The 483,413-nt window shown below is 38.1% G+C and overlaps 3 protein-coding genes across 7 annotated transcripts; all 3 read left to right on the top strand.

Annotated features, from left to right (window-relative positions):
• The first annotated feature begins 40,331 nt into the window (after nt 1-40,331).
• POU6F2 (POU class 6 homeobox 2) lies at nt 40,332-349,307 on the top strand. Of its 2 annotated transcripts, none has more exons than XM_030971869.1 (10): nt 40,332-40,436; nt 100,967-101,138; nt 174,911-175,002; nt 175,928-176,156; nt 255,063-255,364; nt 296,678-296,824; nt 324,908-325,114; nt 336,690-336,858; nt 345,200-345,368; nt 348,572-349,307. In XM_030971869.1, the coding sequence occupies exons 1-10, from the start codon at nt 40,332-40,334 to the stop codon at nt 349,074-349,076; spliced, it is 2,097 nt and encodes a 698-aa protein (XP_030827729.1). In that variant the 3' UTR covers nt 349,077-349,307. The 2 variants fall into 2 exon arrangements, with proteins under 2 accessions (XP_030827729.1, XP_030827730.1); XM_030971870.1 differs by lacking the exon at nt 40,332-40,436 and adding an exon at nt 97,817-97,828.
• A 65,005-nt stretch (nt 349,308-414,312) lies between these two features.
• Nucleotides 414,313-425,278, top strand: YAE1 (YAE1 maturation factor of ABCE1). Of its 2 annotated transcripts, XR_004060519.1 has the most exons (5): nt 414,313-414,385; nt 415,227-415,531; nt 417,055-417,176; nt 417,661-421,798; nt 421,897-425,278. XR_004060519.1 is itself a non-coding variant. In XM_030943402.1 (4 exons), exons 2-4 carry the CDS (start codon nt 415,415-415,417, stop codon nt 418,085-418,087), a joined length of 666 nt encoding a protein of 221 aa, XP_030799262.1. In that variant the 5' UTR covers nt 414,313-414,385; nt 415,227-415,414; the 3' UTR covers nt 418,088-425,278. The 2 variants fall into 2 exon arrangements, 1 of the variants encoding a protein (XP_030799262.1); XM_030943402.1 differs by having other exon boundaries at nt 417,661-425,278.
• A 21,438-nt stretch (nt 425,279-446,716) lies between these two features.
• On the top strand, nt 446,717-477,124 carry RALA (RAS like proto-oncogene A). Of its 3 annotated transcripts, none has more exons than XM_030969466.1 (5): nt 446,717-446,813; nt 466,153-466,307; nt 467,119-467,327; nt 470,732-470,906; nt 475,175-477,124. In XM_030969466.1, exons 2-5 carry the CDS (start codon nt 466,194-466,196, stop codon nt 475,295-475,297), a joined length of 621 nt encoding a protein of 206 aa, XP_030825326.1. In that variant the 5' UTR covers nt 446,717-446,813; nt 466,153-466,193; the 3' UTR covers nt 475,298-477,124. The 3 variants fall into 3 exon arrangements, with proteins under 3 accessions (XP_030825326.1, XP_030825333.1, XP_030825337.1); XM_030969473.1 differs by lacking the exon at nt 446,717-446,813 and adding an exon at nt 447,456-447,565; XM_030969477.1 differs by lacking the exon at nt 446,717-446,813 and adding an exon at nt 459,163-463,357.
• The last annotated feature ends 6,289 nt before the right edge of the window (nt 477,125-483,413 follow it).

Genomic DNA, 483,413 nt, shown 5'->3' on the forward strand with positions numbered 1-483,413 from the left:
CCTTCCTGATAATTAAAATACTCCTTGTCTTTAATTCTTCTAACACTGAGCTCTTTTTTTCCCTTTTATTTTTTTTTCTGGTTTTGGTGCTCCCTCTGTTTTTTTCTTATGATTTATTTAAGTTACTGCCACTGATTTTTTTCTCTTTGAAACAAAATATAAAGATGAAAGTCTATAGGTATATATAAACCTAAAATGGATGGTTGCATGTTTTCCTCAAGGATATTTTATGTTGTGTTGTCTTGTCTTGTTGTAGAGTCCTTATTATTCTTTTAGGAGTTCCCACTTCCCATTTATATGCTCCTCCCTGCTGGTATTCCTTAGTTTCACCCTTTTAAAGCAGCATTAGCATTTTTTTCAGTTAGAGTCACATTCCATTGTCAAACATAAATGTAATTTGAGTAATTAGCATTCTCATCAAAGAAAGCACTCATATTGGATCTAATTTAAAACTGACACAAAATAATTAGAGCAGTCCTAGGATATTGTTTGGTCAAGAGTTTGAAGAGCAATCTTAAATTTAATCTCCATGTTCATATTAAGATGTGTTGGTTTTCAGCAATTTTATTTCCTTCCTGTGTATTGAGAACTGCTGTCTATAAAAGTGAGACTGGTTCTTAAAAGAAAAGAGATATTAGGTAGGACCCCAAATCTTGACTCTAGGATTTATAGTTTTATCAACATTTCTGCAATTTGAAATTGAAAATCCAGTATCCTTACTTCTAGAACTTCAATCTAGGTTTAGGTAATTCTTATACATTATCTGTCTTATGATGGGACATTAATAGAACTGTTTGTCATGGTCATTAAGATCAACTGGCATAATGGAGTCCTTGCGAATTATCAAAACATTTCCATCAATATTCTTGTTACAGGTTGCACCAGCAAGAGGATCTCCATTCCCAAGGTAGTTGCTTCAGACTGTCTTGAGGCATTACCTTCTTCTGAATTTGCAGTTTTAAGTACCTGAAATGATGTGAAGATACTTGTTCTGTCTGTCAGGTGTGTGTTTTGCATTATGCAGAGATTTTTCACATCCAGGGAGGAGACACGAAGAAGCACGTAAAGGCACAAAGCCTTCTGGGGTAGCACCAGAGACCTGTGTCTGATAATGCATTAGCATATTTGAGCAAATTCAGATGTCAGGCTATTGAATTACGTTATCCAAAGGCTGTGGATTTAAAAAATGCTGTACAATCCACCAACCTCTGACACAGAAACAAAACGAATGAATTTTAACAGTCCTGCTAAAGTCCCTTCTGGTCTTCTGTGGAAGACCAGAAGTTTTAAAAGATTATTTCATAAAAAATGGGCCACATAGCTTTTAAGTGTTCCTCTACAGCATTCTTACACCATGTGGTTATAGTATAAAAATGTTAGTAAGATAATCACTCTCAACAATGGATGTGAATAAGTACAGCTGCCACATGGCAATAATAGGATATCCTTCCAGAAAGCCATTGTTTTTGAATTTGAAATAAGGTTTTTTTCTATTCTTATAATAATTCAGCTCCCAAGGAAGTATTTTGTGGGTAATAACACTTTTATGTGGTGTTGGGTTGGGTATCGAAGGGCTCTCTACCCATCACACGCTAAGTGTGCATTGCAGCAGCAGAATGCCATTCCTCACCTTTCCACTCTATTTAAGTGGATTTTTATAGTATAGTGATAAGAAGTAGCCTCAGTTTCATCTTTGTCTGGATTGCTGTCAGTAGTGATAGTGACAGGTCACCAGCAACAGCGTTCTCCTCAGTGTTCACTGACAAGCTAGGAAATGCCCATAGTGCTTGAAAACGGTTATCTGTTTTGTTAATGGAGCATCCATGAGGACCAATTCCCATTTTTCAAGTGAAAAAACTGAAACAATTTAAGCAATTTTAAAAGAAAATATCTGTTGTGGGAGTTGGCTAACCTGAGAAAACCATTGACTTAAAGCCAAGGGAGAAACATTTTTAGTTCAGGTGAGAAGAACGGGATTATAGGAATTGTTGTGTTAATAGGGTTACTCACTATATGGTTGTGTTTCTAGTTCCCGTTCTTGGTTGGTTGTTACTATATTGCATGTAAGGTAATGTTCTTGGCTCTTGCTCACGCTTGGTTCCCTGCCCTCAAATAGTTTCCCATATATTGTGTGAGATTCCGTGGCACTATGCATGCTCCCCACCTTCTGCATGATTTTAAAAATGTTGAAAACAGAAAAAAAGTGCCATGACCCCAGCTCTAACACCACCTCCGAACCTGAGGCTGTTTCCAAACCGTCTAACCCTGGGAGTGGGACACAAAATCAGAGCCTGTCACAGACACGGGAGCCCATGCAGACTACAACTCCTGCCATTTCGTGTCCTCCTTCTCACCCCTCAGACTGCCCTGGAGTGGGATATGGAGTAGAAACCACTGCCACGCGTGGATGAAGCTTCAGTAATTCCAGTTACTCTGCTAGCCTGGTTCCCCTTCCACCTCCTTCACTCAGGGCTCAAGACAGTGGTGGCCATGCCATCTTGGACCCCTCCCACTCCATCCTACCTGTTCTTGCACTTTTTCCTTGTCCCTCCTTCTCTGCTGTACCAACTAACTGCCATTTTAACATCGGCCACCCTTGTGTAACAACATCCACTAACTGCCATCTTGCCACACCACCTAATCAAGTTGTCAGTCCTCTCCTCGACTCCACCCCTTCCTATCCAGACCACACCCCTTCTGCCTCGGGCCACACCCCTTCTGGGGCAACCGCAACCACATCCACCATGTAGTGGCGCCCATGTAGTCCGCGACAAGGCCTGTACCAGAGGCCAAGCACCACTACCACCGCTCCTGCAATAATAAAAATGTTGTGTTCGTGTTTGGTTATTCTTCCTCCTCCGAGGAAAATCTCAGCTCTTCTGGATCTGATGACACTGTGGATCCATGGGAAAGGATCGAGAAGACTGCAGTAAAGGAGGGGGATTAGGATATAGTCTCCAAATTTACTATTGCTCTGGTACGCTATTACAGGGCAAACGTGAACCCAATGTAGGAGCCATTGCCCTATGGGGAGGTGAAAGAACTGTGTAAGGTCACTAGAGAGTATGGGAAGGGATCACCTTACTTCAACACCTTAATTCGGGCTACTTTCACCACACATGACATAATGCCCCATGATATGCAGTACATAATGACCGTGCTGTTATCCCCTACAGAACACACCCTTTGGGAAGGAAAGTAGACTATGCTAGGGACCAAGCATGGGCAAATTTAACTTTAGATCACCTCACAGGAGAAGGGGCACACATCCAACCCAATGACCAAGCTGTGTGCCTCCCTAGACCTGTCCTGAATGACATCAAGGGTGTGGCTAGAAAGGCCCTTATGCAGATGCTCAATAACAGTACCCCTATCCTGGACTTTGTGGACATCAGACAAAGGCCTAATGAACCCTACATGAAATGTATTGATAGACTCAAAATTGCAGTTGAAAGACAAATTTTGCTAGAAAGGTACTCAGAAAGCTACTCAGAAAGCTAGCTGTCTCCAATGCCAACTCAGTGCAAAAGGGTTCCACATTCTTTACCACCTGAGCCAGAACCTACTTTGACACAAATGATACAGGCTTCCAATTGCCTCAGAACATCAAAACACTCAGTCACTTTTCAGGCACAGGTGATTGGACAAGGAATTGCAGAAGCTTTAGCCACAATGCAAGTCATCCCTCGAAGCCAACAGCAACAGAACCCAAAGCTTTGCTTTTGATGCAGCAAAAAGGGATATTTCATAAAGGACTACCCCCAGCGAGGAGCGAAACTCGCTCCTAGGACCTGTAGATGCAAAAGAAATTATCAAAGCGCTAACCAATTCTGCACAAAACAGGGAAGTTGTAGCAGGCCAGGAAACTTCCAGCATACCAGGAAACTTCCAGCAGAGTGCAGGATGGCCCTGCGCGAGGACACAAATAATCCAGGCATCAATGCCTGCCATTAGAGAAGGGCAAGTAGCCCAAAGCTTCAGTGCACCATTTTAGGACTTCCAGTAGCCTTTCCTACAGGTGCTATGCTGGGTTTGGGAAGCGCCAAGCCAGTAATGTTGACAGATTACTCAGCAGACTGCATCTCCACTGGGCAGCTTGAGCCTAAAGATCAGCCACAGGAACTGTTAATGTTGGGAGCTACAGGTCAAAGACTGAGATATTTTTTTTTGTTTTACCATCAGTACTATCAGTAATATCACAACAGGAGATTGCAGTATTAGCTGTGTATCCTAATCCACCTTGTTTTATTCCCCAAGGACTACTAATTGCACAAGCAATCTTACTCCCTAAACAAAACATTGGCAGCACACCAAAATCCCTAGTAATGGGGACTCAAGTAATAGGCTGCGGCAGACCTCAATTAACTTGCACTTTAGAATTTAACAACAAGAAAATTATATTAACAAGGCTAGTAAACACCAGTGCGGTCATGACAGTTATCTCACAATCCAAGCAGTCCCTGGAGTGGACTCTCATGAAGCTGCACTCCAGCAATACCACTAGACCATGCTACCACAAAGTATGAAGAATTATCCAACCATCTCCCAGTGTTTTGTCACCAAGGTGTTAGATGCGTTCCACAGGAAACACCCAAAGACCATCATCGACCATTATATAGATGACATCCTCATTACTACAAAAACCAGTTCAGCCCTAGAGATTGCACCAAGAGCTACCACCACAGCTGTCCAATGGGCCGGGCTCACCATCGCTGAGGAAAAAATACAGCAAATGTCACCTTAGAAGTACTTGAGATTTCAAATTCTTTCCCAGATTATGCAATCACAACCACTACAACCGCATGAAAATCCACAGACACTCCATGACTTACAAAAACTACTTGGAACCATCAATTGGGTTAGATCCCTGCTTAGGATTACTAATGAAGATTTGGCTCCATTGTTTGTCCTACTGAAAGGAGATCCAGCACTGAATTCACCCAGACATCTAACTGATGAGGCAAAAAATGCCTTAGGCAAAGTGTCTCAAGCCATTCAAACTCAGCAAGCACATCAAATGAATCCTGATTTACCATTTTTGTTAGCTATTCTGGAGAAAGAACCTCAACTTCATGCTCAATTTTTCAGTGAGATTCTAAATCACCTGATCCTTTGTTAATTTTAGAATGGGTTTTCCTACCCCATCAGCCAGGGAAAACTATAATGACAAAACCAGAAATGATGTCTCAGCTTGTCGTAAGAGCTAGGTCATGCTTAAATTCCCTTTCAGGAAAACGTTTTTCCATGATATTTTTACCAGTAACTACTCTATATTTGGAATAGTTATGACAGCAATCAGAACATTTACAAATTGCACTCGAAAATTTCATCAGAGAAATTTCAACTCATTACCCTAAACACAAATTTTTGCATTCCTCGTTTAACTTAATTCCCAAACCGCTAAAAAGTGATATACCTCTTAATGCAATTACCCTCTTCACAGATGGACCTAGATAGTCTCATAAATCAGTTATAGTATGACAATATCTGGTAACACATAATTAGAAATCAGATATTGAGACTGTGGAGGGGTCACCACAAATAGTTGGACTGGCAGTTGTTGTCAGAGCCTTGTCTAAATTCATAGGTTCTTTTAATTTAATTACTGATTCTTCTTATATTTCAGAAATTGTCAAAAGAGCTAAAAATTCATTTCTGAGCTCAGTTAGCAATGATATTCTTTACTTAAAAAATTAATTCTCATTCTTTCTGAGAGACAGCATCCTTATTTTGTCATGCACATACGTTCACACACCTCATTACCAAGATTCCCAGCAGAAAGAAACAGACAAGCTGACACCTTTACAATGACTATACTAACCACACTTCTAAACATCTTTAAACAGGAGCAACTCAGTCACTCATTCTTCCATCAAAATGCTCCTACAAATGCTCCTACACTAACACCGATGTTTAACATCACCAAAGATCAAGCCAAAGCAATTATCACCATATGCCCCAATTGTCAAAAGTATTCCCTACCATCTGTCAGGGCAGGAGTAAATCCTCAAGAGCTACACAGTCTCCAAATTTAGCAGAGTGAAGTTAAACACTACACATCTTTTGGCCATTTTAAATATTTACATGTTTCAACTGACACCTTCCCAGGAGCAATTTTTACCTCTGTTCATGTTGGAGAAATAGCCAAAGATACCATCAAACACTTTTTACGGGCCTTTTCAACTTTAGGAATCGCACAAGAAATTAAAACACATGACAGACCCGCCTATGTTTCTCAGAAAACACAACAATTTTTTAAGCTGTAGAGAATCAAACACACTACAGGCATTCCACACTCCCCCACAGGCCAATTAATTACCAAGAAAGCCCATAGGTCTCTCAAGTGCCTACTGAACAACAGAAAGAGGAAAGAGAGACATTATGCCCTATAGAGAAGCTTACTAAAGGTATATATATATTTAACTTTCTAAACAACTCTTTTATAAAACCAAATGCACCAATTATCAGACATTTTTCCAACACAATACAAGTGCAATTAAAAGAAAAAACCTGCTATTTTAATCAAAGACCCAGACGATTTCCTAGACGATTTTTTGAGATGATTTCCAGTGATTACTTGGGAGAAGAGATATACTTGTGTTTCCACAGATAAAAATCCTCAGTAGATTCTGACTAAAAACATCAAGCTGTACCTACAGCCGCTGCAAGAACACCAAGTCAACAAGCAAAAAGATCCCCAGAGATTACACAAAGAAAAACAAAACCCCAACAACCTACAAATAGTAACCCTTAATCCCTAATGGTCTTCTATTACTAAAATTCTTAGTATTACCAAATTTCAGACATGACCTGCAAAAGACTCCTACTTGTTATATCCATCCTAGTCAATGCCATGTTCCTCACTAAAACCTCGGAAGTCCCACAGCCAAAGCAAAACGTTTCAATAACGCTAACCAATGTCACGCAGCAAAAAGCCTTATGCCTATCAATAACTATTCCAGACAACCCCTTTTCCACCTGGTTAGTAAAGTTGCCAGCGGATGAGTAGCTGTTAACTAAGGATGCCATCTGCAAATGGCATCTCCGCAATGCATCGTTAATAATTGGGATTACTAAGCCTAGGACCTACTGCATGCACCACTAGAACCCCAAAAATGAGAAATTTTGCATTCTGTTAAAATAGATTTTTGTGTTAAATTTCATTATGTGTATAAGACAGAAGCAATACAGAAAATACAGTGGCACTGACACCCAACAAATAAGAAATGAGCAAAAAAATATGGTGGGATATTTCCCCCCATTATCCTATCTACAAAAATGAAAACCTGTGGTTTAATTACACTTCATCCATCCTCTCTTGATCCAGTGATTCCCCATTACAACTACCATCTGAAACATTTCTCATCTGTGGAGGCAGAGCATAGCCCACCATTTCATCACACATCAAGAGCAGACCATGTAGCTTAGGAAAGCTTACTCTACTGACACCCAACCTCACAATGATTCGTAACAAAAAGATTAGGCAAAAAAAATTTGTTCAGCAATTTAAAGCAGATTACAAAGACAAAATTAACTTTTAGGTCTTAAGACAGAGAATAGCAGTGTTGGCATTAGTCCTTGGAGTGCTGTAGCAAAAGCTTTAAAAATGTTAGACACTCTTAGTTGCTAGCTGAATAAGCATACCCACACTATATCCAAAGCATTAAATGAGCTGCTCACTAATATTGATAGCGCCAAGCATGCCACCCTGCAAAATAAGGCCACCACAGGCTTCCTGCTGCTAGCTCAAGGACACAGCTGCGAGGACTTCGATGGCATGTGCTGCATAAATCTGAAAGACCACAGCAAGTTAATTCACAAAAGCATCCAAATATTAAAAGAAAGAGTCAAGAAACTACAAGTCAAAGACAATAATGACTAGTTAAATTGACTACTTAATAGTTGAGGTTTATCAGGCTAGTTGTTGCCTGTAGTCAAAGTTGTATTGTTAGTTATTGTAGTTGTTATTGTGTTAATGTTGTTACCATGTTTAATAAGATATTTGTTGAACGTTTTCAGGAAGTCTTTACGTTCATTATTTTTAATAGACTAGAAAGGGGGAAATGTGGGAGTCGGCCAACCTGAGACAGCCATTAACTTAAAGCCATGGGAGAAATCTTTTGCGCTTGGGTGAGAAGAATGGGATTCTGGGAATTGTTATGTTAATAAGGTTACGCCTTATATGGTTATGTTTTTAGTTCCCATTCCTGGTTGGTTGTTAGTATGTTGCATATAAGGTAGTGTTCTTAGGTCTCATTTATGGTTGGTCCCCTGCCCTCAAATCATTCCCCATATGTTGTTGTGTTTCCCCCATTTTCAGGTCCTTTAGAGCTAACTCCATACTGTGTGCACCTTCTGTTAGTTATTATTTTATCCATTAAAGTTCTGTTAGTTATTATTTTATCCATTAAGGTTCTTTTGTTTTCAGACAACCCAGTTGACCCATCTATATTTCTTTCATCACACTACTCCTGGCCGGTCCAGTTCTGCAGTCTCAGCTGCCAGACCATGACAATCTGTCCTCTGATTCCCGGAACTATGTTTTCGCTACACGACAGCTTTTCCACCTTTGATGTCCTGCTTCAAGTATATCCTTTTTTCATTAAGCAAATACTGATTTTCTTCTCCTGCTTGCAAGCAGACTAGAAATTAACCTGGCTCTTTTTGGTTGCTTCATTGTTTGTGAATCACTTGAGAATAGAATTTATTAATTACCTGCTATTGCTTATCTAATGGGCAATCACAAGTGTCTTTTCTCATGACATGTGTTAAGCAGCACCTATTAAGAATGCTTTTCCATGACAAAGTGTCAGGCTTTCCCCTTAACTATTTAATATCATGCAGGCAGTCCTGCTCCTAACATTTAATGCAGATTATATGATTTAGAAGAAACAGGACAGGAGCACTCATAACTCTTGTTATTTATTTTATAGGCATCCAACTCCTTATTATAATTAGTCATTTATATTATAGTGATGACAACAGCATGCTACTTATTTTTGAACATAGTTGAGAAGATACAATTTCTAGCTGAGAAAACACACTTCTAAATCAAGATCTTATTTGAATTCTGTGTAACCCTTGAAGTAGCTGGTATTCATAAGAGATGGGGAGGATCAAAGGCTTATAGGAAAAGATGGAAGTGATCTGTGACAATGAGAGTTGGTGGTGGCAGGTACAGCACACTGAGATTTTGGAGGTTTGCTAATACATCTAGCTCTACTTCTGAAGAATCAGTATACAGATCTCCTCTGTCAAGTGATACATAACATGTTAATTCAGACTTTATGGTCATTTGGGGAGCAGAATTACTGGAGTATTAAGCCTAAATATTATTTTCTAAGGCCATCTCTGTGAGAAAATTTGATTGAAATGGCAGAATGGGAAAGTAATAGGAGCTGGCTGTTATCCTGGGATATGCCACAGAGTCACTAAATAGGAAGAGAATTGTTTCACTGTTTATACATCACTGCCCCATCAATGAAATAGAAGTCATGAAATGTGCTGATTTTTGTGAGGCATTTTGATATCTATGATGAAATGTCCTAAAAATCTGAGGCTTGTTCCAAAGCCTTTTGAAGTCCTCAGAAGGCCCTTGATTCAGCTATCTTAATTTGCATTTGGCTTAGTCTACAAGTCCCCCACCACACTCCTGAAATTTGGAAATGTACCACCAAATGCATTTCTCAGAGATGGAAAAAATATATTCTCAAGTAATCATTATTATCTTTGACTATTTGACTATCCAGTTTGAATTTAGAAAACAGCAGAATGATATATGCATTTGGATTATTTGTAATATTTTACAAGATCAAGGTGAAAACTTAGAAGACGGAGGAGGAAAAGCCCCAGCATATTTCCCTGACACCAAAGAAAGAACTCTGACAGAAACAAGCTCTGGGGTTTTTTATCTTTCTTTTCTGAAGGTAGATGAAAAAGATCAGGAGAAACTATGTCTCATTAGAAGTGAATAAGTCTGTGGTAATCCATACTAAATTTACCGGGACTTATCTTCTAAGAAGGTATTAGATACCAAAGGGCAGGTAGTTACATTGAAAAAAAAAGTTTTAATTTTTTTCCATGCAATAAAGGAAATGACACAGACATTCCAGAAGAATTTTAAATCTTTTAGTGTGATAGGTAAGGTGAGAGAAGGTTGTAAGATGAATGCTCAGTATTCAACAAAGTTCACAACAAATGAAATGTGTACTGTAAGAACATCCTTTGTTTTCTTTTTTTTTTTCCTGGTGACTAAATAGCTTCTTTTTGTTAAAATAGAAGCATTGCCTTTATGAAGAAAACATTTTCCCCATAATCAATATTTTTTTAACCTCTGGGTTATTACTTCCTCAAATATATTTTTCTTCTTCAAGATCAGTCTGTGTACTTTAATGAAAAATCTGAAGAATAGATACATGCTATTGTTCACATTAAAACTTTCAGAGGTTATTACCTGTGATAGGGCATTACTTGTCTTCAGTACAATTTTTTTGTGATGTATCAGGTTCTTAGGATGTATGTCTGTGTGCATGTACTCATAAATGGGACTAAAAAGAACTAGCTGTTGGCAAAGCATGAATATCCACAACCTGGATAAAGACCCAGGAAACACACATTCTGTTCTTGCTATGCCATATATTTTATATCTTCTATATGCCACTTGACTTCTTTAAACTTCAGTTCAGATAGCTGATAAATGAAGTTAATACCATAGGGGCATTTATCTATCTTTCTTGACCACTTCAGAAGACTGGTGATTGCTAGAAACATCAACATTTATTTTCATTAAACTCCAGGTAATGTAAAATATTTTAACTTTTCAATTTTTTGTTTTTCTTCATTTTTAGAATAGAAAATATGCAAATACTATAAAAAGTGATTTATTTCTAAAAACACTTATGCCAGCTAGTAATTCTCCAGAAGGATTTCTCTGCCCAGATCACAGAACAGCTTAAATTCTCAGGAGTCCAAAACTGGTTTGTCTCCATCAGGACTTTGACTGTTGGATATCTGTTGGAATTAGCTCAATACTATTTATTTTGGAGGCCTGATCTAATACGAGTCAACAGGTTTGAATGTATGCCTTCAAACCAGATGCAGACCATACATCAAAATAGAGCCTTAGATTTTTTTTTTTTTGAGCTTTGGCCAGAGCAGGATGATGAACACTGTGTTTGAAACTGCTGATGCTCTTGAAAAACCCTACAATAAAATATCTGTTGCTATCTTTTTTCCTTGATTACCGAGCTGAAAGCAAGATTTTGTAATAAATGGAAAATCATGGTTGCTTCTTTTTCTGTGTCTGTCACCCATCTTATTTGGAGAAACTTGGACAACTGTTGCCTAATTATGGGACTCAATTCCAGTATGCCTGTAAAGTGTCAGTGTTCTCTCTCATCCTGCTTCCACATTATCAGAAGTTCTTTGTGAACTCTGCCTTTCAGTCCTCTTACACAGTGCACTCTATCCCACATGAGTTTGGGTACACAATTTTAACTGAGCCTATATCACAAACTTACCACTCATGTAAAAGTGGAAGCCCAGCCCCCATCTCATTCATAAATTTAAATAGGAGTCATATTCTTAACTACACTGGACCCATTTATAATTAGTGATCAAGATAAATCCAGAAAACTGATTATAGTACAATAAAGATAAATAAATAAGTAGGAATACATGATGTAGTAATATGAAGTATTATGAGACTGGATTTGATCCTAGGTGTCCTTTCCTAGCATACCTACTGTTTTTCTCCTGTTTAGTTTTCTTAAAAAAAAAAATGAATTTGGGAACTTATCCAAACTGAACAATCTTGCTTTAAAATATATGCCTAAATGACACATTATTTTTGTGAGATCTGAGTTGATGAGGGAAGTCACTGGCACTGCAGGGAAGAATGTGTCATTCCAACTTTATGTCTAAATTCCTGAACAAGTTGAGGCTGTTCAGATTAAAGACTAACCCTGTCTACTTCAAATTCTTGCTTCAAAATGGTTCTTCTGTAAGATTTTGGCACTTTTTCCTATGTTTATGAACACTATCCAATGCTGTTAAAGTACTAGAAACATTCCTATAAATTTCAACTAATGTTGCATCAGAACAAAACAGAATAAAATATTCAGTGGATTAATTTTTCTACAGGTCCTTAAAGTTACTTAATTTTTTAGAGCTTGAATAAATAATCTGGGAGGAAGAAAATATCTCTAGTGTTAATGTCAGGGGCAGAACAACTTTGTTAGCTAAATGTGCAGTATCATTCTTGTTCATGGTGTGTTGAACACTTCATTGGATTGAAAAGAAGAAAACTGGTAATGACAGATCTTCTTTCCTAAATATAGAATTAAATCTCTAGGCCGGTAAATGGATGACAAAACATTTCATCTGATATCAACAGATATCTTAGTGAACCTTATCCTCTTATAATTTACAAAGCAGTGATAGTTTCAGAATCCTTCTTACCATGCTTTGCATGTTGTGCCAGATTCACTTTTCTGCAATAATGACAACACATACTATGCACATCATGAGTAATGGCTCAAAAATTAGGTTTCTGATCTTCTAATAAATATAAGTTGGGTAATGCAATGGAAAACCCTTAGCATTAGGAAGATTTAAGGATCCCAGGGCACTGTGCAGCACTACCCCAGCAAGTCCTGGCTTTTAATTAGTTGTGACACACTCTTCCACTTGTACTGCATCTGCTGAATACACACGGTTATGTTAGTCAGGTGGGCACTGGTTCCATTGTAGCTACAGTCATGATGATTAACAGATAACATAAAGATTGCTTTTTTCCCCCTGTTTTTCTGCTGCATCCTTCTTGCTGCTATTTCTAGTATCTAACTGATCACAGCAATGCATAATAAACACCAGTATGATCTTTTGAAAGTTTTATTAAAAGCACAAAGTAATGTCTGCTAGTGAATAAATACCTCAGATACAAGCTTACTGAGATTAGCATCTGTTTTCTTCTAAGACCTTTCTTCCAAGCAAAACAATGTACAAAGTACCTTCCAAGGTCAAGTTTAATAGCAGGAAAGTCTCCAGATAACAGAGGTATGTAGGATAACCGATACAGGCACATGCTGAAGAACGAGAATCTGCAATGAGTGAACATCCACCTGCAGCTTTTTCCTCTGAAGCGTTAATACAGGACCACAGGAAGCTTCTGTTCTTTCAGCTTCTCGGGAATTATAGGCTGTTACTGTGTCTTGGTGGTACATTAACCGGAGACTGAGTAATGCAGACGCATATGAAGAGCCTCCTTTTGACATGCTGAGCAGTTAAGGAACATTGCCACCTCAAAAAGTCAGGCCGCATAGGGAGATGTCCTTATGGTTTTTCTAAATTTAGGTACTTCCTGAAATAGCTGTTACAGAGTAGCTATTCTGAAAAGCTCTATTCCAATATTCTTTTGCCCCCAGAACAAAATTGTATATGCAGAGGAGGTTGAGGAAAGATCATGAGGAGGCTTTCTAGCCCAAGAAAATCTTTGTGCTATAAACAAATATTCTTCAGTATGTATGTTCTGGTTTAAAAATCCTAAGACTATCAGGATATAAGACTATTAGAATATAGACAATTCCACAGGTGAGTAGAGCTTCCAGATGTGTTTCTCTTTGCCTTGCTCAGAGCTGAAGGCAGAAAGCTCCTCCACCTGCTGGTTGTCTGGAGCACTCAGTCTGCCTTTTTCTCACCTGAACTTCTGACACTTCAGATCCCTTTCCTCCACCCACTTCTAACTAAGTGCAGGAAGGACTAGGCTCCAGAGTGAGACGCACCACATGTGTATCCTGGAGAACAGAGAAAGTCAGATGCAAAAGACTGGGAGGGTTTGTGCTTTTGCTGATCAAGGACCAGATTTCTACCCTGTTTCTTGTATCATGCTGTAATATTCTTTTTTCTACTTCTTAGTCATGTAGGACCGGCAAGATGGGTCTTTTCTTTGTGTCTCATTTAAAGTCCATTGAAGTCAACAGAAAGAATTTCTATCTAGTTTCACTCTGACTAATGTTTTACTTCATTAGGTTTTTGACCTAAGTAAAACAAACTCTGAAAACAATTAAAATATAATTAATTTTCTGTATTTGCGTATATCCTTTCTGCTCTTCTACTCAAAAATTCCAGATGCAGTGGGATGAGGTAAATTGTGAGAATTAAATTTTAGAATTGCATTCTTTTCTTGTTGGAATGTTGGGGGACACAAGACAGATGATGGATATTGGACCTGGTTAACATAAGAGATTTGATAACAGGATGCCTTGGCAAAAGTAAATGGAACTTTAAAAATTAGACCTAGATTGCAAGAAGATTCAATCAGACAGGTTTACTGGAAAAAGAAAATCCCATTAAGCTCTGCAAGCAAGAGATGTTGTTAAATGCATAAGTTTCTGTATGTGATTTTAACCTAATCTTTGTAGTACACATTACTAGTCTCCTTAAAATAGTATATAAGTGTTTGTATCCCACAATAAAATCAGATTCTAATCACAGAGTCAGTCTTCCCATCTCTCTCCATCGCCATTTTCTCCACCATTACAAAATGCAATTTAAACTTTCATGCATAGAAGTAGTACTACAGTTTACAGAAAGACATTTTTTAGCTGTATGCCTCATTAGTTAATTTATAATAAATTTTTTCCTGGTGCTTTGTCACTTTGGTCTTTTGACATTTTAGATTGGACAGAAGGAGCAGCTCTGCAGCAATACTGACTAGCAGAGTGTCTCACTAGGGCAGCATTGCGGTGTAGATGAATTATGTAAAGAGATGGTAGCTAGTGGCAATTGAATTAAAATAACACTATTATAAATATAGAGGCATTTCTACAGAACTCTTTACTCATAGATCTCAGCAATTTATAGATAGATTCTTAAACTGAGAACTCTATTTTGCTGTTCAGTCACAACAAAACCAGAGCACAGTCCTGGCAACTGTAGGCAACAGTCTGTGCTCCATCTGTTGTGCTCTACATCAAGCCAGCTCTGTTGGCTTTTGTCAGCCGGTGAGGTGATGGCATCATATGTTGAATAAAGTATGCTTTGCTGAAACATAAGCCCTTACCACATTGCTCAGGAGGCAGAAGGATTCTGTGAAATATTGTTCCCATAAGCCAGAGAAATGCTTTCTCTTCAGAAGAGTGGGAAATCCATATTTGTTCCCTGCAAGAATTTCTCAGCAAGCTTCATGAAACATAGGAACAAGGAGATCACATATGAGTGGAAAAAAAGAGTAAAGCCAAATTTTTGATTTTGAAAATGAGAAGTAATTAAATCAAGTTCACTATTATGTTATGGAAGAAACCTTGGTAGCCACTAAAATGAAGACATTTTTAGAATTAAAACATGGTTATTGTTCACACAACGGAAAAGATTCATTTTCTGAAGTGGCAATAGTAAATATTGAGCCATTGGCAGTTTTACTTCAGGCATCCATTTTATAATCCTTTTTCCACCTTGGAATACTCAATACTAATTGCAGAACTGGAGCAGTGTTGATAATGGTGATTTCTGATTCTAGAATGTGCAAAAAACTAAAAAAAGTTTGGAAGTTGCTGTTAAACTGTTACAGAGATAAAAAGCAATTATAGGAGATAGTTGTTGTGCCTGGAAAAAGTGAGTATTTAAATTTTTCTTTCGCCATTTACCTTTTCCTTGATAAAAAAATTATCTTGGAAACACAGAAGGTTTTACTAGAGTGTAAAAAAATTCAATTAAAAGAAAAAAAAGTACAACAAATACATGCATTAAATAGATTTTACACTCAAGTTAAAATCTTGCAATTGAAGATGAATATATTTCACTAATGATATTAAGAATTAGAAAACAAAAGTTCTAATGTTTTTACTTCAAGACTTTCATGATTTTAATTTCATTACTGCTTTTGGCTTTTTTATTGTTACTTTAGCTGACTTTTTGCTAATGCTTAAGTACTGTAGACAAGAAAGTGATACAAATTCAAAAGACATTATTTTACTCTCCTTGTTCTGTTGTGTTTTTGCATTAGCAAAATCTTCTCCAAACAACTAACATGAATAGGTTCAAAGCTTTTAATTGGTTCAACATTGATTGTGATCACAAATACCACCTTTAAGTCCAGGTGTCTTGGACTGCATAGCTGCCATTTCTTTCAACCCTTTGGTGATGACAGTACTGGAACAGAAAATTTAGACAAGGTCATCTGTGTATCATCCAATGACAAGATCATCTCCTTTATTTACTACATTATCAAAGGTTGGGATTTTTTTTTATGTCACTATAATTGTTTGAAGGTGGGCCACAGCTTCTTGTTGCTTAAGTGATGCCAATGCTTTCTTCTTTGTCTTCCAAAGCATTTAATATTGCAAACAAAAAACCATGCAGCTTACCCCAGCCAACAATTTTTGTAAGCCAGAGCCATTCATTTCCACTCCAGGAGAAGCTGAAGTGTTTGAAAACCTGTCATTAACAGCCTGTCTTTCAGAGGATTAATATTAGCAGTGCTGCCAACACAGGTTACAGAACTTGTAAATGAAAGAGATCCCTCTCCTTGCCCCTTGGCCTACCTGTGAGTTTACCAGACCCTTACAAGTTCTAAATGAACAGTTCTGTGCTTTTGTGCAAACCCTGAATATCTGTGTGTTTCTTGGCCTGCTATAAGATTGTTGGTATTCAAGGTACACAGTAACATGAGAATGGTTATACACAAGGCTCTTCATGAAGAGATCCTAGACCAGACTTTTATAGAATTTGCAAGCATTCAGTGAATTCAACTTCACTTACTTGAAGATCTGAAAGGAAAGGTGCAATATTTTATATAACCAGTTTCTAGAAATACGTTTTTTTGTTTTTTATGATGATGTTCTTCTTAACAATATATTTGTTGTACTGGTAAGTCTGAAGCACAAACAAAACTGCAATGCCTAACAGCGTTCAAAATCATGAGTCAAGACTATAAGACTGGCTTAAATTAAAAAATGGTATGTCCATATGATTATTTTCTCTCATTTTTTCAGACCATGCAGAAGAATAAAGTCATAGTTTCTAGCTTTCTCTTCACATACCCGAATTTTAAGAGGACATTTCAGTTTTTTGATGCAATAAAGTATCATGGAACTGAAATTATGAAAGGAAAGCAATGACTGCAAGGCTTCCCAATTACCTTCCTCTGGAGGCTATTCTGCCTTCCTGAAGAATATAATAAATGCTGTATTACTTCACACCACAGGTGTTTTCAGAAGTGGTTGCTCCTGGGTGTTTACCAGAGTAAAATGAAATAAGGTAAATGTAAAGTGATGCTCTTGACTTCTGTCATGGTTTGACGCTGGCTAAAACCCAGGCACCCATGATTCACTAATTCTCCTCAGCTATAGTTGAGCAGAGGAGGGGGAAAGAAAAACTGAAGGGCTCATGAGTTGATATAAGGATCAGGAAAAAACACTAAAGGCAAAACAGGCTTAAACTTAAAGGGTATAAAGAAAAAAAATTATTAACAGAATTAAAGAGGATAATGAGAACTGAAATAAACTTTTAGAACACCATTTCCCCGCCCCCTCCAGCCCCTCCTTCCTTCCCACCAACAGGACAGGGAGACACGTTGTGGGAGTTTTGGTCAGTTTTTCACTTGAAGTCTTTCTTCAGTTTGCTTAGGGAGAGTAGTCTCTTCTGCTTTGCCATGGGGTCTTTCCCACAGGAGACAGTTCGCTGTGAACTTCCCTAGTGGAGTTTTAATTTTTCATGAGTAGCAGTCCTGCCTGACCTGCTGTAGCAGGAGTCCCTCCCACAGGCAAAAGAGTCTTCCCAAAACTGCATGGTGTGGATCATTTTAGTTCATGGGTGTCGTTTTTTTTAAGGATAAGCTGCTCTAGTTTGGAAGCAAGGGTCCTCTGTCTCTGGAAGCAAGGGTCTTCTCTCTCTGTTTCCCACTAGATTGCACCTTTTCAGTATCCACCTGCTGCAGCGTAAGCACCTTTTCTCACGGGCTGTGAGTGGATCTCTGCATCCCCCCATGCACTCTGTGTTCAAGTTGTCCCCATTATGCATGGTTTTGGTCTTCCCTTCTTAGTTTTGACAGGCCTAACTCATACCTTCTGCTCTAACTCATACCTCTGGAATCTGATCCTTAAGACTCCCTTACTCTGTTAAAGCATTAATGTTTATTGGTAGTCAGTTGTATCCAGCATAATTCCTCAAAAATTACCCACCCCAAAAGCACAGGTGTTGCAACTTCAATCCCTTGTAAAGAATGTGATTACTTGTGAATGTGTGATAGCCAGAAAACTGTATTTTTTCACTAGAAAGTGGCTGCAGTTGCTGCACATAGATTCTGAAGTGACCCTATTCTGTTATTTTTATACTCCCTCTTTTCCTTGTCCTCCAAAAATAGTTGGAAATAGTGTCAGCTACCAAGGCAGTAGAAAACATCAATAACTACTTTACCTATCTCCTTGTCTCAGTGACTTGTGACAGAGGACTTGGGAGCCACTTAGTTGATACCCTAATGGAGATGCCTGTTAAAAATACAGTGTTATCTGGTTGGTAGATGAGGAAGATAAAAAAGGGAGGTACAATGGAAAATATTACAGAAATCAAAATGCCTCCAAGAATACACATGAACTGAGGTAATAAGGGATGAAACTGAAAATTTTCAGCAAGTCCTTGGCAGTTAAAGACTTGAATGCTTGACTGCAGTGCTGGTGTTAACAGTTCTTCCAATTTTTTTTTCTGTTTTCATTCAGCTTACAAGTGAACTTCTGATGGTGTTCTCCCTCTCATTCATCTCTTTTTTTATTAGACTGGAAAATATATGTAAAAATAGGGGAAAAAATAAGTTAATTTTGCTAGTTTTTAACCTTACATTTTACATGATGGAGACAGAGGTAGCAGGGAGGTGATGCTACTGTTACATTAGTCAGGGTCTCCAGAGTGTGAATGACTCTGTTTTCTCCTCATCAAGTCCCCAAAGCTGGGAGTATTATTTTGAGGAAATAATGTAAGGGAAATAACATCCATTCCTGTCCCACATATCTACCATTCAATTTTCAAGAGTAAGGCCTTTGTGTTGCTTGCTGGTCCTCTTGTCCGAGCTGGACCTACACAGACATAAGATCCAGCAGGCTCATTACTCTCTACACAGAAGTTCTGAAAGAAACCAAGGAATTTTCTTGAGATGATCATCTGTTAGCTCTGAAAATTGGACATTTTCTCTTGGTCTCTAAGCTTTTGTCTTTTTTGCCAATGATGGCTGTTGTCCCTTTTCTTCCTGTTCAACTCTCATTCCTTCAATTTTTCATTTGTCCATCTCCTATTTCTTTGCTTTCCTGCTTTTTCATGCCATTCTGCCAAAGTTTATATTTTTTTCTTCTCTCTCCCCTCAGTTTCCTATTCCCCACTTGCCTTTCTTCTGAAACTCTTTCATTTAAAGAGCCTTTAAAGAAAGTTTAAATTAAATGTTATAAACTAAATAAATTGTATGTAGATACAACAAATAGGATATTCTCACAGCTTTCTCCATTTAATTTGGACTAATGTATTTTCTTTTTCCCAATGTTTAGTTAAATCATGATCAATCTGGATCTGAAATTCTATCTCAGAATTTGAGTCTGAAATCAGTGATATAAGGAGGTCAAAATTCAAAATTGTGTGCAGTGCTGATCTAAATGATAAAATTCAAGATTCCTGTTTTCAATGACTGACATAGATTCTGTATGGGATTATTGTGTCAAACAGGCTATGCTTTTGCATTTCTGCATGAGGCTTCCAGCACAACTAGGGGTCTGGCTGAATCCAGGGTAATGTCAACCATGAAGCAGTGCAGTTACACTACTGCCTTTACATTTGGGTACCTTATTTTTATTAGATGTCGTTGGAAAATGGAACATTTTCTCTTTTTATTTTACTTCTCTTATTATTTCTTTTTTTTAGATGTTAAAGTTCTAGAAATAAGAATTTGAGAGAAAATAAAAGAAAGTTGAGCAGTTATTTGAGAAATTGAATGAAGAATAAATGCAGTTTTTCAGATCTTGCCACATGAGAAAGGGTCAAGGTCTTGCCTATTTTTAGAGTGGCTGCAATAGTGGCCAGCAACAAGTGCACGTGAAATCTTTGTAGGAAAAATCTGTTCAAGTATACAAACTGGTTCAGACATGGTACAGTATTATTAGCATAACATTTAGAAGTTATTTTTTATTTGTATTTTGCTATTTTTTCTAATTATGGGCACTTATTTAGTTAATGAACAAATGAAGCTGCATACAAAAAATCAGCTTGTTCTAATTTTGCTGATATGATGCACATTTTACAGCTATATTTCTTGACTACAGCAAACTGATATATGTATGGTAGGAGTCTCTATTTGATTACCAAATCCCAGTCAGGCAGAGTCAGGTCGCAAACCTCCAATGGACAGATATGTGTGAGTTTTTCAATCAAATCTGATGGAAAATAATTTGAGGCTAACATTTCCCTTTGAGATGCTTTCTCTGTGTGCTTGGGCACATGATACAAGATTTTTCATGCTGGAAGCTCTTAAAGAGTACCTTGATTTTAAGGGAATAGCTTTTCCCTTGCTGAATAGTAATAGGATTTGATATTATATAGGACAAGATCTTTGAAACTTTGGTTATCAGACCAGAGAAAATACTTTCATGTAAACAGGTTAAAGACATAACATTCTTTTTTTTTCCGACTTTGAAGACATTTATCTTGTGGCTTTATCCTGCTTCAGATATTTAATTTTAGTTCTGTAGCATCAAATGTGAGGGTTATTGCTATTGTTTTCTTTGATGTCTTGATAATAGGTGCTTATTGGATTGGGCCAAAACAGAAATAAAGGCACAAGCTGATCTGAATCCTTCGCATGTGATACTGCTAAGGGAACAGCTCTGCAAATGAGTGAGAAGGCAGCCCCTCTGTCAAAAAGTGTGGCACAGAAGATGGCTCTATGAAACCTGGGAGCAGAACACTTTATCCCATCTACAAGGTTCCTAGAGGGTGGAGCTTGTGGCATCTCTTTTCAGCTCAACAAATGGTTCTCCACCGGAACCTAGTGAAACTGTTATGCTAGATATTTTCTATGTGAGGAGTGGAAGGGGAATGGGGAAAAGACATCCAAGAAACAACCTACAAGGAATTTAAGTAAATAATCTTGTAAGTTTTTAACTGCAAGTGTGTAAAATCTGGTCTTAGACTCAAGTTGTTGCATATGAAATAAATACTAGTTTAAGTATTCAGTCAGTGTCTGAAATTGTCCCAAATGTCCCTTTGAAGGCTTATAATGCTTTTACCATGGTTCAGAGAAGCATCTCTAACAATTGTAAAATCTTCCTGAAATAAACACAGAGGGCTGTTAATGCTAGCTCAGGGAATCTATGCTCTTTAAGTGATCTGCTGCCCTTGATATGTGAGGGAAGCTGTATTGATATTAAGGGCCATTGGAAAAATTGCAATTCCTGTAAGACTGCTGAGAGGTAGTTTATGTTCTGAATATTTGGAAAGGGAATTAATGCATTTTTTTTATATCACACATATTTTATATTCTTATAAACCCTAATGATTTTATGTAATGGTAATTCTATGGTATAAATTCTTATCATTCTTCTTTTAGTATTTTCATGTCAAGTACTGAAGAATTGTACATTAAAATTGACACAAAAAACTTATTGAACATTGTTGTGGTGCATGTGCTGTTTGGTCGAGGGTTTACGGATTTCCTTAGTTCAATATTAAATGTTAAATGTTTTATACGTTTTTAGTTTATTTTATATTAAGTTCTATATGCCTAAGATGGCACCTGTCCCAGGCCCCCCTCCCCCATTTCTTCCCTCAGCCACCCCTGTCAGTCTTTTAGTTGCTTAGTTACTCCCGCCTTTTTGTTGTGATTTTTATATCAATCTTTTAACCCCTCCTTAGTTTCCTTGGCTACCCTCTGACCCCCCCATGTTGCTATGCCAACCCCCCTGCCCGTCACCCCCTGCCCACTCCCCTAGCCCCAGAATCTTCCATTTGGGGCCGAGGGTGATTGGGCAACCCCCCAAGTCCCCCCCATGCTCTACCATGATTTGTTATTATGTTTTTTCTATTAGGTTGTAATGTTCTGTTATTGGTCTGGGGGCAAGCTTATTCCTCCCCCTGGCCGCCCTTTATAAGTTGCTTCAGTCGCCACCCTTCTGGGCAGATCCCCGCAGCTTTCTTATGGGTCTGTACTCCTCACCTTCCCCTTCAATAAACCCCCCGCTGCCGAGACCTGCCTGCCTCCTCTTCATCATTCCACGACCCTTGTCTGCTGGCGCCCGAGAACCTCACTTCAGACCGGACCGAGGCCACCTACCCCCATACGCCGGGGAGGGCTCGCACCGCATCTGACAACTGCTGGTGTGCGCGTGGCGCTAGCGGGGCTTTCTCAACGCGCAGGCGCAGAAGATAAGAGTAGTGTATCTTAAAAATCATAGTCCATAAATTGGAAGCAAAAAACAGAACTACTCTGAATTTTTGGATCCTTCCAATTTTGCTACGCTATGGCTAGCAGCATCAACTGCTTATACTAGTTTGTTTCCACCCAAATACACCTATTGAATTCTTAGAACCCCATTTTTCAGAAATAATTCTATTTTGTGTATAAAGCAGCTTGAGGGAATTAAGTTACAGAGCAAGGACATAAAGGTCTTTCAGGAGTAGGAGCATGTGAAGATAGAACTCATTAAAATCACAGCATGATATGATTTATATGAGTCACACAAATAAATAATCTAGAAGTGTATAGACTTTATACATGTTTTAGTTTATCTTGAAAACCAGTGTAGTTTAAGCACCCAGGGACACTACAAGCATTTTCTCCACTAAAGGTGCTGAAAGCACTAAACAAGTACTGACCTGCACAAAACCATTTACATTTGATACGTTGATATAGCCTGTGGCATACGATATTAATAACAGTTCTTATTTTTACGCTCTGTCCAACTTAATGCAGATAATTTGAAACATTTTGAATCTAAAATGCTTTGCGCATGCACATGTCCCACGAACATGGGACTTAGTCTGTTTCTTTGTAGTCTCAGGGGATGGAAGTCAATATAGCTTTATATGCTTTGAGAATGCTTTCTTGATTCATGCTAGTTCAGAATTTTGTTGAAAATCACGTCCATTTACTCAATATTCAGTTTTAAATGCTTTCTATAGCTTCATATGTTGATACAATGTAGCTTCATCCTAGTCCATTTTTTTCAGAAGCAGCTGGTTTTTGTCATCCTTTCCCTCTTCTTAAAGGCTTTTTCCCATTCACTGGTTAAATCCATTCATCCTTGAAAATTAGCAGTGTTCTCCCTATCCAGAGGACTACACTCTCCACCTCTTCATTACTGGACTGCATTGTACCATTATCTTAACTTGTTCTCTTCATGGCTGCTGGCACCTATTTTATTTGATGCACTGAATCTCTCATTATAGGCTTATTAGCATCCATGTCAAGACAATGTGAAAAGTTCTCCTCTTTCAATACTGATGAATACAAACAAGTAGAGAATAGAAGACATGAGCAATCTTTATCATTTCATTGCCACATTAATACCTCTAACTCTAATTGACAGGGTAATTAAACCCCAAAGATATCCCAAGAAAGCAGCCTGGGTAGCTGTGATCATGCCATGTAAGCAATGTAGAACACATTCTGTAAAATAGGATCAAAATGGTTTCTGTGCATTTTGTGTCACCAAAGCAGCTGTCCTGATGATTCACATCCTATTACATCCTATTTAATATGGTTTGAGCATGTCATAATCTATTAAAAATAGTTTTCATTTCAGATAACAGTTTTGGAATTTTGAAACTGGGAATAGCTTCCTTTGGACAAAGACTCCTAAGGACTCTCCTCTGTAGGACCCCTGTCATTCATTCACCTATCTCTTCTCAGGTGTGTAACAGTTCAGGGTCAGGCCTCTGTGGAGACCCTGGGGGACATCCCCTGAGCTGGGGAGACACAAGAAACTTCCCTCAAAAAGCCAATAAGACCCCACTGGCTCCTTCCCCTGTTCCTATGTCTATTGCTGTGTCCCTGAGCCACTCACTCCCTATTCCCTGATTGGCCCTTATCTTTGTACGCCCCAAGACCAGGGTCACCCCCTGGCCCCTTGGGAGAGAGAAACTGAGACCCTCCATGTGTGTGTGCCTTGGACCTGAAGATCTTACTGAGAGACTGAATTAAACATCGGTGGATACCATGCAAAGGCCCTTTTCGCTTCTTTACCCTGGACTTTACTAGCAGCAGTTCAGGCTGCAACCAGTGGTGCCCCTAACACAGACCTCTTCTCCTGGAAGACATCTGCACTAGATGACCCCGAGAATTTGAGGTTTTTTACCCCAGTGTGGTGAGGTTTGTTATAAATGATCAGCCAGAAATACAAATTAATAAATGCAAAAGATTTTATTTTCACGACCAAAATATGGTCCTCAAAAACCCACAGTCAAAGAGATAGCATCGAGCCCAGGATCGGCACTGGATGAACATAGATCCAACCTCTATTGCACTGGATCTCCCTCTGTTCATGAATGCTGTTTCCTGTGGGGCTGTTTTATACAGTTTTTTATGCCTGAGGCAGAGGTGCCCCGATTTCTTTTGTAATCCTGCGTATGTATGAAGTTTTCTTTCACTGTGCAGGGCTGGACAATTGCTGTTTCCTGGGTAGTGACGGGTGCTGATCAAGTCAGGGGAAGTCATGTATTCAGATGTATGTTTCTCAACGACTTTGGTTATCTTGATTGATTGTATCTACCAAGTGATGATCGTCCTTGGGTGTTCCCTGATGGCTCCAGAGGAAGCCCATCTCTGCACTGGCCACGTTCTTTCATTGGTAAACGAAGCATTGTTCTCCTGCTGTCTTCAGGAGTTTCAAAATTCCAGTGTAGTTATCTGTCTGCAGGCGGCTCGTGGTCAGAGGCTCATTGGATTTTACAATTTATATTGTATACATTCTCCCCTTAAGCATGAATTATTTTATAACATATATTATAGGTTGAAATTTTGATTCCATCCTCCTTTTACTCTTGAGATTTTGGAAGACCGGGTTAAGATGGAAGCAACATTCACCCATGCAGAACAAGAAGTTTACCTCCACCAAAAAAGGTCTTTTATTCAAGAAAATTTTTGTTTTTCAGGGGGAAAATTGAAGTGTTTTGTACTGGTTATTTAAGCATTTTCCTTATATTTTGCAGAAATCAGTCCTAACCGATGAACTGTTGAAAGTAGCTTGGGAAAAATTAACAACTAGTAAAGAATTTAATGAAGAATTCTATCCTTTATTTAATATGATGATGAAATGTGTTCTGAATCTTGGGGATGGTGAACCCCAGCTGAAAACCCCTCCTCCATTTTCCCCTCTTTGTGCCCCTGCACCCTCTCCCCTGTCGCAAGGAAAGACTACTTCAAGTTCTCCCATCTTTACTCCTGCTGCCCAAGTTGGCTCTCACCACGGTCACATTCACGTGCTCAAGATGGTGAAGACCACCTGGCTGGGGCCACAGGATCTCCCCTTCTGTCCTCTGGTCCTCACGCCTCCTCCCACGGATGCATTTACCTCGGTTGCTATAGCACCACAAGATGTGGCGTGGGTGGCGAGACCTGTCTCCCCTCACACCGAACTGCTGCCCCCATGGAAAGCCCACAGCTGCCCTGCCACTGCTCTGCATGGCTGGGGTGAGGCGGCCGATACACGCTGCCCAGTGCTCCCCATGGCAGCCTGCTGCATGGGGTCCGAGGGTGGACAACGAGGCCGGCAGCCCCGGGGCACCGCTGTCGCCAGGCAGGCAGAAAGCCCTGCTAGGGACAGCTCAAAGCCGCAGTCCTGGCAGTGAAACTGCTGTCCCATGCCCACCGGTGCTGCAATAGAAGCCCCATGCTGGCAGCGCCCGCAGGTGCCAGCCAAGAGAGACCCCCAGGAGAGGGCTGAGCTCCAGCACGGCTGCCAACACTGGGAGTGGGACGAACTATGCACAGCAGTGCCTCAACACTGGCACCAGTGCCAGCAACATGTCCAGCACCACAAACACAAATCCAGTGGCAAAGGTAAAAAGTCCTTGCCATGAATGTTTTGGGGACAGTGAAATGGTTCAATGTAAAACACAGATACAGTTTGATCACCCAGAATGATAACAAAGATGATGTGTTTGTTCATCAGACTGTTATAAAAAAGAATAACCCCAGAAAATACCTTCACAGCTTAGGAGATGGAGAAATTGCAGAATTTAATGTGATACAAGGAATAAAAGGCCCCCTTCCAGTGCAAGGTAGTAAACATGCACCAAACTGCAAACCTGCGAAATATTATCCATGTCACAGAAGTCCACACACCTACCAAGGGAATATAACACAAACCCAACAACTATCAAGCCCCAGTAACAGCCTATAAACCAAAACGGCACAGAACACCAATGAGCTGTCCTGCGCCCAAAAGTCTACCTCCATAATGACTGAACCTTTCAGTCGGATAAGTCCCACTTCTTCTAATACCCTTCCCCAATTCCTGTGGCCTCCCTGCCCCCCTCTCACTTTCCCCTTTTCCTTTCCATTGTCCTATTACCCCTTTTTTATGTTCCTGAAAATTCCTGTCTCCTTTCCCCCCTTTCCATGGCCTCTCTCCACCAATCGCTTCCTTCAGAGTTCCTTCTTAATACCAGAGGGAGTGTGACTGGGAGGGAAAGAAATTTTCCCTAAAGCAACCATCTATTTCTTAAAGGTTAATGATTTCTATTTGGAGTTTCCAACAGGCACACCATAACCTACACTACCTTGCACAGAGCTAATCACAGCCAACAACACTGCCCAACAACGCTGGGGAGGACCCCAGTGACTGGTAGCTAACAAACACTACTCCAATTAACAAGTCCTGGCAGAGACCCGGTGTGCTCACAGGCCTCAGTGGATGGGACTTGCCCCTCCGTACTTCCTCCCTCTCCTGCCAAGGGCCCAGGGACGTGTTCCAGCTCTGCCTGGGACCTTCAGTCCCTGCCTGAGCCTTGCTGTGCGTGTGCCCATCTCTGCCCCTGTCTCCTGGGTGGGCCTGGGACCTGCACTGCAGAGCTGCTCTTGGGGTGGAGCCCTCAGACCTGGGTTGTAGCTTGTTACGCAAAACTCTAGGTTTAACATGGCATAACTGCTCTGTTCTGTTTCCTCTGCCCATCATCAGTCAAGTAACAATGATCATTATTTTCCAGAAATGTCAGGACCTTTTCATCTCCAAAGACACATTCAAGGACACATAACACACAGGTTATAACTGAAAATGGGATATAATTTTAATTTTTATTTTTCTCCATCTGTTTTGGAACTGATGCTCACAACCATTACCACAATGTGCACGTGTAGCCAGGATCAGGCTGATATGTTCTTCAGTTTAGCTTTAAAACCCATCCTTTGTAGGCTGGAAAAAGAAAGTGACAGAGCTACAGAATACAGCAGCAGGAATACAGGCCCAGCTGCTCTTGTTTCCTGAAGGGTGAGAACACAAAGACTGAGGATCTGTACCAACCTCACATAAAAAAGAAAGCATATGTGGTACTGTGGAGTATTTCAAAAATTATAACACATATTGATGACAAGCACAATTTTTGCCTTCCAAGACTTCCTTTGTTGCTGTGCTTCCTGGCCAGGGATGCACGGCCTGTGCTTGTGTTGCAGGCAGGAGAACTGAAAAATGGCAGCTCTGGATGGATGCAAGAGCCCCATGGGAAATGGAGCCAAGGGAAGAGCAGAGCTCAGCCCCACTCCAAGTTTGCAAGGGGCAAGAGAGCCAGAGGAAGCCAGGGCACAAGTGGTGCCTTGGAGGTGTGAGGGCAGCAGGCAGGAATGGAGTCACAGAGGCCCAGAGGAGCCCTGACAGGGGGCTGTGCCCAGGGCTACAGACAGGAGGACAAGAAGTAACCCCCAGGCCAGCCTTGGGGCCCACCCTGGGAGTCTGGAAAGCTTCCTTTCCTCAGATAAGGATCATGGCACCTGGCCAAAATGGCCCAAACCATTCTGGGCAAGAGGTTTTGCTCAGTGTGGCAGAGGAAAGCAAAGAAACCCCAGGGACACTTGCAGCCCACTGTAGGGTAAAAAAAAGGCTTCCTTCCTCCAGATACAGGGCATGACAGGCCATCTTCATGTAGCATAAGCAGCAGAGACTGCCAAAGGGACCAAAAATGTACAAGAAGGGGATCACATGAGTCCTCAGCAGTGGTCATGCTCAGTGCTTCAGAGGCATACAGAACTGCTTCGGAGGAAAATACCTCCCTGACCCCAGCACCGGCCATCAACTCTTCTCAGAGAATGTGAGAAAGACTTGTCTACTCCTCCCACAGTCTGGCCTTGCCTTCCAGAAGATGCCCAAGCACTATTCTGCCCTGCCTGGAGTAATCTTTGGGGCTTCTGAGTCTGGCCACATGCCACCAGTCTGATCAACTTCAGGAGCACAAATCTTTGTGTGCTTGGCAGGGCACCAGTGGGTATTCCAAAGCGCTGGGATCCTGTCAACATCTCAGCATCTCATTTCTTATGGCTGCTGCCCCTGGATTCAGAGGGGATGAAGACAGAGTGCTCTGCAGTGCTCCTCAAGTGTTCTTCCAGAAGGCATTTCCTTGGTCTTACAACTTGTCTTGGTGCTCCTTCTCATCTTCTGAGAAGCTGAGATCTGTTCCCTGAGGTCTGAAGCAGGATTTCTATCTATCCAATGGGCTTTGAGCATGGCCCTGCTAGGACCTGGCCCTGCAGCAGATAATCTTCAGCAACCTTATCAGCCTCCCTCAGCCCCCACCAAGTAATTACAGTAGCTCCTTAAGGACATTCTCTTGGATGTCTTCAGGCTGACCCTGTGCCAGCTCTGTGAGTGGGAGACCACATGGGTAGCCCTGCCCACCACACCTCTGTCCAGTGTTCTTCATAGAAACATTGAACCATAGAATAGTTAAGGTTGGGAAAGACCTTGGGAAAGTCTGGCCATCAACCTAGCGCCACCACCATGTTCCCCATTAAACCATATCCTCATGTGTCATATCCCCATGGTTGTTGAGCACTTCCAGGGATGATTCATCTCCACTCTATTGGACAACCTGTTCCAATGTTTGAATGTTTTAAAACCCTTTCAGTGCAAAAGGTTTCCTAATATCTAATCTAAACCTCCCTGGTGCAACTTGAGGTGATTTTCTCTCATCCTGTTACTTGTTAATTGGGACAAGAGATTGACCCTCACCTGTCTATAACCTCCTTTCAGGTAGTTGTAGGGAGGGATAAAGTCCCCCTAAACTTCCTTACTCCATGCTAAGCAACCCCAGCTCCCTCAGCTGCTCCTCATAAGACTTGTGTTCCAAACCCTTCACCAGCTTTGTTGACCTTCTCTGGACTTGCTCCAGCACCTCAATATCTTGTAGTGAGAGGCCCAAAACTGAACACAGTATTAGGCCTTCAGGGGAACGCCTTTGGAGTGCTGGCCCTGAGGCTGTCCCTGTGTCCATGAGTGGCTATATACTAGACACAGCTTCCAGGTACTCAAGACATGTCCTCCTCTGCTTGGTTTCTAAGGACCAATCTTGTGCTGTTACTCCTCTCTCAGGCCATGGGAGAATTCAACCCTGCAGCCCAGAGACCACCCCTATCAGCCATTCCCTTCTGTGCCAGAGCTAATGTCTTTGAAGTCCCACAGTAAGGAAGACCAGGGACTTGATCTGTCTGGTTACAAACTCTTTTCCTGGGGCATGAGTGGGCTGATTTCAGCAGCTGCAGGCCAGGGAAAAGCCAAAGTGTAGCCAGAGCCATAGGCTGAGATGGATCAGTGCCATAAGACCACCAGGGAAACAAACACTTTGAAAAACAAGTGAACAGAGGTGACTGGTGTGATGAAAAAGTTGGTCATTTTTAGACCTCGAACATTTTGATCTCTGCCCAAAGCACAGTCAGGCAAACGTGACCTACAAACTGAAAATGACTCATTGTTGCTATTGTAGTCAAATCTGCTTGTCTCGCTGAAACTAAAATGTGCAACTCCTCTGTTAAACACTGTAGCAGGGCATCTGAACCTGCCCTCCCCCCGCCTTCCCCTCCATCCCCCCAAGAGCTTATCTGTCGCTTGTTAGCTGGTGAAATAACTCAGGGCATCTCGCCCCTCACATGAGCTTCACATGAGCTTGCTAATTAGAGAAATAACTCAATCAGGAGAGCTTGTCTTACAATGAGTTTTTTTGGCACCATGGGAGCAATGCTTTCATCTCGCTGTGGAAGTGAGATGTGGAGAGATAAGCTGGAATTTTTGACTGACAGACACTTCATTTTAAAATTTATAAAAACTACATCAAACTTTCACAAAGCAGGTCTTCTGTTCACTGGAAATGTGTGGGGCTTTCTTCCCAAAGTTGGGGTGTCCACTTTGTGGTTACTCCCTTGAGGGTTCAGGGAAAGGATTCTGTGTACACTCTTGGTAAGTTACATTGAGTCCTAATCAATACTATTTCTTTCTAGCTTTAATATTGGTGTCTTAATGTCATGCACTGTTTTATGTAATCTGCTAGTAGTTATTTTGTTTTATAATGTGTAGTAAGTAACTCTGTTCAAAGCCTTTTGTCTGCTATCTCCCGTTTATTCAATAAATAACTCATTTGATAATAGACCGGGTCTGCCATCCTTAGAATGTGTGGGCTGAGGCAATTTTAGGTGTGGGCCACCTAAATTTAAGCTGCTTCCAAAAATCTGAGGCTAAGGCAGGGCTTGTCTGAAGCTCCCATTTGATCAATACCAACACATCCATTGGCTGGGTTTATATGGGATATAAATCACACTTCAGTAATGGCGTAAAACTTTTAGAGCACTTTTCTCATGATGCCTAAAGATTTTTAACTTTTTTCATATATTTGTTGCTTTATAGATTTTTTTTGTATGTAGTTGTATACTTTCTGTTATTTTTCCTGCCCTCTCTCACATCTCAAAACAATAAGCTAATAATTTTTAACATGTTGAAATTCTGTTTATTCTTAGGAAGAGAATTTCTGGCACAGACATCTTGTTTTTCACCAGATTTTGAGAGACAGAACAAGATATAGGGCAAAGAACCCTCTGGACCAACTCCAAGGGGCAGAGCCAAGAGTGAGTTACTGAGGCAACTGATCTCCTATTGAATGTACCTCCTAGATATACTAATTATTTAATCTTATAAAAATTGTAAAAATCCTGTATCACATGTGTGTGTAGCCATATTTGTGCACCGGAAAGCTTTCATTAAAGAATTGCTTTTTATCTTACTGCTCTTAATATTGATTGGAAAGTTTTTATTTTCTGATTCTAGGCAACATTCACTTTAACCTTTCTGAGAGATATTTGCCTACGTCTATATGTGGGAGGATATTCTTACCTAAAGCCTTGTCAAGTCTCCTTTCTCTTTAAGATTTAGTAGATGGAGTACTAAAAGATTAAGAGAGGTACGATTATTGTAATTTTGTATTGTCATTTTTTTGGTGCCAAAATTGGTGTGTACCTTAAGACTGTGTGAATAAGGGCATTTATATCTTTTGGTTGTGGTGATGCCAGAGATGAAGAAGAGAGTTTTTGTTCCCTCTGCATGAACTTTGCAGGGATGTAAAAAGCATGTGTGATTTCACCACCATTCCTCACCAATGCATCAAGGGACACTTGCTAGGACACTGTTTATGATGAGATTGTCTTTTTAGAAAAAGGTCACAAATGTTTTTGTGTTCTTTACCATATTTTTCCTTGCACTTCAATAATTCTTTTCGTCCTTTGGTCTTCATTCTTGATCCCTTTCTTGGAGATGGTCATAACCCTATCTATCTTTGTATTGGTCCTCCCAGTCATCATTTTTCTTCTTTAGGCACTCCATGCCCAGAAGTAACCATCTTAATCTTTGTCTGCATTCATTACAGATGGAATTAGTCTCTTTAGAACATGAGGAATGTGAAATATCCATAGTGGTACAGGTGAGCTCTCACCAGGGCTTTACACAATAGTTGCTTTTCTTGTCTGACACACAGGAACGCTTTTTCCTGTATCCCATTCATGACTTATAGTCACCCCGTGATCTACTCATGCCTCCCAGAGCATTTGCCTCCTCCAGTGTCTTCAGACTGGACCAGAAACTTGTGTCACTCCACCTGACATGGTGGTACCTATTGCTACCCTGCAGTTCCTCATGCAAGGACTGTTTATTGATGTAGGGAATGTCTCTTCTGTCAGAGCTTCAGCTGGTGGGGAGGATGGAGGCTGTAGAACTACATCATGAGATAGAACTTTTCTTCCTCATGGGGGCCATGAAATCCAGAATATGAGGTGGACAAGGAAACCTAAATTCTTGAACAATGGTTTTTTGCAATCTGAATTCGAAAGGCCTGACCATGAACTTCGCTGCTTCCTATATTTGATGACAGCAAAGCATGAAGGGTGGAGCCCCGTTAATACATCTCTCAGGCTCCACCAATGAGTAACCTGCTGGAGTCCAGCTCCATGCAGTCACAACCAGATCCAGCCTCTACCGGCCAGCTGAGCCATGGACGAGGTGTGTGCGTGGGCTCTGAACACGGGGCTGGTGGTATCAGTCTAGCTCCTTTCAGAACTGGCATCTGCCTCTTAAAAGAGGAAATATTCATGGCTGGCATTAACTGAGCTTCTTTTGGAAAGTTTCATGGGAGAAAGTGCTCAGTCCAGGCACTACAAGAGACCAAACCTTGGTGGGTCAGTGAGATGCAGTTCATGTCCCTGCTGTCTTTTGGGATACACTTTACTCTCCTGGAGCATGAATAAAGCTTGCTGATGAACTTTAAAATGAATTCTGCAGCTATGTAATGAAAAGGAAGGTTGTTGCTGACATGGATAGGTGGGCATCCAACACTAAAAGGCAACTGCCTCTCTTTAGAGGTCGTACATGCCTGGAGGAGAGATGTCAAGAAGGACTGAAGAGTTTGCTTTTTATATGCCTACTTGAAACCATATGTGATTGTCAGTGTGGTGAAATGACTAATGATATCATCCAGACACAAAGAAACTTATTTTCTTTTTTAATTATTGGATGAAAATATTGGATGAAAAACAGTCTTCTAGTATACACATGGTTATGAGTTTGCAAAGCTGGTGCAATGAGTGCATAAAGTTGCCAGAACATATCTGTTCACTTGAAGGGTCTTTAAATATAGCTGCAGAGAGCTGCCATCCTGGATGGACCACTCAACCTAAGTCACAGCTTGTCTCCAGCCCTGACTCCTGGATGGACCTGGGACCCATCATACAGCCCTGTCTCCAGGCCTATTTCCAGCTGTATCTCTTGCTAGTCTCCCTGGCGAGCCCCTGGATCTGGCTCATTCCCTATATGTATCAGAGGATCTTTTTGGAACAGGTTACTAGCTGCTGGCTCTGCCTGTCTGGACCAGGACCTACGGGATGGTGCCCTATTGATGAGGGCATGGGCCAGGGTCAGCACAGCTCCTTGCCTGTGCCAAGGTCAGCAGCAGCTCCTGACTTGCCTGCCTTCAGTGAGCAGCAGGCACTTGCTGCTCCCTGGCAGTCTCTTTGCATAACTTCATCCTCAAACATTTTGCTATTAAGGTATTTCCTAAGCCAAAGGGTGTCAAAGTATTCATCAACCCATCAGCTGATTGCCCTCCCTGAACCTCACCATGTAAGCTTCTGGTTGACATATGGTCAAATGGTAGACCACAAACTGATCCTCAGCAGGTGTTTGAGCTAAAAAGTCTGGCAAAGAGTCATAAATATCTTAAAGGAAAAATTACGAGCAAAACTTAAATATAGGTTTTTCTATTAACTGCATTTATAATAAATGTCATCACTTATTGACTCTCCCTACGAATAAGCAAATAGCACATTTACTGATAAATGAAACAAACTCAGGAACAATTAGTACATAGCGCCTCTTTCAGTAGCTCAAACCTATCACATTTTCTCTCCTGATCCTGTGTAATATACAGCAGAATATAAAGTCTGTAACCAAATTTCATGAACTGACAATCAGAAGATCAAACATTTCTCACTGAGACATGTCCTAATGTAATGCCAGGAAGTACATCTCTGTATATAGTGTACCTTTATTTGACACAGGAAATATTCAAACATCTACAGTGCTTGGAGCAAGAGAAGCAGAGGTATATCAGTACATAATTTTATTTGGGCTTTTTTAATTTTTTCCATGGAAGAGAGGCATCTACTTAGGAGCTGGGAATCTGAGGCATATGTAGTGTGTAGGAAATGTGTGCTTTCACTGTCACTACACACCCCTTCTGTCACATCCACCTCTGCTCATTTTCTTGTCTCTTATGATGCTGTCACTTTATTGTGTTGGGTTGAAGTAGCACCTATGCAAGATGAGCAATTTACAGCTCAAGTAAATAAAAGCAAATACACCAGTGAACAAGAAGTTCATCATCACACACACTGTGAAACCATCTGGTTTTCCGTGTTGGTGTGTGTGCTGGTTTAAAACCCAGCAGGAAAATTAAACCCACTCAAGCTGCCCCCTTTTCCCCATCCTATTTCAATAGCGGAGGAAACACTAGGAGACATTTTAAGATGAAATCACAATTTACTGAAAAATTGCAATAACCGCAACAATATTGATAAAAGAGGGTACTCAGCTGGACTCTGCTCTGTGCTGCCACTGCTCTCTCCCTTTTCTTTTTCTTGGAGCGGCATCTCAGGCTTGCTGGTGGCTGTCTTTCAGCACCAAACCAGAAAACCCATCACTCAGAGGAACAGGAAAGAGACTCCTGGTGGCAGAAAGGGGCCAGTTCTGCCAGGCTGACCCTGAAACCTGCACATCCTCTCCCCTGAGCTAGGTGAAAGATGACAATCCTTCCATTTCTGGGCTTGGCTTCCTCCTGCTGAAACCATGCTTCTGCCATGATGTGGGTGGTATGGAATTAAACACTGCTAGAAACTCCACCCCTTTGCTCTATAACCATGACAGCGTGGTAAGAGCATTAACTCTGAAGAGTTACATAGTTATTTATATGACTCATTAATGCACTCCTATTGCTCAATTAACAGAAAAATATGCCTTATTTTTTATGTTACTAATGTCCTTGACATGTTCTATATCCTGCCAAAGATTTTGGAAAAGTTTTGGAAAAAGATTATTCCATTCACAGTAAGGATCCTATTTTTGCCCATTCAGATTTCTTATTTGCCTCACTTGAATGATGTTAGTTCACCCAAATATAGTCTGTTCTTCACATGGTGTAAATCTCCATTTTTGGATATGCTATACCCACATGGTGATAATCTCCATTATTATCCATTAAGGAGAGGTCTTAAAAAGCCCATTGCACCAGATGCTGCAGAAAACACCATGAGACATGAAGAATGTGGTTTTATTAGAATGCTGGAGTTGGGAATGTACCTGGGAAGTATATTCTTAAACCTTACCCAGTCAATATCACCCTTTCTTGCTAATCCCTCCTCCCTCTCAACATGTTTTTCCTCCACAATTCAATTTCACCTGAGAGGTGTGAGTCCTCTGATTAGCTAGATTCTATCATCCTTGGTGTAATCACCTCTTATCACTTAGCATAGGAGTAGAGGAGGAAGGTGCTGTCTCTTCACTATGTAGTTTACTATGGAGAAAGAATCCCATTCCCATTTTCTAGATTTTTAATTTTATATAAATTCCAGTTGAATCAGAAAACTGAAAGATCTGTTGAACATTTTTCCTTCCTAAAACACAAAAATAAGTTTTCAATCAAACCAGCTTCTTAGCTCTAGAAGGAAAGGGGGAGAATTTATTTCTACCTTTCCCAAGATACAAAGTGTTATAGCAAGTCCCTTTTCTTTAAAAAACAAGAAAAAGAAAGTGTTTTGCAGATGTTTTCTTCAGAGAGTGAAGGATACGCACTGAGGGAAAGCCATTCCACTGGCTGTACAGAAAGGAGTATAATGTAGATTATGCCTTGTTCTACCAATTTAGGCACAGAAACAGCTTTTCCTGAATTTCCTTTACATGATACAGGAAGAGAAGGAAGTGTCATTCTTGAAGTGAGTATGTGCCAGTAGCTTCGTTTTTGAAAAATGGAGCTCTGGGGCAGTGGGAGGAAACCCAGAAATTATACATTAATGAAATCTGGAGGAGGAGTAATTAGAAGTGTCAGAGGTTTTCTTAATAGCAGAATTCCCTCTGATATATAAAAGTGATTGGCCAAAATGGGCTTGCAGAGGCAGGAACTGTAATCCATTGCTGTCTCTTAATACAAAACAATTATTTTGGAATTAGCAAAATTCATCAGAAGTTTACTCATACAGAAACCCCACTCATATATCCATGAAAATCAAGATGCAAAATGCGATATAGTGTCTGTTTGGCAGAGATGGATAGAGAGAGTGAGAGAGGGAGGAAGAGTCATTGAGAGTTCAGAATTTGATTTGTTAATTTTCAAAGAGGGCAAGACTGGGTCTTGTGTGTTTAAGGGGTGAGTAAAGGGCCTGCAGTGTGAGGTACAACAGCTTGCTCTGACAGTGCCCTGCATCTGTCACTCGAGAAAAGAAGAAAAAGAGTCCCCCTAGTGTACCAATGCTGTAAGCAGGAGTGTCTTGCTCAACTCACTAAATCTGCTGCAAGTTTTGCTATGGCATGAAATCAAGTGCCTAAAGGTATTTTAGTAAACCCTGGGGCTCTGTTGATCACAAGGCTTCTAGTTCAGGAAGGAAAGAACAATAGATAATCATAAATAATGAGCATTTTAAAATGACCATGTGTTATAACACATTTTAGCTATGAAGTAATTGGGTTTTGCATTGCTGTATAATTCTAAATACTAGGTTTTGCCACCCAGGAAACATATATTCTCCTGGAAAACAGGAAAGAAATTATTTTATACAGTAATACTTTTTTCACGAGTTCTTAGCTGCGTATCTGTGAGGTAAAATCAAGCACATTATTCTATTCAAAAGTACCTTTTTAAAATTATTGTTTCAATTAAACAGGGAAAGTCTTCTGCAGTTACTGGTATTCAGTTTTACACTTTCCCTGGCTGCGAGAAATCCAGGGTGCAACTCAAAACACAGGCATTTTACCACTTTGAATTTGCACTGTCAAATATTAAGCGATAAATCAACCTCCTCCCTGTGTAAGCCCTCTCTCAATGATTTTAGGTACAGTAATGCAAACCTTTGTGGCAGGTGCTGAAGGGGAATGCATGTAGGAAGGCATAGCTGCCATAGGTAGCTGTGACTCCGTAATTATTTTCCTCTCAGGTATGCTGAAGTAGAGCCATGGATAAAAAGTTTCAAAGGAGAACAGAAGGTCTCTGTTTGAGATGCAGCACAGCTGGTTGGTAAGCAGTATTTGTCATTCTGTCTTTCAATAAATTTCCTCAAGATGCTCGTGCTAGAGCAAACCTGGCAAGTCAAGTTCCCCTTTGCACCTTGCTCTCCATCTGAGTCTGCCCTGTGGCAAATTAGGCACTATCTTGCTCTCTCACCTTTTTGACTGCTGACAGGAGAGCTAAATCACCTTTCCAGCAGCACAGGAAGTGTGTTTTTTCAGGGGAGGGAGTGAGTAGGGAGAGTGGGAGGTGTTAGGGAGATAATTCCTCAGAGTAAGTAAAAAGACAAAGTGGGACCAGCACCTTTCAGGAGATGGCCAGTGGAAGGCCTGAAGGATGAGAAGCAAAGATGAAACAATGCTCAGGGATCAGCTGTGCAGCCCCTACAGACATGATCAGGTAGATTTGGCTGAGGGAAAAGGTCTCCAGCTCCTCAGAGGTAAGGGCAGCTCCAGCAGTAGCACAGGAGGCTCTTGCAGCTGTTCAGATTAACAATGTTGCTGTAAATTATGCAGAGGTATTAGCTGCAGGGATTTTGTTTTACATTTTAGATAGTAGATTGTCATTTCCTGGAAGTGTAGGTTAATTATGGGAAAAAGAGAGGTAGCATATATCTCACTCTGGGAGGAGGGAGCTCTTGCAGCTCTGCTGGTGTTGTGTGCAAGCCACTGGTTGCTTTATTGGTATGTAAGGGTGCAGCAGACTTGTGTGCATACAACACTACTTATTTCTGTTCTGCAACAAATATCTCTGTCAGTGTCTCTGCTAATAAAAACCCCGCAGTGCTAATTACCAGGTTTAGTTAAATGAGTTAAAAAGAATTTGAAAGGTGTTTGTGCATACCCACTGCAGAAAGGCTCCTCCTGAAGAAAAACGGTAAAATGGACATCCTTAACTTTCCTTCTAAATTCATGTGCAGTATTTGATTTTAGTGTGTCTGTTTTCCTGGAGACAGCTGAGGCAATCTCCTCTACTCACTCACCCACTCACCAGTTGTACTTTGAATTGCTTGTGATGATATGTACTTTGAATTGCTTGTGATTATGGCCTTCACAATACTGCCTGGTTTCTCTGTAGAATTGTCCTGGACGAAGAGACGCAGCAAATTCTCAGCTGACCAGAAGGCAGCCCAAGGTATTAGTTCAGTGTATTTTGTTTCATGAGCAAGAAGCAGATAAGATTTCAGCTCAAATGGTGCATTTTATTTATATTTATAAATGAAATGCATAGCAAATGTTGGAAACAACATTTAAGGTACTCCTTCCTCCTCCTTCCAGAGGCAATGTTTCATTGTTAATATTGTATATCTTTCTAAAAATGCTTGATTTGAAAACTTTGTTATGCTAAAATATTTTGTTGTCCTAGGAACACTTCTGGATCCCCACGCATCTACATGTGAATTGTTCTTATTTCTAATTTTTAAAATATGTATCAAAATTTCCTTTCTTAAGTTTTTTCTTAACATTTAAAGAAATAATTTTATTATAAAAACTCAAAAACTGGATATTCCCTGCCTATCTCACTCCCTCAGCATACATTTCATTTGTTCTATACTTCCATGCGTATGCACATACATACACATATACATGCTTACACATATATATGCACATATACATGCGCTCCATCACATTCCAAACTATTCTGGATGTTGAATCTTGAAATTCTGTGGTAGGAGACTGGCAAGTGCCTACAATTAGAATATTGTTGATATTCTCACATTTCATTGACCATAAAAGCTAAGATCAATATTTTCAATGCCTTTAAAAATGAAATAATAATGTCAAAATATTGCCAGGAACTTATTGAAATGAAAAGGGTGTATTAGGTTAAGCATAGAGACTAGACTGGGTTTTTTTCTGCAGTTTTGCTTCTGACATCCTTTAGAAAGCGTGTTGTTTGCACTAGTAACTGAAATGCAATTTGAGGAGGATAGAAAGATGCACTAATATTTATATGAAGCTGTAATACAGCAAAAAGTATATGGGCTGTTATTCTACTATATTGCCAGAGGACTGTATTGATCTTCAAAGGGTTAAAGTGCTACGAGGTTACATTAATGTCACCCTTCAGCAATCACTGGCCAATAACCTATCAGCAATCAATGCTGCAGCATGTCGTTCAGGACACTCAGTTTTTGGAGACAAGTGGGTGATATATTTTGACAAGAATAAAAAATAGTCTTTGAAATTCTTGCAAATCTTAACTCAGAGGGGGAGATACATGAAACAAACTGCTTCCATTTGAAAAAAATGGTAATGTTTGCCTTCCTAAGTAACAACATTTTATGTCAGTTCAGTGGAGCAGTGAATGAACCAAAATTCTGCTAACCTTCAAAATGGAAAGGATTCTGTAAGTAGGATTTACATAGTCTGAATATTTAATATTTGGAGTGCTCATCACAGCTCACACAAACTAATACTTAAATATATATTTCCAGTAAAGAAAACATTTGACTTCTGGTGGAGTAAAACAGTGAGATGTTTTGACTTGTGAGTACAGGCACAGGTTTCTCAGCTCCTGCTTCTTTTTTTCCTATTAGAATTTTTTTCTATCGAGTTCTCATAATCTCTGCAAATCCAAAGATGGCAACACAAGCCGCTTCACTTTGACACAAAAGAAACTTAAAGAAAAAAAAATCAAGCACTCAAAAAGCTATAAAGTAGAAGGATAAAGGGGGGAAACAAAATTAGAGCTGGAAGAGGACGCGAGGGGTTAAAGTTCTGACCACTGTCTGCATATATAAAATCATATCACCTTATCTGAAAAGTTTAGGCTCTAAAGAAAACACTCAGTTTAAAATACCTTTTAGGTATATTAAATCTTTAGACTGAAGATTACAGCAAGTGTTTTCTCTTTGGTGAGTAGCTGTTTGTCTCACTTTATTTACTTGGTATTGGGTATTTGTCAATGTCATTTCATATCTGCAGAAAATTCATACGTTCTATGGAAGTATGTATGTGTGTGAGAGTGCTGAAGGTCACATGACTATTTCATCCTATTTGGTGGAGCAGCTTGACTTTTTTCCCTTGCTTTTGGTGATGGTTGTGAGTGCAGAAGTTGATTGACAGATGCATGCCAGAAACCCCCATTCTCCTTTTCAAAGACTACATATGATGGATTGCGATCTTTCAGCTCAGCAGGACACAGGGACCATGCAAGCTGTAATTGGTCAGGTATGGAGTCAGCCATTTCTCAACTCCCCTTTTATTTTTTTTTTCCACAAGGGTCTAACCATATGATTCACATAATTCATATTTACAGTACCATCTTTCTATCTGTATCTTCAGCTACCAGCAAGTGTAGTACTGAAAGTGAGAAAGGCAAAAGAAACACAATAATCTGGCCAGGGAATCACTAGAAAAAACTAAATTACCATCCTTTTCTTCTAATAAACCCCATTTCAGTCTGAGCTTTATCAAATCAATGTATTTATTAATTTGCTGTTTTATTTTGTTTAAATATGCTGAAGTAGAAGAACCGAGGAGTGAAAGTGTTATGTTTGCTGGCGAGTTGCTTTCTATTTGTAATGCTGTTCATTATTTTTATATTGACTGTATTCCTGTGCTAGATGCTGTGGCTTTTATTTTTTATTTTTATTTTTTCCTCTTATACTCCTAATTCACATAATGTGTGATTGAGCCTGGTAAATGTAGTAGTCTTTGCTGCTGCAGAGGGGCAGCCTGCAAATTAAACACTGCCACAATCTGAAAGGTCCAGGTGGTCTGCTCGTGCTTCCTAATGCAATCCAGCACAACAGCTTTAATAAACAGCTCTATTTAGTTCTCCCTCCCTGTATCCAGGGAAGTGAACTGGGGCTGCTGTGATGAAATGCCAGAAGAATATCTCTCAAAGGCCTCACAAGCTGATTTTTAGAGCTTTTCCGTTTTGTCGTCTTTGTCTTCCAAATGGGTCAGTGAGTCCTTCTCTTTCTGTTTTGTGATTTCTGATAAGTCTGTAGTTTTTATATGTGTGATTTAACCATGCTGTTTTGAGCTTTAGCCAGAAGAGAGAAAAATCATTGTCTTTTCATTTGCTTCAAATAATAACCTGAAGTGGGGAAAGAAATTATTTTGTTCTGATGAGCAGGGAGGGCTGTTTTCCTGTGAAAGCAGTCAGAGTCAGATGAGGGTGCCTGTTTTTCTTCTTCTAACAAAATTTTAAGTGCTCAACACTTTCTCATTAACCACTGACTTGTAAATCATTCTCTGGTAAAGTGTATTTTTTGAACTCTCAAAAGTTTGTGGTTTTTTGCATATGTTTCCAGTACAGTGAACGCATGCTGCTGAAATGATGACATAGTGTTTGTTTTCTATATGTTGATACAATGGTAGAAAAATACTCATTCTATACATTGTTTTCATCTAAATTACGACAAAGCACTGAAGTCCCTCAAAGCACATGGTTTATTAATACCATCGTACATAGTAATGCATTTTTGGGCGGAAAATGTCAAATATGTAATGCCATGTTTACCACAGATTTTTATTGCTTTAAATATTTTAAAAATAGAAGATACATTTTTTATTAAAAATCCTCCAAACATTCACAGCTTTCTATTAGGCTCGTTTATACCTAAAAAGTGGGGCATGCTTGCCTGTACTACATTGTGCAAAAATATGTATTTTAGACTGTGTTAATTACCTTTTTGCTTAACTTGTTCAGTCTTACAGAAATATATTTAATGATTCTAAGGGAGATACAATGGCAAGGTTTTGAGCAAGTGCTCTTGACAGAAAATGTACCCTGAAATCTTTATAAATCGGAAAGCTTAGAATATCTCTTTAATGTAAATTTTGTTTTCACATGTAAGAAAGTATAAGTTAGCTATTTTATGTTTAAGGCTTGCCAACTCTCAGAAAGTGGTTTTGAGGCTGGAAATGGTAGAAGGATTTTTTTTTCTGTGTGTAACATTCCATATTTCACGAATGAAAAAAAAGTTCAGTGAATGTCTGGAAAAATGTTTATATCATGTGTTTGTGTATTTTATTTCCTAAAATTAATAGCAAGAGCATGTACTTAAAAATTAATTTAGGTATTTTAGGTGATTAACTGCTGTGGGTTTTCTGTGCTAGACTTTATGGATGTTATTTTTCTGAAACTTACTGTCTTAGGTGCTGCAAACATTTTTTTCAGATCAGCATGTGTGCATATTTACATTTTATATATGTAAGTGTGCACATCAAAATGGGTTCATAAATCCACAAAATTTTCAGGTATGTTTTTGTTTTGATTAATTGACCACTGTTTGGTTGTTATTAGCTATGTGCTAAGATAGAAAAAAAAGGTTTAATTTTTTTTCTGGTAAAAAATTATTCATTTTCTGGTTGTATAATAAAGGAGTTAGTTAAAATGTGGGAATCTCAGGGCAATCAGTATAATTAACATACTTTGCTGAAAATAGACATAGACTTTCTGTAGGTACTTTAAGAAAAAATCACTATCAAAAGGCAAGCCCTATGGCAGAAAATCTTTCCATATTGTAAGTTTCTATTTTGTGTTGATAAATAGTTAAGCTTTGCATATTTGGTAGTTGCATAGTTTTAGAAGAGGCATTTATTTCCTGACAGTATTAGAAAAAGTTATTGAAAGCCTTTGTTAACTTTCAAACCTCCAAACCCAAAAAATTGAATAAATGTATATAATTTGGCCTTTTTATATCAGCATTGTATTTTTTTTCTGCCATGACAATTTTTTTTTTTACTAATCCTGCAGATGTAGCTCTAAATTCAATCTTGTTTGCTGCTAATGGAATGTGAACTCACCTAATTAAAAATCCAAACTATACATGTATAGCTGATGCAGTGGAGATCAGACACACTAGCAGATTTTTGTAGTTCAAGCAGTAATCTGTATATGACACAAATGGAGTAGGAGGAGCATACCGATTTATAGGCATTTTCAACACCAAGTACTTGTTCATAATTAAATGCATTTTTTACTTAAAAAAAATAAATCTAGATTTCAACTGTCTTTAACCACCAGTCCACAGTGATTCCCACTGGCGATGGCAATGGTGTGCAGAGTGCTACAACTCTGATCGCTACCCTGCACCTGGGTGTACTGGGTCCAGGGTGCAGAACTGCTTGTGAGCCTTCCCTCCAGATTTTTCCTCCCCCAAGCAAGCAATAAAACACCCAAGTACTCTGAAGAACAACCTCCTTGCCTTGTGTGTCAAGATCTAGAAGCTCATTGCTCATTGTGATTTTGATTCATAACTGGAGTATTTGGCATGAAACCCTGATCCCTGCCAGCAATAGTCTGTAGCATCCTTCCTTGCATGCCAAACCACAAGATCCATTATTTCTTCAATTGTGTTTTGCTCTTATAGAAACTATTAGCTGGATTTTTATGCCATATTTGCTGTATATCCTGAGCCCATCTGAATGAACAGATAATTAAATGTCATCTAATTATTCCAATAACGTTGTAATTTTTCTGCCTTGCATGCTTTCTAAAACCTTTACTATACATTTTTCTTATTCTTTTTTCTCTCCAGCTTTTTTTGCCCCTCAGACCTGAGCTTGTGAGTGACAGGTTAGTTCATGAGCATTACAGCCCTCCTGTTTTTGTCTCATCTCATGCAGACAGGTCACTGTGTCCAATCACTCTTCTGGCTCTGCTGTCCCCAGGGGAGCCCAGGCCAGCCTGCCATCTTGATCCACTGGCCTCAGGGCCCAGGCTGGCTGCACATTTCTGTGTTCACTGGTTCTTGCAAATATACTAAAGTGGGAAAGGGGAGGGGAGCAGCTTAAATTAGATCTCTGTATATTGAGAGGAAGTAAATTAGGTAACATTCTTCTTCAAATAAGCCTGTGTTTGCAGTTATTACTGCTGTGTTTGAGTTCTCTTTCTACAGTTTTAGCATGTTTATTTCTGTATTTAAGTGGTATCCTCCACATGATCTCACCATGTAGTAAATGCTATTTATGCAAGGGTAAACATGCTCTTTTCCCACAGAGAGCTCTCTAAAACCCAGTTTATGAATCTGAAACATTGCTGCAGCCAGTGTGGGTCTTTCTGTTCTGTTTCATTTTGTTGCCATTTTAAATTATTTTTTGTATTCTTCCTCATGATTAACCACAATACAACATGGTTCAGAGAAGCCATTCCTTTTGCAACTTTTGGTCACTTTTCAGAAGTTTAATCTGTTGTCAGTGTTGTTTTTATAATGCAGACTAATATGTATCCAGGAGTTTAATTTTTACCAAATGAAGATCAGATCTGTAATGTTATTTTGTCTTGAGCAATCTCTACATGATTTTTCTTACAGCAATAAAGAAGTTCTTTTTCTCTTGGAATATCTATTTCCAGCTCTAATCTAATATAAAGAATTGCCTATAACATAAACAAACAGAAAATAATCATATGTAAAATTAGGACCCACTTTTGTAAGACAGCAAGGAATTGTGCCATTTTGTCTGCAGTTTGGGACAAATCCTGTTCTTTCAAGTAAGAATTAGACCCATCACTGTAAGAATGACTACTTGGATAAGTAAGGCCAAACTACATATCCCCTTGGCTGCTCACTGTATATCTAGAACAAAAATTGTGGTCCGTTACTGTCACCAACAGTGGTTTTCTGCAGTTCAGGACTGTGAGAGAGACCTATGGACAGGTACCCATTGACTGGTTTTTTTTCAGTAGTAGAGAGACAATGTAAACAGTAAGAAATATGTTTGGAAAAGTCATACTTTTTAATATTTATGAACAAGCTGGTACTCTGATAATGAAGCATTCCATCTTTGCAGAAACCCACTATTGTATACACTCTCTAGAATATTGTGTCCCTAAGAATTATTATTGTAAGGAGATGCAGGAATGTGGCTGTAATATTTTACAGTATTTGTTGTAGAGGACTTTGGATCTTGTTAATTTAATATATGTAAATTCTTTGGTCCTAAGCCTGGATTCCAGCAAAAGAATGCATTTTTCTGTTGACTTCTGTTTTTACAGCAGAAAATATGAATTTTTATTATTTTGATTCATACTTAAAAAGATTTTTCTTCTTTTCACACCAAAATTGGATTTTAATTGAAATCAGCTTTCTAAAACATATTTAGTAATTTTCTCTGATTTTCTTTTTTCTGTTCTGTACTACTCTGTGGTTACATCTGTGGGTCAGGGCAGCCAATTAAGAGGTCAAATCTTAAAAAAGCTGTGATTTGTACTCTGTGTATATTCACTATATTCTAATTGTAGGAGAAAAATGAAGTATGTCAGATGACCTTTAAATTGCTGGACAAGTGACACTCCTTCAGTGATGTAGATTATTATCTTTTGACAATGCATTTACATTCAAGTACCTCTGTTATGTTTCCTAGATTCCAGACTGATAAACTAAATATCAGTCTGGCCCACTTTTGTGTGTACAGTGCATAGAAGTGACCGCTGAGCCTCTTATCTTACAGTGACCTGTAGCTGTAACAAGACTTTTATTTTTCTTCTCTGATCTTAACTGCAACTCAAATGGAAGAAAATAAAAGGACAATCAAAGAGAAACTGTATACAGTACTTTCAACATTAGATGAAGATATGGCAAAATATTATTTTTTCCTGTGATTTACGTCATTCAGCAACATTAATAATGTAGCTTTTAATTCTGAAATTCTAAAGATGGAAGAACCTCAGATCAGGCAATTTTGAATATGTGCATGTTTATCTCTCACTAAACTTAACTAGACTTAAGCATGTACTTAAAAGTTGGTCAGCAAATCACTTAAGCCCAAAGAAGTCTGCAATTGCTGAATTCAGTGGGGCTCCTCATATATATAACAACTGTCAGGATCTTGTCCAACAAGCCTATTGTGCTACTGCTAATAAATATAACAAAGTCTGGCTTAAATGCTAACTAAATAATTGTTATGCAAACTGTTTTACAATTAACTGGCTATTAGGAATACAGACAGTAACCCAAGGGTCTTGAACACTTACTTTTTGAGGATATCAGGGCTACAAGTAAACAGACTATCACTTTAGGGGTTTTGTTTCAATGTTGGCTTCAAAACCTCTGTGATGTGTAGTACTTTCTCTTCAAAAGAGAAATATTAGTTGATGTTTGCCGCTGATTCTCTGTTGACTGGTAGTGCTGTTCTATAGTAGCGCTTTATCTAACTGTTAGATCAAAAGAAAATTTTGAAGATCAAGGGACTGCTCAAAATTTCTAGCCATTATTAAAAGAGGTAGTGGGAGAAAACTTCATAAAGAAAAGGTTGGGGAAGAAAGAAGGGATGCAAAAATCATTATTTCAAGCAATCTTTACATGGTGAACTATATAAATTAAATTTTCTTAAGTTGTTTAGAATAGTTTTTGTAGTTACTGATAAGCCTGTTTTTTCTATCTATAGTTGTATATGCTATACATATAGCAAAACTATCTCCAACAAACTTTTGCTCACATGAGTAACAGCAATTGATACTATTTAGTGACTCAAAGTTGAATAAATTATTTTCAGAGATGAGGGCCTCATAAATTCATCTTGCTCTCTGCTGAAGATGTACAGCTGTCCCATGTCCTTTGCACATGCAAATGAGGATTTACAGGGCAGAACTCTGATAGTTGTTCTTGTCAAAACACATCGGTCTTGTCTTGGTGGGCTTTTCTGTGCCACCTTCCTCTACAAGAAATCAAATAATTTGACAAGCAGTGCTACAAAATCACAATTGAGAGAGTAATTTTTGACCCTAGTGGTATACCTAGTGAGTGGTATCTTAAGTGCTTGCTAAATATGATCTATTCCCAAAGGTGGCTCATTCCAGGATGGGGTTCTGAATCCACAAATGGGGAAGGGCATTGTGAAGGGAAATAGAACCTTAAGCAAAATAAAAAAAAAAAGTTAAAATGGAATTTAGTGCTATTTCAGTAGTTGATTCCATGGAGTAGCTTTTATTTTGTAAGTTGATAGCATTTTCAGGGAACTTGGACTCATGTGTGTTTGGAAGACACAATCCAGCTATGGAATGGCACTTCAAAAAAGGAAATATTACAGGGACAAGTAAAGGACAAAAGTGTTTTTTAACTACCCCCTGCTATGGAAACAAGTTTCAAGAAACAGAAAATAACAGAACATGAGTTTTTTGCAAGCAAATTAGTGAAAGTCATGTTAATAGTATTATACAGCTGCTGTTAGACTTATTGTAAGTGATACTTCTGTATCAGAATGTTGTCCTTTTCACTAAACTGTTTACATGTCTAACTGCTTTTTCACTTACAAATCCAATTTATGAAGCTCTAATGCAGTTTTTACTTGAGCTTTTCTTATGTTTCAAGTGCAATGAAGTTTTACTGGAATAAAAAACTGATGGCTTTAGCCCACTCCTAGAAGACATCCTTTTTTGGGGGAGGGAAATAAATAGCTACATATAGATTTGCAGCACAGACTAAGACTTAAACAACAATATCAATGACCAGAATGTTTCATATCCTTGCTTCAAACTTAAGAATTAAAATCACATTGTCTCCCATCAGTGGCAAACTAGCATCCACTTTCATTTTTCATAGTATATCACATTAAAGGCTGTCATTGTTTTGGGGTTTTTTAATTATAACAACGGAGAAATGTGCCTGATCATTACTGAATATGCCTTAAAAAAATAAAAAGAGCTAAAGGTGCAAATAATTCTGATAATAGTTATGTCTGGTATTTCCAAGACACTGTCATTGGGTCAATAACTTTTGCTACTAGAACCAGGTGCTGCCAAGTGCTGAATTTGTCTGGAGTCCTGGACCTCCCGTGGCTTTGTTAGCAGGACACTGTTCCAATGAAATAAAATAATCTGGAATAAAGAAGAATTATGCTGCTATAGGAACCCAACAGTTATTGCAAGATTGCTGCCCATTAAATCTTACCGTCTCTTCACTGTGCCCATTCCTTTCTGTGTACAAAATGTGCTTCACATTTTTCAAATGGATTATACAAAGCAGAAATAATACCTGATTTATATAATTCTAATGTTTTGGAAGAAAGGTTAAAAGTTGTGGCAAATGTAAAAGTGGCTTCTAATGTGGAAGGATAAAGCAGAAAATATCAAACTCATTTTGCTTAGTGTCAGTCATGATGATTTATCATTATAGTCAGGGCAAACTATGGTCTTGGAGCAGAAACAATTTTGTCCATTAAAAGGGGAAAAAAACAACTCCAAAACCCAGAATGTTCCAGTTTGATTCTTATGTCCTTAGGGTTGCAATATTGAATTCAGAATTGGGGAAGCTTAATCTTGCAGCCAGATTTGACAAGATGCTGGTCAAGCAGCAGGCAGAAGTGATGGTTTGTGTGTTGTAATGCCCATGGTGGGAAATAAAGAAAGATAACAAGATTTTTCCAGAAGTCTGTGTGCAGTATTCACCACCTGCTCCAGCTTGTCACCAAAGTAGGCAAGAAAACTTTTTGTGTGCAAGTTGGTGAGCAACGCATGCAATTTCAAAGCCTGACAGATGACAAATTTGGAGTGCTCTAAAACAGCATGTGAAGGGTTTACAATAGCTCTGAACACAGCTGTTTGTTTGTTTGTTTGTTTTGGTGCTATTGCTTATTTAAAGGGTGATCATGGAACCATTTGAACACATCCATAAGTATCTCCACAACTTATTGGGAAAGCTCACATGAGCAGCACATTGTGCATTAGACAATGTAATGCTAAAGGCTTGGCTCTCTTCTGGTTGCAAGAGGATATAGACATGCACTGCTGGGAAAAAAAAAAAAAAAGCCAGTTCTCCATCTCCACTCAGTAAATCCTGGGGAGAAAAAATCTCTGTGTGTGTGTGTGTTAGGGTGTGTGTGTGTTAGTGTGTGTAGCCAAAAACCTGGAGGCTGAAACTGAAATTGGCAGGTGTTTGGAAAATAAGAGTTGAATTTTGAATAGTTAAGCAACAACACAAAAGAAGCTGAAGATTGGAGTTTCTTCCCATAAATATATTGCTTTCAGTTTAGTTTTGGAGTTCATGCTGGATTTTAGCAAGAAGAGAAATTTAGGGTTGCCCCCCGACTAGGGATTTAGAGTGACTCTGTAATGAATTTTAACCCAAGAGGCACTGTGGATATTCAGCAAACCTTTGTTCCACTCTGCTCATGTCCTTATGCTAGACCCATCACTGTAGTTATTAGATCTCAAAGATTACATTCTTTGATCTAGTGCTTTTTAAATCTTTAAACCACGGTTTATTTATTTAAAAGGTTACATCTAGCATTGGATTGGATTGTAAAGTACCCTTTGACTCTCATGAAGGACACAGAAGAAACAGATGCTTCTGAGGGCATATATCTTTCTGATCATGAAGTACCACAGCATTTTATTGAATTAAGAACTGCACAAAGATCTGTGCTTTTAATCTGGTCAGTGTGTTGAGAATTTTTTTATCTCCAAGACATCATGATGTCAATAATTTCTGATACAACAAGCATTAAGGTATATAGGTGAAGTTCAGTTACTCTTTTAATTAAAAAAAAAGCTGCAAAGTAGCCTCATATTTCCCTAAGAATATAAATAAAAGCACACTAAATTTCAAACAGACGTTTAACATGAGCATGTTCAGGATGGGTTCTTGGGGGTTTCTTTTCTATCTGATATTTACCAGGATTCATCAGAAGTAAATCTGTGTAGCTAAACAGTTACATTTGGACAAACAGGATCACCAGCAGCCTCTAAGTTTCTTCTGTCAAATTCAGAAGCCTTTACATGAGCAAATTTACGAGTGTAGTCTACAATGTTTGAATAATTAGTGATTCCTAAGATAACTAGAAAGAAGGCACAGAAAGAAAAAGAGAAGAACACTAAAATTAAACCCAGTGTGCTCCATCCTGACTGATATTAATTATACTCTCTCCAAAGTGATCTTTTTTTTTCCCAATCAGTGCTGCAATGTAAATGGTAAAAAATTTTTATGTGTTTTCCCTTAATTTTGGAAAAGCAAGACTGAAATTGGCATCTGAAAATAAAAATTTCACTAAAAAATGGTGATTATTTTTTTGTTTTTATAATGCTTGTGTTTGGTTATTTATCTTTTTTTGAGAAGTTCAACCACTGGAGATAGTAGCCTAATTCTACTTTATGCTGGGATCTCTTTATACCATCTGGAAGTACAAAACAGCTGTAAAGTGGGTTGTAAGCGTAATTTATTTATGCATAAAGTTCTTTTATATTTCCATGAATGGTAGAAACCCATCTTGAGGTAAGTAGGGATAGAGTCTGAACAAATGGATTAGAATTTCCATTTTTTTCAGATGGAAATGAAAAAGGGATAGGTAGAAATCAGACTGGGGAAAAGAGGAAGGAGAAAGCCTTATTTAGTTAGAAGCAGATATCCATTAACAGACAAGGTGAAAGGTCCAAATCCTGTTTTATTGGTCTCCATCTATATCTTTGCTGGCAGTGATGAAAACATGAAAGGGAGGGAAGAGAGCACTACTCAAACCATAGTAGTCAGAGCTGCTTTCTCAATCAATTTGGTTCTAAAATGAGCATGCTTAAAACAAAAAGCTTAATCTAGTTCTCCCTTTTTTCTTTTTTTTTTATCCTATGGGCTGCAGTGTTGCTTGCTGTGACTTTTGACAAAGATCTGTCTTTCCAGAGCATTATTCAGTTAGTATATCTGGATTAGTGAAAAAGAAAACAAGTTAAATTCATAGGAATTAATGTCAATTAAATTCCCTCTTTCTATACTTTCTATTGTAAGTTGCATACTTCAATTCCAAGTCAAGGGGTGAATAAAAACAGCAAAGAGAAAAAAGCAAAGCCCAGAATGACAGTTATGCTAATGAGGAATACCTTAAAATTAGTCAGATAGGGAAAAAATATTAAAATAGCAATTTTGGCATCAACACAAGAGTTTCCTTTGAAATTTTGAGGAGCTTCCTACTCCATTTTATTTCATAATCCCTTTTAAATGGGAACATAGGAGGCTTAAGAGATTCTGTGAAGTTGTGAGATATTTCTCTCTTTGCTTCCCCATTTTGTGAGAGCCTAAGGGAAAAATATTGGCAGAACTTGTAGAACCTTCTATAATTGAAGTAGCCCAGTATTTCCTATTTTAGGACCTTTGCTGCTGTTCTTAGTATTTCCACCTGGTTGGCTAACTCTTCCTAAATACTTTTCAAGGAAATTTCTGCTAAAATACTTCAATGGTTCCCAAGGAAGATAAAGAAATATGGTGTATTTTTCCCCATTTAAAAAATACGTCATAATTAAGAGCAAAATTAAGATAATGTGGTGAGGAGTAGGAAAATTGGGCTTGACATATCTCTTCAGTTATCCTGTGACAAGCCATGCTTGATTATATTCCAAGCCTTTGAGAAATGTAGTTGGCAGATGTTTACTTTGGAACTCTAAATAGCTACATCCCCTAAAAATTCACAGAAAAAGGAAACTCAGGAAGGAACCTCCGAAAATCACCTGCATGTGGACAGGATCACCTTATCTGAGTCACATCTGACAGGTATTAGAACAAGTGCTTTCTGAAAAGCTCCATCCAATTCCTAACTCCATGAGCAACAATTTATTAATATCTTTGTCCTATTGATTGCACCAAGTAAAGCCCATATCTTCTTGCCTCTTTTAGGAGTATCAGATTATTTCTGTCCCCCTTGAAATACTAGCTTCCCACTATACCTGTTGTGGGAAATGGCAGAGGTGACACCAGGGACCCTTTACTTTTCTATGTACTCAGTGACCATATTCATGAGGAATGGAAAAAAGAGAATGTGTGATTCAAATGAAGACAGGACAAGAGCCAGGGAAGATGAAAGATATGGAGTGAGACAATAAATGCAGAAGTAGTCAGCCTCTAGTAGGACTAGAGAGTGACAAGGCATGGAGAAGTAGGAGCCTGAAGAGTGGATCCAAGAGTGGTTTGGAACTATGAGGGACAGTAGAGAAGAGGACTTGCCTGTGTGTGGACAAACTTAGATGAAAGGAACAACAGAAAGGGGACTGGACCTGGTTAGGGATAAAGACAGAAATAGAAAACCCATGGGGCGTGCTCCCTTGCTTCTCAGAAATTTCTGCTGGCAAATCTCACTGGCAAAATTTCTCAGTATTTTAAAACATATAAATCTACACATACAAAATGTGGAAAACAGTATTTCTACTGTAAAGTAACATAATTCAAATAATTTTTTTGCTTGTAAATATATAAAATAATGACCCTTTAATTACATAAACAGCTATATTGTTTATGTAACACCGTCACAGATTAGGTTCTTTTAGTGTGACTTCTTTCTTAATATTATAGTTGATATATACTGTTATTTTGCTCCCTAGAAATAGTGGGAAGTTTATGTATGTATGTATGTATGTATGTATGTATATATGTATGTATGTGACTACACATACACATATATACACATGTATGTATTTATTCTGGGCCAAATATGACTAAAAAAGTCTTATTCTATTTTAAAGGGAGAGTTGTTGTCTTTGCATGATTTTAAAAGATTAAAGAAGATAATTTTTAAATGAAAAGTAACTTTGACTAAAGCACTAAAACTGTCCTGCTTATAAAATGTCAGACTGGAACATATGGGTTTCTATTCCTCTTTCATATGAATGATAGGATTAAAGGTTCTAACACAGCTGAATTTTCATTTTGAATGAAAAATTTCCCACAGATCTTGCCATTACTATTTCCAACAGACAAAATCTATCAATTTACCCAGTAGTTTTTTCTAGAATAGTGACTGACATCTAGATTTTTGAATATGTACAGACACTGGTGTTTGCACAAAGTAGACACATTAAGCCCCCATAATAGGTGATACTTGGCTCTTGATTCTCCACTGACTCAACTACTTATTTACAATGTTAAAAATGGAAGCATTGCAAAATGAAGGGCTTGTTTCCACTCTAGGTGTTAAATACAGTCCCTTTACTACAAAGTAAAAGCTCCAGGTTCCTATGCAGAAATAACATTGGATTATCATTTGAACAGATATAATTGCTACTATCAGCAACTTGAAGTCACTTTAATTCCTATACTACACCAATTTTATCTCTGACAGGAGGGATAATTTTCTGAAACTTATTTAGCTTCTCTTGAGCATTATTTACAATTGTGACTATAATCTCATGATTTAGTAAGAGAATGTCACCATGCTGAAGGAGAACTGGGCATAGGTATCTAATACACACCAGGGTGATGTGCAAAGGGGAAATAGTAACCGCCAGCATGGGGGTGTGAAAAAGGTGGGGCTAGAAGAAAGACGGAGATAGTGTGGAAGGAGGGCATGGCAGTTAGAGAACAGGTGTTTTGGTAAGGTTTAAAAATTGAGTTATTTTTCTAATAAGTTTTTTTATGGTTTTATATATTGAACTAATTGTAATAATGACTCAGAAAGGTCAAAAGATTAGGACTAGCAGCCAGGATTACATGGTGGCCGAGAGCTGTGTGAAACAGTTGTGTGCAAGAAAACTGAGGATAATAAAACTACATCCGTTATATTCTTTCTCTTCACCTTTATCCATTTAGTATCTGCTCAGATACAAGTTCAGGGGCCCATCTTACAAGGCATCAGCAAACCAGGCTTGTGGTTGTGGTGCAGCAAGAACTGAGAAAAGTGTAAAACCAGGGCTCAATTCCGTCACCTTCCTGTTCTGTATCAGTACATTACAAAGCTTTTAGCTGTTGCAAAATTAATGTTAATCCCCCTAATTCCATTTTTATTCCTTAACTGAAGGTAGACTGGCGCAGAAATTGTCTGGTGGCAAATCTGGGCCCAGAGTGTTTCAGATAAAGTTTACAAAACCAAGAACAAGTCTATGAGGCTGTCTCTAGATGTGACTTACATCCAAACCTGCTCTGTTACCAGAGATGTTGCTGGCCTTGGTATCAATCCCTCCCTCAATGTGATTCAATTATTTTTTTGAAGTTGCTTTTCTAAAAGACAGTTTGTTTCTTGATCAGTATCTTTCTGCTTTGAATCAGCTTCAGTTTGGTTTATGCCACCTTGAACATTCACTATATCTGCAGCTGTCTCCAGCATGAGCATAGAAGGATAAAGCATAGGAGGATAAAGTATATATTTTATCCCCTCCTTTCATTATTTCTTCTCTTCCCTTCAGGCTAGAGAAAGAAAAGAATAATTATTATTTTATTAATTTTTACTAAAATAATGCTCCCCCCACAATGATCTGATAAGAATAGGATTTGTTGGGAAGCTCACATGAGTATCTGAGGTGTGTAGGTGTATAACTGAGTCACTTTATGTTGCAGTCCCATGCCAGAAAATATTTGGGTAACCATTGTTAAAAGACTGTGATTTCTTTCTGAATTTATTCCTAAATCAGAGTAATGAAATACAGATCAAAGATCCGTGAAAAAGAGATGGCCTTTTTTCCAGCATGTAAGAGTGTGGGAAGACTGTGGCCAGCAGGTCGAGGGAGGTGATCTTTCCACTCTACTCCCCCTAGTGAAGCCACATCTGGAGTGCTGTATCTGGTTCTGGGCTCCCCAGTACAAGAAAGACAAGAAGAGGGTCCAGCAGAGAGCCACAAAGATAATTAGAGGTCTGGAGCATCTCTTTTATGAGGAGACACTGTGGAAGATGGGCCTGATGCATAGAAATATCTCAAAGGAAGTTGCCAAGAGGATGGTGCCGGACTCTTCCGTGGTGTTCAGTGGCAGGACAAGGAGTGATGGCAATAAACTAAACCACAAAAAGTTCCACCTCAACATGAAGAAGAATTTTTTTGTATTGAGGGTGGCAGAGCACTGGAACAAGCTGCCCAGGGAGATTGTGGAGTCTCTCTCCCACCTCAATGCATTCCTGTGTAAATTGTCCTGGCAGAGTGCTGCACTGGATGATCTACAGAGGTTCCTTCCAAATGTAAACATTCTGTAATTCTGTGGATCTCTGTGTAGTTCAAACTTGGAAAAAAGTGTGTGATTCATTTGTCTTAGTTTTGGTAGTGTCTTTCTCATAGATTATGGTTTAAAGGCTGAACCACAACCACAGCAATCCCCCTGCAACAAACAAACTGGTTTTTGATAGGTGGAAAACTTCTCCTCAAAGAGGAAAGACAGATAACAGGTGAAAAAGTAGGGCATTATTGAGAGCTTTGAAAGCTGTTTCTAAAAGAAGGAACAAAGAAATAATTATTCTCCCAGTGCATATAGGTATGAGTGTAATCTTTTTTGTACTGGGTTATTTTTCTCAACAGCCTGATGAAGGTTTTGACATTTAAGCTGCAAAGATGAGAAAGCTATATGCATTCTCAAACCTCAGCTTTCATTCTACAGCTTCATACGATGAGATTCCTTTTATGCTAAATAAATCACAGGCACAAACTGGTTTAATTTGAGAGTCTATCCTTTGCTGTGGTTAATCAAGTATTGCATTACAGTATTGCTAACAAGCTTTCTTCTCAACAGAATGTGTATTGGTCTTACTACAATGCTCTCCACTTGTAGAAGACTTCTGTATAGGAGAGGCTTATGCTTGAATAGTATTGTGTCAGTGTGTATTTCTTAAAGAATCTGCACCAGTGCTGCCTCACCTTGAGTTGTGTGTGCAGTTTAGATTACCACAATGTAAAAAAGACATGAAGCTATTAGAGAGCATCCAGAGGAGGGTATATTGGGTTTACATGGCCAGGCTTTGGTTGTGGGGAGGCTACAGGGGTGGCTTCTATGAGGAGCTGCTAGAAGATTCTTCCATGTCTGGCCAGTCCCTGGGATCTCCAAAGATGGATGTGCCACTAGTTAAGGCTGGGCTAATTAGAGATGATGGAAACACAGGGTACCTCTGTGATTACAGATTTAAAATGAAAGAAAAAAAAAAAAGAGTTACTGTGCAGAAGTAATTGCAGCCACAGAAGACTGGAGTGAGAGTATGTGAGGAGGACAAATTTGCAGACACCAAGGTCAGTGGAGAAGGAAGAGGAGGAGGTGCTCCAGGCACTGGAGCTAGGATTCCCCTGCTGCCTGTGGTGCAGACCATGGTGAAACAGCCATGGCCCTGCAGCCCATGGAGGACCAAGGGGATGCAAAGATCCACATGCAAGCCATGGAGGAGCCCATGCCAGAGCAGGTGGATGCCTGAGAGGAGACTGTGAACCTGTGGGAGACCCATGGAGAGAGAAGCCCACTCTGGAGTAGCCTGTCCTTCAAGAACTACACCCTGTGGAAGAGTGACCCATGCTGCAGCAGTTTGAGGAGGACTGTGGGATGGACTCGCATTGCAGCAGTTCACAAGGACCTGCTGCCCATGAGATTGATGTATGTCGGAGAAGTTAATGGAGAACTATTTCGCATGAGAGGAAGCCCATGCTGGAGCAGAGGGAAGACTCTTCTCCTTAAGCAGCAGAAAAAACAATGGAACTGACCACAACCCCCATTCCCTGTCTCTCTATGCCGCTGGGGAAGGAGGTAGAAGAGCTGGGAAGGAGGGAGGGGTGGGGGAAAGGTGTTTCTAAGGTTTTATTTTATTTCCAATTCTTCTGCTCTGATCTTCTTAAAAATAAGTTCAGCTTTTATCTTTAATTCTAGCCTGTTTTGCCCATTGTGGTTTTTAGTGACGGATCTCTCCCACAGTCCCTGTCTCAACTCATGAAACTTTCATTATAGTTTCTTTACTCTGTCCAGCTGCAGAGGGGAGTGAGAGAGTGGCTTTGGTGGGTGCCTGGCATCCAGCCATCATCAACCCCCCGCAGAGGGCCATGAAAATGGTGAAGGGCCTTGAGGGGAAGCCATATGAGGAGTGGCTGGTCACTTGGTCTGTTCAGCCTGGAGGAGAATGAGGGGAGACCTCATTGCACTCTTCAACATCCTCACAGGGGGAAGCAGAGGGGTGGGAACTGATCTCTTCACTCTCATGAACAGTGAGAGGACTTGAGGAAATTGCCTGAAGCTGAGCAAGAGGGGATTTAGGTTAGGTATCAGGAAAGGATTCTTCACCCAGAGGGTGGTTGGATACTCGAACAGGTTCCCCAGGGAAGTGGTCACAGCACCAAGCCTGACACATCTCAAGAGGCATTTGTACAACGCTTTCAGGCACATGGTGTGACTCTTAGGGCTGTTCTGTATAGGGCCAGGAGATGGACTTGATGATCCTGAGGGGTCCCTTACAAATCACCTGTTTTTATTAATTTCTCTTCAGTGTACTTATATGTTCTGAAGTGTTTTACAAATGCAACATTCCTCTGCTTCTGAGCCCTTCAGTTACCTATAAGATGGAATGGAAAAATATGGAGTTGAGCCTAGCAATTTCACGCGGCAGTGTGTATATGTAAGTAAAGAACCTATTGCCAGTGGAGTTTAAAGGATTGCATCAATTCCAGTGTGGAGCTTGGGCAGGATATCAGAAGTGCTTGGAGACTTCCATTGTCCTCTGATAGCCCAAAAGGTGAAAAAACGTAGTTCTATAGATGCAAGTGTGCAGGCTGCTTTTTCACTGTGTTTCTCATTTAGAAAATAGATCACAGATTAGCATCTGTGTGCTTGCAAACATAGCTTCTGATACCTGTAATGTCTTCCGCATTTTTGTGTTTCTGCCAGGTGCTATTTCCAGTCTAGAAGATTGTCCTCTTTCAGGCGTTTTTCCAGTATTACCCTTTGCAGGGGTAACTGTATCAGGAGATGGCATTCAGGGCATTCATTCATTATGTATTTACTGTTTTCCAGCAAAGCCCAGTAAAATCGCTCACTTTACAGAATCATGAAATCACAGAATCAACTAGGTTAGAAAAGACCTTTGAGATCATCAAGTCCAACTTATGACCTAACACCACCTTGTACACTAGACCATGGCACTAAGTGCCACATTCAGTCTTTTCTTAAACACCTCCAGAGATGGTAACACCATCACCTCACACATTCCAATGCCCAATCACTCCTTCTGTGCAAAAATTTTTCCTAATATCCAGCCTAAACTTCTTCTGCCACAGTTTAAGACTGTGTCTTCTCCTGCCACTGGTTGCCTGGGAATAAGACACTAACCCCAAACTGACTACAACCTCCTTTCAGGTAGTTGTAGACACTGATGTTCTCCCCTAAGCCTCCTTTTCTCCAGGCTAATCAACCCCAGGTCCATCAGTCATTTCTACAGGCCTTCTGTTCCAGACCTTTCTCCAGCCTTGTCGCCCTTCTCTGGACATGCTCCAGCATCTCAACATCCTTCCTAAACCGAGGGGCCCAGAACTGGACACAGTACTCAAGGTACGACCTCACCAGTCCTGAGTACAGAGAATCACTTCCCTCGTCCTGCTGGCCACAATATTCCTGATACAGGGCAGGATGCCATTGGCCTTCTTGGCCATGGTGGGCACACTGCTGACTCATGTTCAGTCAGCTGTAAACCAGTATCCCCAGGTCCTTTTCCACCTGGGCACTGTCCAGTCTCTCTGTCCTCAGCCTGTAGTGCTGCAGGGAGTTGTTGTGGACAAAGTGCAGGACTTGACACTTGCCTTGTTAAACTTCATATAGTTGGATTTGTCCCATCAATTCAGCCTGTTCAGGTTGCTCTGCAGAGCTCTCCTACCCTCCAGCACATTGAGATTCACACCCAACTTGGTGTCATCTGCAGATCTGCTAATGGTAGACTTGATCCCTTCATCCAGATCATCAGTAAAGATATTAAACAGGACTGGGCCCAGCACAGATCCCTGGGGGACACCGCTAGTGACAGGCCACCAACTGGATGCAACACCATTCATCACCACTCTCTGGGCCCGACCATTCAGCCAGTTCTTAACCCAGCAAAGAGTGCACCTGTCCAAGCTCTGAGCTGCCCACTTTTCTAGAATTATGCTAAAGGATACTTCAGTCTGTACCAAGGGAGAAAAGACATAGAATGTAGAACACCATAGTCCCATCGACTAATACAGAACCTTGCTCAAAACGTGGATTGTATGCATGGACATAGTTCGGAGTTTGTTGCTAAACATGCCATAATCAATATTGCTAAACAAACCTTTATCATGAGACAGTCAAACCAACTGTAAATACTAATTAAAGACTAATCCAAAAATCTATTGAAGTTTGTGGCAAGATTCAGTGTGCTTTGAACATGTCCCAGGGTAAAGAAATAATCACTATTTTAGCAGGGTTCTGCCTCTACAGTTGAGAAAATTTCTTTGCTAATGAGAGACTGTTTTTGTTTACCTGAATCCTCCCATGTTCCAAAGCTCTCCTGTTTTTAGCTTGGTATAAATAATATTTACATAACAAGTATGAATGCACTGCAGAGAAGTAGAAGCAGAAAACCCTATCTTGCTGCGTAAGGAATGCCAAAACAGAAACGTACTTGTTCAAATAAAACACAGGGTAATTATCCAGCTATACTATATTGTCAAGCTACAAATCTGTTACACTTGTTTACAAATGTCTGTGGAAAAAGGATGAAGATCCTGGCTTTACTGAAGTCAGCAGGGATATTTTCATTAACTGATATTGCTTAGAGAGTTTGTGGTAGTTATGGGTACAGAAAGTCTGTGCTGGAGACAGAACAATTCCAAATCTGCTCTGAATGATTGTGACAAACAAAGATTAAGGAAAAATTTCTAACTTCCAAAAGCTATGTATTGACTAATACCCAGTGTACCATGAAGGAAGTTAAAAAAATGCTAACAGCTCCAAAACCTACATGCTCATTCTCAGTGGCTTAAAGAACCCCATTTTCCAAGGATGAACATCTTTTTATTGCTCCCTTTTGCTTTGTGGTAATACCTACATTTTGGTGTAACCATTCACTGCTTCAGGAGCAACAAGAACTTTCAAAACAAGATACTTGCTAATTAAATATTCATGACAATATTCTGTACAACATTTTTATGCTTTATGTAATACTTTAGTATCACTACATACAGTTTCTTGAAGTGCATACATTAGGACCCTCTGATACTTTAAAATCACTATGGCAGCAATCTTCAAATTATATACTGTCAGGATCAAATGAATCTGCTTCAATAATGTTCTAGTCACAATAGTTTTAAGCCTTGCTTTTATGGGAAAAGCCCTGCTGAAGTCAATTATGCCCTTAAAGTTCAGAGCAATCCTTTGCTGGAGCATGGCCTAACCTCTGAATGGGTAAATGAAGTCAGTGTGGGATTCTTCCACAGAAGTCTTCTCTTCCTGCTCCTTAGGCTGTGGGTATGCAATTGTCCTTATCAACTTGAACATACCTTTGTGGTTAGTGTTGAGTCATCCAAATGTCATCTGATTAGCTTTAACAGCTAATATAATAATAAATAAATAAACCTAATATATTAGCTTTATAAGTCTCCAGTCATACACATAGATTTCAGGATGCTCACAATCCTTGCTTAAGTATAATATAATTGGACATTAATATGTTGATTCAGTTCCTCTGAAGAGAAAGATTTTTGGCTTTTTTTTTTCTCCTCAGAAATTAGCCATTTTCATCTGATAAAATATTGTTGCTGTACAAATGGGAATTATTGCTTATCCCATTTTTTAAGGTATTAGAATTAACGTTACCTGAAAGGATTTTAAATTCTTACAAGTATTTCCTAAATTTAGATTGTTACAAGTATCTCATAAATAAGTGTTGGGAGTTAGGATTTTTCGTTTTGTTTCTTTCCCTCAAGGAATTTTGTCCCATATGTTGCTAGGAAACAATAACTACCGATACTTAAGAAAACAAAAGAGGCAGCTGGGTGTCACAACATTCCATTGAAATGGCCCTGAATGGGAGCAGGTTGCAAGGGATAATGGGAGAGAAAAGGTGAGATGGTTACTCCAGAGGTTTGGGGCTGGGTTTTTGGTAGGTCGGGTTTCTAGGTTTGGGAGAGGAAGGATCTGTTTGCTGTTTTCCCTGCCACCTGACTGCTCGGAGCTCAGAACCAGTGCATGTGGTGCCAGAACATCGGGGTCGGCTCCTCCCAAACCTTCTACCCGTAGCAATGTTGCCATGGCCACTCCTGTGTGTTGGACTCCAAGATCCTGGTCTGCTGTGATTTTCATGCACTGCAAGTCTGCTTAATCACTTTTTTTTGTTTCCCAGACTTTGGGGGGGCAGCGGGGGGTGTGTGTCCCCATGTGGGCCACTTCTGTGCGGTAGCTCGACGATCACGACCAGCTGCCACCTGCAACTTCCCGTCTTGGCTAAGCCACCATTAGCCACACGGTCTCCAAGCTCGCACCAGAGCGCCCCCTGCAGCCACGGGGGAGTCATTGCAGCCTCCCTGCCCGGCCAGGAGCCTCCAGTGCCCCTGCCGGCCGTGACTGTAACTGCACCAAAGGGGAAACAGCTCAAGGAGCTGGAAGAGATTTCATTGGGTTTTCTGTTCTTGTTTGGTTTTGCTACCATTGTTGTTTGCCTGCCTTGTTATACATACACTAGTAAAGAACTGTTTTTCCTTTTCCCATATCTTTGCCTGAAAGCCCCATAATTTCAAAGTTATAATAATTTGGAGGAAGGGGGTCATATTTTCCATTCCAAGGGAGGTTCCCTCCTTCCTTGGCAGATACCTGTCTTTCAAACCAAGATAATGAGAAACTTAATTAACTTCTAGATCCTTGGATTTGGAGAGCAATGCAAAACTGCATTTGGTAACTGGAGGGATCTTGTACCTTTTACAATTATATATTTTAATGGAAGAATTGCCTGGTACACCTACATCCACATAATTTAGGCAACTTTTAAAGAATTTTCAGATGTACTTGAATGTTTTATGAATGCTGTAATTGTTGGTCTGTGGGTTTCTTCCTCCTGGTTAAACTTTTAAAATTTGTCTGTGTCTCTTCTGATGCTTGATTTCTCATTTGGCATATACTTCCTCTTAGGCACTTAAAAATTATATGTCAAAGTCTGAGGCAGCCAATCTAAAGCCTGTATTCTCTCTAAGTGCAATAGAAGAAGGCAAGTACTGTAAGCTACAGTGGAAAGCCTTACTAAACTCATGTAAATAATTCTTAAGTAAGGAAATAGGAACCGTGCATTTAATTATACAGCAAATAAAAGCAAATATTTTCTTTTAAAAGCTTTTAAAAAAATTCTTGCTGGAGGTTAACTCTGGAAAATTAACTCTAAATTGCAAATGAAAAAGCCTGCAAATTTGGCTTGCTGAAAAGTATTCTAAGCAATGTCCCAAGGCTGAGGGTTGGAAATGCTCCAGCTGTCCTCCAACAGAGGAAGAGGAGATGTGTCTAATAGCACATCTCATTTCTATAAAATAGTCAAAGAGGTTTCTTCTCCATAGGAAATATTATCTTGATTTTTTCCCCCAAATCATCTGGTATGTGAGGATATATACTTTCCTCAAAAAAGGTTTTAAAAATACTATTAAATTAGAACAAATACTGACACTCATGTAATTCTTATGTGAGTTGAATGACAGCTGGGAAGAAACAAGCATCTTGCGATGCAAAAAACCTTCCATTTTTATAGAGCTTTTGCCCTCAAATATTACTTCATAATAAAATATAATCACAGCTGTCTTGGTTTAATATAATTTAGAGGCAGACATTTTAAAATGGGTTACCTCCCACTAGTTTTAACCAACCCCTTTCCACCAATAAGAATACACAGATATTAGTAGATTGAAGTGAAAAAATAGCAGTTTGCTAAAAAATGAAACAGCAACAGGTAAAAAAATAACAGTTAATTATTAGTAACTACAAAACTGCTAAATCTCTTAGTCCCCATGAACAAACAGAAAACTAAAATTGCAGAGAACCCCCACCCCCGAGATAGCGCCCTCCTCAGACAACTGTGTTTGGGCAGACAAGGGGAAAGACGGCAGCAGATTTTCCACCTCTCTTGACTATATGTGGAGGGAGAGAAGAAAGAGAAAAACAACACAGAAACTGAAACTTCTTGATTACAAAAACTCCCTCTTTCCCATACAGCAACAGCAGGAAACAAGGACAAAACAAAAAGAAAGCTTGGAGTCCAAACTCAAATGCCCCCTCAATCTTCCTGGCAGTGGCAGCTCTGTCAACAAAGGCAGCTGACACATTCTGGCAGCTGGAACTTGGGAACTGAAGAATCTGCTAAACCTCATCTGGCTGGTTCCAGATAGTGTCAGCTCTGCACCCACCAAACCATTGGTGTCAGTGCTGCTGTCTCAGGTCCCTTTTACAATGAGGGTGAGGAAAAAAGACAGAGCACTGGAGAATGGCGGCCCAACCATGGTTGGCTCTGACACTGTGGACAGGTGTTGCAAAATCCACTCTGGAACTTTTGAACTGTGAAATGCAGCTTCTCAGGCTGCTACTGTAGCCATGTTGGAAACCCATCTGAAGCAACCCCCTCCAGAAGCCAGGGAGGAACAAAAGAAAAAAATTCTTCAAATTAAAAATTATGAACCCTAAGCAATTTTTTTTTATAGATAGTACTTGGTTTGATAAAGTTCACAGTAAAATGTTTAAATTCTTTATTTGTTATTCTTTACCTTTCCAGATATTGTCCATGGAAAATTTACCAGCATGGAGAGGGCCTGGATGTGCTGATATGTTTGTACGTAGCTATTGTAGGTGCACAGTTTGTGGTAATTGGGAGTGGGGCTGTGGCCGAGCCTCATTCCTAATGGGCTACAGCTGTGCAGGACAGGTGAACAGCATCGAAGGCAATGAAGGCATGGTGCCCAGGTGCACTGACCAGTCACCAAAGGGACACACAGGTGCAATCAATGCATGTAAGATGAGACATATAAAAGGTTGTATTGAAGAACAAGAAGAGCAGCTGCTTGCAGCCTTCTTGAAGTGACACTGCTCTGTATGGGCTGAAGCCTTCTGAAATTGTGGTGCTTGAAGCCTTCTGAAATTGTATGGTGATACTCTGTATATCATGGCTGTCTCAACTGTGGCATGTGCTGTGGCATATGCTGTGACAGCTCTGATCTTAAGGCTACCGTCTTTGTTCTCCACTGGCTGTCCAGTGCCATGCGTTAAATAATAGCTGGAGAAGCTGTGAGCTTCAAAGGGAACCAATGTAGCATCAGTGCTATGCCAGAAGAGTTGGAGATGGAAGCTCATAGGAAAACAAATGTGTACCCAGCTGGGACTCTGAGCAGTAGTTCCAATATCAATTGCCATGAGATACATATGAAAGTTGTGCCTGTGTGAGTGACTTTGTGTTGGAAGCATGTCTCCAACCCAGGTTCCACAGGAGGAGGTGATGTTTCTGCTGTGTGGAGAAAGATGTTTGGCTGTCTTCTCCCCTTCATTCACTCACCCCAGTGCTACTCACACTGGTGTGACTTTCTGGGGTACATCTCTAGCGTCAATCTTCTTGCTATATAATGGGGGTTTTCACAAATGACAAAAATGCAGCTGTTAGAGAGCTGCTATTTTGCTATGTTATTTCTAATGGTCTAGCTATAAGCAAAAGTTAGGGTCCTATTTGCATCTACTGTGAAGTAGCCATATTTAACTAAAAATCAGTGGGTTTAGTTTATGAAGCTGAAATGAATTAGTGTGCAGAAAAGTCTTCTCCCTGATTAAGTACCTCCTTATGTCACTTTGCAGGGTTACATGGAAGATACAGTCTGTGCAGACTCTGTAATCATTCTTCATATGAGTTAAATTCCTTGGCTTTTTGTAAGACATGTTCGAGTCTGGCACTTAGCAGGATAAAACTGAAGTAAATGCACACCTCTTTAGTTGTCAGCTGATAGTACTTACAAGTTCTCAGTGATTTTTACAGTATTGACACTATATATTGATTCCCAAAGTTCTTCAAAGTCAAACAAAAATCCATCTAACCAAGAGGTGCAGTTAAAGTCTGTTGCCTACATGTTACATTGTATGTTTAAAAGATGGTTGCTGCGGAGATGAACACAAAAGAACAGACAGACCCTTCTGTCCAAAGCCCAAGCAACTCAGATCAAGTAAGGAACTTCTGTCTTGACCTGAGGTGGGATTAATTAAAACCTTGCTTGTCAGTATGACACAAATAGCAAACATACTGTCTGATTAGGAAGGATACTGTCAAGTGACAAACTCATCTGAAGAGAGTTCCCTCGCCAAAAGAAAAGCCCTAAATATGGGTCTGAATGCTTTCATTTTTTTTTGTCTCCTGTTGGGATCTTGATGGCCTCTTACAGCCCAATGTTGCTTAAAGTCTCATATTTAGAAAAAACCAAAGCAAACTTTCTGAGTGTTTTCCTGTAACTGATTTTGTGAACTGGCTACCTGCATAGCACATAGGCTGGGCCAGTTGGGGCTGCACAGTGTGGGAGCAGAAAGTGGTCAGATCTGGGAAGGGGGACACTGAGTGCATTTTATTAAGCAAAGCTATTGGGAAGTGGAGCATGTTGGGAAACATGAAATGCTGTTTGCTGGGTTACAAAAGAAAAGAAGGGATAAAAGTCAGTGCTACAAGATGGGGAGATCTTCCAGCCCATGCTGTAGTTGTGTGTCTGCTACAAGACACCCTGTGTTTGCCTGTGTAGTGCCACATGTCATGCCCTTGGTGCTGGGGCCAGCCATCTTTGGGACCCGCAGGTTGCTTGCTGTGATCATCCTGGGGCTCTGCCTTCCCATACTGGTGGGTTCCTTGATGCAGCCCCTTAGTGTTCCCTGTGCCATCTCTCCTATCATCACTTTATTAAAAGGTTTTAAACAAAAAATAAAAGCTCTTTTCTATTCATTCTTCTGTTTGCTTCCACTAGGCTGCTCTCTAGGAGGGCAAAGGGTCCAAATGTTTTAGCTCCTGCTAATATCATGTTTGAGATGATGGAACCAGGCTAAAACATGATGATGGTTATTGGAGGAATCATCTTTTATTGGCTGGTAACTTGTGTTTTCTTCTGCATCTGAACTGGGAAAGTTTTCTCTTTAGGCATGAAGAATTATAGAAAGCCATACTTGTAGGCACAGCACAAACAATGGTGCTTATAAGCATTTGTAAACAAAATATCTGCAGTGGGGTTAATTCCATTATTGCTATATAGTGCTGTTTACATCAGCCCATGCCATGGGTCTAGGGATATCTATCCAAGTTGGAGTGTTGCACTGACCTTGAGCCTATGTAACCTACAGTTAATAGTTTACTTTCGCTGTAGAGCACTTAAAGAACTGTATGAAATTCATGTCCATTTCCTATCTTTTTATCATGTTAAAATATAAATGTGGATTGACTGGATCCCAACAATATTCTGTCTGCTGCATGTTATTAATATCAAAATATGTTTTTCTCCTGGGATTCTTCTGCACATAAGTGGAAAGAACAGACAGTGGCATTAACTAGCCCTTCTCTCATTCCCCTTGAGCTGTTTTTTTCCATCTTTTCTCACATGACTGCAGTAAGCTCAAGCTAAGTATCTTCATAAACTGGTGGTGGAATAGAGTAGGAGAACAGCATGGTAACTATATTAGAGGAATTTAAATCACATTTTCTATCATGAAGTCTCTAACAAGAGCTGCACTGTATTAAGATTGTTAAGGTTACTATAAAAATTATTTAATAATATGATACCCAAACAACTGAAAGCCATTAAGGTCTTTATAACATGGCAGCAAAAGTGTCCTGTGCAGTGGCATGGTAATCAGGACTGGTGTCTGAAATGCTCTCCCATTATGCACTAGTTCAAAGGGAGCAAGGCTTGTTCTAAAGATGATGGTTGCTATCAGGAGAGCTTGAGCAGGGATGCCTGCAGATAGCACAGGCAGGGCTGAGGTGAAATGATTAAAGGAGAATGTGTGAATTTTATTTCACCACAAACTTTTTCTCACCATGCATGCTAATTATACTCAAGAGAAAAGTTTTCTTTAGTGGTATCTCTATTGCACTCAGACAACGAAAAAGATATCTGCTGGCAAGATCTTCTTTCTTGTTTTCTACATTGAGCAGAATGGTCCAAAGTGCAGAATGCTGTCTGTGCTCATGCCACACAGTCTCTCCATCGTTTCTGTCCCCTTTCAGAGAAAGAATTGGAATGTTTGCCCATTTTGTTTGCAGAAAAGACTCAAGGTGAGTGAAAGAACAAATCCTGTAAGGCAATTCTGTCACTCACCTCATCTTCATAATCTTTCCTTAGCTCGCTCTGCCTTCTAACCCTGCTATTGATCGTGTCATAGGCTACAGTAGTCCAAGGCAGGGGGCTGAAAACCTTTCCAAACAGCAGTTGCCAGTCTGCCTGTTGCAGCTTGAAGAAGAAAAGCATGCTGTGAAAACAATCAGTGCATTTGCTTTAGATCTAAGTGATTCCAACTAGGTCGATGCTTCATGCTGATGTGTTGCAAACATTTAAAAAATTTCTCAGAGTTTGATTTCAGCTGGAACATTTCAGCATGTGTCTGACTCTCTGAAGTTGTTATTTCTCACTAATGTAGCAGACAACAGGTTTTCTTCCACTCTAGCGTAAAGCAGTAGGGAAACTGGGCCTTTATTTGAATGATTTTATGGGAGGTGGAGGTTGGTTGGGTTTTTTTATAAGCTAAGGCTCTTGCAAATTGACTTCTGAGGAGTACCAGTTTATTTCAGGAAAGGAAAAAGAGGTAATCAGGTAATCATTTTGCAAATGAGAGTATAGCTTTATCTAAACCTCTTCCCCCCCCGTACTTGAATTTTCCTTCAAAGGCAGGATAGTTAATTCATAAATACATGCAGAATATTTTCTTTTCTTTAAAGCACATGATGGTTTTTTGTAATATGTTTGCCTTCTATATAATTGGCCCGATTCTCCCTTGGTTTGAGATCACAGGAAATGAAACATTGCGAAAGGAAACTATTCTCATCCAAATTAGCTTTCATTCAATTGCCAGGAGTGGCGTAAATCCAGGACAATATTTTTCTATGGCAGATGGTGGCACAATTGGTTTCCTAACTTATTGGAAAAGAACACAGAAAACCAGAATTCGCTGTAGACTGTCTAACTGTTTGGTTTGGTTTGCACTTGCTCTGCAGCAACTAGGGTCTGTAGGAAGCTAAACGGAGCAAAAACCACAGGACTACAGTCCTAGATTGGAGCAGACTGCTCAGTGGTTTTCCATGGGAGCCCCTCAGTAGGACCTCACCTCTGATTCTGCTCCACTGCACTTTCAAGCATACTCCTCTTGTTTTATGTGCCCTTTTCAATAACAAGTACTTGTCAGTGCCTGTTGATCTCTTTGGGATGCTGTTTTATAGCATATAAATATGTATTAAATATATCTTGGAATTTCTCTTCCCTGAAGGAAGTGAAGCCACCTCTGTACTCTTGCCATCTTAGCTGCTTGCTTCAAAAAACACAAGGAACATTTTTGTGCTGCTTCAACAGGAAATAGTGAGCAAGTACTTGCCTTGAGGTATTTCACTGAGTTTCAGAATACCAGCAGATAGAGATGTTAAGAAAATGTTGGAAGAAAATAATAATAATAATAATAATAATAATAATAATAATAATAATAATAATAATAATAATAATAATAATAATAACAGCAACAACAACAACAACAATAAACCTTTGAAAGCTGTATTTATCTTTGGAGAGGAATTTCCATTACCCCTGAACTGAGCCTTTGCAAATGCAGTGTATAGTATATATGGCACTAGTGGGTTTCATATTCAGCATTTATTTCACCAAATATCGTGCAGGGAAAAATAGTTGTCATTTGAGCAGCTCTAGCTTGCAACTGTGTAAGTCCTAGACACTAAAACTAGATAAGCCAGTGTAGAGGTGTGTGTGAGAAATCCTGTAGTCTTAGTGGCATTCTTTCATTCATTCATTTTAAAAATTATCCATGGGGTGTTGCAGAAGTGCAAGTTATGATTTAAATGTACTGCTAGGAATCCTGTTTATAAAAAGTATATACACTTAATTTATGTATGCAAGATGATGGTTTAATTAGATAATTGATTTTGTTTTCTCCAGAAGAATTGGTAGAATCTAGAGAAAGACAAACTTCAATTTGGTTTAAGATGCTTTTAACTGACAGAAATGTAGTTAGATCAGACCCTTCTGTTGTAATCTACCATGGCTGCTGAGCAATTATGAAAAGTTTCTTTCCAATAATAGACTCTCCTTTTGGGACTTGTTGCATTGGACCATATATGAGAAAGCAGGGAGGAAGGTTGTTTGACTAATGAGTCCTCAGCGGTCCAAATAAGTTGCCTTCTATTGGCATGGATTTATATTTTTTAGTTGCAGTGATTCCTGTAGCATTGGAACTGGTTAGGAATTCATTACAGTGTCAGTTTGTAAATATAAGGTCTGTTAAAGCAGAGGCCATTCTGCTAAAATGCTCAATTCCTCCACAGACTTCAGAGAACGTGAGTTAACTTGTGCTTGGGTGCACTCCTTGGTGGATTAGTGAGGAAGTAGTTAAGGGTGATTTAAAAATTATTTTATATATTCTACTGTCCGTCTGCCTCTTACAAACACTTTTTCAAACCACTTTCAGTGTAACCTTTTCACCCTCCCTCAACTGTAAACAAAAATAGCATTCAGAATCTCTACCCCTAAAGGAGTTCAACCCAAAATCATAGTGCTTCCCATATGCATTCTAACCTTCACCCTACTTTTCTTGATGTAACTTTTTAAGCCTAGAGTTTTACGCAATATTAGCCATAATTGGAATTGACAATGGAAAACTACAGAAAGCAATTCACTTAATCTAAGTTTGTTGTGAAACTAAAAACAGAGTTCTGCCTGAATTCTCTGTAGATTTCCTGGCAGGAAGTGTTCTGTCATTTTCAGGTGAAATTTATTCACAAGGACCTTAAAGAAAAGGTCTTGCTTTTATCTGACTCTTAAAGAAGTCAATGAAAGAGACTCCACTGATTATAACCACCATTGGGAAACTATCCTATCCAGAGCTACTTTGTAGACTTCTGTTTCTGGACAATTTCTTTTCCTCAGTAACAGTCCAAGAAGAGATTGATGTAACTACACAGGGAAGACAGACCGTGGTGAGTAAGAGGGAACTCATCCCAAAGAGCAACTGAACAAAGAGGGAGTGGGACATGAGAATTGCTATGCTTTGTTACTGCTCATGTGCTGAACTGATAGGTTCAAGTAAGTCAGCTGTATACTGCATTAGAAGAAAGAGGCAAGTGGAGAACCAGACCTGCTAGACAGAGTTAGCTGTAGGGCTCATCTTGCTGTAATACTTATAACTTTGTCTTCAAATGCTGTTTGTGCTCAGATGCTTTTACTACTATAAAAATAGTACATCAATTTTTCTAGGGGAGGCAAAAAACTTGCATATCACTGTCCAGCAACTACCTGTACCTCTACCCTCTTTTTTTTCTTCAAATAGTCTACTTTGGTGAAGGTAATAAGTTTAAATTGCTTCAAATCTTTTATGTACCAAGGTCAAAATATTAATGACACGTATCCCACAAATCTTAAATGATTTCAACAGGGTTGTCTAGCTACATTGTCAGCCAGACCATGTACCTATGTCAGTTTCTCCATTACAGAAATTCCACAGTGCAGCCCGAAGTGATAATTGAACCAGATGGATACTAAATGAGAAGAGGAACCTATATTTTAGATTTGGCTCCACTAACTTTCAGATTTAAATAGGTTGCTTGCAACTATCATGAGGGCTAATACCCCAGTCAAGGGCATTGCGCCCAAAATGGTAGCTACCAGTCCTTCAAAACTCTAGGCTAACAAGTGCATGGGGATTCTGTGATCTCTAAATAAAAAATGAAAAATGTGACAGGGACCTGTGGTTAAGAAGCTGTTCCAATTGTGGATGTGGGAGTAGTAGAGAAATGGAAAGGAAGGCGTTAGTAGAGTTGCTTTATACTTGCCACACGTGCAGACACCAATTGATAAGCTCTGACTTGGATGTCTGACAGTGAAATGAAATACTCTCTTGGGAAATAATCCATTCTTCCCAAGGACTTAAGATATATACTGAGACCTTTAACTCCAGTGACTCCAGGTTATCAAGCAAACTAGTTAGTGCATGGTCAAAAAGTTTGTATGCCCCCAATACACTAGAGTCAATACTGCAAAACTGCCTTAGCAGGATTAGCAGCTACACTCTACTTCCCTCTCCTTCCAACCCCCAACTTGTCTCTGCTTTTCTTTTGCCACTCAGCCTGCCAAGCTGCAGGTTTCTTTTTCTGAAACACATATTTCTTCGGAAAAAGTAGATATAAAGGGAGAAAATAATTTTCTTTATCCTTTAATCCTTTATTCTCTTTGCTTTTAAAAGTTTATTTGCTTCCTACTGTTGGCCATCTTGAGCTTCTGCTCCTCTGCTGTGTCAAGACTTGCTTAAGCTTGAAGGTTTTTTAGGCTTGACCAAGCATTGACAGCACTATCACAGAAGCTAATGCTAGGGACTGCCAGTTTGATGGATTAAGTAAACTTATTGAAATCTTTTTTCTTTAACACTAGAAGATGCCAAGGGCTGTTTCTGTGCTTGTACTTTGTGTGAAACACCCACTGACATTAATGGAAGTCCCATGTGTAGAACTAGAGTAGAACATAGCTCTTAATATTTAAAAGACTTGTCAACGATGTGCATGAAGTAATCAGGAGGTGTGTTGTGATGCTTCTTTGCTCCACAAAGGCCCTTCTCCTTACACATTCCCTGCCTTTTGCATGAACAGGAGGGCTGATAGCATCAGCTTTACATAACTTTTTCCCTTTCTAAAAATATTTTTAAACAGGCAGTTGCCTTTAGATACGATCTGTCTGCTTTGCTTGGTCAACAAAATATACTTGATGTCTTTCAGTATGGTTCACAAACAGTCTTGTTGCCTGATTTTACCATGCTGTTACTCTCTGAAGGAAGAGGAAGAAAGGAAATCTTAACAGAGAAGCCATTTTCAGATACCTCTACATTCTTTTTAGTATATGTAAAAATGCCTAATCTTTCATTCTCTGTTTGTTCTTGAGTAACTTGCTCTAATGCAGTGGTGGTATGCAAGGTAGCTAATGTTACCAAAAAGAGTTCACCACCAGTCTCATTCCTATTTCAAATGCTTATTTTGTTAGAACTTGGACTGCAGCTCAGCCGGGCCACCAGATTGTTACAGATGGCCTTGGTAGGTTAAAACTTTCTGCTTAGAGAGACAGCTGCAAAGGTGATTTCTTTGTCTTCCCATAAAGACTTTCTCTTACCAACCTCTTGCTCTTCCTCAGTCATGGCTCTTGAAATTCTTCATATTTACCTGGGAATGACTGCTTATGCCCACAGAGGTTTTTGGTGGCTTTTTGGAAGGGAAAGTAGAGCTGGTGACATAATTACAAACACTTTCTGAAGATTTTGGTTATAATTTTAGAAGACTAGGGAAGAAATGAAGTGAGATAGGGAAAGAAGGGACTAAGTAACTCCTTCTGTGTTTTGAAGATAATTTGGATAATTGACGGAACAAGACGAAGATGGTGACTTCCAATATACAATGCTTATGAATATTAATGATATTAATTTGCCATCATATGGCAAATTTTTTCAAAATTTTTTCAAAATTTTTTCACAAATGTGGCTAGCAAGTTATTGTGAAGTATTGTGGAAGCTCCAACACTATTTTTACTAACATAAGAATACTACTTCTTGTGAGAAAATATTAAGGATGATGTTCAAATCTCCATACAGGGTACAGTAAAATTTCTTCTACATGTGTCAGTGATGTGGATCCTGACCTAGATGTTCACATGCATTTGACACAAGTTCTGAGCACATTTATGCAGAAATCTACTGAAATTAATATGAATTTATTTTGTGCTTTATAGCGCTGTGGTCTGCTTTGCAAAAATGCATTGGTATCTACAGTTCCAAAGGATTTTTAAAGGTGTTTTGCCAGAGGACCTGCCTCCTGTGCTATTTCTTAAATTTTGACATTTCTGATATTTCTAAACCAGATCATCTGTGTAAACAACTGAGAGAAGGGTGCAGTGCATCCACTTAAAAGTGGTATATGGTTCTGAAAGCATATATAGGCTTCATTATTATGACATTTTCTTGGTATGTTTACTGGTTTACTATGTTAATAGTTAGTTAACCAACCCTGAGTGTGACCACAGAAGACAGATGATATAAACAAGTGACAGCAGCATTAGCATTTCCATCATTTTCTGGCAGCATGGAATTGCCAAGAAACTGATGGAAACCTAAGTCTCCTCCCCAGACTCCTCACCTTAAAATTGTTCTTCACATTTACAGAAATTACTGTAGTGTTTCAGGGTGATAGTAACACTGCAGTGGAAACTTTGGTAATTTTAATTTTTTCTTTATTATGAATAAAAGAATTGAAGGTTTACTAGGTCATCCAAAGCAGACTTTGTCCTGCAGATTTCAAGATGTCCATTTGCAAAATGTATAATGAAGGAACCTGGAAGTAACATTTCTGTATTCTTACTCTGCTTCACTGTGCTCACAGCTGAAATTAGTTGTCTCCAAGACAGGTCCTCTCTTTTCCTCTGTTCTTCCTTCTGTGCCCTCCTAAACACATTTTAGCTGTGTGAAGCTTATTTTCCTTATCTGTTGCCCTTTTTTGTTCCCCCATGCAGTGTTTTCAGTTTTCTCTTCTATTAGATAAGGCACAGGAAACTTGAAGCTCAGCAAAACAAGCTAAATTTTCTTTACTTGTCTTTAGGAAGGTAAAGGTGGTTCTTTCTACTGTCCTTTCCTTCCCTTGCTACTGTCCAATGGGGAAGAAAAAGATTAAAAATTCACAAAATCAGAAGGGCTGAGGCTGGAAGGGGCCTCTGGAGGTCATCTAGTCCATACCTCCTGCTCAAGGAGGACCACCTAGACTTGGTTGCCTAGGACCATGTCTAGATGGCTACTGAATATCTCCAAGGAAAGAGGTTGCAGAGCTTTTTTGGGCAATCTGTGCCAGTGTTTGGTCATTGAAAAAAATATTTCCTGATGTTCAGACAAAACCTCCTGTATTTCACTACATGGTCCTTGCCCAGTCACTGGACCCTACTGAAAAGAGCCTGGCTCTGCCTTCTTTGCTGCGAGGACACGTTGCTTGCTCACATTCAACTTGGTGTACATCAGAACTCCCAGTCCTTTTCTGCCAATTTACTTTCCAGATGACTGTCCACCAGCAAATAGTCATTCACAGGATTGTTACTTCCCAGGTGCAAGACTTTGCACTTCTCCTTGTTGAACTTCATCAAGCCCATGAACTTCAATCAGCCCATCTCTCCACCCTTTCAAGGTAACTGTTTTTCCTACAGGGCAGAAAAAACAGGTTAGAATAGGTTCATTATCAAAACTATTTTTGTTATATTTTTTTAATCTTAGAAAAAGCTTTATTTGGTGATGAGCTGTGTTTCTTTGTGAAATCTGGTGAAATTTTTTGGTAGTAAGAGGAGAAGTTAGTTTCAGCCTTTTCTACAGGGTGACTCCATAATTTAATTTGAAAATTCACCCTGTCTAGTTGTATGAGAGTTATGTGCCTTTGAACAGAAATGCAAATTTTAGCTTGCGACATAGAAAAGCTCCTTTTAGAAATTTTCTAAGAGTATGTTATAGATTTATATTCTGGAATTTTGCACTTGCTGCACATTTTGCAGATATGTGTGCATATAACATTCATATAAGGGTTCAGAAAGTATAATTCAATTAATGAATCTCTTTAACATAATTTGTTTGGGACAATGAGTCAAAAAATGCTACTTCAAAATGTAGTTGGAAGAAGCTTTTCTGTATTCTAAAAAGCACATCTTAAAGGGTGAGATTAATTTTATTGTTTTGCATTACTGGTGTAATTTGGTCTGGGCATTTGATCATGTAAAACAAGCCTGACTCTCAGATGCAATATTTCCATGGGCCTCTCCTTGATGAAAGCCCATCTGGATTTCTGGGATGGGGTCTCCCCTCTTTGAAAACACTGAGAATTTTATATTTTAGTAGATGCAGGATTTGGCCCTTTGTGCAAATTGCAAACAATGGTCTTTGAAGATGTGTATGTCCTTTGGTGTCTAGGCACTTCAGCCAATATCTCTAAACAGAAGTCCAAACTATTTAACAAACGTTTTTCTTAGTGCAGATCAGAAATAGATAGGTAGTCTCAAGTGGGTGAGTATAGATACACATGATTTGTCTTGGCTGTAATCACGCAAACATGCAGAGAAATTGTGGGCAGGATCCGTTCCAGGAGCAGACATGGGGATGCTCTATTCATGTCTGAATATGAGAAAAATAAAGGACATGAAAAACCAAGCATATCAGACCAACCAACCTACCAAAAATTTATTAATCCCTTTCCTGGCCAAATAGCTCTTGTCCAGCAACAACAAGTCCAATTTGAGTAGGCAGACAGTGAACTTTATGTGTTGCTCCCTTTTGAGGAAACTGTTATCAAGTTTCAGATATAGCATTTAATCCTAAATTCAATGTTCTCCTAATTTGTGATATTAGAAACATTCAGAAATAAAAAGTGGGTTTGGTTGGATTTTTTTCAGTTTGGTTGATTGGTTTTTGGATTTATTTTTCCTAAGCAAATGATATTACCTGCAGTCCAGGAAAACCATGTCCCTGAACAAAACACAAGAAAGCAACCTTTATGTAAATAACAGAGGAAGCCAAACACCTAGAGGTGCTGGATATGCAGGCTAGAGAAGGGTCTGAATAAATGCTTACACAGTAAACCAGACAATTTGTGCTATTCTGGCTTAGTTGGTTGTTGCACACAAGTATAAACTATGACATCAGGAGGGGTTATCCTCAGAAGTTGCAAGACACATAATGGTATAAAAGAGAATGGGATTTATTCAGTATCATGTAAAACCTGGTGAGGCAGATCATAAGCTCTGACCTTAGCAAGACACATTCTTCTTTTATGGGTGGGGCAAAAGCATATTTCTTTGCAAGTACTATTAGGCCCTTGGCATTTTTTGTTTCTTACTCATGATGCTGGAAGGATATTGAATATCCCATTCTTTTGTTTCAATTAAGGTAGCCTTTACCAAAATCTATGGTAAAAGAAGACAACTGCATATTTCTCAGAGATACCCAAAATTGTTTGGGGATTCTGTGCTAGAAGAGACCATGTATGGTATTGTTTGTGTATATTATCGTATCTGTATGGGTCAGAGTTCCCCTTTGATGGATACTGGTCATGGGCTGCCACTGACTAGCTATGTCTTTCTGACTTTCTAGTGTTTCTGTGAGTTCCCAGTAAGAGGGAAGAACTAATCTGACTAATCTCTTTTCACCTAGATCAAATATTGAGACTAATGCACATAAGGCACCCAGCTTTAAATACACAGGTTTGAGAAGAAGCTGCAGCAAACTCCTGGTGATACTTTACTATGGTGTCCAAGGGTAAAAATGGGATTTGCCAGTCCAAGACTACTTAATTTTATCCTTTCATCCCTCATGGCAATGATATAAGGTGACTTTATTGGGAATTGATGGTACCACATTTGTCACTCTCCTTTATGTCTTTTTGTCACTATAAGTCTGCTTACTTCAGTCTCATTAGTTCTGGTGGACTCAAGGATAGTAAAGATAATGGGGGGGAATAGTCACAACTTTTAACTGTTCTCCCATATTTCATGTTCTCCCATGAAACGGTGCCACTGCTGAGCCTGTTTAAGTGTGCTCTGATCAGCTTCTACTCAGCGAGAACCTCAGGACCTAGGACCTGCTCTCAAGTACTCTTGTTTATGTTGCCCTGTTTATAAAAACAAAACAACCCCACAAAAACCAAAAAACCAAGCTTAAATGATTTAGGAAATTGTGTGCAGGTTCCTTGAATGGTGGAAGTATACAAAGCATTGGATCTTCTGGCTATAAAATTGATGGCTTCTGCCCTCATTCCACGATCTGAAAAAGGCCAGAGAAGCTTTTTCAGGTGCCTTGATTTTCAGGATGTAATTAGCTTTGTTAGTTCTGCATCTTAAAACATTCAGAACTACAAATAGTCTTGAAATGCCCTGTCCTTTGTGGGTGCTCTGTCAAGCATGAGGCAGTTTGAATGATGAACTCAAAATTTTTCTTGCCTGTGCCTTCCTATCATATTTAGTTTCTCATATTATTCTGGTTTTTTAGACTTGATCTTCTGTGTTTGTACCAAAGCCTATTTGCAAGAGAGAGCCTGATCTCCAGACCGTTTTTCTGGGCATCATAGGCTGCCTCCTCTCCTTTCAGGTTTCACAGCATTAGAGAGCGGGACAAAGCTCTTTTTTTCTCTCCTCAGCATGCATCCCCTCAAAGATTACCACCCAGAATACTTGTGTGCTGGGAGCACCAGGAATAGAAATGCAACCCAGCGTGTTAAGTTTCATACCGGCACTGGCATTTAGAATTTGAATGGACATTTAAGTGCCCACACTGTGCATATTACCACTGCTGCAAAAACAACACTACAGACACTTCTGGCAGGATCCTCTTACTCTCTGTAGCAGGAAAAAGAGATTGTGTAAAAAGGACAAATAAATTCCTCTGCTTGCATGCATAGCCCACTTCTGACTTGGCAATATATTTTGACTGCTCTCTGTAAACTGTATTATCATGCTGTCTTCAGGTGAATGCTACTTTGCTTCTATGTAAAAACCACATATTTAGGTGCAACATGACTATATGATTTGATAGTGTAAATGCCAGACGGCATGTGCTACTGCAGTAACTGGATGGGCACCTTTCAAGTCTGTGAAGCACCTAGTAGAGTTTCAGTTGCTGTATACATTATAATTAACTCTTAGTGCCTGAAAATATATCTATATATGGTGCATGTATACATTTGCACGTGTACAAAAAATCATATAGATATACACAATGTACTATATATTAGTGTGTATGTGTAGATGTATACATACAGAGTACAGAATATTTGTGTAGGTACAGAGAGATATAGTAACAAACTATATGTGTGCATGGTTGTAATGACATTTCCTTGTATCATATCTATCAGTTTACAAGCAGCTAATAATTTTCTTCTTCTACTCACAGCCGAGCATAATGGCATACACTCATAAATCAACATCAACAGGGAACATTGCTTAGCAAATATAAATGTATGTGCATTGCAGAATGATCATAGATTACGAAAATATATCAGAAGTCAAAAGTAGCTGCTGGAGAAATGCTATGTCTTTAGTTTATTGAGATTGTTTGGAGGATCCTAATGTACTGTCACTGAAAGAATAATTTTTCCTTTACAATCTACTTAGCAAAGATTTATTGATCCTTTTCCCCTTCATAGAGAATTACTGATCCATTTTAGAAAATCAGATTTTCACACCTTTCACGAGAATGTGCAGAGCGCAGTTCTCTAGGGATTGCCAAGGAAGTTGACTTTGACATGAAATCCCTAGGCACCGGCACACAACTGCCTATAGTCTCATCACTGATTTGTTGCACAGCGTGGTAAAATACTTTTATACATTTATAGAGAAATGATTGCACTGCAAGGACTTATTTTTCCATGCTAGTGGATGTATTCAAGGTCCTGTTATTTGTGTAAACAGCATTTTTCAGGGGGGTTGGTTCTTCTCATCTCTGATGTTATGAACAGTAAGGTAAGATAAAAGTTGTTGAAATTCATGTTGCAAAGCAGTACGGTACTGTAGAATTTTTCAGTGTGTGTAAATAACTTCCTTCAAGATGTCTACTCTCTGTCCTCATTATTGTAGTATCTCAGGTAGCTAAGCATTAGGTATGTTATATTGAAGTATGCATCATAATGAAGGTGATTTATTATAATTAAAACAGCACGGAGAGCAGCTTTTATTAGACATATTGTTTCACAGGAGAGCTTAATAAAGAGCATTATTATTAGTTATAGATCTGTGTGAAGGATGTTGTTTACTGAGAGTTATGTGTGTATTAGTCAAAGTCTGAAGTTGCTCATTTGAGCTGTCCACTGGATGTGGAAAAAAACCCAAAAAAACATTCAGCACAGCAAAGAGAAGAATTTTCAGATTGGAGGGGAGAGAGAGACTGAGACAGAGAAAAGGAAATGCTGAGTGCATGAAGTGTTCTCTGCAAGAGCAGTTCTAGAATACTTTATTACATATCTACGGAGACAATGGCATGGACTGTAAGTAGCTCCTGTCTCTCAATATAATAATGCACATAAAGTCGGGGTCAGATTGGGTTCGCTCTGGGCTTTGATGCTGTAGAAGGTCACTAAGGGGATCGATGGACAAAAATGAGACCCGAGTTTCATGCAATCAATGAGATTCTTCTATTTAAAGTGGATACTGTGTGTGAGTCTCAGAGCTTCAAATGTGCTTTTGCTCAGCTTGAGCAGATTGAGAGAAAGATGTACTGTAAATGTGTTTGTTTTAATAACTGCTGGCAAAATACTGCATTATCTAAACAGTTTAGTCTGACAAAGTCTATTATGAAGTTACATGAGCTGCGAATAAATGGACAAATTAGCAGCTACTTTGAATGTTAATTACACTGATTTTTTATTCTGTTTCTGTCGAGTTGTCATTGCCTGGCATTTAGATAATGCTTAAAATATGATTAGAGGACTGCTTAATAATTTAGTTCGAAATCATGTGGGATTTATCTGTTCTATAAAAAAAATACTTTCTACTATTAATTTCCTAGTCCTCTATACTCGTTATAGTAAATTCCTTAATTTCTTTACAAATTGTTCACATTTCCACAGATTAAAACAAATTCTTACCTGCCTTTGATGTAGAAGCTTCATTCTTCTGAGTAGTAAGTAGATAATTGGTACAGGATTGCTTTGAGAATTTTATCCTTAAAGTTTGCAGGCAGGTGAAAGATCATACATTGTTTTGCCTTTATTGTAAACAGTTATCTCTGTAGGAAGAGGGAAGCAATCAGGAAGAATGTGATCAGTGAGTCTGACATAGCTGTACCATTAGTCACAGTAAATAACTGACTGATATGAAGGAGGTTTCTCTCTGTTTTGAAATAGTTAAGGAATTAAAGCAAATTATAGGCCAATTTCTAATCACCAATGTGTATGATTTTAACTATTTTGAAGTTGATGGAGTTGTTCCAAATTTACACTGCTCTAACAGATCCATGTCCTGACACTGTTTTCAATTTCAAAGCAAGTCAGCTATCGGACTGCACTTTGTAAATGAGAAAGCCACTTGAATCTGGGATTTAAACAATTTGATTTTATGGTTTTAAAAGCTAAAATAGCTAAATACTCTTCTGCCCCACTCCCACAGCTGTTCTCTTTCAGTAGATTTCAGAGAAATAAAATACACAAATTGAAGTGTTCAGAAATTAAAGACTGTTTATCCCACATTGCTGCACAAGTAAATGCCCTCCAGTGTCTATGAGGGATGAAAGGGGGATGCAGCAAACCCAACCCACTGTATTTTTCAATCTATTATTAAAAATGTCCTTTTAATGGCAGTTAATAAATTAAGTATAGTCCATCAACACAATCCCCAAACAATCTCAAATCACAGAAACAAAGCAAGATTTTGACAGACTTTTTCACATAAATATGTTAAATACAGTGTAATTGCAGTTTTGTGAGAAGATCATTAGAAATGGTAGTTTTTTTACAGTTCAGGTCTAAATTTGTTTGCTGGATTCTGAAAAATGCTTCAAAGAAGAGTAGGTGTACAGAAGATAACTTAAGCTTCTGCCTTAATTTGATTTCTGCTAGAAGGATCATTTACAATTCAAGCAGAATTTATGTTTACCTGAATTTTTTTTTTGTATTTTCATGTATGCCTTGAGTAAGGACACTTCAGCTTCTATTCTCATTAAAATGAAAAGACAAGCATCCTCCACCTGAGCTTCTTCTCTTAATGATCCTCAGTGTTGCATTCTAGGATGTGTTAAACATTTTCTAGTTAAGTCTCTTTGATAAAATATAGAAGTTAATTAATTAGTTGAATTTTTAAAAGAAAATATTGATGATAAAAGCCCATTGCAGTAAGCACATTGCATTGGAAAACAAGTCTCTAGCAGTTAATGGAAAGAGTAAGCAATTGCAGGTAGCTTATATAAAACTCAAACAATAGCACAACCTGTGATAAATTGGAAAGTCATATGGAAAAGGGATAGAAAGAAAGTACCACAACATCTGTAAAATTTTTCTGTGGACACACTTGAGTAAAGTATTTCTCTCTTTGCTTTGGCTGGAAATATTGGAAGGTGAAAACCCATGGCACATAAAAATTCAATTGTTAATTTATAGAACAGCTACCTTTATTTAGCCACTATTGAGGTGTGTACCTTTTTTGGACAAGAGGTCTGGCATGATTCTCACTGACGAGTCACTGAGAGTTAAATTATGTGTTTTGCAGTAGACCCAATGACTGCTGCCCTTTAGAGTACTTTCTTTGAGTTAAGCCTATGCAGCCTCTTTTGACCTCCTCAGAGACATCAGCTGATTTTTACAGCTACCCTCAACAGGGTTAAGTTCTCAAGTGTTCACTCATGAAAATGTTTTTGAGGTTTATAGTAAAATACCTGCTTGCAAAAGAAGGAGCAGAGGCAACTGGGTTTCTATGCAAAGATTTTTGCAGAATTAGGTGGTGAATTAAGGCATGCTTCCCTGATAAGGCCTTACATATGAGGCTAATAAAAAGATGGTTTTTCAATTCTCTGGTTTAAATGTACTGTATATTTCATTTTACTTTATCTTTCTGAGCGAGGAAGGTTGGAAGATGAACGGCACATAGAACAGCAGGAGCATATGGACCACAAGGAAAAGAAATACTAATGATCCAAAACTGAGGAAACAAATTAATTCAAATGGAAAATTTTGCACACTGGGAAAATATTGAAAGTAATTTATAAGGACTTCACTGGATTATTCACATTTAATATACTTTTTCTTTTATACTAACTAATGAATGGTCCTAAAAAGCAATTTTTTTGCTTTTCTCTCCTACCCATTTTAAAATACTGAAAAGCAGACATGTAAATTTAAGCTTTCCATGGATACTTTTAACTTCTGCAACCTGCTTATTCAACATATCATACTAGTTCTCGCTGATTTTAGCAGCATTACAAGGACCATATTTTCACACAGATATACCATTCATGGCAATTTCTCCAATAGATTTGACACAAACATTCTTTTCTTTGATATTGGAGATACAAGCTTTCTATTTTTGACCTATTTTTTTCTCCTGACCGACATATTTATTGAGGCTATTGCAAGGAAAATCCTACTTTCCATTAATATTTCACTTCTCTGTTTCTTTCTCTTGCAGAATTTCAGGTTGATAGAGCAGTAAGAGGGTCTTGGTCAATGTCAGCCTATGTATGGGCATGCATTAATAAAAACAAAACTCAAAATTCAATTTAGAATTGCTATTTGAATAAATACACATGTGCAGTAGTTGATGTGTATATATGTATAATTTTGATGCTGTCTTCATGATTCTATTGATTTAGATCAACATGTAGCATTTATTGATCTGTTCTGAAGGTATATCTAGTTTCAGAGAAGATTTTGATTGATTGTCCTCATCCAGAGTGAATTCTTTCTCCATCTCTCTAGAGTCTTCAGTGGCAATGGCTGTGGATAACAAGCAGACAAAAGACTTCTTTTTGGTGAAAATATGTAATTGTATACATGTATTATCATGTTTGAATTCAAAATAATTATTCAATACCCTTTGTTTTTTCCATCTGACCAACTTGATACACTTCTGCTAAGAGTCTACAAACTATTAGTAGTAGTATAGATATCTCTATATGTCAATCCTCCATTCTGCAGAATGAGATGATTGAAACTAATGCACTGCATGGAGTAGGAATGTCTTCTGTAACTTGTGTTGTTTGTTTCATCAGTAAAATATTCATCCCCTATTACCTTTTATATTAAGTGTTTCAGTTTTAAGAATTCCATTCATGCAAATCTATATTAAGAAGTCAGTAGAATTATTGAATACTTTGCATTTATTGATTTTTAATGTAAAAGTGTCTTGATTTTCAATGAAAAAGTGTAAGATGCCTTACTGCATATTTCAACAATAGATGTTTATTGCAATGACTCTGTTCTCAGTTTAGGTCAAGAGGTAAGAATGCACTTGTATTCATCTGCATAAATAAGCTATATATCCACCCCTTAATCACTGCTGCCAGATGCAAACGTCAAATATATTGTACACATCAGGTTTAGGACCACAGCTCACTTTCCTATGCTGTCTAATTTCTACCTCCTCCTATGGTTTAAATGATCTCTTCTATTTTTTCTCTAAGTTCCTTCTACTTACTGAATTAGATAAAAAGTAAGGGATGTAGTCCTCCATCTTTTGTCTTCCCTTTATAAAAGAAATATTCACCACAGAAGCCCAAAAAGGAAAGCTATCAATGCCAATCTCATTTCCTGAAATTCTCCATTAACTAGATCTCTTGGTTAGATTCAGTAAGATGCCCATGTCTCTCAGGTTACCATCAAAAAAAAAAATCTCAGGCTGTCTTGAACACTTTAATAAAAACCATTTCCTCACTTCTTTCCATGCTATTAATTGGTTTGGGGTTTTTGTAGACCAACAATAATTCTCCCCCACAAAGCTTTGTGTGCATGCTTTAACCATCCTGAAGAATGAGACTGCTGGTATGGAGTTAATTCCCTTTTCTGAAAATCTAAACTAAAAAACATGCTTGGAAGGTATTCTGCCAAAAATGCATGCTTGGAACAGTGGATAAACCTCAGGACCTTGCAGAATTCAACTGCCACATCACTTGTATGGCTTACTGAGAACTGGAGTCTGCAATGTTGACTAAAGGGAAGTCTTTGCTTCATGCCAATTGAAGACAACTTCCCTGGATGGCAGTACGGTCACTGTGAACAGGTCAGAGTTCCTCCAGTTTTCTCTTGGGAAGTACATATCTGGCAAATTTGTTTAGTCTTCACTCACGCTGTTGGTGTTTTCCTTTACCTCCAGCTTTCAAAATTTGACATAAGAAGTGAAGTATCTAGGCTGAAGTCTATTGTTTTTAAGGTTTTCAGTCCTTTCTTCCAAGACAGTGATCCATTGTAGTTGTTCAGCACTTTGAGAATTTTCTCCTTTTTAATTGGGTTTTATTACAGTACCTGATCTGAATGCTCTCCAGAAGTTGTTGAGAATGTAGAGTAGGAACTCCACTTAGACTAGCTATATTTAGTTATAATGTTATTTACTCACAGTTTATTTCTTTTGGTAGACTTAAGCTCTAGCATGTTAAATATTTTCACATTATATAAGGATATTCAGTGTTGGTAATAAATATTCTTGAGCTACAAGGAAACTGAAGGCATATTAGTAATACGTTCTTACGTATTACTGCCCTTTTGAGTTGCAAACAGGAATTGCCTGACAAATTTTTCCAAAGTTTAGTGTAAGTTTTCCTCTTTGGTATTTAGAATATATCTGGTTTGTTCATTTTTTTCCTTGCAAATAAATGGTGCAAGACAAAGCAATGGGATTTGAAGCAGTACAGGAAGATAAAAATGTGACTTTGCTGTGAAATTATGATTTTTGTGCTCCAAGTTGAAATTGTTTACTAGGTAAATATCTATGAACCTTATTGTCCTTTGTTAAAAGTGTTGTACTGGTGTAAACCTGTGCAGAGCACACATACTACACAAAGTCAGATTTTACTATTGTATCCATGACTCCAACTGGGATACTAAAAGGGACGCAGCTGTGCATTGCCATCAACAATGTTACAAACTGTGTTCCACTTTCTAGTCTGCCTTTTCAATCTCATTGCCTTAAATGAAGTGCTGAATTATACTTGAAGAATCCTAGTGAAGGCTAAAGGTTTCGAATAGGTGTTACTGACGTCATAACTTGCTAATGATGTTAATATCATATATAAGGCAGGAGAGAGCCCCCTTTGATAGTGAGATCCTAGGTTAAGTCTGTAGAGACATTTAGAGGGAAACCCAGCAAATTTTTTAATTACTTTTGGAGAGAAAAATAAACACAAATCAGTATGTTCTTTGGCTTTTACATTCATTGTCAGTGCAGTGTTTTACAATTTTTCACTAGATTATAGTGCAAAAAGTATTTATCTGACTCAGAGCAACTTTGAGGTGAAAGACTTGGTGATATAGAAGACACCACAACTGTGCACAAATGTGCATTCCTGTGTTACATATTTCTCTGTCCAGTAGATCTTTAAATGTCACAAACAGAAGTGATTTTTGTACTTATCTTGATTTCACAATGTATGATTTGTCCAGGGTTACATGCTTGAAGGACTGTTGTATACCTTTCAGATATAGATAAATGACTACAATATCTTAAAGCCATAATTTAACCACAGTATAAATGTGGCTTTGTGTTCATCACAGCACTTCAGTTGCTCTGTCACATGTAAATTTGACAGATATCTGGTTGGGCTTCTCTTAGTGCTTTTCAATATGTAGTCATCTTTTCTTAAAAGACTGCTAGGGATGTATACAGACACTAGTTCATGTAAGTGAAAGAAACTGTAGAGATGGAGTGACACAAGTCACATGGAGTGATCACTAAACATTGGAGTTGGAAGCCCAGCAGGGGTGTTCACTTGTATTGTTACTTGTCCATGTGATAACTCTTCTTTGTTTGTGGTCTTCCAGATCCCCTTGATATTAAAGGAAATGTGTGTCTTTCCAAAGCTTTACCTTACTTGTGATAGTAGTTGTGAGAGAGAGGTGGAACCTAATGCATTTTCATTTAACAATTTCTCTTCGTGAGTGCATTCACTTCATAAGTGCACATTCACTTTTTGTTTTCTCTTCTTGTTTGTAATAACACAATAAAAATACTAGAAGTCTGCAGCTAGAACTTTTCTTCAGAAAACCAGCCACTTGAACAATTTGTTCAACTGTTTGTATGGTTAGATTGTCTGTCCTCCTTCTATTACTCAGTCGCTCTGCTGGAATCAGGTTGGGAAATTACATAGAGTTGGGAACAGTTCCCTGATCGAAGCCTTGTACATCTGGCTGTGTGAGACTTCTGAAATTATAAATGCTTTAAACTACTAGATAGGGCAGATTTTGATATTATGAGGTCCAGAGAACTGCTGCTTAAGCATACAATTCATGTTAATGCACCCCAATTCCTGGTGAGTTGCTGATTAATCTGAGTGGGTTATAGCATAGTGTCTCAGTAGCTTTTCTTTAACTGATACATGGAACAGAATTCAATGTTTCTTCACACTGAATATATGACCTTAGAAAACTGAAAAGGAGTCCATGTGTGGTCTTTTGTTTAGTTCTTTGTTTTGTTTTGTGTTGTTTCATTTTATTTTATTGTGGCTACAGATTTTTCCTTCCTTTATTAACTTCTGTTCCATACAACACTTGGACTTGAAATAGAATGAGATTGGTATTCAATACTTAATACTCACAGTCCTCTAAAATTGGGATTTCTCCCCTTTCCCCTTGCCCCCCAGAGTATTTCCTTTGAGTTCAAAGCTTATGAATTTCTAGTCTTCCCACATGAAGAGGTAGTTGTGAGCCCAACAGTGTTACTTATGTGAAGACTACGGTTTTTCTTTTCTGCTGTACTTTGGTGAGTTACGTAGGTAATATTTGTGCACATATCTTGGTGCTACAAAACTGATCTGATATCCTAGCTAAGTATCAAGTCTGAGAACATTTAATGTTTTTGCTATTTTGACTGCACAAGTGAATCAATTTTGTGTAGAAGTGTTTTGATTCCATGTAGGAGTTGCTGGTTATCTTTTACTAGTAATCCTCTATGTAGGTCTGTGGGTGTACTACTTTACATTCTCCTGGAAACAAGCAAATACTTTGTGATAGTCACTTAAGTGGCCTTATTGTGCTCCCTAGGAAGATGCCCTACTTGTGAGCACAAAATTGGTAGCACATGCTTATTGGGGAAAAAAAAAAGCTTTTTCCAAAACCATTGCTACTGCTATTGCGGTAATGGGATATCAAACAGGCAAAATTGTATGTGTTGTCAATGTCTGCAATAAAATTTCATTGACTTACAATGTTTAAAGTGAAGGCATGATGGTAAGCTTATATAAGGTGTCACATTGAAGTAATCACCTACCAACTTGGTTTATGGCAAAAGAGAACATTTTAATATCCACATGAACTCTGAGGACACTCTAGCTTGCATGAAAACACAGAGATCAAAGTATATGATTAAGCATTCCGATACTGTAGTGCTGAGAAATACTTAAATAACCAAAAAAATAAATTAATGAAGTAAAAGTGGGTAAAAGTAGATACCTTATTTATACCTGAAAGCTTATTTTAATCTGTGAATAAGAGTTTGGTCTAAAACCAAAAGAAAAAAGGGCAAAAAAGGGGGATGGTTTAATTTTTCTTACCCCACATGTGGCCACTTATATTTATTTGGTGCTTGCCTAAGTCTCTTTGCTTATGCTTTTACTTTGCCAAGATTTCTCTTCAGCAATCTTCAGAGTAGTGTTTTAGGTTGGAATCAGATGATAACAAGGATACACGACCTGGGACTGTCAGGCCTGTGGGTTGAGCAGAGATATCTGTCTGCGTGAAAAGGGAGCTCAAGCAATGTCACAGCTGTGTGGGTCCTCCACGCATTTTCCTAAGTTGTAGATCTAAACCATAGTACTGGGGCTGGCTGGCTACAGGGCAAATTGCTTTGTAGCAGCACATATGATGCTGTGTTTGGATTTGTGACTAAAACAATACTGATGACACCCCAGTGTTTTGGCTATCAGAGAACAGTTCTTGCACAGTGTCTGTGTTAGAGACAGGCAAGAAACTGGGAAAGGACAGTCTTTCTGTAAAACCTCCCTGGAAAAAGATAATTTACAAGAGTTTGTAGTGATAGGAGAAGGGGAAATGGCTTCAAACTGAAATAGGCTTAGATCAGATAGTAGGAAAAAATTCTATACCATGGGAGTGGTGATGCGTTGGAACAGGTTGCACTGAGAAGTTGTGGATACCCCATGTCTGGAAATGTTTAGGGCCAGGTTAGCTGGAGCTCTGAGCAATCTGATCTAGATGATCTTAGTGTCTTTTCAAACCCAAATTGTTCAATTCTATGATACTGTTGGGATATTTGACCCCAATTGACCAAAGGGATATTCCGTACATATGATGCAGTGTTTAGCATTAAAAGCAGGGAGAAAGAAGGAGGAATTGGGGTTATTTGTTGTCTGTGGTGTTTATTTTTTCAGGTAGCTGTTATGCACAGCAAGGCTTCACTGCCCTGGAATTGGCTTCTCAATGGGAAGTGATGCTAAAATTTCCTTATTTTGGTTTGCTTGCATATGCATCTTATCAAACTGTCTTAATATTGATCCACAAGCAATATCTCCCTCTGTTTCCTCTTTATCCTGTGGGAGAGGGGAGTGAGTGAGTAGTTGTATGGGTGCTTGGCTGCTAGATGTAACAGCTCACCAAAACAGTGCGAGTCTTCAAGAGGGAACAGCTGCTTTAACCACAAGCAGAAATAAATGTGTTGGAAGAACATTTCAATAGGTTTAAAAGATAAGAACCACCTACTGTGACTTTAGGGTAGTCATATTGATAACTGCTGGGAAAGGGAATATTCCTGAGGAAAGTGCAGTGGTAAGAAGAAAAGAAAAAGTAATGTAACAGGGTAGGGTCTGATCACAGCAGACATGAACTCCTGTTTTATTTTCTTGCCTTCCTTCTCTGCAATGAAGATCTGCTTTCCTAATTTTTCTTGAGCATCTTAGGCTGGGAGAATGGAGAGCATGCAATGTAGCAGTCTGAGTACCAAGAGACCAAGGAGATCTTTTACTCCTAGAAGACCCTTTGAAGTTGTACCAGTGTTGAGTTTGACAGGTACAATCAAGAGCTGCAGTAGCTCTGTGAAATGTATCAGAAGTGCCATCAGGTTAAGAAATGAGAGATGGATTTTTCTTGATGTAAGGAATAAATTGGTTATGTTTGCATTACTAGATTATTTGTTCAACACATGAGAAAATGGATATCTGTAGGTATTGAAAGCAGGTAAACCACTAAAGGAGAAGGTTAACAAAAGGAATACATTGATGAAATTGTTAATGGTCCACTTAAATATACTGAAAATTGTCCTAGCAGTAAATATAATTAAAAGTTTGTGAGTATAGTTTGAGGAAAGTTAGGAAGGTTCTCATGAAACCTAAGTTAGATATTAAACCTTAGAAAAGCATAGAGCAAGAAAGAATTCATTAAAGACTCTGTGGGGATAGGGTAGATTATTTATGCAAATTTTTACAGAAAGGCTTTAAAGTCCAAATAGACATCCTTGCCCTGCTCTCTACTTTGCAAATTGGTTAAAAAAAATCTATAGGGATTAGGTGACTTCCCTGGCAATGCTTCAGCAGCAAAATTGAGCCTCCAAGAGGCCAGCCCTCCTATTATAAGCATCCCATGGCAAACTTCCTCTCCCACAAAGGAAAGACTATTGTTTGTTATAAGAGGACTAACAGAAAGGTCAAAGGTGGTTTGAAGACTGAATGATCTTGCAGCTGTGGTAGTATACTCAAGCTTGCTGCAGGAATCCCAGGTGGCTCTTTGGTTTTGCATATTGCAAGCTATAAATACATGTAGTCTCTAGGTTCAGAAAACTAATGATAAATATGGACATAGGAATTAACTTTTCCTTTAAGTACAAAGCAAGGACACTTTCTTCAAATATAAATTCCAAACACACAGTATCAATTTCCATTTGGACTGACACATGAAAATAATTTATAATGAATAAAAATTGTGAGATTGTGATCAAAACTCATATTCTGCATTTTATTGCTCTATTTTTGTATTTTGAATCACTCTGAAGTTATTAATGGCTTCTTAATATTCATTTTTGGGATGCTAATGTTACCAAAGCAGTTATAGTAATGATCTGCATATTTGTGCATGGGTTGTGCATATAAACAAAAGGAAAAAAGTGCAAATTATGCTATGTTTTTAAATAATAATTTAAGGAAACTTTTATTTTCAAAAATGATATTTATTTGTTGTTTTTAAAAAAACATAAAGTTTGTAATCGGTTAAAAAGTAGGTTAAAAAGTAATTTGAGACAAATAGTATTATGAGATTATGTTGTCCTATTTTTTTTAAATAACTAAACTACATTTAGGGATACCTATTGATATCTTGTTATGGATTTCAATGATGAGAAAATCAGTACCCTTAAATACACCTCAGTGATTTTTCACTAGGAGAATTGAGTATGTGTTTGTCCCTGTTGAAGCAGGTGGCAGAAATTCAAAAGGCTTAATTGGGAAGGAATCAGGCCTGTTAAAAACTTTTTAATATTTGTAATATTTACATGCATATGTATTGATACATTAGACGTACATGTCATAAACAATAACAGGATCTTTGGAAATATTTTTCTTCTGTTAAAACAGAAGGAAATCAACAGCACTTGTGACTGTTCTCTGAGCAGAGCAGTGATAGTTACTCTTTTAGGGCAAAACTTAAACTGGGCATCACCAGCCCAGTGATGTTGCCCAGTTTGCAAAAACCAGGTGTTAGCAGCAATGTGTTGCTATAGTTGCATGTTTTTATTTACTCTCTGATCTGATTTTTCCTTCCTTAAAATATTGTTTGTTTCAAAGGAGTTTCCTCACGAAACAATAGGGAGCCAATGGCAAATTATGGTATGGCAAATTTTTTTTTGAAAGAGCAACAAACCCGCCAAAAATTCCCCCAGCCAGACAGTATCTAAGAAAGAAGAACAGGACTGTTCATGTAAGAAAATATCAGCAGATCTGGGAAATGCTTCATTCATTGTTTATTGATAATCCAGTTACCATAGTTGCAGCTAAAATGATTGGTAAATGTTCTGCTGTTTTCATGTTGTAAAGCATTAAACAGAAAAACTGCTTTGTATTGGAGAGATCATTCCATATGTCCAACACATAATACTGTTGCTGTGTGTGGTGTGTGACACATCCATCCTACCTTAGGTGACATTCCCTACCTTGGGGAGTTTATAAGTATACCTGCAACTTCCAGCACATTAAGACCAGTGATAAAAAGGTGAAGCACCCTTTGGGCTTCAAGTTCTTCAAGTCCTTATGCAAATTACATTAGAAATATGAAGCTGTGTGATAGTTGGAGGCATGTTAAATTAGTAATACATTTAATTAGAAATTAATATGTTGTGGTCTACAATATGAAAAGAAATATATGGTACCCAGGTGTTGATGAAGACCTGGTATGAACAAAAGCAACCCTGAAGATCTTTTTAATGATTAAAAAAACAATTGCACTCATTCATCAATGAGAAAGGCTTGGGAAATATAAAAAGCATTGCATTATTGATCTGCAGTATTTGTGGCATCATTAAGTATGTTTAGCAGCTGTAGCAGCAGGTTTTGTTGTCATATTATTTCAACATAGAAGAATGATAGGAAAATTATTTGGGATTCTTCCTCCTAACCTGGAAGCTGCAGTGCATTTTCTAGTATCTGGAAACGAGAAAATAACATTTTAGTCTGTGAGCCTCAGATCAGGAGAGGCTTTCCGTTTCTTCAAAATATGGGCATCATTGCTTTTCTATTCTATGCTTAGAGTAGATAAAAGAAAATCTGCAGCTCCACCTCTAGAAAGTATAATATGAGTAGAAATGCCAGAAAAGATATTTCCCATACTTGTCACTGAAATTCAAATGTGCTGTATTATGAAATACTCCATGAAGAGCAGACTAACTTATTAACACATAATATATATAATTGAGGTTGAGCTATGCTAAGTTTGGATTCAGATTTGGGAAGATGTTGGTCTTGTTTAGCACGTAGAAGTTAAAACAGACTTGCTTCAAGATAAAAAGGAACAATTTTGGATTGAAGAATTTTTATCAATTTTTGATTGTGATATTCTGGTGAAATCACGATTTGCTTGATATGATTTGTTTCAGGGTTTTAACTGTATTTGTAAAGGATTTTAAAAGATTTGCAAAAAATAGATACTGAACTTACAAACTGGTCTAGGTTATTACCATGTATTTTATTATAAATTATAACCATTTTAAAAGTAGCATTCAATTAAAAACCTGGATGAAACTGGAGCGAAAGTAATATTACTTCAAAAATCTTCAGGAAAAAGTTCTCACTAGAAAATGTTACTTCATTGTGCTATAAGGGATTTGTACCCATTTCAACAAAGTTTCTTTCGAAGATGTTACATAGCGGGTGTTTGATAGAATTTCTGGTGAGAGCTAAGGAAGAGATCCATACTGAAATAGGAAGTCCCTTTCCTTATGTAGCCAAGTTCAGGGCTGACTATAGATGAATCTTGATTTGTGTCTTCCTAGACCAAATGCAAGTAATTGAATTAACCACTCAGCTGGGTTACTGTTTAACCTGTGCTCTGATTGTCAAAAATTCAAGTTAATTGTTTCTTTGTTTTACATCATGAAAATCCTGACATGTTATGTAAATTTAAATTTCTGTTTAATTAAGAGGAGAGCTTCTTTCAATCACTCTGATTCCCTTCTATGCAGCCTGGACAAGTTTCTCTCTCATACCCGATCAACATTCAAAACCTATTGTAAGTTTGGTTTTGGTGTGAATCTGGATGTGCTGATTTTTAAAAGAAAGCAATTTTAGCTGAATTTTGGCTTTGATTTTTTTCACTCAAAGTAATTTCTAGCATGTGCATGGTTGACAAACCCTGAAAAATTACACAAACTGCATATAACACCATATCTAAATTTCTGGTTAGGCCAACCTATTATCATTTGACTGCTTTTGGTAGAAATCCTAGTAAGAAATTTTACACCTTGGAAAGACTAACTCAAGTATGCTATGGAGTATTTTATTGTGTTTCTTAATTTCAAAGAGGTTATGGCCTCTTCTTCTTATGGAGAGCAGAAGGATTATGATGACGAGAGCATACTGTAGGTTCTAGAAGGATCTTTTAACACATGTAGCACTATCATCTGGTAAGAGAGGCCATGTTTTTAAGGGTTATTCAAAATAGAAACTAAGCAAATATTAAACAAGAAAAAAGACAAGTTATAAAACTGGCAGGCTTATGAAAGAACACTTGTAATTTGGTATACAGGTTCATGTCTTCTCATGTGGCCAGTGTGGAAACTAAAACACCACCACATGAAATAATTTTCAGGGTGAACAAGAAGGTTGGGGTTTTTTTATAGCAGGGATCAGTTAGACACGTAATGTATTACATTAGGGTAGAATGGCATTTTTCCCATAAGTGTAATGAATGAACACCTTTATAGAATTTTTGTTTTGCCTTTTTTTTTAATGGGAGACAATGCTTTCCTCTTCATACTAAATTTTTTCCAAGCCTTCTGGTAAGTTGGCCCCACAGTATAAAAATTTTAGTTATTTCTTTCAGGCTTGAAATTTTCTGGATGTTTTCTTATGCTCAACATGGCTCCTTCAGAATTGAATTGACAGAGCATTGGGAATCATCCATTACTCACATGAAGAAAGAGCCAAAGTCTTGCTCCTGATAGGACCATCTTCTAATTTGAGATTTAATTGTTCTCCTACAGCATCTCATTCTTTCAGGAAACCAGATGAAAGAAGAGTAGAAAATCTCTTGGTTTGATGATTTTAAAGGTCCTTTCCAACCTAAATGATTCTATGAAATGAGTGGGAAAAATCTATTGAAGGCTTATCCCACCATGTTGTTCCCAGTCAAAATTGCCTGTTTTGCCTTTGCCCTATCCTGATCTCTAGGGCCTGATTGTCTGCTTTCAAAAAAATGGGTCAGGTTTTGTGTAACTCCAAGAATCTTTAACTAGAAGAAGGCTGATTTCTCTCACCACTCTCAGGACTTGTTATTTCTACTAGTGACTGTGTGTTATTGTCTATCATGTGTTTTGAGGAGTGTGGTAGCTTCCCAGAATAGTTGCTTTTCTTGTCTCTTGACCTGTGTATGCATACAAACTTTTCCTACATGTCCACAGATAGACAAGCTCCTTTCCAGTAAGGCAGTATGTAATTTAAATGTGGAATCATTATAATTAGACCAAGGCCAAAATTAAAACTCTTGTTATCTAATTAATAGAGGAAAGTTTTTAATAGCTTCACACTGGTACAAAATTATAAACAAGAGTTCTTGTAACAAGAAGGGCACTATGATCCTTAAATCAGACTAATAATTGTATCAGAAACATTAAGGTCCACTTTTAAGACTTTAAAGCAACATTTAGAGTAAAGCTTCTGTGCTGTGTGTACTCTGGCACTAGTGATCCCCAAGTGTCATGTATGTCAGGAAAAACACAAGGTACGGATTCATTAGTGCACATTTCTTTGCCAGCAGGATCAAGGAATGGCTTTTCTGGACCAGAGGTGCAGATGTCTCCTACAATGAATTATTGTTCCTTACTTTTTCTATGGTGAAACCAACATTCTTTGCTTTTCTTTCCTTTTTTGGAGATTGCAGCATGATTGCTGGGTTACATTTAGAGCAATAAACCAAACTGATTGTAAAATAAATGTTCATCTAGCTATTTACTATGAGGCAGCTTCTGTGTGCCTATTCTCTGCAGCCTCTAGCTAGCCTGATTAGCAAATTGAAATTCTCTTGTGAACCTTTCATCTTGATCTTAATAGGTGTAAGAATATGTTCAATAGTATCATTAGGAAAAATAGTGAAATAGGGGAAAAAAAGTTTAGTGAGGGATTTTTTTTGGTTTGATTTGAAAACACATTGTAGTACCTCAATCTCAAGGCACAGCAATTCAAGGGACATTGCCACATAAAATTTAATTTAAAAAAGAAATAAAAATAATTCTATTTTAAGATTCATGAAGCTACAATTAAAAGCTTCGTAAGTTTCTGTAAATCTTGTTTTTTCAGTCAGATCTGTGTTATTCTAGTTAGCAGGAACAATTTCAATTTCCTAAGAACTTAAAATTAAGTAAATAAATGAAGGAGACAGTCTTAAAATTTCTGCTTGAGAAGAATATTTCTGTGAAAGAAAGCACCATGGGCAGTGATAGTTTTTCTGACTTTCCAAATTAAATTTTTATAGTTCGGTTTTATCAATAAAATGTGTATAACTAAGTACTGATTTGTTAATTACTTATGTTATGAACAGTGAAAATGAATATCACTGGAAAAACAAAATGTCCAAAGCCACACAAGTATTGAGAAAAGGGAGAAAAGAAGAACTTTCTTTTTCTGCTACAGAGAATTTAATGAGGGGAATAAATATAATTCTAGCTAAAAAAAAACCCCAGAGACTGTTTTGGGGGACAATATTCATATTGAGTGAGATGAGCTGATGACATATCAGTTTTTTTGCTGTAAGAGAAAGGAGAGGTAACACAGAAGATTTTAGTAAGCTGAATATGAATTGCTGAATATGAATTTTAGTAAGCTGAATGAATATAGGTAAGAAACATACATACGTAAGTAGAGGTTCAAGATCAAAGTAGCGATGAGAGATCAATGATCATGTATCAGCTTGTTTGTTTTGCTTATAAACATCCATCTAAAGGTGATGGTAGAGGTGGCTGTGAAGAAAATTAGTTTTTTCCCTGAAACTTTTCCAGGGAAATAAGAGCCAGCAGGTAGAAATGGTCAGAGGCTAGCAGGGGACAAAAGGTTGATTCAAAGTAGTCTGCATAAACCATTCTGTGGCTAGATTGGGATGGAAATACCAGCACATTAGTGACCACAGATAAAACAATGTTAGAAGAAGAAAGAATCAAAGAAGGTTGTCTGTAAGAGACCTTTATTAATGGAAAAAAGATTAATACCTCTAGAAGCAATAAAATGAAGGAAGAAAACTTTTTCATAAGAAGACTGAGGGAGAAAGGAATCCTAAATTTCACTGGCATTTACCAAAAAAAGAAGAAATCCAATCCTTTTCCAGTAGAATCTTGTTAATGTATTCCTCACACAAAAACTAAGCTAAGGTACATCTTAGAACAGCTTTATCCAAGTTTGTAATGGTGCTCTATCTTGATTAAAAAATTTTAAAAGCTACAATTTGAATAAAGTTTTAGAGCAATCATTAGAATAATAAGTAATTACAAAGTGTAAGTTTCATGTTAGTAGAATTTTTGTGTTTGCTCTCAAACAGATTCATTGTGTATGTCCCAAACTGAAGTCTGTGCAATATCATGATTGAGGGTGGGGGTTTGGGCAGGATTTATTTAATGTTTTGAAGAAAAGCAGAAAATTGATTTCTAATACTTCTACGGTAGGGCGGAAAAAAGTCTGTGCAAATTAACTTCAAACTAAGGGCGAAATAAAAAGCAAAACAGAGGATCTTTTTCTCTGAACTAGAATTTAGAAAGTAATTACATTCAGAGCAACAATGTTTATAGTGCAGTAAGTACAAAATTTAGACCACTGGCTAAATCAGTACATGAAGCCTTTATGAAGCTCTATTATCACCCAAGTCCTACATTAAGGAAGAAAGTAATTCATTTTTAGACTTCTGCCTAGGGCATGTTTGACACAAACCCTATACAGTTTCTTTTAAAAGCTGTCTTTGATTATTAAATAGTTTTGCTTAGAAACTGCACCTTTACCCTTAAAGTGCAAAGGCAAAGCTTTTAACACAGTGATAAAATGTTGTCCTGTACTTCGTACAGTCCTTTAGATAAGAAAAAAAAGTAAAGGTTTTAGCTTTTAGAAGAGGGTATGTTACCAGAACTGTAATTTTCATTTGCAAATTCACAGGATTTTTACTATTAAATTAAGCCCAACAGCCAGTTTAAACCATCAGGGAGTGGTAGAGCTGAAAAGTGGTATAGCAGATACTGTAACTAAATTACAGCAGGTATAAGCCACCCCTTAAGGGAGAAACACAGCAGGGAGGACCACTTGCAGCACAAAGCTGTCAGGGAGATCTCATAGGAAACTGGCAAGTCTGGAAGTACTACTGCTGGTTGGACAAGAAATAGATGACAAGTTATATGACTATCTGCAAGAGATGTGTGTATAATTTGTTGCTACATGTGTGGTGTATACAGTTATCTTTTGAATAAGAGGATTGTGATTCCATAGTTCTCTCAAAACTTGAACCCTGAAATTCTGAAGTATTATGTGCCTTTGCCTCTTACTTAAAGCATATAAACCCTTTTGACAAAGTTCATCTTGCTGGTTTTAAGCATTCTTAGACTTTTCAGTTTTGCATATGAAACTCTGAAACTTTTGTGCGGCTCTCAGTGAACAGAAGAGCCTGTGTTACAGTGCAAAGTGTAATCTGACCTATAGCACCTTCCAAGAAGCAAATGCTGAGTATCAAGCCCACAGACATCCAGTGCAGAAGAACAGGTCCTGACAGTATTGACTACTAAAGATGCATACACAATTCCTTGCCTCAGTTCATCCTCTCCAGTGTTGTGGGTCCTCTCTGGGATGGACTTGTAGATGAGCAAAAGAGGAGAGGGCTTCTGGGCCTGCAGCTGTCATAGCAACTACTCCAGATATTTTTTTAGGGAGGCCATTAGGAAATATTGGAAAAACCCCTTTGATCACCAAGGGATTTTGTGGACTAGGCCACTTGCTGTGCGCTAGAATTACAATTTATTATGTGTTTTGCAAAACCAGAAGTCTTTAATCATGCATAATTCGCTGCAGAACAGAATGTTTTTAAGCACAGAAAGCAATTGAAGGCCTGGACATAACCTGAAGTTTAAAAATGTCCAATTTCTAATATGTTTTTCAAGGAAACATACTTTTCCTTAAGTCATCTTTTAAATGATTTATTTAGTCTTCTTGTAGACTAGAAATTTGGAGAACTGTCTGCTTATAGAGAAAGTTGTCATTCATTTACCACCTGACAGAGAGAGTTACGCTGGGGGCTAACTACAGGTCCTTGTGCTGCCCAAGGGAGGGGGCAGCAGTTTCTGTTAATTCACTTTTTATAGTCCTTGCCTATGTGTTTGCAAAGCTGTTTTAAATTCACTGCTAAGAGTATGCCCAGCCATGTGAGTGACTATGATGTTTACTGCTGTGCAGGTCCCAGTGATACCTTGCAGCAATGAGTTCAACAGATTTTCCACCACCCAGTGTTTGGAAAAATATAATTTATTATTATTAGATTTATTACTTTTTCCCATTTCAGTGGAGACACCTTTTCTCCTCAGATGAGTTAGGGTGAATAGTTTCTGATCTACATTTTCTCTCTGCTGTTTATTTTCTTGTATCCTTTGATCACACTCGTTCTTAGTCACACTTTTCTGTAAGCACTTCCAGTCTTTTCGATCAGTTTATCATTTTTGCTGCACCTTTTCCTGATGTATATTTCTTAGATGGGCTAACCAGAAATGAACAAAGTACTCCAGATGAGGCTGAATTATTGATATACATAACAAATAAAATCCTGGCTCTGTTGAAGTTGCTGTGAATTCACTGTCATCGAAAGGCTGAGGTTTCTCCTAGCACTGTCACACTTCCCACATTATTCTTCCTCCCACTTTTCATACATTCAATTTCAGAATCTGGCAACTTAGACTTAATCTAGAGTCCTACAGATTCCGTTAAATCCATTAAATTGCTGTTAGTCCTCAGATCAGGAGTTTTTCTCTGTGGACATGATTAGTTCCCTCCCCAGACTTTGATGAAAAAGGTCAAATTTTGTCCTGATCCACATTTTTAATGAATCTTAGTAACTAATCTTGATGTTGGTTTTGAGTAGCTGAAACTGAGAGAAGCAGCACAGACTGAAACAATGCTGTTTGTGTTCACAATGACCTTTAGATGCAAAACCCGCTAAAATACATTATTAAGTATATGAAAGCAAACAAATTTTTTGCCTCAGTAAATGACTGTCCATAGTGCACTATGAGTATGAGGCAAAACAACTCTGAGTTTTTTACAGTGTCTGCAAAAGAAATCTGTTGGGTTTTGTTTCCTCTCCAGAAACATCTAAGAAATGTTCAGGTTGTTGCTGCCTAATAAATACAGTAAATGAAATGTTAATAAATTGCCAGCAATTTAGCCTGACAATAACATGGATTGACCAAATTGATTAAATTGATTATGTTTCATGTATTTACAATATGTAGACACAAGCCTAATTTATTTTCTGAAGAGTTCAAGGTAGGTATCACTGGTATAAAAAAAGGCAAAAACAAAACAATGGAGTAATGTTTGTGGTTGCTATCTGCAATAATCTAATGCTGACAGAGAGCAGTATTTTATTTAGTAATTAACAGTGTAAAGGGAAGAGAAGCTGTCATGTTGGTTCTTAAGCTGGGGAATGTGATGAAAGATGATATCTGCGATCTCATCCTTTCCACTTGTTTAGGATTGTCAGAATGAGAAATGTCAGCATTATGAAAGCTCAGGTCTGCTCTTGATATGATAAAACCCTTCAAAAGCCAGTCTTTCTTTCCCTCTCCCCCTCCTTTCTCCCTCTCCTGCTTGCACTTGCTTTTTTTATTTATCCTGTTTTGTTAGATGGCAGAAATATAATTCTTTTCTTTCTTCCTATTATAAGCCTCCATTTTTGTTTTATTATATGTTTCACAACCCCTAATGCCCCACTGAAAATTACCTTGTTAAATGACAGTGTTTCAAAGCCATGAATCCTTTCCACCATTCCCTCAGAGGTTTGAAACAGTCAACAGACTGTAAAGAATAAATAATAAAAAAGTATTGATTATTTTGATGACTGTGAGATTCAATTAAGTATTAATTTTGCCCTCCAGTGGACCTATCAAGGTATTCAAAAGGGAGGATTCGGCTCAACTAAATGTGTGCTGAGTGCTTCAGCCTTAAATAGGGAGAAAATGTGTTTACCTACAGTATTTGAAGAGGAGTGCATTGATGCACAGAGTCCAATATTTAAGTGCTGTGCAAATTGAGCCCTGGTGACAGTGACATTGTTTTCGGCAGCATGAGTATTGACTAAAGAAGAGCATTTGATGACAGCTTAAACTATTTGTATTGATTAACATTTTCATAGATTATCATGTGTCATATCAAATTCACTTTTCAGACATGAATACATTAAAAAACCCACAGGCGAACATCGACCAATGTGAGGATGGGACAGAGGGAACATGCTAGCCAACCTACTTGCTCGCTGGTCACCTGTTCTCTGCATAAGAACCATTTAGGCATGAACTTTGCAATAAATAGCTGTTAGAGAGATCAACAAGGTCACTTGCTCTTTTTCTTTTTCTTAGTTTTTTTTTTTCTCTTGTTTCTGTGCTGTCATGATATTATGCTTATTATTTTGCAAACAGAATAACTGAGTGTGCTTGGAAATAATACCTGACCCCCAAATATCCTCAATGAGCAGAAGATAAAACAGATTCTGATCATCAAGAAAAAATTTAGATGTGTACATATGTGTAATGTTTTATGGGGCATATAATGGTGCAAACACAAGAATAATTGCAAACTGTATGTGTAAGTATCTTCCCTAATTTTATCTTCTAGAAAATGTTTTCTGTGGTTTTTATTTTGAAAAGAAACATCAGTGTTTGTGTCTTTATGGACTTTTGGAGCATAGTATCCCAATGACAGGAAGAGTTAGAAGAAAATTGTATCTCTTTTAAAAGTATGTAATGAAATGGCTATTTGATGCTGTGTATTTTCATAGAAATGCTGTAATGCTAGAAACTGTGCATTTGATTTTGTTAATGTTATACAGCTGAGGATGCCTCTTTAAATCACTATGGAGCACTCACAGGGGCTCCTCTTCTGTGGTATCGGAGCATATAGGAATTTCTTCTCTAACTATGCTAAGGACAGGGTGAGGTGTAAAAACATACACACAAAAAAAAAGCACATCCCACAATTAAAGCTGTGTTGGTTATGTTGCTTTCATAGAAGTTTTTCTCCAAAGCATCCTGAATCTCTCACATGCTAGTTGAGCTTTAATAGGGTGGGGAGTAATGGAAAACTCATTGGATCTGTAATAGCTCTTCACTTGACTGCAGCCAGCAATAACAGCAGGAGCAGCCAGAGATAAGAGAGAGAGAGAGAGAGTGTGTGTGTATGTGTGTGTGTGTGAGAGAGAGAGGGAGTGGAAGAGAGAGTATACGCACACCAAAGCTGCCACTTTTTTCCCCCCCTCACTCTTTTTTTCCCCCATCCTAGGATCCAATGATAGCTGGACAAGTCAGTAAGCCCTTGCTGTCACTGCGGAGTGAAATGAATGCAGAGTTGAGAGGTGAGGACAAGGCAGCTACTTCAGACAACGAGCTGAATGAGCCCTTGCTTGTGCCTGTGGAATCAAATGACAGCGAGGACACTCCCAGCAAGCTCTTCGGTAAGTCTGTCTAGGTATTTCATTTCACTGCTACCATGTTGTCCGGAAGAGCAATCTTCCCCTGTTCTTTTTTTTTTTTTTTTTTGTTCACTCAATTCTCTTGTAAGTAGGAAAGAGTAGCTTCGAGCATGCAGGCACCGAGTCCTCTGCTCCTTTTGCTACTGGTTACCAGAATGACAGCATCAGTCCTGAAAACTTTTGCTAACAATGGACATATTTAGTGCAAGTTGCAGATGTTTTATGACTATTTTGAACCATGGACTCTAACATAAAATTGTGTGTGCGTGTGTGTGTGTGTGTGTATCATTTTCTTGGAGTACTTTAACAATTATTGTGGTAGGTGCTGGTGTGTTGCACATGCTACCAGCTTTTTCCGAGGCTTGATTAAACTGAAAAGTTAAAATTTTTTAATGGTAAAAATAAATCTAGCTGAAGAGAACTGAAAGATTCTTGTAGAAAACACTTAATACTGGGTAAACAAAGCCTAGCAAGGGTATTGCACATGGAGCTAATGTTTTTGGAATTTAAATTAGAAATTAAATATTCCTCCTCAAGCCTGTGGAAAGAGAGATTACCTTTTGATTTTTTATTCATTTTAGAATAGTCTAAATTGTGCCAGATAAGTGTAACATTTCACAATCAAAACAAAAGCAGTGAGAGTGGCACTCCAACACAGACATCTGTCATTCAAACGGATGACACCCTGTAAGCCAACTCAAGCAACTCTGATCTCTAATCAGAAAAGGGAGCAGAGCTGTTGAGGCGCGTGCTTGAGTGATAGATGTTGATAGGTGTCTGAGCTGTAGCAGCACTGTATAGTACATTGTGACATTTGGGGTTTAGAAGGACTACACTCCTGAAGAAGTCCCCTTTAATTATTTCTATTTGTGACCTGAGAAAAGCCTTAATAAAATGGAGCACTTATTTTTTATTATTCTATCAGTGGAAGTCAAAGGGAAAAAGGTCTTGTTTAAAGGGAATGCAGCTCTAAGGGAGAGGGGGTGAGAGCCCATTTTCTAAGATTCAACTTTTGATTTCATAATCTGTAACTAAATCTGTAGCAGTGTTCAGATTTCAGTATTCTACCTACAATAAGAGCTGCAAGATTTTTAAAAACAAAAGAACACGTGCAATTGTATATTGTAATATTCTTTACACATTACTGAAACATGCTGCACAGAATGTTTTAATAAATAACTTCACTACAGATGCAGGAAAAATAATAATTAAGCACCCCTAAAATTTAATTTCTGGATTGCAGTAATGACTGTTACTGAATATCACATCTATTTTTAAGCACCCTCTTAGTAATCTTTGTTTCCATAGAAAACATAATTTCCATTAGCAGTCTGAATGTTCAAAAAGCATATAATAATTATTTTAGCCCATTTTATCCAAGAAAGAATTATAATGTCTAAAATTCAAAAGTCTATCTAGAGTAATATAAATCTTCAGCTGTGTTTATATGTTTTATTTGCTCAAATGTTTAGGCTCCCTCTATTAAATACAGCCAGGCATATAGAAAGCAAAAAAGAATTTTAATTTCAGGGTAGTGAAATGTCTGTTTGTTTTTCTATCAGGCAAGTATTCTAATAAAAGGCAGGATATTTTTTGAGCCCTTGTCATTTGGATGTTCTACAGCGGTAGTGAAATATACACAGACACTTTCATTAGAGTTGTCGTGTGTGATATAGAAATGATGTGTAACCATATCTTGCTCCTTTCTGGGCTGAAAATATAATTTATCTCACTAAAAGCACTAGTGAAAAAGCTAAAAATTAATATATTGTGCTTTTTCTATTGGTGAGTGTAAGATGTTTGCTAGTCTGATCCTTTGACTGCTAAAAAGATGTTCCCAAGTAAACAAAAGTAGGTGAAATAGTCCAGCTGCTTTGGTATGAACTTATGTACCATTTATTGAGGTTTTGTTAGAATTATGCCAGATGCTACAGATCTATTAGCAATAGTCCTTGTCAATTAATTTTAGTAACTTTTCTAACAAAAAAAAATGATAGTGGGGCAATTTTGACATATTTGAGGATCAAATTGAGACAATGTAAAATAAAGATGATTAGATGTTATATCGCAGTGCATTCCTTAAGATAGTTTTGCAGTAAACACTAAAAATTATCAAACGCTGTTTTGCTAAAGCTCTGATACATAAATATGGAACATCACCACCCTATAGTTTTTTCTTTGTTTAATGTTATGAATAGCATGTTAGGAATGCATACTTTGTACTTTGCAGTGTCTGAAGTTAAATTATTGTAAACATATTGACAGATGTTGGCATAGAGAATGATAACTTTCTCCTTCAACCTTCTTTCATGTAATCAGAGATAATAAATTTCTTTTTAAAATATAACAATTAATACATATTGTGTGAAAGTTTTCCCCAAATCTCTTTAGCAGGTGAGGGAGGACATTTTAGAAAGTCAAGAGGAGACAGGTCCCTAGAGAACAAAGTTTTTCTACACTGCTGCTTTTCATTTTTTTTAAGGATTTGTGAAAATCATGTACTGGTTTAGTTGGAATGAATGACCAGCATTTGTTGATGTTAGCAATATTTCATGAGTCTTATTTTCATATAGATGAACAGAGTTGAACGATGAGATGCGAAGATCTTTCTTTTCTTTTACCAGACACATTCTGCTTAGCTTCTTTTGATGGATGGATTTATTTCTGCAAAGGCCTGCCTTTCTCACCTTTACCTTTTCCTAAAATTTACCTGCTTATTCTCAAATTTCCTTGTTCTGGTATTTCACTGCATGCCACAGAAACAGTGGGTATTTGTTACCAGTCAAAATGGTACCTTTTCAGTAACAGTCCCTGAGGCCAGTGAGGAAAGGGCAGGAGCACAACTAATTGTATTTATTTTTTAAGACAGGCACTAAACTTTTGTTTCTCTTATGGGTGCTTTGCTATCAGTAACAAAGTGGATGAATGCTGCCGCATTTTAAGTCTCAGAAATACCAGCATTAAGCGTAAGTTCCTAATGACTTGAAATAGCTTCCACCTGAAATTGGTGTACAGGTGTCTGGGAGGATGCACTTTGTCACTGTGTTGCAGCTGTTCCCTGTGGATAAGGACAGGAGTAGCTGTGATTAGAGGGGTTACTGTTGTTTGCTGGCTTGTTTTCTCCTGGCGGTGGTGATTTTTTTTTTCATTTTTAGATTTTGTTTCTCTTTGAAAGAAAATGCTGTCCCATAGTCCAGGAGTCTGTAATCCTCTACTTGTGCTTTTATACCAGCGGACTCTTTTGAATTTGCATACTTCATGCTAAAGACTTTTGATACTGAAACCAGAAAAAAGTAGAGAAAGTCATCAAAAATTAGGTGCGAAATGTTGGTAAAGGAATTTGTCCTGAAACTCATTACCTCAAAAATACAGTTTTTAAATGTGGGTTAGCACAGTTACACTGTTTTGGTTACAGAAATCCCAGTTTGAGGTGAAGTTGCCCTGTAAGAGATATTGTGGTGAGCTATTTATTTTAAAAATATTTGTGAAGTAATAGCTCCTATTTTAACCATAGAATCTAATTAAGTAACATAGAAACTGAGTATGGCTCTTGACTTTTCTGGCAGTGTCATTTTCAGATCAACTTGTCTTACTCTGCAATATCCTTCAAAATACTAGCCCAGGCCAAATGCCACCAGTCTTCCTAGAGAAAGCTTTTCTTAATGTTAAGTAGCGGTTTCATTTGAATAAACATATTGGTATTTGATCCTAACTTAACTAATCCTACTTGTCATTTTTTACTGTATTTTCAAACAATTCTAGGATAAATTATGAAGTATTGCTCTGAAAAAAAAATCTTAGCAGGAAAAAAAGCACCCATTATGTTTAGCTGTGTGATAAATTGTTGAGATTCAAAAGTTGGTATAGACATCAAGGGTATGTTGTATATAAAATTCTCAGTAGGGTAAAAAAATCCCAAGAATGAAGGGGCTGATCCAAGCATCAAAACCCCCTGTGGACTGAGGCTGACTTTCCTGGAGTTAGATCTAGTCCTTAATTAATGTTTAATTGAAGGCAATTTGTGACATAATTAGATGACGAAGGAAAAAAAGCTGGGAGTGCATGCACTTGCATATTAAGGTAATTTTACTGTATGATAAAAAGTTATTGAGATTCAGTCTGTAGTTCTATGAATCAAAAAATAAATAAAGCTGTAAATATATAGCGAGGCCAAAACCAAGCCTCTAATTTTGGAGCAGAAGTGTTTCCTATTTAATTATTGCAGGACAGAAAAAAAAATTTGACTGCTAATCTTTTTTTTTTTTTTTCTTTGCTGGCAAGGTTTTGTTCCAGTGAAATTAAATCTTAAGTTTCTTGTGCTGGATCTGATGACTGTAGTTTTCTTTGGTTCATTAGTGGGCTTCTGATCTTTTCATCATGCTGTGTATGCTTGAAATATGGAGGAGGGATATGGGAGTTAAATGAATCTGCACGCATTTAAATAAACAAGTTTTTATTTTCAAACCTCTGCATTGGCTTTTGTATTTTATTTTCCTTTCCCACATTGTTACCTGTGTTTCAGAACTGTGTGCACCCTTCTATATAACCATATATGCATATGCTGCAGCAAAACAAGGTAGAAATTGTTTCTGGCTGATTATGTTTTGCTAGTAGATCCCTTGTACTAGTCTTTAAAGAAACATATGTTATATATATATATATTTGTTTTTTTAATTGGAGTTGCCTTGATTAGAATTTATGGGACTGGAATAATTTCAGTTACAAAGGATAAAGGACTAAATTGTCTTTTACCTCTTGAGACAGTGGTCTCTGCCGGTCAGAGCAGAGGTCATTGCCAGGTTGCTGTGAGGAAGCTGACATTATCATCCTTAACAGTATATCTAGCCTGTGGGGGCCTTCAGACTGTGAGCTTTCCTTTCATCAGTCTATTTAAGGATGATTCTCAGTGGTTTGGTTATATCCTCAAATTTTAAAGGCCTATAAGATGTCTGCCCATCAGGAACACTTTGCTAAGGTTTGGTAATTTCAGTGGAAGAAGGCAATGTGTATTTGTTGCTCTTGATGCATTTTAAAGTGCTAGTGAATATTTCTGTTCTGATAGGAAGGTTCTTCCTATCTTCCTTCCTTCTTTTAGAGGCTGCAGACATAACACCTGAAATATGTTTGGACTGCATGTAAAGATTCTCGTCTCTTCACTTAATTTTATTCCTTAATTTCCACATTGTGGGTGCTTTGTTCTAAGACACTATCAGTTATCCATACCATAGAACTGATCCTGTTAGTGCTTGAATGTGTGATACTTTCCTTAAAGCAAATAATCTGTGGATTAGGAGCCCTATTTAATTAAAAAGACTGTGTCAATGAGAAACATTAATGGGTGGTATGTTTACAGGACTGAGTCATCATACAGTCTTGTAAATTCATTTTGTAAAATTTATTGATGTCTTGCTTAAATAATAAGTTTTTAAAGAACCCAGAGATCTGGCTATGTGATTGATTGTTATTTCTGAAGGATATATTTTACATGAGAATTTTAAAATAAGTATTTGCAAACAGGGACTTGAATTACTCTGAATAATGTTGTTGTCTGATTTCTTGGCAGAATTCTTACTCTGTCAGTAGGACATGTACTTGTGAATGGGGAGTAAATGCCCACTAAAACCAAAACAGATGTTTTGGCTATTTAAACACAAAGCATGATGGAATGGTAAAATAGAAAATCCATCCTCAGCTAAGCTTTCCTGCTGTGCTTAGGTATTGCAGGTAGCTCAGGCTGTGGTGGTACTGGTGCTAGCACATATGTTCCAGCTCTGAGGAGACCAGAGTTTTAGTCACTTAGCCTTTGATGAAAGCAATATTGGGCTGATGAAGGACGGGTATTGCAGCCCCACAAATAAATTGTCCTGCTTGTATGGAAATAAAGAGGAGTCTTGTATCTGTGCCTGAATTGTGACAAAGACAGACCATTTAAATAAAAAACAAAGAAAGAACTTATACTCAAATAAGTTTAAGTTAATAGTGTTTTTTTTAAAGTGTATGCTATGTGTTTTTAAATGAGTCTTGAAGTCTCATTTTTCTGTATTTATACATAGAACACCTAATATTAGAGAGGGAAGGAAAAACCAGTTAAATCCTAGTATGTAATTGGCATGACTGAATGACAAAAGGTTCATTTTTAATTAGTCTTTCTTCTCTCTGAAGTTATAAAAATAGCAACAAACTTGTTCAAAAGCAACATAAATGGCTGGCTGTTTCAAAGGGGATGTGTTGGCTACTAGACAATAAACAGGTAATTTGTGAAAGAACTGTTAGATTCTTTGATTGAGGTCCTTGTCAGTTTGTGTTTTGAGATTAATAATAGATCAGACACTTGCATATTTAAAGAGGAAGCAAATGTAAAAAGGAAGGATAATGGTATGTTTTGATTGGACTTAACATGATTAATCAAGTTCTCCATAGCAATGTGCAGGTGAGGCAGATGGCAGCAAAGTTAGATTTGCCCAAATGTACACATGGCTCCACTTAACACCTCTCTGGATTTCCTTATGCTAAACAAAGAGGTGGCAAGTGCTTATACCAAACTGGCACCCTGTCAGGGCAATCTGTATAAAGTTTCCTGCTGTCAGGTTAATAAATTTTTTAAAAATATCTAAAGCCAGAGGTGGCTGTAGGAAGCTCCTAGTAACAGTTGCCATTCTCCTGTGGATCATTTTTCTCTTTAATATCCTGTGTAGCACTTGGTTTTCCTTGTGTTGTCTTCCTAGGTTTTTTTTTCCTTGTCATTTGTAGGTTCTTCTTTGTTTTAATTCTTTTTCCTTGTGAAACTGTTTCTTCTGTTGGATCCACCATCTATGGTCCCTTTTTGGGGAGAGAGATGGTCAAAGGATGGGAGCATTAGCTTTTTGGATTTTTATACTTTGATTAAATCGCATATTCATTATATTAAGGTTTCTTCCACAAATGGTTTTGTTTTCTGACTTTTTACATGACTACCGCTAGTACTACCATTAGTACTTACAAAATAACATTATTTTGTGAGTTACAAAAAGATTTCTGACAAACTCAGAGGTAGCAGCTACATTTGAATGATAAAATGAGAAAATAATGCTAAACAGGGACAAAACCAGTACAAAATTAAATGTGTCATAATTTGCAGGTTTCAACAGGAATATTATTTTTTCATATAAATAGCTTGATATTTTTAAACCATAAAGTCTTGCTTTTGTCTTTTTCCACCATCTAAAAATCAAAATCAATATCAGTATGAAACAAAGAAAGATTTGTATTGTGACATGTCCTGCTTTATGTTGTGATACTGCTTTGATGCTCTCAGAAGCCCTTTTATTTTGAAAGCAGATGTAATCTAAAGAAGAATAGTACCTCCTCCTTTCTGGCTAGGTAGAATCGGCTGTTTTGAGAGAGGTTAAAATTGGGTTTGTTCTCTAGATTTCAGGGATATCTAGATCTACCTAATCAATGAACAATGCATACCCCTGTACTCTAAAACAAGTTTTTTAAACACTAAACTACTACTTGTCTATGTCTAAAAGAAATTTGGATTTCTGGTTTTATTTTAGAATTTACAAAAAAGAAGAATATACAATATTAGGAAAGAAATAAATAAAGAAATATATAAATATACAAGAAAGAATATACAATATTAGGAAAGTGAGAGTTTTGTTTTTCTTCTCCGATGTCCTTTTATTCAGAAAGGTAAACCATTATTTTAATATCTGGATGGTGTGATGTTTTCTTATGGAAATGTTGCATTTCACAAAACAGAGTAATCACCTTACTTGAATGGATTACAAAAGTTCAATATATATTTGTAATATATATATATATATATATATATTACAAATGTAATATATATACACTAACAGCTAGTGTGACTGAAATATGACATTCATTATTTAATGCAATAAAAAAACTCAGAGTCCTAAAACGATTTCACGTTACACTTAAGATTTGACTGTTACACAAATAAGTAATAAAGACTTTTTTGCATTAGGGACAGCATTTTCTACAGCTGTCTATCATTACATTCCTTCTTTCAAGACTAGCAGGGAGTTTACAGGATGGCAGTAACACTAAATTTTAAAATATTGGCTTTTAGGAACATCTTTGTGCTTTTCAGTTCAGATAGTGATGGTATGGTTTGGTGACCATTAGAGATTCTATTAAATCATTTTTATTTTCTAGCTCAGTCTCCTATCTGACATAGTCCTACATTTTAAAATCTTGGTTTTAAGTTGCTGAATATAGAATTACTAGCAGTCAGTTGCTTTCCAGAAGACTTTGAAGGAAGTCCTCTCCCAGAGTACAATGGACACGCAGCCTAGCTTGTTATTCTCACCACAAACACCAAGGCTTGTAAAGTGGAACGTTGGTAAAAACAGAAGTGCCATCTTTCCTGTCTTCCCTTCTTCCTTACAGCCAGGCTTGGAGCTGTTCCCCTCTCTTCTGCTCCTTGGTGCGTGTGCACAGCTGGAAACACATCCAGCTGTGTCATGGGCAGTTGCAAAATGCATTTTCCTTCTATCTGTCAAGATCTTTAGGCTTCTGTGATTTGTTTGAAGCTTACTGTTTGGGGGAGTTTGTTCCTTGAAGAGGATGATCATAAACCTCTGTTTAATCAAGAAGCCAGAATTAAGCTTTTCAGTTAACATACCTTGAGGCATACTTTAATATATTTTACTATTAAGCATGTGTAATTATTTCTTGAGATAGAACAGTGTTAACTGGAGAGGAAGAAAAATCATTTGAATTTGGTCTAATCTCTTGAGCAAATACTATATGGAGTAGCTTTTTTATTTTCTTTTGCATACAGTTAGGATTTATTCACATGGTGTAGAGGTGTTCTGTTTCCTCAATGATTTGAATAAACATGAGGCCAGATTCTGACAGGTCTTGGGTGACTGTCCGTCACAGAAGACCATAGATTTCAACAGGATATTCATCCTATCAATACCTGCAAGCCAGTTTGGGCCCTCCACTTGTTTTAATCACTCCTCTACAGTGGTTTCTTATGTTGTGGAGCTAAAATCAGCCAAGGAAACATACTTACAGGAAGGAGCAACCACTCTATAATCATGCTGCATTCATATTTAACAAATGATGAATTATGGAACCAGTCCTGGGGTTACTTTAGGTTTCTGCTTTGCTGTGCAGGTGTATTCCATGAGTATTGCTAAGGCTCTGCAACTCTACCTTTGCTGTCATGGGAAGGTCAGTGGTGGAATGTATGTAAAGCTTCCATTAAGGTGGGAAAGTTGTTAAGTAGAGAGGGTTATCATAATTTTTAAAAAAATAAAGAACATAAATGGTAATTATTACTAAAACAAAAACAACTAGAGAAATCAGCAGAGATTAAAGGGAGGGGAAGGAAATTAGGTAGATATATTTGGGCTCAACTGTGATTTATATTTCTCCTCCTTTCTTGTACTTCCTTGCCTGAAGTCATAAATATTTGGACTGCAAGTCACAAATATTGATGAAGGAAAAATGGAATTTATAGCTAAAAGAAAAAAGGAAATGAAAACACGTAAAAAAATTTTTGCTAATAATTGAATATATTTTACTGTCATGAGCGCAATAAACTTAGTGACAATATCCAGCAAGAAAAGCATCTGCAAAAGTTGTTTGAATTGATGTGTTTTTTTCTTCCTGGTATGAAGAGTGTGAGGGAAAACTCTCGTGTGGCTGTCTTGCTGGGATTTGATGCATTATTTGCAGAGTCTTCTCATTTTAACTGTGTGGATATAGCACAGTGAACCTTCTCATAACAGTTGCTGATGAGAAAAAAAATCTTTCAATCAGCTGGTCCAGCTTGCTCCCACTTCTCCCCAACCCCCACACCACTTTGCTTTTATGAAGCAATGAATAAAAGAGGGACCAGATGATGCAAATGTTTGCTCAGATGAGATGCACTAGTCAGTGAGCAACATTGGATTTGAGGGACTCTTGCTTGTGACCATGGACTTCAAAGGGATTCAGTTTGGGGGTCAAGCCTTTCTCTTATTATCATTGTCTCATTTGTGTAAAATTATGCTGATGTATTTTGAACAGCATTTAAAAAATTTCAGGCTTGCTTGTGTCAGAAGACCCTGACTGGTATAAAGGTTGATGTGCTAGAATACAGGGTGCATTCTCCCAGCTGTGGTGGTTGGGCTGTCTGGGGCTCTACTGGAAGGGAGATGAAGAAGGGTTTTACTTTATACTCTATCTGAAAACTCAAGCGTGAAACATTCATCACAAGGAGAAAAATCAGGCCCGTTCTTGCAAAAAGAAAAAAGTATCTCTAGGGTCTGGTCATGTTTTTAGTTATTTATTTTTAATAAAATATTCTTCTGGTTTTGTATTCTTTTCTGTGGATTCATATAACTGTGGTATTTCAAACCAGCTTAAAACAGTTAAAAAAAAAAAAGGCATTCCCTAAAAGACAGTGTACTGCTAACTGTTTTATTTTGTTTATATCTGATATTTTTTATGGTATTCAGATGGTTGTAATAGACTAGCACAAGAACTGCATGTCTTGTCATCTGTACTATATCAATACATTTTTATAATGATACAATAACCTGAACCCTGTAACAGTTTATGATCCATTTGAGAATTCTTATGGATTCTCAGAGTGACGGAGGCCTGAAAAAAGAACTTGACTGCTCTCACAAAACTGGTGCTGTGACAGGAAAAACTAGTGTGCCTGTGATTTAGTTGCTAAGGAATCATATTGATCTGATTCGTCATTAAACTTTTAAGTTGGAGAAAAAAAAGAAAAAAGTCTAGCTGCTTGAAGGTGGAAAAACAGTGATGTGATTGTGAGGATCTGCAATACAGGTAAACTGTGCCATACTGCTACTAATATTGATTTGTTATGATTAATAAATATGATTTTATGCATTACCCGTGTACTTTATCTATAAGTTCTTTTTTTAGAGCAGAAGAAAATTGCCTCTTGCTCTTTATTTTTAGTCAATGATAAATAAAGAACTTTAACAGCAGTCTGATTACAGGAAAGACAGGACTTTAAAACAGAAACATAGCAGTAATGAATAACCATGCAGCACGCTATGCACATGCAGCCATTTTAACACTTGTAATGCTGCTAATTTCCTGGCTTTTTAAAATATGCTTCCACATGAGCTCTCAAAAGACATAAAAGCGTGGCATGTAAAGTAAATTGTTTGTCACTTACTGACGACCTGCCATATTTATTGTCAGGAGAAATGGACATTAGTGGAAAAGCAGTTGTTAAAGGCCAAACAATTTTTAAAGATGGCAAAGATGTGCAAGGGGTTTCCTTTTTCTAACAATGAGCCACCCCTTCAGACATCAAAAGACAAGATAATAAGACACTTCAAGCACAATTCAAGATTATATTCAACATCTAAAGGCTCATCTCCTGTCAGTTTGCATTTACTCTCCCAGGGATGTGATGCTTCTATCATCATTCTGTCAAGAGGAGTCTGGCAGAAACGATGAGGGACCCTCATTTCACACACTTAGTGTTTTTTATCAAATAGCCCATGCTCATTCTCATTCAGCCAAAATGGAGGGATAATTTGAAGAAGGTCATGCACAAGTACAAAAATCTTGTGCTGATTTGTGTGATTAGAAGGCATTAAAATTGCACGTTTATGTTAGGTTCTGAGATGTTTTGTCAGTTTATTTAGTAATACGCTGTTGAAGTATTAAAAATATTTTTTAAAGCAAAAAAGTAGTGTTTTAAAGCTTAAAACAACACACACTCTATTATTAGGCAAATATTTTCAAGAGGGATCTATTCTAAATGGCATTATTTTAATATACCTTCAAATGCATTCACGTCCCCTTTCCTCTTTGAGAGTGGAATATTCAGGAGCTCTAGGGGTAAAACATTGGCCCACTCATACTCATCAAGATTTCACTCACTGGTCATTTAATTCTTGGAATTTTTATTTGGATAAAGATTTAGGATGCTGAATTCAGCATATCAATATAAAGGGAATAATTTTAACACCTGGATCTCAGCACTTATCACCTGGGCATTACACACTTTTTGCTAACAAGGAATGGAAGGATCTGGCCAGGTACAGAAACAGAGGATGGAGTAAACGGTTTTCCTCATTTCTGAATTCTTTGATTTAAACACTGAAAATAAAAAGACTGGATAGTGCTGTCAGTGTATCTTGTACATTAAACTGGCTCCAATATACAAACCATACATGGACCATATAACATAGAGGAGCCAGGCCTCTCTGTCTCATTGAAACCAATGGGATATAAGGCAGTTTAACCCCTCTCAAAATGGAGCCACAGCTGAGGGACTTGGCTGGAGCTGCTCTCAGTCTTGAATCAGGAATTTATCAGCTGTGATAGGAAGGAACTGTGAAGGAATGTGCATTTGGCCTTGTGGAAAAAAAAAAACCAAAACTCTGCTCTGTAGCTTGCCTTTGCACAACACAGGAAAAAAAAATGAAACCTGCACTCACGGTGCATTCTAAGGGTTTTCCGTGGACAAGAAACCTCAAGAGAATTAGGAAGCTGTGAACAAATTGTCAAAAAGACAGATGGAATTGCTGACTGACCTACTGGTAAGAAACACTAACAACTTCCACCTCAGTGGTACGGTATTTATGCTGCAATGGAGAGTGACTTCTCAAAGGAATTTGCTCTTCTACACATGTAAATGCCTTCATGTATATATCAATGTAGTGTGCAGTATTTCTAGGGAAATTATAAGGTGCATTTAAACAGCTGTGGGTGTTTAAACTGACTGTTATGCCCAGAATAAAAAACATTTTTACTCTCACTGAAATACATTCCTGCTTTATTCACAAGGCCTATGTATATTCAGAAGTTTGTATTCTTTCTACTGAACTATTCTGGAGAACTTCTTGCAGTTTCCACATCAGTGTCATCCTCTGCACATCCACGTTTTGGTCTGCTCCACACTGTCCAGTGGAAAACAAACATCCTCTGAAACCATGCAGGCAGATAAGGAGATTAATTCTCAAAATATTAAAGAGCGACAAAGACTGAAGGGCAAATATGACCAAAAGCCAGCATGAATGTAGTTGTGCAAGATCCATAGTCCCACCAGAGAGAGCAAGTGGTCACTCTTGTATTCTGAATAGAATTTGGTTTCTAATAGAACAGAATTTATTTGATGTGTTTTTATCATGTCCGTGGACCTGCTTAGAGCTGTTTCATTATCATATTTTTCAACAGAAGCATATGGGCTTATATCAACTGTGGTTACTATGTGTGTGTATCACTATCTTAGTGAAATGGTTCTCCAGTATTTATATTCACTGAAGGTGAAATCCTGAAAAGCTGTAGTACACGAGAAGAAGAGAAAAGAGTGACTGCAAACAGAAATTCAGCTATGCTTGAATCTGTCCTAGCTTGCTTGTCTATCTTTCTTAGTCCCTTCCTAGGTGCTCTAGGAGACTTTCTTCCCTGTGCCTGGGGATGGTCTCCTGGCAGTCCACTTCTCAAGCATGAGTGTGCAGAAGAGAGATACTAATGACAAGTGATGTTAAAGGTCTGTAAATTGTTTTCCATCTGCTCTTAGATCCAAAACTGTGGAAGGTGTAGGGATACATTCAGGGAAGCTAATGCAGGTGCTCAGTGCCAGAAAATAAGTGTCCCCATACTGAGCAAAAACTCTGTTTAAGAGATATTTAAACTGTAGCTATTGTGCAGTCCACTGGAAGCATTCACAGTAGGATCCAGGAAATGAAAATGAATACCCATAAATGAAGATAGAAGAGCCACTATATTTAAGGCATTATGGATGTGTTTTATATTTCTACCTATCCTCCTGTAAGTAACCGGGATAGGTAGTGGCTTCTGCTAAAGTTAATGTATTGATTTTCTCTGTGCTGTGTGCCTGACTGCTTTCTGTACCACTATCTAAGCTGTTCTGGCAAGAATTGCCTGGTGCTTTAGAGAAAGTGTCATTGTTATAAAAAGTTCACCTGTAAAGTTGTGAAAAGCAGGGCTGCAGTTGCTGTGCATGACTATGCTGTTTCTAAAGCACAAGTATTACAAACCGAAGGTTTCTTAATTTCAAAGACAAACTGAAAAATCTGGAATGGCAATGATGACAGCAGTTGTACATTGAAAATTCGCATGAAAGGTCTTCCCCAAAGCTTGCACTAAGATGCGAAGAGGCTGGGAGGAGCATGCACTTATGTAAAGCATAACTTATGTAAAGCATAAGTGTCTATTTAGGCTCTTGCACAATGTCACTGAGCAATTCTATATGCTTTGGGGTTAACTCTCACATGAATTAGCTGTGCATTGTTTCATGGGTAAGTGGAAGTGAACAAGTATGTATAATTGTGTTTCTGAAGATACTATTCAACCTTTTTGTGTTACCATTCAACAGTTTTTCTTTTAAACTGTGTCTTTGACTGTGGCATTTCCTCTTAGAAAATTCCTACCTAACAAACAGCTCATTAAATCATTGATAAGATTCTGTTAAACAAACACAGGATAACACAAGATATCAGTCCCTGACAAGCACATGCACAAAATGTTGCACTTACTGGTTTTCTGAATGCTTTTGTGGGTTTTCTTTTGAAGTGGAGCTGTTGTTCAGGGCCAGAAGAATTATTGGATGAGATATTAAATAAATAATGAAACCTATAGGTATGAAATAGGGTTTTTTTTTCATTTTTAAAAAGCATTACCATATGTAAGTGTATCTCACTCTCCCCCAAAAAGATTTTCACCAGCTCTTCTCTCAGAGGCAGTAACATACAGCAGTAAGCTAAAAAAGAAACAGGAGTTATTTTACAAATATTACAAATCCTTGTGCCATTGCATCCTTTGCTTGCTAAAAGCCAGGCTCTGACACCAGAATTTAAGCCCTAAAATCCTGAAAAACACAGGTACTGAACTGGTCCTGAGGAACCTTAACAGCTCTGAATGTAGAAAAGGTGCTGATATTACTTATTAGGCAAATGCAAATTGTGAATAATTTCAGTGAATGCTGGAATTAATAATATTGCATTTACTTAATAATATTGCATTTTTGCTAAACTCTTGAAGAGAGTAATATCACAATTTCTAGAAAATGGGAAAAGTGCTTTTTTGGTGGGGACCAGTCTATGCTGAATATGTTCAATATGATAGAGCCTACAGATTTGAAGTGTGTAATCTAATACAGAAGTGACTTCAGAGAGCATCCTACCCCCTTAAATGTTTCAGAATATGTTAAAATAAAGTCAACTAAAATTCAATAAAAACAAGGGACAACAGGTAGAGCTTAAAAGAAGTCAATCTATAGGAAGTAAAGGCTTATGAGGCTGGAATTGGTCAGACAAAACAAAGTTATTTAACATGGTTATAACTGTTTCTCCAACTGTTTTTGAATACTTTTTTTTGTTACAACATGAATTAGAGGGAAACATGATAGCCTAGAGACTTGCTGTCTCTCATCTGCAGTGAAGCTCAGGTCCTGGTATAAAATAATGGGATAATGGAATTTGTGGCTCTTTTAATGTAGGTATTTCTCAAGTCAGATGTAGGGAGGAGAAGATTTTAGTATTGGTCTGTTTTATTCCTTTAATTGCAAAACAAATTGTGGGTAAAGGCAGAAACGGCCAACACTGGATATTTGTCAATTGTCCAGAAAGACAAATTGGTTGAACTACTTGGTATGTCATAAAATACACAGAATATATGGGGAAATCTGTTGCAACACCTAGAAACATGTGCAGTGGTCTTTCCTATTCACATGCTGTGATATTGGTTCTCTAATAATTTTCCAATTTTTTCAGTCAATCCTGCCTTTTCTTAGAGACAGATGTCATGTAAATTCAGATAAGAGCCAAATCTGCTTGCTTAATGAGAAGTGACAAATGACAGTGGATTCTGATTGAACTTATAAATGTAATACTTTAAAACAATCAATAGTAATTTATTAATAATTTTTGTAATTTTTTACTGGAATGCTATTGTTCAAAGAGGAGACTTCTGAGATGCATCTTAGCTGCTGCCAGTGTTGCATATTTTGACCACAAGAAGCATGCTGGTTTGCATGAACCATGCTTGTTTACTATGCTTTATTTTTCTATCATGTACTTTTAATTGAAGTTCATTCATTTTAGACAAAGAAAAGACCAAAAAACACAATCAAAATACATCAACTTAATCATCATACCAATGCCATGCTGCATTACATAAAAATCTTAAATAGAATCTCAAGCAATAAAATCAAACCTAAGTAATGTGAAATGCTAGAACACTTGCATTTCAACCATGGAAACTTCTAGTCCAGGCTGTATAATGAGGAGGACAAAAAGCCTGCGAGTTGATAGAGAGGAATTTTTGCTGTCAGGATATGATGAACTGTCAAGGGAAATTAAGGGAGGCTTGCCTAGGACTGTGGCAATATGTAATGTCTCCAGGAGAAGTGTTGTGATAATCCTTTCAGGCCTTGTTCTGGATACCAAGCAGCCCCTTCAGATATGCTGGAATGACAGAGCTGAATGAAACACACACAAGGGTTTGCATTTCTGGAGACTTTGTGTCTAGTAAAGCACAGTGACTGTACAGCAGAAGAAATATTTACAACTTTTAAAGACATTCATTTCTTTGGGATGTGATCCTTCTCTCCTTGGGGAGGACTGGGACGGAGAGGATTCCAAAGTAAACCTGGGGAGTGATTCCTCTCTCCTGTTAAATTATTTACTCATGATTGATAGAATTAGCTCCTATTTCCAGGAGGAATATTTATTTTATTAATTTAATAAAGACCATGTATGTACAACCTGTATTCCTATAACACAAGACCTGATTACTACCTAACCTAATTAAGGTCATTTACACTCAAACTCAGTACATGTAAAATGCTATGTTGGCAGAATGGGAAAGTGTTATGCCTATTTAACACAGATCTACCCATGGCGCAAGGCAGGAAAGACTTTTCTACTTTTGGATTCTATTTTTATCTCAAATGCAACACAGAAATATAAAACCCATAAACCCGTTTATTTTTTATGATGATGTATTGCTGTAAGTCACAGTTTCAGCTGACAATCTTTACTCTCAATTGACCTGTTTTGTGAGATTTTGTAAACTAGCTAATAAACATTTGCTCTTGCTGCAGCTGAGTTTAATAAAGTTCATTACGTTCACTGCTGAAATAAAAACTATGGTTTGGTAAATTAAAAATTGTTTCAAATGTCTTAATAATAAGCATGTTGATATTTGTTCACAAATATACTTTCATTTCACATGCTACTCAGCACAGAAAATTTCCTCTGATTCATCTTTCAAATTACCTTTTAAAGAATGTATCTCTGAGTTCAGATTTAATTTATATGCTTCAAGAAGTATCAAGTGCATACCCAAGAGGTAAAAAGCATATGTGGGTCTCTAGGAGCTTGGTCTCTAGGAGCTGTATTGTAGTTTAGGACAGAGGGGCTCCTTGGGGAAGTAGAGTGCAGTAGATGCCATTGTCCTACTTTGCTGTCTCTGGACTGTAAGTAGGCAATTCAGAAGGTGGATGTTAGACTTGGTGAGCATTATAAGACTTTTTGTTAGCCCAGACAGTGTCATGACTCTGCTGGTGATGTTCAGGCCAATGCACATCAGTGAAAAGTTCTGTCCACCACTTTGCTGGCTATCTGTTGGATGAGAAAAACCTCTGCTGTGGGTGAATGGTGTCATGTTCGGAGTAATGGTATGCGATGTCTGTGATGGTGGGATGGTTGGATGGAGTACAACAGTGGGATACAGCTGTTATTCAGTATTGAGATGAGTTTTAGGCTTCCGGCTGGAGTCTTCTATTGCAGACAGGCTAGAAAGAAGAATTTGTGAGGACAAGAGGTCTGTCACAGGATTATTCAGTGTCTGTCTTCGTGTCAGGGAGCAGTGAGGCTTGCTGTTTCCTAAGAGGAGCCAGAAAAGGAAGATGACCTCCAGTGATGGAAAGAGGGTACAGAGGGGTCTGAAACCAGATCCAATTCCTACCCAGGGATCTCAAATGGGAATACCTGGAAATGATGTCAAAGACAGGACTAGAGACAAGCCTACAACATACGTACAAGAGTTTGGCTCAGGAAGCAAGCTATCTACTGTGTAAATCCAAGCACATCCAGGAGGCAGGGCAAGAGACAAGGAATGGAGGCTGGTGAAATGTAAGTTCAGTGAGATTTGAATGCTGAGGACTCCCAGTCCCATGGGTAGGGCTTGTAGGAGAAAGCCCCAGATCATCAGATTCAGGATGCCAATACTTGTTGGTGCACTCATGCCTCTATACAGCACTGAATTCTCATTGGCAGCTAGAGCTGAATTCTGAAGTGTATTTGGAACCCAGCAAAAAGCGCCTTAACAGGAGCCCTGTAATTAAGTGTATGTGGTGCTACCAGTGTGGCAAGCTCTATTGGTCTACTCAGACCAGTGATTCTTAGTAGTTAGGTATATATAAAGTTTATTCCAGCCAGGGATGATGCTATTTTCACAGTATGTGTGACCAAGATTTAAGGGAAGATGCTCTGTGAACTTCTCCATACTAGTTGATTCTATGAAGTTTGATGAGTGGGAGGGTTTTTTCTCCCCACAATCGTAACCAGTGGGGAAAGCCATCTTCTTAGATCCTGATTCCTCAGCTTCATGAACCTGTGAAAACTGATTGCATTATATGTGCTGGAGCCTTTTCAAAAAGGTCCAAAATGTCAAAAAATCAGGTCTTATAGATTTAAATGAAGGATTCTTAGCATCTGGTATTAGCAGGGTTTTATGCTGACAAAACTTTCTAGTGTTTATTTTCAATTAAATAAGAATTAATTGCAAGCAGGGAGTACACTTTCCCTCACAGAATTTAATGATGATCTTCATACTCTAGGAGTTCTTCATGGAGTTTTTTGGGAAGGCCGTTCAAGCTTATCTTAAAAGAAAATTTTCGATATACAGCTTTCAAATGCAGGCCCAACTCTCCAAGAATCTCTGCTGGTGGTGGCTGTGGGACACCACTCTGCTACTTTTGATTGCTTCTGTGCATTTAACTCAGGTCATCTCGTACAGCTTATGTCCTTTAAACTAAGGTAGTTAGGAAAACATGTTCCATTTGTAGCATGTACGGGTTGATACCACCCTGGTGATAACTGACTACAGCAAGTTAGTGGTGACTGTCAAAGGAATGAATTTTATGCCTGAGGAATATTAACGTGAGGTGCTCATGCATAAAAAAGTTAGTTGAAATTTGCATAATACTTCCTGCACCTGCTTAAATGAACTGTTAGATTATTGTACCAGGCTGCCTCAGTTCAAACACTTCAGCTTTGCCATTCTCAATGGATTTGTAAAAATAATTGTGTGGTTTAACAGAGAAATTTATATTGCGTTTGAGAGTCTTTGAGCAAACACCAGAGAGTGAAAAATACATTATAGACCTAGTGAGCCATGCTGTGGGAAATGTAAACGAAAGCAGTGATGTATCTTTAGGAGTTGCATCTCTTTTGCTGCTTGTGAAAAACGTCCTATTTCAATAAACTGTGAATAAATAAGATCAGTGGTATAAACTGATGAATGAAGTTTATTAAACTATAACAATGATACAATATTTACAGAAGAATAAGGGAAATAATTGCATTTTCCAGGGGCGAAGGTAAATTTGATCTCTGAAGACATCCCTAAAAGACAGCTTCTGACTCAAATGCTTAGGTTTTAAAGAAGAGTGCACCGTTTTCCTTGTGCATGTCTTTACATAGCTCCTCTCACTTTGTAAGGAGAGAAAAAAGTTGCCTTTATTTATTACGATGGAGATAGTGAAGTATACTAGTCTCCTCATATATTTATCTCCTTGGGCTTCTTCCTTCTGATTAAGAATGCAGTAGGTATTGACATCATAGGTGTTGACTGCTAGATTCCCACAGCTACACTAAGGGTAATAGATGTTGAAACAGAGTTATTATAACATATACACTCATGGGTCATGTGGAAGAGAGAACAAAATGAGATGGTAAGGGTAAAGCAGTAAATGTATTCTAGATTTTCTATATTTAAACAAAGAAAAACAAAAAGTGTCACACAGCATGGAGGTCAAATCAAGGTAGTACTCAGAAGAGAAAAACAGAGAAAACAGATTGTGGTTGAAAGTGCAGCTGTAAATGCACTAGCTGAAGTTATCACAGAGGGTTATCTGCTTCAACCTTCCTGCACAGAGTCATCCTAGAGCACATGACACAAGACTGTGCCCAGATGGTTCTTGATTATCTCCAGTGAGGGAGACTCTGCAACATCTCCAATGCTCCATCATCCTCACAGTAAAGTTCTTTCTTATATTCAGGTGGAACTTTCTTGCATCAATCTCTGCCTGTTGCCTCTTGTATTGCTTGGCACCATTGAGAAGAGCCTGGCCCCATCCTCTTGGCACCCCCCTTTAGATATTTGTACACGTTAATGAGGTCACATCTCAGTTATCTCTTCTCAAGGCTGAACAGACCCAACTCTCTCTTTGCTTGTAAGAGATACTCCAGTCCCTCAATCATCTTTGTTTCCCCTTGCTGAATCCATTCCAAGAGCTCCATGTTGCTCTTGTACTGAGGAGCCCAGAACTGGACGCAGCACTCCAGATGTGGCCTCACCTGGGCTGAGTAGAAGGGCAGGATCACCTCCACCAACCTGCTAGCAATGCCCTATCAAATGCACCTGAGGAGACCATTGGCTGCCTTGGCCACAAGGGCTCACTGCAGGCTCATGGACAGCTTGTTCAACAGGACCCACAGGTCCTTCTCCACAGAGATGCTTTGCAGTGGTTTGGCCTCCAGCCTGTACTGGTGCAGGGGGTTATTCTTCCCCAGGCACAGGACTCTGCAATTACCTTTGTTGGACTTCAGACAGTTCTTTCTGCTTGTCTCTCCAACCTGCTGAGGTCCTTCTGAAGGGCTGCACAGCTCTCTGTGGTATCAGCCACTCCTCCCAATTTTGTGTTGTCAGTGAACTTGCTGAGGAGGCATCTTCCCCTTTCCCCAAGTCACTGATGAACAAGTTAAACAATATTGGACCCAATATTGACCCCTGGGAGACACCACCAGTGACAAGCCTCCAGCTAGAGCCCCTTCTGTTGATTTTGTCCCTCTGTCATGTGCCATTCAGCCAGTTCTCAATCCATCTTGCTATACACCTATCCAGTCCACACTTCCTGAATTTGCATATGAGGACATTGTGAGAGGCAGTGTCAGAAGCCTTGTTGAAGTTGAGGTAGACAATACACACTGCTCTCCCTTCATCCAGCCAGGTGGTTGTCCCATCATGGAAGGCCAGCAGGTTGGTGAAACACAATTTACCTTTACTGAATCCATGCTAACTATTACTGATCCCCTTCTTGTCATCTACGTGGAAAGAAATGGCCTTCAGAGTGAGGCACTTCATCACCTCTCCAGTGATTAAGTTAGGCTGACTGCTGGTATTTTCCTGGGTCATCCTTGCCCCTTTTGAAGACTGAGGGGATATTTACTCTCTTCTAGTACTTGGGTACCTCTCCTGATCTCTGCAGCATTTCAAAGATGACCATTAAAGGCCCTGCTGTGACATCCACAAGCTCTCTCAGCACTTGTGTGTGCATCCCATCTGGACCCATGGACCATGCATTAAAACTACCTAAGTGTTCTCTAACGGAATCCTCCTTGAGAGAGGGAAAGTTTTCTAGCCAATGTTCCTTGACCCTGATCTCCTGGATCAAAGATTCCCAAGAGCTGGCCATATCAGCGAAAACTGATGCAAAGAAATCATTCAGTTAGTCTGCCTTCTCTGCATCCTTTTTTTTAACGGGGTTCCCTCTCCATCTAGTAATGGGCCCATATTTTCCTTTGTTTTCCTTTTGTTTTTAATATATTTGAAGAAACCCTTCTTGGTGTCCTTGACATTCTTGGCCAGATTTAATTCTAGATGGGTTTTGACCTTCCTTGTCTCATTTCTACTTATACTGACAACTTTCTATATTCAGCCCATGTGACCTAACCCTGTTTCCATCTCCTGTGTATTTTCTGCTTCTGCTTGAGTATTGACAGGAGTTCTTTATTCACACATGAAGATCTCTCTTTAACCTCTTTGCCCAATTTCTTGCTCATTGGGATGCACTGTTCTTGAGCCTGGAGGATGTGATCCTTGAGTATCAACCAGCTCTTAGATTTCTCTTCCCTCAGGACCTGTTCCCATTGTATTCTTCCAAGAAAATCCCTAAAGAGGCTAAAATTAGCTCTCCTGGTTACAATCTCATTTGCTGCCTTGCTTCCTCCTTGCCTTCTTCCTTGAAACTGAACTCCACAGTCTTATAGTCACTAGAGTCAAGGCCACTCCCAACCTTCACATCTCCAGCAAGGCCTTCCCTGTTTGTTATTATGAGGTCAGGAAGCACATCATTCCTTCTGGAGTTCTCACTGCTTGTGTCAGGAAGCTGTCACCACTGCTTTCCAGGAACCTTCTGGGCCGTTTGTACTTCAATGTGCTGTTTCTCCAGCAGATGTCAGGATAGTTAAAGGCCCCACAGGAACTGCGACTTCAAGACTGCTTCAGGCTGCCTGTGGGCATCATACACTTACTCCTCCTGCTCAGGCTACCTGTAGCAAACACCCACAACAATGTCAGCCTTAATAGTCTGCTGTTTTATCCTAACTCAAAAGCACTTGACTTGCTTGTCCTCCACCCCAAGAGAGAGCCTAATACATTCCAGGTGTTGCCTCACGTAGAGAGCAACTCTACCACTGCACTTTCCTGGTCTGTCTTTCCCACACTATGTAGCCCTTCAGAACTATCTCATCTTGAGGCAAAATGGGATTTTTTAATTCTTTTGCTGTCACATATATATATATACATATTGGTTTACCTGCTAATCCTACTGGAAACCTCATTCTAAACCTTCTACTGCGGTAGTTAGGAAACCTTCTATTTATCAGCTAGAATAATTCATGTCCAGTTTGTACCCATCTGTTTTTATTTCAGTATCATCCCCAATTATCCAGGAAAAAAATTATACTTGGACTGAGCAATCACATCTTTCCTAGGTCCTTGCTTTAAGAGGAACTTCACTTCCCCAGTCTCCATCCTGCTCTCCGTCCTCTTGAGAGGTGTGGAAAGAGATGCTGTCATTAAAGAATGAGGCAAAAAAGCAGCTGAGTACCTCAACATTCTCCTCATCCTTTGTTACCAGTTTTCCAGCACTGTGTATCAGAGGGTGTTCACCCTCTTTGACCTTCCTTTTCTAGTTAATATACCCATAAAAGCCCTTTCTGATATTCTTTGCATCCCTTGCCAGGTTCAGTTCCATCTTCACCTTGGCCTTTCTCCTCCTGTCACTACACAACCATACTTTGTCTCTATACTCTCCCTGGGTCACCTATCATAGCCCCAACTGTCCATTCATTTGCTTCTTTCCCTTCAGTTTGACTAGCAGACTCTTGCCTTCTCTGCCTGATTTCTTCTTCCTGGGGATTGCTAGCTCTTGCTTTCTATGGAAGGTTTCCTTAAAGGTCTGCCAGCTCTGTTCCACCCCTTTGTCCCTTGTGGGCAGTTTTCCACAGGATCCCACTATGTCCCTGGAAGGCTGGAAGTCTGCTTTCCTAAAGTTCAGGAGCCTAATCCTACTCCTTATCTGACCCATATTTCTCAGGACTGTGAACTCCACCAGTGCAAGATAACTGCAAGATCATTGCAGCCCAGGCTTCTTCAAATTTTGACATCCCAATAAGCTCACTTGTGTTGGTGACCAACAGATCCAGTAACACATCTCTTCTTGTTGGGCTTTCTATTATCTGGGTCAAGAAGTTATGCTCCATGCATTCCAGGAGTCTCTTGGATTGCCTACATTTGATGTGCTACTTTTCCAGCAGATATCAGGGTGGTTGAAGTCTTTCAGAAGGGTAAGAGCCTGTGAGTGCCCCCAGTAGCTGGAGCAAGAAGCTCCATCAATAGGATCCTCTTGATCAGGATGGCTGCAGTAGAAACCAAGCACAAGCTTCCCTTTGTTTCCTCTGTTTCTGATTCTTACCCACAGCCTTTCAACCTGATTGTGGCTGTTCTTCAAAGACAGCTCTTCACACTCAATTTACCTCTTGTGATAGATGCCTCCACCTCTCCTTTCTCCTCTCTCTCTTCTGAACAGCCTGTAGACATCAATAGCCACACTCAGTCATGACTGCAATGATGCTCGTGTGTCCCTTCCAACTCAGGATATTCTATAATTCTATGATGCCAGTCATGTGAACTATCCTACCATATCTTTAACTGCAACGAGATCAAAGCCCTGTGAGCACACACAAACCTCTAGTTCCTCCTGTTTTTCCCCATACTGCATGTGTTGATCTTGCAGGCATTTTATGATTGAGTCAATATCCAAGTGGGGATGAGAAGGACTGCCCCATAGTCTTGTCTTGTGGCTATTTCTTCGGGTGTTTGTTCTTGCTGGAGATACCCCTTTTTGAGCCTTCTTTTGCTATTTGGGTGGTTGCAATAATCCTCCCTATACCACACTTTGTTGACCCTGGCAACATCCATATCCCTCTTCAACTCTAGTGTAAAGCCTTCTCAAAAAGCCCTGCAAAGTCCCAAGCTAAGATTATTTTCCAGCTTTGAGATGGGGGACCCTGTTTGTTGCCAGTGGGCTCTCTGTCATATAAACTGATTAATGACCAAAACCCCTAAAATTCTGCCGATAACACCAGTCTCAAAGCCAAGTGTTCATCTGCATGATTTTCGCGCTTCTTGCCCCAACATTCCTTGCAGCTGGCAGGACAGAACAGAAAACAACTTGTGTTCCAAATCCCTTGATCAGTTGTCCCTAGGTCTGGAGGTCCTTATTGGTCATCCACAGCCTTCTTGTTGAGACTTCATCAGTATCCACTTGGAAAACCAGTAGTGGATAATAATCAGTGGGCAGTGCTGGGAAGTTTATTGGTAATGTCCCTGACCCACGTCACAGGGAGGCAACACATCTCCCTGCAGGTCCAGTAAGCCCTCCATTCCTTCTAAAACGGAGTCTCCAGTGACTACTATCCTTCTTTTTCTCTTAATTGAGGGTGTTGTGATGTGGAGAATAGGCTATGAACAAGCATTTTCAATTTTAAAACAGGTAATTTTTTATTCTTAAATTTTATTTGAATTTACTTGATATTGTACTCATTCTGAATCACTCTAGACTTGCACCAGTATTTTAGATTTAAAAATGTGAACATTTTCTCATTTGTAGTACATTCGAAATTTTGATGTTCTTTTTAAAAAAGAAGCTTCAGAACATCGAGTATCATTTTACTTTACATAGTTAGAGAGATGGGCCTTGAAGATGAAGAAAACTAGTAAAAAATTTTCACATGTGGCCTGAGTATGCTCATACCACTGTTACTTGAGTACAAGATTTAATTACTCTGATTATTTTTATCACACTTTACAAACAACTCCCCTGGTATTACATGAGGGAATTAAATTAGATTAAACCCTTTTGGTGACTTTGGGAGATATCTCAAGCATTGCAGAGAGCAAGCAGGACTTGAAAACTGATGTGTCTGGGAGTTGTCTGCTCTGACTCTTTAGGTTGTAGTTACTTACTTCTTTATGCTGTTAATGAACATTGTATTTTTGAAATATGTACCAGGAGCAAACATAGATTTATCAAACAACTGTGGTTCTCATTCTGGTTCTTGTGTTCATGTACTCATCAATTACAGACAACTCTCTATCATTAATGTACTTGATAATTTTATGGTGTACCACAGCAGAAACATGATATAGCCTGTATTTCTAATAGGGTATCAGCTTTTATTACTGAGGCTTAAGAACAGTAGTTGCATGGTTTAAATCTGTCTCAAAACCTTAAAAATCCAACCAAACAAAACCACAGCAAACAAAGAAACAAAGAAACAAACAAGCAAACAAATAGACACAAACCCACAAAAATCCCTCACACCCCTCTCCAATCCATACCAACAATTTTTTTCAGTTTTTCAAGATGCAGGCTACCTCACTAGAAAAATGTGGTCCTTGATGTCAGGGCAGCCTGTTGAAGCAGTGGTACCAGGAGTTAGAAATTTGGGGTTGTTAACCTCTGAAAGATGCCAAGTGCTCAAGGCAGCAAGAGAGGGACAGTCCTATGACTAGTGAGCCCACAGTACCAATCATACTGAAATGATAGACTAGGAAATGACAGCTTCTGGAGCAAGAGTACATTTGTTTAGATAAGCTTTGTGTGGGATACTTCTATATCTGAGGAACATCCTTTCTGCCTAATGCTGTCATTGGTCCAGGAAGCTTGTGCCTGAGCTCTAAGCCTCGAATACTGAATGCAGTGTTGGGCCAGAACAGTACAGCTCATGTAAACCCACAAACTTGGTAAATATTTATCAAGTGACTCCATTCTGCACTATTCTGAGCTCCTTATTAGGCAATGGTGGTGGTAGGAAAGTGATTTATTTTAATTTTTGTCAGGTAGGATGGATTATGCTGATACATGGTTCTTGGTTCCAGCCAAATTCAATGTCAGCATCTGACCTTTTTTGTACACAGCTGGCAGATGGAGCCAGAGGCTAACATGCAATTTTGCCTGGATCTTGTGCTTCTGAGAGGTAGTAGCCTTTGGCTCCCAGTTTCCCTCTGAGCATAAATGCAGGAGAACGGGACTGTGTGGTTTCCTTTGTCCTGGTGGGTTCTGTATCCTATACCCTGGTAACCCCTATGGCAAAGTTACAATGCACTAAGGATTAGTCTCTGAGCTCCTTCAGGTTCAAATGAAGCTCCAGATGTTGTGAGGACTCTCAGTTTGTGGAGTTCAAGTCCCTGGACAAGATCCTGAGACCAAAATTCTCACCAGTCTTCTGTGATAACTACAGGTATTTAGCCACGTGCTGCTGGGGCCAAGTCCAGATACCATGAGCTACAGAACTGTCACTGGCTGAGCTTAAGGAAACTCATTGTTTGGCCTTTAGTGGGTCTTCAAAAAGCCTTATGCTGCAAAGTGTGCGCAGTTGCTGCTTTAATAAATTCTTTTCTGATTTAAGATTAGGGGTTTGTAAATTATTAGATTATGTTGCTTCTTAAAAATGAGATTGTTTAATAAAAGTCTACTTTCCAGTTGCCTCTGCAGTATCTGAAATTTACCTTTTTATGAGAGCAGTGTTATAAAAATGTACAGGGAGACACAGAAAGATAGTGAAATACTATAGCAGTTTTATGGCTATGTAAACAAACTGCCTTTGTAGGAATTCAGTCATCTTTAACAGCTAGGAGGTGATGCTTCCAGTGATGGTGATCACCTTCCAGGTGATAGTAAGTACTTATCCATCTCACAGTAATTTAAAGAGGAGTCTTAGCTCATCTGTCTTTTTCTAAGAGTTACAATGAATATATTTGACTGTAAGAATTTAGCATTTACCCTTCATGGGTCTGTGGGTGGGTTAGTCTTAAAGCATCTTTAGGGAGAGATTATTCTAATAAAGCCTCTCTACATTCAATATACTGTATTAGTATTTCATGCTTCTTTTTTAAAAAAATAAACCAAGCAGTAGGCTACATTTCCTAATCAACTCTGTTTCAGACATAACATCCCCATATGTTGGGGGTGATGTGGACTATCAGACAGAATAGATTAATGGCAATATTTCATTTAAATCCTTTTTGGAGAACTAGATATCCTTAACAGGCTAACTGGAAGGCACTCTGATTATTGTTTTGAGACAGTGTTCTAGGAGCATCTTAAAAGCAACCTTGTTATATTCCTTTTATTGCTGCCTGCTCATTTAATCTAAATTTCATTAATTTATAAATTGTGTGCGGAGTGTTTCACCTTAAAATTTGCAAGCCATGCAAGCATAAAGTGAGATCTTAATTTAGTGTTTCTTATTTTCGATGTCAGTCATATTTTACAGACATTGAATTTTTCGCCATGAAGTACAATCATTATACATTTTCATGGATGTTGCACAATTTCCTTGTCTGATCTACATCTGCAACACTCACTGTGCTCAGTAGCTTACAATTTTAGAAAGTAGCTCGGGACAGGGACTGAAAAACATCATGTTTAGTTAAAAGTGGAAAGGGATTTTAGTTGACAGTGTAAATATGAGAGCAACTTTTCTTATCACATTTTCTTGCTCTGTCATTTGAAGGAAAAGCATCCTTTCTTCCTTATGTTAAGAAATTAATGGAAAATCTACATGTAAAATTCTATGCTTCTACATTTGAAAATACTGTGATAAGCACTGAGGAAGGGCTTGGGGTTTTCTTCTTGACTTTTAATACTTACTACTAAAACTGCCATGTTTTTAGGAGCGTTTGGCCTCCTATTAGTGTTTTTCTCAGTGAATAAGGTTTGAGCTTCTATAAAATATAAAAAATGAAAGACCTTAACCTCTTCAAGACATAAAGCAAACTTTTAATCTAAACAGAGAATAAAGCAATGCACTGACGCCTACCTCAGGTCTGTGAATCTTCGTAGCCTCAACTAGAGGATGTGGAATTGGCTCACTTTGAGATAATCTTTGAATCTTGATGATGATACTGAAATTATAACAGAACCAGCAAGCATATTTTTGGGGAATTTTGGAATTTCCGTGGGATTACAGCAGAATTGAGACTCCTGCTTCAGAACTTGGACCAAGCAGACTCAACTAGGGAGAAAGGTATATTATCTAAGGTAAAACATCAAGTTCTTTACATAGACAAGATATAAGCTAGTAATTAGCATACATCCTCCAATTTTTAATATAGGAAAAATCATGATTTTACTTGAATGCAAAGTTCCAGAGACAGTAGCAATCAGCTAACCAGAAATAAGTACATAGAGTGGTTTTGGCAGAGGAATGAATGTGTGAGCTGCAAGATTTTGGGAGTTGCTTTGGTGAAGAGAATTAATTTGTGTCACATAATGAAAAAAGATGGTGGCTCAAAGAAGGTCTTTCTGGAAGATGCAAGAATGGATGGTTCAAGCTGCAGCATCTCCTTAGTTTTCATACTTTCTGTGATAACACTGGGTACAGCCCAAATTTTACAGGTATTAAAACATGCCTTTTAGGCATGGTAAGATCTCGGGTGATATTTCTGGGAGTGTCTTGGGTCTAAGTTATTCAAGTGAATAACCTGAGAGCTAGATATTTAAACATCTTTAAAAATCTGACTAATGGAATTTTAAAGTTTACCTTGCCTTAATTTCCAGTCTTATAGGCACTGTCTTTGGGAGTCACTTTTGAAAATGTCTATAGAACAAGGGACTCTCAAAATAGCTCAGAAGGATCAAACAGAAGAGGAGGGACATAAATTAAGGCAGTTTGATGTGTTTATAGGGACTTTCTCCTAAGAGTTTCCAAGCATTTTAACTTAATGCTAGACTCTGCACACCTAAAAAATGTGCCTTGCCTTTGCTTCACCCAGGTTCCCTCTGTATAAAGTAGGGATAATAGCTTGGCCCTGTCTCACAGTGATAAAAACATTAAAAGATTGCAAGATCTTTTTCCAGTACCATAGTAATGGAGGTTATATAAACATCTAAGATTGTCGAAAGGTAAGTTGAATTGGCAAAGCAGAGGTCAGGAGCAACTAGGGATGAGATGTAGAAGGGGGCAAAGTTGTGCAAGGCCTGGAAGGCCTGGTAATAACTTTATAGACTGTATTATGTCTAGGAGGGAGACTTTCAGCTTTCACTGACCTTTATTTTGAGCTTTTTTTGTCTCTATTTTATTTACAGTTACATGTACTGACATTTGTACAATTTCACATTTGTCAAAGACTGAAATCTGACAATTTTCTCTTTCAGACTTTGTTTTAAATTGTGAATGTGGGTGCATGCATGAAATTAGCCTCCCATTAACTACTCTGGCATGCAATTAGAATTTGCAGCATGGGTACAGAATTCTTATTATAGTAATAGATGTAGAGGTACCCTTGTGTTTGATCTGAGTAGAAAATTTAGATAAGATATGTCATGAAACATTTTTTGTCATAAGAACTGGAAGAAACATATAGCTAGGCTTGCCTCATATTTTCCAGTGTCCTTACAGAAATGTATGATTTTATTAAGCTCCAGTCTTAAGTTTTAAAATTTCAAACAATTTTTTTTTGTGTTATATGATTTCTGAGGGTAAGTTTTGCCTGCAACAGTGATGACTCAACCTGAAGTAACAGTAGAGAAATACTTATTGCCAGCATTGTTAGTTTATTTGTGCTTTATGTCGCATATACTGGAACAAAATTTAGCAGTTCTATCAAAGCCTCCAAATTTGGTTCTTCTATCATTATTAAGAAATCACCTTTTTCACACTCAGCCTTGTTAATCACTGGGAGCCAAATTACTGGAGCAGTCCAGTTTGTAACTGCTCGTGAGACTCATCTCAGATGTACCAAAACTGAACAGGACAATTGCCACTGCTCACCCACGGTTCTGGATCTAGACTTTTGCAAAAAAGTGGTGTGTCTAAAGAGCAAGTTTGGAGGGATGTGGCTGGAGACAGCAAGTTACTGAGCCAAATGCAATAGAAAAAGAAATGCACAGTAGCAGCAGCAACATTAATAACATGAGTATATAAAAAGAGAAGGTTCTTTACACACAAAAATGTGTTCTCCACCTCAGCTTAGTTCTGTGTGGCCACTGGGACAAAGACAAAATAGCAGGCGGTCCCTGCAGTGCTCTCCCTGTCCCTAAGCCTGAGACAATGGAAAAAAACTGATGGACTGATGGACAAACTTCCAAAAGCTAGATTGTCAGGGTTGTGCCATGCTGCCACTTGGTTCCCCACGTCTGCTTCCTGCACTGGTGTCGCCACTATTTACCGCTCCACTCCACTGGGACTTGGTTCCATACAGCGTCATCACTTTTGACCAGTCCGCTCCTCTCCACTAGGCTGAGCTGTGTTCTCTGCCCAGAGCCACACTGTCCCAAGGGATGAGAAGGAATAGACAGTGACAAGAGAAGGCATGGTCCGTGCAGCTGGCCCCAGCAGCCTCTCCATGGAAGAGAGGGAAACAAACTGGCACACTTCTGGGATGCACTCACCTTCTCTTGCTGCCAAAGCCATCAGTGCTATGGAGTAGCAGCCTAGCCCTGTCCACAAAGCTCTAAGTTCTGCCCCTTCCCTCTGCCCTTTCCCTACTCCCAGGACACCACTGAAGAAAATTACTTCTTCCTTCAGTTCAGGAACTACTCTGCCGAATTAATTTCAAAATCCACTAGAAAAACGTATCTTACCCACATAGTAGTGACTGGCTGCTCAGACAATCCCTGCTGCCTTCTCACTTGACCTGCATGTGTATGAAGTCCCAGTCTATTAGACCTTAGTCTATTTTAGTTGTTTTATTGTGTTAGGACATTAAAATTTCAGCTTTGATCACTTCAAGGTTATGAGACAGCACCCCTAAGACTGAGACAAACTTAATGTTAGTAAGTCCTTATTTCCATATGCTTGACTACAAGCTCATTTTTCTTTTGACCTAGGGAACTGAGTGAGATTGTGGCTCTTCACATTGCTTGAGCACATGAAACACTAAACATATTTTCATGAGATATCTGAAGTAGGAAAATCACCTTAGCCCCAGAGTTGTCTGTGTATTTCATCATTTCATCTCCTGCAATCAGTGGTTGTCTTTAGGAAAGTGTATACTTTGGATAAACAGATGGCGTGATCCTGCTCATGATGGAATATTGAGGCTTTCTATTACTGAGACACATACAAGGGAGAGACCTAGAAACATCTCAACTAAGAGGCTGGAAAAAATTGTCTTTTGCACCTTTTCGTAATTTTAAAGGTGTTTACTGAGTGATTCACTTCTTTCTTGCCTCATTTTTCCACTGAGTTATTTGGCTAAAAACCAGTCTTGGAAAAGACGCTTCCAATGCTGGTCCTGCCAGAGGGTGTCTGCTTCTTTACCAGGGCAGAGTGGTCTCACCACCAGAGAAAAGGGTTGTGTATTGAAGATATTTGCCTCTCAGTATCTTGCTGCATTTCACCTGATATGCCTCATCTTGCAAGTATGTCACTATCACTGTCATGAAGCATGTCTGCAGGATTAGCTGCAACTTTTACACTTTAAAACCAGTTGTCTAGCAATGACAACAATTTGTGCATGTATATGTAGCTGTGTATATATGTAATACTTAAATTGATACACATATATTTGCATATATACACATGTATGTAATGTGCATATATGCAATATATGCATATATACATAAATACACACAAACCAGGTATGTATAGGCTGACTGTCATCTATTTTACATTACATAGCAATACAATTTACTGTTTTCTGCTTAGCATGAAACTTTCAAGGAATGAATATAGACTGAAAGTATATATGCATACATGTATACATACATATAGATGCATGCATGCAAACGTTCTCATTATCTATGGTGCATTAAAAAGCAAGAAATTTTAGTTTGTTCTTCTGATGGAACTGGTAAAAAATGTGTGTTAGTGCATCAGTTCCTGTATTTCAGAAGAGAGCAGTGCAGAGACATTCAATCTGAAGTTGCTTGGTATTTTTAAGCTGAAATTAGATTCATTGTTTTGATTATTCCATTGTGGGTCTCAAGTTGTATTTTAGTGTCCTTCACCCTTTTCTCCTTTATTATTTATAACCCACACTCTTTGAGCAATGACCAGGACTAATCTGTAACCTTCTGTCCTTCTGCCTGATTCATTCTCTTTTGAAACACAAAGATTGAAGCGAATATTCTCAGACTCTGTTAAAATATAGATAGATAGCTGGATAGATATTTCTGTCGTATGTCTTATACTGAAATAAGATTTAATGGAGGTTTTGCTTTTCTAATTCAGTCTCAGTGGACCTACTTCAAAGGAGAATAGTAAAGGATTGGGAAATACATATTTGGTATTCATTGTATGATAATGTATCCACTGCACACGCATCTACATAGGTACTCTATAGGCCTCCACCAAATCATTTGTGTAGCCATCTTGATTGTTAGATCCATGTTTTGTAGGCTTTTCCTCCACTGGATGTTTTTTTGTTGCTCCTGCAATGTTAGCTGCACCTAAATAAATAAATTAAATAGTAATTCATTTGTGCTCACTCTACATCACAAAGAAGTGGGGCATAAAACAGCATTAGCAGAGAATCCCTCGAGGACCAAAGAATCTCACAGGGGGCTGGTCCTCTGAATGGTCTCTGTCACTCCCTAGTAGCTAATGACTGAAACAGGATCCATTGCCACTGGGAGCTTTTAATTTCCTTACATTGTACAGATTGCCCTGATCCAATGCAAAGTGACAGCAACCATTTTGGTACAGCTCATTAACAGCTTGTGCAAAAGCCAGCATGCACCACTTCTTCACGTCTGCTATATTGCCATGATCTGTGTTCATGCAGGCTAGAATTCAGCCTTTGGAGAAGTTCTAAAATAAAATAGTTGCAGGCATAATAAATGCAGTGTCTTAGATGCCTGGGGAAAACAGAAAGTATATTTAAACTTACCTTGGGGCAGAATGATTCATGCCTATATTTCAGAATAACTTGAGAAAATGCAAGGATTTGTTCGCTTTGTGAAAGCCCAGCAATAATTTATTCAAGAGCAGGAAGCACATAACAAGGAAAGTTTCCCAGGAAATTTAGGAAATATCAGGATTGCTAACAGGGGAACAGAAGGGAGAAAAGTTAAGAAAATAATTGGAAAATTAAGAGAAAGTCCTCAAATTCCTTAAGACTTGTGGAACAACAAGAAGTTATGTCTGTCAAATACAGACGACTAAACTAGAATTAACTTTAGTTGTGTTAGGTTGGGTTTGTGTATGTGTAGTTTTGGAAGCACTACTAAGCATCTGTGATATCTCCAAAATCAGTGGATTTCATGGTCCTTGTATTCAGTCCTGCTTTAATTTGTACGGGTGTATTTATTTTTCCAGCATGGGTTAGCTGTCCTGAAAGCCTTTTTTTTTTTTTTAATAATTTTTGTTAGAAAAACAAATCCACTGAAAAACCACAAAAGCTTGGATTTTCCATTTCCAGATGGAGCATTTGTATTGAATAGGAGAACAGTAGAATAGGTCCAGAGCATACTGGTATTTCTCATGACTCAGACCTTTGAGAAGGAAAAGAACTAGAACTGTTCAAATATGGTCTAGTAATTCTAACATAGTTGATGAACCTGGAAGGATGTCCCAAACCAGAAACAATGTTGATATCTGTGTTGTGATGAGTTTGTGGCGCTTTCATCTCTTCCATATTTTCCGTCTTGGATCTGAGCATATCAGGGTAGGTTCAAAGACTAATGAAAGTATACCATTACATAGACTCGGAGGCCATCTCTGAGTAATTTGTAAGGCTGTTTTATCCACCCTTCTTCAGCTCAGTGAAACTGAAAGTATTCAACACCTTCAGTGGTTATAAAGAGGAGGCTCTCTTGGAACTGAGAGTATATAATATTCTGTAGGTATTTGCTGAAGGCAGAAAAGTTGGGAAAGTCCAATGGGAAACAGATCACCCTTCAGTATAAAGTCCTGGTTCTGAAAGAAACAAAACCTCAGAGACAGGGTGTTAAGTGTGTCTTTCTCAGTAAAGGCAGCAAAGTTGCAAGTAGTTGTCATTTAAGTTCTTTCCCTAGTTTTGCTTCTGACTATTTGTAAGACTCATTGGAGTGCAATTGCCACGGGAAGTTTTTATTAATGAATGAAGGAAATAGCATCAGATATGGGTAACACAATGAGAAAAACTGTGATACATGTATTTTTAGAGTTTACAGTCTAAGTGCATGAAAAACTGTAAGATTTGGCACAGTTATTTTAAGATGCAAGCTTTCATTTTGATGAACTTTTTCAATTCTTTTTTTTCTCCTTTTAATGTGGAAGTTGAGACAAGTGCAAATCTTGGGCCTTTAAAGTAGATGAATTGAAACAACGTCACTGGCAGCTTAGCAGCATAGAGCTGGGTGACTTGTAGTGACAAGTAGTAGTGTCTAGCAGGCAGCGAGACAAACCCAGGGTCTTGTGGGTTTAGGGCAGTACAGAATAGGATCACTGAGGAAGTACTGAAGTGTGTGTGGGTTCTCCTATTCACATAGCAAATATATGGTTTAGTATTCAGTAAAAAGAGCCAATATATTGTCAGTATAACAATATATTTTAGAGGAAAACTGTATTTAGAAACATGTAAAACATTATGCAAAACACCTTGCTCTTTCTGTTTGTAGTTCTCCTTTGGCACCTATTGCTCCTTACTCATTTTTTTAACATTACAGAACATGTCAACATGTAAAAAGAATGCACATACATACATTTAATAAATAATGGAAGCATCATTTATAGAACAAAAGTGGATATAGGTCCATGATAATACGCTTAGGGAAACAGATAAGATTATATATAATTATCAATATGATCACATGGGGAAAAGATGATTGACTTTATATAAATCAGAGTACCAGTAACAGTGTATTTAAAAAGAATTTTGCATCAAATGTGTATATAATTTCATTAAATGTGTCTGTATCAGAAATACGTTGTGTTAAGATGGAATACAAGTAGGTTGATGCATTCCATGGACAGAAGATATGGTGGATCCTCATCAATCCAATCACTTTGAAAGGCTGTATCTTAGTAAAAGTATGTGTTTCTAAAGGGAGCAAGCTTCTAGTGTGAGTACATAGACTTGGATTAAGCTTTGACACAAAGAATTAGTGTTTTTCACCTTGTAAAATTGTCACACTAAACATAATGATCTCTCTGAAAACAACGAGTGGAGTAGGAGAAGGGCTCAGCATTAGCTGAGGCAGCTATTTCACAGATCTCCAGAGTAGCCAGTGTCTTCTCTAGACAATGATGACATGCCACTGACGGCTAATGGGAGCTCCCTGCTTTGAGAAAGTCCTTATTGCAGTCACTGACCTCTTGCCAGGGAGCTGCTGCCTCCTAATAGCAAGTTGCTTCAGGGCTTGCCTGAGTGTGGGATTATGCATGTCCCACTTCTAGCAGAGCTTTGAAAAGTCTCTGTAGCTGAGCTAGTGCAAACGGCCAAATTAACCCTTTGGGTGGGGGTTATTCAACATTATTTGGCCATATTCACCCATCAGCAATGAAGAAAATTTTAAACTAAATTTAAATAAGCCAGTTAAGTCAGTTCTGATTAAAGAAGCTAGAATTACATATGTATGCAGAGTGCATTTGTATGCATCTTAAAATGCAGCTAGTATCACATATACTCCCCACCCATCACATGTTGGTTCAATCGGGCACATCATAGTAGTAGGAGAAGCACACCAGCACAGTGTTTTGTGATATACCTCTAATCATAATTTTCCACTTTTTGGTTGGAAAACCTCAGTTTTACACAGTTGCATGGTGTTTATACAGTATGTTGTGCTCAGGGGTAAGGCAAGAAAGCACTCAGCCACGTGCCTTGCATCTCTGATTGAATGCATAGGCAGCCGGAGTACTAAAGCTCTAAACACCACATTATGCTGTGTCCCTTGGAAAAAAATCTACAAATCAGATGTCTCAAAATTAATTAGAAATATAGATTAATATTATTTAATGATGCTTAGAAAATTTTATTTTCGCCTCCGACTTGGCTGTAAAGTGGAAAAATTAACTGTCTACTAAGAACCTACCAAAAATCCTGTCCTGTAGCCTTTTTTGTACATTGTTCCCCCAAAATGTAATGGTAGTTTTTCAGGTGGAAATGTTACATGTATGAGTTAAATTGCAGGATCAGATACTACTCTTGGATATTCATGAAGAATCCAGTTGATGATGATAAATGAATCAGGCCTTAGGTGGTGAAATTGGAGTATTTTGCGCCTTAAGTTGAACTAAAAAATGTGTGGCCATGTTTTCAGAAATACATAATGACTGTGCACCCTTAAGAAAATATTCCAAAATAACTGTATTTGTTCTCATGAGCACGGTGTTTACAGTTTAATCACTTTGGGAACATCAACTCCCAAAATAATGAATATAAAAATCATAAGGTTTTGATTTTTTTAAACAGTACTTTCCTGCTTCTTGGTGTATTTGTTGGGTTTTGAGGCTTCATGGTCCTTGTATTCATGTTTCTATTCTTGAAAACCATCAAAAGATGATTTTTTTTTTTCTTTTTGTTTGGTGTGGATGAAGTTGGGAAAAAGAGAAAACCAATCTGCATTCACTTAAATGTCACAACTAGACCTTTAGAAAAGCATTAAATACCTAAAGTCTCAGTCAAGTAAAGTGACTGTTAAGGCTACATGTGATCACTAAACAGAGGATCTTGTAAAAAAATTATCAGATATGTTGGTTCCTTTTTTGTTATTGGAGCTATCACTTCTAGGATTATTAAAGAATCAGATTTGTGAGTCCTCAAAAAGTGTAAGGCTTGTGATGAAAGGTGTATCCTGGGATGGACGTAGTGATGTATTTCCATTTTGGGTTGAGCTCTTTGCTGTCCTGTGTCAGGAGACAGATACAAGGCAAGCTTTGGGGAGCTATTTAACTTGGCACCAGGAACTGCAGAAAGATGGCTGTGGTGAGCCTGTGGAGTGAGTGTGCTTCCGCTGGGCTGCACTCCCAGAAAATAGAGGGCAGTGACAATTTTTAACCCTGCAAAGAAAGGGGATGTTGCTGCATGGGATCATCCCACTTGGTTTCCTTTTACAAACAGCACAGGGGAATGGGGGTAAAAAACCTTTTTGACAGAGAGAAAATGAAACAGAAAACCTTTCCACTCTGAATAAAAGGCTAATTTCTCTATTAAGGTGCAGGTTTGACCTCATTTTGTCTGTTTTTCAGAGAATGAACTTGGTTTGTTTTACAAGTCTAAATCTTTATCTTAGCTGGTGTCCTCCCACCCCACATTTGAAGGACTTGGGTGTAGGCAAAGGAGTGTATGTGTCTGGGAACAGGTTATTCTAGCTGCAAGAAAGAGGAAATGGTATTTAAATAACCCATTTAATTAAATGGCAGCGCTTGGGATTTCATTTAATTCACATTACAGGAGGAATTTAGACTTCCACTGCCACCACCTGCTGCCAGGCTGAGCTGTGAATGTTGCTCCTGCGTCTCACCGATGCAGGTGAACTTACTGCCGAACCACTTTCACAGTCCAGAAAGCGTGACATTCCTTGTTACCAGTGGGAGGAAAGGCTAATTGAGAAGTGTGTATAAAAGCTGTAATGAGTAGCATTTACATGTATTGATTAGAAGTAGGGCTACGGTCTCTCATTTATCACCACCAGCAGCTGTGAAATTTTCCCCACGTCAATTGGCACGGCTCATATTCCCGCTCCTCTGGTTCTTTATTGCTTTTTTCTTCCCCCCACCCGCCCTGAACCAGAGTGCTGATCCACCAGCTGGAATGGGCTGGTAATTACTCCAGCTTCTCCACCAGCTGCCACAATTGCCAAACTGCTGGAGTGAAAAATTCCATCCTGCATTTCCGATTTTTTACATTACCACTGCATAATCATATTTGACGAATAATTAACCCGGGTTAATACTTCAGGGAGCCATTTGCAAGTAAATTGATAAGTTGGATGCTGTAAAGGTGCACAAGGGCTAAAGGCTTTAGGAAGCTGCTCAAACAGCCCACTCACTGTGCTATTTTAATATGCACACACCTCTTGACCATCTTAATTAAGAGTGGACGGTAGGTGCTGTCCTCCAGCCTCCTTTAACAGTGTGGTTAAGGAGGAGGGAGAGGATGGGAAACACACTCAAATTAAACTCTCCGCTATATCTCTCTTGTGGCAGTGGTGCAATGGATGTGAATAAGTGCACTTTCCCTCCCTTCTAGATTTAGAAACAGACACTGTTAGATCAGAAACCTGTTAAACAGGGTTGAAATCAATGAAAACTTTCCCTGCCAACTTGTTGGAGAGTAAGTTGGGAGAGCTGTTGACACTAACAATAGCATTCAGGTCAGTAACAGAGCAGAGTCCTTTTTGGAATCATATGTATTTGTATTTTGTTTTCAATTAAGGCAGCAGCACTGTGTTTTAAGTGCATCTTGTTCTTTGGGATTGATCCTGGATTTCTGAGATAAGTGAGAAACCTCTCTATGTGAATTCTGTGCTTTAAAAATCTACTCTCTCTTCAGCTTCAGTTTTAGAGTGTTTGGCATAATCTTACTTGGAGCAGGACTGCAGCAAATAATAGGTGATTGGAATAAATATTTTTGGTTTGTTCTGCACAAAACAAAAATACGGAAACCAAAACCCAAAACCCCAATGAATTTCAGTTGTGTTGATTTTTCTAGCACAGTTACTGTTATCCAGGCAAATATTTCTTCCTCAAGATGGCAAGTAAATGCCACATAGGTGTTCTGTAGCATAGTTTTAGATAGAGCAAAATACAGTACTTAGAGTTAAATGAGAGTGACATTATTGCAGATCTTAACTGGGATTTGCTTTCATTTTTTTTACTGTGTAGCTGCATTCCTTAGATTCAGAAAAAAATCATAAGGAATATTAAAGTATGTTTCTCTTTCTGGGGAGACATGACAGAAAACAGTGACTAAATTACTTGAAAAAATAAAATAATTAATCATTTAGTATTTTCATATAAACTGTGTAATTTGTTATCGCTCCAAGATTTCCAGCCTAACTCCTGGTCTTTGGGAACATCTGTTTTGACAGTCTTGGTGGCAGCTCTAAGATGTGGCATGCACACGTGAAGCCATAAATCAAGAGAACAATTAACCAATTTGTATATCACACACTTGGTGGCATTCCCTATGCAGAATACCATCAAGACACAGTGAGCAGTTACAGAGCAGCCTTCAGCCCAGCACCCTGCCTGGCTGAAATCTCTGTGCAAAGCCCTGTGAACTCCTCATGAAGCCTCAGCCTGTCCCATCACTTGGCTACTAGGAATACATCTGAAGATGGTGAATGGGCATGTGGAAGTTACAAAAGCCATTTAAGTTATTTTATCTCTACATGGAGAAAGAAAAATAGTTAAATAAAAACATAGGTATTAGGGTTTAAGAGTTCAAAGCAGTTTTATTAATCACTAACATGACTCAGGAGAGAGAAGCAGATGGGATTATTTAAAATTAGGCATTGTCACTATGTTCCTATGAAGAGCAAGCTTTTCTCTTACACAACTCCCTCTTACAAGCGTGTTGATCATGGGAGCAGGTTTGGGTAGGCTGCCATGAAATTATAAGCTGGGTAAATAAAGGCAACACCATTTTTTCTTGAAAGGAGCAATATTTCTTTAAGAAGCATAAGTCTTAACCATGCGGACTAATATTTTTCTATTATGTAATTTGCTTTAAATAATAGGGGTTTATAAAAATAACTTAAGAGTTGTCTTACCTTACATGTAGTGGTTTTTACCCTATTGCTAGTGAGAACCTAAGGATTTCTGCGTTGTCATTTGAAATCTCTGTAGTTTCAGAGAATTTCAAGAGGAAGAATAACACTTCAAATGATGAGTTTTTTATGATTTTTAGTGAGTTTATTATTTTTTGCAAATAAACTTAGTATAATAAGTATTTTAGAAACAACTTATTCATTGTCAGGAGAAAGGATAGCCAATCTTGAATTTCTTCTTTAAGCCACAGTTTGACAGCTGCATCTGTTGTGGTGGATGTATGAACACTGTATAAATCCCTGCTTGAAATTTGGTGCAGAAGGTTTTCATTGCAAACATGATACACTGAAGACCAGTGTTGGTAGATCACTGCTGTTTAAAACTCATGCACAATGTGCATTTGCCTCAGCAAATATTTCTGGATACTGAGGCAGGCATTTCAGGGAGTGGCCCAGTCATAGGAATTATGAAAGGAATTAGTCTTTTCAGTTTTGTTTTCCTTCACTATGCAGCTTTACAGGTCTGCCTTATCATTTTCATGTGGACAAATTGTCATCTGTCTTATTGTCTACTCAGCTGTTTCTGTAAACAACCTCTTTCAAACCTAAATAGAGTTGCATAGCATGGCCTGACAATTTGGAAAATAAACTAAGAATAACACTTATATGACTATCCTGCTGTATTCCCCCAGCATTTAAGTGGTCAAAGCTTCTGTGCATGCCATACTGAAAGTCAGTGCTGGGCATTTGTCACCATGTGCAGTAATGCAGGGGAAAGCAGTTCCTTTCAGAGCTCAAATGTAGCACTGAGTGCAATCAATGGCCAAACAATCTAGCACAATTGGTCACATATTGATAGAATTAAACACCGCTGTTAACGTGACTTGTCATTGATCTGACAAAAACAGAGTCCAGGATAAAAGTCGCCTGAAGCCTTTTGAGTGTGTTTACATAGCTAAGGTTTGGAAATTTTTTGCTCCATCTGCTTCTAACATTTTTTTTATTATTTTTGCCCACAATACTCTTCACTCTAGAAAACACTTGCAGAACTTTAGCCTCTGCGTTGTCAGAAACCTGACACATGGACACACACATAGGCCCACCCATTGTGCATATTCTCTCTTCGATCAGGCCACTGAGTCTCTTTTCCAAATTCATACACAGGGGAATATTTGAAAAAGTTACTCCAAGAACTGGGAGGCTCCCACAGGTCGGGGACAAGGTCATCTGGATCAGCTGTAGGCAGTGTTGCCAGCAGGCAGACACAAATGGTGGAATACAGACCATTACTGCTTTTAAAACAGGGTATGTATCTGGAAAGCAGAATTAGGTCCATCTCTTCTGGTGCACAATGTATCTGGATTGTGCAGGGTATAGCCTATATTCAGGTTCAAAGGGTAAAAATACCAATAAAGTCAGAAACTAAGAGGTTCTTTGCTAACACCACTTGAAACTAGTCTGCATTTCAGGAATCAGTTTTATTGAGCTCAAGCTTTGCAACTGTAGTTTAGCTGTTGGCCTCTTCTTGGTGTGCTAGAAACCAAAAGATTTTGCATTATGAAATCTTCAGCTAGCTGGAATAATTGCCACACACGCTGGAAACAAATTTCTAATGAGTACCTGAAAGATCTGAGCAAATTGCTCCAGAGTATTTGCAGGGGAAACATGTTCCTATAATGCTCCTGAGTTGTCCGATCTGACCTCCAGTCATGCTTTGCTTTTAGGCTGATTGAAAACCTGATAATATTTTCTAAAGTACCTCAAAAGAAAGGAGCCTGGGTTTGTAAAAACATGTCTTAATGGTAACTCGTAGTCACAACACGTCAGCCCTGTGTTTCTACATCATTGTCAGTGTCAGGATAGGCATTCCCACCTGCTGCATTCTCACAATCACCTCTCTCCTCCTCTCCTCCCTCTCCTTGCCTCTTAGACGTCTCCTTTGTTTGCTGTAATCTTTGTGCTGTGCTAGAGGTTATAGATACTTGACATTTTGATAGTGGGTATTGCTTCTTTGTTTATCTGCCAGCTGTGGAGCCCATGCTTTGCAGGCAATGGTGCTGCAAGGCTGCATGCTGGCAGGCTGTGCTCCTGCACACACCGTCATGGTGTGCGGTGTTCCTGGACGGCCCGAGCACCCCAGGGTGACCAGCAGCAAAAGGCTGCCTCACATCTCAATTCTGGGGGAGACAAAGAAGTAGCTGTGTTTGTGGGGCTTTTGTTCACTTTTTTTCCCTGATGTTACAATTGTATAATAAAGCTTTCCAGCCAAGTTCGGTGTAGATATTGCTGGTGGATTGTTGTTGCCTGTGGCAGCCGTGATGGCAAGATTTGCTGTGCTGTATGCAGCCTAGGGACTCTGAGGCAGGTTATCACACCTCCACGGCTCCTTCCTTTAATTCACAAGCCTTACAAAGATGTAGTGAGTGAGGGAAGGGGAAAAAACTCTAATGTACACAGTAACATAGTCACAGGGGGAAGACAGTCAGAGAATACTTGGGTTGCTTACTTGCACTTCTTGCAGCATTACAGAAGCAGACAGGTTTCTTCTGAGTGGAATATGATTTTTCCCCAAGATTATTATCAGAAAGATATTCCCCCAGCAGGAAAGGTACAACGATTCCTGTGCAAAGGATTTGCATTCTCGCAGTCTGAAGCTCTGTGGAACGTTGTGGTGGTGCAAACCAGCCTTCCCCACATCCTAATCATGAAGCGCTAGTGCATATATCAGTAGTATACACCTTTAAACTGGAAATGTGAAATGCTTAGAAAATATTACCCTGTACTGAAGTCGAAAGCTAATTGCTTATCATGACCATTCCTGTTAGACTCACACATTTGAAGTCTTAGTGTGAAGACTAAAAGCTCATTCCAGGGGTTAAAGAACCCTGCTGACAGATGGGATGTCAGGAGGGAGACATAATTGCACTACAGAAGTGGTAACCTGTATGTCTTGGGAAAAGAATAGGACACAGCTCCTGTAGCCTGAAAGAAATAGCTGCGGTTAGATCTTTGAACTCTATCAAGATCACACTTCCAAGAAGGCAGCAATGTGATGTGGCCTTCCTTCATATAAATGCTGTCTTCATCCTTCTCTCTCAGTTGTACCCCTTCCCTTTTCTTAAAGTGGCCTAAAAGACCTACAGCTCGCTGATAGTTTCATGAAATGCCCTGATGAAGGACGTAAAGAATGTGTCAGTGTCAAACATCATACTGCACTATGATGGCAACATAAAGAGAGTGCACACACAAGGACTTTCTTCCTCTCATCTTTCTAGGCAGCGGTTTGAGTAACTTTTATGAAAGTTCTTCAGCAATTGTGCATGGTTGGTTTGGATGCTTATAGAACCTTTGAAATCTGTTGAAACAAGAATAAATTATGTGAAATTAATTTCCATGATTTCAGAGTGGATCCATATCTGAATAATCCCTGTAATTTTAGAGAGACTGCATTTACTTGAAGTAGGGAATTTGAGGGTTTTTTTATCAGACATTGAGTTGCATTTTTTTAAAAAAGCCTTACCTCTAATATGATTTTTAACAAAAAGAAATTAAAAACTATTTAAGGCAAGTAGATGACACGTATTTATCTCAATATAATTTTCATACTGCCTTATTAGAGAAAAGTCAGAAATGCTAATGCTATTTCATGATTCAATAAAAATAAAGTGGATTAAAAAAATGAATCTCTTCATGTTTATTTGACACTCCTTTGCATTTAGAAGATAAAGTTTAATATTTTTAGAAGATAAACTTTTATCTTCTAAATTCCAAAGGAGCAGAGATTTTTGTTGAAATCTCCAAGTCTAGTCCTTAGAACTGCAAGCCTGTATTTGCAATGCTTCACTTTGAAATTTTAATCATCAGCAAATAGAAACTCTCTCTAACAGCTGTTCAAAATTTGTGTCAATTAACTTCTTTTAGGCTTCATAGAATGCAGAAACAATGGCAAACTATACCCTGAATATACTTCTATTCACTAGAATGTACTTAATTTTAAATGAGGAGCTAGTTAGATAACTACACGTAACTTTCGCATTAAGATTATTTCATCACTTTCATTATTGTTCAACACTCTAACAGAGCATCAAAACTAAATATCCTCAATGGAATTGCAGTGATGTTTTGTGGTCACTGGAGACATTTTAAACAGTGCAGCCAGCTGCGTAAGATTTCTGCCCTGTCTTTATCTCTTTGTGTCCATGAAGTGTTCAGTTCTGATTACAGCTTACTTATGCAACATAGGATTGAATTTTTTTCCCTTAACTTAGACAATTGGCTGGTCAAGGACAGCTCTTTAAGTGGGATTGAGGTATCTGTAATAAATTATGAGTTTCATAATAAATTAAGCCAAGTCCCTGTGAAGTCTGTTTCATAATAAATTAAGCCAAGTCCCATGAAGACCTTAGCATGCAATTGGAATTCGTGGGTGCCTAGCTTGACATGTGTCAGGGAAAAGTCTTGATCCTTCAAGTGGAAGTCTGAGGAGCTTGGCATGACAGACTGTATAAGATAAAGCTATGATGATCTACCAAGACTAGTTTAGAAATATTGTGCTTAATCATCTCAGCTGTATTTCTCACTCATATTGTTCTTTGTGCAGCGGGTCTTTAAATCTATTGACATAGTAAAATTGGGATGGGCCAATTGGACTGGTGAAGTTTTAAATATCTGTGTGCCACAGTGTTTGTGCAGTGAATGTACATGTTTGTGCCATGGCTTCTTGGTTTGATAAATATTTCTGTGTGTTCATAACCTTACTGATGTGATTTCACTCACAGGAGGATAGATCTCCTGCCCTGGTTCATGGAAGTGCAGGGACAGAGCAGGCATGGGAAGTGAGGTTTTCCTGGCACTTGCGTCATGTAAGGTGTGAACGATCCCTAGTTGGGCCTGGTGCCTCCTTATCACTGTGCAATGCCTCCATCCACTGTATCAGTTCCAGGATAAAAGAGTATATGCAAATGTACCTTCGGAATTAGAACTGGTGGCTACTCAGTATTTGTTTTACTGCAGTTGTTTTTTTGATTCTCAGGTGTATTTGGATCAAGCTGAACTGATCAAGGATTAGAAATAAGAAAGCCACTACATAAAATTGTTATGTCATTGAAATGTTTTCAGTGGAGACGTTCTAAAGTAGAAAATATGCTGCTTTGGGAAGCCAAAACTTCCCCTTTTAGAATAATATTCTGTAATTTTTTATATAAGAGTGTGGTGAAAGGCTTTCACCTTAAGCCTACCATTAAATCAAGATACTCATTCTATATCCTGAGCTAATTTAACTTTTGATTGAAGCTTCATGTTTTTGCAGAGTGATAAAACGAACATGTTGCTGAAGCTGTGAGACTGGAATCCAATAATTACCTATTGAGTCAGTCAGCTAATTGGGGGATTAAAGGTTAAAAAAAATACATGTGAGATGCATTAATGAGATATTTCTATGTGACACAGCAAGTTTTGAATGACAGATGCATGTCAGGCTTTGCAATATTATATGGATAAAGTATCCACCTAGATTTTGTAGTTATATATTATTTGTAATCCAGTGTTTTCTAAAAAACCCAAGAAGGATTGCTTATTGTTTTACAGTGTGTTCATAAGCACTGGAAAGCTAGTCAGAAGAGTGAAGAAAATATGTATCATGATGACTGTAATAAATCCAAGGAAAGAGTAATGAAAGCAAACTTAAGGAAATGTCTGTTGGCAGATGATATGTTGTGTATGGCATGGTCTATCCATGGGACATGTGACTTCATATAGGAGTGTCAGCAGCTATGTCTGCACATGCAGCATTAAATAGAGAATTCATGTCCTGAATAAATATATTTTGGTGTATGTCCAGGAGTCAGCCTGCTCAGTGATTAATATTAGTGCTATTCTTCCCTTTTGATTGAAATATCTTTGGAGGGGAAAGCAACCTTCAGCATGAAACTGTTAATTTTGTTAACAGAGGAACTGTACCCAGGTTCCAAGGTTTAACCAAATAGGTAACCGCAGCGTACTGTTCCTCCAGAAAGATACTCAGAACCCCTCACAATAGTGTGTTCCCTGGCTATGTACCTGCAAGGCACTTATGTCCAGTTTTAAGAGCAGGGATGGATCAGTTCTAGAGGCCGCATGATCAGTCATCCCTGCAGCAACTCTGTGCCGCCCTCTCAGAGCTTGGGAGACAGTGAACAAAGAATTAGATTTACTTCTGCTGAAGATGTGGGAAAGATCCCTTTCTTGAAATAAACATTTTACAGAAGTACATAACTGATGTTGAAAAAATATGTAAAAATAAAATTTCTCTAAAATAGTTATACATCTACTCAATTTTTTAATGCATGGGATAAAATCAATAGTTTTTGAAGAACTACCATGTAGATACTTGACAGTATTAATGGTGTTGAAAACTTACATATTTCTCAATTTCTTGCATTTTCTGAGTAAAACTAACGCCAATTAATTTCACAATTAGATGCTAAGTTTTGGTTGCTTGGGTGGGTTTTTTAAAATAGAAGCAATGTGGGATGGTGATCCTGGTTCATCTTCGTCCTGTTTTGTCTACATGTGAACCACATCTAGCCTCACATGAGACCTAGCAAGCAGCTCCTTCCTACTGCAGCTGAAAATTGGGTCTGAATTTCTGAGTTCTGCAAGTATGTGCCTTGTGCACTGACACTGTGTTCAAGATGCTGAAACATAAATAGATCAAGCCTGTATGGGCTGGCGCTAGGCTCTGGGAGGGCTGAAGGCTACTGGCTGACCCAGATGTGAATCCTGCTGTACTAAAACAAAAAATGTTTGTGCCTGGCTTTCTTCCAGTTGTGGAAAAACAATGGAGCTGTATCACTAAAAGAAGATGAAGAGGAACATGTGTCAGAGAACACAAGGGTGCAGTGTCGTGGGGTGTTATCTTGGGAGAGACTCTGTTTTGTATCCTGAATCAGATCTTAGTGCCCCCAGACTTGATCAAGTATGGAAAGCACTGAGGTGCTGTCTGTTCTTAGGAAGCCTGATCCCTTTCTTTCCACCTCCAGTTTGGTTGCAGTCTGAAACTGCATGTTAGAAATTAGTTTTCTACTATAAATTAGGTGTACTCTTCCTCTTATGAAAATGGAGTTTTGCTGAAGTTCAATTGACTGATTTTAGCTATTTTGACATTTTCCAATAAGAATAAAATAGCATAGAATCATAAATTTTCTACCTGGGTCTACAGGTAAAATTATTCCCATCTTGAAACATAGGCTTTTCAGCAGTCCCTCTTGCCAAGCAGGGAAAATTAAATAAGCAAAATTCTGATGTCTTAAAAAAATAAATAAGTTTGTAAATTGAACTTTAATTATTTATACAGTATTGGGAATTAAATAACATAAGAGAATGACTTTTTAAAAAATAGAATAACAATTACGTATTGGTAGTTTACTCTTTTTGGTCAAATTGGAATGATGAATGTTGTATTATTTCTTCATAATTCCTTGTTTTGTTCAATGGATTTCATGGGATTAGGTGCTGTATAAATACAGGACAAAAGGATAGAGCTATACCTAGAAATTACAGAAGTTTTGGAAAATAGGGAAAATATAAGGATGCTGAGAATATGAAATTAAATAGTGGAAATGAAAGGTAAAAAAATTTGGACACTGTTTCTACAAGACCCTAATTCATTCCAAGATGTGCCAAAATGTTCTCAGTTTTCATAAGCTACAATATAGCTCAGTGTCTGGTGGGATAGAACTCTATAATGCTGAAACAACCCTGATAAGGATGAGCAGAAGTGTTGTTGAGACCTTTACTTCATTTTATTCATTCTTAGAGAAAGGAGAAGAGCAGAGTATACAACAGCAAAAAACACAGTATGTGTTTTGCATACACAGAAAAATGAACAAAATAGAAATAGCAAGGCATTGATACACATGAGAAATATTGTATCAATATTTTAGCCATACATCAGCTTATAAGTACTGTATCGATCTGTTTTTCTTCTAACATCAAGATAAGATTAGTGTTACATGCATGGAGCTTCCTTAGCTATTGGACACGAGGATTAGTGATTGGAGCATAGAGGCTGGTAGTCAAGAAATCCCAATACAAGAGATAGACAAAGTACTCCTGACTTTCTTTTCTTGCTTTCCCCACCTGACACTGTAACCAGATACTTTGTACTTTACCTGTATTACAGATCTGATGTCAGGTACCTATTGCACAATTTGAGTGGTTTTAAAATTTTGTATGTGCAGAAAAGCTGCTGTTCCGGTTGTTCTGGTCCATGAGTATCCCTTTCAGACTGTTGTATTTTTTTGCTTTGTAGTATTTGTACCATTGTGGTAGCTGGAGGCCAAAGCTGAATGCTGTTTCAGACACTGCATAAGCGCGTCACATGTGACAGTGCCGATGGTGTCTGCTCTGCACATTGGGCCTGGGTGCCACTGCTTGCAGGTGGCTCCTTTCCCATCCCCAGATGCCTCATGTCTCCTCCTGACAGAGGTAGCCTTGTGTCCTCTTCCTCTGTGCCAAATAATGTGCCCTCTCATTCAGAGCTTGCTGTGTGTCTCTGCATCTCAGAGATCTGAGAGACACTTCTGGTGCTGTATCTTATTGAAGACAATAGTAGAAATAGTAATAAAAGGAATAAATTCCTTAGGAAAATTGAGTTTCCCATGTATCAAGCCCTGATCCAAGTTTCCTCTCTCCTTCTTTGGGTTTTTTGTAGGTGAGTGGATAGGAAAAACAAGTCTTGTAGCTGCACACATCATGAAAGATGTAAGTAAGAAGTTTTAGTGGCCTTTCCTGCCTTAGTGCTGGCACTCTCTCTTGACAGTTTGGGCATGCTTACTAAGAAGGATACAAGGGAGAACTGAGCCTGTACAAAGGAAGTAAGGAGTGTACCATACTTAAAGAAATTTAGATTAGAGGCTTCCAGATGAAGGTATTTTTGTGAACAAGCTTTGCTTTACAACTATGAAAAGCTATAGTTTTCCTTGTCATGTCTGGACTACATTAGTCTCAAGAAAGTGCTTCTCAAGTAAAGTACGCTTTTGAGTTTGTAACATGTGGGGTTTGATACTGTTCCTAGAGACATCTGTTAGAGCTTCTCTACCTGGCCTGATTGGAAATTAGTTTAAGCATGGTAGGAATGGGAAGGACCTGTTCGCTTTTGTAGTCTCATTTAAAATCTTCTTATGGTATTATGAATAACTCGCTTGCCCTGCTAATTACTATTTTTGAGTACAAATCCATCACTAAAGACCCAGGTGTGTGCTAGCATGGGGCTTGACCAAGCCTTGATAGAAATTTACGCTATTGCAAGCCAAAGAACTAGCCATAGAACTCTTACATGTTTTATGAGCTCCTGAAGTCTGATAGTCTCAGGTTTGCCTTCCACCTTCAAATATCCTTTTTTGTTTGGGGGTGTGAGGAAGTGAGAGAGAAAGAAATATGAAGAAATCAGACGGGTAAACTGGCTTTGCACATTGATTTTTAACACATCACTGCTTTTATTAAAAGCATGCTGTTGGTTCTATTTAGCAACTCTGCTGCCAAGCTCCAAACCCAATCTAGTTCAAGCTTCCCTTGGGAGTTGCATTTACTGAATCTGTGGTGAGTCAGAAAGCATTACTACCTGCCTCATTGTGCTCCTGGGAAAAGACGAGCTGAAGAGAAGAAGCTCTTTTGCCTTTTTGTATTGGGTTCTGATTTGATTTGCTCCCATCTGCCGAACAGATACTCTTTTGGGGGTGACTTCCTTCTGTGGCTGCCTCCATGACAAGCTGGTGTTCCTCAACAGGAGCCAATTGCCTGTTTGTTTCATAGCAAATAGGTCAAAGACTTTCTTTTTCAGGCTCAGGTTTGTGTACTTTCAGTCTGCAGCTGAATACACAATTCCTCATGCCCCTAAACCAGGGCTATGTGTCTGCTTGCTGGCCCCTTCTCCAAGCTCCATGAGTCCATACTTGCTAGCAGGGTGTATATGAAGAAAAATATTGCAGATTCTTTCTTGAAAGGTGCATGTAATATTAAATGCTAATTTTTCAATGACAAAAGAGAGTGCAGTGCTATTTGATAAGAATTTCATTTTTTATAGGCTTTCCATGCCATGGCAAAATCAACCCACGCGCATTTCACCACTTTATATTAGTGATAGATGTGATTCTCCTTATGCTAAATATTCTTTCTCTGCATCTCATCCATCCAAAACATGTATATTGAAAATGCATTGATTTGTGGTGAAATTCTGAAAGTCTTTTCTCTTCCTATCCCGGAAATGGATCTATTTTAGCATTAGATTTTAAAAGATGGGGTGGAAAATGATGGATACATCAAAATAAAAGGAGACAGAGCTGCTATTCAGCCCTTTTCCGTATTTATCATATGGTAGAAAAAAATCATTCAAGTAATATAACTGCAACTCCATCATCAATTTATTTCTTGGAACTGTTTTGATCCTGCAAATGTTTCATGTTCTTGAGGTGACTGATGTAGATGAATGTAAAAATAATGTAAATAGGTATTTAAAACAAACTATTGATGTATTTTAAGTTCTTCAACTTACCTTTACTCTTGCAAATTTCAGATAGAAAATTTTACTTAGAAATGAGACAGTGGAGGGAGACTGACTTTCAGAGGAATATTTATTTTGTAATTCTTCATCATTCAGAACGATGCTGAAGAATAAACTAATGCTAAAGGAAGAAAGAAGGAAATTGTATTTTTACTTGTGTAGACATCAGCCTGCTTGTATTTATGTGAGGTGATCTGAGGACAGTTCTACAAAAAAAGGAAAGGAGGGGGTAAATATATATGTTTCCACACATATGTAGTACAATAAATTATTTTAAAAAAATATTGAATTCTGAAAGGTTTATTGAATAAGACTTGTTAAAAGCACCCAACTTCTTCCAAGGGTTTGTATTGAGCAACAAAATTGCAAAATTCCTTTTGCATTACGATTGCATTAATGTGTTGTTTTCTTCTGATATTTTGATTGTCGCATCCACTTCAGTTTTCTTCTTTCTCGGATTGCTTTGAGAGGGTTTTCAGGTGGTGCAAATGTGCAGTGCTACCCCACTGTTCATGTTTTAGCTGGGTATGGACCTATTGAGGAGAAAGTGTAGTTAAATATGGCTGACTGCATTTTCCCCTTATTTTTCAATTTCTGATTATTTTTTAGCATGCTAATGTTTTAAAGGTGGCAGGTAAATCTTTTTGTTATGAATCAGTACTTCGCATATAGCCAAAAGGTCCTTGTCCAGCAATCATCTTTCAAATCAATGGGAGTCTTCCTGCTCACCATGCCAAGCTCTTCTGTCATGGGGGGTTTATGTCTGTTTATGTTTTTCAAGTGCTTTGCCAGACTGAGGTTTAGGCAATCAAAGAAGCACACCAAGGGCAAGACATTGTGCCATCTAATGCCCTCTGCAGCCACTCTTGTCATGTCTGCTTCCTCCTGTTCTTCCCAAAATGATCATGCTATATCTTATAGGTTGTGCTGACACCAGAAAATACTGAGTGATGTAGGACTGGGCTTCCTATGTTTAAAATTATCTTCAATTTATTCTGTCATTGCATTTCTTAGGACACTAACCAGACATCTTGGCCTGTGATGTGATGTCCACTTGGTAAAAGCAAGTTATTGTGAGGCTTTGTTCAAGGATGAAGCTGGCTCCAAATGATCCCTTTGATGCCTTTCACAGCTTGGTAAAGCTGTTATGTACTTTAAATTTTAAAGTCATGTTGCAAAGTTCTGTGCTCTCCTCTGGAGTCCCCTGTCCTGAAGCAGAGCTGGTACTTCTGATGACTGGCTTTGGTTGGGAAATCCTGTACTGGTTTTGACACCACATTATTATGTGCCATCAGCGCTTAATGTAGGGGAAGGCTACAAGGGAACTGAAAAATCCCAATATCTAATAGCCCTCATCTTAATTTTTGTTTTCAGTGTCTTATAAAACTTTATGAAGATGAGGTGACTGAGAGCTGCATTTTAAGACATGGACATGCCATTGTTGGCACATCGTGATAGAACTATAGAGAAGAAGAAACAACTTTCTCAATTCCTTTTTTGAAACTAGAAATTATTTCAGGTCCTCTTTAATTGAGATACTGAACTTGTGTTTGGTAAAGACTTTTCCAAATATGATGTTTGAAGCACCTTAACAAAGATCTTTTCAAAACCCATCAACCAGGGTTCCCCCTCTCCCGCCACACCAAACTTTTCTTGATTTTTAAAAAGGACAAAAAAACTTTTAAATACTATTATTAACAATTTATTGTTAATAATAATAAAACCTTAGCATTTTTTAGATTTGCTGTTGAAAATGAGAACAAATAAAGGTACACATTTTTCTTGGTTTTGATTTCTTTGGGTTGATGGAATATTGACTTGAAAATGTGCAGGCGAATGTCTATTACCCATATCATTAATTGCTGCCATGTTAATCCTGCAAAACAAAATAAACCCCTTTTTTTAGAGAAAAATCCTATTGATATGGGTATGCACTGGATGAAAAATACTTTTGTTTGTGTGAATGGACCTATTCACAAGAGTAAAGTCCCCTTGTAAAGTAGGAGTAGGTTGGATCAGGTTTGTTGTATCAGCCTAGTTATTTGCAGAAGCACAGGGACACAGTGGAAGCAGAAACAATTTCTTTTATATTGTGCATGAAAATCCATTCAGATTTCTAGAAGGGTCTGCTTTATTTCCACTTTATTAAATGTAGTCTTGCTTATCCTTATACCAGTTGCGTGTGTGTGTCTGTTTTCTGAATGTATCTTCATTTCTTTATTGTAATATGGGAATATTGTATTTTGCAGTCTGTAAATTAGATATTTGATTCAATACAGTGGCAGAACACAAGAGTGTTAAAAATGTCCAATTCCAGCAGGTGAAGCCAAGGGATGTTTAAAGCTTGGTGCATATAATGTTTATATTACATTAAGTACTGTGTTATTGCACAGGATGCTTATTGTTAGTGTCTGTAGGGAGAATCAGTTCCAAAGATTTCAATTTCAATAAACTGATTATGCAGTTCCACCACATGCAATTAGGATGGTAGTAATGAAATGGTTATGAAGTCCCTTGGGATTCTGTAGTTATTTTTTTTTAATTTTGTGAATAACATCAGGAGCATTCTGAAGGGAAGTGTTTATGTATTTATTTGTTATTGATCTAAAAAAATACATTTAACATTACTAGTTATTACAACTCCAGTCTCAACAACAGGAAGCAGATAAGTTGTTTCCACATTATTAAATGCAGGATGCCTTGGGAATCAAGAAGATTTATCCTTTATATAAATATATTAAATATTAATGAATAGTAACTACAGAAATTAATTTATAGCTGCATTTATTTTCTAGTAATCTCTCATTGCTTTATTCCTTTGTTGCAAACAATGGATATTTAAATACAGAATCTTAACAAATACCTTGGATGACGGAATGGTCTTGTCTACTGTTCAGAGTGCTTCATGTACCTCACTGGATGATGCAGAGAAAGGATAAAGTGAAAAGAATATGAATCCAATCAATGTTGTTTGGCTAAAGAAAAGAGGCATCTCACATCTTCTGAGGGGAGAAACAAGGGCAACACAGGGAGAATTAAAAAACTTATAAAGATTGCTGTCCTTTAATACAGGTTACGTTTAGCCCTTTTGTAATACACTATAAATATCACCTCTTTTAAAAAGCCTAAAAATATCTTGTTTGTTATTTATCATCATTTGGTGTGGAAATTTTGAGTTTTTGCAGCTTGAAATTCTTTAGGTTCTTGGGAAGAATGCTTGCATTTATCTCATGTGCAACTTCTTGTCCCCACAGTTTTCTACCTTTCCAAATGCCAAAAACATTTATTGTCGTTTTGTGGTTGATTTTTCCTTTCATCTGAGCCCAGGTCTGGGCACAAAACAGATCCAGAGGAAAGGTCTGTTCCAATTCTGGCATGGATTTGTAGTATCATCTTGGTCACGTCAATTTTGGGCAAGATCACAGTCAATCTACTACCTGTGCCTGAGTTTCTCCATCATTGAAGTTTGTGGGGGACATCTTTTCTTCTCCTTTTTACTGGTCTTAAACAATTACTCGCAGGGAGAGAAACTTTTCTGTTGTTTCAAGTTGCTAGAACAAAGTATTTGGAAAATAAGTTGGATATTAACTGTATCTTATTCTGACTTCTAGACTTCCAAAATGTTTATGAACCCTCTTTTTTTCTTTCTTTTCCCCCCTCTTTTTTTAATGCAGATTACAGGGTGGAAGAAACATATATATGCAAGAAAAAAGAGAGGAAACAGTTCTGCTATATTTTCTTGCCTTTCTTCTGTTCAAACTTTGCCGGGCTTCTCTTGGGAATAAGACAAATGGATGAGTCTAAATATGAGGGCCACCAGAGATCTATGAGAAATTTCAAGAGTTCTTATATAGACAAAGAAAAATAAGGTTTTGTGTCCTTTTCTTTCCCTGATCGTAGCTAGATGGGTTATTTTACTATCTAACAGGGGAACTTTCAGCATTCAGGAAGTGGGTTTTCAGTGATTAACTAGATTTGCAAGATTAAGTATCCTTGAAAACTTCACAAACAATAAATGCCTCCTCCTGTTAATAAGACATTTGAGGGAGATTTGAGAGAGAAGGCAGAGGGGGGAAAAGACAGCCATGGATTTTTGCCTTCAGAAGACGTGAGTACCAATTCCCACCAGCTTAGGCCTGCAACAGAAACCACAATAAATTTTCCAAATAGAATGTCACAGACTGGTGTTGTACATATACCATCATGGCAAAAGGTATCTGTACAGTTTGATAATGCCAATCACTTGAGTTACTTTGTTGAGTTATTCTCACTGTAGCTAATGGGGGAGGAGAAATGTATATTCATTATCTTCTTTGTGTTTTCTTGATTGCATGTAAACAGTGGTGTTTTCTCTCATTTGAATTGTCTGCTAGTGCCTGGTACAGATCTGACAAACAAGACACTTTTTAATGCATGATAAATTTATGATAAGAGGGATTTGCTGGGTTCCAAGGATGATGAGACCATGCCTAAAGAAATATTTAAGTCAGATATGGGACTCAGATCCCTCCTGGGGTAGACAAAGGGAGTGATTCAGCATTTTCTGGGACCTTGACAAACAGCAGTTTTGAAATGCTCCTCCTCGTCTTTATTAGAAGGTGTCATGATGTTGAAATGCTGTATCAAACCTATGGAAATCAATTGATTTCTTTTTACTGGAATCAAAGTTTGTGTCACATCATGTGAAAGTACGTTCGCTGCCCATATAGAGCATTCCTGGCTACCAGGATGGAGCAAATCTCTAGAGAGGACAATTTCCCTTTACAGAGTAGATGCACCTAATTCAGGATCAAAACTGCAATTTGACCAAACAGGCATGTATTCAATAATCTAGATCCTTTTGTAATAATTAATTAATTTGTTCATTAAATAATTCAATCATTTTTAATGAGCAGAAGCGAGTTTGAAATGTCTAAAAATTATTAAGCACTCAGAAAGAGGAAAACTTCCCTGGGAATCCACACTGAGAGCAGTGAATGTGTTGGCCAACAAAGAGTTGAGCAACATGACAACAAACAGAAGGCTAGGAAGGACTGCAGGGAGTCTGTTATTTTGAGCATCAATTCAGACATGGTTTAGTATACAAAGTGCTACCGTGGATCTTATCTCCTGGCCTGCTGCCGGGTTAATTTCCAAGCTCAATATTTCATGCTGCCAGCCTGAGTAATCCATGTTTTTCTGTGTCTGATTATACCAGCTCTGCTTGCTGTTGGTGCAAGGTGTGGTCTCCTCCATGTGAGAAGTCAGACAATCCCTCCGTACAAATTGCTGTCCGATTTGGAAGCAAGCAATAGTCCACGAGAAGAGGAGTTTTTGACACTTAGTCAAGCTGTCCTACTTTCTAGAATGAATATATGAGAAACCAAAAGTGTTGGACAATGGTGTTTCAACTGTATTGTATGGTGCCTGTCCAAAAACTTGAAAACAAGGTCTTTGATATGGTTTGCTGCTTGACATTTTTCGCAGTTCTTTCTAACAGGGCACAGTTTCACAGAATTGAGTTTTGTGGTCAGGATCGTAGGAATGACTGGTCCAATATATTATGAGTCACTTTATGTGTTTGAACCGTTCACAGGAGTAGATGCCCAAAGATGAATGCTTTTTGAAGCAGCCATTAATACCTTCAGTTCAAGCTGAAGTTGAGCTCTTTAAGCTCCCCTCACTCTGCACTGACCTTGTTTTGCCATCTGCACTGAACTCATATGGTGACCCAGATTAGGGAGGCCATCCTGCTGATAAGAATATTTTACTTGTATTCTCCCTACCAGCTGTTAATGGTCACCCCATCTGAGGCATTGCACAGGTGCAACGGAAGGGATACCAGAACATCATGATGTAGTAGATCCATAAACACATGCAGAAATAAGTGCTGTTTTATCTTCCTGTTCTTTGCAGAGGACATGACGTTTAAGCACAGAAGCATGCAGAAGGGATTTTGTTTAGCTTAATCTCTCTTCCTGTACATGTTGGCAGTGTGGCTGGTTATACTGAAATTAAACAGAAATATGTACACTTAAAAGTGATCACTAAAAGATGTTGATTCATGCCTGCCTAATATAATGCACGTCAAAATGACATCTATAAACTCCCAGCAGACCTGGAGGACAGTTAGATCTTCAAAGGTTTTATCTTTTTGAGTGATCCACTGGAAATGTTCTGTATTCAGCTGAACTGCATGAATGTCAGAGGGCAGAATCTGGCTGAGTGGATGTAAATTTGGGAAGAAATCTCCTACCCCTGGACTTGGCCTTTAAAAAAGAAAAAATTTAGAAAGCCTCAAATATTTACTGAGAACTTCAATGAGAGAAAAACTAGTTGGAGGGGGGGTTTGCCTATTCTGTAATACAGACTAATATAGTCAGGTAATAATTATGTACTGTTTACAGGTGAAAGAGCTACATCAAGGTCTCAAAGAATGTAGAACATAGTAGGTAAATAACTAGAAAGTCTTCACTGAGCACTATCATTGCTGCTGAAATGACTAACAGCTATAATCATATTTTGCCAATCATATTTGTTCTAATAAATGTTGGGTTTTGTAATTTTAATTCATGATTTATTGGGCAGAAAATAATTCAAACCTATTACTCTAAAGGCATCCAGACCCAACAATCTTGCGTCTGCTGTGCAAATGGGCCCTTACATCTTGACAGAGTGATGAACTTTTGAGTGAAATTAGATAGTTGCCTGGTGACATGGGGATTGGCTCAAACGTGAGATTGGCTCAAAGTTGTGAGTCTGTATAAATGGTAGTGAATGCCAAAGAAATGAATTTAGGGAAAAAGCCATGCAAAGTAGTTTTGTAGAAGCTTTTGAGCCAAAGGGATTGTAGTGATTCTTAAGCATTTTGCACTATTGAAGTGTACTTACTATGATGACAATGAAATCTAAAAAATTGCCTCTATCACCTTGGAGCATTGCTACAGTCCTGCCAGATGAGGGCGTGGACTATGGAAAATCCTTGCCAGAAGGGTTGCTTAGGTGCAACCCTTGTTCAGTATTCACTGCTCTTGTCTAATCTGTAGAGGATAGGAGTTTGATACAAAACTGACTGTGGAGCTAGCCTGTTTAAAACAGTCCTTGTTAGTTGGAAAGATGACAGCTGTCATTACTGGTGTGTTCTCAGGTGCTTGCAGTAGCACATAGGAAGGAGAAGACTGTACAGGTCTGTCAGATAAATGAGTCCTTTTCAAAAATCCTGAATGTGGGTTGTGTTTGACTACTTAGTTTGGGATGTGAATTCACTCTTGGCCTTTATTATCTCTGGGAAATTGTTCCTTAAGATATTAGAGAAGAAAAAATCTCATGCTAATAATGCTGTCAGCTGCTATTACCCCATCATTAGTATTTCTTGCCATTTATTAAAAGAGAGTGATAATTTCTTTATGTTTGTTGTCATTACAGTAGTAATGCCCTGTATTTTTGTGTTTCATCATCAGTAATATCTATCAAATAAGTTCAGGAAAATTACTGGACCCAGAACCTGTAAATTTTCTAAAGGACGTAGGAAAGGGGTGGTGTTCTCCAGTTCATGAGTCTGAGGACCCATGAAAAGCAAGTTATTATGCTTAGCCTGAGATTGTATAAATGAATCCACATCTGCTCCAGAAAAGTCTGGGGATTCAGAAACCAAAAGCCTCTAGTACATGAGACTGAGAGCTGATTAAGCATGCTCTGATATATGTCTTGGTTTATGGCACCGCTGTCCTGACATTTTGGCACTTTCAAGCATACCCCCTTGAGATTAACACCAAACTGGCACATATTAAAGAAACAAAGAGTTGTTTGAATTCAGGTATTGGTTTGGAATCCAGTTGTCTGTTAAACTGCAGGGTAGAAATATGGTGGAAAACTCTATTTGGTTTTTGGTGGAGAGCAATTCAGTGAGATCTGGCTTCCAATACAAACCCTCAGTTTTCGCTCCTCTCCTCTCCTCTCCTCTCCTCTCCTCTCCTCTCCTCTCCTCTCCTCTCCTCTCCTCTCCTCTCCTCTCCTCTCCTCTCCTCTCCTCTCCTCTCCTCTCCTCTCCTCTCCTCTCCTCTCCTCTCCTCTCCTCTCCTCTCCTCTCCTCTCCTCTCCTCTCCTCTCCTCTCTGTATAAATTAAATCTTAAAAATATAAAAGTATATTAAAACAGGAGAATTATGACAACACTTTTAATTACCTGCATTATTCCCATCAATTGTATAAAATTAAAATGGCAAAAGGATTTTGAAACAAAAGATTTTATTTTCAAATGCAAATTATGTTCATGTTGTTTTGTCCCAGGGTTTGCTCTTAATCCCCAAACACTGTAAACCCATAAAACCCAGTATTTGTGGTGGTTGTAATTGAACTCAATGTGTTACAACTGAAATTTGCTAGTCAATAGAGAATTATTAGTAAAGTCAAGATTTTCAGAGATGGGTGCAAAGAGAGAAAGCTGTCTCTGGATATTTTTTCAGCATGACTTTCAGCCTTGCTCAGAGGGGACAAAATGAGATGACACTGGGAAGAAAAGTACCTCACCAGTTCTTGTAGTTAATGTTGTTTTGAATGCTTATGCAGTTGCTCCACCGGAGCAAGATTGATCCATTCCTCGGCAATGATCATTATATATCGTTTCATGCAGCAAATGCAATGCTTTTCTTTTAAGTTGCCCTTTCTGATGGGTGTTATTATGCTGAATCTTATTGCGTTATATTATAGTTCTGAAATATTTAGGTATTTATATCATTGGTTAGTAGAAGAGTAGCGTGTGAATATGATGTTGGGTTTGAAAACATTTGGCTTTGCAGGGTAAGAAAGTACTCATGGAAGATGAGCTGATCCTAATGGGGAAATTCAACTTGCTGTTCCAGCATGAGAGGGTGAATTGTATAGGGCCTTCAGCCTGCAAGATGCCCTGATGTGTTTTAACCCCTTGTGTTATTAGCAGGATGTGTCACCATCTATTATGACTTCCTCCACTGTTCCCATTTTAATGCAAAATATCTTTTTATTCCAAATACAAAGTAATTATCAGAAAAAAAATAGTGTTTAAAATTGCCTTATATTCTACATTTGAGATTTTTTTCCTAAGAGCCACCCTGCATTTAAAAACATAAGCAATTAACCCATATATTTTTAATATTCTTGAAGCCCCTCTTTCAAGGGTTTTGTCCAAGGATCCTCCCAAAGAGAAAGAAACAGCACAGAAAAGGGGGTAAAAGAGCAGGAAAGAGAAGCCAACCCTTCGGAGCTCTGTACCTCAAAAGGAAATTAATGAAAGTTAAAACAGCACACCCTTTACCTAGATATGAGACATAAATGTCAATATTCTTTGCAGTGACTAAACCACTTCTTTTTTCTTCTCCTGAGTTGTGTCTGCCGTAGTGGGTCTTTCCGAAGTTCTGATATGAAATTATTTCAATGTCTGGAGCTCAAGAAGAGGGGCACACTCCTCATGCTGCCCGATGTCGCAGGTTGCCAGTGCCATGCTTTCACTCTCTGAAGGATGGGCCGTGCTCCTGGGGATACAGTGTATAGCATGCTCAAACAAGTCAGCCGTGACTCTGCTTTACTTGATGTGGCCTAATATTTTGGGGAGCTATCCCTCAAAAGCCTGACGCAGAAACATCAATGCCTACTAAAATCAGCAAGCACTGACTGGCATGCTGCTCGATGAACTCACATTCACCATGGCATTCTCCACCTGACTTTTAAGTCTGCTGCTTGTGGCTTAGGAGAGCTGATATTTGTGCTGCTTGATCCCTTGCCTGGCACTTTGCAGCTGCAGAGCAGCACTGCAACACTCTCCTGCTTAGCCTACTTGTATTTCAGAACAGCCAAACTGCCAGAGCTGTTGCTAAAGTGTCCCAGCATGGAAGTATAGGTAAGGACTGTTCTTTGAGACCCCAGCTGCAGTGCAGGCTCCCCTGAGAACACACAGCATTCTTGTTTGCAGACAACTGTGATAACCTCCAGCCCCAGCATATGACACAACATAACCATTATGCCATTCTGAAAGATCAGGACACATGCACTGCCATATAACCCAGTGCTTAAGATCTCAAACTTTGTAGAAGTCAGAATACTTTAAGGAAACCTTCTTTAATACAAAACAGCAGGCCTGTATCTTACTGCCACAATTTGTCTCAGTGTTGCTATATGACATCAAATGAAACTTATGGAGAAGAAAGTAAATGCCATGAAAGGAATTTTCATGCTGTTCACAATAGATATCACTTGGTATTAACTATCTACTTGCAGCTGTGTGGCTGCCAAGCTAGGTTTTTCAACACCAAACAATGTTGTGTAAACTAAAAGAAAATCTTTAAATTCTTATGAAGCCTTGAGAAGCCCTGCGAAGTCTTGCAACCTCTCTGAGTAGTACCACACTACTATCCACAGGAGTGTCTTACCCAGAAGCATAAAGAAGTGTCATTAGTGTTCCATGCTCAAGTTTATTTCAGTAGACTGCTCACAAGTGTAAGTTAACAAAGAGTGGGAATGTATTGCTACTCTCTGCTGTTTTGGGCAAACCTTGTCTGTGGTCATTTTTCAAAAAGAAAGGATTCAGAGGATGCTATTGTAAAACATGCACCTCCTGTATTTCTCTGCAGGTAATCTATGGGCTGCTGGAGCCATGGAGAAAGGGTTTGCATTTGTCCAGCATCCAGTGCTTCACAGAAATCTCATCCAGAAGCCAAAAGAAGAGTTAGGATATATTTCAGCAGTGAACTAAGAGAGCAGCATCAGACCAGGAAAATTTTTGTTGATAACAGAGCCTGTGCTCAGCTAGCTAAGGAGAATGAAAGAAAAAGATATTGTATCTATAAGTCTAAGTAAGCCTGTGGGTGTGCATTAAGGACTTAACTCAATTTGAAAAATGCTGCCCAAATTTGTTTCTACTGTGCGTAAAGTGTTTCTAAGCCTCAGATGAGCCATTATATTTATCCAGCATGACATCTGTTAAAATATTTTTGAATAAGGAGCCTGTAAGGAGCATACATAATAAGAAAGCTTTTGTGAGCATGTTTGTATTCCTGATAGATGAGAATGGCTCGTTTGGAACCTTCTCAATGTTACACTGTTTAGGAGGTATGCTAGATCCCAGATGAAAACCCACAAGAAAATGTAATTAGTGGAACAAAATTTAGTGCATTTGCCTCACGGCTACTTTTTACATTGCAGCAGTTTTGCTGTTAATTTTCCTTCTTCAAAGTACTAAAAACAAGGGATTTTTGAGCTGGGGACCTAATCACAATACAAAATCTGTTTCCCAGTCCTATCATATATGGTCTTCTTCAAAGAAAGAAACCTGATCTGCTTTTCATTAAGAAAATAAAATTACCAGACTCATAAACCTTGACCTTGGCTTGTAATCTGGTAGAACCCAGCTAATGGAAACACTGACTGAAATAGAATGGACAACTTTCTTGAGTAATGATTTGTAGAATTGTACTTCTGGTTCACCAAGTTTCGGGCCAAAGCAAATTTAACGGCCAAGTTATAAATATTTGAAAAATGCGAAGCATAATGGAAATGCTGACACAACAGGCATAAGCAGCTCAGTGGTATAATCTGGCAGTGCTGTTTTGAAAATGGTTATATGATAATGTAATTCAGGCCTGGAGAATTTTTAGCTAAACGTATCAATATGAACCTAATTTAGTTAGACACTAATACAATCATTCACATTCAAAATCTATAGTACTCTGATGTATAGATCAAGACAGTTTCTTTCTCCCTGATTTATATCAGTGAAATATATGTTACAGTACACAATAAATAGGATGAGTATCAAATCACTAAGGTGATGTTTTTTCAGTCTTCTGATCACTATTTACTGAACAGTGTCACAACAGCTATATCCTTTAGAGTGTTAATATGTAACCAGAACAAACAGAGAACATAGGAAAGGTGGAGAAAAGTTAGATATATAAGCAAGAAAAAGTGAGTTATTGATTTTATTGACTGGTTTGTTAACTTCTGACATTGCAATAAAGCCTTATTTATTTGTATACAGAAGACTCAATTACATAGATACATATTATTTAAACAACTGGGTTATTTACAGGAGAATTGCAGTTTCATAAATTATATAGACCTGCATTTCTCAAGCTGAGGTTTATCCATTGTTACCACTTAGGGCGTTGTGGTATCCACAAATGCTCTTCGGAGGAAAGTCATTTGAATAACGTTAAGTAAAACCCCTGCTATTGTAACAATACATGTCCAAGGTACACATTAGCCTATGCAAGCTGTGTTCTTCACAATGACTGAAATACAAATTATTGCATACTTCTTTCTATGTCTGGAGGAAGTAGCATGCTGGCAATACTTGCCACTCCAATTGACATGCCCCTTTGGTCCAGGATTTCTCTATGCTCTGACAGCCCAACAACACTCTGCATGTGGGATAAGAAGAGATGGTGAAGGTCCCACAGGAAATGGTTGGGCATGAGCCTAAGTCTTTTGCCAGATTAACACCTGATTTTTTTCCTTTATGACAACTGTAAGGAACAGACAGTGGATGTGTTTGCTATTTCAAAGCAGCCCTGGCTATCCTCATAAGACAGCTTCTCTGGGCAGAGAAGCAATACAGCTGTGTTAGAAAGACACACAGCTTGCACTTCTAGAGCACCTTGTGAGCATAACTGTGTGTCTTCCACACCAAGACTGGCTTCTGTTTGTTCATTTGGGAGTATGGACAAAGAAGTTAAAGTCTGTTTGTCTATATGTACCTTTAAATGTTATCTTTATATTTTGTAAATATAGCTAGGTTCTTCTAAAAGGCTGAATGGGTCTCAGTTAGATGCCAGAATTATTACAGAACTCTGTAAGACTTCTTACAGAACTCTGTAATAGTTCTGAAACTATTTCAGAATATTTTCTTTAAAAGAATTTTTTCAGAAAGAATCTTTCCTTTAAAAGCATTTTTACAAGGAATCAGTGATTACTTTTTGCCCAACTCCAAATTATGTTTAGTAGGCATGTGCACGTAATCTGAGATCTGACATAATCCTCAAAGTAAGTAATATGACAAATGGAAGCTGATGCTGCTTTTGTGTTGTTGTGTAATGGAGTTAGAATAATGACAGGACAATAATAAAATAGAATTCTGCAATGCCCTCACCTGACTTTAAGTGGAAGTAAAATCATGGAAATTAGGAGGACAATAAAATAATGCTTTGCAAAAAAGATAAAGAAATAGTGTTACCCAAGTCTATTAGTGACTTAACATGCTATGAATGTGCTTAAATTAATAGCATATTTTACCAGTAGTTATTTTTCAATTACTGTAATGCTGAAAAAATAAACAGAAAAATAATATAAAAAATGAAAGTGATGTAGGAAACTGATTTGTTACATCATGTATCTATATTTAGAGAGTCACATGAATATATGTGAAGACAAGTATTTGCATGGATTAGAAACATTTTATTCCATAAAATTTAACCCTGTTAGGATGTGCTGCAGTGCCCTATTTGAAGCAAGTTGCCTGCCACTTGCTCTTTTGGCAAAGTTAAGTCATATGGCTTCTTTTTGCTTTTTTGTTTCTTCATGGCATGTTGTTACAAAGAGGTCTCGTCATGACACGACATTTCTAACCAAGAGATCTTTAATGAAATTCAGCTGTCCTGGTGTTAGTGTTCAGAAACACATAATCACAAGAATGACTATATGCTTTTATTGAAGAGCTCTGGGTGTCAGGGGTGCAACCCCAAATCTGACTCCAACGTGGGTTCGGGATGAACATGTTTTTATATTCTATCATTATATAACTTTCATGTTAATTATTAAACTTATATTGTTCTATTGTATACATAGATTTCATTCAAGCATAGGGTCCTTGTTGTCCCCCTCAAACTTCTAACATAATTTCTCGTGATTCTTCTTACGATTAAACAATAATTATATTTAATTACTAAACAATCATCATATCTAACAATTATATCATTTACCATACTGCTTACGCAGGTGCAATTTCACATGATCTCGCAAACACAAAGCCTAACATTTTCAGAGTCTATTTTTAACATTTTTCCAGGGCCCCACTAAGTCTAGCTTCTAATTCCCCGAATTTTATGATTTTAAAACCTTTTACTATCACTGGGATGTATGTATCTTACATGTAAAGCTTTTCTACCCTATGCTATATTCTCAAACTTTTCCTAGGAAACTAATCCATCACTAATGCAGTGGGATTTTGACTCACATAAAGGCAAGATAAACATGTTACAGGAACAGTGTCCAAATGTTTGTCAGCCACTTGGTTATTTCTATGGAGATCTATTTTGGAGTATTTTCAATGTAGAAAAGACTATTTTAGTGGCTGGTGCAGAGCGGTTTATTATCACTGATCGGCAAATAGCTCCTCAAAACCAGACACTATGATGATGTTGGCTACTAGTCTTTTTGCTACCTTTTGTATTTTCAGCTTTTGATCTGTGAAGGAGGGAAGTACTGAAGGGGTGGGGAGGGCTACAAACCAAGAGCTCTTGGTGTGTGGTGTAAACTTGGTTTAGTGACGGTAAGGCTTGACATACTTTGCAAGATCTGGTTGTAAGACTGAATGCTCTTTAAAAACATAGATATAAAGTGGCAAAAGCTCCTGGCAAAATTGTAAACAGCCACTACAACTGATTTCAGACAATAATAAAGAGAAGGAAGTCAATTCAGTTCAGGATTTATGAGATCTGGAGGTGTGCATACCATAAGTTTCTGCAGCTTCCAGCCAACAATTTCATTTTAAATAATGTTTCACCCTGCTGAGCCACATCATGAGAACTTGCTGCAGATATCAAATGGTACCAGTTGCTTTTGGAAGGCTGTTGTATTTTTGTAGCTGGGACCTTCTGAAGATACCTATGCAGCTAAATAGATTTATAATGAAGACCTACTAGTTTTGTGATGTAGTTGGATCTAGGACTGTGAGATCTCCTGCATACAGAGTTGCTGCCACTGTTAAGGTTTCCTTCTGAATCTCAACTGGACTTCTACACTATGTCACTCTGTGGGATGGCTCTTTCAAGAGTCTCAGTAAAGTCTGAACAGCTGAACAACCTGTAATGAGTCACTTGATGGAGCTGCCCCACAGGGCTGTGTAAAGACCACAGCAGAGAGTGTAAAATTGTTAAAGACACTGCAGGGATGAAACCAGTGAACTCAGTAGCAATGGTGATAAACTACTGTTGTTTTACCATACTTGCTGGGCAGATTGCTCCAGTAGAAGTTAACATATATTATGGGGTGCACTTTGCTGAAGGGTGACTCTCCTGTGAGGTGCTTTTACTAGGTCTAATTGAATACTTCCTTCCTTAACTGGATGTTCTCCTCTCACCAAACTGGGTGATTTGAATTTTTAAACATGTTCTCATCGGACTGATAAAATACTAGGTTCATCTGCTCCCCACCTTACAGCTTTTTCTTTCCAGTCCCTTGTCAAAGTTGTGAGTTGAATTACTATCACTGGCTGCCTACCTGTGCCCTCTGTAGAAATTAGTCTATCAATATAGCTTGTAAAAAGCAAAATATGTCAGACATACTATGCTTTTCTTCCACCCAGAAGCCTGAATTACTGTGCACTAGAGATTATCCACATGTATTGCCTGGCTTTCAGTAGACTGTAGTGCCAGCAGCCAAACACATACTAAGTAACTGTGCAGGATTCCTCAGACAAACAGCATTATAAGATATCTTCATAGTCTGGCTTATTTGGGGGAAGGGTACAGAAGTCAGGTGGGGAGGGTGAGTGTTGGCAAGCTGGGCTTTTGATGGAAAGCTTGCCCTCTTCCCTCTTAGGAATGAAACCAATATGCATAGGTAAGCACTGTAAAAAAATCCTAAAAATATCTAAGATAGCTATAAAGATGGCAAACTGTAACAGTTGTTCCAAAATAGATGTTCCTTCATGTGCTCACTCTTTGGCATTTAGTAAACTTCCAGGGGTGGAAAGAGAGGAAAGTTTAATTTAGAGAATCCTCCTAGCCTTCTTAGCTAAAGATCAGCTGCCCAACATGAAATAGTAATGCATTCAACTGTCCATCTTCTGGTAAGTCACATTTATCATCCCTGCATTCACCAGCACTAACCGCAAACAGTGAGTATGAAATGTTGTATGAATCCAGAGACTGATAGGGTCTTTGTGGCCTTAATATTTGTGCTAATGCATACAGTATAAAAGGAACTAGAACTCTCAATATGAAGGGTCCAACTCATAAAAAATGTATGTACCACTAACAAGGGATTTTTATGCACTGTACTTTGTGGGTGAAGAAAAGTAGAATGAGTCTATTTTGAATCAAGAACATACTTTTGCAATTATATCCCTTCACCTTTTCTGCAGTAGCAACACTTCTTTCCTCACATGAAGTATTTGAAGTGGAAGAATATTCATATAGGCACCAATAAGAAAAAAATTTCACATATGGTAAAGAGAAAAAAGAAAAGATGAGACAATGAAAGAGGAGCAAAAATAAAGATGGGAAAGAAGCCCTTGGGAGAACTGAGATTTTGAGTTATTTGTGATTTTGTGCCTTGGTATGGTTGATTTTTTTTGGATGGTAATTATAACTTGTGGTTGCCCAGAAGAAGTCCTCTGTAACACGAATCACTTTAATAGTCTGATTTTCATTATAAAGAGTCATGGAGTTTTAATGTTATCAGTCCTAATCCAGAAGGATGCAGCTGCATAAGTACAAACCAAGCTCTGTGCATAGGGGTAATGAGGACAGTGATTTCAGGTACTGCATGTGCCTTGTGGGAGAAGATCCTTTAGAAAGAAATATCTCCAGGGACCAGGCAAAGACAGTATTCTATACTCTGCTGGCAGAATGACTTTGAGCTCTCCAGATGATTTTAGTTGCTTTGCAGTAGCAACTGCGAGGCAATTTCAGATAAGTATAAAAATGTGGTGTTTTACTTACTTAAGTACTGATTGATACACTGAGTAAAGCAAATCTGCTCTATTCATACTGCTGTCTTATTCAATGCATTTTCAATGCAAGATTTTTAGCTCTTCTGTATAGGATATTGCATTGACATATATGTCAATATGGTAAATCAATATACCATTCCCTTATCACACCACAAACATTTTCAAAGGTAAACTAGAAGAGCTTTGTACATAGGAAGAAGAAAATTAAGAATGAGAGCTATGTACCTTGACACAATCTGACATTGTAGAAGATGTGCACAGCATTTGTATGTTGTGCTGAAATGATTGAACAGTAAAATCATAACATCAACATTCCAATTTTATTAGGTTTCAGAGTTAATAAGTGCTAGTAGTAATTCTGCACACATCCAGAATTCTACACATTTGTTTGTGTCTCTTTCTGACGGCGAAATTACTGCCTAAAAATAAAAAATTAAAATCTGAAGTACAGGTCAGCAGAAAAATATTAATTGCTGAATCATCTGTGTGAATACCTGATACCTAGGGAAATTTTATACAATCCAAAGGAGTGAATTTTGTGCCACATCTTGGTCATGGATTGGAAAGAGACAACTGTCTAACAAACTAAATATGGAAGGTCTAAGCTTAAATTCATATTTTTCAGTGGGAGAATCATTAATCTAATATAATTTATGAGATTGATTTTCTTTGCTGAGATAGCAGGAATATCTCCTCTGATAACCATAGGAAAATACCAATGTAAAATGGAATCAGCATAAAATCTCAATTTTGTCTCCTGCAAGTATTGTAAAATTTAGGTGTGTTTGTGAAATTTTGTGTAACAAACTGATTTCTAAGGTTTTACAATGTGGTAGTTTGTGCATGCTTCCTCCTGACATGTCCAAACTCTGATGCAACGGGAAAATGAAAATAATGAAATTGAGAGCCAAAATGTGGTGGTTTGTGGCAAAATGAAGAGGGAATGTTATATTTTTTTTTTCATTATCAGTTGAATCTTTTTCTTTCAGCTATTAAATTTCATTCAGCAAGGTTGCTCTTAGTAGAATTGCTGAGAGTTAAGGTTTCATTTAGTGAAGAGCTGAGTTGCTTTAATCAGAGATGATGGACTTTCCCACACCATACCTGATAATTTGAATAATATTAGTTGCTATATTTAATTTCCTTAAAAAGTTGATTTTTTCTCTTGATTATGACCTAAATGCAGCAATGTTTTGCTCAAATTGTTTAGTTTATTATTTTTTTTTAGTTTTAAAAAGTAAGACTTTTCTCACAGGCAGTATTTTTATTTTAATAATTTAATTCTTAAAGCTGTATTGTTAATGTGAGTTGTCTCAGTGACTACAAAAGTCTACTTTTGATTTCTTATTGTTATGGTTACTGAGAGATAAATACAAGTAATTTAATGTCACATTGTGGAACTAGCTAAAGATTTAATATCAACTGTTGCTTGAAATGTGTTCTTTTATTAATGTTAATGCATTTGAAATATTTTCTTATATCTCAGAAGGATTTATATATTCTTTTGACCACTGAAAATCTAGTATTATTGAATTTGATCCAGGTCATTTTTCAAAGCATTGAGTGCTAAGGAGAGGTGGTCCAGCATATCTCTTATTTTGATACAAATGTGAGACATATTGAATTAATTCATGAAGACCATGAGGAAGCTGTTCATATCCAGGTCATCTGCTGAGATTAGTGCTATGCTTTGCTATGAGCATTGGCTTTGAGTGAGCTTTGGTGCAGAGTTTGAGAAGAGATGCCAGGGTGCATCATGCCTTTGAGCAGGCACAAGCACATGTGCAGAAGTGCCAGGGTAGAGTTGGATGTACCAGTTTAATGCACTCAGTGCTGTGATGCTGTTCTGTACCATTTTCAGTCAGCTGCAGGTTCCTTGCAAGCATCAGACCAGGTGAAACAAGGGCAGCTGGGACAGGCGTTGAATCCAAGTGAGGATTCTGGGGAGCATGTGCTGGTTCACCTTGTCAGAACTGCTGTAGCCCTGGAGCAGCCAAGGAGTTGCAGAGCAGCTTTGTGTTTTGACCCATGCCTTCCTGAACAGTGGATCTAGAGCTGAGGAGATCAGCTAAATTGTACTTATTTGAGAATCCATATTGGAGTCTCTTTTCCCCATTAGTTGTAAAGTGGGGCATTGGAGCATTCTCGCCTTCACAGGGCACTGGAAGACACTAAGAACTGAGTTACCTGTTGTGTTGCTGAAAATGTGTAAGAAACAAAATGGAAGCAAACGATGGAAAGCCTTTTATAACCAGTACATTTACAGCTGTAATTTTGTATGAAGCTTGGTGGCCTTGAGATGTGGATTTGTTTTTCTTCTGCTGTTTCTCTTGTTGTTTTCTGTTTTTTGCAACATGTGTTTTCACTTGGTTTGTGGAAATTTTTTCCAATTTTGATAAGGGGAGAGGAAGGTTGCCTTTGTTTTACTTGGCTTTATTTTAAATAATATTTTATTTTAAGAAGGCTATTTTTGAGTGTTTACAGTGCACTTCAATCTTTTTTATTGTGTCATGCCCTTCCAGTCCCTTGGTGAGATGAGAGGTATGTATTATATAATTTATAATTAATTTATGATGAATCACATATGATGAATACTCCTTATTAAATATGAAAACCTTGTCTGCAGTCATGGCAGTACTATGGCAATGGCTCTCCTGTCTGTTCATATGGTACAATTGAGCAAACTCATTGACTTAGGCTGTGTTGTCAGGACTCAGCCATTATAAGAGCCCGACCTAGGCAAATAGTATTAAGGAGAATTGGCTCTCTTTTCAGAGTAGCATCCCTTCTACTGCCCTCCCCCTGCCCTTATGCACCAGGAGTCGGGGTTGTAATGAGGGTAGAATTTCTGCAAAACACAGTTGCAAACAGAGAAGGTACTGCTGGTAGTTCCCCATCTCCATAGGGGTTGTTTTAAGTCCTGGTTCCTTGCTGGCAGACCCCTCACTGACAGAAGGCTGAGCAGAGTTGGGGGTCTAACCTAACAGGAGGTAACAGTAGGCCTGGGTCAGACAAATGGAAAATCTAGGCTAGATTTTGACAGTCCATTTTCATTATTGAGGACTGGAATTTGGACAAAGGGATAATTTACCTGAAGAGGTCATTCCAGCATCTGGAATTAACCAACTCCCAAATAAACTCAGTAAAACATTGGCAAGAAACAGTGTAGGGGATTGTGTTCTGCCAGTTTAGGGCAGTTGGTCTTAATGAAAGCATTCTTCCAAATTCATAGTAATGAATCTCTGAAGCAGAAATAGTTGAGAAATCAGAAATAGAGCTCCCTGACTCCTCTGAAATCAGGGGAATCCCCCCAGTCAGAAATATAAGGCAGAAAAGAAAAAGTAGCCTTCTGGCAATGTTTTGTGCTCTGCCTTGACTATGCAGTGTTGACCTATGTGTGTCAGTGAATGCAGCATACAGCAAGGAAAAAATGCTGTCATTGTGTGATGCAACAGACATTACCCTGAAATTCTTGCTTCCCTGTATTTAGTGCCAGCCCAGCAGGCAGATTTTCTTGTACATTTTCTTGACTCTTAAGTGTCTGTTATAGCAGGTAGATTAGGAGGGGCAGGAGAGATCTGAGAATTTTGGTCAGAGAATACAGGATTGATAATTTCATATAGGATGCCATATAAGACCACATGAAAGTGTGTGCTGTTTTCTTGAGATGACTGCATCCTATGGGAACTGAATTAGGAGCAGCAGGCAGAGCATTTGAGGACCGAAATAAAAAAACCCAAAACAATCATCTGTGGTGTGACAGGAATGTAATTCTATGTGATTTCAATTAGTACAATGAAAAAGGAAAGCAATGTAATTAATTTTGGCTTGATGGTCCAATATAACCAACTTGTGTTACGTAACGATTGTGTGATCAAATATTGAAAAATCATTACAGTACAGATAACAGAAATCAGTGGTTCTTTGGATGGGCACCGTGGAAAAAAGAATATTATAAGACAGGCATATTACTTCAGAACTTCTCACGTATTTTCTGAGAGCTCAAGGTATAAAAATTGCAACAAAATCTCATTCTAACAGCTTTGGTTTTGTTCTTTTCCCAAAGATTTCATTAGATTATTTAATTATATGACAGGTTATCAGGAGCTTGTTTTAATATTGATTAAATCACACCCCTAGACAAAACTCACAGCCCTTAAAATTACATAAACAAAATTGACTTATAAGATTTGATCTTAATGGGGAGTGATATCTTCATAGGTATTGAGCCTTGGATCTAATGTCACTTTATGCATACAGCTGTGAAGATTAAAAAAGAAAGACCATAACAGTATGTGGAAATTACCAAAGGAAAAATTATGTTTAGGAACATAGCACTTTATTTTGTATAGGAGGACATAACACTGGGGAAACCCTGTTTTTGGTCTTAGGGGTGGCATCAGCACTAGAATTGCTATGCATTTGAAAGAAACAGTTTTCACTGAATTGCACATATCTAGTTACATTTTTCTCTTTTCATTTAACTTGAATGAGTAAATTGCAGATAAAAAATTTAGTGACTGTGTCTCTTTTTGCATGTTATTAGGCAATTTTTGAATCCTCACTGATTATAGTAGGTCAGCATATTCTCATTATTAAATGAAAATGGTCATTAAAATGGCAAAGATATTTCTATAGAATTCCCTTTATAAAATGTCAGCAAGTTTGTATGTTTTTATTAGTTCCAAATCAGATATTTCAATAGACCATTTGTAAGTATTCCCAGAGCAATGTCCATTTCTGAATTTTTAAGACCACACTAAGACATTACAAATTAATCAGATTTTCAGATTTCTGCATAATAAGTCTGCACATTTATTGTTTAATCCAATTCTAAAATGCTGTTATGATTGACAACTTACTGTAGAGATGGAAGTCAATTGAATAATATGTAGCAGTCAATTTTATTTGAACCTTAATGTGGTGAAGGTGGGTTTTTTTCCACATTTCCATTATTTATAAGTTGTTCCCCTTGGAGAATATAGAAAAGAATTTGTTTTAAATGAGCTGATAATACCCTCTTTAAAATTTATTACAGAATCATATCCTTTTTCCTTACAGCATAAGGGTGTGCCAAGAAACTGTTTCTGAATTATCTTGCTATTCATAGGACAAACATTAGAAAAGAGCATCTTGTTAAGGTTTACTCAGAATGGAATTTCAACCACTCATCAGGTAAAAAAAAAAAAAAACAAAACAGAAGATATCATACCAGTCAGGAAACCTGATGCCTTTGCCAGGGATTCCTTTATAAGAGACCACAGTACTCTTGCAGCTACATGTGATGCTTGCTGCCATTCTTACAATCTCAAAAATCAATGTGGGCCTGATCATCATCACTGAAAAGTTGGGAATCAGTTGAGCCCTTCACCCAGAGGAAATGGAGGACTGGGATCTAGTTTTGAAAACATCTTGGTGCTTTCTTACAACTGATAGGATATTTTTATTTTTCTTCCTCCCTTTCAAATCTGTATTGCAGATTTCAGCAAAATTTAGCAGGGCTAGACTGTGTTCTATGCTTAGAGAGTCATTAGCACTCAGCATATAGTTCGATTGTTGGATATTGATCATCTCACTAAATGCTGGAAATCCTTGGTTTTGCAGAATTTTGCTAATCCTCCACAAGCAATTTAAAAAACAAGCTGTCATATGGAAGCATACCATAGTGCCTTTTTATTGTGCATAGTACAGCCTTTGCTGCCTCAGTAACTGACAAAAGAAAATACTTTATTAAGATAGAAAGTAGATGCGACTTGATTATTTTTCAGATAATTTTTACTTTCAGAAATTGCAATGGCTGATGCTCACCTAAGCATAAAAAATGTAGTTCCTACGCACACGGAGTGCTCATGTGCCATATGTAAATTGATGTATAATGCAACCCACATTAGCTGGGTTGGTGATAGCTTCAGTTTCACTGCTGTCAGATTTCTGTAACTCTTTGAATGAGCTGGCTGGTCTGAATGAACGTTAGCATAATTTATGCAGCTGATAAGCAATTTGAGTGCTTGAGTTATTGATAAAGCACTTTAACATATCATTTTCAGCTTCATGTTATGTGACATCAGAGTAGAAGGTAATGTGACAGTCCCCAGGCTTGATATTAAAGTCAATCTGTTCTCTGAATTTCAGAGACCAGAGGAAACACAGTGCTGCCTGATACAAGCCCAGCAGACCAGCACCAACCCAGTCAGTCCCATCCTGCATTCCCTGTTGGGCCTCAGGTCAGTATCTTTCCTTTTAACTAACTGAGATGTGCAGTTTGATGAACAATAAATAACTGTGACTGATCACCTTTGATGTGTATAATGTAGAAAATGTGAATCGCTTTGGCTTCATTCAGTGATACAAAAAGAATATGTATCATGTATATTTTAAAAGTCAAGTTTGGCAGGATTAGATTTTATTTGCTTTTCTAAAATAAAACCTAAGTTTTACATATTTAGGAAGTTAAAATATTTTAATTTCTTATGTAAATTGCTTCTGAAATTAATATAATAATTTAATATTGAAAATCTTTTGCAATTTTAATGCAGAATTATTGTCTCTGACAGTTGTCTGTCGCACAAAACTCCTGTATTAGCAAAGGTATTTCATTATCTTTTATGCCAGGTATTTATTTTCTTTAGAGCAAAGAGTAGACAAAGTAGTATTGCACTTTGTAAGACTTTAAAATATTTCCTATCCCACATCACGATTTTATCCAAGTTCTCTAAGAAGATACTCAATATTATTCCACTTCCCAGGACAGTCTTGGTCCACAAAGCTTCTGGTAGTTGTCACTAGTGTTTTCTGCTATTATCAATCAGTATAAAACCAGGAATTTTTGGGAAATGTTGGCATTTAGATACTTGTAGACTAAGTTGAGTTATGTCTTTTTTTGCTCATAAATTACTTTTGGTGTATGTGCAATGAATTTTCCAATTTAGATTCAGCTGGGGTTGCTACTATGCTGTTTGACTGAGGCTTACAGTTTCAGACTGTCATATTTGTCAAACTTTTCTGTGTTGGTGAAAATGTATGCTTTTAGATACTGGAAGCAGTGCATGTCTGTAATGGAACACGAAAGGATCTCAAGCAAGAAGGTTGAAAGTGTGTAATACTGAGTCATACGCACTAAAATAGGTTTGTATCTGTGGTTTCTTACAGCCACTACTGACAGCCCAACAGTTAGCCTCAGCAGTAGCAGGGGTGATGCCAGGAGGCACTCCAGCCTTGAATCAGCCAATCCTTATTCCTTTCAACATGGCTGGGCAGCTGGGGGGCCAACAAGGACTTGTCCTAACTCTACCTACAGCAAATCTCACCAACATCCAAGGACTGGTAGCAGCAGCTGCAGCAGGAGGCATCATGACTTTGCCATTGCAAAATCTACAAGGTAAGTCATATTCATAATTTTTCTAACAGGTTCTTTCACATGTTTTGTGCCCTCTCTTTCTTTAAACTGAGTGGTATCTTTTTCAAATTAAATGTTACTCTCCATGAATATTGAAAAGTAATACCTGGATTGTTTTTGAATGCTTGAGAGACACTTAAGGGCTCTTTGCTTTTTTATAGAAACATATTGCAATTTGGGTCTTACATTCTGTGGGTCAGTAATGCAAACCACTTGAATGACTCATTAGGTTTTTCTGTCATCAATGATCAATGTTCTCTACTCACAGATCACTTGGAGATTTCAAACTATAGAATAACAGAATTATAGAGTATCAAGGGTTTGGAATGGACTTTAAGATCACGTAGCCCCAACCCCACCTGCCATGGGCAGAGACACCTCCCCCTAGACCAGGTTGCTCAATGTCTTACCCAACTTGTCAAGGTTGGGACATCCCCAACCTCCTTTGGCAACCTGTTCCACTGTCTTATCACCCTTCCAGCGAAAAATTTTTTCCCTAATATCTAATCTAAATCTTCCCTCTTTCAATTTGTACCTCTTATTCCTTGTCCTTCCACTACAGATCCTGATGAGCAGTCCCTCTCCAGCTTTCTTGTAGAACCCCTTCAGACACTGGAAATTTGCCATAAGGTCTCCATGTGATCTTCTCCAGGCTGAACAGCCCCTACTTTCTCAGCCTGTGTTCATAAGGGAGGTGCTCCAGTCCTCTTAAAAACTTCATGGTCCTCCCCTGGACTTGCTCCAAGAGTTTCACATGTTTCTTATCTTGGGGACACTACAACTGTGCATACTCCAGGTGGGATGACTTGTGAGCAGAGGGGCAGAATCACCTCCTTTGACCTCCTGGCCACACTCTTTGTGATGCAGCCCAGGACTTGATTGGCTTTCTGAGCTGCGGTCACAACATCTGGCTCAGGTTGAGTTTTTCATCACCGGTAACCCCCAGGTCTTTCTTAGCAGGGCTGCTCTCAACCACTTCTCTGCTCAACCCATTGGTGTGTCTGGGATTGCAGTGACCCAGGTGTAGGACCTTGCACCTTGCATTGTGGAACTCCATAAGGCTTGCTTTAGCCCACATCTCAAAGCTGTCAAGGTCCCTCTGGATGTCATTATTCCTTCCCTCCAAGCAAGTTGACTGCAACACACAACTTGTTTCACCACTTTTGATTAAAGCAGCTGTATGATTAGAGGCAACTAAAAATACAGTATTGCATGAAAATAACTTTTTATAAAATTTACAATAAAATCAGAGTTTTCTCATCTGTCATCCATGCCCTAGATATTTGGTTTTGTTCTTGCTGTGGGAGGTCTGCTTTATCAATTAGGTTCTGCCATCCTCTTTCAAGTTGTTGAGAGAGTTGCATGACTCCAAAGTAACTAGGAAAAAGTTAATCTCTATATGTATCCTCTCTATTGTCTGAGCTGTACCATGCTTGCAATGGTTCTACCCTGAGGGATCTGCTACATTTTCTCTGTGGTCTAAAATCAGACTGAAAGCAGTTCTATAAGATCCCTTTTTTCCCTGTTCAATCAGTGTGTCTGACACTGTTAGGAACAGTACTCAGTACAAGTACATATGATATAAAATACAGATGTATTTATTTACTATTCCTAACTATGTTGATACTTCTCAGAATGCAGTTGCTTCTGAATAGAATGGAACAAAATATAGCAAGATTGTTAGCCAATATCTTACAACAGAATTGTATAGTTTTAATGGATGAGGACAGTAAAGGAAGTGATAATCCAGTGTGAAAGTGATGAACATGTAAGCAGGAAGTGTAAAAAGAAAGCTTTAACTTGTTAGATTTATTATTTATTTATTTATCTATTGCTATTTCTTTCCAATGTAAACGGTACGAAATATTTTCCTCCAACAAAATGGTAATTTAAAAAAATTAATCCTCTGCACTGTGCCCTAAATACCTTTTAGTCATTAAACTCTGGTGGCTGCTGATTACTAGATGCATTATTTGAAGCACCAGATCCTACAGGTTGTCAAACAGAGAAAACAAAGAGACAGCTCTTGTGTTGAACAAACTCCCTTACAAAGCACATGCATAGTACTCTCACCTGTTGGGAGCAACTACTTGCCTTTACCTTGTGCATGTTTTAAAGTTTAATGTCAACAGACCTCTCTTATCATAGTTGTAAATGGTTTTCACTTTAATGTTTAAAATAATGTCTCTCTCATACCATTAAGCTGCACCAAAGAACCTGTCATTCATAAATGATAAATGAAAAGGACACACTAATGCACAAATTTTGCTTGTTTAAAATTTGAGAGTGCATGTAAAGTAGGAATGGGAGATTAAAAAAATAATGCAAGAACAGGAGCGGGTAAAAGCAGATATAACAAAGTGAAGGGGAAGTAGCTTTTTAGCGTAGGTGGATGATGAAATCTTAATGAAGAAACAGGCATTATAAAAATGTATCCTTCCACTCTGGAGTGCTCCAGGTTAGAGTTGCTGGGTATGTAGTATTATAAATAAACATAAGCTTGTGCAGTTCTTACGTCATTTATTCACACCAGGTTGCAAAGCTGGAGGATAGGGATTAAGCCAGGCAACCTTTGCCCTTGAGTTTAGCCATGGATGTCTAATTGCTAGCTAAAAGATGTAACTTTGCTGCCAAATAAATTTTGCAAGCAATGACCTTAGGAGATGAAAAGGTTTCCTTTATAATCTTTACAGGTAGATAGAAGCCTGGGATCAAATAGGGACTTGCAGGAGCAGCAGGTTCAGTTCCCTGTCTATGAACACAATCACACCTTCCACAATGTATCTGAAAGGAATAAATCTCATGAATTTATTTAGTTGCATCGCTGTTTGTTGTCTTCCCTACCTTTCCTTCCCGATCCTCCAAGCAAGTGCTACTGCCTGCCCTCTGTTTTTGGAAGTGAAACTGATACACAAGGCAGCAAAGTAACCTGGTCAAGATAGCTCCTACTATCCCAAGTTATAGCTGAAAACTGTCATTGCTTGCTCTGTGCCCACAGTCTAATGCATGCATGAATAAAGATAGGAATCAGGTGAGAGTGTTGTGTGGTATTGTCAGTTCCACTGAATCTGACTGACTTCTGGTCCCTGTTTTTTTTGGGGGGTTTCTTTTTTTTTTTTTTTTTTTTTTTTTGTTTTGTTTGTGTGTTTGTTTTTGGGTTTTTGTTTGTTTTTGTTTTGTTTTGGGTTTTTTGTTGGCTTTTTTTGTGGTTGGTTGAAAATAATCATAGAATGTGTGTTCTCTTTTGTAGACATTTTTATAGGTATACTCATAAAAGCCCATGCTTGAACGCAGTTTGGTAATTCTTGCTCTTTTGGTGAAATCAGACACTAATCACCAGTTTCCATCTCTTAACCTCACTGTAGCATGGCCAACTTAGATAATGGGATGACATGTTTTCATGCTGTTTTCCAACCTGTCTTAATAATCCTGTCGTCACATCTGCTGTTCCTGAATTTTCAATGAGGTCAAGCATAGATGTCCACAGCTCCTGTGAGCTGGGTCTTCTACTGTCTTTCTTCTCTTGTAAGTAAGCTTCTAAAACTCTTCAGTAAGTAAACTTCTGAAACTCTTCATGGCAAACTGCCCCAGCTAGGTAACTCAAAAGATAGCCTTAAAACTTTTTTTAACAATGTATGAATTCAGAAAAGGTCTGATCTGACAGAGTACTTGAATTCATACTGAATGTTGATCAAGGGAGTAATTCTACTATATTTTTTGTGTGCCACATACATGTTTAAATGATTTTCTTCTGAGGAACTTTCAGGTCTGGTTCAGGGTGATAAGTATGAAACCTCCGAGTGCCTAGATAAAACAATGAAAATTCTTGTTTGTGAAAAGAGAAAAGAGTACTCAGTGATAGGAATCACAGAGGAGATATATTAAGTACATAAAATGAGAAATCAAGAGTTTATTTCAAAATGGAGCAATTAATGATTGCTCACAAAGTATAACTTAGTGATATTGCTTATACTTCACTCGCCAGTTACCTATAAAAAATATTTTTCTCTCAAATGTGTTTGTGTTAACTTGATTGCTATATGGTCCTGATCCGCCAATAAGTTGATAGGAATTTCATTGCTGTAAGTGAAAAGAGGTTGAGACCAAACCGCTTCCAAAATGTCTATTCTTCTTCTTCTACATACTTGATTATTTTCTTTCTGTTCATTACAGCCTGGCATTTGCCATATACACCGCTGTACTGTATCAAGTACATCCAATGTAGGCAAACAGAAGGAACAGAGGTGAATGTGTAAATTCCTGCTGTGAAACTTAGGAAAATATGTTTTCCTTGGCTTAAGTAAGCAAATTTCATATGCTCACCTAATATGCAAATAATACATTTCACTGAGATGGAAGAGGGTGGCAGAATAAAAGTATCTACCTTAGTGGAAGCAGAAACCTCAGAACATAACACCTGTGAAATTTTGAGTTTCCATCAACAGATCTTTGAAGCAAACAGTAAAATCAGCAACAATAACTTTATAGTGTAATCCACTAAAAGCACTGAAGATAAAAGTTTAAAAACTATCCATAAAATATGTCATCCCAAGAAACTTACACACCTGTTTTCCAGTCATCATTTCTTAGAAATGGAATATAGGTGGAATATAGCCATGCTTTCCTAAAATTTTGCAGGTGTCACAATAACAATCGTGACATTGTGAGAAGGGAAAAGTGAGACAGGTGCTCCACAAGACAGTGTGTTTCCTCTCTTCTGCTCTTAGTTCATTGGTTCTTGGCCTGCCTTTATTGACTTAATGCAGAAAGTAGTCTGACAGCTTCCCTCTTAATCATCCAAACTGGTGATTGTCAGTACTCACCTTCCTGTCTTCAGGAAACTTTTCTATGAGCTGAACAGTTTCACTTTCTGCATCTCTTTTGCCAGGTCAGATTTCTTTTGTTTTTGGGAGGACTGTGTTCTTTATTTTTTAAATTTAGTTATCCTTCTCAAGAGACTCTCCAAGGGACTAGTATTTGCTTAATCTCAGAGTATTCAGTAATGCCTGGGAGCTGATATTCATGAAAAGACATTCTCTCCTTAAGCCTATCTGATTTTTATGTCTCAGTGTAATATTTCTGTATAGCTGAACAAGAAACCTTTTGGGTTCAGGAGCTGAGTTTGTTGTGACTTGTTTTCTTTATGTTATTTTAACCCTGTGAATTTCCTGTTGACATAACTGAAAAATGGGAAGGCATTCCAGTCCTGGGGAGTGGTTAACCTCTGTCCTCTCTTTTATGTCTCTTTTCCATGACAACCAAAGCAGCTTTAGCTAAAAGGTTAACATATTTTAGCTATTCTTTTAGTATAGCTTATGTGATTGAAATTAGAGAATGACAATGTGTTGGTTTTGCATCACAGAAGTGATGTTTTGGGAGAGACTGTTGGTAGTTTCCTCCGCGTCTGATAGGAAACCAATCTGTGGCTGGCTTTGGGAACTGACAAGCTGTTGAACCACTGGAAAGCTGTACATGCTTCTGAGAAAAACACATGTTAAAGATTAAAGAAAGTGCTTTGCCTTTCTCCTAATCCTATCTCACAAGGAGAAATGAATAAAGACATTCTAATGAGTACACTAGTGATTGACCCACACTAAACCCACCATAGGCAGTGGTTTTTTCAGTTCACTGCTGGGTGCTCACTCACCATGGATAACAATCTGGCAGTCTCTCTGCAAAGGGCTGGTTCAAGTATATTTTATCACGCAGCAATGGCACACCAATATTTTAGATATATGTGCCAATACAGAAAGAGGATGACACTGGAAGCTTGAAAGAAATCAACAAGCTGGAGACTGTAGCCTCATGGCACTGAAATTTTGTGTATTTTATTTCCCCTACCCATTGTACTGCTCCATGAGTGGATGTCAATAATTTATTTACAAGTCAAACTTTCTCAGTCTTGAGTCATGAAAGAAATGAGAACAAACTATCTCTCTCAATCACTAGTGAAAGGCTTCAGTGCTGAAAGGAAATCTTGCATAGCTGAAAATGTGAAATCATTAAATTACATTATTTAAACAGCAGCAGGTCATATTTTAGCAGCAATACAATGGAAGGGGAAATCCATTAAACACCTTGAGAGATAAGAGGCAGCCATTAAAATGCACTGATATGGGTTACAGTTGACATAGATAATGGTAAAAAAAATAAGAAGGCTTTTTTTTTAATATGGAGATCAGTCAAAAAGAATGTTAGGTAAAGACAATAGTAACAAAAATAAAAAACCTATTGTTTACATTTATTAGGTCTTGTTTCTTCTGAACAGAGATTTGTATTATTAATTGTATGACAGATAAAGTAAATATGCTCTGTCTCCATTCCTCCATGTACACACACCTTAAAAATCAGAAATCAGAGAGAGATGAAAAACGAAAAAGAGACAGAAAAGAAGTAAACTACAAGCTTCAATTTCTTACTGATCTAGAGTCCAAATTCCAGTTTCTTAGAACATTTTTCCCTTTTAACTAAAGTGATGCAGTCCCTATTCATTTGTATTCCCCTTCAAGTAACATGAAATAGCTTTCAGAGTCTACAGAAAGGCAGTGTTTCACTTATGTATTTTAATGAGCACCAATGTCAGTAATAATCAAAATGATGTTTCACTTAGAGGAATAGTTTATTCCCAGGTACATTTGCAGTGTACTAACATAACCAGAACAAGAATGACAAGAACCAAGAAGAAGTGCTACATTCACAGCAATTTCTGTGAAGCCCTCAAACCAAATATATCTCCCCTCTCACTGTATAAATGCTGCACAAAATACAGTCACTGTGAAGGGCTCACTTGCAGAAAGAAGGGGATAGCCAACCCTCAAGACAAACCTCCCTAGCACAGTACATGGAAAGAAATAAAACAAATGTGAGCATCCGTAAGCACACTGTGGCATGCACAGAGTGTCTATGGATTAGCAGCTGCTACAGCAGGTTTCCTCAGGCTATCAGCTGTATCCCATCCAAACTGTTGTAGGATAACTGAACTAATATGCAGAGATCCCTGAAGATGGGATGAGCTGTCTCTGCTGGGTCTCCCAGGAAATGTACTTTTTAAGAAGGCCTAACATTTCCTTTTGGAAGAAAGGACAAAATCTGCTTTTCTGACAGTAGTATTAGCAAGAATCTTACTGGGTTGTTTGTTTATTTATTTGGTTTTTTTCCCCATAACACGCAAGGCTTCTCCTGTGCGAATGCATTGGCCCCATGTTAATTGCTCATCTTATTCAGTGGCAAAATGCTGCCTTCAGAGAGCAAACGTGAAAGGTTCAAGTCTTTATTAGTTACTAGCTGTTTATTGATCAGCCTCAGAGCGTTAGCTATTTGTTGTCTGGTTTCTCTGCCTCATAAGTTAAAAGCCTACCACTAGAGGCATTAAAATGCAGTAGTCTTAATGCTCTGTTGATCTCCACCCAAAACAGATCTCAGACATGCCTTTTTTTTTTTTTTGGCTACTGATGGTTATGGAACATTGGTGAGAAGTAATGATGTGATGTAGATCAAATTCTGAAATTAAAATGTTTGCACCTACTTAAACATTGCAGGCCAAGTACTGGCAAAGTCTAGATTTCTAGACTTTTATGCCAAGAAGCAGATGGGAAAGATGGAAGTAGTCTGCACCTCCTCACCCTCCCTGAAGTTTTCACCAAAACCCCATTGGTTAATTATTCTTTGGCAGGCATGACCATTAAGCTAGGAGTTGTGGCGTGATTGGTATGCAAGACCTGGTCATTTTGGGGAGTGTACACCTTTGTTGAGCTCTGACTCAGACTGATACTACTCCTGGCAAGAATATTCTGTGTGCAGGATTACAAATGAAATTTCCATCAACCAGAACATGGGTGCATTTTAATGCTGTGTTTAAAGTATATCTTTGCACCTGTTTTGAGAAGTCTTTAATCTTCTCTTGAATTTAGACCGTGACAATTTAAATTAATGTAGAGAAAGCTCATTCCAATAATGTGCAGCACTCAACTTACTGTAATCCTACAAAAGTCAAGAAATTTCAAAAGCTAGTGAAAAACCTAGCTAGTGTTTGTCACTATATTCCTCACCTCTGCATTTTCGCACATGTGCTACATGCAGTAGTGAATCACATGCAAATAGTCTAGATCACATAAAAACAGATGGACACATCTACATGCACATAGGATTCTTATGCTGGTCCAAGACTCTCTACTTCAATAGACAGAGATGTAGAAAGATTACCACAGTGGATTTGCAACCTTCACACTTAATTTCCTTGCCTTAGTGGATTTAAGTCAGACATTTATAGTATTTGTGGTTTAATTTCCTTTGTTTTTCCATGGTATTTGTATTAATAAAATCACTGTGATTCATATTTTAAAAACTCCCTCAACACAGATTTGTGTTCCTGACTCACCAGTGAGATTGCAATCAAGGACATTTACATTTAAGGACTCATAAAAACAACAAAGTCTTTACTGACCAACAGGGTAGTGTGAATTTTGAATGCATGGAACATATAAACTAAATGCCTGAGAACCAATTTTTAAAAATGAAATTCCTTTAATGTCTATGTGGTTCTGTACCACAGAACCATGCCTCTTTATGGAGACCTTCTATTCTTTTTTGTCATGGAAATTTCTGAAAGTATCTTATGACTTCCTCATTAAAACCTTAAAGTTTATGCATCTTCAAAAAATTTTTTTTTTTATTTGAGAAAAAAAATCTGTCTGCCACTGAGATTTCCTCATAAATGGGAACAGAAAATACCTGGTAACATCAGAAATTATAAAAGTGAAATTTTCTCCTATTTTCTTGTCCCCAAACCTCTGTGGAATCTTATGTCCTTTGGGTAGAAAGTTGTACTCATGGAAATCTTCAGGCCTCAATTTCATTTTCCTGAAGCTGCCTTTATTCCTTGAATGTTCCATCTTTGCAAGCTTGTTACTCTGACAGATGTAGCAGAGAGCACAGACCTGAGACCTCTATTCTTGCTCTGCACTTTGGCCCAGGTGTTCCATATGATGGGGGACAAGTCAAGCACATTTTTTGGAAGTCTTCCCGCCTGTAAATAAAGGTGTAGACAGTTAGCAGTTATGCTTTTCCTACAGAGTGGCTTAAATCACTACTGTTAGATGCCTGGAGTTCCTCACACATAGCTAGATCTAAATGTCCTTAATTCCTAAATCTTATTCTGGTCCATAGACATAAACGACTCTAGGCTCTTATTTCAGTACTTGTAAAAATAAGGTGAATTTTCCTTATTTTTGGACCTAAAGTAATGTTTTCTGGCTCATAGAAGTACTGGAGTTTCCAGCCTAGGTCAATAAGTTCCAGCACCATACAGGCTCTTAGATGATTGCCTGCTGTAATTTCTTGTTTGTTTGTTTGCTTTTAGCATAAATATTGCTTTTAAACTTAATCATCTGTAGACTTGACATATCTTAGAGACTCTTTTTTCACTTATTTGTGTTTTAATGTGATAAATTATGCAATGTTAAAAATAAATCTTCATCATAAAGAATAGAATAAATAATTTCCAATTATTTATTCTATTCAAGTAAATGGTGATGCTTCAGATTTACAGTGTCTTTTCCTTTCTGTTTCTCAGATCCCATTTCAGTCTCCTGTGCTTTTCCTCATCCAGAGCTGGCTCTGTCCGTCCTTTCTGTTTCAGCTTCTTTTCTTAAGCTATTCACAACCAATTATTCCTGAATGTGTTCTCTGCTGTGTAGCTGATTTCCTATTGCATCAGCAGTAATAACTAAAGAAGAAGTGATAAAACTATTGTAATTTTACTGCTATACTGGGCCCCTTTATTTTAGAAGACGTGGTAGTAACAGGACATGAATCCTATCTAAAAAGCCAAGAAATAATAGTAGAACATTTTGAGGAAATTCACTTATTGACACCCTGAAAGTTGTTTCTTTTGTCTTTGTTATTTTTAAAAGGATAAAATCTCTCAAGAACAAATTTTGAACCTGTTTTCTGAAAACTGTAAAGTCTAACCTCTGAACAGAGCAATCACTTTCAGCATCTCTGTTCAAGATTCTGGCTTTTCTTTTCCCAAAGCAGTGCTTGTGAATTGTAAAAGAAGAATGTGGTTCCCCCCACTCCCCCTTTCCCAGCACTGCAGCATCTTGAAAAAATATTCAGTTCCCCAACTGCACATCTTTTATTTTACTGGTAACCAAATCACTTCTTTGCATATTTGTTTTACTCTGCTTTAGCAAGTGTGGTTGTTCATGTTACATTTATCTAACATGAGCACCTTTGCCAGTTGTAAACAAAATTAAAAACATATTCTATTTTCTCCATTTCTCAAAATAGTATAATTGCTTCTAAGTGTGAGACTTATTAAGTGTATCTTTATACATTTATGTTCCCATGAGTGCTATTATTTTAAATATTTTTAGTGATATTTATGTATATTTAATGTTCAACATCAGATAATTTGAGTTTCCTTGTTTGTAAGGTAACTCACAAGAGAGAAAGTTGTATTAAATAAATAATACCGATAAATTTTATACTCCCATATATTTCAAAGCTAATGCAGCTAACTTTCAGTGGAATGGTAACATAAGACACAGTGCCATAATATGATTGATTTGTTTTGACAGCAGCCAAATAATTGAGAGTGAAAGGTGTCAGCACAGATGAAATATTGTGTAAGCCACATTCAGAAGGCAACCCCAGCAGCAATAGCAACTGGAGTTTTATTTCCTTTGATATCACACTGTTACTCACTTCCAGTTTATTATAAAACCATGAAAGGTATGCAACTTTACATGTGATGGAGGCTTTTATGGAAAGGATAGAAACAAAAGTTTGTCAGGTACTTGAGCAATAGATACTGACAATGGGATTTATGATGGCTACAATATACAAGGATTAAATTATCCTAATTTTTCCCATTAGTTTTCTTTCTTATTTTAAACACTTTTTTTTCAGGCTACTGCTTATCTGGCATCTTAGCTCTAGCTTGGAGGGTAAGTGATTCCCTCCAGAGCAACCAGTCTATGGATTGCTTGACAGGCGATTGCTGCAAAAACAGTGCTGCAATTACCCTCCCCAGCAGTGAAACTTAGTTTTAGTTCACCTATTTTGCACAGAAAACTATATACTATATATATACTATATACTATACACTTTCTGGCTGAGACAGATAATGGCTTGTATGTTTGCATCATGGCATCCAACTGCACTGCGAGGATTACAAAGAACTGTAGCATCTTTTGAGTCCAGGAGACTGCAAGTGTACAAGTAACCTATTACAGAAGGTAGCCAACTAGACCAGATGGAATAATGCCTGAACATGTAACATGGAAAAAACCTCAAAATTCCTCTACAAGTGCATACATACTATATTCCAGAACCAAGTGTAGAATCACTTTTGAAAGTGAAAATCACTTTTGGGCTTTCTTAAAAGTACATTGAACAAGTGGCTAAGGCAGGCTTGTAAAAACCCAAGCTGTAAAACTTTCTTTGTCCTGAAGAGTGATTGATTTTAGAGGGAGCCAGGCTTCTAGGTACAGTTTGAATTGAAATTTATATGTCCTGCCTTTCATTTCAGAACTGCTCCACTAAGACACAATCTGATGTGAATGACAAGGGTTCTCAGTAATGAGCTCTTGCTCATGCAAAACAAAACAAACTATGACAACCATCATGTTAACAAGATCAGGAACCCTTGTGGCTTTGTAATGTAGCATCTAATCTGTATCTATACCTATACCTATACAAATATAATTATTTTACTTGGAAAAAAGTAAATAACAGAATGGGATGAGATTTCCAATACAGATCAATTTATACACAGTCGCATTCTACTTGCATTCTTTTTGTCTCCTGATCTGGTAATTTCATGAATGGCATGGTGGAGATTGGAAACCAAGGCTAAAAAACCTAGACCTACTGTTATTAATAAAGGAAAAGTTTTTATTGAAGTGGTGTAGGAAGTCAGGAAGTAAACCACTGTACATAAAATATATCTTACTGTAGAGCCAGCTGTATCTACTGAAGTATTTTGTTCAAAACAGGTACAGCAGATTCGAAAATAATCCTTGTGTTTTCACCATTTTCCTCTTGTTTGACCTGTGCAGACAAGATTTCTTCTGGAGAAAACTAAACTCAGAATTCCACTACAAGTGCATACCCACTACATTTCAGAAGCAAGTGGAGATACAAAGGACCAAACCAACAACTGGCCCTTTGGACAGCTTCAAGACCCATACATCCAGTGCAAAGCAGAGTAAATACTGTCCAAAGAAGAAATCCTGAATTGCAAGTAGAGGGAGTGAGAGGGACTAACAGCCAGTAGCTTCCATCTAGTCATCTTCTCATACTGCAGGAAATTACTTGCTAACGTTGATGCTTTGGGAAGAAGCAATTTGTGACTATTGTACATGCAATGAAAACAAAACTTCATTGCTTATGATTCAGAACAATATAATTTAGGTAGAGGCTTCTCTTATAGCACTGATTACCCAAGTTGCAGGGCTGTGTGGCTAATGTAATGACTAGATCTCTGTCATCCGAACCTGCAGTTAAGATTAGCTTGGTAGGTCTGATTTTAGCCAGCAGCAGCTATAATGTTCTCTTCAGTAATTGAAAACAGAATGCTGAATGTGGAATGCCTGCATGTTTGTGTGTGCATAAATCTATTGATAGGCATTGAAATGGGAACAATGAAAGCACAGGCTTTCCAAGTCATGTTTTCTGTACTTATGTTAGTCTCCTCATCCAGAAGTACTACATGACTACATAAAGACATGGATGGGTAAAAAGACTGTCGGGAGAGTGCATAATATTCATGAAAAGTCCCTTCCCTTCCCTTCCCTTCCCCTTCCCCTTCCCCTTCCCCTTCCCCTTCCCCTTCCCCTTCCCCTTCCCCTTCCCCTTCCCCTTCCCGGAACTTCCTTTTTCTTTTCCTTGTCCCATCTTGTACCAATGAGCATACATATTTGTACTTCTACCAGTCATTTTAGGCTTCAACTACCTCCTTCATCCAGGAGCCTCTGTGTGGTGGGCTGGGGAGTACAAATTCTTCCTGAGAAGAATTTCACAAAGTAGTGTATAGAGGTAGAAGATCTACCTCTACTACATCTTTCTGTATAGAAAGATGCTCAAGCGCCTGCATGTTTCCTGGCCACTGTAATTGGGATTCCTCTTTAGGTGTTCACATCTTGACTATTAGAAGCGTTTGACAATTAATTGCTGATGGAACAAAAAGCCACTGAAAGAAATAGGAGTGAAAAGTCAAAAAAGGCACAATTGAGGTAAAACTCAAAAAGCACAGCCTTCTGGTCCTTACCTGGCCAGGCAAATGGAAAAGAGAAAAAAAAAAGTAAGCTGGCCACTCGAACCAACATGCAAGCATTTCCCACATGTTTTTGTGGACCTTTTACTGATTGGTCAGATAACCCAAACAACTGCTTGTTTATTTAGTTGAAGATAAGTAGTTAGCTTTGAAGGTTAAAAGACCAGACAGGTTGTCTTCATAGTAATCCCTACTCCTTAAAGATTCCAGTGATGTTTAATAAACAGGATTTTGCAGACTTCAGCATTGTGAATAGTTTCCTTAGATGATGGGTTTTCGCTAACCAGAAAGTAAACATTTTTCCACACACCTCTTCTTCTGAAGTGATTCCACATCGTTGTTGCAAGTAAGTGGTCAGCTCTAAGTGATAATTGTGATATCCCAGCACAGAGCCAAATCCAGGAGCCTTCAACTCTCAGTTTTAGTGAGGCAGATTCATTTTAGATGTGATGCTTGAGGCCCTGTTGACATATGGGGGTTTGGGTTTTAAAAAACCCTATGTGCAAACCCTCAAGGTTTGCCTGACTATAACCTGCAAATGGTTTGGCAGGACCCTATTTACAGAGACTGCTCAAGAGCCTTTCCCTTCCCCCATCTGAGCGGTCAGCACTGACATACTCCATTATGAGAAAGCCCCACTTAACACAGAACTACTTTCAATTGTCATGAGCACTCAGCTTTATTTAAACTGACACCCTTTCCATCACCCCCAAGCTAGAATCCCAATGTCATAGTGCTTCAAGAACTTCATATTCAAAGCCATACTGTCTGGCAAAGAGCTGTGACAGAGTGGTTCAAAACTGTAAAGAAGTGAACTTCTGAAATGGAAGGACAATCCCAAAGGTGAAGGGAGATGTGGTAAATATGGATCTTCTAGGTAAGCAGAGGAAACCAGAGTGAATGGAAGGCTTGTCTGTGGGTTCAGATTGGGAAAGAAACTTGGAGGACCCACATTTCTCTGTTCTCTTGCTCTTAGTCAATTCATTAAACTTCTGGGGTCATGCTATTAGAAAGGGTTACAATTCCTTTGTGTTCTAAGAGCTTCCTTCTCCCACCAAACGGCATGGAAATATTCATGCTTTGCTCCTACAGAAGATATATAGTCTATCTGTAAAAAAGGGTTAAGTGGCTACTAGATCACTCCTGTTTCCTAATAGTAAGCAAATTCAATTAAAGGGCCAGGTCATTGAAGTGGTCCTGTTTAATATGAAAAAAAAAGTAATTTTAATGATCCTCTGATCCTCTGTTTACGAATGGAGAAACTAAGGCACAGAGTAATGAAGTAGACTGCCCTATGTTTGTCAGCAGAACAATAGCAAAACTAGCCATAGAAACCACGTTTCCAAAGTCCAGTAATACGCATATTTCCAAAGTCCTGCAAATGCATATTTACAAATCTGTAATTTTAAATTAGTCTAAGAAAAGAGTATTTAAAAAGAATAACGTTACAGGATATTTTCGGAGTGTTCCAATAAAACATTTCTTATAGATTGTTTTAAAGGCTGAATCCTGGTTGTCTCACAGGTATATCCCACTGGCTTTAGGGTGGCTTCTTCCATAAGTAAAATTAACAACATTCAGTTGCATATTTTAGCTCAAACAAGGAGAAAAAAAGAAAAAAGAATGGCTGAAATAAAACACAGCCAATGTCTGAACTGCGAATGGTTTCTTCCTTTTCTCTCTTCTTTCCCCTGGAGAAGTACACAATCACAGTAATGGTTTGGGATTAAGTAATCATCTCAGCTTTCTGCAAAACTAGAGCAGTTTATGGTTTTGTCTGAGTTTTTGTTTTAAGATCAAATGTCATTGTCATGAAAGACTTTTTTCTCTACATACAGTTAAATTTCAAAAATATACCTGCATTTTAGAGGTGGAGGGGAGGAGAGGAAAGGGAGGAATATCACTACCTGAATTTCATGCCAGATTTTAATGTAAAATTAATTCCTTTAAAAAGATTTTTAAAAAACCACAACATTTTTCTAATGTGCATTAAGAATGTTGGAGAGCTCACTGAAGCATATACGTGGAGCTTTCAGGAGCAATCTGTAGTCAGGCATTTTAAATGAAAATTGATTTGTGATTTACATGGTCAGTGGAAAGAAAATTAACTTATGGAAGGTTGTAATGAAATATTAGACAAGTAAAAAAAGTAGATGGTGATCTAGTGGAACTAAAAGTCCCATCTGGAAAAATTCTGTGACATTTTTACATTTATCTGTGTTCTGCATGAGTTGTAATGTTAGTGGTAATTTTATGGGACTGAACTGAAATGAAAAGGGTGTTATCACAGATTGCCTACAATATAGGATTGTGTTCAGTGGAGAGTCCTGTATCCTTTTCTCCATTTTCCTGTAATATGACTCATTGCACTTTTTTCAGCTACTGTTGTTGAATTCATTCAGCCTTTTACTTGAGGCTATTAAAGAAGAATATCAAATGCGCACAAAAACAATCTAGCAGCACATTAAAAATCAACACGGCTGCTTCCACTTACTCCTGCATAGTTGAGGCACTATTCAGGAGTCCCTTTAAAACATATGCTAAAATTGCACTTTATCATTCTTAAACACAGGCTATTAACACAGATTTAAAAATACATTCTCTTTCAATCTATGACTCATCAGCATAACAAGAGTAAAGAAATAAAGATTTTCCAAAAAACATATTGCCCTACTTCTGTTCCCCTGTTCATTTTGAACTTGGATATTCACCGTATGACATCCTTGATTGCTCTTGCTGTCAGTTTCTTGAAGTATGATAACAGAGAGACATGTCAGAATAACACGATGCCATATTTGCTGCATTCTTCTCCTGCTTTTGTACTAGAAAATCTTTCTCATATTTCAACAATCCAGATTTTACAAGTAATGGAAATAGGAACTCTTATACTACCTTCTACCAGATAATCTTCTTTATTCTGTAGACTTCATGTATGGCAACCTCTAGTTTATCATAGTTTACACAGTTTGAAATACAGAACTCTAACTTGGCAGAAGATTAATATTCTTTGGAATTCATAAGATTTATTAATGTCTTTTTCAAAATTCTCAAATTTTTAAAATCTAGAGAAAATTCTTCCCATCAAAGGCTTAATTCATTCTGTTATTAAACAAAATAATTTGTTTAATTTGTCCTATCAAAGCCTTGTTTGTTGAGGACATATAATCTTCCTTTTCATAGGAGACATGAAAATATGTTTACGCCACTTCTTTCTCTCTGTTCCTTTAAGAAATACATAAGTCATTTGAATGCATGCTAAGTGTTCTAGCTTCTTTGTGCTGCACAGGTTTTCAATATGGCTCAGCAGCATGTAGAGTTTGGACACTCTTGAGCTAACACAGGCTGTAAACTTGTCCCTCTTCTCATTGTTATTTTTTTCTAATCACAATTGGAGAATCAGATTTGAAATTGTACCAAGTCCATATTACTGTTAGCTGAAGTAGAATTAAAATCAGATTGTACAACTAATATGTGCAGGGTTGTAGCTCAAACAAGTGCATTATGGAAGAGTATAGTTTGAAACACACCATGTTATTTCTCAAGGAAATTCATTCTATAAGCATATTTGATAGAGGAGAAATATCACAAATCCTTCACAAATAGTATATATGATTTTCAAGAGAATGATGTGGCTAATCATGGTAGGAACAGCCTTTCTAATCATAGGATACTGTAGAGGTCAATATTAGGTATTGGCTTTCCATCCTATCCATCTGAAACAATATACCATAGTGAATATAAACAGTTAATGGTGGCAAATGGACCTATCAGAAACATTAGCATTGCAAAATGACAAGTTCTGAGAAATAGATGTTAAGTGGATTCTGCAGCTGGTAATTGTCATCCTGGGAATAATTACACTAATTAATAGTTGCTAACCCCAGACCCTTATGTCTGCGACTTTAAATGAGTTAATGATTGCTGCTTTTGAGACTCTGTTGCTGGTAGATTTTCACTCAGTGTCAGCAGAGTAAAAAGGCCCCAAGGGAGAAACTGACTCTGATGATCTTTAGGGTCCCCATTTTTACAAACCACAAGTACATCTCTGAATTATCAGATAGCATCTCCACAGACCACAAAGTAGCTGGAGATTGTCTAATGGAGAGATCCATTTCATTATAAAGTTCCTGATTTATAAAGTTAGTATTAGGTGCATGTAGCCTCAGATCCGTAGCACTTGCCATCGGAAGGTTTTACTTTTGAGGCTGTGGTTAAATAACCCACAAACCCCAATTTTTTCTGTTGTCTTTCCTCTTGACCCTAGTTATGTGAACTCTATTTCTCCTGAAATTAATTCAAAATGCTACCAAATCTTTATTGGCAAGATTTAATTTCTGCAGGCTTTTAAAGACTGGGAAGCTTATTTTACAAAGGCAAGTGGGTCTAAATCCTTTTACTGTTCTGTCCTCTTTCTCCCTCTCTTTCATCCCTCCTACCCGCCAACAAATAACTATATGAGTCCTGTAATATCCATAAATTTGGATCATATAATCTAGCTGTCTTCTAAGGATGAATTTTAGGAATAATTTTGTATTGTTAAAATCAATAGTTGACTTATGTCACAATGGCAAGAGAAGAATTCCAGTAAAATCAAGATTATGTTCATTGAGCACAAGGGGAAATGTAAGGAGAGCTGTATTTCTCTTGGTCTTGCAGTCCATGGTCTTTGATCAGATGGAATGATAAAAGAGATTGAGGGCTGCCCCATGGTAGAGCCTATTTTGGTTTAAACAAAGAAACAACTATGTAATACTACAATATCATAAGTCCAGGTTACTTACAGTAGTACACTATTAGTTGATGATTCGTCATAATATTTTCAGGGAGTTAGAAGACATAATAAAAATAGATCTTTTCTTAACTGCATTTGCTGCTTCTGAAGTTTTCCCATGGCTCTCCACACAGACAAGAGAGCTCCTTAAGGTCAGTGTGAGTTGTCCTGTCCTGAGTAATAAAGCTGTTAGTTGACAAAGATCCTACCCATTTTTTGTTCTGTAGAAAGGAGAACTGCTTATAGAAAAATTTATGAAAGTTTCAAAAAATTGGAAATGTTGGCACTTCAGTGCTGCTTTGAACATAGAACCTGGAATAAAAACCTGCTATCTGTACAGCATGTAGAAGCAGGATTAAATATGGCAGTTGTATGGGCAGTTTATTAATTTCTACAGTCTGCAACAGAGAATTGTTTTGTAAACTTTTTTTCAGCACTTATTTCACATAGGCATGTGGCATTTTTTATTTGCTTGGTCTTTTTGCCAATTATGCCCATAAAACAAGTGTACATAATGCCAAAGTAAGGTAAGAATGGTGACATTCTTAAGGAAGTAAGCAGTATGAATTTTAGGAGCCACATATTTACTAAGTGGCTCCTATAGAGACTACAGCAGACTAAGAGGAAAGTGTCCCCAAGCTTTTGAAACCAGATATAGAAGTTAAATTGTTGCTATCTCCCTTAATGAAGATCCTTTCTTTCTCCACATGACAGTTTATGGAACACTATGTTGTATAGTGATAAGTATATTATTTGTTTCAGAAGGAATAATTTGTTAGAAAGGTATTGAAGTAGTGAGCAAATGGTATAAAATAAAGTTTGTCAACTATCCTCAACAGTCCTTACAGTTCTTCCAAAGGGTTTGATACCTCACATTATGTTAAAAAAAATTGAAATATTTTAAGCAGTTCGTGTTGCATTTTGCCATAGCACCAGACAAGGATGGCAAGTAGAAAGATGATATTAGGTTAACTGCTGGTCTGCATATACTCTGTAAAACAAAAAGAAAATGAATGAGATCTACTTTTTCCTGTATTTATGCAGAATGTTTCAAGGATGCTAACGTTAATTTTGTAAGTTAAACAAAAGAATACCAGAATGATATGGAACAAGAAAACAATCACGAAAAAAAGAGGAAGGAAAAGAAACTGCGTGGAAGATAATGTTCACGGAAGCTGAAATCCATCCAACAAGGCAAAGAGAAACAAATGGCACTGAAAATATGCCAGTTGTCCAAAAAGGCGGATATTATATACAGCAAGATATGAATAGAGAAACTACTCTTTGAATAAATGCAAGGGCCTGGCTTTCAGAGTGGCTTTTAGGCACTACAGTGCCTCAATTTTTGAGCTTGGACAGTGGCAAAACCAGCTGGCACAGGAAATATTGGCACTCTGAAAATGGTCACAGAGACCACGGGGTCTCCTTATGTCAGTGATGACAGTGAGCCTGCCCCTGGAAGACAACAGTCAATGCCTAGTGACAAAGTTAACCAGACAGTGCATAAACCCTTGCCATTTGACATCAACCATGCAGATTAGGTGTTTTGTTCCAGACATTGCAAAGATCATGAGACCTGTGAGAGAGCAAAGGATGCAAACTGGAAGCTTGTAGAGAGTCTCATCTGCAGGGTCTCATTTTCCTCTGAGTTGCAAAACTAATTAATTTTACTTTGAGAGTTAGTCCTTAGACTGCTGTTGCTGAAACTGGTAATTTGGCGCTAAATTTCCAGAGGTCTATGGCTAGACAGAGTCTAGTCTTGTGTGCTAGAAAGAGCATGTACTTCATTGAATTCTATTTAAAACACAAATAACTCTTATGACCTTTTTTATGTGTGTTTTTAGACTGATTCACTGTGCTTCAAAAAGCAGCAGTCTGTCTAAGCAGGAAAATTTTGATTCTGAGTTAATATTCTAAAGACAAAAGGTTAGAGAACATTACAAAAGGAAAAATAAATCTTGATTTGAGATGAACAGAGAAGCATTAAATCCAGTAGGGTGTGAGGCATGATAGGCAGTGAGGCACAAAAATATTAAACATAAAGACAAAGAACATAAATGATTAAAAGCTGGAATTAAGCAAAAATTATGTGAAGACCTGTCCTGGGCCTATTGGATGGAATAGAATTTCCTTTGATACCAGTCTGGTCAAAATGTTGCCACTGTAGTGATAAAACAGAAGGCCTAGACACAGGGAGTGAAAAATGAAGCCAGTCTGGGGATGTGAGACATATTGTCTCTGGAGGCATGGTGCATCCTAGAGTCTGTTTTGTTCTCCGGTTAAAATCCTTGGTTAAATTGCATCAGTCTGCCACTAGGAAAGGCTGTATAGCTTAGAGAGTGAACACAGCAAATTTATGTCCAGAAGAGGGGATGATTCTTGTTTGTTAAAGAAATAATGCTCCTTTTTGTGTTTCTCTTTGTGACTTTTAGTCACCAACATCTTTGGAATAGTGTGGTGATAGTTCAGCTCATGGAAACAAGACATCCATCCCAAAATACACTGGCAAGGAATACAACATTTATGAAATACATATTTGAGTGTAACTATAAATGTATTTTACTATCATTTTCAGTGGGGTGTTGGAGAAAGGTTGCTAATTGGGAGCAAGATGGAGAAAGATATAAGAGAGAGGGACTTTTCTGGTTAAAAAAAAAGAGTGATAGAAAGACCTGAACTATATTCTGCTGGTTTTAAAATTATGGAGCAGAGTGAAACTAAATCAACCAAATCTCTCCAGAGGTGTACTTTATCTGGTAAGGGTATAAAGAGCGGGATCTACAACTCAGTTTACAAAATGTTTTCAGCATATAAATACACCCACTACCATAATACAGAGACACAAGCAATGTCATTATGCTGAATTTCTTGAAGTGCAGCAATTAAATTTCAAGACATTTCAGAAGCTTCTTTAAGATAGAATTGCAGAATCTGACCACATTTTCCAAGGCACATCTCTCCTCAGTGAGGCTGTACAGCTGGTAACCATAAAAACAGACACTTTCAATATATTTTTACCCATGTTTCCACCTACTACCAGAATGCCAAGAAGTTTCTCCTTCGTATTTGGTGTACCTTTTTGCAAGACAGGAGTATTTATAGTTTTTTGGGATTCAATGGTTATATGTCAGAAATTCTTATTATGAAATGTTTTTGTAAACAAACTAAATTCCACTGGGAAATATACAGACGCTGTTGCTTTTATTTCCTGGGTTTTTTATTATTATTTTTAATTAGTGCTCTCCACAGAGTGTTGAAGGTTATGATTAATGTTTCCTGGAGCAGATTTTCAGCCTGTTACTCTGAGGAAGAAATATGCATTTAAAGATGTTTTATATTTTGACTCTGAAGGGGATTAAAAAACTACTCTCAGTAGATTCCTCTCTTTATAGTTTCGTTTTCAAAAGAAGTTATAGTATATCTAATGAAGAAAATTTATCCTAGCATTAAAACTGAGATAAATTTATGTGTATGTTTTTATTATTTTCTAAAATACATGACTTCAAACAGTTAAAGCACCATGTTCAGCCCATATGGAAATACAGCTGAATTTGAAATTTACTATATGCTGTTTCTGCTTTTCATTTTTTGCCATTTCACACCTTGTCCACATCTCGAGCAGGCTTGTAAGTTTCCAGCGCATACATTTCTTGTGATGATATATTGTCCTGGTGGAAAATTTCATTTACTGGCTGTGCCCTTTGCTGAACCTGTTGCTAGTCAAGGAACATGATAAGCGTATAAGTAGCATGCTACTTCATTTATCATACATCGTTTTAGACACTCAAATATCTCATATACAATTCTGCATTCTGCACCAAGGGAAACTACTAAACTTGCAGGAAAAAAAATCTACAAATAAATCATCAGTTTATAATATATGAATGTATCATCCTAATAAAAATTAAACATAGTTTATACTGAGAATGTAAGTGCCCTTTATTTTTTTTATGGCCTCAGTAATCACATGCTATCAAACGCTAATAGAAAATATCTGGCTTTTGTGATTTTGTGTACAGCAGAATTGAAAGATATAAAATTACTGTCTATTTTTCATAATTGAATTACATTGCAAATAAATCACAGGCTTGAAAGATCCAGGAATGCTAAGAACCTTCTGCTCTTCTAACATTTCTCTTTGGTTTAGATTTTCATCATATCTTGTATAAAACAAAATTGGATTTAAAAACCAGCCAGAACAGCAACACCAATAAAATCCTCTAACATTTAAGGAATTTAGAAATCACCAGAAGGAAAACAATTACATGAAATTTAAGGTAAAATAAAACTAAGTCTATCTGATGTACTAGCTGTTCCTAGAAGAGCAGGTTGAGCCTCCCTAATTTCCGTAATGTGTCATCTATTGATTTCAAAGCTTCTTCAGACCATCATCACAATATTTCACTAAAAGCAGCTTTTTATTTCAACATAAAAGAATCTGCATCTTGTCAAGAAGTTGAATGTAAAATGTTGAATTCAAAGCTCTTTTTTATGTTAAGCCATGCTTACACTAACTACAACCTTTCCCTAAAATACTGGACTACAAAAAAGTATGCCTTACATTTATATAGTACCTTTTATCCTGCATCTTTTAACAACTATACCTTGAAGAGTTACTTTAACCACTTATCATGTATATCAATTTCTGGGGAGGGGTTGGAGTGTTTAATGGCTCACAGTGGCATTGTGCTCTAGCTTTGAACTACAACTGAAGAAGAATTTGTTAAATAGAGTTTAACTACATAATCTGTAATTTGACTAGGCTATTAGAGCTGATAGAGATCTGTCTGGGGAGAACAGTGGAGGGAGGTGGAGAAGAATGAAAAATCAAAAGAAACCTAGATGTCATCCCATCTCATTGGGGACAGAGAAGAAATCTGCATAGAGGATTAGGGATTTTTGTGCTTTTTGAGAACATCATCTTTAGAAAATACACCAGGTATGGTGATAGAATGGAATCTCCAAAACATGTTTCCTTCAGCTGAGAGGTTTTCCACCAGAGTCCCCCATTTGAACTCATTGTCATGGTGTATGAAATACAAAATGTTGATATGTAAGTGATCTGAATAGGAAATGTGTGGTTGTGTTGCAGTCATAATTCACCTAAAACATCTGAAATCTAGTCATTTCCTCTTGTAGTCAGCACATACTGTAAACAACGGATGGAAAAGGAAGGGAGTAGAACTGGTGCTACACAAATGATATAGCTGGTATAAAACTTCATGTCAAGATGGTTTTTACTATCATTCACATCTATATCTCTTCATAAGATCAAATAGGTCACAATTCCAGTATGACCCACCAGCTCTACATTTGAAACTAATAGCTGTGATTGGTTTCTAAGAAGTTTGCAAAGTTTATTTAAAAACATACCACTATTTTTTCTCATTTAAAACTCAGTTATAAAGAGATTGAAACTCAGAGTTAGGACTTGCAAATTGCTCACTAGAATTGTACATGTTCAATTTAAGATCCATTTCAGTTCAAGATCCATTTACAGTTGCCAGGATACTGCAGAGGCAGACACCCTGAAGTTTCTGGTATAGAACTGGATGATTTGCTGAGCTTCAATGGAATGCTGAAATCAACACTTTTAAAGTAGTTTATGTTTATCTTTATAAGTAGGTTGCATATACTATGTTAGCTGTTGTCTATGATTATATTTTGTTCTTTCAGTCATGGATGAAAAAAAATGCTGGATAAAGGGGTCATTATATATTGGTTGTATGTCTCTAGAGTTTTATGATGTACATCTCTAGTGTTTTAATTGTGGAATTTGGAGATGGAATCCATTTTATACAAGAGCTTTGCACAAGAACAGGTAGCTTTACAATTAAAAAGTTTCATTTGGGTTTCTTCATGACCAGGTACTTCAGGTCAATGTAAGAAGACAAATATTTGCCACATTTAGTTTTCAGGAAGCAAAGTGATTAATAAAATATGTTCAGGTCATGCTGGAACCAACTACAGTGAAGGACATATGTACTGCTTTAAAATTATTTGAAATGGAAACAGCCATGACTTTTCCAATACCAAAGGGATGAGTTGGGTACAGTGAGGGATCAACAGTGAATAGAAATAATTTCTTCTCATGTTGAACATACCTCACTTTCTTCACCTTGCCAACTTTTTTCATATGCTGTTAAAGTGGTAAAAGATGCTCATTCACTTTGCGTTTTTCAAGCTGCTGATAAAACACATTGTATTTGAGTATAGAAGACAGGAAGAAACTCATATGTTTTATGGGGGAAAGACTGGTGAGATACTTTAGTCAGTGATGCTGTCATTTGTTGTCCCAAAAGATAACAAAGCCTAGTTAATAGAACAGTTGATTTTATTGTGGTAGGGTAGATTTAAATATTGTCTTTGAAGAAAATCTGTGCACATTAAGAAAAAAAGTTTAAAAAAAAGCAGGCAACCGTGGTTTTATTGTGTAGAAATAGTGGCTATGATTTGTATCTTGCCATCTAAACATGCACTAACACCAATAATATCACTATTACATAATGTTATATGTATTTCATTTCTGAGAAAATTAAGATGGTGAGAAGTCAGGGGGCAAGAGAACCCAAGGTCTACCCCCAAACATTTTCCTCTGAAGTGATCCCCTTCCTTTCCACACAATATTTTCCTCCCTTTCACACTTGGAGTATAAAAACACTCACAGAAAGGAAACATCCTGGGAAAGAATGGAGATCACAGGGTCAACAGTTGTTTCTTAAAAAAACTAAACATCCATTAAAGAAGACATGGACCTCTCATTCTGTGTCATATATTCCTTAGCACTACCTTAATTTTTGTTGCTGTACCCTTGATTTATGTTTCTAGAAACAAACATTTTGGGTTGGTGCTCTAGATTTGAAGTACTTCAAGTTCAGAGACGGTTCTGAACGAGGAGGAAGACAGAAAGAACTCTGTTATACTCTTACCACAGAGCTCCTTGGCAAAAGCAATAGGTTGCAGTCCCAGCAGAAGTATTCAGGGGGAGAACCACCCTTGGTTACAGGCAGTTGTGTTTGCTTGTGCTTTTCTGTGAAGCTGAGGACACAAAAAAAGAGAAACAGGAAGCACCAACAGTCCTAACTTAACATGGTTCAACAGACTTTATCACAATTTTGCTTAAGGTTTTGGTTCAGGGCAAAGGTTTCACTTTGACTTTTGAAAGCCGCTATTAAACTTAAAAGGTAAGGTATTAAATTTACTTGTTAAATAGCTGCCTTAAAATGTAGCCATTAACCTTATCAAGCCATTAAAGAGTTTTCAACATCTGTCTATTATTCTGTTTCCACAAAAAAGTGAAGCAGAGCTTGCCCTCAACTTGCTCTGGTCAAGGTAGACTTCCTAGATAGAAGTGTCTCTGCAAAAGAAATGTTTATTTTTGTTTGCTTGGTTGTTTATAATTTGTTTTATAGGTGCCTAATGAACAAACTGAAATCCCGTCATTCCTGGTATCCCATCCCGTTTGTCCACAGAAAATACAGAACTAGAAATCCTCCCAAAGCTGCTTGTAATACAGAAGAACACAGATTATTGTGGTCAGATATGGAATACAAAAATCAGTAAAGCAGTAGTGGTCAGTGTAGCCTTAATATGTGCTGTCTGTCCTTGAAGAGTAAATGAGAAATAATGGGAGAAGAGGAAGGGCAGAGGTGAGCAATACAAATCCTTGAAAATGAAAAAAGTAGCTTCTATTTGATGTGATGAAAAGAGGATAAGTGAATTAATGACATGAAGAGACATCTCAAATAGCCCTGGAGAACCAGCAACAACTCTCTAAAAGAGTAAAAGGAGAGCAGGTTCTTTTCTTGTGACAGAAAAAAAAAAGGATGTTGGCATAAGAGTTTGGACAAGAGTTTCAGTTGTGAAAGCAGTTAGGGAGAATCTTAAACTAGGCTATGTGTAAAGAAACTGACTGATATGCAGATTTGTTTGCTGTCAGCATATAGACAGAATTGATGTCTTTGAGATTAATCAGATAAAATATTATGAGAGCCAGGAACAGGATCTGAAGAAACTGTTACAGAAAGCCAGAAGAGGAATTAGAAGGCTCTTCTGCAAGACATATCAATGAAGCATTTAGAAACGTGAGACGTGAAGTCCTGTGGGATGGAGCATTGAATCTGAACAAGTCCTGTTGAGTGCAAATGATGAGTTGTAAAGGTATATGGTGAAGTTAGTAAACAATTTAAGGCTGTAACTGTGAGTAAATGTTTAATCATTAATTAATTGAAGAAGACAGCTGGAGCAATAGTTATAGTGCCATGTGAGGATGAAGATTAAGTTAAGGCTAATATATTTATATTTATTATTATTTTTCTAAAAATAAAGCAAATTAGTATTTTTAAAAGGAAGAGCTATCAAAACATGAAAGGTCATGAACAAATGGCAATGAAGATATCTTCATTGGGGAGATAAGATCCAGTTAATGGGACAAGTGGCACAACAAATAAGAAACTGATGGTCGGAAAGAGAGAAATCTGTAACTACATTCTATTTTGTCAGCTTCCTCTTGGAGTGCATCAGAGCAATACTATGTGTGAAGAGGAGTCAAGAAAGTGGAATATGAAGAGGAAGCTGGGGTCTTCCTCATAAAGAAGTATTTGGGATAGTGTGGTACATCAACAATACAGTAGAAGAGGGAGAAGACTAAGATTCAGGATTGTTGAAATGAAAAGCATGAGCTAAAAATGGTGCAGTGGTTTGAACAGATTCCTCTGTTCTGCTCACAAGCATATTTGGGTTAGACAATTACGGGATAGGAGAGACTTCCACACGGGAGGGTTTTCAAAGTGGCAGTAGCACAGTGTACTCAACTACCAACAAGTCACAAATCCTTCTGATCACTTCAGAAATGCCCTATATACTCCAGAAAGTGTTGAAAAGGGGAAGGCAAAGAGAATAATCACTGTAATTTTCTCTCTGAAATGTAGTACGTAGAATTATGCTTCTGAAGAAATGCTCAGCATTAAATTAACAAACTACTGTACCACTGAATGCAAATCTGAAAAATAATGCCCTATAGCTTTGGGTTTTTAGCCCTCTTATTTGTAACTTATCTCTGGGAGAAAACACGTTCAAATTTGTTGAGATATATTGATTTTCAAAAGCAAATGGCTTTTCAGGAGTGTCACAGTCGCTCATCTCTGCTGTCACTGTCTTTTTCCAACTACAAAAGAAGTGAAAGTTACATGGATAATGACTTTCCACATCTGTTGACTTTAAATTCTTGATTCAAGTAATTATCACTGCATTTTATTGTATAGCCATTCAAACTTGTTTCCACTTGTTCATGCTCAATCCATTAGATCAACAAACATACATCCCTGTAAATATGTGTGTTATGCTTCAGAATTATATATTTAACATAAAAAATGCCACTGGTTTTGTGAATATTCAACAATTATTTCAGATGCATGGCTGCATCATTCAGAAGGTGATGCCCTTAAATTAGGGGGGGAATCCAGCTTGTCCTCCAGCTGCAAGATCCTTGTTTTTATAACAGTATGTTTTTTCTCCTTTTTCAGTTAATCTTGCACTGTATTATATTAGTTCACAGGTATTGAGGTGAGAGAGGCTTTTTTATGCCTCTATTACCTGTTGAGTATTCCTGCTCTAGAATATATTGTGTTTACTATGTGGACTTTTATTGTATAATGTTTTATTAATGTATATTATTATCCCCCTGATTTTTGTGTGGTACTGCTCAGCATGATTAAGGCTGGCAGTCTAGTAGGACTCCACAGAAGAAATTTACATGAGGGAACCATGTTGGAAGATATGTTTTCTAACTGAGTACTTTGTCGGCGGCTTTAATCAAGTAAACTTTTTTTTCAATGAAGTTCCTAAGCAGGAGAGCAAGACAAAGAAAACCCATGGTTAAGCTCATGCAGAATAATAAGGTGGTTGTATTCACTCAGTAGAAACAGAATTATAGCATAGGGAACAGACAAATAGGTGAGAAAGTCAAAAGGAGCCCTCTTTCACATCTCTGATTAGTCCTACACACACACCCTTTTTAACTGTACAAAAGATATTTGTACTTATAGTGACATATCCTGTTCAAATGTTTCTCATTGAATTTCCTTCAAACCTGATGTTATAAACAATAAACATACTACATTTTTTTTTCTGGGGAAAATACCAATGCAAAAACTGTTCTTTGAGGTAATGAAAGTGTTGTTCTTATACAGATGACACAACATTCTCCTTAATTAGTAAATTTATTTATTTATTTGTTTGTTTGTTTATTTTTATTTGAAAGCTATGCTGATTTCAACATATCTTTGACATAGTGTCCTGGTTTAGGGCAAATTTTGGGAGGAAACTTCTGAAGTAGTCCCCTCTAGAAAATTGAAGTTGCGTCCCCCCCAGCCTGTTTGGGAGAAAAATCTCCTTTGAGACAAGTGGAAAAAAACTGTTTATTTAACAAGCAAAGTACTCACAAACATGAAAAATGAATAGTATTAACCAATGAAACCTCTTATTGTTCTGAAGAGATGGTAAATTCGGAAAGTTCTTGTAGGGATCAGAGAGAGAGACTTTTCTGTCAGTGCATCCTTGGCTTTCTCTTAGTCTCTCCGGGGATTGGGCCCAGTGTCCCAGCTGCAGTGCAGTGAAGTGGGCCCCTGGATGATAATCCTGGTGTTCCTGGACTGAACAACAGCTGAACAGCTCCAAAAAACTTCTGGCCTCAGTTAACTAACCAAAAAAAAACCAAACCAAAAAACAAAACAAAACAAAAAAAAACCCTAACTGAAAGCAAAGGAGAGCTCTCTCCTGCTGTCCGTGTGCAGACAACACAGTCCATGAGAAGGAATGTGGGAGTGCAAGTGCAGTTTCTGACCACAAACTCGGAGCTTCTTCTCCCAACATTCACTCTTGGAACCAGTCTTAAAGGTGCAGAACCTATTATCCAGCATGAATAGAACAGATGACTGGGGATGCAAGCATCAAAAAGTCACCCTAGGACACATAGCTTCACTTTGAGTCTCTACAGTGGTGACTTATGGGTTTATCCATCCGCCCCTGACTTACCCAAAGCTGTTTTGGATTGTCTTTCTGGCATTTTTTTTTCACAGAGATGCCTCAGCTTTCACTACTGTCTGTCACTTCTGACAACATCCCCTTCATCAGTCTGTTATTTAACCTCTCTTTGACTCCCCTATTTCTTCCCTTGTACATACAAGCTTTACCCAAAACTTGCCATAGTTGCTCTTTAGCATTAATAAAAGTCTTTTGCATCATCTTCCTTATTTTGGTCATTTTCCTTCTCCCTTTCCTAATACACCCTGGTAAAGCCCCATGTCCTTTCTGAGCCCAGTTGCTAGGATATATATTTCTCAGTCCAGTCTCCTGAGAAGGCTTGCACTGCTACCAATATTTTCAAATATTTCTGTTCCATGTCATTAATAGTCTGCTTGTTCCCTATAAATTTTCTCATATCTTCTCCCTTCTTTTGGTTAATCTGTTGATATAGAATGAAAATACGTCTGTAAGAAGTATTGAGCATCTTCTGAATTAGCAGTCATTTATGCATGGATGTACTATTCTTGCCTTCACTCTCAGGTCACTCACTTATGTCTATGGAACATATTAGCAATGATTATTGATAGTGGCAGACATGCATATTAGCCTCAGCTATCTTTAAATTCCGTGTGTGTGTGTATGCATATATTTGAATATTTTCCAAAATTTTCAGGCTTTTCATTTAACATAAAATACACCATGTATGTAATTTATTGGTTTTTTTCTATATGTTCTCTTCCTGCTACAGTTCTGCACTTTCACAGTCTGTATGTTTTGGTTTTTTCTTTGCATTTTTATAGTACCTTTCACATTAGGTAATATTTAGCTGTTTGAGTAGATCTGGTAGCAGCAGGGTTTATTTGTACCCCAATAGCACTTAGGGGCTCTGATCAAAGACCTCACACACTAGAACCTTCACAAATGGGCATTAAAACAATTGTTCTTGTCTTAGGCAGCTCCCAGTTCTAGCTGAGAGCAGCTCACAATGGAAGAAAAGCAAGTTGCCGTGTAATAAGCCAAGTTCTCAGTTTACCATCTACATGGCCAAAGTTTGCTAGTAAAACATTACAAATGTGGGGACAATGGAATATGTTTGTGGATACTAACATACACTTCTTCCATGTCTATGGATGAGGAGACACTTTCTCAGTAAACTGTAAGATGCTTGGAGAAAAATCTGTGCATCTTGTGATGCATTGAACACATTAGTACTTAAAGAGTAACCTTTACCTAGTTTCTGTTACTTTTCAGTATTCAAATGCTAAAACATTTCTTGTAATATGTTTTTAATGTGGTATTTTTGTAAGATCATTTGTTTTGGGGAGAGAAAGTCTAGGAGAGAGAACTTCTGGGTTTTAGTAGAGATAATCATAGCTATTTCTTTATTAGGGATAATGAATGGATTTCAATACAGAACAAATTAAGAAATAACCACACTGTAAAAACAGCCAGCCATGTCTTCTCCTCAGTTACGTTGGACCCAGAAGTCTGGACTCCCTTCAAGAGGACTTTTTGCTAGTTTGGTTTTGTCATCTTCCTTAAGTCATATCTTGTAAGCTGGTAAGGAATCTTCAAGTGAAGAAACTGCAGCCAGAGGAGTAGTTTCTGTAGGAAAGAGGGTGAAAACAGAGCTGTTGGTTTTCATCTCAGCATCTGTCTGATGGTGGGACACCTTCACCTTATGAGAATGTTCTGTACACAGATTTTGTTTAATTTTGCATGCCTGACGAGGCATGAAAACTAACAAAGGTGAATATAATAATTTGTAAATAGGAAGGTGTTGATTCCTTCCATCAACAGTCATCTGTGAGCTTGAAATCAGACTTCTTTCTCAGTCCTCTCCTTCCTCCACTCAGAACTAAAATGGCTGTTTTCATGGTTGTTGTGCTGTTTTCTTTCTAGACAAGATTACCTATCCACACTGTTAATCATTTAGGCTAAGTGAAAAGAGACATCAAAGGAAACAGTATATTTTATCATTTTATCTGTGATCTTTCCTCTTCTTTTTGTTTCTTCATTTAAATCATCTGCCAGAAAGGTGTTTCATTTCAGGGAAAAAAAATACCAAAAAACACAAAACCAGAGAAACCTAAGTTTACCAGAAGATATCCTCATATCCTCAAACTCTGAGGCCTTATTCTGTGCAGTTGGTTACAACTTCTGTAGGTAGAAGAAATGCATTGCCCCACATATTTCTCTGTCCTGATAGATGTGTGCATGACCTCTCTTCATGGTGGTAGAAAAAATGGGCAAGCTAGGGACATACACAACAGCATCCATACTCTAAGGCATATTGTCAGTGTCTGCTCTCTGTAGGGCTTTTTTTCCCAATAAGCAGGAAGAAGTTGATTTCAGCATTTGTTCAGAGATGCTGTAGGCTTGACAGTCTCCCATAGAGCAACAATGTGACTGTACACTGACTAATTCCTACCAGGTGTCAATCAGCTATCTGCTCTTGGAATCAGCCTTCCTTCTTCCTTCCATCTTCTCACAGCAAAACAAGGAAAATTCGTCCTCTCACCAAAATGTGCTCACTGACTCTCCTTTCCATTGCCATGTATGTTTGTTGCAGTTACATGATTAGTACCTGTCCCGTCTGTGCTCCAGGAGGGCCCAAATCAGTGCAGTCATTCCACAGACAACCTTTCTACTCATTTCAGGTAGAGGATTAATGTGATCAAAAAACAGAATGGAGGACCTTGATCAGATGGAAGTTTACTTCAGCATTTTTAATGAAGTCACTGAAAGCAGATGCTCTCACATCCAGGAAGTAGTGCCTGGATGGCACATACTGAATGGGGTTTCAGAGCTGGTTTATAGCTGTGCCAGTCCAGCTTCCGTGGATGTTAGATGTTTCTTAGGGTTTCTGAATTCAAAAGGGTGATGCACCAGCACTACATATGTGTACAAAAATACAGAGATTTGATGACAAATTTTATTTTAAATTCACAAGTCCTAGTAACAGATATTTTTGCTTTAGAAGAGGGGTAATCAGGATACTCAGTTACATGGAGCCAGTTAGCTATTAGACATAACTTTGTGAAAATTTTGGGGGTGGAAATACTCTATACTTAGCTGCTTGCAGGTGGCATTATCTCTGCTACAGGAGCTGCAGAGGTAGTAATTTTTAATTTGTAAGAATTTATCTAGTTAGTATAAACTGCATGTTTATAGCATAAAAACACTAGTGCATTGCAAGAGAACTGGTGTGTTTTATTATCATTAATTTTTCTTTTGTTTATTGTTAGAAAGAGCTATATTTTTTACCCAATTCTGTGCATAGTTATCAAAAAGCTAAATATGGGAGTGAAGTGTATTTTGTAATAATATCATGACTATTGCTATGGAATTCAGGGATTTCTAAACCTACTAGCAATGTATTTCTTAATCCTTTCTTATAGTCTGTATTAATAATTTTGCTCATTATTTATGACTTATAATAAAAGTAGAAGACATTGCTGACCAGCTTGTAATGCCACCTCATAAAACATTTCTTTGTGTTTACAGAGACAAAACTGTTGTACATTCCTGTTCTGACCAGAGGTAATTTTGGTGGAGGGAGTACATGTAATTTGAGTAGACTACAAGAGTTTGTTTTTTATTTCAAACATTAATTTTGTTCATTTTCTGATATCCGCTTCTATGTCTAACTCCTTGAGTAATTATGGCAGGATGTTCACTCTAACATTAAACTACATCTTGAAAATGCTTTTCTAAAAAGCATCTGAGTGGATAGATTTTGTTTCTTTTCTTTTGTTATGCTCCATCTTTGTAGAATGTATCCATCCATGTTTAATAGGCAGTATTAGCATTTTGAGCTACAACAGTCTGCAGAATCTGTGCAATATCCCTGGCTTCTGTTGTGTTTCCATATAAAAAACAGCTCCTGTGTATGTCTTTTTTAAGACTTACAACACACGTTGCATTTTACTCTTTTTAAAATAACATCAGGGAAACTGTGAAGCTTCTTTTGAAGGATTACATTACAGTTTGATTTTTATTTATAAAACATAAAGGACTAATATATATCAGTTAGGACATTTTGCTTCCAAAGTGCATTGTAACAAAATAATTGGAAGGCAGTTGTGGTGTGAAATATATGACAGCTTTACAGGACATAAAAAGCAGCTTTTTCTTTGTAATAGTGTAATTGCCTTAAACCCCCCAATCATAATTGTTATCAAAAAATAATCCCAAGGAAAGGCTGATATAAGGTGAGCAGACTATTATAAAAGCTCTATACACTCAATTCCTTGAACGGCAAATGCAGCCCCTCAATCTCCCAGTGCTTTTAGTGTCAGTCAGAGAGCACTCAGTCATTTTTGTGCATCAAGCCTGCAGTATTGATTTTTCCACTGACTGAAACAGCCATATAAGCATAAATTTTGCATGAGGCTTTCACTTTGTAGACTCTCCTTTGGTCAGATGACACATGATGTGAACATGAAGACTGTATAATAACAATGCACGGTCAACCTGCAGGCATTAAAGCGTGGTCTCTCGCAGCTTTGAAGGACAAAAGCTGGAACGGTGCATCTCTGGTGTGATAGAAAACAAATATCATTTCCATCCTGGCAGCCTGCATTCAATTTTATACCCTCTCTCCCCCTCTCTCACCCCCTCTACATTTTCATGGTCCCCTTTTAGGGAGGAAATGCACACGCTCACACAAACATGTATAGACATAAAGTATACTTATCAGTGATATCCAGTACAGATAAAAATCAGCTCTGTGGGAAAGCAGAGCTGTGATAATAACTGTGCATCAAACTTGAACCCTTTGCTGCACTTGCTTTCCACTTTTCTTTGGTGGCGGTGTGTTGTTTTGTTTTATAGTTGATGCCATTTCTTTTAAGTCAGCCCTTGAGACTAAATATTGTACAACAGCATTTGATAACATCTTGTATCATGCTGAAAAACCCTTATCTAAAGATTTGGCCTTGTGATAGACTGGCAGGAGTGAAAACGTTCCTTAATAGCAACGTTGTTTCATCTCATTGCAGTCCTTGTGAAGTTCCTCTGCTCATTAATATTCCCACACTCTTTCTCTCTCTTTCTCTCTTTCTCTTTCTCTTTCTCTTTCTCTTTCTCTTTTCTCTTTCTCTTTCTCTTTCTCTTTCTCTTTCTCTTTCTCTTTCTCTTTCTCTCTCTCTCCCCCTCTCTCCATTTATTGTTTAAATGTTTAGTGTAAAATGCATTTATCCTGTTATAGGATCATGTCAATGGGAGGAGACAGAGGAGTAATCCTAACCCATGAGAGTCTGAAATAGCACAAGGAGTAATTTGTCACTGAGACCTGCAGCAGTGCATTAACTATTCCTTAAAGTGCATTAAACTGCAGGCAGTTAATGTGATTAACTTATAATATAATGCAATGCAACCTCTTAAAATTAAGTTGGGCTGACCCAGAGGAAAAGATATCTGTAAGCAAAAAGCTCACTGATAAGCCAGTTTTAGTTAGTGACAACAAGGGAGCTGTTTTGTCTTAAACAATCACAGGAGGAGGGCGGACCTTACTGTAATGAATAATTGGGAATGAATGCTGTTTTCATTTTGTAAAAGGATCCCAACATAATAATTGCACAGCAGCATGATTATTCCAGCAATGACAGATGTTAGAAGCACTGCTTCTGCTTCTATTTATGCAGGACACAAATAAATGTTGAACGTTTATATAGAAGGAGCTACACTGTTGTACAGGCAGATTAGTGTTCAGTGCACTAAGAGAAGAGACTCACATTTTTTTCATTTAAAAATGCTCTGCTGGGAATAAAAGAGCTCTGACCTCCCTGGTCAAGGGAGTATTTTAGATTTGTTTTCTTCTTCCTCACCCAAATTTGCCTGTCTCCTCTCTTGAGGGTATAATAATGTATTGATCTGAATACAGTGACTGTGTAAGTGCTACCTTTCCCTCAAATTGTGAAATTTTATTTCAATTTGAGCATATCTTAGAATACGAGGGAGGGACACGCTTTTGTCCTGGGTTGTGTTTTGGTTTGGATTCTTGGTGGTTTTTTTTGTTAGTTAGTTTGTCTTTCAATCAAAGGAATTACAGTATCCCAGCTTTTTTTTTTTCTTTGAAATTAGGTATTTTTTCTAGAATGGCAATGAGCACGACACTTGCATAATGGGCTTCACTACAGACATTTGTAGTAATTCATCTGTTGTGAAATAGTGAACAACTGCATATACATTTTTAAATTTGTAACATTAATCACTAGCTAAAGTAGGTAAATATAAGAGCTACTTCCTAGGTTCATTTCATACAAATATTTGAATGATTTAAAAATATTTATAGCTATATCTATTTCTATACCTCTACTTAGAGAGTTATGTCTCCCTGTCCTCATACACTCTTAATGATGCATACACTTCCATAACTACCTAATATTAAGGACAGAGACATTTCTATTGAGTCATACTGAGAAAACCTATTTGTAGGGTCTGAGATAAAATTGTCAAGTCAATGGTTTTCTGAATTACCTAAATACAGTTAAATAGTAATGAGGGGTGGAGAATTACATGTCAGTGATTGACATCAGAACAGTCAAAAAAACCAAAGCCTATTGCTGAACTGTTGCAGAAACAAAGGGTCGTTGCTGAAGTATTGTAACTCTTTGTTCTTTTTTTTTCTCCCACCTCATATGAAATTACTAATTAATTGACAGGAAATTGATATATGCCATGTGTTTCTGTGCATTATTAATTTTTATAAACTTTTCATTTTGATGTAGTGGAAGTAAACTGCAGCCCTCAAAGGAGATGATTCTTTGAAATTAAATCTTTACAACTTGTAAAATGAAAAAAAAAATACTGTGTAAGATTGTCCTGAGGAGTAACAGCAAGTGGCATGGGTTCTCTGAAAATAAAAGTGATAGGATGTGTGAAAAAAAAAATCAAATTATTTCCAATAATAAATTTTGTCAGGAAAATACTCTGTATGAGTATGATGAAAAGCTCCTTAGGAAATGAAGGAAAAATGTATAGGGGTGGCAATGAGAAGAAGACGTGACTGTTATGTGTTTTAGAAACACAGCATGAAGCAGCAAAAATCACTTTTAAGAAAATTGTTCAAGTCGAAGTGCACCTATATACCTTTATCTGCTCTGCATTTCTCTGAAGAAAGATCTTTCCCATCTTGTTCCCAGAAGTGGTGGCAGATATGACACAGAACTCTGATATAATTTATGCAGTGTTTGAACATGTGAATAATTTGTAGTTCTGCTCAACTGTTTGCAGTTTCTAAATATGAAATTAGGATACCTAATTCATTAATTTATTTTGTCCAATGCTAAGAAAGTTTCTTTTAGCATTTGACTGCTTCTGTTTGAGTAGCTAGTTTAAAGGTGATTTTTAGAATGGTGGCAAACAAAGAAATCAACTAAATTTTTGAAATAAAAGTAGAGGGAACAGGTTTCAGAAAAGGTAGGCTAGAGGAATGCAGTAAGACCGAATCAAATCCTATTGAATCAAAGAGAAATTAAATCAGATTTGTAATTTGGAGGGTAAGACCTCATCTCATATAAATTAGTTCTTTGTAACAACTGAAAGCCTCATATGCAGATATTTATTATAAAGAAAAATCTATACATTAATTTATATATGATGAATTTCATAGTTTGATCCAAACCATAATTATATCCTCAAGAATACCTATATACAGATATAGGTAAGATTGTGCTCAAGAGTGTAAATCCTCAACAGCTCCATTGATTTCAGCAGCACTCTTGTGCCTTGGAGCAATGTGAGTGAGAAGAGATTTTAGCCAATACCTGAGCAAATAAGCAGAGAGGTCATAGCACTCATCTCCTAGCCACAGAAAATGTTATAAAGTTCACAAATAGTCAGGAATTTATGTCAAAGGCATTATTTTACTGAAACAGGAATCGGGACATTCCAGGTATACAGGTATAGCTAGTACCTGAGAAGTCTAATAAATCACCAACCTCAAAACTCAAATGTACTGTCCAAACAGAATAAACAGTGTTATATTTCTTACTAGGTGCTGTAAGATAAGGACCTCTTTGGAATTATATTTTTTATGAAGCTCCATGAAAGAAGGGTGAAAGGTAATAGAGAGAGATGCAATTAAACTAAAAGTATGGAATTATAGAATTCCTCATCAAATCTTCTTCTAACTCTAATGAATCATTCCATTTCTTTTCATTCGTCTTTTCAAGTTCTCTCCTCTGGGCATTTAAAATTGCTTTGCATCGTCACAGTCATAAAAAAGAAATTTATGCCCCTCAGAAAGGATATGCAGTTTTGCAGGAAGTAATATAGACATGTCCAATTTCAGATCAGCATAGTCTACCTTCAAAGAAATAAGTCTTTTCCAGGAAGCATGAGTGGCTTTAGCAATATCTGGGTGAGTAGTTATATGCTCAGACAGAACCTCTTTCCGTTGTGCCAGGTTTAAAATTCATATTCTCATCTCACATGAGAGGGAATACCTGACTGAGGTGCAAAAGTGAATTCTCGAGGTGCTATTCTCATTTATTAGGAGTTCTCAGGACATGGAAATGCCAGACCTAAAACTGGAGGTGATTACATTTAGTCTCTAGTAAAACCTTGGCTCAGGATAACCTGGAGACAACTCCTCTAGAAAGGCTCATAACCCCAAAGCTGGCATCACTGCAGCCAGTTCCTTGGTTGAAAAGTGTAACAGCCTTGCATTGTCTGTTGAAAGAGAGGTGGAATTTCCAAGTGAGTTTACAGGATTCAAACATATCAGTTCTTCCCAATTAACTTATCTGAGACATGTACTTTGGGAACAATTCCTCTAAGTGCCAGTGCCATTTGGAGTTAGTACATGTGGAGAGGCACCCACAGCAAGGGCATAAGCTGACTGAGGTGTCAGTAATTTGTATGAAATTCTGTCATTTCCTACTGCCTACCAATGGTGTCTAAAATGAATTGAGGTGCAGAGATTTAGATGGGTGAATGTGGCCTCGAGTATCAACATGTATTTTAGAAATATTTTTACAGAGTACAAAGATACCCACTCCTTTAATGCAAAAGATTTTCCTCCCAAAACTCTCAGAGGTCTTTGCACATAGGAAAACAAGGATTCTGAAGTGAAAGCCACTGGTTCCAAATGTGTTAAGTTTAGGTGACCAGTCTGTGAAATGCTTCAATTTGCAAGTTCATCTAAAATCTGTGGTCATAGATGTGGTCATATACTCCCCTTAAGAGTATAATTTCAGGTCCAAATTCCATGCTCTAATCTGGACCACTGGTACTTCTTTTTATGGGCTCTTTTTCTATTTTAAGTAAGCAGCAGGGAGGGCTATACAAATAAAATATGTATGTATTTACACATATAGGCTTCTGAGTGCTTAGAAGCCCAAAATAATAGTCACCCCATGAGCAGTAATGTGATTGGATTCATTTCACCACTGGATGCTGATTTTCAAGGAATTGGATGTTGTTGTATAGGGTTCTGTGCCACCATGAGTTTATGTCTCCTTGACAAAGGTAGTGAGCTGCCTTCACACATTTAAATAAGTCTTGGTTTTCATCAGTGTCACTCTGGGCAACTGTTTAGAGACATCTGTACTTATTGCTGATACTGATTTTTATCTCTTACTTCTTCTCCTTACCCCAGCCCCCTGCTGCTTCACAGCAGTTTCCATGAGTTAGCTTTGTTCAATGTGTCTTCTTGAAGAGGAAAAATGTTATTGCTTCTCACACTGAAATAACAAGATATCCCTAAGCAGAGAACAGATGGTACAGGACTGCCTTAATGTGCATAGACCAGTATGCACAACAATAATTTTCTTGCTTTCAATCTTTTAATTTCTCATACCTAATTTGATCACCAGCCAGCCTGTAAATAATGCAGAAAATTGTACACAATCCAAAAGCCTATTGATACTGGGGTGGTTTTTTGACTCTTCAGCAGAGTTGTAACATAACTGAGGTATGGTCATCTGATTAAAAAATATCCAGTCACACACATGGAAAAAAGCCCAATCTCACATGCATATTAATGCCTCAAGAAGTCCAGTGAATGCAATTTTAATGAAAGATTTATTTGGTTTTCAGGAAGGGGGAAAAGATAATTTTCATCAACATGAAATAATAGTTACTCTTTATTCAAAATTATGTTTAATCTTTAACATTTATTTTCACTTGAGCATATTGCTAATGACCACTCATTTCTTCATAAAAAATTACTCCACTACATCCTACAAAATCTGTATTTAAAAAGGCATTGATAAATTGAAGGGAGTTCAAGGAAGGGAATCAAAAATGATTAAGTGCTGCAAGTATTGACTTATGACTGAAGATTAAAATAACTGAATGCCTGTGTGTGGGCTAAACATTTCCTACAACTTTGTTCTCAAAAAGGTAGGTGTTTGATTCTTTTCAATTCAAGTTTGAAAATTGAGAATATTCTCAGGAAGAGTGATGTAATTGTAAAATAGATACACTTTTCAACTTAAAGACTCCAAGTTTGTTGCATAGCTATCTATCTTGAAAAATTCTTACTTTCGAAATTCATTGCTATCAGTGAAGTATTTTCAGGATAAAAACTAGATAACTTTAGTAAGCATGACAGAACTTAATATATTAAAGGTAAGCTTTGAAGAAATTTACTGAATTCCCAATTTTTGTATGTGAAAATAAAGATCTGGTTCATCAGATTAAGACAGCAATTTGTACTGACAAATAGGTCATGTTTGGATGTTTGGTTCTGAATCTGTTACATTGTTGGTAAAAAAAAAGAAAGGAAAAAGAAATCATATTATGCTGTTGTAGCACTAACAGGAAAAAAAGTAGAAAAGAGCACACCATCTGCACCAGCTGCAAACACAATCCTGTTTATTTTTTCCCTATTTTTCTCCTTCAGTTCCCTATCATGAAGCCACTATCATGTGAGGAGCAAGAAGAAATCTCAGGAAAGAGATTTATAGGTTTCAGCCCTGAGTAAAAGCCCTGTTTGACTGTTCATAACATTTCTGGAGATGCCTCTTAAGGTAGTAGCAAAGACACCCAAAATTACCTCAGTTGCTCAAGTAGTCCTTCATCTCACCCATCCCAGGGTACGGAAAAGTTAAATAAGCAGAAGAGAAGATATGTTATGGCCAAGATGTGTTTTGCAGTGAGACGAGATATCAGAATCAGTTTGTTAGGGCTGGCCATTAAAATGATATCAATTATTAGAAAGAAATGGAGAGAAGAAAAGCAAAAAGCATCATGTTGCTACTTTTCACATCCTGCTTGCTCACATGATGAGTTTCCCCAGTTTTGGTTACTAATGCAGACATAGGATGTAATAGAACTAGGAATACCCAGGAAAGTGTGCCCAAGATGTTCCCAAGTGAATGTCAGGCTTTAGAAAAGGGTAAATATAACAAATGAATCTCTCTTGCTTTTAAAAGAACTAAGAAAGAGTAGGATGTAGAAGTTTGTAAGTCATGAATTGCACAGAGCAACAAAACAAGTGACATGGACTGCCCCTTGAAAATGTTAGAGAATATGTCCAAAACAAGGAAAAGAACATACTTTTTCTCATAGTGCATAATTCGTAGAGCTTGGAAGCAAAAAGTATAAATGAGTTCAAAACAGGACTAGACAAATTAATTTAAGGATTGGCTTAGTGTTATTTCATAATAGTTAAATTCAATGGTTTACATGAGACCTCAGGCTGAGGAAGTCCCTTGACTGCTGATTTCTGAATCCTGGAATGATGCACTGAGGGAAGGATCACTCTAACAGTGCCCTTAAACATTGCAAAAGTCTGGCAAGAGCCATGGTTGGAGACTGTATGGCATGTTAAATAGGTCTGATGCCATACAATTAAACTTAGGCTCTTATCAAATAAAGACTCTAACTCCTTTTTCCTGACTCCAATCCACACATGGTTTATTCCTTACATGAATATCCAGAGGGGCCCAGGTTCAGTGCACATCTTAGAGAGGGAATTCTGTATCAGCAATAGTGATGTAAATATGTGTCCATCTAATTCAGACTCCAAGCACCTCACAGCAGGGTCTTGTCATTCTAGGTCTCTGTAAACCACCAGGTTCACCTGTGATGATATATAAATAACAAAAAATGTTGAACCACATCATTCAAATGGGAAAGGTGTCTAAATGGATCTAAGAAAGGACTTTCCGATTAATAAAGCGCATCTCTTACTTGCATTCTTGGTAACTTTGTGGAAAAAAAGATGCATACCTGAGTAAACAGAAATATTTTCTTGGGGCTTGGTTTTGCTTTGTTTTTGTGGGTTTTTTTTATTTTTAAATTTGTTTTGATTTTAAGACACAATAATTTATGTGTTTGGGAAAACTTCAGAGCCTGAGGCTTCTTACTGTAGGACTAAATTGTCCTATTTATCCATCAGATGTTATCATGGATAAAATAATAGAAAGTCAATACTGTAAACAACTGAAGCATGAGAACTAATTTTTTTTGAACCGGCAGTTTTTTAGTGGAAGATAAATCTCTGGTACTTTGATGAACTTCAGTCAGCAGAAAGAATATGTCAATGGGATAGGTGTGGTTTGGATGTCTTGCTGGAAAAGGTGTATTGTCATTAGTAAGACCACAAAGATGCAGTGACTGATGCTCTGTAATGTCTAGTGGAGAGCAGACTCTGTGTGTTACATCACCTCCCTGAGCCAGGTCATACATGGCTGGGCAGTACTGGGTTGACATGCTGTCAGCACAATATAGACTGTCTTCCCCTGTCTGCACAAAAATGGAGTTGCCAATGCATATTAGTGCTCTATCAGTAAAACAAACACACAAACAAACAACATCCCCTCCCCCAAAAAAACCCACAACAAAGCACCTAAGAACAAAACCACAGTTTCATATTTGTGTTGTAGCATTTAAATTTGCATTGTGCAACATTATTGTTTAAATGATTAACACTGCCCAAGATCAAGGCTAAGCATGTGTCATACTGAATGGTGAAACATGAACTATAAAGGTTATTCGGAACAGCTAAATTAATGTAAACCATTTTTACTGCCTTAAAACTGATGAGTGGAATTATTTCTATGTGCAGACAGAAGAAGGGAATTTGTATCACTGTTTGTAGCACTACTAGGTTCCTTACAAAAACAGTTCCACACTTCTGATAGATATCATTAGAAATTATTTCATTGGCAAAGATGTAGGAAAGCGCTTGAAAAATAGTTGGAGAGCTGGAAAGTTTGTTTTACATCTGGAAACTTTAAAGGCCTGATAGTTCCTAGCTGTAAAAAGGGAAAATTTACCACAGCCTACAATTGGCTAATGAGGAAAACTTTTGTGCTTACAGTAAATCAGTCTAATAGACACACCTATAGCTTTGGATGACACATAGCTGAGGTTACATGGTGAAAAGATGCATTTAGTTAAAGGCCATGGAAATGAACCATTGAATGATCAATAACCATTGAATGGTAAACTTCTCTGAAGTCTTTAAAAAAATACTTTGACACCTAAAGGATTATCTCATGCATCTGGAAATTGGGCTGTTCAGGTGAGTAACAAAATGCCTGTCGTGTAGGTATGGGTAGTGCCTTTGTGCTCACAAGGATTATTTAAGGCCTTTCAACCAAAGACATGCCAGAATATTTGCTGGGTCAATATTAAGAGCTGTATATTTCCTCCTCCCTGCCCCAGTTATCTTTTGTGAGTGTTTTGTAAGTTGAAGCCCCACCTCGCACAGTACAAGTTTGATTAGCTTCTTCAGTGCTCCCTCCTGTCTCCAGCAGAGCTGCATGTCTCTTGTTATTTATTTTATGCATTAAATGCTTACAGTGTGCCTGGGGCTGTACAAGACATAAATATAAAGGGAGTCCATGCCCTGTAGGACTTACTGTGTGGAAGGCAGAGAGGAGCAATAGCTTGGGTGTTGGTACTGACTGTTGTTCAGAAATCATGCATTATTGTTTCAGGAATAGGTTGATGCTTGAGTCCAAGAGCATGGATCTGGGGAATGGGCTGGGATAAAGATGAGGTAACTGAGGCTTGAACAACAGATGACGTGTTGGGGACAGGATGTAGAAAGTTAGGGAGCAGAAGTCAGAAGATTAAAGGGAGATAAAGTGTCACAGAGTGACAAGAATTAAGACATGAATTGCCTCAAGGATACAGTTATACAGAACCTGAAAGTGAAGGAGTTGTTTAAGCTTGAAGCAAGCATGAGAAAATCACAAATTGCTAAATTCAGCAGAGAAGAGAAGGCAAGAACAAGTGTCTTCTGGTAGATTTCCAATCTTTGATCTTAAATAGCCTACACGTGAATGGCATCAAGAGATAGTTGAAGAAAGACTAGCCATCAAATATTTATATTTATGATTTCCTTGATGACCTAGGATGTCTATTGTCTGACTGTTCCAAGTACTTCCTCCCTTCAGGAAAATCATGTTTGTACTATAGTAAATCTTTTCCCTTCCATTTATGAATTGTACATTATAAACACCACCATCAGTTTATTTAGTGGTCATTTCAGTCACTGAAAGAATTTTGTATCATAGGCCACCCTGAATTCCCACATAATCTGAATCACCAGCACTCTGACTGATTGTTAATTGTTTCATCTCAATTTCAGGATTACAAGGAGGCCCTGAGCTCAAATTATGTTTAACAGCTTTTGACATTTTGGATGTAAAAGTCATGAATAGCTGTAAATTGTTTTCTAAACAATTTGTGTGTCTGTACTTTGGGTAGAGAAAAAGAAATCTTTATTGTCATAAAATAGCCCAGGTGTGCAAAAAGCCACAGTGACAGGTATAACAACCTTGCTATGGATTTCACACGCATCATGAAACAACATACCAAAGAAAGGGACTGAAAAACAGTTCTCCTACTTAAAGTAATATCATTATTGATAGGAAAGTAGTTTGTAGTATTTGTAGCTATTCAGAAAATACAAACTTATTTCTTCTTGACCTAATTTCTTCTTGACATGCTGTTCAACCCCCAATTTGTTTTATATATTTTCATAGTGTTGAAGAAGAAACTCATTCCTCGCATAAAGTGCTTCAAGACTCATGTAACTTTTTTAATCATCATAGTCACTTGATACCATTATCTAGTAATCACTTTATCAAACTCTGATCACCCACAAGCAGCTTTGAGCAGGATTGTTGAGAAAAGTATGGATTGATGAAGACAGAGCTGTTTGCTATTACTCACTGGCTTGTGAGCAGTAAATGCCACTGCTTTTCACATTTGAAACATAAAAGATATATTCACTTCAGTATAACACTGTGCTACATCTTCTGAAAAGGGAAACTTTCTTGTAGTCCATAACTCCTCTTGTTCTCTGAAATAAAAAGTAAAGATATTTTGCACTTATTTCAGTGATGTGATGGCCTCTCTGTAGTTATAACTGGAGCTTGCTTTGTACCACAAACCTGTCACATTTTGAAGAAGCAGTACATTTTCTATTAGGAATTAGTGGCTTTCACTATCATGCAAAAATGTAGCCTTATTTCACATGAACATAAGCTCTGTGAGTAAGTTTGGATATAAACTAACATATTCAGCACAAATATAGATACAGAAATAGAGCAGGAATGTGATACAATAGGATTTAATCCCAGAAGACTCCCTAAATAAGTGCAGATGAATTCAACTGAAGTTGAACTGAAGTTAGAAGCTTATCTATATTCTTACAAATGTCCTGAGGATGACAAGCAGGGATTTCACTTAGCTAATGTGTTTAATGCTGCCAGACCAGACATTCAGGGCTCTCAGAAGTTAGGAACAAATTTCCAGTATAGGTGCAAACTGTACACACTTGGGTAGCACCGTTCTATGTGGAGAAATAGACTTTTGATCCTGAACATGGATGTGTGTACCTGGAATGCTTCCATTAAGAACCCTTTGAGGGGAGCATGTGTGCAGTACCAGCAATATATTGTTTACTGAGGGCCTGAAAGGTCTTGAAGAACTTCAGTTTCAGAGTGTTCTTTGGTGTGGCCTGACAGCAAATGCTTGTGACCCTCAAGCTAACCAGTCACCAGGTCAATATGGAGCTTTTGGAGTGCTTCATAAACAGAAGATATCAGTGCTTCCTCAGTGGTCCTACAAGATGGGCTAAGGTCCATGTGCCATCTGCTGCCCTTGAAAGCTCCTTCCTCACAGAGGCTTGGATTTTCCTCACAGAGGCTTGGATTTTTCTTGCCCTGGTCCCATGGTGGAGCAGAGTGGGAACCTCATTAACATTGCTCACAGTACAGGGGAACTGAGCACAGGGAACAAGTATGGGGAAACTGCACCAACCATCTGACCTAATGGAAATTGGGGCCACTAAGACTGTCTTTTTTGAAGGCAAATTGGTTTTGATATTCAAAATATGCTTGCATCCTTAAAATAATTCCACACCAGTGGAAGAGAAGCCTGTTGGTTGCAGTAAGGCCCCAAATGGACAAGACAGAAGTTGTGTAATTTCCAGGGTTTCCAGTAGAGCACAGTGAGTAATTACACCAAATTCAACAAGCAGAAAAAAATATCATTAATTGTTAATGATAATTGTTAATTAACTGCTCACACACCTGTTTGACCTTTTGAGGAATTTCCATTTCATGTCAGTATGTAAAAATATTGATTGTGATCAAATTCCTGATATAAATGTTAGATATGGTGGCATATCTTACAAAAATAAAAAAGGTAAATACAGAAAGTGCAAGTGATGTCCTTCTTATATTTTGCAACTTGTGTCTTTCTTGTAGATTCTTTCCTGTCTTGGAGAATCAAACAGCTTTCTGGAAGGTTTTTTTTGTGCATTATAAGCTGCAGTGAATAACATATACTTAACAAAATTACACACTGCACTTGCTGTGAGCAGCACCCCAGTTCCTTTTCACTCCTGACAAGAACACCATCACCAAGAAAATCACTGACCTCCATTTCCACCTCACTTTTATTTGGCAGCAAACAGCCGAGTTTGTCATTGGCTTCCTCTAGTATTGTTCAGCTCATGCGGTATGAGATCACATTAAAGAAGATTGTTGCAATTTGTCTCATCTTGTGAAAGCACATGCTGTCCCTATGCACTCAAACCATACTTTAAGTATGAGTGATTGAGTAGACCTAAGGAATGCTGAGTAAATATGTTGCTGCAATTAGGGCTTGAGGAAAAAAAAAAGATGTATCCAGTATTTTCCACTCCTTTACCATTTGTGTATAAAAGGTATACATGATCTTTCCCCTATACTCCCAATATTTAGCAGATAAAATAGCCTGGAAAATTTTATCATCTTGAGAGCTGTTTCCTGTACTGTTTACCTGCAGAGCAACTGCTGCCCGTAAAACAAAAGAGAATCTGGCCTTGTAAATATTAAGACTGTAGTTTCTAAAGTAAACTAGTAAAACTCATTTTTCTTTGTGTTTTGTGCACAACACAGGGAGGTCTGAAACACATTATTCTAGAAAAAGGTGCTGCAAGATAGGAATCCCTTTCCCGTTGCATGCAGTGTTTTGATTTACCATTTAAATAACATCTTTCACCCAAGATCTTGCAAGTTTTTAAAGCTATTAATTTAGCCTCACAACAGCCTGTAAAGAAGTTACAAATGAACAGTAGATAACACTAGATGTAATAGTGGATAACTTAATAATAGGTTTATCTTTCTTCTGTGGTCACAGAGACCAACAAAAAGCCCTGTTTTATATTCTGTATGAATATTAGTTTGTGATGCTTGTGGTTTTGAAATGGAAAACTAAGAGACCTTGGGTTTCATGTTCAGAGAAAGTGAACATCTAAAATTGCTCCTCATTTCAGCTAAAATTCCGAGTGCTTAGACAGAAATCCAAGTCTGTGTAGACTCGAATTATTTTCCCATAAACAGGGACTCTGTGGTCAATGAGCTACTTCAGAAAACATTACCTGAGGTGATTTGTCTTATGTTGCACAGTTTGTTTCCAGCCACATCGATAGGATAGACTCAAGCTCCTCTGTCTTTGCTTCAAAATGACCATGTATGAGCTAGTCCAAGTGTGGAAGCAGAATGCCTAAAATTAATGGCCTGCAGAGGATTGGTTGAATTTCCAGTCTTTGCTGGAAATATAATAAATGGCACTCTTTCCTCTTACATGGCTTCAAAGGTGACTCCAGGCTGTATATTTTTGACCAAACTCTGTATTTTGTTTTAAATGCCATTATTATAACTGTTTGTATGCAGAAGACAGACATTAAAATCATGCTATTTAAGCATCAGTAACACCATTATCTTACTGATGCTTTAATTGCTGAACAGCAGTTGAAGAATGCAGTCCATGTCAAGCTGCTCCAGTATTTTAGGAGTAGCTTCTCACAACTATGTTGAACTTGACAATGAGAAGTACAGCCAGTGTGCTGGCTGCATTGAGATTTTAATGGAGAAACATTGCTCTTCACATCCACCCTTGTTGAGTTTATATTGAAGCCAACAAAAGCTTTGTTGACTGAATTCAGGATCAAGTCCTAATACCTAACAAACATGTATGTTACTGCATATTGAAATCTACTTTAGATTTGTTTCCAGGGCACCAGCAGTCAGGAGGACCAAAAACTATTTTTAAAATGCCAAGACTAGGTTTGGTGATTAATGAGGAATTTATTTTATTTTGCAGTGTCTCTTATTTAACTGGATGCCTCTGGAGACGTGCTTTAAACAGCAAGGCACTATCTTAGGCTAGTATGGTAGATTTTCATCTCACGTTGACTCCATTAAAGTAAGCTTCTATAAACAGACATCAATTACAACCAGTTTAAAGGGTTTTAAAATGTAATCCAGCAGTGCTGCTTAACTAAATGAATCCTCAGAACTGATCTCCAGTAAATTAATAGAGTAGTGTGTGGAGAGCTCACTATGAATCTGAGTTAATGACTGGAGAAGATCAAATTAATTACAACTGTCTCTGAGGACATGCAGGGAAGAAGTCCCTTACATAGCTAAGATTTGATTAACTCTTCAGGAATAAAATAAAGGTTTTCTACATGTTATTTTTAAGTAATTGCTAGCAAGACAATGGAGTGAGTCAGCTTGGCATTTCTCAGGTGGCATGCAACTACTGAAAGAAGTGACAGTGCTGAATTTTCCTGCAAATTCCAATTTCATTTTTTAAGTCTCTGTTTAATTGAGGCTCTTTTAATATAAGATGAATGCTAATATCATGCTAAGATCATATCAAAGTTATTACATAGCATTTTCTCTGCTTGTTAATATAGAAATCATTGGGATGATAGGTTCACATTTTGGATAAACATCCAAGACTGCCACTAAGTTCCCTCTGATTTTTTGCAATTATTGTTACTACTACTACTACTCATGCTATTATTCTCTACACAATTTTATTTGATCTTATAGTGTCAAAGAAGGTATGATTGCTGAATTAAGTAATAAGCAAAATAAGAATAAACCTGCTGGTTTAATGCGCAGCTATCCTGATACAGTTATGAGGCCTGGAAGGCACACTGTACTGAAGTTGCAAAAAAAATGCAAGTCATAACTGAAAAATGGTGTATGGGCATTGATCTAAACTTCTATCTTCTCAGAGACAGACTCCTTTCACTTCTTATCCCCACACCTGGTACAACAAACATTTCACTTTTTAGAACTGTAAAGACAGCATGCTTTGTGAGGGGCAGACCAATCCAAAGTGTCACCAGAGCTGGTCAGGACACTGGAACCACAGAATCACAGAATGAGTAAGGTTGGAAGCACCACATATTTGTAACATAATACACACAAATTTGTATGAATTTGTACAAATACACACATATTTGTACCAGACGGCAAAGAGACATGCCTCCAGCCTATGAACCACATAAGCAGACTGTAAAGGCAACTGCCTGCTGTAGAATTAAATTTATTCTCTCTCCTTCAAAGAGCTTTAAAGAGCATGCTCCTTGTTTTTATAGCCTGTGATGTGGAATCCTCTGAACCCTTCCCCCTCGGGGAAAACCCCAGGACATTGCCTTGGAAAGCTTTACCATAGAGTTTTCCCCACCTAGGCTGAAGGAGAATTCCCCAGACTTACACAACACCATGAACCACGCCCGTTCCCTTCCCCATATCTTCCAAATTCTAGTGGTTTCTCGTTTCCTGGTTTCCTCATTGGTTATGGTACCCCTGGTAGCCAGTCCTGTCTTTCATGTAGGCCAATGGCCTTTGCCCTGCCCTTTGTACCTCCCCCGTGCCATGCCATGCTTAACCTTGTGCAGACCACATGGTCTCATCTCTTGTCCCTGATTTCCTTTTGGCATGCCAGGATAAACCTTTGCTGGAAGAGAATCAGACAAAAGGCACTTCTGCCCCTCTTCACTGAGCTAGCCATGGTGAGTGTGGTGTGTGGGCTTGACTGCTTTGAATGCTTAGCCAAACAGCTTTTCCACAGCAGATGCTTATTGGGGAATAGCTACAGGTAGCAGCATCCACCATCTAGACCCACGCTGCTGCAATGTGACTATTTGGTTCTTGGGTTTTTTCCCCACAAAACTCCAACAATAAAATCCTGCAATGCTTTCACCTTTACAGTACATTAGGCGGGTAATGGGGGTGCTGTCAAGCAGGAGAGCAAAGAAGACTAAAGAACGCATAATTATCATAAGCCTACAGAGAGGAAGATATCTTCACTAAGAAGGGAAGGTGCTAAATAGCTCCTAAACGGTTAAGAAGCATTTAGAGTAGGAATAAGCAATGCAAGCAGTCCTTTCTTCCTCTATCCAATAAATGCCTCTATCCAATAACTGAAACTCCAGAAGGAGTTCAGAGAGAAAGAAGTGATGTGCCAGGTTTCAGCAATTTTCAAAGCACTTTATAAGCATGGAAAATTAGGCATATGATAACATGATGCTTACTCTGAAATCACTGGAAAAACCTCTTTCCTATGAAGTGAATACAGTGATTCAGCAAGAACTGCAAAACAGCCTCAACACCCTGATTTTCACAGACTGACATAAATATTCTTCCCTTTGTATTCAACTTTTTCCACAAAACCTATGCAGTAAAGAGAAAAATCCCTAATGTTAGGGTTTGGGGATAGTTTTTTCCTACTCTAAAGTGTTGCTTGTAATGCATTTTGTCATTGTGTGTGTATAACATATACTTCTTATCCAGAAAATATATTTACACTCTGGTTTGTTTTATAATTTCAGTTGTCTTGAACTGTAGAGCCTTTTTTTTTTGTCCAAAGTATTATTTTATTTTGTCCAATATATTTCTTATCTAGCAGAATCTGGAGGTAAGGTGGCGTATTTCTTCCAGAAAGGTGTCAAATCATGCACTTGAACCACTGTTTTTCAGCGATATTTTGGGGGATGTTGCAGTGGCCTTTATTACTTACAATCTTCTTTATTTTCTGTCTGTATATTCATAGAATTTGTCTTCTCATGCCTACTTCAAGGAATTTTTTAGTGAAGTACAATGACCTCACTCACTGTTTGCTTGGTTTTGTTTCAAATTAAAGTCAAAGTGTGCTTTCTCTAACAATTTTAACAGTTCTTTCTCACATTTCTTCAAATTTTCAAGAACTTTTTAAAAACTTTTTTTTTGCTCACTGGAACTTAATACAATGCTCTAGTACCTGTCTCATCAGTGACTTCAATACAACAATAATGTTACTCTCTCCTCTTGCACGCGATGTTTCTGCTTCCAGCAGTACTTTGAGAAACAGCTGTGCTCTGGGGTTACAAAGCAGAGCGACGCAGACTTTGCAGACAGGCACAAAAGAGAACTCCTTTATTGCAAAAACCAGGCCTTTTAAAGCAGTTAGGCTTTCATCAGTTTCATACTTTTAAAATATGACAAATATAACCAACCACCATACAACGCAATGTGAACATGCGATGATTATGTAACTTGGTTTACCTACCTCTAATTCCAAAGAGTCATTCCCAGAGTCCTTTTCTACTTACTTAGCCAAAGTAACAGAAGTGAGTCATGATCTTACAAGGGCAACAAGGCCTTCATTTTGTAAAGTTGTACCTATCAGCAACACTATGGAGGCTCTGTGATGCAGCAAAATAAGCAGGTTTGGCCTGCAAGAGGCAGTGGTTCTTTTGGAGATACGGCCTCTTGTTCATTGGTAATCAACGTACATTTTGTGCCATGTTAAAATGGTTTTAGACCCAGCTTATTTGGTGAGTCAGGGCGCCTTTTATTACTGCCCAATATTTGCCATTATGGTGTTGTGCTTATATATTTTCTTGTTAGATAGCAATATGAATTATGAGAGAAAATGGGCATTGCAGTGGTCGTATTCTTCTGTGTCTATTTTGATCCATGCAGAGATTGTTAAAAGTACTCCCTTCAGAGAATTATCGCCAAGTGTCAAACTGTCAGTTAGCTAGTTCTTAAGCCATTTGACATATACTATATTGTTATGGTATATGCCTGATTTTCTAAAAAGAAATCTGAGGAGTTCCTGTCATCATTTCTTTGTACAACAAACTGGTAGCTCTCTTGAAGGCTGTAGTCAGACTTGAAGACTGTAGTCAGACTTGTTCATTTAAGCCTGATTTTCATAAAACCACATGGGTTGGTGCTATTTATTTTCCTGTTTCTTAATTAAGAGAATCCAGTGCCATATTTTTCATTACTTTTACTGGGATTGAAGTCTGTTTAGCATCTTATTTACAGAAAAATTCTTAATCATGCCTTTTTGCTAACAAATTATGATTTTCCTTATATTTTTCTTCATATTTTTCTCTCTTAGATTCAGGGTTTGTTCTTATTTCAGCTTTTGTAATTGCTCTTTTGAATTCTCAGATGTAGATATTAGTAAGAATTCAGCCCTTTATACAGCATCAGGAACCTGGTGAACCTAATCTGGTCATGATCTCTGGTTCCTCATCACTTGCCAGCATGATGTTCAGTTGTTGATTCATCTTCACCAGTTATTAGGAGGTCCAAATTAGGGTTACTGCTTTTCATATGCAATATATTTTTAAGGAACTGTAGTAATGTTTAGAAGCTCTGATTGATTGATTGATTGTGATTGTTTTGTTGTGGGTTGTTTGGGGTTTTTTTCACTACTTAACTACAAAAATTTATTTCATAATTTGTCACCTCTCTTATCTGTCCCCTTCCCCACTTCATATATTAAATGAAAATACATCTGACAAAAAATACATCTTCCCTGACTGGTTAGTTTTTAATATACTCCTACCAAGGCTTTTATAATGAGCAAATAATCCACATTTTCCAGAAATTAAAGGTACAAGGAAATTGCCACTGAAGTTGACAACTTTCTGAAGCATTTTACCATGTATGTTGCATCCTCTGATGGAATTCAGACCTTCCTGATATCTGACTGGGGTTTAGGTTCCAGTATCCCTTGACAATGGATTTAGTTATGTGTTTCTTTAATAACAGCACAGCTGTAATGAAGACTGCTGCTGTTTACATATTAAGCTTCCACAGTGAATTTTTCCCAAGTCCAAATACATTGCTTACCTTTTGCTTGTCATTGTTAGTTGTGTAACACTGCATTGTTATGTAAAACACTCTGCAAGCTTTACACTGCACCAAAGAGCAGGGATCGAGCTTCCATAAACTGAAAGGAAGAAGGATCCTAACAGTTTTGAAACCATAGCAACTTTAGCAGCCTCAGAAAAAAACCCACAAATGCATACAGTACAATTCATATGGCAGTTGCAGTAAGTGATTGATCTTTGCAGAGAATTAAAGGAAGCATCCTGAGTGAGACCATCTGAGTGAGGAGTATTTAGGAGTTCCAGATTGAGAGCAGGAAACTTAGTGGACATGACTGGGTAACTGATCCAATGCCAGGGTTGGTTACCAGAAGGTGAAAAGCCAGAACTAGGATGGGAAAAGGGCTAAAAAAAAGAGACTTTTAGATGGCAAAACTTGAATAGAGGGTATTTGAGAAAATTAATATCATAGCAAAGAACAATGAGATTTGGAAAATAATGAGAGACATGCTTGGTGTAGAAGTAGACAGGTGAAGTGAGACTGTTCATGTGAGGGGAGAGTAATAATTGCTGATTTTGGAGCATCCTTCTGCAATGCAGTGAAAAGAAAGAGGCTGAAGCAGTCCCACAAATAGCTATGAATAGTCAGAAAGGCAGAGATGAGAAAAGTGGTTTGCCTAGCGAGGAAAAAAGCAAATTGTGAAGGTTAATCATAAACAAAGTCTTCTTGGCAGAGCAAAATATCCATTAGAGATTACCTTGGAGGCCTGAGGAGAATGGGATTGAGGTGATATTGTCATTCTTGACAGAAAAAGAGGAGAATTAGGAAAGAGAATGAAGTAATTTTTACAATGTAAATTCCTCATGGCAGAAATCTGTCTATTTTATTTTTCTGCAAAACATCATGCATGTTTATGACTCTGAATCAATCATTTTCTGTGGACTGTAAGCCTTTAGTTGCAAATATAGTCCAAAAGGGAGGGATGATGAAGCAGGTTGAATGGGACAGTGGAGTAGGAAAAATCTTTGGGACTATAGCTGAAGGTGCAACAGCAAATGCAAATAACCTGAAAGGGCTTGGTGAGAAAAAAAACCAAAAACAACAACCAACCAACCAACCAAAACCAAAAAACCCCACAAAAAAAGAAATCCAAAAAAACAAAAACCCCCAAAAAACCCCAAAAAAACCAACCTCAAAAAAACCCAAACAATTAAACCCAAAAATCCATTAGGAGAAGAAAGAAAAACAATAAGAATGTATGGAAAGCAGCAAGTAATTAAGGTGATATTTCTGTGCCACAAATTCAAGAATGCAGTATTCTCATACTGGACAATTAACATAGGTCACCAACCACATCTCTGACATCTGCCTAGGGTGGAGACTGGAAACAGAAAGTGATGGAAAGACAAAGAAGGTTGCATGGAAAAAGAGAAAATTAGCAGCTATATCAAGTAAGTGTAGTAGATCAAGATCTCTGAGTTTTTACTTTAATACATCTCTGAGCCACAATACAGCAGCCATCAGGCATCCAGCATCTGTTGCCACACAAAAATATGATTCTGTAGCAAGCACTACTGCAAGTCATTACTTCATTACTAGGTTGGGTTGTAACCAAATCGTTTCAGACTTTGAAGGGTCAATTCCAATGTGCTATGCAAAACAACAAGCCATCTTCCACCTGCCAAGCACCTAATGCGTCCCAGCGTGATGGATCATTTGTGTTAGGCTCTACAGACAGGTCAGAGGGAATGCGCTCACCTGGACTGAAGAGCTAGGATCATTTGTTTTGTGTTCAGCTGGTGCCATGAATATTTTCCTATATCCAGGGAATGATTTCGTAGCCATGAAATTATATGAAAAGCAACAGCTCTTAATATTCTGCCAGCAACGTGAATATACAGGTGCAGCTCCATATGTGACTGAATTATCACCGTTGCATGATCATTGAACCCTTTTCTTGCTGAGAACCATTCTTCAATATAATACCTGTGTTCTCAGTGAGAACAATACTGCATTGGGAAGTATTCACATGGGGAGAAATTTTCCCATGGGATAATTTTCAGTTAATACTGGAAGGAAGGTATCCACTGCAGGTTACTGGGCTTTTCTTGGAATATAACTATCCTCCAATATGCTAGAAATGTACTGTTGTTACTTTTAAGCTGAAAAAGGGTAACTAAACTGATTGCTCCTTAACCTGAAGTTGTTCTGTACCAGAGAAGGGAGTCATAAAGCCTTTTAATGGTTATGTGCCTGACCAAGTCAATGTACCATAGCTATGCCTACATATTATCTCTCTAATTCCTATTGTTTGAATTGTCAGAACCATAGGGTATGTTTTGGGACAAAAGAGAAAGAAGTCACAGATGCCCATCTGGGACAGCTTCCTTGCTGTCCTTTTTATATCAGCAGCCAAGAACTGATGAGGCAGGGACCAGGCCTACCATAATTCTCATTAAGAACACACCAAAGAATGCTAGGTATACTAAAGTAATATAAGTTGTAAAGTAAAGTGTATACTAAAGTAATTTCAGTCACATGCAAAAAGGAAACTTCCATAAATTCAGTTGGGCAGACTGCTGTGGCAGTAGAGCACCATTCCAGCTGAAAAGCAGATAATTTTGTGAATCTAAGGATACAGAACTTACCATATTGCATTGGTTCAGGAATCCATCTACTGTAATGTCCAGTCCCCAGCATTGACCTCCTTCAGAAAATGACGTCTGATCGTAATCTCGCTGATAAATTTTTCATGGAAGAACTGGCTGCCAGATAAGGCCCTAAACACAGAATGTACAAATGGATGAATCTGTGTAAATGGATGTAATGGAGAAAAATAGTGGAGTTGCTCAAGGATGTCTTGTCGTCATAAGTGGACAGGCTTTGCTTCAAGAGGTATCTTTATTAGTGAATTCTTTGTGTTTCTGACGTACAACAACCACCCAGAACATTCAATAATGGAGGAATGCTGCAGAGGCAGAATCAGGAATAGATTTCAGAGCAAAGCCAGTTGCACAGTTGAGGGTGTAGAGAAGAAACCAGGAAGGAAAAACCACAGTAACCAGTAAGTGCTGTAATCAGAAAGAGCATAAGCAAGACAAAACCAAACATTTGACGTACACAAGTCTGTTGCTCCAATATGCAGACAGCAATATCAGATCCTGCAGATAGCCCCCAGGCTACTGTTTAAGTAGAAGCATCAATTGCATTGCAATAATTTGCAACATCTTTTTAAATTGTTTTGTAGGCTGTAACCCTTTCCCCAGCTGCCACAGGAGTGGGCAGGTCTTTTCATTGAGTTTAGATGAGTCAGCTTTCCATTTAATGCAGTGGCTGTACCAAGAAGAACAAAATAGTAAAAAGCAAGACAAAGGAATTGCTTTATGAATGTTTGATGCCTGTCATTCAGTCTAAAGTAGCAGCAGCAGGCTAAATGAGTTTAGGGTTTGGGTAACACATGAGATACACAATACAGTGAAAACTATAACATTAGAAGGCTAGAAAACTGATCAAAACCAAGTATCCTGCAGCGTCCCAGAATAATTAACACTCCACTTTGTCCTGATCATAGACAAACCATTGATCATTCTTCTTTTTAATTATGAAAATATTTTATTTCACTGTCTCTTGCTATGGCCTGTCTATTATTGTTCTGATAGCTGTCTTGCATATATAGATATCATTCTGGTCAATGGGTACATGCTGTACAGAAATCTGTGAGCCACCAACAATATCTGGTTGGAGAACACCCTTAATTAAAAGTTTTATATTGAATAAGGTCAGTTCTGAAAAGAACAAACCAAAACTAAACAATATTAAAATTTTTGTAAACTGTTGCATTAAAACTTGCTATTTTTTGCTAATGTTTAATCAAGTGTTTTTATTCTTACTGAATATGCTAAGGAGTTTATATTTACATCATTGTGAAAATTATAATACCAGGTATATTTCAGCAGTTTGCATTCAGAGTACACTCAAAACAAGTAATTGTTGCAAGAGATTATTTTTCTTATTCCTTGCCCCATCCCTGCCCAGAACCATGTAACTGAGCACTTCACCAGAGGTTAAAATTTGTTGTAGTAAAATACAAGATAATAAGATATAAATCCCTAAACTATATACAAAGGATAAAGCATTCTAAATTAAATGTAACATGAAAATGTTTAGAAAACACCCCAGGTAAGTTAAATAATATGTACCTAAAGCACAGTACAGGAAGAAAAATAGGAATAAAAGAAAGTCCATTTAACCAAAGGAAAAGGAATTTTTATATAACATGTTGAGAATGAAGTTTGGCTACACTAGAAAGAGCATTTTTTTTTCTTCATAGTTGAAGTCTTTAGGGATCCATCCAGAATGTTGCTTAACATCCATAATTTAGAAGTAGTCTATTTAAACTCAGTAGAGATGTGGGGGGGTTGTATGTTCTTATATCCAGGACATGTGCTTAATGACTTTACCAATAATCTTAGTAAATTAGGGACAGAGTAGCCAAATTTGTACTTGGAAATGTGGATTGAATAACTAGTGTCCTGAGAAAACACAGGTCTTAATTCTGGAAGCATTAAATATGGGGTGGGAATCAAGAGCAGTCTTTTTCCCCCCCAACTTTATAAACTTCCATCTGAAGTTAGAGAGAAATATCCTCACCTGAACTTGGCTTTATGTAACTGTCCATGCACAGTTAGCTGGTTTTCTAACCATCTTCAATGGGTCTCCATCAGTTTCAAGTTGGATCTGTTTGGGATTTTTAAAACAAGACATTTACAAAGGAAAGAACTCAGCCATAAACGTCCAAATGCTCAGTTTAAATACTTGTTGGCTGTTGCAGAGGCAGTGCCCAGGCAAAATTAAGTTCACCTCATTTTTGTTGTATTGGAAGCAAGTTATCTTTAATTTGCTAGTATGAGAGAGCCTGCTTGTTAGGCAGGGATACTGGGGTTGCCTTTTTGGGCTTGCCTTGACCATGAATACTGCTTTTGAAATTAGGCATCAGCAGACCTGCTGCGTGATTATTTTAATCCAGTTTGAGTAATGGTCTGGGTAAACTGAGGCAATTCTTCCTCTCAAAGGTAAACATGAATCTCATTAATTAGTTGGTGAGAAAGGTATTCTTTTCTAATGTCTCAGCAAGTGACATCTCACTGCAGAATGTTCAAAGTGTCCAAAGCTGAATGCTTTCACTCCCACTTACTGTATTTCTTAAGGCAGTAAGAGGGCAAGGCTCTGTTTTTGTGTGAACATTGTACTTTAGATTGTTGTGGACCTTGCTGGTGCTGTGACCCTGCCAGGAGGGACAAGTAGCAGTAGGAATGACTGACTGATGGATAATATTTGAGATTTCAGTACTCTGCTAGGTGACATCATGAGAGGACTCAGGCCTCATTCTGCTTGCTGAGATTAAACAGCAAGAGCAGTGTGGTGGGCCTGATCCTACAAAGAGTAGCTTACTGCAGCAGTCGGGAGAGCAGATCTGAAGGGGGGAAGAGAACATGAGGGTGTACAAATCCTGAGGAAGTTTAGCTACAGTGGCAATGCACTGACTGGCAGGCTTTAGATTGTTGAATCCTGTCCCCAAAAGTATTTGGAAAGCCTCTCACTTTCTGCACACTACTGAGTTTAGGTAATTCACAGTAACTCCTATGTCTAAGATGAATAGTTGCTTTTTTCTCTATGGGAGAGATCTAAGGGCAACAGCAAGCAACCTTCTAATCAATGACTGTATGTTAAGAGTGGTATTTGGTGAATTCCAAAAGGGAATTCTGTAAATTTAAAAAAAATTCTTAAATTAGGACAAAATGAAATTGTTTTTTGGAGATGTTGGCTGTACCACTTAATGGGAGAAATTATTCTGCTAGTACATAAGTGAGCTGCTGAACTTGCAAGCATTTATTTCCTATGAATGGGTTACAGGAGATTTTTACTGACAGGTTATTATGACTACTTTAATGCACATATCACCCATTGTCGAAAGGACTGTTAAAATTATGAACTGATCATAAATTTAGTGACATTTTTAGCAAAACTGTCACAGGAGTAAACATTTAATTTGATCCTCATCTCTTAAAATAGCAGTATTACTACTACTGCAAAAATGCAAAGGTTCCTGTTGAAGAAATCTATTTCAGGTCTCTGCATATTAGTCTTTCAGCCTTGCTTATGTGCATTTATGACAAATGAAAGTAGTCATATTATTCTCCATTTAGAATGAAAATGAAAGCAACAAATTTATACAATGCACAGCTTTCTGATTAAAGTTCTTATAAAGTACTACATCCCAATTCTAAGAAATCATATCTATCCATGATCATTTTAAAATGATTTTTTATGTAGTTGTCTGCCCCAGCTATTCATGATACATGTGAGGCATAAAGAATAATCTTGTAACAGGGGAACCTTATAAGTTCTTACAGTCCTTACTCGGGAAAATTTCCCTCAGTGAATAGGAATTATGCCCAAGTGATATTTGCATCATCTGGCTCACGGTTTGAGCATTTAGAGACCTTTCAATTCAGTGCTAAAAATGATGTTAGAATGTAATGAAGTGATATTCACAGTCTTCTGCCCTGTTGTTCACTTCCTCACATTCTGCTCGTTCTCTCACACAAAGGTAGGAGTTGCGCAATGACAGAAAAAAATCTTACAGGTCGCAATAAGTTGTAGTGGGAATACCCCTTGTGATCTTTTAATTTTTATAGGCTGATTTTTGCTCTGAAGCAGGTGGAAAAACTCTGAGTTCATCAGTTGTTGGTTATGTGTACAGAGTTTTTTCCAAGTAAATTTTAGAATGAATCTGTTAAATGCCTCATTTTCTGGGACAATATTGCTATCAAGGTTCATTTTGTTGGATTTGCCTAACTCTGGCCTCTTCTGATGCTGTCCTAGGGCGACTTTAAGATGCTTGTATCTCCAGTTGTCTATTTATGCTGGATAATAAGTTCTGCACCTTCAAGACTTGTTCTGAGAGCGGAGCGGGGAGAGAAGAAGCGCAGAATTTGTTATCAGAAACTGCACTTGCTCCCCTGTATCCTGCTCCTGAACTACACTGTCTGCAGCACGGACAGACAGCGGGAGAGAGCTCCCCTTTGCTTTTAGTTAGGATTTTTAGCTAGCTGAGGCAGAAAATTCCCTGGACTGTAGGTTTGTTTTTTTTTTTCTTGGAACTGATCGGCCCTGCTCTGGACTGAAAATCCAGAAAATCACCAGCAACTCACACCTGTGGCCCGCCGGGGCCTGGGACACGGCATTTTCCAGTGCAGGAGGGACTGATAAGAGACTGAGCAAGCCAAGCTACAGCCCATGACAAGGACTTTTAGAATTTGTCATCTCTTCAGAACAGTGAGGGGTTTTATTATTTAATATTATTCATTCTTTATGCTTGTGAATACGTTGTTAAATAAACAGGGTTTTTTCCACTTTTCTCCAAAGAAATCTTTTCCCAACCAGTAGGGAGAGGGGCCACTTGAATCTTCTTTCTAGAGGGACCCTTTGGCAGTTTCCTCCCAAATTTGCCCAAAACCAGAATAGATGCCGAACAAATAATACCTCTATATTGCTTGTTGCTCACAGCACATGTTTATTTTAATGGCTCTCATTATAGCCTTCTAGACCCTTCCATTATGTCTTGCAAAGTCCATGCTTCTTGGTTCCTTGATTCTTTAGAAAATCCAGTTTTGGGATTTATTTGCAGAATTCATGGGTTTTGGGATTGTCTTGAGGACTCCTAAAGTACAGCCACAGAAGGTAGGGAGGTATTGAAAAAGATCAGAACACACATGTCATTTTATGCTGTTTTGCCGTAAACCTGGAGTTCATCACAGGAGATTAGAGGGAGACATACAGGTAGTATCTTGGCCAAGTAATGACTGGAGACAGCTGTAAGATTACTGGAGTGGCAAGTTAATGTAAATTTCATTAAGAAAATGTCAACCTTAAGCAATTGAATACAGTTTTGTTCAGTCAATATATTAAGGTTCAAAATCTCAAAAAATTCTGAAAGCAGAAACCCACATCATGTGTGAAATATAAAGCAGGATTGGAGATGAGGTGGGATGGCATATGCAAATGGGGGGGAAAGGTACCCAACCACTTAAGAAATGGGTTTGGCATAAGTCTCTGATGACAGACAGAAGTGATGGTATCTTGTGTTACATGGATCTGGGAACTGTAGAATTGACACAGAGCTAATCAGAAGAATTAATTAAGTCAGAGAAGTGTTGTTCGTGTCACAATAGAAAAGCTATTATCTTGGTCATAATACCACAGAAAACAGCAAAAGAAAGAAATTGGAGGTGAGAGGTCAAATTTCTGTGAGGAAAACTTGGCTTAGAAATGGGTTTCAGTTACAGGAGCATCAGTATTAAAAATAACATGTAAGAATCAGGCAGGCAAGGAAGGTTGTAGAAATGCCATTAGTGTCTGATAAAAGAAAGTTTTTCTAATATCCTATATAACGATAGAGAAGCTTACTACTGTTTTCTCCTTCAGTATATAATTATACACCAACTGAAAACCAAAAATCATGAAAGAGTCTTCAAGCAGATGAGAATAAAATTTCATTCTTTGTCTCCTTGTAAAACTGAAACATTCAATAACATGGAAAAGAGCATAATTTTGTGTTTTTTAATTTTAAATTCAACTCAGTGGACAGCTTTCAAATTGCTGTTGCCAAAACTGAGAGGATGTTTTCATTTAGTTCGGTTTCATGCAATGAGAGTTGTAAAGGTGCTGTCTGATGGTTGCCAGAAAGTCCACACAGGGATCCCTGAGGAACCAGAGAATGAAAGGAAAAAGAGGGAGGGAAAATATAAACAAAAGAAAATTTAAAAGGTAACTTTTAATGAACTGAAGGAACAAAGGAGCAAGTTCAATGTATGAAGAAAGAAGGAAGTGGAAGTGCCATAGGTGAACTAACTGACCTTCAGTAGATGTGAAGGCTCACATAGCATTTTCTTCATAAAATATGTAGCATTTGTAATTGTGTTCTGTGCAATTAACAAATGTTCCTCAGCTCATTGAGGGGAGCAATGTACTAATGGAGCTGAAACGTTGTGTTTCACCTGACCTGGAAGTGGTGCTTGACAATCTGTGTTTTTTCCAGACTATTGAAGACAGCAGCTGCCTGTGTGATATTCACAGGGATCTTACCATGCTCTCTGCTCCTGCCTGAGAGATAAAAGACTCACTGCTTCCTTAGTTTCTGTGCTAGATGTAGCAAAAAAAAAAAAAAAAGAAATTGTGTAATTTTCTAGGAGCTGTGGGTAGTAAAGAAGTGTGTTACTTCTCAGCTGAAAGCATGGCAGTTTGGTAACAACCTGCTATGAATTAGTATTTATTGGAGGAAGTAAAGTGTGTTTATGGTGACAGTTCTCAGCACATTATCAGAGTTCTGTTGTACTGTTTAGCTAAATGTCACCTATTAATATTTCAGTGAACAAGGACCCATGCAAAACACACCTGGTTTAATATAATCAGTCACTTTGCATAATAAACACAGGTACTCCTAGACACAGCCCAACTATGTTTTCCAAATACTTTTATCTGCATACTAGGAATGATCTTTTGGTTCTGCTTCCCACATCAGTGATGTAGAGTGCTCCATATTTTAAACTGATACATTTCAGCTTGCATGCAGAACAATGTCCAGGTTGCAATATGACTAGACAAGCAATTTACAGTCAAATATGGTGCTCTAAGCAAAATTATTTAAATGACAAGCCTTCTATTCAAATTCTAATTATTGCCATTCTCATCTAACCTCAAACTTCAAAAGTTAAATTTTGTTGCTACTGGAACTTTGGAGTGAAAAAACACCCTGAAGGAAAATATAGCTTTGTATAAGAATGTTTTTTCTCTTTATTTCTCTTCACTGTCCTTCTTTTATCTTGTTGAGATTTCCTCTAGTTTTATCAAAACTGAGTTATTTTGGCTAACATTCTGAAAGCACATCATATTTTGCATGCCCTGAAAACCTAGTCAGGTTAAAAAATACCAGAAGTTCCTAAAATTGATCTGTTTCAAACATCACCATTGGCTTTTGATTATCACATGAGAGCCAGGTGCTCTCAGGGTTTGGATTAACTAATTACTTTCAACTTGTAAACCTCTTGTGCTATTTTAAATAATTATGTGATTCACTACTCTGTGAGTTGAATTGTGTACACTTAAAATGGGTATTATCCTCTGTCTGTGGCTGGAAGCAAACTAGCATGTGTTCTTGCAGCGGCCAGGCCTGGAAATCGCTCTCTGAAGTTACAGATGGAGAGTACACAAAGCATTTTGAAATCTTTTATTGTATTGTGAGCTATCATTTATTTTTATCTGCTTTTCACAGTTAAAACTGATCTTTTTCATTAAACATTTTGAATTCCCTATCTGAGATGGCATTCAAGCAGATTGTTTCACAGAAGTTCATTTACTTGTGCAGGGAAATTAGACTTGTATGAAATGTTGCTTTATGCCAATTTAGCACAGAATTTCAGGATGTTTTGCTCAAGAGTGATTATAAATATTTTAAAAGGTCATTTTTCTAGATAAAAGGAGGTATTGTGTCAATCAGTTAACATATTTAAACCACTCTACTCAGCAATGTGTTTAATGAAAACTAATTTAGTAAATCCTCTCATTCTGTCACCAAATGGTTCCTGATTCTGTTCCTATAAACACAGAGATAGTTCTTTAGAGGAGGTTTAATTATTTGTGTAATTGACCCTGAGATCTCTTTGTGAAAAGCACTGAATAAACACATGAGTATTGTCTTTATCTAAATTCAGAAGAGGATAATTCCACCTAAAGTTACCTTTGACACAAAATGGTTTTATTTGATGAAGCATCCTTTGGGTGGCATTCCATTTCAAGCCAGCTGAAACTTTACAGCATAAGTGTAATTTAACTTCAATTAATTTAGATGTTTATTTTTAAGGGAATTATTTGCTATATTTTTACCTAAATCAGGCACATATAAATCATATTCACAGTAAATTGATGGATAATTTCAGTATTAACATTATTCCAGTTGTGTATAGCTAGTAATTATAATAAAAAGTGTGGTGGTGGGGTTTTCATAAATTATTTCAAAATGCTGTATAATTTTGTTTTTTAAGGATTCCACGAGTTGCAGAGATTTAACCATGATTCAGTTACATCATTGTGTTGGCTTTGGACCTGCTATGATTTAGTTACACATTTGTTTATTCAGACATTTATACAGCATGTATGTTTTCAAACCATTCTCACTGTAGCAGCAATTTTCCAAATACTCTGTGTGAGAAAGCAATCTTTAAAATTGTCCTCAGTCTGTAGTACTTCAGAAAGGGAAGAATTACATGCAGAAGAGCCTCAAAGATGAAGGCCAGGTTTGAACCACTGTTTCATTAATACTGGATGGCAGGAAGGGACCCAAGTCCTAGATAATGAGGAAGGAGGTGCAATTTTTTTTAAAGCTATCTGGTGACAGGGAAAGCAAAAATGACATTCAGCTGATGAATGAGCAGAGTTTGACCTGGCCTTTTGACCCTTGACAAATCAATCTTACCTGCTGCTTCATAAAGAATTATAGCTGTGCCACTCACATTTGACTCTGGATCTTTACCTTCCTTCCTTCCTTCCTTCCTTCCTTCCTTCCTTCCTTCCTTCCTTCCTTCCTTCCTTCCTTCCTTCCTTCCTTCCTTCCTTCCTTCCTCCCATATTCCAGGCCTGTGCACCTTCCTCCTGTAAGTGTTCTGTTCAGTGTCCCTAGCACAGAGACGTAGAACAGCTGGTAGTGTACCTAATGCTCCACAGGGCCATTCTGTAATATCAGTCAAGTTGGTCACTGGGCTGTGCAAGGCAGAACAGATTGGGTCTGCTGAGAACACTCAGCAGACTCCTAATGTCATTTTATGTCCTGTAGAAAAGAAAATAATAAAATTGTTAAATATAAGCTGGTTTTGCTTAATAAGAGTGACAACACAATAAAGGTGATATTTGATCCCATGTAGGAGCTATGAAAGAAGCAGGAAGAAGCTAGGATTTTTTGACTTGTTACAGTATTTCATTTTATTTTGGTTTGGTTTGGTTTGGTTTGGACTGTTTTATTTGAAGTTTTATTGCTGTGTACTCTACCAAGAATTTGCATACCTTCCTTATTGGAAAGGACAGGAAGTCTAGACAGTGGATGATTGCTGTGTTATCTATTAAGGGTTGCAAAGCAAGTGCTGAGCAGCATTCGTGGCACAACTGAACCAAAGAGAAAGTCATATCCAAAAGGCATAGAGCTCTTAGAACTGTGTAAGTAAAGGCTGCATTTTCCTCACTGCTTCAGAAATGCAAATTCTATTACACAGTCCTCATTGCTCTGTGAAACCTGAAGAAGAGTTTGGTCTTGCTGTTCTCATCAACTGTGTTGATTTGTCTATTTTTATTTGCACCATTTTTGTTTTGAGATGCTAAAGGTAAGGCTACTAAGCAAGGACATCTCTAATGTGATCTACCAGCTGCAAGAGGTAACCATTGGAGGTTTTTAGCTTTTAAGGGTAAGAGGATGTCTGTGGGAAAAAAGGTGTCTGAGGGTTTGGGGGGTTTTTCCCAGTGCCAGTGAATTCTATGGAGATACTAGAAGGAAATCATGGTTGATTTATTTTTCTTTAAGTTGCATACTGTAAAATTTTAAAGGCACATCCTTGGTACATACTTACATTACTGAACACTCAAAGCTTTAGGCAACTGATAGACAAGCATCCCCTTTTTTTTTTTTTTTTTATGGTGTAAATTAATTTTTGCCCTGTCATGTGTAAAGACAAAAGAATTGTCTTGATCTGTCTTGTGCCTTTTTAGACTGGGAAGAAAATTATGCAAAATATGGAAAAGGACAAGACACAGGCCTGCTTTTCACTGAATTTTTCATGATCATGTGGCTGTAGCCAGCTGGGCTGGATTTTGTCTCAGCTGCCTTTGTATATTTTGCTCTTTAAAAGTAAGTACTAAGAAGAGTAATTGTTTTCTCCTGTTTTGAGCTCCAAGAAGGAGAGCTTTTGCGTACATAGCCTATGTAGTCCTTGTGTTTGGAGAGTATTTCCAAAACACCTTTGTGGCTGCTCTCTCTTTGGCCTTTTGACACTTGCTATGTGTTCTCTTAGAACAATATGGCTGAATATTCCCTGCACATGCTTTATAATGCATGAAGGTCTTTCTGGCATGTATAAATGTCATACCTGTATGTGTACATCCTAAAATCTACTCAGATTTCTTGGTTTATTACTATGATTACTTGTACTATATTTGGAAACCAAGCAAGTCTCAGCATTGCTGGTCCTGAGAGCCTGAAAAATATGTTAGAAGTGTTTAGGAAGAGGGAAAGAAGGGACTGTTGCACAAAAGAGGGAGTCTCCAATTCCCATTTGTCCTTCTGTAATTTGGGAGGTATCATTGGTGTATGAAGGAGGGAGGCTCACACAATGGCTCAAATTTCATAAGCATCATAAAAGTCAAGGCACAAAGCAACAAAGTCTTATTAGCAGAGGAAGTGAGGTCAGTAGTCTTCAGCTTCTTAACAAGATGATAGAATTTATGAAGCATCACAGCAGCAGGATGTGTTTGCCTGCAGACTATTCATCTAACAAGCCCACTGGGGTCCTATAGTTATCGCCCTTGAATTTGTTTTCCTTTCTTTATTTTCTTTTTGTCATCCTCCTGTTTCTCTGGCCTAGCTTCCTGCAATGGAAGAATTACTTTATTATTTTTGATGCCTTGTTTGTGACATTTTCTTTTGGATTTTTTTTGTCATTAACTACTTTAGTTTAGATAGTTCCATTGGTGTGTCTCTGATTACAGAGGTGCTCATAGAGGTGTGTAATGAAATCTAACTATTAATATTCCAGAAAATCTGGGATTGGTGTTCAGTCTGAGGTATCCTTTCAATCCAGTGTGAGATAAGTGCCTAAAATGTGCCTAAACTGAGAATTTAGCTTAAAAGACATCCTGCTTGTTGTAGATCTCAAAAAGTTCTATGAGCTGCTGGGAGTAAAAGCATTAGCCAGACATTATCAAAAAGTAAGAACAAACAATGGGTGCTTTTAAATCATTTATCTCTTATTAACACCACGTAGGCAGTAGTTCTACAACAATCTTTTCCATAGGGAAATAAAATTTTGTGTATCTTTGACCCCCTTCTTTTTGAGGATTTTGGTGCACATTGCTGTACTTCACTAATTTAGCTTTCTGTAGTGAGGGCAGTGAAGTTTATTATCCCTCTTTTTCTTTTATAGAACAGGAAAGTGAGGCAGTGAGATTAGCTGCTGTGCCCAAGGTGGTGCAGGTCTGTTAGGTTCAGAAATAGGAAGTGGATTCCCAGGTGCTCATCTTTACAAGACAGTCAGTCCTAAATCCCTGATTGTGATCTGACTTGTTCTGTCATACTGGATGTTTTCTAAATTTTTTTCCTGGTTAGGAAAGCTGTGCTTTATATCATGCAAGCACAGCATCCAGATGGGAATAGTATGTGTCAGAACAGCATATTTAATTATTTATAACAGCCTTCTTTGTTTGATGGTTTGATTGTTATTTATTTTATTTTTCTTCCCAAAGGTTTGATCACTTAAACAGCCTGGAATCAAACATTTGGCAGTGTTTACAAATTATGAAAGTGATTTTTGATTAAAGTGTTCTGTGGAAAAATTAAAGTTGCAGATCAGTACATAAGCCAATGGCATTCTTCCAAATTTCAGCAGGAGAGATCTGCTCTGTGGCATGTGCTCTGCATTCGTACCATGCTGGCACAAGATGCAGGTGGTGCCTTGCACATTTTCCCTGTGGTCTTCTCTGGGCTGTTGACAGGGGGTACACTGGGTCCTCTCAGTCAAGTGAGATGCAGGTCTGCAAGACATCCATTAGACAGTACACAGCAAAAAGGCCACTCCCAATTTTAGCTGAAGAAAGTGACAGAATCATGCAGACATCTAAAGTTTATCTATTTTGCATATATATTTTGATCAGGTCTGAAATCATTGTTATATCAGTTGAACCAGCAAAGTTCCTGGCTGAAGCTATTTTGCATGACATCAGATATCATTTCACTGTGAGATATGATTAAGAGGTGCTAGAATTAATCCATTTAAGAACACTGCCGCATTAAAAAAAAAAAAAGGAAATTACTTCTGCTTTTGTCTGTACTGGTCTGTGGACCAGTGTTGATTCACAAATATCAGAGGTCTTATGTTCTTGGCTTCCACTCTTGTTTTCTAGTGTAAAACTTTAAAACATAAGATGCTTTCCTGGCATTAGCTTCTTTATGAGTTGAAAATCCCTGTGATCCATAATCCAGATACGTAAAACAGTCACAGTGTATGCTGCAAACCTCTTAATGAAATCTTTTGCACTAGATGATTGCTTAGAGAACACTAGCTTTCACTTATGGGTCTTATCTTTTTAGCTATTTCCCGGTACATTTCCCAAAAGCTTTACTGATTGAGTAGCTATTTGCAAAAAAAACATCCCTATACATTCCTGAAAAAATGAATGCAGGAATTTACACATTTTTGCACAGCTTTTTATCACAATCACATTTATAATATTATTTTCTGACAATAATGTTTAGCCAGATTTGCATTTGCTTCAGTTCCCTGTTCAAAGGTGAGGATTGCTGGAGTGCCATCAAAATTCCGTAAGCTATAAAGAAGTAAATGTGTCTACAGCTGGTAGAGAAGAGAAGCTGTTGGGGCCTTATGTGCACAAAGAGAAGGTTCTGCATGAGAGGAACAGAGTTGAACCACTGGAGATGGTGGCCATAGAAGTTGCCATAGCCTATAGAAGGCTGGAGGACCTCTGTAGAGCTGGTCTTTCCAGGAAGACTCTAGACAAACATGAGTCCAAAACTGGCCATATTTGAAGACTGCGGGAGAGAGGGGAGAAAATGGGTAGTGTTGTGGTCATGTTATGCTGGACCTAGCTCTGTTCAAGGATGGAGATGAAAAAATAGTTTGCCCCATGCTTCCTGGCACCTGGGTGGAAAATCAAAGAGATCCATATTAATTTCATCTTCATTGAAAACACACAGTAGAATAAACATTCATAGTTGGCAAATGGAAAAGTTTTAAATTGATGATGGAAGAAACATTCATTTCCAAGCTTCTGAGCGAGGTATTAAAATCAACAGACTAAAGACAAAATCCCTGGCACTGAAAATGAAAGGAACAGTCTTTGTATCTACTTAGTTAAAACTTGGCAAAGCATATCTAAAGTAGTGGTTTCAGATTTCCATGTGCACTAATTGTGCCAACTTTTGTTCGCAGAGTTGCCATGACAGAAAGTTCATCCCACTGCTCAGTGCTTTTTCCACTAACTTTTAAAATTAGAAGTTAATTTAAGCAAAAAGCTAGATCTTGTATCAGCACTGACATGTATTTATTTGTTTTGTACTGTTGAATGGTCCAGGCTTTTCATTAAAGTACATGTTTTTGAAACAAGCTCATCTCCATTTAATCGGCATTGGAGTTAGTACAGTAAATATTGTAGTGGTGTTTTAGTACAGTAAATAGAGCAGTGATAATTACTACAGTAAAGGTTTGGTATTTCTATCTACACTAGTCAGTGGGCTTTTGCAAGAGGATGAGAAATTCACTAATTTCAAAAACAAGGGAATTTGAGAACAAATTCTCTCCTCTTGCCCTCCAACCCCCAAACATCATGGCTGTACATTAGCAATCAATTTCACATTATGACCAGTATTTTAATTATCATAAAAATTTTCTTAATTCTCTACGGTTTGAGGTAGCTTTTGCATTATTTTATGAAAAGGTGAAATATAAAGGAAGAAATTTTTAAAAGAAATTTGTGGTTGTTTGGAAACTTCACACAACCCAGATGCATCACTACCAGTATATTTTTATAGGGTGAATAAAATATGCCTGTTAGGATACATTCTATTATGAATTTTATGTATTTTTAGAGCAAATTCTGGAGGATTCTTCTATAATTCTTAAAAGGATGCTGTTAATAGCAGATATATTTAACATGTGTAACAGCCTTAATGCATTAGTAATGTTTTGTAGTGTCATTGAGATTTGATATAGTTAACACAGCTGATAAGACACTAACACTTATTTTAAATATTTCATTATTCTGAATACTAAAATTGGGGCAATGTTACCTTGAGAAAGGCAAAGACTAGCTTTGTGTTAGTTTTTTCAGACAATCACAGGTTAGCAACCAAATTCAGCTTTTCCTCCATTAGCTGGTCTGGAAAAACAAGTATTTTCATTAATAAGGATGATAAAGTGTTAGTTACTGCATCAAAAGGGTGCCAATATTCTGTTCGGGCTGAATATATGTACATAAACAGTAAATAATTTTTGAATCTATTTTTTGCCAATCCAAAATGATTCCTTTATGTCCTTTTGATTTTGTTCTCCTTCTATAACTAGGGACTCCAACTCCATGTAAATAAATACATTATTTAAGTGGAAGTTCTTTTTATTAATGTCTATGTGTTCCTTTCAAATTAAAAATAATTAACCTTGAAGAAGCAACTTAAGAGCCAAAGTAAGATCTAGATGGAGTTTGTGTAAAGGACTGCTCTTAACTGCTACTTTTCAGTGTTCAGCAGCATGGGGCTTCCTATGTGCTTTTGGAAGCCATGATGTGTACAATGCATTGACCGGGGAGTGCAATGCAGCTGCTTTTCTGGACTCCCCAGTCCTTCTCTTCAGCTGTGCATGGGTCTCATCCTAACAGAAGTGTGACTGACTTCACAGCCTGTGAATGAGGATTGACTATAAAATCTTGTCCCCAAGTCTCCCATCCAAATTCTTTACCGATGAGTAGTAGAATATGTAGCACTATGTGGATACCCAGGTTGTTTATTCCATCGGTGAGCAGGAAATTCAGTAGACAGGAGCACATGAGCACCCAAAGAGCAGCTAATTCACTGTTGCTGTACAAAGGCGATAGACGCCAAGCACAGCCAAACTGAGTAGCATCTGAAGCGGGAAGATGTTTGGCTGATGAACTGCAGAGACTGGAAAGAAATCTCATATGCAGCCACTCTCGTTTTACTGCAAACTAAAACTGAGCAGTCAGTCCATCTGTGCCAAATACAACTGCACAGTCTAGAACCATTGCTTCCCTATTCTTTATCTTTGTTTTGAATCTCTCTGCAAGTAAAACAAACTAGAAAAAGGGATATAGGCAGATTGCCTCAAATTGACCTGTAGTCAGCTTAAATATCACCAAAAGAAAACAGCTACAGATACTATGGTATGTTTTGAAATACACGTAACTAAATGTGGTGTCCTTAATTATGCATGGCGAATACTGGAAATCATGGAAGATTCTTAAAGACAGCAAAAAAGAGCTACTGAGAGTCAACAATAGGCAAACATCAGGTACCTTGCTGGTGGTACATACATTCCAGAATAGCGTGTGGTACAACAGATTACCAAATTAAAGTTCATCTCCCACCTCTTCTATAATTTCTGGTGTGGAAGTAGTTGCATAGTGTAGAGAAACACTGATCCCTCTTATAAGCAAAGAACACCTCTATCTGCTACTCACATAGTGATTTACAGCATCTAGCACAACACCTCCTCACCAACTTTGCTTGAGATTGTTTCTGGACCACAGCTAATAAAGCAATGCCCCTTGTGACACAGACAAAGCTTTTTAGTCCATTTTTATTCTTCTGTGCCTGGTGAAGAATACCACGTTCAACATAGTACTGCATTTGTGTCCCAGCTGTTGATGAGTAGCATTCAGTCCCTACACAGGAATAGGGAGCATTGCAGCCATGTGTTTTCTTTTGCTTTGTGTTCTCCCCCACCTTTTTTACCCTGTTACTGCTATTTCAAATTTTTCATGTCTTGGTAAAAGCAGACATTCAAGGCCTCATCGAGAAAAACAGGGCCTGTTAAAAATGTTGAAGCTCAAGTCTCAACTCTGGCAGAGAATTTGTGTGCAGCAAGGTAGAACTGCCAATTTTGCACCTAGTTCTTGTACTTGCTATTGTAGTTTTATTGATCGTAAAGAAAAGAAGAGGACTGTGCTGCATTTTTTCCCTTTCTCCTTATAATGTATATGTTGCTGTTTTCTGAGTCATTCCATGGCCTCTTCTCACTGCTGTTCAGCTAACTTCTTTGGCTGGAATTCATACACAGAAACAGAATTTACAGGTGCTTGACTCTTAGAGTTCTTAATAGAAAAGAGTTTCAAGTCTTTTTCTTTCAGAAAAGACTGGAAGTGAAAATTGATAGAAACATGGTTACAATGAGCATCTGAGACACGAAAGCAAACACTCATACCAAGTCACCTGCTGGGTACTGTAGCCTGTATTGCTTCCCTAGGTTGGGGCTGGGATAATGTGACATTTAACCTATGCCATTCCCAGAACACTTTCACAAACTCAGCTTACAGACCAACCTTTTAAACCACAAATATTTTGATTCATTATTTGATCACATTGTTTTAAAAAAACCCTGCACACACACACACGCATACAGAATACCTGGTACATTTCATTTACAGTAATGTTATTTTTAGTTAAGAAAACATCACTCACTTCAAAGACTCCTTGAGGAGACTTCTTGTAATTCCTGATCTTCAAAGAACCATTGTTGAAGCTACAACTGCAGAAATATTTCTTTGTCCAAGGAGCCATTTACCATAAACAATTATAGAGGATGCAATTGCAGATCTATAACCTGAAAGAATGCAAAATCACTCTGAAGCCACCAAGCAGTTCAACAAGCTCCTCTTGATGAGACTTTGCCCCAAAGCCTCACATAGGCACACTGTCAGGAGAAATGGCAGGATACCTGGTGAAGTGGGGACTTGTGACTCTCTGAACTGTAGGACAGGATTCTGCACAACTTCTTCCAAGGCTTCTGAGGTTGTATGTTGTTGCACTGCTTTTTCTACAAGTATTGCTAATTTGAGTACATCAAACGCTTAGTCTGCATAAATTCCATTGAAATTATGATTCCCATCAATGTTAGAGCATCTGAAAAGTAAAGGAGAGCAAAAATAAACTGCAGTTTTTCTCACTAAAGTTTGTATATGCTGAGAATGCCCAGATTTTGTCTCATGTCCATTATATATCATGGTCATTGTTCTCTGAGTCAGCAGACTGTTGTTTCAAAGTTAATTTCTTTGTGTCATTCATCCATTCCCTGTCATATCCCTTCAGCTGTGAAATCTTACATTGGGTTATGTTGGCCTTTAAATTATAATCTTTTCACTGTCAATTAGTTTCTTGCTATGGAGTCCTGAAGATTTTTTTCCCATGAATTGAGTGGGTTATCTTAAATTCTGGTCCACAGAAACATCGTTATGGGCTCAATATGGTCTGGAAATCCACTGTGTAGGAATACCATGCCACTTTAATTGATTTTCTATTCTGTTCTTAGACAATCTGGAGGTGGTCCTGCACTCTGTAATTAGAAAACTGCTCTTATCTGGCATAAGGACGTAATTGGAAGATCCTACCTCCAATCTGTGAGTCATGTTTTCACAAAAAAAAAAAAAAATTGGCTGGTAAAATTTAGCAATTTAGCATATCTACATTACTTGTTTGACACACAGACTTTGGCATTCAAACAATTACAGTGTTGTCATACTATGCTTAATTGCCTGTCTTTGAATGAGAATCCCAAGACAAGTCATCCTGATTGATCTCCTGTGTCTTGATGATACCCTGACTCCAGTTAACATTTCAACCATTTGTACAGTATGAGACCTAAGGTCCCATTTGAACTGAGAAAGTAAATGGCTTATTAAAGTCTAATTTCTCCAGCTTGTTCTTGCCTTTGGGCATTTTAAATAAGTTAATGCAATTTTTACAGTACACTCAGGGAACTTTACTCACAGAGTATTGTCATAGAATAGCCCCTAGATTATCTTAAAATGGAAAATATTCGAAGTATACTTGTCCTGATACTTAGTCAAGCTCTCCACCTTAGAACTTTTTCTTCTTCCTCTTCTTCTTTTTTTCTTCTTCTTCTTCTTCTTCTTCTTCTTCTTCTTCTTCTTCTTCTTCTTCTTCTTTTTTTTTCCCCCTCAAGATTTTAGTGGATTATTGTACATTTTAAAGTTTGATAAGGAAAAAAAAAAGTCAGATTTATTTAATGCAGTGGATCATTTTTCAGGGAAGGTCCAGCATTCATCAAAACATAGAGATACCACAGGCACCATATAAATTATGATGGTTTTCTTCTTAATGCTTCCTTTTTATTACCTACATTCTTTAAAGTGAATTTAGTGCTCATGAACGATGTTGGATATGACAACACTAGAAAGCGAAGTTCTCTGTTTATCTGCAGAATTGGTGCAGAGGACTACTGGCAAGTTTCTTCCCATAATCCCATCTGTGTTTTGCAGATGTAACCTTGAGGGATCACCTTTAGGAGCAAGGAGATGACTTGATCCGTGTACTCTTTCTATTCTCTGCTGAAAGTGCAAATAAAGATGCCAATTGATGACATTCAAGTCTTCTTGATCTTCCTCATTAGATGTTGTGAGACCATCAATTTATTACCTTGGCTGTGTGGCAAACTTCTTCTATTGCAGGCAGGCTCTCTGTGGATATCTGCGTATGAATAAGACTTCTATACATTGAATACATCTTCTGTATGTTAGAAAACATGGAAAAGCACCATTAAAGTGCTTTAATGACTTTTGTTCCCTATATTGACCTAGGCTGAATTTGAGCCAGTGATTTCGAAAGAATATGCTCTGTATCTGATTACTAATGTCTTCAGCCACAAGTCCAACCCTTCAGGGATTTTTTTTTCATAAAGAGTATGCTAACATATTTAAAAGAACTCACATTTTACTCTCAAAAAGAAAATCCAAGCATATGGAAAAACACGGGTATTTGGCTAACCCACCCCTCATTACCCAGGGGGGAGAGAATGTAAATGCGGGCTTGCATTAGATTGTTCACTGTGTGTATTCAGTCTTTAGAAATCTGTTTCAAAGAAAAGAAAGGCATAAACCTCATTAGAAGAGAAACAACAGGGTGGAAAAAAGAAGCGAGCCATGTCAGTTCAAACGCAAGTCCAGATGCTAAAGTTAGTTACACTTTTCAGTTTAAGGCAATGCAAATCCATTCTCCATTACAGGGGAAGTGGAAAAAGGCATTAAGCCCTTGAAATGGCAGGAGTCAAATTCTGTGCTCAGTCAAATAAGAAAAGGTTTAATGTATGATTTTCTTATTTTTAGTCCATTGTACATTGTATCAAGGCACTGAAGAACAACTATGCAATTACATAAATAGGAGGAGAGAAGCTAGAGTGGCACAACTGTTTGTAAGCTAAAATTGTTTCTTATTCCTCCTACCCCTCCTTCCTCTTTACACAGAAACAAAAATGCACAAAACATTACCGAAATAAATCAGAATTTATATGAAGGTTATCCACAAGAGCAGATTCTAGATACAATTTGAATCCCTGAATATTAATTTGATCTTCTGCCAAGTGCTGTAGAGGTCTTAAGAATCTGAGTTTATATTGTGAAGGAAAGGTGAAAAAGGAGTCCTAATTTTAAATTGTTTTCATTATATAAACATTTGTGAGCACACTTATGTTCCTTGCTTTCTGGAGAATCATGATTAAACTTTAAAATGTATATTTTAACCTAAAATAAAACCAGGGACATTCCCCTACTTATGTCACAATATGTTAGCCAGAGGAGACAATTGCTACTATTTTCCATTAATCAGGCTTGGGAAATGAAGACAGAGCCTCTTCTGTTTGCCCACTACAACAAAGCTTCACTCATCCCCCTGTCATGGATCACACTGCTTCTTTCAGCGTGGTTGCCTCAGAGGTGAATTTTCCCCATTGTAACACTCTATTTGGCAGAAGGGCATTTTCATTTCATTTTAGTTTCCTGTGTAGGTAACCAACAGAGGAATAGAATAAGAAATGACACATTTTGTGTGAATATTGTAAATGCGTGGCAACACTATGCCTGAGGTATCCCCAAAGAAAGTCAAGGAGGAGTATATACCTTAGGTCGTAACTGTGTCTAATCCACAAAGTAGCCTGAGATCTGTGACAAGTATTGCAGTAGATGACCTAGGAGATCAGAAAGTTTGCTTTCACTGCCTCTTGAAAATTGATTTCCACCACTTAACTCCATGCCTCTTCTTCTAGTGCAAATGCTTTGATACCATGAGTAAGTATAATCTGCTCAAAGTAGGATCATAAACTGTGGGGTGATCCCATGGAAAGTCTGCCACAACACCACAGCAAGCAAGAAGTTTGTTGAACCATAGGTTTTGAAACCCCATGTGCCGTTGTTTCTTCATAGATATCAGTTATATTTACCATCATCTTGGGTACCTGGTATATATCCAACACATATTTTTTTAGAGAGAGTTGAAATGTCACACAGCTTTTGTGGATTTTCCTCACAGTTTTTTGTTGCTTGCATGCATTTTTAGTTGTGTGTCTCTTTTAAAGTGATGTACTTTATGTTGAACTTTTTAACCGTGAAAAGAACTTTCTGCAATTCTTTGCAAGCCTTTTTAATTCTTGAATGCAATTGTGAAAGTAGCACTTTTCATTAAAATATGTCAAAGTTTTACCCAGCTGTTAGCCAGTAAGTCATAAAAAAGATTCCTGTGAGGTAGGCAGTGCATGTTATCTTTTATACATGCAGACATAGCACTGTTGTACCACCTGAAATTCCATCAGGCTCCAAGCTCTGCAGAAAGTGACAAATGCTAGACAGGTATACTATTTATAATGGATGAGCTAAGCAAGCCAGCTCTGGGAGTTGGATTGGATTTGATTGCAAACAATAATATGACACAACCCCTGCTGTGGATAGTACACACATTGTGAGAGGCAGTGCAATCTGGCAGCATGAACACCAGACACAGGCATGATCCAGAGCCCTGAATCCAGCTTCATGGTACACCTACTGTGTGGCTTTCAGAACACCTTCTTCCAATTCCTTGTTTGTTTAGCAACAGCATGTTAAACGATCATACCTCTCTAAGCCACTTCAATGCAATTTATAGCTCAGCTTGATGATGGACTTCAGAGAGGCTTTTTAAAGGAATGACATGAAAATGCAAGAAGTTATTTGAATAATTTTGTGTTTGAATAATTTTGTACAGTTGCTGACAATAAACTTGGAATCTTTCCCATGAAGCAATTAATCAGATTATCCTTCAGGGGATATCTTCTACCCCAGCAAGAATGTTTTCATTTCCAGTACAAAAGTGAATGGTAGAATATTGACCTTCCTGCTTTCACCAATATAAAAGTATTGACCAGTACTGAAAGCAAAGCTTTTCTAGTCCAAGATGAGAAGGCTGTGTCTCCTCCTGTCCAATTGTTCACACATAATATAAAACAGTCCCTCATTTTTGAGCCATGTGGATTAGAATTTATGCTTCTGTGGGATGTCATTTAATTCATTTCTGTGTTGGAGTCTGTGGATGCAGTAAGGGTCAATTTGAAGTCTTTGTTCTGCTTAGCAGTGGTCCATCCAGTCTGCTAAGCTATCATAGGTGAAGAAATGGCCTGCACAATAGAAAGAGCTGGTCTAGATTACTTTGTTCCTTGTGGGAATGGTTAGGGTCTTTCTGCCTCTACAGATAGAATGGGTGAATGGTTTTCCTTGCCATCTGAGATGATTCATGACATGAATTGTTAATTAATCCATGCAGCTGCTTTCTTATATGCACACCTTCTTTGTTCTCACATGCCTTAGATTATATTTCCACTCACTACCCTGTTGGATTTGGGACATTTAGGTACAAATTCTCATTGAGAAATTGATGGGAGTATTCCCTTACTTCCCTGGAGTGATTTCTTTTTCATGAGATTCCATGCATGTTTTTAATCTGATGGTCACTCTGCTTTGTGTTGAAGCACAAAACTTACATGAATAATTTTCTTGATAGAATATATTGGTATTATCAGTCCTCTTCTGTATTATTAGGATTCTTTGTTGAAGTCACATACACATGGTTATAGCCATGTTATTCTTGTTAAAGCGTATTTCTAGTTTGATTCTTGCATCTGATGAAGCAAATTTAGAGCAGCTGTGAGTATGGGAATGGAGAGCCAACAGCTCTTTCTATCTAGTCCTATACTTTTCCTTCTTACAGCTTTTTCTGGTTTTTCTTTCTGCCTCATCCTTCACCATTGTCTTTTCTTTTTTCTTTTTCTTATTCCAGTTTATGGCTCACTGATTTCATAAGTTGCACCAAGACCTCAGGTTCAGCCTCAGGTCATGGACATCTAGAAAGCTGAAATAGGGATGTTGGCATGAAAAGAAAGTGGAGATGACGTGGCTTAATCTGCCAGTCCACAAATAACTTGGTCAACAGAGTTTCTGGCCGTGCAATCTGAGTGCCATTTTGAAAATAAGAAATTTAATTCATTCCAAATTTACTTTTGCTTCTCTGAATAGAAATTAGAATACAAGGTGGTGCTGGCAAAGCAATATACAGAGTGAAAAACATCATAATGACCTTGCAAGTTGTTTCTCTTGGGATCTTATAGCTAACTAATTCAACCCTTAAGATGTTGATTAACATCTCTGTGTCTGGAGACCGAGGTGATTTGTTCAGGGCATAATCCCAGAAAGCATCAGTCTTCTGTGATGCTCTTGCTGCAGCTTAAAGCTGTTCTTCCTTAGTGACATCCCTATGACACACTTCCTGTCTTCCTGAATTTAATGAATATCCTAGTCAGTTTGAAAGTGTCTCTGGGAAATAAAGTTTGCCCTTTGTGCTAGGAAGTTGATGTGAGCCACTCACTTCCAAACATCTTGTTTGAAGCATATACTAGCAAAACACAACAGATCTTAACTATCAGGAGTAAGTGAGCAGTGCAAGTTACAAGGAATTTATAGCTTTTAGATGTGAATTATAAGAAACAGTTCTTATTTCAGAGAGACACACATTTTATTAGGTATTTTTTGCTCCCTAGGCATCACACAAGAAATTTTGCAGCTGAATGTTTTATTTCCTGATACCTACTGCATAATAACATGTCAAAATTCTTTGCAAAGTATCCTTTATTTTATGACTATGGCTTTCTCCTCCTTTACATAACAGCACTGGTTCATGTTATGAGTTCTTGCTATACTTACAAGTACAGTGACAATCTGTTCCTCTCTTCTATAGGCAAATATTCCCATTGGCTTCACTGGTAAGCTTATCTGAGCCTCTCCGCTCTGAGCCCCATCCTGTGGGCAGTTCTCTAGCCCTTTCAAAGGTTTGCTTTCATTGCGCCCAGGGAAGTCTGGCTCTTTACCACAGAATTATACAGGCAGAACCACAGGCTATTATTGATGGGAATAATTTCCTCCCACATCCTGAAGTCTAGGGCCAGCTGTCCTCTAAGCAGTGTGCCCCTCAAAGTAACAAAACCAGAATTTTATCCAGAATACTTTTAAAGCAGTAGGTATTTACTGAAACTTGTATAACTCCCTTCCCTCTCTTCAATTCACAGCTACCTCATCCCTGAACTCCCAGCTTCAACAGCTTCAGCATCTTCAGCAGCTCCAGCATCAACAGCAGCAGCAGCAAAGCCAGCAGCAGCAGCAAGCTCAGCAGGCACAGACTCCACAGCCAACCCAGCAGACCCAGCAATCACAGCCACAGCCATCAGCACCACCACAGCAGAACCAAACACAGTCCCAGAGCCAGAGCCAACCACCTCCAGCCTCACAGTCCTCCAGCTCCCCTCAGAAACCCAGCCAGTCACCAGGGCATGGCCTTCCATCTCCTCTTACTTCACCAAATCCATTGCAGGTAGGATGCCACCAACAAATCCCTAAAGGTCTTAAAACAGCATGTGCACTCTCTCTCACTGCAAAGAGAAATGAAGCAAAGGCTACACCTTCTGACCACACAGGCTGAGAAATTCCACTTTGTATTACTCAATCCTTATGGGCATTCAGTTTATAACAGCTAAAATGCCTGATGAACCAGAAAAACATACCTAATGATGGTTCTAGGATGCTGCTTCCTGAAGAGTAAATGTCTTTGCTTTTAAAGTCTCCTGTCATAAAACCCATAGAAAACTTTTGAATTTTTTTCCAGAGATTCATCATGTGACATTCACAAAAGACATTTGCCCAGCAGTCACTCTTTAGGATAGCTTAAGAAGGTAACAATATTAGCAGTTCATTAGGAGATGATCCTGAGTGTCAGCTTCTGCTGATGGACATGTGCAAGGGGTGGATGTGTTGCCTTTCCTCCTTAAATCACAGTCCTAATTTTTATCCTGCTAATAATCAAATACTTCTGTTAAGGTTCTTAGTATAGGTTCCAAAGCTAAGGATGCCAATTAATGCCATTCACTGATGCTCACTCCAATGACATGGTTATTTTTTAACAGATCAGCAGCTACCATATCTATACTGATGCTCAGCTCTGCCCATCTTAGAAGTTCTGGGCAGAAACAGGAGAGCTCTGGTCCAGTGGTCCTATTTTCTTAGAGCTGGGTGTTCTTGTGCTACATGTGTTGTGCTACATTCACACTGTGCAAGAACAGCTTTGACTGTACCCATAAGTGGTGTGATTCTGAGCGCCAGAGTAGTCTGTGAAGTGAGTGAAGTCTTATTCACTAGGCAGTGAAACTGCATTTAGAAACCAGAAAAGTCTCTATCAACTTTAGTCTTTACATTTTGAGAGACCACTTAAAATATTTTATCCACACTGATGGATTTGGATCCATTTCCTGCAGAAATAAAACTGCATTAGCTTAATAATTAAGCAATCCTTTTTTAGACAATTAAGGAAAGTGGTTTACCAGAAGCTTTTCTTGCATGTGGCCAGTTAAACCTGCATTAATCTGAGCTTCAACTAAATTGCATCAAATCTGATTTTTAAAAATTGTTTAGATAATAGACTTAAAAGTCTGCAAGAGATGTGTCCTTGCTTGCTGAACTTTTTCTTAGAGTAGACAATAATGCTTCTAAAGCTTCTTCTCTGTATTGTCTTAAGGACTATATATGCATCACTTAAAACCCCATCTATCATGTTAGTGAGTGCTTTGGGGCTTTTTTGTATGCAGATTATTGACATTCAGAGACAGATATTTTCAGGGGAGCTTCTGTTACATTTTATTGCCTTGGTACAGCGGTAATGTATGCACACTAACTGTACACATGATATTTTGCTAAAACTGCCTGCTAAATATTGTGTTTCAAAAGTCATTAAGTTCTACAAACAAAGCAAATGCACACGTAAATTAGAGTTGGAGTTGGGAAGAAGTTGGATTATCTCAGACAATATACCTTGAGAGGGTTGTACTACCTGAATCTGAGGTCTTAAGTCTTATATAGCCTTTGGTCCCAATGGAAATCTCAGATGAATGTTAGTATTTTCAGTCCCATCTGTGATATTTCATGTGCTTTCAACTGTTAGCTTCCCTGGGTCACCTTTCAGTTTCAGAAGTACAATAAAAGTAAGTAAAAGCTTTCCTGTTAGATGCCAATAACAATACTTCCACATAGATACCTTGGCATATCACTCTCTTTAGCATCCTCATGCTCACAACTACCTATCTGAGGGCAGTCTGGAAGTGGCAGACAACAGAAGTGAAAGAAGGGAACCAAGTACTCTGAGGTGTTTTTAGTTCAAATACTATCTCTTGAATGCTTTAGGAATTGGGATTAAGCTTAATGAAATAACCAGTGTGAGATCTGGCATTTCCCCTGGGGAGAGCTCAGCCAGTGCTGCCGAGACAGTTGCATGTCTGGTTCACTTTCAGAGCAGTAATGAAGGAATTAGAAGTAATTAGGTGTTAGTTCTGGCTCAGCACTAAAAAGTTGCTAATAAATTGTTAGATAAGTAGTTTTAATGGTCTTTCCTCTCTGATCCTCACCATTTAAATAGCCACGAAATCCCAAAGTTTGTTTGCAGATTCAAATACGTTGTGTATTGACAATCACAAGAGAAGCCAGAATTGAGCACACTACTTCAGCCCTCACCTTAAGCCATGTGTGTAGTGTCATTACTTTGGTCTTCTAGCCATCTCTACAGCATTTCTTCAGCAAGTTCAATACAGCTTAAGCTTCTCTAGAAGTAATTAAAACTTGAAGCGTGCTCTGTCATATTACCAGGCATTCTGAGACACTTTTATATGCAAACAAGTGACACTAAGAAATATTTCCAGAGGAACTGATGTTTTACTTTGTATATGGTTGTTCAGGTACTTTTCTAAATCAGAGCGGTGGTGACATCTCCTCCATGAAATTTGTCTTTCCATTCGAAATCCTGCAGAGAAAGGCTGGCTTACCCTTGTACATCCATCTTGAGGATTGGATCTGAAATTATTTTCTTTCACATAGGCAGTTAAAAAAAAAAAAAAAGGAGGGAGCACATATTTGGCAGCAGTTCCTCATAATAGCTGCTTAGAATGTGGATTTTTTTAATGTTCAATGCTCCAGCATAAAAATCAACCTGCAACAAAAGTCAGAGGTAGTATGTCCTCTAGGGTAATGTTCTTTATGAACTAGAGTGAGATGGATTTTGTTTGAAGAATATTAAGGGAATAAAGAACAACTAAGTTAAAGTTTGACAGCTAAAATTTCATTTCTGAATTCTTGACTTTTTTCATGTGGGCTTTATCCTCTTACATTATTCAGGACCTGTCTGAAAGATATTAGTTTAAAAAAATGCAACCTCAAAAAATTGTCACGGAAAGTCAGTAATTCAGGAGAATGATTGTGTTTGTTTCAAAAAACTGAAGGATAACAGCAATTACATCTCAAAATGTACAGATGCTGTCATGTCCTTCAGAAGGTAAATTAAATGACAGTGACTTGCTTAGGTATACTTGGGTGAGGTACTTTGCTAGGTGATCAGAAATTAATAATGCCAGTGCAGTGTATACCAGCTAAAAGTCTCAGAATTATTCTTGTCAGATTATTCTGTAATAATTTTATCACTATTCTTTAAAGGATTCAGTGGGCTGGACTGTAGTTACAGAACTACTTTTCATGGGGTCTTTTAATGATTGTGTAAAAAGATGTAAAATCTCCCTTTCGGTTCCAGGATATGAATTTTTTGCTAACATTAATGAAGATACTCCAGATTTACACTGATAAAGGCAAACATTGCAGAACCAGAGTGATGGTTGATTTGCCAGAGACAACAACCAGAGAAGAATTTTTAAAAGCTGAGCTCTCTTTCAGGAAGTGGTGGGTTAAGCAGATGACATAAGACTTTCATCCCTCCCTTCTAAAATGGTGAAATTCCTCATAAAGATAATCACGGTCTGATGTTTATTTTCATTGTGTCAATTGATTGAGACAAAGAAATCCAGAGGCAAAAGACAACCTATTTCACATTGTACGTTGAGGACTTCAAAACCTTTACTTCTGGGAAAATATACCTCTCCAAATATGCTTATCCTGTGAATGTTTTGTGTTACTACATGAAAAACGTATGAGTTCTTGAATGGTCAGCATGTTGCAACTTCAAAGGATAGATATCGCTTTAAGACAGAACATCTTACAGAGTTTCCATGCAATTAAAATTTTGGAGTCATAAGAACTTGATTAGATGCAGTATAGAATCAGATGAGCTTAGTACTAAGTAGCTAATTATTCTGCTTGACTACCAGAATAAGGCACTTCCTACCAGTAAAATATATTTAGGTGGCTCCAAAGAAAATTTTTAGCTTCTGGTGCTGACTCTTACTGTGTATTTTTGAGACATGGATAAGATGAATGTACACATAGCCAGACCTGCAAAGGGAGTGCTACACTATAGGAATAGATGAATTCTCAATGATTTCTACTGTTCTGTTTGTGTGTGAATAGGAACAGACAAACAGGAAATCCCCCAGAGATTTTCTTACTGTAAAATTATTCTGACCGTTTTCAGAACTCTTTCCTGAAGAGTCTCTTTTGTCACAGAAGTCTACCTACAGTAACTGCAGCTGATGGAAGATGATGAGTGAGAAAAAATAACAATAAAAATAAAGAAGAAGGGAAGTGAGGAGATGACAACAGCACAAAAATCTTCCAAGTTATAGCAAACTTTAGGATCCCAAAACCAGAACCTCCTTCAGATTAAATTTTCATACTAATCTTAAATAATGTATTTGGAAACTCAACACTTTTATAACAAAGGAACAAAGAAAAGCAGAAAGGCTGAAATACTCAACTACAAATGAGGGAGAATATATACACAGATGTGTGAGGCTCCAATAGTCACACAAAAATAACTCCTCCTTCCCTTTCCACCTACCCTCATTCACTGGTTAACTTCTTATTAAGGCAAAATCAGCTTTGAAGAAATCTTAATATTTTCTGAGACTTAGACATATATACACATCTTTAAGATACAGAAGTCACAAACAAGTCTGTCAGCTTGATAAAGGCCAATTTTTCAAGGATTATGCTCATGGTCTGTCTTTATGACTGTGTTTGCATTCAAGACTTGTTATATTTTTCTCAGATTTATTGACTCCTGAGATTAGGGAAATTTGATTGAATTTATGACACCAGTAATCCCACTGAGTCTGGTGGGTTTCTTTGTTTTGCTAATATTTTCTAACTTCCTCTGCATAAAATACTGTGCAATGTATGACTGATTGAATCTGTTCCCAAGTTGCTTAGTAATCAATTTTGACAAAAATATATTTTATAAATTTTGAGTAAATTCAGTGCTTCACATCCATTGTCCAAAATCTCCTAATTTTTGGTATCAATAGGGAGTGAGATAACCCACATCACAAGGTGATATGTGATATAGACAAGAAGACATTTATTTGAGAAGGTTCATGTCCATCCCCTGATGAGAGCGAGCCAGCTGAAGTGCTGATCTTGGGTAGATATCCAGGAGATACTGACAAGACCTAAGTCTTAGCTCTAAACTGATGGCATGGAAAGTCCCCTGCAGTCAGCTAAATTGAGTTAAGCTCAGTGATCTGTTGAAAATACTTTGCTTATTTCATCTGCTGTTCATTTCAAATTGAAAGATTTGAACACTTTGTTCTACTGAGAGTTTTGGCTTTCTGTGTAATCCTGTAGTATTGTAAAGACTTTTGTGGGTTGATAAATGGGATTTCATGGGCAGAACAAGCAAGTACTTGTGTGAAAATTTCCACCAGCGAGGAAGTCATGGTACTCAAGTACCACACACACACACATGGTTATTACCCACTGCAAATGCTGTTGTGATTCAGGCACTCTCCTTTTGATTTGGTGATCTTCTTTTTGCCAGTGCACTCAGACATTACTGTTAATAAACTTGAGCTTTGCTTGAGAAATTGTTGGGCTTGAATTTCAGTGCCACCAGGGCCTCCCTTCTTCTTTTCCTCTTACCTCTTCTGGCACTTCCATGGCCATACTCATCCTTTCTGCATCTTCCACCAGCTGGGCTGCTCTGATATGGCAACATGGCACTTTATCCTGGATGGACATTCAGGAGCCTCTCAGCACTGTGCTCTACCCTGGTCCTAGTGCACAGTAGAGACATGCCAGCTGGTTTCCTGCTATAGCTAGATTGTTTGATGGCTTGTACTCATTCCAGATCTCCTTCTCCTCCACAGTCTTCCTTCTCCCAGTAGTTCAGTGCTTTTTGGGGTCTTTTAGGCATTGGGAGTTCCCCCTGTAAAGCTGTTTGATACTGCATTTAAACAGAGCAGAGATGTTTAAAGAATCTCAAAGAGACTTTATAAGCACACCTTCTCATTTCCTGAGGAAACCTTCTCTGAGATAGAGCACTGGCTGGCTGGTCCATCCAAATATACTCTGCAGCTGTTGCTATTTCAGAAGCACAAGGAGGACTGGTGTCTGACTCACATTCAAAGCCAAGGAAATTAATCTTTGAGCAAAACAACTGCCATTATTAGCATCCAAGGGGCAGATGCTGAGGCTAATAATGGAAACCGTTTGCTAGAGAATTCTCTGAAGGAGAGTGGAGCTGTTTGCCCAGCAAACAACTTGCTCTGGCTTCTGAAATGGGAGCATTTAATAAACTCCCTAAAGCAACTGAAGTATTTAATACATGGAAAAATAAATAACATCCTCCTAGAACAAATTTAGGAAAGGATACACATCCCATAAGGTCTTCTATTTACAAAGCCTTTCTAGGTAGAGAGCAGGACCCTTGGGGATCTTGAGGACAGAAAAAGTTGATACAGCCTCTCAGGTACTCTTATAAATCAAGTTGATCTGTTCTGTTAGCATTGATTTCTCTTTATTTTTTCAGTCATATTTCCAAAAATTTTTAAAGAAAGTATAGAATATTCTAAAGCATTACTTTATTTTCCCCTATTTTTCATATCCCCCATCTCTTTGTATTAAAAAAAATGCAAGTCATCACAGGTTTCTAGTCTTGCAGGAAAGTGATTTTTCTACTTGGAAGCAAGTGGACTGAATGACCACTGAGAACCTGGTGGGCTTGGGTCTTATTGAATCTGAGGAGTAATATTTTGTAAGTGGTATAGCCCTGATGTTATATTATTAAAGCTTATTGTGCAAAAAAGCACCTAAAAGAGGTTGCTCGGCTCCTACATACTGCTAGGGAGAAAAAAAAAGCCACTCTAGACTGTGTTTTAAATTTTAATATTAAGCCTTTTTTTGGCAGCATGGTTGAGGTCTATCGGAGTGTCCACTTCTGGATACTGTTGGTGGTTTTAGCAGATGCAGGTGTTTAAGAAGAGTAATACTTTTTCCTTTTTATTGGTAGCCAGAATGTTTTGAGAGAGTAACTAAGCACAGGCCTGGAGATTATGAAATTTGCTTAAGTGTTAATGGGTTGATTGCTGAGTTACAGTCTGCCGTCTTTACTGGAAATTGATTGACTAGTGCTGCAGGTCTTCACACTTGACGCTCGGATTTGACTCGAAAATTCTGCCAAGTCTTTTACTCTGAAATTTATCTTAATTAGATCTGAAAGACCTGCCACAGCAGAATAGTCACACCGATTAAAATGAAAAACAGGAGAAATTACTGATCAAATTAATCATAATGTCGGGTTACAGCTGTAGGTCTGATGTAATTTGCCACTCCAGTGAGTTACATCGGCCCAGGCAGAGGAAAGCGAGCTGGTTTTACGCTGATCCGTAACACCAGGCAGCTTCAGGCAGCCCATCAGGATGCTTGTTCCTTTCATTCTCTTGGCTTATTCTGACCTTAGAGGTGCAACTAGAAACAATTTAGGCGAAAGAAAAAATATCCTTTTATCGAAGGGGTTAGACTGGAAACATGAGCTTTCCAATCCTTCATTTTTTGCCCTTCTCCACCAACCTTCTACTTTTGTTTGAAGTAATTAACAATTATGTGAAAACTGGAAAACTAGTAAGTCAGAGGTCACCACCTCAGCTACAGTCAGAAAATGCGTCTTTCTCAGAAATCCTTGTGGGTTAGGACATGAGGAAGTTAGGATCATTTAAACAAATGGCCATTTAGCAGTACATGTCCTTCTGTCATGGTTTGATACTGGCCAAACTCCAGACACTCACGAAAGCCAGTCATTCACCCTCACCTGCCACAGCTGGACAGAGGAGAGAAAAAAAGTTCAGCAAAGGGTTCATGAGATAAGGACTGGGAGGAAACACCGCATGGGCAAAGCAGGTTCAACTTAGAAGTACAAAGTGAATTTGTTACTAACAAAGTCAGAGATGGATAATGAAAAGTAAAATAAGCCCTTAAAAACACCTTTTTCCCCAGCCCCTGCCTCCTTCCCACCAACAGCACAGGGAGACAATCATGTGAGGATTTTGGTTAGTTTTTCACCAGAAGTTTTGTTCTGCTGCTCAGGGAAAGGAGTCCTTTCCCTGCTATGCCATGGGGTCTCTTCCCACAGGAGATCGCTCTCCATTAACTTCTCCAATATGGTTCCAATCTCGTGAGCAGCAGTCCTGCCAACACTGCTGCTAGGTGAGCGCCTCCCACAGGGAACAGTCTCCCCAAAACTGGTGCAGTGTAGGTCACTCTTCCACGGGGTGCAGTCCTCCAAAGACAGGCTGCTCCAGCATGGATACAGGGGCCCCCTCTCCCCACCATGTCTCCCACTGGATCACAGCCTCCTCCAGGGCATCTACCCACTCCAGTGTGAGCACCTCCCCCATGGGGTGCAGGTGGATCTCTACACCCTCTATGAACCCCCATGGGCTGCAGGGGCACAGCTGCTTCACCATGGTCTTTACCACAGCCTGCAGAGGAATCTCAGCTCTGGTGCTTGGAGCACCTCCTGCCCCTCCTTCTCCACTGCGCTTGGTGTCTCCATGTTGTTTCCCTCACATGTCCTCACCTCCTCCTCTTCTCTGGCTAGAAAAAATCTGCCCCCACTTTGTTTTGATTTTCTTTTCAAATGTGTTATCACAGAGGCGTTACCATCATCTGTCATTGGCCCAGCTTTGGCCAGCAGCATGTCCATCCTCAGAGCCACCAGGGACTGGCTCGTCTGGACATGGTGGAAGCTTTCAGCAGCTTCTCACAGAAGCCACCTCCATGGCCCCTCACTGCCAAAACCTGTACCATGAAAAACCAACACACCTTCTTAGCAAGTAGGAAATCAATAATGAGACTTGATAATTTGTAGATACAATGATCCTAAAATTTATTTTTAAATTTTGTACTTATCATATTCTACTATGTATTATATTTTTTCTTTTTAGTATACAAATTACCAATTGAATCTATGTTGCTAGGTGATGGGCTGTGGGTCTTAAGGAGCCCCAGCATAATATTTTCATCTGGAAGAGATGCCTTCTGCAATTCACGCATTTGTTCCACCAGCAAGGTTTGGAAGACTTTTAGGACAATTTTTCTTGTAGCACCACTGTAATTTTTTGCTGTTTATCTGGGACAAAGCCAAGAAATAAAGAAGTTTGCCACCAGCTGAGAAAGGAAATGAAGTAAAGGAAAGAGAGCAAGGAAGGATAGATGGGCACTATGAGTCTCAAGAAAAAAAAGAAGTCTAACCTCTGAAATACACACCATTTTTGTTATGATACTGTAATATCTTAGATTACTCAAGAAATTTCTAAGTGTTTTTTCTTCCCAACAATGATGCAATTCTATAAAGTTGGTTTCTCCCTTGCCCAAAATGTCCTTTTAGTTTTCTATTTTAGGCCTGGTAAATTGAAATAACTAAGTGTACCTTTTGTTTAAAATCAGCTTAATGGATTTATAAAAAATTATCATACTGAATAGTCTAAAAAATATTGGCTTAGGAAAAGAAGTTGAAAATTATTTAAATTCATAGTGATGATTTGAAATCTGCTAGAATACTTAATCATTTTCAAATGATTTTTTGGTTTTTTTTCATATATTCAATTTTCCCTCTTCATTTGCATCAGAAATTGCATAACTTAGGAAAATTTCAGATAATTTCCCACAGGACAGACACTTGACTTATTTTGGATAGCTTAGACATGACCTAATATCCTGTGGGGATTCCAGTTGGAGAACCAAGTTAGGTTATGTTTGTGAAAGAGACTGGAAAGCAAAGCTGAACTCAGCTCCAGAAGACAAAAACTGACACATGAAAACAGCACTTCATATATTGCTGGGATTCTCCTTTTACTAAAGGAATCATGATGGTGAATTCTGTTTCTTAAAGGAGATGAGATTTTTTAAAGCAGCCATCACCCCTGCGATGTCTTTGTATAACTATTAAGAAATATTTACATGCTTGTAAAAAGCATTGGGGAAGCACTCAGATTTGGGAGGATCCTAGGCTTTGAGCAAAAATGCTGATGCTACAAAGAAAACCCTAAAATATAGGTCTAGTCACATTACAGAAGGGTGCTCTTTACTAGAGATAGCCAGTAAATTGGTATCAAAAGATGATGCTGAATGAATGTGATAGTAAGTGATATAAAAATTGTTCGTTTTTAATACACTCATGATTTTCACCACAGTAACCCTATAGCTCTCTTTTCAGCCTTCTAGAGAACCAGATCCAGCTGGAGTGCTCTCTTTGTCTCTTAATGCTCTTGTCCCACTTTGGGTATCCTTGTGGATTGATGGCTCCAGCTGGAACAGGACAGAAAATGGTAGAGGGCTGATCTCCTTTTGGTCTTTTCTTAGGAACTTGGAGACACCTTACAGAGTGACAAGTAGAGCTGCCTGTGAGGGTGCTCCATGGGCCATGGGGCAGATGATGAGGACTAGGGTTGTACTGGGATCATTATCTAGGGAGGAGCAAGTAAGGTGAAGTCAATCTCATTCCCAGGATTCATCTGAAGGTGCAGTTTCCATCAGTGTATTCCTCTAGGACTGGGCCTGATCTCAGGGAAGAAAAGGAATATGTTGGGAGGAGGAGAAGGGAGAAAAAAAAAGTTGTTGTTACTCACAGTGCCTTTATTCCTACTGGCCTATTATAATGAGAAAGAGAGAGGGAAAAAACCAGCATTGGTGTTGTAAAAGACTGAAATTTTATCACTGATCCGCATTCTGGAATAAGATGCTGTGTGCATTTTTTCCATCCTACCTCTGTGTCTGCAACTTTTTACTTTATAACAAGACGTAACTCTGCTACGAGGGAAGCAGGCAGAAGGTTTCTCACAGCACTCAAACGAGACAGGAGCAAGCTCAGCATGCTGTTATGGAGGTCTCCTGCTCTTCTCCCTCCCCAGCTCTATAGAAATGCAGCTGCCTTGTTTGGGTTTTTTTAGCTGTCTTCTGACTCTGAAACATGTTCTCCATGCAATCAAAATATGTTTGACAGAATTTTCAGTTCATGTGAAACAAATATAAAAATAAACAGATCTTGAGAAAACCAAGCCATTCTAAAAATCCTTGATGTTTTCCCCATAGACATTCAAAGACTATGTCTAGGGGGAAATCACTGGCACTTCAAATGTAAAAGCAGGTGTAGAGATAAAATGTCAGTCCTGTAGACCCAAACTTGGCATTCCATGCTCTCATGAGTGAAAATTGCTGGAAAAGAAGAGCGAATTCTTTTACTGCCATTTTAAATGTGCATATTTAACTCTAATCTCATTATCAAATTATGCCTTTGCTTACTGAATTAATTTTTGACAAATTATTTGCATCAGGAAACAAAGTGATATAGTAAATATGTTGTTGGAATCAGGAGCATGAAACTGCAGCCCCAGGTCTGCCACTGTCTGGGACGTCACTTTTTTTTTTGCTCCTTTGTTGATTCTCCCACTATTGTTTGATCACCACTTTATACTGGAAACCTTTACAATTTTTGGTATAATGCAATGAGGTCTTGATCTTGCATTGAGCTTCTAAGTACCGCTGGAACACTGATCCTACAAAAGCAAGGCATATTCAAGGAAGAATCGCATAGCCCCCATCACTCTCTTGCTGAGTCGTGAATTCAGAGTAGCATTGCTGTTCACTTCAGAGTACATAGAATTGGTATCCATTTTGTTTTCAAGTATATTGAATATTTTGAAGTTTCTGTCAGCTGCTCAGTGTGCTGTCAAATGCACTAATGAAAGGTTTTCCTAAAGTTAATTTTCCTACTCGTAATACAATACCCAAATTTGCTTTAACACTTGAAAAAATCCATCCATACTAAAGAGAATCAGTTTCTTAATCCTAAAATTAAAGGTTATTGCATGCAAGAGAAAATAATTACATGCTCAAAGTATGGAAAAAATAAAACTTTTTTAATATGTAGGTATTTGTATAATTAAAGACTAATCAAGCATGAAGGCTGCTGACTAAACCAGAAAATGAGATTGTTGGCAAGCAATATTGTAATGTAAATGCCATTTTTGTTTAAGTACTAAGGAGCTGGAGAAATGATATCCTGAACAGATTAAAAGCAAACAGCATTGATAATAAATATTTATCAGATTTCAAATGAAACACACAGAGATTTTTATATTTTACGTGCAAAATATATTGGCATTGAAGTATTCAGTCACTTTTCAAAGGTTTGGTCACATCTTCTCTTTAAAATGTTGATAACAAGCACTCACTAGAGATAGAAATGGCTTTAAAACTCAGTCTTAATCTGTAGCAACATCAGTAATGTGTAGGCAATGGAAAACAGCTAAGAGGTTCTTAGACAGTTAACTACAGATTTATAAGAACAATTCTTGGGGCTGGATAGTCAGAATTTGAGTGGTCTAGATGTGTTTTATTTTTCTTTTTCTTTTTTCCAAAATTAATTTTTCAAAAAGAGAAGGGAAGCTACTGAAGCTTAGATCCATGTCATGAAACAAATATTTAGTAAAGTATTTATGGAGGGCTTTTGTATGTACATAAATTAACCCAATATAACCACCATTTTGTTGTAGAGGACTTATTTAATTAAAGGTCTGTATCATCTTGAGGCAGTGTTTTAAGTTTGTGGTAAACTATTGCACTAGTTAAATATGCTCATCATACACCTTTGTGTTATGCCATTGCAGCCTTAATCTTGTTTAGAAGTGGATATAAAGATGTTTGGATACCACAGGGGTTCAGAAGAATGAGGAAATGCTAGGACACCGAATGTGTTCCTATTCCCATTCATTTTCTTTTCATTACACTGTTCCCAAAGTTGGCACTACTCAGCATGCTGAGGTCCAACAGAAACCATCTCTTAATAAAGTCTGATCATACAACAGTTTAGGCTAATTTAAAAAATCCTTTGAAATCTGTGAAAAGAGGCTAAACCCAGTGGTTATGATAGCGAGCCAATGAATACCTTTGCTTTAGTACATGCATTGTGGGCCATTGCGTCCTTTGTACTGATGTGTACCTCCTGTTGTTTCCTCACGAATTTACTTTTTGGAATTATCTTCATCTCAATTATGACTGAGATGTACAATAGTATGTCACTGACAGAGTTATTGAGGGAAAGTGACAAAAGGAATTTTTGAATGTAAGGCTGCCTACAACCTTATCTAATTTTTCCTATCCTGGTGTAATTATATTCTATTTGCCTTTGGACTAAAGGACTGTAGACAAGTTAAAATTAAATAATACTGTGAAAAAGTCTAATGCTCTTGAATAAGCATTGATCAAATTTTCAGAAGGGCTGTATCACTACCACTGAGATGAACTGTAGAAATTATTATTTAGCTTTCAAAAGAATAAAGATACAGATTTCAACCTCTGCATTTCTTAGAAAGGCCTTGCTTGTGTCTCTAGGTTTTATCACAGGAAACTGACAGTTTGCAAATGCCAAAATTTAGACTGAAATCAGCCCAAGCCAGCCTGGCTCATACAATATCCTGTGTTTATTGGAATTACTGATCTCTTAAATGTATAACTTCACAGATAGGCATGTTAATATATTGACATTAAGGAACTTTATAATAAGTACTTTGTAAGCCCTCTAAGCAATTTATACTTACATTAGTTTAATGATACAAAGGATTAGGTTGGTAAAAACACACTAAGGAAAATTGTAGGAAAAGTACAAAACTTTGTGTGTAGACAGTCAGTCAACAGTGGTCCAACAAGAGGAAATTAGCAGAGACAGTAAAGCACATTTAGATCAAAGCTATGCAACTGATGGTCTAGCAGCCAGGTCTGACCCATGGGAAATTTCTATCAAGATACCAGGTGAGCAACTGAAAGAAAAATAAAATACTTTGATGGCAATTGCACATTTGCTTTACCCTGGCGTGTATCATTGCTTGTGGGTCATGAGAACTGGGCAGGTGAAATATCTCCCTTTTGCTATTTGCTTGTTTGTTTGTTTGTTTTTCATGCATAGAGAACTGAACAATAGAAAATTTTAGCTTGCCCGTTAGCAAAAAGAGGCTGATTCTTTTCTTCTGCAGAGGTATCTGTGTCTCCCAAAGATTAGTGATCCTGTCAAGCAGGTGGTAATTCCTTTTTTGTTTGTTTATTTTCAAATGTAGTATAGTATAAAGTGTAAGTTACAAGAACAGTTTACCTGTTGTTTCTAGAAGGGACATTTACCACAGTTTTCTGATGAAAACACAGAATGGTGTAAATTATTTAAAGGGTGAAACAGACACTTCCACACATCATTAAACTACCTTGTGTCTTGGAACATGGAGAGGATATTCCTGGGATATTTATCTGAGGGCTCTTCAGGTGGCAAGGGGAATGGAGTCAGCAGAAAAAAAAAAAACGGTCCCATACGGAAAGAGCAATAATTCACGAAATAAAAATGAGGATAATGGTTAGAAATGTCAGCATGTATATATTTGAAATGCCTTTGGTGTGGCTATTACTTATGAAAAAGTTATTAATGCCATTTTGCACTAAGTAGTTATTTCATTGTAACCAAAACTCGTATAGCATTCATATATATGGAAAACCTACAAAGAAACCTCAAACCACCTAGGGAAACGTAGCATGTCTCCCAGCTCTCTGGTTTTATATTCCTTGACAACCATCAACCTAAACAGGGCTTAAAAATGCTCAACACTAGTGTACATCATCTCCATTTACCTTCATGAAACAATAAGGACATGCAAGCCTCATCTTCAGTGTGTGGTTTTGAAAATCTTAATCTGATTCTGTAGACTAACAATATCCTTTACTCCAAGACATAAAATGTAAAGATCACAGTCCAGGGTATAGCCACACATGGAGGTCTGAAGGTAAACCAGATGCTGCTCTTGTTTCAAGGGCTGTCAGAAAAAGTTGCCTTCTTTTCAAAGAGAATCTACCCCTCATCTGAGCAACAGATACTGAAATTTTTGGATGTTTTTCTGGACATGCTTAATTTGATTTTGTGATTTTGTAATTTTTTCACAGGAGAAAGTCTTATTACAAAGATTACGCAAAAATCAGACCCAAGGATATTCCATCATCTCTATAAACACTTGACTTCAAACCAGACAAAGAAAACAACAGAAACAGGGCAACTGAGAAAACTGCATGGATAAAATAAAACTGTTAAATCTGATTTCTTTAATTTTACTTTATCATATGCACATGAACCCCATGTGATTTGAGAAATTTGATTCAAAATGAAGCTCTTAAAACTGGGACATTTCAGTCCTACCAAAACACTTTCTTTGGGAACTTATGGAAGGAGACAGTTAATAACACAATCAAAGTACCTAAAAAGTTCCAATGGAAAGAATAACAGTGCAATAAATTTTTCCACCACATATTTTAAAGCCTGTTTGAAAAAAAAATTGTAAGAAAATATTGGAAATTAATCCAAGTATAGAATATAAACTTCACATTAGGATGCTGTTTTTAAATTTCCATGGGGTGCTTCAGCACTTCAAGAAATGGCATAGTGTCCTGAGGAGGAGAAAGAAAAGATCGGTACACTTCCCACTTCTGACAGATATGGGTTTTCACTATGAAATAAAGTCAGTCATACCAGTATAATGGTCCAGAACTGAGCAAATGCAATTTACCTAAAGAACTGAGGTTTATAATTACCAAGAAAATAAACACTCTAATTTTCCTATAACTTGTTCCTTTGCAAAATTCCTAGCATTCTTTTAGTAGCTGGACAACTCAAGTCCTCTTTTCATTATTTTTTGTTCAGAACTGTAGATTCACTGAAAAGCAAATCTATTCATGGCATCTAGTTAAATCATCTCATAAAATAGTATCTTAGCCTCAGGCTTCAGCTTTTCACCGCACCTGATTCAGATATGAGGATTCAGCCAGGGTCTCCACACGCTTGTGAATGCCCTGATTTGGCAGAATAATACATGCTTAAGGGCTTTTACTTTTCCATCTTGAAATATAAATAGTTCACTGTTCATCAGGCCAGAACGAGTGCTTATCCTCCTATTTGTCCCAGTGTGCATGGTAACTTTTACTAAGGAAACAATTCTAATGAATGGCAGAGAAATGTTACAAGACTGTAACTTACTATGTATAAGCACATCTTTTCTGAGAATTGTCGGCTGCAAATTTTAATGAAAAATTTCTCAAAGTGCTAGGCAAGCCTTAGAAGCTGTGTAAATACTCCAGATGAAAACTAGGACTGGTTTGTCTTTGTTCTCTCTTGGGAGAAGTGGGACTGATTGTATAGATTACAGGATATTTTATCAGCTGCTTGGATCGGAGAGTTGCAGCTTTAGTGTAACATGAGCACTACTTTTCCTGTGATGACTGCCTGGTGTTAGGAGTGTATCTGGCTGGTTTTCATTCTATAATCATAAAAACTGAAAAGATATTTCCTAAGCTACTTTAAAGGGGAAAGATGATTGATTCAGAAAGATAAGGTACATAGGAAGCATATGTATGATTCAGATTGATCAGATTTTTAAAAAAATAAATGGTATCACCCAAGCAAAAGAAATAGTCTTCAATGTAAGTAATAAGTGACTTTCTATCACTCAACACTAATCCATATATAAGGAAACTTTGAAATTCTTCCAGAAAGTACAGCTAAAATAAATCACTAAATAAGAAAATGTTAGCTCCAGTAGGATTAAAAATTTATGAGCAAAATTTGACTTTTAATGGTATTGGGTCAATACAGACCTTAAAATAAGAGGAATTACAGATTCTGAAAGTAAAGTTCTAGCCTTATTGTTGGGATAAGCTCTGTGACCCCTGGCCCTTTAAAAATTGAACTTAGGCTGTAAAAATATCACTCCTTATTGATCACATGGTTATTAAAGTCAGTCAGATGCTCAATTTATATGTCAAATACTTGTCAAATTTCCTGTAAATATTAGAACAAAAGAAGGCCGTGATAATATTTTGTTCAGTTGCATTAGATTTATTCACCTTTTCATCAGTGAGAAATAATAAAAGTGGCACTAAAAAATGCATTAATATGCCAAGCATTTATCAAAGCTAAATTAATTTCCATCTGCACCTTGTATGTGGTGTTTGCATGCAATAGTTCATGTATATGAAGGCTGGAGCATACTCATCCATGTAACTGAGTGTGACTGTATAAACAGACCATGGGTTCTCACTCTCTCCTTTCAGTACACCTTCCTACTCACTGCCATATCCTTGCAACATTTGGAAGGTGTGCCTTATTTGTTGAACCTCAAGGAGAATGAGGAAACATGGTAAGTCAACAGATATTAATTAAATGTTCAAGGCAGATTTTAAAGTACCTTCAATATATGTTGCTTCTAATGACACTGAAGTGTGATTACAAGGGAGATCAGGGGGGAGATCTTTAGATCCCCCAGGCTCCCCAAAGATGCCTTTCCATAACCAAATGCTTTCATATGGGTAATCGAAAGAAACCTTTACTCAACCACTGGGGAGTCTTTACAGCCTGGCTTCGATTGGAGTCTTGAGTGGAGGCCTGTGAGCAGGACGTGTTTGTAAGCATTTCTAATGGCATTTTGATGTACATGTACAAAATTGATGTCGGAAGGATCATTGTAAACTCCCAAACAGTGGAATATTGAGGACATTTTCAGGTGGCAGTCAGATTCTGGCTGGGTGAGCCCAGTATATTTTCTCATGTCACAGTTGATTAGGTTCACAGGGAAGTGGAAAGAGTAAAAAATTCTCTTATTACTGCAGCAATGCCACATCAGCCTCTTTTCCCTTTGAATGCAACATTAGTTTTTGTCCAGAACTCTAACTGCTTTCTACAGTTTGGGGAATTGTAAAGCAGAAACAATTTTCCCAGCTAGGCTGACCTTCACAGTAATGAGAAATGACTGGAATTTCTCTCTATTTCTCTAACATTTGGTGAGGGGGGATAGGAGGTATGTGTTTGTTTTAGCTGATATTATGTTGTGGGCGTCTATTTGGCACTTTGAGCCTAATTTTTTTCCATTCAGGAGATTACATGGACTGCTGCACCATCTGACCCAGTAGCCAGCCCTCAAGTGTATAGAGAAGTGACAGTAATGCACTTTAAACCTTCTGTTATCACAGCAGCGATGGCATTTTGTTTCAGACATTAAATGATTTTCTTTTTTTCAATGGATGGCTATTTTCATTTACTCTTCACTACTTGTTCAGGTGATGAGCAATGATCTCAAGAAAATTTAAGATTCATTAACAACCAGGTAGATAGGGAATTCTGAAAGTGAACCTACATCTGCAGAGTATTTTCATTGTGAGTCTGGTACTATAGCACTACAATGCTGATCATCTCTTGGGTATGGGATAAGAAAATTCTGCAGTTAAGTGCAAAGCAAGTATATCTGAAGAGTTTTTAACAGCAGCACAATTTTCAAGAAATATGAGTTGCTTCCTTGTTCTCCCCAGGTGTTTCAGAGTAAACCTCTTTCCCTGCAGAATCTGAGACCTCTAGCAATGCATGGTGGTCCAGGCTAGGTCTGCCCTGCAGATGCAGAAGCACAACTGCGGAGGTGTCAATATAACAAGGCAGGGATTAATGAAGCAAGATTCAGTGTCAGGAAGAGTGAAGGCACTATGACAGGGCATTAAAAGCAATGAGCCACTCAAGTAAACATGCAGGATCCCAGGCGCAGCTTACACTGAAGTCCATAATGCTGTATCCTCATGGTGGCATTGGCATGAACTAGATGGGCTTGGATAGGACTACACCGGCTCCTGATTACAGTGTAGACATCTCCACCACTGGCATCTGTGCTAGTAAAATATCTAGAATTCTTGGAAATGGGCAGTGAGAGCATTTCAAGCAGAAGACAAATTGAATCAAATCTCTGGCTGCAAATCATTCACATATGAAAGCTGAGTGGTAGTTTCAGGGAATTCATAAGTTTCAAGTGTTTTACCTTTATTCTGGCTTTATTATAGCTACAACAGGCTATGGAAATGTCAAATTGTCATAGAGGAGGCAGGTTTTCACCCCCTTTTACTGTGGAGGAATAAATGATTTAATGGTATTTCTAGAAGAAGATTGCATAATACTCTGTAAACTTTCAAGAGTTTGACTGTGTTCTTCCACTCTTACTGTATCTGAAAGGCCGGAAATGTTGAACATATTCCATTAGGTTGGAGTGTCATGTTCCTAGGTAATATTTGTGTGTTATGGCCATGATGTTAGGACATTGCTTTGATTCCCTCTTAATAGCCCATAATATGGGGAGCAAAGTCAAGAAATATTACATTCCATGAACGTGCTCTAACACTATGAGTGCAATATCTCATTGACTGCATTTATTGGGGCCAGCAGAGCCTTCAGTTGAATTTTAAGCCGTCAATGTTAGTGGCATGCTAACAGGAGATTTTTTTCTGATCTGCTCCATCATTCAGAAATACCTGTATGTCTGCAGCTCATCGAGTATGAACGACGTCAATAGGGGGGGAAATCCTTGAAATTGTGAAGAACATTTCCTTTGTATTGATGCAGAGCATTACAGTAAGCTTAATTTAGATGCTTTTTTTCTAATTTTATATTAAACTATTTGTTACTTATGCTTGCATTTCTCTTCTGATCTTTTAAGGCAGATATTTCTTTAAGCTCTCAACAGACTATTTCTTAGCCAGTGGTGCTTTGTCTATATATCCCCTTGGCTCTGTGCATGATTATCATGAGTAAGAAAGATTGGATTCATGTGGGTCCCAAAATGAACAGAAATAAGCTAAAGCAAAATCTGAGTGGATCAAGACAGATCTGCTGTCTCTTACTTTCTAGGAAAGGAGAACACAGAGGAGGAAAGAGCTAAGTGTCAATAATGTCTGTACACTTGGATTTAAGTTTTTTTCAGGAAACCCTCTTTCTTAGTCTTCATATAAGACTGGACAAATAGTTTATATCCTAGGAACACTATAAGATCAACAATGAGGTTATAGAGTATTATGATAGAGAAAACCAGGGGTGTCAAACAATGTTTGATAAAACAGAGCTCAGATAATGTCTTTGCTTAAATTAGTTGCTGGAAATAGATTGATAGTCTGAAACACTCCTTTCCTTTTGTGATAATTAGCAATGCCCTGCTTTGTTCACTATTTGCAGTGTCCCGATATTTGATTAATACTTTCATTTATACCTAACTTTTATAAAGGCCTCATAAAAGGACAGCACATTAATTAAATATGTTCAATATTCATCAGTATTTATTGCAAAGTGATTGCAAACATTCCATTTTCTACTGGTAACATTAGACATTTTTGTCTAGTCCAGAATCAAGCACTAAGTCTAATACATCGTGCTGGGGTAAATCAGGTCCTACTCTGTAGAATGTCACGTGCAATGCATAGTATGGAAGAGGTACAAATGAGATTGATCTTAGTGACTGGGAAGTTTGGGAAGTTTGTCTTCATAGTACAACTAGAACTTTATGACTGTGACTTGTTTTCATCCTTGAGTTTCCTTAAACCCTCTGCGCATGAGAAACATCACTGGAGCTCTTGGCACAGCATCATATTCAGAGCCTTCCCTGCTAGGTGACATTGAGAAGCCTTTCACAGATTAAGGCAAGATTTGACCCTGGAAACACAAAAGCTGCTTCCATGACTGGTAAATCAGTGTCTGGCACTGACAGGTCTCACTTAAAGAGGCACTCCCTCAAGCAATTCTTATTTGACCAGAGAAGGAAAGTATATTTGTATCAAATTGGGCACACAAGACAAGATACACTCCAACTCTAAAAATAGCATTAGTGTCTCCACACCAAGTGCTTTGGGACTTGGATTATGCACTTGGCAGTTTTGTGTTCGTTTTTCTCTCCTAGGTAGCAGTGACAAATCACTGGGTGAACACACCCAAGTAAGAATGAGAGTTCTTCTACCTCCTGATGTCTCTCCTGTGTATTATGAAGGAACATTGGTACTTCTGTAACAGTCCAAATGTGTGAAAACTGATCAGCCAGTCTCAAGGAAGTGGGCTTACTAAGAAAGGGACAAAAGCATCTAAGATGTGTGGAGAAGTTACCTGCAAGTAGTAGGGTACATTAATTATCAATGTCACGGTCAACTTGAGGACATCTTCCAAATGGAAAAACTTATGGATGGGATGCTGTAATGAGAAGTGTGTATGTGGGTCCCAAATACATAAATGGCACAAAGGGGCTGTGGTTGTCCTGTCTGCCACTGGCAAGTGGTGGAAGCTGAATTTCACCAGGTGCCAAACTGAGGAGGAGTATTGTATCCTGCATCCTACTGGGCCCCACAGACTGAGTCCACACACTCCCTGTGGCTGTTAGGAATTAATTCAAATTCTAGAAATTGGCTGCAGGAGCAGTTAGTGACACTAAAACCAGTATCTAAATATAGGAGAAATAAAATAATTATATAAATATTGAATACAGTGCTCATTCCTGGTTCTAGCCTGCAGGAAGGTATTGAGCGCTGCCACTAACTGTGAAGAGCCAGGACTTTGCTGCTTTTGCTCTACATGTCTAGAGGAAACCTCAGCATAACCTTTATCATGTGATCTTATAAATGCAAATGATGTTCATAACAATTTTTTAAATTTTTTTTCTCCCTCCCACTGCTGCCCAGAATTAATGACACGGCAGCAGAACAAGCAAGTACTACAGAGAAGTGTCCAGGCTTGTGTGCCACAATGTAAGTGCCAGCTTGCACCTCCCCCTGCCATAATTTTGCAAGCAGAATGCCCTTGTAGAGCTAAACGCGACCCCTCACCTTTTTGTTAAGAGTGCCCCATTCTTAGTACATTTCCTCCACCCCAGTTTCCTTTACATCCACACAAGCTGGATGGAGGTCCAGTCCTTCACCCTCTGGACTCTCGTACTGGGCCCAGCTGCTATACCAGTAATTCTCCTTGCTTTTTCTTCATTAATTCCTTCAAGAGAGCCATGAAGCTCTTCATTAATTCCTTCCAGGAGTTCTTCATGAATTCCTTCCAGGGCCATGAAGCCACAGGGCCTGGGCAGCAAGAGGAGAGAAAGTCTTTCCAGAAAACAGCAGGATACCGGTCTGCTGAAATGGGGATTTACAGGGTCCTTAGCTTTGGTGAAAAGCAGTAAAGTATAAAGCATGGGGTAGTATTACTTGCCGCCGTTCATCAACAGCCAGACTTACTCTCAGTCCCCCACTCTACTTGTTGTGGCATTTGGAGATTTCTGAATCTCTAATGAAACCAGCAGCACTTATTCCTCTTCCAGCTGTCAAGGAAGCTTTATTGTTTGCTGCCTTTTCCATTCTGCTGTTAATCTTTTTGAAATATGCATAGTTCCTTTTTACCAATATAGACAACACTGAAGATAAAAGTATATTAAATTAATCTATTAAGCATTAATGATTGTCCCAAATTGGCTGACTATGCTTTCAAGTAATACTGATTAAAAAAACTAAGTAAAGCACAGCTTTAAAAACTACCTTTGAGAAGGATGTTTCCTTATCCAGGCTTCTCTTACACCTTAGTCTCTATTTTAGCACAGTAATTTTGCCTACCCTCCATGACACAGTGCCTTACTGGAGTGTCAGAATCAAATCACAGTGATCAGCAGTCAGACTGGCTGTTCACTTTTACCATTCTAGAGCAGTTCAGAGCTCCCTCTGCTCCTGCAAAACAAAGATGAAATTGATAAAAACATGCAGAGTAGGAGTGAAAAGGATCTAGAAGGACAGACTAAGGCCACTGGGCTGCATGAAGTATGAGCACAGTCTGTAAAATTTCCTATTCCCAAACACATTGTCTTAGCAGACAAGCAAGACAAAGGAATTACGATTATCTCCCCTTCACAGATAGAGAAATGAGTTAGTAAGAGATTAACTAGCTTGTCCAGGGTCACTTAGAGAGCCTGACAGACACAGAACTAGGACCAAGATTTTTGAGTTCCTAAGGAAGGATCAATCTCTGCGAAATAGTGTCCTAAGCTATGTTTCTTAATAGAAGAATCCGGTATTAAAACATTACAAAAGTAAAAGTGCAATTTCCTTACCTTTCAGTTTGATTAATGGATTTTTCACAGCACTACAATGAAGTAAATTCCTTTTCTAATACAAAGTATTTGAATTTTTTTTTTTGTAAGAAAGTAATGATGGGGGGAGAAATCCCCTTTTTGATTAATTGCAGGTGGATGTTGTTTTCTCTTCTTTTCTGGCGAATAATTTCTAGCTATCTAATAGATATACTTTAAAGTGCTAGGATTTGGCACGATGATGAGCCAACTAGCAAGAGACCACCCTTTATAGATAATATATTAGTTGAAAAATTTGAGTTTCTGGACCTTAATCCACTAAGAAAAACTGAAACCTTAGGGAAAAACTTCCACTGTGTTACTCAGTTGGTTCATCCTATTTGATTGCTGGGTAGTACATGAACCCTATTTTAGAAGTGATGTGATTTCTGTCTAAAATAAGCTGTTTACAATGTTCTACAGGCTATTATGGTTCAAATGGTAGTTTCTAAAGTTCTTGAAAGGAGTCTACATTAAAGCAGCATTCAAAAGATTGTAGGATTATTTTGTATTCTCTCTGAAGTGGAATGTGATTTGATATTCATCAGCTGATTTATATGAATTATTTTTTTGTTTGTTTTTGAGCATTTAATGAACTCACAGATTATTGACCTTTCTTTAAAAGTTTATATATAGTTATATATGTTTAGTATTTTGTTCATAAGTAAAACTTAAACACAAAGGCCAAGTGAGTTAGCTGGCGTGCACATCAAGACTTACTGTGACTTCCCTTGCAGTGTAGTGTTGCAAAGTACAACAGTTGCAGAAAACAGGATGTTGTGATTTAACCCCAGCCCCACACAGCCCCTCACTCAAACCCAACAGTGGAATGGGGGAAATGAATGAAGAGTAAAGATGAAAAAGCTTGTGGGTTGAAATAAAGATACTTTAATAGGTAAAGCAAAAGCTGTAAGCACAAGCAAAGGAAAAACAATTATTCTCCAGCTTCCCATGGACAGGGAGGTGCTCAGCCATCCCCTGGAAAGCAGGGCTCCATCACATGTAACAGTGACTTGGGAAGACAAATGTCATCACTCTGAATATCCCCTCTTCCTCCTTCTTCCCACAGCTTTTACTGCTGAGCATGATGCCATAGGGCACTGGGATATCCCTTTGTTCAGTTGCAGTCCCAGCTGCGTGCCCCTCCAACTTCTTAAGCACTCCCAGTCTCCTCCCTGGTGAGAGAGTGTGAGACACACAAAATGCCTTGCCTATGTGAAAGCATTGCTCAGCAAAAACTAAAACATCCCTGTGTTATCAACACTGTTTTCAGCACAAATCCGAAACACAATCCCATGCTATCTAGAGTGAAGAAAATTAACTTCACCCCAGACAAAACTCACAGACAGGATCCCAGTCAACTGGGGATGCTCAGTGAAGAATAATGACTAAGGAATAACCTAAGGGTCAATTTTTAATTATTTTGTTAGAGGTGGGTGTACTCTTTTGTTAAAAACAGTTAAAATTTTGTTAAAATTACTAACACTTTACTTATAAATTGTATTACTTTTGGGCCAACACCTTTATTGTTCATGAGAAGTGAGCATGTGGTTAAAGGGAAGCATAATTTAAGCAGAACAGCGCATTTTCTGTACCTTGACTCTTGGGCTTTCCCTGTGTGATACAGAATTGTGTGGTAGTACTGAAGCTGGGGCAGAGGTCTTTGTTCCTTATTGCTGTACTCAAGATAATTAGAGTGAATTAAAACTAGGGAGAAGGGGAATACCATGTTAGCACAGGCAATCCTTTTTGTAGCGGGGCAAGCATTTCTACATTGCAGCTCTTTGCAGTTTGCTTTCATTACAAGAAGTCAGTGTACATGCTCAGAGACTTGTCACAGGTTCCTGAAGATAAGAGCTGCAAGGTCCTGAATCTATCATTTTGCTTTAGATGCAGAGATAGTTATGCTGTCTTTTAACTTAATGATCACTTCACTTAAAAGTGTCATTTGGGCCTTAGACTGTACAGTCCCATATAGATAGCATCCTGAGGTAGGCCCTTAATGCAGGTTTCTTCCCTCTCCACTCAAATCTAAATTCCTAAGTAATGCATACACATATCCAAAGACAGGCAGTGGGATTTGGTGTGCAGTGTGTCCAAAAACTAGGAAAGCTGCAAAACTCCATTGGCAGTGTGTCCTCATACAAGCTGCATGCCCTTGTTACCTGCCTTTGGTACGTGCCACCCAACCAAAGCATTTAGACATATGTTTAGATGCCTCCCATGGTCAGTGAAAAAAAGTGTCTTCACTGGAAGACAGCTCAGGAAAGGGTCTTCTCTTGTGAGATCTGGATTATCCCCAAGACCATCTGTTTCCCGTATAGATGATGAAGCCTTTGTAAACTTCAGTGTCAGATTGTAGATATTTGTGTATTCCCCAAACAGACAGAAAGACAAAAGTGTGGCTGCTGCATGGGCTAACTGTATTATGGCACAGGTTATTTTTACTGCTTTGTGTCAGAATATGGACTTGAGAGACGCATTACTGCAAGTCTCATTCTCCTAAACTCATATAAGTTATATCAGAGTAGTTGTGACACTAATTTGTAAACTTAAAAAAGAACGCTAGTCAAAAAGACTGCATGTTTTGAAGATTGTCACAAGCAGATTAAAGTCTCATCTCTCATGCAGTGACTTATATATGCCTATCATCTCTTCTCCTAGATCTTCTGCACAGCAGGACTGCTGTATAGGCTTCATGAGATGCAGAAAAGATGACAGAAATACATTAGTGTTTTGATTTACCTATACCCTTCTCTCTTCTATTCCTAATCTAGAATTTAGTGGATTTATGATAAGTTTTATGTCATGTGTCTGATTTAATGTAATTATTTCAGTAGTCATTCTTGTGATTCCAATTTTTATGTTTCAGAAATCTTGTGTTGATATATTAGGATTAGATCTTTCTTTTATTACCTCAATAGTGCTTTGCTTCCATAAATAAAATTAAAGACCTTTAATTTTCTTTATCTTTGGAGAGATTAACCTCTATACATATTTTTTAATAGTGTTCTGCTTGGGCAATGAGAACATTCCAAAATATATACATGGCATATTTTTGGTTTGGTTTTGATATAGCCTATCACCTTAATTAGTGGGTAGTCTGTAGTAGGATGCTATTTGTTCATTAAAATTCATGTAGCAATCTTGTGTTTCATGCATTTTCTCTTGCATAATTGTCATATACAGCACATATTTCTATGTATACAGCATATACACACACTCAGAGTCACAGACTTCCGGGTCTCTGAAAAGCATAGCAAAGGCAACCAACTCACCTGTGATTGCTTTTCAGTTTCTTTTTCATATTCTTCTTCTATATTATTTGCTTTTATGCCTGTTTTCTTTTGTAATTTGACTTCAGGGAGGTTTTTCATATAGATTTCGCAAATACAGGCATTCAGTGTATTTATTGCCATGGCATTCCTTTCTTTTTATTGCTGCATTTTTGTTCTGTAATACTGTAATTTGATTATTTGTCCATCTATTTTTACTTTAAGAGGCCAAATTTATAGTATTAGTGTTTGACTTTTATGTTTCTTACACTGATGTAAGTAAAGACCCGGCCTCCAGCTCTGCCAGGTTTTTCCAAACTTTTACCTCCTTTTTGAGGTGAAGGGTAGCCCAAGAATAATGTGATTATGCACATTTTTTCCCACCACCTTTATTTTTTACACATCCAATGCAGGACATTTTTAAAGCATAGTAAGCAGTAAGATAGTAAGATAGTAAGCAGTAGACATTAAGCTCAGCTGTGAGAGAATATTCTTAACTTGAATTGCCCTTGTATCATCTGTTGAGTTCCCCTGAGTGAGGCACCACCTCCAGTTTTGGTCCTGACTAAGCAATATATTTTGAAGATTCAAAGGCGTTCTGTAATGCTCAGACTATGGGATAGTATACAGTTGTATATAGTCTACTGACTCTCCAGCTTCTTTCCCTGAGCAAGGAACGAGTTGTGTCAAGGAAACAAAACTAGATCTTGGGTAGGGAGAGTACCCTGAAGGGGTGTAGTATTGCAGATTGTAGTGTCTGCTCAGAAGATGCACAGAAAACCCTGCCAAAACCAAACCTCAAACAAGAAACAAATTAGACCAGTTAGGGTCATCCATCCTGGACAAGAACCATCCCTACAACACTGCCAGTGATTTAGGGAGCTGGCTGCCATGGAGGCAGCTCCTACTGGAGGCAAAACCATGTATGTCCCAAGTGAGATGCAGGACAAGAGCTCCATGGTGCTGCCCACCGTATCATCACCCCTTCTTTGTCACAACAGCGACAGATGAGTTGATGAGGCCTTGCATCTATGGCCCCTCCTCTCTAACCACCAACTGGGGGCCAGTTAGTTCTCATCATAACCAAGGGGCCTGGAGCACTCCGTAGTACAACTCTCGTAGTTCGATATACAGCTTTCTTCCCTGATTTTGTTATGTTTAACAGCTACAGATGAAGGTAATTTATACAAGTGAGTCATCTTTTCTGCTTAATGAGATAGACTGTTAGGTCTACAGCTCAGGTCAGCATTATTTGATTTATTGCCATTAATTGTAAAATAGGACTTGATAAAAACAAAGTATCATATGTGAAATTTTTTACAGGAGTATGAATCAATAGCAAACCAGAAGGAATGCTAGGATGCATTGGGAATTTCCCCACTACTGCAGTGTTAAGCTGTGTGATTGGTTTATCTTACAAAAACTGTCTGGAAAATTAATGATAAATTTAGTGTTTTCTAAATAATACATGTTATCAGATCACAACTTCAGAGCTAAGACAAGGCTTTATTTTATGCAGGGTGCTCTGATAATGTAAAACAATAAGCTTTAACCAGTTAACTTATAAAGAGCAGCAAATTCAAACTTAGGTAGAATGCTCTCCTAGATTTACATTTCCCTGTGTAAAGTCAGTCTTCATTTTGAAATAGCCTCTTGTAGTTATTTGTACCACCTGCCTGATTTTTAGCTAAAAACCTACATTTTTTGAACAGCTTTGCTAGTGACTTAGATGTTCATCCATTTCTGTACCTCAGAGGAATTTTTTTGGCCTCCATTAATATTACCTGGATATATATTATGAGAGTGGCTAAAAATTCCAGGTAAATACAGAAAGCAATGCATACTGTGTAGTAAACAGAAAAAATTATTCCATATGCAGATTTAACCTGAAATAAGAAAATATGTTTTATCTTTGATCTTGCTGTTGTTTGGTGTGTGTGCATATGTAATTCAGTCTTGATGGGCTTGCAGATGTATTATCTAATGAGAAAACAAGCAAACAATGAGAAAGAAAGAGAATTTTATTATTTATTTTATTTTTCAGACAGGAAATTAAAGAAATGGAAATATATGGAAGAGTTGGACCCCTGGTGAGGTTTTTAGATCTCTACCCAGTGACCCTAATCACAAGACTTCCTTCCTTCTCAGATATAATTATTACTATTTCCATCACATATACTTTGGAAAGTTTTTCTTGTTTCCACGTGAAATACTTATTTTCTAACCCTGAACTTTCCTTTTAAGCAACATCAATGTAAAGCTATTGTTGGTTTTACAAATGCCAGGGAGAAATATTACCATTATGGGCAGCAATAAAAGATATACCTTTGCCCTTGGTAGATTGTATTACTGAGAAATAACCATATAATTACTGTTTAAAACACCCTGGTTTTACACTGTTTTTAATATCCATAAGGTTTCTGATTTATTTTTCACATGCCAGCATCAATGCACTAAATTGTGCATTATCTAAACTGGTGCAGTTACACTGACTGCTGTGGGACTCCACCTGTTGGATTGATGGCTGTTAAGAGCAATGTTATTTTTGGATGAATATTAGGAACAAAGAGAGAGAGATATCTGATTTCACGGGCATTGATTTGAGTAAGTAATGTAATTTTCTTGGAATCAAAGGAAATATTTTGGTATGCTAGCTGTATATCAGGTAAATCTGCTTTAAATTTGGTCTTTGTCAGACCAGTGGGGAAAATTAGCCTTCTGATATTCCCTAGTATGGGATTCACAACTGGAAATACCAGGGAAACCTTGAGTATAGATGAACATGGCAAATGGACCTTTGTCCCTTTCTCTGTGAAGATCTTAATTCAGATGTCTTAGCAACCTGCAATGCTCAGCAGTCTCGTAGTCTTCAGGAAAAAGAAAGGAAACCCCCTTTTAGCACACTCAGGTTGGTCTCTTGCTGCTACAACTGAAAAACTGGTTCCTTGACCCATGCAAAAGTAGCAGTTTCTGGTTTAGTTTAGACTATTGAGTTTGTTTGCCTCTTCCAGTTGGCTGATGATCACCACGTCTTCTTCAGGTCATAGTCCTTGTCTGTCTCTCTGAGATGAAACTAGGATTGTTACCTGCCTCCTAATTCCCATTGTTGAAAGAGGACATAATTCAACACAGAATAACTGCACCCTTGTTTTGTCTACAGTTAATACATACTTAAAACTAGATCAAGCCTTTTCTCCCCATCTTTCTTCTCCTGACATGGTTTCTAATATGTGAGTGCCTTCTGTGAAATTTCTTTTTCAAGGAAATGTGTTCAGCTTTAAGTTTGGAAAGCAAACAGCACATATCTCATATCTTAGAGGTAGAATTTGCTTTATTACCTGTACAAGTATCACGAATGTGATAGGCACAGTGAAAGAGTTCTGCCTTAATTGCACTCAGGCTGAGTTCATCACAGTTTCTGACATGTTGGAGGTACATAAGAACAGCAGCACTGCCTGACTAGATTTTCTGCAAAAACATTTCTGACCCTTGAGTTATCCCTTTTATTGACACTATTGCCAATAGTACCCTCCACTGCCTGTGACTGCAAAGAGGTCTGCACACTTCACCATTTCCAAAGGTTTATTTTTGCAAATAATTAGGTAGATGTATATGTTCCTCCCAACCCAAAATGAATGAGATTAAGAAAAGACATATAAGAATGATTTTTTGAAGTCAAGTATTTCCACTCAATGTATATAACACCCATCTGTGAGGGTGATCCATTTTACATTTCCTTTCAAGAAACCATTTTGGTCTGAACTGAATGTTTCAAGTGACCTGAAACTTATTTATTTTCAATTTTTTCCCACTCCAGGTCTGCCCGGACTGTGTTTTGTTACTGGAGTTTTTTGTTTGTTTGTTTTTAAAGGAGTGAATAGGGTGTTTCAGGGAAATTTTTCAGTCCAGAAACAGAAAAATCCATTAGTTTCACAGCTGTAGGTGTCAATGTTTTGACTTCTGACTTCAATGCTTCTCTAGTTTATAGAGGCATAAATCCAAAAACCCAACAAAACAAAACAAAATAAAAAACAAAACAAACCCCCAAAAAAACTAATAAAAACCCCCAAACAAACAAACAAAAAAACCACAAAACCAAAAACAAACAAAAACCTCCACCCAGACCATTGGTGAGACTATTTGATTTAAATAAAATATCAGTGTAATTAGCTAACTCTAGTATTTCAAGTGAAAGAATCATTTCCCCTCCCCCTTACCACAGATTTGAATCCCATAAGAAATTGAAGGGACTGATTCTAACAATAGTTTTTCTGTTTTAACTAATTGCACCTCTGCTGACCTCATTAAAATTAGATCAGATTTATATTCAGGCAGAGAGAAATCAGAATCAGATGAAGAACTCAGAACTTATGTTATTTTTAGCACCAAAATAATCCCTTGTTTTGTAAAGTACAAGAATTGCTACAGGGCCCATAAATATTTTGTGAATCTGGTCAACAGATAAAAGTAGAAAATACTTAGAACATGAAGAAATTCATCTGTCTGTCTATTGACAGTGCCTTATGGAAGAACAAGAGTCTAGGTACAATAAGGCAATAATGAATTTAATGAAAAAGCTACAGACATTCAGGTTGTAAGCTGAGCTGCTGTTGAAAGACAGTACATATTTTTGCCGGTATAGCAGAATTCTTTGGCTGAATGCCTATGAGTAGATTTCCATTGATAAAAAATATGGAGGAAATTATTTATTGTAAATGGTAATTAGACTTTCCCCAGGCTATGAATCCAGTCAGTAGCAGATATTGAGTAATAACATAGGCATTATTTTTGACATTCTGTCTTCATGCAAAAAAAAAAAAAAAAGAGGATGATAGGAGCTAAACTTTTTTATGTCTTTTGTTTAATGTACAGCAATATCACCATAGGCATAAATTACTATTGGTGTGTGATTTTATGTAATAACAAGTATAAGATGGAATATAAGGTCATGCCACAACTTCATCTGTGAAATAGAAAAACGAGTCACAAAAACACACTTGCACAAACTCTCTCACAATTACCCAGGACTGCATTAGGATTGCATGCAGGCTAACTAAGCAATTTTTGTAGGATTTCAGCATCAGATTTTAAGAAATTTGGAACTGATCCTTGCAGGAAAAAAAATTATACAGTTTATACTTGCAGTCATCACTCACATTCATCCGAGAGTTCTTCTGTTACCTCAAGCAATATGAAGCTATGCTTTTGTTATAAGATGATCTCAGTTTCATATACCCTCTTGCCATCAAATTATAGTGCCTAGCACAGTGACAATTGCAAAGGCCTCAGAAAAATACATTTCTAGCCCATATGATTTTAATTATTTTCATTTGCTGTTGGCAACTTGAAGTTATTTTGATTTTGCTGAGATCAAATATATGAGTTTCAAATATTACTTTGAAATTGATTAGGAATTAATATGGCAGCATTACAGATACAGTAGATTTACTGCTTCTTTTGTGGTTCAGTGTGAATTCCCATGCGGAAAAACTATTGTGGCCAGACTCAGAGTGACATGAGCAAAGTAGCTGATACTGGAGACAAGAGATCAGAGAAAAGGAGTCAAATAGGTGAAATCAGAAAGGGGTTCTAACACAGCAAAAAAATTTATACCCTCTCCAAAAAGGAAAAACCCCACAAGGAGTCACACAAAAGGTGGGACGTGGATGGATTATAAAAACAATGAAAAAAAACCAAAAACCAAAGCCAACCAAACAAGTTAAAAAAGGTTTAAAGTCAGTTGATACATTTAAAATATTCTCTATATCTCTTATAAGAACATTAACAAAATTAAATTTGGAATTGCCCAGCTGATGTTGAGCACAGCCAAGCCCCACACTGCAGGCATGTGCTGCTTCTGGGGCAGGACTTATATTTCATTTTTGGGAGCAGGTTTCCTGATGACAACAAATAGGACAGAAGGATCTGGGAGGAGAGGATATTCTCTGTGGAAAAGTTACATACATGGCTGCAAATGTAACATATGTTAGATATGTGGCTGCATATTAACCCTTCCCTCCTTTCTCCTTCTATAGGATCTGCATTGAGGGCACAATTTTTGGCAAATTAAATACGCAACTATTAGCAATTTACATGTAACTTTATCTACAGAGCAGGGCTGCTGGTGAAAAAGACAATACAGAGTGTATGTATTATAAACGGGGGCTTTAAATTGCAGTAGTCAGTCTTGTGCTATCTAGTGTCTTCCACTATGTTTATCCTCAAAGTAAGCTATCTAAATATGAATGTGGCAAACGGTTGCTACCATCTGAGATGCAATATGCTCACATAGTGGTCATGCAAGGAGGCTCAGAAGTGTTTATTACTCTATCTTTAGAAAGGGAGTAGCAGCAGTAACCTTCCCACTGACTGACAGAAAAGAGTCAAACAGTCCATGTCCAGTCCACCACCACTGGGCATTCAGAACTGTACTAAAGTAAAAAAAGAGGGTCCAGGGAAAATACTAACATTATTCTGCTGAGGGATCCTCAACATCCCTTTTTGCATGCTTACTCCCCTTTTGTAGGTTTTGACTCAGCTTACTTGTTTCAGTGGCTATCATTCACATCTCATATTTATTTAATTGGAAATGTTGTTTGACATCAAGGTTTTCAAACTGAGTCTTTTCTCCAACTTTATTCATACTTCTGAATCTCATTTTATATACTGAGATTTCGGCAAAACTCAAATGTCCAATTAAAAATGAGCATCACAACAGATTTCGTATCTCATATTTTCTCCAGAAAACTTGGAAAACAGAGAGAGCACTTCTCAAACACATTATGTCAATTACGGTGTTTATGTCATTTTGACTTTGGGGTGAACTGCTGTAAACACAGATAATTAAATCCTTCCAGCTTTCTAGATACCTGTATTAAGAACCAGATTAATATTTTGGACTGACTTGTATCTTTGACAGCAATCTTCCTACTGCACTCAGGAGCCATTTGTATTGTCCTTCAACTTTGTATCATATATATCAGTGCATCGAGTAAGGTCCAGTTTGGACCTGAAAGTAGTGGAAGGAAAAGTATTCCACGTAGTTACAGTTTTAGATCTCATCTTGTTCACATTCGAGTCAACGAAAATTCAAGGTAAGCACTTAGCTTACATGAAAACAAAACTATTTGGTGATGCTGCATTACAAATAAACCAGAGTATCCAGATGTATTTCCAGCTTCAAAAATTAGGATCTTTACAAAGTAGCTGATGCAGAATTTTAAAAGAAGCTTTATGTATATTCTCAGTTAACAATGTGTCCCTAAGTATTAAGCAGGATATATTCTTCAAAGGGCAAAAGACAAGGTCTGTACCTTGAAGTTTGTTTTTTAATATGAATATTTGAATAAACAGTTCCAGGCATACATACAAAGATTGCATATTGTATTGTAGAACAAGACTTTCAGAAATATTTTCTCAAATACTTAACATGAAGTGTCATATTAACATGGTGTGACCTCACATTGCATTTTTAACATTTATATATGCAAATGGTCATATTTACATGTGCACATGCCATTCACAAATTCAAATTAAAGGCAAATAAATGCTTTAGATTAAGGAGATTAATTTGGTGTGTCTCACGGTTGACACACTTTCTACAGAGATCACAGAGACCCAAGTGCTGGGCTGTTATCCGAAAAGACAGATGGCAATTTCCTTTTGATAAGAGTCCAGGTTTTTAGCAGTGAGGTAACCCTGAAGTAACCATTTTTCTTGTAGGGAAAGCATCTTGCAGAAGCCAGATAAATCATTCTAAAATAGACAAACACAGGAACCAAGAAACTAACCAATGTGAAATGAACTGTGTTGCAGCCCCTTTCAAAAAGTTTAGAGGGCACTTTTTTGCTTTCATTCTTGCAACACACGGGAACTACTTCAGAAAACTAGAGAATACAGATAACTTTTTCTGTACTCATTCCTCTTTTATAAGTACTGATACAATTTATGATTATTAGAGATGCCAAATTTAATTTAGATGTTTTTTGTTTGGAGTACATATGCGTCATGCATGAAAGAAACAGTTTCAGATATTTTAAAAACTATGTAAACACAAAAGTAACTCAGAAAAAATCAGATAAAACCAAATAAATCAGACAAAACCAAGATGCCTTTGTTTAACTGAAGTCTTGTTCAGTAGGTGCCATCTTAAATAGATCTGGAACATTTCAAACTTGTAAGTTGTAAATGTGGATAGTCAGGAACCTACAAGACAGGAGTCTAGGATTAGTCTGTAAGTACTGACCTGCTGCTAAAGCGGTCAGTCATCTGCATTTTGTAGTTATTTGCATTGAAAGATATTAAATATGCTTAAAAATATCCACTTTCTCTTTTTATAAACATATAAGACCCAGCCTCAGACATGCTGACACCTTCAATTTAATGTTGTAGGATTAGGCCCAATGAGGATTGCTTTCTTCTAGTTTCCTCTCCTCTCTTTTCTATCTGTGACTAATATAGAAGAAACTGAAGTGGCTAGGGTGGTGTCTGCTCACTCTTAGCCTGATGTGCTCTTCCTTATTCATGTCTCCATTAGTTTGGTCTGAGACCTGAGAATGATGTCCGCTCTTTATTTGCTTTGCCACATCTCTATAAGAAATATACCCTTTTAATTTTGCAAATTGTTATTGCAGTTTTCAGACTGGTTCAAATTTGACCAGCAGCACCTTGTTTACAAAGATATTTCTAGAAATTTTGTTCATCCTCTTCTATCCATGTCATATCAAGGCTCACATGAGCACTGCATACTTCCAATCACCTCAGGTCGCGTCACTTTGCATTGAATCAAGTCACGTCGCATCAGCGATACCACTATCAGTACTTATTTCTGATAGAAAATTCAGCATAGATTTAGACAGCAAATAGCTCAACCACAATAAATGCATATAATGAGCAGACTAAGTATCTGTGAGAACCAGATATTTTAAGTGTCTCTGTCAAGTCAGTGCTTTCAGATATTTCAATATCCTTGTCTCTACACTGTATGCTGCACATAAATTTCTGATCCATGTGCATATACTAAAATGTCTACCTAAGCAGCCTATTTAGAACTCTTACCCTCTACAACCATTTGCAAATTTAGATCTGTGCACTTTTGAAATAAGCAGACATTGCTGGATGGGTCTGGGTAGTATAACTAAATTGTACATTTTGTAGGTTGATCATATCACAACAGTGTACAAAAACTAAATGTTGACAGATTTAATTTTTTTTTTCATAATTTGGGATTTGCCTGCTGGGTGTATTTTCAAATAGTTATGCATGATTAGGCTCTATGACAGCCATTTTATCAGACATTTTACCCTGATGTTCATTTACAAAAGTTAAATGTTGCAATTATCCTATTATGTAAACAAAAAAGGAGGGTGGGAGGGACGGAGGGAGGGAAAGATCAACATTAAAAAAATAATCTAACTGATAAGTACAAAACCAGGCAGAGTTTCCAAAATGCTTGCTCATGGCATCTGTTTGGATGAAATTAACACCTTTTGGTTTATGTTGCCTGTGTATTCTCTCTTGACTTTCTTGGGATTTGCATGTTCACAATATTTTTCAAAATTTGACTGAATTTTACTTAAAATCCTAAAAATAAATTAAATTGACAGAGCTCACTCATCCACAATTCTATGTAAGTGATAAGTGATGATCTTGTTGATTATTATGATCAATTTGTTTTGTTCCTATTGCTGTCATACCTAGGTGCTTTCCAAGGATTCAATTGAAGTAGACTTTCCAGAGTGTTTTTTTTAATTCCTTCAGGGACCATGAGATTTTATGTAAATTCAGGGAGTTATCAACTGATCCCAGGTATATATACATATTGAAAACAATTAGGAATATATGCATTAACACTAGGTAAAGAATTTGCCCAAAGAGCTAATGGGGACTTTCAGGGCTCATTGCACTTCTGTCTCAATTCACTCATGTTTAGAAACCAAGCATAGGGGTATCTAACTTGAAATGCTCTGCTTCTATGTCATCAAGGTATTGAAAATACTTGAGTATTGTTGTTGCAAGATATGGTTTCCAGTTACTGCTGTGCAGTGGTGTGGAGGGTTAGCAATGCCCACCCAGCCACTCACTCACTGCCTCAGTGGTGTGAGAGAGGAAGCAGGATGAGAAAACTCATGGGTCAAGATGGACTGCTTGCCAATCAGTGTTGAGGGCAAAACAGATTCAACCTGAGGATAATCAACTTTAATATAGTGCCAATTAAATGAGGAACAAAGACATGTACTAAAAAACCTTTTCTCCCCATTCTCCTGGACTTCACTCTTTCACTCCTGACTTTTCTACCCACTCTCAATGGGGAGCTATAGTCAGTCCTTAATAGTTCCCCTCTTTTGGTCCTTTCTCTTCACATTTTCCCCCTGCTCCTGCACTGGCACCCCAGGGATCACAGTTCTTGCCAGGAAATATCCATATGCCTATTCCAGGGTCCTCCAAGGGCTACAGTGGGGACTCTTTCACTGTTGTGGGACAACTCTTTCTCCTTTCTCTGACCTTGCTGTTCCCTTTGTTTTGTTCACTCTGGTTTTTTTATCCTTCTCCTCTGCAGCTGATCCACTACCAAAACCTTTCCATCTACACCCAATACAGATGATAATGTTAGTCACTGTAACAAAGATGTTATCAGAATATCCTCAGGAGCCTGTGCTCAGTATGAAACAGTCTTTTCCCTTAAGGTCCAGTGCTACTACCCAAAATTTGTCTCACGAGCCACTGAGAAAAAAATGGGAATAAATCCCACTATATTTTAACCTGTAATTCTTTCATCAGCTAAATACAATAGAATTCAGATAGATTCTTGTCTAAAAATTCCTACAAAAGCACATGCTATGCTGATAATAAAAATTCATTTCTGTGAATAAAATTTTCACTCATTATGGGTAGAAAAGAAAAATGTCATGTGTTTCTGACTGAGAGCCATTGCTGAATTCTTCTCAACTATTATATTTGTTTTCCCTTGAAAAGCATTGGTTTTAGCAAATAATCTTAGCAGCTAATCTAGTAGTGTGATGCTCCCTACAGAAGAGTTTGTCAGAGAACATGAGACTGAGGATCTGTTGGTCCCTAACCAAATATAATACTTTTGTACACTAATTCAATCTCTAGGAGATATCCAGAAATGTGATTTTTAACAGTCCTTCTGAAAAACACTAATACTATTTTATAAAATGAAGTTATGCCTGAAGTTACTCTGCAATATGTCCTTCAAATTCTCCATTGCTGCACTCAGATAGCAGCCTCCTCCACAAGTGCTTTAGAAAACACACAAGATTTATATACTGGCATGGCATAAAGTGACATTACCTTTCAGGTTACATGCCCATTTTTTCATGTGGTGCTCTGGCATCCTGAAATGTCTTGACTTTTCCCTAGTAGAACTGTTTGCTTTTTTCTTTATATTTGTTGACTGAATTATATTGTAATGACTAAAACTGGCTCTTTGATTTCCAGACCAGGAGACTGAAAGCTCAGTAGGACATGCCTTTTATAAAGAAAAGCGCCTAACTACTGTGTAGGTTATCAAATCTGATCGTATTCAACAATAGGTGAATGCTTGGTCAGTTTCTCACAGCAACTCCAATGAAATGCTAAGTTAGTTTTCCAAATAAAGAGGAAGATTATATTATTTCAAAAGAAAAAGTATTTGTGGCTCTCAAGAAAACTGCTTGCAGCATTGACTCTAACACACTTTTCTTCAAATTGGTTTTTTTTGAAGACTATGTGTTAATCATAGAAACATTCACTTCGCATGGCACAGTTTTAGGATCTTGTTAGTGCCTCTTTCATTCACCAGAATTTCTCAGATTTGTTTTATTTGTGTGAATTCTGTTTGTCACACTGGAATGTCTTCTGTATTTACTGACTTAAAGTAGACAATTTTCATGTGCTTTACCTTTAATAATTCAGCTTTGGAAATTCAGAAAATGTACTAAATCTACTCAGTTATTGAAGATTCTTCCTCATAAAATTTGCTTCTCATATAATCATGTTAGTAGCAGAAGTGTCATGAAGAGGGCCAGTCTGTCACTTTAAACAAAGATTACTATTATCTACTGTTATGGCTGGTGGTTTGAGTTGGAGAAGAGATTTGGGCACTGGAATCAACAGCTCCAAATACCTCAACCTTCCAAATTAAATCATTATTTAAATACAGAAACAAAATAGGAAGAGCTCTTTGTGGGATTTTTCACAATATTTCCAATATTTCCAACATGCATTCTTAGGGATCCAACCTTCACTGAGAAATTGCATAAACCTCTTAAGTTAGAGATCTTATTTTTTGAATAAAAGAAAGATTCAATGTGTTATCTTGGTGTCCAGACATAATGAAATGAGATGTATTTCTTCATCCCCAGTTTGCACACAGGATAAAAGGGGTCAATTGAATAGAGCGTAACTTGAAGTCAACACTCAAAGAAAAATGCATCCCCTCCTTTTTAATCAGACTTATGAATAGATAGGGCTGGTTTCATATGCACTTTGAAGTCTCTTACCCTGCGATTTGGCCCGTTCCCTGTATTTTTTCCTGGAACGTGGTACTATTCAGGGTACCTATGAATATCACAGCCTCTACCATCATTTTTAATAAGTAGCTTATCTCTGTGATGCAACTAAAAGCAATCCTGAGTGTCTCCAGGGTTTGTTGTAATTAAATTTTATTGTTGTATTTGAAAAGGTACACTTTTTGAAAACTGGTGCAAGAAAAATGGAAAAGAGATTCTAGAAGGTGATAGTCTGATTTTTAGAAGGTTTTAACCCTTTGTAGTTTCCAGATTCACAAAGCTTGTTTATGCTTCCCAAGCAGCTGTTCTTACATGCCTCTAAAGCCCTGAATATAGCAGCTAATGTGGTTTATTAGCTGATGTTGAGAAACTGTCAAAAGATTGTCATGTATACCTGCAGTCAGATGCTCCAGGATCAGAGGTTCAGTAATTTGTGTGTTGCTAATAAGATTGTAGAAGGCCTTTTCTGAAAGTCTTACAGTCTTGCTGCTGCCCCTTTCTTCTCCAAGTATTTACGGCTATAAAAGAATTTCTTCAAGTCCCAGTACTGCCAACGCAGTGCTGTGAAAAAAAGGCAGAGAAAAAAAGGCAGCGTTTGCTAGCTTCTGATTTGGACAGTTAAGAAATGGCACTGTTTTGAGCAGAGAACCAACCAGTTTACTTATATTGTTCTCTGGCATTACACTGCCATGCTCAGGGGCTACCACCCAAATGACTGAAGACTGCATCAGCTACCTTTGCACTCACACCTTTGTGCAGTCAGTGGAATTTCTTGCAGTCTGTATTCAGGGACTGAGCTTCACTTTGGTCATTGTACTGGTTTCAGTTCTCTTCACAGCTCAGCTCATCAGGACTGCTAATCAAGCACGCATTGCAGTTTTCCCCTTTTCTGCTTTATTCCTGCTTGATTTTCGTGCCATGGGGTGCTGTGAACTGCTTTTAGAGATTCATATAACAATTTTTTCCAAATCAAAATATTTCCTCCAAACAATGTCATCTTTTCTGTCTGGCATTGCTACTAATCTTTATTTAGTTATTTACTTTACAATTTCTAGAGGGATTGGATATGCCCAAGGCACCCCTTTAAGCAACACTTTATATCAAGGTTGCATTTATAAATACTTCATGAGAGGCTAATGAATGATTAATAGATGTTTTAATGTATGAGCAATCAATTGTAGATTTTGCAATGTCCAACAGACAAGTAGGTTTCTTATAAGCATAGATTATAACCATATCTGACATCTTCTATTGATGGGCTTCTAAACGTCTATAACATACACACTACTCATATCTGTAACATGCTTAAAACATCTACTAATCACTGATTAATTTTTTATAACCTATTTTGAAGCAGAGCCTGTCTATGGAGTATATCCCTTACCACGGCTTGTGACTCTCCATTTCTAAAAGATAGATAATTTACTGGTCATCTTAGGACTTAGAACTCCTACCAATTTCAGCTCAAACATAATGCTTTCCTGAGTTTAAAAACTCTAGCATTTTCATCTCAGTCTAAGATAAAATGTCCCTAGACTATTATGTCCCTCAGACTTCTGGTTGCTCTACCCTGCTAATGCATATTTTGCAAGTTCTGCTATAATGCAATGATTCTTAGGAGGCAAAGCCACTCTAAAGCATATTTTCGGCCTCTTAAACTCAGTTTGATTGTTCTCAAGACAGCTGTCCAAGTGATGATGGTTCCCAATGTTTTTCGTTTTTTTACTGTCATCCCTGCGTGCTTCGTTCAATGTTTGTCCTTTCTCAGAAAAGGATAAGAAAATAGAAACTTCCCAATAATCCAGTGGAAAAGCCATGTCCAAGACAACTTTTGATTCTGACAGAGGAGAACACATTTTGTATGCTTGATAAGCACAGGAGTTTATAGGACTGCTTCTCCATGGGATTCCCCTAGTCTTTAAGGTGAAAGCCATGACCATGCTCTATGCTTTCTATGGTGCATTCTGGTAGAACTGACTAAAGCAGGCAATACAAATTATTTCCTGAAAATGTATGAGTCCTGGAACTAATCATTCACATTTGAGAAGCAGCATGTGGCTCTAGTATTGTATTTTGCAAATGAATTTTGAATTTTTAGTTGATATCTACTGACGTCACGTACAAGGTTGAGGCTTCTAATGTGATTTATCTAGATATTGAGACGATTATTTAATAATGACAATTAAAAGGATTTGCAGATTTTTCTTGGGTTTGGGGTCATCAGTAAAATAGTTTCTGTTCTGAATATCCCCAAGTAAACATTCCGCTCCCAGTCAAGTGCTAGTCTTTCACTGATTGCTCTTTACAGCAGTACTAAGCTGCTACACCTGTGGCATTAGCAACTTGAGCCTAAAGACACACATCAAGTATAACTTGATTTAAAAAAATAGGAGAGAGAATATAGGGTTAAAAAGGGAATTTTATTCTTCAACATAAACATGGAATTTCCTCTTCCTTTTTTAAAACTACTCATTTTCAAAGCCCCAGAAGTAGGAACCTCTCAAACTTGAGCTCTTGGAGCGGACAATTTCTGCACACAGTTAAGTGGGTAAAAAACATTAAAATAACATAAGAGTTATTGTGCTATCACTTTTATATTATCCAGTTAGTATTACATGTTTATCCTGGGTTTTATCATTATATTGTATTCCTTTTTTTTCAGCTGGTTAATAATCCACTAGCAAGTCAAGCAGCAGCAGCTGCAGCAGCAGCAGCCATGGGCTCAATAGCAAACTCCCAGGCCTTTGGAAACGCCCTCTCCAGTCTTCAGGGGGTCACAGGCCAGCTCGTCACTAATGCACAAGGACAGGTGAGTAGAAGATAGAGCAAACAGTGAATTCTGATGGCAGGCTGATCTTGGGACAAAAATCAGTTCCGCTTGTATGACAGCAATTTAAAAGTGCACATGTTGAAGATAAATAAATATTGATTTGTGAGACAAGGTAAGGAAATGGAAGGTCTGAGAAATAGGGAGAAGTTAGGCACTCTTAAAGAGTGTTTTCAAGCTAGAAAAGGCTAAGGGTTTGTTTTAGTTATCAGCCCTTTATTTGTTTGTTTTATTTATCATCCCTTTATTTGTTTGTTTTATTTATCATCCCTTTAAAAATATCGTAGTGCAATACCATGCACTACTATTTAACCATTTTAAAAGTCCAGCAACCCTGTGATTTTTAACAAAGATACCATCTGTCTTCTTCCACTTACATAAGCCTAATAACAGACACCTTTACTGAAGTGGTACGGTGCTTCACTTTTTTGCATTTCTGTGGCATTTTTTTATGATGTCATTTCTTAAAAGGCATTAAATGTTTCTAGTAAAGGAAAAGAAATTGTAATGAAGTATCAGGGATGGAGTTATCTGAGTGGCTTCCTCATTTGTTTATTAACTACGTTAAGCAATTTGCAATTACTATGCCAGCCTGTAAATGCAAATAGGAGAGATTATTTTGGTTCAAAGAAAATTTTCCAAACAGGAACTTGAATATTGTTTAAGAGTTAGTGTGTCTAAGAGAGAGATTGTGCATTACCTACATTATGGAGCTGTTTATTTGTTAAAACTATTTCAGTTTCACTCTTAGTATGATGCAGAAACATATGCATCTGAATTCATATATATAAAAATAATCCTTTTGATACACCATGTTTAAGGTGCTTTCAGATAGTGACCACTTTCATTCTTTATTGCATTTATTAGGACTAAAATTAATACAACGCTTTGTTTCTCTGCAACTGATCTGTCAATATAACTGGTAATTGAGTAATTTGAATGTCATTATTCTAAATTCTACAAATTGGGCATACAGTGATACCCACAGTGTTTTTGTGGATGTTAGACTCTGAAAAACATTTATTGAAATGATGCAGCTTGGATGATACGTGAATCTAAAATTTAGTTTCTACTCTTACTGTTTACTAGTGAGGAGGATAAAAAAGAAAGGGCAGCTCTTCTCCTGGCTATTTTCTGCTAGTTAATCGGAAAAAGAGTGAGTTTTTTTATTTTGGCCCATCAAAAAATAAAATTCAACACTTTATAGGACCTCCCCTGGTTTTTTTTAAACAGGGCACATAAACAAAGATGCTTCCTGAGCTTCACTAGCACCATCCAAGTCCCAGGGAAAAAAAATGCTGACCTTGTTATATTTACTGGGTGGGTGCAGAATTGTTCCATCACTACCCCGAGGGTTGAACGATGGAGCTTGTCAAAGTGAGGCCTTATCTAATGAATCATCTTATCGCAGGTGCACACCACACATATTAAAGGAGGATTGTATGAACAATGTGCCCTCTACAATAACCTCTCAATGTCTACTTTAACCCTTGTTTCAATCCCTTTTCATCAAAGGATCATTTTATGCAGCCAGCTTTAAATGGAGGCTCTCAAAAGCCTATTAAGATTTTTGGAGGGATGGGGTATTGGTTTGGGAGAAAAGTTGGTTATAATACCTATAACTCATAGTCAGATCAGCTCCATCATAGAGCCTGCTTTTTTCTATCTCCTCTGTGCTCCAGAAATGGTTCACAGTCGCCACTTACATATGAAGCCCTTGACACCAAAGATGTTCATCATAAGAACTGAAGTTATGAATGTAGACTAATTTCTTTATAGCTTTTCCTTTACATATTCTCCACAGAAAATATAATCTATGTGTGACTATTCATTGTATCCTTAAAAAAAACCCACTACTAAGAAGATATCACTGAATGAAAGTTTCACTCAGGCTGAGTCTGTTTATTCCAGACATAATGTAAAGTCCAATAATTCCACAGGTTGCAGAAAAAGAGAAAGGAAAGGAATAATCTTCCCAATTGTCAGAATAAAATTGCAGCATCTAGCTATCTGCCTTGGTCTTTTAAATAAGGGTTTTCTTTTTATTACTTGTTTTTGCAAATGTTCCTTGGTTTATAATCAGTACTGCAGACCTTGCCACAATACAGATAGATATTGATAGTAAGTGTATAATATAGCATGCAGTTTTATAATATTCAGCATGAACTCATATTACTTAGAGACCACTTCTCAGGCTGCCTTAAAACAGGACTATTCAGTATAATTAATCTACATTCCAGAAATTAAATTACATTCCCTTCAAATTAATAGAATTATAGCACCTAACCAAGAGCTACAAGACATTTCTTCAAAATTGGGAGCGTAAAGGAGTAGTAATTTGAAATGTTCCATTTCTGAATAATCTGCTTGGAGTCACTAAAGAGCCAGATTTGCACCACACGTTAAGAATTCTGCCCTTTGAAAATTTTCCCTTTCAAGGAATCACAAGCATGATACCCAAAACTCACTCCTGCAAATATAAAGCTGAATGAGTTACTGGAATGTTGATATGTGCAGTCTTTGTAATTACACGCTGTTTCTGTTACAGAAATTCAGGACTTGTAAATGTCCATCTGTCTAGCTAAATATATGGTGATCAGTAATCCCTGGAGACATTAAGCTCTAGGTCAAATCCAAGATCCTATGCCAAATTTAAGGGAAATGATCCTTTAAATGACATATGGCATGGCCTTAATTCCCAATAGTCTAGGAGTTCTTACAATTACAGTAAAAAATCATATATACTAACAATAGCTTATATAACATATTTTTATTTAATTAATTATTGAATTCAAAGTTATGGCATGTTTATTTATTTTTCATCTTTTGCTTTGGATGGCAATATAAACTGTAACACCAGAGTTTCCCAAGACCAAGCCAAGAGATTTAATCCATTGAAACAATATGATTAGATCACCTGATTAATTTGATATAGTACGCGTAGAGGACTCTAAATCAAATTTTCATTTTCAGAGGCATATTATGAAGAGCTATCGGCCCATGTAACACTGCTTGCATTCTGTTTGCCCTCAGCACTTTCCAGGAAGTGTTTGCAGCACTGGGCTTTCATATCTTAAATTTAACAGCTAGGGTAGCAGTTTTGCCAAATTGCACCCTGTCAGTAGATTTCAAAGAGAAACTGTCTACCTACTCAGCTTCAGCTTGCCTTGCAGTAGGACCCTAGTGCCATTGCTGCCCTTGGATTCTTCAGAGGTTTAACCCAATATATCTCTTTTTTATGCTGGTTTTGCAAATGAAATAAAAAATCAGGACTTTTGTGCTGGTTTTGCTATGTTTATTAAGTATGTGAAATGTGCACTTTGGCAGTTGTCATAATATTTGTAAGGAAATGAGACACAGAAATATGAAAGCAAGGTTGATGAATATGGTTTCTTAATTATCATCAGTTGCATTCATATATGCCTCTTGACTTCAGCAGGATCGAATAGATTTTAACTGTGGGTACTGAGTAAGTTTAGTTTCTCTTTTGAAAAGATGGGAGTTGTCTAACAGGAGAAAAATACTGCTAAATTCAGCAGTTGCAAGATAACATTTTACCATAAAAGAAAAGAGTAACATGATGAGAGTTGGCATGATGAACTGCCTTGTGGATAAAGAGGGCAATAGCCTGTTTCTTGGGAGATTAAAAGGGAAATCTAAGTATATATGGTGTAATTGTATTGTCCCCACTTTAATTGAACAGGAAATTAATTGGGATTGTTTCATTATAATCTAAGAATGCCTCTGAAGTAAACCAAACTTCATTGAGCCTATGCCTTGCTCTTTAGATATGAAAACCTTCTATATAAGAAAAATCTTAAGCACATGTCCACCCAGGTACTTAACAAAAAAATAACTAATTTTTGAATGTTGTAGTCCACAAGTAGCTCAGGAAAATAAATAGAGAGAGAGGCATTGTTGATCCAATTAGATAATAGGAATACTTTGGTTCTCATTATTCTGATGAGAGGGTACACATTTGCTTTTTGAGCTTCTTGATGGTAAACGGTGCTAATGAGGCCTGATGGATTCCCTGCTCCTAACAAGGCTCTCAGCAGTGCGAGTGATTACAATGGAGATAGATTTGATGGGATGCGCTCCCTTTTGTAGTGTCTCAGCTGCTGACACTCTGTGACATAATCAGGTCACAGAGCCGGTCACAGCCATCAGCAAAAGCCATAGCTCTGTTCCTCATTATTAAAGTGCATTATTCAGTTCCCGGCCTTCACAATACTGCCAAGGGCCTTTTTTTCTTCCCCTTTTTTTGTTAAGCACCAGTTCTCAAATACAAGAGTTAATAAAATCATCAGCTAAAGAACTAGCAAATTAAAGAAATGGAAATAAAGTGCTCCCTTTCAAATTCATTGAAGGATCACAATTAAATAAGCAGGGAATTTCTCATCACCACACACTGTACAGTACAATGTAATATGTCATGTGCGATGACAACAGGGATAGGATTTTAAAAAATAACGCTGTGCTCATTGTGGACTGGCTTGGAAAGTGCTGAAGTGTCTTTTATGGTAAAGGAAATTTCTGTCTTCGCAACTATTACATGTCTACACATAGGTACTATTATTTTCACTGTTTTCTGTAACTACTTTTTTTCTGAAGTAAGAACAGTTATTTGCAAACTGAGTTCATGATTCTAAGAAGAGCAGCTGTCTTGTCTTAGCTTAAGCGGCCAAGGCCACAATCTAGAAAATATTCAATAGGCCGCAGTACTAGAACCTCTTTGTTCCCATAGACAAGGCCATTACCTTCTTTTGGGGAGTGAGGTAATTATAAAATGGTGTAGAAAAAGGTGTTGTCGCATTTTCTTTCTATTCTGATGATGTTCGGTTGGGGCTGTCCCCATTCCATGAGAAAATACTCTTTTAAAATCTAAGACATGTTTTAATGCAGTTTAGTTAAACATGTGAGAAGAAAATAGTGGAAAGCTGGAGTTAGTTAGTTAGTTAGTTATTAACTTTCTGTTTCCGTTCTGGTTCAGCTAAATAGCAATAAGATATTCCAATACTGAAATGTATACCTTTACAGGGAATTAAACCATTTCTGTTGAATCCCTGTAGTAGGTACTAGGTGACAATAATATGATTTTGTGCATAGATAAAACCAAAGGATCTAATACATTGGACAGGTTTTTTTCTTGCTGTTGGGGGTTTTTTTGTTTGGTTTTTTGGAGGGTTTTTTGCAGTTTTTATTCTGTTGATCTTGTTCAACTCCAATTTTTCCTCTGTTTTCCTTCTGTTAGAGTATGCTATGATGAGCAAATGAACATGTATACACAAAGTCACTTGTAAGACTTTCAGTTCTCTAGAACCACAGGTGTAAGAACTTTTCAATATCCACACTTCAAAGTTCAGAGCAATTAGCAGTCATCTTCAAGAAATGTGTAGAGACTGCTATGTGACCTAGTTTTCTTTTCAACACTAGCCAAGAAAATTGGCAGCTACCACTGGGACAGCAAATTGTAACTCCTCCTATACTTAAAAGGAGGATGTTGATTGTTGTTGGGGTCTTTTTTGTTGTTTCTGTTTTTTTCGTTCTTCCAAAAGTTCTAGGAGCCTCAAAGTCCTGTAATGTGTAAGAATTTTAGAGTCTTCCTGAACATGTGCAATTCATACTGTTCTTCAGGTGTTCAATGTCCATTAGCCTTTTCTCTTAACCTTCTTTTCTTTTTCTTGTTCTCACTTTCTTTTTCATTTATGCAGCTTTAATACATGGTAACCACTAATATTTTAGACCTCACAACATCTAAAAGCTCACAAAATTCTTAACAATAACTGTTTAAGTAGTGACTGCTAACAATATCTTCCTAGGGCTAAGGCCTATAGAAATCTGAGAATGGCATATATTAAGGATATTTCATTAGAAGCCTGAGACATTGAAAGAGACATATTTTGAAAGCAATGCTAGAGGGAGGGATTGTAACAGTCTGATAATACTAGCATTTAAGAACATTCTTTGGAAAACCCTTTACCAGGAGAATCTGTTTTGACAGACCTTCGTATTAATGTATTGAATTTCTTCTGGGTGGAGTCTGACTCAATTTTCCCCCTCAAAGTTTCGCTGTGCTGAATACATGCAGGAGTACATGCAAGTTTTGCCATTTGCAGGAAGCAAAGTGAAAACAGAAAAGGTCAGTTGTAAGGGAAGATTTTTTTTCCATTGGTTTCCCTCCCCTCAGCTATACACGGAGGAGGGTGTTTGTTTAATTACCTCCCATGTGAATATGAATCAAAAGACAAATAATTCTTTTAACATATTTTTGCTGACTGTGTCTTTTTTTTGCTGTAATCTTTCTCTAATATCAGTTATAGCCACAGTGGCATAAATGTAAAAATGGACCAAGCTCTCTGGTCATACAAATTGGTAGTTTCATGAAGCAGAAATAGACTAAGGCAGAATGAGTCTAACTTAAAACAAGAGCTGACTAGCCTTTTTTATCTATTTGAGGCAGTGATCACTGAAAAATGGAAAGTATAATTGTTTAATGAAACTTCTATCAGGCTTGGAAACTATCCACATCTATCCAGAAGAGCCACTGAAATTTCTTTTATCTAACTTGCAAGAAATCTTACTTTTGCTACTAAATTTCAGACTTCAGATTTTAGCCTCTTGCCTGGATTTCTGCCTAAGATACTGTGTCTTGGACATAGATCTTTTCAGAGGTGCCCAAGTCTTATTTTCAAAAGCAACTTTCATACCTGTAAAAGCCCCAGTTTCCTTCAATCAGAGTTACAAGACTGAGTGCTTGAAGGCATGTCTATGCACTGTAACACAGCATTGCAAGCAAATTGCCAGAGACAGTTCATTTATATGTGCATGTCTCAGTGCCGTACTAGCACAGATTGAAGAAGCCAAAAATCTCAGTAGTATGTTGTTACGGCTGGGCCAATTAATTCTGCTTCTCAACAAGGTGACACAGGATCTAGTTCATTAGTTATTAGCTCTGGGGTCTTGCTAACACACTGTATTATGTGGAGTAAATATACTTCGAAGATGCCCCTAAAAGCCTGCAGCGTTTAGGCACTTTTGAAAATGTTACTATTCTACATTAATTATTTCAAGTCAGAAGTACTGGACATAACTGTCCTTTTGTCATTGCCTTCTTAATTAATTCTGCATGGAGGAGAAAACCAAACTTACTACTAGTTCAACCCTAATACTATTTTCATGAAAGCTAACCAATAAAAAAAGAAGAACCTACCATTCCTATAATCTGTTCATTTTAGCATCATGAGGTAGTAATAAGCATGAAAAATTTTCGTTATCACCAGTGACATACATCACAGTCAATGAAATCTTTCTGCTCTACAGAGGTTCTTACACTGCTCTCCTTATCATCATATCTTATCACCTTCCAGTAAAACATTAAGAAACATGACCAGTGATAGTCACAAATTGGTCTTCCTCTCAGCAGAAACTTGTAGAACAGCGCATTGCATGTTTGGTAAGGGCATTTGGCTTTGTCTGTCTTTGTTAGGAACTTTTTTTTTGGTTTTACTTTTAAAGTTTTGGTTTTGTTTGGATTTTAAAATCTTTATGAAAGGATTTCTTAGAGATGCATATTGCTTATATTTGCATCAGAGCAAGGAAGACAACAAAAAATGTATTAGGTTTTGGGGCAGAATGTCGTGAAGCCAACAACAATAAACTCAGGAATGTTTCTCAATTGCTGTTGAAATCTGTTCCAAGTCTTTGACCTTCCCCTTAGAGCAAACTTTGCTGTGCACAGAGAAGGTTGGACACTTGTTATCCTGAAAGACAATTTGATAATTATGGATTTCATCCACGAGCTTTAGCTAGCCATTTAGATTCCTAGGAAGGAGACCACAGAAGAACTTGAAGGCAAAGACTTGAGTTTTGCTAAGTACATTGAAAACTCTTTAACATGATGTAAGCAAAGCAGTGGACAAAGTTGATTCATGTAGGTGATACCAAGAAAAGGACTTTCTATGTTACTGATGTTTCCCAAACAGTGGAAATGCTTGGGAATATTGCATCAGTTCAGGAGTTGACAAAGTTGAGAAAAAATTGAGGCCACATCATTGTCTGAACAGAGATGATGGAAATCCTCCTGTATGAGACTTGTATCAGAGTGGAATCTAAGACTATTCTTAATTCTGGACTTCCTCTTATGAGGGAGCGCTGTGCTGGATGGATTATAGAGAGACTGTAGGTGAGCAGATGCAATAGTGGACCAAATCTGAGAGTCTGACTTATCTTTCTAAATGTGCCTCATCATTTCTGAAAAAACTCAGATCATAGTTTTTTGTGTAACATGGTGCTTAGTCTTATTTAGATTTTATCTAACTTATCCTGTATATTGTATATGCTTTATCCTTGTGTCAGAATTTTGCAATCTTCTGAATTGGCATTGATAATCAGAATAAACAAAACCAAAAGTACTGTTTTGGGCAGAGTGAAGAAGAAGGCAGGTCACTCTGTCAAAAGTGCAATTAATGCAAAATGCTAAATATTTTTGCTCCTTGATTCACTGATAGAGCACTCCTGCTCTTTTGGTGAGATTTGGAATTTCTTAAAAGTTGCAAGTCTTCATGCATAAATGAAGGCCATTGTCTTTCTTATTGAGCTTCAGTCCTGACAGTTGGATGTGTCTTAGAGATACAGGTGAGGAAAGATTTGGCACTCCCATGTTTGCTGTGCAATCAGTATTTGTTTGAAATCTGGAAGGATGAGGAGTCCAGATATTTTACCAATATCTTGTGAAGAATCTGAAAATGAAGAAATTATCTTCCCCTAGCAGTGTTCACATAAGGAGGAGAATATTGCAGAAATGCTTGATTGATTCACTTGGTAGTACGCCATCCACTGAAATGTATTCATGCAGCATTCATAGTAATAACTAGCCAGATGGAGACCCAAAACTTCTGCATGCAGATCCACAAGCTTCCAAACAGCACACTGAGCTGGAATTGTCCTGTAAGAGGAAGTATTCTGTCTTCTGATTTGCATCTAGATTATTGCAAAGAATTGTGTGTACGCCATCTTCTACGGGTTGATCTGTGAACAGTCACAGGGAAAGTTCAAGCAGAAAAAAAATTGATCTATTTTTCCCAAAGTATATCTCAGTTTGTAATTTTTTTCAGATTCTGACAGTGGTAGGCTTCAGTGTGTACATGCAAATGGCCCAGATATAAAAAGGGGAAAAAAAAGGGACTTTGAAATATCTATGCCAATGTATTAAATATATATGACTTTAAAAGTACATTTTTCACTTAAACTTCCTTCTTTGCACATTAATTAAATATTATCTCTAGGATAAGTATCTCTCATAGAAGACTAATGTATTATTGTCACATAATAATGGACGAGAATGGCCCTTAAGTGCAGAGAAGGATTTATTAATATAAAGAAAACACTCATAGCCCTTGAGCAACTCTTTTTCTGCTTCATAGAGAACCTTTGCTAGACTCCCCCCATGTCTAGCTTCATGCTAGAGATTCAAGGAAGCAATACATATATCCTGCCAGTTTAAAAATCAATCCTCTTTTCAGGGGATAATTTAATATCAAGACGTGATGTACCCAATATCCAAATACACATGCATTTTCATGTTTGATGCATCAAATGCTCTGACATAGCCAAGTTTCAAAATAAATGGTTTGTTTTAGAGGTTGGATATGTCATATTAGTATTCACCCAGCAGATAGAGAGATAGATCAGAGAGTGATCAGGACATCAGGGAGACAGTTTAGAGAGAGATGAGAGAGGCCAGGTACACCTTGCAATGTTAAAAAAAGCTAGCTAGCTAGCAAGAAAGAAATTGTATAAATAGGTCACTGCAGCCAAACTGAAAAGAAATTTAATTTTAACTTGTTAGTCATCATCTCCAGAGGCCTAATCCACTCCCTTCTTTAAGGGCTGTTCATTTAACTATGTCTTATTTGATAGCACAAATAGACAGACTCAAAGAAAAAAACATGGTATCAAACTCATGCAGTGTACTAGCTTTGAGGGGGAATCAGCACCACTTGGCATGCTAAAATTTTCTTCTTCTTTCCTTCTCAATTCTTCTTATTAGCCTTAATTTGTTCTCATTTGTCTGGTTTTGCTCTCCTGGTTTCTTCCGTAAGGAAGCATAAAGAGCACAGGTAAACAGGTGTCTGGTGACAATGTCAGACACATCCTCAGACACCCCAAGGTATTCAGCTTTCTAGTTTATGTTCTACTTCCTCTATGATTTTCTTTTCCTGACAATTTCTTTGTCTCACTGTGTATCTGGGATTCAGTTAGTTAAACATAGGTCTTTAGTCCCATTTCAGACATGGCACAATAGTACTCTAAGTATCCCATGGCTGATCCAGAAAAATTTTCTTCCCTCTGTGTCTTATTGCCATATTCTGACAAAATCCTAAAACATTTCAAATAGAGCAGATATCAACATTCTTTTCAACTGAATTGCTTCCCACTTATGTGAACACATGTATGTATGCTTACCTGGAAATTTATGCTCATCTCCTCAGAAGAGATGCAAGCACCCATAGGGAAATGAGATTATAAATATTTTAATTACCTCTTGAGTCGTGCTTCTGTCTTTGGGTCATTTGACTCTTTATTCTGGTGACAAATGAAAATAAACTAAACCTTCTCCTCGTGGGATGGAAGACAATGTGGTCCTCTTTTTTAGCTCAGATCTGTCTCAAGTGTAATTTTAGATGTATGTAACTGTGACTGTACAGAGGCCATAATTGTCCGCATTCTATTAATTTAACCCCCATATTAATATATGAGGAGCAAAACTAGGCCTCTATTTTTCTAGGGGTTTGTTTTGCCACAAAAAATGTAAGTACTCTTGAAGGACTGCAAAGTGAGAGTTAAAAGATACTGAATGTTAACATTCTACCCTTTCACTACTGGCAACTACTATGTAAACAGGTACTACTGATAGTTCTGCACAAGAGATCAGAGTGATCTCTGAATTAGGAGTTCAAGAAAATTGAGGCTTTTTAATAGAATTGCAGGGAAAATATTTCCCAGCATACCCCCACAGGATGTCATGGTCTGCATGTTTCATGACGTTTATCGTGTTGATGAATATTGCCTCCACAGACCCCTCCAAAGTGCTGGGAGGTGGCTTCTATTTTTAGGTATTTAAATTACATCTTCTGGGATCTGCACTATAAATCTCCTAATTTTAATTGTACAGATACTGATGTATGGGTTTTGTATTTACAGTCTCTTAAAATTAATATTAGCAACTACAGTGCAACACTCTGTATGTTTAAATCTATATGTTGCTCTCTTGGTTGGTCTATTTATATCCAGGAGAATGTGTCTCATTTCTCTGATGCACCAAAATGTCCCAGCTGTTGCAGCTATTTTTCAGGTACAGACACCTGTAGGAGACAGTCACCTATCTTGGATGTCAAGTAGATCCATGAATCCGAAAACAGTTGTTTATGTTCATTGTTGAAACACGCTCCTTTAGCTAAAGCAGAAAGTTTAAAAACCAATGCAAAGAGAGGTTAGATAAATCATAATTTTATCACCTTTGAATGAAATTAATATGTAATTGATATTAGCAAAAAAACACCACATTCTTCTCTACCACATCTGAGAATTTTTGCCACAACAGCCAAGACAAAAATCTGTCCAGAGACTAAGATGAAATATTTAATGACTGCTTAGAAAAATAATTTTGAGTAAGTTTTGAATTTAATTTTTTGTTCACAAGGGTCCAAAGAGACTGATTCTCAGTTCACCAGATACAGAAAGACATAGGAAGCCCTGATGCTCATCTGTGAAGTCTAAGAGCTGATTGAATATGTTCTGAAATTGCAATCACAAACTATGTTTTTGTAAGAGTATAAGGGAGGTCTTGGAAATGAGTATAAAACAAATCTTGACAAGGTTTTTGCCAACTTCTCAGGGTAACTATTTAAAATATTAATATTAGACTACTGACCTAAAAATAGTTAGTAATATACAAAAGCATTTGTCTATTCAAATAGGTTCATGCTTCTGTATATACAATGATGGACACTAAGAGCTCTGCTTACGTGGAAGTTCTTAATCAAGAATGATATATGATGAGAAACACCCTGTATGACGAGAAAAAAATATCACAAGTAAATATGCTACAACAAAAGACTTCTTTTCTGAATACAAATAAAAATGTATGTGTTAAATATTGCTAAGTCAAGCTCAAATTCTCATAGCCTGATCCATCAATGGAAAGGGCCCCTCCTAAGGAGCGCTTAATGCAGCAAGCTGTACCCTTGCCTTTTATTTCTCCTTAAAATCATATGCAGTGAAAAGAGGGAACAAACATGAATGATGCATTCCTGATTCACTAAATCACTGTGGTCTCTTGCAAGAGCACAAATGTAAAAATGTTTAGATCGACCTCATACTACCAAACAAATGATGCAAAAGGAGACCTTAAAGAACACAGAGTGAGGGGAGATAAATGAGTACCATGTCAAGAAAGTAATTTCTCACTGAGTTTGCACAGAATGGAAATTTTACTTCCAAGAGATGGTTAGGGAATCTTTCTAATAAATCTTCAGTCCCCAGTCTTTGCTGTGTATTTTTTTTAAACTTACTTTTTAAGAGTGGTATAAGTTATACCCTCCCCAGTGAAATGTGTCAAGATATTACCAGTCAAGTTGAAGGAATTTAAGTGAATCATCTCTATCTCTGTGTTTATATTTGTAATAGACAAGGATGGTCAAACAGATTTCATTTTGTGCATGTGTTGAACATCTTTTCAACCAGTGAGGTCTTCTTAAAGCCTTTTCTTATTTTAATAGTACCTCACAAAAGAAAAAAATAAAGAAAAGTTGAGTCTTATTCCCAGAAAAAGTGTCAATTATTTTATTTTAATTTTAGGGATTTTTAAAAAAATTATGTTACCCTCCTTTTATCTATAGCTGAGATTGAGATGATCAGTAAAAAGGCAACTTGTTTTCCAAGTGACCTAGAGACTATAGGTCAATTTTAGAATTGACTGCTTTGCAGAGTACTCTGTTTAGACTCCTGATTTTAATTCCTTTTCCCTAATTTTAACCACATGAAAGGCAACTTAGGCTAGTCAACAATCTAAGCTAATTGTTTAGTGTTTTCTGTCATCATTGAAACAAATAGACACTCTGAAAAAATAAAACATAGGACCAATCTAAGGCAGGTGTTTTAAGCATCAATGAATTATCTTGCAGGGATTTTTCACTCTCTACACTGAATAGACTGAGTCATGAATGGCAGTCTACAACCAGATTTCTGATGCTAGGTGTCGAATATTATATCAACTCCATGCTTACAATATCACACAGTACTTTTAATGATACTTGAGTCCTTTTGGTAATGTTATCCTTAAGCTCACCATCACAGTCACAGTAGTTTTAACTCAGATCCTGGGAGCAGCTGAGGATGGACATGCAGAACTTAGTACTGGCTAACCTGATTTATTTTTTGAATGACTCTGGGGGAATTTTTTTTTCCTGTTTTGCTTGCCTGCTTCTTTGTGTTTCCCAGATAGAGAGAGACCAAGGTAATGGTATCTCTCTGAATTATTTAAGGCATACTTAACTTTACAGATACTCCAATGAAGTGATGATTTGCAACGTGAAGGGGAGGATCTTTCTGTTGAGTATCTTTTCTTTCAAGTAAGATCAAGTATTCCATCTGCAGGATGATGTTATTTAAAAATCAGTTGTGCATAATTGAAGACATTACATCTCTGAGGTTCTCCTAGTTTTAAAAAAACCCTTTTGAATCTCTAGAAGCAGGGAAGATGTCTCTCCTTTTGACAGATTTCTTTTTACGTTTCTCTGGCCATTTACCCTGCTGTTTTGGTTAGTACAGAAAAGTGATACACAAAATCTTCAGACCACAGACCAACATGAATGTATTTCCAGCACAGCTTCAGCCATTAGATGTCACAAATACCATGAAAGAGTCTTATCATCTAAGAATTTCTATCCTAAAGTAATCTAAACTACACCATCATAATTATTGCCAGTTTTACCAAAATACTTGTTTTACTCCTAGATATTATGTATGCTTAGAAGGGCGAGCATATCTTCTAACTTGAATTCAAATGTACCATTTGTTTAGAGATGCAACTTGAATGGTTTTCATGGAATTCTTCTGATTTGTTACCATCAAAGAGCATGCATTATTCTATGCTATGGATGGGGTCTTTACTACCAAAGAAACCCCATAAGAAACAAGTGTCCATTCTACCCAGGACTTGACCCACTGCACTTCAACATCTTCCATAGGACTTGCACTGAGCCTATGGGATACAATATAAGTTTTTGCTACAGTGCCACTTTAATAACAATTCAGAGAAAGAAGCGTCCGCCTCTCCAGCCACTGTTTTGCATGACAGATGTAGCATGTTGTCGATTAACCCTCTTAATTGGTTTCTGTTTCTTCTCTATGACCTTTAGGTCTTGCCTGCTACAGAACACTTTATTAAAAGCACTGGGTTTATATGAACTTTCTATCAAAATCATCCCCCTGGAAGGGAAGATATGTGATAAGGAGTTTCAATACTTGAGCTTTTTTTTTTCTTTATTATCTCTTGTGGCTCACAGTAAAACCTGAATCATCATAAAATTGCACCGTAAGTTTGTGTTTTGTATGATGAACTTCTTGAAAAGAAGAAAAAAAGACCAGACCACTCTCTTTTTAAAATATCTGACTGTATCTTAAAAAAAATTGAAAACAAACAAAAAATAAACCCCAACAACACAAAAACCATGGTTATCAGGGATAAGAATGAACTGTTTATCTCTTAAAAAAAAGGTGGTGCAACTTTTTTAGGTATAAACTCATAAACATAATTCTAAAGCATTATGGTCTTTGTTGTGAAAAATAAGAAATCCTGTGGTCTCCCCCTAAAGAACATTAAAAAAACATTACTGACAGGAAATTGAAAAAGTAATATATGTCTGAATGAATATGACAACTTTTTTCTGATAGAGCAGATAGATAAATGTCACATACAAGTTTCAAAATGCATTTAATTTTGCCACCACAATGGATATTCTCTTCATAAAATATATATGAATAAGGTTTGAATCATAAAACTTGACTGTGATAAACAAATGCATATTTGATAACTTTTTTTTTTTTTGAGATGCTAATTCCTTTTTTGAGGTTATTTGTTGTTTACACATCTTTACATTTTCATTTCTGAGTGAAGCAGCCTGGTTGACAAATCTTGTGCACATTCAGCCTGGATAAACTTTCTTTTGAATCTGAGAAATCAATTTGGGGTTTGGGTTTTTTTGTTTTGTTTGGTGGGGGGAGATGGGATTTGTTTCATTGAGTTTGGATTTTTTGGTGTGGGGCAGTTTTTTGGGGTTTTTGGTTGATTTTTTGTTATTGTGATTTGGTTTGGTTTGTATTGGATTTTTTGTGAGGTGATGAAAGGGAGGGGGATATAAGGGAAGAAGGAGAAACTAGTATATGCACCAACTCAACTATCATCACAGAATCAGAGAATATGCTGACTTGGATGAGACCCACAAATACTGATATTGTTTCAAGGGCAGTTAATATGCTCAATTCTGTCTCAGAAATGAGCACAATTCCTTGACTTGTAAATTTAAAAATCTGTGGTTACCTGCAATTAAACTATTCCATATATTAATTGTAGTATGGCATTTTCTCTTCACTTATCTCTTCATTCTTCTGCTGTAATTCCCATATGCCAGGAAATTGTCTCCACTATTGCTCCAAGATTAAACAAGTTCTTTTGGAGGTTTCACATTACTGAGACTGAGTTGCTTTTTTTTAAAAATATATTACAAAAACATTTGTAACTACAGTATGAATTTTGACAATGTTTAAAACTAAGTTTCATTTTGCTGTTGCTTTTTTCTCTTGTTCACATCTACTTTGTTCTCCTCTTGGAAGATTCCACCACTTTTAATTCTATTTTATATCTTTCTGTTCAGATTTGTAACAGGGAGACTACTTAAATTAAGATAAAGCCTGAATTAAGGAAGCAACATCTGATGATCCTTACACTTTCATATGCTAAATATATCAGTGGTTAGATTATCTGGTTCTTTAAAGCACTGAGTATAGTACAACACTCCATGAGGAACCTTCTTGTTTCATTTCAATCTTTTCCACATTAAAGCATTACATACCAGAAGAGGGAGATTGAATTAGGCTGGTGAACTTGGCAGTGTTAGGTTTATGGCTGGATTTGATGATCTCAAAGGTCTTTCCCAACCAGTATGTTTCTGTGACTTTAAGCACTGATTGGCAAAGCCAAGCTGAGTAATTGCTCAGAATGATCCTGTGGAGGAGCAACTTTGGTTCCTACAGGAGGGCTGTAGCTGTAACTGTGGATGATGTATTCTGAACTTGCTAGGGATCTCTTTATTCAGTGCAAGTTATTGAGGTCCACTGACTCTCCAGCAGCCACAGCTGCAAGAGTAATGTGGGAAACAATAGCTCTAGGGAAACATTTAAAATAAATTGTAAACATAAGAGTCAGTTCTAGACTATCACTGCATTTTTCCCCAGCTTTTGGCTATGATTTTCAGCATTTTATGCCATGTTTAAAATGGCATTAATGTATTTTCCTTATGTAAAGGAAGTATTTCAGTACTGATGAAGTTAAAGTAGCACTCCCTTTGTTCTTCTCTCAGGAACCTGCAATCCAGTAAAAATTATCAGAAAGTGCAGCAGTAGCATCCCACCTGAAAGTCTTGATAGAGTGCATCACAGTCTTTAGTCATCTCAACTAAGGAAATGTGAGACTATTATGTAATATAACAATTCTTTGACGGCAAATAGGATTGTTGTTACTTTTTTGTCTACGGAACCCCCATAATGATGAATGGAATACATAATCACACTGGAACACTGTGCTAAGGTCTTATTCTAACATACCAAAAGAAACAATGGCCTGCCTAAAATAACTGAAAATGTAAGTATAAGACATGTGACAGCTACACAGATGGAGAAGGGATTCTGGAAATAACTAATTTTCTCTCCTTACCATTCCCTTTCTCTAGAGTCAAAAAAGTAAAGAAGCTCCCACCTCTGGTGCCCTGCTGAAAAGGATGGCTGAAAAGGAAATATTTTTAGAGAACAGAGAACACATGCAGGAATAGAAAATTGTGATCTGCCTTCCACAGAACAGGCCTCAGGGATATGGGCTCTGCTGACAGCAGAAGGGAAATATAAAGTAGTTTGAATTAATATAAAAATACATAAACAAATTTCAATTTGCCTGTCTGTATCAGGAACATGTCACTTCCCCAGAATAGCAATGTAGGAGCTGAAGATGGGATTACCTCCAGCCCACTGCTTCTTTTCATAGGAAAATCATAGTTATTTAACTCTTCCTTAAGCAGACCTATGGACCAGGCCTGAATGAAACTGGTAATTAAGCTGCATGTTCTCCTCACAGATTCATAAACACAGTCTCTTGCTACATCTTCCCTAAATTTGAGAATCATTTCAAGATGAGTGTTTTTTTATCTTCAACATAAAAATACCCTACTTTTTTCATATCTTGTCTTTCTAACTCTTAGGTACCCTTACAAAAATTACTTAAAACTTGTAGGAGTACTGGCAGGGAAGTAAATAGTATTTATACTAACATATTACACATGAATGAATGGAGACCTGGAATCTAACAAACTTTTCAAAGATAAACTGATGGACAGACCAGTGGTGCTGAACCAGGGGCCAGAACAAATTTTTCAAGGTAAGAAGGACTAAGACCTGTCTTATATTTGGTTGGCAAATTTTCGTTGGTACTAAAAAGAGTAATCAACTCTGTGATGAATGCATGACAAAAGGACGTTATATTTGATCTCAGGAAGGATTTTTATTCCTAGACATTCAGATCTAGAAACTTGGAGTCATGACCATTTTCCATTCAAGAATTTACATGCAATCTATCTAAGCCTTCTTTCAGTGAAATGAATTTTTTCTCCTTTTCCTGAACTCCCACAAAATTGTGGTACATTATAGCAAAATTCCACTTCATAGGTTGGAATATTGGTTTCCACAGTGATATCCACTATAGTAGAGAGATAATCCAGGATGGTTTGTTCCATCATAGTCATGCTGGGCTAAGCATTGTGCCTTGCTCTCAGTAGGCAGAAATGTCACTTGTGGAAGAAATGCATGTCCTGCAAAATTGGAAATTGTTTCAGTGGTACATTCATGTACCACTTCACAGTTACTCATCTCAATCTTGCCCTGAGCTTTCATACACTATCACAGTAAAAGTTACAGCTCTTAATTAGTAAGACCAACAGTTTTTATTTTATTTAGCTAAAGTCTGGATGATCTAAAATTGTAGAAACATCACCTAAGTAGGGCATGACTTTGTATTTAGACAGATGTCATCTTGTACAGGTGCTGTGTTGAAATTATGGATTGAGAGACAATTACCATATCATCCACAGTCATGGCATCTGTGCAGCAAGCTCAGGATTTGTAATAGTATTTGGAAAAATGTGATTGTCTAACAACAATACTGAGTATCACTGCTACTGATTGATTACAATATATATTAACCTTCTTGCAATGAATTTTGGCTAAATCTGAAATGGTTGAATGAATCAACATGCACAATTAATTTCACCTTTAGGAATTAGAAATCTCATGATCTCTGATAAATATTTTGTATAGTGTAGGTAATCTGATAGCAGAAGATGTGAGAGGTTTCTTTGAGAATGTATTGATGGCCTAGAAATTCTTTGACCTATAGTCTAATTAAAGAACTCTGGTCCTAAAGATTGCATCTGAAGATGATTTGATGGTTAGTGATTTCAATCTAGTTTCTCATGGAGTACCTGAGAAAACATCCATTGGTATTCTAAACAGAAAAGTCAAGGACAGAATAAAATATCATTAAGTTTACAAAGTTTCCCAAAGTTTATTTTGGTTTCCTCAGAAAATTTCATTCTTATCACAGATTCATAAACAATGAAAAAAAAATCAATGAAAATTTAAGTCTTTGAGGTAGCCACATTTGGCACACATTTGCAAGACCATAATACTTCTAGTGAAATAACTTTTCGGGAATGGTATCACAAGATAAACCAGTGACAGTGGTGACCACCTGCTGAAGTCAGTGCCATCTTCTTAATTGTCTATGCAAAAACAAGTTTAAAGGAACAATCAAGGGAAAGAAATAAAAGTATTAATACCAGAAATAGTGCTGCTCATCCACAGGCATTGCCAGTAGTGTGCCACATCCCTTTTAAAAAAATAGTAAGATTACAATTTGAAAAATTAAACCCACACTATTTTAGTGAGAACTGTTTGGCAGTGGAAGATGTTATCTTGTTCATATCTGTGCAAGGCTGTGTCTCAATAGCAGCTCTTATTTAAAAACCACAGGATCATAGAGCAATTACTAAACCCTGCCTCATTCTGGCTCCTCACCTCTCGATAGCATCTCTGTAGTGGGCCAGTACAGTGCAATACAGCACCAGCTAGCAAAGGTAGTTCCAAACAAGCTGATAAGGTCACCATAGAGGCAAGCTAATCACATTGCCACACATTGTGCTGGGCCTAGTTAGGCATGATGAGAAATGGGAATTTGTTTCCCAAGCTGTCCTTGAATGGTTCAGTATGGCACATATTACAAAGTGTAGGGATGCCTACATTTTCTTGTGCTGTGTGTTCAGTTTGTTAGATTCTGATGTGGCTAGAAGCAAGTCCACTCTTTATGCTCTGAGAGAGACGTAGTAGGAAATAATGTTATTGCTCAAAAGAGGCAATCCTTGTTCTAAAGGAATCTAAATCCCATTTGTAGTCTAAAGATACAAATTGATGTTTGGTAGCAGCTGCAGCCCAAATACAAAGCTTGAAAAGGTTGAGAAATTTTATTTCAGAGTAGGGATTTCTTGTCTCTGAGATGTTTGATACTTAGTTGATATTGAAGTCTTCAGAGAAGCCAAACAAAGGTGATACTTTCGTAGGCGACTATGAAAATCGCAGCTTGCATGAAAAGAAAGTAGGGATGAAGGAATATTTACAAAAATATTTTCATTGTAATTAATTCTAGAAATTCACACTTCTGGCCCAGTTGCTATGTATCTAATTCCTGAGAAAATGAATTCTATTACTTTTGGTTATCAAAAGGATTTACCAAAAAAAACCCAAAACCCCATATACAGAAATGTGTTTGCTTGTACACACCCTAAAAGGATCTGTCACAGACATTTCTTTCATGAAAAATCCTCTTTCAGGATTTTTCTTGCTGAAGCTGAGAAGTTCAGCAACAAGACATAAACAATAGATTATCTGCTGCTGTGGAATGCAACAGGTCTGTCTGGATTGGCCCTACTTGCATGTTTTATAATTAATGGCCAATCCAGAACTGAGATCTCTCGGACACAGTCCAAGAGAGCAGGTTTGTTATGATTCTTTACTTTTCTTAGCTTAGGTTAGCAGCTTCTGGAAACTCTCCTTCTTTTCTTTTTGTATAGTTATAATAGATGAATATATCATAAAATAATAAATCAAGCCTTCTGAAATATGGAGTCAAGGATCTCGTCTCTTCCTTCACCCCAAACACCCTCGTGACCACCATCACAGATCTGCACAGCAATCAGAAAAGCTGTTTGTAGCTTGGGAGGCAAGCATTACAATGCTAAAAAACAGTTAGTTTTAGTGATCATCAAATATTATTAGAAATTCTGTCTGTTTTTTCCATAACAAGTATGATAGTATTGGCTGTCCTGTCATAACATATCATGGATCTGTTGTCATAACAAACAAAAATATTGCTAAAATATTTTATACTAGACACCCATCAAATAATTTTAAATAGTAAATATTTTCATAAGAATCTCACTAGCTGGTTTTCAGAAATACTTAGGACCTGCAAATCTAATTAACATCAACAGCTGCTTTGCTCAACTCAGAGAACTATGACCTCTAAGGCTCGTGATGCCTGATTCAATTCTTGTTTTTAAAAGGAAGTTAAATGCTAAGCAGATTGCTTAAAATGAACAATTCAGCAGACGCTCAACATAATTTTTAGTCTTTAATTTGAAAATTACATATATTTAGAATTTTCTAATGAGAAAATGTTGTGTTATTCAGAATGTTTGATAAAAAAGACATTCTTTTTTATGATAGTACACATACTCCTACTACAAGAATGTAATAGTACTTGCTTAAGAAAAATAGAAAAATTTCACCACATAATTCCTACAGTGATGACAAATAAATTCCTGTGTAGTTTGATGTTAATATACAAACATTATTTTCTAAAAAAAAAGAAAAAAAAACTCTGAGAAAATCAGGCAGACTATTGGACTCAATGCTCCATTATGATGCTTACCTATCCAATATGTTGAATGATATAAGAACAATGCTTAACCTGGATACTACAATCCCCTAAATGGTGACACGGAAGTACAGTTTCCTAGGTGCCTATTTCCAGTATCACTACTTGATTCCTTTTCTCAAAGTAGCATTTTGTTGTGCCATCTTTTTAACTTGTCATTAGGAAATACAATACAGAAAAGAAAATTTGCAAGCTTTTCATGAATTAGTACCACTTCTAATTTGAAAGACACAGGCAGCCTTTATTTCATCCTGTATGAGGTTCAAGAATCATATTGTCATTAGTGCAAAGAATGAGATGGACTAGCATTACTTTCAAAAGAAGTCTGCAAATTGTATTCAAGATTCCAGTTTTTCAGTGTGTAGACTGGAAGTGGATTGCATGTATGTGGTATAGTGCATATAAATATCTGGGGTTATTGATATTGGTAGAAAATAAGTGATATGTATTTTTAAAAATATCTCTGTCTATGTGTTTATAATTTATATAGATACTGTATCTATATAGATATACATGTATCTGATTAAAAAAGGGGCAGCTGCACAGAGGCTAAAGAAGCCTGTGCAGATTCACATTAGGGTAACTTTTCCTCAGTCATTTTCTCCTTAGATTGTTTCCTAACATAACTCACGCTAATAAAGTGACCATGCAACATATCTCTGAACAGATACAGCTTCTGAGTGAAGTTTGCAAAACTGTACAAAATCATAGAATGAACTGGCTTGGAGGAGACCTTAAAGATCATCTAGTTCCAACCCCCTGCCATGGGCAGAGACTGCTCTCACTAGACCAGGTTTCTCAAGGACCCATCCAGCCTGGCCTTGAACACTTTCTGGGATGGGGCATCCACAGCTTCCCTGGGTGACCTGTTCTCACCACCCTCATAGTAAAAAATTTCTTCCTAACATCTCATCTAAGCCTCCCCTCCTAGTTTGAAGCTATTACCTCTTATCCTGTCAGGGATCCCTTGTCCTACATGCTCTTGTAAAACAGTCCCTATCCAGTGTTTAGGTTCCCTTTATTTACACGAGGCTGCTGTAAATTCTTCCCAGAGCATTCTCTTTTCCAGGCTGAACAGCCCCAACTCTTTCAGCCTGCCTTCATAGGAGAGATGCTTCAGCCCTCTGATCATCTTTTTGGCCTCCTCTGGACCTGTGAGGTCCCTGTCTTTCTTGTGCTGAAGATTACAGAGCAGGAGGCAGCACTCCATGTGGGCTTGATGAGGGCAGAGTAGAGGGAAACATACACTTCCCCTGAAATCTTCTGATACAGCTCAGGATACACTTGGCCTTCGGGGCTGCAAGGAAACATTGCCAAGTCTCATCCACCAACACCCTTGTGTCTATGTATATATGTGGTTTGTCTCATTTTGCTGAACAATTTTTCTGTTGCTTCTTTCACTTTTCCCCATTTTTCTGTTTTCTTTTTATGTTGTTCTTCTGTTGTTCAAAACTGAATAATTAATTTTCAGTATTTAAGGAGTTGTAAAATAGATCAAATTGAAGAGATGTTTATTTTGATGATACTACTAAAAATACTTAATATTTCATTTTTATAGTTGAAGACATTTTTTAGATGAAATGTCACCATTTGCTTTATGTAAGCCCTGGCTGACAGTAGAAACAAACTAGTGAAGTTGGTCTTTGATTTTATTTACATTTCAGAGCAGAAACAAAGGCAGCTGTTGAACCACCCATTTGGCCACAGTTTGTAGTGTTCCTTTGGTTGTGTTGGCTTGAGTTAAGCAGTGTTAGAACATTACCCTGCCATGGGGGGTAATATTCAGAGAAATTATTGCGATACTGAGGATTTGGGATTTTTCCCCTCTGTGGTCAGCTCCGTTACTTGGGATTTTACCTTCACTTTAAATGTGTGCTATTCTTTCATTGCTGTTTGCAGGACTATGTAGGCAAAGACCTTTGGGCCAACACCTGGTATGAAGGTGCAGGCTGACAAATTAATTTCACGTGCAAGCCAAGCCCTACAATTTTATTGCAGAAGTCATCTTGACAATTGTAGGTTCAAGCTGTAAGATCTGAGAGATCCAATGTCAGATATGTTGAAATCCTAGGGTGCTAAAATCACACTAATAGATTAATCAGTAGAAAATAGTCAGATACTGTTAAAAATCACCCCCGATTTCTTTTAAAATTAGAAACAAACAACTGACTTTTAAAATGTAGCTAATATGGGAAGCAGAAAAATAATAAACTAATTTCTGCAAAAACTCTTGTCTAAGCAGCTTGATACAATTGATGTATCTATTAATCCATGAACAAAAAGGAAAGAAACATACTGAATACTTGAAGTGATAATCTGACTACACCAAGGATTCTGGCAACACTCTGTTCCTTGAAGAGGGCCAGAATTGCAGTCTCTGTGATTAGTAAAGGAGGACAAAAACCCTTTCTCTATAAAAGAAGTTGAAGTCTGAATTTACATTAAATATTTCAGTACAGTTTCCACCTGCACTGCATTTTGTACCTATATGAGGAACCTGTACCTCATAAAGATACAACCTGGGGTAATTTATTTTAATCAACAGTGCTATGCCTAACTCCCTTAGAGAAGTATTGATAAGGGGATCCCTTGAATTAACCCTTGGGCTTTCAAAACTGTCTTATTGCTGTTTTGCATATGACACCTGTTTCGCAGCTCCTTTGTGAACAGTGCTTGCTTTCAGTTGTATGATGTATAAAAGAAACTGTAAAAGACACACAAAAAACTCTCAAAACATTTAAAATTATACTTTTGTAGCATGAGAACTTTTAGGGATGTGGGATTTTTTTCTTCAAGACCATCTTTGACAAGCAGGATTGTTTAAGAATTTGAGTCCAAGCATTGCCAGAGTAAGAAGCCTATTCTGCTTTGTCTCAGAGAAGACACAGCATTGTGGAATGTGTTCTCACTGTGGAAGTGTTGGATGGGGCTTAGAGCAATGTGGTCTAGTGAAATACATCACTGCCCATGGCTGGGGAATTAAACTAGATGGTCTATAAGAGGCCCTTTCCAACTCAAACCATTCAGTTTGAGTGACTCTGTAAGTATCTTTTGGGATCAGTCCCTGTCACATGTTATTCCTGAACCATCTTTGAATACAATCTGAAGTAGCAGCATTTCCTAGAAAGGAGCAGTGCCTCCCGACTAGGGAAATCACTGGCAATTAAATAGTCTGTACTGTGACACGCCAGTGCCTCAAGCCTGTGGCATTGCCTTGCTTTATTTCCTGACAAAATTTAAATGTATCAAAACCATAAATTGTCTTCAACTTGTACAATAATTTAAGAGGACAGATTAGCAAAGCCCAGGGAGAAATTTCATACCAAAATTAGAGGGAAGAGGGATGTGGTTCAGCATCACGTCAGTCACACAAGGTTTAAGGAAGGGATCCAGTTGGAGTACTCCTTATGTGTGAATCAGTGAGCAATTAGGATATCTAGGAGAGGGTATTTGCACAAGGGGAAACTTGAAAGGGGAAACCTGAACCCAATTTTAGTCATCTTAAAGCTGCATGCAATAATGAGTAGCCCTGTTGTTTAAGTAGAGACAAGTGGATATCTTTTTCTTAACCAGACAAGAATTTACTTTGGTAAAAAAAGAAATAAAATCTTCTTAAACCTCAGTAAGTTTCTGTTTTCAATTAAGATTTACCCTTGGGTCCTATGGTAACACCCCTGAGGACATTTGCTCGTTTGCCCTTCTGAAACACCTCTTCCATCTGTGTTTTTCCTGCTCCATTTCTGTCTGTGTGCATGGACAGCACGCCACGTACAGTATGGTGTGTGACACACATTAATACATATAGATAGCCTTCTGCTTCTGACCTTACAAACTGTCCACTTCAGCATTGTCATTCTATGAAATGTCCAACTGTAGTCCAAGAAATGCATTTTAAATGTGAATGCAAACATTTCTATTACTGATAACACCAACACAGCATCTTTTGCTTTGCTGGGATTAGGACCTTGATAGTTAAAGTTACATTGGAGTAATGACAGTCCAAGGTTGCGTCCTTGACAGACATGGCAAAGAAAGGGGAGGCCTTTGATATATCTCTGCTGATAAAATTAAGAAGGATTATTTCTTGTGTTTAGTGAGATTATATTAAAAGTGAAAGAATGTATTTGTTACTCAGGTTAGGTCACAAAAACTGGGAGATATTTATGTGTTGCACTGCACTGCAGTTGTATTTCATTCATGCTGAAAGTCTGATTTTAGAAAACAATTTGAAATCTGATAATGGTGTAAATAAATGCCTCTCCCCTCAGTGAATAACCATCTTCTCACATGAACAGGAAAGCAGTTGCCATTCAGCTAGGGCCATTAAAATAAAATAAAATAAAATAAAATAAAATAAAATAAAATAAAATAAAATAAAATAAAATAAAATAAAATAAAATAAAATAAAATAAAATAAATAAAAGCATTGTGATCTGAAAAGAGAAACTCAGGAAATTTCAGCTTAGAAGGCTAACTCTGAATATGCTTCACTGTGCTTCACTTTCATGCTCCATAAAATGGGGGTAATAATCTTTATTGATCTGTCTACCTTTTAGCAATGCATTAAGAACTTAAATTGTATCTTTACAGTCTTTTGAACAGTCTTGATATATGCAGCTCTTACAATACAGCTTAGCAGCTGGGCTTGCCATTTTATTAGGTTTTCCCACAGTAGAGCTGCCCTGCTTTACTTTATGGTTTTCTGGGCTTCCCATCCTAAGGCCTTCCAACTGGGCAAGTTTGGTAAATTGATGACAACTACTGCTTGTTTCCTGAGCTGCCATAGCCAACAGTGCACTCTTCTTGCTCCAGGAGTCAGTGTAGGTTGTCACCTGGTACTTCATGGTTGAGCCTACCTAGAGGCACATCACTGGGTGTGACTGCTGAAGGAACAGTCACTCATTAGGATCCTGTCACTCAGTGGAGTCATATCTTAGCCTAATAATGGGAGAGCGTGATGACAGCCACCTGTCCCTCCAGCTATGCCTGAATTACTTGGATATCTTTGCATGGTGCTTTTTTAAGAATGGATTTTTTGGGGTTGTTGTATGTCACCTCTGGTGATTTCAGTAGGCAGAGGTCTTCACATATCTTTGTTACTCTTTACCATGCATTTCACACCTGTATTCATTTTATATCCACAGCAAGAGATTCAGTGATGTTTACTTTTGCACTCTCATAAAGCAACTTAGTGGTCTGCCCAAAAAGCTAACTGAAGTTTTCACTAAACAGTTATTTTAGACCTAATTTTACACTGTATTGGATGGGTTCCATTGATATAATATATAAATTAATTGTTGAAATCAATAGGAATGTTATATGTTTTGTTTTATATATTTGTTTGGGGAATAAACTTGCTTTTGAGTTTCATTAGGAATACTTCAGCCTATTTTCATAAGAAAGCTTCTCTGTGTCTAGTGCTATGTATACATCTCTTTCCATCTATTCAGCTCTCCATCTTACTTAACAGTTTGTGAATCAGCTGATTAATTTCTATAAAATTTGTCAGAAACAAAGAGATCTAAAAAGATAACTAAGCCCCCAAGTGGAATGAGAACCAGCAGACAGACTGTGGAAAACTACAATATTTCTATCTCCACCGAGGAAAAACATGAAATTGCACTAGTGGGAGTCAAAATGGACAACATAGTGTGGTGAATGCTGAGGATAAAGAGGAAGAAGCAAGTTTTCTGTAAAGCGCAGACTGGAAGTCTTATGATGGAGTAGGTGTCTTCGAGGCTTCATCATAGCGAGGCTATGATGAAGAGAGAGGAGAAGTTGAAGGAAATAGAGATGTGATATGCTTTTTTTTTAATTTTTCCTGTTGCAACAATCCTATGACTCCAGCTTTGTAGGTTGCTGTTTGGAAAAAAAAAAGAAAAAGTTTGGGTTTAGGCCCAAGTTTCATCAGAAGTTCATTTCAGATTCTCTAATACCTGTAAAAAGAATCTTGCAACAGCATAACTTTTTCCAGCCTAGCAGCTTATTGACTGACAAGCTTTCTTACAACATCTGTTTGACATCTCATCCTAATATTAGTTTTACAGGCACATTCACATTTTAGGAAATCACTGTATTCTCAAGTCTGAGATGTCACAAGTGTCTCTTTCTGCAGCTACTTGCCCCAGAAATGTTAGCTAATATATTTTATCTTACATCAGCCCTCCTGTTGTGTTGTACTTCATAGCTGTCATCCAAAAGCAGCTGCATTTTTATGAACGTATCTTAATAAGGCATGCTGTGAAAGGTACCAGTATCCCTTTGTGTCTTCCTGAGATCACATGTGAGTAAAAGGTGGTCATCTAGAGTGCCAGGTATCAGAAAATCAAGTAAAATTACATTAAGCCCCACTAGCAATCCATTATATGGATGACATAGAAAGCAAGACAAAAAGACTGATACTTTTATCTATCTCACTCTGTGTTAAAATTAATAGTGGAAAGAAACCATAATCCAAGGCCCAGAGTGTGGCCCACAATTTGTTTTAAACACTCTTAAGTCACAGCAGGTTTGCTGCAGGTGACAGTGGACAGTGGTAAAATGTACAGATGATATGTGATGTGACAAATGAATTGGAAAGTCCTCATCACCCCAGTGAAGGAATGGCTGTTTCCCACCCTCAGCCTGTCTTACCAGTCTCCCTGTGCTTTTATCACCTAAGTTTGATTCAACATGAAGAATATATGGAATTACGTGTGGCAAGTATATGTGGCATGCGTGCATTCTCCCTGTGTTGTTTCTTCCAGATTATTGGAACAATCCCACTGATGCCTAATCCAGTCCCATCCAGCCAGGCGGCAGGTGGAGCTCAGGGACTTCAGGTGCAGCCGATAACTCCACAGTTATTGACCAATGCCCAGGGTCAGATCATCGCCACTGTCATCGGCAACCAGATACTCCCAGTGATCAATACCCAGGGAATAACACTATCGCCGCTCAAACCAGGCCAGCAGGTAAATTGTCTGTAGCCTGAATGATTATCAAAGCAGACACACTGAAATTTTCTGCTCCTCATTGGCACTCTCATGGCCTCTCTAAAAACCCCCACTTCTTTACCATTTTTAATTAAAAAAATGAATTCTGTCCTGCATAGTGTATTACTGTATACTGTATATGTAGTAATTAATAATGTCCTATTATTAGTAATTTACTAGTAATTACTAGTAATTTATTTATACATTCAAGAATTATCTATTTATTCTTTTCTTTTCAAGGTCAGTATAGGACCAACTGAGATGTTTTCTGCAATGAAAATGCAGTAGGAATATGAGACAGAGGAGATCCATCTGGCCCATCTGGCCTATAAGGTTCAGTTCCTTAGTTAGTGGTCACCTAGTAGACTGGGGCTTGAAGTTATTTGGAACATGCAGGCAAAAAAAGGGAAAATATAAAATCTTATTAGATTTCCTCACTGGAAAATCAGATATAGTTATGTATAATTGCATAGACAGAAAGTATTCTGTAGAAATTATTACTCAGTGTAAGGTTGCAGGTAGTTGACAGACTTAAGGATGCATCCAGTGACCACACTGAGGTCCAAAAACACTTCTGTAGCTCTACTTATAGCACTCTAGAGTCAAATCCATTAGTTTTGCCTACATCTGTAGAGCAAGGAATTGTAGTCCTATCTTTTATCTCAGAAAGAGGGGAAATTGAGGACAGAAAACACATAAAATGTGATTACCAAAGAGGTACTTACAAAAATGTCCTTCACTTAAATATTCCACTTAGCATTCCTACTGCTGGTCGTGCTTGTTTGCCGTTCCTGCTGACACCTCCAGGCACAGGGAGCAGCTTCTTGTATGCTGCTGAGTACCCCAGGCCACCTGAATTCCAAACTGATGATTTATTCTTTTCTTTTTTTTTTTCAAATTTAGAAGTAGAGAACCTATGGATCTCTAATGTCACTTTTTGTTTGTTCTGAAAACATTTCACATCCCATTGGTTACCTGCTTTTTCCCCATCCTATCCTCTGTAGTATGTAGCATGGGCATTTTTCAAAGCACTTATCATTTATCTAACTCTATTTTCTTTAAGGGGAGTGTACTTGCACTACTGACAAATGCTTTTGCAATGGTTGCATATACACAGTTTCAAACAAAACTGAATGGATCTGAGGGCAGGCTCCATGCTCTCCACCACGGGAAAGCCTGACAATGAAATATGGAACAGCAAATATGGAAACCAAATGTGAACAGCAGTTCACATTTGGTTTCCTGGGGATGTGTGGGATGGGTTATTTTGAGTCAGTCCCCTGAAGGGATTAGATCTTTTACTCTGTTATGGGGGAAGCACTCAAAAATCATAGCAATCCTGAGATCCCATTTGAAACTCATGAAATGTAGGTGTAAATAGGAGTATAAAGGACGTGTATTGTTGCCTGAGACATTCTCACATGCAGGGCAACTCACCTTCTGAGTCCTGCAGCAAAGTAACTTCTTCCAGGCAATGTCTGCCAGTAGTGTCAGTGGGCAGAGAGGATACAGAGGTGTAACATTTTCTGCACAGCTCTTGGCACTGGGCTCACCTAAAGGGATGAACTCTTGAAGCTGAAACTTCCAGAATGAGCAGGGGTGCAGAGCAGAGAGCACTGTTTAGCCACATCATGCTGTACTGTACCTATTTGTCCAATCTGTGTGCTCATGTGCAGGGATCAGCTGGCAGAAATATCAGTCTGCAGAGAACAGATTATGTCCCAGAGCCAAAGATGATCCCCATTAAGCTGATCTGCCCAGCAGTGCTATGGAGGTAGAAAACATTATTTTGCCAATACTATTTTCACAGGGTTCAGTCCCTGCCTCTTTCTCACATGGAGTCCTGAGGTGCCAGGGGTTGCAAGAAGGGCCACCAAACAACACATTCTCCTAACCTTGAATCAGCTCTTGAAGTTTAATCAAGACAGTATTGTTGATCAGGAAGGGAAAAAAATGTACTGCAAATACTATATGAAAAAATATATCGGTTTAGGTTATTGTTTTTATAGGAACCACAGAAAATTATTTCAATGTATTTGTGCTCCCTCTACTGGCTCTTCTGGTTTTACTGAAAGAAGTCAGAGAAAATTTTGTCATGAATTTCAGTGGGAGCACAAAAGATGCATGAGAGCTAGATTCCTCATAGAAATAATGCTGATGGACAGTGAAAAACAATTGAGCTGGTACTATACAAACTGTTGTATCACTTGGAAAGTGAATAGTTTAAGGAGTTTAAGGAGATCCTGGGTTTATTTTTTTGCCTGGGTAGAGATTTAGACTGACTGTAGTGTTTGGCTAATGATAGCATATTAAGTCATAAGGTTTAAAATATCATTTTCAAATGATATTTTTGATATTTGAAGCACTGAGTGAGTGCTTCAAATCAGAGGGCTCAGCAGGAATTCAAAATATTTTTGAAAATGGTGTCACACAGTGTTTGGTGTCTTCTAACTAGATGAAGGAAGCTCCAGCAGGGGGAAAGATTACAACACAAGTTTGGGGAAAGTTTTTAGCATGTCTTGAAGAAATAAATGCAGGAAATAAATAATGTACTAAAAATGTTCCAGTAACAGATAGTCCTAGTTTAGCTTTCAACTTGTCACTTCCTTGGAATCTTAAGTACTGAAGGAGGAAAGAGCAATGATACTGAGCTGCAGCTTGTTAGCTGAGTCACGATAATTGAACCTTTGTAAACTGTTCCAGTTGCTAAGTAATGCATGCTAGTACTTACTTTTTCCCTGATGACTGAAGACTTAAATGCCTCAGATATTGTTAGTCAGCTTTACTTAGGTAGACTATATGTGTTATTTATTCATACAACTTTTTCAGACTTGACAGACCAAAACCAGAATGTCTCCTAATGGAAATGAGTTCATAGAATACTTACGTGCAGTGTAAAGCAGTGCTTCTTTTTCTGCACTGTAAATAGGTTGCTTATCAGTGTACTCAAGCAAGTCTGATGTAGTCCTGTTCTTCCTGTATTTAGGTATAAATAGATGGGTTTGATTTATGTTCTTTAAACTACCCACAGTAGCTATTGTTCCTCTTCAAATTACAAGTAGGTAAAACTTCAGATATTTTACTATTTTCCAACATTTTGCTAATCTAAGGAGCACCAAGAATTCTCCTGGAAATTGCAACGGCTTTCGAAAGCAGGCAGTTGTTTGCACTCCTGTTTTATTCAGTATCCTTTTTATCTCTGTTCATAAACAAGGGGGTTTTTGCCTTTAATAATTTTTCTTAGCCATTTCCACGCTCTTCAAGATTTTTTGATCAGAACTGAATACCATGGTCACAGGGAGGATGCTTCCCTGTTTTACATAACATGACATTATTTTCAGCATTATTTTCTTTCGTTATCTCAGTACAGCTTAACATCCTGCTTTTTTCTATCTTTGTTCATGGAACAGTTTTACTTAATAAGCAAATGTATCCATTGTTATATATCTTTGCTTCCCTGATTATTTTCATGTGTATCACTAAAATGGTTCCTTTTGATGTGAATCACTTTGCACTGATCCACTACCTGTCAAAATGCTCCACTGGCATGCTCCAAACAGGATGTGTAAGTTTTTCATGGTATTCTGTACCAACTGAAGAAATTCATGTGTTCTTCCTGCAGATGCCACTTTACCATTCTTCACCATATTTCCTTGCTAGCTGCTAAAATATTTCAAAAATTTGGTGTAAATCCATTGTTTTCTACTTGTAGTCTTCTTTCTTGAAAAAGAAATAACAAAATTCTCTAATTTTATGTTTCTTGCTTTATAAGCTCTCCGTGTCCCATAATAGAAGACTACCTTGTAAGTTTAACTTCTGCACTTCCTCCATGCTTCTCAAGAGGAATTTTGCCGAAATATAGGTTGCCTGGCTAAAGGTGCATTGTTTATGAGAAAAGATGAATTTGTTGTAAAAATTTGTTTGCATTGTCATTCATTATCAGATTTGAGAAATGTGTTTCAAGGTGTTCTTTCATATCACTAACAACACAACCTCAACACCAGCACAGCTGAACTTGAACCATGAACTGCCATCTTATAAAATTTAGGAAAGTGTGCACCTTGCTTAACTTAGTCATAAGGAGTTAGGTATCTGGTGTAAGCTAGTTAACTGGATTTCCTGCATAGACATAGAAAAGGAGACATATGCATGTCCAGTGGAAAACTCAAGATACCAAAATAGAAAAGTTTTTGGATAGGTTGGATCTCTAATAGGTATCTTAACATATCCATTGTTACCATTGACATGAGAGAGGGCTAGGGTAGCTATTTGAGGATTTTCAAATAATTCAATGGTGAGCAAAATTGTCTGAGAAAAACCCAGCTGCTAATGATCACTGGGGTTCAAACACATTCTTGTTTATGAATTTTCTAAACAGCTTTCCTAATAATTGGTGTTTTCATAGCTATTTTCTTTCCCATACAGAAGCAACTTCTGGACACTCTGTTGTTCTCTGGTGTACCACATAATGTGGGTTCCCATCTCACTTTTGCTTGGCTCTTTCTTTCTACATACTAGATTCATTAAATCAGGACTGTAGTCCCACTTGTCCTCAATCTTTTTGTATCTACAATGCCTGACAGAATTTTTCATACTTCATTGTGTCTTACAGCACAACCAGCTTTAGGCTTCTGCCAATTCTAATACAGTAAAATGAGCTAGTAGGTAGTATTTTCCTACACTTTCAGTTCCCCATTTTTGTTGTCATTGGCTATCATGCTCCAGATTAACTGTTGAAAAGACATAGATGTCTCTCAGATGGGTCTGTGCTGATTCTTGTACATCTGCTTGCCAAATTTCACGTTAGATGTTCCCTTTCTGCAGTTTCAACCTGCTACAAACACCCTACCATCCTGTTATCACAACTCCATGCAATCCCTTGTTATTCTCTCCCGTTTAAATCTAACCAGCTCTCAATCATTTCCTCTCTGCAATGCTCCTATAGCTTTGATGCTGTCTTGTTTTATGAGAAATGCACTCTTTTTTCTCTGTTTCAATATAGTCACTAAACTGTGTTGTCTCAATCCAACTTTGTTTTTCTTTTGCTTCTTATATGACTTTCAGTGATGAGGGTGACAATTTTTCTCACTTCTTTCTCTTTTCCTTTACCATCATCATTGCAAAATTCTATTTCATCTATGGATAAATTGCTAGAATTTTGAAAGTCAAGATTACTAGACTACTTACTACTACAAGGGACTACATCAGACTTTCCATGCCATGGCATGACATTGACTTGTAGCTTCCATCTTTTCCTGACCAGTTTTCTTTGTGGCATCAGCACTTGTAGGAGAAGGATATCTCAAAAACAGTTGATATAACTGCACCAAACCATTGGGAATGATGTCACTACATTAGCTGTCATTCTAAGCAACTGAGGCGCAGAAAGCATGCAGTGCTGTTCACTGTAGGAAAATGAGGGTTACCTTTGAATTATGGACTTGCACATTTAAAACATTTATTATAATACTATTGTAATATTTACATTATTAATTAACGTTATTAAGTGATAAGTAATTTATAATTAGTGATTAATGTATTGTCAATAATATTGTTGTTACATTGACATTATATCCTTCCTGATAGGGGTAAAAAAATTATTTATGCACCTGATTTGCATATAAAATTAAATCTTATACACAAGTCCAGCTGTATTCCCAAACTCATTTAACAATTTGGAAGACTTTCAGTTACAGTGTGCTTTGAAAGTAGCTGTGATTCAACAGAAAGGCTTTGAAAGAACTTCAGCAGATGGTGTCAAAGTCCTGCCCCCAGTTATGTCCACAACAGTCTTCATTTTCGGTGGAGTATGTACACAGCCAGTGTGAACCTAAGGATGTTTTCTATATTAGTTTCCAAATGTAGCTATTCTGTCAGTCTAAGCAGTGTGTACAAACACCTTTTATACTATATGTACTATACTATATTGTACTATACTGGGAGAGAGGATGCTTATTAGGTATCAAGTATCTTTCGTATTCAGTTTCATATATGCAGTTACTTGAATTTATTTGAGTAACCTAAATTAGGGTGTGGGGGTATAGTATTTGTAACATACTCTGGCACAGTTGACTGTGAAAGGATTTGGCATGAAGGATGGGGATATGTGTATTAACTTGCTCTTTCCAATTGCTAGAAGATTTAAGGAAACACCTTTGAATCCCATGCCTGCTCATGCAGTATGAGTAGGTTTAAAAACAGACTTCATCTGCCATTGTGCTCTTGAATCATGAAGTGTCCTCAGCATGCCGTTATTTTCTCAAAATCAAATGTTTTTTAGGAAATGTATACAGAGCAGAGGACTCCATTTGCAAGAAAATAGAAGCATGAAACACTTAAACTACTACTACTACTATAAGGCATTATCATGCAATTTTGAAGTGTTTGGAATGTCTTTTTTATATCAAGATACTTATTTTTCACACCTTTCATGGACTTTAGTCTTTACAAGAGCTAATGTCCATATTTCCCAGGCTGAACTAACTGACATCAGAAAAAATTGAAAATCTTTAACATAAAGGGGGTTACTTAAGATGCGTTTCTTGCTTTTGTACCACTCCTTTTAGTTTCATCTCTTCTGCCCTTCTTCTAATACTTGTCTGTTTCACCTGTGTCTTCTCTAATTTGTTGTGTTTCCTTATCTCTTGGATTTCCTTTTCATGAATCATAGAAAAATAGCATTGGAAAGGACCTGAAGAGGCCATGTAGTTTGTCTCCTCCCACTAGGCAGGATCAGTTGTCCCTATATCATTCTTGACAGATGTCTGTCTAGCTTGTTCTTTAAAATCTTTGGTGATGGAGGTTCCCTGACATCCCTAGGCAATCTAGGCGCCTCTACTTAGTGCTCTAAATGTCTTCTTGATGCCTGACCCTAGCTTTCCTTACTGCAATTTAAGTTCATTATTTTCTTCTGCTTCCCATTAAGTCCATATTTCACCCTTGCTGTTTGTCCAGACTCTCCATAAAACCAAGTAGCAACTCTGTTATGATACAGGGCAATATTCCATCGAATTTTTTCTAGATTTCCACTTAGTTTCTTTATCTTTCCTTATTTTATTCTAAATACCTTGTTACCCTCTCACTTTTATGCAGCTTTCTGGAGGCAGAGAACAACATCCCTGATCTCATAAGGCCTTTAACACAGAACTCCAGTCAACCATCCCAAGCATAGGGATATCCTACATAATTTAAGAACAAAATTCAGTCTTACAGACCTAACTAATTCTTTACATATTGCTTTCAATGGTGAAGTTAGTATTGACTCATAAATACAGAGGTAAAGCTTGTATAAAAGAAATACAAATAAGGCCCTTTGCAGTTTTCAGTTTATTCTTATAAAGTATTATGATGCACTTTTCCCTTCTCATATTCACTTCATCCTACTAGCTGTAGTGTGCATACACATGTTCATGCCAGATACTGATCACAGTTCCATACAGTCATCATTCTGGCATATCTCCTATATCCACTTACAAAGAAAGGCACTTACAGCAATTGTTTCTGTAATTTCTGTGCCTCCTTCTATCTTTGGATGGAAAATGCAGAACAGTCATAAATATAATTCATATCATACATCCATGTCCAAAATTGAGAAAAGTCTGCTATTGCAAGTACAAATTGATTCTGTCATCTAGAATCTAATTCATAATCTAATCATTGTCTCTCCTTAAGGCTGTTTCTGGAGTGGAAATTATACTGGATGAAAATAGAGAGTATTTTAATGCTATTTTGTGCCATAGATAACAATCATTGTTTTTTAAGCAGGACATTTACAGCTTAACATCATCTGCTGTAAAGCAGAGAGTATGCTGGAAATTATGTAGGGAGTTAAAGATGGAATCCTCCCTCAGTCTTTGGTCAGGACTTAAGGTGATTCTTCAGCCTGTTCAACCCCATTGCTCACTTCTCCCTCACAAGCAGTGTGTTAGAATCCAACTTCTAAATATCCCTTATATACTGCTGTTACCTTACTTAAGGTTACTGTGAATCCAGACTTCACTAGCCATATTCCTTTATGCCCAGCTAAATTATGAGAATTTCTTATATTTGTTTAAATATTTCTGAACCTTCAACAAGAAAGTTGCCAAGCTTCTGGGTATTCCAGTTACTTAAAAAATATATGCATAGTACAAAACATGTGCAGAGACTCAAACACTTTCTAGACTCAACCATCATATTATGCACGTGCTACATAGTGACTCTGACTTTGTGCATGCCTTTCATGCGGAGCTGAAAAATGCAGAGTACCCTCTCATTCTAGAGCTTCCTGGAGGCTTCAGTTTCACTGTGGAAATGCTCAGTAGTTGAACTGTTCAGTGACTATGTTGTAACATAGCTGGAAAATGTTGGATTTGCTTTCTCCCTGAGAAATACTGATGGGAAATGGTGTAGAATAATAAAAAAATTATGGGTGGAAGATCAAGGTTCAAGAGATTATCCAGTCCAACCTGGAGTAACTATTCCAGTTTTTAGTTAATTTGGTCCTAACTACTATCACAGAAACCCACAGATTCCACCAGTAATCTATGCCAGTGTTTCACTGCCACTTTAGATAACTTTTTCCAACATCTAATTTGAACCTTCCAGATAACTAGGCCCATTATAAAATGAATAAAGGACAGAATAATTATGTCCTCTTTTCATTAGCTATGCCTATATTCGAAGCAGGCACCATATCCCACTTGGTCTTCCCTCCTTTAGATTAAACATGACCAGTTCATTACAGTTGCCTTCATAAGCCTCAATTAACTCCCAGGCCTTTAGCCATTCTAATTATTTAACTCTAATTGGTCTAGATTTTAATGCAGTCTAGCACCTAGCTGTGGACATGGCATCCTCCTCTGCAGAGGTCTTTCCAGGCCTCAGTAGAAAAGACATATTTCACATGCACTGCAGACATCACTCCAACTAACATGTCTTGGTATGGGAACTGCCTTTACTTCACTTTTGCAACACCACAGATTTGCAGCCAATATGTTCAAAGCACAGAAACATTTTGCTTCCTAATCTTTTAATCCAGCCTGTCAAAATTTCCTCCCAGCATGTCATCAGCATGTAAACTTAGTAAAGGTGTTCTCTGTTCCGTCATCCAGATCATTAAGAAAACATTGAGTAGTGTTGAATGAGGATAGACTTCTGTGAAGCATCATGCATGCCTATTTTTTTCCACATATGCTTCATCCTCAGTTTTGCTTTCCAAATATTTTGTCATTCATTCTGCAGCAATTTCACCTAAACTATGCTTCCTTAGATTATAAGGAATGTCACATGAGGGAGTATCAAGATGCTTGATAAAGTCAAACCACCTACTGCTTTTTCCTGGTCCACAAGGCCAATTACCCTGTCTTAGAGGGAGATCAGATTGGTTTGACACAGTTTGTTTCTGCAATCCAAGTTGTCTGTCGCTACCTTGTTTTCTTGCGAGTGCTTACAAATTGTTTGATTATTTTCTTCAGTAGTTTACTGTGGTTGAAATTTAGTTGACTGGACTATAATTTTGCAGATCTTTCTCTTTAAAGATAGCTGCTGCATTTGTTCTTGCATCCTCACAGATAAGCACTAACATCTCTTAGACTGTTCCACATAGTGTGAAAGCATCTAACTCATCTAAATACAGTGCTTATCTTCCCTTGCCTGAGCTGAAATCTTTAGTTTTGCCCGAGATTCCCTCAGACAGCAGACCCAGACACCAAACACCTGCCTGTTTCTGAAAGCTGCAGTCTGGATGTGATGTGGATATAATGCATGGGCAGGCAGTCCACTTCTTCAGTGTTCAAAAGAAGCCAGCCCTTAGAGTGGTATGTTTCCCTAAGAGAAGATATTATAAAAGTACTGTCTGAGTTGGGAATTCCCTGTGGATAAAATCCAGCTGTTAGAGAATTTTTTTAAGATGCACATTCCTTGCATGAGTCTGAAATCAGCTTCTCAACTGTTATCCCCTTGATAAAGTTCCAGTTATATTTTGTTAATGTACTTGAGAAAAAAAAAATCCTACATATAACAAAATACCTTTTTTATTAATCCACAAGGAAGGCAGAATACACTAAAACTGTCCAGATAAATAATTAGACTTAATTATATAAATTATAAGTATAAAATAATTATACTTAATTATATAACTTTAATATTTATTAAAGGTTAAATCAAAGTTTCTTCCTTCATTTTCTGTTATATTATTAGATGTAGAAGGTAGAAAAAGAGATTGAAGTTTTTCCATTCTTAACAGACTCTAACAGGAATATTGTCATTAAAATTGTTCATATATATTCCACAGAAAGTGTCACCTTGAATGTGAACAGATACCTTTATCTACAGTTTTATACAATTTGTTGTCTACTTAGCATCAGACATTTCTATACGTGCTCGAAGGATAATACATATTATTTGAGTGTTACTAATGAATGTATCTCCTTTTCTAAAGTCATTTTTTCAGTTAGATATCAAAGAGAAATCCTCATACTCCTTAGCATTCAAGAAATAGATTTTAATTACTGACTTCAAGCAAGGCCACATAGGCCTTTATCTTTTCCCTTGTAGAAAATGCAGATAACAGCTGCAGTGAAGTGAAGCCTTTTTAGAATATTTTTATGATCTTTTTTTGATCAATATCAAGAATAACATAAAATAAAGGTATAATAAGCAGTAGTCACTAGAGTGTATCAGACCTGTATTACAGTATTCTTAAGCTGTGAAAAGCCTGTACTGGACTACTAGAATTCAATTCAAAACTGTAAAGTCCATTGTGTGCCTTTATTTTGTAGAGAGACTGCCCTTTGAATTTTCTGAGAGTTTTATGTGAAAATCAGTACCAGAGAATGTTCCTAGATTTCAATGCCACATGAAAGCATATTATAGGCAGAATGGATTGATGGTTCTTTCCATTCCCCTGGTAAACAAGCAAAGACTACACTTTTGTAATATTTGTTTAAAAAATTTAGAAAGTCAATTCATGTATCATTTGCATCTACCATCCTTACTAGACTTTTCACATGTGTCATACTGGATACAGTCTTGATGTGGATAGAGCTCAGAAATTTTTGTGTGTGTTTTAGTCAAAGACAACTTATCTGTTCCCATGATTTTTGTTTGTTTGCCAGCTATGATGTCATAAAACAAATCACTGAGTCCTGTTGGAAAGGGATTTTTGCTCAGTTTATATTCTTTTCTCCATTTCCATTCTTCTTGGCCCTGGTCCTGCAATATGAAAGGACCTCTGTGAAACAATCCTGATTTCTATGAGAATCCATGTAGGGAATAAAAGTTTGGTTTCATGAGTCAGAAAACAGGTAAGGATATGTATTTAATAAATCAGAATCCTTCTGTAATGTCATAGGTCTCTTATCACCCATTACAAAAAAAAGTATTTACCTTCTAATTAGACAATATTCTAAGCAGCTCAGATTTCTCCTGCAACATTGTCACTTGAATAAAGCCCATGGTGTTTAATACTCCTATGTGATTTGTTCCCCAGAAGTAGATGGGTGAGGTGGTGCATTGCAAGTTTCCTATTATTGCTTCGCTTTCTAAATACCTATTTTTACATTTTAACATGTAGCTCCATCAGCCTTCCCAGATGCAAGTGGGACAAGCAGCTTCACAATCCAATCTCCTGCATTTGGCTCACAGTCAAGCATCTATGTCTCAAAGCCCAGTGCGTCAGGCTTCCTCTTCTTCCTCCTCATCCTCCTCCTCTTCAGCTTTGAGTGTTGGCCAGTTAGTCAGCAGTAAGTATTGCTCCCTGGCTCTCCTGAATTATCCCTTCTGTTTGTTCTCCTCGCTGTTGAGTTTCCAATCTGCTTTCCCTCCTTTTGTTTTTTTTTTTAATATAGTAGATTGTATATTGCAAAATAGCTGACTCTCACCAGTGAGAATTACTAAGTGTTATCACAGATGGGGCTTAAGGTAGACATGCCTTGAGAAATTTAATCAGCATTGAAAATGGTCATAAAAATGGTAGCAACAATTAATTGACTCATGAGGACAATTGTTACAACTGAAATGTAGTTTATGTCTTTTGGAAGTTAGAAGTTTTTGAATTAGTCAATATAATGAAATACATTTCTCAGAATTTAGTTGGCAAACAGTTACTCCTACTTTTGATTAAGCTGCTTGTTTCTTTGCTTGGTTGATATAGCAAACCATTTTACAAACCCTAATACTGCATAAATCCAGAGAGAGAGATTTTCTTGCCAGAAAAAGCTCGCAACACTTAAACAAGAATGAACTGGAACACACTGGGGAGAAGGGAGAAGCACACTGCAGTGAAATAACTGAGTTCCAGTGTTAAAATTAGAACAGCTGACCTGAACAGCGCTTTCTTCCAGATTGCACAGTTGAGAGTCTTTGCTATTACTTTATCAGCATTAACCTGGTATTTACATAGCAAAAACCACAGGTTGACAGTATACATAAGAAGCGCTAACAGTTTTTGCACATCTGCAAAAATTCAATTGATTTGTATGACCTTGTTCTATGATACTCCATGTACATATTCCAAGTAATCAAACACTATAGCTTATGCCATATTGGTAGTGAAAAATATGTGACTGATACAAGCTTATGAAGGACTTGGTGAAACTGTTATGCAAGGGAAGATGTGAAAAAATCTTGGTTAGATTATTTCAGAGATCATTTACATGGGGAAATCACTAGTCGAGCTATAGTGGTAAAATTATGCTGATGTAACTCCCAGTGGGAATACTTTTGTTCTGGAATGAAAATATCTGCATATAGATACAGATATAATTATAATGCTATTGCATTGTCACTAGTAAATTTTCTCACATAGACATGCTTGTAGAAGGAAGACAAAGAAAAGGTTTTACATTACAAATGCATTAAATTTACCTCTAGTCCATGTGGGCAAATTGAGTAAAATAGCTGGTGCAGAGTTATTTTTCAATAACTAGTCTAGAATAGCTCCTCTTTTGGACATTCTTATTTAAAATAAATGCTACATGGAAGAAGCCCTTTTAAGATTACAGGATAAATCCATCCAAAGTTAGAAAATACTTGAAAAATAGCTGTTTGTTCAACTGTATGCAATTCCTCTTAGAACATGTATTTCATTATAACAATATATTGTTGTGATTAAAATCATGCAATCATCTTTTTTTTTCCTCATCCTTCTTTCAGTGCATTCCCAGTGGAATTGTCCTAGGGATGTATCAGAATTACTAACACAACAGGTGGGCTGTTGTCCCAGGGTTTACCTGATTCACTAATCTGTTCCTCAGTTCGCATAACATTTGAGGTAGGAAGCTATAGAGGAGTGAAGGATGGTCTTGCCTGAGGCAATAGAGGACTGAGGAGCTGAAGCCTTCCGTCTGCTGTGTAATTCCAGTGCAAGGCAGGCAAATCACTTAAAAGAGATTTTTCACAAGTGCTCCCTCAATATGCAGCTTGAGACTCCGGACTTTAATTTACAGAAGAACCCAGTACTCATAGTTGCAATTTTAAGTGCACTTTCATAGTGGAACTGTATCAAGAACCATTTACAGACAGTCTGAAAAATCATTTCCTACTTGACCTAGACTGGGTACCCAAAACTGCTTCTTCTCTCAATATCTGTCCACTTCTCTGTGAATGAGAAGGGGAAGACCCTCACCTTGTAGAAACACAAGAAAATAAATTAAGATTTTAAAGAAACCAGAAGAGCTCAAGAGGAGATGTCTTCAGTGAAGAGCTTTAATAGAGGTCTGGGGCCACACGCTGAACAAGTAAAAAGGCAATACATCAATCAGTTCGTCTGTAATGAAGGACAGTTCATCCTGTGCACTGAACAAGGCACATGAAAAAGAACTGATAATCCAGGGCTCAAAGACTATGGTACATTGTGTTGTGGGCTGCTGTAACTCCAGCACTTTGTAGCTTCTGAGTGTTAATTCGTGCAGCTCTAAGGATATTCTTTTAGCTTCATTTTTTGCATGGATAAATTTCAAGGTTGTTTCAAAAGCAGAATAGTAACATAAATCAGTCATATGGTGACATAATCTTTATGTTCATAGTTGGAAATAGGAGATGTGTTGAATGGATGGAAAAGCTGATAGTTCTGTTATCATCTTGTTGGTTCAGTTCTGAAATAAGCATGCTGTGCTTATGGATTTGGCTGAGAGTAGAGTATGAGGCACAGGAATATCAATTTGGGCACAACTGGGAGATACATTAATGAACATAGACCTTTTACTTGATCCTCTCAGGCTTGATTCCATCCACTACTTGTCTTGTTCTAGTCCCGTTAATTCTTCACACTGTTCTCCACACAGCCTACTCTCTCTTTGCCTCAATGCTATTGTTCTTCTAGTTTTCTCCCTGCAGTTCTTTCCTCACAGTCCCTCATTACCCGACTTCTCTTCCCTTTAATTTCCCACTCAGTTACTGTCTTCAGACTGTATCTGTACCCTTTTACCAACCTTTTTATTAGGTAGTTTCTGTCTTCCTTCATATTGTTTTATCACTAGTGTTACCTCTTTTTCCTTTTTTCTTTTCCTCTATTACAGTGAGTGGTACTCTGCACAGTCAGGCCCTTTCTCCCTCCAGTCCAAATTCTAATCCCTGCTCTTCAGTAATCTTCAAGTCAATTTTTTTTCCTTCTATCTTATTTTTTTCTTTAGACTCAAGGTTAATTTTTGCCCCCTCTGCATCCAAATCCTGCTGATACCACTCGCACTCTCCCTAGCAGCCTTCAGAAGACAGTGAAAAGTGATCACAAAGAAGAGTCATCTCCATGTCTTTACTGTGGTCTATCAAACTGAGCTACAGGCATAGGAAACTTTTCATACAATCAGATTGATTGTTGAAGGAATTGCACTTGGAAGTTAACTCAAATTTTCCAAAAGAAAATGTTATTGATAGGGATCTCCTGAACAAAATTCCACGTTAACATAAATAAAAAACTTGCGGAGCTGTTTTGAGTTTATGCTTCCAGCTTCATTCCATCTCTGCTGTTCAAGACTAACAGAATGAATAGCATGAGGGGCAGATCAACTCACTTCTGCCATTTACTTAGTAACCTTACACAGATAGAAGCAAACCAGTCATCTCAATTATCCCTAAAGGCTGTCCAGCATACTCCTGAGAGCATGTAGCCACCACAAACTGGAGCTAGCACTGCATGCCTAAGCCTGCTTGAGCTGCCACATCAGGGATGGTGTTACAGGGCACAAGAGAGCTACCTACTCTCTTCTAGTATAATGTGGAAAGAGCCTACAAGAAAGTGGAAAATATGGTCAGTTCAGTAAGGAAAGATCAAACCATCTGTGTAATGAAACATGAAAAATCAGATGGGATCCTTTATAGCTTTTCCTTCACAGTGACAAACCAGTGATAGATACTGTTTGGAAAAATAGTATTAAATGACCTTCATAAGTTTGAAAATTGTTTCATGTGACTGAAAATCCATTTACACAAAACCGTGGCTGTACATGAGAATGTAGATAGAAAGTCATCCTTGTTTCACTTCTTTGCAGAATCTGTTCAGTTTCCAGATGCAGATCACTGAAGGGCAGGAGCACCTCTCTGTCATGCCTGTGGCCTTCTTAGACTCCCAGCTGCCACATTGGCTGCAAAGCTTTGTATGAAAGGCTTACAATTGAAATGCAGTGTCTGAAAGTCTATTTAAAGTCTTTTACTGGGATGAGACAGGCAATGGGTTGGTGCTTCTGAGACAAGTCATTACTCATGAGGGCAGCAAGAAACAACTTGTGGCCTCCTGAATCTAACTTTGATTTCTTTATTCCTCCTGAGGTAGGAATATTGCTCTCTTTTCCTAATTCCTTACGAAACTGTAGTCCAGACCTCTGGCAGAGGTCCTGGAGCTGAGTACCTTGGCAGAGATTAGCTGTATTCCAGAAATAATTGCTAAATACAGCAAAGTTCATGTAAAACTAGTGACACTTAGCCACTTGTTCAGTTAATCAAATTGCATAGAGCATCCAAACATCAGCAAATAATTATTTGGAGCAAGCTTCTGCACACTGACTGCAAAGAGAGTAACTCTTTCACAAAACGTTGCTTCACATCAGAGAAATTATTGAAGTACAAGGAGAAATTCATAAGAACTCTATTAACTGTAGTGTTCCATGTTCCTTGGGTTTATTACTTTTACTTTTCATTCTGGTAATATTTTCTGTATGATTTTGCTTTTTTTTTCTTTAACATTTCTTAATTTCAAAGAAGTTTCCTTACCTTTTGTTTTTAATTTCTCTTTCTTTTTTTATTTCTTGTCCCTTTCTTTCCCTTTATGTTGTTGTCTTCTTTATAGCTTTTCCCTTTTCTCTCATCATCACCCCTTCATCCCTAACTGGCAACAAGTGATAATTATTTTGGAGACAAAGCGTAACAGTTATTTCCAAATAAAAATATTTTAAAATAAGTTCTGTCTAAGCAAGGACTGCAAGATTCTTCTCTATTCTTCCTGTCCCTTCTGTATGATTTCTTTGTGTTTTCTAATCCTATTTGTATTCTCTTTTGTCTTCTTTATTTTCTCTTCATTCAATTCTACATCTTTATTCCTCCCTTTTTTCCATTTCATTTTCCTCTTCTGAAATGCATCCCTCTGCTCATTTCTTTAACTTTTCCACCATATGTTCTCTTTGTGGAAATCACTGGTTTCCCCTTGTGCTCTGAGACTTGTGTTTCCATGAAGTTCCTTTCTTCCTCCCAAATTCATTTTACTGTCATCTGTTACTGTGAAATTAAAATGCCTCCCATAAACAAATTATTATTCTTTTTTTTTTCCCCTGAGCTCCACTCCATTTTCCATTATCAATGTTTTTCCTGCCTTTCTTATCCAATTTACTTTCCATTGGACCTCGTCAGCCAGCTATTTCTCCTCCTCTCTGACTGGGGAAATCATCCCCCTGTAATCCCTCCCATGGCAGAACTCTGTGCAACAGAAATTTTGTTTCTCCTTAAGGGTGCACTGATTCCTCTGTAGCAGCTCTTTCCCCAAACTATTAAAATCACAGCATATTTTCACTCAACAACAAACTCATGCAGGATTTTCAGAAGAATTCAAAGGTGGGAGAAGCATTCCCTTCAGCAGGAAAGAACAGATTTCTATGCAGGAGAGCCTGTGAATTTAATTTCTTCCATACTGTTCATCTGTCTTCCCCATCCACCAGGATGGCTGGTGGAATTTTAGCTGTCTCCCTTTTTGTTATATGCACCCATATCCTCTGAAATGGTCCAAGACAACCCTGTGACCTTTCTCCAGCACCCACTAGTTTCATAGGCAGCCACTGTTTTCTCAGGCAATAATGTAAACATGGGAGTCTTGAAATCCATTGGTGTAGATCCCAAACACTCAATGGGTTTGGCATTCTCTATTTACCTGTTGTCACTGGGCGGCCTTCCCTGGGATATCCACATAATTGGAAAAGAGCCAGTTTATTTACTGTCTTCAATAAGATACTCTTCCTAAAATGTGAAGGATGCTATATGTTCGACTGTTTTGAAAGCTCAGAACATGTTAAAACAAAGTCCATAATCTCCTTGAATATGTTTATGAATATGCATATTTAGACCACACAGTCTAAGACTGTATTGATGACAGTTAAGTGCAATAGTGTAAAACAGACAGATGATGATGCCAATAGAATGGTCTTCCTAGCACTATTTGTTTTAGAGAGGTGACAGAAGACAAGATCCATGGATTTCAAAGAGCTTTTAATCACACCCAAAGTAGAAGTGGTTCCAATTTCACACAAATGCTATTTTCCCTACAGTTCAAGATAAAACATTTCAGTGTTTCAGTCCATCTGTTAGTACTTTCCTGTTGCCAAAGATGCTATGAAAGAATGAAGCCTTTTTCTCAACATATATTCCACTGTATACTATATTCTACTCCCATATTACTGAAGGGCATCACAGATTTTTTCTCATCTCAAGGAAAGCTCAGCCTAATATTACCCTCATCCAAGTGCCACAGGCAGGAACAGTCTTTCCATGATGCTTACTGTTTCAACAATGCCAGATCATTCTAGATCCAGCTGAACTTGGCAGAATTTCTCTATAATTTCTCTACAATTTGTTTTCTGACTTCCCTTTTTACTCCTAACAGGAGTTGGGGAGGATTGCAGGTGCCATAGTTTGCTACTTTGGAAGTTCTCTGGCAACACTTGAATTGTCCTTTGTTACATTCCTAACAGCCTTAGTCAGAGGCCTTAAATTAACAGAAGGGAAGAGGTGTGGAAAGTCACCATGTTAGTGTACTTTGCTCAGGGGAGTTTTTGAGGCCAGTATCATTTATTATATTTAGTATAGAGACCTAAAGTCAGATAAGTCTGCAGCTCCATTCTGTGTCTCTGAAATTCAGAACTGATATGCTAGATAGACGATATGGTGTAAGCAGGAAAATTCCATGCTTCTGAAGGCAATTACTTTATAAACTTCAGTGGCCACTGTCACAGCATTTACTCCTAAATCAAGCAATACGCACCCTAGCTTTGTACTGAGTGAGTGCATGGGTGTGCAGGTGACCACTAGTACAGCAGTGAGAACAGCAGAGATGATTCTGAGTGTGGAATATCATTGAAACAAGGCTCAGCCTATGTGCATGTTTATCTGTATGCATAGTTTGTGTGGTCCCTGGTTGCATAGAATTTTAAAAATATTTTTGCCATTTGTGCTTCTTACACTCAAGCAACAGAGTAAATTTATATGCCAGAAAACCCTTTTCCCTCTGTCTATTACTGGACAAAAGGATTTTTTCACGGGATGTTTCCATCACTAGGAAATTTTACACCAGGTTTATAAACCCCTGAAAATAAAAGTTTTGCTACTCTAATGCTGATAAGCCCTCACTAGTGCCATACTAGCAGGGGCCATTCTCATAAAAGGTTCAGAATGGTAATGTAGTCTAGCACTGTCCTTGGACAACTGCTTGCATTTACAGAAATTGAGAGGTTATTGTACTGCAAACTTTTCACCTCGGAGTCTGAGGAATAAGGTGAAGAACAATAGAGATGTCTCACTGGGAGAATGGCTTCACTACATGCAGGATTGCACAACACTTTGAAATCTTCTACCATCCCAGTCCCATGCTGTCTCTGACTTGGCAAACACTTTCATTTAGTCAGGGATCAGTAGCTTGGGAGGGGGTGGGGGGTGGAAGTTCCATTCTCCAGCTGTTGTGTCATTTCCCTTGATAAGTCCTAAATTGACCGAGTTATCCAGCTCCAAAGGAGCTTTTCTGTGGTAGACATGCTTTATTATGTGCCCTTTCAGGGACAAAGGCTTCTGTGTCAGTAAACTGCTATAGAAAGGAAGGACATATTTATTCTCACAGCATCATAAGCATTATCTTCTGAGAGGCTAATGTAAAAGTGAAAAAACTGTGCAGCATTACCATCCAAAACCAGTGTTGCTGCTCCTTGATTATCGACCTGATGGGAGGCAGAAAAAAAAGCTTGAAAGGCTGCTTCTCAGAAGGGCATATTTTAAGAGACAATTAATAAATAAGGGAGGTTTTCAAGGCAGAATTATTTTAGGCTTGTTCACTTGCTGGGTTATTTTGGACATTCATGCGGCAGTTTAGGTTGGGTATTGTGTAAAAGGGAAGAAATAGTTGTGAATCTTGTTATTTGGCATTAACTTTAGATAAAGTACAAAGACTTGATTTCAAGTTAAAAATCTAAGCAGCTCATAGTATATACAGCCCTCCCCACAGACTGGAACTAAATTTATTAACACCAACCATGGCGCTATGTGATAAAAAGGGAAAACAGGGAACGTGACTCCTCAGTCCAGAGAAGACTTTGCAAGGCATAAATAGCAGCAAGGAATCCAGGCATACTCTCCCTCAAAGGTGAGCTGGCCTTTGTCATGAGTTCAGCAAAGGCATATCTTTGGAAGTCTTCCACCTGCAGACAACTGCAGCCCAGTCAGCATCTTAGCAATCTGAACACACCTGAAAAGGCAAGTCTGATTCTGTTTGGGGAAGAAGAGAAATGGGTCAGTATTAAAAAAATTGAACTTGAAAGTTTTGGCAATGAAAATGGCTGTAAGCCTGTCCCCCTGATATGTGATGCAAAGAACTGACGTGATTAAAAAATATCTCAACAGATCCTCAGACAGCCACTGGAGAAGTGGATGGGGTAAATCTGGAAGAAATACGAGAATTTGCCAAAGCTTTTAAAATCCGGCGCCTGTCCCTTGGCCTGACACAAACTCAAGTTGGCCAAGCCCTGAGTGCCACGGAAGGCCCAGCCTATAGCCAGTCTGCCATCTGCAGGTAACAAGTTACATCATAGCTCCTCACCTTTCTTTGTCCTTAATAATGATCCAGCTTATCGTGAGGAGCATGCTTGTGTTTGAGTCTCATAACTTTAGAGTGTATTATTTAACCTGATATTTAAATGTTGTTATCTGACATATAAATTGTTCTTACTGTGTATATTTAGAGTGATTTTGGTCTCTTTTTTCCCCTCATTTTCTAAACAAGTGAGAAACAATGTTCCTGGCATAGAGACTTAATTCCATAGATGAGTTGGAGATCCTGCTGATGCTCGATAAGCACCAGCTGACCCTCTTCATACTGTGCCATTTTCTACAGATAGGGTTACTGAACAAATATTTCATGGCTACATCCCTGCTAAGTTAAACCTGTATTACTGTGGTTAGTGCTTCACATAGAGGATGTTAATGATGATTTACCTAGGCAACACAGAAGGGGAAAAATAGCTTTCCTGCTATCTTGCAAACCAGCAGCTATTCATCTTTTATCACCCAAATATTTACTGAAAAAAACTAAGACAAACCCATGTATGCAAAACAGAAATTTGTCCTAATCATAAGAAATAATAATACAATCTTGACAGAGTTAAAGTAGAAGCAAACACCTTATATGCATGTATGTCTATTACAGTAATTCTATGTTTATGCATGAGGTAACAAACACACTTAGGTAACAGCTTTTTCCTCTTGGGCAATGCCTTATAGTCCTCCATCAGTGAAAGCCAAGAAACCAACTCTAAGCTCATTTAAGTGGATTTTGTTCTTGGTGATCCATGAAATGCTCTGTCTTTTTATCTGCTCTTTATACTTTTAATGTATTCCCCATAGAATGGAAGTGTACTTTTCCTGCAGTTAAAAGACTAAGGTTATAAATAACATCAGTATGGGGTAGTGTGCTTGCAGCTCACATTTTGCTCAATGATTTTCCATAAAACCCATTGATTGTTGTTAAATACAAAAAGCTCCATAGGATCCTCTCACTTCTATGGTCTCCCCTACTGTTTTTTCTTATAAGATACCTCCCTGTTGAAAATAACCTTTATTCAGTCTATACAAGGATTCTACTGCTGGGAAATTTGTTTCAAGACTTGTATGTCGTTATACCAAACATGTCCTGCAGTAACAACACTAACAAACAATGCCAATGATATGAATGCTATTGCTCCCTATTGCTAAGGATTAATTTTGATTTTGTTTTTTTTTGTTGGTTTTTTTTTTTATTTCTTTGTGGTCAGTTGGTAAAGAATGCCTAAAATTATTGGAGTTTTTAGCAACTGGAAATTTTTTGTAGTCTTAAGTTGCTGTTTATCATGGTATACTTTAAAGGGACACATTGCTGTTTCCTTTACTTTTGCCTAGTTTACTATCTTCTCATTTTCTCCATCTACCTGACACTTTGAGAAAGCACTGGGGGCAGTGAGACCTTTTACAGAGGGCTCCTTGGAGGAGCAAGCTGCTCAGAACTTGAGATTGGGTGCAAGAGCTTGTCCCAAATACTTGCAAGGTTACAGACATTTTTTAATTTCCTTTGCCCACCTCAGATGGACACCATTTTGGGGCGTAATTATATGCTGTGACTGTACATTTTTCATTAAGCTGCTTCAGTAGCACCATGTATTACTCAGAAATAGTAGATTTCAATTTTTTTTCAGTTGTAACAAAGGAGTTTCAGTATGAACTCCAGGTCAGTGGAAGGGGCAATAAGGCAACCAGTTTGAACAACCAGCTTGAAGAGAAAAGTAGAATCTTCTGATGGCCTATGCAGGTCATAAGAGCAATATATCACCTTGATATGTACTGAATGCAAATAGCAGTATTTCCTTTAATTTAAGACAATACATTCTAAAATATATTCTTCAGCTTGAAATATCACCAGACACCAAGGAATGACACCTTACAGTCAATACCACATTAAGATGTCAGGCACCAGTTACAAACTCTTTGGAGTACCATTTTCTGAAATGATTCTTTGTCTTATTCTTTGTTTGTGAGAAGTGCTTTGTTTCATGCTGGGATATTTTTTGCTGCCTCCATGTGCTGAATGGAGACAGTAAAAATGTGCAGCTCCAGCCATCAAGTTTCTTGGCATAAAGGGATTGATTCAGTTCCTCTAATCTCCAGAGCACTCTGTGGTTAGTGGTGGTGGTGGTGGTGCTTCAGCACCACCTGGGCTGGAGAGCACAGCAGCGACATCCAGTAATTGTTGCCTTTCTGCAGCATTAAATACTTCAACGTGCAGAGTGGACAGAGCAAAGTGGGAAAATACAAATGGATGGCACCAAAGAAATTGGGTTAAGACTTTTTTAATAGCAAAAGAGGATAAATTCAGTAAATGAAAGAAAGAAATACTTATAGGACTTGAAACGTGAACTCTGCTCTTCTGCTTGTTTTTGAAAGGATTAAAGCTTTGTGTGGCTGCTTTTCCAGATGTTTTATAATACTTGTAAAATCTGGTTTGGCAAAAGACTTTTGATGGCAAAATGATATATAGAAGACCTCATTTACAGGAAATGATATCATTCTGGTACAGTTTGCAGAAATCCCACAATAAATTCATCTTGGTGCCACAGCGTATTAGTGGACTGTTATGCTGGGTTTCATCTGGAAAACATGAGTCTGTCTTTGCACATTGTGGGGACAGTAAGATAATTGCAAAGTGTCCAGCTGTTTCAGCTGAACACCACCGTGGCTATGGGAATTTTTTTTCCAACCCAGAAAAGGGATATAGCATTAACTTACAAACTGTGAAAATTGCTGAAAAATGGAAAGGAAACCTGATATTCAGAGATGAGTATTTGCCATTGGTTTTTTCAATAAAGCTGTGGTGTTTGGATAACATGGGATGGGAGAGATAACAAAAGGATTAAGCACAAAGACAAGATGATAAAAGCAATGCCTTTGATATCATTTCCTGTAATTAGACTTAGTCTCAAGGGTTTTGAAGATTATCAGAAATATGAAAATGTGATTCTTAACCTGTGTTGTTTAGTGTATTTAGAATTTTGTTGTAGTGCTCATTTTGTGTTAGCTTAAATCTCTAGCTATATATATATATAGCTATATCTATGTATAGATATACCTATCTGACAGTTTTCATAATCTACTGTAAATTACCTCTGCCAGTCAATTAGTCAGGCAGGCAGGAAGTCCCACCCTGGCAGAGCATCAGTGTAAGACTCTTCTTTCTCAATTTTCCCTCAGACACACCATCCTGAGAAGCCACTTTTTCCTACCACAGGAAGCCCAAGAGAACACTATAGCTAGCAGTCTGACAGCCAAACTGAACCCTGGCCTTTTGTATCCTGCCAGGTTTGAAAAGCTGGACATCACCCCTAAAAGTGCCCAGAAGATAAAGCCGGTGCTTGAGCGGTGGATGGCTGAGGCTGAGGCCCGCCATCGAGCAGGGATGCAGAACCTTACCGAGTTTATTGGGAGCGAACCATCCAAAAAGCGCAAGCGGCGTACCTCATTCACGCCACAAGCCCTTGAAATCTTGAATGCCCACTTTGAGAAGAACACGCATCCCTCTGGGCAGGAAATGACAGAGATTGCAGAGAAACTGAACTATGACCGGGAAGTAGTTAGAGTTTGGTTCTGCAATAAGAGGCAAGCACTGAAGAACACAATTAAACGTTTGAAACAACACGAGCCTGCAACAGCAGTTCCTATGGAGCCTTTAACAGACTCTCTGGAAGAAAACTCCTAAGAGCAAAACAAAAAAAGCCAAATCACACAGAAAAAAAAACTCCACACCAACTGAAACGTGTCCATTTGAACTTTGTGAAAATACCTATTCATCACCCTTGTAAGTAAAAGACTGAGAAAACTACAAGAAGGACAGAACAGTTTATAAATGTCCATGGGTTTTCCTATTAAAAAAAAAAACTTTAAACAAAAAAAAATACACAACACTTAGAGTGTGTGTGGTAGAATTAGTTCCCCAAAAAACCGAAAAAGCCAGTTTTTTTTAATGGACTTAAAGTAAACCAAATAACTGCTTAATTTTTTCTGTATATTATGAAAATATTAACACATTTTAAGGAAAAACAAAACAAACAGCAACAAAAAAAAAAAAACAAAGAAAGAAAAAAAGAAAAAACTATTATCTGTTTAAAAGAGAATACAAGCCTGCCACCTGGAGGAGTGATTGTAGCCTTTCAGGTATCAAGTGCTAATTCACTATGAAATCTATTAACCAAAGTCAGAAACATGGCATTGCAAACTAGATTGTTAATCTACTCTTTTATGAGTGTAAAATTGTGTTACAAATTTTTACATTTGTATTTTGCAAAGAGGAATACAGGATTAATTTCTCTCATCCTTGTTTGTACCCCCTGCAGGTGTGTACAAAGCCATTCCGTAGTAGTCACCTCACTTTCTTTTCTTTTAGTCAACAGTTTTGCAATCTTCTAATGTTTGGGTGCCAAAAATAAGTAATTTTTATTGTGATTTGTGGGGTTTGGTTTTTCTCTTCTAAGGGTGTATGTCTTGGTTTGTATTTATTTTTCTGGTTTTTTTCCTGATTCTATTTGCTGCCTCCTCCCTTCCAGCTCATTCCCCACCCCTTCCCCAAGCCCCCCAAACCCAGTACTGTTTGAAGAATTTTAAAAAGAAAAGAGAAATCTGAACACTTTTATATGCTGGAATGCAATGGGGACAAAGAAGGATTAGGATTATATCTGACAGACTTTCAAGCCCACCCTGAACATTGAACATTGTGCTTCTTGTTGAATGTGTAGCTTGAGATTTCTCTGTCCTTTGGCGGTGAACCTGGAGAAGTTACCAAAACTCATTTTGTAGTATAAACTGCACACTTAGTACAGTACTGCATCTATATTATGGTTCCATTTGAAGCAATTTCTCTCCAAAGCCTGCTAGCCAAAGAAATTTCTTGAGGTTCTGATGAAAACAAATGGACAGGCTGAGAAGTGATGGGGATGTTTTGATCATTACATCACTAAGGACAATTTTGATGGTAGTGTTTTGTTCCTTCTGGCTTTTTTAATGCCATATTGATGCTTGCCCTGTTGACTTCTTTAGTAGGAGGATGTGCTTCTGCAGGTGCTTGCTGTGGCCACTGGCTAAACTAAGCAATTGGAGCATAGAGAAAAACACTGAATGTCTTTTGATAATATAAGGTAGATCACCTGCAGTATGATTCAGGTGAAGTAATTTTTCTTTAAAGACAGTTTATCTCTGTGACTTCCTTTCTGATTAGACAAGCATCTACTAAAATACTGTGGTCATTGGACCTACAAGCATACCAAGGCTCAGAGGCAGAGAAAGGTGTTGCAGGTTCTTGATGGGGTGTGGTCTGTCCTGTGAAGGTCATCTGCAATCTTCATCTTCTGCTCAGTTATGCTCAAGCCTTTGGGATTCAGTCTACCGTTAGGGTAGAAGCTGCATCTTGATCAGGTCTTCCCAAAAGATAACATCAGATAATTGGTTCAGCTCACTGTAGAGATGGTAAAATTCTGCTGGTATAACTCCTGATTGCATTCCTTGATCTCAGAATGGTTGTGCTGGATTTTTGGTGGTCTGCCTAGGATGTGGAAGGAAGTTTCTGAAGTGCTGGAGTCTTCAAATAACACCTCTCTTACTAAAGAGTTTTCAAAAACTCCAGGCTATATCTAAAATTTAGTGAAAGAAATAGACTTTCATTGATTTCACTATGCTTTGAATCTGGCCCTCAGTATTTTAATAATGGAATTTGCGTTGTAAAGTGGGGTATTTATTGCATGGTTGGTGGAGCTTTAAGATTTCAGAGACCATCATCTAGGCTAGAAGCTGCTTCTAAATGTGAGCAGTCTCAGAGGTCAGCGTTGGAGCACACTGAGGATCCAGTACTCCAGGATGAATTCACGTCCAGCAAATGTATTTTAGACTTTATGCTTCAGCAGGGTATGTTTAGGATATTTTCAGTCTTGCTTTTATGAGGAGGAGAGTGACAATTGTTATCGACTCTTTTTCAACTGTTGATATATAAATAACTGCTGGGGAAAAAGCACGTCAGTAACCACTGGCGAATTGAGAGGGACAAAATAGATGCTTTATCCAAGCTGAGCATGTAAATTAGAGAGTCTCACAGCAACATCTGCCCACCTAGGTTTTCTTTATACCATCTCTCTCCATAGATACCTATATCCTCAGAAATATCTATGTAGTCTGTACCAAACAGCTCTGAAATTGTCACCACAGTTCAATCTACATAACGATCAGACCACCATCCAGAAGCCAACAGGAAAGCAAGGATGAATAAATCATATCTGGAAGCAGTTACTCCTGAAATCCTACCCATGTCTCCTGAACAGTCATTAATGCCACATACACAATTACATGTTCAGTCATCCTTAAGACCATACCCTCCCCCACTCCATCCCCACCATCAACAGCCTGGGAACAAAACCATCAACCATTCATTGCCTCAAAACTAAATTTCCAATTCTCCCAGGGACTGCTCTAAATTCTGTGAAGAAAAATCCCCCAAGAAAAAAAAGTTAACTAAACACTGTATGAAAGATACTAAATGTTTAAAAATATGCTGGCAGCAGTTATATAAGCTCTTTTCTGTTGCAAAGTACATATTGGAAGGATATAACTAGGACAGTGAAAATGTAAAATAAATATAATTTGCCAGCATGGAAGAAAAAATAATGTTCATCCCAGAGTCTTAAAATCATTCATGTGCAGTGATTTTTTTTACAGTTTTCTAATTTTGTATTATGTTTTGTAAATTATTTATAAAGTGTTGTAATGCTTCTCATATTAATTTTTTTATACACAAATTTTTGCTATGAGGCATAAATGGTGCCTGAACAGATTCTTAGGAAGATAAATTATATGTGAGTCATACATATTTGGGAGGACCGTAAGTATTTTGTTTTGTTATGTTACTGCAACATTTCTGGTTTCCATTTGTAAACAATTTTCATGTATTGATAACATTTGAATACCTTTTAATTTTGCATGTGACTAAAAGATAGGTTGCTACCAGCAAATGAAACAAAAGTCTCTTTGGTCATATGTGAAGGTTTAATGGTTTTCCACTTTGTTGATAATTCATTTTTAAATACATATATGTATATATATATATATATATATATATATATATATATATATATATTTATATATTATTTGAATAATGAAACAAGTGTTCACTTACTATTCTAATTTTGTCTTTTTATGTTTTTCACTAAAAAGCTATTTTGGACAGTTGAAGAAATCAAATGCATTCAAATGGTTCCAATTTCTTTACATTATTACTGAAATAAATTTTTAAAAAGCCAAAAAAGAAAAAAAAAAGAGGAAAAAAAAAGAAAAAAGAGAGAGAACAAGGAAGCAAAAAGGAGCTAGGAAGGAACAAGTAGAGGCGTATCAAAGAACCCAAGCTATAACCAAAAAGAAATATGTAAAATGCCTTTGCTCGTCTTCTCAATGCTGGACCAAAGCTCAATGTTTGTAGGTATATGCACATTGTATAGATATGGCTAAATGTTGCTGACAATCTCACAATACTAAACTGTTACTATTTTAAAAAAATACAAAAATAAAACTGTTCATCAGTGTTTTACCTCAGCACTCTACTTGTACCCAGTTATTGACCAACATTCAAATAAGAAGATAAGAGAGGAAATTGATTTCCATGTCAATATTTGACTGTAAAATCTGTTTGGAAGACATTTTGTAATGAGCTTTTTGTCATGTGGTTTGCTTGTTTCCAACTTGAGACTATGTGGGGCACATTCGTTTATTTATTGTTAAAAAGTGATATTATTACTATTATTATTATTAATTATTATTATTATTTTTGTCCTATGTGCTATAATCTACAGAATGGTCACCAGGGTCACTTATGAAGCACTGCAAAGAGATCTGTTTTTCCATGCATGGAGCATGCAGGGGGAAAGACGGCAGTACAAAATGGACTGTCTTGTGTTGTTTAAAAATATGAATAAATAAAAAAGGAGTGGATATGGTGGACTTGTGACCAAGAAAACAAACTGGATATTTAAAAACTCCTTACTACTCTGACTTTGAAACCAAAGCTGATTTATCTGCACAGGTTGCTTAACATGAAAAAAATTAAAAAAAACTGACAAAAACTGTACTTAATCTAGAGCAATATCTGTATGGTCAGTAAAGCTGCACTTTGTGTATTTCTTAACAGCTTCAGATCTGTCACTTTTAATTTGTACCATAAAAAATAAAGACTTGTTTGACATGAAAAATAAGGTCCTTTCATGTGTTTGACTTAAATCTCATGCATTATTCACATTATCTAAGCTCATGTAATTTCACATCAGCTCAATACAAAAATAGTTAAATGCTTGAAAAAGGGAAGAAAGAAAATCCATTTGCACTATGGAGCATAACTTTATCTGCAAAACTAAACACTGTTTCTGTAGCCAGAGTGGGTGCATGCATTGGCCATGTCTTATTTTCTCTACAGGTATTGCAGAGTAGAGGCTCTCCCTCAGGAGTACTCTGGAACCTCCCAGGTGAGTGTGTGTTATCCCCCAGGCCAAAGGGAGCAAAGTGCAGATGGACATGAAGGCCAGTGTACCTCCCATGCTTCCATACACAGTCCCATAACAAAGCTCTGGTAAGTGATTAGGAGTGTGTTAGAGAGGCTGGATCAGCCATTTTAATGATTTCTCTTGCATTTTTGCAGAGCCCATGGGGTTCATTATTCAGTTCTTTCTGTAATTATGATATTAGGCCACAGAAATACCTGGTTTTCAGGCCACTTCTCTTGAGTGATATTGAGTTCTGTCAAAATACAGGATTCTCAAATGTCAGCAAATTTGAGAAATTATTTACTTGTATTATAAAGGTTTTTTTGGAAAAAAATAGCCTTGAAATAAAAGTTCTGACAATCTTAGAATATTATGTTTGAGTCTTGGGGACAAAATTTTTGCAAAGATTTTTTCTTTGATTTTATTTAATATTGTTTTACTTTTCCAATATCATGTGTTAAACATCAAAACTAAAAGAAAGTATTTATTTGCATAGAGAAACAGAGAGCATTTGGAATATTTATTTATTTATTGTAATTTTTTTCTAGATCAGAATTTCCCTTTTACATGCAATTTTTCTCTCTTTTATGAGGTATATAAGGAAGAGAACAAAGAAAGTAGCTTTTTTTGTAGACATAATGATAGAAGCTTCATAAACAAGGCAAAGATTACATCAGGTCCTCTAAGCATCATGTTTCCATACCATGGTCTAACAACCACTTCAAGCACATGTCATTCATCTACTTATACAATACAAAAGTGTGGAGAATGACTCTTGAGCTTTCATATCAACTACTAAAAGTTGAACACATATTTTTTCATTCCATTGTGATAAAGCAGCAAGCAAACATTGATTAGAGCCTTTTTCCTCCAAGTCTATTTAAATATGCAAAACTTATTTTCATCATACTCTAGGTATTTCAGCTGCCTCATAGACACATGATCCTACCTAGCCATTACAGTCCAAATAATCTGGATCTATCAAGTTGCAAGAAACAGTGACTTTACAAATTTAACCAAATAAGTTCCTATTGATCACTGAAATCTCAAAGTAGATCCAACCTTAAAGCTACTGAATACTGACTATAAGACTTCACACTCCTTACAGACTGCTTAAAATCAAATTTCTAGAAATTTAATATGACAGGACAGAGCTCCTTAAGTGCATCATAAAGGACAAGAAGTTTTAGAAGCAGATTGCTTTCCATACTTCTCTTTTGTACTTCCAGAAAAAAAAAGAAAAAAGACAACAAAACCCCTAAAACACAAAAACCCCAACATATTTGCAATACTCTTGATAAACAAGGAGATATGTCTGTGTCCTGTATTTCCTTAAGACAGATGTGATGGGAGGTAAGCTGGCAGTAAGGTAAGAAGCCGTAGAACACATGTTTTTATACAGTCTCTTCCCCTATGTAGCTGCTGTAGCACTGATCACAGCCTAAATCTATACCTGTTAAAAAACCTTTTAGTACTAGCAGGGCTTTGATAAGCAAAGATTCTCTTCTACTGGCTTAAATTTCAATCAGACAAGCACTCAGGAAGCAAAACAGACTTATCAAGAAGGAAGGTTCCAAGCGAGTTTGTTTTTTAATCTGAGAATACAGATCAATGTTAATCAGTCCCATACAAGATAGTGAAGCTCTTGAAAATATTTGAGAACTAAAGTCTTGTAGATTTTTTTTCCTTCTCTCTCCATCTCGTCTACAGACCTGGATGTTTGTTTTTTCTCTCACTCACGGTCCTTTACTTTTGCATTTTGCCACACTATGGACAGACAACAGTGGTCAGGACTGAGAAAAGTCACCAGGTAGCCCACCAGCCATTACTGTGATTTTCAATCCAGATCCCAATAGCACTGGTTTCTCTAAAACACTGGCAACAGGCCTGAATAATCTACCACAGCAGCTGCAGGGAGGGCATGTAGCAGTTCAAGTAGTAACAAGTCTTTTATTTTATTGGACACTGAACTTCTTGTATAATCAGTGGCCTCATGTCAAAACAGTTCTCAGACCAAGAGCTGTGTGTGTGATCACAGGCACACTCGGTGTGGGTGGGTCTTGGGTCAGGCCTGAGACTCATACCCAAATCAAGGGTCAGCAAAAAAATGGCTTTGGTGGTAAAACTGTGGTAAGGACAACATGAGTGCGCCAGTCCTAAAAGACCCCAAGATTCTGGTTTTGTGGTGTGGCTTAAAATCCAGCCTCTACCATCACAGCAGCAATCAGTTTGTCAGGGATGGAGTCACTCTCTTCTTTTCAGACATCACATAATGTTGGTGTTCAGCTAATGAAATCCTGGCTTTCAATGAAGAAAAATCCATGCTCCATCCAATTTATCCATCAATACCACCAACAGGAAGATACCCAACCCTGTATGTTCTCTGTCATTGATGGCCCCAGAAAAGTTCCTCAAATGGTCCCAGAATACTGAAGATCTTAGAAGACAGTAAGATGGTGGCAGTGGCACTGCACAAATCTGAATTGTGTGACAATTTGCAATCGATCCTGGTGGAGCCAGAATGGTCCCAGAAGCATGAATTTTCTGGAGGCAGCATGTAACCTCTGTCTCACTTGTTTTTAAAATTCACTGAAGAACTTGTGCTTACATTCAGTCATTTTGGTCAGGTTTTAGTCATGGAATCATAGAATGGTTTGAGTTGGAAGAGGCCTTAAAGTTCATCTAGTTCCAGCTCCTTGCCATGGGAAGGACACCTTCCACTACACCAGATTGCTCAGAGCCTCCTCCAATCTGGATCTTGTACACTTCTGGGGATGTGGCATCCACAGCTTCTCTGGGCTCATTGTTCCAGTACCTTACTGCCCTCACAGGAAAAGAGTTTCTTTCTAATACCTAATCTAACCCTACTCTCTTTCAATTTAAATCCATTCTCCCTTGCCCTGTCACCACATACTCTTGTAAAAGGTACTGCTCCATCTTTTTTAGGCTTCTTTCAAGTACTAGAAGGGAGCAATTAAGTCACCCCAAAGCCTTCTCTTCTCCACGCTGAACAACCCCAGTCCTCTCAGCCTCTCCTCACAGGAGAGGTACTCCATCCCTCTGATCAGCTTGGCCTATTGGCCTCCTCTGGACTTGCTCCAACAGGTTGATGTCCTTTCTGTGCTAGGGACCCCAGAGCTGGATGCAGCGCTTCAAGTGGGGTCTCACCAGAGCAGAGCAGAGCGGCAGAACCACCTGCCTTGACCTCCTGGCCACACCACTTTTTATGGTTGGTTCTCTGGGCTGTGAGTGCCCATGGCTGGGTCATGTCCAGCCTCTCATCCACCAGCACTCCCAGGTCCTTCTCCCCAGGGCTGCTCTTGTTCTGTCCATCCCCCAGCCTGTGTTGATACCAGGGGTTGCCCTGACCCAGATGCAGCACTTTGCACTTGGTCTTGTTAAACCTCATTAGATTTCCATGGGTCCACTTCAGCTTGCCCAGGTCCCTCTGGATGGCATCCCACTCTTCAGGTATGGGAGCTGCACTACTCAGCTTGGTGTAATCTGCAAATTTGTTGTGGGTGCTCTTGATCCCTTTGTCCATGTGATTAATGAAGATATCAAATAACACAGGTCCCAATACCCGCTGAAGGACACCACTTCTCACTGATGTCTATTGGGATCTGAGCCACTGACCACTACCCTTTGGATGTGACCATCCAAACATTTTCTTATCCATATAACTGTCCACTCATCAAACCCATCTCTCTCTAATTTAGGGTGAAGGATCTTGAGACAGTGTCAAAGGCTTTATAGAAGTCCAAATAGATGGCATCTCTAACCCTTCCCTTCTTTACCGATCCATTAGTCACTCCATTGGAGAAGGCCACTAGGTTGGTCAGGCAGGACTCATCCTTGGTGGATTTGTGCTGGCTGTCCTGAGTCACCTCCCTGTCCTCCATGTGCTTTAACGCAGCTTCCAGGAAGATCTGTTCCATGATCTTCCCAGGCACAGAGGTAAGGCTGTCAGGTTGGTAATTCCCAGGGTCGTACTTTCTACCCTTTTCAAAGATAGGTAAAATGTTTCCCCTTTTCCAGTCACCTGGGATTTCCCTGACTGCCATGACTTTTCAAATATCATGGAGAACTACATCAGCCAATTCCAAGTAATGCTATTAATTTTTAACACCTTGTGTCCTTGTAAACTCTTGCTACCTTTCTCTAAAACGTATTAATTTGTCTTTTAACTATTAACTGAAAGAAAAGAAAACAAAACTCTGAAGATCCTTTAATTTCTTTTTGCAAAGAAGGCACTATGGTGTTTTTTACCATTTTGCCTTTGTCCTTTTGACATTTTCAGCCCAATTATATGTTCTTAAATAGAGGAGCATGAAACTTTCTCCAAAATTACCCTTCAATTCATTCAGGTTGAAAGCAGCTGAGGAGAAGTGGCTATCTTTTGAAAAGCAGCAGCTATTTTCATTTACTAGCTGTGCAATCTAAAGAGACTGATCTTGCAAGTTCATAATGTGCATAACTTTATTTGCCCAGCTAGTGTTAGCGATGCTGTGATGCAACCTTCGTAGACACATTTAGTGACATGTGTAAGTCTTCACAGGTTTGGACCTACTCTCAGCATATGTGAGTCAATTCTCTTATTTATCACTTCTTCTCGCTCATTCATCAGTAAATCTTGATGTGCCCTTTATTATTTTTGAAACACAAACAACTCAGAAGGGACTGTATCTCAACAGGAAAGGTATGAGCATGTCTCTTCTAAAGTTATTACAGTTCTTTCTAGCTCAGCAGTTGACTGCCAAAAACAGTGCTGCAGATAATCTGGAGAGTAACATGAGGGAAATATTGAGGGGAACATTGAGAGGAATAAATGCATGAGCATAAGCCATTACTTATTTTTGAAATACTCTCTATTGTTTCATTTAATTTAAGATTCGTCCTTCTGAAGGTACCCTAACAAATTTCCGCAATGACCACTAATAAGGACAGCAGCACCATTTTGTATCTGTGGTATAACTAATCCCAAGCATGTACACCAGCAACCTGACCCTAAGAGTTATCAGCTCATCTGGGGATCAAAACTTGCCAGGTGGTCTGTATATCCCAAGTGAGAAACACAAAGAGCAGGGATCCAAAATTCACATTGGCATAAGCACTTTACAGCTCATGATACATTCATAGAAATTATTCAATAGGCAATATGTAATAAAAACCACATCTGAAAAGGAAAGAAATTAAATTAATTTTAAAACAAACAAACAAAAACAAAAACAAAGATTTTTAAAAAAACAAACAAAAAAACCTCAAAAACAAAGAAAAAGCAGAACTGACAGACCATGTCTCTTCCTAAGATGTGTTGGAACAGCCATACACTGCAGTAAAAGCCTGTCAATCGCTTGGTATCAGCTGAGCATACACTCACTGTACATCAAGGTTCTGAGAAGTCTGTATTATTTACAACATACTTTCCTCTGCTGCGGCTAAAGATGTGATATCAAAAGCAGTCATGTGGCCCCAGATATCAGCTGAAGATGAGAATTTGACATATTACTTCTATGTCTGGAAATGGGTTGAATTTTACACTAAAATGGAAACCTGTATGTCCTGAACAAGTTAAATTTTTGTAAAACATAAATACTGAGCCTAAGATTATTTTACTGGAGTAATAGGAATAATATCCTGAAGGCTAATTTAAAATATTCTTTAATATGCAATCATTCCCAGTTTTTAGAGGGTCGGAAGGTAATGTCAATTTTCGAAGAACCACATAGCATAGTTATTTACTGTTTATGCGCAGATTTGGTTTTTCCTGTTTTAATTATATTAATTAATTAATTTAATACATAATTATTAAATATCTAAAAATGAATGTGCTTATATGCAAAGCCAGCATCTCTTGTTTAGTTCAATCACGTATCAGAAAGCCGTATGTATTAAAATGTTTACACAGCCATGTCAGCTTGGTATTATAAAGAAACAACTCATGCATGCTTCTTTCTTTATCTGCTCAGATTTCATACAATTTTAACCTCGATGCTTTAAAAGATTGGCTAGTTTCAAACAAATCTGACATAAAGGAGATAGATAACTACAGGTTTAATGAAAATAGCCTAGAGAAAAAAGAGTTAGCTCTGTCTCCCAGGTGAGAAAAAGGCTGCAGTAAGTACTTGTAAGTAAGCTCCCCTCCAGATTATCTTCAGCAGCGTTTTTGGCAGTCAACTGCCAAGCCAGAAATAGATATATTAATTTTAGAAGAAACAGTATATACCTTTCCTGTTGAGATACATTCCCATCTGAGTTTGTGTTTCAAAAATAATAAAGGGCACATCAAGATTTACTGACGAATGAGTGAGAAGAAGTGATAAATAAGAGAATTGACTCACATATGCTGAGGGTAGGTCCAATCCTGTGACGACTTACACATGTCACTAAATGTATCTATGAAGGTAGTATCACAGCATCACTAACACTAGCTGGGCAAATAAAGCTATGCACATTATGAACTTGAGGAAGTAAACCTTACTGAACACCTGAGAGAATCGACTTGGACAAGTATAAAAATAGTTCTTCTAAAAACCCCAGCTGTAGGAAGAAATATCACTGAGCTCACAAGCCACCAGGAGATGCATATCATGGGAAACCAGATTTCATTTGTTTTGTTGCTTAAAGTTCTTCATAATTTTAATGTGATTCACAAGACCAGCTGCTGACATCTTGAAACAGGCATACCAGAAAGGACCAGTGTTGCTCTCACATCCTTCCTTTCACAAAGCTATCTCCTAAACTTTTCAGAGAAGTTAACTTTTCAGGGATGCATTGAAATTATAATAAATGGGTTCAAAGCTTTTCCCAGCACAACATGTATATAGGCCTTGACTTCCTGTAAATTGTTCCTTACTGTGGAGAGGTACTGTCTTTAAAAGAAAGCAGTCTGTCACTTCAATGTCCAATATAGCAGATATATTATTATAATTTAGGATGAAGAAAATCTCTAGCCAAAAAAAGCACTCCATTCCTCTGGCACTGGGAAGATGATTAAAAGGAAGGGGGAGAGGAAAATAGCATCCCTATAGATACTGGTTATAAAGCATTGCATTAGAAATTCTGTTCTTGTGGTTCAGGTATTACACAATAAAATAGGCTACTTTTGAACACAGGAGAGAAATAAACACAAGTTTTCACTCATTAACAAAATCTGTAGCACATTTAAGGCTATTTGTGTTTGCTATTATCATCAAGCAGCGCATTTAAAGTGGGGGAGATGTGCAAATGTACAAGAATATAGGTTCACCTTAAGTAGCTTTGTTGCTTCCCTGATGGAGTGTTGATTCCAGAAGTGTATAGAATTTGGACTTCTTTTTCAACACCTTCCTCTTCTTTCAAATGCTCATCTGCTTTCAAAGAAGCTCTGAGGCTCACTGCAGCACCTGTTCCATAAAATGGGTTAGAGGAATCCAGAAAAGTCTACACCGGTTAAGTTTGTTAGAATGATGGTTGCTTATGTTTGGCAGTGAGGCTTATTTCTCTCAGAAAACACCCCGCCGAGGAGAAGAAGACATGTCCTGCTACAAAGCACTGTGCAAGCCACACATTCTGCAAGGCTAAACCACACCAAGCTTAGAGCCATCTCTCCTCTCTGGGCTTGCATCTTCAGGGGCTGTCAGGTGATAAATCCTGCAGCTGGGTAATGCAGTAGACCCTGCAATGCGTGTGCCTAAAGCATGTGGTTCCTGGCTTCTGAGGCCTAAGGACCCTTCCTGACCACCCTTATCCTTCAGGACCCTTCAGTATGCCACCATGGGACATATCAATAAGGAAGCAAAATCACTGCTCAGCCACAGATGCTGAGGAGCTGGAAAGTGAAGCATAGGTGACCGACCAGTCTTCAAAATGGAAAAACTGATGAAATAGAGAGTTTAGCAAGTAATACAGCTAACTGGGCAAAAATGTATTCCTGGAGACTTTTTCTTACGTAAAGCAATTTTTAAGTATAGTCCAGATAATCATGTATTTATTTTTCCCTTTCTTTGGTCAGTCCTAATAATTTTCCTTGAGGCTTTCCAGTGTTTCAACCATTGCTTTTCTTCACCTCTGATGTTTAAAGCACAATCAGAACAGAGTTAAAGACTATAAACATAATTGTCAGGTGCAATTTACAGTCTTCCCCAAAATCCTCATATCCAGATCCACTAGGCAGCACATTTCAGAAGATGATCATCCATAATTTTCTCTTGGCATAGGCTAATGTGCTCTTCAAACAGCAAGATTGTCTGCTATGCCTCTTTCTCATCCCTACCCACAAAGGCTGAAAAATATTTCTTCATATCTTCCAGCAGATAATCTCTTCTTATAATTCATTATCTCATTTTAGTTGGGACAACCTCAAGAAACACATATTTTTCAAACTTTTTAAGCCAACTCACTTCTCTATGACCACAACTAGTTAAAAGGCAATCACACAAGCTGCTCCAATTGCAAAGGTGCAAGAAGAATGGAACAAGGAAAAGGCTGAGCACAGAAATATCAGGTATGAGCACAGGTATATCCAAACCCCCACCTCATCCACATCCACAAAAAGCAGATAACTTTTCACTACCTCAAAGTTTCATCAGGTCCTTTAGAGAGGGACCTTATGATTGTGCTTTGAATTTTCTTCTTGCTCACATCATCTCAGTAATATTTAATATTTTTCCCTCCTTCATCAACATGAAGAATATACCATATCTGTTCAGAAGAAAAACTATTTTTTGAGGACTGACTTGCTGGAAATATCTGTATTTTTGTTAATGAACCTCAGAGAATTTCTCTTAGATAAGGAATTCTGTGAGGAAAAGAGGAACTGAAACATGCTCTTTTTGTTTTGTTTTTTTTTTCTCATGTAAGAATTGAAGTAGTTTAGGCTTTCTCTTTATTATTTTTTAACATTTTTTTATATGATCAAATCCCTTCTTTGTCTCTCAATCTCTTAAATCCCAATTTAAGCTGCCATTGGGATGAAAAAGAAAAATTAAAATTAATAATTCTTACTTCATAAGGTAAGGTGGTCCTAGATATAAGCATGGCTGAGTAAAGAGCCAACTGCTGACCACCTAGTACACTCCCTGCTCCCATGCTGGGAAGTTTATTGCATGTGAGAAGTATCAGACTGGTGGAAAAATCTAGACCCATCTTTCTCATTGATGCAGTATAGCCTATATAACAAGAGAGGGAAAAAAAATCAACCTCTATACCCCTACCTAGACCTTGTACTTCCTCTTGAGACTCCTGACAAAGTCAGGACAGAGTGCAAGTTACTAGTGATGTAACAGCAATTTTCCTGTGACAGATACCACTCTGCTTTGAGCCTGATTCATCATCAACAATTCACCTCACATAAGACACCAAATGGCGTCCCTCATGTGAAAACAACTTGTAAACTAATAATAAGAGGAAGAGATATTTAATAATTGATAATGAAATGGGGTAAAATCAGTGACCTTAGCAGGAAACATTCTATGTCTTATTAGCAATTGCCAGAGCCAGTCATCCATCCCCCTTAAATCCATTTCCTGAATGTATCGCATCTCTTGAATTTCTACTGCTCTAGCATGAAACCATGAACATCACATTTCTGCAGTTTATTCTCTTGCAGTCTAAATCCAGCAGGTTTTGCTCCTCCAACCAACAATAGCCTCTTTTTTTCCTACATATAGATATATATACTTCTCTAAATTTTCACAGAACTATAGCAGTAGAAATATTTGTGGGTTGAATGATTTTATTGATCTTGGTAGCCTCAGATTGCACAGTGCCTTAGCACAACCGGAGTTTATGGACTACTGGCATGAGGTATATATTTTAGAGTTCTCCTTAGAAGCTAGAGAAAAAATGAGAGCCATATTATTCCTTCTACAGGTTTTATGGTAGAAAAAAGTGCATTGTAGACAATGATTACCCAGTACGTTGTGCAAAAATCATTGCCAGGAACCAAAAAATCACCTCCTATACAGTGTTGCTGGCAGCACAACAAACATTCTACACCAGACTTTTTATAAGCAATATTAATCTTTCCTGCTGGAGTTACCCACTGTTAATGCACTCTCATAGTGAGGTTGTATGTTTAAGTCATTCAGGAGTCCTCACATTTTTAATAAACTATTTTTTCAAGTATATTCTGACCAAACCAAACACAAGTATATTTCCTTTTTGCATCTTCTAGGGCCCTTTGGAAGAGATGCAAGATTAACACATTTACCATGTATGTTCATGTGAATACATAGTCACACAAATGCTAATGTTTATGTGAAAACATGTATTTCTGTACTATATATGCACACACAAATGTGCCATAGATATGGAAACAGATGCATAAAACTCTTCATCTGCAGCTATTGCAGATGCATTTGAAACCATTGCTGAATGAATGCTTGACCCATTTAATCTTTGTCTAAAGAAATGCCTTGCTATGCTAGTTTTGATTTCAGTTGCATTTTAAAGCACTCACTCCAAAATTAGAACTGGGGAGGTTTCAGGCTTCATAAAAAGGCTAGCATTTACTTGTCTCCAGAACAAGAGCAGCCTGTACCCCAAAATAAACCTCCCTATTTTCTTAATGTGCCTGTGTATTTTAAGGGCTCAGCAGCAGCAGTAGTAGTAGCAACAACAGCAGGAGAAAAAATCAAGTATTTTTGATGATTCCATTCCTTATACCACACAGCTAATTATTTTGGAAGAGGTTTCTTTCCTTTTCATCTTTTCATTCCACACAAATATGGATTGATATATTTTTTTCTGCCAGTGCCTGCAGCAAAGTGAAATGCACACATAAAATAACCATAAAAAAGTGTCTAACAACTTTTTTTCAAAGTATTTTCTTACACATCCTCCTGGAAGAAAAATCACAGAGATTTGTTGTCAGGGGTGTGTGGAATGTTGAAAGAGGAGAGGGGATAGGGTATTTGTACACCTGCCTAGATTCAGAAGGGTTTTAAATTAATAAAATTTCTCATGTTTTGTGAAAAAAAGACTATAAGTAATTTCAATGGTAAAAAACAATTAATGGGACTTGAATGAAAACTAGGAAAAAATGTTTCTTTGCATATGTGTTGGAACTCATTAGTGCATTTTGTTTAGTGACCTTTCTGTGTTTGCTTTCTAAAGACATTTGGGGATTTTTGCTGTAGTGATGTCTTTATTGTCCAAGTCTAAAACTCAGTTACTCACACTAAGTCTTCAGTGGCAGATGCACTATCTTCACTAGTTACTTTGAGAGATTTTACATAAAGCACAAATAAGATAATTAGTGGAAGCATCTTTCTGGAATGTAAAAGAAGCCAGATGCATATTCAGACTTTGAATTCAAGAGGGGTTTGGGTTCCTTTCAGATATAGTGGAAGAGTCCAGTTCAGTAGTGAATTGCAAAGTATGATATGAAATGGGTAAAATTCAGACATAAATTATCCTGTCAAGACAGTCTGTAACTGCTGGAAATGACTCAAAGAAATCTGCACTGGTTCTGAATGATACGGACTGATGGCTATTTTCCACTACCCAGTACAATCGAAAACAATAGAGCTATTTACATGAAAGTATGTAAATTACTTAGCTCTAGGAACATCAACATTTTTCATCCAAACAGCCACTTGGAAGGTTGTACAGAAGCATTATAACTCTTTTTGTTTGCATTTTGGCAGGGCACTCCTGAAAAGAAAGCCCACGTACCTGCTCTGCCTTTACTTCCCAGAAGGGCAGATTGCCTTGTTATCTTTCCCCGAAAACTTTTACAAGAGCTTCCTTGCCAGCTGTCTGAACAGGCCAGTACGGGGCACACCCCTGCAGCACTCACACACCAATCTCCACCCAGAGCACCGGTGACTGCAGCCCCCTGAGATCAACTTGAGGCATTTACAGTTTCTCCCCTCTCTTCCCAAGGGCAGAAATGTCCTGGGGGACTTTATGATGCTCATATCCCTGTCCATCTGTTTAGCCCAGAAATAAGTTTTGCACATTTAAGACTGGGTCTGAGAGTGAATGGGGAGAGAAGAAGCACGGAGTTTGTTATCAGACATTGCACTCCACATTCCTGCTCCTGGGCTGTGTTGTCTGTGGATGGACAGACAGCGGGACCGAGCTCTTCCTGGCTTTTAGATAGTTTTAGCTAGCTGAGGCAGAGAAGTTCCCTGAACTCTGGGTTTTCTTTTTCTTGGACCTGTTTAAACCAGGTCTGGACTGAATACCCAGAGGAGCACTGGCAGCTCACACCTGGGGCCCACCAGGCTGGGCTGGGGCCACGGCATTTCCAGTGCTGGAGGGACTGATAAGAGACTGAGTGAGCCATGCTACAGCTCACGAAGGGGACTTTTCTGAGTTTGTCATCTCCTTTGGAGCAGCAAGATGTTTTATTGTTTAATATTGTTCATTTTTTTTTTGTGCTGGTGAATGCTTTCCCTGGTAAATAAATAGGTTTTTTCCACTTTTCTCTAAGGAAATGTTTTCCTGAACCGGCTGGGGGAGGGGCCACTTTGGAGGCTTTTTCCCAAATTTGCCCTAAACCAGGACAAGAAGTCACTATAATCTTGGGCCAGATGGTTCCTTTTGGCACCATGAATAACATTCAGATGAACACAAAGCGAGCTGAAACAGGTCTTCAGGGGCTGAATGTCTGACAAACCAAAGCATGCATCTACTGATTGCCTTTGTCAGCTCTCAGTAGACAATGTTTTAACATTTACAGGTAACTGAACACTGCCATTTCCAATACATTTACAGTAAGAATCTCTCTCATCATTAATTCTACAGACTTCTATAGATTTTAAAATGGTGCTGACATTTAAAGCATGACAACTCTAATACATGCAACCAACATAGATGTCTACATATTAGAAAATTAAGTTCCACACTGCTGACAATTACTCTGATATGTTGCAATTAGCATTTGCCTTGGTAAGTAACACGTATCTGTGCACACAAAGAAAACAAGAACCAATTTAAAAGTCACTTTGCTGTAATTTCTGAGCAACAAAGAGTTTTGAAAACTAGTAGCTGTCTCGGGAGGTGCAGGTGGAGCAAGGATGGACCATCCTGGAGAAAATCTAAAGGGTTGGCAGATGGCAGGTGGGGTTCAGGCATCAGTGGACTTTCTTCCTTCAAGGGGGAAAAAGTTCTGACAGTGTTTTCAGGGTTTATCAGTTTGATTTGGGGGTTATTTTCTCAAGGATGTGGACTTGTGCAGACCAGTATAGTTAATGCCCCAAAGGCACCAACAGACCCTACTGTCCCTATCCCTGCCTACAAGCCCATTTCAGCCCAGCCAGGGCCATCAGTCCCTGTCTCAGGAGTGCAGACACCCAGCTCCCCACAGTCCTGCCTGGCACTGAGCTCAGGAGTGCTGACATCCAACTCCCCACAGTCCTGTCCTGGCATGGCCTCATATCTCTTATCATTATGAACCTGCCAGACAGCCTGGTATGAACCCAGCTTCCCAGCCTCCCTAAGCCTGCCCTGCTCACACCTCCCAGGGATGATGGCACCAGTTCCTGGACAGCAAATTCCACTTCCAGTCTCTTAAGGACCTGCTATGGCTCCCCCTGACAGGTGCTATGTAATGTTAGCTTTGCTTTGGGAGCTTTGGTTTATTTCTCTCCCTTGGAGAGAAGCAGTCTGCCAATGTTTCACCTGGATCTTGTAGACTGAAACCACCTGAATGCTCTGAGGTGCTCATTTTACAGTCAGAGCAAGAAACCTTTGCTTTCACAGGCTTGTCATGTCTGTATACTTCAACACACCTGTATTGTTATACCCAGGATCAGGACTGAGCAAGAAGGCCTTAATAACTCACCACACGCTGACATATGGGTAACTTTGGAGAGCATATTCCCAGTCTACTGCAAATATGAAACCAAAATCATTAGCACAGCCCTCTGTTGTGGAGCTCATGGGCAGACCCCCAGCAGAAAGGATTGCAGCAGCTTAAGATCTTGATTGCCCAAGAGCTGATTCACACCACCTTTTTGCTTGCTTTCTCCTTTGTGTTGCGCCCACTACATCATCACCAAAGGAAAGAAAAACATGTTTCAGCAGCCACATAGCCCATGACTCTGGGTTTAAGTGAATGGTAAGGCAATACAAGCTGAGCACCTCTGAGAGCTTACAGCTTCTGAAAAGGGCTCACTTCCGCTCCCACCTATACTGCCTCCAGCACCTTTCCCTGGCTGTTCAGTCCTTCACTCTGTTACCAGCTCTGATCTAACTGCACTCCAAACTCACCCAGCTCATTGATCCAGGAGAAAATAGAATGGATCGAGGGTACCTCAGTCAGTTTTCCACTGAATTAGTAAATTGGATTTGGCTAAGTATGCTACCAGGGAAGTATCACAGCCAAAACAAAGCACAAGGAAATGGGACTACTCACTCTTTGTAGCTGCAAACTCCTGGATAAGCTATATATAAGCTGTCTAATTACACATTAAGGTGCCAGACCTACCACTGATATGACTTAGGTGTAAGTAAGGGATATTATCAACTTAGTTCTAAGGGCCTCTAACATAGGAGATGGAAAATAGGCAGCTTGGTGCAATTAACTATTAAAATATCCCAACTAACTTCACGAGATTTTAGTGTACTCTGATCTTTCAATCATGCTGGGATGAAGCTAGTGTGTTTTATTCCACCTTTGCTACAAACTCAATGCCAGTCCCAATTCAGCAGTGCTGATGACATACAAGGATTTGTATCTGCACTCCTGAGCCCACAGCTGTGGCATATAAGTCATGAGAAACAACAGTTCTTACTCTGCAGAAAGGAGTTCTCAAGACAAGGGAATGACAATGAGCTGGGTAAATAAAAGAATGAAATGTGAGGTAGAAAGAGACTAGCAGAAGTCAAAAGAGAGAGTAAACATTTGAGCTATTTGGCAGCCTTTTTTTAAAATTCTTTCTTTTTCCTACACTGTGAGGACTTAAGTTACAGGTTAGTAATGTTAATTAGCAATCAGAATTACTAATAAGTTGGTATTGCTAGAGTATAGGATAGACTATAGGATATAATCCTATAGATGGAGTATAGGATAGAGTAATTCTATAGATAGAGAATAGGATAAATTGTAAGGTAATTGTAGACTTAGGCCACACCACACCTTTACCAAACTGGTCATGATCACTTCATCTTTCCACAATATTTTCAATACTTTACATGTATCATGTCATTAATTATTCCATTGCAACTATTTCTTTCAGATATGATATCATGCCACAATTCTTCAGCAATAATGGAACACCACAGTGCAATTCAGACTGCCTTTCAGCTGCAAGGTGATGTAAACTCATTAAATAGATATTATTCTAAATAAATTACTCATTTTTGAGTGTGTGACACAAAGTAAGAAAAAAAATTGAAAAGATGCATCCAAAATAGTGTACTCTATTTTTCTGATCTTTTCTTTTCCCTAACTGCCTACTGTATGGAATATGCCACATGGTATATCTAATGCTCTTTGTATCCCTATCTAGGGGTGATTGATAATAAATTAATAACACAGTTTTTCAAGTAGAGCATCTTAAATTAAGCTCTGAAGTCCAAAAGTAGGTGTCTTACTGTGGCTTCTATGTGATAGTGGAAAACAGTTGGTCCTTCACTACTCATTTCAAAAGGAGTTGTTGGGGACTGAGCCTGCTTTTAAATCAAAGTAAGGGTCATAAATGTGATATAATTTTTTACCAACACCTTGCTCCCCTTTATCATAAAGATTGGTGCTAATTGAACGTTCCAGGTGCTGTGTGCAATACCCTGAATAAACACATGGCTGCTTGAAGTAAAGAATATTAGACTACTGACTCTGAGGTGTCTGAATTTTTCCAAAGTGTCTGTACTCTGCACAGATACATTTCTACACTCAAATCTGAAAAAAAGTAAGAACTCTTCACATAATACCTAATCATGCCCACACTTCAAAGTGCAGCAGCAGAAGGCTAAGAAATTTACAGAGATAGTCATTCTGATGAACAAGAAATTTATTTCTCCTGTTAAGCTCTGTTAATTTTAAAGGGTTAGAGAAGATCTTGCCTTCTATTGATGGTGTAGAGGTCAAGGAATTATTATCAGTTGTCATATTTTGGAAGTGGGAGACCTCAGTTTTGATATTATCTCTGCCTGAACCTGCAACGTCCCTTCCCTGTCAGCGACATAGACCCTCATACTGTTGCTTCCAAGTTATGTGGAGATTTTGTCCACATGGAAGCATCCATACACCATTAAGGCCATAGTACAGGCCTACTGTGGAAATTACATCACAGGCTCGTGTATAACATGGTGCTCTGTGAAGGCTTCAAGCATTATTGCTGCCCTTGTCAATCAAAGTGAGACAATAACTAGAATGTGTTTGTACTACATGGCTAGAGTCCTGACACAGGTCTCTAAGCAAATGATAATACAAATAAATAATAGCGGACAGAAGGCTTCTGAAAAAGAAGACTTACCCTTTAAGGGACAAGAAACCTGAAGAAAACAGGAAGTCAAGTCCTGGACAGGTATTTAAAATTTTATTAGTATTTTTATGGTTGGGGATACAATTTTTGATTTTATTTGTCCTCTTTCCATTGGCTTTTTATCAAAATGAAATCTAATCACAGTCAGTTACCAGAGCTCAGCTGACAGATGGTAACTTGTTAAGGCATGGTTATGTGATTGTGTTTATCATTTGCCCAGTCTGTACCAGAGCCAGTAGCCCTCATCTGGTCTCAAAAGCTTTATTAATGTAACTCAATTTGTCTCAGAAATCACTTTGGACACTTCTTTACCTCCACGGTGAGACATCATCTTCTTTCAGGTTAAGTTAATAACTGACCAACTAAATAGCACTCCTTAAGCCATTTAAGTTTTGTCTTGAAGGATGAAAGATAAATTGGTTTACAAATAGTTTTGTTACACTGACACCAAGCAAATCACTACACTTTTCTGTGTATATGAAGTTTAAGTACATTTGAAGAACTGTCAAGTTATAGTGGTTCAAAATTGTGTTGTCCTGCAATCAAGCCACAGCAACAGGCTGAGTGCATGCTCCTGTAAAGTAAAACACAGCCGTTTAAACCTCCCTTTGCTAATTAACCTACAGATTAAACTGTTTCATAAAAATGTAAACCACTATGTGATCCCTTGAAGTCAGATTGACCTAAAACTGTTTGTGGTCAGTTGGCACTTCTCAGCTGATAGGGGTATTTGGTTAAACCCCTCAGTCTTTCAAAGGGGCTTCACATGCTAAGTGCATTAACCATTTCCATATTTTAACCACTTGAAGGTTGAAAGGCATTTCAATTTGTAAACTTCTCGTGGTTCTGATAAGCTTGATTCTTTTTCAGTCTCTAAAAGCACTAGAATTCACCCTTTGGAAGAGATGCACAAATGGATGTGTCTTTGATGTGTTTAGAGCTACAAAACTTTGATATTTTCAATTAAAACAAGTGCTATTTACTTCTATACTTATGGATAATAGACCACTTTTGACTTTTACAAAGTGTGTGTTATTAAAGCACTTCACTAATGTACAAAGGCACTTTCATAAAACAAGGAAGAAAAGAAGCAGTCCTCTTTCAAAATGTCTCTGGAAAATGAGATGAAAGTAGAAAAAAACTTGCAAGAAGAGAGTTCTTTAACAATAAGAGAGCTATCTTCAACTGTTCCTCTGTATGATTTCAGTCATCCTCTTTATGCCTAGAAGCACTTTTATAAACATTTGTAACAATTTAAACATATTCTATCACTCAAAACTTTTCACACAAGGGTTCTTCACCCTAACCTTTTTGATGAGGCCAGAAAACACTCATCTTGTGGTTTCCAAGGTATTCCTGAAATAGTACAATGGAGAAATAATATGCTATTGTTAGTGTTCAGGAACAACTATTACTGATTTATTACTTAATATCATTATTGAAATTGCATATGGACCTCTTATTTCTGTGTACCCCCATTTATTTATTTTCCACAAATATTTCCTGTACTATCCTCTGGAACTGCAGTTTTCAGGAATTTAGGTCCTGATTCAGTCAGGCACTGTCTCTTCTAAAGATATTTTCATGTTCTACACTTTTTGTTCTCTTTTGAATTTAGAACTGACAATGACAGAGATCCATCAATCAGAAATTTGCACAGTCATATCTGCAACAGATTACTACCTGGAATGAAATGTCTAAAAATGCAATTGTTATATTATGGTTTTGATAGCCAAACTGAAGGAAGAACTAGCGGGCTTTTTCCAAACCTTTTCCCGTTAGGCCAAGAAAGGTTTTTATATTTCTTTTATTACAAGTAAAGCTGAAAGGTTATTTTATAGAGGGAAAAAAAAATTCCAACAAAATATCTCTCAAATTGTGATTGTCTCTGAAATGGCAAAGAAAAGAAAAGTATTCTTTTTCAGGTCATATAGCAATGTTTTCAGTAATGAAGCATTACTAATGGAGAAATCATCAGCAGAGATGTTATTTTTCTGTAAAGATCTTTGTGCAAGATGCTTAAAATCTCTTCTATTTCAGTCTCAGAATAAGGCAAAAGGATGGGCATCTTATGCACTATTTCTTAAATATATGTATTGCTTCTCATCTCTGAGAAAGAAGTTTTAACCTGGGAATGATGATTACACTGCATAATTTCACTTCTGCAGTGTACCTTCAAAAACAAAAATGGCCCGTCTTTGTTTTCTGTTATAAAACAGCATCTTACAGCTTCTTCACTGCTTGTCCCATCAATCCTCCTGTCTCTAAATGATTTCTCACTTTTCACTGGTTTGTGTATTATTGTTTCATAATGATAAATTTTTCTTTTTTTTCTTGCTGGTGTACATAGTCAAATAAATAGAACAAACAGCTAGAACAGGGTTTAGTACAGAGCATGTAGAGAAGCAGTTACAAAGAATTTTGTCTTGCAGGAGAACTAAACAGCAAAGCTTAGCCATTGGCAGCTGGATTTCTGAGGCCAGAGTCAAAAACCACCTTTTTGGTAAAGGATGCATTTTTATGCTTCTATGTGCGCAAGCTTTTCTTTTTTTGTTGTTGTTTTTTTGTACAGTAAAATGTCATAAGAGCATCAGGTGCAACTAGAGATGCTATTATGGTTTTTGTGTTATTAGCATCCAAGAGTGCTGGGGGTGAGTAAAAGGTGCAAGAGCAGCAGGGGACTGTTGCCATAAACAGGATTTCACAGTCATGCGTCTTTCAGAGACATCTCCACTTACATTACTTCTAAAGTTAGCATTATTTCTCCGTTCGAAATAATCAGAAATAAAACATCACACAGTAAACACTGCCCCAGTGACTAACTGTGTTGTTTGGGTCTTTTCTTTCCTCCACTCCTCACTCCCCCCACCCTCCACTACTTTGGAGAAAGAAAAGACACTAAAAGTTCCTTCTGTGAGTTGCCAAGGTGCTCCCAGCCCATTGTGCAGAATCATTGTCAGGTTAAATTAGGGAGTACAGACTCCATGAGTGTAAAAAAATCAATACTTGATGGAAGATTGCTCCCCGGAAAATCTGTTTTGATTCCAGGATTAATTCGCGACCAAAGGCTTCTGCAAAATGACATGCCATTAGTCAGAAAATGAACACATTCTACCCTTGAAATTGGATGGAAATATGTCAGGTGATTGACCTATTCATTCTCTTCGCTCTCTGGGCAGAGAGAGTAGGTGTGGTAGCTGTGAATTAGGCCCCAAACCAGGTCCATTTTCAAGCACTAAAAAAAAAAAAAAAAAGAGAAAAAATAGCCCAATGTGAATTGCAAGTATTCTCTAGGCCATTGTTGTAAAGCTATTGCAAATGCATTCCGTCAAGGTAAATGCATTTGTCTGGAAGGCCTGACTCTCTTGTGTTTTCTAAATCTCAGAATAAACCATACTAAAAATCTTAAAATAAAGCAGGGATTTTTTTCTTCTGAAAAAAAGCCTTGCAATATTAATGGCAGTGTAAATTGTTTGCCATATAGAAAGTAACATTCCACCCCCTTTTCCTTTGCTTAGCACTTTCTTCCACAGAAACTTTCATGAGGCAAACCCAGCACTTGAGCCCACTACCTGATCTGTGCTCAGGCCCCTCCAGCAGTCCCAGTGGCAATCACAGCGTTCAGCCAGGGGCCATGGCAGTGGCCCTTGCTCTGGCTTCCTGGTGCTATGCAGCCAGTGTGCTTCCTTGTCTCACAAGGTGCCAAGATCTAGGACAAAAGGGCATTTTAATTTTTGTATTTATACATTCTGAGCCTGAACTGTGTCTGCTTATACTGTTGAAACATGCTGAATATGAGGAACAGAAAGGTCATGACAGGAGATATTGTATTTATTTATCTTATGTGGGATTGCCAAGGTGAATCTAATCTCTTGACAGACAGGGGGTTTCCAGTGGAGAAAGAAGCTATGGGTAGCATTGTTAGACCTTGTACTTGTAGTGTGGGGAGGCACTGTATCACTCTTGGCGACCTGAGTGGAGTGCACTGAGATTGGAGAAGTTGCTCCGAAACATATTAATGACTGCGAGATGATTGCCATGGAGATGCAGCCATTTCAGAAAGAAGTCACCACCAGAGTTTTATTTTTGTAACCACTCAAAAAAAACATTACCAGTATGTACATCATACTAGGATTCAAGTGATTTGGAGTTTTGCTTGAAAATCTCGAGAACCATTTATTAGGAGAAAATGCATGCCTGAGTAGAAGAGAAGCAACAAACAAAATAACCAAAAGATATGTTATCACTGACTGAATACTCATTAGCAGCCTAATCCATCAAACTTCTTACTGCTGACATACCAGAGAACTCACTCTCTAAAATTTGAACATTCTTTGTCTGTAATCTCCCACCAAAAATGGCTCTAAAGTAATTTTTGAGAATTTTGGACTTGAAATTCTGCACCTACTATATTCCATTTTAATTGTGAATCAGTATCTTTTGACTTTCTCATAAAGATCTCACAATAAGGGTTGAACCTATAAAAAGCTGTAATCCTTCTGTTCATTTCCAGTGTTTCTTTCATTCAAACCTTGAATATAACATGTTGTGTAAATAGTAAGTCATTGACGGTCCATGTGTGATTATCTGGAGTTAGTGAGTAGGTAATTCTTCTACATGAGGCCAATCTAAGATTTTCAACATGGCCATTTATATCTACCGGGGAAAAAGCTCCTTTCCAAATAGTGCCACAGGAGGGATGATGATACCTGGAATGCCCAACTAATCTTTATTTCTCTAATGATTTCACAGTATAAGTGTCTTCAAAGAAAACCATTTAGAATTCCCAAACTGAGTTTAAAATCAGCAGAGGACATTTCTCTCCCCAGACTACAATGATCCTCATTTTGTATTATAAATGTGCACCAGAGTAATACTGTAACCTTCTGGTCAAGCATAGAGTGTCCTGTCAGACATGTTACACAGAATTAATTATTATTTCTGTTTGGTGGGAACCCTGGAGATCTAAAACCATCAAAACAACAAAAGGGAATGATGACTTATGCTAATATTACAGAGTAAGACCAATTGATTCCCCCAGAATATGTCCCAGTCACAGAAGAAGAGTCTTGTCTTTAATCCAAAAAGTCAATGCAGACAACATTTCATTTGAAGAAATAATAGTATCTGATTTTTTAGCCTTTTTCTCATTTAAAAGCAAGGTATCATGTTTCCTTGTCTCAGAGAGATAGCAACCTCACAGAAACAGATTTATACCATGCTAAGACAGGAACAGTGAACTGTTCTCCATAGTTCCCTTCCTCTGCCTATTAGTTTTAGAAGGGATCTTACAAGATTATCTTAGTCCAGATGCCAAAGTGCTAATACCAGGTAAAATTAATTCCATTCTTCAAGCCCGTATCCATACACCTGCAGAAGAAATATCAAAATTACCATCTCTTAGATAAGATATTGAGATATTTTCATAATTAAAGACAGTGTCCTGTTCTCAGCATCAAAACTGATTTCAGTGGAAACAGGAGCAATCCATGAAGTGCTTTGAGGCCAGTGGATGCAGGTTGAAAGTGCCTTGGAGGAAATTTGGTCACAGACTTATCCTGTAGCAAACAGATTAGATTGGATGTTATGGGAAAAAAACTTTCAAGGCAAGGCACACGGACATCCTTGAATAAGAGCCTACCTAAGCAATCAGGAGTTATTTCATTGCATATCATCTTGTTTCCAAACAAGAACTAAATTTTTTATAATTCTGTCAGTTTTGATACTCTCTCTTGCTCATTGGGGGAATGGGGGTGTCATCTAAAAATTTATCATTGCAGAAGGTATATTGTTGTAGGCATAGAAGGTGTGCAAGATGATTACAAGTTTCAGTCACACAAGCTGCCAGACGTTACAAAAAAAAACCAAAACATAACTTTTGGGATGCTTGTGCATTGTGCAATCAATGCACATTTCCAGACATTTGCTTATACTCCAGGCTCTTAATTACTATGCTCTTATTTTCTCTAAATCCATTTTTTGCTTTCTCACTCATTTCCAACTCTCAGTTCTCTCATCTGAATGTTATTGCCTGAATGTTTTACTGATTTTGTATTTTGGACACTTTGGGCATATAGTCTCAACTCTAAGGCCATCTGATATAGGCTGATAATCAACTAATCTTCATAAACTATTATGTGAATAAAAGGTTGAAGGAATGAGGGGCTTTGCCCAAACATTTTCACATTATTTTGAACTATTCTTCAGTGGGCGTAATTTGAGCCCAATGAGCTAAGGTTTTCTTTTTTTTTTTTTTATGAGAAGGGGACCATAACTAGGTTGTACATGAAATAAAAAGGGAATAAAAAGCATTTATATACATATGCAGTTCTGTATCTGCCTATATTCATATGCAGTGTTAATGTGTCAGTAGAACAGCTCCTCCTACTTTCAACTGTTTTTAGCCAAGTTTCAGACTAAATGGATCTAGACCTTGAGATAAATTGACAAATTATTCAAAGGTTGTTGGTGTAGCTTGTCCTTCAGACTTAGAATAAAAATTGCTTCTGAGAGCATGGAAAAATACATTCAAATTATGAGTCTAAACTGGCCTTGATTTATTATTGAATTGATACAGCAAATTCTATAAATAAAGCCCTGTAGGTCTCCTAGACATTTAAGAAACATACTAAATCCTAAAAAAATATTAGAAAATCCTAAACATTTAAGAACATACTCTAAAGAACTCTGAAGTACCTCATTTTCCCATGCACCCTAAATATTGGTAATGGCTTGTGGTCCATTTTTTGATCATTCCTATACATGGGCACAGCTATGCACTCATAAGTGCGGTAATCAACCCAAATTTTGTGATGTACTATCATGCTTTAGGAATGGTACTCCCCAGTTTAGGGCTCATACTGAGACTCTTCAAACCATCTTCAAACCCCTGGAAGACTCCCTTTCTCCCACCCTGGCAATGGTGAGGTAGTGTAGAATAACCTTTGTGCCCTAGCCAGGCCCATTCTGGCTACTGCAAAAATCAACCCTGTCTTGGCCGGAACCAAGATACATACAAATTCAAAGGAATGCTCCTGTTCTTCCACTGTGAACATCTTAGCTTCTTGTTCTCATCTGGATCTGGCATCTTTTCCACAACACAGGAATAACCTCCCCTTAGGAGAATCTCTGTCCATAGGAGAGATGTGGTAATCACCTGCATTCAGTCCAAAACACAAACTCATCCCCACTAGGCACTGAGCAGCCCTTCCATCTTCCTCTGCCTGTGTGTCTGCCTTGTGCCTGATCATGAAGCCTTGACTTCTCTGGACAAGTATACAGGTGAATATGTAACACAATGACCTTTCAATCACAGGAAATTTAGGGGGAAAGAAATTAAACTTTTCTAATGAATGTGGCTAAAAAGGGAGGTAAAGTTGGATTGAACCTGTCTAGATATCACCTTATTAAAATACTGTTAAAGATGCAGACATTTCTTCCAAAAGACTGAAAATAGACCTTGATGCCAATGATCAGCAGAACAGCAAAAATCCTGTAAAGCCAGAAAATTGAATGTATGTTGCAATCAAGTTTCTTTGTGATGTTCTAAATGCTTTTTTAGAGAAATTCCTATACATTAGTGACTTTAAAAGAAAATCTAGAAGAAGCTGAACTCTTGGTATGGCTTCCAATCACAGTTTGCACATATGGTTCATAACAGTTAATGACATTTTTCTTCTCTTCAATTTCACATAAAAAGATAAAAAGGAAAGCATTGAAAATTTGTCTATAACATGATGACTGTGGTCAATATCTTACTATTTCTTCTGTCAATGCCATCAAAATATTGTTTAATAATTTAGAAGCAATCATGTAATTTTCTTCCCCGGCAGTAGCAAATTAGGCACTTACTAAATAATTGGCAAAAATACTTAATTCTAGGGAAGCTTAGAGGAACATACTATTAGCTGACAGATTTTAAAACTTTTCCTTGCATTAGAAATTATATCTTTTAATTATTTTCACTTTAATTCTTACCAGTGTAGGAAACAGCATAGCTTGATAGCTCAACCTCCTCATTTTTAATAACTAATAACACTCTCTGACAAAAATAGAGAGGGAATCATGCAGGGAATTAATGAAATGGTGGTAGAATTCTCACAGGTGGGGGTATGCACTTTCAGGTTTCATATCACAATGTATTGAGTTTACACACCTATTTCTATGGAGATATTGCAAAAATTAGAATTTGAAACAGAAATTACAACAGTTTAAAATAACTACAAGTACAGTTTTCCAAGCAGCTTGGAAAAAAAGCTGTTTTAAATAATGCAGCAAATGATACTTTTTAAAATCTTTATGGGAAAAGCATGTCCATTGTTCATAGAGCTACCTTCTTCAGACAAAGAAGCTGAAATAGTAGTATCAATATGCATTAAAAACACCTGTAACATGGGAATGTAAGTTCCACATTCTCAAAAAACCAAAGGAGGAATCAATTATGAAGCAATATCTGATAATTAAGTGAGAGTGGTTCATGTGTGATTCTTCTTTCAGGAAGGAAAAACATAACATTTAGATCAATTCAGCTGAGTCCCACTGACAAATACTGAGGGATTACCACTGCATTTCATTTTGGGCGACTGTTCATTCTGAGCAAATAGCAAGGGAAATTGTATACCCTTGTTTAATTGCACCAATGGTACGCATTTCAGTGAAAAGACTTGTGTAAATGAGTTAGGCAGATTTGCTCAGAAGTAGAAGGGTAATCAGGTATGTTGGACAGATGTTTCATATTTTGCCCTTACTTATTTTTGCAAAAACCTCTAGGAAGAAAACTGGAGTAGAGACTATGAGCACTTTAACCAAGGTCTCTGTAACCGAGTTGATGATTCCAGTAAGTCTGTATCTCTTCCTCCAGGGAAAGAGATGTTGCTGAAATATTTATTATATGGGCTCCAAGGACTGCCAAGATGAGCAACTCTGGTGCTGGTATAATCTGCAATGAAACACTCCTGTGTGGTGCACAGGACAGGCTCCCAAACTAGGGAAAACTCAGGAGAAGATGACAGAGCCACAGGAGCCCACAGCTTACATGACAGCAACAGAAATTACCTGAGTGGGGCCAGGAGCAATGGCAGCCAAGCCTCCGCACAGCTCTGCCAGGGAGCCCTGCTATCCACCCAGGAGAAAGCCATGGTCTCTCTAAGCTCAGCATCCACCACAGCTGACCCAGCTTCCTAGACAGACCTCAGTGAGAACATGCTGCCGCTCTGACAGCAGTACTGGCCAGCAGCAGTGAGCACCTCTGTGGGACAGGTAGAGGGACTCCTTCACTTAGTGCAAGAGCTCTCAGAGGAGGTCAGTAAATTGAAGATTATCTGAGAATGATAGAGAGACAGACCACTGGAATCACACCCTACCTTCCCTGAGACAGGCTTGACAGCAGACAGGATGCATGACACAGGTCTTCTTTCCACCTGGCTGAACACAGTGACAGAAGGTAGAGGGGCAATGGCAACAAGCTCCTGCCCAGCACAGCAGGCACATCTCTGAATGCCCCACCATCCCAGGTGCCCTGGCATAACAGGCAAGAGGCTCTGCAAGCGCAACCAAACAATAACAAGGAGGATGATTCACCCGGCATGGAGGTGTCAGTAAGGTTAAACTGGACTATGTCCTGCATCAAGCTTGCTTCAGTAAAGAAAAACAGCTGGGTCATAGTCATAGTAGATGCCCTTCTGAAGGGATGAGGATGCTCAACATGCAGAGCAGAATTTTTAGGGGAGTCTGTTGTCTCCCCGGGGACCCAGGGTTAAAGATGCAAAGAGAAAGTTCCCCACCTTGGTACGACATTCAGGTTATTACTCATTATTGACTTTTCAGGTAGGCAGCAATGAAGTTGCAACAAGAAGCCCAAGGGAAATCGAGAGATGTTTCAGGGCCTTGGAGCATCTGGTTAAGGAATCAGGATCACCAGTAACATTCTCAGTTTCATGCTATAATGAGGGAAGAAATAGGATTATCCAGCAGACCAATTCATGGCTCTGAGCCTGATGTCACTGACAGAATTCTGGGGTTTTGGATCATGGGTCAGTCTACACAACACCAGGGCCTGCTGATGACAGATGGATCTCAATGGGTAAAAAGGATCTTTGTGGAGGAGTTAGCAGAACTCACTGAAAGAGCTTTTAATGGATCTGAAGAGGGAAAGGGATAAATCCAGGCTCACTAGAGATAAGCCTGTGAGCAGCACACCAAAGTTTGAAAGATGCTATGCTAGTGAGATCCTTCAGTCTGCTGTATCAGTGGAGGTTGGGCGTGGTGATTCATGTAATAGCAAAATCACAAGGGTCCTTGATGTATTAGAAACCACAGAAATGCCATCTGAATTGTCATGCAGGAATTAGAGTTTCTCCCACATAAAAGGCAGTGAGCTCAATAGCCCAACTGGACTGTATCTACAACAGTGCATGGAGCACAAGCAAAATCCAAGAGCTGGAAGTGCAGCAGGAAAACTTTGTGCAGGGATGCAGTTGATTCACCTTCCCTGGAGGTATTTAAAAGACGTGTACAGTGCTTAGACACATGGTTTAGTGGTGGATTTGGCAGTGGTGGGCTAATGACTGGACTCAATGATCTTAAAGGTTTTGCCCAACCTAAATGATTCTATGATTTATGATTGAACTATTCATTTGGAAATTATTCATTTTCATTCTCATAATTCCATATCTTCTGTTTCATTTTGTTTAGTACACATACTCTTTTTTTCTGGTCAATTAAGCTGTTTTACTAGAAACTAGTCAGTACATGAGAAATTAATGCCATAGTTAAAGCCTTCCAGTCTCTGGCTTCAAGTTCAAACACTGAAAAATATTTAAGGCAACTTTCTTCATAAAATTTAGCACTCAAGTGCCTTTGAGCATCTTGACCAGACACACTAATTATTTTTCCTAGTGATTGTTTCTAAGCAATCTCTGAAAAAACTGGTTATCTACTCTGCAGAGACACTGTGAGAAACCACTGATCACTTTTTAAAATTCTATTAAACTTTAACAAAAACTACAACAAAAGGACTAAATAAGGAAAAAATTACAGCACTGGAAGCCCCCATGACTACCAGCCATGTGGTCTTCTTCAAAATGGATGCGCTGCCTTTTATACCTCTAGCCCCTCCTAAAGTCTTGTCAGTCAACGCCTTCCTTGCCATCCAGTGGTGGAGATCACTTTCTTACGTTTTGGTTGTAGGTCAGGTGTTACTATAGTAACAAGCCAACCCTCCCCAAATGCCCCAACTACCAAGGTCATCCTGTGATAACCATGCAAGGGGGAAGGCATGTTATAGTAACATAACTATACATCTAAAAAACTTCTCTTAACATACACATAATGTTCACCCCTTAATTGTGAGAGCCAACCATCTCATTACTCATCCATGACATCACTAATAGGAAATTCAAAGAACTAGTACTTGCTCAGAATGGGAAAGAATAGAGCAAGAACTCAGTTCCTTCCTGATCTCAATTTCACCAGATTTTTTTTCCAATGTAATGCAATTGATTTTAATACCACAGTGTTGTGTTTGAACCCCAGCCATCAGCCAAGCCCCACACTACCACTCACTCACTTCCCACCATTAGGATAAGGGAGAGAATAGGAAGGGTAAAGGCTGGAAAACTCATGGGTTGAGATAAAGACAGTTTAATAGGGAAAGTAAAAGCTGTGCACACAAACAAACCAAAACAAGGAATTATTTCACTGCATGCAGGTGTTCAGTCACCTCCAGGAGAGCAGGACCTCATCACATGCAACAGCTACTTTGGAAGACAAGTGCAAGCACTCCAAGCATTCCTCCTTCTTCCTTCTTGCTCCCAGTTTATATACTGCAAATTATGTCATATGGTCTGGAATATCCCTTTGGTCATTTGTGGTCACCTGTCCCAGCTGTGTCTCCTCCCAGCCTGCCATGAACCCCCAACTTCCTCACCAGTATGGCAGTAAGAGAAGCAGAAAAGACCTTGGCTTTGTGTAAGCCCTGGCCAGCAATAACCAAAACATCTCAGTATTATCAACCTTGTCTTCAGCACAAATCCAAAACACAGCACCACACTAGCCACTGTGAAGAAAATTAACTCTACCCCAGCCCAAACCAGTACACACAGCAATGAAATTACTTTTCTACTCATGTCACAGAGCTGAGTCCTGCCTACATACTGTATGAAACCCAGGTAACCTGTGAAGCTCCACTGTTGAAAGCCCAGATATTTGTATTTCTTCTATTCATGGCTTTAGCTGTTCTGACCACTGTCAAGAAGTGAAGATGTGTTAGATGTTACTATGTTTTTTAAAAAGAAAGAAATTCCCTAGGCTTAAAAACAATAGTATATAAGTGGTACAAATTACCAGCCTGGCCATTCACACCTTACTGAGGTAATGAAGTAGAACCAGAGTAAGTTGCCATCTGCTACAGTTTGGCTCCAGACAGTTTTCTGCAAGACTAAGTTAACTGGTCCACAGCACATCTGTTTTTCCTGTGATCTGTGATGCCTGTAATTGCCTACTGCAAAAATATAAAAGCATTATTTTAAGACGGCAATTGAGATTTTGCAGCAGATTACTGGAGTCAGTGGAAGCTGGCAGGGCAGCTCTGAGATTACAACAATTTCCAAGGGTTTCTTATATTCCACCTCTGGCTGGCATCTTGGAAGAACTGAGTGTCCATGTTTCAATAAGGCACTGTGGTCTCAGCCTTATAGGCTGGAGAATTAAAATTTGTAGTGATTCTAGAGTTTAACATATTCCTTAGGTTCATGTTTTTCCAATAGGCTAATTTAGGTGCTGATGTTTGTCACAGCAGAGCTCAGTTTTAGCAGCGTGCTAATAGCAGCTCATTATCATAAAACACTCTCAGGAAGAAGTCAGAACTATTTCAAGATTTAGATATCTAAGCAGAGTCAGAAGAAATTTTAATTCATCAGCTTTTAATTTTTTTTTTTTAAGAAAAGGTTTTACCTTATTAATAAGGGATATTTTCATGTTATGTTTCAAAGCCCCTCCCTGCTGTAAAAAATGTGGCTATAATACGGAATTCATTTTGATATGGGATTGGTTTTGGAGGGAATGTTTGATTTTGTTTGCTTGTTTTACCAATATGGATGCTGGGAGGGGTGAGGTGGTGGTAGTGGTGGTGTGGAATACAGAGAATGAGAGGTTTAAAGTAGTGGATTTGCAGGGATTTATGAGGTCCTCTTAGAGGAGAGTTATTGCCTTTCACACGTACAGGGGGTTTTTTTCCCCCCAAAGATAGGAAATGATCTTTCTCTTCACAGGCAAAATATATTTCCAGGAATCTCAGCAATGGCCTGATTTGAACAGGTAAAGCTGAATCTATGAGAAAAATCTCATTGACAACACATCTTTGCCCATCTACATATGTTAGGCATCCACTTTCATAAAAAAAATAAAATTTGTACCAAAGCTGAGAATTATTGATTTCAGTATGGCTGTGTTACTAAAGAAAACATCATATAATAAATAAAATATTTGGTCTTGTTCACTGCAGAAAGTTCGTGCTATATTATACAGGTGTCTGTGACTAATCCACCTCTCTCAGATACATATATAGGTAATGAGGCAATGTTTGTCTTATTCACTGTAACAAGGGAGAACCAAGTAAGTTTGAAAATGGAAATACCTATAGCCATTCCCTTAGATGTGTTTCTTGGAGGAATGTAAAAGAGGTAGCATATAAGTTTCTTTTTCATGTACATGCATGAAAATTGCTAAGGGAAGTTAAACTGAGGAGATCAAATCTTAGTAATTTTTTATGTCTGTTTTAGACTGGTTTTCACAGGATAGGTCCAGTTGAGGTGTATATTTCATCTGTCTTTTAACTGGTGGAAATCAGAAATGTTAGATCATTGTCAGTGTAGGAAGCAGAGTATCTGCGAGGAGGCCCTGCTTAGAACACTGAAAGAATAGCACAGAACTATTTTCTGTCAAATAAATTGTTTGGGTGTTTTGGTTTAGAGTAAATTTGGGAGAAAATTTTTAGAGGGATTTTTTAGAAAGTAAATTTAAGTGACTTTTTTTAAGTTGGTCTGGGAAAAGATTTTTTTTGAGAAAAGTGGAAATAATTGGTTATTTAATAGGTAAATTATTTATTAGTATAAAAATTAGTAATATAATATAATAAAACTTTTGGCTGCTTTGAAGAGATAATAAATGTAGAAAACTTATTTCCTGGTTTGTATTTTGGCTTATTTAGTTTTTTATTAGGTTTTTGGGGTTGAAAATGTTGTGGTCCAGGCCTGGCCCAGTGGGCCATAAGTGTGAGTTGTTATTGTTTTTTTGGGTTTGTAGGTTTAAATAGTTCTAAGAAAAGAAAAAATATATAGTTTGGGGAATTTTTTGTTATAGCTAGTTAAAAATTAATTAAAAGTAAAGGAGAGCTCTGTTTTGTTGTTTGTTTGTTTGTAGATAACAGTTTAGGAATAAGAATGTGGAGGAGTGAGTGTAGCATTTGAAAATAAATTGTGCACTTTTTTTTCTTTTCTTTTTGCTTTTAGAACTAATTTTAAAGGTGTAAAATTTATTTTTGAGTTAAATAGATGAATGGGGATACAATTTAGTATTATGAAATTATTTTAGATTATTTCATTTTTTATTTTTATATTGTTAGCTTATTATTAAAATTATTATATATTTTAATTTCATAAATATTTATAATATATAGTATACAGTTATATATAGACAATGACAGTAATATTTAGTAAATAGTGAAATTTATATACAGTTTTATTTAATAATTAGGGTTTTTTAGGTATATATTGTGTTGGGGTTTTTTTGTATTATCTGAGTGACCATTAGCAAGAACTAGGTCCAGTTGAGTGCTGGGCTCACAATTAAAAAGGCAGTAGTGAGGTGAAAAATGGGAAAAATATCAAGGATTTAAGTGACTGATTAAAGAGTAAGGGTTGTCTGAACAAGGCTTGCAAAAACATTGTGTACTTTTAGGAAGGGAAAAACATGCATTTGTGAGATAGTTTCTGTACCAGAGTTGCCGAGCCAGCTGTCTTATTTTCCAGCACTAGCTTCCATGGCTCAAAGTAGAGCTTGCAGTACAGGAATTGAATAGAAACCCCAAATTAAAGCAGGTGTTAAATGACAAGGGAACAAAACACTTCTGAGGATTATTTAAAACTTATGTAGAACATATATTGTATCATATATTTTACAAATAGGCTTGCATGAATACCACAGCAGGATTTGTTTGACCACAAAAAGGAGAAACAGCACACCTAATTTCCAAGCAGATACTGGTAGCTTCAGAATTGTACAGAGTACATCATCTCATTACAATATAAATCTTTGCCCCCCACCCACTGATGCTCCTTGTTCCAGTAATCATTTGTAGTGAAATTCCAGGGAGAACAACTAATAGAGTCACAGCAGTACACCTGCATTATAACAGGAGGGGACTGCGATTACTGGAGGAGAATTTAAACAACTCAGAATTATGTGGTAACCTTGCTGCTCTAGTTCACAGAAGGACCACAGTGGACTTAGGTAATTTTTTCAAAATCACCCACCACCCACAGCATTCTTCAGTTCTCTTTGTAGAATAATGCACTGTTGGCTCATGAAAAAAAGGAAAATGACTGATACTCCCCCAATTAGAGGGTATCACTGTCACTTTTGCCATCCACTGATATCCAGTATAACAAGAATATCAATATTACTTCAATTGAACTATCACACTGTGTATGTGGACAGATTAAGCAGTAATAAGAAACACACTGGATGACATTAGGTAGGGTTTGTTCTGCCTATGTTATGGAATATTGGAAGGGGGCAGCTGTTCAATCAATACTTGTTCTTTGCAGAATCTGTTGACTGGGAAAGTTGCTAGGGGCATTTTTAAAGATATAAAATGTAAGGGAGCAACTCTATGCTTGTTAGTCTTAATGTCATGTTATCCATAGTTAAAGTTGGACTATGTGCTGCATATAAATGGATGTTTCCACCTCCTCTCATTAATGTAAACATAGGCTGTCTCAGTAGGCTACAACTAAAAATTCCCCTTTTCCCCTTTTCCCCTCTCCAAAAAAAAAAACAAAAAGAGCAGACTAATATACCTGACTTGAACACAGACATTAATAGGCATGTTCTCACTACACTTCCTACAAGATGTGGTGAAATTTTTGTGAAAAATCAAAAATTAAAACTATATTGCCAGTATTCTTTTAACTGAAACACTATCGCCTGCTAATATGAGGTAAAATTGACGTATGGCTGATTCTATACTTCAGCTTTATTCTTGAGTTCTGAAGTGCATATAAACGGAAAGGTCATGACCTAATGCTGATCACTATACATATCAATTGATTCATGTCTAATATAAGTCTAGTGCAGTCTAAAAATCAAAGTTGAAGGGCAAAAAATGGTGTTTTAGGGGCAGAATGCAGAAGCTTAAATTTGTCACAGATAGAGCAAAGTAATTTGAAAAACGCACCAATAAAGCAATGCAAGCAGAACAATGAGACAGAATTCAGAACAGACAATAAAAGCATACCTTTATTTTCCTTTTAAATTTGATATTGAAATGAATGTACAGCATAATAAGCAAATTCTTGTCATGTCTAACTAGATATACAACTGTGCCATGCAAATTTTCATAACAAGGTCTTATCCTGAGTAAGGCAAAGCTGGATTTGTGACTGCTCATTTGGTAGCCATGAAAGGCCTTGACAGATTTCAGTTCTTTTGGAGATAGTTTTCTATAAAAAATAAATCTGATAAAGGCAAAAAAGCCCTCTGATTCTACTTACCAAGCCTCATAATTTCTCCATATATGTAAGACTTTCCAACTCAATGGCTTTATAATTTCTACAATGTCAAGGATATATCAGAACACTGTATACACCCTGGTATTTTCTTCTTCCACAGTAGCCTATCAAGAGCTACTGAAAGATAATGAACCATTTCTGTGTTGAGTTAGGAACAAAACATATAGAGGTGCCATGGCTTTCCAAATTCTTTGTGAATCTTTGTGCAGGGCTGTCAGTTGAAAGAAGATTTGAAATCACAGCCCTTAAAAGACTTTTCTAAAGTATTTATTATTATTATTATTATTATTGCTGAATTCTTAGAGATTTCCCGCCATTCCCAAAACTTAACATTGTCATTCCTTAAGCAATATTGTTGTCAGCAGAGATTTGGATCCAAAGAAAATCAGAAGCAAAAATAAAATCAAGGTTTTCTTCAGGTCAGTCTTCTCCTAGATGATCAAAGGAAATTATTATGTGGTAAATAAGCAGGAAAGCTACCATTCAAGAAGAGACTATTTGGCAGCTTAGGACTGAACTAGATGTTTATGTTTATAGAGAGGTTGATAAAAATCATCCTGGAACTGTTCCCTAGCTATTTTCCTACCCTTGCTCCTTTGTATCTGTTTATGAAGTTATGTGATAGCATTACACATATTAAATGTGCTTTAGTTTGCCATTGACATGATGACAACTGAGAGCTCTTCTCTGATTAGCAAGATGGATTGGGAATGCACTCATGTGGCTTCTCTGTGCAGAAAGTCACAATCTCGTCTTGCAGAATCTATTTATGAGCTGCTGCTGAATTAATCTTTCCAACCCTTATTTAGGGCTCTGTGTATCTTGCAGATTAGATGTAATTCTCTCTCCATAATTCAGAATTTCAAGGAATCTTTGCACTGTCTCATTTATCTCTCTGAGACATGTTAGTGATACCTTCAGCTTTATTGTGATCTACCTGTACATCTCTTCCACCATACAGGATTTAAGTTTCCTTTAGTTTCGTTCTGATTCTCTCTGTGCCTCCAGCTACGTTCATCTAGTGTTTTTCCCAGATCAAAACGTCATTCCATTAAATCTTTATGCCTTCCATCCCATCAAAATATTGATAAATTTTCCCAGAAACACCCTGGGAGCTGAACACATGCCAGTTCCACTTGCTGTTTTTGCTGGACTGAAACTTTGAGCTCTGCATAACTTTCTGCCTCAGGTGACTCTTAGTGATTTAGATTTCCTTATGTCTTCAAGTTCAGAGCACTGACCATCCTCCATAGTATTATTGTGGACTTGTTGAATTTCTTTGCCTGGTGAGCTCAAAATGTTTCATGAGGATTTAATTCTGACTTTTTTCTGTAGTAGCTTCCAGAATTTTTTATTCCACTCACAGATTCACCTCCTGCTGGGAACATATCTAGTCCTTAAAAATTGCTCATAGGTCTCAGTTCTGGTTTCATCTCTCTGGTTTCATCTTCAGTTTGTATTTTTCATTGTTTGCAGCTATCTGGTACCATACTCTTCAAATTTCCTTATAACAGTTGTAGGATTTCTTTCCTTTTGTCTGAATTACACTGAAATTATTAGGCACATAGAGCACTTCAAAGACAACTATTCTAGAAATAGGGCAACCTTCTAAATCATTTTCTCTGTTGCTGGCATCCTAATACAGATGCTTGCAAGCACAGCGTGACAGGTTATTTAAAACTTCCTGTGAGTTTTCCAAATCTCCTGAGAGTTTTGGCTCCAATGAAGCTTTTAGTTACTTTATTCTTTCACTCCAGCTCTTTTCTTGTTCCATTTTACAAAGACCAGGAGGTGATCAGCAACCATTCGGAGCCTACCATTCTCACTAGAGTTCTGCTTTATTTGATTGTTCTTGCCAGCTGCTTTGTGCACAGTAGAGGGAGCAAAGAAGCAAGTACTCTTACCATATGCCACGAAGGAACACATAACTGCCAGCATGAAGGAAGAGGTGACAAAACTTACTGTGAGCTCTGAAAAGAAGCAGGCAAGGAATGGCAGCTCTCAGTGGGTGAGGGAAAGAGCAGGTGCTCAGCCCTGGCTCTGACACATGCCTTCAAATCACTAAAGCATGCAGATCTTGGTGTCTCTTGCTTCATGTACATCAGATCATTTCTTATCTGAAAGACACAAGATTTGCAGTTCATGCTCTCGTCAATTCTAAAAGAGACAGATATTTAGCTGCTACCAGCAGGGTCCTGTGGGTTCTAATAGCCCTGATCAGCTGCTCTCCACACCCTTGGACCATTGGTCCAAGAGCCTTAGCTCAGTTCAGCTCATCACTCCCTCTTGTAGCATAGGTTGAGTCACAGGAGTGCCTGTCTCTACCCTTGAGTCTGGCCTTGTTTCCTGGTTGAAGCTAGGATGTGTGTTGTAGGTAGCTGCCATCTAGCCCCATGTTCTGGGTGGACTTGGGACCCTCAGTGCAGCCTTGTTTACAGCCCTTCTCCAGTCAGACCCTGGACATGGCTGATTTCCTCACTATGCCACAGGCTGTTGATAGACCCTGTATCAAACCTCCAGCTTTGCTCCTTTAGTTTGAGCCCTGTGGGATGGTACCCTGTCAGCGAGATGCTGTCCTGCTCTGGGGTCAGGCATTGCTCCTGGCTTGGCTCCTGTCATGGTGTAGCCTTGTTCATGTTGTTCCCCAACAAGTACAATCTCTTCTCTCCCTGCAGAGAAGAGCAACCTAACAACATGAAGGCTCCTGATGAAAGAAATTGTGCAGATAAGTCAATGCAAGGAGTTTTATCTCTCATTACATGACTTATCCTGGATCTATGCAGGTGCCATATAATGCAAATTTTCATCTGTGCTTTTTCAATAAAAAGATCTAAACTTGCCACACTAAGTGACCCATAGCCAGACTGGCTGGTTTGTACTTTCCCACCATTATATTGGAGGGGAATATGTCCTAAACATGTTCAGCTCAAACACTCCCCAGATGACAAGCACTGAGCTGAGATATAACAAAAATCAAACTAGCAGAGGGCTTAGTCAAAGGAATTAGGAAGGCAGGAAAAGTTCTGTGACAACTTTCTCCAATCCAAAACTGTATTCTGAAGTCCCTAGAGAAGACTGTCAAACCTCACTCCACAAGCACGGAAAGGGATGAAGGCAAGCTGCTGTCCCTAATGTAACAGCATCTGCAGAAACCATGCTAACAGTTGAGAACAGCTGAGAGGAAAGACAAATAATATGTAACAGTTTCTTCTAAATGTAGTGAGGAATGATGTCGCAGTATACAGACTTCACCTATAACAATGTCCCAGGTAAGACTCCTGCTGAGATGGGGGTTTGCCCAGCAGAGAGAAGTCACAAGCAGTTAAAAAGCTGTGCAAGAAAGGAAGAAAATTACACTTCTCATTTCAAATATCACATCTGAACATTTAGTTTCAGAGCTACCAGAAATAACAGTACACATAGTAGCAGTGAAATTCTGCATTTAAACACATAATTTTCTGCTAATAGGGGTCTACAAGGAAGTTTTCTATGACATGTAATTAAAAGCAGTCAGCCAGGTAGACTGATCTTCCAATTAAGAAATTTTACACGAGGTTTACTTCAAAGCCATGTGAAAAACTTCAGTGAATGCCAAAGGAATTAATAAATATTTTCCAGTTTGTTTCTAATGTAGGAATGTATGACTGATTACCCACAATATTGTTGCATCAACATAAGGCATAGGAATTTTCAGTTGATGATAAAATGTGTTACTATTTCTCTAAATCATCAGTTGATTCAGTATTTTATCATAAACAACAAAACTTGATCAAAGAATGATATTGGTAGTTTTAGTTTGTGATATTTCCCTGTGTGTTTGTCCTCTAGTTGAGAAGTTTGTGAAATTCAAACTTTTCTGTTTCCTCCTTAATACTCACCTGAAAGAAAGTTTTAATTCTGACTTTGTAAAATAGACATTGAATTTTCTGTGAGTAATTTTGTTTAGGACCAGAATTATAAACAGTTCTGTTTTAGGGCAAGAGCAGTGAAAATTTTGCTGTACCTCTGTTTTGATTTATTTTTTTCAATACCGATAAAAAACAGACAAAAACACCCCAATCACCACTAATGCAATCTATGTATTACTTTTGTTGGAGTCTATAGATGTTATATAATTGTAATCTATTAACACTGTTAATAGATCTGTCTGTGTTTTACAGTTCTGCTCCTATAGGCAAATAAATAGAAGACAAAGCAGCGTAACTGCTGCACTGACTGAATGCACTTCTGAATTATTCAAGTTAAACTCAAGGTTTCATGCCTTTCCTTATCACTGCCTATGTCAACGATCTATTGAGTACTACCAGAAAAAGAGGAAAACTATTGATTTTTAATTGACTTATTTATTTTAAGTTATTATGAAACAACATTGGCCGATTTGGTGGTTTCGTCCCCTCCACTGGTTTTCTTTAAAAAGACTCTCATCCTAATGTTTTGGATATAAATACCCCAATTTTAGTATATAAAGTTATTTTTACGCATGTCTACATGGCATTACATTTTTACCAGTTACTAAAAGCTGCATTTTTTGCTGCTGAGGTTTTTCTACACTGTGGTCCACAGAAGTAATCTCTGTCTCTTAAATTGTAACACAACATTATTCTACCCCATGTAAAGGCTGAGGGCTAGCTTAATTCCATGGGAACTCAGTGAGGAGCTCAACATAGGGTCCTCTAAAGTGCAAATTAAAACATGATTTTTAATGTGGTCACACAAATTAAAACTCAAAGTATAACATGGTTTTGTGAAACCGAGTAAAGAGCAAAACTACACTTTGTATTACACTAGAAATCAGGTGTCTGAAGAGACAGCAAATAAGCACTGTGGTAAGAGGGATGAAACAGCGATACTTTTATAATTGATATGATTGATTTGTTATTCTCCTATGTACCATGGAAACAGACAGAAGAACATAAGAGTTAGTGCAAAAGACATGGGAATGAAAATTCCCCCTTTTTTTCACCAGATTTGAGGGCAAGAAACTTCTAATTCTTGTCCACTCTCAAGTTTCAATTTCAGCGATTTTTTTTGCTTGTTTGTTTTGTTTCTTCTTTTTTTTTTGTAGGTAAAAATTCACATTGAGACTGAGATTACTATTTTTCTCATAATATCTCCCAGATGAAGTTTTAACACAAGACCAAAATTAGTGAACAGAGAGGCCTTCTTTGAATTGGTCTGACCCTGTTAGCACATTTTTCTGGGATATTAAATACACACATAAATTACTGGTATAAAATAGCTTAGCATTTCTTCCAGTTTCTGAGTGCAACCATTTTAGTCTGAAATTATATATTATATATATTATATCAGGTCTATATATTGTTATGTTATTATATATTATATATATTATATCAGGTCTATCATCTGAAAGTATAGACCTTTCTTACACCGATAAGAGGAAAATCTCAACGTGTTTTCCTCACTCTTCTGCAGCAATTGCAGAGAACTGGAGTCAAGACAGAGCTTAATCCCAAGTCCTATAGCATCACCTGCTGTTCATAATATAGATATCCAAAAAGTAAATTCTGTTTAGTTTAGTAGGGGAAAAAAGCCCATACTTAAGGCCTGTATGAACAGGAGTCTGCATTATTGTGAGACTGGAGTGCAGAAAGTTCAACACTTTGATAGTCCAGGATTTTGTAGGCCAGACTTCCAGCCATGGGTTGGGTAAGACTGATGCACTGTGTAAATAAAAGTTCTTCATCCCTGAGCTGAAGGAACTGTAGCATCTGGTCTGCTCTCTGCATCCTCCGCCATGTTATTGTGAGGGATGATCACTCTGGGATCTTTCTGTCCACAAAGAAGTATTCAGTGGTAGAATCAGTAGTCTAAGTCTCAAAGTCTTGAGGTGGATTCCACTTGCCGTGGCTGACTGTCCTCATGACCTAGATAAAAATCTCTGTTTCTTTTTGTGTTCTCTTCTCTGTAAAATGTGAAGTAGGCAATGCTTGGACTTAGAAGATCTACAGTTCCAAGCTCCGTCACTTACCAGCTGCTTAATTTTGGGCACTGTCTAGCTCCCCAGTTTCCTACCTGTAAGACATGACCAACAGTTTCTGCTGCCATGTGTCCCTGAATCCCCGTTAGCTGAAACCAGCACACAGCCAGCAGTCGTTCGGGGCACAGCTCCACTCTTGGGCCTCTATGGCAAGGAGCTGTGTCTCTGGAGATCCCCGGCATTATAGCCAGCAGACGTCTCCAGGCAGATGAGACATCAGGAAAGGCAACCAAGCCGGTAGGAAAGAAAGAGTGACTCTCTGATGGTGGCGAAGTCCAGGATTTATTAGTCCAAAGGGAGGAACGAGACAAACCCCAGCGAAGCAGACCAAGGGAGAGCCCCGACGGAGGGGTTACATGAGGTTTTAAAGGGAAGGGGGCGGAGAGGAGGAACCCCCACCTCGGGCAAATAAGATTACAGAAACTTATGATTGACATGAAGGTACAACCAATGAAGACAGCGTTGGGGAGGGGCCCTGGTCCCTGAACCAATCACCCCACGCCTCAGGGAGAGATTTCTAGAAGGACGTGCGTGCCTAGAGGGTGACTGGCAGAGAACCGGGGAGGAGTATAACAAAAGATACATTTAGAAATCAGGGCAACAGGGGAGGGGTTAGGAGATTGACACTGAGGTGGCAGGAAGGGGGAACCTGGGCAGAACCATTTTTCATAACTTGTAGGGGATAACAGAACAGACCAAATGAACACACCACAAGATTCTACTTTGCTAAGGATAATTCAGCTATGCATTGGCCCTTTGCTAACTCTCTGGAAGATATGACATGTCAAAAAGACTGAGATCCTTAGGTAACCAGGTGCTGAAGAAATCTACCTGCATTTGATTGAACAATCTATACAGTTGGATACATTTCTGCTTTGTCACTGCAGAAAGCCCTCCCTACACCCGGGATACATGAAAGGCCTCAGACTACATTGTGTTCAGTAGCAGTTGAGGACAATAAACCCATGAGATGGGTGAAAAAGATCTAACCTAATGAACACTGTTGTATTGCACCACAGAGATTCTGTGAAAAAATGTCAAATGCAATGGTTCTTATAATGTAATGAATTAATGTATGTACTTGAGTAAATTTTCTCTTTTTAAGAGACATGTAGGATAAATTTAGACAAATAAGACATGCTACATTTCTGCTTTCAAAGACATTCTTTGCACTCTGTTACATGAATTGCTGTATTTCACTAGATTTCATTTCTTCACGGCATATTGACAATGAGATCTTTCCATTAGTATTGCCTGTTCAGTGTTTTTAAAATGAAAATAAGAGTCTTTGCATTTATTGTTGCTGTTATGCCACTAACTAGTGGTTAAACTACAAAATTAAATATTCTTGCTGGATCCTGCAAGTTAGTATCAAAAGACCTTAATGTTTTTAATCTGTAGGTGCTACCTGATGTCAGTACTCCATAGTCAACACCCAAGAACAGTCGTACAGAATCAAAGTTATGATGTCATCCATTTCCATACGATGTCAGCAGTCCTGCTATTAGCTACAGTAAGAGATGCTGGAAGCACCTTTGTGTACCAAAGAATCTGTGAAGTCACTGTCTCTAATATTGCATACTTTTATTTTATGATGGTGCTGGAGGTCAGGTAAATGGTGGCAGAACAACATACAGTATTACTGATTTGAGGAGGTGGGCCCAAGATAACCTAAGCTATCAAATATTAGGCCTCTGTGGGGCATTAACATATTAAAGTAAAAAAAAGATTAATCAAGGATAGATTCAAGCATCTTAGTTATCTTGGTGATCTTCATTATACTATTATACTTTATTATACTATCACTATGGTGATCTTTATTATACTATTTCTGAAGTAGTATTCTGCTTTCATGAACACTGTAGGTATCAAACAAGATTATTTTTCAGCCATGGCTAGTTTAGTCAAAGGGGATTCACTTGAAAAGCTTCTTCACAGTGCTTTTTCTTAAGGCCAGCTTAGGAAATCCCACAGCTGGGCTGTTTGGGGTGTTTTTTGTTGAACCCTTAAATTTTCATCTTAATACTGCATTTGCTACCATACAAATACAGTTATGTAAATCTTTTCTTGGGTCTCTAAGTCCTTCATTGTACACTCGAATTGTCAAAGAGCTTAGCACTCTGTCATGTCCCATGTCCTCATTTCTTGATTATCCTTAGTGCACTTGTACTACATTGTTAAAACACAGGGCAGTTACTACAGGTATAATGAAGGAGTGTGGAAAAAGAAAAAAATTTAATAATCTTACAGAAAATATATTTGGGCCCATGACAAACACTATGTATTTTGGGTGTTCTGCTGGGAAAAGGGATCCCTTGAGCAGTGTTGATCCAGGCCACTCTCCTCTGCATGGCAGGCCAGGGATAGGCCCCTGAGGCCAGGACCCTGGGCAATGTAAAGCCACAGAGCTGCAGGTCTCTCCAGGCTACACGGATGAGCCCCATTTAGATCCTCTGGGGGGATAGAATTCCTGCCATTTCATGACCTGCAACCAGAGGTCAGCCATTGCCTTAATATCAGTCCAAGTCCATTTTAGCAGGATTTAACCTGAACCATGAAAACACAATTCATTTCTTGCAGCTTCACAGGCTCTCTGGCATTGTGTCCATATACTTATTATTATTTTCTAAGTCATTAAAACAATCTTTGTTTCTTAAATGACAGCAGGAGACTCTGATTCTCTCCTTCCACCTGTGAACAAAAAAGAACACAAAATAGGCATGATTCTCTTCCTCTACTGAAAATCATGATCTACAGACAATCACTCTTCAGTCATTCCCCATTCTTAATACAGTACTTGTCTTTATACAATCCAGCACCTGATCCCCAGCAGTACAGGATGCAATTTCATATTCCATACAGATTTCTTCCACTCTGCAAGTACACGTGCAGCACACACATATGGCTCACTGGTGTTTTCACATCAGGAATCTTCTCTTTCTTCAGCAGTAACGGGTTCAAGCAAGCTCCTACATCCAAATAACACAAGGTTCTCCTTTTGTCCTCATGAATTTCAACTAGTGTGTGTTGCTTTGAACTTGAATAAAGAAACAGGGAAAACAGAGCTACACACCAGCATACTTAAAACAGACCTGTCCTTTTGCACCTAAAATGAAAAAACTTTATTAGAACCTGTCAGATATAGACAGACAGATTCAGGAGATTACAGCTTCATAGGTTAGTAGGAGGGAGCAGCAGTAATAAAAAAGACAGATGACCTGTGGTACTCCTGATAGTCGCTGCTATATCAACAGAGGTGCAAGTGTTTGTACCACATCTGGGCAGCTGATACCATTGTTCTGAAGGCATTGCCTGAATGATGAGTGACACCGCCCTAGACAATGCACTGTGGGGCGTATGTGGGGACAAATGTTGTTCCCCATAAAGTCTCCCTCTCACACAGGGTTGCCTTACCCTTTGGGGTCCAGCAGGGACCTTTTTGCTGCTATAACCCTACATGTAAAAAAACTTGTTACAGCAAACATTATGCAGTCTCTTACTGACAAGACCAGTCTCTTTCATGCTCAGTTAGAGCATTTTTGTTGTGCCAAGAATTCTGAGAGACACACTGTAATCAAAGAGTCTTGAAGGAAACTTCTCCTTTAATAATGATCTTGCTTCCTTTTTTCTGCTCTCCTACAATGAAAGAAGTGACAATTTTCCTTAATAAGAAGGACTGGAGGAACTGAATACCACAGTACACTGCTGCTGTTTCAGTACAAGCTTTGTCTCATTGACAGTTGCTGTCACAAGCATCAATAATTTAAAGCCACAGACACTGTGAAGTTGTAAATAATTTAAAAATGTAATTCATGTCTATTCTTATTGGATAAGCTCAGTCAGGATCCAAACATTTTTATACCTGTGTTTATACTAAGGAGCAAACACAATAAGCAGCCTGTAGCAGTTCCCTCAAAACAGCTCTTATTATTTTTATTTAGCTAACATTTAAATATTATGTACTTGAGAGCAGAAGCTCTAAGATACTGTAGCATATTGAAAGAGCAGATTCTGAAGTTCATTCAGTCAAAGGTTCCCCAGAAGAATGGGAATATTACTAACTCACAGAAAACCCCTAAATAATAATTTTACACACACATGCCAAAAACCCCACAATAAAAGCAAGCAAAAAAAAAAAAACAAAGAAAGAAACAAACCAAAACAAAACCCCAAATCTAGAGTTCTCACTGCTTGCCAGAATGTTATACAAAAATATACCAAGTCAAAGGATGATTGAGATGTGCTGCATCCAATAATTCTTCCTGAAAGGAACATTAAAATAAGCAAAACCTTAAAAAATACCCCAAAAAACCCCAATCCACAAACAACAACAATAAAAAAGAATTCTAAAGTTACCAGGGTCTTGAAAGAGCTACACAGGTTTTGTTTTCCTCTCCACAGCATTAAGAAATATTGGTTGCAAAGACACTTTGTAAAGTTCTGCTTAAGGAAAACTTCCTGACAAGGACTCTTTTGAACAAATTCAGATTCCTTTCCTGATGTGAAGCATTCATAAATTAGATTCTAATTACTTATCAGGGTTAAAAGTGATGGAGCTAGGCAAGTCTCCTAAGTGACATGTGCCTCAGAACCACAAGCATTACAGTATTATTGAGATTTTTGAGGGGTTACGTCTTATTTGTAAAAGGAAACATCAAGAATAAGTGCAGTTAGGCTCATGAGAATATTCCTGTCACCAATGTAATTTGCATGCATTAATATTTTTGCCCTTACATGTAAAGTTACTGAGTAAGGCTGTTGAACTCGTTACTCATTACATTTTTTTTTCGAATTAAAATGACAGAAGTCTTCTAATGTGAGCCTCATATAGGGTTTGGGCTTGTTTACTGTTTTGGTTTTTGTTTTTCTCGTCTTTCATTAAAGGAAGAAGAAGTTGTGAATTTGTCTAAATGTTGATGCTATTGCTTTAATTAACTGTCCTGGGGAGTGGGAAACCTTGTCTCTGGCAGAAAGTCTTTGGTGCATCTCGCTTTAGCAGCAACAGTTAAGTTACTGTGTCTGCAAAAATAAATGTGACTCATATGCTGACTAGCTATGAAAAAGGTAAAACAGTTACAAGGGCACAAGAAATACCTAGATTCAGAGAGAAATAAAAAATCTTCACGGTTTCTAAAGAAGAAAAGAAAATATTCAAGATATTCAATATTCTTTGTTTTCTACAAACTTTTTCCAAGCTCTTTTCATTCCACTTGTTCTCCCAGCACCTCATGAAGAAAGCTTTCTCTTTTCGCCAGTAACATCTGAATCCTAAAGAAGAGCTTCCCTAAATCCAACTTAGGAGGGTCTAGTTAGATGATGGGGATGTTTTTCATCCTGATATAACTGATTGGTTTTCTTACATTTTTTAAGCAATCTGTCCTTGGTTGCTCTTACTGCAATTTAATCTGTTGCCTGGCCTATTCTAAACAGGCTGTTGTCATTCTGGCAGAAGTCAGTTATACTTTTAAGCACACAAACATACAGTAAGATTACCATCATCCAATTTAATTTTTTTATCCATTCAGACTTCCCTGAAGTAAGTGTTCCTAGCTATTTCATTGCTTGTGCCTAGACTTTTTTGTTCAGTTTATGTGAGCAAATGCTGGTTTACCTCTGAGTTAATAGTCTTGAGCACCTTTAGAGTCATGGAGAAAAAATAAACACAATTTTGAAACATATATCTATGTCAAAAATCATGCCTTTAAATTGTCTTATTTATACCCAATATCTATAAAGGGAGCAAAGTATGACTTCTTCAGATGTGTAAATATCTATACAGAAGAAACATAAAGTTGTATGCTGTAAGCCATATCATACCCCTGACACTGAAAAACACAGAGATCTTCCATGGGGCAGAATAAGAACCATGCCTTAGATGTGGCCTTCAAACATAGGCAGAGCCCAATATGATTCCCAATGCCACTCATACTACTAGTTTAGCCAGAGTGCAACTTTGCGTAACAAAGTCAAACACATTTCTACAGCAGATGGACAGGCAGGACCTCTTCATTCAGTCGATATAAATACAAAATACAAATAAATAATACAATAATAAGTTGATATACAGAACCACATGTCACAGAAATGTCTAGGGTTCTCATTGTATGTTTGATGGGCATTCCTTAATCTGAATTACAAAGGTCTGGTTTTATGCTGCAATAATTGGAAATCCTTAAATTAGATCTTTCTATAAATGAAAATGTTTACAGCAATTAGCACAAAAATCCTAGACTGTGGTATCTAGTAAAGAGGGCTTCATGGTTCTTAACAAGGATTCCATTTTTAACACCTTGGGTCCTACAACATATGTCTGGTATTTTCCGAATGACATCAAGGAATTTTTTACCATTTCTCCTTGCCTTTGAGAAGAAAAAAAGGCTCAAAATAGCAAGTTAGCAATTCTAATTCATCACATGCCTAAATCTTCTTTAAATTATAATACCTCTTGCACTGCACATTTATGCACAGGATATGGAGCTTTCTTTTCCTAGCCCCATTTTTTACGTAGTTATTAAAGGGAAAGCTTTAAAATAACATTACCAAAATGGTTTCTAAGCATTAATTTTTATGCATTTTACAAATATCCAAGGCTCCAACATCTCTGTCCTTTATGAACTAGAAATCCCACAGAACCTTCCACTGGAGGAAATTATGTCCTTTCTCCAAATTGTAGGAGCTGAGCACTTGCCAATCGGAATAGTTGTTGTGCTCCATTTCCAAAGTTGTTTGCATAGCAATTGTAGATTAAATAACATTTATGTCAGCAGCCTCTTACTGTGTTATCAGATCCCACTATACGTTACTGTCGATGTGACACTGGATTAGTGCTACTTCACCTGACTTTCAGTGTCATGTTAGAAGTTCACTGCTAGCTTTCTCTGAAGCTTGACTTCTTGGGTAGACAAATGTTTTCCTGCTGATGCTTGAATATTGCATCAATCACACAGTGTGACAAGGTTTTCAGTTCAGGTCTCCAGTGAAGGGCTTGAACCTGGACCAGTTAAATGTGATTTTTGCTGTATTTAACTGCTTAGTAGGCAACAGAGTTTGAAAATTGGTCGTACTATGAGAATTTGATACAACTTAGGTTCCTTAGATGATTTACAGAATCATAGAGTAGAATTCCCTGACCTACCCTTGGGGAGGGTAGGGGGAAGTGACCTTAAAGATCATCGAGTTTCCACCTTCCCCACCATGGGCAGGGATATCATTCACTAAATCAGGTTGTTCAGGGCACCATCCAACCTGGCCTTGAACACTTCCAGGGATGGCACATCTACAGCTTCTCTGGGCAATCTGTGCCAGTGCATGACTAACCTCAGAGAAAAGAATTTCTTCCTAAGAACTAATTTAAACCTGTCCTAATTTAGCTTAAAACCATTGCCCCTTGTCCTGTCACTATCTGCCTTTAAAAAGTTGCCTCCCTCCTTTAATAAACACCTCTTAAGGTAACTGAAAGGCTTCAGAGAGGCCTCCATGGAGCCTTCTTCAGGATGAACAACTCCAACTCTATCCGCCTGCCCTTGCAGAAGAGGTTCTCAATTCCTCTGAGCATCTTTGTGGCCTCCTCTGGACTTGCTCTAACAGGTGTAATGTCTTTCTCATGCTGATGACCCCAGACCTGGATGTGGCACTACAGGTGGGGTCCCATGAGAGCAGAGAAGATGGGGACAATAACTTCCTTCAATTTGCTGGCCACACCTCTTTTGAGAATGCCCAGGATACCATCTGCCTTCTGGGCTGCAAGTGAACTCTCTTGGCTTGTGTCCAGCTTTTCATCCACCAGAACCCCAAGTCCTTCTCATCATAGTTGCTCTCACCAAGTTCTTCTCCTAGTCTGGACTCATGTCTGGGATTGCTCTGAGCCAGGTGTAGCACTTTGCATTTGGATTTGTTGAACTAAATGAAATTTCTATGGGCCCACTTCTCAAGGTTGTCCATGTCCCATGGATGGCATCCCATCCTTCTATTGTGACAACGACACTGCTCAGCTTCATGGACCTTAAACTCGTTGAGGGTGCACTTGACCTCACTATTTCATTGATAAAAATATTAAAGAGCACCATCCCAAGACAGAGCCCCAACGGACCACTCACCACTGACCTCTTCCTAGGCATAGAGCCATTGACCCCATCTCTCTGGTTACATCCATCCAGCCAATTCCTTATCCACTGAAAAGTCCATCCATCAAATCCATGTCTCTCCAATTAGGAGATAAGGATATCTTGTGCCACTATGTCAAAAGCCTTACAGAAATCTTGATAGATGACATCTGTTGGTCTACTGTTGTTGACTGTTGACATCACTCCATCATAGGATTGGTCCTGACCATACTGGTCAGGCAACTTTCCCTAGAATTCACTGGTGCTTCATCCTGTGCCTTTATTACACCTTAAGTCCAACACTCTATGCCTAGAATAGAAACATGCTGCTCTTTAATGTTTTCAGTCACTTCTCTGGGTCTTATCTCACTTGGATATTAAGAAGCAAGGGTGAAAGATAAATGGACAAAGAGCAGAATCAAGACAGGCAAGTTCAGAGCTGGAGGCATCAGGTTAAGAATCCTGAGAAAAATGGTTTTTCACCTGAGAAACTTTATCTTCATAGGTAGAGAATGTGCAGTGAAATTCACTATATTTTATGCTTGTTTACGTACTAGAGTAATTTCTCCACTTCCAAAGCTTCAATAAATAACAGTACTTACCTAACAAGAACATTGCTTTTCAGAAAGTTATTTCAAGTAGACAAATATTTATCTTTTTCATACATATTCTGACTACGACACCTACAGGCCAGAGGCGAGCTGTGCAAGAGAGTGAAAGTTATTTTTAGGAGAAAAAAAAACTGTTGCCCACTCCAACACAAGAAAAAATATTTATGATGAAGTATATACCACTCCTGTTATTGAGCTAATAACAGTGCTGAATTCATATGCTTTTATTTCTTTTAATTTGAAGTGAACAACTGCTTTCCTAAATCTCTCCAAGGATATCTTTAATAGTATTGCTATAGATTAGTGAGAAAGAACTTTACAAAAGGGTTGTGTAGTTCCTGGAAAGTATACATTGTTCCATATAAGAAAGCACAGAACATTAAATATAGTGCTTTTCACTAATGGCTATTGAAAAGTTACTGCCTGAAGAGAACTGTGACAGTTTTTCTCTTCAAACTGAAAGAGGCCAGGAAAAAAAGAGTTTGCAACAGGGTCAGGGATGCTGTGATTTATGTTTGCCACTGGATCCCACAAAAACAATGAATTTAAGTTGCCTTGGGCTGGTGAGGCATGGTGTTCAACCTAGCTGTGATTACAGCTTTGGTAGTGACTCTACAAAATGAAAATTTGTTCAGGAGAACTTGACCATATGGGGACGGAAGCAAAGTGTCAAAACAGAATAAAGAAATAGAAAAGGCATGATAAAATTTTTATCTGCTGAGGGGCCAGAAAGTTCACCAGTCTTTTTTTTCCCTGTGATCTCCTTAAACATATCACATTGCTGGGGAAACTGCTTGGATAATACATTACATCCAAAATATCAACTTGAGTTAACACCAGTCACTAATATATGGCTCTTTATAATGTACAGTACAGACACAACAGCCTTAATCAGGCATCTGAGCTGCTGCCCAACACTTTTCCTCTTTTTGTTGTGCATGGCAATTACCTGGTGTCTGTTTTCAGGGTTTCCAAATCTTCCAGTCTTTGTTTTGTCCTCCTCTTCTTCCTTTCACAGAAAAATTTCTGATTCTTCTTAGGCGCCCCTCAATACTTCCCAATGGTAAAAACCAAATCCTGGCAGATAAAATAGGAAGTTTATTTCAATCTACTCTGGGAAAGAAGTGGAGACTACAGTCAAAACTCTATTTATTATAGTGAGAGACTTCTAACCATGACAGCTATCAATATTGTCATTACCAAAAGACAGATTGAATGATTGGCTATCTTTCACCACCAACTTCATCTACGATCTTCTCTGGTTACTCTGCATTTAATTTTGCTTACCAGAAAACAATTTTCCTTTTCTAGTCTACACCAAGTAATTGGTACCACAGCCTCCTTCTATTCACTGTTAAACTTTAACAAATTGCTATATATAGATAGAACTAATTCTTGTTTGTATTGTGTCTTTTGAGACAATGGTCTATGGCCTCAAATTCAATTTACTTTAGCTTTCCTTCAGCATCTTTTCTTGAGACTTACAGATTCACAGTTGAAGAAAAATAATTCAGTTAGCTTTAAGACAGAAACAAACGACTTTTTGAGCTAGTATTTTTGTCTTCCAGGTTTACTAAGGTGTTTTTATTCTCACTATATATACTTATGTAGCTGTGTTAACTATATTTTGGGTTGACTTTGCATGAAGGGCATATCTCTGATTATTAGCTGAATTTTGCAAGATAACCAGACCCAGGAATTTTTTGTATCTGTTTCTACATCTCTACATGGAAGGATTGTCATTTCTAGCAAGGTGTCCTTTTGCTGGAAATTTGTCAAAAGCTCTTCCAGTATCCTCTGTGGGAAAAATCTTTTTGAGGACATATGACCCAGCTTCTATTAATAAAGTTTCAGCCACTAAAGATTGAAAAGGACTACTCCATTATCTGAAATTATGAAAGATTTCTCATGGATTCCAAAATTTTGGTGTGTCTTTCCTATTCCAGGAAGCAATTGGAAGAAGAAGGGGGAGGGGGTGGGATGGAAAGGTCAGTATTGCCAGGGAAACAATACTATAATGTCAGTGTCCCCTCCTGTAAATGAAGGGGTGAAATTTGTTTCTCATACAAGAAGCCACCTTGCTTCAACCAGTTCTCACCTCAACACTGAGGGCTGAGCCTTGGCTCAGTGGATCTAATACAAATCAGTCTTCTCTTCTGAGGTGGAGAGACTGAAAGAATTAGGCAGATATTGCTTCTTATACAGCTCCTGTATTATGCTTATAATCCAAAGTTAGGTACTTAGGGCTTTTCTATGTAAATGTCTCAGGCAATGAGATTTTAAAGACCTGTGAGGACGAAAAGAAGTCTTGCTACTGAAAAAAATCTTAGAAAAGGATCTACTTTAGCTTCTTTCCTAACTTTAAATCCCCAAATTCAACTCTAGGAACACACTAAGATACACATTTTGCTTGAGAATCTTATCCCTAAAGCCAAAATTCAGATCAGTTCAGGTTTTTCTCATACACTACTATTTACAATCACAATGTGCTTTTTTTATGCTTAGCAATCATCTGTGATGTTTAATATTGCTCAGTTTCTTCTTTCATATCTTCATCATACAGACACTCAAATCTGAGATAGAAAAAGAAATTCCTAAGAAATACTATGACAAATGAAGACCATCTGGTAGGCATAAACATAAATGAGATGCAAACCAAAAATCTCATTAAACATTGAATCAATCCAGTACCCATGCAAAGACTCAAAACAACAGAATTATTTTGCAGTGAGTCATGTGTACCAGTGGGGTACTATGCAGAGTGTGATTAATTGTCACAGTCTAATGAATTTCCCCCACAAAAAAAAAAAAAAAAAGAGAGCCAGTCCAAATTTATTTTGCAATATCAGTCTTAAATTTCATTCATTTATTTACTCTAAAGTACATTTGTTGTGATTTTTATTAATGACACTATACTGGGAAATATGTTTCATAAGCCTAAACATATTCTCATTATTTTAGTTTCAGAATCTGAAAAGTTCCTTGCTTTCTGTTACAGAGTGGGAAAATGCATACAGCAAGAAGACAGTAACATATTTAAGGTAAGGCCACTACTTCTGATCCAGCAAATTGGCCAATTGCCCAACATCAACTGTCCATAAAAATTGGACAGAAGGTTCTTTTTGTTGCAGACATAAAATGCTACTGAACAACCCCCACCTTAACATCAAGGACTACCCTGTGTCCAGCATTTGGCTGGGGCACATGGGTTGAAATCCTGCATACTGAGTCAATTGTTCAATCAATGTCAGCAAAGTTACATCCAAGGCCCATGTCTCAGTACTATACCTTGCAGCTTGAAAACAGGGCAGGAGAGGTAGCTGGATGGCTGGACTTTTTGCAAGTCTGCTAAGAGCTAGGTGAAGGGAGAACCTCATATGTAAATAAGGTTTAGAAACCAGCAGCTAATCTGTCAAATAAAGGGTTCATTCTCACTTTAAAGAATTTTTCTGACTTCCACTCCTGATATTCATTCAAATTACGGACTATCCACTAATCTTCCATTTTCTCTTGATCGGCACAAATAGAAATTTTTAAATCACGAGTTTAAACCAAAGAAAGCCCATAAAATTCTCCTTACAGGTCTATACAGAAAAAAAACAAAAACAAAACCAAACCAAAACCAAAACCAAACCACCCCAGGGGAATGGATTTAATTTCAGGAGCATGCCAAATTACAGAAAATTTTAAATTATTTATTGATATTTAATGAATGAGTGACACACACTATTACATAATTCAGTAGCAGAGTGTTCTTTTGCATGACTTTAGATTCTGTAGATAGTACCTCTACTTTTCTCCCCCCACCCGCCCCAAAATACTTAGGAAATGTCCACTGAACAGAGTAGAAACAGAACATCTATGATCTCCCTCATTTTTTTGATTGGGTTCAGCTACTTTGAATCTACTAAGTTCTAGCCATATGGCAACATGGGATCCAAGCCCTCAGTGGTTCTTGAGACTGTCTTTCCTCTCAGCTAGTGGTAATGTGGGGGATTAGGCCTTTTCTAAGTTCTCAGCTACAGAAATCACAATGAATGTTTCATCTTACAAATAGTTCTCTCACCATGCTCTATAGCAGCTGTCAAAGCCACATCATATACATAGCATCTGCTGTGAAAACCTCCTAGCTTTTGCCAGGTTTTTGATGCATTTTAGAAATGTGGTAAACTCTAAGTGTGGAATAAATTACCGGTTTCTTGGTGTTTATGCTAGAGCTCATAATTGTCTAATTCGACAATACCATCTCTACCTCAGCTGAGCTCTAAGGCTTCGTGGTCCTCACAATTACTATCTTACAAACATCAAGGAACACTAAAGAAGAGGATGTGTCCTGTGAACAGGAGAGAGATACAAAAATGCCAGGTTTTTGGGGTTCATTTTCCCACACAGTCTGCACTATGCTAAAAAGAGCATTCAGTTGTGTATTCACTATTAAAAAAAACCACCTGTACCATAGGAAAATATTACCACATCCTTCTCCTAATACTTTTCTCCATAAAATTGCATTTATCTGGTGGCTACATACCATGTTCTGTGCCCTCCAACATAATTCATTGTATTCTCTACACATAATATTTGCTTTTATTTCCCCACGTGAAGCAAGATTTTTCCCAGTCTGCCGTCTTTCTTTATTTTATGTCACTTCAGTTCTTCTATACTAATTCCAAACACTCTTTGGTCCCCATTCTTATGGAAGGATCAATGGGTACCAGTGGCCCTTCATCACTTTCATTGTTTCCCAGTCTCTGGTTAGAGCTCATTGCATGATTCTTGCAAATGATGCATTACAGGAATTCTCATCCTTTATTACTAAAATAAATTATTCATGTTCTTTATAAAAAGAGCATTTTTATTGCTGCTGATTAAATAATATGCCAAAAATATATAGTCTGCAATATATTTTGCCCATCAATCATTCCATGAATTATTAAGAAATACTTGTATTAGGATGTCTCTGGAACTGGTTCTTTGGAGTCAGAGAGATAGATAAATATCCTCTTAACACAGAATCTTGGACTGGGAGATGTGGGAGGTGGTGTTGGTTCCTTGCTGTAGGTATTATGGGAAATACCTAAGAGCTAGAAAAAAAAATACACTTTTCTTGTAATTACAGGGTGATTTCTTCTTTCCCCTTCCTTTCAGAGAGGGAAGGCACTGCAGTTCAGTAATGAATTTGTTGTACACTGAATCCAGACTGAATCTCCAGGAGAGGAAGACAATGAATAGGCCAGTAGAAAGGATTGAATGCTGATGTCAATTAGACTGAAACCATGAAATAAATGAGGGGCTTCAGTAGTTGTTCTTCATAGCCACTTCAGTTTAGTATGCAAGGGAATGCTTCTGTTTTATTGCAATAGCAAATTTCAGAGCCCAGAGAAAGAGAGAATATTGGTGTTTCAATCGGGGCAGCTTCACACACATGCCGCCCACTCAACTCAGTGTTGAAAGCTTTATGAAGGCGAGCCTGTAGGATATCCAAGAGATTACTTACAAGATTCTAAAGGATGGATTTTATAAGGATTTTAAAATCCTTATAACACTGCCTGGTGCCCTTGTTGAAGTGAATTTGAAATACACTCGTGAGCTCCTCAGAGTCTGCAGACAATACTCATAAGTATCAGTGTGTACATGCCTACCTACATTTAATACAAGAAACAGACAAAAGCTTGATTCAAATACAGTGATAAGGTGTCAATATTTCCCATTTTTCACCTGGGTTATGTATCTGAAAAAAGCTTCTTCGAGAAATTGATGCCTGTGAGTTAGAAAGAGAAATTACTGGAATCTGGGTGATGGAAGAAATAAAAGTCAGTTTCCCTTATATTTCATCTCCTGTAACTTGGAGTTCATGACATGTTAAAATGGAATTTGATTCCTTGCCTTCACATGGTGCTGAATTCATTCTGGTTGTTCTGGTTTTGCTTATGTAATTGCTGCATTATTTGTAAAATTGTTTAGTTGCAATTAGTCAGCTGATGCACTGAGTCAGTAGTAAAATACAATCCAGTTTTGCAGATGTAACCTCATTGATTTCACAAAAAGCAAGTATAGCTCATAACTCTTTTTTCCAGTTCTTTGAAGAACTTTGAAGCACTTTATTGCTATTTAAAATATAAGCCAAGCCTGCATGGCGTGCCTCACTGAGCCACTCATTGCTGCTTTTGGATGAGCAAAAAAAGGCAGCTTCAGGCTTTGAATGTATCTCATGTTTACTCTAAAGTTGGGCCTGAGCTTGTAACATGAGCACTGACATTTCAGTTTTCTTAAAGAACTAGCAAGTCTTCCTCTGCAGAAGATTTGATCAGGAAGTTCATCTTCTCTGTGATTCTGCACACTGAGAACTGTGTTACCCTGAGTATAAACCCACAGAAATCAGTAACTACCTCACTAGCCTCAATGTTTTTCTAGCCACAACTAGATTTTCTCAGTGTAAGTCGGGGTGACAGAAACTGACTACAACAATTCAATGAAAAAAAATGTACCTAATGTTACTTGTTTACATGGCAGTTGATTGTTGGGTCAAATTAACTGCACTTGTTTGTTCCTGAGCAAGATACTGTGGCAACGTTTGGGCAGGTAACTGCATGTAAATGTACATAGTTAAGTCCTGTGAAATAAATCTGGAGTAGATGTGAGAAACCTTGCTCAGTCTCTTCCAGATTAGTGAGTAATGCTCAAGACATGTCCATGGAACATTTCATCATGTTTAAATGACAAAGACCCTGTCCATTTGGCTGCATGGCACCTGCACTTGCTCTTCAAGATAGCGCCTTCCAATGGTAATTGTAAAAGAGGAGCACTGTACTCACAGATCTGAGAAAATAACCCATGGAAGTGATAAAATCCCATTCAAGGGAAGGCAGGAGAATAAATCCCTATTTAGCTACTATCTGAATGCTATCACCTTCAGGTAGTTGAGCCAGAAGCATACTTGCTCTTCCAGCATTGGTTAAGAGGATAGGACTAAGAATGGGAGAAGAAAAGGAGCTAAGAGAAGGGAAAGTCACAGCCCAATTGCCCTGCCAGTAATGTCAAACACGTCATTTTGCTGCGGCAGCAGTTTTAAGGTAAAAATGGACAAAAGGGGCATAAACATTTTCCCATGCCCAGCATTATACTGTCCTGGACAATTGTTTTTGTCTCAGCTAGCAGGGCCATCATCTGGGACCTTAGGTAGCCATTTACAGGTGACAATGGCTCTGCAAGAGACTGTAGCTCCCTGTAGAAGGGAGTCCCAAGAGGCCCAGCAATGCCAGCTCACTTTCTTCCTTAGCTGAGATATGAGTTGCCCAGCAGCCTTTGTTCAAGCACAGTCAGCCAACCAATTATATGCTGCAGATATGGCATACATGCTGTTCTGGAGTTGTTCACAATCCACATGTAACTCAAAAGCCACCATTTAACCACCCTTGTCATAACCTCAACCTTTCTGAAACTCTGCATTGCCACTGAAACAATTGTTTTCTCCTGGTTTCAGCTGCCAAGAAAATCAGTGGACTCCACAAGTTTTATGACTTCTAGCAGTTCTATTCACTTCAGACAATTGGATCAGCATTGTACAGCTGCTATTCCGGCAGTTTGTCAGCATTTGCCTGAGTTTATACAAGTGATAACAGAGAGAGCAATTTGTCTCTTTGCCAAAACTAAAGAGCTGGCATTTCTCTCCCGTGGAAGAAATGAAGTGTGAGAAAAATTCTGCGCAATTTGAATAGAGATGCAATTTGCTGGGGAACTCCATAAGCAGAATACAGCATTCTGCTTGGACCAATTTCATTTACAGTAAATATTTGCATATTATGATCAAGTATTATACAAAACAAAAAGGCAGCTCTGCATTAAAAAAAAAAATCTTACTTAAGGATATCTGAGTCAGAAAGCTTTGGAGTCCTGATTTATTATGATCCAAACTCAGTGAGACTCATCTCTAATATTACAATTTCAGTAGACACATGATTCAGTTACACAACTAAAATGTAGAACTTATTTCATTTTCTTGCCCTCACTGACATAACCTTTTTCTGTTCATGGGGAATTTCACACTGTAAAAAGCTCATTGCCAACAGACTGAAGACAATTAGGAATATTCCTTCCTTGTTTCTCTGTTGTGTATTCTAAAAATAATAGTGGTGTCCCATAATACACTCTGTTCTGTCAACATTAATTTTGAGCTGCGATGTGTATACAGCTCATTTTTATCTCAGTTATACTATCTTTTTTGTAGTGTTAGAGTTGTTATCAAAACTCCAGAATTAAAATATGGGTTACTTCTAGGGACAACAAATTTTTCTTATTTGAGGAGCAAACTAAGGAAAATGACAGAAGAGAATTGTTTTGGTGCTAATAAAGTGTACCTTTTGCTCTGCTTAGTATGCAGCAGTGCAGAGTACAGTTTTCCAGACTGAAGCCCTGAGGACATTCAAAGAAAGTCTGGGGAAAGCAGGGGAGACAAAAATACTCCTTTGCTTAGCCACTTCCACTTACAATTGAGCTTAAGCCCAGCTGCTGGCAGTTCATGAAATAGACAGGAAAGGTTTGTTTGTGAGGATCTGAAATGGTAATGATTTTCTGCAAATAAGAAAACTGTCCTGTTGTAATATTTAACTATTTTAATATAACCAAAATTCTGCTGCTTTGGTTATACTGGTGAAGGAAGAGCCAGAAAAAGTATCCTCTCCCTTGAAAATGCTTGTGTAAGAAGTAATGGCAAAAGAGCTACTAAGACTCCTGTAGTGCTTGGAAGTGAATGTTAGACATTTACCTTTGATGCATTCTTTTCCATATTCTTCCATTTTCTTCTCACATTAAATGTGACATTTTGACCCAAAGAGTTGTTGTTGCAATATTGTGTGCTATTAAAGAAGAGAGAAGTGATTTCACAAAAGCAGAGAAGTAATTCATATGTATTAGTTACCTTCATCAGAAGAGGGTGACAGGGCTTCACTAGTAAATTGTATTAATATCCTGCATGAGAGCTATTACAGGAAAATACAGAAGTGTAGGTTTATTACCATGTCCTGGTAATACTCATTGATCCTAGAAGTTTATTTTAACCCTCTTCTTCAATTTAGGGACATTATAGTCTCCTATGCTGTGAGCTGCAATATTTAAAACCTCATTAAGCCTATGACCTTGCATCTAACCTGTTTGGTCACTGTTTCCTTCTCTGTGGTAGCAAAGTATTTATGTGATGTACGTCACTGTATTATTATTGAAATTCAGCCAGCAGTGCACAACCCCACCACCCCCATGCATGGAGAAAAGATGCACAGATCCAAGATCAGGACAGAGACATGTGAATATGTCTTTCTTGATGCTGATGTTGTAGGCAGTCCTACCAATGCCCTCTTATCATGATATTAATGGAAAAGAGCCTAGAATTTGACTAGGCAGTAGAGCCAGATACCTGGAAAAGACTACAGATCTGACCATAGAATATGTACACAATTTGGGAGAGACTTATGGTTTAAGGCTCTTTAGAAACATTGTGTAATGTTTGGTGACAATGCATATCCCATCTTTATTAAATATTGACAATTTCCATTCTCCTCACATTTTGATAGCTTGCTCTTTTTCATTATGCTTTTATCTTGTTTACTATAGAAGACAAGTAAACATTTAAATGTTTAAATGATTTAAATGTTGGTGAAATTTATCCAAATACCATTTAAGAGCTATGATTTCTTAAAATAATTACATTACTCCCAAAGTTGGAGTCAATGAAACATGGCTCTGTCAGTCCATAAGCAGTGCATGACTGAAGAACAATTTACAGTGTAAATAGTCCTCTGCCCTGGGTCTTTTCACAAGGCTTTATTCAATTCTGCCAGAAACCACAGCACACAGTGACAGAAATTGCTGTAGTGAGAATGAAAGGAACCTGCCCCACAGAGTGGCCCATATACAAGTCCTGGCCAAGGTAATCAACCACCCTTCAAAAAAGCTTGAATTCTTGAGGCGTCTGCATTATGACAAAATCTATTGGATATTCCCACCCATTTATGTTTGAGACACAAAGCTGCATAATAATGATCTGAATAGGAGCAGCGCTTTATCTGAAGTATTATATGCAGTAAAAATGGTGCAAAGGTGCAAAGGTGCAAAAACCATCCTATGACAATATGCTAATATGGTTCACTTTTGGGGATCACTTGTGGCTGATTGCTTAATGGCAAACCTTACTGCTAAGACAAAGCTGGCAGAATTCCTGTGTAATGATCTTCTGAAATCTCTTGTTACTACTAAGCTCTGACTGTGTGCTGACCCCTCTAGAAGCTCTCCAGGCACACCAGGAAAGCAGGAAGTAACTGCTGAGATATGCATGTTCATGTTCCAGAAGTACCTTTGGTACATCAGATACCGTAAGCCTAAAATTAGCCCGGTTTTAAACTTAGATATGGCACTGGCAAACTTTACAATGGGTCACAAGTCAACTACTTTGCTTTTCACAATTTCAGGCAACTTTATTGTGCAAAAATATCAGAACTGCCTTTTAGCCAGTGAAATATTGCTCTCCTGTTTTGGTCTTCTGTTATATATCTTGACAGTGTCACCATAATACACAGATACTGTCCCATTTAGAACACACATAAGTGTGGAAAACATCCACACCCTGAGACATCGCACCCCACCCTCAATCCCAGCACTCCTGTCCGGGCCACCATCAACATAGAATCAATTGTCTTCAAGTTGCAACTGTACTTCATATCCCAACAACGTTGCTCTATGTATACAATGATTCACCTAATTACCCAGCCACAACTAATAACAGAAAAATTTCTTTTTTTTTTCCTCACAATTATAAAGACTCATTCTTAAACATCTGTGTGGGATGATCAACTTTGTTAAATTTAAGACATTTAAACTGATAGTGTGAATCTGGGAAACTCATAGCTTCCCTGAGCCATGACCTGTGTATCTTTTCCAGAAGAGCAAGAGGCTGATGAGACAGAGCAGAAGATGATAGGCAAAGGGTTAACCCAAGTTTAACAGTGCTGTTGCCAGATGAAGAATTGTTTCCACCTGGTGAATTTTTGCTAAGTGTCAATGTGACCAGTTAAAGTTTTTGTTGCCAGAAGGGATTTATAGATTTATAGTTATGTTGTACCCCCTCATGCGGTTATCAAGGGACAGCTAGAACTGGGACATCTGGGAGGGCTGGCTTGTCACTATGGCAACACCTGACCTCCAATCAGGATTTGAGGAAGAGATCTCCACCACTGGATAGCGAAGAAGGGGTTGATGGACAGAACTTTAGGAGGGATTAAAGGGTTAAAAAGGAAAAAACCTCCATTGTAAGGGAAGCTGAGCACATGGCGGAGAAAATATTTTGCTCCCGGTGCCATAACCTTTTTTCTTTATTCAGTCATCTGTTGTATTTTTGATAAGGTTTAATAAACCTTCCTAAACTATGAAAAGTGAGTAGCTATTTCTCACAGTGGGCCAGGAAATTAGCAATCATTGACATTGTAGTAACTGCTGAGGAACAGATAGGCAGTTGTGGCCATCCAGAAGCACCAGTGTCATTTTGACACCTGACACACGAATTTCTACACAGATTTGGTTACTTGGCTACTCCTACCTCAGCATTCAACCATCAGCGAGCACCCAAGATGGGCCAGAAGCAGGAGGACAGGCTATCTGCAGAGCAGAAGGGCTGAGGGAATGGGGGTGCAGCGGCTACACAGTTTGCAGCACGCGCTTGTGCGTCTCCTGGTACCTGCAGAGCTCAGACAGGCCCTGCTGCTGTCCGTGCAGCGTCCCAAGCCCTGCTGTAAGGAATGTCACCAGCCACTCCTGGGACAGGAAACGGGACACCCGACACGTGTAAGTGGCTGTGGGGAGTGTGGTCCCACGGGGAATCGGCCTCTCGGATGTTCTGGCTGCCCGGGGCCCGCAGGGCACTCGGCACACGGCGGCGTTTACTGAACAGTCTCTGGCAATTTGGAGAAGCAGGCAGCTTGAATTCAAGCTTGATGTATTGTGTGTTCACGAAGATTAATCAGCTTTAAACTTATGCTCATAAGCCAAATGCAGCATGGACCAACATTGTTGTACTTATGTTTCATTTATGTCAACAGGATATTCCTGTTTTCTCTAGTCAAAGTCAGCAATGAAACACTTGACTCCTGCTGGCATCTTTCATATTAAAAAGGATTTCTCATTGTACTACCTGGGTCTTATACAAGATAGCTTAAGGACATGCTTCACATAAAGTCCTTGATGAATCTGAAGTCAACAAGGCAGATTTTTTTTTTTCCTAAAGTCCACCGTTTATAACTGAAAAGACGATGAAACCTTCGTGCCCCGAGGAATGGGATAAGGGCATCCCGACTGCGGCAGCAGCTCCCGCCGCGTTGCCGCCCGGCCGCACCAGGGCAGGACCGCGCAGGGCAGGACCGGGCAGGGCCGGGCTCGGCTGAGCCACTGGAGGGAGCTGCGCCCTCACTCAAGATGGCGCCTCCAGCGTCTCCGACGCGCTCTGACGTCATGGCCGTCGCTGCCCAACTACTTCCGCCGGCGTCCGTTTGCCCTCAGTGAAGATGGCCGAGCGCGGCGCGGTGTGCCGGCGGCTGTGCTGAGGGTCAGTGTGCGGGGCCGGGCTGGCGGCGGTGGCTGTGCGAGCAGCGCGGAAAGGCGAGGCGAGGGGAGGCAGCGTCTGAGGCCGGGCGGGGCAGAAGGAAGGCTCCCCGGAGCGCGGCCGCTTCTGGCCAACTGGACACATGCGCGGCCGTGAAATGGCGGCCGGGCCTGGCCCTGCCTGCCGCCGGGTCCGGCTGTGGGATGCTCCGCTTGCCCAGCGCAGGCTGCGAGACCCCAGCCGGTTGTGTCCTAGAGCCCTGGGTTCTCTGAGAGCCGCCGGTGTCTCCGCAAGGAAGTGTGGGTGTGTTCTAACAATTTACAGCGAGGCAAATGAATTAGTTGTGAGACGCTTCTCAAAAGTTTTCGTCATAGGAAAAGATTAAATAACTCAAAAATTTATCCTTTCCACTGCAGCAGCACTTGCTAATTCTTTATTCAAAATAGAAAGGACTGTTTCTGTTTTATAAGATAGTTGAGTATTTGGCATAATCAGAAAACTGTAAATCGAAGGTGAAAGTACTTCCCAGTTATTAACTCTGCAAGTATTAACCTGCGTGTAGTAAATTGTGTACACAGTGCAAATACACAAAGTTGTGTGTATACGTACAGCTTGTTTTAGGGCACCACATGGAGGCTGTATGGGACTATTTGTCAGCTGCTGTTGGAAGCAAGTCATAAAGTTGTTTCTGCCAGCTGTCCTTGTACTGGCAGTATTCATAAATGCTGCGTTGGCGTCCATATGTGTGTCAGTGCCATAATATGGGGAGGAACTATCATAAGTTGCCCTAACACATCTTGGAAGTTACTTTGCGAACTATGATCTGACTTCCTTTTCTTGACAGATGCACCCTAATGGCACACAGCACCAAGTTCCCATGTACAGCTTGAATAATCAGCTCCATACCTGGCTTCTCTTCAGAGCTCACAGTTTTTTGCCAATACTTCTAATCTGACACTTCACCAGAAGCACTTCTGAGCGTTTCTCAGTGGTTTTTTACCACATAAACAGGGGTGATAGGGCACTGCTATTATGTCCTGGGTACAAGTAGCAGTCAGCCAATCCAGTGAGGATATATTTGATGAAGATGCAGATGAAATGTATCTACTACAGAAGGAATGGAACAGCACTATGAAAAAGAGATTGAAGGTATTTTTTGTAAAAATTATTTAATATACTTTTTAGCATTTTAGATTTACTGACCTTTAACTCAATAGATATGTGAATGATTTCAAGGGAAAAGTAAAACTAGCTGCTTAAAAGTTATTGTGGTGTACTTTCTTCTGAATATCATGAAAATGTGGCAGAAATGTACATAAACAATACTTAGTAGTCACCAGAGCAAAGTACTGTTTTACCTAAAGACATTGACTCCTTCTGCACAACCATGTGCATTTATAAAAGGCAGTGCTGAATTGTGATGCAAGCTACTTGCTTTTTACTTGTAGGTATAGCCCTATTAAATGTAGGGCAACAGAGCTGAACAGTGCTAATAAAGAAACGTGAGACGTTTGGGGTTTTGAGTAGAGTTGTTCATCAGTCAGAATGTAAGATGTGTGACTCTGTGTGCAACCACATTTGGGCGTTGTGGTCTTGCCTCTCTGCAGTTCTGCAGAGAACAAAGCAACAAAGCATAAACAGATGAGTTTGACAGATACTGTGTCATTCAGAGTGGGGCTCCTCTCCTCACAATTGAGCAGCGTTTGGCTGAAGAACGTGGATGGAAACAGTTGTGTAGGTAGTTGATGAAGAAGGGTATTACAGCAGACCCAGTGTATTTTCCTTCATCTGAGTTCCATGAAAAGTTCCATGAAAAGACTGGTTTTCTTAAGCAACTGTTTAGTGTTCTTACAGAAATCCCTCTGGTATTTTTGAGTAGATACTGCAAAATCATGAAGTGTTATTGAAGTTAGAGTTGTATGTTGGGCAAAATAAATTTTTGTGTTCCAGACCGCTTTTCTAGCAAGGCCACCATGAGCAAGTAGGAGTTTTCACTTTTGTAGCTTGTAATCTTGATATGAAAAAAGTTAAGAATAAAGAAAGTAATTTGTATTACAGTCATTAGCTGTTTACTTAAAGAAAGCAGTCCCCATGTTAAGTGTATTTATATATGACTCAGTCAATCACCAATCACCATCTCTTTTTCTGCTATAACTCTTGAATGGAGTGAGGTCCAGCAAATAAAGGAGCACTGCTCAGCAGTTAATTTTGTGAAAATAAATGGATTCCATGTAGATGGATTACAGATAGAAGAGTACCTCTGCTAAAGGGGAAGATTGGCAGCCTGCATATCTTTTTAGATAGAAAAAAGTGTATGTGGTACTTCTAAGTCCATTTCTCACAAAGCAGTTGGTAATCATTAAAAGCAAACATGGAGGGGTTTTTTTGATCTTTCTAAAAGAAGTTTCCCTCTTTTCTCACTTTCTGGGAATCCTTTTGGGAAAAGTAAAAAACTGCATCTTACAGGTCAGTAAATCATAGTATACTGCAACAAGCATGTTTTGATTTGGCAATGGGGGTGTAGCGGTGAAGGATGTTCAGATATAGAAGCTGTAACTTAAAAGATGTGATAATTGTTTAAACTTTTTTTTTATTATTGTTATGTATTTGTTGGGAGGTCCACTTTGTCATGTTGTGACACTGAGCAACCTTTTTCACTGCTTTTGTTACAGGAAGGCTATAGGGATGGAATTGAGGCTGGGAAAGAACTTGCACTCCAGACAGGCTTTAATCAAGGTTACAGACATGGTGCTGAGCTGATGATTACATGTGGCCAGTTCAAAGGAACCCTGAAGTAGGTTACAAACTCCTTAAGGTCAAATGTATATGGAGGGTTTGTAACAGGGGAACACACATACAGGTTTTTGTTTGTTTTAATTAAAAACAAAACCAACCAACCAAAAAAACAAACAAAAAACCCAACAACAACAACCACCACCAAAAAAAAAAACCAAAAAAAAAAACCAACAACCACTTTTTGAAACTGTCCAAAGTTAGCAACCTGAGAATTCTCACATCTTGAGAACAGGGAATGCCTACCTGGGTATAGAAGTATAATTTCTAAAAATTCTATTTCAGTTACTCTTCCAAAATTGTCTGAATCTATGTACTTAAGTTTAATATTTAGTTCTACTGCCTGAATTTTCCATAAATCGTGAATTATACATAAATGTATTTATGATGCATAGATATCTTGTCGCACTGCTGTCTATCTACCTCCACCAAGTGGAGATCTACGTAGATAAATATAATCACTTCTGTTGTTGTTCACTTTTCAGTGCTCTCTTATCCTGGTGTCATTTTAATGGACATGATTCTGCTCTAAGTATGATAAATAATCTTCTTGATGTGGTTGGAAAGCATGAAGATGATGTGCTTAAGTATCTGAATTCTACTGAAGAACAGCCACATCTTGGACACATTTTAGACTCGGTTCAGGACATGGACCTTAATCACACAGCTGGGACAGAGTACAGGGAAGTTAAAGATGGAAAACACAACGATTGTGGCAGCAGCTCCGGTGAAAACATTTGTAGGAACAGTGGTGAGGTTGGTTCCTTGCAGTCTGAGTGCAGCAAGGCAAACCTCTGCACAGATCCTGAAAAGTCAACCCTTGCTTGGGTTAAAATGCAGACTGTTTGGTTAGTAGAGCAACTGGGCTTATCACTGGATGTACTCCATCATGTCCAGCAACTGGAACATTAGTTTTTCTGTCTCATGGTACTTAAAACTATCACAGTGGATTTTGATTCTTAGTTTGTGGGCCATGTACAGCCTGATGCATCACTTTTGCTTTAGGAAAATCTAATTTGGATGCTTTATAGTAGAAGTCATTTTTGTAAATCCTCGCCATGATTTTGGCTCTGGGCAAAACCCTTCACTTCCAACCTTAAAGGTAACATTCACAGAAAGGGGCAGTGACTTTAAAGCTTTACAAAGAGTTACTAAATATGTTTCTGTTTTGCGTCAGGAGATCCCATTTCACCCTTATTTTTTTCTTGGCAGTAGCTTGGAAATGAAGTGGGTCCCTCTAAATTGGGGATTAAATAGCCCCTCTAAATTAGTCCCCTGCAATATCAAAAGAATAACTGCTCAGTGCTACGGAAATGGTCGGTGTTTTTGCAGAATAAGCTGCTGTTGATGATATGCTGTGTGCAAAATAGAACATGATATGCTGCTAATTCCTAGACTGCTGTGACTCTAGTCACTTTTTGTCAAATTCTGTGTTATCTTTTCTACCCATGATGCAATGCACTTTCATGGTTAAAAACTATTTTTCCCTCCTTGTATAGTTATATTTGTCACTTTTGCTGAAAACATACCATTTTCCTCAAATACAGAATTGCTGACAATTCATTGTTTTACTTCTAGACATCTACTCTTACCATGTCAGACCACACTAAACATGCTTCCAGTCTAATGAACATCCTTTTGTTATTTTTGTATTTATTTTGTCAGTCCATCTAGCCTGAACTCTTTCCCGCATTCCAATAATGTTTTTCTCAAACTCTTCAAGGAAGCCAAGGAAGCCAAGCTTATTCACTACCTCTTAGAAACACATCAGCCACACATGCCTATTTCTGATCATTTTGTATTTCTGTAACTATTCTATATTTGACTTGCTTTCCCATTGCTTCCCTTCACTGTAGCTGTAAATTGCTCTGTTCAGGAAGTTTTTTCTTTGTAAATGCCTCTGTTTTACATTAATTAAACTGATTCATAGTAAGTTCCCAGCTTACTTGTTGGAAGTTTCCTGGAACTCGTTCATATTGGAGACAAAGGAACATAGGCAAAGTAAGATTTTGAACAGTAAACTGTAATTAAAAAAAAAAACCAAAACACACGCACAAAGCCATTTCATACTTAAAGGCAGAAAAAATTGAAGGCAAAAATTCTTTGATTTTCAGAGCCTAAGTTTATACAACATTCTTACTAAAGACTCCGTTACCCTGTCAGAGTTGACAGACTGTAATTTTGGTTTCCTTTCAGTACCACTTCTGCTTTAGGGGTAAGCAGAACTGCAGTTCAGAGTCTTAGATTGAATGCATTTATGAAATAGTGGACAGAGAGGGATGTCTGCATTAATTGTGTATATACAAAAATCGTTCAAGTGACTTTTTTCAATTTATTTAGCATAATATTGACATGGATAAACATTACTTTTCTTCAAATGCCTGCATTGTGTTATAGACTGTATCATGCTAAACACAGATTTCTTCCATATTCTGGTAGAATGTGGTGCAGAAAGTATTGGAATATATATATAATTTTCCTAACTAATTTTTAATTAGTTGTTTTAACTAATTGTAAGCAGTGCCCACTTTTAGCCAACACCAGTTAAGTTTCTTCACAGACCTACTTTGATCATTAAATCACTGAAATCTTGAGTTTGTTAAAACTAAGCCTGACTATCTTCAATGAACAAAGCAAAGGAATTTGAAGATTGGGCATCTGGGATCTTAAATTTATGGCCCTTCAAGGACATTAGAGTAACCAGAAGATATGGAGAAGATTAAGGCCTGGAAAGTTGGAGAAAAAGATAAAAGAAGGAATAAAGGGTGTGGACCAGATTAGCATGAAGAGAAATAAATAAATAACTAATAGGGGGTGGAATATTAATTAATGAAGAGAATTATGTAAATTAAACCAATGAACATTGATGTCTTTGTTTGCAAGAAATGCATAAATAAGCAAAATGTTTTGTATCGGGATCAGCATTGAGGCTGGAACTTTGTCAGGAACACATATCTCTTGACCAAGAATAAAGTAATGCCTTACCTTCTAACAATAAAAAAGACAGTGTTAGAGGTAATCTTGTTTATCACTATGATTTTTTAGGTTTTCAGTAACAAGACAAAATAAAGGTTAATAGAGCAGTGTTAGACTTTACAGATTTGGATGTTTTAAAATGCAGATTCAAGGGAATTACTTTCCCATATTTAAAAGTTTGCAAAGAGGAGATACCATTCACAAATTACTAAGTAGGCTTCATTTTTGTTCATAAAACCATCATGTTTTTTGTCTATTACATCAGCTTCTATACTAGCTTACTTTCCTCCACAAGGTTTCAGTGCATAGTGAGGGGTTACTTTTTTTCCATGTTATCACCCAGAGTTTCCAGTTTGGCTGTAGAGAGATTTTCTTCTGTACTCTCTGTATCATTTGGCTTATCTTTCACTGCCCAGTCTTGCTGACCAGCACCAGAAGGGCTTTCTTTGAGACTGTCAGAATCTGTAGTTTGCTCCAGTTGTGGTCCAGGTTGTTCTGTGTCCATATCTTGTGTTTCACTGTCAGCTTTCACCTTGGCAGCGTTCCTGAAAACAGCTCTCATGACAACTGGGACTGACATGCAACTGAAGAAGGAAATGACACATTAGTCACTATTATGGACATTATACAATGTTCTTTAAAGTACTTCTGTTTTTTAAACTGTGGCTGACCCCTGAATGAAAACCAGCATTAACTCCTTTCTGGTTTTGTCTTGTGCAACCTGGTGTTACTTTGTAGCCATAATACAAACTGCATGTGCTGTACCAGAAATATATGTTGACACACAAATTTAGTGCTGAGTCTTTGAAGTTAGGTGTGCACAGAAGCTTTGACTGAAATAGTGGGAGGTCTTTCAGTCTGGTCAATCTGGTCAACAAAAAAAGTCATAAGGGTACTTCTAGTGAAAACCAAAACTAAGAATATTGAAATATATTAATTCTTCTTGAGTTTTATAATTGTAACCTTCATGTTTTGTGTAACACAGGTACAGAAGGTATCTTTTCTAAAACATTGTCTTATACTGGAGGAGTCTTTTCCCCACTCTTAACCTGGTTCCAAAAATAGTACCTTGTTTAAATTCAGGTTCAAAATCCAACCTGCATTGGTTTTGTTGTCATCAAACAGATAATAGATGTGTACTAGCTTATGCCAAACCACTTAGTGCTCTTAGACTGTTCTGAATCAGTTTGTCTAGCCTATGTTCATGTATCACAACAACTCAGTCTCTTGGAATTTGTTCAGAAAACAAGCCAGAGTCAGTGTTGTAGACATGCCATATACAACTCACTTCCTGAAGAGAAGCACTGATTGCTGTTAGGCAGATGTGTAAAAAGACCTTTCCATGCTATTGGAAGTTACACTAGTCATGAGACTGTCATCAGCTAGAGTCTTCAGAAAAGCATCTTCATAAAAGGTAAAACTCTTTACTCAATAGTCTTTCCTTACTTCCACATGCTTTCTACTAGAAATACTTCATCGCTGTTAATGTTTAAAATTTTTGAAAGAGATACTTATGACACTGAAATAACTTATTCCCATTATTGTATTACAGCATTTTACTAAAGTGAAGTTTTCCAGTTGCTGAGTTCATGGCATTACAAATGCACATGATATTTCCATTTGATGGACATCTGTTGGGAAATAAAAGTACGTACCGTTTCACAACTCTTGCTATGAAGTCATCAGTAGAATTTAGAGTTGGATCTTGAGGATTTAAATGAAGGTGACATTGGACTTCTCTACAGCTTATAACATCAATTACCACTAAGGAGGAACAGAACAAGAAAAATCTTTGGTTTGAAATACTTACAAACATCAAAAACCATCCTTTCATTTTGATGCTTGAAGAGATGTAAGACTGAAGACCGTGGAAAGAGGTTTGCAGCAATATATTTGCATGACTTGCTTTTCCTTAATATATTTAATCAGAAATAGTGGAAATTACAATTTATTAATTAAATGCAGGCCAAGACTTTAATATTTGCATTTACCTTCTGTATTATTCAGAGTACAAAACACCTTCTAGTAAGCAGTTTATACACAAGTGCATGCACTTGGTGTTTTTCCTGGGCTGAACACTGTTGAGTGGCCCTTAGACTGTTTGTAACCGAGAAACATAGTGCAAGAGCCTAGTTCGAACCAAGTCTCCTGTCAGCTCAGTAAAGAGGACAGTAGCAATTATTCCACACATACCACAGGCTAAATTCTCTTTCACAGGATGAAGGAAAAAGACAGAAAAGCTGGTTTTCTTGTGTGGTACCACTTCAAAGTAAAGAAGTTCTGAATCATCTAAAAATAAAAATACTGTTTAGTGATATCCACCATTGAAGCTGGGTTCTTTTTGGCTGAATTACATGCCAGAATTTTAAAAATACTGATACAATAGTCTAATTTTTCATTACTTTGACAGCTTCATTTGTGTACATAGAATGAGCATAGAACTTTTTTAAAAATCAATACAGTGTTAAGATTTTTTTATCATTTACTGTACTCCACAAGTAATGACAGTTTTGGCAAGGGAGTAGTAAAATCTGTCAACACCCAATTTAGAAACTAGTTTGTCTCTAATACTATGCCATCACTTCCAGCCACACAATTTACCTTCATTTATATGCTTCTCAGAGACACAGCTGCTAATAAGAGTGTTATATGCCACTTGATGTCGAAGAATCTCTATTACACCAGGCACACACTTTGGATGGCTAAATGGGATTTTACTGACCAAGGCTCCTGCTAAAACTGATTTTTCTGAGCCCTTGTTTATGAAGTAACAGTGCTTTGGATGATCTGGAAGAGACTAAGCAACAAATAATGGTGATGTTTCAAGGACTGAAAACAGGAAAGTAAAGTTTGATGTTATCAGGCAATTGTACAATCTACAACAAAAATATTTTTGAAAGATACATTTCTAGCACATCCATGGTACCTATGCATTTCTAGTAGAATCCTTAGTGGAAGCTAAATGAGATCCACTCTCCCTCCCAAATACATCCAAATTAGGCAAATATACCCAGAGCCAAGTGGTCAGGAGTTCAAGTGTCATCAGTTCTTCCAAATACTTTTCAGAGCCGTATAGGCTATAAAAATGTTAGTGACCAAAATAATAATATCAGTAATGCTGCTTGACAGTTGCACAAACAGGATAGCAGTTTTGCTGGAAATCTCTTCTGGACATCAGATGTTGTGCCAACCTCCATCACTACTACTTTTTCTTTGGAGAGATAAGTTTGGCTGGAATATCTCCTGATGATTCACTTGAAGATGAGGAGGAAATAGAAAAATTTACCACCTGTCCATGTTAACAGTAATTCTGTGACAAAATTAGAAATGGAGTATGGTTTTATCTACTTCAGGATGCCAACTGGAATGTCCCCTTAAGAACAGGGCAGGACAGTTAATGAGGAGGACCTACATTAACAAAGGCTGAAGAGCTTTTCCTTGTGTGTTCATGGATCAAACATATTTTCCCTACACCCATTTCAAGGTTAGAATGCAATTTAGTAATTCTAGAAATAAAATCTTTAAACTCAGAAGTAAAACCTCCCACCAAGTACAAATATTCTAGGGAATTGTTGAAAAGTTACAGAGCCTTTCATGTACATCTAATAGAACTGAAAGATTAATTCCATCTTACAGAAGAGCTATGCCAAACATTATTTTATCATGGTGTAAATTTACTACTACCTTCTGTACCACCACCTCAAGGTCCAAGAACTAAGCAGGCAATGAGCTCTACTGCTAGTAGAACAGAAAAAAAGTACCCTCTTCTTTTGCTGCCATGAATTGCAAAATTAATGTTTCCTAGCAAAAAAAAGTATACCTTTGAAGCTTGTCGCATAGTTGCCCTGTACATAAATCTGGCAGAAAGAATCTTAGCCACAACTTTCTGTTCTAAAACTTTACATCCAATGCAGCCTAAGCAACTGTATTTCAATAATGCAGTTATTAAAAGGGAAGCCTTCTTCAAACAACTTTGTCTCTAGTTGGCATCACTGTTGTAACACTTTATATTTTTCTTCCTGCTAGTCCCTTTAAGAGGAATCAATAGTCCCACTGTTACCTAATTAAGAAACCCCTTTTGTTAAAACAGTGTGACATGCAGCATGATAAAGATCTTCAAAAATCTACGGAAGTACCTTCTTGGGACTTGCTCCTCACACCAGTCAACAAGTTTCCTTCTTTTTAAGGCATTAATGATAAAGTTCTGAGCAATTTTTAGAAGAGTAAATATTTGGGTTACACACAGACAAATTAGTGTGACTTCAGCAGCCAAGCACACAGTGTTTTATTAATGAGCATGAGAAGCTCACTAACATGAAAGGCTCTAATACTGCTTCGTAAATTGAGCTATTTCCTAAAGAGCACTTTTGTTGGGATTCTGGGAAACCTACATTGCTTGCTTATGGGGAAATGGTAATTCAGTATATATACCTTGCACAACAGCACAGTGTGTATCAGATGCACACTATACTTACCACAAAGAAACAAGATTTATTTGTAGACAAGTCTTCACTGCATTTTTCTTTAAGAGTAGACAGAACAATTAGCTCATACAGTGGAGCTAGTTTCAAGCCAGAAATCTGAATTCCTGAAACCAGGTCATTATTTTTATTAGCAATTAGGTTAAGACAGTAGGTTGTGAAAGCTACTATTAAAAACAAACACAATATTTTGAAAAGACAAAAATACTGATTTGCTTTCTTATTCCCCTTTTTTGCTCTTGGGAATTTGAGGCAGAGTGTTTAACTTTGCCTTTGTCACATCTTTCTTAGAATTTTTGTGTTTTGCACTGGTTGTTACACTTGGACTGGTAGAACAGAATATGTTCTGCCCAAGAAGCAACTTTTTCTTGCAACTTTAACATGGGGAAGCAAAAAGCAAATAAGCAATGCATAGTCACGGAAGTACTTAGTCTTAAAAATCAATTATAACATGCCTGTGAGCTTCTGTATCTCTTCAATACTGGATGAAGACATTGCAACAGGCTGATGAAACTTCAGAACAAAATGAGCTGGCAAATCCATGCTGAGTTCATCAGTCAGTTGCAAAAAATCAGGGTTGCTAGGAAAAAAATTGTCAGAATGAAAGGTTTTTTACAGAAATTGCCATAACAAGGACTCTAAATGCAAGGCCACTGTTAGGTCCCTAGGAGTTTATTATGTTCCATACATTTTCTGACTTGAGAAGTGTTTTGCTTTATAAATGCAACTTTATTAGTTTAAAACATGGTTAATGTGAAAACCTACAGAAAGGAAAAGTGAGACACAGAAACTGAGCAGTGTTTTTTACAAATAATTTAAAAGTATTTTAGTTCGGAAAGTTACTTCAGACTTCCCCTCCAGACAACACTGAGGTAGAGAGAGATGAGGTGTCAGTACCCATAGTGGGATGACAAACTATTTTGTGTATTTTAGGTGTAATATCTTTCAGCGTATGCTTTCTTTACTGTGAATCTATGAAGGACTTGCTTGTTGAATACTAGAAAGTTCAGTAATACTGTTCTAGTGTTTCTTTCTAGCCTCAAATCTATGAGTAAATTCATAGTTCAATGCAACTGACACAGTTAAATATAAATACAATACTTTCGAAGTCCATTTGGGAAAACCGTAAAAGCCACAGATTATAGACGGTGTAGCTGTGGAGCACAAAGCCATAAATAAAACAGAACTTCTGTTTCAGCAGAGGCTAAATATAAGTTATGTGGAAGTCAGTGCCAGGGACTTGTAAATCCATTTCTGTATTGACAAGTGTCCAGAGCCTCACCTGTCCTCTCCAGCTTGAGGATCTATAATTAATGGAGAAAGAGGCAGTTTTTGGAGTGTATCTGTGCCTTCAACAGTTACAACTGTTTTTGTTCCACATACCTGGGAACCTTAGGGAGAAAGAGAATGGCATTATTTTCCTTAATTTAGTGTATATTAATACTATGCATACAAAATATACAATGGTAAGGACTTGGATGGTCAGGTCAAACTGACAGCCACAGTGGTGTGGGCAGTAAAGAGAAGTTTACATTGACCACACCCAAAAGGCCAAAGTTGCCCAAAGATGATAGCAGCAATGGCTGAATCAACAACCAAGACATGGAAAGTAGTTTCCTGATGGACATTAAAACTGTGCTAAAATGCATCACATAAATTGTTCTACTAAACTAGAATTTTAAATTTTAATTCTGAGCTTTCATTAATTAACTTTGCTTAATGAAACAGGTAGTATTGAAAAACTCTTGTTAGCTATTTCTGCTGAAACAGCAGAACAGCTGAAATAGCTTTACCATTATTTAGTTCTGCTTCCAAAACTTGATAGGGAGAAATGTAAAATTCAATGTTCATTGGGGTTCCTGAGGAATAAAAAAATAATAGTTACTACACAGGTCAGTAGAGGAAATATGTTGGGTGCCTTGACACAAAGGTGAAAAAACCAACACTGTAGATGGGCAGAGGGGATTCCTTGTAAGAGTACATCTCTACTTACAATATTGTTCAATATATGTTCTGTATATCTCTATGTTATCTGAGAATACAGGCACAGCAAATCCCTACTGCAGATTTTATTTATAGTAGAGGATCTTTCCTGTACACAAAGATCAACTCAGTAGTATGTTTTGATTACAATTCTTTAAATTCAGAAACGGGAAAAGAAAAAAAAAGGGGGGTGGGGGAGAAAAAGAAAATGGGGGGGAAAAAGAAAGGAGAAAAAAGGAAAAAAAAGGAAAAAAATCACCTCCAGTTCTTGGCACCAGGTGTCCTACTTTTCCATTAAGTACTTCAGTAACTCTGTTTAGATCCTGTGTTCTATTTCAAAACACATCTTAATTAGTGTTTCCTGCATTGCAGTGCTAGCTAGGCTAATGTAATTTCTAATTTGTATCCTTAATCAAAAGAAGACATTTGGAAGTAGATTGTATGTCTAGCTTCCAAAAGACCACCACTCCACACATGCATTACTTCTGGGACTTGGGCTTCCACTTTCCCTGCATCTGAGCTCTTTCATGTTGCACTTTGGTGTGCTATTTACCAGAAATAAAGGGGGTTAAAAATATTAGAGTGGCAACTGGTTGAGCAAAGAATGAAGAAATAGCCTGGTTAACTAACTTGGACAGAACCACTCTCTGACTTCAAGTGTGTTCATATAGCTAAATATATACAGCCATACATTTACATAGCTGTGTACTAACTCTGCATAGATGGGACAAATAATCTGTTTAACTTATAAATAATATTTACTATTTACTGAGATATCTGTGACTAGTGGGAATATAATACATTAGTTCATAGTGTTATTATGCTTCATAAGGGAAAACTGCAAAAATAATCAAAGAGGGTGTTTAGAGTTACAGGAGGCCATACCTGCCAAGGTATGTGTGTATGTAACTTAATAGGCAAGGTATCAGAGAAGACATATCAAAAATCCAGAAGGAAAGCACTGCCCTCAACTCTTATTTATTGAAAACAATGAAAATCCTTGTACAATTACCAGAAGGTTTAGGAAACTGTTCCCTATCTATCTGTAATCCTACTCTATGAAAGAACATATGAGAAAAGGAAGGAGAAAAGCTGGCATCCACTCCTCCTGATCTAAAACCTGAGGACAAAATGACATACCCAAACAGCAGAACCCCAAGAAGTCTATTTTACTTCTGCCACAGGGAGATCTAAACATGACTGCTGACTTTCAGACACACTGTTTGCTCCTAGTGGGTGGTCATGTGCACACACCCTCAAGCTTTGTAACCAACCAGTTCCCCAGGAAGTCCCTGAGATAAAGCACAGGAGTTCAATAGATCAACTAGTTTGCTTGTCTGGGGTTGAGAAAGGCTTCAGGCTTCCCAGTGAGAGAAAACTCATTAGCCTTCCACATCCTGCTCTATAATTAGATCAGTTAACTTTTTTAGTGAAATGAAGGGGTGTGAGTAGAGGCGAAGGGACAAAGACATAGACTGTAAGTTACCTGTCAAGAAGTGACATTGAATAAAGGTCTTTTTCAAGGGCCTGCAAAGCAAGATATCCCTTAGCTTTCATTTCGCTGGGAGAGAGAAAAGACAATTTATTATTTTTGTAAGTAAACAAAAGTTAGGTTATGAATTTCAAAAGTTTTTGAGTAAAAAATAACTGCAACCTGTTTCCTGGAATTTGATACATATTTGACAGGTCTTCTAGAATCTTGCCAAAGGCATCATAGTTCTTCATCCTAAAAACAAAAAAATCATGGCAATCACTACTAAATGAGATAGAAAATAACTCTCTTATACACAACGTGATATAAAAGGCACCATTTCAGAGTGACAGTGGCCCCTCCTTATCAGATCAAGTAGCAGTACTGATTTAAATTTTCATAGAAGATACCAGAAAATGTGAACCTTTGGTTTTGTTGCAAGAAGCACTGTAATTATAGCTGAAACTGGCACTGAAGTAGGCGCTACTGAAAGCAATAATTGTACACAAAACACAAATATGACAGCTCATCAGCTGCAAAACACTTTTCCTGATGTTCCAATAAAGCTAATCACGTAGTACTACCTCCCTAAGACCTTGCATGCATACACTGATCTTAAAATATCAAGTGTATTAATACCGCACTTCACAGCACCATGTGAGAGAGACAGACCTTAAATATAACTGATAGATGCCTCAATCAAAAAAAAAAAAGAAAATAAAAAAAAGGGTCAACTGCCTTGGTTTATAAATGAATGGTTCAGACTGCGCAAACCCCAGAATTCCTGTGGACTTCGACTTGATGAGGCAGCGTGGAGCAGTGTTCAGATTAACGCACCTGTGCTTAAGTAGATTTTATGTGAGTTTTATAAGCCTTACTAGACACTGGTGTGAAGTCACACAGACAGCTGTGTGACTGCAGTGTGAAAGATGTGACCCATCTTTCCTATGCAGATGTGGCAGTAGTGTGGATCAGCAGAGAAAAAATAAGCCTGCCTGAACTTTTACACTGGGACAAACTCTTTCAAACCTGGAACCTAAACAAGTCACTCAGCTCTCCTCTGTCCCTTTCCAGCTAGACTAGTGGGGAAGCAGGGAACAAGAAGGGAAGCAGGCATGTGTGGTACAGGAACAGACACAGTACTAGCCTATGCATTAGCTGTCTGGTTCTTAAAATCTTAATTTTATAGTTACTTTGAGACTCATGGGAAACATTACACATATAACAAACTGCCTTACAACCAAATAAAATACTACACCAAGAGGTGTAGAAGGGATACCTGTGCTTTGTGACAAATCTTAACAAAGCCAGGAAGGCAGAAAAGTAGCACCCACAGTACCAATGGTAACTATATGCCAGTGCTCAAGAATCAAACTGCTGGCATTAACATCACTGGAAGTCAAAAACCTAGGAAAATGCAAGTTCAAGTTTTAAGTCATAGCTGTTTACACTCATAAAGCTAATACAACTTCATTTCTGAGGAAAAAAGGCGGCTGAAAAAACTAATGATGAATAATACAAAAGAGAGATTAAACACTAAAGATCAATGATTATTCTTTCTCTCTTCCCTATCTACTATTCAGCCACAGGATTTAAGAATCCAATTTCCTAAATATACTCATTATTATTAAAATCTGGAACCTTGATCATACAGGTTCACTGAAGAACCTGTAAAATAGACTTTTAAAGTGGTGGCCTGACCTGGAACAGCAGCTATTCAAGCAGAAGAAAACATGGTAATAATAAATACATATATATAGTGCTATTTCTGGGGTTTCTCATGTAGCCCTACTGCTACATGAGAAAATTAGGGTCACATCTCCCCCTATGTATTTGCAAAGAAACTCAGGCCATGTGATACCACCTTGCTTTCATTGCTGTGAGAGAAGCCTGAAGGACATGCAGTTAAAGTATTTGCATATGAACAATACGAGGGCTATTTAGTATTTGATGGAAGGAGGAAAGGAAAAGTAATGCCTAGTTTGTATGTGTAAATCTACCAGTTCTGAATTGTCATCTTCAGTCCATTACCAAAACTACGGGTCCAAGTAGCTCTATAATTCTTACAATCAAGACAAAGGCCAGTATTCCAAGGCTGTGTTTGACTGGCAGCTAGAGCCAACATATTGGGGATTACTCTTTACCCTTGCTTCATTGAAGCAGATTCATTCAATGGAATGACTTGAGAAATAAATAATGCCTGGAGGATCTTTACAAAATTATATTTGCTGCAGTTTTAGCCTTGAATTTACAAATTCGAAGCAGATAATAATAGTTACAATGACAACCAACTTCCAATATGGAGGATTGGAACCAACTTCCCACAAAAAAATGGAATCAAAAACAGTGTCAGTTCTATTGTCTTCTGGATTCATGTTATTGTTCCCTGACCCTCTTTCCTTTTTCTTTTTTTTTTTTTTCCCTCTTCAGTTTTTACACTGGAATGGTTCTAGCATGAGGAATTCCTTTCCATTCAACATGAAACCCTATATGTAATTCTTTACCTTAGAAGCTGGACCAAATCATCACAAACCTACAGGAATAAGAGACAGGAGTTTCATCTTTCTTGCAATTTGTGTCACATCTTCTATAAGCACTTCATTAGTAATTATAAGCTTGATCCTCATTACTTTTAAGTAGCTGTATGGTTAGCATAAAAAAATCCCCAACACTCAAAACCAAGACTAACAGTGCAATAGTTAAAAAAATATTACTATAATAATTGGAAGAACAAAGGCTCTGCGAAAGAGGATAAAATTAACAGAAATATTTTGTTGATAACTCTTTCAGGAAAAAAAAATGCATCTTGGCCAGTTTTTCTTTTATTGGTTGTGCTAGAATTCTCTGAATATGTATTTTCATTCTAATTATATTGTCCAGCACTCACTGATCAACAGACCTGTGCAGGTTAAATTAACAATTTGAAATTCCAGGGCTGACTTCAACTAAAAATAATGGACAAAATTAACTACAAAGTAATAATTGTAATAATGTAATCATTTGGATACTTAGTGACAAAAAACAGAGTTTATGTTCCCCAACCCCCCACAACAGCTTGTTGTTATATCTTCGACCTGAAGGGTTGTCTGTAATTCTGTAACAACTGCAGAACATGATATGTGAACTTCACGGTGATATTCTGTGAATAATTTAATAGAAATTTTGCTAGAAAAACATCCCCACTAGTAGAAATATATATACTCCTAAAGAAGGCAGAATAAAAAACAGAATAGCTCCAAGACATCCACTGAGTATATATATTGCACTACACCTTGGTAGGAAAATATTTTAAGCCCCTGTTATTTACTGTATACTGGTAACACTGAAGCATGAAAATAAAAATATTTATGCATGATACCACAAAATTCTTGGAAGGTGAGTCTGTCAGCTGACTTTTACTGTAACACTTAGCACTAGAGTATTTAGTATCTGTAACTGAGTTGTAAGTTTAAGTGAGAGATTCAGGCGCCTAAAGAGGTAGCTAGTGTCATGAACAGGCTTGCATATGTGACAAGACCAAAAGGAAGTTAAAACCTTTCTGACATGACAGCTGGAAGCCAGGTGGGAGACTACAGGGTCATGAGAGACAGAGAAAATTCATTTTACCACAGGAGCTTCTTCAAAGTGAGCCAACTTTACATCCATCACATCTCCATCCTTCTCCAGCTGAATTTCTACATAAAACATCATTGATGTTATGTAGCAGGTGGTCCCACTGGGGCTAACATGAACAGTAAGTCTGAGAAGGATGAGAAAAAGAAAAAAAAAGCTTGTATATATAAAAATTCTGTCACTTAAAAAAGGAAATGAGTATAGTTCACTTGGTCATGGGAAGAGACACCAGGGATGCTTCAAAAATAACTCTTCCTTGGCTCAGCTTCTGAAAACTATCCAACCAGGCATGTATTTGTGTTCTGCTCTTTGCATTATTATATTGGTCAGCTCAAAACTATTAACCTTGGTCTGTAGCTTTAGGATGTAGGCATTTATACCCTCTCTTTACCCAAAAACCTTCTCCACAAAGGGCTAATCAAAATAGGCAAATACACTCCTTTAGAACACTGAGCTAAAAAATAACATTGTTGACAAGCCATCCAGATGGTATTCCTCTCTGGAATTGAGGCCATGCCTGCTCGTTTGCATTTATTCATAAACAAACTTACCCTTTTTGTCTGGATAAAAGTTCCAATATGTTCATCACAGAAAACATGGATTTAGCTGCAAAAACCAGAAAGGCAATTTAATCAAACTGCAATGATCAAGAAGTAGAACCAGTATTTTCTTGCTTTAAAGGATATGATTTAGGTAATAAGAAAATAGTTCCTCTTGAATGACTTGTTATTAATGACAACTATTATGACTAATAAGTGCTGTGCTGTGTAGAAAATATTCTCAGGCTTTAAGAATACTATAGCCTGAAGGCTTAGCCCAAAGATGAGTTGCAAGTCTCTTGTCTCTTATCCACCTCTGTGTTTGTACATATGACCTCTTTGTGAAGAACATCAGTAGAGAAGGATTGGTAGATTTCACACAATATTTTAAAAAATGTACTTTGAGTTATCCAACAGCTCATTACCATTTAATGTCCTCTCTATCTTCTCCATGCATGAAAGCAATAGACCATCTGGAGCATTACTGACAGGCTTTCGCAGTGGGTTATCCTAGCACATTTGTGAAAACAAGAGACAAATAAAGATTCCTTAAATTACTAGCTAAGAGGCAGAGCACACAGATGCCACATACAACAAACCTCTGGTTATTTGTTTTTGTCAAACACAGAGGTTACCTACGATTGGAGCTATCTCTGAAATGGCTGCACTGAATGGATTTGTCAAGATATTATTGTGCAGTAATTACGTACCAGATGCCTTTGGAGCAAGGAATGGCTTTCCATTCCCCTGTCTTTTGAGCTGATCTCTAGATGTGTCAGCTAATTTCATTGTGAAGCTAGAGATAAACTAAGAAAATACTTGTGGCTTTATTTTAGAAAAAATCTGCCTGAGTGAATAGATCAGTAAGTGCCACAGGAGTACTTGGTTAGATTAGAATACAAGTTTCAGCTTGTGAAGCCATTCACTTCAGTAGCAAGCAAACTCTCCCAGGTTCTCTTCAAGCTCTTGCCTGAAAACTTCTCATACTCCACATTTCAATTAACAAAGAACACTCACCGCTGAAGAGTTTTCACTTTGTTCAAATTCAGGACATTGTTTTCAGAGTAAGGCTTGAGTTAAGCATTAAGAAAAAGAAGCATAGAAACAAATGGAAAGTTTTACATTGAGCTCACAGCAGTTGTGCTAATCTGCTCTTTATGATGATCATTCTTAAATTAGCTACTGGAAGGGCAGGAAGCATGGAATGGTATATCACAGCAGCAGAAAGTCTAGATAGGAGATATCAGACCAGTTTCTAAAATACAATATTTCCTCCCAGTCCTATAGGCAATAGATTGTCTTTACATACTATGAATATGGTAATGATAATGAATGTAACCTCAACTGATAGACAATCAGTACTAACTCCTGAATAGTTAAAACACCATTAAAACAAGTTAAAACAATGCAAGAAACAACCCCTAATGTGTTAAAATTAGGCAGGAAACTTTATAACCCATTGTCCTAAGAAAAATGGGGAGCCAGGCTATACCAGGCACCAGGTTTTTCTGGGGATTACCTTTTGATTGGTTTTGGATTGCATGGGGGTTTTTGGTTGGTTGGTTTTGCTTGTTTTTGAAAGTCAAGCAATTTTTTAACTACCTTGGAAACATACTCTTATACCACATATCCTTCTCTCACCTAACCTGTGATTCTTACCATGCAAAAATAAACAAGTTTCAGAGTTTCAGTCCATGGCCTTTGTTGGTATTTTAAACGCAACTGTTCCATTAAAGTATTTGTAGAAATAGCTGTCACAACACCTGAAAAACATGTCAAAATGTTCTAAATATAAAGGCAACCAGAAATGCTGGAGGAGGACAAGTGTAAAACCTTGCTAAGGTCATAGATGTTATGCGTCAAAGAAGGAATAAAAAAATGTTTTACTTGAATTTTGCACATACAAACATCTAATTTTTGTAAGACTTTGACAGAAAAAGAGCAGGGGGAGATTTGCATAGGCAAATATTCTCAATAATTAATACAGATATGCAGCCAAATCATCAGTTTGTTAAACCATTAGGCTTTCTTTACCTATGCACAATTTCTTATGTGTATTCTTTATAAACACCAAGGCTTTGCCACAGACTTGAGATATCCAGACACACCCACCTAGAGCTCATTAAAGATCACTTTAATTAGAGACAAAAAATTAGAGATAATTTTTTATGATGAGGGTGTTAAGACATTGGAACAAGTTGCTTAAAGAAGTGGTGCATGCCCCCTCCCTGCAAACATTCAAGGTCAGGTTGGACAGGGCTCTGAATAACCTGATCTAGTTGAAGATGTTCCTGCTTATTGAAGGAGGGTTGGAGTAGAGGGTCTTTAAGGGTCCCTTCCAACCCAAATTATCCTGCACTTTTGCAGAGGATAATCTCAATGAAGTGGTGAAACTTTTGTTTTGTTTTGTTTTTGGGGATGGCAAGGAATGAGAATGGGGCTGGGAGAAGGAATATATTCAGTCCATCATCTATCTCCCTATAAATATTCTTTCTGGCCTAACACAGAATCCAGATGTACGAAGAAAGTTTTTTGCTGAGATGTGATACTTCCATCACCATTACCTCCATCAGGAGAAAAACAGGAGTGAATTTCCTAATGCATCAGTCTGAGACAGGTAGGAAGACTGCAAAGTTATTAATAAGAAGAAATTGAGTCCTGCAAGATGCCACCCACTTTGCTCTGCCCCAGAACCAGAAGAAATATTACAAAGGGCTTCTTTGACTTAGTGGGCACAACAGCTGCAGAGATCTGGCCCCTTTGAGCCAGAGGCACTACATGGGGAAAGACAGATTGACTAGGAGAGGGATGGCCTTTTGCATACACCAAGGAGGGACAGTGAGAAGGGACTGGCAGCTTCTTCCTCCTGCAGGGAGGATGACAGAGCAGCAACCACAGTTCCCTATAAATCAGGCCACTTCAGCCAGCTGGAGGAAGAGGGAGCAGTGGACCCCAACCAGCTCTTGCAAGCACACTTACTGTGAACACGCCCCCACTCGCCCATGCCTTCATGCTGATAGAAGGGCTGCAACCCACCCTGTATCTCCATTCCCACTGCAAGAAACCAAGGCTCCTATTTGTAGCAGCTGCAACACAGCGGCCATAGGTGCAGTGCAAGGCAGAAGTCTTGCTCCTTCAAAAAACTGGTCCCCAGGGATTTGTGTTTGAATTTGGGGCTTGATAAGCACAGCAACATCATCTCTGCTACTTTTTACAAGAGGTACCCTGTTAGCCATGTTCTTCCACATCTAAAGCATAATGTCTATCCCTATCTTTTCAGAAGGTATCGTATTCTCAGAGACTGAATTTAACTGGGGGACAAAAACACAGGGAGGTATGATAGTAAAAATCACTCAGCAAAATAGGAAAGCACTCCAAAAGGGGGGGTTTGTCTTGCTTTTTAGTGGAGAGAGTTAAAAAACCAGTATCAATAATGTTTCATTGTATTTCTACAAAAATGTGTATATTTTGTGACCATCTCAGGTTGCAATCTGCTTGTACATAGGAATCAGTGTACAATGGTGGTGTGAGGTTCAAGGGTTAATCCTGGACCTTTGTACAGGCACTAGCTCGAAATGCGGTTACTTGGGAATGTCAAGGTCTACAGCAAGAAGAGCATATCTCCTACACAACCCCTGGGTGGCACTGTTTGAGGATACCTTACAGCAAACCTGCTTCCAGCTATCATCCGTCACGCTGCAGCACTTGAAATAGTCTCATACCACATAAAATAGAGTATTTTTTTAGTTGTGTGTAGGAACCTGAGTAGAAACTACATAGTTCATTGGCCTCAATAAGATTACAGAAAAAAACTAAGCATGGGCCTAGGAATTCCAGGAGAAGTATATGTCAAAAAGTTGTATTTGTCTCCCAGACAGGTGTCAAGCATACTAGAGAAAGTCAATGCAGCTGAGTGAGTTAAATGTATTTGCACTTCAGCCTTTACAAAGGAGGTGAAATATGATGAAGTAAATTGATAATGTAATTCCACACTTGTGGTAAATCACACTTCTGTAAAATTATTCGTTTGGTGTATGGTATGAAATACTAATTTACTTTTTAATCTGACATTAGCAGTCAACACAGGTATAATCATAGCTATAATAATGAGCTTTACCTGTTAATTGGCGCATGAATTTAAAAACATGTTTTCAGCATTTCTAGGGAGTCATTTTAGCTTAGGTTTGTTTGAACAACCTATTGAAATGTTTTCTGCTGAGCAAGAACATGTAGGTTGCCTCAGTCCAGATCACAGGAATGGGTATGTGCAAATATGACATACCACAGCTTGGTACTGCTTAATATTTTTGTGGCATTTTTCATAAATGTTTGTCCAGAGCTCTTTGGAGTTACTGTGATCTTGATACTAACTCCAGTGGTTTGATCATGTCCTGAATAAGCAGAAAAGTAAATTATTTGCTGATTATCTTGAAGAGAACACTTCCAAAATAACAGAAGGAAACATGCCACAGCTTACCTGATCTGCATAATAGCTGCTCTGCAAATAAACAGAGGACTTCAAGTTTAGTTAGTCACAGTACAGTATGGCTGATAAGCCTAAAATACACTTTAACTTTCAACCAAAAAGCCATTTCCATTGTGCTCAAAAGTATGTATTTAGGTAAATGAATTTGTACCATTTTTCCAGGATAGAAAGAGTGCCAGATTTTCATAACAAGACAAATATTCCAAGACAATTATTAGTCTTCACATAAAATTGCAGGACTGGAAAAAATCACATATGAGAAACAGAAGCTTAAGTATTGTCAAAAAGTTCCTCACAACAAGGTGCTGTTCCATTATTCAGAACTGTTGTATTGAATTACTGCACTCCAGAGAAGAGTTAAGAGTGATGAATAATTAAAAATGGTCTAATTATAGCTTCTCAGGCATATTAAATACACAAACATTTAACTGGGTCAGTTTGTGGAATAAAAAAAAAACAACAACTGGACACGCATTATCATGAGTATAGAAAATAATTGGAATTACCACATGAATCCTACATGCCCACCTGCTCTGGATTACTCTCTCTGACTGTTCACCAAAAACTGCTGCTGAAAGAATCTTTCATGTGCACAGTTACTTAATAAGTTTTCCCCAGATTAAATCCTCTTTTGCTCTCAAATAATTGCAGGTTATCTTATTCCCTTTTAAAGGGTAGAACAGGTATGCTTCTTCAGGCACCTTTTGAGAAATTAATTATTATTACTACTTGGTTGATTTTTGTCATGGTTGTCTGCATCTTGCTAAATTCCTGACTCTGTAATATGCGTCACAATGCATAGCCTGGGCACATCGTGATTCATATGAAAATGGCATTTTGTAATTTCATAGTTCTAACATTTCTGATAATTTTTCCATTTCATTGAATGGTAATTTTTCTGAGAAAGAATCAACATATTGCTCATTCATATTCTTGCATTAATTCAATTAGTTTTTTCAGTGAAGATACTCTAGATTTATTATAGAACATAAGAAACCTTGGCTTACTTTTTATGTAATGGGTACATTTTAGTGACATCATTTCAGAAAATATTCCAGATATTCCATAATCAGTGCATTATTGGTGGGGTTTTTTGTTTCTGATTTCTTTTGGCACATTGGGGGTTGCTTTTTTTCTATTATTCCTATATTCAGTCTTGATTCTTTTTCATTTAAAGCATAAAATCAAAATAAATCATCAGCAATATATCTTCACTGGCCTGCATCCAGCACTTTATTGGAATTGCATCTTTCCAGAAGGCCTCAGCTGAACTGCTGACCAGAGAAAACAGCAGCTACGTAACAGCCCATAGTAAGTCTAAATACAGAACTGGGGCCTTGGGCACTCAGTGAAAAGCAGTGGTTCCAGGTCGAACTGCATGATGTGTAAGAGATGTTGCTGTAATTATGAGGTCAGAGCTAAAACTGTGTTTTTTCACAAAGTGCCATGGGATTTTAAAGTGATCAGCAGTGACAGCTATAAAATGGGCATGTAACGGGAACATGAATCAGTGTTCACAAAAAATGATGAGCATTCAAACAATTCCTTTATCTATCCTAGGTGCTCTTCCATCTAAGGCAGGATGGAAGTGTTGCTTAGCTTTTATGACCTATAGTTTAGTCTGATATGGTCTATAGTTTATGGCTTTACAACCCATAAAAACTACACTATGCTTTGCCATTTTCATTCAGTCTCTACATCCTCTCCTCAGTTACACAGTGTTAATATTTAGCTCCAGAGAGTAACATCAGAATGTTGCATTTTATTTCACTACAGCCATATAGACTGAGCCAGTTTTACTTGACAACTTACTGAATAGCACTTCTGGCACTTAGTCTGAGACACTTAACATTGGCAGGATTTGTCTGTTTCCTGCTTCTTCACTGAAAGTGATTAAAATTCTTCAAAGCCAAAGGCTGTATAGACAAACATCAGAAAAATAGGTTCATAGCAAATTACTGTGGATATAGAAACACATTGACACAGACAGGGCATATCTTTTCCTCATAGTCAAGATATGGCTAACATTTGATTTCTGCTTGACATTAGCACTATAATCTCCAAGTAGTTATTGTCTAAATCTTTTCCCAACGGCCCTAGATCAATGTAACCACAATTTAAATAACCTCATGAAAGAACATGTGAGGGCTGCCTTCACATGTGTGCATTTGCCCTTTACAGGGTTTCATAGGACACCATGATTGCTATTCATAAATGAACAGTTTTGCTTTTTCTACATCTCTTACGTTCCTCAGAGTCTTGTGATCATTTTTATAACTAAAATCAGGCGTTGCACCATCATTCATGTTCTTTACTGACATGAGTCAGCATGAAATCAATGGAACTAATCACTTGAGAGCTGCCACAGCTCTCCTTGAAGAGAGAGATAAAGTGAATGTAGCTGGCACATAATCTGCACAAAATGGCAAAATTAGTAATACCCATACTATGCTGAAGGTGTACATTGAAAATGTTACTGGTAGAAGATGGGGATGGAGGAGGAGGGAAGGAGAAGTGGGAGCTAAGAATTAGTTGAGGAGCTGAAAATAGTGATGACTACTGGGGAGATCACTGAGGTAGAAAAGAGGTATAGTACAGAAAGACAATAAGTCTACTTAAAGGAGCTTCCCACCAGTATGCCTCAAAGCTAACCACACAGGAGCCAGCTTATTATCTTGTTTTTCCATACTGGGATGCAGAGAGATGGGGAGAGGAAGTGACTCCTGAAATGCTGGCCACAAAACTAAGAAACCAGACTGCAATTTACCTGACTCTATTCTAGCACATCCTGTAGCACACAGAAGAAAGAAGGAAACTAGCAATGAAAGAAAGAGGTAGAGAAAGGGACTTGAAAATCACAAGAAAAAGGCATGAAAAGAAACATAAGTATGAAGCCATATAAAGTATGAAAACCAGAATTAATTGAAAAAGGATATGAAAAGCAGAAAATACATAAGAAGGAAAATATTAAATAATTATACAGACAACACCAAAATCTGAAAATTATACAAAATTTTGTGTTATTTTAATAACAGAAAAGTGAGATGAGTTTAGGTCTACTTTAAGCTGTTTTAAACCAATATTAGTTTGGAGACGATTGTTCAGCTTAAGGGTTCTGAATGAATGTATTTAAGGATATGGATTATATAACATGCAGACTAAAAAAGAAACAGCGATCAGTGGCAAATACTGATTTCAATAAAATAGCATGTGGGAAGGACCCATTTTTCAGGAAAGGCAGTACCATAAAGGAGCTCAATCCCAACAAATGCCAATTGAAGATAAATCAGTGGTGCCATGCAGACAGGAACTCCATATAAAGTACACATTTTACATCATTCTATGTTGGTTAAACAATTTGACACTGTTTTTCATATCTTATGTTTTAAAACTGAAACTAATTAAACTGTGAAGGCATGTTATAAATACATGCAATACACATTCAATTATACATTTTAATGCTTTTATATTTTTAGGCACTTGCTAATTCCTTAATTACGTTCTTAAAATGTTTAGTCCATTCTTAGGTATTATGAACCAACTTTGCTGTAACCCTCAACTCTCAGATTTCTAGATTCCTAGTCACCTACTAGAATGATATAATTTGTCTTAGCTCTGTTGAATGACAAGATGTGAATGACTGCAAACTCATCATTACTCATTAATTCCTCGTTATTCAAGTCACTTAACCTCACTTTCTCTATAGGGATGATGCATTTGGGGATGAACCTTTTGAAATTGGTAAGAAAGCTGTAAGTGTTAAGAACCATGACTAGCTCAGATGGCGTACTGAGAATAATGTCATTTGGACAGATAATAGAGCTAAGGAAATACAAGAATCTTATTGCCCAAAATCTTATTACAGTCATCCCACTATGTTTTTTTTAGGGTGTATATATTTGTTTGCAAGTGTAGGGATACACATGTGACAGGTTTGGAGTCAGCCACAGATGATGTGAAGATTCTGGGGAGCTGATAGATTATGTCCTTGCACTGGGCAAGGAACAAATGTCCACAATATGTCCACACAGCCTCTGTGTGTGTTGATTTATAGCATTCAGAATCTGTACTGCATTGCATATTTATTTATCTGCTCACATCACAAAAACATTCCCCAGGCTGTATGTGCTGAAAAAAGCATAAAGAAAGATTGTGCCTTTCTGAAAATTTTGTATAATTTTCAGAAAGACTGTGTCTACAGAGCTTAACCTCTAACTGTAAAAGGCAGATAAAAACTGGGATGGGAAATGGAGGGACTGGCCAAGATCAGAGCAAATTAGCGACACTGTGAGGGTATGCTGTAGTTTAACCCCAGCTGGCAAGTAAGTATCTTGCAGCCCCTTGCTCACTCCCCTGCAGGGTGGGGGGAGGGCAGGGAGAACCGGAAGATGAGAAGGCTCCAGAGTGGAGATAAAAAGACAGTTTAATAGGGAAAGCAAGAGCCACGCGCTGCAAGTGAAGGAAAACAAGGAATTAATTCACCACTTCCCATGGGCAGGCAGGTGTTCAGCCACCTCCAGAACAGCAGAGCTCCACCATGTGTTACTTGGGAAGAGAAATGCCATCACTCCAAATATCCCCACTCTTCCTTCTTCTTCTCCCACTTTTTATGGCTGAGCATGACACTATAAGGTATGGGTCATATTGCACATCTCTTTGGACAGTTGTGGCCAGCTGTCCCAGCTGCGTCCCCTCCCAGCTTCTTGTGTGCCCCCGGTCTCCTCCCTGGTGAGACAGTGTGAGAAAAGGCCTTGAGGCTGTATAAGCACTGCTCAGCAGTAACTAAAACATCCCAGTGTTATCAACAGTGTTTCCAGCATAAATCCCAAGCATAGTCCCACACTATCTACTGCAAAGAAAATCAACTCTACCCGAGCCAAAACCAGCACAGAGTAGAACTAGGATTATATGAATTCCAATTCAGTAGTCTGTCATTTAAGACCTGGAGTTGTACTGCCCAACAGCAGGCACCAAAATTAACTTTGTCATATCAGATTTTCCTGCTAGTTTTCAGAGAGAAACAGGCCCACTCAGAGGGAGATCTGACCACCCCCCAACCAGCAGATGCACCACTGCCTCAAGGCAGCCATCACTCAGTTGTGTAATGTGGGAGCTACATCCCAAATCCGTCCTTACGTGTGCCAGTTATATACCTCAAGAGTAGTATGTCCTTAAAACCTGACTATTCCTTACACAACAGCACAGAAAAGCACACAAAGTAAAACTTGAGAAGTATGAGTATGTTAATAACTAGTCAAGAAATTGTTTAGCATATTCTTCACTCATTGTTACTTATGTTTTCCCACAGCTAGTACAAACTGAAGGTGGATAAAAGCTTCTAGCACTTTCCATTTATTAGGGGGGGGTGATTCTGCTCAGAATACACATGGATTTGGGCTAGGTGATTTCTTTTCAACTGGCCTGCTACTTAGAAACTCCATTAATTCACAAATACATTTTATGCATCTTTACACACTGGTAATAAAACATTGTCTAATAAATTTTAATACAGTTGTGCCACCAGTCTAAAAGAGAAGAAATTAACCATAATACCAGGAAATCCTACCTCCATGTATTGATTTCAGTTCAGCAATACTTCACAACACAAAGGCCCATACACCCACAGACCCAGCAGATGCCAGGGTAATCAATTCTGGGCTGAAATAGGAGGGTGGCCTCAAGAACCAGTAAGTGGTTTTGTTCATTTACTCTTTTGTCCCTTCAAAAAATTAAGTCTCTTTCACCCTGGAAGATTTATTGAGCACTTGAAGGAAGAATGGATGTTTTATGTATGATAAGATGGTTTTCCAAAGAATGTGGTTCATTTATTCATGTCAACAGAAATCTAGGATAAAATTACAGTGTTAAATTATGCATAGTTTATATATAAATTGTGTACTACTAAATGTGTTCTAAAGTAAAGGGAACAAGTACTTTTTGCTCTGTGGGAATGGAAGTTGCACATCAATGTTTTTCCCAAAGTTTCAGACATGCTTTGTCTGACATGTTCACTGTATCTTTAGCTTTTGAAGATAAATGAAATATTTGTCAGTTGATTTCTTCATTGTATTAAGGTACATAATGCAAGTACTACTAGCACACAATTAATTACATCTCTACCTAATTATTCTTCATCATTTTTCCCTTCCAGAATTTTATGTGCAGAGCTGCAATATGCTAATAAATAATAAAGGACATTCATTACCTCCACCCTTTATAATCACATTGCAAATGTCTACTACACAACCTGTGTGGTTTTAGGTACCTGTTGTAGGATTTGAACACCAGAGAGCAATTCAAACCTCTTGTTGCCTTGGGCTCTGTCTTGTACAGTGAAGTAGTTGCAATACCTACTCTCCTCTGACCAGTTGCTCCCTTACACGGAGGAGCCACAGTCATGCTGTAAAATATTCCAGGTGCACCAGAGCTCTCACTATGGTCACTTGTTAGCAACTGAATAGGAATTATTAATGTAGTCCATTTTCATGGAAATACTTCTTTTAGTTTTGGGTTAAAGAGTTCATTTTTTTCCACTTGGTTTAGGTAAGGTGCCAGAGGACAGATCCAAGCAAAAAATGAAAGGTATACTATAAACTGGTTTTTTTTCACTGTAAAGTGAAGAGCAGGTTCAAGACCACCTGATGAAACTGAATAGCCACAAGTCTGTGGGGCCTAATGAGATGCACCCCAGGGTCCTGAGGGGAGCGATTGATGCTGTTAAGACATATTTGGAAAACCCTGGCAGTCAGGTGAAGTGCTCAGTGACTGGAAAAAGAGAAACATCAAAAAAAAAAACATATTTCAAAAAAGAGGAGAAAGGATGACCCAGGGAAGGACATACCAGAGATCTTCCCCTTCCTGGGAAGACTGTGGAGCAGATACTCATGGAAAAATGTTAAGCACATACAATACAAGGAGATGATCCAAGACAGCCAATATAGCTTCACTGAGGGCAAATCATGCCTGACCAATCTGGTGGCCTTCCATGATAGAGTGACAGCAACAGTTGACAAAGACTCACAGATGTCAATTACCTAGACTTCCGTAAGCTGGTCCCACATGACATCCTTATCTCCAAACTGAAGACATGGATTTGATGTATAGAATATTCAGGGGATAAGGAATTGGCTGGATGGATGCAGCCAGAGTTGTGGTAAGTGCTTTTATGTCCAGGTGGATGCTGGTGGTGAGTTGTGTCCCTCGGAAACCTGTCTTGGTACCAGGGTTCTTTAATGCCTTTATCAATGACACTGTCAGTGGGATTGAGTGCACACCAGCAAGTCTGCTGAATGGTGCAGTTGGCACAACAGAAAGAAGAGATCATATCCAGGTGGGCAAACTTGAGAAGTGAGCCCACAGGAACCTCAGGTTCAACAAATCCAGGTGCAAAGTGTTGCACCTGGGTCAAGGCAATGCTAGACATGAGTCCAGACTGGGAGAAGAACTTGTTGAGAGCAACTGAGCTGAGAAGGACTTAGAGAGTTCACTTGCAGCCCAGAAGGCAAATGGTATCCTGGGCTGTATTAAAAGAGGGGTGGCCAGCAAATCAAGGGCAGGTTATCCCTCTCTACTCTGCCCTCATGGGACCCCAAGTGGAGCGCTGTGTCCAGGTATGGAGTCCTTAGCATAAGAAAGATGTGGACCTGTCAGAGAGAGTCCACAAAAATGATCAGAGGACTGAAGCATCTCTCCTACAAAGGCTGAGAGAACTCAGGTTGTTCAGCCTGGAGAAGAGAAGGTTCTGGCAAGAGCTCATTGAGGCCTTCCAATACCTAAAGGGTAAAAAGAGCAATGTCTTATACGAGCATTTTAGTGATAGGACACGGAGTAAATGGTTGTAAACTAAAAAATTAGATTTAGATTAGAGCTTAGGAAGAAATTCTTTATTTTGAGGGTGGTGAGGCACTGGAACAGGTTGCCCAGAGACACTGTGTACGCCCCATCCCAGGAAGCGTTAAAGGCCAGCCTAGATGGGGCTCTGAGCAACGTGGTCTAGTGGGTGTCATCTTGCCCTTGACAGGGAGTTTGGAATTAGATGATCGTTAGGGTCTCTTCCAACCCAAACCATTCTATGCAAAGGGGCATTTCCAGAGAGTGAAACAGCTGCTACCAACATCTGGGTAAGTACACTATATGTCTTACAGGGCAAAGGTTGTTTTGGACTAGCTCTAGTATTGAAGGAATAAGGAAGTACTGAATGGCTGCAGACATCAGTATTAATGAGACCTTAACTAAGACTCACCCACTCTTTTGCAACAGAGGCATTCTGGAATAAGTATTAAAAAGTAATACACCACAGAGATACTCAAAGGGCTGCAGAAGTTGAGCCAGGATTTCTTGAGGACTCCTGAACCATTATTTGTACAGGATCACGCAAAGACTCTTCCAACCTTTTTGTGGTCTCATGAAAAGTCTAATCATAGATACCATTAAAACTTTTCCCTTTCATGAAATATCAAAAATGTTCTATTTTGGACATTTGGTTGACTCAGTGTTACTAGCTTTCCTTTCCTCTCCTCTCCTCCTTTTTTCCATGCCCTCTCCATTTAACAGAATCCAATATTTCTTTGTGTAAATGGACGTATTTTGATATTTTAATCAGAATTAATTGCATCTGGATTGCTATCAGTTTCTCAAACTCTCAGGAATTTGCAAAAATTAGCTTATGCTGAAATGTGAGACCAACAAAATGAAATTCTAGAGGAATGTGGACTAAACACTGGCTAAATTATGTCAAAATGTCAAGATGTCAAAGATTTCAGAAAACAGAGCACAGAGAACAATGAAGATTTTAAAGTGCACCTGCTTTGCAAGTAAAGTGCAATGGCTCCATGAGGTGAACACTAAGGTCAAAATTTTCATCTGAGGTGATAAAATCGGGAATTTCCAGACTTGGAAACTACCTTCAGCCAAACAATTAAGTGGAGGAGGGGATGCTTCAAAACAATTTGTATTGTCTGTGAATGGTTATAGTGTGACAAACAAAGACATACACTGAGCAGTCAGTTTTGATATAAGCATATTATGCTTAGGTTTCATTACATCACTTACACAATGAGTTTAAATCATGTTGTGTTTGCACAAAGCTCCTCTTGATGTCCACAATTTTGCAGTAAAAGATACAGTTATTAAGGCACTCTTGTTATTATTATTTGAATGATTGTAATTAACATGGAAATGCTCCTATCATCCTGTTCTGTCTGGCACCTATAAAATCCTCCACGCATGGAGTGGTCCATTACTATATAAAAGAAAAACTCTTAATAGGTTCACTGCTTCATGTTCCCTTCTGCCAGTGATCGTTTTCCTTAAACTCAGTATATTAAATGCTTTCTCAACTTACACTTGTGCCCTGAGGAAAGCTCCACTAAAAATAATTGTGTTTATAAACCTAGCGACAGATGTCGGGAATTTATCTCCTTACCATGGCAGGACACGCCTCCTCTATTCTCCAGATAGGGGATTAGCTGGGAAGAAGGAGGGACAGACATCGAGCTACAATGTTTTCTCACTATCGCCCTTAAGAGTTTCGGCTGAAACAAAGGAGCAGATACAGGAAAGGAAAGCAGCTCCGCCATTTGAGGCTTGGAGTTACGGTGCGGCGGGACAAGCGGGACACGACTCCGCACCGGAATGACCCGCCCGGGGAAGGCGCCGGCGCCGGCCCGCCCGTTACCCGCCCCCGCCGCGCCCCGCCTGGCCCGGCCCCGCACGCGCCTCAGACGGAAGCAGCCGCCCCCTTCCGGGAACCGGGCCTGGCCGTGCCGCCCCACCCCGCCCCGCTCCGCTCCGCCCCGCCCTGGCCGCCACTGCGCCTGCGCACCTCGGCGCCTGACAGCTCGCTCCGCCCGCGGGGGCGGGGCAGCGGGGCCGCACCAGGTGGCGACGCTGCGGCCCCTGCGGCGGCGCTCTCCGCCCCGCCCTGCCCCGCCCCGGCCGGGCCCGCCCCCGCCCTCCGCCCAGGGCCGCGCGCGCGCCGCCGGCCGTGCGCGCGGAGGCGGCGCCAGGGCCTCACCTCGCGCGCTCCGCCCCTCCCCGCGCGCTCCTCGGGCGGGCAGCGGTGCGCGCGTCGCCGGCACCACCGCCGCAGGTGAGATGGGGGCGCGCGGCCGGGCCGGGCCGGGCCGGGCCGGACCGGACCGGACCGGACCGGACCGGACCGGACCGGACCGGACCAGACCAGATCAGATCAGATCAGATCAGATCAGACCAGGCCAGGGTGAAGCTGCCGCCACCGCGGCCGCCGGGGCTGGGGCCGAGAGGAACGCAAGGACCCGGCTCCGCCCGCGTCGGGGGAGCTCTCCGGTGTGGGGGAAGCTGCCGTGCGGGCGGGGGCTTCCGGCGGCTCCGAGCCCGCCGCTCTGCGCCGCCCGGGAATTAGCGTCGGGGTGCGGCTGCTGCCTCGCCGTCCCCGGCTGGCGGTGTGCGCCTGGCGGCCCCACCCCGGGGTGTGGGGACGGGCGGGCGGCGCCCCGAACCTCCTGCAGGGGCCTGGTGGCCGCTCCCTGAAGGTTACGGGCGTCGACCTTGGCGACCTCCGGCCGCAGCCCGCCCGGGCGCGGGAACAGCGGGGAGGGGGCGGTGGGGCCGCGGCGGGGTCCGGCCGCCTGTTGCGACGGGGGCGGGTGCGGCTTCCCGGGGCTGCGGGGTGCCGCCCGTACCTGCGGAGGGCGGGACGCGGCCGTGGCCGCACCCCGAACAAAGGGGCCGCGCCCCGGGGCCGGCGGGGAAGGGGGTCGGAGCGCTCGCCCGGCGGGACCGGGCGGCGGCTGCGGCGGCGATTCCTGCCCCGGCCGGGTGCTGGAGACCCTGTGCGTCTGTGTGGGCGCTGCGGTTCCTAGGGTGAGTAAGAACCGGGCTTCTGTAACATTTAATAGCTGCCCGCTTTCATGTGCTGGGCTTTTCTGTAGTCACTGATTACTAGATCTTGTGTTTGCTTGTAACACAAGGGAGAAGTACGAAGTATGCTATTAAGTTCCCCAAATGAAAGAGTCTTTCGATGCTCACCTCTTTGGTTAGGTATGCGATTTGGTGTTTGCTTTTGGGTTTTTTTGAAATGGAAGTTAATAGCTTCAGCTCCTTCTCCTTAATTGAGTCTTATGAAAATGTTAAGTGGGCCATAGGTATCCCAAGACCCACCCGAAAAGTGATCTGTGTGTTTGTTTTGTAGCATCCCCAAACCGTCCTGGCAAGAAGACTGCCAAAATGTTTTTATTTCAGACTCAAAATGACCCTGATATTTTGTTTCATGCTTGCATTTCCAGTTCTTATTGGAAAGAGACTTGCATTCTGCACTGCAAAACATTACACTTCTATAAGTCTAAGCAATATGTTCCTCTGCTGGCATTTCAATTCACATACAGTTTTATGTTCAGATCTCTCCATAACCTATCAGTTGTTCTTTGTCTTTTCCACTGAAAGTTAAACTGAAAAGAGAGGAGCTCCTGAGAGAGGGGCTGCGCTGGGAGAAGATCCTGCTCTTCTGTTAGTTTTCAGGGTAATTAGTAGTGATTATACCTGGATTTTTAATTAAAAATCCACTTCTTTTTGGCTGATTTATTAATCTAATAGCATGTACCTCAACATTTAAGTCCTGGGAAACTGTGAGCATTCTTAATGGAGTGAAGAACAACTGTTTGATATGTCAGTCTCTGATGTAGATTTAAATCCTTCATTCTGTGCTTGCATGACAGTTTGTCAAACGTTTTTTGTGGAAGCCTCTAAATGGTGGAAATTTGAGAAATTGATAGTGCTAGTCATGTTTACCCTTTATTCTTTTCTGTAGAAATAGAAGAATATGACATAGTGTTGCACAAAAATATCAAAACAAGCCTTCAGTCCACTGCATGAGAGGTCAGCTGTGAGGTTAAATAAGTTGTGTTGCTGGACAGTGAGTGTACTACTCCACTATTGCAAATTCCTTGATCTCTGTCTTTCCTTCTTAGTGCTCTTTTGAATTTGAGTGAGGGAAAGATTACAGACATCCTAAGGTGAAGTATTTTGAGTTGAGTGTTCTTTGAGATTGTTGTAATAATGTTGTCTTTTTTTTTTGGACCTTAAGGAATCTTTAGCCATGAAAGTGAAAACTGGAATGTGTCCTAGCTGTGCATTAGTTGTAAACGCTGTCACCTGTGGTCGCGTACTCTTAGATAAATAACCCATAGAAATAGTAGGCTAGTGAGGGGAAGGGATGGGCTTGGGGAAGTGGGGCAGGGAGAGATGTGGCTGTGAGGATAAGGCAGTGCTGGATAAAGGTGACCAAGGAGGAGCAAAAGACTGTTAAATAAGTGTAGTTGCAGACCTTGCAGTGGTCCATATGTGTTCTGTATTCAGACTGACTTCTAGTTCCCATAAGAACAGTTGTGTTCTTAACCTCAGTTACTAAGTCATGCACTGACATCCTTGTATCTACTTTTTCTGAGGGATTATCCTGAAACAAAGGTGTTCCATCTAAGAAGTGGTTTTGCTCCTGTTAAATTTCAAGTGTATCTGATTTGGAAGATTTTGGAAGCAAAAGATGCTGCTATCTTAGAAACTGATATATGGTAGTCTCCGCTATCAAAGGATACTGTAGATACAGTGTCTTCTTATGTGAAAAGTTGTTTAGGCACTTCATTTCAGCCAACAACAGCATTTTTTTTGCTGCAGTTTTACAACTGAAGAAGAAATAATTATATGAGAAAAATCTTTTAATTTTGTGATTAGATTTGGTTGCTTTGCCGTCCTAGCAAGTAGTGTAGGATGTAGTAGTCTTGGGAATCAGTGGCTGATGTCTTCTAGACAGGGAACACCCCACCCCCTTGAAAGTGCTTATAGCCAGCTTCCACTAAACTTTTAATGGCTCCAAGCTATGGAAATTACTTTGCATCTAAATTGAAATCTGTTTTATGTGAACAAATAGTTTGGTAGGCTAGTGACAGCATTCTTGTGAACATATTGTAGGCTGCCTGCCTCAAACACATGATTACAGGACAACTGTGCTAAGCTTCCTTTCTACCTTAGGAAGAATTTATGTGAGGAACCAAGTAAATAGAACAGTTGGTATTATGTATGTCCACTAAATGTTCTGCAAAATATTTTGCGTTTTATAACTTGCTAAGTAGGGAAGAAACTGTTACATTTTATTATTCTGTTGCAGTACTTAACTTTTTATAACTATCCTGAGAGCTGATTTTATTTTTAAGGCTTACTGTCTGCAGAATGTGAAAATGGTCATAGTCATTGTGGATTTAAATAACTTAGAGTTGCTTTATAGCAAATGTACCTTGCAGACCAGGGGATTATTGAATCCTGTTTTGCTACTCGTCCTGTTTTCTTAAGTATTGTGAGTCAGACTCAGCACCTAAAGCCCAAGGATTTATCAGTGGTTACAGCTGCTTCTTGAATCCCTTTGGTAGTTGTGCAAACCATAATCATCAGGTTACGCTTATAAGTTAGAGCTTTAGGGACTCTTTACAGCAGAAAAAAAAATTCTGTAGTTCCCATAGAAAAAACAGTATGAGATTGAAAGGTAGGAATAAATTGGAAAGAAATGTAGTATAGATTAAGTAATGCTGCCTTAGAATGAACCAGTGAGAGAATTCATTGCCTTTGCCCAGAGGAGGGGCTTAGTATTTACTAGTCATATTTTGTTTGGGATTCAGTTTGTCTCTGTCAAAATTTCCAGCACCTTTGGGACAATAGATTGGCAACACTGAAGTGTCCAGGCTTTGCACAGAGGGGTAATAATGGAGAAAGGTGTGTTGAAGATGTTAAATGACATGGGCAGTTACTACAGAGAATTCAAAGTAAGCTATGCTGTAATCAGTTTGTAACGGAGAGGAGCCAAGAACGTAAAGAAGGTAGAACAAACAAGAGATGTGGAGTTGGTTGCATGGTAACTCTGCAGCTGTTACTTTAGTGGAATTGATGATGCTTATTTTGTGATGTTGGCTCCTTAGTTGAAGTAATTCTAATGTACATTGAATTCCTACCTGTAAAGTTCATGCATTGTATGTATGCATAATGCATTGTATTTTTCTCTATAGTAGTGTGTTTACATCATTTGATGCAAGAGTGTGGAAATGTCTGGTGCAGTGGCCAGAGGTTTCATTAAAAATTGGCATGTAAATATACTGTACCAGCAAACAAATATTTCTGCAAATTATGGAAAATGCTATTTATGAAGGTGCTTTGCACCTGTGCTTAGTAGGTAGTCAGTAGGGATCAGCCATGCATTCAGGCCTTGGTACCTGTTTCATTTTATGGTCTGAAACACTAATTTAATAGCTTTCTGTACTACTGTAAGACTTGATCTTTAACTCTCATCCTTGTTTCTGAGGGTCTGAGAATGCTGCACGTGTAGCACCTACATACAGGCAGCCAGAAATGTTTTTGTCAACATGAAATAGATTGCAGTGAACATGGAAGTCTTGCAAAAATGAAACATCTGTGAAGATAGTAAAAAGCCAACTATGTGTGGAACAGTCCATCTCTTTACTAGTACTCCCATTCAAGCCCATCAGGAGGTGTAGAGTAAAGGAGGTCTGTCATTTCAAGATGTAGCAGAGTAGTCCTGTTGGTGTAGCTGAGCATCCTGACAAGGCTTTTAACACGGAAGTAGTTAATACCAGCAACACTTTGCTCTCTGGGATTTATTTCAGATCTCAAAATAGAAGAAATTAAACAGACAGGAAAACATTGTTAATGTGCCAGACATTAACATCTGTGGGCATGCTATGTCAGTCACAAAACCCACACTTGATGGGTGAGGTCATGCAATGTGAGATGTTTGAGTAGATGGACCTAAAGGCCTTACTCAAAGCAACTCATCTTTGACCATCTGTCCCTGTTACCTTTGGAGATCAAAGTAAGCAAAATCAGTGAATCCAGTCACTGAATCCAAGTGACTGTTGTGTGAAAGAGCTATTTTGGGATGACACCTCTAAATCATATAGTTCTTGCACACTTAAACACCTGAATTAATTTTACCTATGTAGTGTAACATGCACATAAGCTTCATTCCAATCCTCAGAACACTCATATTTTAAGAAATAACGCTGCACACTCATGAGAACTGATTTTTGTAAGGTCAAAATTTGTAATGTCCAAAGTAAGAGTTCATTGCCATGCTTCAGTGACTGGTCAGTAGAGTCATGACTGGTAGCTTAGTGCACTTTATCACAACTTGAATTCTCTGATTTTTTAATAAATTAACATTTTTTAAGTTGTTACTGATTTGAAAATGAATGTGAAATTTATTTTACATTGATGTAGTTTACATATTGAAGTCAATGATACAGTACGGGCCTTTGAGTGTGATTTATTAAAGCATCTTTCTTTACTGGTCCAGATTGCATATTTTTTGTCTGCTGCTGATTAGACCTGATGGCTTTGAGGTTCCAGGCTTCATATTCAGTAGAAGTAAAGTATATAATAAATCAGGGAAACTTAACCTAGAAAGAAAGCACTCTATTCTGGAGTCCTTCTCTACACAGTCCAGTGTTGTCACTCAGAATTTAAAGAGCAGATGCATTAGACTAAATATCAGAAACTGCTTTCAGTTCAGCAAGTTTACCATCTAAAATGTTATTAAATGGTTAGTATTGTAAGGAAGAAAATATAGCTACAGATAGTATTCATCATTAATTCCAGGTGTTCCGGAACATCTCAGAGTACCCTGTAGGAAGAAACTCACTAATTTGAGATATGTGAATTGAATGGGAGTACTTGATTGTTTTTCCCTACTTAATGAAGACTGTGATAAGAAAAATAATGAAAAGTTAAGGTACTGATGAAGAACAAGAAGGCTGCTCATCTGAATTATTAATATGGTTTTCATCAGTACTCAATTTTTTTAGTGTGTAGTGTAACATGAAGGACTTTTAGAAAAACATAATGATAATAACTTGGATCTTAAGTCATAATTTAAACTTCTTATCCTTGTGCTTCTGATTTTCCGGGAAAATACTCAGTTTGGACCTATATATATTCCATATCTTAAATGCCTCTGTGCTTTGTTAAGAAATCCCATCGCAGGCATTGCCAACTGGTTTTTCTTGAGTTGAGAGCATGGGAAGTCATAATTTATAGGTTGATGATGTTGGAGAGGTCAGTAGCTGATTCACAAAATATTTTAGGAAGGCCTGTGTGTGTATACCCATGCAACTGTCTCCCTCTGGATCACTAATTTTGGCCATGTAGTTACTAGTTTACTGATGGGCTTAGAGTGACAATTACATTTAAAGATTGTATAGTGTAGCCACTCACAAGAATACTGGAATTTCTCGGCTCTTCTTTGCCCCAGAACCAGTGTGAGATATGAAATGTTTCGGTTTGGAATAATTCTGAAACCTTAGGAGGTCCTGATTTTTGAGAAACTTCACTGTCCTGCCTCTTTAATGTTGTTCATTGGATCTTAATGAGAAAGTTGTTTCTTTTTAGGTAACTTTGTTTAGTACATGTTGAACTTCAGTAGAAGAGCATCTTTTAATAAAAGTTATGTGAAAGTTAAGCTGTATCTGTTGTATTTGCTGTCTTGAGAAGTTTGAATTTTATAGCTCTTGCAGTCAAAGCAGATAGAGGAATGAAGTAAACTAACAAAAATATTCTCTGCAGGATGTATGAGTTAGAAGTGAGACAACATTTATAACAAGCAGAGTTTGTGATTTTCTTCAGATTGGAGTATTTTGAAGAGCATTGTAAAAGCAGCTTTAAGATCTAATGATCTTAAGAGTAGTTTGGAAAATTTTAGGAAAATAGTCTGTTATTTGAGGAGTGGAGTTATTGTAATCTTTCTAATAAGTTTTACTACAGTTTTAGGAGAGACGAGTGTTTTTACAGGTATGGGGAAAAATATGTTTCTCTGAGGGAAAACTGAAACAGAAACAATATTGTAGCCAAGTACTAGGATTTCTTTTAAGATAGTATGAACAGTGAAATACAATATGATAAAATATTGAAACCTAACCCAGTCAGAATGTCATAGATGGTCAGGGGTTTGAAGGAGATATTAAAACTGGAACGTAATTCCAGTTTTACTACAAACTAAGAGAAGTCATACTATCATCTATGAACAACAGGAATGGGTTTTAATAATGCTAAGTTTTCCAGACTTTATGCAGGACTCTGACTGCATAAGGTAAAAGAAATAAACCCCTCAAGGAGAAAAGCAGTAAAATTAGCTTCTGACTCTGTGGTGAACTGATGCTCATACAAGTACTGCCACTGAATTGAAAGCTTGCAAGTGACCAGCTGAAAAGAAGATGTTTTCATAAGTCAGAGGTAGTGAAGGTTTCTTAGGCCAGAGAAAACCATACAACATTGAAAAGGTATTAGATCACATACTTCTCACAAGAATTTGAAAGGCTGTGTGTACAAAAAGGAAAGCAGTTCACACTTGGTACTGTTTAACATTGCAACATGTGTTAAATTAGAATTAAATTAGTTAAATGTTGATAAAGATACTGGATTTTACTGTAGACAGACTTCTATAGTAGTTTTTCTGTGGAGAGACTGGCCTTTAAAATAAACTGAGTTTGACCACTGCTGGAATGGCTTTAGTTTTTGCATTCCATGTTAGGTCACTTGAGAGACTCACTTGAGACCCATCCACCTTAATGGTGCCTTTTCTGAGAGTCTTTGCCTTTGGAGGATGATTAAAAAACTAATTTTTAGGTTGTTTATCAGAAGTTTTTGATAGCTGCTTCGCTTGGTTCCCCAAATAGTCAGAAATTAATGTTATGCTTGCTCCTGTGTTATGAAATTGATCTATGATTTTAACATACGTTGCTTTGGAAAGAACTTCTTTTAGATAGCCTGTTCTGTTAAAACTTGGAACTTACACACTTACATTCTTGTAAAGTCATTTAACAGTTCCAAGTTACTTTGTGCATTGTAAGAGCTGTAAGAATTGAAACAGGAGCAAAAAGCAGTTTTTAAGTTTCTGAACATTCAGTTTGAAAATCCCTTCTGTGGTACTGCAAGAAAAGCATGTTCAGTATTTTAAGCAGGAAATTATGAAAACCACCTTGCACTGGCACTTGATGTGAAAATTGTTAAATTGTATTGAATATTAATAATTTCATATTATTTTAATGAACTGAATGCCCTCTGTTTCTAGCCATTGCAAATTCAGTGCCCATAGTATGTGAAATTGCCGTGAAAGTCTATCGTGTATCGTGATTGGCAAGCATATATTGAACTAAAAGACAATTCATTGCCCAACTGGGTCCTTTGGGTCTATTAGATTAACTCTATCAATTTGTCAAATCATATATCTAACAATTTTAGGATTAATAGCATCTAAAAATGGGGAGAGATTCACCTAACAGTGTTTCAGTTTTATGTGTGTTGTATTACTGTGCAATATCAGATCTATAACCACTTGTGTTCTTGAATCACCTATTCAAAAGGTTTTTGTGTATTTGCAAACCAGTCTCATTCAGTGAGTCGTGCCTATGAAATCATTTTTCTCTGAATAAAACAGAAAAATTATGATTTTAGGAGAGAAATTTGTACTGCATAGGATATAAACAGGAGACATAACTGGAACAAAATACGGCTGCAAAAGTAATGCTCTTGCAATAATACTACCAAAAAAAAACCAAACAACTTGTGCATTTCTAATTAGGTGGTAAAACAGATGGCAAAGTCATAAAATGAATGAAGTAAGTTATTTTGCTAAGTCAGATTTCACTAAAGAAATTTGCTGCAGCTGCATGGCTCCTTAGAGGAATAAAAGGAAAATTCTGAACTGCAAAATCCAACATGCTCATATTTCATTAGGTTCCATTTGGCTGGTGTATTGGTGCAGTCTGCCTGCGGGAGAGAGAATGCTTGCCTGTATTTGTGAAGAGGAGACGGAGAACTTGGTAGTACCTGCTTCTTGGTGTCTCTCGTTAATGCCCTGCCTTCAGTCCTATGCGCTTATACCATTTGTGCTGTGACCTTTGATGTAAACGTGCTTGTACCTGCTGCAGCACTCATTTCCTGCATCCTTCATTGTTAGAAGCTGTTTTATTAGCCTGAGATGTGAAGGATAATGTATTGCAGTATTCCTGCTCAGTTTTTGCTGAAACTTCATTCACCTAGGCACTGGCTTATGGAAGAAGGCAGTGCCTGCCTTGAAAATGCTTTATTTGAAAGCTTAGACCTTTTCTTTGTCAAAAATTTCATAGGAGTGTTACTCAAACAAGGCTCCTGTGTTTGTTCTGTCTGTACTAATACTTGAAAGAATTTAAGGGTGTTCATGTGAGTTTTCACCATGGTACTGTTATGACTGGCTAACAGGGAAAAGTAGTTGTTTGAGCAGGATAAATTCCCTGAGCTATCAGCATCAGAACTTGTCTTGGTGTGACAAGAGAAACCTGCAAAACAACAAGACTGCTTCTACCAGATCAAGTCTTAACCTATAGAAGGGGTGCTGTCTGCATCCCTTCTATAGATTCCATAAGATTGTTAGGTGCAGTCTGCCATGAGCCTAATGACTATTCTGCTTTGCAGATACCTTTTGTTTCTAGATTTCTCTGTCAAAAGTTAGCTTTCCTGCCTGTAGAGCAGTGAAACTGTCTGGGTGCAGTTTTACGTTGAGTCAATATGGATCTTGATTGTCATTCTTTCTGGCTGTAAAAATGACCATGCAAATATGTGCTGTTCCTAGAAAATGCACATCTGACATTCTGAACTTCTAAAGGAAGACTAGGGTTTTTAACAGTTAAAAAGATACTTGGGTTAGAGGAAAACCTGTATTTTTTCAAGAATGTCTTGGGAAGCTACCTTCAGACATTTCTCAAAGAATTTACTTCATCAAGCCAAGTCAACATGTTTACATTTAAATCTTCCTAAAATTTCTATAGTCTCTATCAAAGTGTAAATGTACAGGGGCAAAAAGGACGCACTAATGTGATTGAAATTGCTTTTGAAATATGATTGACCATAAACCCCTGAATTTTTGATACTGAATATGCTGTGGACAAGTTTTGAATGCAGTGCTCTTGAACAGCTTTTAGAAGTGCACTGCTGAAGCTCATGCTGCAAGCTCTGGCGTAGTGCCTTCAAGGGAACTCCATTCTTGTTGCTTTCTAGAACAGCTGGAAGCAGCAGCCCTGTACAAGTGTCAGTGAAGCCTAGCTTATCATTAATCAAAAGTTAGCTTCCAGATGGGCTTTTTTTTGCTTGAAACATAGGATAAAAATGGCTGTATCTTGTATATCTTAGGTGACACTAACTTAAATGTGTCCTTGAAATGTTTCACTGAGTTCTTATTGGAGCAGCACTAGTTAAGAACCTGAGCTGTTGATTCTCCATTACTAAAATTCATCCTTGTAGGCTGTATGTTGACTCTTTACATTTTGGAGGGAATGGGGGTTGGGAAGAGTGTCTTTGTTCTATATCAAATGCTTCTCCCATGAATGTAACTTGACTTTTGATTATGGATAACTGATGTGGGAGGCTCTTCCACAGATGTCCCCCTCATCTGTTTCAGCCTTTCATGGTAAAAAATCAGCTGTAGTACCTTAGTACCTGTTTGTCTGCCTTCCCTCTGAATCCAAAAAAGTCTGTGGATAGCTTTGACAGGCTAGTGGCCTGTAGTTGTAATTGTTCATTATTCTACTGTGTCTGCTGTGGCTGTTAATTCTCTCCTCATGGTGTATAGTCTTAAATCAATACAAAACACATGCCTTCTGTTAATATGCTAGATTACAGATCTTCATGTTTACAAATTTAATATGAAGGAAGACATGACCCTTACCCTTTGGGTTAAAGCACTTCAGCACTCAGAAAGCTAAGTGCTCTCAATGATTATAATAGACTGAGAGAAGGCACCAGCCGCGTACTGAACTTGTAGAAGCAGGAACAGTATTCTAGACTCTTATGTAAATGTGTATATTATCAAAATTATTTCACAGTGTAACTTTAGTCTGTTGAACTATGAAAGCACCTTTAACCTTGTGTTAACTTTGGTGGTGGGCTTGAGTTTGCTGCTCTTCCCACTCATCTTTGGATCAGTCCAGGTATGTGGATATGACAGTCTGGTCAGAGAAGGAGAAAGCTAGATAAGCTTTCCCATTAATTGGTCTGGGAAGCTTTAGGGAGCTGGAGAGAAAAAATTATAATCAAATGATAAACAATCTGCAGGTAGTGTTTTTAACAAGTCGTTTTTCTCATAAAGACGGTGTCTTCTTAATTAGCCAATCATGTGAAATGTGTTGATTAAATGACCAATCAGGTCCACCTGTAGCAAACCAGCGTATGAAAGAAGAGGTCTGAATAAATGCAGGGCTTCTAGCCTCTGAGCTTTCTGATCTGAGTCGCTGTCATCTATTCCCGATTCAATGGTGACACAGATAAACCATTGCAAGTACCTAGAATTCTTCCCAGTGTTTTGTAATAGCCATCACATAACTTGAAAAAAGTGAGAAGTCTTCAACAGGTGCTGGGTTATGGTTGAGGAGCCCTAGAACACTTGCATTGTTTTGCCACAATGTTTATAGGCTGGAAGTGCTGTAGTTTTGCTCTCCCTGTGCTCAGCTATGTGTTGTTCTGGGCTGTCTTTGGTACCAGAAGACTTGTTTAGGTAACGTATCTGTTCAAAAAACAGTATAGTTTTTGTCTAGAGCAATTTCTTAAGTGCTTTTTCACCTAATAGTTGCACCAGTGCTATTGGGAGAAAAGACATGGGAATATCAGACAGAGTGTTGCCGGTTCAGTTTAGATCAGCGTTGCAGATAGACACACTTGGGCTCAAGGGCTGTATGTTTTGTCAGCTGTTCATGTGGACAGTGATGTAGCTGCTTTGTTTTCTTTTCAGTACACTACAGGGTTTGAAATCTTAAGACTTTTATTTTGTTCTAGACTGTTTCTGTTGTTCAGTTTGTCAGGGTTTTCATGTGCTGCTCCATGTGGGTTTCAAGAAATTTCTTTATTTTTATGCAAGAAAAAATTTTATTTCTTTTTTCTTTATGCAAGAACTCATCTTGCAGGAAGCTGAAGAGGCCTTTTAGTAAGAAAATGCTGAAATGATTGCTTAAAGCATAGGAAATACATATCTGTTCTCACTTCAGAAAGTGCAGTCTAGTTCATGGCCATGCCCAGAAGTTGGCACTAAGGCCCTGTGGAGCCTCTGGGAGCCTCTTGCAAGTCTGTGAACTTGTTTCTTGTGTTTTAGTGACTTCTTGTTGGAGAAATTGCAATTCTTCTGATGATGTCTTAGGAGTCTAAAGCTGTGGGCATGTGGGAACTAGTATTCTTTATAACAACACAATGTAATTTATGGGATGGATGGGCCTCTGTTACTGGGTGAAGAGCTCACTCGTTGACTTTTCCAGTGTAAGTGCCTGGGTATTGTTATGATTTGAAGTACTTGTCTCAAGGAGCTGGGAAATTTGGGCCTTTTGCCTGAGGAAATTTGCTTCTGCTGAGAGATAAAACTGAAGTCAGTCTTCTGCCCTTTACTTTCGTTAGTATATGTGTAGTCAGTCACCATAGTAAATATGTTCTGTGGGTGTGGGAGGCATAAGCACCTGCTAAGGTGTGCCCTAGAAAGCTTTGGAAAGAAGGATTCTTACGAAACCTTGAATGCGATTTAGTTGCTTGTTAAACTCATGGGAAGCTTCAAATTTTAATTCCTAGTTCAACATGTTTATATCAAAGGATTATTTTCAGGACATAGGGAAATACTTGCTGTGAAAGTTTCTAACTTGTTATGAGGCTGAGTTTCAGGAGGCCTGTTTTGTTATCTAATGAGATTACTCATTACTAAGATAGGTTTGAACATTTGGATTCCTTCTTCTCTTTCTTGTCTACTACTTAAAGTTTGTAGTGGTTATTTAACATTTTAAATACTTGTTTTACCTGAATAAAATACTGATGTTACTTCCTGCTGGAGTTTGGATATTGTGCATTGAAACTGTAATAAAACACCATTAGACTTGATGACACAGCAATAATGGTGATCTAACTTTTAAAACTTCCTTATTCTCTAGTTCTTAAACCAGCTGGTATTGTGTTCCATCTCTGTCCTCACATATCCTATCAATCTCTGGGCCATGGGGTGTTTCTCCTGATCTGGTTTGAATGTTGTAATTGGAACCAGATGCTGGGAGGGTTAGATTCTGCTTGCCTGGAGTTGCTTCCCTCCTATTCCAGGAATGCTTTTGTTGCAGAAATATTGGAATCATTTGTGAGGAGTCTTCGAGATATTTGGCACTTAGTATGCTAGTGCTATTTTCAAACAATGCATTCTCAAGTATACTTTTGCTCTTATTAACCAAACTGGAACTATGGGACTCAATAAACAATTAAGTAACTGGTTGAATTTGTGATATGATATTTTCACAACAGATATATTGCTTCATGGTCCTTGGATGTGAAATATGTTGCCACTTTTCAAAATTCTTGTTCCTGTGCTTTTTCTTAGAAAATTGAATTTGGATTTTGTAGGTCACATAAGGCAACAGAGTTTTGATACACTTCGGGAAATTACAAAACTTTGGAGAATTTTTAAACTCACTTTAAAAAATAATTACCATAGATTTTCACTTCAGTGTGAAATAAGTTGTGGATTGTGTTTCTAGAGGTGATATATACTAAGTGTAAAGTGCAGAGTTGTGCAGGCATTAATTTCTTCAAGTAAAAAAAGTTATTCGTTTAGAGCAATATGAGTTTCCCCTGTAAAATTTTCTTTAATTATTCAATAAGTAATTGATAATTTTTGCCTCTCTGGAAATATTTTGGTCAAAGCATATTAAGTAGTTCTTAATATTGTGCAGGCAGCTCACATACTGCAGTTAAATTATTCCTGTTCCTTCAAATATATCAAGTTCTAGCTCCGTTAAACAGAGTAAAGGCGGGTGCAATAATGTATCAGCTAGCAGTTGTAATTGATGCTTGTTATATAAAGCAGTCTTCAGGGAAGAAAACTACTCATCTTGAAAGTGAGTGGGTAATGAGGTTAATATGACAGACTTTCAAATCTTTATGTAATCTTCTCTTAAAGAAAGGAAATTAACTAGGATTTAGTTTTGATGTATTAGTTTTATGTAGGCTATAAAATTGACAATAAAAAATTGTTTTGCAATTGATGAAAGGCACGACTATCTCTACTTATTAACTAGAACCAACTATGCTAACTGTACCAGCTATCTGTAAATACAAGCTATGTTTAACTAGACCCCTTCAAACAAATGTCTGCAGCAAATCAAAGTCCGCCTGTTAAGGACAACTGCATATTCACAAGGCCTGCACTCAGCTTTATGCATAGTAGTGAAAAAGATGCCAGCTGAACTTGTGCCTGTAATGATGTGACTTTGGTGTAATGCTTTTTTTTTTCCTGGTCCGTTCTCATTTACATTGCATTTACAGGATTCCGAGGAATTAAAATGAATGGAATAGCTTCTTGACTTCTTTTGGTCAACTTGTCTAAGACAATGAGACTGATCATATGCTCTGTTCTTTGTTACTTTTTGGCCTCTTGGCTAGTTTTGGGTACCTTTTGACAGAGATGTAGATATCTTGGATATGATTGTTTCTATAAATTTCTCCAGTATTTGGTGCTGGCTAAATATGGGGAATTCCGTACCCTGTAATCCACAGTGTGATGCACAGTGAAGGAAAGAAAGCAATATAAATTGGGTGTCTATTGCCCTTTTTGGACGGTATGCAGCTGTTCTGTTGGCCAATTTTTTGCTCTCCTTTAGTGTATGAACCTTGGGATTATTGTACTGGGGAGGGATGTAAAGGACAAATGGAATGGGTATGTAAGGAAACATGCTTTGATTGGTTTGGAGCAAGTTATTCTGTAAGAAAAAGCCAACTGAAGAATAGGACAGCTTAAGAAGAGTCATCTCAGTTGAGTGAGGGATAAAATCCATAAGGTGTTTTTGCACATAAGTATATTTTTGTCTCCATTTATTTGGCTGAAATTGTAAATAGGAGGACAAAATAAAGACTAACAGAGACCAAGGATTCCTGCTTTTTGGTTTTTTTTTTCTTTCCTAATTTGTATTTGCAAAAATTTTGCCCTGAAAATATTGTCCCTGGAGATCAAAACTGCTGTTTGAGCTGGCACCTGATTATCTCTCTTACTCTTCTGTAGCTGGAGGTAACCATTCTGTGTTTGAAGACTTTTTGCAGAAGTTAAGATGATACTGTGTCTAAGTTGTGTTACACTATCCAGCTTTCTCCTCTAGTGGATGGAGCTGCATGTTGTGTTTAAATCCATGGGGGACTAAAGGTAACATTGTAATTTTTGTGCAGAGGACCGGTGCTGGCTGTAATGTATAAAAGTTTCCGAGAAGTATTGATACAGGTAGAAGCCAATCACTCAAGACAAGCAACAGCTTTACAACTCTAGGTGGAAGTTCCTTGATGATCTTAACAATGTAAAAATAACTTTAAAAGTTCTTTTGCTACCTACTCTTCTTTCCTTTGATCAGATTTCTAGACTGTTGGACAAGACACTGTCTTATCCAATATCACTGATGCTAGCATGAATTATAATTCCTACCCCTGCAGTTCTTAGTTAATTGAATTGGTTGCTAGCCTGACTCAAAAAAAAAATCCTAGCTCCAATTGGAAGACTGCCATTAAATGGAGCACAGAATCATGGGTGTGTTTATCTGCAAGCAGGCAATAAAACAGCTGTAGGAGCTTTGAGAACTGCTTACTTTGAGCAGTCAGAGATTCATTTGTTTGTGTCTTTTATCTGCTCAAATATGTTGGAAAAGGGCAGCTTCCTAGGAGTTTATCTGCAGCAGAGGTGAGGACTGATCCATAGCCTGGGGCTTAGACAATTTCTGGCCCTTCTGAATGAAGACACTACAGTACATTGCTGAGCCAGTTAAGCTTTTGCTTCCATTCCAACTTATTGAACCACATAAAGAACTGTTTAAGAATAAACTTTTGTATATGTTACTATCTGAATTGATGTGCTGGGATTTCCAATGGGTGTGGTAAAAAACTGACTTGTATAAATGGATTATATAGCTGCTGACAACACAGTTCTTGGCTCTTTGTGAACATCTTTCTTCTGTAGGTGACGTAGGGTTTGACTGTAGGATAATCCTGTGTTTATCTTCTGACCTGCAAGTAATTTTGCACTTATTAAGCAAAATTAAGCAATGCCATGGTATGCTTATTAAGGAAGTATGCTTTTTCGAGCATCATACAGCAGGGTTCTTGCCATAGTCTCTCTCTTTTATCATAATTATAAAGTAGGACAGTTCAATAACTAGATATGACCCAAATTAATACTTCTTATGAAAATAAGTTAGGCTACATAAATTACGGGCAGAAAGACTTTACATAAAACTTCATCTCAGGTGCTTTACTGTTAAAATTGGAATCTAGGTTCTTCTTTGTTTTTCAAAGCACACTGAAACAGGTAGAATTGTGCCAATAGCTTAGAACTTATCACTTTCAAGGTCTTTCTTCTCTCAGGCACAATATTTGCTCTGAAGCTGTCTCTTCGGGTTAAGTGTTATTTGCACAGTATTGTAATGTACTTGCATTGTTTGTAACTTATTTCTCTCTCTTTCTGCGTTGTCTACTACTCAGCAGACAACACGGAAGTTTTTGCCAGCATTATATCGTTATTGGCTTGTGAAGAACTTGGGAGTAAACTGACATCCCTGAGCCAGTCTCCTACTCCAAAAGGTGGCATAGTGTTTATGACAAGCTTATCTTGAAGATTTCAAGTCTGTGGTAGTGTGAAGTTTTCCTATTTTCAGTATCTTAAGGGAATGTTGTTTACTGACAATTATTTGTCAGGATCAAATTGGAAATGGAAATGTTTGGGGTTTTTTGTGGGTCAGCTGCTGCAGAGAGTACAAAAAGTGGCAACTTGTACTCTCTGGGACACTACTTGTTAAATTGTAAGTTGAAGTAAAATATGGAATTTCACATTGCTCAATCTACTTAAAGACTGGAGATTAATTTACAACAAATATTACAGTGAAATATTGCCACTGTGCATTTAAATCTTTTTCAAACTGTAGTATTGTTAGCCCAAACTCACCTGAGTGAGGTCCTGCTGGGTTCATTTGGACTTGTTCCAGTATTGGAGTACTTACAGAAGAATCGTCTATTTTCATGCTTAGTAAGCTTAGAGTAGGTCACATCCAGGTGGATATTGTAATCTAACATTTACAAACTGAGTTGTTGTTAGTTGATAGTGGAATTCAGATTAATTTTCTTTCTTACTTGTCTGACATACATACTAAGAAGCATGATTTTCAGGATGTGTTTTTCCTTTTAAGAGAAAAGTGCACAAAGAAAAACAATGTAGTAGGTTGAAAACGTGACTTGGAACTATTTTCGTGTTCTTGTACTCCCTCTTGAGTAAAAAGAAAGAAATGGTTCTTTTAAAGCCAAAACAGAAATTTTTGCTGTTTTCCATCTCCTTTTAAAAAGAACTTGTAGCATGATATTAGTTGTATTTCTCTGCTATATCTCTGTACTGAGTATAGCACCTTACTTATGCTTATTTTGCTTAGATAATCCTTCCAGGGAAAATAATTTGACTTACTTTTCAGTTGCATTTTCAGAATTCTTTGACAGTAGAATGGGTAGCTGTGCTGATGGGATCTCAAGAGTTTTGCACATAGTTTGGATTTAGCTTGGTAGGCAGATAAGCCCCACTGCTTGCTCTCTCCCCCTGCCACTGGTGGGAGGAGGGAGGGAATTGAAAGGATAAAAGTTAGAAAACTTGTGGGTTGAAATAAGCATAACTTAATAAATAATTTTTAAAAAGGAAAACAAACCCAAGAAAGGTTATTAAAAGAAAATTTACTCACTGCTAGCTGACCAACGCCCAGCAGTTCCTGAGCAATGGCAGTGCTGACAAACTTCAAACCTCTCTGACAACTTTTATTGCTAGGCTGTGGCATGGTGATATCCCTTTGGTCAGGTGGTCCAGCCGTAGCTGTCCTAGCTGCTTGCTCATCCCCAGTCTGCTTGTTGGCATGGCAGTGTGAGAACCTTGATGGCATGTATTTATTTTACTTCCATGAAGGATTGGCTTCATCTCTGATGAAGCTTTAGTCATGGTGCTTTTATACTACCTGCATCACTGCTGAGAAAGCCTTAGTGCATGGCCTCAACTAGGGTTTTTGATACAATATAATAATACATTAGGGTTTATAATACAATATATAGGGTTTATGGTATATATAAATATATATATATACACTATTATAGGGTTTATAATACAATACAGTAGGGTTTTTGATAGAAAACTGGGGTTTTTGAAGAAAGCTGTCATGCTTCACATTCTGATGGTTTAACCTGCACAGAAGGGTAATTCATTATGCAGTAGGATGTAATTTTAGTGTGACATTTTTAAATAACCATGATGGCTAAAGGTAACAAGGTAATCATGATAAGTTACTGTGCTGCGTTATTATCTGGTAGTTATATAACTGAGCCACGTGAATGTGCTTTTTTTTGAGTTTTTAATTAAAATATGAAAGTTACATTAGGTTTTCAATTGCTACCATAAATCTTCCTTGTATTTATATATGTAATGTAGATGTCATTGTCTCTTTTGGAGTTCAGACCTTGTTTTGATCTGAAGTCTCTGGATGAGAGCACATTCGGTCACTGTAGAGGGACTTCCCTATGTTTTAAGACCTGTGCAAGCATTCACAGTTTTATTACTATTGAGATAGGTAGAGAATGAAACAAAAGTGTGGGGAAAATAGAGATCCACTAAAACTATAGTATGCATTATTTTTTTTTTAAGTTAATGGAATTGCTACTTTTTGTGCTTGTGTTATTCACATACATTAAACTATGTGAATTAGCTGTCATAGAGCCCCTTGGTGTTGGTGAGATGCAGAGATTTGTGTTTAAATAAGCAATCACAGGACTGAGACAACTACTTCAAATATACCAAATAATTACATTTGTAGGCAAGTTAAATCTTTCCACTGTCTAAACTAGATTGTTATTTTGGTTTCTAATTTACTGAAACTGGGTATTTTTAGATCTTAAGTTTGCTTGCTTTTCCTGTAAAAGTACTCTAGCTAATCCTTGCTGCTGTGTCTTAGTGCTTGCCATTTAAACTGGAAATCCCTTCAAAAGTCTGTTTCCTTCCCCTCCAGCTGTCATATCATGTTTTCTTATTATGGTGTTGACTCACTGTGGCTTCCTTTTTCAGTTCTTGTAGTAAATTATCAAGAATTCTTGACACCTACTGTACCACTAAAAGAAAATACTACATACTAAAATGCTGCTTCCAAATGGTGAAGGATTTCTTTGCTTAATTAAAAAAAAAAAATATGAGCTCAATATAACTTGTGGAATGGTTTCCAGTGAAAGAGCAAGTAGCTTTCACTAAAGCAGAACTGAAATTAAGTCATTAAATATGTAGGAATTTGAAAAAAAATCCAATTAGTCAGTTCATGTGGGAGAAGGAAAAGAAAAGTAACGAAGAAATATTTTTCTTCTAGATTTTTCCATTTGATACCTGTGAATTTTCTGCAATCCAAAGATGGCAGCAAATAAACCTAAAGGACAGAATTCGTTGGCTTTGCACAAAGTCATCATGGTGGGAAGTGGTGGTGTAGGAAAATCTGCTTTAACACTACAGTTTATGTATGATGAGGTAAGAGTCTGCCATAGAAATTGTCTCAGGAGGTACCTGCTACATAATGTTGTTTAAGTTACATTTGTAGAATTATTTTCTGAAAGGGTCTAAATGTACGTGATGTGGTATGAAATTCAGCAGTTAAGTGTGACAAAAACATGTTTTGAGATTACTGATTTGCTCTCTAAAGGTACCTGTGAAGGTAAAATTTGGCATTTTTCAGACTTCTCAGCTGTTAAATACTCTGTCATATTACTGGAATATTTTTGCATTGATCACTAGACTTAGAACTTGGTTATTATAGCTCAAAGCTTCTTCACTTAGTTGAGTTGCATGACATCTGAAACAGTTTCTTCCATGTTTTTTGTGCTGGTGTTGAGGACAGGAAAGAAAATCAGTTTCTCTTTTCCTTTTTTTTCCAGAGGAAGTCATCCCTTTTAATAAAAAGTCAGAAGCTAAGCATTCAATGTACTTTAAAAGTAGATACTAAATTTATCTAAAGTCAAGATTACGTGATTTCATAATGGAACACAGACAGATGTTGTGCTTGAACCAGAAGAAGTTTGGGTAGTGCGCACACTGATGTTTTGAAATTACCTCTACATTTTCTTGTAATGGCTGAGGAAAGCAAAAACCTAAAAGCTGTTTTGGGCTGATGAAGAGTCTGCTTTAACTACGAGTTGCTTGAGTACTTCACAGGGCCTAAATGCACAATGCTTAGTAATTAGTTACAGTTCCCATTTCATGTTTGCTATATCCAGATGCACAAACAGAAGCAATTGTTTTGTAGAGGTATGATTTTACATCGTGAAGGGGTTTTTTTTTCTAGTTTGTTGAAGACTATGAGCCCACCAAAGCAGATAGCTACAGGAAAAAGGTGGTTCTGGATGGGGAAGAAGTCCAAATTGATATATTGGATACAGCAGGGCAGGAGGACTATGCTGCAATTAGAGACAACTACTTCCGAAGTGGAGAAGGTTTTCTTTGCGTCTTCTCTATTACAGAGCTGGAATCCTTTGCAGCAACTGCAGACTTCAGGTGAGTTACAAGGCAAGATAATCATTCTAATTACATTGAGATGATTGAAAGTGATTTTTTTGTGTGTGTGTTTTGTAATTTCCTTTTGGTGGTCCAGACTTGATTGCAGCTCTTACTGTTGTCACATAATGTTTTGAACAGATGCCTAGCCAGGCCTTTGCTATCTGTAGAACTTCAGATGTCTTAGCTGCTGTGTTTTGGAATACCAGAAAGGCTATTGCCACAGAATAGATACACAGCAACATTCAGAACATAGCTGCCTCACCATGGTCTCAACCACAGACTGCATCATATTAAAACTCTTAACGATAGTTATAGAATATTATACAGGTAGGAGTATATTGCAGGTGTTTCATTTCAGTTGAGAGAGAAAACATTTAAATAACTCATTATTGTATTTTTTAAAAAGACAAAAAGATAATAGAAAAAAAAGACAAAAGATAATAGAAAACAGTTTTACTAGTTCAAAGTGTAGTGAAATAGGAAATGTTTAAAATAGGAAATATTTAAAATAAAATTAAGGAACCAAATATAAAAAGGAGTTATCTGGATCCCATTGAAATTAGTCTTCTTAGAGATGCTGTCACAGTTCAACTTAATTAGCATTAAGTAGCAGCATATGTTTAATATCTAAGGGACGAGGAAGAGGTATGGAGAGAGGAGAAAGTAAATTTTTCATCTTCTGGTGTTTTTAATTTATTTGTGTTTCTATATATCTGTATTTCTATATTTTGAGAGAGCGAAGAGCAGATCTTTTTTGTTTGCAGGCTTATGCTGAGTACTGTCAGTTATGGAGGACAGTTTAGTACAGTTCAGTTCCCCTAGAGTGCAAAATAACATATTCAGCTCTGTTTAAAATCATGCCAATGCTTCAAAGTATATAATCTTTGGCCTTAGAAAATGACAATACTGCAATGACAATAGTTTTAAATACTTGAAAATTTGTTTGTTAAAATTTGGGCTTGCTTTGAGTAGAATTGTTCTGGCTCTCATAGTGTGGATTTTTTTTAAGTTGTCAATTTCAAACTGGCACATCATTAATTAGATATTTCTTATCTAGCCTTCAGAAGGGGCTCAAAGGACAATATGAATATCATCATCTGAATTGCTGTTAGGTTAACTTTGTACATTTTTGTAAAAATGTAAAAGTTTGTTTGGCATCTGTGGTGGTCTATCCCAGGTACCCGCCAAAGCCCCTCTATATCTTCCATGCTCAGCTGGACAGGGAAGAGAAAATACAATGAAAAAGGCTGATGAGTTTAGGACAGGAAGAGTTCACTTACTTATTGCCATCACAGGTAAAAGAGACACCACTTGGGGAAAGGAATTGAATTTATTGCCAATCAAAACCAGAGCAGAAGAATGAGAAGCAAAACTAGCCTTAAAAATGCCTTCCACTCCACCCCTCCCTCCATGCTGGGGTTTATCTTCTCCTTCCCAGTGGCACAGAGAGACAGGAAATGGAGGTTACGATCAGTTCATCACACATTGTTCCCGCTGTTGCATCTTCCCCAGGGAGAGGAGTCCTTCTCCTGCTCCAGTGGGGAGTCTCTCCCGTGGGAGACAATTCTCCATCAACTTTTCCACTGTGAGTCCTTCCCACAAGCTGCAGCTCACTAACTGCTCTAGCATGGGTCCTTTTCTATGGGCTGTAGTACTTCAGGAACAGACTGCTCCAATATAGGACCCCCACAATTCCTGCCAGTAAACCTACTTTGGCATGGATCCCTCTCTCCAGGGACCCACAGATCCTTGCCAGGAGCATACCCCAGCATGGGTGTCCTCCATGGACTGCAGAGGAATCCCACCTCTTATGCCTGGAGCACTTCCTCCCCCTTCTCACTGAGCTTAGTATCTATATAGTTGTTCGTCTCACATATTCTTGCTCCTTTCCTCTCTGAGTGCAATTGTACCTGTGCAGTATTACTTTTAAATAACTTATTACAGAGGTGTTACTACCTACCATTGGCTTGGCCTTGGCCAGCAGTGAGTTGGTCCCAGAGCCAGCTGGCATTGGCTCTGCCAGTAATGGACATTGGGGAAGCTTCTCACAGAAGCCACATGTATAGACTTATCACTAACAAAACCTTGTCACACTAAGCCAGTATAGGATTGCCTGGATAACTAGTGTTGAAAGTTACTAGTTTTTACCAGAAGTCTTACTTACACAGGTACTGCCATGATGCGCTGAGTTTTCATCTGGCCACCTTCCTGATCCCCTGGCTATTCAAATTACTTTTGGATAGCTGCAGAATCTGTTAAAACATTTGCACTGGTATTTGTGTGGAAGAGGAGAAATGTCGCTTTTTAATTATACCTCATGCATAAATGTGGTGCCACAGTCTGCCTCAAGTGCACAGTTTAAAAAAAAAAATTATGGACTATCTGCAGTTTCCTAGCTCTGTGAGTAGGCTTCCTCCACAAGACTGCATGCTATTCAGAGCTTTTTGTAATGTGGGCATCCTGCCGTATACCAAATCTTTAGAATATTGATTACTTAGCTGTCTTCAACTTCTCTCCCTTCAACTTTAAATTTGGTCTCACCTCAGCCATCAAAAGATATTTATTTCTCTGTGTTTTTTGTCAGTCTTTCAGGAATTGCTCTATGATAAAGGGCTACATTTCACAACTAACTTTATACTCCTTTTTTCATAGACAAAATACAGAATATTCTTCTTCTGAGACAACTCTTCTTCCTGATAGTATTAATGCATTTTCAATTAGAAGAAAACTTTCATTATTTTTTAAGTGTTTAAGATTTGAGTACCAAACCATTTGTGGTATTGAGTTTTATTTATAAACCTGTCATCTTAGCAGTTAAAACAGTATCAGGGTCTGTCATTAAAAATCTGATGTATATACAGCTTGTGTCTGTACACAGGTATGTATTTAAATGAAGATCTCTGGAGAAACTGAATATAATTGACTTGAGAAAGATTCCTGAAAGGAAGAGATTTTTCTCTTGGCGTCCTATGGACCATTTCATCAGCTTTAAAATGGCACATTTTGTTAGGAAAGAATCAGCTGTTAATCTGAAGCTTGGATAGCTTAAAAATGACCATCAAAAACAGTAATGTAATGGTAGATGCTCGCAAATAACACTGTTAATGGAAATGAATTATTATAAATTCTCACCTAAACCAGTCCTGTTCTATTTTTTTCATTTTTTACTGACGCAACTGCTTCCTTTTTCAAGGACTAGCTGTCTGTCTCTGTCTTCATTCTGTAAAATGTCACAATGAGGTTTAACACTTTCCTGTTATGTAAACTACATAATAGGAATAAGTGGCTTTTCACTGTAAGATGTGAAAGTATTTACTCTGAGTTCTTCTTTATGTGTTCTAAGAATGGTACTCTATGCAAAGCTTAATTTTCTTTTCTTTTTTTTTTTCCTTCTTCTCCAGGGAGCAAATCTTAAGAGTAAAAGAAGATGAGAATGTTCCTTTTTTGCTAGTTGGTAATAAATCAGATTTGGAAGATAAAAGGCAAGTTTCTGTAGAGGAAGCAAAAAACAGAGCTGATCAGTGGAATGTTAATTATGTGGAAACTTCTGCAAAAACACGAGCTAATGTTGACAAGGTAATAACTGGCCTCTTAAACAATCTGTTCATCAGTTTTTATTTTATCCCTCTTTTTCATGGATCATACTCCTTATGTTCTTAATTTTAGCAGTAATTTTGTGGAATTTTAATCAAATACTTTTCTTTCTTAGCTTGCCAGGAGTGCATGACTAGGTGACTCCTTGTAGAACAGTGAAAATGTTAGGTGTAACACATTTATCCCATTCTAAACTGCAAGGAATCATTATTATCCAAAACATGATATTAGACCTTATAGAATTTTCTTGGGTCAGCTCTTTTGGCCTAGACTTCATACTGCATTTTCTGTAACTAGAGGAGAGTCTGCTTCTGAACAGTGAAGAATACTTCCTGATCCTCATTATAAAAGCAAATAAGGGGGAGGGATTTGAGCCTTCCCTACCCTCATTGAACCATCTACCTCTTTGTATGTTGTTTTGATGAAGACTGGATGAACCCCAAAAGCTATGAAAAGCCCAAAAATGCCTCATGAGTTTTCAGAGATAAAACCTGGTTCAGAACCTCATAAGTTAAAGAGAATGCTTTTCTTCAACAAAAGAGAATGCTGCTTAGTTCTAAGTGCTTCAGCAAGAACGTAAGGTCTTGCAATTCAGAATAACTGTCAGCCTTGCAGACTGTAAGAGTCACAGTTGTGTGGCAAAAGAAATAAGTAGGTTTAATGCAATGTGCCAGCCTTTCAGAGCTGTTGACAAAGTTAATCCCACCTTGAATCACAGGTTTGTGCTGGAAGGAATCTTAAAGATCATCTAGTTCCAACTGCCCTGCCATGGGCAGGGATACCAACCATTTGATCAGGTTACTCAGGGCCCCATCCAACCAGGCCTTGAACAATTCCAGAGTTAGGGCATCCACAACTTCTCTGGTCAACTTTTTCCAGTGCCTCACTGGCCTCACAGTAAAGAATTTTTTTACAAATTATGATTTAAATCTCTCCCCTTTTAGTTCAAAATTGTTCCCGCAAGGGTCTTACCACAAGCTGCCCACATAAAAAGATGCTTTCTTGTCTTTTTTATACACCTTCTTTAAGAACTGAAAAGCTGCAGTAAGGTCTCCCTGGAGCATTCTCTTCTTCAGTATGAACAACACCAGCTTTCTTAGCTTGTCTTCATAGCAGAGCTGCTCCAGCCCACTGAGCATCTTTGTGGCCTGCTCTGGACCCACTCCAACAGGTCCATGATTTTCTTGTGCTGAGGACCCCAGACCTTGGGCACAGCCCTGCAGGTGGGGTCTCATGAGAGAGTAGAAGGGGACAATCACCTACCTTGACCTGTTGGCCAATCCTCTTTTGCTGCAGCCCAGGATACCACTGGCCTGCTGGGCTGTGAGTGCACATTGCCAGGTCATGACCAGGTTTTTATTCACGAAAGGCCACAAGTCCTTGTCTATAGGGCTGCTCTCAATACGTTCATCCCCTAGTCTGTACTGATGTCTGGGTTTGCCCTGATCCAGATATGCATCTAGCATTTGGTTAAAAATTCTCTAATGTAAATCCATATGTATGAGCTGTCAATTGCAGCAGGAGAGCTATAATGCAAATTCTCTTTTGCAATAACTGTTGGTTGTGTCCTGTCAGTTATCTTACTGAAGAAACTGATTTTTCAGTACTATAGTGATTTACCCTACAAAACAGCAAAGAGTTCTTAATCAAGTACAGCAGAACTCATCCTCATTGTTGAAAAAAGCCCTAATTTTTTTTGTTGCTAAAAAAATAACACATCTTTTAGTTTTGGTATATAACTGCAGTTAACAGCCATTTATTACAGTTGTAAAAATCCAGTTCTTCAAATCCACTTCATTATCGTTTAGCAGCTGGGGGAAAAAGTGCATATAATATATTTTTTCAGTAGCTCTTGGATCAATAGCTTTTGTACATACATGGAGCTGATGGCATAATGGATCCAGATTAGCATGTGTCATATAGATTTATGGTTTGGCAGGCCATAAATGAGACCTTGTTGGCACCAGTGAATACTGTGTATTCTTAGTTGCTTGAAGCATATGAAGTTTTGGAGTTTGCGACACAAGCTTGGGGTTACTGTTGTAATCTAGTCTCTCTGAATTCCAGAATAGTGATTTTACGTGAAAAAACACAGCCAGCCTCCACTCATTTTGGCAAAGGTGACCCACTAAACATTTTCTCAGAAGGTTATGTATCCCAGACAACTAAATACTATTGCACAGTTATCAGTACTTAAGCAAGCTGACAGTTGCATCTTGCCATTAGCACAGATTTAAATACAAGCAACTTAGCACACATTTAAAAATCTAAAGGCAATCTCATTTCTTGATGGAAATGTTTAGTTCCATTGATTTTCTTTGGATTTGATGTCATGAAGGTTGATTCTTTTCCTGCAGTGTAATAAAAACCTACTGAGCTCTGTAGAGGAGCTTTTCAGCCCATGCACTGTCCATGTTTCACAGAAATGGATCAAATCCCTTGACACAGATGTATTGCTTAGTTCAAATTTCAAAGTATCACAGAATATTCTGAGTTGGAAGGGACCCACAAGGATCATTGAATCCAACTCTTAGATGGATGACCCATATAGGGATCAAACCCATGACCTTGGTGTTATTAACATCATGCTCTGACCAACTGAGTTTTCATCTCAGGGCTGAAAAGGGAAGCCTAGAGCACTTGGTATTCCCAGGTAGTCTCCCATTCAAGTACTAACCAGGCCTGATTCTGTATAGCTTCCAAGTCAGATGAGATTCAGCATTCTCAGGCTGATAGGGTATCTAAAGACTCTTTCCTGAGAGAAAAGTTGCTGAATTACTCAGCTGATTTCCTACAGTAAAATTATAAAGATGTATACATACTGTTTGCTGTAACCTTCTGTAAGTCAAGTCAAGATCTGCTGTTGAAATTAGTAGCTTTAAGTAGTCCAATCATAAAACCGTAACTGTCTGTCAGTAGGATCTCTCTTACCTGAGTCAGTGGTGTATCTCCAACTTTGTCCTAAACCATTTGATGAAAGTGAACTTTATGTGTACTTTAAGATTGTAATATGGTAGCTGCAGCTGAGATTCTGATGTAAGAAATTGTAATGGTATTACCAATATTTCCGGACAGGACTTGCCTTGGCTTGTCTGGCCCCAGCGGCTGAACCAAATAGTGGCAACTGTGGTGTTTCACCCCAGAGACACTTTTGGCTAGCTGTAGGTTGCAGCTGGGCGTGTGGAGACAAGTCTAGACATGCCGGGGCTCCGGTGGTGGCGGGATGAAGCTTCCTCTCAGGTTTCCCTCTGCCAGAGAAGCTTTAAGGCAGTAGTGAAGGAAAGGAGTTGGTTCTGCTGGAGGGTTTTGATCCAGAGTTTTATTCTGGTCCACAGGCCTCTGAATCCAGCAACTCCTCCAACCGAACTCCCAGACCATGTAGTTGCTCGCCCTTTTACCCAGGGGAGGGGAGGAGGGAAGGGATAGGAAGCCCACCAACCAGGTACTGGAGAGGAGGTCTCAAGGGACAAAGGACACCTGGATGGCCCAATGCTCCTCCAGGGGTAGAGGGCATATTTTGAATCTGCCCAATCACTCTATGCCCTTCTGGAATTCCAGGATTGACAGACAGTGCTCGACAGGGGTTAGGGTGGGGAAAGGAGAGATGATTGACACACCTGGGAGGGAATCTTCAAGGGAGAAACTGGGGTTCTGGGGTGAACCATGAAATCACACTGCAACAAAATTGTTTATGTAGTTGTATGTTTGAAGACTTTGCTTTAAAGGAAATGCTGGATTTGGTTTTTTTCTCTAGTCACTTTGTGCTTAGACTTGCATTATGGAACATACCATACAACATACGTGCATTTCAGTCTATGCTACTGCCCCATTAATAAGTTTCTAAAATTGGATGTTGCACTTTTTCAGCCTTTGCAGCTCATGACTTAAAATATTCAAAAGGTAAACTGATTTCCTTAAGTTTCTTCAGTAATATGTACATACAATGTCTGCAAATCTTGGCTGGTGATGAGACCCTTCTTTCAATTCTTGTTTAAAATTTCCTGAAGGATTCATAAGAGAATATTGGAAGACAAGGGAACATTATGATGCTGTGAAACAAGCAGGATTGCATCATATCAACTTGACCTTCAAAACCTGTGACAGATTTGTTGAATTAATATTTGTTTGGTCAACCTGATTGTATGTTATTGATTCTATTCACAACAACTGAAGTGGATGTCTGTGATAGCTTAAATTAACTCATGTCTGTTATTTGTTTTTGCATATATATCTTCTTATATCTTCTTCAGGTGTTTTTTGATTTAATGAGAGAAATTAGAGCCAGAAAAATGGAAGACAGCAAAGAAAAGAATGGGAAGAAGAAAAGAAAAAGCCTAGCTAAGAGGATCAGAGAAAGATGTTGCATTTTATAATCAAAAGCTTGGATTCCTTTCCTACCCTGACCATACTAATAAAAACCATAATTTATAAGCATGCCATTGAAGGCTGAAGTGACTGAAATTACCCTAACATGTTGGAAAATGTAATGTACCACTAAAAGCATGATTTGGAGCGGCACTGAAAGTCAAATTCACTGAAAAAAAATTATGTGGCTTCAAGAGAAGCAAAGTTCAGTCCATTTCATATTTGCCTACCTTCTCACATTTCTTCTGAATGTAGTGTTTCATAGGTAGTCTTTTCTTTAATAGTGAACAAGAGGGGCAAAGTATTACTTTGTGGGTTCTTATAAAGCATACTTTTTTATCACTGGTATTTGTCAGTTCATCTTGTCTTTTGTTGCCTTGAAAATTACAATTGTGAACATGATACCTAACAAAGCAGTATGCAGCTGTTTTGCCATGGAGTTATGCAAATTAAAAAAGAATAATGTATATGTGAACAGCTATGTTGAGGAAAACTAAATGTGGTTCTGCATTACCTGATTAACTTAGAAGAGCGATGTAATCTTTTACATTGAAACATTTGAATATGCCTTAACTTTAAAACCCAAACATAGCAGGTTGCTTAATCAAGGGTGTATTTTCAACTCTGTTGCATGGAGGCTGTCCTCATGCATCAGTGCAAGACTGCCCTCTCTGTGGAGCGCAGTTACTTGGATGATTTCACTCACTAGCTGTCTGCTAGCAGTGTTTGTTCTTTAAATGTGTGCCATACTCTGGTAATGTGAATAATACAGAGCATATTCTATCATCTGTAACTTGGTAGACAATATGGTATTTTAAAACTAAAAGGTCAGAATACACATTAGACTGAAGTCATAAGCCTATGGCACATAAAAGCCTGGAATTGTTGTTTAAAATGTAACATGCTGGTACCTTGAAACTTCCCTTTTGCACATAGATTTTTGTCTAGATGTTCCTTGGGTTTTAACTCCCTGGAATTGGGTGGAGTGGGGCTGATCTAGTAGCGCTTATATGTTTTGAGTTAAGATGTTGTCTGGGAAATTCTGGTTAATTTCTTTTATGTTCCTAATACTTAGCTATTGGAACATGGTGTGTTATGCTGAAGCTCCTTGCAGGTTTTGTACTGTTTAGTCTATGTTGATTTTCAAATGGGGAACAGTGTAGCTACTTTTTCTACTTAATGTTGATATCAAACAATCAAATGTGCTTTGCAATACAGAAACCTTTAACATGCACATCCAAAATCCCCAAACAAAACATACTGCCTCAGTTGCTTCAGAACAAGAAGAATACTAGCACATGGTCAGTGTGCTACATCTTAACTAAAAATATACCAGAATGTTTGAGGGTTTTAGAATCCTCTGGGGTGAGACAGCCTAGATCAATTCCACAAACTGTTATACTTTTTATACATGTATAAGCCTATAACTGACAGTTTAAAATGTGCTCAAGAAAACTAGGTAACAAATATTTAACTTTCATGCTAACAGATGTTTTAGGGACTCAAGTCTTAGGAGTTACATTTGTCATGTTCAATATTTATCAGTAGGAATTTTGTATGTGCATTTAGTAGACTGCCAAGTGCAGAATAAAAGTTACTCATGTAACTGGCAAATATAAGCCAGTCTTCATCTTACTGTGTACTCATTTGGGTCTATCTAGCCAGGGAGTCTAACCACTAACATTGTGACTTAGCTTTGGAACCTGTATACTGGGAACTGAGGTGTTATGAAGCCACTGGACACACAAAACTTGTCTTGGCTGATGCCTTATCCTGTCCTTTTATTTGCTATTTGAGCCATTGAAAGATGAATAAACTTCCATTTTTCTAAAATACTTGTGCAGTGTTAATTGACAACTGTATTACTCAAACATTGCTACATCTAATACCCATTGTCGAGCTGTTAAACCTAAGTAGTCTAGAAGACTGGTTTATGTGCATGAAGAAAATTGTACATTAAACCAAATTAGTCTGGTAAAAAGCTGCTTTTTAAAAGCTATGTATGTGCTGCCTTCTATCCATAGGTGATTTGCTTAGATGCTACAAGACTACATGAAAATGGGCAACAAACTGAGGTAAGCTTGTTCCAAAATTGCTTTTCTATAAGAATGGAAAGTGAGATTTAAAAAAATAAACAACAGCAGCAACAACTAAAAACCCCGAACAAACAAAACCCTAAATAAAAAAAAAAGACAACCTACATAACTTTTAATAAAATAAAAATGCATTCCAAGTAATTTTCTTTTGGCACACAAGGAGAATCGAAGTGAGCTTCCTCAACCTGCAAGGAATACAGCTTGCATCATGTATTACAGGATTTGGGTATATCTTGAGAGAGTCATCCAAAAGTGAGTGTTACATTTGCATCATAGAGGAGTGTTTTGTTTAGCCTACTTGAGTGACTGAAATTCCTAGGTCTACCTGCTCTGAGTGCTTCTGTGCCTGAGGGCACTTTTTATCCCCTATTTCTTCAAGAAGCTGAAGACACTCTCTTCTCTGGCAAGATCAAAGCTTTCCATGGCAGTTCCCTCCAAGTTAGCCTAATGCTGGCAGTACTGCTGCTCACTTTTGTGAAATGCAATGTTTGGTAAATCTGCAGAACAGAAAGAGATGCCTTAATTTGTAAAAAGCTATAAAGTTGAGTCTTATGTATGAAACCAATGCTGAATTTTTATGCTCACTTTATTTTATTCTGTAGCTTTTCATAGCTTTAGAAACTCAATTGACTTTCAAAAATGTTGGCCAAGAACTCTGTGGTATATTTAGTAATTTCTGTAGCCTCCCACTGACTATACAGTAGCTTAACAATAGCGGTGTCTAGCAGTTTTCTTTGACTGTTTCACAATAGCATGAGGGTGTGCAGGCAGTCCCTTCCCATTCATAGAGACCTTGCTAACATCACAGTAGGCTGCAGAATGATGTCACCATGATATTTTCTGAAAAATCCCTTTGCCAGGATTTCTTCTTCTGGGAAGCTGGGAAGCATCAGCTTCTCCGTGTTTTGCTGCTCTGGAATGTGGTCTGGAGATTGTTTATTCAAACATGTGAATTTTTTTTAATTAATGACCAATCACCATCAGCTGTGTTGGACTCTGAGGAGTCAGTCACAAGCTTTCTTTATCATTCTTGTTATGCCTTCTGATGTATCCTCTCTCTTTCATTAGTATAGTTTTAGTAGAGCATTCTTTTAATATATTATAATATCATAAAATAATAAATCAGCCTTCTAAAAACATGGAGTCAAATTCTCATCTCTCCTCTCATCCTGGGGACCCTCACAAACACCACACTATGACCCTTCTGGCAATTCAGTGGCAACCATAATGCAATAAAATACACTTCATGTCTGAGACTTGTGCTCACTATAGTTGTAGGTAGGAACCAAATCTTTTATCTACTTATATGTGAAATGAGCTTGCTGAAAATCCTGGGCTCCATTTTGGGACACCAAGGTTTTCAGTGCCCCTATGAAACTACAGAATCAGATTATTCTGAGTTGGAAAAGGACTCACAAGGATCATCGACTCCAACTCCTGGCCCTGCACAGGACATCCCAAGTCGCATCATATGCATGAGAGCATTGTCCAAACATATCTTGAACTCTGCTGGGCCTGGTGCTGTGGCCACTTCCCTGGGGAGCCTGTTCCAGTGCCCAAACACTCTCTCCATTAAAAGGCTTTTTCGAATATCCAAGCTACACCTCCCTGAGACAACTTCATGCCATTTCCTCGGGTCCGGTCACTGTGATAAAAGACACACTACCTCCCCTCTGCTTTCCCTTGTGAGGATGGTGAAGAGTGCAATGAGGTCTTCCTCCAGAGGGGAGGTGTCCTCTACTTGATTATAGTTCAATGCAAAACATGGAGCAGCAGAGCAGTGGCTGGTATCACGAGTGCATACAATACATTTAGTTGTGTCAGAACTGGATGAGCCTACGACAACTGGGAATTGAAGAGGAAAAACTAATAGCACACCTTAATTTCTAAACTTTCTCATTGTTAGACATGTTGGCTCTTACATCCATGTGGATGTACAGTAAGTCGTGTGCATAAAATATTTCCAAATTCACTCCTACCAATTTTTGGCTGTAATTATTTTAAATAAATGGGTATTTTTAAAATAACTAAATTATGAGAGAAACTTCTTGCATATTTTTGTAGTAACTTCAGCTTGTTACTAAAATTGAGTGGTAGGAAATGTGCCAGTGTTGCTATTACAGAAGCAGGCATTAATCTTTGATCTAAAATACATGAAGCAGACTGGGATATCTTGGTTAAAGCTTCATTGTCAAAGAAATGCTGAAATGCATACCACTTGAGATCTCCTAGGATTGGACATATGCCAAGCTCTTCCCATTTTCAAGAGACCCTATGTAGATCTAACCATCTGTTTAACTGGTACAATCCATTTTGGGTATAACTTGGTTTGTGTGTGCTCTAAGGTATTTTGTTTTTTTCAGCTTGTCCTGGGCAACCCAAAAAATGTATATTGTATTCCATTTTTCCTTGCCATCAGTCCATGCAGTTTGTGTTAATGTCCCTTTAAGACCTGAGGGCCAGAAATGGACCTGGAATGTTTTAACATGGGAGGGGTAGGTTCTGTCAGGGGTGGGAGGTTCGAGGGATCCTTTTAAGAGACTGGGAACAAGCACACAGAGTCCTCTCTTGTTTCTTGCTCACATGCTAGGGAAGTGGCCTGGCATGGGTCTCCAAGAAACTGCATTTTTTTTCAATCGCAAACTATTTCAGAGGGAATTTCACAATACACAGCTGCAGTGCTGAACTGGAACTGTTGAAGCCAGGGCTGTGCGTTTGGTGCCCAGTGAGTTGGTTTTCTTCAACAAGCAGAACTCGAAACTGCAGTGACCAAACCAACTGGGTCTGGGCAGCCAAAAAGAAGCAGAGGAGCTGACACTGCAAGTGTCAGCTGCCCCAGGCAGTGCCAATCCCAGGGAACTGACACTGCCGGGGAAGGCTGAGCCAAGTGGGGCTTCTCTGCCATCTTGTCTTTGTCCCCTGGGCCATGTGGTCTTCTTTGGAGGCTGCCATATTGGGATGGGGCTTCTCCACCATCTCATTTTCTTTGTTCCTGGGGAGTCCACAAGATTCAGTACCTTTGTACCTTGTGATTATTACTGTTATCTAAGTTGTGGCTATTTTGTGTTTTAGTAAACTGTCATTTTTTTTTACTTAGACCTTCTCCCATTTGTCTCCCCTTATTGGTGAAAGGTGAGCAGTTAAAACTAAAGGGGAGGCAGCTCATTTCTCAGGCTCCACCCCATAGTTTATCTTAAACTAGAACATGCTGTGCAGAATGTTGATTTAAAAATATGCATTGATTCACTTAATTAACTTGGTAGCAATTACATTTTTTTCTAGTTCATTTCTATTTGATTTGGCCATATTTTTTGCAGAAGAGCAAGGAGAGGAGGGGGAATCTGATTTCTGCATGATCTGAGAGCAAATGGCCATCATCTGTGAGCAGCTGTGGAAGCACAGGTTGGGCAAAGGGAGAAATCAGGAAGTGTACAGAACTCAGATGAAAGTTCAATGGGTCTTTGCAATGGTTTGGGAGGTAAGATGAGGATCAGGAACTAAAACTGTGCGCACCAGGGATAGGCACAAAGCACTGGCGTTCTCCTGGTGCCAAAAGCAAGGTGGAAAAACAGCCAGTGAGGCCCATGAGGCTGACAGTGCCAAACTGCAAACTGGATACCTGCCTTCTTTTTGCTCCCTCTTCCTGGCAGCATCAGTACTGATTTTCAGGTATTTTCTTGTTACCTGAGTAACAGGTGAGATAGCACCTGCAGCAGTGTTGGACCTATATTTGCTCTACCCCTCTGCTGTCCTCTTCACAGACCTCACTCTCATTCCTCTCGGAAAAGGAGTAGGCAGTAAATAGTTACAGTGTGTGAGCCACTGATCTGGTTAATGTTGCCTCCTGTGAGCATAGAGTAAAAAGAGGTTGAAGGCAGGTAGGAGGAAGCTTTGTCCACAGACCCACTGCAGCCATGACCACAGCTGTGACAGCACACTTGCACTCTTTTTCCGTGGAAAGTCTGAAGGAGGATCTGGGACCTTGAGGTAGCATGGTGTTATTCTTCTCTCTGTGCTTCCTATGGGTTGTGCATTTTCCACCCTTTTGTTCTTTATTGATGCTGTGACAGCTTACTGTTTGTCAGTATCCTAGGCACACAGGAGAGGACCTGGTAAGATTGAGCTTGTGCTTCATGGATGTCCTGGTTAAGAGTGGAGGCATGATGATAATCAGCATTTTAAATCCTAAATTTTAGACACTGGAAAAGGTCCTGAAAGTAATGAGCGGAAGTTTTCCTTCAACTGAACTCAGCATGCTTGGTATGCTTTTGTTAGAGTTCTTTTTCCTTTTTGCTTCTATGAAGGCAAACTTATTAGATAGGGTTGGGGTTTTTTCAGCACAACAAAGCAGACCTGTTAGCTAAAATGCTGCCAGACTAATGTGTTAAATATTAGTCATCTCTAAAGCATGTGTCTAAAACAGTAATCCTTCTGTTTTATTTGCTAACTGCCAAAATGCCTACTGAAATAGACGGGGGAAGTGTCAAAAGAGGGGTTAAAAATAATGTACTGTGTCTACAGATAGCACTTTGCTATGGGTGGTTGTAAGTCAGAGCTGGCTTGAGGAGGTAGGTGCTAGATAGTGTGTAGTTTAGGAGCACATCTTGCATCAGACTGAGGGCTTGATCTTTTAGCCTTAATAATGTCAGAGGTGTGGGGGTTTGTTGTCCTGTGGAAACCCAGCAAAACCGGATAAACCCAGCAAAATTTTAAAAATCACTTTTTGCAAATTTGTGCAGACGGTTGCATTATCTTGAGATGATCCACAGCTCTTGACCCCCTCAGAAGGTACATGCCTTCTTTCCACAAAGTGACAGAGCCAATGCCTAGACTGGGAGATGGTTATGGGTATTTAGTGCCTTGTGCCAGTCCAGAGCTGGGAAGAAATGTCACCAGGGGAAATTTCTCTGGTGTACTGCTCTCCAATTTCTTGACATGGTGGCCTTCCAAAAGTTTCACCAGTACTGAGAAAATAAAGCATGGAGAAAAGACCCTTTTATTTAGTAGACATCAGATGTGGGAGCCCAGGAGTCATAGAGGTTCAGCCAGGGACCTACAATGGTAAAGCCAAAAAGCACAGATAAACCCACAAAGGTGGGAATAGTCATGACTTGGTTCCCCTTTCTCTGGGAAATGTAGTCTACAAGGAATTGTTTATGGCCCAGAAGAGAGAGCTAGTGCTGGCATTGGTGATGGGCTCCCTCTGGTGCCTCATCCCCATGGAGAATAATGCCTTTAGAGACCCAAGCATAGAAGACTGCCTGGTGCCAAGTGGCAGAACTTGCTGGAGGGCCCTGGGGAGCTGCCACAGAGTTCTTTCTAAACCCTGCACAGCACCATCCCTGGCCATCCCTTGCTATTGAGCTGGACTGATTTAGAACAGTGTTGATTGTTGGAAAAGATGGGCAGGATTGACTGGTATGGCCACTTTTGGGGCCCATCCAGGAAGTCTGGAAAGCTTCTACCCCCAAGATATGGGCCGCAAAGGCTGCTTTGTGGAGCATAAGCAGCAGTACCTGGCCAAAATGGCCCAAAGAAGCCCTGACAACAGGCCATTGCTCAGTGCTGCAGAAGAAGGTAAAAAGACACCTGAGGACACTTGATAATCCACCATGGGTGAGAAAAAAAGCCATTCTCCGCCAAGCTGCAGGGCATGAGAGGCCATCTTCATGCGGCATGAACAGCAGGCAGCAACCCAGCCAAAAGAGACTGAAGAAGCCCTAAGCAGTGGTCAAGCTCGGTTCAGCAGAGGAAGGTAAAATAACCTCAGGTACCATTAATCAATCTGTCCCAGAAGAAAATTCCTTCCTGACCTCAGTGCTGGCAACCGGCTGTTCACTGAGCACTTGAGTGAGACCTTTCATCTCCTTGTCATGTAGGGTGCTAAACCACTCAGGAGATGTTGAAGACATATTATGACTCAACATCTCAGAGGTTTGTGAGAGCAGCCCCACATGCCCCCAGCCTAATGGATCTTGGAGACAACATTCCTTTCCGTGTCTGGCAGGACACCAGTGGGTGACACCTC

The sequence above is a fragment of the Camarhynchus parvulus genome, chromosome 2, assembly GCF_901933205.1.
Source record: "Camarhynchus parvulus chromosome 2, STF_HiC, whole genome shotgun sequence".
Classification (NCBI taxonomy): Eukaryota; Metazoa; Chordata; class Aves; order Passeriformes; family Thraupidae; genus Camarhynchus; species Camarhynchus parvulus.

Excerpts from the sequence above, each read along its gene's own strand:
- POU6F2 (XM_030971869.1), top strand. The coding sequence starts at position 40,332 with ATGCATGCCAGAAACCCCCATTCTCCTTTTCAAAGACTACATATGATG. Across the intron at positions 336,859-345,199 it reads TGTTGGCCAGTTAGTCAGCA|ATCCTCAGACAGCCACTGGA; the intron begins GTAAGTATTGCT and ends ATATCTCAACAG. Across the intron at positions 345,369-348,571 it reads AGCCAGTCTGCCATCTGCAG|ACACACCATCCTGAGAAGCC; the intron begins GTAACAAGTTAC and ends ATTTTCCCTCAG.
- RALA (XM_030969466.1), top strand. The coding sequence starts at position 466,194 with ATGGCAGCAAATAAACCTAAAGGACAGAATTCGTTGGCTTTGCACAAA. Across the intron at positions 466,308-467,118 it reads TACAGTTTATGTATGATGAG|TTTGTTGAAGACTATGAGCC; the intron begins GTAAGAGTCTGC and ends TTTTTTTTCTAG. Across the intron at positions 470,907-475,174 it reads CACGAGCTAATGTTGACAAG|GTGTTTTTTGATTTAATGAG; the intron begins GTAATAACTGGC and ends TATCTTCTTCAG.
- YAE1 (XM_030943402.1), top strand. The coding sequence starts at position 415,415 with ATGTCCTGGGTACAAGTAGCAGTCAGCCAATCCAGTGAGGATATATTT. Across the intron at positions 415,532-417,054 it reads CTATGAAAAAGAGATTGAAG|GAAGGCTATAGGGATGGAAT; the intron begins GTATTTTTTGTA and ends CTTTTGTTACAG. Across the intron at positions 417,177-417,660 it reads CAGTTCAAAGGAACCCTGAA|TGCTCTCTTATCCTGGTGTC; the intron begins GTAGGTTACAAA and ends TTCACTTTTCAG.